At 43.5% G+C, this 576716-nt stretch overlaps 4 protein-coding genes, 1 non-coding gene and 2 pseudogenes across 11 annotated transcripts in view; 2 read left to right on the top strand and 5 right to left on the bottom strand.

Annotated features, from left to right (window-relative positions):
- Window positions 1-156607: 156607 nt before the first annotated feature.
- XXYLT1 (xyloside xylosyltransferase 1) lies at window positions 156608-326072 on the bottom strand. The gene is given in 5 exon segments (XM_019448788.2): window positions 156608-159689; window positions 159691-159814; window positions 230616-230748; window positions 295595-295742; window positions 325465-326072. Coding segments are annotated over 5 exon segments (1179 nt in total). The 5' UTR covers window positions 325966-326072; the 3' UTR covers window positions 156608-159416.
- Window positions 326073-335152: 9080 nt separating this feature from the next.
- On the bottom strand, window positions 335153-486554 carry ACAP2 (ArfGAP with coiled-coil, ankyrin repeat and PH domains 2). 6 transcript variants are annotated; one of them, XM_019448777.2, is made up of 25 exons: window positions 486364-486553; window positions 429970-430027; window positions 417891-418010; window positions 417041-417094; window positions 394782-394840; window positions 393468-393651; window positions 389391-389435; window positions 385582-385677; window positions 378391-378465; window positions 372108-372220; window positions 367411-367431; window positions 363894-363945; window positions 362495-362595; window positions 361839-361944; window positions 353317-353525; window positions 352911-352980; window positions 350376-350467; window positions 348615-348799; window positions 348120-348224; window positions 347645-347737; window positions 346124-346311; window positions 345397-345506; window positions 343943-344053; window positions 341579-341640; window positions 335153-335711 (listed from the first exon to the last, which is right to left on the bottom strand). In XM_019448777.2, the coding sequence occupies exons 1-25, from the start codon at window positions 486414-486416 to the stop codon at window positions 335611-335613; spliced, it is 2463 nt and encodes an 820-aa protein (XP_019304322.1). In that variant the 5' UTR covers window positions 486417-486553; the 3' UTR covers window positions 335153-335610. The 6 variants fall into 6 exon arrangements, with proteins under 6 accessions (XP_019304322.1, XP_053759501.1, XP_019304325.1 ...); XM_053903526.1 differs by lacking the exon at window positions 417041-417094 and having other exon boundaries at window positions 486364-486554; XM_019448780.2 differs by lacking the exon at window positions 367411-367431 and having other exon boundaries at window positions 486364-486551.
- On the bottom strand, window positions 377495-377656 carry LOC128777536 (U1 spliceosomal RNA). Its single transcript, XR_008422780.1, has one exon. It is a non-coding gene; the product is annotated as a U1 spliceosomal RNA (small nuclear RNA).
- Window positions 486555-517321: 30767 nt separating the features above from the next.
- Window positions 517322-517740, top strand: LOC109266278 (40S ribosomal protein S20-like; annotated as a pseudogene).
- A 7440-nt stretch (window positions 517741-525180) lies between these two features.
- On the bottom strand, window positions 525181-550029 carry PPP1R2 (protein phosphatase 1 regulatory inhibitor subunit 2). The gene is made up of 6 exons (XM_019448775.2): window positions 549592-550029; window positions 536179-536286; window positions 533696-533773; window positions 532957-533051; window positions 527993-528160; window positions 525181-525843 (listed from the first exon to the last, which is right to left on the bottom strand). The coding sequence occupies exons 1-6, from the start codon at window positions 549711-549713 to the stop codon at window positions 525797-525799; spliced, it is 618 nt and encodes a 205-aa protein (XP_019304320.1). The 5' UTR covers window positions 549714-550029; the 3' UTR covers window positions 525181-525796.
- LOC109266570 (POU domain, class 5, transcription factor 1-like) lies at window positions 536622-537885 on the top strand (annotated as a pseudogene).
- Window positions 550030-570555: 20526 nt separating the features above from the next.
- APOD (apolipoprotein D) overlaps window positions 570556-576716 on the bottom strand; it is a 16782-nt gene continuing 10621 nt past the window's right edge. The window contains exons 4-5 of one of the 2 annotated variants that reach the window (XM_019448774.2): window positions 574391-574479; window positions 570556-571030 (exon numbers count right to left, since the gene is read on the bottom strand). In XM_019448774.2, the coding sequence (XP_019304319.1) occupies window positions 570795-571030; window positions 574391-574479 (325 nt within the window). In that variant the 3' untranslated portion in view covers window positions 570556-570794. Of the gene's footprint in view, window positions 571031-571962; window positions 572290-574390; window positions 574480-576716 lie in introns of those variants that run through there. The other variant, XM_053903523.1, reaches the window with a different exon arrangement.

The raw sequence follows: 576716 nt of genomic DNA, 5'->3' as shown, positions 1-576716 counted from the left end.
CCACTTTATCCTTATCATGAATTAGTAATCTTCCCCTTTGGAGATGCCTTCTTCAAAAATGCTACTGAAGGTATCTATACTGAATTAACTGGGTTCATATTAAGCTCCCACCTCCTGTGAGTGCTGTGGGCTTCCATTTAGAATAGATGAGATCATCTGTCTTCCTTCCTTTCCTCCCTCTCTCCCAGGACAGGTCGGGAAACCTAGTGTCCCACATAAGTGCTTCCTGGAAATTAAGAGGCAATCACCAGAGGGGCAAGAGCACTGGACTTTTTGAGAGCCAACTCCACCATTGACATCACTGTGCCACCCTGTGTGACCCTGGTAAGTCACAATTTCTCTGAACCTCAATGTGTCATCTGCAAAATGGAGAGTCCTACCCATCCCACTGAGTTGTCAAAAGACATCCCACTGGTATCAAAAGAGGTGAAAAAGCCATCCAAGTGCTTCAAACACTGTGAGCTTTCATGAAATGTTATTTATTTCTGTTAAAAAATGTTTTAATGTTTATTTATTTTTTGAGAGAGTCAGAGACAGAGCATGAGTAGGGGAGGAGCAGAGAAAGAGAGAGAGGGAAACACAGAATCTGAAGCAGGTTCCAGGGTCCAAACCATCAGCACAGAGCCCGACGCGGGGCTCAAACCCATGAACCATGAGATCATGACCTGAGCCGAAGTTGGACGCTTAACTGATGGAGCCACTCAGGCGTAAATGACCTCTGGATTACAAAGCAGATTGCATTAGAAAGCTGCGTAGGGGTCAAGGGCTGACAGGCTACCACTTACAACGCTGAAAAAAATCCTATCCTTCAAGCAACTGAGTCCTGGTAGAGAAAAACAAAACAAAACAAAACAAAACAAAAAACTGCTAGCAAAATAAGATTAAGGAAGTTAACAATGTTAATACTCATAACGATAACGATAATAGCTGATATTTGTCCGTGTTTTCTATGAGACAGCCACTGTCCCAAGCACATCTTGTGTGTTTCTCCTTCATCACCTGTGTTCTGCTGGAGCTGGCTGGGACAGGCTTGGGACAGCCATTGTTAAATATCCAGGAATTTTCGGCCATGATGGGAATAATTACATGGGAGAAATTGGCAAAAACAACAAAGCAAGGTGACGCTGAGTGAGTGAGTGAGTGAGTTTACCAGGAATTATTTCTTACAGGTGGGAAACAGAGATCCAGGGAGATTAGATGGAGATAATAATCATGCCTTGATGTTGAAATATTCAACACGGATCGCTACTGTTTCTCCTTCTTCTATATTTGCCATTTACTTTCTGTTTTCCTTCATAATTACTTCATTGAAAACAACCACAGTAGCAACATTTCTCATATTTTCTGTGGGTCAGATGCTTGTACAAAGAACTTTGGAGCATGGTCACCTGATTTCAGTAGTTAAACGGGAAGAAAAACCATGTAAACAAGTGGTTCTGGATCCTGGCCGCCAGGATCTGAATCACTGAGAGAAGCAGCCCTTGGACCCTTCCAGCCCTTGATAGATCTGTTTTAATTATCAACCTAAGGCCCAGAGAAGAGAACAACGTGCTCAGTCACACAGCAAATTATTGATTAATGAGATCCAGAACCTGAGGGTTTTTAATTTGACTTCAGATTTCTTACCAGTACATGTACCAATCAACCAGTCAACATTTGAGGTTAGTGCCTTACACACAGCAAGTACTCAAATCCATACATCTGAAAAGCAAGCTTCACATATTAACCTTTGCAAATTACTCTTCAGGAAAAAAGTCATTCCTCGTAGGGACTCACTCAAATTGTGGAAAGGTCACGTGAATGAAAGGAATGATCAGGTACATGGTTTGCCTAGTTTACAAAGCTTTCAAAATTTCCTGTTGAAAAATTACCTGAGGCGCGTTGAAAGTTGTGTAAAAACTGAAGTCCAGGGAGGCAATGATATGCAACACAGCAGCGCCAGAGCCAGGGAGCGATTCCTGTTGGAGGCTCTTCCCCACCCTCCCCTGCTCAGCCCCCTTGTGCATCCAGCTGCCGCCCTTGGATATGTTTCCGCCTTTTAACTCTCCCTTTCCTCTTTCATATCTCAAATAGTTAACGACCATAGGACGCACGTCCTGGCCCTTTATTAGTGCTCAGTAAATATATTTTTGGATGGATAAATGAACAAATGACTATATTCTTTACAATTCTGGGATCTGGAGTCCATAAGAATGAACGAGACATGGTCTCAGTCCTCCAAATGACCAAAGTCTAGGGTCTGGTTGGAGGCATTGGGGTGGTGGCGGAAAAACACAGGATTGCACTAGGACAAACATGCATCAGAAACTTGGTTCTGCATGGAATGTGGGCAAAGGGCTTGACTAGCTTGAGTCCCAGCTTCTTCATCTGTAAAATGAAGATATTAATGGTCACATCATGTGGTAGTAGTGAGACTTACATGGTGTATAAAGTCATCTGGGGAGTTTCTTAGCACATAGTGGGGATGCAGTGTTATTATTCATGCCTTAGACCAACAGTTGGGAAGCAAAAGGACCAGGAAGACAGTGGTCTACAGCTAAAGCTTTGGGTCAAGTGGTTGCTTGTCTCAAAGAGAAATCTAAATTATTCTTTGTGACATCTTTTGTGGCACTTTCCTTCTGTTCCACCAGGTCTGCTCCCAGCCCAGACACGTCAGAGCCAGGTGGCCACAGCCATACTTACTGCTCAGCTGTTATAAATGGGTCAGAGATACCCAGATAGTCCTAAATATCCATAGACTTCTGTCCCAGAGTTAACTGGTAGATCTCTCTTCACTGTACTGTCTAGCATGTTTCCTTACTCTGTGTAGATTCTCAGCAAATGTTCATTAGGCAAAATTATCTTTTAAGTGAATACAGAAACACACACACACTCTTCAGCCTCATTTCCCTTCCAGGAGTACCCTCTTCCAAAATAAAAATGCCCAAGTTAATGCATAATAATTTCTGGTTTTCCTTTTGGTAATTTTCAGCTGCTAGTGTGGTTAAGTAGGGATTTGACAGTGGATTGTCCCCTGTCAATGTTCATGTGCATGTGCACACACACGCACACACATGCACAGACACGTACAATTCTTTATTACTGCACTCTGGGGCTTCTTGTTGTTGTTATTTTTACTGCTGCCACAATAGCACTACCCACAACACGTGAATATATGTTTATGTATTCATAGGTGTTTAGACTGTAAGCTTCTCAAGGGCAGTCGTCTGGTCTGTTTGAGGTTCCAGAGCCAAGCACAGAGTCTGACACTTGGGACCAGGCAGGAAACATATGTTGGATGAATGAGTGGGCCATCGGTCTAGGTGGGTTAGAAGTAGACAATAGTGCATTTACTGAACACTTGCAAACAGAAGTCCTAATATCTCCTCGTGCCCTAATAAAGTTTGCATTTATGTTTTACCAGAATAAAGAAGGAAGGAAGGAAGGAAGGAAGGAAGGAAGGAAGGAAAGAAGGAAGAAGGAAGGAAGAAGGAAAGAAGGAAGGAAGGAAGGAAGGAAGGAAGGAAGGAAGGAAGGAGAAAGCAAGGAAGGGAAAAGGAAGGAAGGGAAAAAAGAAGGAAGGGAAAAAGGAAGGAAGAAGGAAGGAAGGAAGGAAGGAAGGAAGGAAGGAGAAAGCAAGGAAGGGAAAAGGAAGGAAGGGAAAAAGGAAGGAAGGGAAAAAGGAAGGAAGAAGGAAGGGAGGAAGGAAGGAAGGGAGGAAGGAAGGAGGGAAGGAGGAAGGAAGGAAGAAAGGAAGGAAGGAAGGAAGGAAGGAGGGAAGGGAGGGAGGAAGGAAGGAAGGAAGGGAGGGAGGGAGGGAGGGAGGAAGGAAGGAGAAAGGAAGGAAGGGAAAAAGAAGGAAGGGAAAAAGGAAGGAAGGGAAAAAGGAAGGAAGAAGGAAGGGAGGAAGGAAGGAAGGGAAGAAGGAAGGAGGAAGGAAGGGAGGAAGGAAGGAGGGAAGTAGGAAGGAAGGAAGAAAGGAAGGAAGGAAGGAAGGAAAGAGGGAAGGGAGGGAGGAAGGAAGGAAGGGAGGGAGGGAGGGAGGGAGGAAGGAAGGAGAAAGGAAGGAAGGGAAAAAGAAGGAAGGGAAAAAGGAAGGAAGGGAAAAAGGAAGGAAGAAGGAAGGAAGGAAGGGAGGGAGGAAGGAAGAAGGAAGGAAGGAAGGAAGGAAGCAGGAAGGAAGGGAGGAAGGAAGGAGGGAAAGAGGAAGGAAAGGAGGGAGGGAGGAAGGAAGGAGAAAGGAAGGAAGGGAAAAAGAAGGAAGGGAAAAAGGAAGGAAGAAGGAAGGAAGGAAGGAAGGAAGGGAGGAAGGAAGGAGGGAGGGAAGGGAGGGAGGAAGGAAGGAAGGGAGGAAAGAAGGGAGGAGAAAGGAAGGAAGGGAAAAGGAAGGAAGGAAGGGAGGAAGGAAGGGAGGAAGGAAGAAGGAAGGAAGGAGGGAGGGAGGGAGGAAGGAAGGAGGGAAGGACGGAAGGAGGGAGGGAGGAAGGCAGGGAGGGAGGGAGGAGGGAAGGAAGAAAGAAAGGAAGGAAGGAGAAAGGAAGGAAAAAAGGAAGGAAGGAAGGAAGGAAGGAAGAGAGAGAGGGAGGGAGGGAGGAGGGAAGGAAGGAAGGAAGGAAGGAGGGAAGGAAGGAGGGAAGGAGGGAAGGAGGGAAGGAATTCCAGGTTTTCTGATGTAGTTAATCGAGTGGACTGATCTCAGTAGGATACAAGCAGGAAACAGCTTCATTTTCCTCCCGCTGCTGCCTTCCAACATGCCTTTGTTGGATCTCCTTTCTCCATTATCCATCACATTTTGGACAGAAACCTCAGCTTTTCAGTCACTTTCAGCTGTCTGAACCATCTCCACCCCAGGCCAGTCTAAATCAAAACCTTAAACTCACATCCAGTTAAATAATCTTTCTCTCCCCTGTTTCAGGCCTAACTCATGGCCTGAGGACCTGCTGTAGGAGATGGGGGAAAGAGGGCTATTCTTTCAGTCTTCTTCCTTGTGTTTCCCTCCTCTTGCCAGCTCCTCCAGGCTGGGGGCAGGGGGAAGGGGCATCAGAGGAAAAGGGGCAAGGTCTTGCATGATTACTTAGCTATTTTCATCTGGCTATTGGTGTCTTTTGTTCAGCTAGCCATCCACAAAATCCTGTCTGTTTCATGGGACACGTTTGTCTGGAGACATCCCTCCCCCTCCTCTGCCCCCACACCCTGCACTCACTCTCCCTGTCAGTAGCAATGTGCTCTCTGAATGACCTCTTGCAAAACCCCCTTCTTAGCTCCTATAAATCTCCAGTTTTTATCATTGGAATCTCATCAGCTCCATAGACCACCCTCTTGGGAGATATTCCTCCAGATGCCTCTTATCTGAGAGTCCTCTGGGGACGCATGCTCAGCCAGTCTATGTCAATTGAGTTTGCTCCCACTTTTGCCTTTCCTTGTCCTGCAGTCCCCCTCACAGGCAGTCCCCCTAGTCTCCACCTTCACACTTGTCTGGGTGCGTGGTGAACTCCAGCCAATAACCTCATCTCAGGAAATGCTTCAGTTTCTCTCAAGAAACTTCTCTCACACGCTCTCCTATGATAGGGCTACCCTCAGGAGCTCAGCAAGCCTTAGGCAAGAGAGTGGGTTTCCTATCTCCCTTTCTTGAAGACATTCCTCATCTTTTTGAGTGGTTCTCTTGAAGTTCCTTCCCTTGGCTTAGAGTAAGATAAATGCCTCCCATCCCCTTCCCCACAGGTTGCAGAGGAGAATGCTTAGAAAGTACTAGTCTTGAGAGCAGTTGGACACAGACATCTTGTGACATGAAGAATGAGATTTGGCAGAAACATTTTGGAAAACACAAAATTCTGTTTCATGAATTAACTGATTCAATGTCCCAGACGTGTCACGAATATATGGCAGGAAAATCTTTACAATTTGGAACATACATGTAATTTTTCTGAAATGAAGAAAGTAGAATGGACTGGCTTTGACATCTGATGAGAGCTCCCAATAAATGCTCAGTTGATTGAAAGAGATACATTTCTAAGAGATACATCTTCAAGGTCAGGCTAAAGGATGTTCATGGTCTATTGAAGATTTTCAGGTAACTACACGAAACAGACTTTGGACACCAACTTACGTATACTTGAGGTAGCTTAAAATAAATGTAGGGACCAACTAGGTGCTCCCTAGTGAGAATCACCCTAGAAAATATCAAGGATTGAGCCAAGTCGAGAGTCTCTACTCAGCAGGGAGCTGATACACAATTGTCACCCAGGGAGAGTAGCCCCAAAGGTGACAGGCTGAGGCAAATGTGTTGGTAAGTTGGAGTACAAGAACAGGTATGACATTAAAATGTTTAAAAACCACACCAACTTTTGTTCTGGAAATATCTGCCCATAGTATAAAATATTGTGAATTAAGTGTTCTGGTCTAAGTGAAAGGATTTTGAAAGGTAGAATATTTGTCTTTTTACCCCATGCCCACAGCAAAGCACTTGTACTCTATGGTACTTTATATATGTGAGTGGACCGAATACACCAATGATATGGCAGTGAGGCGCATACCCTGGCTTGAACGATGTCTTCCATGAAGAGTGTAGAAGAGAAGATCATTTTAGTTACATCTCCCCTGACACATTTAACCCAAACTTGAAAATCACAAACAGTGACATTTGCAGACTTCTTAAAACGTGAATAAACTGTTGACATTTCCAAAGACAGAAGCCAAACCCCAGTGAACTTATTTCCAATCTAATGACTCTGGCTTCGGCAGGAGAATTAAATCCACTTGCTGATGTGAAGTGCTAAAAAAAAGACATCTTTAATAAACAAGATCACATGACTCTAACCAGGTTGATGTGAAATGTCTGATGTTTATTTTATCTATGCTTTGCATTGAGTTAAAACTTCACTGCCAAAGACATGGGCCAAGCAGCCTTCTTTCACAGCTGTTTCTCTACAAGGCAATTTCACAAAGATAGGATGTTGTCCTAAAAAAAGTCTTTTGGTTCTCTGTTGGACGGGCCAACAGCTGGCTGAGTGTCACAAACAAATCAGAAAAGTATGTCCAGCGATGCTAGCTCACTTGGGAAGCTGGGTCTATGACTTCAAAGAGAGAGCAGCAGTGAATTGGGAAAAAGGTAGTAAATATTGTGGGGAGGTTGCTAATTTCATAGAGAGTCCAGGAAAGTAAAGGCTGAAAATAGGAAGAGTCCTTGCATGGAGAATACCTGAAGATGGTTAGGGAACACAGAGAGGAATACAAAATCAACTTGGAGTGGTCCACTGGTCTGTATCAGGTCTCACAGACACTTGGAATCAGAACTGAGCACAGGCAACAGATTTGTTTCCCAGATCAGAAAAACCCCATTTGACTTGGTTCTGCCAACATCAGGAATATGGCAGTCGTCATGGAAATGGTAACAGCAGATATTTATTGAGCACCTGCTCCCAGGAAATGTACTAAGTACTTTTCATGCGTTTTCTTCTTTGATGTCTGTTAGACTCTGATACAAAAAGCTTCATTACTTTCAAATACAGGTAAGGAAACTGAGAGTCAGAGATAGGAAGTAACTTACCTCAACTTTGTAGCTAGGATATGAAAGCTGGAATATGAATCTAATTTGTCTAGCCTGAGAGCATATTCTCTAAACCAAATAAAAACCTCAGTTCCCCAATAAAAGGCAAATAGTGACACTGTGGTGCAGTGGGGGAAATGATGGCCTTTTCGATTGAATGGTTCTGGGTCAAATGGATATTCATATAGCGAAAAAAGTAGTTTAATCCTTACCTCTAAATCAACCCCAATTGAGTTATAGATCAATAAAGCTTCTAGAACAAAACATAGAAGAACATCTTCACGACCTTGGAATATGTAACAATTCCCTACATAGGGCAAAAATATCACTACTGATAAATAATAAAATTGATAAATTGGAGCATATTAAAATTAGGAACTTCTGCACATCAGAAGACACTATTGGGAAAGTAAAAAGGCAATTCCCAGAGTGGAAGCAGATATTTGTAATACATATAGGATTGATATCCAGATTATGTAAAGAGCTTTTGCAAATCAGTTAGCAAAAGGCAGAAATCCCATTAGAAAAATGAATAAAAGATTTGAATAGACACTTTACAAAAGAGAATATCCAAATGATCAGTGAACATATGAAAAAGGTCTTAAGTTATTAATCATCAGGCAAATGTAAATTAAAACCAATATGCAATCTGACTGCACACCCAACAGAATGACCAAATTTCAAAAGATGGGAAATACCCTGTATTGGTGAGGATATTGAGCAACCAGAATTCTCAGAAGCTATGAGTCGTTAAGCTGATACAATAACTTTGGGAAACTCATGTTACATACTAAAGCTGAATATATACACGTATCTTATTGTATAATTTCACTTCTAATATAGCTCCAACAGTAATGAGTAGATAGATACATGTTCACCAAAAGACATGTACAAGAATATTCATAGCAATGCTCTTCACGACACTTGAAAACCAAAACCAACCCAAATGCCCATAACAATAGAATGGGAAAATCATAAAATAACAAGGGGAATATATGAACTGCAACCGCATGCGACAGCATATGGATCAACCATGCACATGTGATGCTGAGTGAAAAAAATTACATACAAATGAATATATTCTGCATGTTTCCTTTATCTAAAGTAAGAAAACAGGCAAGATTCTTCCATGCTATTAGAAGTCAGGTTAGCGGTTACCTAGAGAAGGGTATACTAATTGGAATGGGGGACCAGGGAGGTTGGGCTTCTCAGGTATGGGGATGTTTTGCTTACTGATCTATTTACTGGCTGCAGTGGTGTGTTTAGTTTGTGAAAATTCCTTGAGCTGTTCACTTATGATACCAGTTGCCATAACAAACCACCCTCAAATCCAAGGGCAGGCAGTCAGCATTCATTTCCTGTTGACTGGTTTATGGGTAGAATTTTAGGTGGAACTCAACTGGCCTTGGCTGTATGCTGTAGGATGAGTGCAGGGCTATTCCACATGGCTGTCATCCCCCTCTAACTGGCAGCTATATGAGGCATGCTCTCTTATGGTGAAAGGCAGGAACCCAAGACAGGTAGAAGGAAATACACATATCTTTAGGCTCTAGACTAGGAACTAGTATCCTCTGCTGCCCATATTCCATTGGTTAAAGCAAGCCGCACAGCCAAGCCCAACATCAGTGGGGTGGGGAAATATTTTCCTCTCGTGGAGGCCAGTGAGAGGAGGAAATATTTGGTGAACAATAATCCAGGATATTTACGAAAGGTGCAGTTTTCTGTATTTCATAGTTCAAGAAAAAATTTAAAGGAAACAAACAAACAAAAAGATGTAGGAACAGCTGTGTTTCCCTGTCTTCACCCCTCCCCGCCAGCCCCGGCCCTTAATGGAGAAGGGATATGCTTATGAAATTTTTCTACAGGAGTTCAGGGCAGAAAGGAAGGAAGAACATGCGCGTCCTAGCACACAATGCACTTCCTGTCTGTTGGGCCTCGGGAGCAATGTCTCCCTGGTCTGCCACCTCTGCCAGGGAAGTGGCAGCAACAATCCAACACTTCCTGTAAATGCAGCTGGAAGGTTCTTACTGCCAGGGTTTTCCCAGCCTCTGCTCCTTGCCTTCAGTGGTTCCCTATTAGAGTCAAGTTGCTAAATAAAGGTTGAACTTCTTTCAAGGAGAAGGAAGGAGCTGAAGAGGTAGAAGGCTCAAGATTTCTACAAAACCAATCTGCAACAGTCTCTCTTACAGTAGAGGCTGCAGTTAAAAGCAGACCATAAATTACTGTAGAACAGCTGTAGAGCAGCCAGTAGGTGGAACTCAACTGGCCTTGGCTGTATGCTGTACAGAAGGTCTCGTGCGGGGATCTTCTCAGTGGTTGGTGTGCAACCAACCACTCTGACCTTCTGTAACAGATACACCGACAGGGAGACCTGAGCCTTTGGAGAGGTCTGGTTCCCACCGCAAGGAGGCTGTGGGAAGTCTGAGGGAAAATGTGTCCCCTGCCCTGTCTCTGGGCCTGACAAACCTCAGGTCCTTAAGCCTCACTGTCAACCCCACCCCATATCCTTGCCCCCACTCAGTACTAAAATTTGGAACTTTTCACGGTGCCCCCAAGAGAAGAAAAAGAGTGTGGGAATGTCTTCCTTTTCTGTCGGTAGGTAACAGCTGAATGTACACAGAGGCAGTTCACCCCCTATCACAAATTCTCACCTATAAACACCATCTCTAGATTCAGACTGCCTGGTGTCAAATCATGGCTTTGTTACTTATTTGTTGTGTGGCCTCAGGCAGGTTAGTCAACCTCTACAACCTCAGTCTCTCCATCTGTTACAAAAGAAACTGAATTTGCTTATTCATTCGACAGATCTTTCTTAAAAAACCAATAGGTGTCAGACAGGGTGCTAGACTTGAGGGATACACTGGCAAATGAGATAAACACAGCCCTTGCCATCATGGCGTTTGCATGTAGGGAGGTGTCAACATAATCACAATCATGGCCATGGGTGTTATGAAGAAAACAAACCATGAGCTGACAGGGAACGACAGGGGACTCAAGTTGAGTCTCACTGAGAAATAACACTTCAGCTGAACCTCAGAGGAAGAGGAGCTAACCGGGCAAGGGCTTGCCAGGTGAAGAGCACTATGCAAAGGTCCTGGGGTCAGAAAGAGCTTGCTGCTGTCAAGAAACTGAAGGAAGACCGGTGAGGCCGGGCAAGGGGAGAATGACATATGGCAAGGCTGGCAAGACAGGCAGGAGTCCTATCCTGCAGGGCGTGGTAGTCAAAGAAGGAATGTGGATTGTATTCTAAGGCAATAGGCCACCATTGGAGTGTTAAGATGGTCACGTTGGCTGTGGTATGGAGATTGGATGGGAGTACTGTGGTGGTTAAGAATGGAAGTGAGGAAACCAGTCAGGGGTCTGTCGCAAGCCCTGAGAGACACGGTGATGCCAATGGAGGTGGGCAGAAGAGGACAGAGTCAAGCGTTCTCATGGGGGGTAGAGTCCCTGGGACTTGCTAATGGATTGAGGATGGGATAGGTAAGTGTGTGTGTTGGTGGGGGGTCTGCTTGAGCCAGTCAGAGCGAGTGGATGCCACTTACTGATATGGGGAAGAAGAGGTAAAGAGGACAGTTTGGGGGGATCAAGATTTCTGGCTAATTGTGTAGGTCCTGAGATAGCCAAAGAAGGGTACAATGACTATAGCAGACTTGTGGGTACAAGAGGTCTAATCTGGAGATGTGTATGTGGAAGCCAGTGACTTACAAGTAAGGGGGAGCTTACTTTCTGTCTTAGACTGATGTTGTAATTAAAATGCCATAGACTGGGTCCTTACACAACAAACACTTATTTCTCACAGTTCTGGAGACTGGAAGTCTCAGACAAAGGCTCTGGCAGATTTGTGTCCAGTGAGGACCTGCTTCCTGGTTCAGAGATGGCCCTGTCCTCACTGGGACCTCACATGATGGAAGGGGTGAGGGAGCACTCTGGGGTCCCTGTTATAAGGGCACTAATCTCTTTCATGAGGGCTCCACCCTTGTGACCTCATCACCTCCCAAAGGCCCCACCTCCTGATACCACATTGGGCACTAGGGTTTCAACATATGAATTTATGCATACAGTGCTTTAGGAGGGGTGATGGCTTTGGTGGGGGTGGGTGAGAAGAGGGCTCAGCAATGGTTGGAAGGTCATCAACACTTAGAGAAGGGAAGACAAAGGGGGGCCCACAAAGGACCCTACCAAGGATGGCCAGTAAGGTCAAAGGAAGGCCAGGAGAAGGAGGGGTCACCGAGAGGGGATGTTTCAGGAAGTTGGGAGGCTAGTGTTGCTGAGACAGGACGAAAGTGGCAGGATGTATTGATAAGTGACAAGCAAGATATGGACCCATCTATAAAGTATATTGCAGTTTGTGTTTCAGAAAGGGTGTGGTGGCAGGGGAGAATATTTTAGTTGGTTTGCAGGTTAACCTATAGAATAATAGCTCTGGAACGTTCTTGCAGAACCAGCAGGGTGAGAGAGCAGGGTGGCAGAAAGTCCGTGGGCTAGGAAGGAGACTTCACCGTGTATTGAACCTTTTAGCAGCTTTTTGTGTCACGTGACTATATTACTATTCAAAATTACAATTAAAAAGAAAGAAAAGTATTCTGTTTTCTAGAGTTTCTGTGAGCATCACATACATTCCTGATGTGTTCGTGATGAGGATTGAAAGCCCAAGCCCAGAAACCGCTTAGCTGGCCCTTGGCTTGGGCTTGGTGAGGGTTGGTTGTACACGTCCCTGCTGCAGAGGCAAACAGCAGAAAGAGCCTCGGCCTGCATGTTGGGGTCCCAGCGCTGCCCTAACGAAGCACCACAAACTGGGTGGTTTAAAGCAACAGAAACGTATTCTCTCCCAGCCACAGAGGCCAGAAGTCTGAGAGCGTGTCGGGAGGCCCACGCTGCCCTGAAGGCTGTAGAGGAGAAGGCTCCCTTGTCTCCGTCACCTCCTGAGGTTGCTGCGTCCATGCTCCTTGGCTCACAGCTGCACCCCGCCCCCAAAGGTCATACGAGCTCTTCTCTCTGTGGGGCTGTGTCTTCACGTGGCCTTCTTGTAAGGACAGCAGTCCTTGGATTTGGGACCCACCCTCATCCAGTGTGACCTCGTCTGAACTGACTGCATCTGCAAAGCCCCTACTTTCAAATAGGGTCACATTTCCAGGTACCGGGTGGATGTGAATCTGGGAAGACACTATTCCGCTCGGGATGGCCTGGCAGGTCAGATTCTCACAAGGGCACACTTATTTCTGACCTGGCTTCAGTTACTTTTCTTCCCAGGCATCTGATTCCCATCTGAAAAATGAAAGGGGGCACTGGAGGCACTCTGAAACCCCCTCCAGCCCTGACACGCCGGGTTTCCTTAGATGCTCCTGGAACCTTCTCAAGTAGGTATGTCAGGCCGCAGGAACAGGACTGAGGAGGCCAAGACCTGTGTGTTTCATGTTGCCTCAAGTAAGGGAGTATCTGTGACTGTCACTGCAGACGCCCCCAGAACACTAAGCCATTGGTGAAGGTTTCTGAAGTTAGGGGCCAGGAGGGGGGGCAGGCAGACCTGGCCTTTAGTGAGGCTTGAACTCTGGGCAAATCACAGCTTGGAGTTATAATAAGCAAACCTGGTCCTGTCCAGCCCTCTTTGTCACCTAATTCACAGGACATGCGCAAACTCACATTCTTGTCAAAAGAGGAGTCAGAATAAACTGGATTTGGCATGGCAGATTCCAAGACATCGGAGGTCATGAACCAAGCGAAAGCGTGTTGCTGAGTCAACCCACAGGTGCTGCCGGGCCAGTGGGAGGATGGGAGAACAGGGGAAAGAGTGTCAGATGGGAATTTGTGGGAAACCTGTTCCACCGTGAGTCAGGGGGCTGAAACAGGTTCCCTTCCGGTGGCGGGGTTGCAATAAAAACAGTGACACTATCCTCCATTTACACAGAACTTCTTCCTCACAGAAGGCTTTTACACCTGTTATCTTTTTTTTTTTATTTTTTTTTTAATGTTTTATTTATTTTTGAGACAGAGAGAGACAGAGCATGAATGGGGGAGGGGCAGAGAGAGAGGGAGAGACAGAATCGGAAGCAGGCTCCAGGCTCTGAGCCATCAGCCCAGAGCCCGACGCGGGGCTCGAACTCACGGACCGTGAGATCGTGACCTGAGCTGAAGTCGGACGCTCAACCGACTGAGCCACCCAAGCGCCCCTGTTATCTTTTTTTTATTTTATTCTCAAGAGTCCTAAGGGGGCAGCATCTTTGATCTCAGCTTTACAGATGGGACATTGAGGCCCCGAGGGGTAATGGCCTTGCCCGAGGCGGCACTACTCCCTCGGGCCTCCCCACACACTGGGGCTCTCCCGGTGCTGCTTCTAGGGTGGCTCATCCAGGACGGTGGAATCATCCACCCAAGTCTCCAACCCCCAGGTCACCCAACAAAATGTTAAGACAATAATCTTTTGTAAGGACAATTTGTTTCCTCATTCTTGGTTGAAGTGTGAATGCATGCATCTTTATAGGGTTTTACATTTTTATTGATTTATGATATAAAATAGAAATAAAAGCAGAGTGTTTGCTGTGCAGATGTAGGTTCAAGACCAGCCTGGAAGACTCCCTTCCCACCCCTCAGCTACTCCAGAGAGACCTCCTCGAGTGACCACGAGTTTGTCCTGGCCCACAGGAGGCACACCACCGAGGCAAGCCCTGATCCTGCCGGAGAACATCATCTCCAGAAAACAGCCTCACTCTGCCAAGATGAGCTTCTGCATGGGTCCTGCTGAGGACACTGCCCTGGGAGAAACTCTGAGTCATCCCATCCTACTGTCCCAGCTTTGAGTGGGGCAGGGAGTTAGTTAGGCTCCACTGCAAGGCTGGTTTCCATAGTAGAGGGAGCTGGTTCTATTACTGGCCGGTGGCTGGTTTGGGGCTTTGGCCAGTGGATGGCATGGCCATTAGGGCTTGTTTTTGGTTATGGCTTTAAACACAGAAAATGAATAAATTCGGCTTGGGGAAATGGTATTTTATAGTTATAGGAGGACTTGGCATCAGGTCTGATTCCCTTTGGGCTGCAGCTAAAATTGCATGGTCTCACCTCTGTGGCTTTCAACCTCGACCAACAGCTCAACCACAGGAAGTCATGGGACAGAGCTCCTGGGTGTCAGAGAAAGGCGTGGAAGGAAGGCAACAGAGCCAGGGCAACTCACCTTGGGTGAGTCCTTGAATGGGTTGGTTGAACTGTGTGTGGGGACTGGGGACCATGCCTATCCATGACACCACTTGTCCCCACAACCCATGGGTGTCCGTGAGGTGGGCTGACTGAGTCAGGCAGGCAGGGAAGGAGGAATGGGTGCATCAGGGTGAGAACACAGGCCTTTGGTTGTCCAGACCAGCACTCTGTGATCTACATCCCCATCCAGAGCTTGACAAGCAATAAGTGGGGAGGCGAAGGGAATAGACAGGGTACGTGAGGACACAGGAGGCCACAAGCAAGGTGACAAGACCTGAGCAGATGTTTCAGGAAGGGAGGGAAAGGGAAGAACATGCCCGAGAGAATGAGAACTCCAGAGTGGGGTCCCCTTTTAATGTTGGGGTGCCATGACTGCCCTGGGTCTGCTCTGGGTGATGGTGACTTGGATAGAGGAAGAAAAGATAACCAGGAATGTCTTCCCTAATAATCCTGGCCCCACATGCCCTTGACATGGACTCTGAGTGTAGATGCCCCCCCCCCCCCCCACCGCTGCTTCTGCTGGAGGCTTTGAGGAGTAGAAGGGAAGCTGGGTGGACAGGGACAGTGGGCACTCCCCGCCCAGAGAAAGGAACCGGCAGCAGGCTGCAAATCTGCTCAGCCTGGTACCTTTAACATCTACATCTGAGATTTCATTTGATCCCCAAAACAGACTGTGGGGCCCCATTTTACAGATAAGAAAACAGTCCCTCTGAGCTCTCTTCTCATATGGTTCAGTTTTCTGTTAAACGTTGATAAGCCAAACAAAGGACTATGAGTATATTCTAATTTAATAAGGAGTTAATTCCTTAGTAACGTCATGTATGGAACCTCCAATGGGTTTTGCTGATGAACTGGTGGGGAAGTAACTGGGGTCAGAGAAATAAATCTCAGCAGTGGCTCAGTCAATGTTTTATTGAGCATGTACTTGGTGCAAGACTCCATCTTTTACTCATAGTGTTACATTAACTCCTTACTCCCCTAGAAGGCAGGTACCATTATGATCTCCAGTTTGCAGATGTTGAAACTGAGGCTCCGAGACATTAATTATCTTGTCCAATGTCACTCAATAATAGGTGATGGCCTCAAAATGTTTTTTTTAAGTTTATTTTATTCTGACAGAGAAAGAATGCACACGAGCAGGAGAGGGACAGAGAGGGGCGGGGGCAGAGGATCTGAAGCCCCTCTGTGCTGACAGCAGACAGTTCAGTCTGGGGCTCGAACTCATGAACAGTGAGATTACAACCTGAGCTGAAGTTGGATGCTTAACCAACTGAGCCACCCAGGTGTCCTTACCTCAAGATATTTTCAATGATGCCTACTTGCCTATGGATAAGATTCACCTATGCCAAGGGGCGCCTGGGTGGCTCAGTTGGTTGAGCGACCGAGCTCAGGTCATGATCTCGCAGTTTGTGAGTTCGAGCCCTGCATCAGGCTCAAAGTCACAAATTTAGAAAGCCAATTTTGACTCTAAAAGCTTTGCATCTATTTCATTATTTCTCAAAAACCATACCCCATATTATAGAATGCTTACATACACTGAGCTTTAAGATGTGTTCTTTGGTTCACCAGGTATGGATAAAAGTGGACACGTGAAGGAGACTCTTCTGGAGAGAGTGACTTCTAATGGTATGTGAGGTCATGTCTTTGTGGAAAATAATCTCAATTTTTTTGGTTTATTTTTTATTGTTTTTATTTTTAAAAATTTTATTTAAATCCAAGTCAGTTAATGATGAGGTTTTGGGGGGTAATAGTGGGGTCCATGGGGTCTGGAGCCGATGGCCAAGAAAGAATTCTTGAAGACGTCTTTGGTACTGATTTTATTAAAGCATGGGGACAGGATCTGTGGGCAGAAAGAGCTGCCCCGGGACCATGAGGAGAGACTGGCTATATACTATGGAGTGGGGGGAGGTAAAGTCCAGGGGAAGTTTCCAGTGAGATTTCCATATGCTAAAGAAGACTCACCAGACACTGGAGGCTTAGCTATTGTCAAGCTAAAGTTGTTTTTCCAAAACATTGGCATTAAGATAGTAGGGAGTTCCTGGAGAAAGGTTTTACTCTGCCTGCCTCAACTATTTGTGGATGGGTTGCAGGTTACAAGGAAATTTAATTTTATCTGCCATTTCCTTCTGCTTTTGTTTCCCACGTCAGTTAACATATAGTATAATAATGGTTTAGGAGTAGAATTTAGTGATTCATTAGAAGTAATGACATATAACATCCAGTGCTCATCCCAACAAGTGCCCTTCTTAGTGCCCATAACCCATTTAGCCCAGCCCCCCCAACCCACAACCCTCCAGCAACCCTCAGTGTGTTCTCTGTCCTTAAGAGTCTCTAATGGTTTGCCTCCCTCTCTCTTGTTATCTTATTTTTTCCTTCCTTTCCCCTATGTTCACCTGTTTTGTGTTTTAAATTCCACATATGAGTGAAATCATATGATATTTATCTTTCTCTGACTAGTTTCACTCAGCATAAGACCCTCCAGTTCCATCCACGTCGTTGCAAATGGCAAGATTTCATTCTTTTTGATTGCCGAGTAATATTCCATTCCACATTCCATTCCACATCTTCTTTATTATTCATCCATCGATGGACATTGGGCTCTTCCCATACTTTGGTTATTGTTGATAGTGCTTCTATAAACATGGGGGTGCCTGTGTCCCTTTGAATCAGCATTTTTGCATCCTTTGGATAAATACCTAGTAATGCAGTTGGGTCATAGGGTAGTTCTATTTTTAATTTTTGACGAACCTCCATACTGTTTTCCAGAGTGGCTGTCCCAGTGTGCATTCCCACCAGTAATGCAAAAGTGTTCCCCTTTCTCCGCATCCTTGCCAGCACTTATGGTTGCCTGAGTTGTTAATTTTAACCATTCTGACAGGTGTGAGGTGGCATCTCATTGTGGTATGGATTTTTATTTCTCTGAATAATCCCCTCAGCTTAACAAAGTTTGGGGCCTGGTTTCATAGGCATACCTCAGAGATATTTCAGGTTTGGTTCCAGACTACCGCAGTAAAGCAAATATCGCAGTAAAGCAAGTCAAATAAACTTTTTGGTTTCCCAGTGCATATAAAAGCTACATTTACACGATACTGTAGTCTATTAAGTAGCAATAGCATTATGGCTAAAAAAACAAAGTACATAGATTAATGTAAAAATATTTTATGGCTAAAAACTGCTAACCAGCATTTGAGCTTTTAGCGAGTTGTAATCACTGGTCACAGATCATCATAATAAATATAATAATAATAATAATAATGATAAAGTTTGATATATTGTGAGAATTACCAAAGTGCGACACAGAGACATAGAGTGAGCAAATGCTGTTGGGGAAATGGTGTGACAGATTTGCTTGATGCAGCCTGCCTCAGCCTTCAATCTGTCAAAACCCTAATATCTCTGATGTGCAATAAAATGAGGTATGCCTGCACTTCGTTCAGTGAAGAAAACATTCTCTAGCTCTCACTGGGCTCCTGTCTCTGGAGAAGATCAGCTCTTCTCCTGATTCTCAGTGGGGCAGCACTGGGCCAGGCTCTGCTTCCTCTTTCCTTAGCTTGGAAAGATCATTTGGTTCTGAAAAACTGGAAAGGTCTAGACCCTGTTCTACAATTGAGTTTCGAAAGACCGTCTGGATAATCTTCCCTTAAAAGCTGCAAAAGCTGTAGGTGATACGGTGGCCGAGAGAAAGTGTTACTAAGGACAGATTCATCGGGCCTCGAGGGTCACAGTGTTCTTTTCAGAGGAAGGCCCCGGAATTGTCTTCTGACAGGGAACTCTGGCCCTGGATCTACCATCACTGATGTGGATTCCTTGAGGCAGTGCCCGTAGTTTCATTACAGACCCAACAGCTTGAGATGAAGGATCTAAAACGAATGTGAAGCTCTTGTCCAACGTCCACAGTGGCACCTCCGCCTAGAATCTGGTATTTCTGGATTAAGACCGGTCGGAATGATGGGGAGAGAGGAAACCCTGGAGAGGCCGGGAGGTGAACCTTAACTGGGTCCATAGAGTGCTTCCTAAAGCACTTTAACCTCCAGGGGCTGACCCTCCTTAGGGCGTCACTCTGAGGCAAAACAGGAATCATTAGATCCATTTTACAGATGAGGAACATGAGCCCTGTTGGCGGTCCCAAAATGAGCAGTGGGGGCCCCAGGCTTGGGATGCACAGCTCCTCTTAATTTCTCTCCCAGTTCCCTTTTCCTTGTGACTTACGTCTTACATGCAAGGCTGTGGCAAGGGACCCCAGAACATAGGCTCAAAACATGCTCTTGGACACCATGAAACTCCTCCACCCAGACTCAGGACCCTGAGCAGGAAAATGCCAGAGGATACTGGACCCATTGACCTGAAGCCTGAGGATCACATGGCTATTTGGGGCAGAAAGAACACAGTAGTGATCGAATTGAAACCCCAGAGGCTGAAATCCATTTCCCTGTCACTTCCTCCTAGACCTGAGTTTTAATGCCTGAGACCACAAAGAACACCTCTAACCATTCTCTCAAGGGTTAGCCTCAGAAATGTGGCAATAAACAGGTTGGACCCAAGGATGTTAAGCTCAGGATTTATTCCCTTCCACCAAGTGCATGGGCACCATGACCCAGAGCTGAACTCCACACAGTTCTTGTTCAGAGAAAATGCTCGCTAGCATAGCAATGACAAATCTACTCACCATGCAGGTGGCCCCCAGGAAGGCCTACAGAAGGCACAGGAAGATGATATGTGAATACGGTGTTTTGTATCTTACATCTTTCTGTAGAGCTGCTGTGGTTTTGGTAGCAAAGTGGGGTGTGGCAATCTGACCATCATACTGAGCTCCTAATTCCGCCCTAGTCCCGGGCTCTGGTGAAATGGGAAATCCTCAGGTTGAGGATGTCCAGGGAGGAGCACAGATGGGATATGCCCGAATGACGGGGTGCCGAACAGCTTCCCCACTGCTTCCCGGGGGTCAGTGAATGGCTAGTAAAGTTCACAGTGCTCTGAGAGAGATGGGTCTTATCCTTTGTTGAATCCCCAGGGCCTGGTACACGGGAGGCATCCGGTCACACCATCAGCACCTGTTTTCTTCCTCCTATCTGCATCTCTTTTTAAGTATTCTAGAATAAAGGCAGTTGCAGGAAGGACCTAAGGATAAGCAGAGGCAAGTGGGCCTGTCCTGGTGCTTGGCCTCTCACCCCCATGAGAGGCGGCATCCTAGTGCCCTTCCGTCGCCCCCTCCCTCACCCATCACCATACCACATCCCTGGGGAAGCCAGCTCCAATGAGTCACTTGCAGAGTTCAGTGTCCAGCCATGGTGCCAGGGGCCAGGACAAGGGAGCTGGCCTTCCCAGGACCCTGGCTCTTGCTGCAAGCTGCAAGCCCCTTCCCAGTGTAGAGCCTTAATCTCACGGTCCCCACTGCGGCCCAGATGGGTTCAGAAGCTCAGAGAGCAGGGGCCGGCTGGTCTGGGGCCACCACAGCCGCCAGGACCATCTGTTTCCATGACTTTCTGGCTCCTTCCTGACTAGTGGGCTGTGACAGGTGGGGGGAGGGGCACAGGCAAGGGGCTGAGTGGGGAGAGGCCTAACTCAGCTCTCCCCCTCCAGATCCCTTACGAACTCAAGGAAGGCAGGGCTTCCACAGCTGCTGGAAAAATGTCCTACCTTGACAGAACCCAGTTGGCCAAAATCCACCCAAGGAAAATCAAGGAACTAGTGATAGATAGAGCCAGCACTTGCCTCTCTGCTTCTGTTGCTCCCAAGTCGAAAAGCAGCAGAAAATCTTCTAAAACCAAAAGTTAATACATGCTTTTGAAGAGATTCAGTTTTACTTCCTTGTTTTGCCTGTTTATTCTCTGCCCCCTTTTTATTTTTCCTGTCTCCTAGTGGTATTTTCCTACTGTCCCAGGTTTTCAGATTAAAATTCTTGGAAAAAGCCAGGAAACTAATTGCCTCCTTTTGCTGTGTGTGTGTGTGTGTGTGTGTGTGTGTGTGAGAGAGAGAGAGAGAGAGAGAGAGAGAGAGAGTAGTTGTAAGCAACTTGGCTTAACAACAGACACTTGGTAAGAGAAACAGAAGAACTTTCCAGAGCAACCCTGAAGGGGATTGGCAAAGGTGCCAGCAAGAGGGGTTCCGTCTCCCCCTCCTCCCAAAGCTGACCCTGTTCCTTTTTCTCCTCTTTAAGCCCAAAACCTTTCTCCTGGAAGTTTCCAAGCCTGAGCCCTTCTACCTCCATCCCACCTGCAACATACCCAGGAATTTGCCAACAGAACTAGGGTAGGGCCCAGACCCACGCAGACCAAACTCTCCAGTATGGCACAAGAGGCCCTTTGTAAACAGGGGCCCAGCTCACCCCTCAGTCTCTTCTCTTGATTGTGTGGACCCCTCCTCACCCTGTCTCATAGCCTAGCCTGCTCTCCTCTCCCACTCCTACGTGCTGGCTAGACCTGTCTTCTTGCCAAACCTCTTTCTCTGCTGTCTTTTCTCTGCCTAACCAGCTTGTAACATTCATCCAATGTTCATTCAAGGTCCAGCTGGATGTCTGCTTCCTCAGGAAAGTTTTACCAGACCTTCTTTCCTCTGCGGGCAAAGTTCTGGGTGTTCCCAGAACCCTCGGTACACATCTTTATCGTGACACTCAATGGCCACCATTGTAACTGCACGTTATGTATCTCTCTCTGCCTCCTGGTCTTTGAGTTCTGTGACACCCAGTAACAGCTTGTCAAAACTCTACAAGTTTATTTCCCTGATCAAACAATCCACTGATAGTACATCAACAAGAGTTAAAACAGATGCCATAAGGCATTTTCAAGTCCACAACCCAAATTGATTTTTCTGAGAACGTCATCAAATCTCACGCGAACTTCATGGTTAAATTAAGAAACAGCTTTAAAAAAGCGCTGTCACGCTATTATCCACTCACATTAGCATTTGCAGCTCCAAATCATCATCATCAATAATCCTGTGAATCTTGGAATGTTTCATGTGATATCAGCTTTATTGGCTGAAGCTGGGACGGGGGCGTGCCTGGGATCTCCAGGTAAAGATTTTGTGCTGTGGGTGAGCACCCCTGGTCCAGTTGGGGGGCCCGACAAGACACTCTAGGAAGGCAGAAACCACTTCTATTGTGATATTTATTTTTGCTTTCTGTTTGCTCGTCTAAATTTGCTATCCCATACAGGTATCGCTTTTGTATTAAGAAAAAGAACTACATTTCTTGAAGTATAAAATGAGAAGCAGTTAGACTGATTAAATCTATAAACGCTTAATAAGGAGGAAGGGAGGGAAGAAGGGAGACTCCGAATTGAAGACATTTCTGCCCCTGGGACCTGTGGCTTGAGCCCTGAGAAAGAGTCTTGGTTGTTGTCCCTGTGGCCACACCGGGGTCATAAGGCTGGGACTCCCAGGGTGGGGAGATGGCAGGACACACTGGGAACGGACACACTGCCCAGCTGTCATTCACTCCTGTGCCCGCTGCAGGCAGTCCCATGGGGGCCCTGGAAAAGCATGCCATGTGGGTTTTAGACACAGCTCTGGATCTTATTTTTATTTTTAGTTTTTTTAAAAAATTTAATGTGTATTTATTTTTGAGAGAGAGAGACAGACAGAGTGAGAGCCCGGGAGGGGCCGAGAGGGAGGGAGACACAGAATCCGAAGCAGGCTCCAGGCTCCGAGCTGTCAGCACAGAGCCCGACGCGGGGCTCAAACTCAGGAACTGTGAGACCGTGACCTGAGCCCAAGTCAGATGCTTAACCTCCTGAGTCACTCAGGCGCGCTGCTCTGGACCTTGGATAACGGGCTACTCCTTGGTTTCCTCATCTCTTTAGGGGCTCACATGTCTGCCTCCCAGGGATGTCCACGATGTGGATTGTAAACCATACAGTGGTACATACATAGGAGGGCTTCTTGTATGTATTGTTGGTGCTCAAAGAAAGTGCTACTGAGAGTTATATATGAGTAGAATTCATGCCACCTTTTGCAAGTTCATGGTCATTTCATGAGCTGAAAAATATGCAAATCTCTACTACTGTGTAGGTAGATACTATGATTACTCTCAACGTGCAACTGATAAAACTGACTCCCCCAAAAGTCAAGCAAGTGCCCAACTTGCCATACAGTTAGGAGTTAGGCTCTGAACCCAGGCAGTTGAGAGCAGAGCCTGTGCTAGTAAACCATGGCTCATGCTTACGCACACGTGCACGCACACACACATGCCCCTTTTGCATCCCAAATGCCACTCAGAGTCTAGTCGCATTGTGCAGTTTCCATCCTGAATTTTGCTTCTTTAAAAGAAAATTGCCAGGTCCTGGGTGGCTCAGTCGGTTAAGCGTCCAGCTTCGGCTCAGGTTATGATCTCATGGTCTGTGAGTTCGAGTCCCACGTCAGGCTCTGTGCTGACAGCTCAGAGCCTGGAGCCTGCTTTGGATTTTGTGTCTCCCTCTCTCTCTGCCCCTTTTAAATTCGTGGAATTTAAAAGTTCTTTGCCATTCACAGGTTTTGGTGTCTTAGTCATCTTATGTCCTGGCTGATGGAGATCTTTCCAATCCATGTTGGAATCCAACCTGGGTTTCCTGATTTCCTTACCTCCAGCTCTTGGCCTCAATGGTCAAACCAAGCCAACCCCTTCCTGTAGTTTCCAGCTCAGCCTGCCCAGTGGGAGGGAGCAGGAGCAGGAGGAGGGACAGAGGAGGAGTTGGGGGGGCGGGAAGAGAGGGGGAGGGAAGCTGGGGGAGATGGGAGAGGGGAGGATGCCAGTGTTGGGCCCCATCTAACGGAAGCCAGACCTGGGCCCCTTTAGCAGGGACCTCATGCTTGATGAAAACAGGGTCAGGACATAGTCCAGGCGTCCAAAACCTAGTGATAGAGGTCCGGGGAAGGTGAACATGCATGGAGAGTTCAGGATCTGAGGGCAGGTGTGCTCAGAAAAATGGGAGTGAGGTCTGGGTCACCCTGTCAGAGGAAGAGGAGGACAGCTAGAGGCGCAGGGATAGAGTCCTCTATCTCTGGCCTCAGCACCGCCAGTGGTGCCTCCACTGCTTTCTTTCCAGGGTCCAGAGGAGTCTGAGAGTCCACCAGGGCGGGAGATCCAGGAAGGGCCAAGGACCCTGTCCCCACCAGTACTGAATCTGCCTCCATCTCGCAGCCTGCTTTAAATAAGTTTCTGGAGGGACACGAACAGGCTCTCCTACATTTTTCCCCCAGAGAGGGGGCTGCCAGACAGGAAGAGAGAGGAGGAGGCTGGCTCCCTCCTGTTACGTGTACCCACTTAGCAATGGCACTTGAATTTCTCAAAAACCTTCCCCAGCAGACCCCCTCTGCGCCCTGCTCAGGGAGCCTAGCCCTACTAACAGACTGGCTAGGGGGCAGCCAGAGCCTGTCTGACTTGCTCAAGGCCAATTCATTAACCAGCCATCAGCTCTTCTGTCTCCAGAGACCCCAGTGCTGGGATGTCTGGGTACAGTGTGTTGAGTGTGCAGAATAATCCCTGTGGTAGATCACGGACCAAGAATCCCTCCAATACTGAGAGCCCGCAGCCACTATGGGACACTGTCTTTGCTACTTCCTCTGCAAACAAGCAGTTCTGAGCGTTCAGCTTTCTTCTCTGGCCACCTTCAGGGCAGTATCAGGGCTGGGCTCAGCCACTGCTGCTGTAAATGTTTGCCCGTCTGGACAATGCTCACTCACACTAACCAGGAAGTGATGAATGAGAAGCCTTTCTGCTCTCGTATTAGAAGGTTCCCGTACGAGCAGGCTCTGAAGTGTTATCTGCTCAAAAACCTCAGATGTCTAAATATTTACTGAGAATGTGACTAACATTCCCTCATTCAGCACAGCCAGTGTCCACTGAATGTAGGAATGGTGCCCGGGTGAGCCGTTGGGCGTGGGGGCCACCTAAAGAGAGAGCAGGTTCCCCTCCTTCCACCCCAGCTTTCCAATGGAAGTGCCAGCTGCCTGCAATCCTAAATCTTCGATCATGCTGTCTTTGATGTACCTTTGGGATGATCTCTCCAGCTATACACCACACATGAAACCCTAGACTCTCATGTAGCCATGTGAGATTTCTCCAAACGCATCAGTCCTTTCTCATGATTTGGGTCTATAGTGATTATTCCACCTGGTGTGCCCTTTCCAGAGGCTCCTCTTGGTAGCATAAGGCACATTTTTTTTAAGTTTATTTACATTTTGAGAGTGAGAGAGAGAGAGAGAGAGGAAGCAGGGGAGGGGCAGAGAGACAGGGAGAGAATCCCAAGCAGGCTCTGCACTGCCAGTGCAGAGGCCAATGCGGGGCTTGAACTCGTGAACCATGAGATCATGACCTGAGCCAAAACCAAGAGTCTGACACTTAACCGACTGAGTCACCCAGGTGCCCCTAGGCATATTTCTAAGTCAGGGATGGCAAGTGATTGACTTGTGGGCACAGATGGAAGCTTTGTAATGACCACATCCAAGCTGTGATGTGATTTCATGGATTTGTCATTGGTCCATTCCATTACAAATGCCACCTCCTCTATATGCCCTCAAGGCTCCCTCTCTCCGAAGTAAATGTGATCTCTTCCTACGTGCATTCCTTTGGCACCCAAGTCATTTTTTCATTTTCCACCTCGTACAACAATTCTTTGCATAGCTTACTCCACTTCTCTACTAGACTCTAGCTTCCTTAGTGTCGTGTCTTACTCCTCCCTGCCATTTAGAATAGATGGGTCCTTGATTGGAGTCAATGTTGTCAAGGCGGCTGGATTGAAATTCTTTCCTGGGGACAGCTAGCTAAGAGCAGACTCATCTTGAATACTCCCATGAAGAGTATAGTTTGAAAGGGAGCCAGTTGATTCTGTGCTCCTACACTGGGAGGCACTGCTTCCAGAGAAGGTATTAGGGCTACTGGAGGCACAGGACAACTCGCTGGGGTGGGAGAAAGGGTGGTAGGATTGTCGGATAAAATCCAGACACCCAATTAAGTTGCATGTAAGTATAAATATATGCTAAACATTGCATGGGACATAGGTATGCTAAAACAAATAGTCATTGTTTTTCTGAGCTTCAAATTTAACTGAGGGTCTTGTATTTTTAATTACTACATTTAACCGTAGGTGGTTGTGCCAGGGAGAAGGTCCTGGAGACTGTCTCCACAGACTTTCTAGGACCAACTCTGTGCACAAAATTACGTCCTCATGGAGGAACAGCCTGGGGAGACAGAGGGCATGAGTCCGGCCAAGCTGACTCCCTTCCGGGGTTGTCCACACTCCCAAGTCTCCTGGCGCTTCCAGACCAGGCTCTCTGATGTTCCACCACTAGGTCCCTCATGGGCCTCGCATCCTACAAAGGCCAGGTTTAGTGAGACCCAGGTAGGGGGATGCTGTGCATAGAAACTGTAGGAATCCCTCAAAAGGCATTTTAATGCCTTCAGCTGTAAGCCTCATTAGGTCTGGATCAAGCCTGTCTCATTCATCATTGGATCCCCAGTGCCTTGCACGGGCCCTGCATAAAGAAGGTACTCAATAAATATTTACTAAATAAATAAGGAGCTTGGTGCTACTGAGCCTTCTCCACCCATGACTGGGCTTACCTCATCCACAGTGATAAAAATGTGCACGAACAGGATTTGGCAGTAAGCCTTCCCTTTATAGGGGTCATCATTAATTTCCATTACCCAGCAAAGTGTCCAAGTGCATTAGACTGATTTGGATTTAAAATCAATTAATGCATCCTCAGGGGACGTGGCTACTATAAAAGCAAGATAAAAGCAAGATAAAGCTACATCTTCTTAAGTTAATTTATTTCCGTTTAAGGGTAATTAATACTTTTCATTGATGTGAATTTAGAAAACAAGGAAAAGCACCATGAAGGGGAGAAGCTTCTGCTGCCTCAGGACCTCAAGCAGACTGACGTATTACAGTGACACCGAGTGACACCTGTTCTTTGTAGTGCTGCCTCCTTATTTCCCTCTCCACTCAGAGTGGCTGAAGACCTTTCTTCTCTCCTATTTCCTCCTTTCCTCCTCTGCCAAAAACCTGAATCCTAGATTCTGACCAGAAGTAGGTGCTTGTGGTTAAGAAGATCCCAGAAGTCAGAGGACAGCAGGAAAAGGCAAATATAATGAGGGCCTGGCTTTGGTGGCTGTGGGGTCATAGAGGCGACATCATGGGGTGGGATCAGTGGAGCTCAGCGGACCGGGGACAATTAGAAAGGATTTCCAGCTTCCTGAGTTGATGACTGAGGGAATGGTGAGGCTACCAGCCAGGACTTAGCTGCAATCAACAGGAACTCATTCTGGATCTCTAAGAAGAAATGGAATGTACTGGATGTAAATTAATTAGAGCTCACTGAATCAAAGTGAAGACTGGAGAACCAAACTCAGAAAACAGGCAGAAACCAAGGAAGGCTGGGACCCAGGTCATCCTGCAAGAGCAGCCTGGTCAGGTCACAGCCAAAGGATCCCTACCATGGGACACTTGTTGCACCTGATCTCCTCCTCTGCTGCTGTATCTCTAGACTTGTGTCCCTCTCAGGAACCAGAATCCTTTTTGCATGGTCTGAATGGCCATGCCTTAGTTGTGTGCCCATGCCCCAGACACCAGGGAACATTTGTGGGAATGTCTGGCTCCCCATGAACTCATATTTATTGGAATTTCGTCCAAACAGGATAAAGGATCAGATGATAAGAAACCCCCCACCCCCACCAAAAAAAGAGAGACAGCAGTGATCTCATTAAAGTGGGTGGTACAGGGGGAAGAGCAGGTTTTTATGGGGTAGGACAATGAGTTCAATTTTGAGCATACTGGGGGTAAGACACTCATCAGTACCCAGGCCGGGTTGTGAAGAAAGGTTGACATCAGAGATGCTGCTTGGGATCTATCTTCAAAGAGGCGACAGGCCATTGGTATAGCATTGTGCCCTGGGTCCCTGTGGTTTCTCCAAACATCCTTGTATTCCACATCTTCAATAACTGACTTCTTCTAGAAACCCAAGACTGCAGGCAAGGGCCCCGTGGGAGATAAAGGCTGAGCTGTGTCTTCTTTTCCCAGAAGTCTCAATTCCTGGTTTGGGCTTCCAGTCATGAAAAATGACTAGCAAATAAAAGAAGTTAAGCTGGCTGGGGCCAGGACCAAAAGGCAGCTTTACCCACAGCTGATGGGAAATAAGCTGGAAGAATCATCTCTCCTTTTAGGGCTCCACTGCCTTGATTTCCAGGTTCAATTCATGCTTCAGAAGCAGAAAAGCCTCAAGTTTAGCACAGAGACTCTGGAATGTTCAGAGCCCCAGAACCTGTGAACTGCAAGGACATTTAGGGATCATTTAGTCCAACCTCTTATTTTATACACAAGGGCCTAAGGAGAATCCCACAAACTGCAGCATCCTTTCAAATTCTCTGATTGTGAAAAAGTGACACAACCTTTCACCCACACCTCTGCCGCATTCCGCCGACACTGCCACCCACCTGAGAGGAAGGGAGGCCTCGAGTAGGATGCAGCTGGGTGGAACACCTCCTCTTCCCCTGGAGGCAGTGACATCCGTCACTCCTAGGAGAGGATTAAAAGGCTGCTATTGTTAAATTTTGGCAGGTCGATTCTGGGTTATTCTCCTGTGAGGGCTGGTCATGAGTCACTATAGCACATCCTCAGGAAGAGGCTGGCTGGACTCCCAAAATGGGAGTGAACCTGAGACCCAGTGAACTTAGGCTGTGAACTGGAGGCTCTTGTGGCGGCTCCCATCATGAGTGAGGGTTTGATGTAGTTGCTCACATGCAGGGGGCAGATCATTAATGTACGATTGATTGTACATAGCGTGTATTACATATAAGTGTAGCTGTATGTACTTGTTATGTGGTAGGGCACTAATGCATGAATTACGTAAGTGTGGTAATTTCTATTATCGGCTTTCATGCCAGCATGGCACAGAACAGCAGTGCTTATCTATTCAAGGGCGAGTATCAGGGGATAGCTTAAGCAGAATTTCAGCATTGGGTGATGGTGGAGCTGTTGCTTCTTCCTTGAGTCTTAGGGAGAATCGTTGTCCTCCTTTCCTGGTTTACAAGAGCAATGTAATTCATACACTACAAAGACTTGCCATTTTCTGAGGTTGTTTGCGATGATACTTGTAATGGGTGTGAGGATTTGGTTAATGAAAAAGTATAGGATTGATGCCAGTTGGCCGATAATGATAAATGGATGTTCAACTAGTTGTCCTCCGACTCATGTTAGTAAGCCTGCTACTAATAAGTGACAATCAGAATAAGCGTTGACTTATGGGATTGGAATACTATGCTTTGCTGTTTTGATATATAAAGTATAAGTGCTAGAATTAAGATAGAGAAGATTGGGGCTAATACTTCTAGTTTATTAGGGATGAAGCGAAGGATTGCATAAAAAGTGTCATGCAGGGATATTTAGGATGTTGGCAGGGGTTTCATTGTCTGGGTCCCCTAAGCAGTCAGGTGGGAAATTATACTAGAGCAGACAGTGTTAGAATGAGGAATATGAGTCCTAGTATATCTACTTGTATAGTATGGGTGGAAGGGGATTTTGCCTGACACCGAGGATATTCCTGATGAGCTGTTAGATCCTGTTTGGAGAAACAGTGAATGGAATACTACAAATGGGAAGATGAAATGCAAGGCAAAGAATTGGGTTAGAGTCACTTTATCAACTGAGAATGCTGCAACTATCCATTCTATTAGGCTAGTATCCATGTAGCAGATAGCTGATAAAAGGTTTTTGATGGCCATCGTTCCTCAGAAAGATATTTGTCCTCGAAGTAGAATGTAGCCTATAACTGCTGTGGCTATTACTGTGAATAATAGGATAATTCTGATGTTTCATGTTTCTGAGACTGTATAGGACCCAGAGTACATGCCTCACCCTACACATATAAATAAGCAGATAAATATGGAGGATTCGTTAGCATGCATGTCGAATGATTCGCCCATAGCTTACATCTTGGCAGACATGAGTTACTGATGAAAAGGTGGTTATTGTAGCTGATGTGTAATGTATAGCTAGGAAGAGGCCTGTTAAAATTGGTAGAACTGAACAGACTCCTAAAACAGAACCCAAAGTCTCATCACACTGAGATGTTTGATTGGGCTGGAAGGTCAATGAGTGAGTTGTTGAGGATCTTGACCAGTGTGTGGGATTTTTCAGACGTGGGTTGTTAATATTCTTATAGTTGAAATACAACGATGACTTTTCACATCATCAGTCATGGTTAAATTCCGTGTGGGAATAATCACATTATATTAGGCTTATTTTGCTTTAAGTTATTTATTTATTTATTTATTTATTTATTTATTTATTTAGATAATCCCAGATTTTATAATCCCAGATTTATTTAGATAATCTGTGTTGGTAGCACAGAGCCTGGCATGTAGCTCAGTCTCCCCAACTGCGAGATCATGACCTAAGCTGAAGTCAAGGACCAGACCCTTAACCGACTGAGCCACCCAGGTGCCCCAATTGTGCTTACTTTAAGTATTCTTTTTATGCTCACTTTTGGAGGTTTTTCTCTAAATCTTTCTCTGATTTATGGTGGGTTAGGACTGATTGTGAGTGGTGGTATTGGTTATGGGGTTGTATTGAATTTGGGAGGTTCTTTTTTAGGTTTCACAGTTTTTAAGATTTATTTAGGGGGAATGCTTGTGGTTTTTGGTTGTCCAATGGCCATGGCTACTGAACAGTACCCCGAGATTGGAATACCTAACAAGACCGTTTTAAGAATATTTCTTTCAGGGTTGATAACACAGGTAATGGTAGCTTTTGTTTTGTTTTGTTTTGTTTTGTTTTGTTTTGTTTTGTTTTACAGGGTGATGAGGTAGAGATTGTGTTAACATTCAATGGTATAGGGGGATTGAGTGGTTTAGGGGGGATTCGGGGTTTTTAGTGAAGAAGTTGTGGGGATTGCTGCATTATGTACTCACGACCCGGTTGGCAATTGCCACTGGTTGATTGTTACTTACTGGTGTCTTTGTTGTTATGGAGATTACTCATGGAAATTAAGTAGAAATAAGCTTAGGGTTGGTATAATCAGAAAGGACAAGGAGCTTAATTAGGCCTTTCTAGTTAAAAATTAGGGTGGAGTTTTTCTCTGAAAATAAGAGATGGATTTTAGTCGCATATTTTTTAGTCATATTAGATCTAATAGTGGTCCTGCCGATTTTTGACTGTTGACAGGTTCAGAAATGATGGAAGGTGGTATAAAACAGTGGGAAAATACCTAAGAGAGTTAAGAATTTAAATAGGATTGAAGGATAAATTTTAAGTTTTGTGTTGTGAAATTGAGTTCTAATGCCAGGATGAAACCTATAAAAGTCACAGTAAGAGCTGTTAATTTCAGATAATAAGACATAGTTATCTGTGGAATGGTTGTTGGGATAATATTGTAGGAGATTAAAAATCCTTGGAAGATGTTTCTGCCTAGAAGGCATTTAATGGGGTTGATTAGGAAAGGGTTATTTTCAATGATTAAAACCCTTCTCTTCCCCCTTGCTTCCCCATCTTCCTTTTACATCAGCAACCTGAATGTTTCCCTCGTTGGCAATCTGCCAAAGTTGATGAAATTGAAATCCTCAGCATTTTCTTTGGTTGCTTTCGCTGTCCATTCCAACCTTGCTTGTGCCTCTCTTAAGTGAATGAGATTCCGGGTGCCCAGTAGTGATTGGTGAGCTGTTTATCAATTGGCTCTGTTTCTGGAGCTCAAGGTAAAAATCTTGAAGAGGGGTGCCTGGGTGGCTCAGTCGGTTAAGCGTCCGATTTCGGCTCAGGTCATAATCTTGCGACTTGTGGGTTTGAGCCTCGTGTCGGGCTCTATGCTGACAGCTCGGAGCCTGGAGCCTGCTTCGGATTCTGTGTCTCCCCCCTCTCTCTTCCCTTCCCCTGCTCATGCTCTATCTCTGTCTCTCAATAATAAATACACATTTAAAAAAAGTTAAAAAAAATCTTAAAGAATTTGAGCAGCTTCTGTGGATAGCCTTGGGTAGACATCCTCCCTAGCATAACCAACATATACTTTCTCAATAGCTGGTGGGGAATCAGATCTATTGTTTCTCCAGGAACCACCTTTAATCTTTCTGATGATGGTTTCAGGAACCACTTCAAGTACAGAAGGGTTCGAATCTTGACTATTCATAGGAGCTGTCACGGAACTACTAACAGTTCTTGGCTTTCTAGCTCTTATTGCAATCATGTGTTCAGAGTATAAGTGGTCATGATGCTCATTTGGAGTGTCATCTGCATATTTTTGGCTTCCTTCAAAGAGTGCTAATGCCACACCTGCCTTAACAAATTCATGACCAAAAATGATAGGGTGAATAGACAATGAGTCTAAGTAGGTTTTCTTTAGCTTGAATCTCTTGGATGGCATAAAGACCCTTAAGTGAGAACTCCATCAATGCCCCATGCTTACCCTCTTCCTTGGGAGTCCTTGTTTTCTGTCTTTCGCTATTGCTAACAGAATTTGCTTCAATGTACAAAAGGAATCTTTAGCATTTGAGGCTTTGACAACTCTTCTTCCTCAATTCATTCAGTCCCATGTCTGTTTGAATTATTGGAGACCTGTAGATGTCAAGAGTCCCTTCTATGAATCTTCTTAAAGCTGAAACATTTGCAGGTACACCAAAGTAAAACAATAGCTGTAAATGACAAGACTCAAAAATGGCCATGGTTCATTATAATGCAATTGACAAGGAAATTTGTTTATTTCTCTGACACACTTCAGTGATTATGCCAGGACATATCAAAAACCTTAGGAATTTCTGGAGCAGTTATAGCATTCACCCATACCATATAAACTGAGAAGGTTTATCGTTGCTTATTTGATTTACAATGTTTCCCACGTAATTTGATGTATCATGTAAATAAGCCTAATTGGTCAAAAAGATTTCATTTAGAAGTTCAATTTTGGAATTTTGTCTGAAATATCGGAAGGCTTTAAAGCACATGCTTAAACAGGATTACAGGTCATAAAACTTGATACTTAATTATCTATTTAGCCAAGGTAGCAATGAGATTCTTAAAGCAAATGCAGGTTACACAGTTGTTAACAAAACTTAGCTCTTGTAATATTGAGAAGATTCAACTTTAAATAATAAAAGACCTAACAAAGACAAAACATAGAAACTTTGTTTTTCTAGGCAGATTAGAGATAAACACCATTGCTTACAATTTAGGCTAATAACCTAAGAAAACTGTCATTTTGACAGAAAAACCAAATTCCAACCTTATACCGGTGCACTTCTGATATTAAAACAACTCATTCCAAGAAGATGAGGTTTTTTGGTTTTTTGTTTTTTTGTTTTTTTAAATCTATGCAGTTACAACTTTTTCCTTCTTGTCATCTCCCATGTTGAGATATACTCATTGGGACATCCAGGACACTGCATGGACCTGAGTTCTTGTGGTGAGTGCAGTGATGTGCTGACCAGAATCCCCATCAGGGGTGAAGGGCTCTCAGCTGTAGGGAATGTGGCCAACAGTCCTCAACTCTCAGAGCCTTCAGGGACAACCTTGACTGTGGACAGCTGCCTTACCAAGGGCATGCCCTCTTCCTAGGAGGTCATATCCAATGACTGTTACAAAAGCCCAACACTTTTGTCCCAGTTCAGGTTGGTTCTGAAGGGTAATCCAACTTTTGGAACTCCTTAGAGAATCAGCTAAGACTTCTGTTGATGTTGGATCACTGCACAACTTCTGCCTAACCTTGCTTGCTTACTCTTCCTTCCCTTCCCCACGTGTTGGTCAGGCCCTAATAAATGTCTTTATGTACTTCATAATCTTAGTCTCCAAACCACACACAAATTCCCTTCCAAAGAGTCCCTTCTCAGAAACCTACCACTTTCCTTTTTACATTCAGATTTTTGTCCTAAATTTTCTTTCTTTAGATAACCAGTCTCCCTTTCCTTGCATACAGAGTTGTTTCCTTATTATTTCCAGTAGTCTTAATTACATTTATTAAAATTATTCACATCTGTTTGTTCTTAGATTACTCATAAAACTTCATTAGGCATTAGATAGAGTTCTAAGGGTTTTTTTTTTCTTAAAACTTTGCAATGGAGATAACATGAACTAACGTGACTTTCAGTAAACACAGGCAGAATCAGTTTTATATTTAATGCTGATAATTCCAAAGACATGTCCATTTTAATTAAACCAACAACCTTAGGTGCCTGGGTGGCTGAGTTGGTTAAGCGTCTGATTCTTGATCTTGGCTCAGATCATGATCTCACAGTTTGTGAGTTTGAGCCCCGCATCGGGTTCTGTGCTGATGGCATGGAGCCTGCTTGGGATTCTGTCTCTCCTTCTCTCTGCCTCTCCTGTGCTTGTGCTCTTTCTCTCTCTCTCTCTCTAAAAATAAATAAATAAACTTAAAAAAAAAAAAAACCAACAACCTTAAGTTAGCTTTAGTACTGAATATTTTCCAAAATCCTGTGAACATGAAAAGCATTTGGTTTAGTTTCTACTTTCGAGTTTTAGAATGCACCATTCTTTTTGTTATTAAAAAAACATTTTTTTAATGTTTATTTTTGAGAGAGAGAGAGAGAGAGAGAGAGAGAGAGAGCGTGAGTGGGGGAGGGGCAGAGAGAGAGGGAGACACAGAATCTGAAGGAGGCTCTAGGCTCTGAGCTGTCAGCACAGAGCCTGACGCGGGGCTCGAACTCACAAACCGTGAGATCATGACCTGAACCAAGATCAAGAGTTAGACACTTAACCGACTAAGCCACCCAGGCGCCCCTAGAATGCACCATTCTTACAAGTGCTTGCCTTTAAACCAACTAAACAGAGCTCTTTTACAAGTTAATTTTAGCAATATCATTCAGAGGTAGAGAAAATATCTCCCATTTACAACATAAATGGACACACATACAAATACACAAACAAGATACAAACAAAATTTAAAGGCCCAATTTCCAAATATCTGCCTTTTCTAAATAGGGAGATGATATTATACTTTATGTCTGTTCATTGGTCATTTTTCTCTGAAGTCTAATAAATATTGTGGCCAAGCAGTTCTGCCAAAAAAAAAAAAAAAAGATTGCCCAATTTTGGAGAAGACGGCCCAAAGAGCTGCCTGCAGGGATTGAATGGTCATTTCCCATTTTCCAAGTAGAACACGGCTGGTGTTACTCACAGACACCAAGACCTGAAGCCTCAAAGGAACCAAATGGAGCCCAGACGACCTCCTTCCCTAAAAGTTGGAGCTTCAGTGATTGCACCATATGGCTTCCTAGTCAGCCTTTTTCCAATCAAGCAAGACAAGGAGGCTAAGAGAACCCAAACCTCCTATTTGGTGGCAACCAAACCAAATGGGAGGGAAAAATAAGCTCATGTGCCGTTGCACGTGAAGTACTCCCCAAGAGACGTCTGTCCAAACTGAAACCAAAACCCGTTTCCTTGTGCAAAAGGTAAATTAAGCACCGAAGTTTGGCGTGGCTCAGGCAGAATGGACAAAGAGCCTAGGCAGCCGCTGGGACTTGTAGTTGGAATCCTGTTACCATCTGGGGGCTGACGAACCACGGGCAAAGAGCCCCTGGCTGGCTCCCCAAATTTGTAACTGAACCTAAGTCCATCTGCCCGATGTGCAACAAAGACCATCACTGAGATGTCCAATGTGCAGTTAGGAAAGAGTTCATTTGAGAGGCAGCCAGAGGAGAAGACAGGAGGGCAAGCCTCAAATCCGCCGCTCCAAAGCTGGGGGCAGGAAGGGGGGAGGGAGGAGTCAGGGAAATTTAAAGGCAAACAAAAAAGGGGGAAAAGGGTCTGGATCAAAAGTACCAGCTGCGCTTATTAGTCTGCAGCTGTGATTAGTCCCGTTAATCCTTTGGTCACTGGTTTCATATGCACTGAGTCCTGTGCCTTCTCCAAAGACCTTGACCGGTCCGTGGTTCATGCAGCCCGTTGGCAAACACCCAGGCCTCACAGGCTCAAGGAGGGGGCCTGGGGCTTATGGCACGGGATAGTGGCAACCTTTCAACATTTCTGATTTTTGCTAAGAAACCGGTGGTGTCAGGGAGGACATCCTCGTGAAGTGGTGGCAGAGAGAACAAAGGAGACCAGCGGGAGAGGTGGACCCCTCTAAACTTCCCGGCAATCGAGCAGCACTCTCTCACTTCCCCCTGGCCCTCCAGGCCGGGTTTTCCTGCTCAGGGACTGAAGGAGACACTCAAGTAGTTCCCTTCCCTAGGAGAGCATTGGGCTGGAGGCAGGCTGCTATGACCTAGTCTTGCTAATCAGCATGCTGTGTGACCTTGGTAAGCCTCGTCTCTTCTTTGGACATCTGGTTCCTGGTCTGTAAAGGTAAGGATTCCCCCACTTTACTTTTGCAGTCATTAATTTGGTTCAACAACTCTTCCTCAGGTGCCTGCTCTGTGCCAGGCCTGTGTTTAGTGAACAGGACAGACACAGCGATGCATGAGACAGTCCTTGCCCTCTCGATGCTTACAGTCCGGTGAGGAAGACACTGGACAGGTGATACCAGGTATGCTAATTATTCTGGGAGAGCAATAGAGGGTGCAACAGGAGTATTTAACAGAGGATCGAATCCAGCTTGTTGGGGAGGAGGGGCGGGTTAGGGAAGGCTTCCTGGAGGTAGTGACACGTAAGCTCAAGGAGGGACCTAAACGAGAAGGTGGAGAGAGGAAAGGTGTTGATAGCTAAGAATGGGAGCTGCTTTACCCAGAGCCTGCGTTCCTTGAGGGCAGGAGTCCTGTCCTGATCTTCCTCGTATGCCCTGGCTGCAACCTGGTGGGTCTTGGATATGTATTTGCTGGCTGGCTGGCCATCTTTTGTGAAATAGCCTTTGTGAAGCAGTTCTCGTGACCCAGACTTTACAGATGGGAACCCAGTGGGAGCCCCGCAGCCTGCTCTTGGCGGGGCAACATCTGCTGACTTCCAGAGCAATGCTATGGCCAGATGTGAGGGTCAGATGAGGTTCCAGAGGCAACAGCAGTTTGAGAAGAGCTGCTGACCACGTGAAAAAGGGTCATTATTTTTGTAGCTTTCCTCTTTTTTTTTTTTCTCTCTCTCTGTAAGTGGCTACTATTGGGTCTTTTGCTCTTTTCTGCTTGGATATAATTTCAGAGCATGGACTTTACATTTTTGTGCTTCCCTTTTCCATCTGTGCCTGAACTGGAGATTTGAAGAAGCAGTCCTCTCTCCTGTCTGGAAGCCCAAAAGGTGCTTTCTCCATAGATCCTGGGGAGGCCAGCTGCTCTGCTGGGGGCAGAAAGGGCTGGAGGGTTCTCCATAGCCCCCCATCGGACCCTCCCAGAGCTGCCAGGGAATCATACAGATCGCTCATCTGGGAGGGCAGCTACACACGATTCCATTTAAAAAAAATTTTTTTTTTAATTTTTATTTACTTTTGAGATTGAGAGAGAGAGAGAGAGAGAGTGCGAGCAGGGGAGGGGCAGAGAGAGAGGGAGACAACAGAATCTGAAGCAGGCTCCAGGCTCTGAGCTGTCAGCACAGAGCCCAACGCAGGGCTTGAACTCACAAAAACAAGTTCATGACCTGAGCTGAAGTCAGATGCCCAACTGCCTGAGCCACCCAGGAGCCCCTACACACAATTCCATATTAACTTTTTATTTAGCAGCAGTTGAAAAGGTTGAGGAGTCCCAAACTGAGTACATTATACTGACTCCCTAAACAAACGGAAGCTGTGCTATCTCGGCCACGGGGTCTTGAGGCCATTTCTACTTGGACTTGAATGCTCTGAAATCAGAGGAGGTGCCCCTGATCTTTTGGGCTTATTCTGAAGCAATCCCTTATCCCTAAAGACCCTCTCTGCCACCTCCCCCTGGCTCTTGGGGCATGCAGACAGAGCGTTCATGATCGGAGACGGGATCCAGGGAGAGTCTGTCACGACGCACAGGTTCTAGATATACTGTGACCACCGCCATGCTAGTGCCAACCTGTTTCCGGTTCTCTGCACCACAGGGGAGTTATAGTGACCCTACCTCCTCATCACATAGCTGCATCCCCGAACACCTCTCCCCGCTGCTCCCCACTTACTCGTCTCCATGACGGGCTCGCTACGGACTCAGACATGATGATAAAAGGAAAAATACGGAAACAAGAGCAGAATAATGAAAGGTGGTAGGGACTTAGATAATCCTGACTGAAAACCTAGGTGAGTAGAACATACCCTGATCATGTGGGAGACAAGACAGTAATGGAGTTCAGCTTATTTACACACGCAAGATGGTCGGGGGAGCGAAGTGTCACTTGACAGAGGATTCACTGAAGTGTTCAGAGTTTGATTTGTTGTCTTTTGATGTGTTCAGAAGACAGAGCACGCCGTCTGGGCTCTCCCATCAAACCCATGGAAACCGTCTGCTTCTTCTCCTGCCTGATGGCAACAACTTAAGAACGGAGGATGGACGTTTCAAGCCAAGGGAAGAATGAGAGTTACAGTTGGCCCTTGAACAACACAGGTTTGAACTGCGTGGGTCCACTTACATGGAGATATTCTTCAATACAGTACAGTCCTGTAAATGTATTTCCCCTTATGATCTTCTCAATAACGTTTTCTTTTGTCTAGCTTACTTTATTGTTAAGAATGCCGTGCACAATACACATAACGTACAAAATATGTATTAATCGACTGTTTATGTTATTCGTAAGGCTTCCGGTCACCACTAGACCATTAGTAGTTAAGTTTTGGAGGAGTCAACGTTATATACGGATTTTCCTACTGTGGTAGGGTTTGGTGTCCCTAACACCCATGTCGTTCAAGAGTCAACTGCAGTTTGAAGTCTTAACTTTAATGAAGTGATAGCAAAACTATTCTGTGTAGGAAGAGAGGTGAGATTACATTCAGGCATTTTCCCTCAGGACTTGTCAGGAAAGGGCCCTGTGCCCACTGGCCACTCACTGGCAAAGAGAATGGGTTCTGGAGCTGGTCACCTGGAAGAAGGATGGACACATGGGTCAAAGTCAGACTCTGCCAGCAATACTCCACCTCCAGACTCTTGGCTACATATGCTTAGACCACAGCAAAGGCATATGTGGAGGGAAGAGGAGGATAAAAGGCCATGGTGGGGAGGAGAGACCAGCACACAGATGACCAGGCATAATTGCTATCAACTTTAGAATGGCAAGGGTCACACTCAAGCATTCATAGATTTCCTTAACACACTTGTAGACATAACTCCTTCTTGACCTAAGTGCCACCTCTCAGAATAACAAACAATTTCCTCCTCCCTCGGTGAAGTAGCCGTTCATATTTGTCTTAAGATGTCTGTCTCCCTCAACAGAATTTCCTCGTTGTCTATTCTGGGATTTGACCAACAAGTCTGCATACGTGCCTTTCATATTTGGTCTCTATACTTTAGAGAGTTCTTTTCGCCACATTCCTAGGTTTTTAGTCTACCCTGCCTTCTTAGATCTCCTCCAGCACACCAGATCTTTCTATGGATGTAGGGAGTGATCTTGCACAAAGTTCTCCCAATCTGTGGCTTACCTTATTATTTTCTTAATGTGTCCTTCATAGAACAACAGTTTGTAATTTTGAGAAAATCCAATTCTTCAAATTCATCTTTTTCTCCTATAAAATGCTTTCTTGTTTCTAAGAAATCTTTGCCTACTCCCAAGGTTGCAAATATTCTCTCTTCTTTTTTCTTCTAGAACTCTCAGAATGTTAAGTTGTATATTTAGGTCTATGCTCCATGTCTTAATTATTCTGTACCATGTGACATGAGGGCAAATGTCCACTTTTTCCCATAGAGGTATCCATTTGATTGAGCACTTGCTAAAAGGACTTTTCTTTCCCCCAAGGAGCTGCCTTGGCTCTTTTGCAGGATACCCAACAACCATAAACGTGCAGTGCTATTTCTGAATTCTGTATTTTTTCCCTTGATTTCCATGTCTGTCTTTTCACTGAAATGTTACCATCTTTATCACTATGATTTAAAACAATTTTTTTAATGTTCATTTTATTTTATTTTTGAGAGAGAGACACAGAACATGAGCAGCGGAAGGGCAGAGATCGAGGGAGACACAGAATCCGAAGCAGGCTCCCGGCTCTAAGCTGTCAGCACAGAGCCCAACGTGGGGCTCGAACACAAGGACCATGAGATCATGACCAGATCTGAAGTCCGGACACTTAATGGACTGAGCCACGCAGGCACCACTATCACTATGATTTTATAGTTAGTTTTAAAACTGGAGAGTGTAGAGAGTCCTCCAATTTTGCTCTTTAAAAAAATTTGTTTTTTCTAGGGCCTTTGTATTTTCAAATAATTTCTAGAATCAGTGGCCAACTTGCTTTCTAAAAGTCCACTTGAATTTTGACTGAGATTATAAGAAATCTATAGGTCATTTTGGAGAGAATGGTCATTGAGTCTTCCAACTCTTTTCAAAAAAATTTTTTTTAATGTTTTATTTATTTTTGAGAGAGAGAGACAGACACAGTGCAAGCAGCGGAGAGGTAGAGAGAGAGGGAAACACAGAATCTGAAGCAGACTCCGGACTCCAAGCTGTCAGCACAGAGTCCGACGCGGGGCCTGAATCTGTGAACCGTGAGATCGTGACCTGAACCGAAGTCGGACGCTCAACCGACTAAGCCACCAGCCACCCCAAGTCTTCCAACTCTTCACCGTGCTACATCTTTTGAATTATTTATGTCTTTAATTTCCCTCATCAATTTTTAATTTTCAGTGTATAGGTCTTGGACGTATTTTGTTAGATAAAAATCTAAGTGACTTATGTTTCGGGGGTACTATCAAAATTTCTCACACCCAGTTTCCCCTATTATTAACATCTCTCATTGGTATTATATATTTGTTTAAATTAGTGAATTAGTCTTTTCTAGGAAAGATGGTGAAAAGTTGGTATAATTTCATCCTTAAATGTTTGGTAGAATTCACCAGTAAAATTATATGGCCCCAGTGCTTTATTTTTTTTTTTTTGGAAATTTATTAGTTTTTAATTTAGTTTCTTTAATAGCAGGCCTATTCATGTGGTCTGTTTCTCCTGTGTGAGTTTTGGTGTGACTTTTGAGGAATCAGTCCATTTATTCTAAGTTATTAAATCTGTGGGCATAGAGCTATTCACAATTCACAGTACTCCTTTATTTTTCTTTAATGTCCATAGGATCAGTAGATGAGCCCTTCTTTATTTCTAATATTGTTTTGTTTTTCAGCTAGTCTGCCTGGAGATTTATCAAGTTTATTGATTTTTTTTTTTTTCAAAACACCAGCTTTTGATTTCATTGCTTTTCTGTATCGATTTCCTGTTTTCAATTTTATTTACATATGCTTTAATTTTATTTCTTTTCTTCTGCTTGATTTAGGATTAAAGTGTTCTTTTTCCAGTGTCCTAGAATAGAAGCTTTGATTATTTATTTTAAATCTTTTTTTTTCTTAAACGTTCAATGCTAGACATGTCTCTCTAAGCACACATTTTGATAGGTTGTATTCTTATTTTCATTTAGTTAAAAATATTTCTTTTGAGACTTCTTTGAACCGCATGTTATTCAGAGTGTATTGTTTAATCAACAAATATTTGGAGATTTTCCCAACTATCTTTCTGTTATTGATTTTTAATTTAATTCCATTGTGGTCTGAGAACGTACTCTGTGTGATTTCTAGTCCCTTACATTTGTTAAAGTGTGTTTCATGGCCCAGGATGTCTTCATGAATGGTCCATGTAAGGTTGAGAAGAATGTAAATGCTGCTGTTTTTGGATAGAGTATTTTAGAAATGTCAATAAAATCAAGTTGATTGATAATGCCATTCAGGTCAACTACATCCTCATTGATTTTCTGTCTGTTTGATTTACCAATTCCTGAAAAAGGCGTGTTGAAGTCTCCAACTATAATAGTGGATCTTGTCTCTTTCTCTTTGAATTATATCAGTTTTTGACTCACATATTTTGAAGTTCTGTTGTTAGATGCCTACACATTTAGGATTATTATGTTTTGGAGAATTGATTGCTTTACCATTATGTAACGACCCTTTTTATCATTGATGGTTTTCTGTATTCTGGAGTGTGCTTTGTCTGAAATTTATATAGTTATTCCAGCTTTCTTTTGATTAGCATTAGCTAATTTCTCCATCTCTTTGTGCTTGATATAGCTGAGTCTTCATTTAAAGTGGGTTTCTTGTAGGTAACATAGTTGGGTCTTGCGGAGTTTTGCTTTTTGTTTTCTTTGTTATTCAGTCAGACAACCTTTTAATTGGTATATTTAGGCCATTCACATTTAAAGCAATTATTGATATAGTTGGATTAATATCTACCATATTTGTAACTCTTTTCTGTTGTTACATTTTGTTCTTTGTTGCATTTTTTTCCCCTCCCTCTTTCTGGTTTTTCTGGTTGTAAGTAAACATTTCATATGATTTCATTTTATCTCTTCTCTTAACATATCAAATATACTTCTATTTTTAATGTTTATTTTGAAAGACAGAGCGTGAGCAGGGGAAGGGCAGAGAGAGAGAGAGAGAGAGAGAGAGAGAGAGAATCCCAAGTAGGCTCCAGGGTGTCAGCACAAGAGCCCGATGTGGGGCTCAATCTTACGAATGTGAGATCATGAACTGATCTGAAGTCAAGAGTTGCACACTTCACCAACTGAACCACTCAGGTTCCCCTCAAATATACTTCTTTATTAAGTTTTTTAACAGTTGCCCTAGAGTTTGCAACATGTATGTTTAAAATGACCTGAATATATCTTTAAGTAACATTATACCACTTTACATGTACTGTGGGTCCTCATTAGCATTCCTAATTTTTCTTTCCATCCGTTATGATGCTGCTGTCATGTTTCACTGATCCCTAGCTATGTCCAGCTAATACATTGTTATTCTTACTACTTAAACAGTTACCTTTTATATCAATTAAGAATAAGACAAATTAAAATTTTCATTTTGCCTCCACTGATTTTTCCCCCAATACTCTTCCTTTCTTTATGTAGTAAAAAATCATTTTAAAAAAGGATGGCTTACCTTATGCCATCCCTGCCTTCAAAATGTGAATCCCCCTCTAGTTTCTGTCTGCTCTTAGGTGCCTTTCACTAGTTGGTTTCGTTTTGTTGGTGGTGGTTTTTTTTCTTAATATTTTCTTCAGAGTTTATAACTGTTGTTTCAGGAAGGTTGGTCCAAACAAGCTATTCCATCACTATAAATAAAGCTCCTGATTTAAGGTTCTTACATTCATTTTCATGAGAAGTATTTGTAACTTTTCTGCCTTGATCAGTTTTGTCAACGAAGGTGATGCATACTTCCTAAGAAGAGTTCCAATATTATTTTTAAATATGGACTTGGACTTTTTTTTCTTACCCTGGCTAAATTTCCTTACATGTGTCCTCATTCAGCCATTCATTCCATCAGTATTGACGCAGATTCTACTATATGCTACCTGGGCCAGGCGCTGGGGATTCAAAGGTGAGTAAATTCTACTCCTTACTCCTCAGGGGCTCCTACGGGCAGCGATCCAGTCATTTGCTACCATGCCGTCACACTTGCCATCATGCTCAAGCCCCACAGAAAGCCTGTGAAATTCACAGAACAGGTACTTCACTCCCTGCATACCGGACTTGCTGGTCTCCCCAGCGTTGTCTGGAGAACTTCAATCATCATTAAATCAGTGTTTCACGGCTGCTGTTGGCCTGGAGCACACTACATAGAGTTAGCCATGTGAGAGGCAGCTGAGCTACAGATTTACAGTCAGAGCTCATATTTGATTGATTGATTTGTCTGTGATGCCTTAACATACTGAGGAAATATTTCCATATAGATGGTCCCCAAGGCCTATCACTGAACTTTGTTTCAGCTGTTTTCAGGGGATGAGTTCTGCAGGTGACCAAACATTTCACGGCCCCTCCCTATAATGTTCCCCCTGCAGGAGGATGGTACTCCCCTTCCCTAGTAACAGCAGGCAGGATCACATGATTTCTTTGGGCCAATGAAAACCTCTAACACCCAGGATGTGGTTTGCCACGTCTCTGTTCCTTCTTCCGCAAGACCAGCAATGTCCCAGAAAAGGGCTTTATTATCAGCCTAAGTCATGTAAAGATATGGCAAAACAAGGCCATATCAAGCCTATTATGAGCATATAACAAAACAAAGAAAGAAGTTTTGGTTGTATTAAGTCTCTGAGGGTTGGGAGTTATTTGTTACCAAAGCATAACCAGGACTACTCTGACAGATACAAACTGCTTATCTCTTTGAGGTGCTCCTCAGGGCCACCCAGAGCAAATGTTCTTACATGCCCTGAGCGATCCTCCCATTTCAGTGGGACTTGAGCTGGTTTCTTTTGTTTGATGTACTAACAGACAGACATAAATAGGATTTTATTTCTGGAGATAATAATTCTGAAATTCAGAGAAATGAATGGAGTTGCCTAAAATCATAACGTGTATGAATCCAAGAGTTGGGTCTTGAACTGACATCTCCTGATTCCCAGCCCGATCTTCTACATCATAATCTCCCTCGTTTTAAACTCTGTCTTTTTTGTGTGTCTTTAACATGTTGTGTTTATGAGATCGGTTTGGAAGAGGAGTTGAACTTTTGGACCACTCATTAGCAGTCTCTAAGGCGGGGGGTGGGGAAGGGAGGGGAGGAAAACAAATATGTGCAGGAGTCTTTTGAAAGAGGGTGGAGCAACACGTCCGTTCCTACCCAGAGAGACAGGAAAAGCCCACAGAGGATCCCTCGAGTCTGGCAGACCAGCCCAGCTTAATCAGAGAACATCTTTAAACCGGTGAGGGTAATGAGGGCCGTTCGATCCAATGTGAGTCAGTGTGGACAAGCAACCAGACAGTTATCAATGCTGGGCAGCTGTATAAATGGACTAGTGCATTCTTGCCAGAGCAGTGCTTTGGATGGATGGCTGTGGAATCCTGTCAGGAAACTAACGGGAACAGAAGAGATAAAGGGGACCATTATGTGAGCCAGTAACTAGCGGTAATTTTTTTAGTTATTAGTATGTAGAATATTTTCTCAATATACTCCTTCTAAATGACATATATAGTAGTCACAGAGGAGAAACCTGGCTGACAACACCACAAGTGAACGATCACCTGTCACCATCCCCTATAATGGGACAGACGGACACCTCGCGCTGCTCCTCTCATGCAATGCAAGGGAAGGAAACAGTATCATCTATGCACTGTTCCTGTTGAAAAGGTTCAACATCAAACGAATCATGTGGAAACCATCAGACACATTCAGATTCTGCAAAACAACTTGCCTAGACTCCTCAAAAATGTCAATATCATGAAGGATTAAGAACCACGTCAAGGGAACTATTCTAAATAAAAAGAAACTGACGAGCATGGCAGCAAAATGCAAGGTACGATCCTCGGTTCTATGCTAGATATTTCTTAAATCCAGCTATAATGGCCATGGGGAAAATTTGCATATGGGTTATACATCTGAAAATACTGTATCAATGTTGAGTTTCCTCAGAGTAATCTTGGTCATGCAGGAGAATGTTCTCTTTGTAGACACATAGTATAAAGGGGGAAGAATCACGATGTCTGCAGCATACCCCCAAATGGTAAGACAAAATTAAGTGTGTTTGTGTGTGTGTGTATTTATATACACATTTTAATATATGTAAATGTGTGTATGTGTGTGTGTGTGCAGAGAGAGAGAGAGACGAAGCAAATACGGTAAAACTTTAAAATTGGTGAATCTAGTTGAAGGATATATAGGTGTTCATTGTACTAGTCTTCATTTTTTGGAGTATTACAGAAAAGTATCATACATGTACAGCATTGTAGCATTGTACTATTCTTGCACCTTTTCTACGGGATTGAAAATTTTAAAATAAAATGATTGGAAGAAAAAGTAGCAATCAGAGTGGGTTATATACACTAAAAACAAAAGTACTTATATATACTGTTAAAAAAAGAAAGTTATATACACTCTGAGTTAGTTGCACAGGCCTAGGTGAGGAGAGCTAAAATTAATTTACCACTCCTGGGTGTCTCATCCCCTTGGGGCAGATATCCGAGATGGAGGTAAGTTTCTTAGGAATAAATTTTGAGTCTTATAGCACTTGCCACAAGCCTCGAACTCTCTAGTAAATGACACAGGGAAACATCGCATCTTTCCTTGTGCCTTGTGAGACCTTCCTACCATGGACGTGGAATTCTACTTGGGAATGGGGGAGGATTAAACCTAGAATTTTTCACAGATTTGGAGATTTTCCAAACCAAGCATAAGTATGTCCCTCTTCTACCCCACTGCCCTCCTCTGGGAAGGGGCTGGTAAACTTGTAGAGGTCAAGGAGTCTCTTGGGAGGAAGATCTCCAAAGCAACACTTGACCATTTCCTTTGAAGATCCACATTATTAGAAAGTTGGTCTGAGATGACTGAGTCTGGGGCCAGCTGGCAGGAAAGGACTCTGAGTAGATCTACCCTCTCAGTTGGCCATCGGCTTGTAAGACTAAGGAGGAACAGCAGGGTCTTCTCAGGAAGAACCCTGCAGGTTTATTCTTCCTCCCCCTCTTCAGTCCACACCAGGGCCCTTCAGGCTGAGGGTGCTTGGGAATTCCTAGATCATACCAGAAGGGAAGTCCTTGAGAGGGATAGGACTTCCTGTAAATGTGCGTGTGGGCTGGCTGAAGGGATTAGTTTGAACATTACTAACAGAAGTAGTCACATTCATCTTCCAAGCTGATAAAATCAGTTTTTGTACAGCAAGGGTCAAAGCCATTTTCAAAGTCAAAGAAATGTCAGAAACCTCTTCCTCGTCTGCAAAACATGCACCTACACACACCCGACTCAAGGACATGTGGTCACATTCTCACTTTCCCTTCTCCCTGTCTACACAGTCCTCCTCGCTCTCTCCCCACTGGTGGACGGGCAAGCAGAAGAGCTGGCGTTGAGCCAGTGCAAGAGATGGGAAGGTGAGCCTCAAAGAATCTTGAACTTTGGTCCAGTCAGTTGGCTTTTCCTACCATGTTCCCTGTTCCTGCCTTTACTTCCCAGTGAAGTAATACTAAGGCTCAACATTGCACAGGAAACTGTGATTCCAAAAACCATTTCTTTTCTGGCTTTGAATACAACTGAAGCTTCTTTCACAAAATGATCAAAGAGTAAGGATTATTCATTTCACTGAATTGACTGGGTTTGGCACTAGGTCTCTGAGCCAGGAGACATGTTTTAAGTGAAATCACACATACTCAAAGTATGTTTATATAGCCTGATTTTATCTGGAAAAGCCAACAACTGCTACATGAGAATTTTTTTTTTTAATTCCAAAGTAGTGAAGTACTTGGAGCTCAGTGGCCTGGAGATGTGAATTATGCTCTCAGTTCTGTCTTTTTAATTGTTCATTTTATTCATCATTATTGTGATAAATATAAACCTATTTCAACAAAGAGGATCCAATGGTCCATCCTAGACAGAGAAAATCACCGAATTTGACTCCGGGCAACAGTCTCTACTGCCAAGAACTCTCTGTTGCTACTGACTGGACGGTTTGGTGTTTATCATGAGAAGAATATCAATCAAAAGTAAAATGTTATCAAATACTTTATCCACTCGTGTGGGAGTCAAGTAAGCACAGGAGGCATGAGTTTCTTCCGCCCTACTGCTAACATCATGGTTTCGTTTTAAGACCAGGCACTAGAAGTATCTAGAAGTAAATTTCAACACCCTGCTTGATGTTTTGCTGTAGCTTGGCTTGGCACTGTAACTACAGGATGAAGTCCAAAGGCAGGGCCCTTTGCGAACAACATTGCTTCCATTTCAACAGCCTGTCTCACTGGACCACACCTGTGGAGATGAACACCACAGCCAAAATTTCTTTGTGGCAGAGAAAAGCACCAAGAGGTTTTTGTGTCCAAATCAGGAAGGTGCTTTAGTGTGAACAAGACTCATTTGTAGATATACCAACAACGAAATCTACATCCTTTTTCTGGAGGGACGTGAAAAATGGCTCCATTAAAATACTGTATTTCACATTCTCGAAATAATTGAGCTTCCTGACAGGCATTCTTCTCGGAGCTGGACAGGAAGCTTGGCTCAGCTCAGCTTTGTGGACGTATGAAGTCCTGAGGCACATGCCAAAGGCAGGATAGACTTGTGTGGGACAGCATGGGGGCAGTCCCAGCCCCTCCACAGCCTGCGGCACGTGGGTGTGAGGGGGAAGAAGGAAAACAGTGGGAAAAGTTGGAAGAGGACTAATTAAAAGCCAAGGTCATTGGTCTAATTCAGTCATTCCTTCCTGGAAAGAGAGCATTTTTTGTGCTTAACCTCATGGCCTCAGATTTCCAGGATGTTGCTGGCTCTCTAGATCTCTCCGAGGCTTGCTGATTTACCAGGCTTCTAGGCAGGGAAAGAAGGATGTGAGAGGAAATTACTCAAATGGGGACACAAAGAGAAACCAGAGGCAAAGCATGAGCTTTTAAAATCCTGCTCACACACATTTCCCATGGGAATTATAATCAGTTAAACATATGCAACAGCTTAAAGTATATTTTACTAAGTTTCCAACTTTTTTTCCTAAAAGAACATCATTTGGAGAATTCTCAAACTGATAAAACAGAGGGAGGAAAGCAAATTTAAAACTTCTAAAAAAAACTCGGGGCACCTGGATGGCTCAGTTGGTTAAGCATCTGACTCTTGGTTTTGGCTCAAGTCACGATCTCACAGTTCGTAAGATAGAGCCCTGCATTGGCACGGACAGTGAGGAGCCTGCTTGGGATACTCTCTCTCCCTCTCTCTCTGGTCCTCCCTTGCTCACTCTCACTCTGTCTCTCTCTCAAAATAAATAAACATTAAAAAAAACTTCTAAAATTCTCAATTTAATATTTTCCAAGGCCTGTTTCTGAATATGCCCAAATGTGGGCAAAATCTTTGTTAAAGTTATCAAGAGCAAGAGGGCAAAATCTGCAAGGAATCTTTTACAGTCCTCTCTTACTCCATTTTGGCCTTATCAGATCAAGCCAGGCTGTACTTTAATATAGAACTTTGTTTTCACTCAGAACACGAACAGGGGTCTGTGAACAGGTGCACCCTAGGTTAGCAACGGGCATGTTATTTGGGGGCAGGGAAGCTGGAGAACCCGCACAATGTACTTAATAAAACCGGAGATGGGTGGGGTCTCAGATCACAAAGGGGTTGTCTGGTGAGAGGCCTTTCTAAAGGGAAGACCCAATCAATCTCTGAAGACCTCCCTTCTGGGCAAAGGGGCAGATCGGTACTGTGTGTCCCCTGAAGAACATGGAAAGACCAAAAGGGAAAGAGGATTTAGTTCTCATTACCCGGCACCTCAGGAAGTAGTGAAACCCCGGCCACTATCAAACACTGGATGGCTTCTTCTGGAAAGCTGTATAAGAGGCACTTGTGTTGTATTGATGCCAGAATCAGATCAGAGAATCTATAGTAAGTATTGACTCAGGGAAAGGTAGGGCAATAAAAGGATATTTCCCCATGGAAGGAAGTGTTCTGGCATCAGCATTTTGAGTTCCCAGCCAAGGCTCATTCTGAAAAGGTCAGAGCACATACGCAAGGTAATGTTCTGAGGATCGGCACTTAACTTATCTGTTCTTATGTTCCTCTCTGGAGAGTGGCACAATGTTTAATCAATGAATGAATGGAATGAAGGAATAATGATCTGCTCTTTAAGAAAGAGGATGAAATATATAATGCAAGCAAGCAAAGGGGACATGCAGAGGTGTAGTGGGAATAGGCCAGGTAAGTATGTTGGGGCAGGATTAAGAAGGATCCTAAGTGCCAGACAGAAGAATTTTCATTTGGTATGGCAAACTATGGCACACACCCTAGCCAAAGCATAGGAAATGGTTAGCTCATATTCCCCAAACTCCCAATGCACACATCACCTATCTTTCTCTACTCCCACCCTGAGTCTCTCCCATCTCACACTCTAAACTTCCCCAGGCCACCCTCTAAATATCTTCTAGCTCAGGATAATTGTGAAGTATTTCTATGGAGTCTTTTAAGACCTAATCCTTGCTGAAACGAACTGATAAACAGCATTGATGGGCCCATACAATCTCTCCAAGGCTGTGGCAAAGACAGCCAACATCACCAAAGATCGATGTTTTCCTTCTGAGGTGTAAATTTGCTGCTACAAAGCAGTTTCTCTATTAGGGACAGTATTCACCAGTTTCTCTTTCATCTAGGAAGGGACTAGGTGACTAACATCTACCAGTAAGATAATAAAATCAATATGTCTCACTTCTGTGTTGCTATGGTTAAGAAATAGGTATGTCTTCTCCATGATCTCTTTAATCATCAACCAGATGCATGGAGAGGCCCAAGCAGAGGGAAGAGCTCAACATCAAAAGAGCCTGGGAGGCTGTCACAGGTGCCTGCATTGGACTCTGCTATGAATGGGAAATAAATGTTGTTTGGGTTAAGCCACTGAAAATTTGAGGTTGTTTATTGAGTTAGATTATCCCAACTCACAGAGAAACCCAGCTGGACTCATTTAGAGCCTCCGAAATGGACTTAGGATCAAGGACCTAGAAGTGCCTGGTACAAAGACGGAGCTTAGTAAACACTTGGTGGATATGTAAATCAAAATTCTCTGGGTCCTCAACACTTTACTAGAGTCTCTAAGTGACAGTCATCCATTCACCTCTGATAGACACAGCCTCAAATTAGATCCTAACTTTAGAGAAGGGCGTGTGAGGGAAGGCACGTGTAAATGGGCACAGATACAGGAATCTGAGGCACAACATTTTCCAACGACAATTTTGCAATGGTTTTTGGTCCTTCCTGGAACACCCTCCCTTTGCCAGCAATTCTAGCTGCCTCACTGACCTCACGGCTGCCAGCTGCAAAGCCCATTTCATTCCACATTTAGTGATACCCTCTTCATGCCAAGTACTGAGGATACATCAATAACTAAGACATGGCTCCCCAAGGAACGTTCAGATGCGAGGGGGGCATGAGCATGAAGTTCTAGAGAGGCTGAGTACTGCTGACTTGTGCCGAGGAGCTGGAAATAGTGTTGCTCCTACCCTAAGAACAACAAAAAGCCAGCCAAACTCCAAAATTATAACTTTTATTGAATTCATCAAAGAGCTGAGGTTTCGAAGCAACAAAGTAGCCTGAGATCTAAGAAAACACAGGGTCTTTGGAGAAGAGCCAATATGGGCACTGGTTTGTCTGTGACAGAGCACGGGAGGAAGAGATACCAGGTGTAAGCGAATTCAGCTAAAATTTTGAATAAATCACTGGAGCTTGAGTGTGGGCAAGCATGGGAGTTGCAGATGCATTCGAAACCACAGAAACAAGAGGAGTTCACACATATTCATAGATTTTTCTCTAAGAACCTCCACCAGATGCTCTCAAGAAAGATGGGGGAGAGGGCAGATGGGACAAAGGGGGAAAGCTCACTCACTGGTGCAATCATGAAGTTAGGAACAGCTGATGCCGCAGGAAAAAACATAAAGCCCAGTCCAGAACCTTCTTCCCTAGGGGAAAGGCAAATCCTGTCACCCCAGGGAACCTATTGTAACTGGGGAAAGGGTACAAGATGAAAACCTCTACTTCTGAGGAGGGGCAGGAAACCATTGAGGGTCCAGATGATTAGAGGTCTTCTGCCCCCATGGGAGGAGAACAGGAAGCTCTCTTTAGAACAGGAACAGCCTAAAATACATAGAGTTTGGCTGCCACAGAGAAGAGGAGCAAGATTACTGAGAAAGCTTGAATGTCAAAATCAAGGGACACTTAGAACCTCCCTGAGACTGAGGCTTGATCAAGAAAACTAAAAACACCCTGCTCCTACCACCAGCCTCCTATCTGGGCTAAGAGGCACTAAATAACCAGCAACAGCAGTCTATTGCTGGGGTGGGGGGAGGGGGGGGCGGTGGCAGGGAGCAAGAGCATGAAGAAAGATAATAAATATAATCTACCTTCATATTTACTTGTCCTGCACAGGATGTCCAGCATTTAATCAAAGATTGTGAAGCAAAAACAACAAACTGTCAAGAAACAAAGTAATCAACAGAACCAGATTCCAAAATTACTCAGATGTTGAACCTAACAGACAAGGAATTTAAAATAGCTACGACTGATTAACTTAGAGAGTTTAATGGAAAAAGTGAACAATCTGCATAAAAAGTGGGGAATTTCAACAGAGAGATGGAAATCTAAGAAAGAATCAATTGGAGATACTATAAATAAACAATAAGAATGCCTTTGACAGCTCATCAATAGACTAAACACAGCCAAGGAAAGAATCAGTGAACTCGAACGGAGGCCAATAGAAATTACCCAGACTGAAACAGAAACAGACAAGAAAGAAGGAAAAAATTAGAAGAATGCATCTAAGAGCTGTGTGGCAATATCAAATGATCTTTTACATGAGTAATTGGAATCTCAGAAGGAGAAGGGAAAAATAATAGGGCAGGAGAAATATTTGAGGAGATAGCCAAAAAAATTCCAAAAAAGAAATATATCTAACCACACATCCATGAATCTGCAAGAACCTCAAGCAGAGCAAATATGAGTTTTCCAAGCACCTAACTTTGCCCGGTCTTATCGTGCAGGTCAGTTCGTCATGAATTCTCTTGGTTTTTGTTTGTCTTAAAAAGTCTTTTTTTTTTTTTTTTTTTGCCTTCGTTTTTGAAAGATTTTTTTCCCGCTAGGTTTAGAATTCTGAATGCACAGTTTGGTCTCAGCATGTTAAAGATGCCCCCCATTGTGTTCCAGCCTGCACAGTGTCTGTGAGTGACTGGCTGTAATTCTTATCTTTGTTCCTCTGTATTTCATGTCTCTTTTCTTCTTGCTTCCTTCAATATTTCCTCTTCATCTTTGGTTTCAGTAGCAGGGAGTAGGGAGGAAGAATATAGTGAATTTTTTCCTCATCAGTGCCTTATATTACAAATGCTATAAATTCATTAAATATTATCTCCCAAACAACAGAGAAGTTGACAGACAAGACATGGATATAGTCAGTAATGCATTCACCAGCACAGCGCACAGCAAGAATCAGGGGTGTGTGTGTGTGTGTGTGTGTGTGTGTGTGTGTGTAGGAAATCCAGGTATCTCAATTTTCAATCAGGTACTCAAATCTCCTGTTCTGAAAACACAGATGATTAAATCAAAGGATGTATGTGTTTCCATCGGGGAAAGAGGGTGAGGAGGGTGATAAGACAATCACAATGCATTGAGAAATATACTTAATTGAGAAATCAATGAAGGATCCTTATGCTGGTATTATTGGACATGTGGGGTGACTATCCAAATTCAAGTAAGCAGTACAAAGATCTTCAGCTAGCTGCAGATCACACATCATATTTATGGTCTGATTTTCTCAGAATATAGCAGAGTGTGCGATACTGAATATTAAACCCCAGGAGCAATACAAAGCAAGGTTGCTTCTGAGGTTATACTTTCTAGCCAGCCCAAGGAGCTATGAACAGGAATGACTTCTCCCAGTTGGATTAAGATGCTAAAAGGAAGAGGGTTTTGATATGGATCACATTCTTGTCATAACAGATTGGATCCAGGATGGCTTGGTTTCAGAGCACCTCACGTTCTTCTTTTAAGTCTTTCCATCTTTTGTTAGTCTGTCTCCATTGGAACCAGAGACCATCCGGAACACTGAATTCTCCTGGTTATAGACAATCAAGACTCAAAAGCAGTTTGTGGGTAAGGGGCACTAAAGAGTTCTCCTCTGCCTGTTTTCATTTCAGGTCAGTGGACATCACATGTGTCACGGAGAAAGGAACCAGAAGGAGGGCATTAATATTAACACATTATATTTTCACACATCAAATTCATAGGTCAGTGGTTCTTATAGTTCAATAAAAACATACCAAAAAATATGGGCAAAGGACACAAGTACAAGTCCACAGAAAAATAAAAACAGATGACCAATAAATACATTAAAATATTTTCAACCTCACTCTTAAATAAGGAAGTACAAGTTTAAACAACCCAACGCCATTTTTCACTTTTCTGATTGGCAAAGTTGAGAAAGTCTGATATTACCCAGTGTGGACAAAGCTAGAGGGAAAATAGACCCTAGAGTAAGAAACTTTTAGTGGGAGTTTGAACTTACACAGTCTTTTGAGACAGCAATTTGATTTATATCACAATTATTAAAATAAATTGCCATTTGTGGTGCCTGGGTGATTCAGTCAGCTGAGTATCTGACTCTTAACTTCAGCCCAGGTCATGATCTCATGGTTCCTGAAATCGAGCCCTCCGTCAGGTTCTGCACTGACAACACGGAGCCTGCTTAGAATTCTCTCTCTCCCTCTCTCTGCCCCTTTCCTGCTCTCTCTCTCTCAAAACAAATAAATAAACTTGAAAAAAACCAAACTGCCATCTGACTCATCAATTTCACCCTTACATAGTTAACCAATGAATATACATCTGTAGAGTCCAAAGATTCATGGAAATAGCTATAAATAAATATCCATGAATGTATGTACTGTGGGTATTCATTACACATACAATCTGTTGAATCTGTTTCCAAATTGCCAGAATGCCAATGAAAGGAGGCTCCAACACTTGGTCAGGACCAAGTACCTCCAGCCTAGCAGCACCTCCAAGTATCTCCAGCCCAGCGTTGTGTGAAAAGGGACATGGAGCTTTGGTGAAAAACTCTCCAAGATGGCAGGAGGAGGCAAAAGAGATTCTGTTTCCCGCATTCTGGAGATTCTCTTTTCTAAAGGGTAGCTCCATCAGGGTGTAGCAGGAAAGTCAATAGCAAAGGGTGATGTGACCTCAGGGCAAGGCAAAGAATTATTAGTCAAATGGCCTCTAGCTAATAAGAAATCCCACCTTCCAACCCAGCAGATTTTGTTTGAGAAACCAAATGGAAATGCAGAAGCTTTGCCATCTTCCTCTCCTGCCTTTTCTGGGAAGGGATGGGAGAGGACACAAGAGCTTTGACAAGTGCCTTGGGATGCTTTAAAACTTAATTAAATCAGCACCGAAAAACCCAAGTCCCCAAAGGCGGTCTCTCCGTAATAGATCAATTCTCACAGCCAAATTCTCAAGTTGTAGCTTTGATTTAACAGAAGTTTCAGCCTTAGGGAAAATTAATTTTAAATAATTGCTAAAAAGTTCTTTCCATTGTTTTAAATAAGATCATGTTAACTTCTTTTCCAGCTAAACAGTAATTTCTCGCTCCAAATTAAAAAAAAAAAAAAAAAGCAAAATCTTCTGGGAGCTCTGTGCTTGTAAGCTAAATATTAGGCATCTCCAACATCTCATGATCTCACCTGGAGATCAAATGAGTCAGGAAATGAAACAAATTACTCTCCTGATGAGAATAACAGGTACTTTTCTGGCCTTCAGAGGGTAACTATACATACAAACCAGCTAGGGAGGAACTGTCTAGATGTGTAGACAAGCAGCACATTTTTGACTGGATCAGATGTCTATTATTCGATGATATATTTTCCCATCATTTTCTGACTTGCATAGGCCCGAGCTCAACATTGTACATGAACTTAGAGCTCAACATGCATCTTTATATTCCTATAATAAGTCCCAGTCGATTTCTTCCACAGAAGAAAGTCCAATACTCTTAACTTCCACGAAGCTTGGTATAGTACCAAGTGACCAGCAGGATAGCCTGGGTTCAAGTCCTGCCTCTGCCATGGGTTAGTTGCTGTGGCTTTGGACAAATTACTTCACCTCTTTGAATCTTGGTCTCTTCACTTGTTACATGAGTAATATCCATCTTGCAAGTGCCTAATAATAACGACTTGAATTAAATGAAACCATGCAGCTTCGAGCAATCATCAAAGTTTCTGGAATGTAATAAGGGCTCAGCCAGTGTTCGCTGTCCGTGTAATCAGAGAAATACCGTACTGCTGCTGATCACTCCTAAGGGAGTTGCTTCTATCTCTATAAAAATAAGGCAGCCATCCTAGAGCATCTGCAAGAGCCCCTCAGACCTGACATCTGAGGGGTTACTGCTGAGCCCCTGGCAGGATTACTTAATCGGGATGGTCCTAGTTCCCTAGCCTTAATCTTCAAGGTAGGGAGTTTCTGCTGGAGCAGTTAGGGTCTTGAGAACACGAAAGACTTGCCCTCTCTATCTGAGCTGACCTGGAGATATAGTGAGTTCCCTATCAGTGATGGCATCCAAGGAGAAGCTGGCCAGCCACTTGCTGGGAATGGGATAGAAAAGATTCAGATGTCAGTGGGGGAGTCAAACTACATGAAGTTTGGGATCACTTCCAACTCAAAGCTCCCATTATTCCAAAAAATAGGAAGTCACATGCTTTAGACTCTTCTGGGATTGGGCTTTGCTGTTAGAAACGTGGTCACCTAGAAAAGCTATGAGTCAGTCAGTCTGTTACGTACCTATTTGTCCATCCAGGCCAAGGAAACATTTCTACTGACCGAAACCAAACCTGAGTCTTTTTTTTTATATGAAATGTATTGTCAAATTGGTTTCCATATGACACCCAGTGCTCATCCCAACAGGTGCCCTCCTCAATACCCATCACCCACTTTTCCCTCCCTCCCACCCTCTATCAACCCTCAGTTTATTCTCAGTTTTTAAGAGTCTCTTGGTTTTAAGAGCGTGGTTTGACTGCCTCCCTCTCTAACTCTCTCTCTCTCTTTTTTTTTTTCTTTTTCCTTCCCCTCCCCCATGGTCACCAATTCTGAGTCTTACAGGCAGGAAGGTGGTGACTGGGTCAGACGCTTTCCCAAAGGAACCACTGCCTGTCACTGGTGCACCCAGCTGCCTCACTCAGGAATCCAGAGTGGAATTCTGGGCCAGGCCTGGGACGTTGGGAAAGAGCCAGCAGTCCAATTTAGTAGTGAGAAGCCAAATGAGGTGGTGAGATGCTGGGGGGAAAGCTACAGGGGTCTAGGAGTTTGTCCACGAGAGTGATTCCCTCTCCTCAGAAATGCTAATGAAATTTGGACTTCCTCATTTTAGTGCTTAATTTCTCATAAAAAATTGGGCACTGAGTCCTGGGAGACGAGGAGGAAGACCCATTGACATCATCAGTGGGAACAAGCCAAGGTCTCATTCGTCAGTGTGCCAGCACCGAGTCCCCAGCTCTGGCATCAGCTCTGTCATCACGTTTTTCTTTATTCACGGAGCCTTCAGGGAACATCTCAGTGATTGTGGGGTCTGGTACCGTCCCTTGCCCAGGCTGCTTCTATGCAGATGTCTTTTGACTCTCACCCTCCTCCAAGCACTTTGCAAAATGCTCTTGATGCATTCTTACTTCAATTGCTTTGCCAACATCACCTCCTTCCTACTGATGAGGAAGGAGGACCAGGAAGGTGAAGTGCCTTGTCCAGGGTGGCACAAGTGTGTTCCCAGCTGACATCATTGGCATTTTGAATACGGGGCAGAAACAGCAGAATAAATTCTGCCTTGGAACTGACAGTCCTGGGTTCAAATCTTACCTATTAGCTGTGTGATCTTAGATTACTTCATCTCTCTGTGCCTCAAATTCCCTAATTATTAAGTGGGGATGAAAACAGAGATCAATTCACAATATCGCTGAGAGGATTGAAATGAGTGAATGATGTGCAGAGCTTAGGACAGTGACTGGGCACGGTAGGTGCTGGGGAGTCATAGCTCTTACTCTCACGGGCACCCATGTCACTCAGATGCCCTGGGTACTGGCAGGGAAAAGAGTAGCTTCACAAGTGGAAAGTGCAAAGAGCTCTGCCCCCAAGGAGGTGCTGCACAAGACCAGCTCTCTGCTTCACCATCCCGTGGATGCCCATCACCCAGGCTCCCCGACCCTCAGGGCCGCTCCCTGCTCCCCGTCAGACTTCAGTCGGGTGGCTGAGGTCCAGCATCTGCCCAGAATGGAGATGTTTCAAGGCAGACAGGAAAGCAAGAGAAGCTGAAGGTGGGAGCTTAGAGCTGCCGATCCCCGGGGAGAAGCAGTGAAAAGGCTTCCTGTGCTGCTTCCCCTCCCAACAAATGCCCTTGGCGTCTTCTAGCTGCTACTTCTGCCAAGAGCCAGCCTTGGTCTGGGTTATACATTTTCCTCCAAAAAATGACTTAAATACAGCCTTTCCAGGGATTAAGCACGCCCAGTGGGGACAGCCGGCAGCCCAGAGAACATTGTGCATCATCCCTGCTCTGCTCTCCTAAATGTAAGGTCTCTGCCTCCTCTGGGAAATGACAAGGACTTCAAGACTACAGGACACTTCTGTAATTGTCTTCTGCAGCCTTCCCGAATGCCGGTGGGCTCACTGGGTCAGCCGGGCTCCCAGTGCTGAGCTCCAGTGCTCACCTCAACATTAACTGGTGTTCGGCATGGCCCAGACATTGTGCAGATGTGGCGTTGAGAGGTGGAAGGGAAAGGTGGGATGGGTGTGGGGCAGACTTCCTTCCCTTCACCCCTGCGGGCTGATCAGACCAGCTGAGTAGTGAGCAGGGGGACACATGACTTCTAACTGTAGAGAGCCCAGAAGGTCTTGCAGAGAAAGTGGAATTTGGGCAGGGCAGAATTGGGACGTGCTGGGATAGAGTGGAAAGCCTCTCCAGGTTGCATGAGCACAGGGGCAGAGATGTGTGGGGAAGAAGGACGTGGTCCAGCTTGGCTGGAAGGTAGGTGCCTGAAGGGACTTGGTGAGTCAGTGGCAGAGATCAAGTGCCGAATGCCAGTCTAAACCATGGGCTCTCCGGGAGGTAATAGCGAGAGGCAGGAAGGGTAGGCTGGTCCTGGACTGGAAGAGTGCAGGCCATCTGTTGGATTACAGTAAATTCAAGTACCGTCATCCCCTCGTCTCGATTACTGGGTTACTGGGTGCTGGTCAGGTGACCCTGGCAGATGACACTGATATCGGTGGGAGACAGCAGGCCTGCAGGACCTCTGAATCCTTGTGTAAGCCCGAGGCTGTGTACTCAGTCCCTCACCCCGTCACAATACCTTTCCTCACCCCTCCAGCACGAAGACAGACATGCCCACCCCAGATCTGGCCCAAGCTCCACAGCCATTACCGACGGCTGTGTCTGGTGCTATCCCCAGAGGGCCCAGGATAGGAGGGATCGGCTCCAACCTTCCATACTCAAGGGAAATATGATTAGTGAGACCTCGTGTCCTTAGCTGCCAGATCCAAATATCTGGTTATCAGGAGGGTTCTCCAGCAGGACTGAGCCGACTCTGGTGCTTCCCCAGCATCTCTGGGACGTCGGTGCTCTGTCTCTGACCCAGGAGGAGGCACGTGCCTGTCTGAAGTCAGAGGATCTGCTCACAGCAGAAGCGCTTGGTTTCTGACCCAGTAGGTCCAGGGTTGGGCCTAAGAATGTACATTTCTAATGAGCTGCTGGTCCAGGGTCCAACTTGGAGAACGACTGGCCTAGACCTTCATCTCCCAACAGCCCTGGGAGACCAGGGAAATTATGGGAACTCGGAATTCCCGAATCCATGTACATTACCTGAAGTCTGAATAAATATTTCCTAGGTATAAATGCACTACTATTTTTTTTTCAAATGAACACAAATGCTATTGTAAGACAAATGTATTTAAAAGTGTTAGAGCTCCATGTAGCTTTTTATAAGTATGTAGAGTCTCAATAAACTGATATGAAAAATTGATCTACGATCCCAAGGGGAGGGCCTCAGACCAGAGACTGGGGAGGAACCCTAGCCCTGGACACGCTGCCCTCTGAGCCTAATTCCTGTGTTTCTGTCCAGAGCAAAGAGTTTGGTGGCAAACTGCACATTCTCTGCCTAACTGCACTTTTCCTCTGGTCTCTCTGTGTTTCCATCTCGACCGCACTTCTGTTTGCCCAACCCTGTATGTCCCCCACTTTAAGCTTGGGGGCAGCCAGCACCGTATCAAGGAGGTAGCAATGCTGTGCTGATCAGAAGGTGCCCCTGTGGATTCCCACCTGAGAGGATCATCCTTGCACATTCATCAGGCTGGAATCACTTTTTTACCCCCTTTCTTGTTTTGGGCTCGCACAGTGAAACAGGGAGGACTCTGAAAATTGTTGACCAATCCCTTCTTCCAAGAGGCAGAGAAATTGTAACCAGTGGGGAACGGGTTATTTAGGTTACCCCAAGTTGGTGGAATGGGGGGGGTCTTCCTGACTCTTCTTCAGTCTTCTTTCCATCTCACCAGAAAAGGCATTTAACCAAACCCTCAATACGTTAAATTTTCACGTTACCCAAGGCTTCTGGTTAGCTTACATTAGGCCAGTGTGTCGGATTCTATCTGAAAAAATAAATACATAACTATGTGATGTCATTCTTATTTGAGAATGTTACTATTTTGAGAGCAATTGAGGAAAAAAACCCTTCGACTCCATTAATAAGTATTATTTTGTCTTTGCAGAGCCTTTTTAAACTTTCCTATTCACTTTTCCCTATCATCCCACCATGAAATTTTCAGCCATGAGGCCTTGGGCCTATCAGATCCTGCTTTCAACCTTGGACATGATGTTGCTCACCATTTGAAGAAGGGGCAGAGAACACTTTGGCTCCTTGATTCCCCAGGGAGCTTTTCAGGAGGACAGGGTTGGGTGGGTGGGATAAGAGAGCATGGAGAAAGGCAGAAATGAAGGATCAAGTGCCACAGAGAAGGGTAGGCATCTTGGAGCACCTCCTCAGCCCCGGCCTCTCAGATCAGCGAGGAGCAGAACCAGCAGGAATAGGAGGGAGCCTGGGGCCATGGAGGAGGGGGAGCTCTTGGGGACAAAGACTGGGGTAGGGCCCATGCTCCACCTTTGGAAGCCCCAAACAAGGCTGGGGAAGATGTGTGAGGAACAATGCTGGTCTGAAAGGTTGGAGAGGACCCAACCTGAGGTCCAGCTAGAGCATCTCTCTTTCACGCCCTCCTTCCTCTCTCCCTCGCTTTCTATAAAGTCTCATTCATCTATTTTCTCATGTGTCTTTTGGTTTCCTAGTCTTTCTCTCATCAATCACCTATTCTGTTTATTTTAACTCCAACTAAAACCTTTCTTTATCCCCTTTTCTCTCTTGCCTTCCATCTCTATTTGTGTGTCTGGGGTGCTGAAAGCTGAATGGATGACAAACTGCTTCAGTTCAAAGCAGAGACCTTCTGTACTTTTCTTCTTGGCCTCTGAGGTGACCTATAATGGGGCCTGTGTCTTATCTATTTGTACTGTCTTGTTTCACTGACCCAGTGGTGTTTGGTTTTTCGTGATGAATTTATCTGGTCCTCTCAATTTCCCTGTAAGGGTCCTAAGGAGCAGTCCCACAGCCTCTGGGACCCACTCCCCTCGCGGCCCCTCCTGCCAGGCTCCAGATGCCGGTGCTCTGTAAACAGGTGTGGAGAGATCGATGTCCCCCCTCACCTTCACAGAGGCTTCCAGACTTCACTGCCCAGAGGAATTCCTTCAGCATCAATGATGGCACAGCCCAAGGTGGCTCGAGCAGGCTTTACCCTCTAAAAATCACCGTTGTCCACTTTAAATAAAAATACGCTAAGTAAAAAGAACCCCTTTAGCAAATATCAGCTCCAGACAAATCACTAAGCATTCACACCCCTCACTACCAGTGTTCCACCCAAATCTTTCCAACATAAGAATACTGAGATGGCTCCTGGTCTAGAAAGATCTTTCTCTCCATTCTCCAACCAGTCATAATATTTATGTAGTCACCAAAGAAAAAGCACATATTTTTTGGAGTAATGGTTCAGTGACAGGCACTTAGTGAGAGGCTAATGACACAGAGAAGGTAACCACTTCGGCCTTGTCCTTGAGGAGGAGCTAGCCTGGCAGGAGAATAACAAACATGCAGATACATTGAGATAGACATTCACTTAAAAATATATTTTAATGAGCACATACGGTGCATCAATGACCGTTAAGGCTTTGAGGCCGTGGCAGAAAAGAGCAAAATGGTATAGTAATAAAAGAGAACCCCAATAGAAGTACTTATAATATATTGTTGCAGGTTAGGTTCTCCAAGGAAGCCGACTCTGAGATGGAGTTTAGTGTACAGGATGTTTATCAGGAAGTACTCTTGGGATTAATACCCGTGGAAAGGGGGTGGGGGAAGCTCAGTTGGAGAGAGGAAGAAGTCCAGCTACAAAACAGACCCAGCGATGGCACTGGCCAACCCCAAGGGAACTGGAGCTCATGTACTCCATGTCAGAGCTGTGTTGTTTGAGGTCAAAATGACAGGGCCGTAATACCCCCGCCCCCCGCCTCGATCCTTCACTGAATGCAGGCCACCTCAAGAAGATCATAACCTTGGAGGAGGTGGTTCTTTGCAGCTGAGGCAACTCTTAAAGAGGCCATGAGTTGAAGGCTGTCTGCAGGTAGCTTGCCTGTAGCTGGGGACACAGGTGCTTCCTTAAAGACAGACTTGTGTGTGTGCCCTGTGTCCATCACACCTAGAGCGCGAGGGAGGGAAAAAATGGAAAGAGAATGCTCCGGTACACTGACTTCCGTGTCTCCATTTCTTCCTGGGATACCAGAAGACTGAATTTCCAAGAGCTCTTACATCTAGTGGGAACATGTAACTAGTTCTCTTCAACGGACAGGCATGTGCAGACTTGCCTGAAAAACACCCCACAAGCAGGGAACCTGGGTGGCTCAGGGGGTTAAGTGCCTGACTCTTGGTTTTGGCTCAGGTTGTGATCTCCCAGTTTGTGGGATCGAGCCTTGCATCGGGTTCTGCTCCGACAGTGCGGAGCTTGCTTGGGATTCACTCTCCCTCTCTCTGCCCCTCCCTTGCTCTCTCTCTCTCTCTCTTTCTGTCTCTCAAAATAAATGAATAAACTTCAAACAAACAAACAAACACAACTCCCTACAAGCTTTTCATAATTGGCTTCCCTCACCTGCCAACACCACAATCCAGTGAAGTGGCCCAGTGTCCTAACACATACCTGAGCCACACAATAAGAGGATCCTGGGTCCCTAAGTGGCAACATGAGCGTAGCTGCGTCCCTTCTCCCACCCCACCCCACAGTCAGTCAACACTGTCCTGGGACATGAGAAAGAATATTGACATTTCATATCAATTGTTACTACGTTCACCCAGCTCTGGACGCTGTTTGTTTTCTTGACTATGACAAGTTTCTGGAAGCGGGATCACTCCCATAACAAAAACTAAAGACACCCTGGCTGAGGAAGAAAGAAAGAGACATAGCAGTTTAGGTAACTGGAGACCCATGTTATGCTGAGACAAAACCCTTCGTAAAAACTGTTGCCTATGATAACTGGGAAGTCAAAAACACATGCTTTAGAAAAAGAGGTTGGAAATGAGAATATTAACGCTGTGTATTGGCTGTTATTGGCTGCGTTCAACAAGATATCACAACAAAAAGATCAGGAAAGAACCGGCCAGTTTGCATGATGAAATGAAATGAAACACAGTCAGAAATTCAGGTCCTTGCAGCAGTGGGAAAAAGCTACCTTGTCATGATGGATAGGTCCATTAACCTGATGGGGGCCTCCTTTCACAGTACATTCATAGATCAAGCCATCACGTTGCACACTTTAAATACATTATAATTTTATTTGTCAATGATAACCCCAATCAAGCTGTAAAAATTCCTCTTCTAGGAAACCATCTGTCCCTTTGGCATCTGTCCTTCTACGTCCCAGATCAAATTAATCTGATCAAATTAACCCGTATTCGTGGGTGTCTGCTAACTGCTATGACAGACAATCCCCAAACCTCCAAGGTTTAATACATTGAAGGTTTTATTCTCAGACACTGTCCAGTGTCTGAATTTAAAAACAAACGTCAGCAATGTAGACCCGGTGAATCTTCTCAGCTAAACACAGTGAGTCACAAAAATCAATCCTACCAAAGCCTGACGGCCACAAGGTAGCCACCATTAAGTTGGAAAATAATGGCATGAGTAAGCAAACAAAAAAAAAAAGACAGGATTGAGAATTGTGACTTGGAAAAGAAAATTAGGGTACAGTTATTGGCACATGGAATTGACTAGAAGGAAACAGAACAGAAACCTCCTGTTTTTGAGAGAATCATATTCCAAAGGAGCCGGGGGCCTGGATACAAAAGACCTTTGCCTACTCTGATGCATGTGAAGGTCCTAAATTTTGAACTAGATGCAGACTGGATGGGACTTGGCTTATGCCCTCTGCGGGAGGGGATGGGTGAGTGGGGAGGAGGAGCAAATGGAAAGTCCATGGTAGAAACTGCCAATGCTCTCCTACACTGGTTCACACTGTTAGAAAATTGTATTCATTCTCTCGGGCTGCCATAACAAAATACCACAGACTAGGTGGCTTAACAACAGAAATGTATTTTCTCATAGTTCTGAAGACTAGAAGTCCAAGATCAAGACGTCAGCAGGGCTACTGGTTTCATGTGAGGCCTCTCTCCTTGGCTTGGAGATAGCACCTTCCACTGCATCCTCACATGGCTGTCCTCTGTGCATTTGAGTCCCTCGTGTCTGTGTGTCTAAATGTCCTCTTCTTTTTTTTTTATTACTTTTTAATTTTTTTCTTTTAGAGAGAGAGAGCATGAGTGGAGGAGAGGGGGAGAGAGAAAGAGAGAGAGAGAGAGAGAGAGAGAGAGAGAGAGAGAGAGAATCTTAAGCAGGCTCCACACTCAGCTTGGAGCCCGACCCAGGGTACAATCCCATGACCCTGGGATCATAACATGAACTGAAATCAAGAGTCAGACGCTCACCCAGGAGTCAGACTGAGCCACCCAGGAGCCCCAACAATGTCCTCCTTTTATAAGAACTCCAGTCAGACTGGATTAGGGCCCATTCTAATGGCCTCATTTTAACTTTTTTTCTTTTGAGGTATAATTGACATACAGCATTATATTAGTTTCCGATGTACAGCATAATGATTCAATATGTGTGTGTATTGCAAAATGGTCACCACAGTAAGTCTAGTTAACATCTGTCACCTTACAGAATCACAGATTTTTTTTCTAGTGATGAGAACTTTTGAGATTTACTCTGTTAGCAACTTTCAAATATGCAGTACGATACTATTAACTATAGTCACCATGCTGTATGTGACATCCCCAAGTTTTATTTACTTTATCACTGGAAGTTTGTACCATTTGACTGCCTTCACCCATTTTGCCCACCTCCCATTCCCCAACTCTGGCAACCATCGATGTGTTCTCTGTATCTGTGAACTTGGGGTTTTTGTTTGTTTGTTTAGACTCCGCAAATAACTGAGGTCATATAGTTGTTTTTGTCTGACTTATTTTACTTAGCATAATGCCCTCAAGGTCCATCTATGTTGTTGCAAATGGAAAAACTTCATTCTTTTTTATGGCTGAATAATATTCCATTACGTTACACATTTTTTTATTCATTCACCCATCAGGGGACACTTAGACTGTCTCCATATCTTGGCTCTGGTAAATAATGCGGCAATGAACATGGGGGTGCAGATATCTTGTCAAGTTAGTGGTTTTGTTTGATTTAGATAAATACCCAGTACTGGAATTACTGGATCATATGATATTTTTATTTTTAATGTTTTGAGGAACCTCCATACTGCTTTCCATAGTGGCTGCACCAATTTGCATTACCACCAACAGTGCGTGAGGGCTCCTTTTTTCTCCACATCCTCAGTAACACTTGTTGTTTCTTGTGTTTTTGACTCTAGCCATTCTGACGGGCACGAAGTGATATCTCATTATCGCTTTGATTTGCATTTATCTGATGATTGGTGATGTTGGGCATCTCTTCTGTTGGCCATCTGTAACTCTTCTTTGGAAAAATGTCTATTCCACTTTTCTAAATGTATATTTAGAAAATAAATTAAACGTACATTTTAATTAGATTATTTGTTTTTTTGATGTTGAGAATGCTGGTGGGAAAACTGGAACACTTTCTTACATACACAAAAAATAAACTCAAAATGGATTAAAGACCTAATGTGAGACCCGAAGCCATTTAACTCCTAGAAGAAAACATAGGCAGTAAGCTCTTTGACATCAGCTGTGGGAACATTTTTCTAGATACGTCTCCTCAGGCAAGGGAAACAAAAGCAAAGAGAAACTACTGGGACTACACCAAAATAAAAAGTGAAAAAAAAAAATCAGCAAAACAAAAAGGCAACCTACTGAATGGGAGAAGTTTTTGTAAATGATATAGCCAATAAGAGGTTAATATCCAAAATATGGTTAAAAAGTTTTAAATGCATATGTAATGATGAATTCCTAGCATTCAGGGAAGTTTCTATCACTTTATTGGTTTGGCTTCAAAGGCTGATGCTATAGAGGAGAACCATCCCTCCTGGATACTCAGCCTGGAACTGAGACATGCCCCCAGGGTTCTAGCTGCAGAGGTCAAGGGCAATCTCCTCAAGCAATTCCAGTCAAATATGCTTTCTATGAACGGAAATCTTTATTATTTTAGCACAAATACATAAATAAACACACATTACCAATGTTTGCCTTCTTAAAAAAAAAAATCACTTGATGGAGGACACGATATGGAGCAAGACTGAAGGAAAGTCAGCATCCTGATGCCCAGTACCCGGCAGAGGACATGCGGCACAGTGGTCGGTCACATGGGCTTGGAGTCAGACCACCAGGTTTGTAAACTCTGCCTACCCACCTGTGACCTGAGGAAGATATTCTCCGAGCATCAGGTTTTGTTTCATGGATACATAGAAGTGGTGGTGACAGTGGCATCACCTCCCTCAGAGGCGGATGAGCATGAAACGAGGTAACACGTGGAAAGAGCAGGTGCCTAGTGCAGAGCGAACACTCAGGTGGGAGCCGGTGTCAGCTTCTGCTGAGTTCAGTGTTCCTTCCTCCCCGTCTTCTGCCTTGTCTTCCGAGGCTTCGGCTGTCGATGGGTTTGTCTGCGGCCCTGCTGTCCCCTGGCTGTTGGGCCCTCCTGCCTGTGTTCCTCTCTTTCTTCTCAGACCCCATCAAGGACTGTCCTTCTGACCCAGAGCTAATGTCACCACGTGGCGTCTGCATGGACACCACCCAGCCTCCATTCTGGGAAATGTCCTCTTCTCCCTGGGCTTTCAAGACAGGGAAACATTCAAGACTTTGAAAACATTGGTGAGCTGTTTTATTCAACGGACATTTAGCACGCGTGTGATGCAACTTGGTATTTCTAGCCCAATTATTATTCCAAACACATTGCTTTAACTTCAATACATCATGTTTGCTGATTTTATATAAACTGTATATGTGATCAATCAGTGAACTTTGAATTACTAGTTTTTAACATACACTACGTGTGTTCGCCGTTGAAAATCTTGAACAATAAACCATCATGCTTACGTCACATGATAATGATATGGAAATAGGTAGTCGGCAAATGAAGTAGAGGTTTGTCTTAGGCAGGGGACTCTCAGCCCGGGGCCCGTCCTTTGTAGGCACTAGACAAAGGCCATTACCCCCCCGCCCCAGGCCTCAACACAGGGACATTTGGGGGAGACACGAAAGGCCCTGGACGGAAGAGACGCCCAGTCTCTGCCCACGTCCTGTTCTTGCTCGTCTTCTCCTAACAAAATGGCCTGACCGGGGCGTGGGCGACAGTCTAGCTGCTGAGCTCCATCTCGGCCCCGGGAAAGAAGATTCTAAGCAAGTTTTCCTGTAGCATTTGCTGAAGAGGAGGAAGCAGCTTCTTCCTCTTTTAACATTGTTATTAGCAACCCCGGCTGATCTGAGCTCAGGCATGTGGGAGGCCTTCCTGTGCTGTGCCAGAGAAGGGGCCGCACTGGGGCCGGTGGGTTCGCGGCACTTCTACAGGAATGTGTGTGTGTGTGAGTCAGGTTGGTTGGGGTTTCTTGAGCCTCTTTCTTCCTGTCTTGTAGATCATTGGGCTTGGGCTGTCACAACACTCACAACCCACGTCCCCACTGATTCTCAGTAGGGCCCAGAAAGCCGCACAGGGAAGGAGCTCACATAACACCTCTCTCCAGAGAGGGAAGAGGGCGGAGGCCATCATTGGAATCCCGTCACAGAGCAAAGGATCAGAACCGAGGTCTCCTGACTTCAGGGCCTCCTCCTCTACCTTCAGTCCCTGATTTCAAACACCTCTGACTGTATCCTTTCCTGCCTACAGGTCTCCTGGCTCCTTAACATCTGAGGTCCAAACTCCCTACTTCTGTGTACAAGACCATTTCCTGAGTCTCCTTGAAGGAGAGGGGCACACTGAGGCCTGAAGGTCTGAGAGGGATCAGGTCAGGTCCGTGAGAACAGGAATGGGAGCTGGAGGGCTTGCCGAGAGAGAGAGAGCTGTGGGCCTTGTCTGGAGGCAAGGAGACCAGTGAGAAGGGTGTTGTCAATCCAGGGGAGAGGAGATGAGGGCCTAAAATAAGGTTGTGGCAGAGTGGTCCCTGTGGTCGAGGACGTACCATGGGACAAAATAGCCAAATCCCATGATTTTCAGCCCCAATGCTAGGATCGGATACTTCTCCCAGTTCTCCAACCCCTTCACCACACCCCCCATGCTGGTTCCCAGGCTCTGCTCCCGGCTAGCAGGTACCCTTTCGTCTGAGGCCCCACGCGTGTAGTTAGCAACTCCTACTCTGACCAGCCACTCCCAGGCTTCTTTCTGTGGTCCCCAAAGACCACACCCACTCAAGTTCAAGTGGGTCTGAGGTGGCTGGTTCATTCCTGGGGATAGCCCCACACAGCATACACAGTGTGGGTGTGGACTGGCCCCTCACTTCTCTTACTGTCAGCCTGACTGTGTCATTTTAGCTCTTGTGTCGGCAGACACGTGTGTAAGGAGAGTAGCGAGGGGTGAGTGGGCGACATCCGCTCTGATTCAAGCTTCAGCTCTTGAAGATTCACAGCTGCTGCTACTCACCCCTCAGCTCCTCACCCCCTCTTTTGAGAGGCCGGTGGACTGAATGCCACCAACAAGTTAATTAGTTAAATGTCTTTTAGTAATACTTATTTTTCCTAACTTCTTTACTGAAGCACTTTGAAAACCCTGTGTGTGTGTGTGTGTGTGTGTGTGTGTGTGTCCAAATCCCACCACACAGTCCAGTGGCACTGGTCACCATGCTCTTCCTACTTCACCTCTCAGCTATTACTAGACCCACCTTGCAGATGGGGCAACGAAGGCTCAGGGCCATTCAGTATCATGGCCAAGGTCACATGGCCATTGAGTGTAGAGCCAGGGTTTAAAGCCAGGCTTGGCTGAGTCCAGAGCCTGTACAGTTCACCACTACTCTTTTCTTTTTTTTTTTTTTAACATTTATTTATTTTTGAGACAGAGAGAGACAGAGCATGAATGGGGGAGGGTCAGAGAGAGGGAGACACAGAATCCGAAACAGGCTCCAGGCTCCGAGCTGTCAGCACAGAGCCTGACGCGGGGCTCAAAGCCACGGACCGTGAGATCATGACCTGAGCTGAAGTCGGCCGCTCAACCGACTGAGCCACCCAGGCGCCCCCAGTTCACCACTACTCTTATGCTTGGCCTCAGAGCACCAGGCATTTGTCTGCCCCTCAGCCACCCGTGGGATTCCCTGTCCCTGTGCTCCGCAAGACCATGGAAAAGGAATGTCGTCCATTGGTTACTCCTTTTTTTAATTAAAGAATTTTTTGAATGTTTCTTTATTTTTGAGAGAGAGGGACAGAGTGTGAGCAGGGGAGGGGCAGAGAGAGAGGCAGACACAGAATTCAAAGCAGGCTCCAGGCTCTGAGCTGTCAGCACAGAGCCCGATGCGGGGCTCAAACTCATGGACCATGAGATCATGACCTGAGCTGAAGTCCAATGCTTAACCAACTGTGCCGCCCAGGTGCCCCTTCATTTGTTACTTCTTAACCCTTATTCAATAAACTGTGTCAGCTGCTGGGCTAGTTCTTGGTGGGGGTGCAGGAAGGGCACCCAGTGATAGATCTCTGCCCTCCAGGACTACCCCCAGCCCCCACCATCTGGTGGGGGCCATGAGACCCACACATATCACACTACCACTTAGGGAAGGCCCTCAGACATAAACTCAGGGAGAGGGGTGCTAGCCAATAGCAGGATGAAGAAAGCAAACTCCCTGTCCAGACTGTCCTTGATGAGAAGGAGCCACGCAGGGGTGACCCCTACAGTGTAAATCCCCAAGTTCCCTTAGCCCAATCATGCACAGTGAAAACGTGAATGTGGGGTGTCTGACCTTCAGTAAATTTACAGCATTTCAGAAAAATAACAAAAAAGAAATAACCAGAAAGCCTCCTAGCTTCCTTCAATCTCAGCATCCACATTCTCTCCCTTCCCTCAAGGCAGTCAGGGTCACCTGACATCTGCTTGAACCACCTCAGTCTCCAGGGAGTGACAGCAAATAAGGGGACATTTTCTGTTACTGGGGTTGTTGTTTTTTTAAAGGCTTCGCTTATGAATTGGTTGGGTTAGAGCAGGACACTCGTGCTCCTTGAGTTCCCCAAAACCTCTTGTGGTGATGAGCCCAAGGCCTGCCCTTGCCAGGCATGGCCAAGGCTTCTGAGAATGGGCTGGGCCCTAGCTGAGCATCTCAGGCCCTGGCACCAAGGATCTTGCCTTCACAAGGACGGCATCGCTTTCCCGGGTGAGGAAAAGAGCCCTGCTGAAACAGGTCTACTCGCAGTTAAATGTCTTAGAAGGAAAACAAAGCATCGCATCATCTTCTCTTCCAGTGTGAGGTTTGCTGTGGGGCCGAGGAAGGGGGGTGTAGGTTTCTGGCTGTGTGACAGGTCGTGCCTTTGCAGGGGTAGTGGCATGATTATGTAGAAGCTGCCTTTATAAATGGTTCATGGTCATGGCCCTGGGAGAGCAAGGCGTCTGGCTGAATGTCTGGGCTAGAGAATCCATCAGGGCTGTGCCATGATGCCCGTGGCTGAGAATGCACCATCACGATCCTGGGTACCTGCCACGCTGCCCACTGGGGTGGATGGCAGAGGGACACAGTCTGGGCTGGAGATCTGCACATCCCAGGGGCACAGATACGGGAATGCCACCACACGCTGGCTTGCCACCCGCAGAGGTGCTATTGCCCAAGAGTTTCAGAGGTCTTAAGTCACAGTCATTTCTCAAGCCTCCTGACGGTCCTTGGAAGGGGGACCCCAGATCACATTGTCACCCACCTGGCAAACGAGCCCCTTCTCCTATTTAATCCCTGGCTCACAGTAATATCCACAACTTCCTCAGGCGCTGGTTGGCAAGGTGGGAAAGAGGCCATCCCACACCTGGCCTTGTGGTCCCCACAATAGAGGAGGAATGAGGGGCTCAGGGCTCAGAGGGCTCCGGCTCTCAGCCGGTGCCCTCTGAACCCAGTGCCCATGCCCAGTCTCCTTCCAAAGGCCATGAATCTCCAGCGAGAGGGACATATAGGTGATCTGGTTTATTCTCTCACGTGCCATCCTATGCCCTCCGTAATGACATCTGCCATTTATTCAACGCTTAGTAAATGTCAGGCACTGTACTGGCTGATTTTCCCACTAAGCCTTTGTAACAACATGATAAGCTACCAGTTATTAATCCTGTTTTCAGTTGGGGAAGACTGGGACTCAGGGAGGTGAAGGCCCTGGCCCTGCTCAATGTCACACTGCCACGGCAAAGCACTGACAAGGACTAGACTCCACGGTCATCTCTTGCCAAATTCATGTTCTTCCTATCTGTCCTACTGCCCCTCTACACATGCCTTCCACATAGTGGTCTAAAACACCACTGGTGATGGGGAACTCACTACATCCTGAGGACACTCATTCTGTCTCTGTGCTCCTTACGGAGAGCTAACGTCTTCCTTAAGGTCCCCCTACTTGGTCCTAATTCCAACCTTTGGGGCCTCAAAAAACAAAATCTGTGGCCTCTGGCCTCATGGCATCCTCCAAATGTCTGATGAAGGTTCTCAGTCCCCATAGGGCTTCTGGTCTCTAGGCTGACCTGCCTCCAGTGCTTCTCGCATTTCCCCAGGGGACATGAATTCACGCTCCACTACCCTCCTTTCTTGCCCTTGGGCATCGCTGTCCTGTGCCCTTCAGAAAGAGTCCCAGAACATGCCATCTGGCAAAAGACTTGGGATCTCTCAGGCAACTTGCTTTGTTTTAAAGTGTTATATTTATTTGTATTATTAAACTTGCTTTTCAGGAGCACCTAGGTAGTTCAGTCAGTTAAGCATCCTACTCTTGATCTCAGCTCAGGTCTTGATCTCAAGGTCGTGAGTTCAAGCCCTGCTTTGGGCTCCAGGCCTACTCGAAAGAAGAAAGAAAGAAAGAAAGAAAGAAAGAAAGAAAGAAAGAAAGAAACCAACTTGTTTTTTTTAAACTGTAAATGTAACCCATGGACCTCGTTTAACATATTCAAAATAACAGAAGAGAATCTAAAACAAAAAGTAAAATCTTCCCCCACTCATTCTCTTCCAAACCCAGTGCAGTTCCCCAGAGGACACTTCTGTTGATGGTTTCTATTTTTATTTCTTGTGGTAATTTCTATTACAATTTTAATTTTTTTTTAACGTTTGTTTATTTTTGAGACAAAGAGAGACAGAGCATGAACAGGGGAGGGTCAGAGAGAGGGAGACACAGAATCTGAAACAGGCTCCAGGCTCCGAGCTGTCAGCACAGAGCCCGACGTGGGGTTCAAACTCACGGACCGCGAGATCATGACCTGAGCCGAAGTCGGCCGCCTAACCGACTGAGCCACCCAGGCGCCCCTCTATTACAATTTTTAAAAACACCACCAGAACTTGATCTGTTGGCTCATCTTTAGACGGCCTCTGTCGACTGCGACTGCCCAGTGTGGAGGATTAGGAAGGCAGGCCCCCGACACCACCTCTCACCTCTCCTCACACTCTGACCTCCTGCTGTGGTTAGTTACATTACTTTCTAAAGTTGTTTTTTTTAGCAGTTCCTGTTATTACTATAAATAATGTACCTAAAAAAAAATCTGTCTCATTCATTAACTTCCTACCGTGGAAGCTGAAGAAAGCAATGAACCTCTTTTTTTTCTACCTCTCTCTCATGAACTCTCAATTTTAGAATATTATATATATATATATATTCTCATGAACTCTCAATTTTAGAATATTATATATATATATATATATATATATATTCACAATGTCAAGGCCTATAACATTTGCACTCTGTTCTGTAGCCATCAGTGGGTGTTCCACATTTTGTCCATAAAGTAATTCTAAAGGTTGAAGACTGATAAACGGCATTGTGATTATATGAACACCATTGCCTGCAGAGCCACATAATGTGACTGGGTCTACAAAGAAGAGGAAAATGCGAGTCACTGCCACGATGCCTGCCTCTCCAAGGAGGTTCCTCCATGGAGTAGAGTCTAGTGGAGGCTCAGAGTTGCCTCTCAGCTCTCCTCACTTCTGGGTCCATTCCAGCTGTACTTTGTTTCCCTTCCCTCCCCCCAACCCCCCCCCCGCCCCTTCTTGTGTGTCTCATGTCACTCTTTTTAACTTCTTTTTTCGTTTCGCTAGAGGCGTGTTCGTTTAGTGTGTGTATGACTGGTAACTGGTAAAGCTATCTTACTCCCCTGGAACCTCTGAATGTTACCTGATACATCACAATAGGGGTCTTGGCAGATGTGATTAAGTTAGGGATTTTGAGGTGGGGCAATTGCCCTGGATTATCCCAATGGGCTCTACAGGCAGTCACAGGTGCCCTTGTAAGAGCCGAGCAGATGGGCGTTTCTCACACGGACGCAGAGCAGGAGATATGAAGATGGGGCAGAGATTTGCAGCCACACACCAAGGAACGCCAGTTACTGCCAGAGGCTGGAAGAGATGAGAACAATTTCTCCCCTAGAGCCTCCAGAGGGAGTGAGTCCCTGCCAACATCTTGATTTCAGCCCAGTGATACTGATTTCAAAATTCTGTCCTCCAGAACAGAGACAGAATAAATTTCTCTTGTTTTAAGCCACCCAGTTTGTGGTAATTTGTTACCATGGCCACAGGAAACTAATAGAGTAATATCGTAATTGCTTCCATAATGAGAATGACTATTTTGGGTACCCCCTCTTGTTGGGTACCCCCTCTTGTGAGGTACAAAATTCTATATTCTCTACTGAAAGCTATTTTCCCTCAGAATTTTGAGGACACTACACCGTGGGCTTCTAGCATCCAGTAGAGCTGATGAGAAGAAATCTCATGTCAGTCTAGATTCTTGTTACTTTGCAAGGTAGCAATTTTTCCTTGCTTTGTAAGCTTTTGCAATCTTTTTTTCTGTAATCCTTAGTGTTCTGTCATTCCATAAAAATGTGTCTGAATGTTGCCCTTTAGTTCATAAACCCTTCTTGACATTCTGTGGACTGTTTCAGTAGGAAGACTCCTGTTTTCTTCAGCTCAGAAAATCCTCCCTTAGTTTTTTTAAATATCCATTTTCTGTTAAAACTCCTATTGGGCAGATTCTGATCTGTCTTCCCTGTCTCTTGACTTTTATCTGATATTTTATCTCTTTGTACTTGTGCTTTATATCCTGGAGATTTCCTTTCCAAATCACCTATTTTGTCCTCAGTCTTGTCCATTACACTATTCAACGATCCCACTAGGTTTTTAATCTCATCAGTCATGCTTTGAATTTCTAAAATATGTTTGTTTTTATTTTCAGATGGCATTTCACATCTGGGCATCAAGTCTACTCTTCACATCCTCCTGATCTCTCCGAAGACACTAATTACAATTTTTCAAAATATTCTTACTCATTTCTTGAGTTATGTCTGATTCTTCCAAGGCTAGCTGGCCATCATGAATGACTTTAGTGTCCCTCAAATGTCAAGAGGAAGGAAGCAGAGGGTGTATGTTCAGAAAAGACACTGAATCTCAAAACAGAGGGGCGTGTGTAGTTTGGAAATTACACGTATCGACACATAAACATACCCCACAGTTTGAAAAACTCTAAAGATGGTTCTGTTACAAGTAATGTCCTACCCCCGCACCTACACACCATCTCCATTCCCACACCCAGACTGAGAACCAGAGGACCAGGTCAGCAATTGTCAGTCTTGGTGGAATAACAGAACGAACTACAGAGCTTCCAAAACTCACCTGGGCCTGGGAACCCCAGATAAAGCTTGTGAAGGTTGTGAATCACTAGCACAAACTATCTCTAAGGTCTTGCTTTTGCAACTGTGGCCCGTAAAACCAGCGGTATCGGCAGCACCTGGAAACTTATTAGACATGCAGCCTCTTGGGACTCACCCCAGATGTTCTGAATCAAAAATCTATGTTTAAACAAGATCCTCGGTGATTGGTAAGCAATCAAAGTTTGAGGAGCACTGCTTCATGGGAGATCGTAAGGCAGCGTGGTGTATTGGGGTGTGACCTCCAGAGTCCAACGAATCTGAACTTGAGGCCCAATTCATTAGTTCATGAGTAACTAATTCATGAGCGCACTAAAGTTGGAGAAATGTGGCTCTAGAGCCACAGTGTCTGGCCAGTGGCAGAGGCTAAATAAACGTTATTCTGTTTCTCATCTATGTCTTCAAAGATCCTTTCCCAGGTCTGTGAATCTTCAGCAGACGTGTTTCTCCTGTACCTCCATTCCTCCCTGTCTATAAAGCAGCTGTTTAATCACACTCTGGTTTTTCCCCCTCTGGTACCGTCAGAGCTGTACCATCAAGTCACTCTCTATAGCACTGTCTTAAGTGATGGCTTCTGGTCTCACTTGTAAAACTTAGCAGCAAAATGCTTTTGCTATGCGAACTTCTTTGAAGTTGACCCAATCTATATTCCAGAGATAAAACGATGTTCTGCATCATGGCTCTTTCACTTAGGAACCGTAAGTGTTAGTAGAAAAGACAGCTGTGCTCTTTGCTCTGCTGGTTCCGTTTTCCCTGGTTCCATTTGGAGTTCCCCGGAGAAGCATGGGAAATCGATTCTGTGTCAGGAGATGATGACGCCATCCTGCAGCTGTGATTCATGTTGAGGACACCTTTGATTCATCACCAACTCCTCATGTGGAGCTCACAATGAACTTTCTCCAGGGCTTCCTAATTTGTCTTCACTACCCCGGATCCCCCAAAGCTGGGACATTTTTCAAAGAAGACACACACACACACACACACACACACACACACACACACATGCACACACGCACACAGAGCCATGATGCCTAAGGCTTCTTAACCAGATTCAGCATCCCAAGAAAACTAGAGGAAATCCTGCCTCCAACAGCTGCTAACCATCAAGTCTGGAGATAATTAACCAGCCGGCGGGCCCCTTCCCTACAAGTTAGGCATTTTAGGAGCCACCACCTGTAGTTGGTTGAAGCAAACCACCAGGTGGCCTTCCTTAGGAAACTCTCTTTTACTCTCTGCTCTGCTCTCCTCCCCGTACTACCTCAGGGCCCTCTCTTTCCCAGCACCGGCACTGAGAGCTTGACTTACATCGGGTGCCAGATCACTTGTGATAATTGCCCAAGGATGCTGAAAAGGCCCAGGCCCACGGGTTCAGTTCCCAGGCCTGCTCTCTGTCTGTCTCTAGCTCTGTCTCCTTCTCTACACACAGAGAAAAACACCCTAGCACTTCTTTCAACAGCTCTTGGATGAGACTAGAAGGCTGCTCTGTCAGTAAAAGAGAAACTAGGAGAAGCCATTGCACCACCGTATCAGAGCCATGTTTCTGAGACTTTCACATTTAACAAGACCCTAGGGGGTGCGGGGGGGCGGGTCTTCTGATTCAGTAGGTCTGGGGTGGGGTCTGAGATTCTGCATTTCAAATAAACTCCCTGGCAATGCTCAAGCTGCTGGTCCATGGGCCGCATTTTGAATAGAAGAGATTAGAATGACCTTTCCATCCTGGGGGGGCGGGGGGGGGGGGCGGTTTCTTCACAGACTACTGGAAGAGGCAGAAGTAGTCAGGGTGGGAGAGCCTAAAGAAGTATACCTGTTGAGGATGGACATCCAGAGGGCCTGTGTCCTCTCACGATTCTACCACTATGTCTAACTGGTCCATTCAGGAGGTTACTGAAGGCACGTTATCAATTTAATTTATGCAGTGTAGCACAGTAAGGATTTAGCACTGATAGTAGGCCAAAGGCAAAACTACATGCACATATCAATAAGTGCTGTTAAGACATTTGATACCATTCATATCCATTTCCGAAAGAAAAAAAAAGGATATTCTCTTTATATGATAAAGAGTGTCTTTTTTTTTAATGTTTATTTTTGAGGGTGGGGGGCGCAGGGAGAGAGGGAGACACATCAGCACAGAGCCTGACGCAGGGCTCGAACCCACAAACCATGAGATCATATCGTGACCTGAGCTGAAGTCGGCCGCTTAACCGACCAAGCGCCCCAAGAGTATCTTTCTTCAACCAACTTCAAACATAATTCCTTAATGACAAAACAGTTACAAGCAACCTTATTAAAGTCAAGGACAGACAGGAATGTCTGCTACCACTATCATTAATTAAGACTGTTTTTAAATTGGGGGCCAGTGTATATGAATCAGAAATAAGCTAGGGGACCTGGGTGGCTTGGTCGGTTAAGCACCTGATTCTTGGTTTTGGCTCAGGTCATGATTTCACAGTTCATGAGATCAAGCCCCACACTGAGCCCTACACTGACAGCACAGAGCTTGCTTGGGATTCTCTCTCTCCCTCTCTGCCTGCCCCTCCCCCTCTCTCTTTCTCTCTCAAATAAATAAATAGGCTTAAAAAAATAATTAAGGAGTATGGTTATAGAAAAGGAAGAGGAGACACGTTCTCAGAATGTGCAGATGATGTAATTGTCAACTCACAAAATCCCAGATTCATCTGAAAATGTTTGGCATAATTAAGAAAGCTCAATAAAGTAGTGGAATACAAAAAAAAAAAAAAAACCCACAAAAAGCAATACCTTTCATACATACATACCCAGTAACCAATTAGGAAATACGTGGAGGAATGTTTCCTTTCACGTATGACAACAAAAATAAGACCAAATTGTAGAAGTTAATACTCAAGTGCAAGATATCAATAAAGTATAAAACCTTACAAAGAGCCCTAAACGGGTTGGAGACACATTGAGACAGACCATATTTCTTAATGGGAAGATTAAATAGTCCTTGACTGTTGATCATAGATAGCCAAGGGTGAAGCAGGAAAATGCTGACCCAAAGTGTGTGTGCCGAGTGTGTGTGGCTAGTTGGCTGTGGGCATCACTGTAGGATGATCTGGCTAGGCCATTTCATGGAACAAGCCTGACATCATTATCTTCGGGGATTTTCTCTTGGTAGGGCCCTGGAGAAGATTCATCGGCCTCCTGCTTGGAGTGTATTCAGCTGGCTGCCTGTGCTCTGGGAGTGAAGTGAGGGAAGAAGGTTGGAGCGTTTCACGTTCTCCACCTAAACCTTCCCATACTCCTAGTGTTTCCAATATGGCACCCCTGCCTGTCACTGGGCCTGGGGTTTCCCAGCCCAGACTCTCTGTGTGATCCTTTCCAGAGATAAACAACAGTCTTCATTCAGTGCACAGACAGGTGTCTGCACAGAGTGAGGGAGTGATCTTGGGATCTATTCGCTTTAAAAGTCAACTTGCAATGAATCGTGCTCTCTTCGGTGCTACTTTGCTCTCACCGTTCAGAAGAACTGGGTGTCCCTCGTCCTGAGTACCCCACAGAATCCCCAGATCGGATTGTTTCTTAGCTTCCCCCACTACTGACTTAGTACTCAGCTTTCATGTATCTGCTGAGTAAGTTACCACTTGTCTAGCTGCTTCTCAGCTTCCAGATTTTGTTGCTGCAGCCTCCTCTCCTGTGCTATTTACTGCATTTATCCCTTTAAATAATCCAATATGTTGTCCTGAATGTGTCCCAGATAGCAATCAACTCAGGGACCCAGATGGGGAACAAAGTTAGTGTTAACTACATCCATTACAGTGAAAATCCATTTCCAAGAATAAAGCAGGGGATCAGAGGAAAAGAGCATCTAGTTTAAGACATCGGGGGATGGGGCACGAGATTTTTTTCTTGCAAAACAACATCTTTTGAGAGGCAAATTGATATGTTTCTTCTGCATAAAAATTTGGTGCTAAGCATCAAAAGTCTTAAAAGTATTCAAACTCTTTAACCCGATGATCTCACCATTTGAACCCATCCTAAGGAACAATCTTAAAACTTCAAATAAAATTTCACAAAGATATTTGTCAAAGCATATTTATGATCATGAGAAAATGGAATATCCAACAGTAAGGAAATGTTTAGGGAGCATACAAAACATCTACACGGTGCAATCATTAAAAGGACGTTTACCAAGAATGAAAATAACATGGAAAGTATTTGCATTAAACAAAAAATCAGGATAAAATTAAATACGTACTATTCTCAGAGACATATAAAATAATTTAAAAAAAAACCTTCGTCTAGAAAGGATGAAGGGAAATACCCCAAAATGATAACATTGAGTAGAGTTCCATTTTCCCTTCCTTTCCTTTGTGATAATGAGCATGTATTTCTCTTTAATAACACTTCTCTTGAGAAATAATGCATATATCATACAATCTACTCATTTCAATGTACAACTTGATGATATTTAGTATATTCATAGATATATGCATCCATTACCAGAGTCAATTTTAGAACATTTTCATCATATCGAGAAGAAATACGGTACACGTAAGCTGTCACCACCACCCTCCCCCAGGCCCCCAACCCGTTCCCAGCCCTAAGAAACCACAAATCTATCTATCTCTTGCCTATTCTGGACTAGAATTATATAATGCATTGTCTTTTGTGACCGGCTTCTTTCAGCTTTGCATAATGATTTAATAGTGCATCCATGTTGTAGTACACATGAGCACTTCATTTCTTTTCATGACCGATTGATATTCCACTGTATGTGTATGTCACATTTTGTTCATCCATTCATCAGTTAATGGTCATTTGGATTCTTTCTACCTTTGGGCTATTAGGAATAACGACGCTGTACACACTCATGCACAAGCTTTCGTGTAGACATATGTTTCCATTTCTCTTGAGTACTACCCAGGACTAGGAGAGCTGCATCTTATGATAACTCTGTGTTCAACCATTTGAAAGAACAGACCGTTTTCCAAAATGGCTGCATCCTTTTACATTCTCAACAGCAAAGTGTGAGGGCTCCAATTTCTCCACATCCCCACCAAGACTTGTCATTATCTATCTTTTTGATTCTAGCCATCCTAGTAGTGCATTGTGGTTTTGATTTTCATTGATGACCGATGGCTAACGACACGGCACATCTTCTCATGTGCTCATTGGCCATGTCGATCTTCTTTGGAGAAATGTCTGTTCCAGTCCTTTCCCACTTTTGAATTGATTGTCTTTTCATCATTGAGTTGTAAACATTTCTTCTTGCTTTGATGTTATTTTTCATTGGACTTTTTTTGTTGGCATTCCTTTGATCTTTTGACAAGGCAGCACAGGTCAATTTTTCACATGCTTTCCAGGTATTTTTCTAAACAATTTTTTTGTTTACATTTATTTTATTTGCTTTTTTATTTTTTTGAGAGAGAGAGACAGAGCACGAGTGGGGGACAGGCAGAGGGAGAGGGAGACACAGAATCCAAAGCAATCTCCAGGCTCTGAGCTGTCAGCACAGAGCCCGACGTGGGGCTCGAATTCACAAACCGTGAGATCATGACCTAAGCTGAAGTCGGACGCTTAACCGACAGAGCCACCCAGGTGCCCCATCCAGATTTTGTTGTTGCTGTTGTTTAATGTTATTCTTCAGATGTAGAGTGTTTGTCTGTTTGTTGTTGTTGTTATTGTACCGAGGGCCCAGCATCTGGATCCCTTCCCACGCTTGTGAATTTGCCACCTTATGAGTCTTGATAGTAAGCAGAGCCTTCCTCCCACTGTGGAGCCAAGAAGGCTGGACTTGTGTTTTCCAGCCTCCCTTCCAGCTAGGACAGGAGCACATGGTTTGCACTCAGCCAATCAGATTCACCTGCCTCAGACATGAGCCAGGGTCTGATGATGAAAACCAGGTGGGTCAACAGAAAAGCCTTCCAGCAATGGCAGAATCTGTGACCGTGACATCCAGCGCTGAGGAAGGCGGCAGGGGCAGCAGTGTCGGTGGCAGGGAGTGCTTGACGTCCTGCGGGTGGTGATGGCAGTGGGGTGGCAGGGATGCCAACTTGGCATGATGCTTCCCAGCAGATGTGACAACATCCTCTTCCCCAGCCTGGTTCTGGGCTGCACTTTGGCTGTGAAATTAAGCACTCCTAGTCTTCTCTGTCCCAGACTATTTTCCAAGTTCGTAAGTTTCCTTTTTGGTTTAAACTAGCAGAATCGCTCTGCGCTGTTGCAATTAAGAAGCCAAAGATGATGTTTCTTTTCCTGAGCGATGTCTCCTTTACCATTAACTCCCATGCAATAGAACACTTAACACGGTTATGAGATGACAAGCACCCAGGACTGGCCAAAGTGTGAGAAGTTTAAACAGATGCTGTGCCCTGGCTGACCCCCAGGGCAATATGCTAGTTGTCTGAGGAACCCCTGCAGGCGCCAAACGGGAAGCAGAGCCTTCAGCCTCAGACAAGCCTTCAGATGACTGCAGCCCTACCTGACATCTGACTATAACCTTAGGAGACACCCTGAGCCAGAGTTGCCCCACCAACCTGCTTCTGGCTTCCTGACCCAGAGAAAACATGAGGGGTTTTAAATGATTGTTGACGTTTTAAGCCTCTAAGGTTTGGGCGATTTGTTTTGCAGCCGCAGATAGATGATGTACCCACTGACAGTCCACACGCCTCCTCTCCTCCTGCCACTGGGTAGGCAATGGAGCCACTCCAATAACCACTCTTGGAGCCAATCTGTAAATTTAAGAACACCGTCTTTCCAGTGTGGTATATTCCTCCACAGAACTAGCGTTTCCTGCCCGGTGTGAAATTGTTAAAACAAGATCAGACCTATTTCCCACATATGTTGCTGGAGATGTTCTGGAGGGTTTCCCTTTTTTGGGGGGGAGGGGCCAGGGTACGTGGGCTGCTTCCCAGGTGGTGATGGAGCTGAGGGATGCTATGAAAAGACACTACAGGGAGCCAGAGCAAAGGCCAAGTGTGAGAACCACTTTAACCAGTCAGGATCTCGGGCCTGGCCAAGACGCAAGCGGTCCCAGACATCCAGACAACACCATGAGTCTATCTCAAGGGCCCTGAATCTGCTCCAACTCCGAAGAGACAGCTAATTAATAAAATCCTTCTTAGCCCATTAGAGCACACCTTAACCCTGTTCTCAGATTCGTTACACTGTAAACCACTTCCCATCCCCAGCCTGAAGGATCCTCTTACCCACAAAAAAATATTTATGAAACTTCTAACCTTTGCCAACACTACACTTAGAAAATGTCAACAATCATTAAGCACGTCCTATGCTGTACTCAGGCAGTTGTCCAGAATTACAGGCAAAACTGTAATCGACGATCAAGTCAATCAACAAATAAGTGTTTTGTGTTTAGAAATGGACCAGTTTAGCCGTGTTCTAAAACTGGCAAAGGATCCTCTTCAATCTCCACTGCACCCCGGCTGGCCCACTCCCTACGCACCTAACCCTTTGCGATCATTTGCAAACAAACAAATTCTTTGCCTACAGCGTTGGGATTCTACAAGGACTGGATGTGATAGTGAATTCTGGATATGCTGCATACAGTAGGCTCTTGCCGGCTGCATGACCCCCTTTCCTGCCACCCATCTGCAGCTACTCCCGGATCTATTTAACAGAACAACAGGTCCAGAGCTTCACATCTTTCCCCCCAAGACCAGCCACAGCCAATGGGTGTGGCTGCCTTGCCTCCTTCTCGCTCTGGCCTTTTCTAGGACCTGGATGTCTTGCCCGGACTCGAGTCCTCAACACCTTTATAACTCGTCTTCACTGAGGTTCTTAAGATTCAGCCCTTTTCTTCCTGAGAAGGAAAAGACCCTCAGGCTTCTGAACCCTTCAAAGCGGCTGATGCATCAAGGACAAGCATCACCAAAGTGTCTCCTGTTGGGAGTTTCCGCAATGAGATCGTTTGGAATGTAAACAGCAAGTTCACCTCAGCCAAGCTGTGCACACTCATCCCGGCAGGTGCAACAGTGCGAGGCCCATTCTGAGCCTCGGTCACTCCTCCACCCTCTAGACGCGGTGTCCGCTCTCACCCTCCACGACTCTGACTCAGAAATTCCAGCCCCTACCCCTCCATCCACAAGGTGAGTCTAGGTCAACCGGGCACATGCCAGGCTGAGAGCCTAATTCACTGAGAACTGATTCACAGAACTCAACTTGCCGAGCAAACCCTTCGCCAAATTTATTTACTTACTGGAATGTTCGACGGAAATATTTGGCATTGCTAATGGGAAAGTTAGGTTTTAGTAACTTATGATAAGACATGGAAGAGTACATTTCAACAGCACCCACGAGACGTCAATTTTTCTGTTGGAACTCTTTAGTTGTTACTGGTATTTTAGATGAGATTTTTCGGCTAATGTTGACCTCCCTCAAACACTTTTGAATCGAAATTTGTATTACCATGCATTGCACGGATCCACCTCGGGAGTCATTCAGGGACTACAGAGCCCATCCGGAAACATGACTTCACGCCTCACGTCTGTGTGGTCTGCCTCACCAGCACCTGCACCCCTTGACTGTCTCAAGGCGGGTCTCGGCAACAGCTGTCCAATAACAGCCAGCTCTGGGAGGGCCCAGGGGTCTCCACTGATTGTGAGAAAACTCCCAAGATGCTGGGCCACAGCTGGGCCCTGACTACCAGCTACTAGGCCAAGGCCCCACCCGTAGGAAGAACAGGCCTGAAGGGCACGGTGGCCTAGAAGTCCCCTCCCTTGCCACCATCCACTGAAGAGCCTGGAAATGAGAAATGCCTGCCTTCCCAGCCACCCTTTCATCCAGGGGTGGCCACAGGACCCAGCCCTGCAGTCAGGAGACAACCACACAGAGATCTGTCAAGGGGGTTCTGTGGCAGTGAAGAGCGGTCCCCCGTGGGCACAAAAGGAAGGAGGTGCACTGTCTGTAGAGACCTTAAGATGGTGGCAGAAATGACCAAAAGTCCATTTGCTTCCTCCTGTCACCATATATGGCAATTCTGCACAGTGTCAGTGATAGAATGCACTCCCAGCTGGGGTGGACCTCTCTCCTCGCTACACCCACACCTCTCCAACCTGAAAGAGCTCCTGATCCAGTGGAGGAGATGAATCCGTAAACAGAAAAAGGGCCACAGCCTGTTCTAGATGCTGAAATGGAAGTATGTGTCAGGCTGCACAGGAGTGATCATTTCCCCTTCAGCCCCACGTCCTTTGTTAAAGCAGCCTCACTAGTGAGTGCGGTGACCTGGGACCCCTGTCATTTTCTGTCAGCAGACATTCAGGGCCCAGGGGAACACACGCCCCCTTTTCTCCTTCTGACGGTCAGAGGCTCACTGGTGCCCACGGTGCCTTCATCCACCCGCACCTCGCATCCAGGCGCTCCTCCTCCTTCCCTCAGGCTCAGCCCCAGGGAATCTTCCAGGATCACTGTTCCCCGGACCCCCCCAAAAATCCCCACCTGCACAGTTGGTCTGACACCTCAAGGCAGGAAGGCCAAGTAAGACCAGTCCTAACCTAGGACTTGGGAGACCTGGGCTCTGCTGACCTACTGTACTGACCTACTAGGTGGCTGTGTGACCCTGGATAAATCACTCTCCCTTTCTGAGCCACGCTTTCCTGGGCCGTAAAACGGAATGATTTCTAGGGGGTTCTTTCTGCTCTGAAAATTTCCTCCCCTTCCTCCCTCTTTTCCCCTTGCTCTCATATCTGTCTGTGTATGTTTTACAAAAACCTTAACACTTTTTACTGTAAATTTGTAAACATGCTTTTATAATCTTTGAGAAAGTAATAGATTGGTTAGACACGTTCTAATTATTATTATTCTTTTTTTTATGATTCCATTTCTCTTTGCTGGAGGCTTGGAAAGCTCATCTTCAGTGGAATAGAGAAGGATTTGTAACTTCTTAACCACTTCACTCCTTAATCCATTTTGGACTTTAGTAACTTTAGCCTACTTCATCAGCCGATGTGTATAATCAAGGCAGAAGTGCTACTTCCTGGAGCTGGGTTATTTTCAGTGACACAGCTTCTAATTTTGCCAAATGGAACACCATTACTTGCCCAAATTACTGGGCAACTAGCATGCGCCTGAAGTGGATGCCAGGACTGATGCCTTTGTGGATGCTGAGTCAAGCCGTGGCGATTCGTTTAGGCAGTTAGCACAGGATGAATGCAGAACTGACCACAGCAACACAGTGATCTTAGGGTGAGCCCACCCTCACCAGTGGCAGCAAGGATCCAACCCACGAGATTTCTCCAGAACTTTGGAAAAACATGAGGCCTTCCACGGAGTAAGCACACTCAGCCCCCAACAGGATAGGTAAACACAAATCCACAGCGGCCAAAACATTACAAAAGCAAGCTTAGCAAAATAGAGATATCTACAGAAGAATAGCTATCAGATAAACAGCAGAGTTTCCATCATCAACAGAGACACCATAAGACAATGGAATTATATCTTCCAAGTGCTGAGGAAAAATGTCTTACAGGGGGATCCTGGTGGGGAACGTTTCCTTCTCCTTTCTTAATACATTTAGGCTTACGGGTATGGCCGTACAATGTAAATTGTGCTCGTGGATTTCAGTGAGTCCCGCTGAGGAAATTAGCGAAGAGAAGCACTCCTGTGAGGGGTGGGGTGTGGTGAAATGGGGCTTGCTAAGTCCAGATGACCTTGGGACTATGACTTACTCCTAGGATCCTAGAACTAATGAAACTATCATTTAAGAGTAAGGCAAAAGAAATACTTTTAAAAAGATATACTGAAACAGGGGTGCCTGGGTGGCTCAATCAGTTAAGCGTCTGACACTTGCCTTTGGCTCAGGTCAGGATCTCACCGTTTATGAGCTTGAGCCCCACGTCAGGCTCTGTGCTGACATCACAGAGCCTGCTTTGGATTCTCTCTCCTTCTCTCTCTGCCCCTTCCTCTCTCTCTCTCTCTCAAAATAAATAAATAAACATTTGACAATAAAATAAAAAGATATATGGAAACAGTCTGAACCCAGAGATTGCCTCCTGAAGGAATTGGAAATAATAAACAATTTCATTCAGGAAAAAAAAAATAGAAGAAAAGACCATGAGCCCAGAAAAACGGGGTGACTATAACAATTTTAAGGATAAGCAAAGAAATCAGTAAGATCTAAACAAGTATTGAAGCATCATCATCCTCTGAAGAGGTTTGGAAACACTGAAAAGTTGAAATACTAGCAGTAGGCCTGGGAACATGAGTGGGGAAGGGAATAAAGTTACAGAGAATACAGTTCCTAATTTAATTTACGAGGAGGACAAGGACACTGATCTACCTCAAGCTGTGTTAGAAAAGTGAAGTGAAGTGTGTATATTAAAAACTTCAGGAAGACAAAGACCAGAAATAGAATGCACAACTACCAAATCAACAGAAGGCCTAAGGGGGAAGGAAACCTCATCAGCCTCACTGGGAATGGCCAAAAGTGAGCAGGTAAAGCAAAGAAGTGATACGTGGAAACTGTAAAATAAGTTTATACATATAACTCCAGATAACCCACAGTCATCACATGAATCATAAATGGGTTAATCTTGCCTTAAAAAGATCAACAACTTACACTATGCTTTAAATATCCAGATAGATGCAGTTTATAAGAAGCCTGCCAAACACAATGACACAGTCAGAAAAGAATTAGAAAAAGATACACCAGACGTATCGGTTAGAAACTTTGGTTACAAATGTGGCGCCTGGGTGACTCGGTCGGTTGAAGGTCTGACCCTTAGTTTTCCCTCAGGTCATGATGTCTTAGTTTTGGCTCAGGTCATGATCTCACAGCTCGGGAGATGGAGCCCCATGTTGGGCTCTGCACTGAGTGTGGAACCTGCTTGGGATTCTCTCCCTTCCTCTCTCTCTGTGACTCTCTCTCTCTCTCTCTCCCTCAAAATAAATAAATAAGCATTTTTTAAAAAAGATACTTTGGCTACAAGTCATTGAAAAATCAACTCACATTGGTTAACAATAGAGTTATCAGCTCACATACACAGAAACTCCCAAGGCAGGATTACTGAGGACCATTGCCAACAAGGACCCAGCACCTTCCCATCTCTGGCCTCCTGTCCACAGCACCAACTGTGTTCTAAGGCTAGAGCCCCCTGGGAGCAAAATGGCTGCACTTTTTCCAGGCTCCCCCTCAATGAGTCCTCCCCAAAAGCCAAGGCAATTCTAAAGAAGAATAAGAGAGCCAAGGACTTGACTTAATCAACATGCTCCGAAGACGTGCTATACAGCTGTGTGTACAACAATAATTTCCTCGGGAAGAAGGGGGACAAATAGGATTGGGCAAGGATAAAAGTGAGGTTCAATGTCATCAGTGATTTTTGCTTTTAAAGTTCCCATGAGACTGGCTTGAAGCTGAGGCTTCAAATCTCACTTGGTCTTCTCTTACCAGTTTTTCCGGGGAGAACTCCCAAATACACAGCACACACTGTATCCTCATGCCAGGTCTGCTACTGAGGAACCTGTCCTAGGACAGCAAACGAAGGCATCAAGCCTCTCGCTGGTCACCCGTCTGTAGGCTGAAATTGCACTTCCCCAAGATATCAACTGCCTAATCCCTGGAACCTGCGAATGTCACTTTCTATGGTAGATGTGACTAGATTAAGGGTCACGAGATGGGGAAACTACCCTGGATTATCTGGATGGACCTTAAATGCATCACATCTAACTTTATAAGAGGGAGACCAAGGGAGATTTGACCACACACACACACACACACACACAGGAGAAGGCCAGGTGAAGGCAGACCAGGGAGAGAGATCTGAAGACACTAGCCTTGAACACTGGAGCAACAGGCCAAGGAACGCTGGGAGCGACATGAGGCTGGAAAAAGCAAGGAAAGAGATTCTCCCCCTAGAGCCTCCAGGGGGGATGAGGCCCTGCTGACACCTTGATTTTGAACTTCTGTACTCCAGGACTGTGAGAGAGAAGAAGTTTCCGTTATTTTATGCCACACAATTTACAGTAATTTGTTAAAGCACCCACAGGAAACCAATGCACCCTCCTCCTCATAAAAGCATCACTTTCCCTACGCTTACTATGTGCCAGGCCCTGTGACTCTGATTACAGAGTCTATTTATTGTTGGAGAGTTTTCTCCATTCTGATTATCTCATTTAAGCCTTGCAACAACGCTCTGGGGTAGTTAACTTACAGGTGTGAAAACAGAGGCATGAAGAGGTTAACTGACTTGACCAGGATGACACAGAATCAGGATTCAGACAGAGACAGGCCAACTCCCCAGTCATCCTGCTTTACAAGTACCATGTCCCATACTTCAAGTTCAGGTGGCCCAGCAGGGAAGGTTATTAAGCCGGAAGGAAAGGGAGGAGGTATGTTCATCGTGTGTCTGGGCCCCAGGAAAAAGCGTTAGAAGCCTGGACTCAGACACCTCTCCCCCTGCCAGCCTCCTACCCGCCAGTTCCAAGGAAAGGCAACCCAGGGACTGGCTCATAGGTAAACCCTGCGCCAGTACCGAGCAGGGTGGATGGATGGACGGGCGGATGAATGGGCAAACAGACAGAGGCAGTCAGCTGCTGACTGTGCTATCATTCCGGATCCCAGCCCTAGTTTTTACAAGTCACCAGGCACTGGAATCTTCCTGCAAGATTGACTCAGTACAAATAAGAATAGAAAAAGGAAGGAAGGAAGGAAGGAAGGAAGGAAGGAAGGAAGGAAGGAAGGAACACAGAAGGAGAGAAAGAAAGAAAGAAAGAAAGAAAGAAAGAAAGAAAGAAAGAAAAGAAGGAAGAAACAAAGAAGGAAAGAAAGAAAGAAAGAAAGAAAGAAAGAACGAAAGAAAGGAAGGGTACAAACCATTCCCCACCTGAGGTCTGCCTTCAACAAGGGAAAAGAAAATTCTTAAGGAAGCAGGTGCTCCTCGGCTGGGAAGATGCCAAATGGGTCCTGGAAGCCCTGTCAGTCCTCAGGACCCAGTTAGCCTCCCTTTGGGGCACTGGGCTCTTTGTTGATCTTCTCAGGCTGGGAAAGAGGGCCCAGAGCTTTGATCTCCTCCTGCCAGGGCCTCTCACTGGGAAATGTCACATCTGCCACCACTCACACTGCTGCCTCAGCTCACAGGCCAGCTGCTCTCCCATGACATAGGCCATGCTGCCACCGCAGGCTCCCCTAATGCTCACCCTGCCTTGACCATGGTCTCCAGATACACCCCGCAAATTCTCTGGGCACAGCACCACCAGAGACAAGTGAGACATGGCCGCTACCTTGAAAGAACTCAGGATTAACGAGGGAGATAAACTCGAGCACAAAAACCTTCACTACAGGCCGAAATGTGATAGGCGCCAGAACGGAGCTAAGAGCTACCATGTATTGTTGGAGAGTTTTCTCGGTACTGAACATGGGGCCGCATTAAGTCTTTGCAGGCCCTTTACCCCCACGGGGCCTGTCTCCCTGCTGTTCTGCCCTGAAGCAGCTGGAGGCTGGGAGGCTCAGGCCTTCACCTGTGAAGTCCTGCTCACACACTCAGCTGATCTGGAATGATCTGGAATTCACCGGGAGCCAGAGGATGGTGCTCATCTGTTCTTTCTCCAGGCTGGAGCTGAGCCCTTTCTCCCTCCCCCTCCCCTGTCTGCTCCCTGTCTCCACACCAGGAGTCCCTGTGCCATCCCCACCCCCCGGGGGGTCCTGGATCTTTCTCTTTTCTCAGCTAGCCAGATCTCTGTCCTGCTAATACTGCTGCCTTTCCAAGTAGAACTGTGATGAATTACTATGCTAGATTATAAGTCAGGTAAGGAGCCGGGGCGAGGGAGGGATGGACACGGCATGGAAAGGACTGGGGGTCTCTTCCTGTCTCCCGGTGCTGGGACTGAGGACCTGAAGGGGACATCATTTTGGGGAAATTGAGCCTCAGAACGGTCCAATAACGTGCCTAAAGACACTTGGCTAATAAGGGGTGGGGCTGGGACCCGGCTGTTGGCTTTATCACAAAGTGGACGGGGATGAGGAGAGGGGTGCGCTCAGCCAACCGGGCCTGGGCCGACCCTGCCTCAGGCTGCTCACGGTCCAGGGTCCGACACCGCCTCACCGCCGGCTCCACGCAGGGCTCCAGGAAGAGCCTAGAATCACCCCCACCCCCGCCAACAGGAACTCTGAAGGCTGGGCAGGAAGGGCTGTGGAGGTGTCCAGGACACCTGCCCTGCGCAGGCTCCTGACGCACGCTCATTTCAGCGTAGATCACGCTGGCCAGTGCTGCTCTGCAGGGCTAGTGGCCAGCCACACAAATCAGGCATGTCCCTGACCTCCAGGAGCTCATGGCCTCCTGCGGGAGACAGACCGCTGTTCTGGGGGGCCACACCGACCAGAAGCCTGAAGGAAGACCTGTGGGTCCGTTACCAAGTCACCACCTCTGCCCTCCGCGCGAGCAGGCCTTGCGCATTCCCTTGTCCACCTGGCCTGCCGGCCGGCTCCACCGATAGGAGGCGCTCCAGGGCGACTGCCGGCTGGAGTGGGACCCCTCTCACTCTTCCTGTTTGTTCCCTCCTCCGCTTCCTGTGGGCTTCCTGTTTCTGTGAGCGCCGTCCCAACCGCGGTTCTTCAGCCGACCACCGGACCGGCGATCCCAAGCAACAGCTGAATCCAGTTTGCTGTTTTTCCGACTCTGGCGGAACCAGTTTTGCCCCACCCTGCCCCCCAAGAGCCGCTGTCAACAGCTGGCCGGAACCCCCTGCTTGGAGGTCTGGGCCCCTGGCACGGGTGACCTCCCTCCCCCGAAGTTGAGTTTCAGCTCTGCAGGGCACCTCCTCCAGGTTTCTCAGGGTCCCCTCTGCTCACCCAGCCACAGGAATGGTGGCCACTTCCTTCAGTTGCTACTTCTGTTCCACCTTGGCGAGGAGCGAGGCGGGAAGGGGGGGGGGCGGTGGTCTGCCTCTTACCCTCCAGTTACCTGGTTCACAGCTTTATACTTAACAGTTCTTTCTGTTAAATCCTCTCTGTTCTCCTTTCTGGACACTGCCTGGTACAATATCTTTAGAGGACATCTGTTGTTTTGGTCTCTCCCGCAGTATCCCTATGACCCTTCCCTGGTAATAATATCCCCCTCCTTTACAAAACTGCCTCTCCCGCATGACCCATTCCCTATGATTCTGTTGGACTGCCAGTGGCAGTCCCCTGTGGCCCTAAGGTGGCCTGGATATGCTGTTGCTCCCAGAGGTGAGCATGTGGCTTATGGCAGCCAATTAGAGCCTTCCCTGGGACCTGTATACATTGAGGTCTCCTTCTTCCAGTGGGTTCACTGGGGTGAATCAGACTGTGTTCTCTGCACCCCCACACAAAATATCCCTATCCATAGTAGAAAAGAAGAAAGACAAATCACAAGGAGAGAAACAATTGAGCATTGGCAAGGGAGGACCTGACCACACAGCTGAGCCCTCCACCCAGTCGTGCCCAAAGTCCACTCCACCCTGTCTTTCCCAATTTCCTGAACCAAGAAGTCCCCCTTTGTTTTTAAGCAAGTGTGAGTTGGGTTTCTGTCACATTCAACAGGAAAGTCCCGACTAATATGGCTGAGGCAAATCTCCTTAGATCTGAGCTGTCTCGAGTCAAGGTGACTCAGCACCTCGTCTAGTCAAATTCCTCAGGAGGTGCAGCAACCCCTGTGCTGAGTCTCCACCGCACGACAGCCTGTAGATGCTGGGACACAGCTCACTCATCCCTCTGGACAGAAGCAAAGACGCTCTGGAGAACAACATGAACCAGAGCACAAAGGGAGCCACCTGAGATCCTGTTTCTTAATGTGCCTAGCAAAGGGCCTAGATGCTTATTTAGTCATGGCTGAGCCAGGATCAAGTTGAAGAAGCACAATCTGGGAGAAACCAAGAATATAGCCCAACTTCCATCCTGGGATCCAGGGCATGCATGATCCTGCCGTAGACAGCTTTGTCTCTCCTGTATGTGTTATGTAATTACAGGATCATATCAGCATCCCTTCTTGCCCTGTCAGGCTCCTTTTGGAAATGTTAGGCTTCAAAGTTTGCTGAGATGAAGATAATTCTAGTTCAGAATATCTTTCCCCTTCCTGCAGGAACAGGACCACAGGGACCTTAGGGACCACTTAGTATTACATTCCTCACTCCCTGATCCCCACCCCCTCAGGAGGCTCCCCACTGAATCACGTAGTTGGTGACTCTCCAGGTCAGGAGCAGAGCCCGGATCTTCTCTTAGAATGTCGTGGTCCATGGGGCACCTGGGTGACTCAGTCGGTTAAGGGACTGACTTCGGCTCAGGTCATGATCTCACGATTTGTGGGTTTGAGCCCCACATCAGGCTCTGTGCTGACAGCTTGGAGCCTGGAGCCTCTTCGGATTCTGTGTCTCCTCCTCTCTCTGCCCCTCCCCTGCTCATGCTCTGTCTCTCTCTGTCTCTCAATAATAAATAAACGTTAAAAAAAAAAAAAAGAAGAAGAATGTCAGGGGTCTGACTGAACAGAGACTCACAGAAGGCAGGGGCCTTGCAGCCACCACCCCTCAACGTCAGTTGACAGGGTTTTTTGCAAGACCCTCACAGGAGGGACAGGGCGGCTGAAGACCCTGGGGTCACCAGGCCTGCAGGGCCCTTCTCTCCAGCTGTGGCCATTTCTGTGAGATTTCCCCAAAGTAGGGGCTTCTTCCAGGTATGTTTGCAAAATTCTTCTCAGCACTAGAAACTTAAACAAAAACACAGTTCAATGGCACCAATGTGCCAACCCCAACCCAGACCCAGCAGACAGTGTGATGACAGAAAAGAGCCCTGAGCCAGCAGCCAAAGCTGGGCCCTAGGTCTGGCCCATAACTTACTGGACAGTTGAGGGTGAGTCATTTGGCCTCTCTGGGCCTTTGCTTCCGCATCTGCCACATAGAGGGGAAGGGCAATATACTTCCTGCCCTTCCTGCTTCCTTGGGCTGTTGTCCACAGCTCCCTCATCCTAAGACACTGCCTTGACCCTTCCAGCCCCTCAGTCAGCGCCCCCTGCCCAGGATGGGAACCAGGCCCATCGCCGGGTATGAGGTTTCCAGAGCACTGAAGAGGGGCGTGCTGGGCCCGGGGTTCGCTTGAGAAACAGACATTCACTGGTGCCACACACCTGCACTCCTGTCTTCTGAGTCACAGAAACTGCAACACGAGGTCTGGCGAGTCAGCCCGGCGTTGGCAATCACCCCTATGACTGCACGTAAGAGTTGGGAGACCAGAGTGGATCTGGGCTTGAGAGGCAGAGGTTTTCATTCCTGTTCTGCTATGAATTCCCTTCTTAGCTTGACTCACCTTTCCCGTGTCCCACTTCCAAAGCTGCAAATCATAAGACACCCAGTGTGTCAGAGCTATGGAAGAGAGCTCACAGGTTTTAGCCTCCTCACTCCCCATCCATCTTCTAGATGAGAAATCGGGGAGCCAGAGAGGAGAAAGGGCTCATCTGAGATCCCACAGTGAGTCAGTGACAGGGCAGACCTGAGCACCCTGCTTGGGGTACTGTTCTCCAGGTCAAAGCGCAGCCCCACTTGATCCCAGACATGTGCCTTTGGGAGAGTCACCTAACCCCTTTGAGTCCCAGCTTCCTTCTCTGTTAAAGCGAGAATAATAAATAGTACTACCTCGTGGGGTGTAGGGAGGGTGACGTGGGCGAATATATGTGAAACCCTTGAAATAACATCCAACAGAGTAATTTATAATTGTGGGCTCTTGCATCAGTGGCCTGCTCTAATAAACATATCCCCAACTTTCCAAGTCACGACACGACAGAAGTTTGTCTATCACACTTGTGATACTCCAATGCAGGTGTTCCATACTGGTGGGCAATTTCCCACATGGTGACCAGGAACCCAGGCTCACTGGGTTTTGTGGTTTCACCATCCCCCAGGACGAGCCAACAGAAGGGGAAAGAGGATGCAAAGTAGCCCCATCAACTTCTTTTTAAATTTTTTTTTTTCAACGTTTTTAATTTATTTTTGGGACAGAGAGAGACAGAGCATGAACGGGGGAGGGGCAGAGAGAGAGGGAGACACAGAATCGGAAACAGGCTCCAGGCTCTGAGCCATCAGCCCAGAGCCTGACGCGGGGCTCGAACTCACGGACCGCGAGATCGTGACCTGGCTGAAGTCGGACGCTTAACCGACTGCGCCACCCAGGCGCCCCCCCCCCCCCCCCCATCAACTTCTAAAGCCTCAGCCCAGAGGCATCGCCCGTCATTTCTATACACACTCCTTTAGGGAGAGCCAGTTACATGGCCATACCTGAGTGCAGAGGGAGTTGGGGAGTGTCGTCCCTGGCTGAGTGGCCACCTCCCAGTTAAGAAGCCCACGATCTGGAACAGGAGCACAGATTTTGTGAATAGACTTCTCTGCAACAGCTAACAAATCATCCCCAGACTTAGTGGCTTAAGACACCATTCAATGGTTCACGATCTATGCATCAATAATTTGGGCTGGGATCAGCCGTGGTTTTTCTGCTGGTCTCAGCTGGGCTCACTCACCCAGCATCAATTAGCTGCACAGCTCGGCTGGGCCAGGATGGTCTCAGATGGCCTCACACACACATTCAGCCCTGAGCATGTTCTCACCCAGGGTATCTTGGTTGCCACACAGCCCCTCCAGCAGGTTATTGTTTACGGGACAGCAGAATTCTGAGGTAGCAAGAACAGATACCACAAGGCTTCTTGAGGCCTAGGTTGGGAGCCCACACTATATCACTCCTGCCACATTCTGTTGGTCAAAGCAACTCACCAGGCAAGACCAGTTTTAAGAGGTAGGGAGGCAGACTTCACTTCTTGATAGGAGGAGCTGCAAAGGGTCTGTGGTCACTAGCAATCTATACACACGTTTGGAGGAAAAGAAAAAGCATAGTCAGAGGAGGAGAGGGTGTATTCTAGGCAGACTAATGAACTCTATGTGTCCTCTGCAATAGTTGTCTGGTTGTCAGGTTCGAGATGGAACGTGGCTGCATCATATACACACGTAGCCTACGGAATCCACAAATTCACTGGCGGGGGCGGGGGGCAGGGGGTGCAGGGGCAGGTAGATACAGAGAGAGAGATAATTTAAATAATGCCACTGATTCCAGAACACCTGACTTGGAGTCAACGTGAGACAAGAAAACTGGAAACCACGTCTTTTGCCAAAAGGGTTGTTACCTAGTCCTTCAGGTTATGCACTTGGCCATTTTCTGGAAAGCACACCAAAAAGATTCTAATAAGACTTATGAAATGACTATCAATTAGACCTGTCACTCTTTCCCTCAGAGGCACCTAATTTAACCCATTATTTTCAGATAGGGTTGGTTCAGTTTAATCAAACTTTTGCCAATACAATATTTTTAATAAAATAATTTTTTTTATCACCTGCTATAAATATGTCTCACAATACCTAGAAACTGCAAATTTAGTTCATCAATCTTTGAAAAATATCACTCACCCAAATTGGCATACGAGGCCTTACTATGAAACCTATCAACCAAACCAGACTTCCTTTCTAGCAGAAAAGTAATGTGCATTTCAAGGAATATCATAAAATCTACTGGAAAATAAATTTTGGAATAAATCATGTAAGATGGTGCCATAAAAATAGTCAGACCAAGATGTACATGATTTTGAGCCCATATAATTATTTGATCTACTAAGTGAGAAGTATGGTAAAAAGACATACTTTTTTGACCTCTCCTGTTGGTTTTGGGAATCAATTAAAGAAACAATTCCATTAATTTCTTTGGTTATCATGATCAAATTTTTCTATGTATGTAATGAAAAGGAAAAGATAAATGTCACTGAAAAATAACTGGCCCACAGTCAGCATATTTGAAATGATAGGTAGAAAAATCTGAACATTTTACAAGATGAAATGAGAAGATTGTCTATATCTGAAATAAGTAATTTATGATATAATTTGATAAAAGTAACTTTTAACTACATATGAACTACTATATAATTCATAAGGTAGTTATGAACTACTTTCATAACACAAATTTGAAAGACACAACATATGAGTTTTATCTGTATTTTTTAAATTTTTTTAAATTTTTTATTTATTTTTGAGACAGAGAGAGACAGAGCATGAGCAGGGGAGGGGCAGAGAGAGAGGGAGACACAGAATCCAAAGCAGGCTCCAGGCTCCGAGCTGTCAGCACAGAGCCCGATGCAGGGCTCGAACTCACAAACCGCAGATCATGACCTGAGCCGAAGTCAGACTCTTAACCGACTGAGCCACACAGGCGCCCCTGTATTTTTTTTTAAGTGTATCTCAAGAAACATGACAGTCTCAGGAAGCTTACAGTTATATTTGGGGGTTAGAAGTCTTAAACAAAAATTGTCAGTACTCCCACCACCATGCTCTTCTCTATGGCATCAGGATTCAGAATTTCTCAGTCTGAGCCCGCATTCCTTGTTTCTTTCTTTAAAAAAAAAAAAGTCAGTATATTTATTTATTTTTGAAAGAAAGACAGAGTGTGAACAGGGGATAGGCAGAGAGTGACAGAGACACAGAATCTGAAGCAGGCTCCAGGATCTGAGCTGTCAGCACAGAGCCATGAACCTCAAGATCATGACCTAAGTCGAAGTCGGAGGCTTCACCAGCTAAGCCACCCAGATGCCCCTGATTCCCTGTTTCTTTTTTTTGTTTTTATTTAATTTTTTTTAACGTTTATTTATTATTGAGAGACAGAGCATGAGCAGGGGAGGGGCAGAGAGAGGAGGAGACACAGAATCCGAAGCAGGCTCCAGGCTCCAAGCTGTTAGCACAAAGCCCTGACACGGGGCTCAAACTCACAAACCGGGAGACCTGACTGAGCCAACCAGGCGCCCCTGATTCCCTGATTCTAATGCCAGTCTTCACCCTTTAACAGAAATGTGTGTAGGACCTGGAAGGCTTTGTGCCCTGATGGTTTGGGGTGGTTTGATTAATTCTCTCCTTTGATTATAACCTGGGAGGTTTCACACCCCTCAAAGGGTGAGGGCATCTCGTGCTTTCCTTCAGTAGGGAGGGTTAGAGTGAAGCCAGGTGCATCCCAGGGATGTCAGCTCTAGGAGAGTATCATGGGAAACTGAGCATCTGGACACCAAGTCCTTTCAAACATGTGATATTCGAGACCCTGTGGCCACATCTGCTACGTGCAGGGATTTGCATCCCTCACTCTGAACGCTTCTGCCCTAGAGCACGGGATACCATCCAAACTCCTCAGTCTGGTCCCCATGGAGCAGCCCCACCTGTGTTTCTAGATCCAGTCGCTCGTGCTGCCTCAGGCTTACTCACACTCTCGGCTTTTTCACCTTCTGCCTCGGTCCTTTGCTCCAGGCTGAGGCCACCTCCCAGCCCTCTGGTGCAGGAAGATGACCGATGTCCAAGGTCGTACAGGCTGAACATAACCTCCCTGGACCCAGGTGTTTTGGTGGGCAGGGCTGCTGGAGAGCAGGAGGCAGTTCCTACCTACCTGCCCTAAGGAAGAACAGTAGGCAAGACTTTCCCAGCTCCACTAGATCTTCTGGGACCAGAAGATCTTTAATGACCATCTCTATTCCTTGAAAAAAAAGGAGTGCTTTATTCCCATAGCAGTGGAAAATCCGCACTGTTTGGCCTTTCTACTTCCATGGCAGAATCTTGGAGTGTGCCAGGCTGGGCTGCATGAGTTACTGGCAGTGTGGATTAGGGGAAGTGCCAAGACACTGAGGTCACGACAGCTGGACTCCAGCCTCTGCTCTCCTCCTCACCAGTTGTGTGACTTTGAGTAAGTCACACAGGCTCTTTGAGCCCCTAATTTCCCATGTCCAAAATGTGGATGTTAATATCTAACTCACGGAGGTTGAGGAGGATTAAATGGGAGTCCAAAACACCTAAAGTTCCCAACATTGAGACTTCTCCTGAAGCCCTGTGACATCGATTCCATGCTGTTGTCCTCTGCTGTCCAGCTCAAGCTCGGGATCCTGTATCTGTACATGCACAGGCACACGCGCTCACACACACACACACGCACGCACCAGGCTGCCTCCCTTTGGGGCTGAAGCCAAATCTAGAGAGAAATGCAAAGTACAAAGGAGAAGAATGGAGGCCATTTTTCACATTCTTCCAGGACCGTGAACTTCAGGGTAATTAGATAGATGTGAAATGAATACAGGGCTCTTTTTTAATCCTAGATCTACTTAATTGTGTCAGTTGGGAGAGTCATTAATAAATGATTAATGGAAATAGCTTCCGTAAAAATTGAATTCTCTCAGCTGCCCAGAGACTCTGGAGAGAATTCAGAGCTATTAACAGCTTCAGGTTGACTCTCTTGCTTCACACAGCAGATAATGCTTCAGGCAGAGGGACTCTCTCCCCAGAGCCAAGTATTTGGATCATTGTCAGAGGGAAAAACTAAGATCAAGATTGAACAGCTGGTTTAAAGTGCCAGAAGCAGTTGGTGTCCACGCCAGAGTGGAAAACCCGGGGCCGGGGCCTCCCCGCCCAGTAAGAGCCCGGCTGGTACAGGATCATCTGAAGCACCTATTCAGCCACCTTGGGGATTTAATGGAAGCCAACAAAATGCCAGGCAGGTGGGGAAAAAAGACAGCAGGTACATACGCCCCAAATGCAGCAATGGTGATCTTCAGGTAAGACCATTAAGGTGACCTGATTTTTATTTTACTGTGCTATTTTTCTGCATTGAATTTACATTACTTTGAAATTAGGGGGAAATGCTATTTTCAAGACTACTACCCAGAGCATGTCAAAACACACCTGATCATAAAAAGACAGACTAAACACAGATGATCTGCTAACACCTCTTGCATTTTCAGGGTGAAAAATGTTTGGGTCTGAGTTGGGCAGAGACCACAAGGACCCTCATCACAGCGGAACCAGAGCAGGTGACAGCAGGCAAGTACAGACCCTCGTTGTGCTGTTCACACAGGCTGTTCCCCATCATCCAGAGCTTCGGATGGCCTCCAGGGACTTCGCAGCCAGCTGGTCTGTGACTGCCAGCCCAGAGAATCCACAGCCAAATGTGTTTTCAAAGTCAAGGGCAGCACTGCATCCCCCGAGCAAGTTTAGGGATATGGGAAGAACAGGAAGCCAACCACCCAAAAGTATAAGGAAGAAAGGCGTTCCCTGACCAAAGCCATGCTTCTGGGGCAGGCAGAGAGCCTCAAGGGTGCAAAGCTTCCAAGTTCAGAATTTCACCCCAGATGGCAAAGTTAGAGTCTACAGAGCTGCTTTTCTGCTATAAAGAGGGAACCACCCATGTCCCCAGGTCTTGTACTTGCCCTGTGATTAACTTAAGGTCCGGTTTCCATCCTTCAAAACATAATCCTGCAAATTTGGAGTCAGAGAGGAGGTGAGTTGCCTAGGGAGGGAGGTGGGAGTGGGGACTGACTACACGGTACAAGGGATCTTTGTGGAGGCTGAAAATGTTCTAAAACCAATTTATGTTGATACTTGTGCCACTCGGTAAAGCTACTAAAAATCATTGAATTATACACTTGTAACAGCTGAAATTTGTGGTGTGTGAAATACACCTCAATAAAGCTGGTAAAAAGATAAAATGGCAAAAAAAAAATAATAAAGACAAAACCGAAAAACTACCTACTATCGATGTAATCTCTTTCCCGAAAACTCCCTAGCTGCCTTCCCTGCACAGAGCTGACCACTCCTCCTCAGAACTCCACTGGCCTTTTCTTGGGTTTGCTCCCACACTACACCGTAAATTGTAATATTTGCGGCTGCACGTGTATCTCCATCTAGATCAGGCCTCGTCATCTCTAACTGCCTCAGTCCCAGCCCCAGGGTCACACAGGCCCTGCACAGCAGAGGGATGCTGGAAGTAAGCCTGTGGGGGGGTGGGGGAAGGGGGACCCTGCAGGTCCCCTCTATGAGCTACACACATTGCTCAGGACTTTCAGGGCTCCAGGAACTTACAGGTCCCCAAGGCCTACACTCGCACAGACCCGGGTCACGTATACATACAGCCCAACATGGGGCTCGAACTCACAAACCGTGAGATCATGACCTGAGCCAAAATCGGAGGCTCAACCGACTGAGCCACCCAGGTGCCCCTAGATCCTTTTTTTAAGCATAAAATAACAGACCGGCTAGAAGCCCCTGCATCCTCTTATCCTGGTCCTGGTATCCCCCTCCCTATCTAGAAACAGCAGCTGTATAGATTAGACACGCATCCAACCTGTGTTGTAGTATTTATATTATATTGATTATATAGAACTGGATTGTCTACATTGTTTTTAAGCTTATCAAAAAAATGGTTTTATACTATATGTAACCCACTACAACTTATATCCTTCCAGAACTATCTATGGTGAAATAAACTTGTTTCATTCACTTAACTTCCATATAATAATTCGATTGTGTAATATGCCACGGTATCTTTCTCCTCTCCTCCACAGATGGAGTTTGGGTTTGTTTCTAAGATTTGCCATAAGAAATGGTACAATGAACATCACTAGGCATGTTTTCCTGTGCACGTAGCAAGAATGGAACAGTGCTTCTCCGAGTGTGGTCCCAGGACCAACAGCATCAGCATTGCCTGAAAAATTAGTAGACATGAGGATTCTCAGGCCCCACATTAGACTGAACCAGAAACCCTGGGGTTGGCGTCAGGCAATCTGTTTTAGCAAACCCTCCAGGTGGTTTGGATGCAAACTAAAGTTTGAGAACCACTGCTCCAGACTAGAGCTTGTACCTAGAAATGGATCACTGGGTCCTCAGGTGTGCACATTTTAGGATCAACCATATGCCCCCAAAGAGCTCTCAATGCAATTTACATCCTCCCTCCTGCCCTGTGAAGTTCTCCCCACCTCTTCACCAGCACCATTGGCACTGTTGGGCCCTTTCCTTTTTGCCCAGCTGTTGGATAGAAATGGTATCTCTTTGTTGTTTAAATTTGCATTTCTATGATTACTAAAGAGGTCTTCAAATGCTTACTGGCCACTCAGGTTTCTTCTCTTCCTTCATTAATTTAAAAATCTAAAACCACAGATTTAAAAAGATACATACAAACTTCAAGCTGTACCTACTTGCCTCATCATCATGTTTATGAAATGGAAGCCTGGACCAAAGCTCCAGTGTGTCTGGCTGTACAGACACATCCCTACTCAGTGCCCTGCACCCTGGGCTCTGATCTCAGTGTCAGGCCTCTCTCAAGGCCACCTTCTGAGCTGAGGCTCCCATCTCCTCCCATAACCACAGCCATCCCATCCTGAGCCCATCTGCCTGGGAATTGGTAATGCCTGTTCAACAGTTAACAGCAGAGAGAACTTCTCTCCCCAGGCCAGCCCCATGGGGCACCAGGCCTAACTCAAGAGATCAAGAACTTGACAAATTCAGAGATCCATTCATTCAATCATTTATTCATTCAACCAAGATATGTTTATTGTTTTTTTAAATATTTATTTATATATAGAGAGAGCACAGGTGGGAGAGGAGCTGAGAGAGAGGGAGACACAGAATCCGAAGCAAGCACCAGGCTCTGAGCTGTCAGCATAGAGCCCGACACGGGGCTCGAACCCACGAACTGTGAGATCATGACCTGAGCCGAAGTCAGACGCTCAACTGACTGAGCCACCCAGGCGCCCCCGAAATATGTTTATTGCATCAACGATGTGTCAGACACTGGGTTTGGCACAATGGTGAGTTTACCATGCCCTCATGGAGCACACAGTTCCTTGGAAGAGAGACATTAAATGAAGAATTACACAAATTCACCTAAAACTGCAATGATTAGAGCCAAGAAGGAGTAGTTGATATCATGATGAGACTGGTCAGGAGCTCAGGGAAGGCTTCCCAAGGATGTGATCACTCAACAAACAGCTGGAGGCAGCAGAGGAGTGCTTTCCAGGGGCCACACAGAGTCCCCACAGCCCATAGCCCACCTGGCCTTTCCTGTACAGCTCTGAGTATACAGTCAGAGCCAAGAGAGCAGGGCTGCCTGAGCCGGGACCCCAGACATAAGCCCGGCCCCTGTCCAGCCTCTTGGATGAGCACCCACTGCCTGGCATCCTAGCCCGAGAGGCACCTCAGGTCTCAAGAGGACAAAGCCTTTCACCAGCCGCCATCAAAACTAGTGAAGTCCAGGGGCACCTGGGTGGCTCAGTTGGTTGAGTGCCTGACTCTGGCTCAGGTCATGATCTCGTGGTTCGTGGGTTCAAGCCCCGCATCAGGCTCTGTGCTGACAGCTCAGAGCTTGGAGCCTGCTTCGGATTCTGTGTCTCCCTCTCTCTCTCTGCCTCTCCCCTGCTCACACTCTGTCTCTCTCTCTTTCTCTCAAAAATAAATAAACATTAAAAAAAAAAAAAAGACCAAAAAAACCTAGTGAAAGCTTCTATAGCTAAGGGACTAAAGACCTCGGAGGCAGAGAGCCCCAGAGAACTCCAGTGGGAGATCAGCTGTTAGCGAGCTGGCCATCTAGTCAGATACAGTCTGATTTGTTTTAAAAGTGCTGTGAAGAAAGGAGAGGAATCATTTCTTTCCGGGAACACTGCTGACTTCTCAGACTAGAGATCTCTTCCCCAGGAATTTACAGTCTACAAAGGAGGCGGAGGGGCTGATCCATCCCTGCTTGGGACTCGGCAGGAGACACGCTGTCACCCTCATCTCTCTCTCAAGAATTGTTATAAAAGACTCTGCTCTCCATGTTCCCCTGCACAGCAAAATGGAGCATCTACTGCTCTGATTATTAATCGGCACAGCCAGCCAGCCCACTTCAGGGTCTAGAGTTCACACCCAAACGATCTTATTTAAAACAAGTTGGTTGCGAGATGCCCACAGTCCACCCCACTGTGGTGCAGAAGATTACACTTCCCCTTGATCTTGGATGGAGAGTGCCTGGGCGTGTTCCCCTGACCGGGGATGCCAAGAGACTCCCTTAGGGGAAGCCAGAGCAGTAAGATGGGCTGATTATTTCAAAGATGGTTTTGTGAGATGGCATGGGAAGGGTTGAAATAATCCTCTTCTGGATTGTGGTGGTTCAGTGCCCCAGCAGAAGGAGGAATGGCTGGGATGGTGTGCCTGGGCAGAGTTCTCCCACCAGTTTACTGAGGCACCCTGACACTCATTCTCCTCAAAGCTGTAAATATATTCTCTATCATTTAGGGAACAGGACCAGATCTTCTCTTAAATGTTTCCAGTTTAATGTCCATGACTATATTTTCAATTTTTGTGCCCCATGTTTCATATGATTTGTGGTGGCTTACAAAAATAAATTTGGCACAAGATTTTAAGAACTTAAGTGAGGAGGGGTGCCTGGGTGGCTTAGTGGGTTAAGCGTCCGACTTCGGTTCGGGTCGTGATCTCAACGTTTCTTGAGTTTGAGCTCCACGTAAGGCTCTGTGCTGACAGCTCAGAGCCTGGAGCCTGCTTCAGATTTTGTGTCTGCCTCTCTCTGCACCAACCCAGCTCAAACTCTGTCTCTCCCTCTCTCTCTCTCAAAAATAAATAAAGGTTAAAAAAAATTTTTTTTTAAGAACTTACGTGAGGAAATTGGAAAGGAAAGAAGAGTAAAATAGGACACTACATTCCTTGTTAGGAGTGGGCCGAAATTTGCCTCTGAGCTTCCTAGCAGCGAATTCAAGAAGAGAAATACAATCAGTTACAAGACTAAAAGCATACAGTGAGGATAAACCAGTTGTATAGGAGGTCAACTCTTCCTGGTTCTAAGGTCTGAGAGAAATTTCTGACTTAGGTCTACAAAAAAAAAAAAAAAAAAAAAAGAACTTCCACTCTGTCATGTTCAATAATGTCTTTTCAGGAAGTACATTAACTTTCTTATAAGGGCCCCTAGTGTTGGCTCGTGAATTGTGCATAGCACAGTTTGAACCAGATCAAAACCCTGCAATCCTCATCTGAAGTTCTCTGGTGGTCTTTATGAGCCAAGAGGACAACGGCAGGGTAGCTAGACCAGTATCTCTCAACTGAGGGCCCACTGACTGGTGGGTTTTCTCAGGCCTGTTCTTGAGTTTGACAAATAACATTGATTTCAGGCAGCACTTTTCAATCATTTTCATGTGGATTCCAATAGAAGCAGAGGAAAAGAAGTGCATATAACCCAGGGGCCACACGGGCCAAAGGTCATCTCCCCATAGTGTCAATCTAGTAGAAACATAATAGGACGTGGGTGTCCCTTGAGCAAACCCCTACTCCATCTGTCCCTGCCCCCCACATACGCCTCCTTGCTTCGGCTGCTATCCTTGCTACCTGGGGACAATGGTAAGCTAGAGACTAGTTGGGATTGGTTTGGATGAAACAGCTCCCAACTGCCCCACAGAATAAGGCTCAAACTCCTCCACATGCTGTTCAAGGCTCTATGCGATCCATCCCACCCTCTCCTGTGGCCTCAACAGAGTTACTTCCTGCCCTCCCCATCCCCAAGTCAAGCCCCTAACACTCCAGTCAGTTGACTTTCTTTGGGCTGACACTTTCCAACCTCTGTGTGCATACCTTTTGCCTCTCTCCTCCCTAGTAAGTTTCTCTTTTGACATTTCTCCCACCTTCTAAGACTTGGCTCAAGGACCACCAAAGCCAAACCTTCCCTACTTTTCCAGCAGATATGACCTCCATCTCTCCCATAACACTTGGTCAACACCACATTCATCCACACAACCCTTGTTCCAGCATCCTGCCAGCCCTCAACCCACAAGACGAATTTGAGTTTCTGGGGGTTTAGGCCTCTCTTTCCAGCTTGACTGGAGGCTTCTTAAGGGCAAAGGTCTTAGCTCGCAAGTCTCAGCTGTCTGGGGTCTCAGCTCTCCCCACCCCCCCCCAGCAACAGTCCAGTAAGTATCTGCAGAACTCACATACAGGAGAGAGGGGCATAGTAGGGCTGCATCAGGAGAGGGGATACCTTCCGGGTCCCTTGGCTGATGGGTGGGGAGGAAGCCAGCAGGCAGTGGGACTGCCAGCTGGGTGAGCTGGGGAGGAGCAGGGCCTTCTCATCCGTCTGTCACAGCAGGGCCTGCCTGCACAGTAGCCAAAGGTGGGAGAGGCAGGGTGCTTGCTTCCCGGGCAAATGAGCGCCTGGCGTGCTCTGCACTCACTGGCATTTCTTGTTGCATCTGTTCATTTAGCCAAAGCATTCTGATCGCAGTGGCCATCGAGGCTTGATGACATTTTTGAAATCCTGCCTTCGTGCAATGTAAGCTTCAGCCTTCCATCCACCAGCTGTGCCCCTGTATTCATTAAAACAGTAGAGGAGGTGAGCCCAGTTAATCCTCTGGGGAAGAGGTAGGGCCTATTTTTTAAAAGGATAAGGTTTCAGCTTACAGGGTGTGCTGGTTTGCTTTTCAGGGTGCCCAGTGGGCACTTGTTGAGCACCCGCTGTGCCCAGGGCCTTCTGCTGGGTTCCTGAGCATCCCCAAGTACGGAGGTGTATGTGCAGGTATCTGCGGTGGTGTCCACGTGATATACGTGTGTGAGTTTGCATGAGCCACTGTGCTTGTTCATGTAGGTGCACGTGCATGTGTGTGTACAACTCACAGGTCCTGGCACCCAATGGCACACCTTCAGTGAACGCACTGGGAGGGCGGACTGGTTCCATTTTCTCTTTGTTGTACTTAAAGCACCAGGGAAGCCGTTCTGCTCACATGGATCACTTGAGATTAAAAAAAGAGACTGTGTTTCAGCCAAAGTCTTCGTGATGATCATTACCAGGACTCTGTAATTTCTCTCCTGAGAGCCCAACCCAGCAGGCTGGGAATAGTTTATTTTGATTGTCACCAGCTCCTCACAGAAGGGCTCCGTTAACTTCTCCCAGACGAGTTATTTAGTTACTTGTCTCATTCTGAAAGGCAGCTCTGGACCAGGGAAGGCAGGGCCCCTGGGGCACAACTCTGTGGGGAAGGCTTTTACATAAAATATGAAGAAATGGAGCCCCCTAAAACTGTGAGGACGCAGGGGCCCTGAGGGAAGGAGCCCCGGGCCAGGCACTTGTGACCTCTAGGGTCTGGGGTGTGGGCCCAACCCACTCTGTGATCTTAGAAAACTCCCTCATTTCGGGAACTGTTTACTTATTTGCAAAACAAAGGAGTTGAGTGTCTCCTTTCTAAGGTGCCTCTGCCTGCCAAGCTCAGGGACTGCTCCACAAAATGGAATTATTCTGCTGTTTGTGATGGAAATATTAGACTACTAAAAATTCAGAGCTGGAAGGGACCTTAGCTCACCTCCTAGCCCAACCTCCATACTTCTTGGAAGCCAACGACTTGCTCAGAGCAAGGTAGGGCTGAGTGGACACAATATCTCTTCCAGGCTAGATTAGAACCAATCTGACCCCTTGGTGCTATCTCAAATGCATTTCATTTCTGAGAAGTGACAGAGCTCTGGTCCGTCCCCTTAGCTTTGGTCAGGACTTAGCTCAGGCCTCAGCTCCTTCCCAGACTCCCATCTCTCTTTGAGTCCCTTCCCCCCAGCACCGGGCTTACATTCCGGTCGCAGCATCTGAAGTCTTCTGGATCTTGCTACACAAAGAGTGGTTCTCAGTAGTAGCATTGCCCGGAGCTTGTTGGAAAGGCAGAAGGTCAGGTCCCTCCCCAGACATTCTAACCAGATCCTCAAGTGCCTCATTGGCACACTGAGTTTGAAAGCCCTGTTCTAGGGGCACCTAGTCTATCCTATTCTATTCATTGGTCTGTCTTCCCAACGAGACCAGTGAACTCTTTCAGGGGAAAGACCACAGTTCATTCAGTTTTGAATCTCAGGGCTTGCAATGGCCCCTGATGCAAAATAGGTGCTCAGCAGGTCCTGAATTGATGAGTGAGTGAAGTGAGCCTGTGCAGTGAACTTGGCACCAAATCTGAAAGGGAAGATTTGATGTTGATGGACAGAAAACAGCAGGGGTCTGGGAAATAGTGCCCCCTGTTCAGAGGCAGGGGGTTAAGGACTAGCCTGGTTGGAAGGGAAGGGAATGGCATGAAGAAACATGAGACGAGCGTGGAAAGGAAAGAAGGGAGGGAAGGAAGGATGTCAAGGAATCGAAAGATGGCTGGATCAGGGTGTTCGGGACAGATGAACCTATAGCCTTTTCACACCCACCTCCTTTAACCTCACTCTCCTGTTGTTCAGTTAACCTTGAACACAGAGGATCATGATGGTTGAAATGAGCCTCTGGGACCATAGAGACTGGGTTCAAATCGCAGGTCTCCCCACACTCAGGCTGGTGATGCCGGACTGGATCACATGTCAGTTTCCTCACCTCTAAAATGGAAGTCATAGGAGGACCTTCCTCGAGGGGCCCTGGGAGGAGTTAATGAGATAATACGTGGCACAAGGAAAGGGCCCGATGCATGTGAAATGATTTGAAGTGAAATAATAAACTCTTCTCACCAGCTTGCTTAAGTCTGTCCAACCTAGGAGTTTGGAACAAAGCTCCACCTGCAAGCTCTAAGCCTGGGCTCTTGGCATCAGAGGCTGAAGTTCCCATATTGGCCCTCTAGGCCCACCAAAAACCCTTCTCCCCATGGGACCCCCAGATTTGTATTCCTCGGGAGGGGTTCCGCCTTGTCTCAGGAGAAGACTATCCCATCCACACGCCTCTTCCGATTGTGGGGCAGCTTATCTGAGGAGCGGGTGCAGGGCTTTGCTCATTGGGTGGCTCCCAGGTCCTGACACCGACATGCCATGGCCTCCGTGCTGGCAGCTGACAAGTGTGGAGCGTGGATGCACCACTGGATTAGAGAAAGCCTATCAGCACCAGCCAGGGCTTCCTGGCTGCCTCCTTAGTTGTGCCCAGGATTCTGTAGCAGGGCCACCCGCCTGGAACCATGCAGCTACAACACACGGTAGCCTGTGTGAGCAGCAGCCCCTTGGAAGAACCTGAGTGGATGTACGCAGTGTTCCTGTCCCCAAGTGCCACAGCAATTCATGCCATGTTCCTGGTGACTACTTGGACACAGACTGTTCAAAGTGGTCACAGCCTTGCTCTTTTGAGACGATCCCTGCCATTTTAACTGATACTCTGGGAAAAAAAGAGTATCGGTCTCCATCCCAGCCATCTAGGAGAGGGAAGAGCTGGGGGAAAGACACAACAGGAGAAGTCTAAAATACAGACTCAGTTTGTCCCCTCCTGGGGGGTCCTGCCCCAGGATTTCAGGTTGCAGGCAGGCACAGGAGACACCGTCTCTGAGACACTTGGTGTCCAGGGGTGGGAAAGAAGCTTCTGAGAGCGAGCCCAACCCTGAAGTCCAGCTGTGAACGAATGATTCGTTCCCAACAACCCAACAACCGTGCCCTGAGCACTGCCAGAGTCTTCTCCAAGCAAACGGCCTATCTCCTCCCCACTCTCCCTAATGAGGCACTTCTCACATTTGAATTTATGTGGCGGCCCATTTGTCCTTAATAACGCTACTGAAAAAGACCAGTAATTACATAATGCCGACAGAAAAATCACATCCAAGTAAATGAAGAGAGGAATGATTTTTATTACCTTTCCTCAATGAATATGTAATTATCAGCTATAAAAGCACCTTCCTGACTCACGAAATGACCACCTCTTGTCCTTGTGAGAAGAAATGAGGTTTGTGGTCATTTGTACCAGTTGGGCAGCCCGGGACATTTGGGGTAAGCTACCCTTCCCGGTCCTCCCCAACGACACTGTTCCACCCTGCGTCAGCTGGTAGGATCGGCTCTCCCTGTGCCCTGGGAGGTGGGGGGGGGGGGGGGTAGGGATGGGGGCCATATGTAGAGAACACATCTGTCCCTCTGTACACAACACCCACCCCTTCTCAGGGAGAAGCCTACCGTCCTTCCGGGCCCAGAGCCAATGCTACCTCCTCAATGGAGACTTCCTGGTGGCCCAAACTGGGCTCTGGTCCATTTTTGAAAGGAAGGAGAAGGTTTCCAGTGGGGCAGAAACTGCTGTGTTTGCCCCTTCCTCCAGGCAGGCAGCTGAAGTCCTTCCCCCCCCTCCCCCCTCACCCAGCCCCATAATAAGGTGTGGCCTGGTGACTGAGTTTGGCAAATGGAATGCCTGTGGAAGCAACGAGAACTTCTTAGCCCGGCACACACAAATGTCTCGTCTGCAGTATCCACTCTCGTGCCACATCCTTTGGCTGATGGAGAGGGCCCTGAGCAGCCTGAGGACAGGAGCCCCGCGAAGGAAGGACACTGGCACCCTGAGTGATCGTGTGGAGCCGAGGCCCTACCCTGCATTAGACTGAACCATAAGTAAGAAATAAATTTGTCTGGGGTTCAAGCCACTGAAATTTCAGGGTCATCTGTTAGAGCAGCAAGGCTCTCCTAAGAAATCCGGAGATCTGAGGCCCCCGGTAAGCCCACGTCTCCATGGAGGCTGACTCTCTGAGGTTCAGCTATAGGCAAAGCCAGCAGGTTGCCAAAATTTCCTTCTTCCTAATTCTCCACTGTCAAAGCTCTTTCCTGCATTTTCTCCCAGACCGGGGCCCTCCCCCTGCTCCTCTCCAGCTACAAACTCCGTCACACTAAGGTCTTGGTGACTCCACGGACCCAGATAAGTTTGCATTATGAACAAGTTGTTAGACAGCAATGTTTAACTCAAAGGCAGGAAGCCCTGAGAGGAGCGCCTGAGTGGCTCAGTTGGTTGGCTGTCCGACTTCGACTCAGGTCACGATCTCATGGTTCATGAGTTCGAGTCCCACGTTGGGCTCTGTGCTGACAGCTCAGAGCCTAGAGCCTGCTTCGGATTCTGCGTCTCCCTCTCTCTGGCCCTCCCCTGCTCACACTGTGTCTCTCTCTCAAAAATAAACATTTAAAAATTAAGGAGAAAAAAAAAAAAGGAAGCTCTGAGAGTGGGAGCTTAGGCCTGTGAGATGGGTCAGTGAAGGAGATAATTAGGGTGACGGTCCTTCCAGGCCCTCTCAAACAACCCAGGCTCGGGCTCAGATGGGAGGGCCAGGTTGAAAGAGCACTACAGTTACTTCCAACCCCTTGTCTCTCTGGACCCTGCTGCCAGTTCCTCTGCTCACCAACCTCTCCCAACCCCCTTTGCTCCCCAACTCTGTGCATTCCCAGATCAAGGCCCATCCAAGTCTCTATCATCTGGCAGCCCTGGGCCTCATGGAGTGAGGCTCAGACAAACTCTGACAGGCACACAACACTGCCCGTTGGCTTTCTGAGTCACCAAAGGAGCCATGTCTGGTTCACCAGACTCTGCATCGAGGCTACTGACCCCTAGGAGGTTGGTTCTAGAATGAGACTGGATTCAGGAAAGAGCCTGTCTTTCCTGAAGTGCCTTCCAGGGGTGGACTGCTTCGTGGGTCTGTGTCCTTCTCTCTCCTGCCCCCGAGGAGGCTTTGCCCAGCCCTCTGAGTGCACTGACAAGTTTACTCCCATGGGGACATTCTCTTCTGCACCTTCCCCTGCTGCTGGCTCTTAGCAGACAGTCTAGTCCAACACAGCTTATTTCCAGACGCGGACAGATGAGGACAGCGGGAGTAAAACTAATTGAATACCTTGAAACCAAATAACTTTTGGTTTTATACAACACCCTGCAGGTACCAGAGTGTTTCCATCAGCAGCATGAGTGCCCTGGTCAAGAGCAAAGGTTCTGGATTCAGACAGACCCAAATTAAATCCCGGCCCCAGCACTTGACCTTCTGCAAGTTCATTACCTTTCTGAACCTTGTTTCCCTCACTTGTACCATGGGCTCATAACAAACAGTACATCCACTATGGAGGTGTTATGGGGATTCAGTGATTTCATGCATATGATTCCAGGCTTTGGGACCTAGACCGATGCCAGGCACACAGTGAGCACCGCATCAGTGTCCACTATTAGGATTGACTGTTCACCCCTTCTTCTATCTACTATTTACTTGATTTTCTACTGGCATGAAAGCCTGGCAGAATGACCATCCCATTTTTCAGTGACGGGAAACAGGCTTAGGGAAATCATGTGACCATCTCAGGTCACAGAACCAGGCAGTGGTGAGGCAGGCTAAGAGGCCATCTCAACCCCGAGGCCAGTGCCCTGGCCCTCACCCCTTGCTGCCACCTTGTGTGTGTTGGGGGCATCTGGGAAGGCCCCCTCTCCTTCCCTCAGCAAGGCAAGGGACTCTGGAGGGCAGGAAGCTTGTCCTGCAGGCCTCAGGACCTTCCTGCCTCCCCCTCCCCTCGGGGTGGAGAACTGGGCTGCCCAGGTCAGCCTGCTAGCCAACGTGGTGGCTTCATGCTAGCCTCGGCTTCCTCATTTGTCTCCCTTGGGAGGCCCCAGACATCCTGGGCTTCCACATGTCTGTCCTTTGCTGCATGTCTCCTAAGGGCGAAGGCTCAGTGTGTGCGTGGGGGGGGGGGGGGCTGTGATTTGCAGCCTGTGGGCTCTGCCTGACTACCCACGCACTCCCAGCGGGAGCTGGGCACAGTCTGAACAAAGCAGGGCAGACCCAGAGCGGCCATGCTGTTGCTGACTGCACACAGGAGATTCCTGCTGGCTCCAAGCGTGGCATGGCCCATTAAGGCTCCTGGGGCCAGACGCAGCCTCCCTGCCTTGCCAGATTTAGGGCCACTTCACCTTCTCTCATCCTCGGATCCACCACACATGACTGGCCCTCTGTCCCCTAGATCCCTGCATGGACATTACGGCTCTAGGCCTGGGCCATCGGCCCACAGAGGAGGGGCTTGGGGTTTATGAATCTTTCAGCCTAAAGCCTGCAGGTTCGCATCACATGGTCTGAGGCCACAGCGGCCCACATGGTTTCTTTCTCATCCACTCTCCTCAAAATTCTGTCGCGGAGGCCAGCGTCATGTCTCCAGCTTCATTTACACCTTTGTCATTAAGGTCAAGTAAAAAGAAGCAACAATATACAAAGGATGGTTTGGGCAGCTATAAATAGTTCTAACCCACATCCAACCATCCAGCCATCTCGATCATTTGTGAAAGGATCATAGGATCTCAGGGTGCCTTGTAAAAAAACCAAAACAAACAAACAAACAAAACCGAAAAAAGAATAAAAGAAAACTAGTTTTTACGTCATCCATTATTTGCCTACAGCCTAACATAGGACTGGATTGCTAGCACTTGGTTTATGGAAAATTTTTAGCTCCGTGGACTTTTCCTTTATCACTTGGTACAGGGTTAATGGATTCTGAAAAGCCGATTCTAAAATGTAGCTAGGAAGACAGAGGAACCAGAAAAGCCAAAGTGATTTTGGGAAAAGAGCAAAGTTGGAGGAGGTACAGTCCCGCCTTCAAGGCTTCCCACGGTAGATGGACGGTGTAGAATTGGTAAAAGAGGACACTCAGATCAGTAGCCAAATAGAGAACCCGGAAATAGACGCACATGTGTTTGGTCACTGAATTTTGGCAAAGGCGCCAAGGCAATTCATAACAGCGCTATCGTCACTTAAAATGATGCATCTTAACTTTTTGTCAAACGCCCGTCTCCCCTCCTAGGCTGCCTGCCCAGGCAGGAGGAAGATGGCGTTTCTTAGTCACAGCCATGTCCCTCACACTTAATACAATGACTGGCACAAACTCGAAGCTTAACAAATATGTTTTGAAGAAAAGAAGGGGGAAGGCCGGCGGGCAGGCTTTCTTGATCTTTCGGGCATGAATGGGACTTTTCTCCAAACTGAGGCGTCTGTCAACGTCCATGTAGCTCTCCTTTTTTCCTCACACATACAAGATGTTACATAATGTTTCATTCATTTTACAACTATTTTTACTTTCAAAACGTGGTGTTTCCAGTTACTAAGACACGAATATCAACAGCAAACAGGCCTTTTGTGCCACGGGGCTGGCAGGAAGGACTGGATTGTTAGGATTGCTCATCTACACTTAAGCTCTGTGGTTCAGGGGGGTCGAAAACCCTCTGCAGCTCCTTCTGTCACCTGGCGGAGGTCTGGGTTGGGACAACTCTTGTCTTTTGTAAGGACGCTTGTTATTGATGTACAGCCCACCCAGATAAGCCAGGATGACTTTATTTCAAGATCCCTAAATTAATTACATCTGTAAAGACCTTTTTTCCAAATAAGGTCACATCCACAGGCTCTAGGGATTAGCACATGAACTTATCTTTTTAGGGGTTTCCGTTCTACCCTCTATACACATACAGCCCGGCACTCACATCCAAGACCAACAGGTCACAGCTGTGGGCTGGGCTGCTGCAGGGGTGCATTTAACTCATGGTTGGTTCCACAAAGCACATCTCACAGACATCAAGTTGTCTAATCCCCAAAGAGATCTGTGAGGTATTTAATATCATCCTGTTTCAAACAAGAGGAGACGAAGACCCAGAGAATTTGAGTGATACTTCAAGATCAAACAACTGGGAGTTAGACATTTGAACCAGACTTGAACCTTGGCCCATGTGGCAGGAGCCTACAGATTCTTTTTTCTCTTTAGTGAAAGGGAGAGGTTTCAGTTCCAAGGAGACAGTTGGGGCACTGAGCCTGCTACAGAAACCTTGATGGAACTGATGAGTGGATAAAGAAGATGTGGTTTATACATACAACAGAATATTACTAGGTAATGGGAAAGAACACAGTCTTGCCATTTGCAGCAACGTGGATAGAACTGGAGGGTATTATGCTAAGTGAAATAAGTCAGTCAGGGAAAGACACATATCCTATGTTCTCACTCAAATGTGGAATTTGAGAAACTTAACAGAAGACCATGGGGGAAGGGAAGGGGAAAAATAGTCTCAAACAGCGAGAGAGGTAAACCGTAAGAGACTCTTAAATACAGAGAACAAACTGAGGGTTGATGGGGAGGGGCAAAGGAGAGAGAGAAATGGGTGATGGGCATTGAGGAGGGCACCTGCTGGGATGGGCACTGGGTGTTGTATGTAAATGAACCAAGGGAATCTACTCCTGAAGCCAAGAGCACACTGTATACACTGCATGTTAGCCAATTGACAATAAATTATATTAAAAAAAGAAAGAAAGAAAGAAAGAAAGAAAGAAAGAAAGAAAGAAAGAAAGAAAGAAACCTTGGTGGAGGTACTCCTCTTTCTCTCTCATTACCTCCTGCCATCCCCAAATCTAGGCTCACTTCTGCCAAGCCACCCCGGCACAGAGCAAAAGCCCTGGGCTGGGCCTGTCTCAATCACCTGCCCCATCTGAGGTGAGGTCTCACACAGGCCACCATTGACAGGCCACGGGTCCTTTTAAAACAGAAGAAATGAATGAATGATCTGTGTCCGTCAGACCACTGAGGAGGGAACTAGGCGTCTTGTGGACTGTCCGATGGCAGGAAGAATTTTCTAGAAATTTTTATTGCCTTCTTATGGACTCACGGAAGGAGGCAGTGATTTGCCCCTGGAGATGTTCAAGCAGAGTCCGGATGACCACCTGCACGGGCTCCCAGCCCAGGTGAGATGTGGTGCTACATGACCGCTGAAGGTTCTGGCAGCTGTCAGGTCTCTTACCATGTGGAAGAAGACACCAGCTGTATCCAAAGCAGTGCCTTCCTGCTCCATGACTTGGGTGGCTCTCATTGACAGATGATGCGGAAAAGAACCAGACACAGGGACACATACTGCAAGTGTTCAGGTCCTCTAAGAAGCAGACACCAAGACAAGTGTATACGTTGAGATTTATTGGGGAAATGTCTGTGAACAATAAAAAGGAGAGCACCAGGGATGGGGGAGACCCTTTTCACCACAGTGCAGGCCTGACCTGGGAAGGAGAGGGACCCCGACTCTCGGGAGATATGCAGCAAGAGAGGGGAGTGGAGGCCTCACTTCCCCTTGGCCGCCCCCCCCCCCCCCAGCCCCCACCGGAGACCCAGCACAGCCAGGGTACTAACACAGGCTTATTCCAGTGTGACAAGGGATGCCCCGCTGGGGGCCTGGGACTCTTCCTCCCCAGTGTCCCCTCCTATCCCCACTCTTTCCCAGGTCAGCGTGGCCTCCACAGCTGCCTCGTCCAGCCCCTCTGGAGGGAGGACGCTCTCCACCCCGTGGCACAGCTGGACACCTGCTCCTGGCCCTGGCTCACTGGCACTCACTCTTGACAGTCCCTCCTCCCTGGGACACTGGCAGGCTGTTCTGGCTCTCCATTTCTGCTCAGAGGGAGGGAAACATCAGGGGGCCGAGGTCCAGCCACCCGTGAGCCTCCCCTCTGTCAGTCTTGGAGAGAAGTGTTGGCACAGGGTGTGACGCGGGAGCAATCCAGGCAGCTGCAGAGCCAGACTCCCCACAGTCTCAGGAAGGCGAATCAGCCCCGCTTCACGGGCCCGAGGAGACGGCCTCCTCCCAGCATACCCAGGAACCTAGTGGCAATGAACACCACCATCCCAGAGGGGTCGCAGAGCCTGCCTGTCCCCACTGAAGTGAGGGACCGTGGGAAACCAGGCCAACCCGAAGTTGGCCACGCTGAGTACCCACTGGATGCCAGGGCCTGCAATGGCCTTGAGAGATGGAGAATAATGAGGTAGTTCTCCCCTTCTGGAACCCCAGGCCTTTATTTAGCACTTACTGAGCCTTGGCCAGGTGCTAAGGATAGAAGCCACACAGGCCCTTACTCCTGAGGTCAGGCACTCAGCGTGCCCCCCTCCCCCACCCCAAGCCCAGATGCAGAGGCAAGCAGGACACATCCATCTCTGCCCTCCAGCCACCAGCAGCCTGGCAGTTCCGGACCCTTGCCTAGAATACGAGGTTGAGAGTAAGGACCACTGTGGGGCAGACAGAGTCTGGGGTTCCGGGCATTGTGAGATGGGAGCAAAGGGGACCTCGGGTTGGAAGGAGAACAGAGACGAATCAGGCAGCCAAGAAGTAAAGCTGGCCTGGCTTCTCTGAGGCCAGAGAAACTTGTTCTGGGGCAAGGCTGCTGTCAGCCCAGGATTTGTGCTGTGATTTCAGCGACATCATCTTCTCTCTGTGCTCAGGCCACTTCAACGGCCAGCCTCCCAAGCCGTCCTGAAGGGTGGTCGTCCTGGCCCTGAAATCTAGGTCCCGCCCCACTCTTACAGCCTCGGGGAAGCAGCAGGAGCAGGGACACTATCTGTCCCCAGCTGGGGCTCAGCCAGTCTAAGGCTGCTAAGCACACCGACAAGCCAGCAATCACACATTGCACCCAAACTCGGGGGCCCTGCAGGAATATGGATCAAAGCTCCTACTTCTAAGCCTTGGTTCTCTTCCTAGGACACTTAGCATTTCAGCCAGATTTACACAGTGAAGAATTTCCTTGAGTCCGGGCCCAGGACAATGCCGATGACCCTATTCCAAAATGACGGTGGATTTCACCGACCTTCCTCTCTTTGTAGCACAGAGGGTTGAAAGCAGCACTAAATCCCGTCAACCATTTTTGTGGGCTGGTGGGCTTATAGGAGCCAAGAAATGACTTGACGCCCTGTCTCTGTGCTCCTGGGACTTTCCGATCTCTCTCAGCAGGAGCACCCAGCCATAGCAGACAAAAGTATCTCAGACGGCTTTACATCTGCGATATCAAAATCGAGCTGCTTTCTATCACTGATGGTGCAGCCTTGACAGTGGTTCAGATCATTGTCACAGCTTTTAAGTGTATTCTCTCAGACCAACCACAATATGTGCTAGGAAATGATGCGGTGTTGAATTGGCCCGATATCTGACATCAGATATTTAAACAAGGAAAGGAGCGTACTTAAGAAAATATAGGGAGAACACAGAGTTTGCTTTGCTAAATGGACATTGTGCCTCTCCCCAAGGCTCCTTCAGCATCTTTAGAAAGAGGGAAGGCTTCATGGGAAACAGCTAATTCTCCAGGAGGCGAGAACTCGGGATTAAGATAGGATCTCTAGCAGGAAATGAACGGGGCATTTCATAAATGTGCTTTTCACTCAGAGCGCTGCTTGGAAGGTACATAGCCAAGGCAGCCAGGCCCTTGTGATCGCCCCAATTACCGGGTACCCCAGGCCTCAGTGCCCAGCCTCGTCTCCTGATGGTATCTGGTGCCCAGAGTTACCCGTGATCTCACCACAGTCTTATGTACTGTCCTTTCCTCACCTTGCCACCCAGAACCCAGCTGCCAGACTTGGTGTTTCCAAGGTTGACTGCGAAGGCCCGAGGAAGCCCCCTTTGTCCAGTCCATACTGTGCAGGCTTCTTTCTCTGCACCTTTACTGCTCCCAAGTCTTCATGTAACACTGTCGCTCCTGACCAGAAGCTAGGAGGGCTAGAAGGGGCCACGGGGACCACACAGCTCGCCTGCCCACCCCACCCTCCATCACCCATTCTCTCCTCAATATTGCCAGGAATTGCCCAGACTCTGAACAGCTGCGGGGGCAGGGGGTCGCTTAGACCTTGTGAGGGAGCTTGGTCAGTCCTCAGGCAGCTCTCACCGTCGGGACTGGCTTTGCAACATCTCCTTTCCACTCACGGCTCATAGCTCCGAGTCTGGTAGCCACGTGACCGTCCTGACCCTTCTATCTGACAACTCTTCCAGGGCCCTGGCTACACGACTCCTTTTCTCTCCACAATTCTTACTCCCAAAACGTCACTGATTCTTCTCTAGTTACTCAGGTTATTAGTGGACTTCAGGAGCTGGGCTTTTCTTCCGTTGTGTTGAGTGCCCCCCCTCCCACCCCATCTCCAGCTCCCACGTCCTTCTCGCCATAAAGCTCGTACAAGATCAAGCACACCGTAGACACGGATGGTGCAGATGCCCAGCAAATCCAGAAACCTCTGCCAAAAAGCCACAGCAAAGATGGCCCGCGCTCTTCTGAGGCTTTTTGAGTGATGTTGAAGAGATCAGCAAGTATCTTCAAAAGACATCAAGTGCTATAAAGGCCTCACAGCAAATGCAAACCAAACGCACCCTGTGGTGGATCAATAAGCCCATAACAGACATCCCCTTGGTCCTGAGCCTCGGCAGGGAACCCCAGGCATCAACAATCAAGGCCCTGAGGCCTCTTTTCTGACTGCCACTTAGATGGTGCGGGATTTTCAACATTGCTTAGACTTGAGCCTTTTTTGTAAATGAGCTTTCACAAGAATATAAAACAGCTCCGGCAAGCTTGATAATGACACTCTGGCAGGAGGCCTCAGCCCCACAGCTGAGCTTCCCTTCACGGCTCAGAGGCCCCTGCGAATCTTTCTGGGTATCCCCCGGTGCTGCAGAACAGTGTGAGAACCACCCCTCCAGCTCTCTCTCACCCTGTAACTCAGATTTGCGGGACCAGCAAAAAAGCCAAACAATTCCTAACTCACAGCTCTTGCAGCTACTAGCAGATAGGAGAACTGGGACTCGGAGAACTCTGGCGTTGGAAATAACCACAGGCATCATCCGGAAGGACTCTCTCACTTACCAGGGAAGGAAACAGTAAAACCAGACAGGAGAAAGAACCCATGTAAGGTGGTAGGGGAGCAGGACAGAAACCCAGGGCAGAGGAGGTGTCCTCACCGAATGAGGAGGGGGAAGGCCCTCCTGAAGCAACACTGCGGCCCTGGGAAAGTGGCCACCACAGACCCGCCCTCGTGGGGCTCTCTCTCAGGCCCCAGTACCCTCTCGGTTCCCCGCAGGCCAATTAGCGCCCTCCATGGCACTCTGCCCCGGCCTGCCCAGTGGACCGGGGCGTCCCTGCCTCTTCCCTCATCCAGGTGTGCTCTGTCTCCATCTTTTCAGCACCCTCCTCTCTGTAAGTTAACCTGATCCATGTTGAAAAGCCTGAACGGCCTGTTATCTCTCAGATGATAGATACGATTCTGGGGAGAATTTTTTTTTAAGTTGTCTAATTTATTGCCGTATGTGTGTTCCCAACACCCTCCTATTATCTTTGCAGTGTCTGCAGCATCCACTGTGATGGCACCTTTTCCGTTCCTGATACGGGTATTTGAGCCTTCTTTCCGGTTTTCTTCTGCAGCCTTGCCATAGGGTTGTCTATTTTATTAACTTCTGCAAAGATCACTCGATTTCATTAATTTGCGCCCCTATCATTTTTTCTTCCCATTTTCTTTAAGCATACTCGTGTACTTTTGCTGATTTCTTGAGTTATAGGCTTACCCCATTCATTTTCGGACTACTTTTAAAAAAAAAATAACAGCTTTATTATAAGATATAATTCACATATCATATTGACTCACCCACTTAAAGTATGTAATTCAATGGTTTTGCAGTCTATTTGGGAACATTCTATCACCCCAAAAAGAAACCATACATCCATTATCCCAACACTCTTTCTCTTCTCCACCCTCCACCCCAGGCAACCGCAAATCTCCCTCCTATCTCTATGGACTTACCTAGTCTGTACATCTTCTATCAATGGAATTATACAATATGTGGTCTTTTGTGGTGGGCTCCTTTCACGTAGCGTGATGATTTTGAGGTTTATCCATGTCATGGCATGTATCAATACTTCATTTCCTTCCCTTACCCAATAATGTTCCGTTGTAAGGACGCAACCCAGTGTGTTTATTCATCAGTTAATGGACATTCAGGTGGTTTCTACTTTTTTACTATTTTAAAGAACACTGCTATGAACATTCACGTACAAGTTTCTATGTGGACACATGTTTTCATTGCTTTTGGGTGTATACCTAGGCGGGGCATTGCATGCTCATAGATGGTAACTGCTAAACATTTTGAGGACCTGCCATACTGTTTCCCAAAGTGACTGTACAATTTCACATTCCCGCCAGTGGTGTGTGAGGGCTTCAGTGTCTCCACGTTGTCATCCACATGGCTATTATCTGTTTGATTGTAGCCATCCTAGTGGGTGTGAAGTGGTATCTTATTGTGACTTTGATTTGTATTTCCCCAGTGGTCAATGATGCTGAGCCATCATCATGCACCATTTCATGTGCTTACAGGCCATCTGTGTATCTTCTTCGAAGAAACATCCGTTCGAGCCCTTTGTCCATTTCTTAAGTTGGGTGTTTTCTTTTTACTACTGAGTTGTAATAGTTCTTTATATGTCCTTTGTATAAGTCCCTTATCAGATATAAGATTTGCAAAAAATTTCTCCCATTCTGTGGATTGTCTTTGTACTTTCTTAATAGTATCCTTTGAAGCACAACTTAATTTTGTTGATGTCCAATATTTTTCTTTTGTTGTTTGTGCTTTTCGTGTCATATCTAAGAAACCATTGCCAAATCCAAGGTCATGATAGTTATACCTATGCTTTCTTCTGAACGATTAAGATTTTTAGCTCTCACATTTAGGTCTTTGAACGATTTTGAGTTGAGCTATGTTTGTGGTGTGAGGTAAAGGTACAACCTCATTCTTCTGCATGTGGATAACCTATCATCCCAGCACCATTCACTAAAGACTATTCTTTCTGCATCGAATTGTCTTGGAGCTCTCATTGAAAACCAACTGACAGTATATGTAAGGATCTTCTTCTGGACCCTCAATTCTATTGCATTGATCTATAGGGGCTACTTTTTGAATATATTATGTAAGGTTATCCATTTCCCACTAAGGATCACTTTAGGTGTATCTCACACACTTAATATGTAAAGTATTACTTATTATCCAATTTTAAATATTTTCATAATTTCAATCTTATTTCTTCCTTGATCCATGGATTATTTACAAGTCAGTTCTTAAACAACCAAAGAAAATTGGTGTACTGATTACATATAGAGATTTTTAGTTTTATTATATTATGGTCAGAGAATGAGGACTATAGATATTAAATCTTATTGGATTTTTGGAAGATTTATTTATGACCTAACGAGAGTTCAATTTTTGTAAACATTCCATGCATATTTATTATTTTTTAATTTTTTAATGTTTATTCTTTCTGAGAGAGAGAAAGAGACAGAGTGCAAGTGGAGAAGGGGCAGAGAGAGAGGTAACACAGAATCGGAAGCAGGCTCCAGGCCTTGAGCTGTCAGCATAGAGCCTGATGCGGGGCCCGAACCACGAACCATGAGATCATGACCTGAGCCAAAGTCCGACGCTTAACCAACTGAGCCACCCAGGTGCCCCTCCATGTATGTTTTAAGAGTGTATATTTGATATCTAGTCTCTAAATGTTGGGTATACGGTTCACATATATCCCATTTGATCAAGCTTATTAATTATATTACATAAATCTTCTCTATTTTTAATAATTTTAATAGTTAATACATTCTCATGGTTTGAAAGTAAAAAAATATATCATAAAAGTATATTTCATCCCCACCCACGTCCCTTCTACACACCCATACCCCAATCCCTATGGTCTATAATAGTTATTTTTTGCATATTCTTTCCATGTCAATGCAAATACACGAAGACAAAGATATTAATTCTTATTATCACAGTCTTCCTTAGATACAAGGTAGCTACTGATATAGACTTTTCCTGGCTTTATTGAGTTAACAATATATCCTGGATATCTTTTCACGGCAGTACCTAGAGAGCATCTTCATTTTTGACTTGCATAGCAGTCTCTGGGTAGACACACCACAGCCTATCTAACCAAACCTCTGAAGAAGGACACGGATTGTTCCCAGTTTTTTTGGTATTACAAATCATCTGCCACAAATAACTGTGCCCCTAGGTCATTTTGTGCATGTGCAAGTTCTTTATTAATTTCAGACCCACTTGCATTCTTGATCTGACTTTCCATTATCCCACTTTCCTGGAACTCCGGGCATTCTGTTCATTATGTCTTCAGTCACTTGTGCATGGTGAGTATTTTCCTCATCCTCAGTGGGTCTTGTGTGTTCCATCAAACCTCGTTATGGACTAGCCCCTCCAGAGTATTGCTGTATTTACTTTCCCAGGCAAATCAAAAGTATCAGCAGCCCGGGACCCATTTTTTATTAAAGTTTCTGGCATGGGATTTCTCTAGACTTCTGGGTAGTATAAACTCAAACGTAAATCTATGTGAGACACAGGCCCTGAGTTTTTATTTCCCAAGGGAGGATTTTTCCCTCTGAGCCCAAGCAGAGACAGACCTAATTTCTTGTTATCTGGCTGAGCCAGCGGACACATTTTTTTCCTGATCCATATTCTCCCTGAGGGTGTGGCCCTCCAAGAATGTCAGCTTCAGACAGGGGTCTCATTCTAACTCCTTGCCTTGCGTGGCCCCAGGTCTCAGGTCCTGCCCCCACGTGGATGACTGGAGCTGCCAACTTCGTGCCTACCGTGCCTGCCTGGACAGCTACCACTCCCCACAACCGTCCCCACCTCCATTCCAGAAGCCCACACCAGGCGTTCATCCACCCCACTGGAGCTCTTAGTTCCCTCCTTACTCCTGGGGCCTGGTGATTTTCCTTTCTTGCTGGCACACTTGGATATTCATTTACATTTTTGCTATATTCTATCCAGGTGCTTGTGGCAGAAGATGGGATGTTTATCCATCATTCTCTTACCATCCATTTTCTCCCTGGTCCTTAACAGAGATGCCCATCACACTGTCACCTACCACAGTACCTGTCTGATAAACACAGGCAACTACTTCTTTGAACTGTGATATGAGGAGCTAGTGGAGAATCTCATGGATTCTAAGGCTTTCACAGGCTAAACACCACTCGCTATTGCAGTATCTCTGTTTGGTCTAAGATTCTGGCACAATGCTTTCATCTTTCCATTTTGTTGCCAAGGTTCTCCTATTCTGGTTAAAGAGTCATATAGATTACGGAGTTTTCATCAAAACCATTTAATACCTATTTTGGAAACGGCCGAGGATGGTGTCAATAGATTCTCATTTTAATCCCAGTATTTTCAGATGGAACATGAAATTAAGAGAGTTTAACCAACTTACTTTAGGCTGCACGTGTAGGAAAACTTTAACCAGGAGTGAAAGGCTGTTTCTGACTCCCCACACAAGCAGTGAGTGATTGGGATTTTTTTTATTAACATTGCTGCCCTTTTGTTCTTTATCATTAAGGCACTAAGAAGCTATTTTTCAGTGTCAGCCTATTATCTATAAACAGGGTGATAATCTGCACTCCCTTTGATCTTAGAATATTTTCCCTCTACCTCTTCCCTGACATGTAAGATTTACGTAATGTTGATACTTCCCTAATCTACTGACACTGGACTTGACGGGGCCCAAGCAATATTTCTTATGCCAAAGAGTAGCATAAATCCCCATTCCCTATGGAAATACTTCAGTTCTCGGGGCAAACGTTTTATGTTTCAAGATGCTACAAGCAGAGTAGGAGATAGGAGCCCTCCTGGGACAAACATCTCCAGATTAGGGCTGGAGGTCCTTTTGACAAGCTCATGCCTTGCAGCTGTCCCAAAAATGTGCTGCTGGTCACTGAATGGGCTGTTATGGTGATGGAAGTGGGGCGGGGCGGGGCGGGGGGTGGGGGGTGGGGGGCAGACAATAGAACTAGACCAGGACTGCAAAACATTCAGTGGTTTTGTGTCTTCTATAATAAGCCTTGTTCAAAAGGCTACCCTTGTTCAAAAGTCCCCCTCAAGTCCAGTGTTAGTATCCTTTGGCACCTGGGTGGCTCAGTCAGTTAAGTCTCCGACTTCGGCTCAGGTCATGATCTTGCAGTTGGTGGGTTCGAGTCCCAAGTTGAGATCTCTGCTGTCAGCACAGAGCCCGCTTCAGATCCTCTGTCTCCCTTTCTCTCTGCTTCTCCCTCTCTCTCTCTCAAAACGAAATAAACATTTTTTTTTTTTAAGTTTACCCTTTGATCTAGGCTGGGAACATAAAGCTCCATCCCAATACAAAGCAAGCATCGTGGCATTGGAACAGTCTTTGTTTCTTCAATGTTATTCCAGGACACATAGAGTAACCAGTGCCCACATGGGGGTCCTGTCGTCCGTCCAAGATTGGTCATGCCCTTGGAGCTAGAACCAGTCAGGACATCTCCTCTCTCACCTGCTGCCCCCTTTGCAAATTTGCTTCTGAGATAGAAACACGAAATAAAATTCTCTAAGGAGAACGCTTTGATAACCCAGAGTCAGCAGGGGAAATGCTGAGTTGAGGAAGAGAAAATTCAAAAAGTCACCAACAAACAAAAAGAATATGTGTCAAAATGAGATGGCATTTCCAGCTGTTCCATCGTGCCTGCTCAAGAGAGATGGATACTTCTCAGTCAGCACGATGGTACATTTGCTCCACCATAATTCTCTGATACTTAGAACTGACCTGGAAGGCGAGTGCAAGAGTAGCGTGAGCCATTCTGAGTACGCAGCATTTTTAATTCCATTCCCTTGGGGAAGTTGAAAGACAGGCCACTACCATTTGCATAGGCTGGAAGTAATTTGATTTTGTTACGTTTCTTTCAAAACACAGAATTACAGAATCATAAAATCTCAAGGTTGGAAGTGAACTTAAGGCTATTTAGTCCGGGGGTACCTGGGTGGCTCAGTCAGTTAAGCATCCAACTTCAGCTCAGGTCATGATCGCACGGTTCGTGGGTTCAAGCCCCGCGTCGGGCTCTGTGCTGACAGCTCGGAGCCTGGAGCCTGCCCCAGATTCTGTGTCTCTTTCTCTCTCTGCCCCTCCCCTGCTCATGCTCTGTCTCTCTCAAAAATTAAAAAAATAAATAAATAAATAATGAACGATAAAAAATAAAATTTTAAAAAGTTATTTAGTTCATCCAGTTCGGGGGTCCTCTTCATAATATCCCTGCCAACTGGTTACATAAGCTCTGTTTTGAAAGCTGCAGCGATAGGGAGCTTGCCTTCCTTGAGGAAGACTAAAGGGACCATCCTTTCCCTGCTGTGAGGAGAAAGAGACTTCTCAGGGAAGGTCACCATTTTCTAAAAAACCAAGTTTTCTACAAATTCATACGAAGCCCACTATAGTGTAGCAGACTCCTCGGCTCCCTCACTACCCTGTGATTCACCTCTCAGGAGCTCCCCAAACCTGTCCCCTTTGTCTCAGATCCCATCCTTCCACTTCTTCCCACTTCTCACCAGGCATCCTCACTTCTACATGTACTGAGGAAATCAAGACCCCTGGACAAAAACCATCAGCTTCCTTTTAGTTCTCCCTCATTGCTTATGTTTTTCCTTCTCCCTGTGCTCAAGCAAGAAGCATCTCTCTTCTTGTCCCAAGGGAAACCTTCCTCTCCCTGTGCGGGGGTGGGGTTTATGGAGACAGTATGTCTCAGCCTTTTTCTACCTGTTGTGCTGTGGGTATTTTCTCATCCGCCTGATATGTAAGAGTGGCTCAGCTGGTTTCTGGATTTTTTTCAGAAGGAATTGCTCCACGTGTGGCTGTAGATTCGGTGTGTCCATGGGAGAAGGTGAGTTCGGGAGCCTCCTAAGTCACCATCTTGGACCAGAACCAGTAAGTCTTCCTCTCTTGCTGGAAATCACACACCTACAGTCCTGTGTTAGATCTGAACGACCAGGCAGATGCCCTCTTTCCCATAGCTCTGACTTCTCCACCTCTTCCGAACCATTCTCCTCAGCCTGTACATATTTTTCCTATACTTAAAAATAGCCTCTCTTCACTGGCTGCCCCGTTCATCTCTCTTGCCTCATCCTTCTTGTATTAGTTAGGATAGGCTAGGTTATGCTGCAGGAACAAACAGCTCCAAAGCTAACACAACAAAGATTTGGTTTATTTTTCCTCACTCAGGCCAAGCCCACTACAGGTCATCATGACTTTCTAGAGCAACCATCTTCCAAGCAGGGACCCAGCAAAGCAGGCTGCTTTAATCTTGTGTCTCCCCCTCTCCTTAACCCACTTGCCACAGCAGGAGGAGAGAAATCCCCCTCCTATCTCTGTGGAAATAGGAAACGTTCCTCCTGTGTGCTAGGAAGGACAGAATTAATGGAAATAGAAAGTCACTAGAAGGTTTTTACCATAACTTCACCAACTTTTCTTGGATACAGAGTCAGTGTCTGCCAAGTCCACTTCCTTGCTTCCTAGTTGTACTTTAATCCTTGAAAATGGCTTCTGCCCCACTCTCTACAGAAAATACTTCTTCTCCCATTGACCAGTGGTGAAACTTAGAATCTTGGCTTTTCCCACTTGGGTCACAGGAACTCAGCCTCCTGTAGCACCTGCTTCGCTGGGCTATGCTTTAATGTTTTGTTCTGGATTTTTGTTCACAGTCACTATAAGAAACAACCAGAATTAATTTTCTGCACTATGAAATTTTTACTGACAAATTAGTCTATCGTATGCCCCTATTTTCCTTATGTAAATCCTAAGGGAAAGATAAGTTTAAAGCTTAGGGTCAACTAAGTACCATCCCTCCTAAGAAAATATATTCACATCTTTTCTATAATGTTCCATGTTTTGCTTTTTATCCTGGTTTCCAAAAACTCAGAACCAAACCATATGATCCATATTAATACCAATACTTATACAGACATCCAAATCAGAAAGAAAGGACTAAAATTATCTGCATTAGCAGGTGATATGATCTTTAATATAGAAAATCCTAAAGATTCCACCAAAAAACTCTTAGAACTGATCAACGAATGCAGTAAAATTTCAGGTTCCAAAATCAACATATAGAAACAAGTTGTGTTTCTACACACTAGCAAATGAAATATCTGAAAAGGAAAGAAAACTATCCCAGTCACACAAACAATAAAATACTTAGGAATAAATTTACCCAAGGAGGTGAAAGATCTGTACACTGAAAACTACAAGACTCTGATGAAAGAAATTGAGGACATGAACAAATAGAAAGGTCTCTTGTATTTATGGATCGAAAGAATCAATATTGCTAAAATGTCCATATTACTCAAAGCCATGTATAGACTCAGTGCAATCCCCATCAAAATTCCAATGACACTGTTCACAGAAATAGAAAACACAATCTTAAAATTGGTATGGAATCGCAAAAGACTCCAAACAGCCAAAGAAATCCTGAGAAAGGAGGCACCTGGGTGGCTCAGTCAGTTTAAGCCTCTGACTTTGGCTCAGGTCGCGATCTCACAGTTCATGAGTTTGTGCCCCATGTCGAGCTCTGTGCTGACAGCTCAGAGCCTGGAGCCTGCTTCGGATTCTGTCTCCTCTCTCTGCCCCTCCCCCACTTGTGCTCTGTCTCCCTCTCTCAAGAATAAATAAACATTTTTTTAACGTTTATTTATTTTTGAGACAGAGAGAGACAGAGCATGAATGGGGGAGGGGCAGAGAGAGAGGGAGACACAGAACTGGAAGCAGGCTCCAGGCTCGGAGCCATCAGCCCAGAGCCCGACGCGGGGCTCGAACTCACGGACCGTGAGATCGTGACCTGAGCTGAAGTCGGACGCTTAACCAACTGAGCCACCCAGGCGCTCCAAGAATAAATAAACATTAAAAAAAATTAAAAAGAAATCCTGAGAAAGAACAAAGCTGGAGACATCACAGCTCCTGCTTTCAAACTATACTATAAAGCTATAAAACAGAATGGTACTTGCATAAAAATGATACATATATCAGTGGAACAAAATAGAGAGATAGACCAGAAATAAACCTCTGCATATATAGCCAACTAATATTTGACAAAGGATCCATGAATACTCAATGGGGAAAGGCTGGTCTCTTTAATAAATGGTGCTGGGAACCTGAATGACCACACGCAGAAGAATGAAATTGGGCCCCTATCTTACACTGCTCACAAATGTGAGCTCCAAATACATCAAAGGCTTAAATACAAGAACTGAAACCGTAAAACTCTCAGAATAAAACACAGGGGGAAGGCTCCCTGACATTGGTCGTAGCAATGATTTTTTTGGATATGACACCAAAAGAACAAGGAAAGAAATGCAAAAATTGACAAGTGGGACTACAATAAACTAAAAAGCTTCTGCACAGCAGAGGAAACCCTCACAAAATAAAAAGGCAACCTGTGGAATGGGAAAAAACATTTGCAAAGCATGTATCTGATAAGTGGTTAATATCCAAAATATTCAAAGAACTCATACAACTTCATAACAAATAAAAAAAATAAACAATCTGATTTAAAAATGGGAAGAAGTTCTGAATAGAAATTCTTCCAAAGGAGACATGCAAATGGCCAACACGGAAAGAACTCACAGCATATTAACCCTAAGAAAGCATCCAGCTGGGGAAGTGCATTAATTTGCTGGGACCGCTGTCACAAAATACCCCAGACTGGAAAGCTGAAACAACAAATTACTTTCTCACAGTTCTAGAGGCTGGAATTTAAAGGTCAAGGTGCCTGCAGGTTTGCTTTCTTCTGAAGCCTCTCTCCTTGGCTTGCTGAGGTCCACCTTCTCACTGTCCTCACATGGCCGTCCTCTGTGCACATCTACTGTCTCTCTGTGTATCCAAATGTCATCTTCACATAAGGACACCAATCACACTGTAGTAGGATTCACCCTAATGGCCTCCTTTTTTTCTTTTTAATGTTTATTTATTTTTGAGAGAGAGAGAGAGCGTGAGAAGCGGAGGGGCAGAGAAGGAGTCACAGAATCCGAAGCAGGCTCCAGGCTCTGAGCTGTCAGCACAGAGCCGGACACGGGGCTCAAACTCATGGACCGTGAGATCATGACCTGAGCTGAAGTCAGACACTTAACTGACTGAGCCACCCAGACGCCCCAACCTAATGGCCTCCTTTTAACTTAATCGTCTCTTTAACAGTCTTACCTCAAATATAGTCACAGCCTCAGGTACTGACTGGGGTTTGGGGATTCAACATGTGATTTTGGGGGACACAATTCAGCCCGTAACAGACAGGGTGAGTTTCTCCCTTTCTAGTCTTTACTGCATCTTCGCCTCCTCCCCATCTTGCTAACGGCTACTCTTCATCTCCCCAGGGTGGGCTGAGAGAGAGGAGGCAGCGAGAGTGGAAACGTTCTCACTCCCCTGCTTCTGTGGGGATTTTCTTTGCTGCTTCTCAGAGCCACCCCCCTCCCCACATCACTACAAAGTGCTCATTGCAGTTCCCTTGACGGGGTGAACACATCACCATCCCGGCTCATCAGTGCCCTCCCTCTTCAGGCACAAGGAATTTGCAAGACCTCCAACTCCTTCCTGCTAAAGTCCACTCCCTCCACACATCCCTGCCCTTGACTTGTGAGAAGAGCATGCTTCTGGAATACTGACCTCCAGGTGGTGGCAGGGGAGTCTGTGGGCACAGGAGGACAGGGGCTCAGACACAAGCCAGGCACAGAGGGAATCCGGGTGTGGGTAAGAGCTAAGCACAGATGGTAGGGGGTCCGGGTGTAGACAGGGGTGGGCCAGGTACTCTGAGAGCAGGTGGTTGGGGGTATAGAAGAGAGGCAGCTGGGGTGCCTGGGTAGCTCAGTCAGTTGAGTGTCTGAGTTCGGCTCAGGTCACGATCTCCTAGTTCGTGGGTTCAAGCCCCGCGTCGGGCTCTGCGCTTACAGCTCGGGGCCTGGAACCTGCTTCGGATTCTGCCTCCCTCTCTCTCTGCCCCTCCCCCACTCATGCTCTGTCTCTCTCCTCCAAAAATAAATAAACATTAAAAAATTTTTAAAAAGAAGAAGAAGATAGGCAGCTAAAGGTAGTACTGTCCTACTGACGCATAAGCAGTCTTTGTGTGTCTCACCCTGACACAAAGGCTGCTTATGCGTCAGTAGGACAGAGTCACTTCGCAGAGAAATTTCTCTTCTCTTCAAACCAGAGGCGTGTGTGTCGAGCCCACAAGCCCGCTAACAACCGCTAACATTTAACGAGTGTGTATTTGGTGACAGGCACTGTGTGAAGCACTTCATACACACACACTAACTCATTTAACCCTCCCGGCTCTGGGCCGTGTATTCTCTCAGTATCCCCATTTGGCAGATGAGAAAACTGAAGCACAGAGCGGTTGTGTAATACCCCCGGGGTCACACAGCGGGGAAGCACTGGAGCTGGAATTACACTGGGCAATTTGCTTCCAGAGCCCATGCGATCAACTACCGGGATATCCTCCCTCCCAAAGGAGACAGTCACTCACCACCGTGGCTCTGTGGTCACCCGCAGGAGGAGATGGTGGGGAGGAGGGCACGGTGGGAGCTGGCCGCCACCTTCCCCAGCTTCTGTCACAAGAGCCATGGGTTTGGACTTGGCCTTTCTCCTCTTCTGCTTCTGGTGACAGTCAGTGGGTGGCTGTGAGAGACTCCCCCCTACATCCCGGTTTCCTTCCACACCCGGCATAGACTAGGGTACCTACAGATCTCTGTTCAGCTGAAACTCGACTTTAATTTGCCAACGGTATGCAAAGCTTGGGCAAGTCCCCCTCCTCTCTAGAAAATGTCTAGACGAAGCAAGCATCATGAAACACGATGCATTGCTCAGTGTTCTCTCTCCCTTTCCTTCCGATTCAGAAGTTCTCAACCCTGGCTGTTCATTAAAAACATTTGAATAACTCTAAAAAAAATACCTATGTTTGGGCCCTCCAATCAATTAAATCAGAATGGGGGTGCGGATCGGGTGATTCTTGTGCACAGCCAGTCTGAGAACCACTGTTCAGTCTCCCCATTACCATCCCGCTCAAAGCCATATGCCAAGACTATTTATTTCTCTCCTCAAGCAAAGGAAATCAGATGCACTTTGCTGTGAATGGTTTTAGAAGAACTTGATTTTCCCAAGACCATTTTTGCCCAGACCAGCCCTAGATGGGATGTTGGGGGTTGGGCAGCCTGATCCTCAGGCCCCTGAGTGGTCTGGCAGGCTAAGGGGGAGGTGTGGTACAAACTCTGGGGAAATTTCATGGCAATACGGCCCATTCATCTCCCAAACACCCATGCCAGCTGAGTGAGGCCCACGGCCCTGCTGCAGAAAACCCTCATCAGTCAAGTGGTCCAGGCGGGGACAGGGCCCAGCGCTCGAGTGGAAGGAGTTCCAGAATTTATCATTTTGTTCTGTGCAGTGTTGGCACCTGGCAGATCGGAGTCCTCTCCCAGAGTCTTATAAGTAATGGAAAATGAGAAATTTTCCTCCACAGAAATGGAGGGAGTTACAAGGAGCCATGATTTCAGTTCTGGGCTCGATCCAGCCCGGAGAGAAGTTCCCCTTACACAGACAGCTGCTTGTCAAGTACAAGGACACAGGTGAAACAACAGGAAGGGCCCTAGACCTGCAGGTCGAGAGAACAGATGTGAAGGCCAGTGCTGCCCTCCCCTCCCTCCCTGAAGGTATGGTCAGGCCTCCCCATCTCCCGGGCCTTTTCCTCCCAATCTGCAATGAGCATATCAGAACCATGAGCCCTGAGATGCCCCCCGCACCAAGGTGCTGGGATTTCTCCCTTCCCGTGGGAGGGAGCTTTTCTCTCCCACCTACTCATTCTGGAACAACCAGCAAGATTCATGGACAGTACCTACCCTTGAGAAACTTACCCTGTGAACGCGGAGACATGTCCTCTGGAGAAGCTGAGCTTTGTTTAGCATCTCTTCATTGCCAGAAGTGTGACCCTGAAGGAAAGGGTGTGGCTCCACGGGCCTTCCCCCGTGTGATGAGTTCTGGGCTCCAGTTGGAAGGGAAGGTTCTGGGATTCTGGCTAGGACGCCGTCCTTACCCAGAAACCTTGTGAGCACAGATCTGGCAAAAACTCCACCCCCAACATTTTAAAGTAGAAACTCAAAAACACAAAACACTTGAAAGATTTTTTTTTTTTAATCTCTGTTTATTTTTGAGAGAGAGAGAGAGAGACAGAGTGCAAGCGGGGGAGGGGCAAAGAGAGGGGGAGACACAGAATTCGAAGCAGGCTCCAGGCTCCGAGCTGTCAGCACAGAGCCTGACGCGGGGCTCAAACTCACGAACAGTGAAATCATGACCTGAGCCGAAGTCAGACGCTTAACTGACTGAGCCACTTGGGCACCCCTGAGAGATTCTTTTTTAATTGAGCAAGAATTAAAATATAACCAGAATAATTAGCCAAGGTATGTAATGCTTTTTTGTGTTGGAACAGTTTTAGACTTCAGAAGAGTTGGAGAGATAGTACAGAGTTCCCCTACTCCCTTCACCCAGCTCCCCTCATGTTCGCACTGTACGTGACTAGGGGACATTTATCAACACTGAGAGTTCAATGTTGGCACATACTATTAGCTAAATTATAGACTTTATTTGGATTCCACTAATGTCCCTTTTCTATTCCAGCATGCAGGCCAGGAGACCACCTCATTATAGCTCCTCGGCGTCCTACCGTCTGTGACAGTTTGTCAGTGCCTGCTAATCTAAATCAGGGCTTCTCGGCCCCGTCTGTCCACTAGAATCACCTGGGAAGCCTTTAAAAGGCACCGAGGCCGAGCCGCGCACCCATCGCATCCGAGTTGCTGGGTTCAAACAGAATTAGCATCGTTTTTTCCTAAAGCTCCAGGTCATTCTGATACTCGGCCAGCCAGAGTTGAGATACACTCAAACATCAGAATTCCTACTCGTCCAGCCAAAGTCCTTCCTGGTACAGACAAATGACTGTTTCTAAATAAATGTTTAATGACCTATGAATATTTAAATACATTTCTTACACAGTGCTTACGAGTGCCTTATAACTATTTAATCAAATCAGAACATTACAGATAAAGGTTAAGTCCCTTTTAATTATCCCTCGATTATATTTTCTTGCCTTCTCTAGAGAGACAGACACTCGCCCTTTTGACTGGCTTGTACATTACAGACCCTTTTTGATTTTTCACGAAAACATTAGGAAATGAAGTGGCCTCGTGTGTTTGTATTCCGAATGGCATCACGTATGTAACAGTCTGCAATGTGTGTTTTCACCCGATATTATTTCTTTCTAAGTTTTTGCTCTTGCAAGTCTCTGCCACCACCAGCGAGCGCCCTTAGGTGTGGGAGCGTCAGGTGTTAGCGTGCTCCGAAACGCGTAGCATCTATGCACCTAAACGCAGCGCCATCTGCTTTCCTGCACGTCTCTAAGAGGAAAGGTATGCAGGAGCAGAAGCGCCAGACCTCAGATGTTGCGGGGGTCTGCATGTGTTGTCTCTGTGGATATCATCTTACTGTCACATCCCAACCAGTTTTGCCAGCCGATTTTCAACTTCTTCTGCCAGAAGCGGGGTACGAGAGCGCCGAGTTCCCCTTTGCCAGTGCTAGAGATTCACCAAACTTTTTTGTGTTTGCCAACAAAGAGGCCGTACGTGATGTGGCATTCTTTTCATTTGCATTCAAGCACCTATTTTTAAAAAGCCTTTTTATAAATATCAGTATTTTAAAAAATACCAAACAGAACTACTTTAATAAAACACCGGAGTTGAAAGAGACCTCAGTGATCATAGAGTTCAACCCCTTTGTTTGAAGAATCTTTTTATGGTATATAAATAATACACGGACACATTATCATGGTGAAATTTGAAAATCGAAGTATTGTTGTTAATTATTTTTTTAATGTTTATTTATATTTGAGAGAGAGACAGAGACAGAGCGCAAATCTGGGAGGGGCAGGGAGAGACACACACACAGGATCCGAAACAGGCTCCAGGCTCCAAGCTGTCAGCACAGAGTCCGATGTGGGGCTCAAACTTACGAACTGTGAGATCATGACCTGAGCCAAACTCAGATGCGACTGAGCCACCCAGGCGCCCCGTGAAAACTGAAAACAAATTACAATGTGTTGAATAAAAAGCAAAAGTCTTTTATGTCCTCTCTGATCCCCATCTTAGGAGATAAACTGATGTTAATGGTGGGTATTTCGTGATGGCCCATTTACTGCATCTGTACATGCATATAAAATAAAGTGGGCACTGATGGCATTTTACATAAGAGGGACACAGCTCTATGTGTTTGTTCATAATTATTATTTTCTCTTAACAACACGTCTTAGAAATCTTTCCATATCATACACAGAGAACTACTCCATTTTTAACTGCTGCATAATATTCTATAGTATGGGATAGATTTGCTATGTACTGCTGCATAACAAATTACCCCTCAAAATTTAACAACATACACGAATCATCTCATACAGTTTTTAAGGTCAAGAACCTGGAAACAGCTCATCCTGGTGGCTCTGGATCCAAGGCTCCCAAGAGGTTATGGTTGAGCTTGGGGCCAGGGCTGTATGCAGCTGAAGACTTGACTGGGGTTAGAAGACGGGCATAGAAGGTGGCACACTTCTCTGAAGGGCTGTCGGCAAGAGGATTGAGTTCTCCTCCACATGGAGCTTTCTACAAGGCAGCTTCCCCAGTGGTGAGCGAGAGAGAGAGAACTCAAGACGGAAGCCGCTGCTTTTTTATAATCTCAACTTAAGAGTAGCCTGCCTTCACTTCTGCCACGCACTATTAACTATCGATCATGCGACCCGACCCTGGTGCACTGTGGGAAGGGACTACACCTGGGGGAATACCGGGATGCAGGACTCATTGATGGCCATTTTGAAGGTTGACCATTGCATGGTTACCATGGGTTGCCATGGTGATCTTCGAGTCTTCCTGATCACATGCAACACTGCCAGGAACACCCTTGGCCATGCTTCTTGATGCACATGCACTTCTCTCCTGGCCCTAGAAGTAGAATTGCTGCAATTCCTTCATTTTCAAAGGGGAAGTTGAAACTAGAGAAAAGTGACTTCTCTAAGGTCACATTGCTAATCGCCTGCAAACCTCAGATTACAACTTCAGCCACCTGACTTCCAGTCCATTCCATTTCCAGAGCCATTTTGCAAGCAAGGTAAATATGGGCTGAGATTTCAACTAGTAACCTGAGATAAAGCCTGGCTGATAATTGCAAACGGTCAGTTCCCAGAATACCAACAATACATGTAACAGCTAATCTTGCTTTATAATTGCAAAATATATATCGCTGTGCTCAAAGGCTAGATCAGCCAATGCATGAATGCCTAGATGGCCTTGGTTAAAAAGAAGCTGGTGGAAACAAGGAATCACTTCCATGCCATGAGTAGCAGAAACACTGCAGTCAGGCAGACTTGTGTTTGAATCCCGGATCTAGCTCTGCGACTGTGGGCGAGCCACATAATTCCTCTGACCCTGTTTCTTCATCTGGAAAATGGGAATGCGTGGAGCACCTACTGGACAGGGCTGTCCTGAGGATTACATGTAATGATGTGTGTGATGCGTCAACACAGGGTGTGGCCGACTCCATGAAGGAGGCTGCCATTCTCTGTCTTCTTCCTGGCTGACCTGCCTCAATTATCCATCCAGCTTCCTGAATGAATGAACTCTATTTTCTAAAAATATATAGCACCTGCAGAGCTCATTTTATTCCATTTCCCACCTCCTCCTGATTCTCTTCTGTAGCCAGGAACCATTATTTTGTGATCTGTGTTTTCTGTTGCCAACTATCCGGGTTTTTGATGCATGGAGCAAGATGTGGGCATGAAGTAAGTATGGAGCCCAGTGAGGAGCCCTCTAGCCAGCATACAATGCTCTTCCTGCCCCTTGTGTGGGTGTTAGATGTACATGCCATTGTCCCTGCAGGCACAGCCTGGATCCTCCTCACCTCTGTGACTCTAGTGCTGGCACGGTGCCCAGCACCTCAGAAGGGTCTGGAATGAATGAATGAACGAATGAATGAATGAAGAGAGACCAAGTTAACCAAATCAAGTGAAACCAGGTTCATCACAAAGGACATCAGAAACTCACCTGGATTCTGATTTGAAATGTAAACGGATTGGGGGATGTGGAATACCTTTGAGTCCTCAGATGTCCAACAGAAGGAAGGCTGGGGTAGAGGGAAGGGGAAGAGTGTGGAGGTAGTTTTCCACATGGTGGGTATAAGGAGCCCTTGGCACATGCAGAGGTAGGATTTGAGAGAGAGACCCATGACTTTGCCAGTTGATTAGCAAGTGGGCTTCTGGCCACAGACCACTGGATTTCCCTGAGCTTCAGGAGAGCAGCTCTGAGACCTGTACTGTTTTTCACAATCTAAAGGCCACACAACGTTTCCGGCCAGAGCCAGACAAGGACAGAGATGTAAAGGGGAATTTTCAGATGTCCCGGGCAAGTGATTCTCAAAGCCAAAACCGGAAGAGGACAAATACCTTCTCCCTTCCAGGATTCTGATGGGTCAAAAGACATCGGCACAGGGAACACCTGAGTTTGGTTTCCCCCTATCACTGCCTCCTCAGCCCTGAGGAAGACCCCACCCCTGGGAGGAGGCCAGCTCAATGGCTCCTCCTTTGCTTGGGCTGGGCCCATCAGCCGCTCTTGCTGGTCTAGAGGAAGGGGCGCCCCTGGAGGGTGAGAGGGGCAGCGCTGGGGCCGGCATGGTTGAGATCACTCCTAGCAAGGCTCTGTCTAGGGCACGCCGGGCACTAACCATGACAAGTAAAGGCACGGACAGGCCGACGCTTCGTAGTACACTCTCATTACAAACCCTTTCGCTGCTCTTCCTCAGGAAGCTTCCTGTCGGAAGATAAATGTTCTGACTGTGATCAAACAGATTTATATTTATTTACTTTCCTTTCCTCCCAAGCCTGAGCCAGCCTGGGCAGGTCAAAGGGCAGGATTCCAAGCAGCCAAGATGGTCTCCGGAGAAGCCTGGAATTTCCCTATAGACGTAGTGTGACAGAATAAAGGCAGGATCTCCTGGCACCCAGGGCAGGGGATTGCCAGCATCCCAGGACTCCTTAGCAAGTGGGGCACCTCTCAGGGCAGGAAGAGGCCTCCAGCTGTTTGGGGAACCTGGCCATCAGTTTCTGAATCTCTGATTTCAAGAAGCCTGAGGGTCTTATGTTGCAGGAACATGAAACAATCATAGAGACAATTACAACCCAAATCCACTTTCCTTCAAAACGGTGCCCAGGCTGAAGGAAGGGAAGGCAGTCATGTACTGGGTAAGCCGCTGCTTTAGCTATGTTGTAACTGGACCTTTAGAACTGACTACAAGGTTTCTCATGTGACTTCTCGTAGAAGTTCTACTAAGTTCCTGAAAATCCCTTATCAGATGCTGCCAGGAAACAGGGGCTTCCACAAAAATGCCTGTGCTGAGCAACTGAAAATCATTCCAAAACTCAAACTTAAAAAATAATTTATTTTAGGGGCGCCTAAAATAAATGGCTCAGTCTGTTAAGCATCTGACTCTTGATCTCAGCTCGGTCTTGATCTCAGGGTCATGAGTTCAAGCCCCGCACTGGGCTCCACGATGGGCATGGAGCCTGCTTAAAAAAATAATATGGGGCACCTGGGTAGCTCAGTTGGTTAAGCATCTGACTCTTAATTTTGGCTCAGGTCATGATCTCACGGTTTGTGAGTTCAAGCCCCACATCAGTGCAGAGCCTGCTTAGGGTTCTCTCTCTCCTCTCTCTGCCCCTCCCCTGCACTCTCTCTCTCTTTCTCAAGACAAATAGCTAAACATTTAAAAATAATAATAATTTATTTTACTAGTTTGGTTGTAAAACTTCCTAAAAACACTGCACTCAGCTTAATGTCCTTAAGCAAATCAATTGCAAATCACTTGGTACCACGGGGACCACCGGATCTGGGCTGTGACAGTCACCTTCAGACTTGCTAGGGATGGTGGGGCAGGTGTCCCTCCCCTCCCCAGAGAAGGTCGTGCTTTAGAGCTCTTGTGGCTATTAACTTTTTATAGTTTTGCAACCTGCCCCCTGGTCAACCTGTTACCATGCCACCCCACGGCAATTTCTTCACCGCTTCCAGGACGAAGCAAGAATGTGGGACACGGTTGAGTGGCTGAGGGGGCTGGGAAGGAGGTAAGGGGGTGTGGTTCTGCCCCTCGTCCTCCACCCTAATGTCCTCAACCCTACCGTGTGCCGGCTCCTCATCTGAAACATAGGTAATTAGAAAAGAGAATTCCGTAAGGCTCCGAGGCTTTGTAATTCTCACGAAATGCTGTAGAGTGATCTCAGACTCAGTAGTTCCACTCAAAAGATGACACCGTGCTCACCTGTTTAGCTGCCTCCCTCTTCTTACAAACGGTGCACTCCTGAAGGGCAGGGATCGTCTTGTCCGCATGCTCCAGTGCCGGGCAGGTAGCTGGCCTGTGGTCCCATGAGGCTGGACACACAAGTGGACTGAGCAGTCGAGACCTGATTCTCTCCAGTTGTGAACCTCTCATCTGTCTGCACAGCTGGGATGCGAGCTCTCTGGGAGCGAGCGATAGATCTTTCTTCATGGGATCTCCAAGCAGGGCTGCTGGTCAGCCAGAAGGCACTGGAATGCCCGGGCCAGTTGTTCAAGTACTGAAATACTTCGTGCAGTGGCTGTCTGGGCCCCGGAGAGCCCCCAACCCCAGGTTCCCAGCATCTCCTCCAGGGCCCCCTCCCCACCGTCTGGCTGCTAACGGATGATCCCCGGCCTGGCAGGGCCTCCAGGACTCCGCTCCAGCTCCAACCATCTGACTGGTCAGTGTATGTTGTTAAATCTCTAAATGATGGGCCAGCCAGATGCAGATGATGGGGGACGCAGCGGGTGCCTGGTTAAATGCTGTTATGTGAGAATTGATGTTTGTAGGCTCTGGTCTCATGGTGGACTCACGGAGCTCTCAGCAAGGAAGTGGGCAGTGAATGCTGCCCGACCTTGAGAAGACACGTGTATGGGATCCCCAGCTGGACAGACCTCTACACCGCCAGGTGAAGGAAAAATGCAGTCCTTGTGGCCCCCATCCCTGTCCACCCATCCATCTGTTCATCCATCCACTGTTTGGGTACCACACTTCGGGTACATCAGCTTCAGGAAGGCCAGAGAGGTCATGCAGTACAACAAGGCACACTGGAGGAAGGGCAGGGGGGAAGGAGAGTAGGAAGAGGACAGACTCAGTGCTGGGGTTGGGGGGCAGCTGAGCCCCTGCCCTGTGGCCACACCTCTCAGAGCCTGTATTTCCTCTCCTGCACAATGGAGAGTTAAAGCCTGCTTTCCAGCTTCTTGTGAGACCTGGTGAGTCTAACACAGAGTCTGACCCCGTACCCACGGGTGGGGCTTCCCCTCGGGATGGAATTTTATCCTGATAAATCGGGACTTTGAAAAGGTTACACAAGTATGTTCCGTCTGTGAAGGCACATCAAGCCATATACTTAAGCACGCTATTCTGTACGTAAAGTCTATGTCGTAAAAAGCTAACTAAAAACACCAAACATGTTCTTAGGCATCGAAAATATTGTCAATTAAAAAAAAAGTTGAGATGGTGAAAAAAATGGCTGAGTCAAATCCAAGATTTTAGTCCTAGGGAAAGGTCCTCAGGTAGGTCACTTTCAATTCTGAATTTCTGGCTTCAGCATGGGAGGGTGTGAGGGTATAAAAAGCATCCTGGATATACTTTTCTCCCTGAAGCAAGTATTTGACAGGTACTTGCCAGCAACAGCAGGGCTGGAAAAATAAAAGTCTATGAGCAGAGCAGTGATGATGAGGGGGCCGGGGCGGGTGTCCACTGGGCCTTGGACAGACACAGCTGGCAGAGCAAACACTGAGTCAGATGGGGCTGGTTATGCAGAGATCGACGCGGGCTAAAGAGGGAAGGGGTGAGTGGTGAGGTCCTCAGCACGCACTCAGAGGTGGGCCTTGGCTAATTGGATCTAACGATCGATCGTTCCACTTCTGATCCAGGAAGTGCTGTGATACTGACCTTGAAGGCTCAGAGACGCGTGTCTGGGACACAGTGAAGTCGACAGCTGAAATCCCAGACAGTGGAATTTCTAGTGTTTCACCAGGGCAGGGCGGCGGAGCGGGGAGACGGCTCTCAGGCCTTTATAGTTTAAAAGGACAAGGACGAGGGGCTGCAGGACCTGCCGTTTCACATCTGCGTCTTTCCACTTCAGAAGGTTTACGTTCTTCCCATCTTGGCCAGTCTTCAGCTCTCGGGCTGGCGTGTGGCAAGGCAGCGAGTCCCTGTGTTCACCAAAGACAGCTTGTTCCCTTGAGCTTATTTGAAAGCAAGCTGTTTGGAACTCAGTGTGCATGACCCACGCGAGCCATGCCCTAAGCAGGGCTGAGTGTGTCGAGCAGAGTGTGTTCAGTTAAAGGGGATCCCTTTTAACTGTCGGTGGCACGCCGACGACTGGGGCAGAAGAAGGACACTGAGAGAGAGCACAGGGGGTCTTGGAGACGGGCTAGACTCTGAGAGGCAGCGGTGGGGAGGCTCTTCCAAGACAAGGACCAGAGTAAGCAAAGGTATGGTGGGGGCGGGGGTGAGGGGCAAGGCAGGTTCAGGGCCAGGGCAAGGCCTGAGCTGTGTGAGGAGACCGCTGTCGGGAGCCACGCATGAATGCCAAGAGGCTCACAGGACATCCGTGTTCCTGCAACCGGGACACTCGGGGATGGAAACAGGTGGAATCCCTCCAGCACTTCTCTTTGCTGCTCCTCCCCAGGTGGAGCAGCCCAGAGCCTGGCGAGGCCACACCTGTCTCCAGGTAGATCCAAGAGACAGAGAGCCCCCTTCCCCACTGCTGGGGAAAGGAAGGCGGAATCTGCATCGGCACCTAAGACTGCCTGGGGCTTCCGAGAAGCTTCAGAGAGAGAGGACTCCTCCTGTCCTGGGCAAAATCTTCAGAGCAATGGACCCACACTTGTTCAGACACGGGTACCGGCATACAACCGCACACTACAGCTCCTGGGGCGGGGGTGGGGGGAGCAGAAAGGGTCCAGCTTGAAACCAGGGCAGTCAGAATTCAGAGCAGCCAGCCCATCCCCTGCAGGTTCATTCTTCTGGATACCAGATGGGAGGGACAGAAAGAGGTCTCCTAAAAGCAAAAAGGAATGAGAGCCGGGGAGCATTCAGCTGTGGCGGCCATGGCTTGTTGGTCCTGGGATCTGTCCTCCTCTGTTCCCTGGGCCACTCAGAATAAAGACTACATTTCACAGCGTTTCAGATATGGCCAAGTGACTAACATCTAGTCCAGAGATAAGTGCCCCTTCAAAGATATTTTCTTAAAGGGAATGGACGTGCCTTTTCCTTCCCTTTTTCTCCTTCATGGTGGCTGGAATGTGGATATAATGGCTGGAACTGGAGCAGCCATCTTGGGCCATGAGGTAATCTTGGGATTGAAGATATATATAGAAAAGCAACAAGACTGAAAGACTGAAAGGCTTCATGGCTCCTTGACCCCATGAAGCTGCTATGCTGACCCTAGGCCATCTACCTCTGGATATTTCTATGAAAACAAGTAGCCTTGTATTTTGCTTAAGCCATTTGCTATCTTGAATTTCCCTGGTCTTAACAGTCAAACTTAATACTAAATATTACACTGTTTCTCAAGGTGCAAATCCGACCTCCTCCAAGAAACATGCCCAGAACTTTGCAGTTGGAACCAACATCTCCCTCTCCTGGACCGCCGTCCTAACACTGGGTACTGCTGCTCACAGAGCCCTTTCACATGCATTAATTTATTCATTTCATGTTTTCTGTACTGCAACCTTAGGGAGGTATTATTGCCAGCATACAACAGGCAGCGGCTCAAAGGAGTAAATGGTTTTCTGGTTAGGCAACACTCTTCAGTTTAAATAGGGATTATTAGTACCTGCCTCCACTGCCCCGCCCCTCCCCTCGGGCCCTAGAGCTCCTCCAGGGCCCAGCAGGGGCTGATTCAACTCTGATTCCCCCAGAAGGCCTGGGTGGAGGCCCCACCCACAACAGGCACTTTGAAAATTTGTATGAAATTGATTTGCTGTAAATGCAGTAAGTTCTCCTCCATCCAATGATATTGATTTCTTCTAAACAGTATTTCTCGGTTTGTCACCCTCCAAGAAAGGTGGGGGGGAAACGAGAAGGAAAGCAGAGAGCTTGGGCCTTTGGGGTGGATCTGTGGCCTGCAGAGGTCAGATGGCCGGGGCTTGGCCACATGCCGAGGACCCTGCCCTGGGGGGCTGAGCCTGTGCCACCAGCTACAGCTGGGAGAGCAAAGGGTCAGAGGAGGGGCCTCTGCTCGGGGAGGATCCCACCCAGCTCCCCGCCTGGGGCAAGGGACTTGTAGAGCCCCAGGATGGCAAAGAAAGGAGCCAGTTCCAAAGCCAGACTGTTTTTTCCAAGTATGACTTCATTAACAACCTCACAGCATTCCCCCCAAGTTCGGGTGGCAGGCGATTTCATCTTTTGATGGAGACAGAGCTGAGGAAGGAGAAGTAAAATGAAACCTTGCTGCCCTGCGATGAGGAAAAACCACTGCTCCAGATTTGCAACGACCCTACAGGCAGAGGGACCCAGGATTCTACCTCCTGATGGAAATTGCTGTCCTCATCCTCCACGTCCAACCAACGGCTCTGCCCTGGGCTCAGAGGCCGTCAGGTCTGCTCCTCCCAACCAGACATTGAGGAGGGAGGCCGGCCTTGCACCTTTCAACAGATGAGGAACCGGAAACCCAGGGGGGAAGTGACCAACGCTAGAGGCCAGATATCCCTCCCACTGCTGCAGCTCCTACAGAGGGACCTTGTAGACGAACCTGGACGGAGCAGTAGACCTCCTCCGCTCACCAGCCTGCAAAACCCTGCTGCTACCTCCTGCTGTACCCAAAATACAGGCCTCAGGGGAGGGGAGAGGGTCGTGCTGGGCTGAGCCCAAGCCAGCTCTGCCCCTCTGAACAGGAGCCTAAAGGCCCCACCAATAACCCCAGGACCATGATGTGCTACAGCCCAGAGGCCTAATAGAAAGTGAGGATACTGAGGCCCCACTGAAGGGATAGGACTTACCCAAGGTCACACAGCGAGGTGAGTGCAAAGACCAGGACTATCGTTGCTTCTTCATGTTAGCACTGGAGAAGGGCCAATGCCTGCACCAGGCACCCCTTTCCAGGCACAGATGTAACCTGACTCTCTGGACCCCTCTTCCGGCACACTCCTGTTGACAGGGAATCACCTAGGAGACTAGCTTCCCTGGTACTGGAGTTCCCTGCCCTCCCCCAGAAAGTCCTAACTATCCATCTCCTCAAGAGCCTACTCAGATGCCACTCCCTCCAAAGGGCTGCCATTCAGCCTCCTTCCCCCCGTGACGCCCTGTCTCGGCCTTGCATGGCCTCATTCGTGTCACATGTAATCATTGACCCAGGTCTTAGCTCTACGGCTATTGGGTGCACCCCAGGGCATGACCCCCATGTCTGGGCCCCCCAGCTTCCTTGGGTCTGAGGGAGAGAAGTCACAGAAGCTCCCTTGTGGAATAAGGTGAGCTAGGGCTGTAGGACGCTGGGCCAGACTCTGCTCAGTGCCTGTGGTCATGTGCCCTGGGCCTTGGGTGGCAGTCCCAAGGAGGGAAATCTTGAAGGCTGGAGGATGAGGAGGACTGGCCAGCCTCTCAGCCATGCTCTAGAGGGGTTTGCAGAGCCCAGGGGAAGGGTCCATGAAACAACCCCAGGATTGGCATTCCTGTGACTATAGCTGTAGCCCTTTAAGAGACCTGCCAGGGGGGAAGGATTCCGATGCCCCAGGAAAGGTCCTTCCCCCCCATTCTTCCAAGGAGAGGTGCAAGCCAGACCCCAATATCCTCCAGATAGGCCTTCCTGAGCTGCCCTGGAATCTGCCCAGGGTGATGGGTTTGGACCCAGAAGCCCCCACTTGTCTGGTCACACTCTGCTAGGGCACTGAGCAGTGGAATGCCCTCCCCCAAACCCACAACCCCTCTGGGCTCCCATCTGCCCACTAGTCTTGATCGATACATGTGTGTAATTTAAATAAAGAGTACGATAAAGCCAACCACAATGAGTAATGTTAAAAATGACTTATGGTTAATGAGAACCGTAAGTCAAAAGGAGCATTTTTCCTCTTGTGACCTAAAGAAGTCACTGTCCAGGTTGGGGCCAGAGGGCCATTGCTCAGCTCTCTGGGAAGAGGAGAGCCAACCTGGTCGAGGCGCCGCCCCCCTCTCCTCCCCTCAGCCCTTCTCTGCCCTCCCACACGGTTCTCAGTAGGAGTTTTGAGAGATGTGAAAATGCTTGAAATGCTGGGTCACGCCCCGAGGTTAAAGAGGTTGTCTATGAAATTTCTTACTGTCTTTAGCCCACAACTTTCTCAAAAGTGGCTCCCAGGACAACAGCATCTAAATGCTTTTGAACACGCTTTACTCCTTAGATTTCCCTTCCGTGCTGTTTCCGCAGGATTACTGCAACAGCATTCTCACTACCCAAGGCCCTGTGACCAGAGGGACCTTCCTGAAACTCTGGTGGGACCTTCACTCCGCACCACACTCTGCCGTGGCTCTCGGGCACCCGGGAGCAGACTCTCAGCCCCACCACACACCAGAATCAGCTGGAGCTTTAACAATACATCCCAGCTCAAGCCCCCGCAAAGACCCAATCAATCAGAATTTATGGGGAGGACACCGGTCCTTTTTTTTTTTTTTTTAAGCCGGTAGGTAATTCAAATATGCAGCCGGGGTCTAGAGCCTCTGGCTCCAGGGTAGAGTAGAGGGAAAGCCCCTCTTTCAGCAGAATGCCAGCTAACAAGTCCAGAAGGAATTAGAGAAGTAGTCAATCACTGTGCCACCAGGGAAAGAATGGGTGACACCAGCAAGTCCATGGAGGCCACAGCCACTGGATGAGAGGCTATTGGGGAACAGGACATTTGCACAGTCTCAAGGACCTCCCCACACATTATTATTCACAAAGGGAAAGGAGACCTTTCCATTAGAGATTTGGCTGATTCACCTTAACCAGGTTATTGAAGTCAGTACCACCAGAGTGGGACCGGATCACATCACTGGCCTCCAGATGTGATACGAAGGTAAGGACCCATCACCAGCTGTGTTCACATGGATCTAATCTGACGGATCGAGACTGTGGGCCTCTACAAAACACCTGGTCCAGGAGGCCGCATGCGAGGGAGGTGGTGAGTTCAAGGAGCAGGGCCTCGCACGGGCCCCCAGGACAGGACCGTGTAAGCCCTGGGGACTTGCAGAAGTCCTGGCGAGGGTACCGGACCTCACGGGCTGTGGGCCAGGGGGTACAGGACAGCTTTGTTTAGATCTGAGAAGACAGCTCTCAGCTGACCTCAGGGTTATTCCCGGGATGCCCTGGCTTCCTCTAAAAGGGTGTCTTAGAGCCCTCCAAGAGTGAGTGCTGAGGTTGTCGGTTCCGGTCTGGGCCTGCCTGCCCTCGGGGACAGGTGTGGACTCTGAGGCTGCTGGATGGGCCCTTGGTCGCCCCCTGAGCACCTCTTCAGCTGGAGCAGCTGACCCAACTCACATGAAAGCTCCACATGTGTCCTCCAACCCACTTGCTCACCCCAGCCGCTGGCTAGCCGTGGAAGATGAAACTGGACCTAGAAGGCTTTCTAAGGTGACCCTTTGTTCCCAGCCCCATGTCCCCTCCCCCCACAATTCTGATGTCTGGAATTTGGAAGGAAAATCTGATGCACTCACATTCAGGCCCGCCAGCATTGGGCCTTTGCAAGCTTTGGGTTTTGTTCACATTCTTTCGGTCTTCTTAGGTCTCTTTCCTATGCTGACTTTATGATTATTCCTCTGCATGGAAACACGATAGACACAAGTCTTTTTCTGATGCAGGAGAGGATATGCTAGGACCCCATGTCATGGCTGAGGGCAGAGGTGCAGGGGAAAGGAGGCCGGTGTAATGGAGTCTCGTGGAGGCTCTTGCAAGCAGCTGCCTTCACCAGTATCCAAGAAGCCTGGCTTCCCTTGCTGGCTCTCTGGGAGGCTCTGGGCTAGGGTGGGGAAATTGAGATACAGGGCCTGGACTATTCTCTGGGGGTGCAGCCGCCTGCTCTGTAGAGAGGGCACTGGATTTGGAGTCAGGAGCTAGGGGTCCAATCCTGTCTCTGCTTCTGGCTCTCAGACCCTGAAGGGATCATTTCTCTCCTCTGCTCTCTCTGTTGGTGAGGCAAGAAGGTTGGGCTGGTAAGGTAATATATAGAAGAGAAGAGAAGAGAAGAGAAGAGAAGAGAAGAGAAGAGAAGAGAAGAGAAGAGAAGAGAAAGAAGAGAAGAGAATTATTATATTATATTATTTTATTTATATTATATTATTTTTATTAGGTATTTTATTACATATTTATGTTTTTATTATATACTATATTATATATACTGTATTATATATAATCCTATGATTTATATCATATGACTTATATGATTATACATGATTACATGTATGTAATATATATTATTATATGATATATGATGTTATATCGGCGCTCTCTGGTTTTAAATTGTGTTTTTTATTCTATGTCAGTTTCTTCTGACGCCCTTGGCGCCAGCCCTGATTCTGATCTTGGGGAACAAGTCAAGCAGGGAGGCCCCCACCCACCACCTCAAACCTAGCTAGCCATCTTGCTGTCACCTGGGAGGCTGGGCACCTCTGAGGGAAACACGACTCCAAAGGCCCTGACAGGTCGTGCAGGTCTTTACTTTCTGGGTGGGTCAGGAGGTGACCACACATGACCTAGAAAACCACGTAAAGGCCCTTCTCACCCACCTACTTCCCAAGCCTCCTAAGGGGCAGGACCAGTGCCTCCCAGTCTCTCGGGCTCCCTCCCAGCTTAGCCCGCCAGACCTCTCCCACACCCCTCCCATGCGCCCCTCCCAACAACCCCGACACTGCACCTGCTCATCTTTCCCCTCTACCAGCTAGGTCTTTATTTATCCATGTGGCTACCCATCTTTCTTAGGTAAGGTGTCTTCCTGGGTTCCCCTGTCCTTAGAAAGCAGGGAAGGAGAAAGGCTGGGGACTTCAACACTTGCACTCACTCAGGTGCAAGGTGCAATCCCAGTGTGCACCTGCTCTGCCCAACCCCCACCCCCTCCTCCATCCCCTTCAAAAGGGAGGAGCTCAGGGTTAGCCTGACTTTGTCATTTCAGCCCTGATTGCAAAGCTAGCAGTCAGCACATGGGGGTTCCGCACTGTCCCGGCTTCTGACTGTGTGACCTGGGCAGGTCCTTTTCCAGAAGTCCGCATCTTTCCCATCTGCAGAATGTGAGGGCATTAAACTAGAGGAGTCATTCTCAGAATGTGCTCGCCGGAGCAACCACAGCAGCACCTGGGAGCTTGTTAGAAATGCAGATTCTCAGGCCCCTCCTTGGAGCCACTGAATCAGAAACTGTAGGGGCCGGAGTTCCAGCAATCTGTTTGAACACACCCTCCAGGTGATACGAGTTTGAAGACCCCTGCACCAGAGGACATCTGATGAGTTGCTCAGACCTCCTTTGGAGAGGGACTGCTTCCCATCCCTGCTGCAGGGAGCACCCCAGAAGCCAGCCCCCCACTCTCAGCCCTCACGGGTTTGGCCTGGGCTGAAGAAAACTGTGTGGAGGAAGGTCTCGCCTCCTTCCGGGGGCATCCCACAGTAAATGAGTGATCCACTTAGAGGTTTAAGTGTTAGTTCCTCACCCCAACACAGGACAATGCTGCAGGGTGTCCCCAGGTCCAAGTGCCCCCTGGAGTCAGCTGAGGCCTCAGCTTCTTCCTTTATGCCATCCTGTGTCCTTCCTTTCCCTCCCACAGGTGTTGGTCCCAAGAACTCCCCAGTATGCATGTGCCCTTCGTGCTGATCCCGGGGTCCATCTCCCAGACAGCCCAACCCACAGCAGCCTCGAAGGGCCCCGACTCTGAGTCACCTTCAGCACCAGCATCTTCATCATGATGGCCGTGTGTTGGCACTTCCTGTGTGTAGAGCTCAGTGCTGAGAACTCCAAGTGCGTCCTTCCATTCGGTTCCTGAGACCGCCCTGGGATCTGTCTTACAGGTGAGGCTCAGAGAGGCAAAGGTGAGGGTCCCAGCTGCTCTTCCTGATGCCAGTACCACTCCCCATCTACAGAGTTTCTATCTACCTCACCTCCTGTCTCCCAGGGATGCCCACACACATGAGGATCAGTAGGATCAAGTGGGGGTGCACAGAAAGAGGGGTGAGGAGCAGGGTCCCAGAAACTCCTTGAGACACTCAAGGAAGTGCTGAGCTGACCGCAGGCTTCTCGCAGTAACCCCAGAGCCAGCAGCCAGCTCAGGAGCCACAGCCGTTCTCCAAGAACAAACAATCTCTAATACAAGGCGGACTGTGATCAGTGCCAGGAACCAGAAAGGGGAGGGGCACAGAGAACCCGGTGGGGGTGTGGAGGGATATCTTGGAGGACAGCAGACCCACCCCAGGGAAGAGCAAATACATGGTGAGCCCGGAGTGTGGGGTGGCAAGGGAGGAAGGCCACAGCCAGCCCACAGAGCAGCCACGGCTCAAACATGAGCCAGAGCTGGTCATGTGGCCAGAGCCCCCTAGCCCTCCAGGGGCAGCTGTGCTGGGTGGCTGAGTGGGGGAGCTCCATGGGTACGGAGGGCTTGCCCGGGCCCAGAAGGCAGCAGGAACAGCGGCAGCTCTTACCCAAAAAAGGGAGAATGAACACAAGAGAACCCCAGGCCTCCCTACCCTCCTGGGAGACGCACAGTGGAGAGGAAACGGCAGAGGCCTCAGAATCAGACATTCTGGGTCACATCTCTGTTCCACCACTCGCTGGCTATGTCATTTTGAGTGAGTAACATCTCTAAAGCCTCATATTCCATGCCTATTAAATGGGTACAATATATCCTCCTTTTGGGGTTTTGCAGTAGGTTTGTTTGTTTATTTATAACATTTATTTCTTTTGGGGGGGGTGGGGAAGGGCGGTGAGACAGAGACACAGAATCCGAAGCAGGCTCCAGGCTCTGAGCTGTCAGCACAGAGCCCGATGCAATGCAGGACTCGAACCCACGAATCATGAGATCATGACCTGAGCCAAAGTCAGACGCTTAACCGACTGAGCCACTCAGGCGCCCCTGTATTAGGTTTAAATACCATGATATACGTAAAAAGCACCTGGAACAGAGTAGGCCCATGATGTTTGTCATCAGGTTCCAGTTTACCCTGTGGCCAGTGGCTTGGAAATTAACATGAAATGACCACAATTACCCCTAGAATCAGGAAGGGACCCTCCATGCACAATGTTCTTACCCATCCTTAAAGATACTCCAAAACAGCAATTTTTTTTTAATGTTTATTTATTTTGAAAGAGAAAGAGAGAGAGCGAGAGAGAGAGTGAGTGGGGGAGGAGCAGAGAGAGAGGGACGGGCAGAGAGAATGGGAGACAGAATGTTCCAAGCAGGCTCTGCACTGTCAGTGAAAAGCCTGAGGCAGGGCTCGAACCCACAAACCGTGACATCAAGACCTGAGCTGAAGTTGGACGCTCAACTGACTGAGCCACCCAGGCACCCCCAAAACAGCAATTCTTTAAAAAGGAATCTGTAGTGAAATAAACTTGAGATGTCCTAGAATAAAAATAAAGCATGGTTCTCTCCTGCAGGACTTCTCAGGAGCATTAATATGCTGAGGAGCACTGTGAATCTCCAAGAAAGGGAATCAGTGTGGGAACCGGGTTTTCCAAACATTTGCCCAAGAAACCTTTTGACTTCTGACCACAAATCCTTCTTCTTCTTTTTAAATAGCTATTAACATGTTCTGAGAGATGCTGATCTAAGTTCATTCCATTCCTTTACAGATGGCAAATTGAGGCCCAGAGTGATAAATTAACATACTCAAGGTCACACAGAAATAGAGCTGGGTTCCTCACCAATTCAAGGAGTCCAGAAAATGGTGGGAGGTATTTCCTCCCAGCTGCCTGAGCCCGATGGGGGAGGATGCTAGCAAGTAAGAGGCGGCCTGCCGTGCTTCTGGGGTGCAACCAGCCCACACAATACCCCACTGCTCTCTCATTAGAGAGCTCCCGGTTAGGCTGGTCCCTTCATAACCTGTTGCACCGGTGTCTGCCTGAGTTTCTCACCAGCAACTTCTGTATGATCTGAGCTGGGTCCCTAGCTCCTCCCTCAGCCCAGCTGCCTGCAAAGTTTCCGTGAGAAGGAAAAGTCATCAGGGAGGAGCAGTTGCTACCAGCCTGTACTGCTGGGAGTGGGGGTGGGGGGTGGCAGAGAAACGGGCAGGGGACAGCTTGACGCGAAGGCCACTTAGGGGCATGAACGGGAGAACGAAAGGTATCTTCTTCCCTCTGCACGGAATGCTTCTCTTGCCCCGGCCACAATTAGGTGGAGATGCCCCACTTCTCAAAGCAAGCTGTTCGTTTTCCAGCTCAGGCAAGACCGAGCAGATGGATAATCCTGCTCAGCTAAGAACAGACATTTGGCAGCCCCGAGTCCGGCCGTCCTCATGCTGCTCTGCTGTTCATACACCAGGAACACAGTCTTTAGGCTCCAGTGACTGTCAGAAAGGGAGGGGGCTTCCAACCATACAGCCAATTAGCCAGCCAGCCAGCCAGCCACCCGTCCATCCATCCAAAAGAAATCTGCTCCCTTTATTAGTCCCTCTCCCTTCCCAACCACATGTGTGGCTTCGTCTGAGGACTGACATAGACCAGATCACGAATCAAGTCCCTGCGCACCATGTGTTTCCACTAAGCCACTTGATGTCACCTCTGAGGCTGGCCTGCCGGTGCCCCTTCCCAGAATCTCTCCCTTCCTGCACCTCCGCTCGCCCGTGGGAGGCCCAGTGCGGCCTCGGGCAGCACTTCTGACAGAACACTCGGATGAACCCTGGAAGGGGAGGACAACAGGGGGAAGGGTGCTTGTGGAAGGGTTTACACAAGATCCTGGTCCTACAGTTGTTCATAGACGAGTCTCCTTCCTGGAAGCAGGCAGATCCTCTAGAACCGGGACCTGAAGAGGCTCAGGTATAGAGAGTGAATGGTTCTCAGTGGGGTTAGTTGTAGAGAAGAGGGAGGGAAACGGGCTTGGGAATCCAGAACCTCAGGAACACATAGGTCAGGCCATCACACCTCCTTTCATCTCGAGCCTTCTCCCAAGAAGCTGTGCAGCCTCTGCTGGCACACCTCTTGTGATGGGCAGCTCACTACCTTTCTAAGCAGCTCTTTCCCACTCCTGTGATTCAGCGTCCCCCACCCAGGTCCCACTCAGCAGGGCCATTAGAACATTTGAGGGCATCCCCCAACCAGATCCTGGAGATTTTATGCAAACCAATCATCACAGGAAACGTCAAGTCCCTGGAATTCGTTAAGCTTGATGAGAGGAAGAATGTGAACGCCAGATATTCATTAAGTGGGGACACAGAGGGAGCTTTCCTTCCATGAGTGTTTACTTCTGGGCCTCCACCCATTTCCCCCAAATCTGCCCTAATGCTAAGCCCTCACTATTGCCCAGTGCTCTCCCATCCACCCCTCCCTTGGCCCTTACTAAGATTCTGTAAGATGGACAACGCTGGGCCTGTCTCCACCCTGCTGTCTTGTTCCCCAAACCCACTGGTGTCATTTTTTCTTCCCTGGGAAGGCGTGGCCTGGTTCCCATGTATTCATGCAGTCGAACAACAAAGATTCAACGAGCACCCACAACGTGTCGGGCACTGTGTCGGATGCTGGGACCATGAGGAGGCCAGAGACCCACTTTCAAGCAGTACAGAGGCTCCAGGCAGAGCCAGATGATGGAAGAGGCAGTAGGATTACAGGGGTGTCTATGCGACAAAGCCCGGGGCCTCGCGTGATCCTGTCTCAGCCTTTGTGGCATCTAATGAAACATACCCTGGTCGTCACGACTACACAAAACAGCAAGGTCAGTCTGTATCTGTGTTACTTGAAAGAGTAAAGGTGATCCCATCCACAGCCCCAGCCGCATTATGCTGTCTGCAAAATGCCCTCATGCCTGTACGTTACAGCCCTTCGTGCTCGGAGACCCTCCCTCACGACTCTTCTTAAAACAGGCCCTCGTGGGGTGCCTGGGTGGCTTGGTCGGTTAAGTGTCCGACTTCGGCTCAGGTCATGATCTCACGGTCCGTGAGTTCGAGCCCCGCATCGGGCTCTGTGCTGACAGCTCAGAGCCTGGAGCCCGTTTCAGATTCTGTGTCTCCCTCTCTCTCTGCCCCTCCCCTGTTCATGCTCTGTCTCTCTCTGTCTCAAAAATAAATAAACGTTAAAAAAAAAAAATTAAAAAAAGAAAAAACAAAAAAAAAAACAGGCCCTCGCACTTCTCTTTCCTTGTCCCCTCCCCTGTCATCCAGCCTCACAGCCTCCGGCCAAGGGGCCCCTGCCTCCCTCGAAGGCCAAGCCAGGGGTTGTCAGATGTTCCCAGTCAGAGGCCCCAGGAGCCCAACACTCTGGACCCTTCCGGCCGCTGAGGAGACAGAGCTCTCTGCTCAGTGTGACTGCTTTCTCTGACAAGAAACGCTTGCCACACGAAACTCCACCGTGTTGCAGAGGGATGCACAAGTGTGGCCTGCGACAGAGGAGTCTTCCCAGAGGAGCAGGAGGTGGGAAAGGAGAGGGGAGGCCGTGGCAGGAAGGGTGGCCCAGACAGGGCTGCAGGAGAGTCTGTGCTCGTTGAGGGAAAACACGAGGGCCCAGTAGTTGCTCCTTCGTCCTTACAGCTTGTTGAATAGGACGACTGGATCTGGATGGAAGAAGGTCTTCTCATGAAGGCCCATCACACAGACTCAAGTCAAGCGGCTGCTCTCTGCGCTTCATACAATTCCCACTTCCTGGTCTTTCGACACCAAGTGGCTTCGACCACAAGTTTCTGACTCCCCTGCCTGAGAAGATCAAGGGCAATCACCCAGACCCCACTTGCTTCACCCAGACTACGCCCGGAAGGCTGCCGCTCCCCTCGGTGACTCCCTAGAACCTGATGATGCTGACTGGGCTTTTAAATGTTCATGTCTCCCTAGGCCTTGAATTTCAGACTCTGGCCCGCTTCCTTTCTGCTACAAAGGAGGCAAGTAAGGTCAAGAAACAGAAAGTAACTTGCTCAGGGTCGCACAGCAGTGACAGGGCAAGGGTGGAAATCCTAGTGATCCGAGTCCCACCCAGATGCTGGATGGAACAGTCTTTAGGTCACACTTACCCCCAGAGCTCAGGGAATCCCCTCATTTCCAGAAAATGGTAGTTCCCTGTATTTATCGTTGTGATAGCCTTCATGAGTTGGGACTGTAGTCCATGGACTGGGACCAGAGAATATGTTATCTCATTTAGTCCTCACGATGGCCAGCAGATGGGTGTGACTGGGAGGCTCAGAGAGGGCAAGTATGTTCCTCAAGGCCACACAGCCACGTTCTCTCTCACCAGGGGCACATATCTTAGGGTTCTTGTTGCATCCTCCAGAAGGCATCCCTTACCTCCAACGTGGATCCCAGGGTACCCCTCTAGATGCACCCATGACCCCTCTCAGAGTTCTTACCCACGGCAGTGAGAGACCACCTCACTGTGTGAGAACTTCTGTCAGGGTGGGAACTCACCCACCCTCTTCACCACTGTGGCCCCAGAATTCAGCCCAAGGCAAGGGTAAATATCTGTGACTTGCACAAATGAACAGCGTCACAACTGGGGTGTCAGCTCAGGTGCCCCTCCTCCAAAGCCCATGCTCTCTGCACAGAATTCCTATCTTTTCCCCTATAGTGAGTAGTAGGCAACCCCCGTGGAGACTCACAACCTCCACAGCTCTGCAAGGGCAGATGTCCCCTTATTTGGTGGGGCTCTTGACCTCTAGAGACCACCTCACCTGTCTGTCCAGGTGGCCAAGGTCCTGCTCCTTCCTGCTGAGTGGCGTCCCAACAGCCTGTCAGTGTGCCCCGGGATCTTATGTCCAGGATCTTATGCACAGATCCTGGAAAGGGCAGAGGCAGGTGGGCCACTGGACTGGTGCAGGGATCCGAATCTAGAGGAAAGGGACAGAAGACAGGCCTGGCTCCCTATAAACAGATGACCTTCCCTGATGCAGGACCAGTCCCAGTGGCGACACCAGTGTCATCATGGAGAGGTAGCACCCTGCACAGGGAGACTTGGCTTGGGTTCTTGCTCAGGGAAGGGTGCCTGGAAATGTGGAAGAGGGCAGAGCTGATGCAGGAAATGCCCCTAGCGGAGAACTTTGAGAGAAAGAACAGAGAGTTGTTCAGAGAAGCCTGGAAAGCCAGGAAAGAAGAGGCAGAGGACGGCGGTAGGTCCCTGGCCTTCCATGGCAGATGCTCTGATGTGCTGCCCAGACCCCTTCAGGGGCCAGACCTTATTTTCCTCTGAGTGCTGCTGTGGGCGGCCCAGAGCTGAGGCCCTGCCCAGGAGCTACCCTGCCTGAAGGGAGCTGCCTCCTCCAAGGGCGCCCTCTCCCCAGGGAAGCCCATCCCCAGTGACTAGACAGGAGCCGGTTGAAGGCCCAGCTCCCAGGCTCCAGCCAGGGCTCCTGGGCAAGGCTGCCCCAGCTCTGGGACTCTGCATGGGGCCGGCTGAAGCCTCTTGTCCTGACCGCCTCGCCTCGCAGCTTGGCTCCTCCTTGCTTGGTCCTGCTCCCCTCCTCCCCCACAGAACACCTCCCAGAAAGCCTCCTGCACATAAATCTCCATCTTGGAGCCTACCTCCTGGGGACGGCAGAAGCCCACGGAGGCACCAGAAAGGGATGCCTGGAGGGGATGGTTGTTGTGGCTTCCTGGATTAGAGGTCAGGTTAGTTCCCCTGAAAGATGGGATGGGATGAGAAGGACACGAGTTTGCCAAGAAGCTGCCCGCCTGTGATCGTACAAAAGGTCCTGCACTTTTCATAGCACGTGTGCACTGATCCTTAGAAGACTGTCAGTATTTCTGCCACCCCCTCGCTCAGACTGTTGCATGAACAGGAGAGGAGCCTGTACATCCCGACAGCATACCCCCAGAGCACAGAGACTCTGCACGTCCCCGGCCCCTGGCCCTGTGCCATCCTGTGCATTGGGAAGTGCCAGGCCCGGGCTGGACGAGGGTTAGAGGTGTGGGAGAGGAAGACTCCAGAGAGAGGGCCAGATGCCTTCATGGAGGAGCACAGGATTCTACACGTGGGGAAGCCTGAGTGCGATCCCAGACGGCAGGACTCAGGCTGGCCACAAAGCCTCCCATGGCACAGCATGGGACTGGGGACCAGCTAACATGCAAGGAAGGGAGGGCGTCTAGGGTCTCGGAAGGACTTTCCTCTGTGGGTTATCTCATCTACTGCTCACAGCCGTCCTGGGGGTCGCAAGGCCCGGAGCCGGCTGACCTCTCTCCACTTCACAGACACACCCCCCCACTGGCCAAGGCCAATGTCGTACCACTCACACAGAGAGCAGCCCCAACTCAGCCACACGTTTTGGAGGACCCCCATAGGATCACGGGTCCACGTGTGTGTCCATGCACAGAGACGTGAACATGAGCACAGTCATGCAGATGAAGTTAGGCCTCGTACTGGTGAGAGCGGGGAGGGCGCTCTGGGCCCCACTCAGGCAGAAACATGGGTATGTGTGCACTTTATGGTCCAGCAGCGTTATTCCTGGATACACCACACAAGGCAATGCCTACCAGGTCCACAAGGAAGAGGACAAAGTTGCTCACAGTGGGGTCCTTTGTGTGGGGCTGGGGTGGAGTGAGGAGGCAGGTGGGGGGGGGGTCATGTGGGTGCCCATCAGTGTGGACGACATTGAGTAACCTGGTGAGAACACGTGTGGGGCCGCAGGCAGCCGTCGCGTGTGTACATGATAAGGAGGATGGATCTTAGAATCTTAGCGCCGAGTGGAAAAGAAAGAGCAAGAGAATCCCAAGTTACCCAAATTAAAACACGTGTACACAAAACAATAACACCATTTTGCACGAACACAGAAGACACACAGAAAACACATGAGGATGTCTATCAGGGGCTGGGGGTAGGAGACCGTGATATCTGGGAATAAATGAAACGACAGGCCTCGTAGGCAGCAGTGGTGGGAATAGGTCACACGCTGAGGGGTGTCATGAACTCACCCTCTATGCCTGAGGTGGGAAGTGATGGTGAGGAGGACATGGCGGAGCAGGTGGAAGGCACATACTGAGAAATTCCGGCCTCACTCACAATCCACACTGAACAGACCAGGCTCTCTGCACCTGGGGGACCTGTATGCCCCACCTCAGTGGGTGCTGGGGGACAGGCAGAGGTGATGGCACAGTCCCTGCCCTCGAGGGACTCACAAGTCAGTACAGAAACTGGTGGAGACTCTTGAGCTGAGACTGGGGCTTCTCTGCATGTTCTGGAAGCTGCCCAGAGTGAAACAGGAGGAAGGAGTGGGAGCATCTTGCTTCTTCCACAGACACCCAGGTCTCTGCTGTCTGCAAGGCCCCGTCAGGGAGGTGAGGCCACTGGCTCCGCACAGGCCCAAAAACACCCCCGGCTCCCTGCTCCTGTGGTCCTGCTCAGGGTGTGGGGCCAGGAGAGGGGACAATTGCAGCAAATCCTACCTGTCAGGGAAGGCGTGCAAAGGCCCTTCCAGCTAAGAATGCATGGCACTCGGTGAGGTTGCTGACTGTCTGTAGGGGACGGACACATTTCCAACAGACTGGGGGTACACCTGGAGACACTCTGGGAGCACAGCCAGCCCCACTTAAAGAAGCCTTCACTCCAGAAGGTTTTTTGGCCTTTGCAAGTACCTCAGGGAGTGGCAGCTCCACCAGGCCCCCCGGCTGGGGGCTCCAGACTCAGTACTGCCCAGGGTGAGGCCTGTGGGGGCATGGGACCATCTACAAAGTGGCTCTGTCTGGGAGGCTCTTTGGGAGACAAATAAGACAAAAGCTAAGACAAGGCTTCAGCTGCCATTGCTACCAGGGGGCTGTAGGCAGAGGCATGGGGCTCGTGGATGGCAATGAGTTTCTCTGGATTTAAATACCTCCCATAGTTTGTCTGCATCCCTCACTTTGCCTGTTCAGACTCCGGCGTAAGTTGCACTAACTATACCTTGAGAGTGAGTCTCTCTTTGAATGGTCATAAATTCCAGGTTGGCAAATGATGAGATCTGGAGGTCTTGTGTTTGATTTAGACTCCCTGCCACATGCACATGTGAACAGAGACAGATGCATACAAATGTGTGTTGGGGGCAGGGAGGCTGCTTGGAGATCTAGTCTGATCCCGTAGCCCCTTGTAGCCCAGTTGGGAAGGCTTCATCCAAGGACCCCTGACTTCCTGGACACGGGCCTCTCCAGAGTGGTATGGCCAACAAAAATATCAGACCGCCTACAAACAAGAGTCTGGTCATCCACTGGGCTGAGGGAGGTGCCACCAACACATTTAACGTGCCCCAAATGGCTGTCATTTGTTATTTTAAAAGGATATTTTAAGTGGTAAGAATCCCCTTGCGTCTACGTATTATTTATCTGCTTGCCAAGACCTTACCATCAACTTTCCTCCTACAACACTACTTTGAGGGAGCTCTTGTTACCAGTGTCTCAAAGTGGGGAAAGAGGTGAACTTGGATGTCCAAGACTGCCCAGGTGGTGAGAACACAACATGGATTCAAAGCCAGGCCTCTGCCTTAGGTGTGAGGCTCTCTCTACCATATCACCCTGCCTGCTTGGAAATTTCTGCTTGCCCTGCCAAACTCCACCTTCAGCCAAACCTCTGGGCCCTGCATGTGGACACGAGCCAGGAAGTCTTAGAATGAGCAAGGGTTTGGCCTTTAGTCAAAGCAGGGGCTGCGGCACAGCTAACTTGCTCCCTTAGCCCGCAAACTCCTGGTGCACTCTGGCTGGGGGCCCACTGACCCAGCACGCTGCTCTTTGGGTTGATGAGATGCTATTGAAGGGGATGCTGTAGCGAGGCTTTGACACACATGGAAGAATAAATCTCTTCCACAAGCCCACGAGCTTTCCAAAGGCCAAAAGATAATAGAATCAGAAATGAAAGCAGAGGCTGGAGATGCTATTATTAGGTCACTTTTATTTAGAGAACTAGGGCATCCATAGGGAAAGTTGAAAACCCAGAGCCTACTTAGCCGAGATTATGTTTTCTTACGGTCAATGGTAACCAGGGCCAACCAGGAGTAGAATAGCCAGGGCGACACTTACCTGTAATTACCTGTGGCAGCGGCCACAATTTAATAGCATTTATTGTTTATTACAAAAGTAATTAACATTCAGAAATACAGAAATAAATAAAGATGAAGATAGAAAGCACCTTAATCCTTCCTAGTTCCCAGAAATGTTCTTTTCAGTCTTGTTTTACTCCTTCCTATAGGCATACATATGCTCTGCAGTGAAAGTTTTCATCACACAAATTAACCACAGCACAATTGGTTATGTTTGTACTGCAATGATGATAACAGGATTCCAGTGATGAACCGGCCCTCCAAGATCTGTCCAAAAGTGGCTCATCGTACAGCACAGGAACGCCCATTGGCTCTGCTGGGCTGGCTGGACTTCCCGCTGGGTGTTATTTTGCTGTTCACCAAGGCCACTGGTGACAGAGGAAGGGGGAGCTCCAGAGTAGGTGAGCTCAAAAGTAAATGAGGAGATTTGGTTTGGCCTTTGCCCATTTTGATCAACCAGTTTACTTTTTCTTTGCAATAACAGAAGACTCTCATGGCTACAGAAACATGTGAATTATTGAAATTGATGTAGGAAAAATACCTTTGTTATTCTGAGTCTAAAATTCTTTAGCATTTTATCTTTTTCCCATTGAAATAATTTTTTTTAATGTGGTGTTTGAAACATATGGGTTTTAATTAAATATAGCAGAACAGGTTCTCTTTTTACATGTACACATACACACACATATGTAATCTTACAATTAAAATGAGGATCACACTGTACATATAATCTTATATTTTGCATTCTTAACTGTACATTGTAAGCATTTCCCAAGGCATTAGATATTCTTTAAAGATATGATTTTAATGCCCACATTATTTTATTCCTTGGATATAGCATACATTATTTATCCACTCCCCTAGTCAACACTGGAAGTTGCTCCCGGTTGTTCTCTATTAAAAAAACTCAGTGTGATAAATAATGACTCTCTGTCCACATCTCTTGCTATTTTCTTACAAATTTTAGAATTTGAATTGCCTTCATGAGGTTTTCATGAGTATTATCAAGAGCATACATAAATCCCCCAATACGATGTACACAGCAGGCATTCAATAACTGGTAGCTATAAATAGGAAGTCGAGTACCTAAGAGAACAGACCAGTTCTGTCAGAGCAGAGTCAGGAGAGGGACACGCTCCACTTCGTCAGGGGATGATGTAACCGGGCAGTCTGGGCTAGGAAAGGTGAGAAGGGAAGGGACTGCCTTTGCTCCCGGGAGCAGACGGGCCCGCCTATACCCAGAATGCAATGGTTCTCGAGTGGCACAGCACTGTTAACCTCCCTGCTCCCACCTCAGACACGCTCCCCCGTGGTCCGTGGTCTGCAGTCCGCAGTGAGCACGCTTAGCTTAATCATGTGGACTTGGCGGGGGCGGGGGGGGGGGGGGGGGGCGGGCGGCTCTGAATGACACTGATTACACTCTTGATTCGGAACCTTCAGGTAGCAGTAAGCTGTGATCAGAGAATAAACAGCATAATCATTGTGTTCTCAAATGATTTATTAGCTGTTCTCACTCATGGTGAAAAGAAAAAAGTAAATGAAATTGAAATAAAAGGAGATGAAAATCTAACAGCAGTTCCCCCATCCCGAGGACCTCTGCTAGAGTAGACAAAATGGACCACCAGGGGCTTCATGTCTGCATCTTACAAGGGAACTCATTCAGAGAAGAGCCTAATTTTTTCTAAGGTACAGGATCTGATATGATACAATAAGAAAGTCACAGGATGATTTTTTTAAACAGAGACTGAATGCTTATCAGCCTATGAGCGGCACCCCTTCCGGGCCACACGTTTATGCACATACACTGCTGGGCTCCTCTTTGGAATGAGTCTTTCCTGTCCAGACAACTCTACTGCGTGTCCTTGGGGGTGGCCAAGCTCTGTTCTTTGATGGCGGATCTGATTTCTGAGCACAGTCTGGTCACCTGAAGCCGGCTTGGATGAATAAGGGATAACGAGGTTCTGTGATGTAGTTGGGAGAGAAAAGCTGTGGAGGCTGAAATAATGAGCCCAGTTTCCTCATGTGGGCCACTGCTGGCCATAAAGGCTCTCTCCCCGCAGAGGTGGTGACCTTTAAACCTATACGAGGTAATGTGGGCATCGCGGGAACAAGCACACAGCCTCCCAGGGTGCACATGTGGAAGGCTGATGTTGATTTGGATGCTTAAACTCTGGGCTGGCTGTTAAAACCCTGGCTCACTCGTTCAGAGCTCCCTGGGATCTACAGCAGTACTGTTTTGTTATTTCCTGCAAAATGGAAGCTTGTTAATGTAAAATAAATTTATATTTGGTCTAAAAAAGGCCAGGCATTTCCATTCTTTGGAGGCTAAGGGCACTGAGCGCCATTTTCTTTCCTTTCTTCTCTTTAAATGCCCGCTTCCTAGCCCAACGGAAGATGTCTATGTGTTTGCCCTCCACGATGCCTGGTCCCCTGGAGAGAAAAGGCCCAAGCACCAGCAATGTGTAGGCCAGGCCTCACCGGGTGGCCTCAGGACAACAACCTGTGGGGTGGGACAGCTGCAGCTGTCATCGCAAAGGACATCCCCACGGAGGGTCAGATGCCACCCTGGGGCCTGTAACAGAGGCGCCCCTTTGCTTCCAGGAGATCCAGAGATCCGATGGCATGGCGGACGAGAATGTGCCTAGGCCTCCGGGATAGGGGTGTTGCAGTTCCCATGGTAGATCTTGACGTGGCCCTCACACCGGAAGTAGGCTTCAAAGACGTCACTGTAGCCGTGGTCCCTCCACCAGGTGCAAAGCTGCCGGTTCCAGGTGCAGTCCAGCACGTGGAAGAGCTCGGGGTGCTCCATGCCGATCATGGTGAAGAAGTCCTGGTCCCCGAGGTGGCCGCGGAAGTGGTACTTGTCAGCCAGCTGCTGCACCTGCGAGGGTTCCAGCAGGCGGCCGTAGAGGGGGGGACTGGCGCATGGCCTCCAGGTTCAGCAGCATCACTCCGCTGTTGAAGCCGGGGAGCCCCTCGGGGGGCGGGCTCCCAACCCGGGTCTTGGGGTTCTCATGGCGGAACTGCCAGAACGTGTGCCTGGGAAGGGGAAAGAGAGCAGATTTAACCCGGTTTGGGTGGGTGAAACAGTCTGCCGGCCCTATTTTCCTGGGGCTTCACAACCAGCCTGGAGGGAGAGGCCATTTTCACTCCAGTTTCACAGCTACGAAAACTGGGCAAGTCTGAGGTTCAGAATCAGCACCGTGCGGTGCACTCTCCTTACTGCAAGCCTCGTGGTCTTCCCATCAGCCTCTGCTACTCCAGGATGACGTCATCACGAGCGTTTGTATAGGACTTAGCAAGCAGCAGGCACTGCATGAAATCAGCTTATTTACTCCCCACCATAGGTGCTCTGTGGGATGGTATGGTACTTCACAGCTGAGGAAACTGATGCACAGAGAGGTCTATGGCTTGCCCAAAGTCACACAGCTAGTAAGCTGCTGCAGAACCAGGGACTAAATAAACCCAGGCATCTGTCTCTGAAGTCCACTTCTTAAGACAGAAACGATCCAGATAGAGCTAGCTAGCTTGCTTTCTTTCTTTCTTTCTTTTCTTTTCTTTTCTTTCGTTCCTTCCTTTCTTCCCTTCCTTCCTTTCCTTTCTTTTTTTTTTTTAAGTTTATTTATTTATTTTTAGAGAGAGACAGACAGAGACAACATGAATGTCTCTCCCCATGAGGGAAGGAGCAGAGAGAGAGAGAGACAGAGACAGAGACAGAGAGAGAAGGGGGGATGCCAAGCAGGCTCTGCACTGTCAGCATGGAGTCTAATGTGGGGCTCGAACTCCCAAAACTGAGAGATTGTGACCCGAGCCAAAATCAAGAGCCAGACCCTTAACCAACTGAGCCACCCAGGCGCCCCAGGTAGAACCTTCTAACCCCTTGTCTTTGACTGTGATCTTGAAAAGGAGAGGAGAGAAGTGGGGAGGAGTGCTTCTGAATCTGGTGAAGAGGTAGGAAGCTAACTGCAGGCTGAAACGAAATCGTTTTCTGCTTTAGAACAAGCCTCATTTATTGAGGCCCCAAGCCTAGCACTTCTGAAAGGGTGGACAGGGGTTGGAGGCTTGAAACAGCTCTGGGCACAAGTGCATGGCTTAGGATGAAAAGTGGCTACAGAATGGCCAGGTAGAATTATGGCTATTTTAGAGAGAACATCACCTCAGTGTCCATTTTTCTCAAGGCGGGTTTAGAAATCTGATCTAGGCCTACAGTTCATGGGGTGTTAGAGCCAGAGGGACCCTTCTAGGTCCTCTATGCAAATGCTTCCATTTGGAGAAGGGAAGACAGATCCAGACACCTCCTTGTGGGTGACAGGGTTAGAGTGCTGGCCACTCTGTTCTCCAACCCCCTGAAGTGCCTGTGCAAGTTCCCGTGCACGCTGCAGGGGTGGGCAGAAGGGGGAGGCAGAGAGGGCCCAGGCTCCATGTCCCCAGATGCACAGTCAGCAGTGGAGCCCACGGCTGGCAGGAAGGAAGAGAGACGGCAGGCCCTGTGTCGTGGGCAAGGGGCAGGGGAGCATTCCACATCAGACTACATCCCCCCCATTCTTACTAGCCCCACTCCTTCCCCTCAGAGTCCTCAGGATGGGGAACGCGTCAGGGAAAACCAAGTCTGCCCCCAGCCTGGAAATACCACCCCCGGGCCTGCCAGAGGTCACTCCCCCGACCACTCACAGGGCAGGATCTGTGTGGTGAAGCGGACGGCGCAGTGGAAAGAAAACCAGGGTCCCGGCCCACGGTGGCTGCAGCGATCCATTTTCCAGTTCCCACACATTTCTGCATGTCTGGGAATGGAGAGCCCTTCCTTGAGGTCTCGCATATCACAAAGGGCACCGAGAGTTTGATCCTGGTGAGGGGAAAGCGCTCCCCTTGGACATTCTTAAAAGTGGAATAACAGGTCTATTGTTTGAATTTTGCCATAATTGGACTATGAGTGGAACAGAGGTCTGGCGCCTGCTTGATGATAACAACCTTGGCAAAAATAAGCTTCTAGAGCAAAGGGAGATGCTGCAGCCCTTCTAGCCACAAAAGCCTACAGTGATGGGATCGCGGGGGCAGTGGAATGCAGTCTAACAACTTTGTCCATTTTACCATATTTCTTCCAAATGGTTAACTTCAGGTCCAGGAGCAAGCCAGCTAAGCTTCTACCAAACGAAGCTTACGTGAGGGGCTCTGGCCCCGTGTGAAACGGCCTAACCGGGTGGGATTGCCAATTCCTCACCTGCCACAGCACCATGAGGATGGCAGAGCCCTCTTACACTCCCCACCTCGGCTCCTAGGGACACAGGGACATTACTGCCTGCATTCCAACATCGAGGGGAGAGAGGTTCTCAGGGCATCAGGGGCAGGCCCGACTCGAATATGAGGCCTCTGATCCCTAAGTCCCCTTTCACTTTTGGCTCAGATTCCACAGGCTTGAGTTTCCAGGAGCAGCATTTGGAGCTCAATCTCATTTCTGAATCTGGCTGACATACCCAAGGCCACAGGCTCTGGGAACCAGGCCAACAGGTGATGCAGAGGTTGCTGGTGCTTCACTGACCGGAGGTCAGCCCCGAGAGCCTCTCTGAGGGGTGTCAGAGAGTGGCTCAGATCCTCGCCTTCCTCACAGGGCCTGGGGCTGGCCGTATATATTCACAGGCCACTGCCAGTGGTATGTGCTGAGGCTGCAGGAAACCTCTGTATGAATGTAGGTATCTGGTTCCAAGTCCTGGAGCTTCCAGAAGTTTCTCAGATTAAGTTCTAAGCCCATAGTCCAGCCATGTTGCCCTGACTCGTCATCTGGACTTGGGCCTCTATGGAGGCTTGTTCCCATCCTCCACTGTCACCTGGAGACCCACATTAGAGGGGATAAGATTTCTTTCCCTTCAGGGACGGCTTCAAACTGCAAAACAAACCCCTGTGCAGATGGCCCATTGTAAATACTGAGTCTTTCTAGAAATCAACAAGCCTTGCTGGGGAAATACCAATTAAGAACCTTCAAGCACATTCTTTCAGTTATGGGCAATGAATTTCCTAAATTTTTTCTAGTGAGTATGTCCTAACTAACAATCATAAAAAACATTATTAAAAATGAGTAAACTAGTTTTCACGAAGAAAACCCATCTTGATGGAAAGAAGTATTTGAAATCATTTTGAAAACAAAGTCATTTCCTCTCTCAAGTCCTTCCCTGTTGATCACTGACAAAGTCACTCCAGCAAGTCTCTCAATAAGAGAGCCTGGCCAGAGAGCCTAAAGTTCACATTCCCTGCGAAAGAAACACGTTCATTGTCACGAATAACCCTTTCTCCTCCCACCATCCCAAATCACAGACTCTCTTGCCCTGCCTATCTCTCCATGATTTTCCCCTGGGCTGGTCTTTCTTAGCTAAGGGTCAGAGCTTTCCACTTTCACTTTCAAGACGGGAGAAGCAAGGATGGGAACATACAATGAGCCTGGACAGTCTGCATAGAGCTCCCTAGGAAGGTTCTAGAAGACCCTGCTGACTCAGGCTGAGTTCAAGCTCTAGATTCTCAGGTAAGGAAGGCTCCATTTTCTGAGATTTGTGAGGACAACAATGTCTATGGCACCTCTCCTCACTGTGGCTCACCCCTTGAGTGTTCATCAGAGTCAAGGGCAAAGTCACTAATGAGCAAGCAAGGCTGGGCCCCTTCCCGGAGGAAGCATACTGTCTGGATGCTGTCTAATCAGTGAAGGCTGGAATCAGGAAACACTACTCCCTTTATGCCCATGCTTGTGTACCAGGACCAATTAGCTTTTGTTTGACTTGGAAGGGGCCCTGTTTTCCAGTCCTCTGAGAGGAAAGGCCAGGAGTGAAAAGCAATGTTCAGTGATAGCCCAGGGTTCCATCCACCCCAGGTCCTGTGAGGTGACAATTCTGGGTGATGTGGGGATGATTTCAGAGCAAGGACAATGTCTCTCAGTCCTACCTTGGGCTGAAGTTCTGGGAGATGGGCACAGACTCTTCAGAGAGAGAGAGAGAGAGAGAGAGAGAGAATCCCAAGCAGGCAGAACAGTGTGGAACCTAGTGTGGGGCTCAAACTCATAAAGCGAGAGATCGTGATCTGAGTCAAAATCAAGAGTCGGATGCTTAACCGACTGAGCCACTCAGGCACCCCCACCATGAAGCTTTAAATGGCCATTTTCCTGGGGCATTCCTTACTGCCAGGAGTATAGCTGACCCTTATCAGGATCCCTTGCTAGCAAGTTAGGTCTCTAGCTTTGCTGTACAGAAATGTTCCCAAAGTCACACGGACTTCTGGCGGTAGGACCGAGACGAGAGGGACCCCTCCGGGAACCACCAGACTACCCGAACCTGAAGACACATAAAGACTCTTAGCTCATGTTCCTTTTTTACAAAGGAGGATGCTGAAACTCAGAAATGACGCTGTCCATAGTCACACCGCTGAAAAGGCAACCCCACGATCCCAGGCTAATCATTTTCCTTTTCCACAAATGCCTCTGCTCAGAAAAGGCAACCGCTCCTTCCCAGCCCTAAATGAGCCCTGGGGCAGGTGGGGCGGTGCCACTTAGTGCCAGCCTTTCAAGAAGCGCAGAGTTCACGCTTTCCCACCTGGCAGGGACTACCTCTTCCAAGCTCAACACGCCTGCACCTGGAAGGGGAGCTGGGCACCTAAATGACTGAAGGGCCTTGCTTGGGGCAGCAGGCTGGAAGGCACGTGTTCGCCCTTGTTTGCAGACCTCACAAGAAACATATGTTTGCTTTCAAAGACCAGCCCTGTTTGTGGGCCAGCAACTGGATTTCCAACCACAATATGCCCAGAACTGAGAGAGGAAGACAGGGCAGGGGTTGAGGCAGGCGGCACCTGGGCAGAGCCAGGAGTGTCGGAAGCAGACTGCCCGGCAGGAGAGCCACATGGTAGGGGTTTGCTGGGGGCCCTCCTCCAGAAGGCAGTGGCACTGGCGCCTTCCACTTGCCTCTCCCTGCACCAGAGGCATGAATGCAGCCTCCTCTGCAAACTCCTGGCATTTCTGCAGTGTCTGCCCCACTCTGAGAGAATGAGGGTTCACGGGAGTGAGATGAGCAGAGGATGGTCTGGGGGACAAGGGGAGGGCGACAGGGGTTCCTATCTGTTAAGCATACCTCCCCAGCATCTGTGTGTTCCGGATGCCATTCTGGAGCCTTTCGCTGGGGGAGGAGGTCACAACAGCGCACTGGGGTAGCTATAACATGAGCCAAATTTTCTAGAGGGAGGACTCTGTTATGACCTGAACGACAGGCTCATCAGTTTTAACTACAAGATGGCTGAGCTCTCTGCTGCGGTCTGCTAGGGCTGCCCTAACAAAGTGCCACAGACCAGATGGCCTCAACAACATCAGCCGATCCTCTCCAGTTCTGGAAGCTGGAAATCCGAGATCCACATGTCAGTAGGGCTGGTTCCCTCTGAGGGTTGAGCAAGACCCTGTTCCACGCCTCTCCCCAGGCTTCTGGTGATGTGTTGGCAATCTCTGGCTTCCTTTAGAAGCATTGCCCCAATATCTGCCTTCATCTTGACATAGCATTCTTGCTGTTTGTGTGTCTGTGTCCAAATCTCCCCCTTTTTAAGATACTAGTCATACTGGGTTAGGGGCCTACCCACTCCAGTGTAACCTCATCTTAATTACATCTGTGACGACCCTATTTCCAAACAAGGTCGCAGTCTGAGGCACTGGGAATTAGGACTTTGGCATATAAACTGGGGAAGGGGGCATACACTCCCCAACAGTGAAGATGAAGGAAAACAGTGCATCTTATCTTCAGCTGTGTTCTCACTGTCCGGACGAGGAGGGCGCCTGTGCAGTCTGGAGAAGCCCTCAGCAAATTCCCTGACTCCCGCTACTCCCAGGGAGCCGAGACAGGCCATCATGACAGGCTGGGTCACGTCTGTCCAGAAGGGTGAGAGAGGTAGGGAGGAGGTAGATGTCTGCAGCTGAACACACAGGTTGTAGGGAAAAGCAGAGCGATTCAGAAATGTGGGTGTGGGTATGGTGGTGGGGGGTGGGTAAGAGCTTATGTAACACCAGTTGGCCAGCAGAGAGATGCCCGAAAGTCCACAATGTCTCCTAGTTTTAGGGAGCCGTGCAGGAACACCAGACAACACGCTGAGTTGAGAGAATAATCAATCAGCGATCATTAACGGAGCACCTAACGGACCCTGATACAATGGCCAGTAGATCATTCTTGCAAGGAAGAAACCAGTGGTCTATCAAGGAGATGAGACCCCGATGTGAATACACCAATACTGCAGTCATGAAATGAAGTGAGATGAAGGGGTCTGCATCTGGAATCAGGAGGCCGGGGTAAGGGCAAGCTGTGCAGGCCCCTGGGCCTCTCAGGGCTTTGGTTTGCTCAGCAAGGGCATGGAGATGGTGGGGGGTAAGACCCACAGGGCTATAAGTGGGACTCTAGGAGCAAATGTGTGCACAAACCATGCCCAGCACCATGCCCCTGAGAAGTGGCCCTGACTGCCACACAAGGGCAGACACCCCACCCTGCCCAGGCTCCTCTCATGGTGTGATGATCCTTAGAGATCAACCCTCGTCCACCTCGCCAGCCAGAAACCATCTAGAGGCTTCTGTTGTGATATGGCTTCCTGCTTCATGAAGTCTAGAATAAAGGTGACTAACACTGTCTCATTCCCAAAGCTGCACCAGTTATGACCAGTCTTCACTGCAGGATGCAGCAGTGGAATCATGGAGGGCAGACATCCCTGCCAGGAAGGCCTCTAACCTGCCACAAGGTGGCCCTCCAAATGCCCACAGTCCTCCTTCCCCCCGGAGACCTCTGAAAGGGCTGCTGGTCAGCCCGAGGCCTCCCATGGCAGGGCAGAGCCAGAGCCCCAGGCTGCCCACTCCCCCATGCCCACAGGAGGGTGGGATGCCCTTCTCTGAAGGGCCAGTCTCTCCTCTCATACAGCCAAGGAGCATGCAAGGGCCCACCCACCACTGCCCAGGCCCAGCCTGCCTCGACATCCCGGCCACGTGGGCTTCTTCCCACACCTGCTGCCCCAGAGCTGTGAACACAGGTGGGTGGGCTGGGGAATTCATGGTCACTCTCTCTGACAAATAGCTCCAGAGCACGATGTGCCAGAACTGGTTTAGGCCCTGGATGGCTGCATGGGGCGGGGAGGGGAGGCTGGGGAGGGACAGACAATGGAGGAAGGGGCACTGGAGGGTTCAAGCAGGCAGATGGAGCTCGGAGGGGCTTCATGCCTGGGCTATTTCATGCGTGATGGACACTAACAGCCAGGGCAAGGCTAAGAGGATAAAAGGGAATGACCCATTCAGTCTTGAACAGATGCCAGCTGGGCCTGGGGCTGGATACAGGTCACAAGCGCAGAGTGTGAAGCAAGCATGACAGAATTCTGGGGAGTTCCAACATTTTGGGGATGGAAGAGGAGGAGCCAGGAGAGATGTAGAACCTTGGAGTAGCCCAGCTACCTGTGCCCCACACTGATGGCCTGAGCAGCCCGTACCGACTCAGGCTGTGGGCCATCCATCTGCTGTGGGAATCCCCGAGGAGCCATGCAGACCTCCAGCTGGGCCTGTGGGCTCTCTGTGCTCATTCCAACCTCCCGTCCCCAGCCCTGTGACCTAGTCTGACTGTCCCCAAACTTGCTCCCCCTCTCCCTCCCCCTCATCCCTAACCAATCCAGTGGGTCTCCAGGCCTTCTCTCCCTAGATGCCGCCCTCCAAACCCTTTTGCTGACATCAACTGCCCATTCTCTGCTTCTCATTCACTGATCTGGACAGAATGACACCTCAAACAGTACTAAGAATCTCAGCCCCCACCCTCCCCAAGCAGAAACCAATCATGCCGCCTCCTCCCAGGCCTCCTGGGAGCAATGCACACTGCTTCCCCACCCCACCCCCCACTTCCAGAGCAGTTGTCCCCTATCCATCACAGCCTGAATCCTCCTTGCCCCCTCGCTCGTCGCCATGCCCACCATCCAAACCCTCTTCCACTTGCTCCATCCTTAGGGGCACCCTCAATAATCTCATTGGTCATGATGATGGCCTCACCTTGGGTGTCATGGTTCTTCAAACCCCACCTGAGCTACCTACTCAGTTCTGTCTCCGTGAACCTCGCCACCAGAAGGCACTCTGCTCCAGTGACAATGGGAAGCTGGGATAGGTCCCCTCTGACTGCATCATCCTGCGCGTACCCCCACAGAACCAACTCGCCGGCTCCTTGGGAATTTCTGGGGGCCCACCTCTCCTTATTCTCTAGATCATTAGTTTCCCTGGATCCTCCTGGCTCCCTTCCCACCCTAAACTGCCCCCATTACTGGGGTCATTCTCACTGCATATGAGAATATGGCAGTATTAAAAGCTGCAGAGGATGAGAACTTGGAAATGCTATAGGAGGCAACAGACTTTGACAGAGGTGAGTGATACACACCAAGGAGCTGGACACTTAGCACTGGGGAGAATGTGGACAGGATGGGAGTCTATACGCCGAGGGAAAGGAATGTGTATGCCAGACTAAAGAGGGAAGAAATGTAGGGGGAGTGGCAGTGTGGGTACTTTGAGGAATGATCATCATGATGATGGCTAATAGGGAGTACTTACTGTGTGTCAGTTCCTATTTTAAGTCCTCAAATGCATTGATTCATTTAATGTCTATAACACACAAATGAGGTAAGTAGTATGATCTCCATGTTATAGATGAGCAAAATATGGTGGGGAGATATGAAACATTTGCTTATGGTCATAGGAGCCAGGCAGAAGAGTTTACCAAGAAGTGGGAAAACCCAGGATACATCTGAGACTAGAGAAGGGACATAAATGAGAAGATGCAGGTTTTGAGTCAGGAATCGGGGATACTGAGAAAGCTCAGTTATGGCGAACTCTAAATCTTGGGAAGGTAGGAGGTGAAGTCACCTATGGAGACAGAAGGCCTTGGGTACAAATAAGGGTTTGAGAGAGAGAAATGGTTTACGAGGGCAATGAGGAACCAATAAAAGCTGGATAAGGGATTTGCCTGTATGGAAGGTAGAAGTAGAGTCAGGAACCCTGGGATTGACAACCAGAATGTGTTATTCTTCTTTATGACTTTAGGGCCTGGTGTGGGTATTTGGTTCCTAGCAGGCCCTTGAGAACTGTTAAGTTTCAAATGGATGAATGGACAGATTAAAGAATGAGTGAACAAAGGAAATCAGATGGCAGAAATTTAAAAGAGGAGAATGGTGAGTGAAGATGGAGGGACAATGGTTCAGAAAGGCAGCTGGGGGAGAGTGTGCCCCAGGCCCTGTGAGCTACAGCCACAGGGGTCTTCACTGGGGGTAGAAAAAAATTTTTCTACCTCAGTTGGGCAGAAAAGGTCTCAGTTGGGCAGAAAAAAATTTTCCTCTGTCCTTCAAAGGTTCTTCCAGCTGGTAGGAGAATTAAAGCGACATGAAACAGATAACAGGAGAAAATCAACATTAATTTTGTACAAACGGGAACTCTACATGCTTGAGAGGCTCAAAGACAGAAAGGTTAAATGAGGTATAGATGCCATCCTGAACTAAGGAATGGGATAGGGGCCTGGGGCTTCAAAGGGGAGGAGGGCAATTCATAGGGCAATAAAAAGAGCAGATGTTTGGTAATTAGATGTTTGCCCTGCCATACAGATGGATCATTCAGATAAAATTTATGTCCAGTAATAACTCTTATTCTGGGAAAGACTCCCAATTTAGATTCTTCTAGGTAGTTAAGAGAGGAGCAAAAGTTTCTCTTGAGCCTGCAGGGTCTCAATTGCCTTCAGCTCAAAACAGTCTACATACCAAAGTGGCACATTTGGAGAAGACTTGTTCTGAACCCTTGTATCTCTCTCAAGGGGAGGACAGAGAAAGTGATATTACACATGGAAAATCCGATAGACTCCACCAAAAGTCTGCTAGAACTGATACATGAATTCAGCAAAGTCGCAGGATACAAAATCAATGTACAGAAATCAGTTGCATTCTTATACACTAATAATGAAGCAACAGAAAGACAAATAAAGAAGCTGATCCCATTCACCATTCCACCAAGAAGCATAAAATACCTAGGAATAAATCTAACCAAAGATGTAAAAGATCTGTATGCTGAAAACTATAGAAAGCTTATGAAGGAAATTGAAGAAGATATAAAGAAATGGAAAAACATTCTGTGCTCATGGGTTGGAAGAATAAATATTGTCAAAATGTCAATACTACCCAAAGCTATCTATACATTCAATGCAATCCCAATCAAAATTGCACCAGCATTTTTCTCGAAGCTAGAACAAGCACAAAAGGCCCCGAATAGCCAAAGTAATTTTGAAGAAGAAGACCAAAGCAGGAGGCATCACAATCCCAGACTTTAGCCTCTACTACAAAGCTGTAATCATCAAGACAGCATGGTATTGGCACAAAAACAGACACATAGACCAATGGAATAGAATAGAAACCCCAGAATTAGACCCACAAACGTATGGCCAACTAATCTTTGACAAAGCAGGAAAGAATATCCAATGGAAAAAAGACAGTCTCTTTAACAAATGGTGCTGGGAGAACTGGACAGCAACATGCAGAAGAATGAAACTAGACCACTTTCTCACACCATTCACAAAAATAAACTCAGAATGGATAAAGGACCTGAATGTGAGACAGGAAACCATCAAAATCCTAGAGGAGAAAGCAGGAAAAAACCTCTCTGACCTCAGCTGCAACAATTTCTTACTTGACACATCCCCAAAGGCAAGGGAATTATGAGCAAAAATGAACTACTGGGACTTCATGAAGATGAAAAGCTTCTGCACTGCAAAGGAAACAATCAACAAAAGTAAAAGGCAACCAACGGAATGGGAAAATATATCTGCAAATGACATATGGGACAAAGGGCTAGTATCCAAAATCTATAAAGAGCTCACCAAACTCCACACCCGAAAAACAAATAATCCAGTGAAGAAATAGGCAGAAAACATGAATAGACACTTCTCTAAAGCAGACCTCCAGATGGCCAACAGGCACATGAGAAGATGCTCAACGTCGCTCCTCATCAGGGAAATACAAATCAAAACCACACTCAGATACCACCTCACACCAGTCAGAGTGGCTAAAATGATCAAATCAGGAGACTATAGATGCTGGCGAGGACGTGGAGAAATAGGAACCCTCTTGCACTGTTGGTGGGAATGCAAACTGGTGCAGCTGCTCTGGAAAACAGTGTGGAGGTTCCTCAAAAAATTAAAAATACATCTACCCTATGAACCAGCAATAGCACTGCTAGGAATTTACCCAAGGGATACAGGAGTGTTGATACATAGGGGCACCTGTACCCCAATGTTTTTAGCAGCACTTTCAACAGTAGCCAAATTATGGAAAGAGCCTAAATGTCCATCAACTGAGGAATGGATAAAGAAATTGTGATTTATATACACAATGGAATACTACATGGCAATGAGAAAGAATGAAATATGGCCTTTTGTAGCAACGTGGATGGAACTGGAGAGTGTGATGCTAAGTGAAGTAAGTCATAGAGAGAAAGACAGATACCATGTTTTCACTCTTATGTGGATCCTGAGAAACTTAACAGAAGACCATGGAGGAGGGGAAGGAAAAAAAAAAAAAAAGAAAGAAAGGTTAGAGAGGGAGAGAGCCAAAACATAAGAGACTCTTAAAAACTGAGAACAAACTGAGGGCTGATGGGGGGTGGGAGGCAGGGGAGGGTGGGTGATGGGCATTGAGGAGGGCACCTGTTGGAATGAGCACTGGGTGTCGTACGGAAACCAATTTGACAATAAATTTCATATTAAAAAAAAAAAAAAAAGAAATGCTGGCCCCAGCAGCCCAGGAATATGTATCTGTGATGAGGTGCCAGTGTGACAAAGACTATCAATGAAGGGACCCAGATGGTAGCCTGACCCAAAGTTGCCCACAGCCCTCTGGACAGTGCCCTTCCTGGTACTGGCCCTGGAGACCCCAGGCCTCCAAATATAAGGTCCTGTACATCACTGCTAGGATGAAGCTCAAATCTGCGGGAAGCCCTAAGACCTAACCAAGAATCTGTAGGGTCTGCAGCCAGCAGGCTGGGCTGCTGAGGACCCACGAGCAGTTGGCCTGGCATGCGTGGTCAGGCCCCAGCTTAGTTCCACAATCCTGCCCTTCCTCTGAGCTGAGGCAGAGGGAGGGACTTTCATCAGGATGAAGACAAAGCCAGAGAGTTATCTTCAGAATCGCCTCATTGCCCCCAGCAGGCCCACGGCACTAGGAACACAGGAGAGAAGTGCCCAGGACACATGCTGGGGTGCTTTCCAGGACAGTGAGCAGAATGCAGGCAGAATGTAGTAAGGAAAACAGAGAGCAGCATGTGTAGAATTTAACCTTGTGTCCGCAGTTAAGCTCAATCAATCCAGCTCAGCGCCCTTCACCCTCGCAGAGGGGGGGCGTTCCAACCCAGGAGCTGGACGTTGGGGAGACTACGTAGGCATCGCTGACCCAGGCACAAAGGCAACTGAACTGCAGCAAAATGTGTTACTTCTCAAGCCAGAAAAAATCTGTGTGCCTTTCCATCTCATTTAAGCCAGCTCTACCTTGGCCTGCCCCTGTTTGCTGTCCCATACATTTGTGACACGGGTCTCAGTCAAAGGTAAAAACGATGCTTGGCTGGTTGGCAATTGACAAACATTGGGGACCTCCCACTTGTCAAGCAGAGAGCAAGGATACAGAGGGGAAGAGCCCTTCGCAGACTCATTGTGTGAGGGACTCACCAGGGATCTTGTTAAAATGCAGAGTCTCATTCAGAGGCTGCATTTCTGATAAGCTCCCAGGTAATGCTGAGGCTGCTGGCCCAAGGATCATACCCAGAAGGAAAAAAAATGGTAATTTTGTTATTTTTATAAAGAGAAGAAAACCACGAGAGTAGCAATGATATCACTTTATCCTGTAATGGCCATAAAACAGGTACACAGATCGCCTCTTACAGATTTTATACAAACTTTATGCTAATACTTTTCTGTACCTTCTCACTTTACCACAGGGGGAGGGCGCAGGGAGGGTGAGGAACCGCTAGGGAAATGTTTCCTGGACGCAGCATGTTTACTGTGCCAGGAGGGAGGGCCCAGTTCTGCCACCACCTTCTATCCCAGGGATTAGCAATCAGTCTGGAGTGGAGGGGGAGGCAGGGCAGGGAAACAGGTATACAGTAGTTTTCCACTGCCTTGAAAATGGTACCTGTAGGTACACCATGGGGTTAAGAATGTAGGTTTTGGGAGCACACAGTCCAGGGTCAAATCCTGGTCCTCTGCTTACTAGCCCGGAAAAGGTACTAAAGCTCTCTGTGCTCCGGGCTTCCTGTATAGAAACAGGGTTGCTGGAAGGATTTTATGGGACAACACACGGGATGATGGAAGCCATGGACACACATCACACTCAGTGAGAAGCAATGTGGTTCTCTGCGGTGAACACACACCAGCTTTCCCCACCTTGTCTGTGGCAGGCAAGGGGCCAACAACCAGTAGTGTGACCTTGGGCAAGTCACTTCCCCTCCCAAGGCTGCGGTTCCTGCATCTGCTTTTTTTTTTTTTTTTTAATGTTTTATTTATCGTTGAGAGAGAGAGCATGAATAAGGGAAGCGCAGAGAGAGGGGGAGAGAGCATCCAAAGTGGGCTCTGCACTGACAGCAGCGAGCCCAATGTGGGGCTCGAACTCACAAACCAAACTGTGAGATCACGACCTGAGCGGAAGTCGGATGCTCAAAGAACTGAGCTACCCAGGTGCCCCACTTCATCTGTCAAATTGATTAATTAGCCCTAGGGTCCTTTTCCATTCTGAAAGCCTATAGTTCTATGCCCAGAATGATCACCAAACTCCAATAATTAATCTTTCTTTAAATGTAGCACCAGTGTGTGAGTACAAGTGGATTTTTTTTTCGTTACCTGCTTTTGTTTCTAAAAGCCATTTCTATGTGTCAACAAAGCCCCATAATCTGGGTATGCTGACAGCCTGGCAGAGTCTGGGACTAATGTGCAAGACCACTCTGATCCTTGGGTACATTCTGACCTCTGCTTGAGGCTGGCTCAACATTTAGTTCTTGCTCAGAGACTCACCCTTGGCCATGGTGACGATGTAGCCGCTGGGAGCACGGGGCTTGTGAAAGAGGCACACAGAGAGCTGGCTGGGCTAGCCGTGTCCTCTAGCCCAGGGAGCCCTGAGGTGGCACCCCATCACCCTCTGCCTTCTGTGCCACTTGGACCCCCTATGACTCCATGATGCTCATGATGCACAAAGACTGTTCTTGACTTTTTTTTTAAATTTTTTTTTTAACGTTTATTTATTTTTGAGATAGAGAGAGACAGAGCATGAACGGGGAAGGGTCAGAGAGAGGGAGACACAGAATCTGAAACAGGCTCCAGGCTCTGAGCTGTCAGCACAGAGCCCGATGCGGGGCTCGAACTCACGGGCCGCGAGATCATGACCTGAGCTGAAGTTGGCTGCTCAACCGACTGAGCCACCCAGGCGCCCCTGTTCTTGACTTTTTAAGCCTCTCCTCACCCAAGGGCAGTGTATTAGAGGTCATCTGTATAAACAGAGCACACCTGAGCAAAACATGCCTGGCCTCCAGCCCACCCAAACATCCAGCTTGCTCCCAGCCTGCCCAGCGCCCGCGCATAGCTAGTGGCACCTTGTGCCCTGAAGCCTCGTTGCGTGGCACTCCACTGCATTGCCTTCACTTTTTTTTTTTTTTTTTTTAAAGAAGGGGAAAAAAAGAAGGAAACCTACACAACAATTTGTCCTCCTGACAGGCCAGCTTAGATCACAATCGTGCTGGGCTGGATCACGGAGCAAAAGTACCAGGGATTTATCTAGAACTGTCTGATTCAGAAAACAAGCAACGCCTCAAACGTGGCTTGGAGGCTCAGCTGCTCCCCGTGCCTCAGTTGCTAGAACTGAGGGCCCCCTGTCTCTCAGCATGCCGGAGGTTTCAGTCAAGATCACAGGCCTGCAGTCTATGCAATTCCAGGCAAGGGCCCAGCGGGTGAGCGCAGGGGAGTGAGGCCTGGGCTCCGATCCCAGCACTGCCCCTTCCTACAACCTACAACCGGTTAAACTCTCCGACTGTGGCCATCTGTAAAACTGAGAGAATGAGATCTTTTCTAGGGCCCATTGGTTGAGGCTTTAACAAGTTAACGTATGCAGAGTGCCAGGGGAGAGCGTGGCACATTTATTAACTCAAGAAGTACTTACTGAACACCTACCAGTGCTAGATACGGCTGTAGGCCCTGGGAGACAGCACCAAGTAGGAAAGAAACTGACTCCTACCCTCATGAGCTCAATCAGGGAGGGGCTGGGGAAGCAAGATGCACACCAGCCAATAGGCAATTATGATTCCAGGGGACCAGAAATGGCACAAGAACACGGAGCCCAAAAGAGAGACTCCTTACCCAGTCTTGGGGGGGTTCAAGAAGGTTCTCTGGAGAACCCGGCATCTAAGCACAGACTTGAAGTGAAGAGGCAGGCAGGTGAAGACAGAGGTGGTAGTGAAAGGACACCGGCATTGTTGGGGGTGAGAGGGGCGGGGGGGGGGGGGCGGTGAGAGGGGCGGGGGTTGGGGGTGCAGGGCAGGGGCCAGACCAGGAGGGGCCCGTGAGGAAAGTCAGGGAGACGGACCTTGATGCCAAGGGGAACAAGGGGGTTGAAGCAAGGCAGTCTGTGTATGAGGATGGTTGCTGGCTGGGGTGGGGATAGCTGGGAGGAGGCAACCAAGAAGCGGGAGCGGCTGCAGGGCCCCAGGGGAGAAAGGTGGTGGTGTCAAGGATGGGGAGGATTCAGGAGACGTTCAGCAGTGTCGGGTGTGTGGCTGCACCGGAGGACTGACCGATACAAGAGATGGAGGAGGGCAGGGAGTCCCGTGCCTGGGTTTCTGTCCTGAGCACTCTGGGTGTGACATGAATGGCAATAGCTACTTTAATCATCATCACGGACTTTTGCATGGTGACACTGGCCAGTCACTTCCCGTCTCCCACCTGTACAACGGAGAGACCTTCCCAGCTCAGAGAGGCTGTGGCTCTGGTTCCTGACATCATGCCACCCATAACCACCCCAGCACCAGCACCATGGAGCTCACTCTCGCCCTGGTGCATTTCTCCAAACGGAAGACAGGCTGGGAGGATGGGGAAGGGGACAGCTGTGAGATGCTGGCCAGTGTGGCTCTGTCACAAGCCACACTTCTTTCTAGATGGCTTGGAGCAAATGTGCCTTTCCCTTGCTCCTTCTAGACAACGGCCAACCTCGCCGTCACCCCAGGGCAGGTGAGCCCTTCTCTGCCCCTGCTGCATCACGCTTATTTCCTAGGGAGAATTTCTCCCCCGCTTCAAACTGAAAGTGATCCCCTTAGCCCCTCCTTTGGCCACTTCTGCTTAAGTCTCTTTTCTATGCCTTCCAGACAGTTCGCCAGAATCTCAGCAGTGTCTGCAGTGCTCTTTATAAAGGCATTAAAGAATCAGAACAACCAGCCTACATATTTAGCACTCTCTTCAGGTGTCCATGCAGGCATGCCTGGGGCCGCCTGGACTTCTGTAACTTCTCAGCTTTCTCTGAGTAACTGGGGCCTGGGCTTAACCAGAGCAGCCAACCTGGATTTGTATGAATGTGAGGAGCGGAATTTGTAAAAACCAGACAAAACTAGCATTCAAATTAGATGCTAGTCCGAGCCACTACCTGAGGAAAGTAATTAGGAGCCTCTGAAAAGAACAGCAGTTGTGTCAGACACTACTCCTGGAGCCATACTTCTTCTAGAATATTCTCTGACTGGTCAAGGGGTAGCCTCTCCTCCTTGAGGGTTCCCAACCACCCTCTCTTCTGCCTTTGTCCCCACAGCAGTGCCAGACCACTGACTGAGGAAGCTGTGTCCTGACCCGAACCACATCCAAACTACTTAGGCACTTATCGTCACCCACCCACACCTCGAAGAGGCACCCATCCCCCAAATCCCGGAACCAGCAGAGAGGGGCTGAGTTGCTCTACTCTTTGCTTCACATGGAACCTGCAGGGCTGGCTTAATGGGGAGGCTACAGTTTTCCAACTTGGTCCCAGCCTAAGAAAAAGCAAGAAGAAACTTCAGTGTGGACACACCCTAGGAAGGAAGTTCAGAAGAAAAGAAATGAACCAGCCCAGGAGAGCCAGGCCCAGGCCAGGCCGCATGACAGCTGTGTCACCAGCCGGCTCTGCCAGCCTGTCAGCACTCTGCTTAAACCCACATCCATGTCCCTAGGCAGGCCGGCGTCCTCCGCACTCCCATCCTGTCAAGGCCTCCTCCCTCACCACCTCTTGCCCGAGACTAACAGACACCTGCCCACATGTACACAGGCCCGGAGTGGCCCAACCAGGTCTCCTTGCCACTCACTCTGTTTAGACACAAACGCGCAGGGTTACTGACACAGGAAATGACTACCTGGCTCAACCCCCACACCTCCTGCAGAGCCAGACCCCTCATGGGATCTTGGGAAACTCACCAAACCGAGCTCTGCAAGCTCCATGCCCTCCTCCTCAGAAGGGCATCCCAGAAGCAAATGTCTCACTGAGCACACTCTGAGTTGACTGCGTCTCCCGCAGCCCGTCTCTGGGTGTGCAGGGACCTGAGGCCTGTGCAGGTGTCCACTCTCCCCATCTTCGTGCGGTCTGCTTTTCCACACGGGCAGGAACCTCGAGACTGCATCATCAGGGGCCCCTCTCTATCCAGACAGGGAAGGTGTCTGTCTGCTGATGCCATTCTGGCTAGAATATGCTGCTTCTCCTCCATGACGCTCCTGTGTCGCTCAGCTCAAGCCTGCCTCTAAGGAAGGTTTTCTCAGCCACCCCACTCTTTTCCACTTCCCCTCGGGCTTCTCTCATACAGGAACTGTGCCACGGGTGGCAGTGCTTCTCGAACTTTCTTGTGCACACCCAACTCACGTCTGGGATTCAGCAGATGCGGGAGTGGGACCCTGCGCTTCTGGAGAGCTCTCAGGCAATGCTGATGCCACGGTCCGCTGGACGCATTTTGGGTGGTGAGAAGGCAGAGGGAAGAGCGAGGACTTCTGAGTCAGTCAAAAGTAGTCCAGCTCCACTGGAACCAGTCAACACAGCCCAAAGACTGCCGTGAGGAGCACACGGAGTCACGCAGTGCCTGGCGGTCCCTGGAGTCACAGGCGTTCACCAATGCACTTTCCCTTCCTTCTGCTTCAGTTCTCTTCCTGTGGTTGTAGGGAACGGGGTGCCTCAGGAGAGACAGATTGCTAGAGAAGTCCATGAAGTAACTTAGGAACACTGTCGCTCATGGCAGGTGACGGATGATGAGAGTTCTGTTCTTCCTCTCCTTCTGTGCCTGGTCCTGGGTCTGGCACATAACCCGTACCTGCATGATGGGGGAGGGGGTGGGAGGGCCCGAAATCCTGTCTCTTGGGCCAAGGGTCTCCACATCTAGTTCTGAGTGTTTGTGTGCATGATGCTGGGGAAGGGGTTGTTGGGCAATTCCTCGGGCGACTTTGTTAATCTGGATGTCTGTGCGTGAGCAAGGGCAGCTGCTCACACAAGGGACGAACCACAGTGGAGCAAGAGCCTGCAGGGGGCAGCCAGCCCCGAGCCCTGTGCATGCCCTTCAGTGAGTATGATTCCCACGGCAGGCCAGCAGCTCAAGAGAGGAAAGCTAGGTGCTTTCAGAAGCTGCACTAACCAGTCTGACTGGGAAAGAACCATTTAGCAAAACCCTTCCTCCCCAGTCCTTTGCCTGGCCTGTAGGTACTCAAGCAGCTTCAGAGAGGGTCTTGCTTGTTTCCAGGGAAAGGCTAGGGACTCAGGGAACCCCACTCAATATATAATATCTAGTAGTGTTGCTTCTAGGGTCTAAAAGCAAAGGCAAGAGAAAAAATGAGACCAATGGCCAACCTGTCTTTAGCAAGAAGGTCTACATCCTGATGCCCCCACCCTCCCACCCCCACCCCCCATACAAAAGCAAATCCCTTTGGTCTTACTAAGAAAATTATGGTGTTTCAACATACTGTAGGGGATGCCTGTTGAGCCTGGGACCACCTAGGGGACACTGGGGAATCCCTCTGGCATGGTCCCAGGCCACATCCAGCATGGAGGGACATATGTGGCCACAGAGGCAGCACCATATGTGATGGTGGTACAAATGTGGAGCTCAGAGGGCTCTGTGTGGGAGAGGTGACATGTGATCCCCAGAAACCTTGCTCTGTTCCCGGAGCGCATCCCCAACACCCACATGTACACACATAGACGCACACATCTTCTCTGCCTTTGGGAAACTGAAGTTCCACTTCCCAGCTAGTTCTGAGTCCTCCCTCCTTCAGAAAGAGGAAGGAATTTGTAAGGAGGCCATTCCCTTTTCAGCTCCAGCCCTTCCCCACGCCGTGGTAACATTTCACACACGTATTTTAACAAGCAGGGTTGAGGTTTCTTTTAACCGGTACTTAAAATCAGAGCACAGAGACAAGTTTTGTAAAGCTTGGTTTTCATAGAGGATAGCTTTTCTTCTCTGGATTAAAAAAAAAAATGAGAATCTTGATTGAAACCGCAGGCACCCACATAAACAAGTAAAGCCCACTCAGCGTTCCGAATTCAGATGGAATGTGAGGCTCTTTTGCCTGAGGTTAAAAAGAATTCAAACTCACACAATTTGTTTCCAAACTTAAGAAGAAAAAGCAGGTAAAGATGCCAAGACTGTGCTGTGAACTCGGAGGCTGCACTAATTTTTACCTCGCCAGGCTCCTGAGAACAACGTCTTCCTATTTCTCTGTTCTTGTCTTCAAAAGAACAGGAAGTAGAGGTGAGTTAGTTTTTATCTGCCCCTAAGGTCCAGGCTCCTATAGCAGGACTGTCGTAACTTCGGGGTGGAGACAGCCCCGGGAACGAGTCTCAGAGCTGAGCTGATCATGATGTAAACATAAATACATATACACATAAACACACATCCGCACTCACACGTACACACATACATGCATACACTCATACATATATTCGCACATATCTACACACATACCTACACCCACACACATACACAAACATGCATACACCTATACACATACACTCACACACACATACTTACAGACACACATTCATCCATACTGGTCGATGACATTTGCTGGATGCTTAGCGCATGCTGGCCGCTTCTAAAACTATTTACATGGATTATCTCATTTCATCCTCACAACTCTGATGCCGTTACAACAGTGGCACTAGTCACGGCGAACGCTTATAAGGCAGCTCACGCCAGCACACGTAAGCGCTGTTTTAAGCACTCTACACACCACACACCTTCACAAGCTTGCGAGAGAAGCACGTTATTATCCCCATGTTACAGACGAGGAACCTGAGGCATACGGAGGTGAAGGAATTTGGTCAAAGCCGCTCAGCCAGGAAGCGGGGAGACCTGGGTTCAAATGCAGACAGCCTGGCTCCAGAGTTCCTCTTAGAACATCGTCCTCCACCGCCCCTGTGAGTACCCGGTGACCACCTGCTAAGACAAACACAGCCCAGGGCATCTGCTCTGCCAGGCGGTCCTGCAGCCCCTCCTGCTGCTCCTGAATCAGCGTGGGGGTACGGACGGAGAACAGACCCTCGCATATAACCTCACACGGAAAGGTCAGGCGGGCAGAAAGAGCGCTTTACCCCAAATGCTCCAGACAGAGGAAGATGGGGCTACTGAGGCAATCAGGAAGGGCAAATGGAGAGTACAACCTCACCACGAACGAGAAGAAAGGACCAGCAGAGCCCCAGAGGCCCTGCGGGAAGCGCAGTGGGGGAGGAAGAGCGTGCTCTGGGGCCTAGAGGCAGCAAAGCGGGCAGAGGGGTACGCGTGTATGCCTGTAGCACAGGCAAATGCACAGGGACTGAAAGTATACTGGACGGTAGCAGGGGCTTGGGGGGGATGGGTACGGAGTTTCTGTTTGAGTGATAAAAATATCTGGGAAACAGAGAGTGGTAATGGGTGCATTTTGTGAATGGAATTAACACCAGGGACCATACACTTAAAAACAGTTAGGGGCGCCTGGGTGGCTCAGTGGGTTAAGCGTCCGACTTCAGCTCAGGTCACGATCCCGCGGTCCGTCAGTTCGAGCCCCGCGTCAGGCTCTGGACTGATGGCTCAGAGCCTGGAGCCTGCTTCCGATTCTGTGTCTCCCTCTCTCTCTGTCCCTCCCCCGTTCATGCTCTATCTCTCTCTGTCTCAAAAATAAATAAATGTTAAAAAAAAATTAAAAAGAGTTAAAATGGCAAATTTTATGTTATATATATTCTACCACAATTTTTTTAAAAAGCAGTAGAGGAGAAGCCACTGGGCCCAGACCCTGACCTCCCACTGAGCTCAGGTGACAGAAGTGAGCCCCTTCTTCCTTTAGGGAATCTGACAGTTGGAGCCCTCGTGCCTCGTGATAGAATCACATGGACAGAAAGTCTCACGCTCTGCCTGCATTCCCAACGCCACCTGCTCTGGGGAGGCTCCCTGGGCCCCTCTGCTCCTGGGCTGGTGGTCTCCAAGCCACCTTGAGGCCTTCAGTCCCCACAGGGCTGTGGCTTCCAAGCTCAGACCACTCTGCAGTCCCAATTTATCTGTTTTCCAAAGTTGTGCATGCCAAAGGAAAAACTGTGGCCGCAGCATACTGTATAATTAACGTGGAATGTTCTGAGGGAGTCGAAGACATGTGGGACAGAGGTCAGGTTCTCAAGCAACATGGCTTTCTGTTTAGGAGGGACTGTTTTCTCCTTCTCCCTTCCCAAGAGACAGAAGTAATAAAACTCTGAGAGATAAAGAAAGAAACCTGTTTGGCTTCAAACATATAAAGCAGAGTCTGGTGCAGGTACACGGATTCACATCTGGGGCAACTGGACAGGCTGTGCTCTGCCCCCATTGTCGCCCCAGGCCTCATGACCAGAGAGACACATTCAGCCCACACCACTGAAGCAAACCCCCGTCCAGTCCATCTGGGCTGCACTGGCCGTCTGGACACAGTCAAGCTGCTGAAATAAAAATCCGTTCCTTGTAACAAACTGGTCCATAAGCCCCTTTCCTTGTGCAGTTTAGCAAAGACAGAACCACGTGATGAACTAAATGCAGTAACTGTAGCTGAAATCTTGTTCAGTATGGGGGTTCTTACGAAAAATTTATCTATTTTTAAGTTGTAGCTTTGGTAATACGGGGGAGGGGGTCTGTTTCTCGCTGAACACCAATGGAAGAGGGAAGAGAAAAAGTCTTCTGTCTATACTTAAGAAGAAGACAGACTAAATAAAGTACAGTAAATAATTCTGGGGAATCTGGAATTTACAACTCCTACAAAAAGCCTTCTGAGATCTTACATTTGGAACGAATCTCCCCACTGCCTTCGTTCCTGCTGCTTCCTACAATAGGCTATCACTCCTTGCAATGAGTGCAGGTCATGCAGTGACAGCCAGGTCTGTCCCCTTCTCTCTCCCACCAACCCGCGGATGTCTGATGGACAGGTAGACAGCACTGGTTTCCTATGCATGTCTGGAACTCCTGCCTACACACTAGCGTGGGCTCTTGTCTCAGGAAGTGTGACCTACATGGGATGGAAGTCAGTTACAGCTTGGCATTTTGACTTCCAAGGTGACAAGACGGATTGATCCAGCTAGGACGAGCAGGTGTCCAGAGTCTCCCACCCTGACACTGAGGTGACACCATGCTCCTCATTGCCTACCGAATTAACTCCAACTCCTCAGCATAACACATGAGACACCTCGCGATTTGGCCCCTATCCCTGTCTAACTGCATTGTGGCTGTGATATTTACAATCATCCCATGTGCCCCTCTGTGCTATTAACCATGAGTCCTTGGAGGACAGGGAACATGCCCTTCCATATCTGAGTCCCTGCTGCCCTGCCCAGTGCCTGGGACAAGGCAGAGACTCAGTTCACATCAACTAAAGTAAATTCTAGACAGGTATACCCTCACCACCAAGTAGTGAGGATAAAACCTGCCTTTCCCAAGACACCTAGGCTCCACATTCGGCCAAACAGCCAAGGCCCTTGCCAGTGTCTGTGAAGGTTGCTGGGAGCAGCCCCTGCCTTGGTGGGGCAGCCCAAGGCACCTCACAGCCCATGGCGGGGAGGCTACCACCAATAAATACCATGTTACCTTCAGAGCCTGCCTAGGCCACGTGCCAGTGCTGTGCCACTTTTTAGAGCTGGGACGTGCACCACCTGACTGAACATAATCTACTTAATTACTTTCCAGCACAGACATAAACACTGTAGCCGCACTGCTGCCTTCACCAAAGCCACTCAAACCACATTAGGAAAAGACAGAACCTCCCTGGAAGGTTAGCATTTATATTCTCAGGGCACTGCCATGGTGAAAGTGGGTAAAGGAAAAACAAAAACAGAAACCCTTCTGCAAAACCATTCCCTTCTCATTTACTAATTTTTCCAGATCTGTATGCAACTTCCATCTTCTTTAAGTAGACATTTTAAAACATTAATTAGCCCCCGGCACACTCCTTTTGTACGCTATACATTTCAGTGAGATTTGGGCAAAACAAAGTGGCTGGTTATACGTGTACCTCTGATTAACATATTTTCTGAATGAAAATGAGAACACCTGGCTCTCTATGAAGATGAAATATATGAAATTGGGATATGTCAGACAACATGGCTGGCAGCTCTGAGTCCCTAATTTCCCAATAGTGAGGTTAGAAAGAATGTTTTCTGATTTTTGCCTAAGTTCTTCATCTCTAAGGAATGAAAAAGGCACGGCTCCACTCACAGCCAGCACCTGATGGGGAGGACAGGGGCTAGGCACCATCAGTGTCATGGGCAGTAGATGGAAGGTGTAGCTGGAATCCTATGTGGAAACGGGCATTTGAGGGGACAGAGCCTGGGATTCGGGGCCATGAGGCTGGGCCTCCCTTCTCAATGCTGGCCACCTAATGGTTTGGTCGCCAAGAAGAGGAGTGCCACCCCAGCGGAAGTATGCGTCATTTCCGGAATCATTAGAGGTTGCGTGGGCCTACGTCATACTTGCTCAGGGCTCAGAAAGAACCGGTCCAGGTGAGGCGAGAAGGGAGTTGAATTTAAAAGGGAAGATGTTCTATGCCTTTTAAAGGCTGTTGACATTCACCGTCTCTGTGCCTTTACCTAGACCCGATAAATGGGGGGAGAGGCAATGCTCTGAGACTTTGGGGATCCATCAAGGGGAAGTTGCTACAAGGGAATGGTGATTCAGGCCTTGGGCAACTAGGGAAAAGAAAGTGACCAATCCAAATGGCATCCTCTGACCTCACAGAATAAGAGCCCCCCATAATATCTCAGGAGAAAACCAGAGGGGGGTCGAACAGGGCCCGCACAGGATGACAGCCCCTGATGTTCCTGCCAAAACGTGTGCGCTCACTGGCCTCCCAACAGAGTACAGAGGTCTGATGCTCGAATAGCTCACCGCCCCAAGTCTGTTGCTTGGAATTCTGAGCACATTTTCCTGTAACTATCCCCTAATGCCGTCTCAGCTTCCTTTTATACATTCAACACAAATGGACCTAGGGTTTAGAAGGGGACCCGTAGTGAAAGGAAGAGGGGCACACACGCCTGTGAAGCTGACTGGCCAGAGCAGGGGTGCTCAGGGCCCATCCCAAGAAGACAGCCCCCCCGGGGAGGAAACTGGAGCTCTGGAAATAGAAACAGAAGCACAGGGAAGCGACTGAAAGACAAAGGAAGTACTAAGCCGAGGGGATGGTTCTGTCCCAAAAGCTCCTTCGCTGAAGTCCCTTCTTCTCACCAGATGAGTCTTCTCTAAAATGAGTCACTTCTCAGGTGGGAACAAAGGCAAGCCGTTCCCTTGAGGCCAGCAGAGGGGGTGTGGACACAGTGGCCGGCTCCCACCGCTCGTCGCAAAAGGACATTTGTGACTCAGCTGTTCAAGAACATAATGCACAACCGCGTGCTCACCGAGCAGGATCAAAACCTCGAGTGTCTGGGCGGCCTGGCAGTGATGTGAGCGCGGGAAGCTGGCTGGGGGAGGCCCGGGTCACGCAGACCCGGGGAGCACGGAACGCCAAAACAGGCTGCTCAGCTGGGGCTGTGGGCCTCGGAGAGAAGGCAGGCCTAACACTGTCCTGACTTCTGCACTGTAAAGAAAGGCTGTGGAGTATCCTGGTTTTAAATGGTGGCAACTAGTTAATACACATTAATATTTATTTTAATTAATTAATAATTAATTAAATAATTAATATTATTAATTAATATTAATATATTTATAATTTATAAATATATTATTATATTATATTATTATATATTATATATAACATATTATTATATATATTATATATATAAATAATTTATAATTTAGAATTAATATTATAAATTAAATGATATTTAATACACATTAAACAAAAAGTGCTACAGGAAAAACAAAGCATTCTTCTACCTGGTCTGTTGGATGCCAGTCTGCAGCCCCTTTTCCAGAGTCTTACAGTCATGAAAGCTGTTTGGTTCTTTGGTCTCCAAATCTAGCTGTAGGCCAGAATCACTTTGGACTTAGGTTCAAAACACACATTTGGAGGCCCCATCCTAGAGCAACTGACTCCTCCTGGGAGTAGATCTGCATTTGGAGAGATGCTCTGGGTGGTCACAGTGTGGCTGCACAGACATTTGAGGACCACTGGCTAGTTTGTAGTTCTAACCTCCTTGTATTCACAAGTTTAACCATACTCACTTTTGTCTCCTACTTCTAGTTCTTAATGATGAAATAAGATTACAAGAATGATAAAATGGTAACACCTGGGGTGCCTGGGCGCTCAGCAGGTTAAGCCACCCACTCTTTATTTCGGCTCAGGTCACATTCTCATGATTCGTGGGTTTGAGCCCAGCACTGGGCTCTGCTGACAGCGTGAAGCCTGCTTGGGATTCTCTCTCTCTCTCTCTCTCTCTCTCTCTCTCTCTCTCTGCCCCTCCCCTCCTCATGCTCTCTCTCAAAATAAATAAACTTAAAAAACACCAAAATGATAATATCACAAAAGTATTAACCAAGGCATCTAAAACTTCCCCCTGGGGAAAAAACAAAGGCCAGTATGGAGGGTCTTGGGACACAGCTGGTGTCAAGTGTATAAAATTGTGTCTTATCTAAAAGATTTATAAAGGGCGCCTGGGTGGCTCAGTCGGTTGAGCATCCAACTTCAGCTCAGATTATGATCTCACGGTTCATGGGTTTGAGCCCTGCATTGGGCTCTGTGCTGACAGCTCAGAGCCTGGAGCCTGCTTCCGATTCTGTGTCTCCCTCTCTCTCTGCCCCTCCCCTGCTCACACTCTGTCTCTCAAAAATAAACAAACATTTAAAAAATTTAAAAAATAAAAGATTTATAAAGCTTTAATATTCTACTCTATAATATAGCCATATGTGTTTTAACATACCAATTTCCCTGCTACTAAATCTTTGAGTGAAATGGACTCTTCAGGGAGATGCAGTACATTATTCTTGTGATTTGGAGGGTCCCAAGGACTCCCCAAATACAAGGGTCCCCAGGATATTTACCAAAGCTTGGGAAGCACAGACTTATACCTAGATACCATATTATTTCATTTGATCCAAGCCCAATGGCAAAATGCCACATGAAGTTCACAGGAAGAAGGGTATGGCAGACTTCTATTTAAATTCCTTTTCTTTAAAAAAAAAAAAAAAGGCATTGAGTGTGTGTTATAAATGTGTTAGGTGGGGAAGAAAAATAGGACATAATAACCAGAAATTCTCTAACACAAAGCTTTAAAAGTTAATGGCTCTAGAGTGGTTTGTTTATATTTTTTATAAAAAGAAGTAGTCAAAGAATATTAAGCACTTAAATTGCTCTAAAGGCCCTGCTCCTCAAGGCAGCGAGGGCCACAGCTGGAGGACTTGCTCTCTGTGCTGCTCTGTGGTAGGGGCAGCTCAGACAGCTCCAGAAACCACAGTCCATCCCTGGAAGCTCCAGCCAAGTGTATGCATCCATGTGCACACCCAGGCCTCAGAGCAGTGACGGGGGACCCGTTTCAGCCATCACCTGGAGTCAGAGGATCAGTGAGTGCCATGTACACACTGCACTCAGAGTTCTGAACGCAGAGACCCTGAATGCACCTGCGGGTCATTCTGCCACTGTCGGTGAAGTTTGAGGAAACCAAGATATTCCAGTCTTGCTGGGCTTATCCTATCCTTCCTTGGTGACATCGTCAACTGTCACCAGCATTTAAAATCAAAACGCTTTTAACCTAATACCATTACTTCTTAATGAGCTTAAAGTCTTACCTTTTCCTGGAGTAATTACATTTCAGTAAGTGTGAGAATGTCTGATTAATTTCAGGCAGCATTTCACTGATGTGTAGCACTTGACTATTTGAAAGCCATAGATGCTGACTGCTACAGAAAAGGAACTTTTAAATTAAATGTGGGCTCTCTTTGTCAAGTGTCCAACTTGTTGTCATTAATAAAGTGATAAACAGTCAATAAAATTACTTTATATTATCACTGTGAGAAAAATAATAAAATCTCCTTGTGGAAGTCAAATATACACTCATTCCATCATTCATTAATGTTAAGGGCAGAGAAGTGCTCTTGCTGTATTCTGCACCCCCATCCTTCCCCCAAGAAGGTCTGGCCCCAGCTTGGCTTCAAACACACCCTATCTCAAGGGATGAGCCACTTCCCCTCTCGGATCCTCAAAATGGTGTCTAAATCTCATCGGGTGGAACGTTCCAGAGCTCAGTGATTCTAAGACGTTGAGGGGAAGGAGCCCAGAGAAGATTCTCCCACCTGCATGCGGTCCTGGATGTGACCCAGGTGAGACCCCTGCTGGCGAGGTGTGAAACTGCACCCACCCAGGAGGAGAGGAGGATAGGCCAGCACGGGAGGGGTCTAGGATCCTCTCAGCAGAAAACTTCAGAGGGCGGCCACCCAAAGGAGTCAACAAGTGCCAAGTCCTCTTTCTACTCTTACACCACTGTCTTCCCACTGCCACCTCCGCCTCAGGTTATAATGCACTATCCATGGGCAACCGAGGGGCTGGGCAGCCTCCATCCTGAGAGGGGAGACAAATCATCAGCGCTCCTAGGCCACAACTAAAGTCTCCAAAGCGGCCCCTAGGAGGGAGGGGAGGGACAGGAGGGAGGGGAGGGAGAAAGGAAGGAAGAAGACACTTGGAGCCCTGGACATCTGGCCCACAGACGTCGTCCCTCCTGGTGATAATAAAATCAGAGGCTCCTTAGAGTCTTTTTCTGTTGCTAACAGGATTAAAAAATAAAAATAAATCCCAAACGCACAGAGAGGCTCCCTCCCCCGCCTTGTGCAGAGAGCATTTGTTTTGTTTTGCCTAGAACGACCTTCCATTTACAACTTTTATTCAATGAGACTAAAAGCTGCCTCCAAACTCCTTTCAAAAGGAAAAGGGGGTCCACAAAGTGCCAGGGGGCAGCACTAACAAAAGCAACCAGTATCCTCCCCACCACTAACCCCTTCTCGGTGTCTCCCACCTCCAGCAAATGATCGAGGTCTAGCAGCATGTTACCCTCTCAGCCTCAGGAAACAGGAAAATGGAAATGTGAGCAAAGAGAAACCACAGAGGGACCCCCGCTTCCACCGCCAGCTGCCCACCAAAGACAGTTCTATGTAGGTCACAAGCCACTGTAACACTACTCACCTCTCACACGGGGCGGAGCTATGTCATGCTGGACAGGAGGTGAAGATGCCCCTCCCCTAGCTCATCTGGTTTCAGCAGACCTCCACACACCGCTCCCCAGCTCCCCACGTCAGGGGGTGGGGGGGGGGGGGGCAGCCCTGTAGGAGGAGGTGGCCTGCAGAGGGCCCCAGTCCCAGTTCTGAGCAGGGCCAACCACATTATTTTGCTCTTCCGTCCATTCTTGTTTTTCTTCATTAAATATAACTGCATATATTAAAACCAACCAAATACAAACAGTAATTAGAAATGCAAAGCGCTACATTTACAAAAGCATACCCACCTCGCAAGATATAAAAAGAATCTTAAGAACTAGGTATATTGGAACCTTTCTCAAGAACCCTCCACTGTTATCAAACTGCTGACTCTAACTCCTGTTTTACTTAATTGAGATTAGTAAAATACTTCCCCCTTTAAAAAAAAAAATCAATTTCTTATTCCAAAATACATGTTCAAAGTGAAAAGGCTGAAAAATTTTACACAAACCATAAAGAAAAAACAGCACCTCCATACAGTTTAATCAGTCTCTCACACACACGGAGCTGGAATTTGGGTAGTTGGGTATTTCAGCTTAGGAAAGCCAACTGGAGACTGTCCTCTACAACGTGCTACTATTCAAGTCATTTCCTGGTGTTGACTGATAATAACAGTTAAGGCAGCTACCACCCTGGGAGCCAAGCACTGTGCTCAGAGCTTTACCTATATCTTCTTTACTTCTGACAACCACTCCAAAGGTACTATTATTATTTCCAAGACAGTGAAGTCTAAAGGAAGTGAAGCAACTAAAAAATGGCAGTCAGGATTTTAAATCACCCGTGTTCGTCTGCCCCTAAACTCATGGTCTCTGCATTACAACGGATCCTTTTCATTTTTTGCAGATCTCCACTCTTGAAGAGGAGCACAATTTTTAAGAGGAAGGCCCGCGTGTAGTGCCTCTACACAAGAGGCCAACCCCGGGCAGCCCCCTTCCCTACGTAAAGAGTTCCCATTCACCTGAGCACCTCAAGGAGCATGCTGTGAAAAGCTGGTAGGAACCAGGCCAGGCTCTCCCCGGCCAAAGGGTGTGGGTGGGCAGGGGTAAGCGGGAGCTCGCCAGACCTGCTGTAACACACTGGATGGCTTCGATGACAGAGATTTATTGTCTCACAGTTCTGGAGGCTGGGAGTCTGAGAGCAAGGTGCTGGTAGGGTAGATTCCTTCCGGGGGCTACAGAGGAGAATCTGCTGTACATCTCTTGCCAGCTTCTGATAGTTTGCTGGCAATCATTGATGCCCCTCAGCCTGTAGAAGCAAAGCCTGAGCTCTGTCTTCATCTTCTCATGGTGTTCTCCCCAGGGGTCTGTCTGTGTCCAAGTTCCCCCTTTTTATAAAGATACCAGTCATAATGGATTAGGGTCCACCCCACTGAACTCACTTAACTAATTATATCTGTAATGACCCTATTTCTCAGTAAGGTCACATTCTGAGGTGCTGGTGGTTAGGACTTCAATACATGAATTTGTGGGGGACATAATTCAACCCATAATAGTGAGTGAGAGAAGAAGTGAGGGTAGGGAGAGAGGAAGGGGAAAGAGAGAGGGAGGGGTAATGGAGGAAGAGATTAGAGAAGGGGGCAGGCTGGGCTACTTTTGGATGGGCTGTATGTACTCCCTCCAGGTAGGACAGTTTTCCAGGTGTGGGTGGGGCCCAGTGATTCTTATAAAGAGGCACCTGTCACTGTGAACATCTGTAAGCAGTAGGTAAGGGACATGCCAATCGTGACCAAGTTTGAATACCACGGTGCCAACTCTGGCCTGCCCACCCACCCACCACCACTGGTAGTGACTCCCAAATCATACAGATTTATACAACAGAATTCGGCTGCCTTCAAGCTGGTAAGGCTATGAGACAGGCTTCTAATACATGCTGTCCTCAGAGAGCCCTGGGGCAATATTACCTGTTACAACAGAGTAGGGTTGTTTTTTTTTTAATATAAACTCAGCTTAAAGACTTAAAATAGAGGTAAGGTGTCCTTATTCCAGGCTTCCTAGGGGGAAATATGTAAATATAAGACATCATTTGCTTGCCCCAGTGGTGGAAGCTTGCTTCAAATAGAGCGTGCATATTATATATGCAAAATGTACATTAAGATGGGCTGTAAATGCCTTAGGAACTCATTTCTTCTACAGTTTACTTGGCATTACTGTCACTGCGTAAATTTGCTGTTATGCAAATGATGTGGGTGCTAATATCAATCAGTAAATTGGCACACCAAATCAGCTCAAGTGAGAAAAGGATGGTTTTAATTATTCTTAAAAAAATTTTTTTTTAATTTTTGATGTTTATTTATTTTGAGAGAAAGAGAGAGAGACAGAGAGAGAGTGAGTGGAGGAGGGGCAGAGAGAGAAGGAGACACAGAATCGGAAGCAGGCTCCAGGCTCCGAGCTGTCAGCACAGAGCCCGACGTGGGGCTCAAATTCATGAGCTGTGAGAGATCATGACCTGAGCCGAAGTTGGACTTTCAACTGACTGAGCTACCCAGGTGCCCCAAAGATGGTTATAATTATTCTTAAAGCCAACAAGGGGCGCCTGGGCGGCTCAGTCGGTTGAGTGTCCAACTTCGGCTCAGGTCATGATCTCACAGCTCATGAGTTCGAGCCCCACGTCGGGCTCTGTGCTGACAGCTCGGAGCCTGGAGCCTGCTTCCGATTCTGTGTCTCCTTCTCTCTCTGCCTCTAACCCACTCGCATTCTGTCCCTGTCTCTCTCAAAAATAAATAAACATTAAAAAAAAAAAAAGCCAACAAGACCATTTCTGACAAAGAAGATAACCCATGGGGACACAGACCTTGGCTGGGAGGGAGACCTGCAGAGCACCCACAGGACCAATGGGCAGAAAGCAGGAAAAGCCAGGAGAAAGGGACAGAAAAGGGCTCTGGGAATCAGATAGGGCAAGAGGGAGCCCTGCAGCTGGTGGGCAAGGAATGCTATGAGGAAGGCATGACTGAGTTGGCCGTGAGAGACAGAGAGGATCTCTCCAGGTGGAGAGGGGTGAAGAGACATCCCCCGGTGGCCGAGACAGCACAAGCAAAGATAAGAAGGTAAAAGCGTGGCATAGCCTCAGGGGACCGTGAGCATCCAAATTGGCTAGAGCACACTGAGACAGTCACAAGGGCCCTGAGTGCCAGGCCCCAGGGATTGAAATTCAGAATACAGTCCAAGATTCAATTAAGCAATCAGGATGATGATCTGTTGTAGAACCATCTCTGCTTTCTGCTCCATAATGGTGGCAACTTATCATCCTGCAAAAATGGTGCCCCATTCTGAATGCTCTCCAGGAAAGCTGCAGGGGACGGTTACCTTCTCTCTCCTCCACATGGAGCCCTGAATACAGCTGCCCTAACTGGTTTCCCCAAAACTGAGGGTCCAGGGACTGACAACTCATGGAGAGCTGGGAGATGCTGAGAATCACGTCTCCTAACTCCTGCCCACCTTGAATCTCTTCTTATTTCACTCCACATAATATGTAAACCGTTTTGAATACCCCCTCTGCTGAGCCAGGCTGAGAGGACTCTGTTCAGGACACCCAGAAGACGTGCATGGCCCAGGGCCTGTGACAACTCCTGAATTCCATTTCATCCCATTACAAATTAACACGCGTTTCATTGGCACTAAATGCCTGGCCAGGTGAGCAGCCACAAACTAATCGCCCCACCCTGACCAACAGCCTCCCACACCCACAAAACTGAGAGTGCTCCCGTGGGCCCCTTGAGGCCCAAATCACTGCCATTTCCCTAACACCTGAAACACATTCCCCCCTCAACGCCCACAGACAGTCTTATTAAGCAACCATGTCATGAGCAAGAAAAAGTTCTTGCTAAAAACAGTGCTGGGAGAAATCCCTTTAACATGTTTAACCACGAAGACCAAGATTGGACAAGGAATCCTAATGACCCAAAATAAATACCATCCAAGGCTGAGGCGAACACGACTTAGTACGGTCATATTTCCTGCACTCTACCAAGCTTGTCACTCTCGAATCAGGTAAAACTAAGTGAACATAAAAATAAAAAGCTTTCAGAGCATTCAGGAAGGGAGCAGTATCTTATGTGCTTAGAGAAGCAGGGAGACACGAAGGGACACCGTGGTCTCCTTGCTAGCCTGGTGCAACCACATCTGCTGGGAGGGGGGACCTACTCCAGAGAGGGGCTGCTCCCTGCAGAAGGCACAGAAGCCCAGTCTGGAGAGAAACTGAGGTCTGGCCTCCAGGCAGTCATTCTCTTGGGCTGGGTGGAGGCTGAATTTTGCCAGTCAAAGGTACCTGGGGTGGAAAGAGGGAATGTCACTGCCCGTTCAGAAGTCACAGTCACCCTGCACCCAGATGTCTTGCTGCAGCTTCCTGGGTATCAGAAAAGCAAGGCAATGCCAGCAGCTTCTCATCCAGCTCCATAAGCCCTGGACCTCCACTTAGGGTGTCCACCCTTCAGCTTCCTGGAGATTCCAGAAGCAGCTGTGAGGTAGCAGCAGCTGCTCCTGTATGATCTAGGAGTCATTCAAAAGGCCCAGCCTAAAACCTGCCCCTTCAGCTCCTTCAATAATACTATAAGCACCTAATCCCAACATTCAACCCCTTCTGCTGAAAATACCTGGAGTGGTTTCTGTTTCCCGCACTAACCTCTGGTTCATAAACTACCCAATAAACCAAGGAAGCTCAAATGCCACAGGAACTGCAGAAGTGCTCCTAGGAGCACTGCTATTTAAAGGAGCACCACACAACTCACTTTGTCAAGTGGAGACCAGTAAGTCCACAGTGAGGCTCTGGAAGAAGGTTCCTTCTGAAGCAGAGGGGAGGCGGCAAGAGGGGCATGTCTGAGTGGCAGAAGAGGTGGAGGTGGGATGGCAGAAGGTGCATCCAAGTGGGCCAGGACCAGGGTGCAGTTACCCACAGGGTGACTGGTAGTGTTTCCTCAGAGTGTGGGAGAAGGTCCCATGGGGGAAGTGTGGTGGAAAACCAGAGAAGTTGAGATGGTGGCCAGGCTCAAGAGAGAAAGGTTGAAACCAGGTGACAGAACCAGGGACGAGGAACTGGGGCACGGGAGGTGGCGGGGAGCTGAGAGTCATGGCAGCTGAAGCATTTGTGTGAAGCCACGAATGGAACTGGGGTAGATGGAGCAGGTCGTTCACTGCTGTGGGCCTGCTGGGACCATAAGGCTTGGGGAGAACCAGCTGGATATGGGGATACTGATTGTTCTTAAACTGAGGTGTCCCCATCACAGGGAGGGGGTGCAATATTCTCTTAGGTGACACGCACGAAGAGACCCAGGATCAAGGAACAAGAACTCACCCTACTGTGCGCTGAGTAGATCCACTGGACTGATCTATCGACACACCTAAAACATTCACAACTGCAGTGCGACTTCTAGGCAAGTTCTACTAGATACTTTCTCTCCCAGCTCTAATCAGAGTGCTTTAGGCCACTGCTTCTCAAACTTCAGTTTGCAGACCAATCACCTGGGGGTCTTCTGATTTAGTAGGTGTAGGGTGGGGTCTAAGATCCGGCAGACCATGCCATGAGTAGCCTGACTTTAAGCTTCATAAACATCGGTCAAGATCTGACCTACTTACAGATGCGTTACTAAGTGCCACTCTTGCCAAGCGTCTGCTCCCTACTACACAGATGCAGATTTCACATCAGGAAGAAGTAACTTGCCCAGGGCCAACAGGGGAGATGTCACAACTAACCCACAGGCCAGCCTATCAGCTCTCACCTGCTTACAGCTTCATTTTCTGCTTTCCCCTCACCACTACCCTGGGATCCCTGGGGGAATATGACCTAATATCTCATTTCCATGGGCTCTCAAAACAGTGCTGCAGGGAGGGGTGGGGGGAGGGGAACAGAAAACCAACCGTCACCAGGACCAGGTGAAGTCTGTTATGGAAACACCCTTGCTTGCTGGCTGAACCAGCAGACGAGAACAACAAGGGTCCTGTTGGTCCCATCCCCCGGGATCCTGGAAGAAAAACAGGCAAAGGATAAACAGGTGACTCATGGAAGAGCAATGCCAATGGCAGACAGTCATACAAGAGGACGCTTGGACTCAACGGGAGTCAGAGAAACGAAAATCAAAGCAACAATGAGGTATCACGGTCTACCCATCAGACTGAGTAGCACCAACGAGGGAGTAACAGTGCTGTGGGTATGCGGGAATGGGTACTCTCATCAACTAACAGGAATTGGAAACATCTACCAAAACTAAAAAATACCATACCCTTCAGCACAGCACTCTTACTCTTGGGAATCTGTCTCTAGGAAATAAAAGTGGTAGGTCACAAGGAGGTTTATAGAAGCTCATGGAGGTCCTTCTCTACAAGTAAAAAAAACTGAGACAAAGTGAATGCGTATCAGTATGAGTGAATAAAATATGGACCGTCCCTTCCATGGAATAAAGAGAATGAATAACAGGCATTTGAGTTGACTTGGAGGGACTTTTCTATGAAGTATGGATGAACAAGAAAAGCAGTATGTAGTAAACATGACTAACATCCCATTTTTATAAAACCGTGTCTTATTTTAAAAAGCATGTACACATATTAATGTTTATGTGTGTGATAGAACTGTATAATTCTTACAGAGCATAAACAGAAGTATGGAAGGATTCCAAGTGATCACAATGAGTTATTTAGCGTGGTGCTCAGACAGGAAGCAAGGGAAACAAAGAAAACAAAACCCACGCAGGCAGCCCCACGCACACACAAACACACACCCCCATCCCTGCGCTGATGAATGATGAGAAGGTCACAGTGTGGGGAGTCCTCACTCTCCTCCAGTCCACACTTTCAACTCACAAGGCTGCTGGAAGGGAAGACTACCACTCTGCCAGTCTGCTGTTTTCAGCAAATGGCTCCCATTGCCCACAAAGTATGAACCTGGACGTTTGATGTCATACATTCTTTCCTCTATCAGGAATCCACCGGAAGTGCCACCAGTCATGACAGCCAAAGTGCACTGAAACTCAGTTCTTCTCTACAGAAATCACTGAGGGGCCCTTTTTGCTACCATCATCATCACTACCCAGGGAAACTAAGGCTGAGACCAAAAGCATGGGTCCCACATGGCAAGGGTGGTCAGTGGCCTCCTCTTTCCCTGGTCCTTTCATCTTTTGGAGTGCCTCCCCAGGACCCCGTTCTGGATTGGCTCAGAAATTCTCATTTCTCCCTGGGGGCAGCTGTCTCTAAAGGACACTGGGGGTGGGCGTGATCACAGGCCAAAAATATAAAGGGAAATGATCATCTCATTCCCCACTCAGGACTAGAGTTACCATTCCCTGGACCCCATGTCACAGCCTGCCCATCAGAGGAATGGAACTTTGCAGAGAAAATTCACTCTGCTCAGGACAACATACTCTATTTTCTGTTTCTTTTACTGGGTTCCTTTTTTTACATTGTGCTGAACTTCAGCCCCTTAGAGGGTCTACTCTCAGGTGTAAGTCCTACCCTCTGGAGCCACAAGGAACAAGTGTATTTCCTCTCTCACATGAGGACAGCGATAATGCCCCCTGCTCCCCCATGTTTTTTTCTTATCTTGGCTAAACATCCCCATTTCCTTTGACTGGTGCTGAGCATACATCTCAGGAATTTCCTGACGGCAGGTCAAGTTGTTACTCCTCCAGCGCAACACGATGATCTTGAGAGGATACGTAGGGAAAGACCCCAAATGTCCAAACCCTTCGAAGGAACAACTCTGTATCATCTCTAACAGGAGAAACCTGAAGGAGAATCGGGCAGAATGGGGAGGAAGGCATTTCCAAAGCCCTCCCCATTTGCCCAAGAGCCCTGCTCTAAAGGATGTGAAAAGAAGCCCGCCACTGGTGTTCTGACACAGAGTAGGGCCCAGCTTCCACGCCCAGCTCCAGACACTTGTCTGGCCGTGACTTACATAAGGAGGGCCGTGTAGATTTAAGACGTGGCAGGAGGAGTGGGGAGATGCAACTGAGTCGTGTGTCCTCGAGAAGGCAAATGAACATCTTGGCTCCCCTACAAACATCTCTGAAGGGCGATGGGCTGTGGTGGGGCACAGTTCAGAATGAACCCATTCAGAATTAGAGAGACCTGGGCCTGGAGTGTTAGAGCCCCAGTCCTGGAAATAGCTTTTGAGGGCAAAGGCAGTAGCGGGTCCACAGTGTTTTACAATTTCCAAAGAAGCTGAGGTAGTATGCTTTCAAATTTAGTGCCTTGAAAAGAGTCTTAGTAGGGTTCTAAGGAGGCCCTGTCAGTTGTCAGCTGAGCAACACTGGATAGGTCATTTCTCTGCTTCGAACCTGGGGCATGGAGATAACATCTATATAATGAAACAGAAATAAAGGTCTGATAAGGGACATTACTACCTACGTGATGGATTGCCGCACAGAGAGGACTTCACTAATCCCCCTGAGGGTAGGCAACTTAAGGTGGATCTGGAAAGAGAGTTGCATAGCTAATAACAAGGATGCAACTTCGCTATCACTGGGTCATAGCCACTGAGCCACTTTTCCCAACCAGATGAAAAGAACGGTTTCGGCCTAGAAACCGAGTGAGAACTAAAGGCTATTACCAGTGTAAATACGCCCCACACGGAGGAGGAGGGGGAGCCTGACGCTGGGGAGAAGGCTCCAGAGACATTCCACAACAATCAGCTCCCAAAGGAGGGGAGGCCAGCTCCCCCCCGCTCCCCGGAACAATGCTGAGTCTCCCGAATGCCTCTTTGTTCCATACGGCACAAAGATCACAAACATTTTTTAACCACCCTGTGTTTTCCTAGCTGTTTTGTTCTTTTCTCAAAGGTCCTAAGATCACAGAAAGGCTTCCAAGCACAATAGCAGATAAACCTCCTCTGTGCAGTTGAAGCAACAACACTGAGGGTTTCTGGCTGAGGGAGGGAAGGCCGGGAGAGGGGCCAGGGGCTCTGTCCCCATGCTCCCCCTGGGACGGGAAGTTCCCACTGCGCCCGTAGGATTCCTGTGGGATGACTGGGGCACTTGCTGCATTTCCCCAGGATCAGATTCCAGTCACCGCTCACGTGGTCTCTCTTTTCCCTTCAAAAACGAGGAGCTTAGATTTCTACCTTCTAAGGCCTACCCCAAGGCCTCCGGGAGGGATGGTCTGATTGAAGACGGGCACAGCCCAGATGGACAGCGCAGGGCCTCACCCCTCCCGCTCTGACGCCATAGCTGTCCCATCATCCTGGGGTGTCTTCCCTCCAAACGCCACTACTGCCCCTCCGTTGCTCAGACGCGCCCCACCCCCCCCTCCCGGGGCCACAGGGAGGGCGGGCTTGGGAAAGAGCTTCACACTGTGTGTGGAATCCTAGTTCTACCACTTCCTGGCTCGGAGGCTGGTATTGGGTGAGCGTGCAACCAATCTGTGCTGCAGTTTTCTCATCTGGAAAATGGGGGTGATACTAATAATGACTTCATAGAATTGCAGTGACGATTAAAGAACATTCCACACAAAGTCCGTAGCAGGGTGCCTGGCACAGGATGCACCCCAACAGGCGTTACCATTGGTACCGACAGAGGCTCAGATATCTCCGCATTGCTATTAGCACGAGCATCACTGTTACTTCATCGTTCTCAGAGGAGTCGAGGTCCACGAAAAGCACTTAGTAATTGCTAAAGCCAAAGCTAGCACCTGCTTTCATCGCTCTGGTCTCTTTCAGGATTTCTATTCTCTGTGGCTCAGTGAGTGAGTGCCTACTAGGTGGGGTCCTGGAGGGGAGGACAAGGTGAACCCTCTGCCAGCCTTCAGGGTGCTCATGGTACTAAAAGGCTGCAGAGAAGGGGGAGGAGTGAAGCCCCGGGCTGGCACAGCTCCTCACACCATGTCGTTTCTCCAGCCTGTGTTCCAGAGTCAGGGCCCTCGGGACTTGCTTCCCAGAGCCACCCCCCTCCCCCATGGGGCCTGGGCAGTGCTCCCCTGTTTTGTGGCTTACAGGCAGGGTTGTGTGCTTTGCCAGGGGGTGGCCAAGGCTGAAGCTGGCCTACTGCCGCCTCCTCCCTTGAGCCCCTCCCCTGTGGCCTGAACACCAGGCCACCAAGCACTCTTAGCTCAGCTAGCACCTGTCCTTACAGACAGTGCACTTACTGGAAGTCTCAGCGTTACATACAGGCCTTGGGAGTCACCCAGAGGATCTAAGACCACCAGGACAACACGGGACTGTCTTTCCACCTAAGGGAATGGGCAACCCTCCTCTCAGGCCAGCCTGGGCCCAGTCTAGCTGCATCTCCCTAAGACCCTGGGCAGAAATGTGGACAAGCACCACCCCAGCTTGATATTTAAAATACAAAGTTAGGAGAAAAGAGGCTCCCTCTAGTGCAGGGAAGAGGCATAGAAAGCCTGGGTCCCTGTGTCCAGCACAGATGAAGTGACATTCGGGACTGCCTACCTTGCCCCGTCTCTGCTCCTTCACCTCCCCTGGGCCCTCACGCCTCTGAGACCCCATGCAGCACAGTTGCTCTGGGCTTTAGTTCCTCTGCTGAAGAGCCCCTGAAGGCTGCTTGGCTACACAGCCTCCACTCACTTCCCCATCTTATCTGTTCCTACACACCTCACCGTAAAACTTCCATCGGCCACACTGGAATGTTCTCTGCCCCTTAAACCTACTCCATACTTTTCTAACCACTGGGGTTTGGAGCTATAAGACACACTGGTCCCGCACTGGAGAATGACACCCCAGACCAGAACGGCTGAAGGCTCTGCAGGAAAAACGGGGAAGGGGTGCCCGGCAGCCTGTGCTTCATCCTATCTCTACCATCAGCCGGCCCTGTGACCTTGGACAAGGGCCACCCCCTCTCCAGGCCTTCACGTCATCATCTATAAATAGTGGGTGCTGGGCCCAGTCATCTCTAAAAAGACTGGTAGCACTGAGACTCCATGAGAAACCCCAGCCTCCAGGGCCTTAGACTGTCATCGCCCCACTCCACACAGATGGGAAGTGGGCTGACCCCTGCCCCTGCCCCTTCTCTCCAGGCTCCGGGGGAAGGTAGAAAAGCCATCTCGTATCTAGCCAGAAAGTGCCCTACGTCCGAGCACCCCATAGCCAGACCCAGCAGAGTCTACGACAGGGTGTGAAGGGCTGGTTCCAGTGGAGCGTAGTCGGTCCAAGGGGAGAGGGAACTAAAGAGATGACAGCCAGCACTAATCACCACAAATCAGCAGAGAGGCTGAGAGAAAGAGGGAGGAGGCCCCGGCCCTTTCACTTCCACCTTATCGATGGCGCACGACAAACCCACCTCACAGCCCCGCAGGTCTAGCAGCCAGGACAGATGTGCTACCCCTGGCATCACAGAGCCACAGAAAAGGCATCTGGTGTCCGAACCTCACGGTGCCTGGGACCGTTTGCAGCACTCCCAGAAAGACGCGTGCACGCTGTGCTCTGAGTGCACCGTGACAGGTTGGAAAGGACATAGGGCTGTGAGCCAGGAGGCCTGGGTACTGGGCCAGCTCGGCCTCGAACCAGCTGGGTGACCTTGAAAGAGTCACTTTTCTCTGGTCTCATTTTCCTACGCTGAAGAATGATGGAGTTGGATGAGATGATTTCTATGTTCCCGGGCAGCTGTGACATTCTGTAATTCTACTAAATGGGAATGAGAATCAGATCTAATCAGCTAGAACTAATTCAACCAATATTTTTAGGTACCTCTAACTTGCAAAAAAAAAAAAAATCCTCTATTTTTTTCTGAATGGCTGGGATGATACAGAGCAGCCTTGGGGAGAAAAGAGTGGAGGGGGCCCACCGACCATTCACAACAGGCGAGAGCTCTGTCACCCCAGCACAAAGGGCTTGCCAGCAACCTGCTGTCGGTAGCCATTCCCTAGAGCCTCGCTGCTGGCAAGCCCACTGCCTCTGAGCTGACAGAATTAGAGGGGGATTAACCTGTATCAATCTTCCCTCTTCCAACCGATGAGGCTTTGGGGGTTCTGGGAAAGCACAGAGATACCACTGCCTGAGTCATTAACATCTGTAACGTATCAGAGAACTCTCCCTGGGACATCTCCGGAGGCAGAAGACAAGTGAGTCCCAAGGGCTGGAAGGCCAGGGTCTTAAGAAGCTCGCCGGCTGAATTATTAATGGGACTCTGAATACGGCTCAAGTTTCCCATGACAGATGGTTTTGCGAGCTGATCGTTCTGAGGCCAATTAAGAATGATTGTGGATTCTGAGGCAGTGGCACCACCAGTGAGTGTCTTAAAATGTCTCCAGAACCTGCTGCAGGAAGTGCAGTCAGCCGTCTCCCTGGACACTGGTGTGATAATCACAAAAGAGGAAGGAGAGCTGAATGCCCCAGGGTCTGAGGCTACCGCCCCACACAAACTTCTGTCTCCCAGCCCAGAGCATCACCAGAGCCCTGATGACAGAGGGCTAGAAAAGGTCTCTGGCCCAGCTGGTTCCATGGGGTCTCAGAGCCTCAGGAAAATGGGTACCATGTGAAAAAAGGGATCTGGGTTCAACAAGGCTAGGCCAGACTGTGTACTTTAGGACTTCTGAGGACCCTTAATGTGCTCCGGGAACCTAGAAGAGGAAAATAAAATTTATATATTTATATAAAATAATCAGTTTCCCAAACTTATTTCGTCATGAAATCCTTTTCTCTAGGACATCTCCTGGGATTGGTATTCCATGGAACTCACCTTAAGAAAGTATGGCCCTAGACCACAGCCCTCGTTTTATAGATGAAGAGACAGAGGGCCAGAGTGGTCCCATAGTGAGACAGAGCACACAGTCCTTCATACTAATCAGTAATGTTCTAGGTGCTTTAGGGCAAACTCCAAGGCTTTCTCCAGGAACTGACAAGATAGCTGGGGACTGAAATGCTTCTGGGAAAAGAATGGGTATGGGTCCAGGCCCTAGGACCCACCTGGAGGGCAATGGTTTGCAATAACAGCAGGAGAGAGCCCTGAGACCTTCTGGCTTGGCACAGAATAACACTTTTGTTTTCCTGATAATTATTTGCTTAATGTTTTTATTTCTCCCCTGCTAGACTATGAACTCCACGGTGCAGGGACCACATCTGTTTTATTCATGAATGTGTCCCCAGCCCCTGGCACAGGGCCTGCCAAACAGACAGCACTTGGCAACTATCTGCTGACTGACAGACTAACAAGCACATGCCTTAATATCTACTTCCAGGAATCCAAAACACCTTCAAAATGAGCCCTCTTGTTTCCAGATGCAAAAGCCCCGTGGAGAAACAGACACAAAGCATTCCTCGGCACTGTGGGGCCGCCCCTGTCGCTTGGGGATGTGGTGAGCCAGGCTCTAGGGGTCTCAGCTCATACTAGAGCTGACCAAAGTATGGAAGGGGCTGGCTCCAGAAAGGCTGGAGTCTGAGCCAGCACTGGAACCACTTTTTCTGGATGTAAGTCACATCTGCATTTCCTATCAATGATGTAGGGTGAGCAAGGCAGCCATGAGTTCTGTGAAGTATGGAGGAGAAAAACAGATGCAGTATGAATAAATGGTATCTCAGCTTATTTTAGGCCAACCCGGGATCCATTCACTTATTACACATTTACTAAGTAGTTACCCACTAGGGGGGTTAAAAGAAAAAAGAAAAACCTGGTGCCTGCCTTCAAGAAGCTAATAGCCTAGAGTGAGATAAAAGATGGGTAGAGAAATAACCACATAACAAGGAAGGCAGTGTTATAGAGATATACGGATCAACTCTTCCTCAAGAACAGGATACGCAGCATGATTTTGACGGAAAGTTGCAGAAGTATTAAATTTGGGTCCTGAAAAACGATGCTTTTGGCCTCCATTTCTCCCGAAACTTTGACCAGAACAGTCCCAGAAAGGTGAGGGACAAGGTTAAGGGGAGGACCGCATGGACCTGGGCTCCTTTCATTCCCAACTCTTTCCTCTGGGGCTCAGGAGTGAGTCAGGAAGCAGCCCGTGGAATGGGAGTGTCTTAAGCAGGAGTGTCCACAGAAGGCAGGTGGGGGGCGGGGGGGACATGCAAGCTGGGGTGGGGTGGAGGACGAGGGGCAGAGCTCAGGGTGAGAAGCAGAGGACTGCAACCACCATCCTCCCGGCCACCTGATTCAAACCTCTTGAGGTGGGTGTGATCCCCAGGCAGGGCCCCAGCAGTCAAACCCTGGGTAGTGCCAGATGGCCCCCAAGCTTCTCCATGCAAGTCTTTCCAACAAAGTGAAGAAACCACACTGCTGTGCAGCTGAAATCTCGCCTGAAATAAACTAAGGTGTCCATGATCAGAATCTGCAGCCGGGAGTGGGATCAGACCAAAAGGCCCTGGTGGTACCCATCTTGTTGGGGGGAGGGGGGGGGCAAGCCCCAGCATGAGGAAAGTTCCAGGAGTCACAGCAGATTCTGTCCACACGCCCCAGTCAGACGACAGCGTGACTAACCGGGAAAGTGGGCAGAGGGCGGTGTGGGCAAGACAAAGGGAGAGCCCAGTCCGTGAGTTTTTTTCTTTCAGTCCCTGCCACAACAGTGTCTTCTGAGAAGGGATACCAAATATAGGAGAGTTGCTTGCTTCAGCTTGGAAGGATGTCTGGAGATAGAAATGGAAATCCTGCTCCTTGAAGGTTTAAAATAATCACTGGGGCCCCTTAGGCTAAACCAAGGGTGGCCTTTATTATGCATATGAACACTGAGCACCCCTGAATGGGACAGACCCAGGGGAAAACAGGCCTGAGGGGGGCCAGGTGTATAGGTCAAAGGGACACTTCGACCTTGGTTTTCAAGAACTGAGTACACTTTCTTGGCCAAGTGGAACCCTAGGCTGGACCCGGAAGAGAAGGGCCCTTCCTAGAACAAAGTGCTCTTAAGCAGGGGCGCGTCCATGGTCCCAGCCAGCCCTGTGGTGGTGGGAGGGTTGGATTCACAGTTCTCTGTGGTTTGGTTTCTGCCTGTATCTGACCAAAGTACTATGGGATGTGGGTGGGGGCATGATTTGGAGCAGAGCCTGAGAAAAGATAGCTTGTGAGGTGATCCTAAAAAGGAGGAGAAGGGAGAAAGAGACAAAAAAGAAGAAGGCAACATAACAGTGTGTTATCAAGAGCTGCTGTAAGGCAAGGGCGCTCACTCCAGCCAGGACCCAGACAGATGGGCAGATGCCTCCCGGAACGGCCCTCCAAACCAAAGGGGCACACGGTTGGACAGAGCACTCACCCCCAGCTCCCATGCCCCACAGGTGAGGGCTGCCTGGAGGCGGCTGCGGTCAGCACCCCCTCCCGCTTTTGGGCTGGTGGTAGGGAGGGGTCCCCAGGGCAAGTCAGCAGCTCTCACAGGACTCACCCCAACTGCAGCTGAAATGGGAGCTGCCCGAGGGTCTCTGACTCGGGCACCACAGGCTTCTGCCACAATCTGTATGACACGTTTCACTACATATATATATTGTTTTTCTCTTTCCTGGCCTCAAAGAAGCTAACTGCTGAGCTAAATCTTCAATCAAAGCAATTAAAATCTCTTCCTTTTTACTTGTGCTTCCTAAGTCTTTTAAACCTTTTATTCATTTATTTTTTTATTTTAACATTGCCTAGCTCTCTTTTGTTAGATGCCGCCTTAAAAATCTTTGCCGAGTACAAGGGGGCTGAGGTAAAATAAATATATACACAAATGAACAAATCAATCAATACATACAATTTAAATATAAACAAACAAATCAATAAACACAATTTAAATAAATCAACTAAAGCATGTGAATTAAAATTTTGATTCAAGCAAGTTCATGACAACCCTTGAGACCACTGAGAAAGCCACCGGGGAGCACCACAAGACCACATCTAGGGATCACTGCCCAGCAAATGAAAAATCCCAACAGTGACAGACAGCCACATCTCTCACTCACACACACACACTCAGACACTCCATAAGGTTATTTTTGAATTTCTCTTTGTCACACACCTTCCCTGAGCAGGCCATGTGCTTCTCTTTTTCTTTTCTTTCAAGCGAGGCGTGTTCTACTCCTAATTCACAACGTGCAGCCTGAGGCGGGGCAAGGCCCGCAGGAAGCCACACTAGCAAGGCAGCAAAGAGGTCAGGTGTTTATCCATCCACCCACCCCCTTGGCACTGGGCTGGCCTGTGGATGCAGACACGGAGAGAACTGAGTGCCGTTGCTAAAAGCGGGACAGAGGTCATCTCCTCGTTGGAAAACGAGCTGGGTCATTCTGCTCTTCGTTCACTCCGTGAACATCCATGGAGACCATGTGGCAAGCGTTGTGTCGAGTGCTGGAGGCATAAAGGTGACAAAAGACACAATTCCCGCTCTCCAGGAAGGAGCTCATGGGTTTGGACTGGACCCACCAACTCTGACATTCCTCAGTGCTGTGATGGCCTTGGCAAAGACCCCACAGGACAGAGCGAGTACCAGGGGAAGGAAGCACGCAGGGACGGAATGTCCATGCTTGAGAAGGAGGGGAGACAGGGAAGCAGCAGCCCTATGGCATCCCTCCTCCTGCCCTCAGTCGGATGCCAACACTGTCCTCGCTGGAGAAACACAGTTCAACGACAACACCGTGCCATCTGCTGCCGCGGCCCCTCAGAAGCCCTCATTCTGTCTTGGTCACCCAGTGGAAAAAAAACGCTGTATATCTGGTGGGAGGGGATTTGATTTTCCTGTCTGGATGTGACGCAGTGAACATGCCTTACAGCTCAGGGGCCGAAAACCCTGAGAGAGCGGCAGAAAGCGCCCTTTCAGCTTCCTGTGCACCACTCTGCAACTCAGGTGTGACAGCCAGCAGCGGGGCCACGTTACAGAAAGTTCTCCCTGTGGATCTTCTGAACTAGGCTAAGAAATTAAATGAAGACGGCACCTGGGTGGCTCAGTTGTTAAGCATCTGACTTCGGTTCAGGTCACGATCTCACAGTTCGTGAGTTCAAGTCCCAAATCGGGTGAGCTCGAGCGCTGCTTTGGATAAAACATGAGCCCCGGGTGAGCCCCACTTCTCTCTCTCTCTCTCTCTCTCTCTCTCTCTCTCTCTCTCTCTCTCTCTTTCTCTCTCTCTCCCCCTTGTGGGATTCTCCCTCTCTCTTTGCCCCTTGCTGACTTGTGCTCTCTCTCTCAAAAAATTAAAATTAAAACTAAATGAAGAGGGCCTGAGAAGTACAGGTGGGGAGAAATGTGAAGTACCGGGATGGGCATCGCCTTCTGGAAGAGCCTCTGATTCAGAAAAAGTCTTTTCCAACACGGCTCCCCATAAATGCAAATGTTCAGAGATTCGTGCTCAAAGAAAGGCTGCGGGAAGGCGGCCACAACACCAAAACCGAAAGCTATGCTCCTGGAATTCTCTAACGGCGGACAGATGACCAGAAACAAATTCTGAAGCCCCTCTGAAATGACCACGTGTAAATCACTGAAAGGGGTGACCATGCAGATGTGTCATCTCCCACCATGAAGGACGTTAGAGCATCAGAGCTGGAAGGGAGCTTGAAGAGCAGTAAACCCAGCCCCTCGTACAGACAGTTAGTGAACCTGGAGTTCAGAGGAGTGAAACAGTCTGGCGTGCAGGAGCCCAGGGCCCATGAGGACCTGTGAACTGTGACAGGGCCAGTGAAGGCAGACTGCGTGTGGCCACGCTGCTGGGTGGTGGCTGATTCAGGAACACCTGACACTTTCTAGCACGTGGTCCAGGACTGGTCGCTCGCTGTGGCTCCCCCCGGGAGGTAAAGGGCCAACCAACACCCCTGTATCTGCCAGTGCCTCCTAGCTCACAAACAGGCATCCCTGCCCACTAGGGTCTCCAAGCCAGAACCCTGAGTGGCATCCTTGACCTACAGTGCCCTCATCCTCCTGCCACTTCCCCCTCCTTAAACCTCATCCCCACCCCAGGCATTCATGTCTTCACTCCTCTGCAATCTGATCTCCATCATGCAGCTAACTTGACCTTACAAAAGGGAAAGTGAAACCAAGCCTCCCCACCCACTACAAGATAAGTCCAGATGCTTTGTGTGGCTTACGAGGCGCTCTGTGCCTGATTCTCACCCTGCCCACCCTTGGCACCCTGGATTAAACTCTCACAGTTCCCCGAAGCACCCCGATACTGACCATGCAGCTCTCCTGACCAAATGTTCTTTCTTCCTGGCCAACTCCTGCTTGTCTTCCGCTAAGTCACCTCTTTCTGGACCCTCCCCTGATTACCCCTGTTTCAGTTCAGGGCCTCTCCAATGGGTCAGCCAAGCCCCCATTATAATATGGTTCCATTACTTCTTACTTGAATGTTTTCCCCACTGCACTGTAAGTTCCTTGACAGGAGAAACTTTTATTTCTGTGTCTTCGGAATCTAAAACACTGGTACACAACACATGTTTGCTATGAAAGAATGACTGACTGAAGGAAGGAAAGCAACCACCAACACTAAAAGATTAGTGAGCCGTCTTGTCCCAGTGGCCAACAAAGAAATCCAAATGCAGGCTGAGTCATTGTAATTCTCTGGGAAAGTAAAAGGGCAACTAAATCATAAAAATGAAATAAAATTCTTCATCCTTAAAAAAAATGACTTTATACAGATCTGTCAGTACTTATGCTTCTTCCATTCTGGAAAAACTACCATGTGGGGGGTAGGTGGCGGGCTACCGGCAGATAGGGATAGCATTAAAAGATGTCTCCTTCCGTGAAAAACAGACTTTAGCACACACGTTGAAGTGTATACTTACACCGCAGCTATATAACTTCTCTTGCCCTTATTTTTCTGGATAACAGCTTTATCGACATATAACTCACCTACCATACAATTCACCTATTCAATGGTTTTTAGTATTTCAGAGTTATGCAGCTATCACCACAATCAATTTTAGAACATTTTCATCACCTCAAAAGAAACCCCGTGCCTTTTAGCCATCACCCTCACGAGCCTCCCAAACCCAACTGCCCAGTGCTAAGCAACCATCTGGGCCTGTTCTGGACATTTCATATAAACGGGAGCATAGAATATATGGTCTTTTGTGACTGGCTTCTCTCACTTAGAATAACGTTTTTAGGTTCGTCCAGGTTGTAGCACGTGTCAGAACCTCACTCCTTTTTATAACCAAATAATATTCCATTATATGGATATACCACATTGTATCTATCCATTTGTCAGTAGACACGTGGGTTGTTTCCACTTGTTGGCTATTGTGACTAACGTTACCATGAACATTCTCGTTACCATGAACATTCTCGGACAAGTTTTTGGGCGGGCATGTATTTTCAGTTCTGCTCGGTGTATACCTAGGAGTAGAATGGCTGCATTGTATAGTAACTTGTGTTTAACTTTCTGAGGAACAGCCAGACTGTTTTCCAAAGGGACCGGACCATTTTATGTTCCCACCAGCAGTGCATGAGGGCTCCCACTCCTCCACATCCTCGCCATCGCCGTTACCACCTGTCCCTTGTCACAGCCATGCCAGTAGGTTGTATCATCTTACTGTGGTGGTGAGCTGCATTTCCCTGCTGACGGAGGAGGTCGGGCATCTTTTCGTGTGCTTTTTGGCCATTTGTACACCTCTCCTGCCTTTCTTCCAGCCCCAGCAAGTACTCAGTATAATGCACTCAATTCCCAGGCGCTCCAGGTAGGTCTCTGGGCCCCTCTATGAGGACTGCTGGGTACAGCTCCAGCCTTCCCACCAACAGGTAGGACTCACCCACTAGCACCTTCGGAGAGGATTCTGGAGCTGACTTTGAGGTGACAATGATTCTACGCAATAGACAGGGACTGTGCAGCCTGTCGTCTTCGAGAAACTGCTAGGTGAGGAGGGGCTGGGAGTGTGAAAGGTACTGAGATGAATGAGGATGGACCTTGCTTGCCTTCAAGGACTTTGCAATCAAGCTGTGGAGACACCAGAGCAAGAGTAAATAAATGCCTGAACGGGGCATAAGCAAGGAGCTCTGCGAACAAAGGGAAAGGGAGATGTGATTCCAGCTTAGGGGGTGGAGTGAGGATCAGGGAAGGGCTCCTGGAAGTAGCTGTGCTTGAGCTCAGCTTATGAAACAGGAGGATTTCAAACAGCAGGAGTTGGGGAAAGGCATCCAAGCTAAGGAATCAGCATGCGCAAAGCTTTGGAGGCAGGAAGAGGGGAGTGGAAGCAAGAGGCAATCTGGGGCACCGAACTCAAGGCCGGTGCCTTTGAGACTCTGAGCAAATGCATCAATGTCCACACGTGGTTCAATGTGCATACAGTTTCAGGGTGTGGGGAGGGAGGGGAATGGAGAGAAATGGGTCTGAAAGATCGGGTTGGAGCCAGATCAAAGGGGCCCTTCACAGCACACTAAGTGTGGCTTTGTCTCCCAAGCTACAAGGAAGGAAGGAGGGCAGGGCTCAAAGGCTGCAGGATCCCCAAGGGTCTGCACAGCTCGGGACCTGCAAATGCAATACCACAGCCAGGCCTGCAAGTTCTGCAGCTGGCAACATTTGGGTGCCACCCTTCAGATATGCCACCCGGCCCCCTTCCCTGCGGCCCACCCTCAGAAATGGACACAGAAAGTGTTCTTCCTTATGCTGACCTGTCCCACCAGCCTGTCCTTCTCCACTACTGAGAGGAGCAGCCTCTCTGTCCCGGGCAACCAAAGTACCAAAGAGCCAACCCTCACGCTGCTCAATCACCCTACAAGCAGCATCCGAACCAGCTGTAGGTCTCTTCTGCCCCTCCTTCCCCACCCCCATTCATTTCCAAACACACAGTCTTTACCCATGAAAGGGACACACAGGCCACTGTCAGCAGGGCCTGAGCTCTGACTCACTGTCCGCAAGGCAGGTGGAGTTTTCAGTCCCAGTCCCACGTTTCCTCAACATGTTGCAGGCAAGAGCAGGCCTTGGCTTTGCAGCTAGCTGTCCCAGAGCAAGCTTAGATGTATAGCACTTGGCTGGCTACAGCATGGCTATTTTTGCAACTACAGCAAAATGTACACATCAACAGTCACAAAGAATGGCTTTGAATCTGCTGCAGCAAGAACACGCGTCTTCAGAAAGCTCTACTCCACCTGTAAGAAGACATTTTCCCCACTCTCTTTCCTCCGCTGTGGCCACAGGTCAATGGTGCAGCAGTGGTCCGAACTGAGAAATGAGAACCTCCTTCCAAGGAGACCGTTCCCTGAGCACGAGGTGGTTAGGGCTCGGGTGGCAGAGCAGGATGTGGAGGACGAAACTCTACAGTAAGTGTTTACCAAGGGCCCCAACACACGCAGGCTATTTTCACCACAAGGGATACAACACTGCAACACAGTAAAGAGAATACTGGACTATGTTTGAGGCCTGGCTCCTCCATTTTCTAGTTTTGTGACCTTGGGCAAATTCTGTAAAATGGGGACACTATCCCTCCCGGCTCTCCCCTAAGGGGCTCAGTGAGCGGATGAGGCAATAAAGCAGCAGCCCAGGCAGGCGGTCAGCATCTGGGAGGGCCATCAGGAAGATGCTGGAAGCCGGCCGGTGAGACTGGGGGAAGCCTGGCAGGGCCTCACTCTTAAGCAACTAAGGAACCCAATGGAGCCAGGGCAGCAGAAACTCAGGAATGGAGGCCAAGGCCAGAGCCTGGCTATTGGGCCAGGAGGCTAGAGGCTGAGGTCCTTCCTGGTGCTGTTGTGGGGGCCATGTCTGTACCCTGAGTCTGTAGGGCCTGGGTGTGAAGGGGGTCAGAGAGAGGTTGGAAAGGGCCAAACATGCACGAGGCCCCTGGGCCAGCTCACACTGAGAGGAGAATGCAGATGTGGGCAGCTGAGGTTTTAAAAGCAGCTGGCTTCAACTTCTCTCTCCAGGCTTACTCCCCACCCCCACCTCATGCAGCCCTGCTCCAGCCAAACTGCCCCCTTTCTCTGTCCTAAACCCAGCCCTCTCCAGCCTCTGCCTCACTCTAGCTGTTCCTTCTGCATGGAATGGCCTTCCTACAATCTCAGCTTCAGGATGCCCCGTTCTCTCCCGCCCCAATCCTTCACTGTCTTCACCTCAGTAGCCCTAAGGGGCAGCAGGTCTGTGTCAGATTCTTTCTGAATCCCCAATGCCCAGCGGTGCCTCAACAGAGCGGGCCCCTACCAGGATTTGCTAACTAACACACACTGGCAATTCAACTGTAAGGAAGAGATAGTAAATGAGTCACACAGGTCCTTTGCACCTGTCATGTGACCACATATTCCAGGTCAGAGCATCAGCCCTGAGCTGGGCTGAGCCGTGGCTCAACACTGGGGCCCCCCAGGGAATGGGGCGGCATCCCCTATAGGTTAGTGAAGAGGATGCCTGTAAACCCCGAAATGCCGAGCGGCTGACTCTCAGGGGCTATGCTGCCAATGTGTGCCCTCAATCCTGTGTTTGAACAGCTCCCATGTCACCAGACCCAATGCTTCCTTATCCTCTGAGAAATGCCAACCCCTCTCCGCGCCCCTCCCCCCCCCCCCACAGCCCTCAGGAGACAGAGAGTCTCACAGGTGACTATGTCAAGTCGCGTCAGGAGAGTGTTCCTTCTGTAGGGGCTGGACAGTCACAGAGAAGGACAAGCCTGGAGCCTGTCAGCACCAACACGTACAGCCAGGGGACAGGGCAGCACAGTGATCGGGAGTGGGTTTGAACCCAGGTTTGAACTCAGGATCCCCATTTACAGGCTGTGACACCCTGGGCATGAGTTTTTGCCTTTCTGTGTCTCTGCTTCCTCACCTGTAAAACGGGCATGGAAACAGTATTAACTTCATGGAGCCAGAATTAAACATCAAGCACTATGAAGACTGCTTGGCACATGATATATAGTCATTAAGTATAAATTCTTATTATTCTTCTTATTATTACAAAGTATATTTCTGTTCTCCATTAATTTAAACTGCAACAGAGGAGGGGCACCTGGGTGGCTCAGTCGGTTGAGCGTCCGACTTCAGCTCAGGTCACGATCTCACGGTTCATGAGTTCAAGCCCCGCGTTGGGCTCTGTGCTGACAGCTCAGAGCCTGGAGCCTGCTTCAGATTCTGTGTCTCCTCTCTCTGCCCCTCCCCTGCTCACGCTCTGTCTCTCTCTCTCTCTCTCAAAAATAAAGAAAGATTTTTAAAAAATAAAAAATAAATAAACCGCAACAGAGGAAAACAAAATTTTGGAGGCACTAACAACATCAGCCTTCACTGGGGAGATGACAAATGAGCCTTCCTGATGCACCATGTCAGAACTTGAAGAGTCAAGAAATGATGTCACATCTCCCCACTATTTGTTCACTTGGGAGATATGCAGCTGACTCCCACCATCCAGGAGAGCCTGATGAAGTTGAATGCTTCAAGCCTAGCAATAAACATGATCTTCTAGAAACGTATGCAGCACTTTAAGGTTTACTCAGATCTTTAAACATCTCTCTGAGACACACGATGTGACTCTCATTTTACCACTGAAAAAACTAAAGGAAGATTTTAATTCAGTTTGCTTAATTCCATGCATAATGCTGTTTCTCTCAAACTGGATACTCTGACGAATGGGATTTTCTAGCCAATAAGGACACAAGCAGCCACTTTCTATAACCCAAGCCTTCTGTTTGAGTTCTAGAGAAACAGGCGGCTGCCAGGCTGTAAAGCTCTGATGAGGAGCACAAAATTCATGAATGACACTAGTGTCACAGCAGCCACATCTGCAGGTGGACAGCTTTGCCAGCTCTGTGGAAGGAAAAGAAGGGTAGGACTTTTCTCCCAAAGTAGGAAGTAGGAAGAAGGAAAAACGCTGGCATATCCAACAGGTGTCCAAGAGTTAGGAAGGAAACGTAGGCAAACATGGAAAAGTTGTCCCAGTAGCATCGGCATCTATCGGACCCTAAAAGAACGTGCCTGCATCAGGCCAATTCGGGTTCAGCCTCACATGATAATGTTCCATATTTCAATCACCTTGGCTAGGAAAAACAAGCGCAGGCAGATGATCTGGTGTTTAAAAGGCTCTCAGATGCATATTCTTGGTGGACAGTTACCAGGATGCATTGTACCTTTTGGCACAACTGTTTTACGTATTTTGCAAATACTCATACACAGCATTCGTGCCAGATGCTGTTCCAGGCACTTGACAAATACTAACTTATTCAATCCTCACAACCCCCAACCTCGTGAGGAAGTTTCTGTTTTACAGAGAAAGCCAGCACACAGTAAGATCAAGCAGGCAGCCCAAGGTCATGCAGGCAGTAAGTGCCGAGCAGGCATTCAAACCCAGGCAGTCTGACTCCAGCTCGTGCTCGCAACCTCGCCACTCTGCTGCCTCGTCAGTCACCCTCAGCCCAGTTCGGAGAGACAGGAAGGAAGTGACCCAGCTTCTCCCGGCCAAGAGGCTGGGCCCTTCCTCTTGGCAAGTGCTAGGACCCCTGCTCCCCAGAACCTCCCAGCAGGCCAGGCTCTAAGGGCCCTGAAAGCCATCACAGAACAACAGCACTACACCAGAAATCCATGGTAAGTTCCAGTTTTTCAAAACCCCTGGAGATCATCCTAGGTATACACTGGAGACATCTAGGGTTTTAATTCATTTTTATTCCAATAAAAAGCTTAATTTTTAGGTGACAATAGAAGCAGTATGTTCTCAAAGCAGCCGTAGAGAAATCCACCCAAAGCTGTGATCGATGCCCCATGGTCATGAACTCCAGCCGTCAGGAAGCTCCAGGCAGCAGAGACCCTTAGAGCCACCAGATGTGAAAATGCACTGCCTACACTTGGCAGGAAACCCAGAAGGTACAGGCCACCACCTGGGTTGTCGGGAAGAGGGAAAGGGCAGCTCTTCGGTGCACCGTGGTTTGGAAAAGACTGACACATCTTCTGTGTCCCTCTTAGAAGCTGCTAACACCCATCTTACAGTGGTTCTGCAGTCTGAGATGGCCAAGCCATCCCATCAGTCAGAAGCAATGACACAGCCACAGAGAACATCCTGTTTTTCCTTCCTATAGAGATGGGAGAAGACAAACGAGGAGGGAAAGCAGGAGCATGTGGTCTGTGTGGCCACATCCTGGGCAGTCACTGCCTTCGAGGATTCGCCAGGTGGCTCCCAACACACTCCAACATTTCCTACAGATACGGGCTGTCCAGAAGCTTTCCTCTTCTGTCTCTTTCTTATTCTCACAGCCCCAGACACCCTGAAGACAGGGCTGGTCCCTGTACCCTGAACATGACCCCTGCTGATCACTGCATTTCACTTCTGAGCTGTGTGCCCAGGGCAAGGCTGGGGACTGGGTTCTGCTGTGAGTTTGCATGCGCTGTGTCTCTGCACTGGACAAGGTCAGCCCTTGGGAGGCTGGATGGGACTCAGGGAAAGCTATGAACTAGGACCCTGGCTTCCCAGGTAAGAAATATGTGTACGCACAGTCTTGCTCCATAGAGGCCTCTTCTTCCTGCCTCTTGGTGCCTGCACCGAGAGGGAAGCCTTCCACCCAGACTTCCAACTTGCTGACGTTCAGAAGTGGAATGCCCTTCCTTGGGGGAAGGAGAAGGGGTGTGTGTGAGGAAAGGGCGATTAGCCCACACAAAAGATGACTCAAAGGAAATGAGAGCCTCTCTGCAACTCTCAGTATCTGAAGGACTTTTGTGGGGGAAGAGTACATACACATATTCCATGTGGCCCCAGAGTACAGATGTGGGGGAAATGGATAAAAACCACAGAGAAGCTGATTGTTCAAATTTTTAAAAATTTTTTAAATGTTTGTTTATTTTTGAGAGAGAGAGAGAGAGAAAGAAACAGACAGACAGACAGAGACAGAGCGTCGGCAGGGGAGGGGTAGAGAGAGAGGGAGACACACAATCTGAAGCAGGCTCCAGGCTCTGAGCTGTCAGCACAGAGCCTGACGCAGGGCTCAAACTGATGAACCATGAGATCATGACCTGAGTTGAAGTTGGACGCTTAACCGACTGAGCCCCCCAGGTGTCCCCGGTTGTTTAAATTTGATATACAGAAAAACATCTCAATGAACCTGTCCAAAAATAAAATAATGGGCTTCTTTGGAAGTGACAAGTTCCCCATTGCAAGAGGTGATCAAGCTGAGACCTGGAAAGTCAGGGATGTCCTTAAATGAGAAAAGATGCCCCTAGATGTCTCTCCTATCTCTGGTATTCTGCAATTATTTTCACAGAATCTGGGACTGTCTGTTAAGGTTAGGAAAGATATTCCAATCCATCCTTCTCATTTTATAAAGGAGGAAACCAAGGCTGACAGAGAGATTGTGACTTGACTGAAGCCAGCCAGCTCTGTCTCTCCATCTCCGCACTCAACAAAACTATTCAGAAAGATGAGGAATGCTTGTCCAGGATTTCCGTAAGAGGACAGAGGCAAAGTGCAGATGGTTCCTATTTCCAAGAGCTGATAACACACTGCCCATCTCCATACAACCCTGGGGACCCCAGACTGGCCCTGAACCCAGCCCTGAGGCTCAGCACCAGGAGGCTGAGACTCATGGGAAAGACACTGTGGTAGAAATAGGCTGCTTCCGCAATAAACAGCAGGATAGGATTTCTGTAAGTTAAGGGGTAGATACCAAAACCATCAGATTCAAAGAAATCCACAGTATATGTTTCCTATCATCTCAGGGGGATATTGGATGGACAGACGGATGGATGGATGGCAGGGAAGGAAGGAAGGAAGGAAAGAAGGAAGGAAGGAAGGAAGGAAGGAAGGAAGGAAGGAAGGAAACCATTTCTTTAACACTTCTATGACCATAAGAGAAATTTTAATCCAAGTCAGGCTGCAGACCTATGAGGAAAAAAAAAAAAAAAAAAAAAGGAAGCCCATGCCCTCTAATAACTAAAACCATTCCCCCTCTGGCATACAAGCCCTGAATAGCCTGGCTGGACACAATTCACACTAAAACCTACACAACTAAGGTTCCCCAGTGATCAAAAACCTGAAGAAACAGTCTGAGAACAGACACTCACAAGTCTGTTTCATTACACACTCATCACAGCCTCCAGGGACGTCACTGTTCTATGAGGAAAAGTGATAAAACCATTCCGCTGGAGGGACCTGCACACGTTGGAGACGAAATCCAGCCTTTCCCAAATGTGACTGTGGACTGTGAGGTAGGAGGGCAGTTTGCATGGGAGTCAAACCCCAAGGCAGGAACTCAAGTGCTCTTCAATGTCTTAACGGAAAGACTGGGATTGCCTGTAACATGCAAGCATATTCTATGAATCCCCAGAAAAGGGGGACTAAGTGACCTGGGCTGTGAGGTGGCAGAGCATGAAGCCACAAAACCTCTCCGGGCTGACTGTTTCATAACTCAGAAACTATAAAGGCAAGGGCTAGGAACCATCCACTTAGGATCGCAGGTGCTTGGAGGACAGGCAGGGCACTAGGGCCAGGGACCCAGTCCTAGTCCTGACCATGTGACCCTGGGCAAATCTACGAGTACAGTCTCTTTGGCAAAATGGGGATAACACTACCTGCCTTCCTCCTTTACTGAATTAGTAGGTTGAGCAAATGTAAAAGTTTGTAAACAGTTGAGCACTGTTGAAGCCTAAGGGAATGCAGCACCGTTCTAACCGCTGGCAAGAGCAAAGATGCTAAAATGGGAAATAATGGCCCACAGCCTGCAAGGCACACCTGGGATGCTCATGTATCAGCCATCAGCACTTCTGTCAAAGGGTGTGGAGACGTCACGCTGGGACAAGAAAGACCAAGTGGAGGCCCAAGAAAGTAAATAACTTATTCTTTGCCTCTGGAACAAAGTGGCAGATCTTAATCACAAGAGTCTGGATTGGGAAGAGAGGTTCGCAAAATGAGAAAAGACCCTAGAGAGCAAGTCATTAGACTTCAAGTCGGTCAAGTCGCATGAGGCCGTCCATAAGCTTAGGCTCAGTTGCGGCAGTCCCGGGTCATCCCGCACAATTACCACACACTGTGGTGCCCATGTGCTGTGGAGAAAGTGCTCTCATCGACCGGCTTGGAGAAGGTGGGGCACAGAAGGGGCCCCAAAGTGGCAAGAGCAAGTGGACAGAGACAGATGGAGGGGTGTAGCACTTCTGTGGCATGCCATGGACTGACACACAGGGACAGGCCCATTACAAGGAGAAGCCTGAAACGCTTTAAAACTGGTGCTTCAAAAATCCTTGACGCCCTATCCCTGTAAACTGTTTTCAGTTTGCAAAATCTATAAAACACTACTCACATTCGGCTCCTATCTGGCCACTCTCTACACCTTTGCCATTGGGCTTTCCACATTGGTCTTCTGCACCATGGAATAGAAAAGCAAAGTCATGTTTTTCATCACGGCCAAGGGCATGCACTGGCCTATAAACTGTGAAGAGGAAAGCCAGTGGCAGCTTCATATAAGGCAGGATGCGGCCTCTTCCTGCACGGCACACTCCCTTTCCAAGTCAGGACAAATTCCTTCTGGCTTCTAAAGCTGCCCCCCCCCCCAACCCACCCCTCACCAACGCTCTATGGCAACCTCTCTGTGTTCTGGGAATATTTTCCACAACTGACCAGCACCATGGGAAGATATGGGTTGTGTAGGACAGGGAGAAAGGGAAAGGGCAGAAAACTCTCATGAAGTCCCTCTGTACCTGGTGTTGTGCAATGTGTATATGACAGCATTTCATTCCCAGCTATTTACTGAGGACCCACAAGGACTTAGGCCAGTGATTCTCAAACAGGGGAAAGAGAGAAGGCACAAACTCCAGCTTCAGAATCACCAGGAGGGCAAATGCAGCCTTTCTGCCTGCATTGTGACATGTGAGTTATGTATCTTGAATATGCCATGAAGGGGGCAGCAGAGGTCACTTTATAACCAATATGCTGGAGACAACCTCCATTCCACAGATGAGGAAACTAAAGCTTTAAAAGGTTTAAATATGTTATGCAAAATAATATGGCCAGTAAGTGGTGGAACCAGGAGTCAACCCACCTTCGATTTCAAGATTAATTTCCCAACATTCTAGTCTACCTGCAGGGTGCAATAAGGGCATGTATATTCCCAGAAAACTAAATGACTGGGCTTTATCCCTATGGGTACAGGCCAGTTCCCCCTACTTCCTCTTGATCCTTCATGCCATTATTTAAAAATAACCATGCCTTAAAATCCTAAGCTGTTCTTAGAAAACTAGAGCTTGGTGACGGCTGGAGGAAGGGCTCTAGTTCAAGGCTCCAGGCTTCACTTGTGAGGCTGGGATGGAAAAGACAATGTTTTATTGTCTTTTATTGTCTTTTATTGTCTTTATTGTCAAAAGCCCTGTCCCCAAAGGATGCAGAACCCTGCTGGGGAGAAACACACACATAGGAAGCATCTGTCCTCTAAGTCACGACCTATTGAATGATCTCAGGGCAGTCAGTGCTGAGGAGCAGGGGTTATGGCTAGGAACAAGGAAGCCCTCAGAGGCTTTCTAGAAATGGTGGCCTCTCACTGGGCCTCAAAGGATGAGTAGGGCAAACAGAAGGGCAGGATGGAGGGAGAGCACCCTAGGCAGAAGGGACAGCATACCCCCAGGCCACATGTGTGAATGAGCACCTGTCTGGGAGACAGCTGGGGGTTCGGTGCAGCTGAAACAAAAGGTACAGGGGAGCTGGTGGGAGAAGGTGAAAGGTGGGAGCCGAGGGAGGGCAGATTGCAGAGGTCCCTGAGTGGTGCGCTAAGCAGCAGGTGGTCTTTAGAACTGGCACAATGCCTGGCATAGAGTAAGTGCTCAAAAAAATATGAGAGAGTGAAGTGTTGTCAGTTAATTTGAGGATGCGGACAGGGTAGGGTGTGCCTTGACTGTGGAAAACGCATTGCTGAGGGGCACCTGGGTGGCTCAGTCAATTAAGCGTCCGACTTTGGTTCCAATCTTTGATCTCGCAGTTCATGAGTTCTAGCCCTGTGTCAGGCTCTATGCTGACAGCTCAGAGCCTGGAGCTTGCTTCAGATTCTGTGTCTCCCTCTCTTTGTCCCTGCCCCTCCCCTGCTCATGCTCTCTCTCTCAAAAATAAATAAACCTTTAAAAAAAAAAGAACTTATGTATGTATGTATGTAGGGGTGTGTGTGTGTGTGTGTGTGTGTGTGTGTGTGTGTTTAAAAGAACACATTGCTGAGACTGTGTCCAACACAAAATGAAACAGAAAGCCAAGTGAACAGTCTGAGGACAAGATGAGGAGCTTCTGAGAGGCAGAAAATGGTGAGAAGTGTGGAGGGCCCCTGTGTCAGAATGAGCAATGAAAAGGAAGCAAGGTCTGGAAGTACCTCTAAGTTAAGGAAGTGCAGTCACAGACAATTTTATAGGGGCTTCTATAGGTTGCTCCGGCCCTCAGCTGCAGTGGGGACAGCTCTCCAGACTCTTGAGAGCAGACCCCATGGCTTACCAACCGAGACTGGCATGGAGTAGAAGGGCCCTCAACAAATGCCTGTAGAATTCTTAAGAGTGGAGCTGTTAGTCACCAAGTTAGCTTGGATAAGCTCAGATGTGCTAAGGTAAGGGGACAAGGGCCACCTCCCCCAAAACACCCCGAACTGAGGCCCAGCTCATGTTAACTGTCTTCTTCATCTTGCCAATTCCAGGGCCAGGCCACAGGGGCAAATCCTCAATGGGGGTCTGAGTTTCCAATTCCATTCCCCTCCCAGAGGTGGGCTGGGCTGGGCTGGGCTGCCTCCACCTACAGCTGTAGGCTGATTTCTCCCAGACAGGCCCCCCGCCAGCTTCTGGAGGTTCTGCTCCAGACGTAAGCATAGGTAACATTTTCTGGAGCCCTACACCCTTGCCCGGGGAGGAGAGCCCTCCCTGCAGAAGGTGGCTTTAGGCCCTCTGGAGTGCACAAAAGCACACGAGTCAGCCTTTTCCAGTCACAGGCTGAAGGGGCGCAGCCCTGGTCAAGCTCTGACGTGCAGTTAATGGCCACTAAAGGCAGCTCTTGGGAATTTCTGAGACCAGCCAGAAATCAATGGTGAAAACAAAGCATTTACACTTCCGAGAGGCAGTGGCCTCACCTCCACTTCTTTCCCTTGATTCCTTCTGCATGGAATTATGGCCAAATCCCACTGGTGAGCTCTCAAAAGTAGCAAATTAGTCTCTACATGGTGTTAACACCACCCCGCAGAGAAAGCCTAATCTCCCCATTTGACGCGGGGCCAAATTACAGCTCGTGGGCTACCACGGACTACCAGGAGATGTAGGGGGCAGGCGTGGTAAGATGCATTTATAGTCACGGGGTGCTTTACTCTTCACCTTGAAAGTCCAGTCGAAGGCCAGATGGCAGCCCAATAAACCTTTTTTTAAAGGTTTATTTATTTTTGAGAGAGAGAGCATGAGCAGGGGAGGGGCAGGGACAGAGAGAGGGAGACACAGAATCTGAAGCAAGCTCCAGGCTCTGGAGGCTTTGGGTTCCAGGCAGCCCAAGTATGATTCGACACCCCCCTTCCTGGTTCTAACAGATGACAGGCCCAGATACACTGCCCACCCCGGCAGTATCTCAGGCCCCAGGGACCTCAGCCTTTCAGAGCCGCCTTGCCCTGCCCCAGCCCCTGCCAGTCCTCTGCCCTCCACCCTTCCCTGCTCTGCGCCTCCAACTCAGGGTGATGACATGTCCTCGGGTGGCCCAGGACACTGCTGGTTTACACTTGTCCTAGTGTGACTGTTAACAGCATCCCCTTTCTACACTCCAAGTGTTCTCGTTTAAACAATAACCTGATGGTGAAATTAAATGGTCACCCCACCCGTACTTCCTCCCAGGACTACTTCTCATGATGTTTACCTTTACTTACCACAGTCAGGCAGATCTAGAAAATGGAATCTTAAGTGGTAGGGCCTAATTCAGACTGCACACATCTCCCTTCCCTCCTTCTCTTCCTTCCTTTAAATTTCATCCCCAATTTTCTTCCAGAAGGAATTTCTCTTAGCTCGCAAAGATGCCAAAATGCATCCTATAAAGAGCCACAGGCTTGACACAGGTATACCGCAAGTTTGGCTCTCAATTTTCTATTAATCAAATGAAGAAAAGGGCATCTAATTCGTTGTACAGAAGGAAACACCATTAATCATCCAGGAGAAATACAACTGTTTGTGCCTTGCAGAGTAGGGAGAAGGGTCTCCAGATGGGCCGTCAAAGAGGCCGTTCTGCACGTCATTCGTAATGTCCTTACTACCACGCCTGAGCAGGGAGCAAGGGTGGGGGGTTGGTGTCTCCGTGGGTCCAGCCCTGCCCTGGCTCATTCACGAGGCAGCACTGAACTAACAGAAGTTGAGGTGAGGCAGTGAATGTATGGCAGCCACATGGCTCCCAGGCCTCTCCTGTCTCCTTGCCTCTTCCCTTTGGTTTCTCTCCCTCCTTTCCACCCTGTCTAGACCTTCAATCTCCTAAAAGCATCTTCAGACACTGACAGTAGTTTAAAGATGTTCTAATACACAGTAAAGTTAAAAGTGGTTGCTAGTTCTGATAAATGCTAAGTCTGGGGATCTTTTTATTTTCTTCCAAAATTATATTTCTGGACCAGAATTATGCTTGGCCTTGACACTTTACTATTAGGTAAGTCTGAAGCTAGTGAGAGAAAAACATCTGATGGAATTTTGAATTACCAATAAAAATTAACTACTTCAAGTGATAGGAGAAAACCCTTGATAAAAACAAAGTTTAAGTACCCAAAACTCGCCATCAGCATCCAAGGACCAGTAACCAAAGTCTCTGGAAGGTCCAGGCCAAACTTGTAGAAGCATTTGGTCAGTTTTTGCCTCAGTGAACTTTTTCTTTCCTTTTCTTTCACAATCCGTTTTGAAATCTTCAAATACTTATATTATCTCCTGGAGGCATTTACCTGAAGTTAAACTGCTACAGCCTGTATCCTGAGTTTCAGATGGCCTCTTCTTGTGCCTGTGACAATATACTGCATTCACTGGATAATCCCCTTTTGAGAGCCTACCTGATATCTTCTCATTTTACACTTTTTTATAAAACTCTTCACCTCCATATGGTCTTGAATATGATACGGTGTGTGGACTGGAGACTGAGGCTCCCCTGGTCTGTTCTGTGCAGGTGATGGGGCGGGGGGCACCTGTATATGCAGCTGGTCACATGCAATCCAGGTACAGCATTTCACCCACAAATCCCTCCCAGGTTCTGGCAAGCCGTTTCTGTCTCCTGGGGACTCAGAGACCAAGACTGTCTCCACTCCATTTATACAAAAGCGTATGGCCTGCTCATCTGTAGGATGCCTTTAACCTTTGACAGCAGCTGAAAGAATGTGAGGTGCGAGTGAGTTGAGAGGTGGCCTGAATGACCATGATCACACCGTCATCTTCTCAAACCCTGATGACATTTTGGCAGGAAGGAACAAGCAGAAAAAATGGAGATGCCTCTCCTCTGCTCTAGTTATTCCTTCTAAAAAAAAAAAAAAAAATTCATCTTTATGTCCTTACCTTGCTTAGAAACTATTTCCCAGGTTTCCTGAAAGCTGAAAACCAAGGAACTACAGTTACATGAAGAACATGAAAATCTCATTCGCTGCCAAGCCACACAGAGTGCTAGGATTATATTGCCTTCTTTATGGTTCCAAATTCATGATACTTGGGTCAAACCAGGTAAGATGGTCCTAGAGTCAGGGGAAGGGTTTCCCCTGCTTATACACTGCGCAGATACTAGGTGTCATTTTATTAAGGGTGGCAGTGTTTCCTTACAGGGAATCAAGTGGAACCAGAGAAGTAGTCAAGTGCACCAGGACCTTATACCACACTGACTGACAGTAATGAGGCGCCATGAGCATCTCGAGGACTTCATATTTCTGAAAGTCCGTCAGGACCAGCAGCTTCATAATGAGTGCTCATCTACAGCAGCCAGAACCAAAAGGCAAATTATTATACAAAAAGCAATTCTGGTTCCTGAAAAGCTTCCTCTTTTACAAATGATAGAAAATTCTCAAAGACAGAGACACTTAGGAAGGCTGGGTCCCTGGATCATAAGTGTTCCTACGGGCAGCTCCTTGATACTAGGGTCGATTCTGCTACTTCTAAACGGAAGATCATAGGGGTTCTCTACGGTCAACAGTAAATGACGCATTTAAAGAAATCACCCAATGCAGGAGCAGGAGGTAAGGTGTTCATTTCAAACTCAAATCCAGTAAAAACTTGACATTTCTGTAATGGCTAATTCTGCAGCTAACCGGAGGCAGGGGAATGGGGGCTGAATATCCGTTTCACTTCGGTCACCTGCAGGAAGGCAGGCATGCAACTGAAACGTGTCCCCAAAGTGGCCATGGAGCCACACTGTAATTCCCCTCACACACAGCCAGTCATGCCTAAGTCAGTCCTTTCCACATGCTGCCTGTCACAGAAAGTCCCTCTTCTACATATGCCACTGTGATTCAACTATGCTATTTTGCTTTTTTCCCCCCCAAGAAGATGCTTATAGATCAGTCTTTTTTGCTGCCTGGATTGCAAATGAGGATCTCTCAATGAGATGTTTATGTGGCAAAAAGGAACAAGTTCTGGTAATGCAAAAAAAAAAAAAAAAAAAAAAACCTGAGAAAGCGGGTGTGCTTTCAGAGAAGGGAAGCCCCTCCCATGTTCAACCAGGACGTCATCTTAGCCTGAACACAACATCTTTGGCAGCCTGTCTCCCACGGCCTTCAGCGGGCATTGGACACTCACAGCTCACCCAGCAGGGCACAGCCGTCATAGAGGAAACACAATTCCGCTTCAGTGCTTCTGCATGCGTCTTTTTCCCTTTAAAACACATGTTCCCAATGGTGTGATTAAAAAATAACCGCCTTGGGGCGCCTGGGTGGCGCAGTCGGTTAAGCGTCCGACTTCAGCCAGGTCACGATCTCGCGGTCCGTGAGTTCGAGCCCCGCGTCAGGCTCTGGGCTGATGGCTCGGAGCCTGGAGCCTGTTTCCGATTCTGTGTCTCCCTCTCTCTCTGCCCCTCCCCCGTTCATGCTCTGTCTCTCTCTGTCCCAAAAATAAATAAAAAACGTGGAAAAAAAAAAATTAAAAAAAAAAAAAATAACCGCCTCAGAGTAGGTATTTTTTCTCTAGCATGGGGCAGGTATCTCCCTCCCCTTTCATTAGGAATTCCAGGCCTCCATCACAGCCTCCAGATCCCATGGGCTATGCCAAAGAGTCCAGCCTGCCGACTCCCAGGGAGTGAAGAAACACTCAGCTTCTTTATCAGGCACTGCTGTATAAGGTGGCAGCTTTTTTTCCTCTGTTACTCAGATTGAACCGTAATAGAAACTGACAGGTTCAATCTTGGTTACTTAAAACACACACACACATACACACACACACACACACACAAGAACAAGAACCAAGAAATTCATTTTCAGGTGTCCGAGGGAAGAAGAGAGGCTACTACCTGCAATGATGGTGGTGGTGGCACGCTCTTACAAAGCAGAGCTTGACGCCTACTGAACAGAGGACCTGGATTTATTTATATCAGCGTAAACCCTTCCAGACAGAAGTAGTACGGTAACATCCTGACACAAGACAATCTGGAGGGAGATGGGAAACGCTGGGTGGCTAGATGTGAGAGACGGGTCTGTCCATCTCCCTCCCTCATACAAATTGATTTCAGACTGAGGAACCTGAAGACAAAACGCCACTATGAGTTCACACAACCCTCCTCAGCTCCAGACCCAGCAATGGCAGATAGGATGCTTAAAAAAAAAAAAAAAAAAAAAAAAAAAAAAAGATTAAAAATAACATTTACAGATGCAATGGTAGGCTGTCTGGGATTTGTTTCAAAATAACAGAGAAAGCAAGGAAGGCAGAAGTGGAGAGGTGGCTGGGAGTAGGGATGAAACAAGACTGGCTGAGGGCTAATAATTGTTGAGGCTCCTTGAATGTTGTAACATTGAAGCACCCAGCATCCTACATGATTCTGTCTACTTTTGTATATTTTGGAAGTTTTCCTAAGTGAAAAGCAAAAAACAAAAACACAAACATACACACATACACACACACACACATATATACATATATACCTATATATATACCTATATACATATGCGTATATATGCGCATAGGTATATATACATATGCGCATATATACGTATATATACATACGCATGTATATATGCATACACATATAGGTATATATGCGTATATGCTGGGAGACTAGCAACTTTTCATATAGGAATACTGAGTTAGGTATAAGGATGGCCAAGATATACTGGTAAGTGAACAAAAAAATAAAAACGATGCACAAGGGTATATAAAGTATGAGTCCACGGATACACACACACATACATGTTGATAAATTTGTAGAAAATTCCTGGAAAAATAATCCTCACATACTTCTTGAATTTTTAATGAAAATATTTTTATATAATGATTTTTTTTCTAACTCGAGGAGCGCAGCATGGGAAAAGACGTAGTAGGGTTAAAAAACAAGATGAATATCTCCAGGAGAAGAAACGGAACACAAACCTTGTTAGCGCTCAGGGCTAGAGGCATGGGCTGAGTTCAGAAACAGGGGGTGTGGCCAGCAGTTCGCCCTCTGCAGGGCACTGAAATACCCGGGCAGGGGAAAGAGGCCGCCAGGCTCACACTGGGAAGCAGGGACTGGGGTACCTGCCCTGCTTCCCCGCTGCAGCCACAACTGCATCTTCTGTGTGCATACCTCCCCGTCTGAGCTCTCGGATTCCCACAGAGGCATACTAAAACTTCCCTCCTTCATTGTGGACTCGTTGACTTCTTGCAATACTGTTCTGTTTTGCAAATAGCCTGTATTGTTTAGAGTATACGGCAAAAGTATAAAGACGTGCCTGCATAGATACTAAATTCATAGGACTGATTTCCTCAGGGGAGGCAGGGAAGGAGGGGAAGCCAGTTAACCAACATCCCAGCTAGGAGTCCAGGAAATAAACTATCAGCCCCTTTGTCTTCCAGAAAGGTGGGGATGGCTTACACGGCAGGGAATTCCTCAAACACAGGAAGGCAGTTTAGATGCTGAGAAGCCAAAATATTAGCACTAATTATGCTTAAGTTATCAGCTGCTCCAATTTTACGCATAAGGATACTGAAGCTCAGAAGTTAAGGGACTTCCTTTGGGTCACACAACTAGTAAGTGGCTAAGCTAGAACTGGACCACTAGGGAGTGCTACTCCATGCCAGGCACTATAAATATACTGACTGATTTAATCTGCCATTCAACTCCACCATATGTAGTATTTATACAGTGCTACAATCCCCATTTCTCAGCTATAGAAACTGAAGCTCAGAGAGGCCAAGAGACTTGCCCAAGGTCACACAGCTGTGAGTGGCACAGGTGGGGCCATTCCACATCCTCCTCTCCTACCTCTGTGCTACCTCTGTGCTAAATCTTCACTTCCTCCCCAGCTCCCCTGAGAGCCCTTCACCAGTCCTAGGAATGGGATAAGGCAGCCTGCAGATTAACTGGACATTTCCACTCCAGCATCTGGAAGGAGGCGAGACTGGCACAGATGCTATCAATTAAAACCATGTGACCTAAAAAGGTGAAAGAGTGGACACTATTAAAATACTTAACACAAAAGCAAATTCCTGCCTGGTGGTGCCTTATCAGCAGCTGACAGGATTAGCCTGCTGCTTCCATCTCATGGTGGGTTTGGGCTCAAACAAGCACACAGCTGGCCTGTGGAGCCAACAGAGAATGAACCGGAAGCCAGTGGCCCCCACCAACAAAGCTCCCATTCATCAGCTCCTCAGGTGGCCAGCTCCAAGACAGAAAGACCATAACCAAGGGCTGTGACCCCAGCTACACACACACACACACACACACACACACACACTCTCTCTCTCTCTCTCTCTCTCTCTCCCTGTCGTACACATTCTCACACACACATTCTGTTTCTGTCTCTCTCTCTCTCTCTCTCTCTCACACACACATTCTGTCAGACACATTCTCTCTCTCACACACATATTATCTGTCTCTTTCTCTCACACACACATACACACACACACACACACATTCTCTCTCACACACATTCTCTGTGTCTCTCTCTCTCATACACTCATTCCAAGCTCAGCAGGAACGACTGCCAGGCCTCCTAGCTCCAGTGACCTCCCCAAAGGGCCCAAATCACAAGCAGGCCTCTACCTCCTGTGGAGTGGTGACCTCAGGCCTGGTGCCTCACGGAGACTTTGAGAGCTGTCTCCTTCCATCCCTCACTTACTCACCCTGTTTTCCTCACAAGCTCCCACTCCTGTAACACTTTGTTCCTGCTCACTCGAGGATTTTGTAGAAAAGCCAGATCACCCCCTTCTGCTAAAAAGAGAAGGTTCTCACTCTTGGGTAGGGGTAGAGCCACCAGGTTTAGCAAAACAAACAAGCAAGCAAACAAAAAACAGGGCATCCAGTTAATTTAAATTTCATATAAACAACAAATAGTTGTTTTGTGTACATATGTCCCCATGCAATATGTGGGGCATACGTACACAAGACAATTATTTGTTTATCTGAAATCCAACTTAAGTGAGTGTCGTGTGTTTTAACTAGTATCCCTGCATGGTAGGGGTGGGGTAGAGCAAGGGTATCCCGTAGAAGAAATCGCCTTGAAAAGAAAACACACAAAGGTGTGGTGAGGACTGAGGGAGGAGAGTGAGCAAGTGCCCTTAACTGAGGGCCTCTCTCACTCCAGAAACTTTCATGCATGTTGTTCCATTTGAGTTTTTGGTAATTCTGGAGATATACGTATCCCTACTTACAGATTGAAAACAAAACAGAGGGTCAGAGCATCCAGTAGCTTGCAAAGCATCAGGTGGGTAATTCATGAAAAGCAGGGACTATAATCCAGAGCTTCTGAGTATAACCCGAATGCTTTTTCTTCCACGTCAAGCGGCTCTGCCTGCTGATACACACTTGTAATTTTTATGGGCTGTACATAAAGAGCATCCAACGGTTTTCTTTACTCTTCGAATACATTCATCAGGAAGCAAATTCAAAATGGCATCCTGGACTAACACATATTTGCAAAATACAGTTGTCTATTTAGAGAGACCATTCTGTTGACAGAGAAAGCAAAAGCCTCTTCCCTCCTTTTGGCCATGTATCCCAACTAAACACATCACCCATGAGGACCTGTCCGGCAGTCTAGTTCTCTTGACAAAGAGGCAGAGAAAGGGTCAGGGCAGGACTGTTCCACCCAAAATGGCCACGACTCCCCAACTTTCAGGTGAGAAGGGTCATGGAACATCTGACTCAACAGAATCCTGACGGGGACCCTAGAGGAAAAGGTTCCTCTATTGCCATCCTAGCATCCCACAATCCATCATTTTCCAGAACACATGGTGGGATTAATGTATATTTGGGGCAGCGGGAGAACTGAAAAACAAAACAAAACAAAACAGCTATTTGTCAAATGAATAGTGAGAAATACATTTCCCTCCCCTCTCCTCCAAGCTTCTAACGTTCATGGCACACAATGGAGGGGAAACAACCATAAAAATGACTTAAGATGTGCCCTTTTGAAGTACAGTAACTGTCAGACAAGCGACTATAAAAATAACACAGTTGAGGAGATCCAAATTTATTTCTGCTTAGTGAATTTCCAGATCAAAAACATACTTGGTTAATCAGTCCAGTTTTGCTTTGCTTTTGTGCTGTTTCGTTTCTAAATTTTCCTTTCTTTTCATAGATGCTAGCTGATTTTGCTTATGGCAAAAACCTTGCCCACCTCACACTCCGCCACTTGGGGAGGCCACGAGGTTGTGGGAACTCCCACCACCTCCTCGTTCCTGGAGGAGGGCTAGGGAAGTGGCAAGTGCCCACAGGGGTGGGTGACGGCCAAGTCCAGACAAGTGGGGCTGAGGCTGCCTGCCCAGGGGAAGGGCCCAGTTCCATCCGTCCTTGTGTGGACGTGGTTTACTTGCCGCCCTTCCATTCCCCCCTTTCTTCTCCCACTCCCTCCCCACAAGCACAGGCTCCAAAGGTGCAAACAACTAACACTTGCTCTTTGGGGGCAGTGGAGTCTCCAGTTTTCTTGTGGAAGACAGCAAAAAAAAAAAAAAAATCCATACTCCGCCCCCCACCCCTCACACCCAGCCAGCACCAAGCCATTCCCAGCCCCAGCACGAGACTGCAAATATTCAGAGGCAATTACCCAGAGCCAGTAGGGCGCACATTCGTGCAGGACAGCCGTTTGCAGACTTAATTATTAGAGGCTTTATAAACATTTCAGCTGGGGAGGAATGGAAGGGGAAGGTGGGAGCACCAAAAGGAGTTTTCATTTCTGCTGATTTGAGTGCACGAGCCCTAAGGACGGGGCAGTTTGGGCCTCTTTCAGCAGCCCAGCCACAGAGGTCTGATTTTCCTCAGATAATTAAAGACTCTGAAGGTGAGAAAAATTCAATTTCGTTTTGGATCTAAAATCTCTCAGAGATTTCTTTTGAGAAGTCCAGACAATTAAATTGATTTAAGTTTCATGGTTAATAAAATCCTAGATCTACAAAAAACATAAATTCTGGCCAAAACGATATAAATGTGATCACGTTTCCATGTATATTACATGAGAAGATTCCAGATCAGGCCTTGAAGGTATCACTGCTCTGACTGCATTTAAAAATGAGCCTGGTACAAGTATCCAGGAGACCCTGGCCCCTACTGAGCAGTGAGGAGCCCCCCCACCCCCGCAACAGACAGGCAGCCTCAGGACTGAGGAAAGACACTGAGGAAATGGTGAGTGGCAGGAGAGAGGGATCACAATGCCAGAGCCAGGGAAGGGAAGTCTAGGAGCACAACTGCTCCTGTTCTCACATGGGGGAACCCAGGCCCTGTGCACAGGGATGAGCACACAGGACTTTGGATTCTCAGTTCAGTGCTCCTTTCCAGCGCCTCCAGTTGTGAAATTGAGAACCACTGACATAAGATACACCTTGCGCGAAGGTGAGGGAATGAGGCCCGGAGGCTGCTAGGAGCTGGAAGTGGCAAGTGTTTGCCCAAAGCCTCCCGGAGTACTAGGCCCTGCTTTGTGATGGGGCGGGGGGCACCGTGGGAGAGGATGACGTCAGGGCGAACAGCCCACAAGGCCCAGGGGTTATCAGCCCTCTCAGAGGCCTCGCAGGAATTTCCTGTTATGTGATCTGCGTGTTGCAAATAACCACAAGCAAGCAGGCTGTCACTCTTCCCCTCTCTTTTAGGGGAAGCACGGGCTCTTGGGTCACCAGTCGCCTGTGCTCTGCAGCTCTCCAAAGGCGGCATGGCTCCAAGAATGTCCACAGGGAGCCAGCGGGAGGGGATGCGCAGAGAACAAAGAGCGGGCCAGCCCAGGGGACGGTGAAATCCCAGCTCCAGGCAGCTCGGTTCTGGGGGTGCTCTGGCTCTGCCCAGAGGAGGATCAGTCAGTGACCTGGAACTCTCTGGATCCAGAACCATGGGTCTAGTTTTTAACGAAAACTTGTACGTGCTTTTGCCTCTACTCTCCTTTGTTTCAACTGTAAGATGTATAGTACACACACAGGACGACGCGCAACCCCGTGCACGGCCCCCGTGGCAGAGGACTGACACCACACTGAGGCACTCCAGAGGCAACCTCCACCTACGTCCTGCTCCCCTCCCCACCCCCACCCCACCCTCTCCAGAGGGAATGCCGTGCTGGCTTTGGGGATCAGCATTTCCTTGGTTTTCCTTATAATTTTGGCCACATGGTACGCATCCCTGAAGATTACAGTTTAGTTTTGCCTAGTAGTGTGCGTAGGTACCATGTGCTCATTTTTGGTTTTGTGTAGAACTCACTCGGATGAAGGTATTTTATTTATCCATTCTGCTATCTACGGCATTTAAGTCATTCTCAGTTTTTGGCTACCACACGCAATGCTGCAATGGATATTCTTGAACATGTCTCCCAGTTCGCAGACGCTGGGGTTTCTCTACGACGCGTGCTTGACAATGAAGCTGTGCACGACGCAGAATGCGTTCTTTACTGTGAGCGGGGAACGCCAACCTGTGTTCCAGAGCTGTGCTGCCTTTGCCTCCTTACAAGACACTGAGAAACCCACTCTGCTTCAACAGAGGAGCGGTCACTGGTGACCGAGAGGCCAAGAAAACCTAGTTCATCATCAGACCAGCAAGTTAAAGCCATATCCTGATACCTCCCTCTGTAAGGCAAAGCCCAAGATTTTAAAATTCTGAGCTTAACCACAACCAACAACCAAAACAGCTCCCCTTTCTACAAGAAAAATGTCACACACTCCCCAATAAGAACGAGGCAGCATCTACGGCTTTGGAGCAGACCCACCTGCCCGCACTGTTGACGACAGGCAGTAAGTACAAATGTGTCTCTAAGAGATTAAGTGTAGAAAGACTGTCTACCGATAAATCCCAGTCTGAAGTAGGTAGCAGGAGAGGGGAAGGGGACAAGGGGTGGAGAGGGTCCTGGAGGCCACGTCCCCTACAGCTGCCACATACCTGTATACTGGCTGCATCTCTCTTGCTATGCCAATGACGGCGCCTGGCAGGAAATTGTCAAACTCCTCAAACAATTCCCGGATGTTGGTCTTGTACTTCAGGTCTAGGTCCAGCTGAATTATCCGCAGGATCTCTGGAGGAAAGAAAAAGAAAACAATAAGACACAGACACACATCCTGGGAGGCTCAGCCACTGACAGAAAATGAGTGGAAATTGCAGAAACAGGTAGTGGATCATTCTTACAGTCACTGAATGATGCAAAATTATGGCTGGAAACAGACGCGCTTCATCCACCAGCAACCCACTCCGCATGAGAAGCCTTCGTAAACAACCACTCCACCTTTCCTTCCAATCACAGGCAGGCATTTTGTTTATAACTCGGTGACCATGTGCCCTACTTCAGGCCCACTGTCCTGGTGTCATTGTCAACAGCACACCACTTCATTCTCAAAAGGATCTAGTGCTGAGCATACAGGTGTTTCTCTTTGGGGCACAGCTGGTAAACGACCCACAGGAGAGAGAGCTGAAAACCCGCCCTTATTAGCACGTTCTGCAAACGTAGTGTGTCAGGCTGGGATGCTGACCCAAAGGGGAACAGCTGAAAGACTTCAGATACTGTTTTTATTCCACTGGCTGAAAGACAAAGTGAACTATAATTAGACAAACTGAGTCTCACAATTACCTGGCACATAAGCTCTGTTTGTTTCTGTTGCCTCCAGATGACTCAGGGTGAGCGGGGAGGAGGGAGGCACTGGCTAAGTTCTCTCCTCCTTCCCCTACCAAGCCTGACTCAGCGCCTGTGCCAGCAGGGGACTGGACCTAGCTGATGGGGCCTCTGCCCCCCACCCCAGGAGTGATAGCAGGTGACTGAAACCAAGAGGGGAGGAACCAGTGCGGACATGAAATGGGAGGGGCTGCAGGGGCTCCAGACAGGGGGCGCTCAGGGTCAGATGATGGAGGAGAGAAAGTGCTCTGCACTGAGGAGGAGGCCTGAGGTGGGAATCGGACACGAAGTGCAAGTTTCAGCTTTGCTGCTGATTAACTCTGTGACCCTGGGAAAATGACTTGTTTAAATCCTAGCTGTCTCATTTGTTAATGTGGGGGTGATACAACGGGCCTCGGGAGGCTGTGGTGCTGGGAAGAGGAGAGGACAGATGGGAAACATCTTGTATTCAGGCTGCAGAGGACTGCAGGAATCCAGGGTCTGGAGAGTAGGGAACTCACTGATGCCTGACGCAGTCAAGGGAGACTTCATGGAGGAGGGAGACTTGGGCTGGGCTGTGAACTATGGGCATGCCTGGGCAGCTGAGGCACACTAACACCCATCCGGAACATGAGGCTCCCCCCAGGACATGACGGCTGTCTGAGCACAGGCTTCCCGAGGAAGCCCTCTGAAGACAGGGACCCTATCTTTGGCATCTCGGCCTCCACCCCTTCATAGGGCAGGCCTTGGTGGTCAGTAAACACTCAGGAATGTTTGTAGAATTCAATAGCCATTCTCGAAATTAGTTTATGAAGAAATCACAGCTTATGATTCCAGAAAAACTGATTCATTTGTTCTTGTTCTCTTTTCCTTTGTGGCACAGGAAAAAAAAAAAAAAAAGACAAAACAAAACAAACAACACATCAGTTGACGTTTGACGTGAGCGTTCTGAAAAAAATAAGTTACACTAGGTGAGACCCCAGCTGCCCAGGCCGGAGGAAAGTAAGGGGGCACCAAAGCCACGCCTCTCTGGCCCTGTGGGAAGGGGATGCAGGAAAATGAGCTCGCCCAGCCATGGAACACCGCTGCCTGCCTGGCTTCACACTGCCCATCCCCACACGCCAATGAGTAAAACTGCTGCTCTCCCTCCTGCACTAAAGACAGCAATAGCAACAACAGAGAAACCAGGAAAGGTGACAACTCGGGGCCTGCGGTCGGGAGGCCCTTGTGTTAACATCACTGTCTCCCAGAAAGCTGCCTTAAACTAGGAGTGGAGAAGAGAGACAGACCACGGGGCAGAGCCTCAGGGCACCCGTTGCTTTCAGAGGTGGCCCTGGGGAACAAACACACAGTACCTGATGGGGACCTTAGGGAAGGACACTGTGTCCCAGGAGAGAACATCTAGGAATGAGAATCGTAGTCATCAAGAAGTCATGGTGAGGGGGTGCACACACACCCCCTCCAGCCACTTTTCTTCCTCCCTCCCTCCCTCCCTTTCTACTTCCTGTGCCCCAAGCTCCTACATCCAGGGTCTCAGGTGATTCTTACACACAGTAGAGCAAAGCACTTAATGAGACAGGGACAGGAGGGCACCATCATCCTGAGGAGAGAAACCACATCACGACAGGTTCTGCCGAGGAAGGTGGTGGAAGGGAACAAGGGCATTTGGCCGAAAGATGGGGAGGCCTCAAGGATGTATGGTGGAACTTCTGTGTGGTACTGACAGGGCTATGCAAGAAGGGGAAACGTCATCCTCATGGCTCCAGGGTGTACCTCCAATGACACCAGTGACAGTCACATGGAAGCACCTACCCTTTCTGTGAGTGGTTTTTAAGTACCCAATATTGCACAGGCACTTAGCTTACTTCTCATAACCACCCAACGTGTTGAGTTATTCCTATGTTCAGATGAAGAAACAGCCTTAGGAAAGTTAAAAACAACAGCCCAAGGTCCCACAATAAACGAGTGCTGGAGCTGGGGTCTGACCTTTGGTCAGCTTCACATGAAAGCCCAGCACGCTCTTTCCAGTTGACCCTGATTCCCCTCCGATCAGAGAGAAGCTCCAGGGAGGCAGATCTGGCACCCCCTGCCACCATAGAGGGGCACAGCAAAGAGCCAAAGACCTTGACAGACAAAAAGCGGAGCAACAAGCTGGCCAAATGTAGAACGTAAGGGAAGTCCTCTACATGCAAATAGTTCCGCTATAATTAAAGGAACTCCCAGTGGTGGAGAGGCCATTCAGTCAGCTGGTCTTCCTTGAGAGTCTACCACGTGCTATGTGTACCCCTTGGTCTTTCAAGACCATCTAAATCCAACCTATTCTGCGAAGTGCAGCCCGAATGCCTCCTTCCCTCCCCTGCTTGGACAGGCCCCGGTCAAAGTCATGGGCACTGCCACCTGGGTACCTGCCTCCCCATCTTTGCCAGAGTGAGTGTTCCTTGAAGGTGAGAATGTGCTGGGAGAGCAGAGTTCAGGGGCATCAGATGTCTCCTGAAGAGACCCAGCTCCTTCATTTTGGCAGAGCCCTGGCCTTGTCTTAAGAAGCCCATCGATGAATCTAAGCACTTTCCCTGCCCTTTAGGGACTGGCTGGGAGTAAAGCTGGAAAACGCCACGTGCGGCCCTGAGACACAGGAATTTGAGATATTTTTATGGTTTTATAACTCCTCACTTGTAAGGTACCTTATTTTACTATAAGTTGCTAATACTTCTTCCAAGAGGGACTTCACCAAATAAGTTAACTGGTTAGGAAGGGAAGAGGCAGCAGGTGTGCACGAACGGACTTCTTCACACTGATGTGAAAGGACTGACCCAGTTACTACTCTTTGGGCTGAGGCAGGAGGACACTCCCTTCTGTTCTGAGAGCCGACAGCCCTCAGAGCAACCTGCAATGTCATGCGGGCATCTATCCAGACGGTTATTCTTTTATGTGATTTTGAAATAAGATGCCAAGTTGCAAATGTCACTGCTGGAAAGAGGAAGATGCTTACTAGGAAGGCTGGAATGGACTGGGGTGAGATTCTCTTAAAGGGCCCTGCTCCTCTGGCCTCTGGTCCTTGGTGTAGTCCTCTCTCTGTGGGAACTGCATGGCTGGGGCAGGGGAGGTGGTATCTATAATGTTGAAAGGCTCTTCTAAAGATGAAATAAGATGGATACATGGCAGTGGCAGCAATGGTGACGGCCCAGAGGGAATGCTGGCTGGAGGACGGCTGTAATGACAGCAGTTATGACCACTGAGATTTAAGTAACAAATGGGTGAGATAACTGACTCCAAAATAAAAAGGAGATGAAATCTATAAAGCATGGGAAAAAGCATCTCAGAAAAGGGACTAGACATCTACAAAACTCAAAACAATGGCCAGCGTCCAGGCTGGGTGAATGTCTGCCATGTCAGAATCCCGTGAGAAAATGGTTAAAAAAAAAAAAAAAAAAAAAAAAGGCAGAATAATCTAGGATAACAGATCTGAAAGAAGAGCAAATCTACCCATTATACAGATGGAGAAACTGAGGACCAAGGATGACACGGGACTTGTCAGGGGTCACACAGTTGAGCTAAGTGGCAAAGCTGGTCCCAGAACTCAGGTCTTCTGATTGCCTAGCTAATGCTCTCATGTCAATTAGTGCCCCCCACCCTCTACCCACTCCCAATTTGGGCCATAAACTCAAGAGCAGAAAACACTGTGGCCAAAATAATATGGCCCAAAGGGCTGTGCGCAAGACTTGCCAGGCACCCAATACAAGCAGCTCATGGAAGATGTGCATATCATACCATGAAAACGTAAACCTGAAGATAAATAGTCGCAGCTAAAGAAAGAAGAGACCTCCATGATCCACATACTTTATAGCCAGCTTTTGGAAAACTGCTCTCCATATTCTCACATTAACATCAGGCAGGGATGTCAGAAAACAACCAAAGCCAACAAATCTTTAAATTTCTCTAGGAACACACCTTGAGTCGCACATTCAAAGGGAGGCAGAAGCCTGACTTAACAACCAGGAGTCACCCATGGAGACACAAGCTCAGTGCCTGGTGTGAGAACTGCAACAGCCAGTAGAAAAACACTGTCCCCCCACCTCCGCTGGTCTACCACCCAGTCATCTTCTGTTCTAGCTGGACCTGTTCACTCCTGGAAACATGTTTGCTGCGACATCCAGTTAGTCGGAAGATGGGCCATCCAACCAGCCCCTCAAACTTACCAATCTTGTCATGTATGTGTTTAATCACAAAACCGAGAACTGAAGTGTGTCATTTTCTCAGATAGAAGGAAGCTTGCCCATGTGTTAGGAAAAGTCCTGTGTGGCATGAGGGATTTGAGGAACATGATCCTCAGATGAACACCAGGGCTGAGGCAGGCTGGCCAGACCCCTCAGTAGATGACAGAATGCAGAGGAACTCCCAGCAGTGTCCCTTCATGGATCAGCATTCAGGACTTTGAACACTGGTTTCCATGGGAGACGGTAGTTGGCAAGAGATCAGACAGGCTGACCCCGGGCCATTTCAGGAAACGGAAGAATTGCTGCATCCTGGGTATAGAAGGCGGTTCAGGGGTCCTGGCTGAAACCCCCAACCACAGGACTGATAAACATCTGACAATAAGACAGGAGCCACTAGTATGTGTCAACTCAAAGTGGGAAAGGATGCTAAGGATCTAGGTGGGATTTTTGGTCTGAGACCTTTTTCCACTTGAACTTCAAGGGGGTAAAGTAGTGGTATCATCTTCACAGGGGCCACATCCACTCACCTCACTCTCTCATGCTCCCATTGGAGGCTAACAAAATGGTGCCACTTGTTTCTAACAGGTTAGAAAAGGAAAGACGGGACTAGAAGTGCTGGCTACAAATGCAGCTTTCAAGACCTAGACCATTACCATCATGACCACCCTGGCCCTGGAGAGCACGGAGGAAGTAATTGACTGCCCAGGTGACTGTACTCAGGGTTCAGGAGGCCCAACCCGGCTGCTGGCGCCTGAGGCCCCGAGCACAGCCTGGCTGAGCCAGAGGGTCCATTCCTCTGCTCCAGTGCACGGCAGAAGACAACATGCGCGGCCTTAGAACCAGCTGGGCGCTTCCCAAGTCAACATTCCCCCGTGGAAAGGCTTGAGACAGCTCATCATCAGCCTTCAATTACATCAGTCACAAGGCATGTCATCTGACCATGGATGGAATTACAACCCAGAGTGAGTAATTAATGATACCCAAAAACAAACAAAAGGGGAAAAGAAGCCTCTTTTCCACTCCCCTCCCTTCTCCGAGCCCCAGAAGTAATTCCTGGTAGATGCATCCTAACACACACAGAACACCACATGACAAAATAGATCAGGGAATTATGAAAAGACAGACACGCTTGGGTAAGCACTGGGCCTACCATCCTGCACAACGAACGGGCCTTCTCCGAGGGGGCAGATTGACTGTGCAAGTGCCTCCTTTCTCCTTCTGTCTTGAAAAAGCTTCAGAGCTTTCCAGAGATAAATATTTATAACACATCAGAGGGCTTTCACCTCAGAACACTACCCCTAGCTTTCCATTAGCCAGGAGAGGGTTCAGGGAGAAGGGGACACTGTGGCAACCCGAGTCTGTGAGGTGTCATGAGGTGGAGAATCTGGAAGCAGCTGCTTGGAAAGGAAGCTTGATTTCTCACTGTCTGCTTGGAAAACACTGCAACAATTTGCCACCTGTTTTATCCTCCTCTGGTGCTTCGTAATGGCTCCTCAGAGGCACATCTGGCCTGCAGGAGCCAAAGGCCACTGAGAGGGGTAGGGACCCCCCCCAATGGTAAGAGGCCCACGGCCCAGGCCCAATCCTGATGTGCCGCACCAGCCACGCCAGACTGGCTGCTCCTGCTGCACAGGGTCTCGGGCTGTGATGGAAGACTGGCCACCACAATGCACAGACCCCAGCGGTGCCCCTGAGGGCGTCTGTAGTTGACGGTGGCTGTGGTGATTCTCAGACCCAACAGAGAACTTGGGTCTCTTCCCAGCTGGGCCTTTCCCTGTCCCTCAAAGCCCCCCTCTCCACTCCCTTCGCGGCATAAGGCCCAGCTGCAGGACGGCAGGCTAACTATGGGGAGAGCTGCCACCAACGAAGGTGGGACATGCCAAGCGTCCAAGGCCTTGGGTACAGACTCCTGGGGCTCCTCCAGCCTGGTCACACGGTCCCTCCTGAGGAGCAGAGAGATGGTATCCGTGTGCCAGGCCATGACGAGGGCTTTACACTTACCGAGCCAGCTCATGAACCTCTGCTTCACTTCTGCCAGGCGGCCATTAGGACCTCCTGTGTTCAAATGAGAAACCAGAGGCAGAGAGAGTATGGGCAACTTGTCTAAGGCAACCTAGTGAGGAAGCGTCAGAGTTGAGATCACAGACTTCCTCACCCAGCAGTGCGTTTGATCCACCACACACGGGTTTACGTGTGTGCCTTCACACACAGATGTCTGAAATGCCTTCAGATGTCCCTGAGGCCCTTTTAAAATCGCCCTATCTTTAAACATATGAAATGCTGCCACATCAAGGATGAAAACATCAGACAGCTCCAGAGCACCCCGGTACAGTGGCTGGGGCTTCTGTGGACAGAGAAGGGGTTCCCACCTCCCACAACCACCTCCCTCAAGACCCTTACCCTCAGTGAGCTGAAAAACTATTGGAGTTCCCTTCCATTGAGCAGAGGCCAACGGAGAAACTTGGGGGCGGGGGGGTGGGGGGGGGTGGGGGGGGAGAGTTTCACGCCACAAAAGTTGAGAGGAAGTTTTCAATGACAATAGCCAACAGGCAGAAAATGTATTATAATCATTTAATCATCCAAATGCTCTGAGATTGGTATTATGATTTCTGCTTGACAAATGAGGAAATGAAGTATGGTAATCAAGATCACACAGCTGGAAAGTGGCAGGGCTGAGACTCACAAGGGAATGCTGGGCTCTAAAGCCCATCTTGCTCTTCACCACCCCCGTCCCTTCCCCCCTCCCCGCCCCCCTCCCCAGGGTGGCCAGGACACAACAGGCTGGACTCTGCAGATGCTGCTCAGCCAGGAAGTCCCTGACTCTCCCCAGGCTGATCTCTGTTTTCCACATCAGCAGCCTGCACCTACCTCTGGGGGAGGAGCGAAGGGAGGAAATGGAGTTCCTGCGAGTGATTTATACAACCTGTTAGCAGCTCTGGTAAAAGGTTTGGGGGCCAAGAGGTTGAAATTAATGGCCACAGTCAGTTTTATGCATTAGCTATACAACAAATTCTTTCTTCCAGCCCTACTCACCCCCTCTCAAAATTAAGCATGGAAAAGTGAGTGTGAGCTATGGCTCCGCGCTCACATTTTTTATAACTATCAGCTCCTGTTTTGTGGACAAAACAAAACAAATTATTATGAAAAGGCACAGTTTTTGCTTTAGCAACAGTGTAACATGAGCCTCCTCCCTCACCCCTAGTGCCTTCGGTGACTAGGTATATAAATCATATCCTTTAGGATAGGACAGAATTTATTTCCAACTTGGCTGAAAAACTTTAGGGACATATATAACATACAACAACACATATAACACCTGGTCTCAATTTTCCTCTCACTTCTATTGCCAATATGAAATTATAGCTCATGTATCTTTACGAATTTTAATCTACAGAGGAAACTGAATTTTGGATTTGGAAAGCAGAACATCCGCCTTTCTTTCCTTTCTATGGCATGGATGTCCGTGGCCCCCGCTGGCCTCTCCACAGCTTCTAGCTCTCTGGGGTCTGCTAGAAACTTGATTTTTTATCTGCAAAGGCTTAAGCCCTGCTTCCTATCTGGGGCATGACCACATTCTGGCTTTGTTCACCAACACGGAGACTGACGCCAGGTCTCTGCTCTTCACCAGGAGGCTTTTTTCAAAGAGCCCTGGGGATGGCAGCTGGAGAAAACAGTCCTCTTTGGGCAGAAGTCACAGGTGTTTTCTGAAAATAGTGATACACTGACCACTGGTCTACCTGAACGCTCTCACGGCTCAACTTTCCAAACTGCTCACTCTGAGGTTCTTCACCGGAATTGTGGGGGCCCCTGTTTCTAATCTCATCTGCCCTCACTCTTTACCTCCCCCAACCACTCTCTCCCTCTTTCTCGCATTTGAGCCCAGGCCACACCTATGGACTCAGTGTAAAATTAGGAAAACTAGGGGCGTCTGGGTGGCTGGGTCAACTGAGCGTCTGACTTTTGCTCAGGTCACAATCTCACGGTTCATGAGTTTGAGTCCTGCATCAGACTCACTGCTGTCAGCCTGTCAGCACAGAGCCCACTTTGGATCCTCTGTCCTCCTCTTTGCCCCTCCCCCGCTTGCACTCCCCCAAAGGAAAAGTAACAAAGGTTTTATTCCACTGCCTGCAGCCTCCATCCCTATGCCAAGCTCTGACACACACTGGTGCCCCTGGCCCAGCCAGCTTGTCTGGGCCTGGTCACCGCAGCCTGCCCCTTAGGTTTATGCAAATGCCAATGGCAATAACAGGACTGATTCCTTATATTTTTATGGCACATAGCAACGTGCAAAGTGCTTTCCCAACTCACAAAACGCTTTGCTATGCTTTAGCTTGTTTAAACCTTACAACAACCCTAGGGGGCAGGGGCATCCATGTGGGTTGGGTCCAGCTGCATAGAACAGAAGATGTAAAGTAACAATGGTTTGAACACACAGAAGACTAAAGCTAAGTCATCCAGGGGTGGTAGGGCCACTTCATGAAGCTGTCAAAGGTCCTGGCTCCTACCTTTCCGTTCTATTATCCTAGACCTGGTTTCCATTCTCAAGGTCACTGCATGGTGCCAGAGAGCTACTGAGGCTCCAGGCAACAAGGGGTAAGAAAGGGAAAGGTTCCCTCCCCTTACCCCCTGCAATGAGGCAGACCCTTTGAACAACTTTCCTGGAAGTCCCTAATTTAGTCACATGGCCACACCTAGCTGCAAGGGAAGCTATGAAATTATTTTACGGGGCATAATGCTGCACCCAAATAAATGGGATTCGCTTATAAATGAAAAAGAAGGGGCACCTCAGTGGCTCAGTCAGTTGAGCGTCTGACTTTGGCTCAGGTCATGATCTCGTGGTTCGTGGGTTCGAGCCCCACATCGGGCTCTGTGCTGACAGCTCGGAGCCTGGAGCCTGCTTCGGATTCTGTGTCTCCCTCTCTCTCTGCCCCTCCCCCACTTTTGCTCTGTCTGTCTCTCTCAAAAATAAACATTAAATAATAATAAACAAACAAATAACTGAAAAGGAAGAGAATGGACACAGAGCAGCAACTAGCAGTACTTCCACAGCTGGCACACAGTAATTCCACTCACTTGACAGGTGAAGAAATACAGGCCCAAAGGATTAGGCTTTGCTAAGCTGACATCATCAATAACGGCAAAACAGGAACCAAGCCCGTGTCCTCTGACCCATGTGCACACACCTCTTCCCTGTTCAGGAAGCCCTCTCGCCGCTGGTGAGCTCCTGCCACGCTCCCGTCCGCCCACCTTCCAGACCTCCGATCGGCCCTCACCGGCTCCTTGCTGGCCACCCCTGAGAGTGTGCCCACCAGGGCAGGGCTCCTCCATCACTGGCTTCACTCGTCACATCCAGGCCGGCTCTCCACCCTGTGTCCCAATGTGTCTCTCGGAATCCAGACACAGTCATGAGGAAGGTGAACCACGCCAGAGACAGTGAGACCCCAGACAGCAGGGCAGGCCCTTCAAACGGTCTCCAGAACGCCACGGGAGTTCTGTGAGCACGACACCTCGCTTGGGGGGCACCACGCGGGGGTGGCTGCCACCTCCTCACCCAGTTTCTGGTGGCAGGCCTCTCAGGCGCCCATTCTGGCACTGAGAGCACACTTGACACGCACTGCTTGGTTGTGTGCTGGGCCAGAAGGCTGACCAAGGGCCCCTGGTGACGACACCCACGCGAGCACAGACCATCCTGCAGTCAGTGTCCTAGCACTGCGGCCATCTCTTCCACGTCACTAATGAAACGGTTTCTGTATTTTGGCAGTTCCTCCCGGTATGGATGATGAACCCATTACTCCTTCCTGGGCCTGAACGTCCTGAGGCCTTTTCACCCAGTGGACTCACCCTCCTCTCTGTGGGGTCCTGCAGCCTACCGCTACCCAGGTCTCCCCCACCCCCTCTGCAGCGAACGCAGCAGAAGGACCTGCAACCACGGCTGAGACGCCGCACGAGGAGGGTAAGTGCGATCAGGGGAAGAGCCAGCTGCCCCTCTCAGAGAAGCAGCAGCCTGGCCGCGGGCACAGGAGCAAGTTCTCCCAGGACCGCAGGGCAGCCGAGGAGAGAGCGGCCCCACGTCACTCCTTGTGCCCAGAAATCCACATCGCAGCAACTGTCGAAGGGAAAAACCAGTTTCTCCGTGTTAGGAGCCCAGAAATACCTTTCTGAGGCTTATATGCAAAGAACTACCCATTCCCTTACTTTTTGCAGCAGGAGAAAAAAAATATGGTTTTAATCTTTTGGGGAGCAACACCTGTGGGCCCGTGACAGTTTGCAAACTGACTTGGCCAGTGGTCAGATAGCTTTTCAGGTTTCTTGTCTCCTGAGCCAGGCCTCTTGCCAAAATGTCATGTTGTTTTATTGATTCTTATGCTACGTTAAAAAAAATGATCTATCATCACCTATAAAATGAGGTTCCAAATGCCACATACTGTGCTAAGCATTTTTATGTATTTTACCTCATTTAATCTTTACATGTAGGGATTACTGTCCCTATTTTATAGACTCTCCCACCAACACAGTGGTGTTTCAATGCTTTCACCCCTGTTTACCAAGGTTAAGGGGAGCCTCGCAGGAGCCTAAGTCTGCTAAGAATTACCCGAGAACCTGAGGAAGCCACAAGACTCCATTCTAACTTCCATTTAAAACACAAATCTGGGGCCGCCTGGGTGGGTCAGGCAGTTAAACATCTGACTCTGAGTTCGAGCCCCGCATCAGGCTGTAAGCTGACAAGTGAAGCTTCTTTGGGATTCTCTTTCTCCCTCTCTCTGCCCCTCCCCCACTGCACTGTCTGGCTCTCTCAAAATAAATAAATAAGCTTTTAAAAAATTAAAAAAAAATAAAATACAAATCTGCCTTCCTATGGAGCAAGGGTGCCTGAGAAACCCCCTTCCTAACCTGTTCCCATCCCAGACTATAACCAAAAAGATTCTGTCTTCCAAACTGTACCTAAGCACTAATTAATTCATTTCTGTTTTAATTAAATCTTAATTTCATTTAATTAACTAGTTTCTATTTTATAATTAAAATTTAAGTCATTTGTTTTAATTTTTAATTAAAGACATAAAATATAATGCCAAACTGACATAATTGCAGATGAAATTTAAAAAAAAAAAAAATTAGGCCTAAATATTTCAGTGTGTATTTCCTAAGAAACTTCATGACAGCACAACTATCAGGACCGGGAAATTAACATTAATGCATCACTACCATTTAATCTATAGTCCCATTCAAAATCTGTCAATTGTCCAAAAACAAAAACAAAACTTCTGGTCTAGGATGGAATATAGTTGTCACATCTCTTCCGCCTGAAGTAGTCCCTCGGTCTTTCCTCATCTTGTGTGACCAGGGACAATTTGAGGAGTACAGGCCAATTATTTAGTAAAATCTCCCTCAACGTGCATTTGTCTAATGTTTCCTTGCGATTAGATTCAGGTTATGCATCTCTGTCAAGAACACCACAGACGCAGTGCGGTGTTCTTTTTGCTGTCACATCAGGAGGCACAGCATGTCAATTTGTCCCATTACTGATGATGTTAATTTCAATCGTAAAGTTACCGTTTGTTCTTTGTAACAACAGCATTATGTGGGGAAACGTTTTGAGACAGTGAAAATATCCTATTCCCGAACAAATTTTTGCCTGCTCTGGTTCAGTATCCATTGATTCGCCTCACCTGAATAAATTATTACTATAATGGTTATCACCAAATGGTGACTTTCGAACGCCTTCATTCCCTCTACGTTTATTAGCTGACATTCTACTGTAAAGAAGAACTTTCTGGCATCCCTGCTTACAACAGGTCGTGCCGGGCAAATTCTTCCCTGACTGGAAGGCTTCGGGGTCACCTGCCACAGGGGCACTGGACAAGGGAGCATCAGGGTTGCTGGCGGTGTGACTTCAGATCCATCCTCCAAGAACCCAGTGGGAGGTGGGAGGGGCGGGAGGGATGGAAAATGACCCTCTTGGAAAACCTCCAGCGGTACCACGCTAGAAGGCCCCTGTGCATTCTTACAAAAATAAGTAAGTGAATAGAGAGACTAGTAGGACATGACTGCGTATTGCAGATAGTTTCAGAAGGCGACACCACCCCACCCTGTCTTTCCTCTATTTCGTAAAACAAGCAATGCATGGGCTCTACCTTATTTAATGAAACGTGAATTTAAGGACTTAAGGCAAGTGTGAGTAGACAGGGCACTGGGGTAGAGGCCTGGCTCACAGGTCTGACTCTGCCACTACGTCCAGCCTTGGGCAAGCCACCTCCCATGTGGGCATCAGTTCTCCCAGACTGTAAAGACGAGCGGGTTAGGACACACGTCCTCCAAGACCCCCACCCCGGCCCTGCCACCCATGATTCTGAACAGAGGTGGCCCTTTTCCCTCACTCATAACCCAGCGGCTGTTCTCAGAATAGCACATTTATCAGGCACAGGAGATAGGCCTCTCTGTGTTGACCTCAGCCATGCCAAGCCAAACAAGTCATAAAGTCCCTACTGCATGCCAATGTAGTATGACAGTGTGGAGGAGGTTCAGAAATGAATGACATTGTTACTAGCCTCAAAAACTGCAAATCTAGTAGCATTTTCATTATATATTCTCTGCTGCCGCCACTACTGCTTCCAATCCTCCTTATGAGCATTCTTCACGGTGATAAGTATTACCATATGAAACTAACATTTATGTAGTACCTACAGTGTGCCACACACTGGATTACTCAAAAAAAATTTTTCTAATGTGTATTTCTTTTTGAGAGAGACAGGGACAGAATGTGAGTGGGTTAGGGGCACAGAGAGGGAGGCACAGTATCCGAAGTAGGCTCCAGGCTCCGAGCTGTCAGCACAGAGCCCGACGCAGGGCTTAAACTCACGAGCTGTGAGATCATGACCTGAGCCGAAGTCGGACGCTCAACCGACTGAGCCACCCGGGCGCCCCACACTGGATAACTTTTAAATCTCCCAGTTCCCATTTAACAAAGGTGGAAAACTTAGGTTTATAGTAGCCACAGAACTTGCCCAAGGTCACTCAGCTGGTGAGTGACAAAGCAGGAATGCACATCAGGCCTAAGTGTTTCCAGAGTCTGAGTTCTTTCGCCTCCACAGGCTCCCTTTAAACACTTTCGCTTCGAAATCCACCCATACCCCATGCCAGTTTATCTGTTGCTGATAACAAACCAAGAGTCAGCATCTTCAAATAGTGTATGCTTATCCCTCATGGATCTGCGGGTCAACTGTGCTTGGCTGGGTGGTCCTCACGTGGGGTCTCCCTTGTGGAGACAGTAAAATAGCAGCTGAGGCTGCAGCGTCAGCCAAAAGGCTGGATGACCACGTGACTCACACTGCTTATCGGCAAAGAGCTCAGCTGGGGCTGTCAACCAAAGCGCTTTCCTGTGGGCTCTCCCTAGAGTATTGGCTTTGCCCGGCGTGGCAGCTGGATTCCCAAAGGGGAGCCTGCCAAGAACAAGTGTTCCAAGAGACCCAGGCTGACAGTGCACGGCTCCTAGGGACCGAGCCTCAGAAGTCATGCTACGTCACTTCCACAATATCCTATTTGTCAAAAACAGGTCACCGAGCCAGCCCAAATTCAAGGGAGGGAACTGCACTAAGCTGTGGCTACCGGGAGGCATGGCTGCTTTGCCTCATCCCACTGTGGCATTACAGATTATTTAAATTTCTTTATGGTAGTCTACATCTCTACAGTACGTATGTATTCTTTTGTAATCACTGAAATGAATTAATATTCTAAGACATAATATTATAATATATAACATGATTATCAGTATGTCAAATATACACAAAGTATTATTGATGTATTTATATGTGCATACACATATAAGACTGGAAGAAAATGTGCATTAAAAAAGTTTTTTTTAATGTTTATTTTTGAGAGAGAGAGAACAACCAGGGGAGGGGCAGAAAGGGAGGGAGACACAGAATCCAAAGCAGGCTCCAGGCTCCGAGCTGTCAGCACAGAGTCTGATGCAGGGCTTGAACCCATGAACCGCCAGATCATGACCTGAGCCCAAGTCGGAGACTTAATGGCCTGAGCCAACCCAGACGCCCCAGAAAATGTGCATTTTTTAAAGGACTTTTCATCTTCTCAAAATGGACATGTATTGCTTTTAAATTAAAAACATTTTTTCAATTAAAAACATTCATTAAGGGATTAATTAACTACCTCACAGAATATACCCATTTTATGGCAACACATATCAGATTTAAGGCATTTGCCACGACCTTTAGGTTTTTTTAGGATTCCTTCTCAAGGTGGCTAGAGCTACCCATTTTTATAATCTGTATCCTATAATCAAGTCCATCTAGAGATATCTGCCTCCCTCTTACTTCACCATAAGGTAGCTTTCTGGATTTCCAAATGCATTTTTTTTTTTTTTTTTTAAGAAAAAGGAAAGAACAAGCTGGGAGTTACTCTCATCTGATGTTTTTTCCTGTCATTTATGTAAGTGTACTTGTGCTACATTTTCCACATCTCCTCTTGCCAAACACCTCTTCGAAGTTCAAGGCAAATGCAGGCACTTTGGAGATCTCAGCAGCTGAGAAAAAACCCTCGAGTCTACTATGAGGAGTCGTTCTCTCAGTCTTTTTCTCAGCTCCAGGCGTGAGGAATCCAAAAAATGACAGACCAGCCTTAGAGATATACAAAGACACAGGACCACAACCTGGGATGTACAATCAACCTTCTGCAGCAAAGGGGATAGCCTGAGGGGGTAGACAGAGCAAGTCCCTCCAGTCAGGTAAGTGACCGTAAGAACCTCCCTGTGGAAAATGGTGGCTGAAGGCAATAAAGCTGCCACTGTCCCAAAACATAGAGGGCATCTGAACCCAACTCCAAAAGCAGGCAAGGGGCTTCCGTCTGAGTCACAGCACCAAAAGACAGTGGTGAGCGTGCACTGAAAACTTCTGGAATTGAGTACAGAGAAAGAAAGAAACACGGGCAAGAGGTGTCAGGAGTGGGACTGAGTTCTGACAGCCCTGCCTTCCCAAAGGAAGGCAAGTTCTGACCAGCCAAGCCCTGGGATCCGCTACCAAGCCCACAAGCATTAGCAGCTCTGGGAGCCTAAGGGGCTGATTTGTTGAGTCACTCAGCACTATTTTTACCCAGCCACTTTCCAACCATAAACCCACATTTCAAATTTCATTGTTTGGGTGGATTAAGAAATTTTGACTTGGCCTTTCTTGTGGTTTAACTTCCTGCGTGCCTGTATGAGGGAAAAACTTGAGCATTCCTATGGAAACATGATATTTGGACCTTTTCTTGGCAAGATAGTGTCCACAGTTTTGGTGTCTCGACTGTTCTCCAAACATACATTGCTCAGCAGAGAGGCCTTGACCTGTCCCGTTCTCCCCTCTATTGAGGCAGACAGTTTCCCACATGGCAGTGTAGATCGTTTGGCTACCGGAATACTAGGTCAGGGCAAATTTGTTTATGAATATTCCACTCCAATATTAAGAGACAAAGCTGTCTCTGTGCAATTCATATAACAGTCAATCGTGACCTTATTAGTCATTAGTGATAAATACCCAGGTACTGAGTTTGATAACTGTCAGTGACAGAAGAATTGAACAAGCTTAAAACGATCGCCAAATGATTTCAATTATAAAGTGAGGCATGACTGTGTGGTCATAGAACAAGAAACACATACCGGAAGAAAAAGGAATGTTCCTTTTCTGTGGAAGCCAGGATGAGCCCTGTTTTCTTTTTAAAACACTTTCACCTCCACTCACATCTGAAGTACAGTTGCGATGCCTGGTAACTTTCATTCCTTTGATATAAACAGTCTCTAAAACCTCAGGGTCTTCCTGAAGACCAAAACTGCCAAAAACACTTTAACTCAGGCAGAGCTGTGACTTTCTGTTCAAAGATGGAGCCCCCTTTCCAACAGGAAAATCTGGAACTGCACCAAATTTGCCTTCTGCATCTAATGAGAGCCTTGACGTGCTATAGTAAAAGCAAAAAAAAAGTCAATGTTGCTGGAAGTAAACCACTCAGGAGTAGACACGCCCCCTGAAGCTGGCAGTGTGAGCAGAGCCCTGCGTTCTCTCCTAAGTCCAAGGGCAGCACCACGGTAGGCACAGCAACCACACACGAGCCAGCAACGCACTGCACAGTTCTGAGACACAGGACACCTTTCCTGTTCATGAAGGACAGCTGTGCATTCTTTTGATCATCCAACAGATATTTATTAGCCCCCTGCTATGTGGCCGGTGTTCTGACCACTGCAGATAGAGCAGGGAAGACAGCCCAGGGACCTGCTTCCATGTCACTCACAGTCTGGACAAGATGACTTCACACAGCAGGAAATGCCGGGGGGAGAAGAAGCAAGCTGAGCAAGGGGGTGCAACAGGATATGGTGAGGGGCAAGTGAAGTTGGGAAGACCGAGAACACCTTTTAAACAAGCAGCATTTGAGCTGAGAAGTGAACGATGGGGAAAGAGAAATGCCAAGATACAGGGGAACACAGAGCAAAGGGAGCCACTGGTGAAAACCCAGAGCTGGCCTTTAGCCGAGTGAAAGAGGAGAGGGAGGTGTAAAAGTCATGGCCGGAGCATTCAGTGGGCAGACCTGCCACAGGACTTGAGCAGGGCAGGAGGGTGAGCTGATTAGGCAACCTCCCCCCACCGCAGATGGCACCTCTCTCCCCAACCAGGTGTCCTGGTATCTGATGTGATGTGCCCCTCAGGCACCCTGGCTCTCAGGGCTGTGCTCTTAGTGGTGACGATGTTCAACTTGAGAGACATAACAGAGCTCCCATCTAGGGAGCTGCTTCTCTCTGTCACCTAAGTTTTGGGAGGCTGGGGTCCAAAGACAAAGGATGTGGCCGCTGCTCCTCAAGGAAAACCATACCAGGAAGGCATAGGGACATAGGCCTGCTCTCCTCCCCCAACATCTCCCTGTCATTATGGTCTGGTTCTGGTCCTGGCCTCAGCTCTCCTTTGTGCCATCACCAAAACAGTTCCTTTCCTCCCACCAGCTGGGCTGGGAAAGCCGCACCAATCGGGGCATAAAAGGGTAAAAAAGAACACTCTGGGGCCCCTCCCCCCACCCCTGCTCAGCCACATGTTAATACACAAGAGGAATCGGGTTAACGATCATCCAGTGCAGGGACAGCAGAAAAGTGGCCATAAAAGTACTCTGTGCAGCCTCGCGGCCAGCTATAAAGATGTAGGGTGGCAAGGTGGGGCTGGGGGTTAATTCATTCAATTTTCATTCAATTATTAGTTGAATAAACATATAATATCTGACTCTCTGATTAGGTGAAGCAAAACAAGGTCTCTGCCATCAAAGTGCTTACAGACTAATGATGGAGATTCAATACAAGCCACCACCACTCGAGGAAGCCCGTGGTGCATTTCCGGGGTGCAGGGGCAGTGCTGTGGGCGCAGCGAGCAGGCAGACCTGGAGGAGACTTGGTATTCGCTCGGGCCTGGTCTCCGTTAGCTCAGGCCACCATAACCAAATATCGCAGACTGGCTACCTTACACAAGAGAGAGTGATTTTCCCACAGTTCAAGAGGCTGGAAGTCCACAATCAAGGTGCTGACAAATTCACTTTCCCCCAAGGGGTTTCTTCCTGGCTTGCAGACCGCCGCCTTTTCAGTGTCCCGCAGGCCTTTCCTCTACGCTCGCTCAGAGAGAGCACTCTGGCATCTCTCCCTCTTCGATAAAGGGCATCAGTCCCATCTGACGAGGACCCCACCTTTATGACTTCATTTAACCCTGAGATCCTCCCAAAGGCCCATCTCCAAAGACCACCATCTTGGAAGTTAGACTTCCACATCTGAACCTGGGGGGGGATATGCAATTCAGTCCATGTCAGGCTTTGAAAACCTGATATACACCAGCGTTTTTTCTCTGTGGGAAATGGAATTACAGGAGAGCCTGGCATCAGCAAAGGCAGGGCCACGTGAGCCTAGGAGAGCAGAAAGCTCTGGGAGAGCAGACGGCAAGCCAGTTTGGCTGTGGTAAAGCACTTATAAGGGACTCAGGGGGCGGGGGGTGAGGCTGGAAAGGTGGTCTGGGGGCAAATTATGGCAGGGAGTCAGGGAGCTGCTGAGTGCCCTGTGAAGCCCTCCCAAGCTGTGTGGAGGGGCCAGGCTGAGGAGGGAGACAAAGGGCAGTCGTAATAGTTGGGACAAGAGAGGAGGAGGCTCTGAATTAAAGCCATGGTTCAGACAGAGAAGCTCAAGCTTTTCTGGGACTGGCTGACCAGAGCCCAGCCTGGGTGGCGGGGAACAAAGCTGAGGTCCCCATATGCAGGGCTGCTCTGGGCACCAAGAATGTGCCCGAGTCCCATGGACAAAAACACTCCCATGTTCTCCTGCTGCCCGGCGAGGAGGTCTGGGCACAGCACAGCATGTCGCTGCCCTGCTAGGAGCTGGGGCCACATACGGTCACTTGTGGCTACAAAGGGCTGGGGCCCCAAAGGGAGTATCCACAAGTCAAAAGTGTGGGCTCTCTCTGGGTGCACTCAAGTCAACTGCCCCTCATCTGATCAGCCTCCCCATGGGCTGCCCTGCTCCCTCTGACTCCTGGGATAGAGAAACCAAACAAAGAATAGGACCAATGCTTCCCAAGCCACCCCCGGCCCCACCATCCACGGGCCCCACAGAAGGGCAGCTCCTTTGCCCATGCTTGGACAGGAAAACAAGAGGAGCTGCCGGAGGTTTTGGAACTGGACACACTCCGGTGACCCCACAGACCGCATTCCTAATTCCTCATCAGCATTTCTGGTGAAGCCAAGAAGCCGGTGTGGCTCGCAGGGTCCCTGGCACATGTGGTCAGCCTCACTGTGGCCCCTGAGTACACTTCCTCATCTGTGGAACAAGGGGCCAGGCCTGGGGGTCCCTCAGACCCCTTCCGGTTCTAACCGGAACCAACCACCAACACAGTACATACACTGGGGGGGGGGGGGGCACTGACCTTGGTGGCACCCAATGCCAAATGACAGTGAGTCTTCTAAGACCTGGCAAACAACAACAACAAAAACCCACTTCCCAGGGTACACCCGACATGTGTCTAAAAAACTGGCATGAAACTATATTTTTATTAGCTGAATCCTATTTTCTCAGTGACTAAAAGCATCATTTCAAAGCTCTTTCATTTTCCTTTCCGATTTTCAAAGGGCCAGAGGTTCCTATTTCCCCAAAGTTCCTTCCTCCCACCATCCCCGCCACGGCAGTCAAGCAACAGGGTGAAATACGGGCTTCAGGGAATCAAATTTAAAGGAATCTCTTTGGATGAAGCGAGCTTGCATTTGCAAAGCAGGCACTGCCCTTCTCCCCACCAAGCCCCTGCTCCTGCCAGAGAGTCACTCCTGTTCTCTATCGGAGGCCACAACCCCCCTTTCCCTGGAGGACAGTCACCAGATGTCACTCCTGAAATGCCTCTCACAAGTGACGAGCCCACAGAACCTGTGTCAGCAGAAGCACTGCTGGGCACAGCCTTTGGCTTCCTCACTCTGCAAGGGTATAGTCACTGAGCTGGTGGCTGGACAGGAAGTCCACCGCACAAGGAGGTCACGAGGACATGCAGACATTTCTCTGGTGATTTTTTTCTTTTTTTTGAGAGAGAGAGAGAGAGAGAGAGAGAGAGCCAGTGGGGGAGAGGGGTAAAGGGAGAGAAAGAGAGAAGAGAGAGAGCGAGCAAGAGAGAGAGAGAGACAGACAGAGAGAGAGAGAGACAGAGAGAGAGAATCTTAAGCAGGCTCTAAGCTCAGTGCGGAGCCCAAAGCAGAGCTCAGTCCCACAACCCTGGGATCATGACCTGAGCTGAAATCAAGAGTCAGATACTCAACCAACTGAGCCCCCCAGGCACCCCAATCATCTTTTTTTAATGAAGACTATGGATCATCCCATGTCAGTGTCATATAAACCAAGTCTCACAGCAGCCAGGAAATCCAGCCATGCCATCAGATGTCAAGAAACCATCACACTCTCCACCCCATTTTGTATCAAGTCCCCAAACCCTCAGCAGATGCGCCTTTCACTTCCCTCCACAAGGGGCTAAGGAGAGGGATCGTGGCATGAGGACCCTAGGGATCAAGTCCAAGGACTTGCTAGGCACCTCATTCTTTTCTTCTTAGGACTTTTCACAATTTGTAATTATACATTTATTTGTTTATTTACTTATGGTCAGTCTCTATGAGACTGTAGGCTCTATGAGGGCTTATAACGTTAGCACCCAGTACCAGGCCTGGCACATTCCACAAATATTATTGTTTTGTGGTTTTTTTTTTTAACGTTTATTTATTTATTTTGAGCGAGAGAGAGAGAGGGAGGGGCAGAGAGAGAGAGGGAGAGAGACAATCCCAAGAAGGATCCACACTGTCAGTATAGAGCCCAACTCAGGGCTCCATCCCATGAACTATGAGATCATGACCTGAGCTGAAATCAAGAGTGTGATGCTTAACTGAATGAGCCACGCAGGCGCCCCCCCCCCCCCCCCCCCACCAACTACTGTTTTTAAAAGGAGGAAATACAAGACTCTCCCAGAACCAGATTCACTTGGAAGGACGCTATCTAGTTAAGGAACTGAGTGTCTCATGGGGGCAACTAGAAAAACAGCTATTTCACAGAGCAATCAGGGCTGTGCTCTCAGGGACACAGAGACAGACAGAAAATGCTGCTGGAGAGAAGGGTGAGGCAAGGAAACCTAGGAGGTAATCTTCAACCCAAGTACTTAGGAGACAAGTGGCAGGACCTTATACGTAAAAAGAGGGCCCACGAGTCAACAGAGCACAAGGCAAAGCCCACCAAAGGGAAAGGTGGCCTGGAACGCTGGAGCAGGATCCTGGAGGCCTGGCCAGACCAGTGGTGCTGGGTGGTAGGAGCTGCGTCAACTTACCAACCAGAATGTCAGCATTTCAAATTTTTACAAGCAGGGTAGCCACGCAGTGCACATGGACTGAGCACCAGCCCTGTGGGCAGGAACAGAAGGCACAGCCATCGAGATACCTGTGGGAACTGGTGAGACTATCTGACAATCTGGGGGAAAGAGAGGAGGAAGAGAAGTCCAAGGTGGGCTCTTTGCTTCTGGCTCAGGCAACCTATGATTTGTCAAGCTAGGGAAAAGACAAACTTAGGAGAGGAAGACAATTGGTTTCCTGATGCACGTTGACTTTGAGGTACCTATGGGGCATTCAGATGGAGATTTCTAGGATCGGTCCTAACAGAGACTTTTTTTCTTTTTAAATGTTTTATTTATTTTTGAGACAGAGAGAGACAGAGTATGAGCAGGGAGGGGCAGAGAGAGAGGGAGACACAGAATGCGAAGCAGGCTCCAGACTCCGAGCCGTCAGCACAGAGCCCGACGCGGGGCTCGAACTCCCGGACCGTGAGATCATGACCTGAGCCGAAGTCAGACGCTTAACCGACTGAGCCACCCAGGCGCCTCAAGAGACTTTCTAAACAGCAGGTGTCAGGCCGACTTGGCGGTAAGAACACTGCTAGCACTCACCTATGCCCCGTTCTCCTGGCTCTTTGTGGTCAGGTGGCCACTAGCCAGTTCCTGGATAGTGGACTGCGATGGGTGTAACTTCTGTACTGTAACAGTAAAAAGCCACTGCACAACCCCATCCCCTCTTCCCCTGTGAGCCATGAGTCCCAAGTGGTATAGAGGATGGAAGTGGCCTGGACCCCTGGGATGTTGCTTGAAAGGAAGCCACCCTAGAGCGCCATATACCCGAAGTGAAATTTGCTTAGAGGGGGGAAAACAGGTATGAAAGCACTGATATTTCAGGGCGTGTTTGTTACCGCAGCCCAGTCCAGCCTAGCCTTACTGATGCAGATGCTGTCAGCACATAGGTAGTAGCTCAGTCAAGGCCCAGATAAGGCGAGCATGCAGAATCTTTTATCTACCCCCACACGTGAAAGATAGGACATCATTATAACAATGGAACCACACTGCAGTAATGACCGGTAACAGAAGAAAGGCACACTTGCCCCACCCTGGGGTGCATTTCACAATCTTGGTTAGAGGGGGACTACACAGGATGTTTAAATCCCCTCCAGGTAACTCTGATATCTGCTCGATCTTCCACCTCCCTTGATCTGAGAGTAACTGGGACGAAATACGGAGAAGCAGATCTTGAAGATGAATCTCAGTTCTGATACTCAGTCTCAAACATGACAATCCACGCATGGGAACCATCAATGCGTACCGCCTCAGACACCGTGGGATTATTCGATTAGTTCATCACGTCTGTCAAGCTCCCTCAGGGTCTCCAGTTGCTCGCGTTTGGAGATACACCAATGTCGGAGAGGCTGGAGAAGCGGAGTATGACATTAGTTTGTGTCACACAACAGCCTACGTGCACAGACTCCCTTATGCTTACCTAGGGACTCTGAACAGGCAAAAGGCAGAAGTTTGCAGCTGGAATCGACAATGTGAATAATAATGCAGTCAGAAGACGCGGAAGTCACTGTTCCCATAGCAACACTCCCTACCTCAGAGAACACATACCCACAGAGTCTGCTGAAATGGGATTTGAGGCATAGGACACGGCCACTCAGGAGCAACGGGAGGGAACTCCTGAACCCCTGCGTGGGAACTGATCCCCCAGGCCTGCTGACACGGCCAACGTCCCTGTGAAGCACGTGCACAGCACATCAGCACATCCAGCTCTGGGTCCCACTCATGAAAGCTCTGTCCCTTCCTCAGGCCGCAGGGGGTGTCCTCCTGCCAGACTCCTCATCCTCATAGGCTTTCCTGGCTGCCCATGCAGAATTACTCGCTCCCTCCCACTATTTTTTACGTAATTCTACCGTGTCCACACAGAATCCCATCAGTAGTTTCTCTGTCTGTGCCGCTCGCCAGGTGGTCTTACCTTCCTTTTATCTCCAGCCCTGGGAACAGGATCTGAAGAAGGACCTCAATGGCAAGATGAACTCAAATGAATGAATCCAGGACTCTCTCTTCAGAGTTGTTCTGTTAACTGTTTCCACTGAGGATGCATTAGAAGATGCAGAAACTCACTGACCAGCTTGCCAAGGTCATGCAGCAGAGACACAGAACAACAGCGTGATGCCATTTTTTGACATTTCACTACTAACAGCTTTCAGGCCCCATGCCTCCCTCTTCTCCTTCTGTCCTGAAACCTGGGCAAGCTGCTGAGAAAGCCTAGGTGCTCCCCTCTTGGGTGCCAGCAGAAAGTTCAAGCCAGGGAGCCCCAGCCTGCACAAACTCTGACCCTGACCCCACCCCTAATCACCATAAGAGCCCCAGGCTGGTCTCCCTTCCCTACTCTCACAAGTCATTTCCAGACCAGTTTAGGAAGCTTGCCCTGCTGGCCCCAGGAAGTCTCATTATGCGATCTATCACCCACAGGTCGGGGGCAGGAGCAAGGATTGCTGTAACCGCAAGCATCTCCACCGGGATGCAGGCATCAACTACAAACTGACATGCAGCCACATCAACAAAGGTATGGTACCTCATTCGTGGAGGGGAGAATATCGCCGTACACCCTACACTCCAGTTTGCACCTGTCCCTCTCACGACACCCACCTCGGAAGTATTACTGTGTTCAAATCTGAGCCCCGTACATTAAGGGGAACAGAGATGGACAGTGGCACACCCAAAAAACAGGCATCTGGATCGTGTGCAGTCTAGAAGTATTTCCTGTGGGGAACACATGAGGAAACTGGGGCTCTTCCCCCTGACTGAAAGCTGCCTTTGAGTTTCTGAAAGGAAGGAACTAGCCTTCTTCACTGAGGTTAAGAGTTGGCACAAGCACCAACAGATAAAAGCAGGTTTCGGACTATGTAAGAAAGAAGTTTCTGGAATCAAAACATGTCCGAAGATGAAAGAGGCTGCTTCATGGCGGCAGCAGCTCCCTGCCATAAGGAGTCCCAGTGGATTGCACTGGATAATCTCCCTCTCCGGGGTCGCCACAGAGGAGATTCGAGAACTGACGAAGGGATTGTGCCTTCGAGTTTTCCCCAACCCTGAAATTCTCTGACCCAATTCAACAGCTCCAACAACTCCCTCATCTCCACTAAAAACTGTGGTGTTCAATAGTTGAACCAGAAAAGGACATGGAAGTTTAAGGATGGGTTCGCAGTCACGTTCTATTTAAGCTGAACCTGAATGCCGGCCAAAGAACCAGGGAGCTGAAGAGATCTGTGTGTGCGGCCACGTGTGGAGAGTTGGGGTATGGGGATGGTGATGAGACACAAACTCCAGAAGGGGCACTGTTAGGTTACAAATTTGTAATCAGTCCCAAGAAGCAGAAACGAACTAGTCTGGCACACCCAGAGGAAAGCAGTTGCTAACTGGGGACTCAATTTCATCCTTCCTGTGAGGGAAACATTTAAAGGTGATTTCCCAAATTTCACTTAGAGTAGTAAAAATGTGGCACAAATTGAAAAGCAAGCCACAGTTACCAAATGATTTCCTGAGTGTGGCTTCTGCCCAGGAAGCCCCGCATCTACACCTCTGTGCTGCGTGACTGGAGTGTGCACCTCTGAGAATACCTTCTCTGTGCTCCCCACGTTGCACTTCCCCTCTCCCCCCTGTTTTGTCTCCCTCACACACAGACCAGGACTCCACGCTGCAGACAGAGCCAGACTGGGTGAGGTGGAGTGACAGAGCCACTGGCAAGGGACAGTGACCTCTGAGCGGCATCGCAGAGTGATCTGGGGCTCCAGGGGTCCCCGGGAGAGCAATCTTGACCTTGCAGTGGCAGGGGGGCAGCAGAAGAGGTGCAGAGAGGAGATGTGGCCATGCAGCACCTGGGAGGGTCTGGGCCTGATGAGCACATATTCATCTCTAACTCTAGATCCCCAGGCCTGCACACTGAAGCCAGGGCATGGGAGTGACACAGACAGTCCCTCAGTAACCGTTTAGGACACTTCCACCCTGCAGACCTGGCTGGTCAGGGCCAAGAAGGAAGGCGTCCCAAAGATCCGCAGATGATTTATCCCTCTGGTCTATCCCTCTGGCCTGCCCAGTCCCCAAGACTTATTTCCTTTGGCTGCAGCCTCCCCCGATTCCTGAGCTGTTTCCTGCTGCTTTTCTCATCTCATCATCCCCTTGAACAGTTTCCTGTTCCTTTTTCTTTCTAAGGGGGCTGCTCCTCTTCCTGGCTCTGTAGTCCTTGGAAATAAGCAAACAAACAGATAAGAGTCAGCCTCTGGGACCAGCCCCCGCAGCCCCTCCCGGCCCCAATGCACGATATGGCCCCGTCTGGCCAACAAGACCAGGCGGCAGTGGTGACCAGTGGCCGGAGCAGCAAGCGCCACGGCAAACGTGACTGGGCTCACACGCCGACAGCTCCACCCATACTGAGAGCAGACTGGAAAGGCATCCACTGCTCCCTCGCCCCACAACTGCACATCTGCTCACCAGGAACAACGGCAATACAGGATTTCTCTTTAGGAGCAACTACGAGAACCCTATTGCTATCATAGGACTCTGGTCCTAAGAGGTTTCCAAAGATGAGGTGGTCTAAGACCTGTAGCTTTAAAAAAGTCAGTGACATGCTTCATCCCTGCTTGGCTAAGGAGGGTTGACCACAAATCAAAATATGAAATGCCCAATTGATTGCAAAGAATTCAGTCTGGACAAAAGACGTGGAGGCAGAGAGTATGGGGCGGGGAGAGAAAGACACGGTTAAGCTGGGGTAGAGGCTTCCCCAGTGGGCCACGGGCAGTGAACAGAGTCCAGCTATGAGCCAGCCATTTAGAACTTAGAGCCTATTTTTCTCCACCAGAAAAGAAATAAAGGTGTTAGTATATTTCAGAAAGCAATGCTTGAGAAAGCTTTGTTTTTGCTTCCCCCTCTCTGGTAATGATGGCTAAGTAAATGATGGCTCACTCACCCTTTCTGTGCTGGCTGCCGGGTTGAGGGGCTCCTTCCACAACCATGCGTGTCTTTACGTTTTTTTTCTGAGGCCTATGCTTTCATTTGCTATATATTTAGCCATGGTCCGAAGTCTCTGTTTGTTTGGGGTTTTTTTTTTTTTACTATTTATTTTTGAGAGAGAGAGAGAGAGAGAGAGAGAGACGGGGCATGAGTGAGGGAGGGGCAGAGAGAGAGGGAGACACAGAATCTGAAGAGGCTCCAGGCTCCAAGCACAGAGCCGAATTCAGGGCTCAAACCCACAAACTGCAAGATCACAACCTGAGCTGAAGTCGGACGCTTAACCGACTGAGCCACCCAGGCGCCCCTCTGTTTGTTTTTATTTTTCTAACTTTGTGTTTTTAATGAACACTCAGATTCTATGAGGAAGTAGGAATGAGGCAGAAAAATAATAAATATCAACAGTTAATAGTACACTAACATCATTTGAATATTTACCAAGGGCCAGGTACCGTTTTAAACTCCTCCTGTATAGAAACTCATCTGGTTGTCACAACAACCTTGGGGAGAGGGATTTTATTATCATTCTCACTTCACAAAGGGGTTTGGGGCCTGGAGTGGGTAAGTGCCCACAGGCAGAGCTAGGGTTTAAACCAGTGTGGCTCTCCTCCACAGGCCGTACCCTTACCTGTGCCAGTGTACTTGGAAACGGGAGGGAAAGATGAATGAGTTATCTAATTACCTCACAGATTAAACTCTGCCAAAATTCTGAGGTTAGCACCAAATGAGTTGCAGTGTTTTTCTCGGTAGCCCTGGTCCTCCAAGCTCTCCAGCGAAACACGCTATTCCAAACCCACTTTCTAAGAGACACCCTACTTCTCCAGTCCAACTCCAGACCGATATGACTAAGAACGGCCACTGGCAGACTTCCCACCTTGTGCCAGACGCTGTGAAGGGCACGTTCACCCATCAATCCAAATCCTCTGATTCCTAATCATCCTCTTTCCAAGTACCATGCAGCGACTCAACCAGGTGTGTGCTCATGGGCAAGTCACTTAACCCCTTTGTGCTGGATATTCTTCACACTTAAGACAGGAAAACTATGGTACCCCACTTTCCTACCTTACACAGTGGCTGTGTGGATTAGGGGTTAGCATCGCAAAGCACTCAGAGTGGTGGCCGGCATCCAGTAAGTGCGCGGCTAGTGTCAGCCATTGCTGCTGCTCGGCTAGTGTCACCGGACAGGGAAGCACCCTGTTTACTGAGGTAGTTCAGGTACAGTAGCTTCTACCATGCAAAGGACTGGAGGGTCTCCTGGGTGGCTCAGTCGGCTGAGCGTCAGACTTGGGCTCAGGTCACCATCTTACTGCTTGTACGTTTGAGCCCCGCGTCAGGCTCTGTGCTGACAGCTCGGAGCCTGGAGCCTGCTTCCGATTCTGTGTCTCCCTCTCTCTCTGCCCCTCCCCCACTCACACTCTGTCTCTGTCTCTGTCTCTGTCTCTCTCTCTCTCTCTCTCTCAATGATAAATAAGCATAAAAAAAAAAAAAAGGACTGGAACGTAGCATCTCATCTCCATTCTAAAGGTTTTAAATCTCAAACCACTCTCCAAATCAATCAATTAGCCCTCTACTCTCCTGGCTACCTCACTGGATGAGCGGGATGTGTTCCTCCCACTGCCAAAAGCTTGTAAACAGTTCTGCAGAGAAAACATCCTGCTTGGTTTGCACTCTCCTTCCCCCTCCTGGAAGCCTAGTGATAAGCCAAGGTCTGCTTTCACCATCAAGAGGTGAAGATCTTAATACAAAAAGTCACTAGCAGAAGGAAGGAAATTTAAAAAAAAACAAAAACCCAAAAGACCTCACATTTTTCATCCCTTTATGTGAAATTTATTTTTTCCTCCCAACAATAACAACAACTACTTCCCTATAAAAGGTCAGAATTTAAACTCTTAGGTCGGGGCTGCCAAAACAACTCCTGAAACCCAAAAAGATTCCCTGAGAACCTTCTAATGTGCCTGGTGCTAAAGCATGTACCAAAGACAAAAGAATTTCAAAATCTAGAGAGAGAATAGACAAAATGAACTACGTTCCTAAAGCTTCTGTCATGTTCTCATGTACTTCATCTCCTTTATTTTCTATAAAATCCTGTGAGGTACAAACTATTATCCTCACTTTATAAATCAAGAAACTGAGGCTCAGGCATGATAAATAAATGAAGTTCACACAACCAGTCCATGGCTGGGATGAGGTTCAGGCTCGGGAATTCCAACTTCATCACTATTCCCACTGAACTCTTGGGACTCTGGCTAGAACTGGTCTGCTCCTGGGCTCTCAGAGAAATTGGCTTCCATCTGTTGTTGTAGCCACTGGAAGAAGGTCAAGTCATTTCCAGGAATCCAGGGGACTCAAGTCCCTCCAGACTGGGGTCAAGGCTCTGCTATGGTTGTGAACAAGAAGAAAGTGAAATTACCACAGGACCCAGAACCCAACTACTACTCACCCTGGTCCCCAGGAAAGGGGTAATTTGAAACCACCTTCAACCCCATCCCTCAACACTCCAAGGCTTGAAGGGAACTAGCATGAGGGTTGAATGGCCAGAAAAATCTTGAAGGCCTGAGACTTCCCAGGGTGAAAGAGCTCTGTAAGACATCTGATTTGGGGAAAGGAACACTGTCCCAAATTCCAGAATGAAAATCTGTTGGAAGACAGGCTGAGTTATCTTCTAAAAGAGGAGTGGGGCACTTGGGTGGCTCCTTCAGTTAAGTGTCTGACTTCGGCTCAGATCATGATCTCGCAGTTTGTGGGTTCAAGCCCCCGCATTGGGCCCTGTGCTGACAGCTCAGAGCCGGGAGCCTGCTTCCGATTCTGTCTCCCTCTCTCTGACCCTCCCCCATTCACACGGAGTGTGTGTGTGTGTGTGTGTGCGCGCACGCATGTGTGTCTAAAATAAATATTAAAAAAAAATTTTTTTTTAATAAAGAGAAAGAGAAACAAAAATAAAAACACATGTGGCCTAGTTTCCTGGTATATACAAATTCATTTAATTCCCTTAATTGCCCTATCAGGTCCACCAGCAACAGTCAGACCAAGAAACGCAGATGAGCCCTGCACTAAAGCCACCTGTGTAGATCTCTGCCTACGTTCTTCCATTCCCAGTGAGTTAATTCAGTGCAATGGACAAGCATGGTCATTGCTTCACCTTTACAATGACAGACTGCATGAGGTTTTCAGACAATACCTTCCAAAACACGTTAAGTGCAGAATGAAGAATGGTCCTTAGCACAATGTGTGGAGCCCTCCGTATTTCTGATTTCTTTCTGGATTTCAAACTGTCAAACACCATTGGATCGTAGCAAGGGGCTAACAAAATGGTATCCATTTTCCCTGCCTTTGCCTTTAAATTAAAACATGATTAAAATCCCAACATTCCTGGGGCGCCTGGGTGGCTCAGTCGGTTAAGCGTCCGACTTCAGCTCAGGTCACGATCTCGCGGTCCGTGGGTTCGAGCCCTGCGTCGGGCTCTGGGCTGATGGCTCAGAGCCTGGAGCCTGCTTCCGATTCTGTGTCTCCCTCTCTCTCTGCCCCTCCCCCGTTCATGCTCTGTCTCTCTCTGTCTCAAAAATAAATAAACGTTAAAAACAATGTTTTTTGTAAATAAAAAAATTAAAAAAAAATCCCAACATTCCTCACTATCATCGTACCCTCACACCAGCTTAAGAAATGGCCTCTTAATTCTGGAGGTTAGGAAAATCCTCAAAATGATTCGGAAGAACTCCTACTCCCCATCCCCAGGAAACCTGATGAGTGTGTCTGATCCAGGTCTACTTAACCAGAAATAAGATCACTCCCTCTTCGTGTCCCACTGGACAATTACCACAACCCCCTCCCCATTCCCACACAGCCCGTAAAACTTCCAATATTCAAATTAGCACAGACACTGTGGGTTGAGAAAACATTCTGGGAAATTACTGATCCTCAAGGAAGTGCCTTCACTTAATCAGTCAAGGAAAAAATCTGAAGTTCCCCCATCTTGTCAGATTATTCTTATCTCTACCAATAAAATGGACTACATGAAAAGGAAGACTTTTATAATTTATCCCTATGTCTTAATCCTTTCAGTTTCAATCTCCCCCAGTGATGGCATTTTATACGGGTCACTTTACAGACAGCACAAGTCAGAAGTCGTAGCAAGGAGGGCTTGGCATCCTGGAGGTCTACTCTTTTGCAGGGCAGTGACAGCCCCACAGATGACTTCCCTCCAGTTAAACAAAAAAGGTGGGCAAAAAGGAAGAAAGGATGAGGTGCGCTGGAGTATTGAGAAGAAAGGTCTGTTTTGTGAAACAGAGAACAATCAGGGTTTGGGAATGCTCAGTGTCTTTGAGCTTAAATAAAGAAAGAATGGAAAAAGCAGCTTGGCTGGGGAACGTTCCATCATGATAATCTGATTAGCAGAACATGAACACTGAGCACATCTGCAGTGAAATGGGGGAGGAATAACGATGCCAAAGGGACACGCCCCAGAACCGACACCACAAAGACAGAAAGACAAACAGAAAACAAGCTGCTGGTATCTTCTGGTCCTGCTTCTGGAGCAAAACTGCGGGCTGGACAGGTTTTTGATCCATGTTTGTTTTTTCACTTTGACTTCTGAAGTCCCTGAATGAGCATGGGTAATGAGGTCAATTTGTGCTGATTTATAAAATCAGTTTTCTGACTTTAGAACTGTGGCACAAATTATATTAGCCCTCTACTCTGAGGTCCTGTGGTTTCTGGAATTGGACTGACCTGGCCAAGGCGACAAGTCAACCCACCCTCTGGATGCCGAGGGACCCAGTGGGGATGTGGCTTGACTTTATTCCTTCAGGTCCTTCCTGGCTGTTGAAAGTGAGCCCTAACTCTTATTCCTCTAAAAGGGTTTGTCATACCCATCCCTACACCTGGAAACCCACCCCTCCTTCCACGATAAGCCGTGACCCACCCTTCTCCCCATACCTCTTCCCAACCACTTCCACTCGTGACCTCCTGACTTCCCAGTGAAGGCCTTCTCCTCCTTCAGCACTCTGGCTCTGAAGATTTGGCTAGAGCCTCCCCACTCCACCTCCACACCTGCCACGGTGTTCAACCTCTCCTCTCACTGACAAATCCTAACCACTTCTCTCCTAGAGTCCTCGGCTGCCTTCTGGTACATACTAAGTTGAAAACCACCGCTGCTTCCCAGACTGTCAATCTCCTCTTCAAAACCTTCCAGAGCTGGCTCCCCCACCACAACCCCAGAAACACAACTCTTTGCTGAACTTCGGTGCACTCTGTGGGGATCCCTCAAGTCCAGGCCACACTCTTGGGACCATCCCACAAAAGCATGCAGGAAGAAACACTTGAATCACTAGATGAAAATGCAAACCATGTTACTCCCTTGCTTCAAACTCCATCAGCAGGTGCAAATCCCACTGTCCCCAGGAGAAAGTCCCTAGTCCACTGCACAGCCCTTGATCTAGCCCGGCCTCACGGTGCCCACCCCAAATCCCTAGTAACACAGCATCTGTGGTTCCCAGGCGCTGCCCTTATCACAACTGTTATTAATTAACTGCTTGTTCAATCATCTGATTAATGTCTGTCTTCACTATACAGTCCATGAGGACTAAAACCACATCTGCTTTCCTAACCCCATATCCCTAGCACTTGGGGCAGGGTTTGATTCACTGGTGGAATTCAGTAAATCTTTGCTGAATGAATGAGGGAATGAGGTGCTGATGACAACTCTCCGTCTACCTGAGTCCTCTTACTGGCAATATAGGCTGAAGCTTGGCTCTTGACCCCCTCCCCCAACTTTCTCTTCTGTGTTCCTTCTATAGATAGCTGCCTCCACAGCCATTACCTCTATTCAATATTTTCAGGAAATTGAAATGTAGTGCCATGAGGAACCGTAAGAATATAGTCAATCAATCAGAGAGGCAATCTCCCCCTAATATCTCGTTCTAACATTTACGGGAATGACTTAACCAAGAACTGCAACATATAGAAGGAGCAAGAAATGGGATTCTGCCTCTGGAAACCATTCCTCTAAGCTCCTTTGATTTTAATTGCTTTGCGTGCAAATGGAAGTAGAGCCCCAGTTGATTGAAACTTTTTTCATTTGCAGCCAGAAGTGAATGATGCAGGCTGCATTCCAGCGAACATGCTCTTAATATTATAGGAAGACTTGGGGCTAAGGACATGCCTAGACATGATTAACAAAGTTGTGCACTTGCAAATTAGATGAATGCCAGGAAATATTTAAAACTTTCCTTTCTTACTAAATACATCAAAGACATGTCCTTGTTTATTGTCAACCTTTTCCCCCAATTTAAAACAAAAACAAATCCTTTCCCTCTGAGAAAGGCTCTACTAAAGAAAGTCACTAGGATATGAAATGCATCCCAAGGACAGAAGTTTAATGCCTTACGTTCCCTTGGCTCCAAATTTAAATGCAAGAGTAAACATCTGAATCTAGGAAAGGTCTGATCCCAGAGATACCACTTCTAGACAGAAAAAAGTCTAAGGGACTGAATAAATTAGTTTACCTCCCAAAGGTATGGTCAATAGGAATAGTCTCTAGTCAGCTAACCACACATGTATGACTTGACCTTTACTCCTTGGGCAAGGAAATCCAGGAAGCAAGGCTGAAGCAATCCTCTGTGCTGGCTGGAGTAGGCTGTGGAGCAATCGCGACCACAGACAGGGCTTGTGTATTCCAGCCAACAGCTATCTCTGATCTGTGAACGTCTTCTGTAGTTTCCTCTCATTTCCTGAGCTGGGCAGACCATGACGTAAGGTATGCTGGCCCTAGGGAGCTCTCCAGAAACCCAGACTCCCGTAAAGGCCCTGGTGAGATGAGCTATGCCAGGTACTTTCCAGACCAAGAGCCAAAGGTGCCTCCTGGGTGCACATGATCTCCCTCATTTTAGATTCTCAAGAATCTGAAACACTGATCAGCAGCGCTAGGGCCCATCCAGCTCAAGGTTCAACAGCTAAAAATCCTTGTTGTCATTTCTGTCCATTGAGTACTATCAGAATCATTGAATCTTGGGGTTGAAGGGGAAAAATCTCATTCAATCCCCACTCCAATTGTTGATTTTCTTCCACAATCAAGCTTGCGTAAGCATCAAGCATTACTCAAACATCTTGGGATTTAACTTGACAGGGACATCTCAGAACCAGGAGGTGCCATTGCACTAGGCTGCATCAGGCTGGCCCGAGTTCAAGCTCTGCTCTAGCTTTCAGATGGGAGATCTTGAGTCACAACTTCTCCCTGAGCCTTGCTTCCCTCACACAATGAGACTAAACAATCATGATCCTCACACCCATTAAGCATTGCTACATACCAGTCACCACGCTGAGTACTTTACATTGATTAGGAAATTGAAGCTTCCCCAAAACCTTATGAGTTGTGTGCTATGTTATTCCCATTTTACATAAGAAAACCAAGATCTAGAACATGTGTGACTTGTCTGCTAAGCTACACAGACAAAGGAGCAACCTCTGGGAATCCAGTCTTAAAAATAAACAAATTAAATTAAAAATACTAAGCAAAGACAAAAGTGGCCACACGCTGGAGTTGAGACATTTCACAGATTTATCCCAGGCAACTTACTCAACAAAGAAATAAACAAAATATAAACAACAACCATAATGGGAGAAATAACAAAAACCAGAGTTGCTGCAATATCAACATGTTCAGTTTCCAACAAAAAAAAATATGAGATATGCAAAGAAAGCGTGACCCATACTCAGGGAATCTAACAATTAATAGAAATTATTTTTTAATGCACCCAGATGTTGGATTTGGCAAACAAAAACTTCAAAGCAGATATTATAAATATGTCCAAAGAACTACGAAAAAATCATGTAGAAAGAATTTAAAAGTATGATAACAGTGAATCAACAAATATTTTCAATAAGGATAAAACAATTTTTTAAGAACCAAATGAAAAGGGGGTGCCTGTGTGGCTGAGTCGGTTAAGTATCTGACTTTGACTCAGGTCATGATCTCACAGCTCATGAGTTTGAGCCCCGCGTCAGGCTCTGTGCTGACAGCTCAGAGCCTGGAGCCTACTTCGGATTCTGTGTCTCCCTCTCTCTCTGCCCCTCCCCTGCTCATGCTCTGTCTCTCTCTCTCTCAAAAATAATAAATAAAACATAAAAAAAAAAAAAAAAAAGAAGAACAGATGAAAACTCTAGAGTTAAAGAGCTCAATAATGAAAATGAAAAGCTACCAGAGGAGCTAACAGAAGATTCAAGATGGCAAAAGAAAAATCCTGTGAACTTGTATATAGAAAAATAGAAACTATCCAATTTGAAGAATAGACAGAAAAAAATTGCATAAAAATGAACAGAGTCTCAGAGACCTGTAGGACAATATCAAACATACCACATATGTACAATGAGAGTCCCAGAAGAAGTGGACAAGGAAAGACAGAAGGAAAAAAATATTTGTAGAAATAATGACTAAAAATTCCCTGAATTTGATTAAAGAAAAATTTACACTTGCAACAAGCTCAACAAATTCTAAGTATGATGAATACAAAGAGATCTACACCTAGAAAAAGCATAATTGAACTCTCAAAAGACAAAGAGAAAATCTTGAAGGCAACGAGAAAAAAAACTCATCATGTACAAAAGAGCCTCAACATACTAGTTCACAAAACAAATCTCAAAAAAAAACCTCAATAAATTTAGAAAGTCTGGAATCATATCCAGTATGTTCTTTTAAAACAAAGTAGAGATTAACAATACAAAGAAACTTAGGAAATCTCCAAACATTTAGAAATTAAACTACATACCTCTAAATAACCCACTGGTCAAAAAGAAATGAGAAGGGAAATGAGAAAATATTTTGAACTCAATGAAAACAAAAACATTCTATATCAAAATAAGTGGGATACAGCTCAAGCAATGCTTAGAGGAAAATATATAGCTTTAAAAGCCCCTATCAGAAAGGAAGGCTCCCAAACAAATAACCATATCTTCACCTTAAGAAACTAGAAATAGAAGGGCACCCGGGTGGCTCAGTTGCTTAAGCATCCAACTCTCAATCTCAGCTCAGGTCATGACTGCACAGTTTGTGAGATTGAGCCCCTACTTGGGATTCTCTCTCTCCCTCTCTCTCTGCCCCTCCCTTGCTCGCTTGCTCTCAAAATAAATAAATACACCTACAAAATTAAAAAAAAAAAAAGAAACTAGAAACAAAAACAACTAAAGCAATCAGAAGAAAGGAAATAAAAAAGATTAGAACAGAAATCAATTAGAGAAAACCTAAAAACACTAGAGAAAGCAAAACAAAAAAAAAGTTGATTCTTTGAAAAGATCAACCAAACTGACAAATCTAGCTAGACTGATGAGAGAGGCGTGGGGGGGGGGGGGGGGCGAGGGAGGGAGAGACACAAAGGAGACACACATTAAAAAATAATGAATGAAAGAAGGGACACCATTACCAATCCTACAGAACTTTATGTCACTAAATTACACAACTTAGATAAAATGTAAATAAATGTATAGAAAGACATAAATTACTAAAACTGACCCAAGAAGAAATAGATAATCTGAATAGATCTATAACAAGAAACTGAATTCATAATTTAAAATGTTCCCACAAAGAAAAGCAGAGGTCCAGATGATTTCACAGGTGATTTTTTTTTTTTTTTTGAGAGAGAGAAAGGAGCAGGAGAGGGAGAGAGAGAATCTTAAGCAGGCCCCACGCCCAGCACAGAGCCCAACCTCACGACCATGAAAGCATGACCTAAGCTGAAATCAAGAGTCAGATGCTTAACCAACTGAGCTACCCAGGTGCCCCCTCACAGGTGAATCTTATCAAATATTTAAAGGAAAGAGAAATAAAACCAATCCTTCACAAAATCTTTCAGAAAACACCAGGAAGGAACACTACACAACTCATTGTATGAAACCAAAAATAATACAAAAAAAGAAAAAAGAAAATTCTAATTCTTTAAAATTTTTTTTTTTTACTTTTGAGAGACAGAGACAGAGACAGAGAGAACAAGCAGGGGAGGGACAGAGAGAGAGAGAGAGGGAGACACAGAATCCAAAATAAGGTCCAGGCTCTGAGCTTTCAGTACAGAGCCTGATAAAAAACAGCCAAGTGGGGATTTAGCCCGGGAATGCAGGGTTGGTATACCATACAAAGTTAATTAATGCCATATTAATAAAGGACAAAACCACGGATCATCTCAATAGACAAGATAAGAACTCTCAATAAACTAGGAAAATATAGAAATTTCTTCAACCATAAGGGTATCACAGTTTCTTAAAACCTGTAGCCAACCTTCATTCTCCTAATACTGGGAACCAGAGCAAGGATGTCTGCTTCAGCCACCTCCATTTGACACTATATTATACTTATAGTTGTGAACACTGAATTTAGACCTAGACAATACAGTAAAAAATATTTGTCATCATCATCTAATGAAAGGCATCCAGATTGGAAAGGGAGAATTAAAACTGTCTTTATTCACAGATTACATGAACCTGTATGGTAAAAACCCCAAGGAATCCACACAGAACAAGTGTTAGAACTGGTCGCCTCCCAGGCACCTCTAAATACCACATTTGGAGATTAGAATTTCAACATAAGAATTTTGGACAGACACAAACATTCGGTTCACTGCACCTGAGAATCTACCCAAGACATATGAAAACATACGTTCACACAGAAACCTACACATGAATGTTCATAACAGCATTATTCATAATAACCCCAAACTGGAAACAATCAAAATGTCCATCAACTTGTGAATACATGAACAAAATGTGGTATATCTATACAATGGAATACTGCTTAACAATGAAAAGGAATGAACGTGCTACAATCTGAACAAACCTTAAAAAGATGATGCTAAGTACAAAAAAATCCGAAGGGGAAAGATTATATATTATAGGATTCAATTCATATGAAATTTTCAGAAAAGGCAAATTAATGGAGAAAGAAAGCAGATCAATGATTGCCGATGGCTAAGGGTGGGAGCAGGGATTAACTGAAAACAAGCACAAACAAGGATCACTTTCCAGAGTGATGGAAAGGTTCCAAAACTGGATTGTGGTGAGAGTTGCATAACCCTATTAATTTACCAAAACCATGAAATTGTGCATTTGTAATGGGTAAATTTTATGATATATAAATTGTACCTCAACAAAGCTGTTTGGGGAAAAATCAATGAATATAAAAATTATTTTAAAAAATTGTTTTAATGTTTATTTATTTTTGAGAGTGAGAGAGACAAAGCATGAGCAGGGGAGGGGCAAAGAGAGAGGGAGACACAGAAGCTGAAGTAGGCTCCAGGCTCTGAGCTGTCAGCACAGAGTCTGATGCAGGTCTCAAACTCACGCACTACAAGATCATGACCTGAACTGAAGTCGGACGCTTAACTGACTGAGCCACCCACGTGCCCCCCAAAATTATTTTTAAATCATAAACTGTAGCAGCTGCTATCACATTGGTTATTGATGCTCTGGTCCTGGGCCTTTCCCATTGGGAACTCTCCATTGATAAACTTTGCTATGGTTCTCATAAATGTTCTCTTAAATGAATTTATATAAATCACTTAGAATAGTGTCTATATCTTAGTAAACATATAAATGTTGGCAGGGGGGGTGGTGACTGGATGGCTCAGTTGGTTAAGCATCTGACTTCAGCTCAAGTCATGATCTCATGGTTCGTTGAGTTCTAGCCCCGTGTCGGGTTCTGTGCTAATAACTCAGAACCTAGAGCCTGCTTTGGATTCTGCGTTTCCCTCTCTCTCTCTCTGCCCCTCCCCTGCTCATGCTCTCTGTCTCGCTCTCTCTCTCTCAAAAATAAACATTAAAATAAATAAATATTAACTATTGTCATTATTATTATTAATGTCACAGGGCCTTGACGTGCCCTGAGAAGGTGGTCCTGGGTCTTCTAGAGGTGGCTATTATGGACTCCTTCCCCAGAGGTCTCAGCCAGCCAGAACTGCTTCTAGAAAGGACCCCACTGAAAAGTGGCTATGCACTTCTTCCACTGGAGAGAGCCTCTTTCAGCTTAAAAAAAGAAAAAGACCATCTTTGTCTTATTTGTTCCTTTGTTCTTGGAACCATCCTGATACCTGGGGGAAAGGCTACTCCTAGTATATTATTAATGAAAGAGGTTTAAGAATGACAAGACTTTTGTGTCCTGGTCCCTCAACTCCTGAAGTATCCTTTCTCCCACCCCACCATCTCCACTCACATGGCTCTCTGTAACAGCTGTGAGGGGCAGGGTGGTGCTCTGCTGAGAACCCTGCCTTCCCTGCACCGCAGATGGAACCTCCCCCCCGAGCAGCCTCAACCCCTCTGGTAGGCAGGATTTCAGCAACCCCAGCCCCTGCTGCAGGGGTCTAGACTCCATCTTCAAAGGTATCTAGGCTACTTCAGTGGGTCAGGGTCTTGACATGACTTCAGAGTTACAGTCCTCTTTCCTCCTCACTGAGCTGAGCAGCGTGTGGCTGAGGCTATGCCTCAGTTTCCTCACCTGGCACTTACTGGTCCCTCCAGCCTGCTTTTCCTTCCTCAGGAAGCTGAACCCCATTAAAAGGGGCTTGGCCAAAAAGGACCCTAAATGCTGGCCTCTCAAGCCACCCAGGAGGCTGCCACACCCTCCAGAGCAGTGTGAACAGAACTTTCTACAATTCAGTGTGGTAGCTACTAATCACATTTGGCTATTGAGCACTTAAAATATGGTTACTGGGACCAAGGAATTGAATGTTTAACTTTATTTACTTTTAATTAATTTAAATCTAAATGGCCATATGTGACCCACTGGATATGGTATCAGACAACAAAGCTCGGGAGCTGCTGGCAGCTGGGGTGGGTGCTCCCTAACCTCATGCCACTCACCCAGTCCCATTCTCCCACAGCACACAAGGGCCCCACTCCCTCTGCATCCCTGCCAGCAACCCCTGCTGTACAAATACTCCCCCTGGGGCAACACGTGTGCTCACAAGAGGTCTGAGGACCACTCCTGCCATCTTTCAGCAACACAACCCACGGAAAATTAACACAGAGGGAGAGACCACAGAGACGAGCCAGGCCTGTGAACCTGCAAACATCTACACAAACGTGAAGGACGGGAGAAGCCTCTGCTTTGTCTTTTTAAGTCTGAATAAGTAACCTGCTCCGAATTTGGTCATAAGTTCACCACTACGGTAAGAGTCGGGCCCAAATTACGTAAAACAAAATTTAAGAGTCTCATCAGACAGGTGTAAAGGGAGATTATCATAAAACGTTTGTAGGAACTAAGGTAACGAGGAATATCTGAGGAGATGAAACTAAGGTGGCTATAGTTTCAAGTCACTTCATGGAAAAGATTTTTAAAAGAAATAGCCCATTTGAAGACAGACAGGGAGCTAGTGGAAGAAAAATCCTTTGCTTTGGGACTGGTATGTCCTTTTAAAAGCCAGGGCTGGTCAATTATCTCACAGCATAACCACCTTGGATTGAAAAAAAAAAAAAAAAAAATCGATACATATCCAGGCAATTACTTTCTGCACCTCTTGCTACTGAACTGGCAGCAAGTCTTCACAGCTCAATTAGCTTTTAACTTAAAAGACTAGCCAGTCTCTATTTTTATTTGGGATATTTATTTATAACAAAACAATACTATTTCAAATTGTTTTAGAGAATCTGCAAAGAACAGACTGAGAGGCAAATATAAATGGCATAGTATTAAATGTTTTAATTCTTTGATCCAGTAATCTTACCATGATGATTATCCCTGGGAAATAGTATTCAAAAGGAAAAAACTATGCACCTAAAGATGTTCAAAAGCATAACTTAAAATGGCTAAAATTTGGGGCGCCTGGGTGGTTAAGTCGGTTAAGCATCCAACTTCAGCTCAGGTCATGATCTTGTGGTTCGTGGGTTCAAGCCCCACATCGGGCTCTGTGCTGACAGCTCGGAGCCTGGAGCCTGATTCGGGATTCTGTGTCTCCCTCTCTCTCTATTCCTCCCCTGCTCACACTCTGTCTCTCTCTCTCAAAAATAAATACACATTAAAAAAAAAAGTTTAATGGCAAAAATTGAAACAATCTACACAAATTACATGTTCTACAAAAAAGGAAGTGATTATATATCGACTTTACTCAGGTTCTCACTTAGGTTCACACTCCAGAGAAGCTACTCGTCAAGGTCACTGATGACTTCCACATTGCTAAATCCAGCCCTCACTGTACTTACCTACATCAGCATTTGACCCAGATGATCACTCTCCTCTCCCTCTCTAGAAATGTTCTGCTCACTTGGCCTGGCTTACTCCCCTCCTAACCAGGAGCTTATAGAAAAGCAAACCCAGAGGCTTCCTCCAAGGGCCCTGCAGGCACTAGACTCAGGAGGAGCTTATACTAACCCCACCCACCCACTACCTGCCACTCAAGTTGGAGAGAGAAGCCAACCTGAGCAGCGCTTGGCTCCTGTGCTAATCACAGGCTTCACCCTCAGCTTTCCCTTGTCCGTAAAATGAGACGAACCAAAGTGTGACTAATTCATAATGGCAGGTAATCCAATAAACATTCAACCGGGGGCTTGGAGATACCCAATATATATGTCAGGTTCACCCAACTGTGTCTGGCCTGGATTATGAAAACGAGTTGCATTTCCTGACTGTGGCACAATTGTTGAGGAAAACATCCCAAACTAAGGAGGCAGTATTTGGTAAAGGTGATTCACAAAAAGAATGAGTAATATGAAGGAGGAAGTAGGCTCAAAGAGAGAAGTCATCCAACATGAAACTTCTGTTCCCACCTGGAGTTTTAGAAACGAGTCAATAAGGAGCAAGCCGCCCAGGTGCTTCATCCTGGGAAAGCCAAGTGCTTGAAGAAGGTGTTCTAGGCCATGTTGACCCCACAGTAAGAAAAGGTTATCAAGTACTGGGCCAGGGCCTGGGTGTCCGGAGATCTGGGTTATAGGGATGCCCCAACCTAAGCCACACTAACAAGCACAGTGACAACAAGCACTTAAGTTTTAACACTCGTTACAAGTGCTATCATCTGAGCACATTACTTATATGAACTCAATTAACTCTCACAAGCAGATACGGTTATTTTCAGTTACTAAGTGGCAGAATGACGTTCAAACCAAGGCAGTGTTGTTCCAGGGCTCTCAATCATTATGCGATACATAATAAAATCTTGAAGCACAAACACCCCCGTCGTCAGAGAAAAGTTCCATGGTGTTCGCAAGGGCACAGCATCCTCAGTTCATGAAAGCCAGTTCGTGGAAGTGACTCTTCCATCACGGGAAGCAAAATATCCTGTTCCATCTCCACTGAGTACATTGATCACCACAGAAATTTGGACAAAAGCTGCAGAGTCCTCAGATGGAAGTGCAAAAACCAATTATCAAGTTAATGAATAAATACTGGCAGGCATTTTGCAAGGCACACTGGAAAAAACAAATCTCGATAAAAATCAACAGATGTGGGCTTGCTGCTTGGAAATAAATTTTGATCAGCCGCATTACCAGGGACTGAAATTCATCTGCAAAGTGAATGAAGAGCTGGGATCTGTGGCTGCTACTGGGGTGGGAGCAGCATGGGATGGGAAGAGCAGGGCCCCCAGAAGAGGCCTCAGCAGCACGGGAAGAGGAATCCAGATCAAACAAGCACAGCATCTGTTCCCTTACCAGCCTGCTCAGGGTTCCCATCACCACCTTGGAACTCTATGTACCTGGAGAGAGAACTTATCGTTTCTTTCTTTTTTTTTTTTTAATGTTTTATTTTTATTTATTTTTGAGAGAGAGAACAAGCGGAGAAGGAGCAGAGAGAGAGAGGGGGACAGAGGAAGAATCCGAAGCGGGCTCCACACTGACGGCAGCAAGCCAAACGCAGGGCTCGAACTCACAAACTGTGAGATCATTGCCCGAGCGGAAGTCGGACACTCAACCGACTGAGCCACCCAGGTGCCCCAAGAGAGCTAATCATTTCTAACAAATCTTTAGGAATGCATCCAACAAAATCCTGCATATGTGTAAGATCACTTATGACAAGAAAGTGATTGTAGCATTATTTCTAAGCCCTAAATTTGGAAATAATCTAAAGGTACATCAACAAGGGACTAGTTAAATTAAATACTCTGCAGCTTTAAAAAAAAAAATGAGTCACCCCTAAACACACGGATTTGAAAGTACCAGTGGACTTATTGTGAAGTGAAAAGTAAATAAATAAGGTGCAGAACTTTCCCATCGAGTTGAGAACTTAATCGCAGGGGATGAGGGTAAGAAGACTTATTTCCTCTGTATATCCTTTTGTGTTTTCTGAATTTCGTACCATGTGGAGGTGGTTGCAAATAAGACAAAAAAATAAATAAATTTTAATGAGTTTCATCAATGTGGTAAACCTATATGTACCGAGAGCTAAATGTCTATCATTTATTAAGTGGGAGGAAAAAACAAGTTGCAAGTCAAACTGTAGAGTTTAATCCCACTTATAATAAAAGAATTTGTTGTATGCTGGCATATGTTTGTTCATAAATGCATAGAAAAAGGCCTAAAATGAAACATAATCTATTTACAGTGCTGAGCCTTGAAGAGGGGAGTAGAATTGGGGTAGGAAAGAAGGAATGAAGGAATTTGTTCACTGATTACCATTACACATCTGCATTTTTAAGATTTTTCTAATTGACCACCCATTACTTTTTATTTTGATTACTATGTTCCTTATTTCTAAAAGTTGTACTTGGTCATTTTTCAAAATGCTAGATCACTTTTTACAGTTTCCTGCAGGTATTTTCAGACTTGTCTTTTGTTTCTTTAAACATGGTTACCACACATTTAAAAAAAAAATTTTTTTTTTCTTAATATTTGAGAGAGACAGAGAGCAAGTAGGGGAGGGGCAGAGAAACAGAGACAGAATCTGAAGCAGGTTCCAGGCTCTGAGCTGTCAGCACAGAGCCTTAGGCAGGGCTCGAACTCACGAACCCATGAGATCATGACCTGAGCCAAAGTCGGACGTTTAACCAACTGAGCCACTCAGGCGCCCACCATACATTTTTTATGATCAGTATCTGATAAGTCCAAACCAGTTTTTGCTGGTTCTCACTCATTGCCCCGTTTTTCTTTGTGCTTCGTTATTTTTGGTTGCACAACCATTCATTGTCCTTGAAAGTTATTTACGAGAACATTTAACTAAGTTCCTGCAAGATTTGTGAATCACCTGACCCCCTTACCCTGGTAGAGAGTACCTGCCTATGTCGGGCAGTCCAAGTTCTGGTCCAGCTCCTCAGTCAGGGCTGTGCCTTGGGAAATCTACCTGATGCCTCCAGGCCCAGTTTTCCCCACCTGTAAGGTATGGAATTATACCTCCCTCTGGGCTTACAGGGGATAAGATAGTACATACAGTAAGGCACTCAGCAAATCCTTGGCACAAGGTGAGTCTTCTCTAACTTGTGGCACTATCACAATAACATTTTACAATAAGGATATGACCAAAGGAGATGGCAGTGAGGCTATGGAAAGAGGGAGGGCAGGCGAGAGAGAAAAACTGGGAACGGGGTCTCTCCCAAAGGAGCCTATAAGCTCTGTAGGGCGCAGAGCCATGGAAGGTACACCTAAGCACTTCTCACAGGTGACCTAGTCCATGGCCAGTGTTAGTAAAGGAGTTACAGGATATAAGAAATGAGTTAAAGGGACTGCGTGATGAAGAATGTGCCCCCCTGAGCCCTCTGAACCTCCATGCTTGATACACTGATGGTGACTGCCCACAGAAAGGCTACTGCTCAATTACAGGGGCCCAATTTTGCCACCAGAGTGAGAGCCTCACTCCCTGAAATTCACTAGTGCCCCACCCCAAAGGGTAGAGACATGTCAGGGACAATGAGACAGAAATAGCTAGCAGGCTCCAGGTAGAACAGCCCAAAAGATACCCCTGGCTGACCTCTGGCCACAGTTCTTGCTCACACATAGGTCTTGCATTAACATGAACACATATGCCAGGGTCCAACCACTCCTGAACCTTCTCCTACCTGTTACTGGTTGACTGAGTGGCTTGTATCCACCCCTGCACCTCCCTGAAAACCCTTCTGGGGTCCACATATCCTTCACAAGAGCATTAGACACAATCCCAATCCCAGGCCTGTGATTGACAGCAATGCAAAAAGGGAGCATGCTGACACTAGAGAAAACCCACAGAAGTAAATCTAACAAAATAAAAATCTCATTTTCTGTAACACGAAGAACAGAGCTCTACCAACCACTCAGCATTTAAAGTCAGGTGCAAACAGCCTAATATCCATTCTCTTTGCTGTGTTGGTGTCTCCCCAGCATGATTCCTCTGCAAAGCGTCTGGGTTTTTTTTTTTCCTTTAAGTCTATTACCTATCCCCCCAGCTCCCCTCTGCAGTATGCGGGGACTGTCATTCTTCATGCTGACGAGGCTGGGAGGCCAGGTAACTGCTGTGCTTCTTGTCTGAGGTCACCAACGAACCTAGGGACATCTGTTTCAGTCCCTGACACAGGCTGCCACCAATGTCGGGGGCATCAGTCAACACCTCAGCAAGGGAGAGGGGAGGATGACGACAACTGAGGGAATTACTGTCGTGTTAGACACAGCACAAGGGAGGAGACAAGGAAAGTGCTTTTAAAAAGCCTCACATTGTTATTTCTAATAGAACTTGGAATTTGCTGCACGCAGTGATTGCTCTAGAAAAATGTCATCATCTTGAGTAAATGTGATAGGGACCTGTGGTTAAACGGCCAAGCACACACACACACGCTCTCATACAACACATTCTGGCCTCTCCCTGTTCTGGTCAGAACTGCCGGCTGGCCAGGAGAAGGAAGAACGAGCAGGTCCTAGCAGCCAGAGTGGTCATGTGGGAACCTGCCTGGGGGTGGGCAGAGACTAGGGTCTCCCGGGTTGCTTAGGCACCTGAGTATCCCAGTCCTGCCCTTTTAAAAGCCAAGCTGGGCCAGCCTGACCTGCGGCTACCCTGGTGACCCAGCCGCCTTGAGTGACCCAGCCAGGCTAGAAAACACAGGGGCAGACGGTCAATAAACATCTCCAGGACTTGCCTAAGGTGCTATGATGCCACTTTCAGATACCCTCGCCAAAGAGTAGCACCGATAGTCCCAATTAGGGACAATTTATAAAGCAGCTTCACGTCTATCATCTCAATCGTGCAAGACAATCTGAACACAAGTCTTTATCCCCACTTGGTAGGTCAGGAAACACAAGCAAAGGGAGAGGGGACCCACGGATTTAAGAGAGACTCAGGAAACACTCACACCTCGCTGGTGGGCACGTAAAACGGTACAGCCACTCTAGAAAACCTCGGCAATTTCTTATAAAACTGAACATGGAACTTTAAGACCCAGCTACTGTACTTTCAGGCATTTACTCCAAAAAAATAAAAATTTATGTTCATACAAAAACTGGTACACAAATGTCATAGCAGCTTTAATCAAAAGAAACAAAAACCAGAAACAACCCAGATGTCCTTAAATGGGTGAATGATTAAACTGTGGTATATGCAGACCACAAAATACTACTCAGCAATAAAAAAAGAATAGATTATGGATACGTGCAACAACTTGAATGATCCTACAGAGAACTATATTGAGTGAAAAAAACCTAATCCGAAAAGATTATATACTTTATGATTCCATTTATATAACATTCTTGAAATGACTAAAGTATAGAAGTGGAAAACAGATTAGTGGCTGCCAAGAGTTGGTAGGGGTGTGGCTATAAAAGGGCCACATGATAGATCCTTGTGATGGACATGTTCCCTACCGTGACTGTATCAATGTCAATATTATGGTTGCCATGTTGTATTATAGTCTTGCAAGATGGTACCGTTGGGATAAAGTGGGTAAAGGATCTCTATATTATTTCCTACAACTACGTGTTAATCTATCTCAACATCAAAGTTTAATTTACAAAGAGAGAGAGAGAGAGACTTCAGAGACATATAGCCCTTCTCTGGATCCTGATTTGAACAAACCAATCAAAACACATTTCTAAGACAACTGAAGAACGTGAACACTGCTTGGATATTAGATGACAATAAGGAATTATTGTTAATTTTGTTCAACATAATAAAGATACTGTGTTTATGTTAAGAGTACTTATCTGTCTAAAATACTTATCAAAGTATTTACGAATAAAATAATAATATCATAAATGGTAATTGCATTGAAAAACGCAGGGTTGAGGGAGAAAGGGGGTGGGTGGGAGTAGAAATAAAATTCGAGCTGATAATTATTGACGCTGGGTGATGGGTACGCAAGAGTTCATTACACTAGTCTCTCTACTTGTGTATATATTTGAAATTAATAAAAGGTGGGAGAATAATTTTTAAAAAGTCCCATACAGGATACTCAGTACGTTGCTTAAGGCCACAACATCAGTAAGAGAAATGGGATTTTAACCCAGGTCTTCAGACTCATTTGTCAGAGGCTGAGGCAACCTCTTTCTGGAAAGGCCATTGAAGGCAGGGCCCATGATTAGGCTTGTGAGAAGCTGGCCCAGCAGACTTTCAGACAGCACAGCTCTCAGGAACACAGGGTCAGGCCTGTGACCCCCGAGTTGTCATTCTCTAACCAGTATATCGGATGCTCAGCCTCACACACAGGTGACAGTGCTGTTGTAGAGGCCACCAGGGCCTTAAGAGACCCAGTCTTCCTCACAGACACCACACGTGAGGCTGAGCAGGAGGCTCAAGCAAATAACAAATCCTGCCCTTCTTCAACTGAAGATATGGAGGTTCTCAGAGGCCATCCAAAATGAGTGCCAAATCTATTCCACTCTATGGAAAAAAGATAGGCCTTGCTCAAATACACATCCTTCTCAAAGCAGTCCCCAAGTCCCTTAGCCAAAAATGTGCCCTCCTTTGTACTCCCACAGCTCTGTGCTTATATGCCCCCTATATCAGTTATCTATTGCTGCATAACAAGTTAACCCCAAACTTAGCAGCTGAAAACAACAAACATTTATTATCTCCCAGTTTCGGAGACACAGCTTAACCAGATGCTGCTGGCTCACAGGCTGCGATCACCTCACAGTTCATTCACGGGGCAGCTGATAGGCCTCAGGTCCTCTTGGCAGCTGGCCAGCGATGTCAATTCTTTCCCAGGCAGGCCTCTCCACACGGCAGCTCCTAACCCAGCAGCTGGCTTCCTTCAGAGCATGGGACCAGAGAGAGAAAAAAGGTATCCAAGGTGGAAGCCATAGTCTCTTAGGACATAATCTCAGAATTGTTAATGCCACCCATTTGCCATATTCTGTTCAATAGAAGCAAGTCAGTAAGCCCAGCCCCACAGTCAAGCGAAGGGCATGAATGCCAGAAGGTGGGGACCATAAGATGGCCCTGAGCCACCTTAGAGGCTGCCTACAACACCCTCCATGATGGATAGTAGTTGTAGGACAGGAATTTCTAATTCTTCCACTAGAAAATGATGTCATGAGAGCAACACCCACATCAGTTCTACTTTTTTTCCCCTCCTGTCAGATGGGAGGTGGAGATGACTGCACGTAAGAGCACAATCACATGCTGGTCCACGTCCCACACGCTTCCTGAAGAAGCAGTCCCAAGTGGCCGCGTTGGTACCAATGGTCCCACCTGCTGTGGTCCCAGCTGAATGGATCAACAACAACAAAATCAATAATTTATGGCCTATGGACAGGCCAGAAGAGTCTCTTTCAGGATTTGAAATGGAAAATACTAAGAGATGATGCCTGATATGGGGAAGTCATAACAAACCAAAGCCCCATGCAAGCTTCAGTTCCGTGGGAACAGAAAAAAACACGTTTTTAAAAAGCAGCTATAGAAAGGAGAACATGGAGAAGCATAGACAGAAACAAAGATACCAACAGAGAGAGGGAAGGAGAAAGAATCACCAAAACGGACAGGTCCCCAGAGCTGCCCCAGGGTTCACGCCTCTTGTCCCCAACCCTTCCATAATAATCCCTTCTCTTGTGTTGACTCGAAAGAGTCTTACTTTCTCATAAGGGAAGAGGAGGGAAAGAAGAGACAGGGGTGGAAGAAAAGCAGGGAAGGAGGGCATCCAGAGGTCACATCAAGTCAGGGCCAGAAGGCTTGCAAAAGAAGGAATTCACTTAAGGTCAGCCACCAGACTGGCCCAGTCAGAAGCTCACAGCTGCCCCAGCATTATGAGTTCCCCAAACTTCACCGCTCTGTGACTAATGACTATAACGGACAAATTTTATTACGTGATAGATGGTGCTTTAAAAAAAAAAAAAAATCAGTATTGTATGTGACTGCCCCAACTCAACGCAGAAGGAAGACTGTGACCCACCACACCCCACGTCCCACTCACCTCAGGGAGCAGTTATGTCCCAGAGCTTCAGACATGAGTGAGATTAGGGTAAGAACCGGCTAAGCCTGGTTAAGGAGTCAGTCCTGAACAAAGGCAAGAAGCTGGGGTGAAGGAGAGAAGTCGAAAAGCTGAGGCTGAAAGGAAGGAGGCCCATGACAGCTCCCCTGGAGACACGCAGCTCCTAAAAGAGCATTTTGTCACCAGAACACCACCCCCTCGGGGCTGAGTCTATTCACTTAGTAAAATCACTTGGCTGCTGAGAGTTTGTATCCACATCTGATGGGAATCCTCCTCACCCATCCCCCAAGCCATTGAGATTTTATAAGAAGTTAGGGTTCACATCATATCACATGCCCGACTTAGGACTCTCATGGGGTTTTCACACCCCCAAAGGACCAGGCAGAGGCCACCCCGCTGACACTCTGGTGCTTGCAGAGCCTGCCCTCCGGGGGCCCTGTGATCAGGTGCAGGGGGGAGGCCTTCCAGGCCAAAGGAAGCACTAAGCAAGCCCAGGAAGTAGGACAGCAGAGTGTGCGCATTTGACCGAGAACAGTTAAGGCAGCCACTTAGGCTGGAGCACAAGGTAGATGTGCAGAGCAGCAAGAAACGATGCTAAAGGAGGGAAAACGGGCCAGACAAGAGGAGTAAGGCGTCAATCTCTGCAGCTCTCCCTCTGGAGGTGCAGGCAGAGCCAGGAACATCCCCCCAAAGGATCTCCACAGCCACAGTAAGGGGTGGGGAAAAGAAAGGAAGAGCAGGCCCAAGACTCAATCCAAGGTGGTTAACCAATAGGCCCTGGTCCTCATTAAGTACACACATGGCTTGAGGAGAGAAATAGAGTAGTCTCCTGCCAGGGAACCATGGGCAAAGGCAGGACAAAGAAAAGATGCACACTTCGTGTCAACCCCAGAGGTGCTTGGTGAGCACACTGGACTGAGGGATTGGGGATCTCACACCGTTGAAGAGGCCTCCGCCCAGGCTGAGACCCAGGATGCCAGCAAACCCCTCACCCAGGAGGCTGATTTCCTGGTATAGCAGATGATGCCCTTCTCCTCCCTGACCCTCAACTCCTCGGCCTTCAAGGCTGGCATGAACCGGACTCATCCTCCTCAACGAAGCTTCCTCTCTGAATTGACAGAACTGACAGTATCTGGTCCATTCTCCATGCATACAACCCCACACGATCTCCCTTAAGTCCAGGCCCAGGGCGATAGACCCGCACCTCTGGCTCTGTTGAGCGTCCTCTCGCTTGGGCTCTCCCCCAAACCAGAAGGTGAGCTCCCCGAGGGCAAGGCAGCAGCACCCACCCCGGTGTGGTGCATGCGGCGGGAGAGCAGCCAACCCTTTGCAGGTGACGAAATGCCTGAAGTAAAGGCTGCTTCACCTCCTGACAACACTAAATGCTGGCTGGTGCCTTTGACCGGTAGCCAGGAATTTCAAAGAGGATCTTGAAAAGGTTTAAAAAAGAATCTAACGGAGGGGACCAAAATGGAAGACATTACTGTTCAATCAGTTTGGCAACTATTTTCATTAGCTTACAAAGAACTTCTGGCATCAGTAGAAAGTGTGGTCTACACCACATTACTATTTTTAGCATTTTATGACAAACTTGCTCAGCTGTCCCTCTTCAGAATAAGGGTGGGGGTGGGGGGGGGGGGTGGGCAGGACTCAAATGCCTCAAATTTGCTCCATGGAGCTGCCAGAAAATAGTTTTTATGAAAATCACTGGACACATGTTTATAACCTTTGTTCAGTATTTGCTCAGATGTTTTCACTCAGGCAAGTTCCTGGATATCTGTTTCTCCGTTTGCTTTCTTCCACACAAGAACTCCTGCACGTCACACCACACTGAGCCCTGGCAAGTGGGGCACCATCTGATAGACCGAGAAATCAGCATCCGCCATGTCTCCTCAAGGCTTTGGGGACCCGCCGAGAAATGGTTGTCTGGAAAATTCAAGCTCTTAGTAGTGACTGCTAATCCACAAGAAACATCCAGTTTCTGTGTAGTTTATCAGAAGGGGCTGGAGTTCATCCCCAGAGGGTGTGAAATGGGTAACAGCGCTGAGGCAGTCAGGTCGGCTCCGGCATACTCGTGAAACAGACTCGTTCAAGACACATGCCTAAAAATTCCCTCATTTAATTCAATTGACAAATATTTGTTGAATGCCTATTATGTGTTTGGCATTTTCTAGGCAATTCCTGGGAGCACAACAGTGAACAAAATGCATAAAAATGTCCTGCCCTCATGGAGCCTACACTTGGGTGGAGGAAACAATTAAAAAAAAAAAAAAAAAGTAAAATTCTCTAGCAGATGGTGATAAGGACTCTGAAGAAAAATGATGTAAGGCATGGGCACTCTAGGTAAGATGAGTACCATTTCACATGGGATGGTCAGGGATGCCTCACTGAGGAGGTGACGTCTGGACAAAGATCTGAAGGAAGCGAGGGAGCAGCCTCTGGAGTTATCCATGGAGAGAGTGGTCCAGGCAGAGGGAACAGGGAAGCTGGAGCAGCTGCAAGGGAGCAAGCAAAGTAGAGCTCGGGGTTTGTAGCACCGACCTCACAGCTTTAAAGAGGGCTTCAGGCCCAGCATGCACTGCGAGCAACAGAATGACAGGGAGCCAAGAGCTACAAGCCTGGGACAGGTGGTCCCCCAGGTAACACTCCCACTGAAAGCCCCTGGAAGAATGATAAAATGGCCGGATTATGGTCCACGGCCCTAGGTGGCCAGTCTGCATACTGGATCTTAGCCAATCCCTCCTCAATCTACATATAAGGACCTATCATCTGGGAGGGAAAGGCCTTGCCCAGGGGCTTACAGAGAGGTGGTGATGGAGTTAGAAATTCTGGCCATCTGTACCTGGTGATGCCTTTTGGGGCCACAAAGAACAGGCCCACTTCCTCTCTCCAGGATAGCCCAGTTCCTTCAAGAGTTGATTTTAAGATCTGTCAGCTGCCCTCTGGGTCACCTCTCTGAAACACTCCGGTTTGTCAATGCTGTGAGGGTGCCCTGCTCACCCTCCTTCTAAACAATTCTGTCCCCAGGGTCTCCACTATGAATCCTTAATGCTTCTGGGTCTGGGGCAAGCACTGGGCATGACAGTTAGGGAGGAGTCATGGTATAAGCAGCGAAGCAGTGACTAATTAAAATGCCATACCCGGGGCACCTGGGTGGCTCAGTCGGTTAAGCGTCCAACTTCGGCTCAGGTCATGATCTCTTGGTTTATGAGTTCAAGCACCGCATCGGGCTCTGTGCTGACAGCTCAGAGCCTGGACCCTGCTTTGGATTCTGTGTCTCCCTCTCTCTCTGCCCCTCCCCTGCTAATGGTCTGTCTGTCTCTGTCTCTCAATAATAAATAAATGTTAAAAAAAAAATTTTTTTTTTAAATGCCATACCCAATGACGTGTTCCGTTGGCTGTGCTATAGGCAGAAGAGGAAAGACTGACAGGACGTGCCTCTCCCTATAGGCTGAGGCTTCGTACCCCTGCCGCAGCAGAGAGCCACACAGCGTTCTTTAATCATTACTCTTAATTGAGAGCAGCACTTCTTAAAGTGAGTTCTGTGAAACAACCCTGTCTCAGAATGTGAATATGTATTCTTCAGAAAGGTGTTCTGTGATAAGTTGTATTTGAGAAATGCTGGGCTGAACAAAGTTACACTTTTTTTACTTCAGTACTTAGAGCTTTTGATTTTGCTGATGCGTACTTTGGGCCCTCAAGAGGGGAAGCACTAATACCATCTAACAGTTACGAGGCACTACGACCCTTCACACGCGGTCTCCACCAACCTTCGTCACAACCCCACGATGTGTGCACAATCATTACCCCCCATTTTCTAAACAAAGCTTTGGCAGCTCAGACAAGGTACCACCTGTACTGGGTATGCCTCTGAGCCAGAGAACTCAGGGATAGTCCGGTGATGCCTGCTCCTGAGGAGGTTTCTGAGACATGGATAGACAGCAGGAGTAACAGCAGGTGGGCAAAGTCAAAGACCATTTTGTTGTTAGCTGGGTGTGATGGAGAACTCTCTGGCAAGCCAGGCTGGAGAAAATGGCCGAGGCCCAAAGTCTCAGCAGGACCTCGCTCTCCTCCAGCTAAGAAACCGTGAGGGGCCTCCCCCACCCCATCCTGCTGAGGCAGCCCTGCCTCAAGAGTGGGAGGAAAACTCCAGAGAGAAGGAAAGCCAAACTCGTATATGTGACCTTTCACACAGTGACTGAGTCCACTAGTAAACAGGGTCCTGGAATCAGATTCTATTTTGCCTTCCTTTGGGGAAGAGTCAGGGAAAGGGGGCAGGTCTCTCTCTCCCCTACATCTGACGGCTAGGATAGCAAGGGTCAGAGCAAGAACAACTCCCAGGGTGGCTGACCCCACACTAAACCATCCCCCCTCTGTCCTCAGGCCACTTTACCCCTGAAGCAAAGAGGCCACAGGACTAACTGTGGGTACAGGCACATGCTGGCCAGTACCTTCCACATTGAGGATTTCAGAGACCAGAAAACCATTTAAAACAGTGTCAATGAGTTTAAGGACCCCTTGTTTCTGCTTTCTCCTGATATTGAGGCTGATGGGGTTAGGGGTAGAGAAGAGGCCAAAATCCTCACTCCTCCACCACACCCCAGGTTCCAGAATGCACATTCATGTCCCTATAGGACCCTTCTCGTTAGATGCATGTCTGCTCACTGATGGGTGACTAAACATTGATTATAGATTTCTCATCTGGTTTTGAACTGAACAAAAGTATGAAGTTCCACAAACCAATCTTTAAAAGGCTTCTCTATTTTAGAAAACTGCCATGTAAGAACAGTAGAGAACATTACAGACCTCCCATGGTAGTAAGTAAAAATACAAAGAGCACAGAATAAAGAAACCTAAGCGGAATATGGCTTTTACCACATTTGTCAAATTTCACTTAAGGAGAAAAAACTGGAATTTTAAAGGCTTTCTTCTAAAGTCTGTACGCTGACCTCAGTGTTTCAAAGTATGAATGAATGAAAAAATGAATGAATAGATGAATGAATGGAGAGCTGCCAGTCTGGATTTCCCCACTTTGGCTCTGGCCTGCCTACAGGCTTTTTGGCCCTGCCTCCATTCTTTCTCACATGGGCCTGTGAACCTGGGCTAAGATGCACCTGGACATAAATTACCCAAGACCCACACCAGCCTTTCCTATCCAGTGACACTGACCCAAAGTGGACCCAACACTGTCCTCAAAAGAGTCCAGCTGTCTGCCTCCAGCCTTAGGACAAGGCCCCAGCCACAGATTGCTGAAATAAGGACACTTGGGGCGATGGCACCCATGATGCCAGAAAAAGGGGGGCTAGGAGGTCTGAGCTAACCCCAATTCAAAACCCAAACCAGTCAGCTTTGGGGCACCTGGATGGCTCAGTCGACTTCAGCTCCGGTCATTATCTTGTGATCTGTGAGTTCGAGCCTGACATCAGGCTCTGTGCTAACAGCTCAGACCTTGGCACCTTCTTCGGATTCTATGTCTCGCTCACTCTCTGCCTCTCTCTGTCTCTCTCTCTCTGTCTCTCTCTCTGTCTCTCTCTCTCTCTCTCTCCCCTTCTCTCTCAAAAATAAATAAACATGAGGGGCGCCTGGGTGGCTCAGTCGGTTGGGCATCCGACTTCAGCTCAGGTCACAATCTCGTGGTCCGTGAGTTCGAGACCCACGTTGGGCTCTGTGCTGACAGCTCAGAGCCTGGAGCCTGTTTCAGATTCTGTGTCTCCCTCTCCCTCTGACCCTCCCTGGTTCATGCTCTGTCTCTGTCTCAAAAATAAATAAACATTGAAAAAAAATTTTTTTAATAAATAAATAAACATTTAAAAAAAAAATCAAAACCCGCCAGCTTTTTCATTCTTTTCTACCACAGCAAGCGTCACTGGGCTTCATGAAGGTGACTCCGGGGCAGAGGAGGCTCAGGCCCTGAGCCTTACCTTTTCAGGGAATTTGCAACATCTTGCACTTCCCTGGTCTTTCTGCACACATAGATCTTCTTAGGAAACATGAACAGGATGGGGCTCTGGTGGTAATAATGTGTTATGACCATTCAGATTCCAGATAACCAGGTTCTGGGAACCAGTGGAAAAGGTCTTCCAGAAAGTGAGGGAGATGAAGCATTTTCAGCTGCATTACTCAATGTCCAGCTCACAGTAACCCTGAGAGGAAGGCGAGTCAGACACCGCAGTCCTCACCCGGGTGACAAGAGGTGACATGACTTGTCCGGGGTCATCCAGAAAATGTCCATACCCCAGATCAGAAGCTCTTTCCAGAAGGCAAAAGCATGTGGTCTAGAAGCCTGAGAGTAACTCCAGCCCCACACCCTTGGTGCCGTGTTTGGAGGCAGGACTCCTCATCATCACTCCAACAGCCGACAACTACTGGGCACTCGCCAAGGGCCAGGCGCAGTGCGAAGGGTTGACAGGTACCATCTTGGCAATCATCCCCATTTTACAGACACAGAAACCGAAACCCAGAGAGAAGGCAAACTAACTGTTCTCAGCCCGTTGCATATACGAACTCACTTAACTGTCATAACAGCCCCATGAGATGTGAACTGTTACCTCCATTTTATAGAGGAGAAAACCAAGATAGAGACAGGTTGGGCAACTTGGCCAGAATCACACAACAGGCCAGTGACGGGGCTGCTGGGAACACAGGTACAGTGGCTCCTGGCCCATGTTTTTAACCACTATACCATATGGCTTCTTTTAAGCAGTAGCGAATCTGGTGGGTCACAGAGCAGCAGTTTGCACCCACCTCGCTCTGACCCTCAGCCCACACTCCTTTTCTCTGTGATGTGCCAACTCCCCTTCAGCCTGCTTCGGACCTGCCTGGCTCAGTGTTCCCTGCAAACAGTGACACTGGAAGTCGAGAAAGTTCTGGCACGGTCATCTCTTGACAACACAGTGGAATGGGGCCTACCCTCGGGAACGGTGAAGCAGTCTTTCAGAATCTCTGGGCTCCCACAGACCACGGCCGGCATCGTGAGGAGGCCGACGTCACCAACAGGATGTGCAGGATGGGGTCTGGGCAATGGACACACACGCTTTGAAAAGTGGCCATTCATAGTCTGTAAGCATGGGCAGGGGGAAATGAGAGGAACTTTACAGTGGAGAAATCTAACCAACACTAGCTCAGCCAGGAGATCAAGGCCAACATCAACAATAATCAACCACGTACCCGTGATATGCTGCGATGTGTCACTAATACAATGGGGTGAAAATGCCACTTTACCGCTATGTTGTTCTTCCCCCAAACCCGTAACTCCAGTCTAATGATGAGAAAAACATCAGAGAAATCCTAACTGAGGGACGCTCTATAAAATATCTGACCAGTACTCCTCAAAACTGTTAAGGTCATCAAAAACAATGAGGCAAGTTGGGAGAAAATTCCACCGCCAAGGGAAGTCTAAGGAGACAGGACGGCTGAATGTGATATGGTATCCTGGATGGGATCCCGGAACAGGAAAGGACATTAGGCTAAATCTAAGGAAAACTGAATAAAGTGTGGGCTTTAGTCAATAATAACAGATCAATATTGGTTTATTAACTACAATCAATGTCCCATATTAAGATATTATGTTAATAATAGGGGAAACCGGGTATGGAGTATATACCAACTCTCTGTTCTATCTTCATAATTTTTCTATAAATCTAAAACTTTTGAAAACAATCCAGCACTTGGATAAAAACAGTGATACAGATGTAAAGGATATACAAAGGCCCAAAGTGCCAAGGGTCAAAGGGGCCTCTATGAAGTCAGGGTGAAGACATGCACAAAAGCACACACATGCACGCACACGCCTGAAGATATCTGGAAGGGTGGACACAAAACTGAAAACTCTGGAACTTCAAAAAACACACACAACCTACAAGGCCAGCGTGCTCCTGTTATATCCAGCAATACCCAGGATACCTGGCTCGGGAGGACAGAGGAGATGATGGAGTCCAATACCTGCATTACTAGCTGGGGAAACTGAGGCCAGGAGAGAAGTGGAGTTGGACAGCCTACATCCTAATCTCTTAGTCACTAGGTGACTTTGCTCTAATGACCTCCCCTCTCCTGGCTTCATGTTGTCCATTTGCAAAACTCACACATTTGACTCCTGCTCACGCACGGAACTGTTGGGGGGCTAGACAGATAACGGATCTGCTCGACCGTTCAACAATCCCTGCTCCCTGCAACCCAGTGTCATTCATTATCCAGGGGCAGACATAACCCCTGTGGTATGTGTGCCACACAGCAAGGGGACAATGTGATGTCTCGCTCCAGCTCTGAGATGACAACTGGCCGGACCACCTCTGGGGGCAGTGCACCCCACCCCGCACAGTCCTCTCCACCTAACTAGGCACCGGGTTTCTCCTGCCGGCAAGTGGGGGAGATAGCCGTTGGCGACCAGGACAGCTGGAGGTGTTTCTAGATGGCCTAGCCGGGGAATCACTGCCTTAGGGGCACTGATCGGGCATCCACACTTCACAGATGAGGTAAGCCAGGCAGGAGAGGGGTACGAGGTGGGGCAGCTGAGCTCTGATGCCTCCACTCTGCCCACTAGCCCCTCCTCACAATGAGGGCAAAAGCTCTGCTATTTCTCCTGAACTGTGTGGCTTACATCTGGCTTCTCGCTTTGATCGAGCTTAGCCTCACTTGAGGCAAAACTGAGTATTCTCTACTCACCCCAAAGCCCCAGGCACAGGGCTAGGTCCCTCCAAAGTGCCAGCACAGGGCTAGGGGCAGAGCCGGCCCTCGGTTTTTGGTTGATGGACCCACAGGCCAACAGAGAGAAGCTTCCACAAATGCCTCAGAGGCCAGGTCTGAATGGGAAGCCTGGAAACATGAACACAGATGGGCCAGCATCTAGCCTGAGCCAGGGAAGTGCAGGGATGCCCTCGGTGCACATGGGGGTGGGAACTGCAGACTGTAGACAGCACTGGCTGGGAGTCACAGCTCCCAGCCCTGCCCTTGCTCGGGTAGCCACTGTGACCCTGGAAAGTCTCTCCCTCTCTCTGTGCCTTGATTCCCTTCAGGTGGACATGAACACCCTTTATAAAGATGGGGGCGTTGCAACTGAGGGGTGTTTTGTGCACAGACAGGCAGAGACACCCTCTTCCTCACCTCAGATGCCCCTTCCTCAGTGTGCCCTAAACAGAGTCGGTCAGAGCGCCAGTCCTCATGCCCCAAGGATGACCCCACCTGACTCCTCCCAGGCACATAGAGAAGTCCAGACACCAGTGCTGCTGAAGTCTAGACACTACAGCCAACGCCCGTAGGAACCCTGACCCCAAAGATGCCAATCTGCACCACAGGCCAAGTCAGGAGAGTTCTCCATGCCTCAACCTGCTAGGAGGCAAACCAGCAGAAAGGGGGCACAGACCCAAGTGAGCAGTGGCCCCAGGCTCCACCAGGACCCAAGATGTGTAAACCATCTATGTCATATGGAGCTGGTTTTGTCCAAAGCTCGTCAGAAAATCAATCAACTGGAATTTTTTATACTCCCTACTTGAACAGAAACCAGGGTTAAAAAGGGTCAAGGGTGCAGGCTAGTCTACAGAGTCCAAGTGGAGGCACAGCATGGCTAAAGCAGAGCTCTATTGCTCAGGCTTGGGCTCCAGGGCCCCTAGGGGAAAGAACATGAGGCCTAGGAGAAAAACAGAGTTTCGTGACCTTTCCAGGGCTGAGATCTCACCAAGGTCTGAATGAGACAGTTGGTCTCCCTCCTCCCCACTTCTTTCTGCCTGGACTCAGGGGTTTGTCAACATAAGCCTGAGCCTACCTCCAAAAGGCTGAGGAGCATACAAGGCTCCAAAATACCTTTTCTTCTTCCCTTCCACCTTTCCCTCAACCTCATTTATATATTCAACAAATATATTATTCATCTCATTCCCTTGGAGCATCTATCTCAATTCAGTGCGCAGAGGAAAGCAATCAGATGGGGCTAATTCACACTAAAGTGAAAAGGACTGGCAGGCAAGTGGTTCCATGACAGGAATAACTGCATGATTTGGCAGGAGTTTACGACCCCTAATTGGAGCTCCAAATGGAAGGCTATTTGCTCTGCCTACTCTCATAATTCTACGTCCTCTTGTTCTGGCCCCACAGAGCTGCTAAAAGCTGCAAGTTAGGTCATAACTTCCCACAGTAGCCAGCGTAATGCCACCATAATAACCTCTGTAGCCCTGGGACTCTCGTGGAAAGGGGGGAGGGGCTATGCACAGGTGGGGGATGCCTGCCAGGTCTTGCCTTCCACATGTGTATATGCTTGGTACACGTAGGCATGGTGCACACTCATGTATACAAAGGCACACTCTAGATGAGCTGCTGCTTGAGGCCAGGGAATCCACCTGCGGGTCTCTCACGGCCCATCCATAATGCCCAGCCCAGCCAACTCTCGGCGTAGGTGTGCAGCCAGGCACACTATCTCCCAGAGTGATCCACTCCCCATCTCAGACACATCAGCCTTCCTAAAGCACAAGTCTGGTCAGGTACCTCCAAGTCCAAAATGCCCACAAAGACCCCGTCTCCTATGGACAAGGGCCAGCCCCTCAGCCTGGCATCCAAACCTCCATGACACATGCCAACATTTCTTTGCCCATCTTCTCTCCCACTACTTTCCAGCATGTGTTCTGATATGTTCATCACAACAGGCAGGGCGCTATTTCCCAAACACACGCCGTAACTTCCCAGTTGCCTCAGCTGCTCGCTACCCATTTCAAACAACAAACCTTTACCCACCCTTTAAAGTCCAACTCAAGGATCACCTCCTCCATGAAGCTCTCCTGTTTCAAGCCAAATGCCTGAGACTCATCCTTTTCTGAAACCCTCAGCACTGTGTGGCTCTCCCTTGTGGTTTTCTTCACATCCCACCCTAACTGCCGGACCACGCCACCCACCCCACTGCCATGAGCCCATGAAGCGGCAACCTGGCAAACATATCCGAGACACCCAGAGTGGCCAGCACCGCATCACGCACACACTAGACCCTTGGCAAAGAACGTCTACTGGCAAAGGATTAAGCATAGGACAGGAGAGCCTTCCAAGAGAGACTCCTGGGGCCTCTGGCCAGCCTTACACACTGCTGATTGTCTGGGCACCCGCCCTCCCTGCCCAGGGAGAACACCACAACCACGGACCAGGCATCGTGGCTCAGCCTCAGTGACGCCTGTTTTTATGGCCCATGTTGCTCAGCTGGAGCCAGCAGCTCCTCGGAGCCATGTGACACAGGGGAGGGAAGCCGGCAGTCCCCGAGGACCTATTCTTCACTCCCTGTAGCTCCAGCTGGGTAAAAACTGTTTTCTTTTCCATTACATAAAGATGTTTCCAATGGTGACAAACCTACCAACAGATAAAAGCCCTGTGGGTGTGATTGAGGAGCGGAGGGAGGCTGCAGGTCAGTGGCAGGACCGGCCAGCCAGCCACACGTGACCCCTCCAACAGGCAACGGAAAGGGAGACCAGCTCTGACCTAAATCAGAGCCAGCACGTTCTGCTAGCAGGGCGCCTCAGTCCTCGCTCTGCAGACACAGTCTGGGGGGTACTGCTCCAAAGGGGGACAATCAGAGCAAAAACACATGGGGTTAAATGCACCCCACCCAGCCAGGGCCTCTCCACAAGGCTGCAGTGAGGAAACCAGGTTTCGTAAGCTTTATGGGGCTGCGGGGGTGCACGAGGCTGGACATTCAGGTCTGGCCATGAAAATAAGCATGGGACGGTCACCAGAACCCAGGCTGAGAGGCCCAACTTGCCCTACAACTCAGAGCAGTGCCCTGACCTCAGTTCCTTGCTTCCTGTCCTGTTGGTATGCAGCTACCCAAGGTCCCTCTGAGAGGGCAGACATCAATGGGCATAGAAAACCATGCAGACCCTCATATGTACAGGCTGATGACACGGGGCAGGGGGTAGTTGACACAGGCTGGCTTTGTAAGGATCACCTCTGGTCCAGTAACTCCACCCATGGGGAGTTACCATAAGGAAATAATCCTAATTAGAGAAAATAATCTTTATGTATGTGTATATTAATCACAGTGTAATTTGTGATTGTAGAAAAAAATAGAAAGTTTCAGATAGCTGAGAACAGGGAAATAATAAAGTAAACTAAGTTTCACCTACTCAATGGAGCCATTCAAAAATTTTTCAAAGACTATGATTACACAGATAATAGTGATGAGTGACATAATTGAAAATGTCACAATACAGCTACACTTGTACCATTTCTTACATTTTTTGAGTTTAAATGTTCAATTGTACATTTTGATATGTACAAAAAGACTGAGAATGTTTGAAATATATGCATAACTCCCACTTTGCCTAAGTTTTTAAAAAGCTATGTGCTGAGGCACTTACGTGGCTCAGTCGGTTGAGCATCCAACTTCAGCTCAGGTCTGGATCTCACAGTTCATGAGTTCGAGCCCCGCGTCGGGCTCTGTGCTGACAGCTTGGAGGCTGGAGCCTGTTTTGTTGGAGTCTGTGTCTCCCTCTCTCTCTGCCCCTACCCCACTCATGTTCTGTCTCTTTCTCTCTCAAAAATAAATAAACATTAAAAAAATATATAAAAAGCTACATGTTGGGAAAATATTAGAAGATAGTCTGTTTATGTATGTAGTAAACGGGTAACTTTTTCTATTTTAATGTAGTTTTCAGGTATTCTTTTATGAATAAAAGAATAAAAGAATATGAATAAAAGAATCTAGTTTCTTTTAAACTAGAAAAAGAAGTAAACATATTTTAAAGGTAGCTCAGGAACAAAAGGGTGACCCTTAGGCTCCAGGAAGGGGAGGGTGACAAGAGGCTTCAACACAGAGAAATAACCCGCATGTCTGGGGCAAGCACCAGACAGGACCTCTTGAGACAGAACTCAGAAGAACACAAGCTTTTCTGACCCAGCCTTCCTGGGTGGGACCAAGTGCTTATGACCCACCGCACTCCCTTTCTCATTATCCCAGAGGAAAAAGAACTCTGTGAAAGAAACAAAATAACCAAAGTAGCCAAAATGCACTAATTACACAAGAACAAAACCAACAACAAAGCACAAAACAGCAGTAATTTCTATGATTAAAAAAAAAAAAAAAAAAAAACGAATTTCAAAAAGGCAGCAATAAGGAGCCATGACAAACTCAAGACAGCACTAACGGTGCTGGAAAACAAAGCATTCTTCCAAAAATTGCAGGATGTGCCGAAGGATCTGGCCGGCAGGGGTTCCGCGACACTGCCAAGTGCTGTGCGGCAGCCAGACTGCTCAGCAGAGATGCCCGGACTCCGTAGGAACTCCCAAGACTGCTCGTTCCGTTCTATGACTATCAGATTTTAGTAACTCCCAGTAACTCTCTTCTTAGGAAGTGGACTCTGGGCGGATGTAAAAGTGAATCTCTGGCAACACACTACCATCCACCTAAAGAAGGGACTCCCTGTTTGGGCACATCAACTCCTTCCCCACCTGACACCGGCCCCTCAGAGGCGTGATCCCACTTGGACGGAAACTGAAATCTGATCTATTGCAGAGACAGCAAAGCTCTGGCCACAGCCTTGTCCCTGCAGACATCGCCCCCCTGGGCAAGGCCAGGCTTTAGGGCAGGGCCAAGTCAGAGAGCAGAGGGGTGGCAGCCTGGGGCTCCCAAACTCTCCTCATCTCCCTGGTCCTGCCTAGCGCTGTGAGGCACATCCAGCGTTGCTTTGACCATCCCCAAGGAGCTGTGTTTCCCCTACCTCTGGGTGGCCCACAGCATGGCCTGGCCTAGAGTTCAGCACATGCTGGGTAGTGACCTACCAGCTGATGAGGGAGTGGGGGTGTGGGGGATGGGATGGAGGGAGGGGAAATTCAGGCAGGCCTCCTCCCAGATCTCCTGCTGTCCTTTGTCAGTTCTTCCCTCACAGCATTTCGCTGAGCCAATCACACATGCAGGACAAAAGGGCTGGAGCCAGGCCCTAATGGCCCATCTAGCCAAGACATTTCAAATTAGTTTAATCACGGAATCCTTTACCAAACAGAATCCTGCTCCAAAGCTTCACCTATGCAGCAATCAGGATGGACTGTGGAGGTAGAAGAGAGAGGTAGGCTAGGGTAGAACCCCTCTGCCCTCAGCCTCCCAGAACTGCAGAAACCCACAGGGGGATGCCTGTAAGCCTGGACTCCTCTGAATGCAAGCCGAAAGAGCTCACCAGATCAGCCCCCTCATTTTGCAGGTGGGGAGCCTGAGGCCTAGAGAGGCAAAGTGGCTCAGCAAAAGCACACAAGTGGCTGGTGGCAGGGCTGGACTAGCACTTATGTCTGTGTCTTCCCAGAATCCAGGACAGCAGGAACCACACCTTCCTCCCATGTGCATCACCCACGGCACCAGCACTGGTCCTGCCCAGAGGGATGCGATAGAAGGAGCTACTATTTGGAGAAGCAGCCCTCCAAGTCAGACTGACCGGGGCCCAAATCCCAGCTCTGCCACTTAAATGGCTGTCTAACCCTGGGCAAGTCAACTCCTCGGTCTCCCAGCTATGACGGCACAGGGCGGGTGGGAGGACTCGGTGGGCTCACAGAGCTGCACTGGCTTCTGCGAAGAATCACAAATGTTACCTCTTCCTCCACGCCCTCCTCTCTCCATCAGACTCTTGCTCAGTGACGCTTCCTGAGCCCTTGCCTTCCAGCTAAGAGAACACTCAGAAGCCTCTGTGTGTGCAGGGATTTGTCTTGTGGAGACAAAGTCACAGCCACAGTGGGTGGGCTAGAATTGCCTGTGGAGTCCAAGGACACCACACTGCCAAGGGGAACCCGGCTTCAACCTACAACTCCTGAGCTCCTGGCCAACAGGCCCCTTCAAACACTGGTGGCTCCTGACCCCGCCTTCACATCTGGTTTGCTGGGCCAGAGCAGCGGGACTCCACCAAATGGCCTGGCTGTCCCCTGGGGGATCAGGTTCTGCCTGGTCTGATTGTTGGAAACCCATCCAGTCACAGATCAGGTCGCAGCTACCCCAAGAACCAGGAACTCCTCTCCCCATCCCAAAAACCTCAGGCCACGGTTCACCAGCCCAGAAACTGGAGGGAATATTCAGGGCTCCAGAATCAATCAGGGACCACTGGGAGGAGGAGAACCCAGCAGCCTGGGACACTCCACCAACAAGAACCCTCCAAGGGTTCTAATCCAAGGATGACCAGACCTGCCAGCATTTCCACACAAGCCCAACCTATCACAGACCAGACAATCAATCTCTTCTGCCCCAGAGGGACCAAAGCCCAGAAAATCCTTTGATTGTGCATCGAAGTTTCAGAAAAATCTTAGTTATAATTTGCACCTCTCACATCTAGTTTGGATTTTTTTTAAATTTTTTTAAATGTTTATTTTCGAGAGAGAGAGACAGAGAGAGAGAGAGAGTGAAAGCAGGGGAGGAATACAGAGAGAGGGAGACACAGAATCTGAAGCAGGCTCCAGGCTCTGAGCTGTCAGCACAGGGCCTGATGCGGGGTTCCAACCCACAAACCGTGAGTTAACAACCTGAGCTGAAGTAGGACGCCCAACTGACTGAGCCCCAAGACTGGATATTTTAAAGTCAGATGAGTACAGGTAAAAACTAGAGAGAACAGGATCACAGATTTGGATGGAGGATTCTCCAGTCCAACCTGCCATTTTACAGATGAACAAACATGGTCCCAGAGGAGAGTGTGTGTGCAGGGAGAGAGTCAGGCCTGGAGCCCAGATGTCCTGCCTGAGTCTGGGGATACTACACCGCACAACTCCCACTGTCCTCGTGAATGGGCCGCAGCATCTGTGCAACCCAGGGCCCTGCCCTTGAGTCTCTGGGCAGGAAGCTCTCTCACACAAAAGGCGTGCCTGGCACCCTTGTCTTTTCCCTCGTGCCTCAGCAGAGCTCTCCTCTCTGAAACTGGAGAAGCACCGGAGCCAGGGGAATAGACGCAAAAGTCAAAACCCAGGGCTGCCGCCCTGCAGTCCAAGTTACCTTTGGGCATAATCTGATGCATGGCGACCGAGAGGAAGAAGATAGAGTCGCTGTAGTAGGTCCCTGAGCCAGCACTGAAGTGCTTCTGCATGGCCTCCACCACTGGGAAGAGCTTGTCCGTCAGCACGCCGACATCATGGAAGACAACCTGCGGCAGGACACGAGGAAACCACAGGAGTGAGCAAACCGGCTGTAGACACCCGGCACGCGCTGCTTCCCCTCCAGGGGCCACGAGCAGGGCGTCCCAAGCGAGAGTTAAGAAAACGAGGAATGACGGCCAGTCGGCAAAGACTTAGCTGTGAGGATCGGGACACCACGTGTCAGAGTTGTGCAGGCATGCATGTTGGGGGGGCACTCAGTAGAGGAGTGGGAGCAGTCCCCATTCTGATCTCTGCTTCTGAACTCCAAGCCAGGCCACCCTGAAACTGGAACCTGTGTTAAAATGTCCGGTCCCGAGATCCCGGACCCGCAGCGAGTCTGGGCTTTGCCGCCGCCAGTGGCTGCTACAGGTGTCGGATGATCTACCTCCCTGTCCCACAGTGTGAATGGGGACAGGGCCACTGGAAAACGGCCCCGGGAAATGCCTAGTGCTGCAGCAGACTCATCCATAAATGCAACCAGCATTTCCTAAGGGTCCCCGACACTTTGGAGGCACAGTAAGAGGTACAAGGAATAACCAGGCACCACTTTCTTAGGGTCTAGAAAGGTCACCAGCTGCTGGACCGAGCTCTGCAATTTATGGAGCACACACAGCAATGCCTGTGACAACCCAGGACTTCAGCGAGGCAGATGTCACTATTATATAGCTCTATTATAATTACAAATTATTGTAGTTACAAACGAGAAAGAAGATGCTCAGAGAAGGGACACTTGCCCAAGGTCACATAGCTACTAAGTGGCAGGGCAGAACTTGAACTCTGAATCTGGTCTCTAGATTCCACCAAGTTTCACGATCTTTCCACTATAAATGCATCCTTTGTCTCAACAGTGATGGCATCAGCGTGACCGGGGCCCTAAGGAGTTGGCTTTTCCTTGTTTGACATCATTCCAGATCATAAATCCGTCCCACCTGTAGCCCAGCCTCACACAAGCTACCAAATTACCACACACTCCGCTCACACAGGCCTTGCACGGTCTCCCTGTTGCTCCGTGTGCTCCCCAACCTATAGAAGACTTCACCGCAGACCAGTAGCACTCAATGCGGCCCAGGCCAGAAGCCTGGATGTTCCTCCTCCTCTCTCCTCAGCCCTCACAAGAGATCTGCTGAAGGCCCCTTTCCCCTGGTAACAGGACAGGACAAGCCTGCCGGGTTGCCACTTGACATTCAGCCACCCCTATACCGACTCCAGGGCACCACGAGCTGAAGGAGAGGCCCGGCGAGTCCCCCGACTGGCTCACTCACCTGGTCAGCAGCTCTGCCAGCAGGAGAAAAGACAGGAGGAGAAAAGGTGTGGGTGGTGCCCCAGAAGTCCTCAAGTGGGTGGGATCCATCCCGTCAACTACCTCTGCCCCTCCCTTTGCTCTCCCAGGCTCAGTTTGTCACCTGCCCAGCCTGCATCTCCAGAGCCTTCAGGTGCCAGATGGCTACAATAACCACCTCTCATGGCCCTGCGGTAGTCAGCGAACCGCCCTGTCCCCTTCTCCCTACTTTAGGTTGAGCTCTGGGCCAGAAACCTGTTTTCGTCTTAACTCCCTTAAGTGTTTTCTTTTGTCTGTAAGTCTGCTTAAATCTCGGAACACCATTAAACTTAGAAACACTTTCAGATTGTGTTAGCTTCGTCATTCCTGTATCTCTTTGCAAGTCTTTTAAAAATGTATTCACGTTTCTCCCCTAAGGAGAATAGCTATTTTCCTTTATCCTTTTCCTGGCTCCTTTTTCTTTTTCATGACTTCTCAACCTGAGATGGGGAATCCTGACCAGTTCTGCTGTTCCCCGACACAGATGGCAAATGATGCCTTCCACCTCCTACACCAGCACCCCCGCGCTCCCCTCACCCCACCCGTGACTTCCAGGCTGCATGAGCAACCACAGACCCTAGGTTTCCCCACCTCCTCCCTTGTCCCCTCCAAACCAGCCTCTATTGTGCCTCTCGAGCAACTTTCCAAACACCCAAATTCACTTCCTCTCTCCTTGGCTTCAAAACCTCCAGTGGCTCACTGCCATCGGTTACTGTCTAACTCCTCAGCAAGGCATCAGAGATCCTGCACTGGTGATTCTGGATGCCCATGATACCCTCCCTCCTCTGGAGACTAGGCAGAACTGAACCAGGCTGTCTCCACCATGTCCTGCATCCTTGTATATCTGGAACTCCTCCCAGCCCCCATGTGTCCAGTAAACTCTTACCCAGTCTCCCAACCTTGATCAGACATCAGCTCTGGCCTTGGCTCAGCCTCCCACGGTTCATCACGCCCTCCTCTGCACTCTCTATCACACAGAGAGAGGTTCCACTTCCCCATCTGACTCTTCTACAGGTCTCCGCTTCTGTGTCTGGTAGATGAGGGGCTGGGGCCAGAGGCTATGACTGCTCTGTGCCCCGTGCCCAGCCCCTAGCCACAGGACAGGCTATCATAGAGGTTTGTCAAACTAAATGAACTTACTAATTTAGCAATGAAGGCACTAAACCAACCTGAGATGATACAGAATATGGATAACAGAATATCTGTTATATGGAAATAATAACACCTGCCTCCTAGGATGGCTTTTAGGACTGCCTGGGACAAGTAGATAAAGCACCTAGCTCAGGGGCTGCTACATTGCACTTACTCCTAAGTATTAGCATTCTGCCCCCTGTCCACATCCTCAGTCCCCTGAATCCCCTCTCCTCGCAGATCAGTCTTAACTCATAAGCCAGCTTTTCCCTTGGAGCCTCATTACACCTCCAAACCATGGCTGGAAGGAGGAATTTGACAAGAAGCTAGAAGCTGACAAGAGGGCTCTCTCGGAAATGGAAGCCTCTGTATTCATTAAAAAGGAAGACAGAGAACGGATATATACAACCAAACACACACACACATACACGCGCAGAGGAGAGCCTGCCAGAGCTAGGCTGGGAGAGACAGGTTTCAGCAGCCAGCTTCTTCCCCCTCCCTGGGCCCCCACTTCACCCCAAAGCTTCACGGGAGACAATTACCTCCTATCAGCATTAATAGATTTATGAGGACAAACTGTACTCAGCACATTGTTCCAAATGCTGCACAGTGAAGCAGCCCGCTCCAGTGAATATTTCATATAATAAATCTACTTAAAGACAAATTAATATGTTCCATGGACACGTAGCAAGAAGCAAACCACAGACACTACAAGTGTGAATCAAAACACCCAGGCCTACCAGGGTCTAACACCAGTTTGCAAATTGTGATCTTCCAAGGGCAGGGGCAGGGTCTGGCACACTCTAAAGTCCCCAGTCCAGCCCCGGGTCTGGTGCCTGGCACCGGCGGGGGGGGGGGGGGGGGGGGTGTGCAGTGAGGCAAGAGGGGTGCAGTGAGGCAAGGGTGAACCGAGGGAGAGGGGCAGAAAAAACGTCACCCCTTCCTCTCTTCCTTCAAATCCCCAACCTCAGGGGCTGCGGGAAGAATCACCATACAACCTAGAAAACCAGGAGGAATATAAAGTGACTCCCATATTGAAGGCAATTGGCCAATGAGATCTCAAACAATGGATTGCACAAACTTGACTCTATAGTTTGGGGGAATTTAGATTAAAAAGTCAGGGGCGCCTGGGTGGCTCAGTCGGTTAAGCGTCCGACTTCAGCTCAGGTCATGATCTCACGGTCCGTGAGTTCGAGCCCCGCATCAGGCTCTGTGCTGACGGCTCAGAGCCTGGAGCCTGTTTCAGATTCTGTTTCTCCCTCTCTCTCTCTGCCCCTCCCCTGTTCATGCTCTGTCTCTCTGTCTCAAAAATAAGTAAATGTTAAAAAAAAAATTTTTTTTTTAAAGATTAGATTAAAAAGTCAATCACTATTTGTAACTTTTATTGATTTATTTATATATACACACTTAAAATTAAAATCCCATTACTTATAAAATACTGTTTTTCCCACACCCAACTTACAAAATGATTTCTTTAAGCTTTTCATGGGCCTCAATATTAGTGCCTTTATCAACCTGAGTTGAGTCATCCAGAGCCATTTTCCAGAACACATCATTCTTGTCATCCATTTAAGATGTTGAATACAGGGGCGCCCGGGTGGCTCAGTCAGTTAAGCAACCAACTTCCGCTCAGGTCATGATCTCGCGGCTTGTGAGTTTGATCCCTGCGTCGGGCTCTGTGCTGACAGCTCAGAGCCTGGAGCCTACTTCAGATTCTGTGTCTCCCCCTCTCTCTACCCCTCCCCTGCTCATGATCTGTGTCTCTCAATAATAAATAAACGTTAAAAAAAAAAAAGATGTCGAATACAGCTTCTTGTGATTTTACGTGGGATGATGTCATTGGAAATGGTATCCCAACCCACAAGGATCCATGTTCATATCACCAAGGGTTTTTTATCAGCCTATAATTACCTGTCTCCAGCCACGTTCTATCTTCCTTTCATCAGTGATCTTAAAGGCTCACTCGTATCAATATTCTACACTTGTAATTATGAAATCAAAACCCCAGGAATAATGACTAAATCTGTGTTAAATGTATTTGCCTCCTTTTATTTTTAATTAATTCTGTCAAGTGACTTCTAGAAGCACTTAAATTCAGTAATGACTGAGGTTGTTTCAGGCTAAGGTGTTCTCAAGCTGTACTTTATTGTTCAAATAAAGCATGTAATTGAGAGAGCGCTGTGTAATACAAGAGACTCTGGAAACACCCAACTCTTTTGAAAAGGGCAATTTGGGGATGCGAGAAGAGGGGAAGCTTGCCTCGTATCTACCACGCACAACATGTTCTCGACATTTCCAACGTGAGGAGACCAAGGCAAACAGGATGGCTGGTGCCAGGCAGAGGTCGGCGTCTCTGCCAGCCTGGCCCCGGGCTTGCAGGCATAGACAGGCCTAAAGAGACAGGTCACTGCTCCCCTAATCGTTCATGGAAGACATAGAGCAATGCCACGCCTTAGCGCAACTTGGTGGAGAAAAGTCATTTACCACTTGGCATGCCCTACTGGGAGTCACGTCACACCGTGATCCTGGAGCCAAGAAACAAGGTAACAGCAGCTGGCTCTGCATACAGACACCGGGCTTCCAGGAAACACCAAGGCAAGGTCTGCCTGAAGAACAGGACCTCCTCCAGCCGCAGACACGGTGCCACAGGATGGCGACATTGCCTCCCCGCGCTCAGCCAGAGACTGTCCCCAGAAGAGATGCTAGAGGGAAGAATGACAACACAAAGCTCTGGGAAACCACCCAAATCTAACCTTCCTGGTGCACCTGCCACAGGCCGGAATCCATGTCCCGCAGGAACAGCAAACGGGTGTCTGCTTGCCCCAAGGAGCTGCCCAGAGCACTGGGTAGGAAGCCTTCGGCCCCTACGTCTGGACTCATGCCACCACCAGCACCGATGTCCAGCAGTGGGTGGGCAAACTCACCCCCCAAGAGCTACACCCCAGTGCTATGGGAGCCCAGTTCCAGCCCCTCCCTAATGTGACTTTTATCACTTCTGCAAGATGTCCTAGATGTAATTTAATTTTGCCAGGCAGAAGCACAAACAGCTGAAGAGGAAAAAAGAAGCCTGCTCATCTAATTTCCAAAGAATCCCCAACATCCATCCTCATGACCCACTTTACTACCGGCTCAAAAGCTACAGCCCCTCCTGCCATCCTCACGACAAGGTGTCCAGTTGCTACAGAACATTGTGTCTGGCTCCCTCCCCACCCTCATCTCCACCCCACACTTACTGCACCATCAGAAGTTTCCAGATAACCAGATCTGCAGTTAACGTGCTGGGACTCCTAGAAGATTCCCAACATTTCAGCACAGTCCATTTCCCCAAAACCTCGATCCAGCTAGGGAAGGAGGGACAAGGAGGAAACACGCTGTAAGAGAAACAGGTCCAGCACCTACAGAAGAGACCCCTGGACAGTAGGTGATTCAGGGTCCGAACAACATCAACCAGCAAGCGGTAGCCCCACTATCAGGAGGGGATCCAAGGCTCTCCAACTCCAGTGTGCAGACTCCTGGGTCCTCGCCCCAGGCATGGTGAGTCAGTTTGCAGGAAAGCTCAAAAATCATTTCGAAACTGCCCTGAAGTGATTGTACTGCAGGTGGTCCTCAGTGTGAGCAGCGCCCCACTGGACTCAGTGCCAATCACATGGCCTCAGGGTACTGGTTGGGCTCAACTCTAGAAATCACACTGCAGGAAGGCTGTGGGAAAACTCCCAGAGTATGTCCAAAGGAGAAGACCCAGGTGGCAAGAGGTCCCGAACCTCTTCACCTGAGGTGCAGCTGGAGGACCTGTGGGTATGTGCCCCGGTGGGTAGGGAGGAGAGGACTATACAGTCTCACACACGTGCCAGGTCACTCTCCAGCTCCTCCGTCTCTCCTCACTCATGTTTCCACCATGTTTTATTTTCTTGCCTGTAATGGAGAGGGGGTAAATGTCAAAGGTGAACCCCTACCTGCTTTCAAACCTCAATTCTCTGTTGACTCAAGAGCCCCTAACAAGGGAATCAAGCATCAGCCCCGAGGAAGAGCAGGCCACCATGACAGGAGGAGAGAAGAACCCAGAATAAGGAACTGGACACAGTGCCTTCTGTGTGCCCAGTGTGGCTGCACCAACATGTCTTACCCTTTGCCCTGTGACGTCCTCCTCACCTCCAGTGGTAAGGAGGTCTCTGGCAAGCAGGTAAGGAGATAAAGACCTTATAGCATAGCAACGTACAAAGATTGTGAGGTTGACAATAACAAGGAGAAGGTTGGAGTGTCTTGTAGGTGCTCTGCTCTGTAGACCTTCAAACACTCGGGCCCTCCCAGGGAATTTCCAGGATGACCCCAAGGAACTACAGCAAACCACTGGGAAAGAGCCACGTCCTTGGAAGGCGAACACATGGAGAGAAGTGAAGAGAGACAGAAGGAGTGGCCCAAACACTCCTCCGTGGCTGACTATGAATGAACCATAAGGTGGTGCCAAAAGAAAAATGGAAGCATGAAAAAAATAAAAATAAAAAGGTCAATGCCATCTTCTGGACTCTGTGTTCATGACCACCTAATAGTGACATTAGACCGTGGCTTCTCGACCTTCCAGATACTCTTGACACGGCTGAGGGACTCCATAACCAGAAATCTGTAATTTCTTCAGCACAATACATCCAGCCAGTTTCACCTTGCCACTCGTCACCTGCCACCCGGCCTCCAGGCCCCAGTTCCCTCCTCTCAACACTTAGCAGTCAAAAACAAATGCCCTAGTCACTCCCCACTTTTTCCAGCACTCACTAAAGAATACATTTAGTGATCTCTTTAAAGCAGTCCCTACACAGTGGTTATAATCATTCCTTAATTTACCTCTTTTACAAAAGAGGAGGTTTGGTTTTGTTTTTGTTTTTTTTACATTTAATGCTAAATTTTCTGGCAGTACGAGCCAATTTTCTACAGTATAATGTTTTCCACCTCAAAAGATAAGAGAAGGTAGGAGACAGAAGGAAAACAGCCAAAGGATGGAAGAGATGGAAGGAGAGAGAGGAAACTACAGCATCAGGATGGTGCTGTGAAGTCTTAGGATGTGCTGTCTGGTCTATCTACTCACCAAGAGGTCCACTAACTGTAGACCAGTTGGGCCTTCTTCACCAGATTCCTTCTTCTGTTCTGTTTGTGTGGTAATCTCCCATGACCATTGACCTCCCAAAGAACACCGCAGTCTTACCAAGAGTGGCACCCAAAGGGACGCACTTAGCCAGCTCCAGCTTCAATCTGACAGGCAGGAAGTGGCCCCAGGCAGGGGGCCTGCCCCACGAGGTCCCCACTCCCCTCTTGGCTCTCTGGCAGGGGACACAGCTGGAGCCCAAGCAGGGATCCATGGTACCCTCCTAGCTCGGACCAGTCAGACTCCAGGATGGCCTCCACCACTGGCCACCTTTCCTAGGTTTCATGAAACCCCTTGCCCAGGGCTTCCCTAGATGTGGCAAACCCCTTGGGTGGGAGGGAAGGGGGCAGGGGAGTACAAAAGATACTTCTAAGGAGCACGCAGACTGCTCACTTTAATACTTATGGACTGATTTTGGTATGTAAAATACTAGAAAATTAGCGAAAACACTTCAGAACTATGATTTCACAGATAACACCTAAAGAGAGGAAAAGGAAAAAGATGTAAAGAGGAGGAGCCGATTTAAAATACACATTAAGTAGGTAACGCGGCAGGCAGTTATGGGATTTGGGCAAAAACCGTGAAGGAAACGTTCCAATGACCTGACTCTGGAGACACTGCTCCGTGTGCATCACCTCTTTTCGTGGGTGAGATGATGTGTTTAAAATGCCAAGCACAGCACCGACAGCCCGGAGGCGTTCACAGCCTGAGCGCCTGCCTTCCCCAAGGTCAGCCTGGCTGGCGTCAGAAGTGGATCTCCTGGCTCCTCCAGGGCCCCTCCACCAACCCCTCCTGCAACCTCCAGCCAAGAGCCCCGCCCCCACCCCAGGCACGTCAGGGCACCACACTCCTCTAACCCGCCAGCCAGGCGCTGGCACCTGCACATCGTGGCACCACGAGGAAATGAGACGAAACGTGTGTCAGCAGCAACGTGGACAAATAGGAGCTCATCCCACCCTTGCCATGACCGTGCCCTCCATAAAGGGGACGTCGCCTGTCCAAGGCCACCTGCTGGATGGCTGAGGCCCAGATCTGAGCCCAGGCCTTTTTGATCCTAGAATGCGAGCAACCTGCCAGTCACAGGGGACTGCCCTCATTCCATCTTTCTTCTTGTATTCCCTCACCAGGGGCAGAGCCCCACTGACTTTCCAGCCTTCTGGAAGCCACAAGGCCGTGCCTGAATGACGTCTAGCGTAGAGGCCCTCGCGCCCCTAAGCAGCCTTTCCCTGGAGGGTCCCGAATCCCGCACTCCCCCCAACCCCACTGCTTGTGCCTGTTCAGGCCACTGTCCTCTCTCCTCTGGGCCAGGACACCAGCCTTGTAACGTGTCTCCCCTTCGTTGTGTCCTCCACACAGTGGCCAGAGTGGCTCTTCTCCACTGAAAACCCAGCCACAGCCCCTCCCATCACCAGTCAAAGCCAGCATCCTCACCGGCCCTTCTGTGTTCCTCCCGTAGGGCCCCCAAGCTGCTCCCCCACTGCCACACCAGGTGACCTGCCACCCTGGCCTACACTCTTCCTCATGGCTGTGTGACCAGCTCCACTTCTTCAGGCCTCTGCTCAAATGCCACCTTCTCAGTGACGGTGTCCCTGCCTATCAACTAGAAATTATGACTGCCCCACACTCCTGAGGCCTCTCATCCTGCTAATGTACTGTGTAACTTACTCACCTCCTAGAACATAGCACAATTTCCTCATTTGCTTATCATGGAACAAGAAACAGATGAAATGAAACCCAGCCCTTTTTGAGCCTCTGTCCAGGCAGCGATGTAGACAAATGTTACTAGCTCATTTAATCCTCTTCCTGCCAGAATGTGAGTTCCACAAAGGCAGGACATTTGACTTGTTCTGCCTCTTCTGTTCATTGATACACCCAGCATGTTTCAATGTCCTGGGGCACTGCTGGCACCTATCGGACTCGCAGTAAGGATGGCTCAGTGAAGGTTTCACAGAGCAGCCACATTGCAGCTATATGGAACTTAAACATGCTCATCACCATGAAAGCAGCGTTCCTTTGCTCTGGTTTTCCTGAGTGTCCCCCAAGGACCAGCAGCAGCCCTTGGCTTCCCCTCTGTTGGTATTAATCTGCTTTGGCCCTAAGCCCCTGGGATCCAAGGATCTTCCCTCAAACTGTATGAGATAACAGACCACTTCACTGAGGGGATGGATTCACAGCACAGGGAAAAGACGGGTCACCAAGGAGCACCAGGCCACTGCCACCCTGCAACAGCAGGCCCCCAACCTCCGCTCAGAACCCTCCCCCCCACTCAGCTGCCAGAGGCTCAGGCCTAGCGGCCCGTGGCTAGGAAAGTGGAGACCACTTTGCTAATCGCGAAAGTACAAGTGGGAGGGCAACGTGTGTGGAGCCAAGAGGCCACACGGATCACTGATGCAACCCTCACGTTTCAGACAGGGAAACTGAAGCCCAGGGAGGGGAAAGAGGCTCTCCCCAGGTTACACGGCAGGTCACTGCCCCACCGCCAGGCCCTGTGCCATCTCAGACAGCACTGCAGCAGTGGAGGTGAGACTCAGGAAAAGGGTACTCCACCTCTAGCCGGAGGCACCCTCCTCTCTGCGCTCTGCCACAGAGATTCTGGAGATGCTGGGGAACACTGGTCCAAGTCTCATCGTGACCAGAACACTCGGGGTGGTGCTAAGGAACACTCAGGTTTGCCCTCAAAGTGTCCCTCCTATCCTATTCCGAAAGTGGCCCTCAAGGTTCTACCTCCTGACACAAAGACAGCAGGGCCCACGCCAGGAAAAGGAGTCTGCGCACCAAATGCTCAGGAGAACGTGGAGCGGGCAGGGAGCCCCGCCCGGGGCAGGAGCTTACCGGAACTCGGAAAGACGCGCGGACTCCTGACCAGGAGATGCCTGTCCACACGTGGGCCCTGGAGAAACTCGAGCACATCTGTACACGCGGACACGTACCTGACGTTCACTGCGGCGAGGTCTGGGGTGACAAAAAGGGAAGAAGCCAGCCACCTCTAGCAGGAAGATGGAGAAACGGGTCTGCCCATAAGGAAATCCTACACGGCAGTCAAAGTGCATGAACAAGACCCATGCATATCAACTTGGATAAATCCCGAAACCATACACTGAATGAAAAAGAGAAGTATCAAAAGGATATATAGAGAGTATGTTTATAACTGCTTAAAATATAGAAAGCAATAAAAAATACACATACACACTTTTGGGGACACATATATGTGTGGTAAAAGTACAAAATCACAAATTCCACAAAGCTCACCACCTTCTCATGTATGCTAACGAACACCTCTGGAGGGGTAGGATGGGGAAGAAATAGGAGTGGGCTTTAAGGTAGAGCTATATTTTATTTCTTAATAAAAAAGAATCTGAAGCAAATACAGCAAAATGTTAACACCTATTTAACCCATATAGTATAAACATAATCTGTTATATTTTTTCTGGATTTTTCTCTGTTTTGATGTGTCATAAATTTTCAACGTATGAAAAAATGAAATACTAAAAAATAGAAGACAGAATACAAAGAGGAAAGAAAGCAGGGTTGCAAAATGTAAATTAGCTGAAAAACTCTGTAGGATAGAAAGCCAACAGAGTGGGCAACTGAGGAACATTACTGCTGAGTCCTGATTTTCAGATAGAACTTGTGGGCACAGGACCCACTCTGGGCCATGAGGTATTCCTTACAGAGAGTCAAGGAAGAGCTCCAGGGAACGATTCAAAAGAAGGAAAACACCACACACACAGAGATGTTCTCTGTGGCATATTTAGAGTGTGAAAAATCAGAAACTCCCAAAACAGTTTACAAGAGAAATATAATAATGCACTATAACCAGACAAACAATAAATACGAGATAAGACAGAAAGATGGGAAAACATTCTTGAGCTGCACCATCACGTGTGGGTCCCACAGTAAGTGAACCGAGCAGACAACCAAATGTCCCAGCTGTACCAAAAGTATGCCTGTGGGTGGGCAAGACTCAAAGGCGACATGGAAGAATAAAGATGGTTTATTAGAATTAGAGGCATAGTTTTATACTCTCACAGAAGCAGGTCATGAAGGGCTCTCAGTGGGGTCAGCTCCTTGCTCCCACCTGCCCACTCTCCGCCCCCCCAACCCACCCACTCTCTCCCCCTAACCCGCCTACTCTCTCCCCCCAACCCACCCATTCTGTCCCCCCAACCCATCCTCTCTCCCTGCAACCCACCCACTCTGACCCCCCAACCCACCTACTCTCTCCCCCCCAACCCACCCACTCTCTCCCCCAACCCGCCTACTCGCTCCCCCCCAACCCGCCTACTCGCTCCCCCCCAACCCACCCACTCTGTCCCCCCAACCCACCCACTCTCCCCCGCAACTCACCCACTCTGTCCCCCCAACCCACCTTCTCTCTCCCCCTCAACCCACCCACTCTCTCCCCCCGACCCACCTACTCTCTCCCCGCCAACCCACCCACTCTCTCCCCACAACCCGCCTACTCTCTCCCCCTAACCCGCTTACTCTCTCCCCCCACAACCCACAGCCCAGGAACCAGGCAGATTCCTTGAACGGAATGCTCTCGTGGGGCGGTAAGAATCCCCTTCCGTAATTCCAGGCTATAGCAAGCCCCGCAAAGATTTCCATAAATCCATTCCAGATGCTACACATGTCACAGAAAAGGGCTCGGGAGTCAACAGCTCCGGAAACCAAGAGGTTAAGCAGCAGGGTCATCGTATTTCATCTCCCAGAGCCAGCTGCTTGAGACACAGCTTTTGCTTTAGGTAAAGAGAAATGTTTTCATATTGTATTTGTTCTCACAGTCTAACAACTTTCTGAGCGATCCAGATTAGTTCATAACTCCAGTTGTGCACGTTTCTGATCAAAGCAAAAGCTGTTCCATGAGTCTGAAGAAGTAAACGGAATCAACCTCCAGAAACATCTTATGTCCTCCGCAAATACTGCTCACTAACCTCAATTAACTGTTTAGCTGTTTGCTCTTCACTAATGAAGGGAGTCACTAGCTGAGTTGAGTTTTAAACCGGCACACTTAGAAATGATGCTCTCAGACAACTCACAGTGGTGCCTGCCATCAGCTCACACCAGGAGGTCCATGGTAGACCGCAGGGTGACCAGTGTCCCTGAGGCTGGGCACTGTGTGACCACGCTGCCAGGGGGCAGCCCACATGCCCAGCCATTGCCCCTCGCCTTTCCACAGGCACAGCTGGACCCCAGTGGGTGATCAGGGACCTGAGATTTTGGCTATGACTCAGATGTCAGCAGTGGCTGACCAAGGATTGCCAGTTCTCCAGCACTCCATTCCCAGAGACCCAAGACCAAAGTCCCACCAAAATAACAATCACAGGGCACTGGTCCACTTCCCTCCTGGGGCATTTCCAAATCACTGTCTCCTCTCCAGGAGCCATTCTCTTGAGCAGAAAGCTTGTTCTTTTTCCACTGGGAGGAAACTGGGGACCGCAGGGTGTAACCCCACTGGGCTCAGTGACCATCCTGCTCTTACTTGGCATGTACACAGAATACAATAAAGTATGTGGGCCAGAGGATCTCTGTGCCAAACTTGCCCTTTTAGGAGACAAACCTGAGCACCCATGCAGCCAACTTGGGCGTGGCCACCTACAGCGGGATCTGACCTGTGACACTGGCTGAGCAGAGCAGGTGCAGACCAGCAGTGCAGGCTCATGAGATGGCATTCGGGGGGTGGACCCAGGCAGGGTCTGGCTGCTGGAGGTCAGGACACAGACCTGGACAGGATTCATGGGGAATAGGGCAGCCATGCCCAAGGTCCACAGAAGATACCTAGTATGTGCTGGGTACAGACAGATCCTTTAATTCCATCCCCACAACATTTTGAGGCAGGTGCAGGTAAGGAAGGAGTTCAGAGAAGGCAAACAGCTACCCACTGCCTCCTTGAGGGAGGAGCTGCATCCTGACCCAGACCCATCCACAGTCAGCACCATACTCATTCAAGAAACACATGCCCGCCCCCCCCCCCCGCCCCACCCAGGCTGTATTGGGAGGGGGAGCAGACACGCACTGCACCCTTGAGGCTTCCCATGTGGCAGCTTCACCAGCACTGCACACGAGGCCTTCAGAGAGCATGGGCTCTGCAGGTGGGGTGCTTGAGCTGCACCTTAAAGGCAAGCTGGGCAGCAAAAGAGCGGAAAAAGAAGTACCCTGAGCGCCTACTGTGTGCCATGCGGATCAGCTTACGTAATGGAGAGCCCGCTCCCTGACCCCCAGAGATCCTCATGACAGACACAGCAGGACTGGGGTTGATGGGGTGCAGACCCCGCAGGAGATGACAGTGGGATTCCTTACACCAGCCCCCCGGCTCTGGGGCCTGCACCCAAGGAGACCCACTCAGCTTCACCGCGGAGCGGCTGCTCAGTGGGGTGTGAAGCAAAGCCAGTCTGTGTAAACGACACACAGACGTGTGCAGGGCAGGGTGGGCGAGGCCCGAAAAATCGGTCAGGCTACGAACAAAAACAGAAGACAAACAGGCATACGGAGACCAGCACAATCCAGGACTGGCTTCAGAAACACAAAAAAGGGAAGGCAGGGGCAGGAGACCTGGGTTCCGGCCCTGAGCAAGTCGCTTGGCCGCTCTGGGCCCCAGTTTCCTCATAGGTTACATGAAGGGACAGGACTACACAACCTGTCTAGTTCTCTCCAGCGCTGACCTCCTATTACTTGCAGCCAAACCAGGGAGGTGGGGTTCCAAGCATCATGGTCCTCTGAGACCTACATGCTCACAGAGGCTCCCAGCTGGTTCTACAGGGCAGAACCTAGAGGAGGGAGGAGATCTGCCCCACACAGGCTCTGAGGTTCCCCTGCCCTTCGCAAGCCACCCAGCGGGCCCCGAACCTACTGACAAGGGGAAGAGGCCCCAGCAGGCAGCAAGCACGGGGCACCAGGCCTCCTGGGATCCCCAGCCCTCACGGAGCACTCCCTTTCAGAGATAGAATGACCCACCAAAATAAACAGACATCACAGGCACTAAGGCAGAGTGCTTAAGAGGCAGAAAGACTGCTCAGCCCCTTTAGCTGTATGGCTGTGAGCAAGCTACTAAACCCTCTTCGGGCTCAGGATCTGTGAAACCTCTGCCTAGGGGAGAATACCTCCCTCCTCAGAGGTCTGATCACTCTGAGGATTAAATAGAGGGAGGGGAGAATTTGGCGCGGCCCCTGTCACTTAAATGGTGGCAACGGCTGCTATCAACAATGACAATGGTAAATGTCTGAGAGAGCTTGCATGACTCCACACTCCAAGCCAGGGGTAAAGGCCGAGATATGAATCAATGTCTCCCAGAGAGGGAGGGAAGAGTCAGCAAGGAGGACCTGGTCAGAGCCATTCCATGAACTACACCAGAAAGAGGTGAACCGTGGCTTTAAGACCCACCCCCGATCTCTTACCCTCGCACTCAGGAAAGGTCTAGGAAGGACCTTGTTCCTTTATAATTTCTAGCACCCAGTTTCCACATGCCAGTAAGAGAGCCATGGAATATTATTCAGGGCTGAAACGTCCCTCCCCATCTTACAGATGAGACACTGAGGCTCAGAGACACTGAAAGGCCTTGTCAATGGCATCCAGGGTCAGAGAGAGCACTAGAACCCAGGAACATGATACCTGGGCAGGACTCTGCCCACCACACCTCAGCTCAAAGTGTCGGCCCCAGGTACCACCTACCAGCTGGGGGCTCTGGGCAGATCAAGAGGCCACAGCAGCCCTACCCTCTCTACCTGCATAAGGTGCAAGAGGTAAGTAAAACCCCAGGACAGAAACACAAGCCAAGCCCCTTCCACCTCCCCTAGACCAGCATCAGTATCTCTTCTTAGTAATACAAGGGAGATAGTTCTGAAACCCAAAAAGAATCTCCAACACACACCTGGCTCTTCCCAGCTGGTCTCAGGTTGGACAACTTCCTGTCTGGAGAACTTATAACAAAAGGCACAAGGAAGGCTTCTTTAAATCAAGAGGCTTCCATAGATGGCCAAGGACTCCAAATGTTGGCCAGACACGTGCTGACAGAATGTTGGAGAGGAACACGGACGCCCAGCAGCCCACTCCTCACTTCCCAGAGGCCCCAGGAGGCAGCCTCACAGCCTGCATTTGTACTTCGGTGCACAAGTATGCCGGCAAATTACCTCCTCCAGTTCACCAAACTTGTGCAGCCTCACTCTACCCTGAGCCCTGGGCTATATACTACATCCTGGAAACACAGAATGAAGGAAGACACAGCCCTGGCCTCCAGGAGCTTGCAGAGGGGCCGATTTCAGCAGAGTGGGAGCTCAGAGGAGAAGGGCCAACATAGAGATGGTCAGGACTGGCTTCCCACATGGCTGGAATCCACCAGAGCTTAATCTTGAAGAGTAAAAAGCTAAGCAGATAAAGAAGGGAGGGGTGGGCGTTCCAGGAGAGGAAGTGACTGAGCAGATTCTCAGGGGCACGAACGGCTCAGGGTGGACCAAAACTCTGGACAACTGAGTAAGGTAGAGCACTGTCAGAGAAGGCCAGGCCAGGCTCTGTGGCTCCTTCTGACTGTTCTGGAGTCCTGATTGCCCACTCTATGTCTGACCACCGCCAACCAGCCAGAAAGCCAAGCACTCACTCAGCCAGATGGCCCTTCTCCTTCTGGTCATGACTCTCCTGCCAGGTACAAGAGACAAGGCCAGTCTATTGCCCCAGCTGCCTCAGTTTCCCCCTCTGTAAGATGGGGAACTTACTATGCATGCCCATCCCCAAAGCTCCCTGACTGCCACAGACAGACCCTATATCCTCACAAGGCCAGTCTCAGGCACACCAGGAGTCCCCTGCCCTGTGTCTTCCTGCCCCCCAGACATCAGGTGGTCTGGGGCACCCTGAGCAAAGCTTGCACTACGCCTAATCCTGCACAGGTTTTTCAAACAATGACTAATCCACTTGTCCATCTGCCAAAGCCTACAAAGCCCCTCAGATTCCCACACCGACCAGGACTCAAAGAGCCTGGCCATCTGGGCAGGTTTCACAGAACTACATCCCAGACTACCATGATGATCTGGCAAGAGCAAGGGCCCTGCACAACACTCAATAGAGTATGAGCCACAAACGGTAAGGCCCAAGACCCTGCTAGGAGGGATGGGTGGGAACGAGGGATATGAGCAAGTTCTGGGGATAGGTAGGTCTCTCCAGTAGCCTGGCTTTTCAGAACCATTTAGGGGCGCCTGGGTGGCTCAGTCGGTTAAGCATCCGACTTCAGCTCAGGTCACGATCTCACGGTCCGTGAGTTCGAGCCCCACGTCGGGCTCTGGGCTGATGGCCCAGAGCCTGGAGCCTGCTTCCGATTCTGTGTCTCCCTCTCTCTCTGCCCCTCCCCCGTTCATGCTCTGTCTCTGTCTCAAAAATAAATAAACATTAAAAAAAAAATTAAAAAAAAATACAATAAAATAAACCACTTATACTTATTATTTGACAGAATTCTCAAAAACTTTATGAACAATTACTGTGTGCAATCAGACCATGAAAACAAATCAAACACCATTAAAAAGAGATAAACAAATCTGAATAATGCTTGTTTATAGTTTACTATAAACAAGTTTGAGATGGAACCTTCTAGAAACTTCTAGAAAGGAACATTCACAGAGAAGACTCCATCCCTCAAAAGACACAGGAGGATCATCCATGTTGCCTACACAAAGACTATAAAGGGCAGGCTCCAGCTTCATCATCATAACAGGAAACAACAGCACCCACTCCAGAACACAGGCCAAATCAAGCTGGCATTTGCTGAGCCTCTGCCCAGAGCCAGGCATGTGCTAGGCACGCTGGGGAAGGGAAAGATGAAGACTGGGGCCTCATCCTCCCAGCAGAAAAGAGAAAGCAAGGGCACAACTGAACACCAAATGAGGCAAGTATCCAGTGTTTTCAGTGGAGCATACACAGTGCATTGTTAAGAGCAGTTGGGGGTTGGAGGGGAGGATCAGAGAAGAAGAAGAGAACACTGTAGTCTGGGAAACTGAAGAAGACTCAAAAGAACATGAGGACACCCTGTGCTATAGTCTGAATGTTTATGCCCCTGCCCCAAATTCCTATGTTGAAATCCTAAATCCCAGTGTGATGGTGTTTGAAGGTGGGGCCTTGGGGGAGTTGCTTAGGTCATGGGGGCGGAGCCCTCACGAATGGGATTAGTGCTCTTATAAAACAAACCCCATGTGAGGGCACAGCAAGAAGCTGGCAGTCTACAACCCAGAAGAAGGACTTTGCTGGCACCTTGCTGGTACCCTGGTCTTGGACTTCCAGCCTCCAAAACTGTGAGAAATAAATATCTCCTTTGTTTTTAAGCCACCCAATCTGTAATATTTTGCTACAGCAGCCCCAACAGACTAAGACATCATGAAATAAACATGGGCAGAATGCGGTTTTGCAAGCCAGTTCCACTGCCCTCCGACTGAATCAGTAAGCATTGTGCCTTCTAAAGTGATGAGGGAAGAGTCCCTCCTCCCAACACACTACTTAGGAACCATTAGTAGCAGTCACCATTTATTACCCAGCCACCTGCTGCAGGCCAGGCCTCCAGCTGCCTCATTTTATCTCACAGCCACCTGTAAGATCATGTCTGAGGGGAAAGAGGTCAGGGGATTATATCTGGGGCCCTGCTGTTCCCAAATGTCACAGACTCCGTTGGAACACAGGTCTTGGGCTCCAAGCCATGTGCTCCTGCCCTGGCTGGCACAGTACAGACTCTGCTGGTGGCAGAAGTGGTGATGAGCTCCAGTGAGGAGAGGAAGAGGAGGCCAGAGGCGGAAAGTGTACTCCCAGGCTGGCCAGACCAGCGCAGGGCAACAGAGGCCAGCCTCCAGGCTCCCTCCAGCCTCTGTCCCACCAGCAGGAGGATCACTTCATGAGGCTGCTTAACAGTAATCACCCCAATAAATAAAATAAATGGCTTCAATTTAAAGCACATTATGTTAACAGCAGGCTTTGTGCCAGCTGACGGAGCCTGGCTCCACTGCTCAGAACAAGCACCTAGAACAGGGATGGGTACACAGCGCTGCCTCCAGTGAAAAGCCCTGCTCCACACAGTCAAGCAATAGGGACACAGTGACCGCCCCACCAGGAGGATCATGCCCCTCACCCCACCACGTCTGCGTGGCAAGACTGGAGGCTCCCACCACTCCCCCAACTTTCCACCGAGGGCCAAGCAGGATACCTGGGGCACAGACAGAGCACAAGGATCTCTCAGGAGCTCCAGGTGGGGAAGAGGGACTGCTCTTTCCCCCAGGGGGCAGGCCGCCCCCCCTTCTCCCAGAGGGCCCATCCATGCTAGGTGTGATGTGGATCCTGGGTGGATGCACCCTGGGAAGCTGAGAGGCTGTAGGCAGGGCCCAGCTGAGGGTCACTTGGCGGGGACAAGGGCAGGCCGGAGGAGGCTCGTGATGCGCAGACACCCAGCCACCACCGCCCCCATCCACACGGGTCCCTCGGACTGCGACGCCAGGAAGCACTGATGTCTTCTCCATCCGGACGCAACCATCCAGCTTCTGTTTCATCTACCTTTTTCAAACGGCCTCATCAAAGCTGGTTTACACCGGGCACAGGAAGGAAATGACTGCCCACGATCGCCGGGCAGACTCCCTTTCATTTCAATCTTCCTTTCCAAAACCTGGGGGGAGAGGGCGAGACGCTTGTGGAGAAAGAACAAAAACAGCTCTGCGTGCGCCCCAGGCTTCCGTGGTGGGAGAGCAGTGAGGGCGGGCGGCTCCGGCGCGGCACCGGGCCCAGTCAAGCAAACACGAGGCAGGGGCGCCCTCCAGTGGCCACGCGGAGAGCCACACGCGGCTCCTCGGGCCTGGGAGGGGACCCTGCTGGGCAGGCGAGCAGCTGCCCCCTTACTGCGTCTCAAGAACAGGGCCAGGACAGGCAGGGGTGGCTGGGGGCCCAGTGTGGGCTGCACTCCTGTAGCTACTCTAGCCTCCTGACCTCCTGGCCTGGAGACCTACGCACTTATTCTAGCGCCGGAGCTCCCTCCAGCACATACCCCCAAGCAATGGACACACCACATGGGTTCACTCCAGGGATACAGCTCCCCTAGGACTGACCCCTCAGTCCCTCTCAGGTACAAGGCTGCTGGAAAGCTAGCCCCCAACAACCAGCAGGACTCTGGCCTCCCCTTCCCAGCCAGAAAGATCCGTGGGGACACAGTGCAGTGAGGCCTATTTGGAATGGGTGAACACAGACAGGCCCAGCACCTGGCAAGCTCTGCCGGGGGTGGGGGTTAGGGTGAGCTGGCTCTCAACCCGCTCTCCCAAAAGGGAGCAGAGGCTGCTGATTACACTGATGCCCAAACAGAAGACGGAAGGGCCGGGGCTGATTCTAACCCCAGCTCTGTGTGGCACTGAATAAGTCATTGCCTGCTCCACCCCAGGTCTGCCAGCTCACTGGGAGGGCACTGTACCCAGAGGTTCGGAGTTTCCTTCCAGTTCCAAAACTTGGTGGTTCTGCAGTGTTCTGGGAAGGCAAGGGAGAGTTACCAGCTCGGTCTTTGTTCAGTTTGATGTAATTGGGGCCTCCAGGCAGGGGGACGATACAGATTTCGAGGTGGGCTATGGCCCAGCCCTCACTGGCTCCCACTCTTGTGGGCATCAACCCCTCCCTAAAGCATGTCACACAGTCCAGCCCCAAGACTTTGTTTGAGACCTCAGGTAAGTCAGCTGACCTATCAGCCTCGGGGGCTCCTCCCCTGTCACAGTAAGGCTCAAGTGAGACGTTTGTAAAAGCATTTTTATATACGCTAAAGCACTGAACAAATGTTACAATTATTCTCCTAATCAAGTCTTCATCCGAGTAACACCACCTCATTGATTTTAGGGACAACGTTACTATACACATTGGAAATTTCTAAACTGTATGCTTCAGAATATAAGCGTTTCCAGAGATGCTGTAACATCTTTCCAGGTGGGGAGGGGAGAGTCAAGACACCTGGTCTTTCTTGTAAAATGCATTTTGGTAAACACATAGGAAAAATACCAAATACATTTACACAGTTGTCCTTATCAATATATAATCATCTCACCATTAGTCATTAGGAAAATGCAAATCAAAACCAAAACGGGATGCTACTTAACAACATTGAGAATGGCTATGATCAGAAAGACAGACAAGGGGCGCCTGGGTAGCTCATTTGGTTGAGTTCTGACTCTTGATTTTGGCTCAGGTCATGATCTCCCCATTCATGAGATCGAGCCCCATGTCAGGCTCCACACTGTGAATGTGGAGCCTGCTTGGGATTCTCTCCTCTCTCTCTGCCCCTCCCAACTCATGCACCCCCACGCTACTCTCAAAATAAATAAATATTAACCAAAAAAAGACAGCAAGTGCTGGTGAGGATGTGGAGAAACTGGAACCCTCATACCCTGCTGGTAGGAATGAAGAATGGTGTAGCTGCTTTGGAAAACAGTCTAGCATTTCCTCAAAGGCTAACATATGACCTAGGCATTCCATGCCTGAGTATATACTCATGCATACACATAAAAACTCACAAACAAATGTTCACAGCAGAATTATTCACAATAGCCAAAAAGTGGAAACCACCCAAATGTCCCTCAATTAATGAACGGATAAATGTGGCCTGTCCATACAATGGAATATTATTCAACCATAAAAAAGAATGGCGTACTGATACGTGCTAAGTGAAAGAAGCCAGATACAGAAGGTCACATACCGAATGAGTCCATTATTATGAAATGTTCAGAACAGGCAAATTTATAGAACTAGAAAGCGGTTTCATGCTTGCCAGTGCGAGATAAAAAGGGGAACGGGGAGTGACTGTTAATTGGTACAGGGCTTCTTTTGGGGGTGATGAAAATGTTCTGGAATTAGTGGTCATGGCTGAACAATCTTATGAATATTAAAAACCACTGAACTATTTTAAAGGGGTGAGGTTTATGGCATGTAAATTCTATCTCCATTTAATTGCAAAAAAAAAAAAAAATGTGGTTATCTGTCTTTTGAAAAATGATCTATGGGAACAGAAAACAGAACACAGTGAGGAATTACTGATGTCCAAAGCCTGAACGTTCCATTTGCACACTGAGGCCTTCAGAGCATTTACCAATAACCCATATATCAGTGTGATTCATCTAGAGGATGATCCCTGACCTATGTTATGGGTTTTGCCTTCTAATTTTAACACATTATCAATGTTATTATCTGTGAAATTATCAGAGTCTATTGTATAGGATACGATAATACCACATTCCTTACAGATCAATGACTGAAGTTTTTCATGAGAAGCATGCATTGATACACAAAATACTAGTTATTTTATGAACATATTCTAATTTAAAAGACTTCCACTAGTAAGTGTGTTTGGTAGATAACACTGTTCTCTAAATTCTATAGTATAAAATGTCAGCCAATCTTTTTTTGTTTGTTTGTTTATTTTGAGAGAAAGAGAAAGTGCTCGTGCTCACACCCACACGTGAGCAGGGGAGAGGCAGGGACAGAATCCCACGCAGGCTCTGCACTCAGCACAGAGCCCAACGGGGGGCTCCAACTCATGAACTGTGAGGTCATGACCTGAGCCAAAATCAAGAATTGGACACTTAACTGACTGAGCCACCAGGTGCCCCTTATCCTACCTTTCCAAACAGCCTCTCATTTCAGGATGTGTTTTTTCCAATCACCTCCTTCCCAGACTGTCTAACTTATTCACGTTTCATTCCAATGCAAGGTGCCCACTACTCTGGCAGGCCGATGAAGCTGCATTTCAGTGTCACCTATTTGTCAACAGCTTCCTCAGTAAGACAGCCAGCATGGAGGTCTTAACGCTTCTTTCCAGCCCCGGCTAGGGGCTGAGGTGCTCATCTTTTCAAAGCCACTCAGTTTTGCTCATGCAGAAACCCTGGAAATGCCCCCATGTGTGCAAAGAGCCTCTGTCCAGCCACCCTAGTCCTCAGCATTCGCTCCTCCTGGAATCCAACAAGTGCTTTAAGTGCGGAAAGCACGTGGCTTCTTATTCCTAACTTGTCATCTGGGGACTGAGCAACCCAGCCTCATGCTGAGGAAGACGGGGTTTACAGGAGAGGGGCAGATCACGGAGAACTGTGGTAGGATTTCCTGGGTTTAACTAACACAGCCATCAGTCCATCAACTGTGAATATTTACTGAGCACTTTGAATGTGCCAGGAGCTGTGCTAAGAAGATAACGGTGACGGGGGGAAGAGGGAGCATCTCTGTTCCCACTGTTTCGTGTCTTCTGCGCTCCTGGCCTCTTGCTCTCCACTGTGAACACTAACACCTCCCTTCAGGCAAGAGAAGAAACTGATCTGATGGGTGAATTTGGAAGGCATGCCTGCCCTGGCCCCTTCCTCTCCCCTCTTCTGGAATTACCTGCGGAGAGCCTGCCCATCCCCGCAGGGAGGCCAGTGACTGTCCAGGGATGCCTGTCCCTCCAGAAGTTTGTCTGATTCTTGTGTTGCAGGTTAGCAGGCTGCCTGTCCAAGTCTATCACCTCCAACTTAGGCCAGAAGCAGGCAGGAGTGGCACTGACCGGGTTCCTGCCAACCTCCGTCAATGAAGAAGGTAAGTGCTGTCCCTGCCTTCCTGGAGATTATATTCTAGTAGGGAGAGGTAGCCTGCGAATAAGTGAGGATTGTTATTTTCTCAAACATGAGGAGCACACTCCCACGTGCAGTCTTCCCTGCTTAGAGTTCTCCCTTCTAGATGTCCAAAGGTCCACATGCTCACTTCCCTCAGTCCCTGCTCAAACGTCACCTCATTGGCGGGGCCCTTCCTGACCACCTATACCAAACAGCCATCTGCCCACCCCCAACACGTACACTCCCCATGCCCTTTACCTTCTCTAAACTTCTCACTGACTGGCTCTACATATACTTGATTTTTTGTTTCAAGTCTCTCTCCCACAGCTCCCCCACAACCCCAGAATGTAAGCTCCACCAGGGCAGAAACTCTGTTCCATTCCCACTGGTCACAGGCACAGGATAAGCGCTCAACATCTGTTGAGTGAATGAACAAATGAGGATGTGCTACCAGGCAGGTGAGGGGAAAGATAATGAGGGCTCAGGTGAGGCTGCGTTAGAAAAGGGGTTTTGGGAAGGCCTTCCTGGGCGGCTACCATCTGAGGGATGACACAGTGACAGAACAGGAGAAACACCACAAAGCAGCAGTACTGTGAGCAATACTGGTGAGCCCTGCCAGGCCTCTGCAGGGAGCTGGCCACCCCACAGAGAAAGGAGCGGATGACCATGGGTCCTGTCGGTGCTGAGGTCCCCAGGAGCTCTGGGGCCTGCTCACCGTGGTGATCTCCCCAGAAGTCAGCAGAGTGGGACCGTGCTAGGAGACTGCCCCCGTAGCAAGAGACAAAGCAGTACTGGGCTAAGTGCTCTACAGAATGGCAGCATCTCATCCTCACTGCTACATGGGAGGTGGGTGTGTGAGCCTCACTTACAGAGGAAGCTTCGGGGGATTACCCACCGTCACCCAGCTAGTAACTGGCCAGCTGGGGCTGGAACTCAGAGCTCACTCCCTCAGGACCATCTCCTGTCCGACCTGCTGAGTTTTACAGCAAGATAAGCTGTATATAAATGTGACACTAAGCGATGTGGGTTCCTGGATGGCAGGGGCTGTGCCTGACCCATGTCTGTGTCCCCATAGCTGTGAACCCAGGGTCCCATGGATAACACGTGCTTGGTGATGCCCCAGGTGGGCTCCTGAGGGGACAGGGATGGCTGGTTGTCTACCCTGAAACCTGCTCTCCTCCCCTTCCTATTAACTGGACCCCTATTTTTAACTGAGCCCTCTTTGATTCTCCCTCCATCCTGCTACCACAATACAGATGTGATGGCTAAAGCGGTAGCAGCCATCCTGGCCCAAAAGGACAAGGGCCACTCCCCAGTAACAGTGAAACAGGGAGCTGCAAGGAGCCTAGGACACTGATGACTTCACGAAGCCCCCACGCCACCAAGAATGGCTAGCTCTGAACCTCCATTCGGATGAGAAATAAGGCTCAATCTTGCTGAAGCCGGAACAGTTTGGGGTTTCTGGCATATTCTATGAAACTGAATATGGCAAGGAAGGCTTATGAGAAAGGTAAGTCTTGACCTAAGTTTTAGAAGAGCAGGATTCCTCCTGACAAACAGAATGAGGCAACAGATGGCTCAGAAGCAGAGTGAGCAAAACCCCATGTGAAGGGACAGCTTTTCCCCCAGCCTAGGGAGGAAAGGCTGGGGAAGGAAGCCGAAGTCAGCTGCAGCAGGTCTAGAATTTGGAGAAGCCTGAGATGACAGTTCGCCAGGAGTCAGGAGGTTCTGAGGGGAAGTCATACCATAAAAGCATTTTCACAAGATGAATGTAGCAGTCTTTCCCAGGCCAGCAGAACTAGGACAGCCTGGATGACAGAGAGCTGTTCAGCCAAATGTTTCCTGAATGCCTATGTGCCAGGCGTCGTAGAGAACATACCTGACCTGGGTAAGAAAGATGGACAGGACGGCCCAGCTGCTCCTCCATCCCTTACAGCAGTGACTCCCGTGCCTGCCTCTGCAGCTCTATACAAACTCGGGTTCCCAGGCCCCACCCAGGAGATTCTGACCCACAGGCTGGGACAGGGCCCAGGCTTCTGAACCTTTCTTTTTCTTATTTATTTTGAGAGAAAGAGAGAGAGACCACGAGTGGGGAGGGGCAGAGAGAAAGAGAGGGAAAGAGAGAGAGTCCTAAGCATGCTCCATGCCCAACGCAGGGCTCAAACTCACAAACTGTGAGATCATGACCTGAGCAGAAATTAAGAGTCAAGACACTTAAGCAACGGAGCCACCCAGGCGCCCCCAGGATCCTGAATTTTTAATAAGCATGCCCAGGTTGACTGTGATGCAGTCAGTCCATGGAGCTGTTACACAGGCCAGAAGCAGCTCCTAACCTGACCTTGGAACACAGTGGGTTTGGATGCTTATTAAATATGTGAACAGATGACAGACTTCCATACTGTTAGGGGACAAACTAGATTTAGAAAGACTTTCAGTAATAATAGAAACAAGGGGACAGCTGGGTGGCTCAGTCAGTTTAGCATCTGACTCTTGACTTTGGCTCAGGTCATGATCCCAGGATCATGGAATTGAGCCCTGCATCAGGCTCCACACTGAGAGTAAAGCCTGCTTAAAATTCTCTCTCTCTCTCTCTCTCTCTCTCTCTCTGTCTCTGTCTCTCTCTCTCTCCCCCTGCCCCTCTCCCCAACTTGTGCTCTCTCTAAAATAAAATAATAATCATCGACACAAGATTTTTCTGGTTAAGTGAATGGTTTTTTAGCTAATATTTAATTACCCAAAATATAAGGCCACTAATAATGTTCTGTGATCTATTTCTGCAAGCATCTCAGCTAAAAGGTATTTCTGTTTCACTTGAAAATGGCCTTAGAAGAGACCTCCGGGTGTGAGAACATTTCCATGCTGGCTCACTGTAGCTCTGCTCTGCATCTTACAGACGTGGTGGAGTCCAAGAGCCCACCCTGAGGGTGGAGGCTATCTCCAGATAGTTGGGTAGGCAAGGAGCTGCCTTCCTGTCCCCAAGATGTTCTAACATACTTCAAGGCAACTCTCCCTGGGAGTGAACTGTCCTTATCACCTTACCTGCTAGAAGATAAAGTGCTACTTAAAGAGGAAACATGGCACAAAGGGAGAGACAGTGGCCCAGGACATGGGTCTAGTCCTAGCCAGGTCAGTAACCCCCCAAGTGGCCTTGGGCAAGTCTCCTCACCCATTACGTTATATGCTCTTAAAGGTCCCAGGCCTGATGCAGCCAGGGTGAGAATTTCTACAGTTTCCTTCTTCTTAATTAATACCAAAAGGACAATTCTCAGTATAAAATGCACTCCCAGAGGCACCTAGGTAGCTCAATCGGTTGGGTGTCTGATTATTGATTCCGGCTCCAGTCATGATCCTAGTTTGTGAGGTTGAGCCCCAAGTTGGGCTCTGTGCTGACAGTGTGGGGCCTGCTTGGGATTCTCTGTCTCCCTCACTCTCTGTTCCTCCCATGCACACACGCATGTGTGCACACTCACTCTCTCTCTCTCTCTCTAATATAAATGTTTTTTTTAAAGAGCACTCCAGGGCGCCTGGGTGGCTCAGTCGGTTAAGCATATGACTTTGGCTCCGGTCATGATCTCATGGTTCACAAGTTCGAGCCCCACATCAGGCTCTTTGTCAGCACAGAGCCTGCTTTGGATCCTCTGCCTCCCTCTCTCTTCCCCTCCACTGCTTACTCTTTCTCTCTGGCTCTCAAGACAATAAATAAAGGGGCGCCTGGGTGGCTTGGTCGGTTGAGCGTCCGACTTCAGCTCAGGTCAGGATCTCAAGGTCCGTGAGTTCAAGCCCCGCGTCGGCTCTGTGCTGACAGCTCGGAGCCTGGAGCCTGCTTCGGATTCTGTGCCTCCCTCTCTCTCTGCTCCTCCCCTGTTCATGCTCTGTCTCTGTCTCAAAAATAAATAAACGTTAAAAAAAAAAAAAATTATAAATAAATAAATAAATAAAAATTAAAAAAAAAAAACTGCATTCCCATATGTAAGGCATGATGTTCAGTGCTGGGGATACAACACTTAAGTCAGTGTCCATGCCCTTTGTCTACTTTGTCTTGAAAGGTAGACAAATAATTCATTCAATAATTATATAATTACAACAATGATAAATGTTACCAAGTACTTGGTGCTATGAGAGTGTGTAATGGGTGCTCAGGAAGGTTTACCAAGGAAATAACATTTACACTGAGACCTGAAAGCAGAATTTAGGGAATAGGGGTCAGGGTAGGGGTGGGGGCAGAGGTGCTCCAGGCAGAGGGAAAAGCCTATGTGAAATGATGCCAGAAGAAGCATTCCTTTCAGGAATATTCCAAACCTGAGGAAGAACTAAGATGCCCAATAAAATGAAGCAAACCTTTTAGGACCATACATTTAAAGAAAAAAAGAGCACCTTTTATCACAAACAGAAAACAGACTCATAAAATGTGAACTCAAAAGTAACAGGAACAATTTTACGCTGACACTGATAAACTCTTATCTGACCACAGCCATCCAGCTACAAAGCCCCCCGACCCTCATTTGTGATGCCTCAACACAGGTGGGATCAATTCCCTCAGGTCATCCGCAGCTGCTTCCAGGCCTTGGTGACCTGTGGCTGTCAGAACTGAGCACAGCAGAGGGAGGGAGAATGAAACGCAGACACCACGATGGGAGCCTGGCCCTAAAGCCAATATTTCTGGCGCTGAGTATGCACCAGGCATCATGCACGGGGATGGGAGATAAGACCTGATACATTCATAGCACCAGGGTATGCGAGGAAGACGTGCCTTGCAGATGGGGGTTCCCCGGGAGGCTCCAAAGAGGGAATGACATCTGAAGATGGCCAAACAGTGTGAACTACCTCTGTGCACCCAAACGCGCCTCTGTGCACAGACCGCAGCACAACATAGCAAAGGCCTGGAAGCTGGAAAGCCCTGAGTGCACAAGAAGCTGTGGCTGGAGCTCGAGATAAGGGGACAGGTAAAGATCTGGAAGTCTGCTTCCTCTGACTCCGTAAAGTGAAAAGATGACAATGCTGGCCTTCAGGGTGGTGTTTGGAGACGCGGTCAAATCCCAGCTCTGCCCAGAACAGCCCTTTGATCACAGGCTTTTGGCTTTCTCCCTTGAACCAACACAGAGTTTCTCAAGCATTAAAGTCCTAGGGATCACGTGGGACAAGTTGCCAGGTGTCACCCTGAGATCCCAATTAGGTAAACCGGGATGGGCCCCAGAGTGAAAAACCCCAGATCAGACAGTAGGTCCCAAGGACCTGAATTCTTGGCCTCCTACAGCATGAAGTCCATGGCCCAACTGCCCTTCCCTGATTACGGTGAGCTCCAGACAGGCTCATTTGCTCTGGGCAGGACACAGACCTTGTATGCTATGGGGGGGAAGCAGGAACAAAAAGCTGTGGAGGGCTGGGCACAGATTGTCCCCAAGTCTAGGGACATTCCCAGGGGAGATGAAAGCTAAGTAAAGAGTGGCCAAGGGTCCAGGAGGAAAGGAAGGACATCCTGGGCAGAGAGCTTGTGTAAAGGCACATTCAGCACAGTCAAGATCTAAGGTGCACACAGGCGGACAAGAAGCCAGGTTGGAGAGGAGGGCTAGGCCCACAACACAGCCCACCTAGAAGCTGGGGCTTGATTCTGCAGGTAACGAAGAGCTACCAAAGACCCCGGAACCCTACAGGATCCTGGCAGCAGCTCCCCTTGTCACTCACTGGGCACAAACACATGGAACATTATTACTCTTGCTTCACTGCTCCTTCTCCCACCATCAGACTTCATCCTTTAGGATCACCTACTAGTCCTACCCAAAAATCAGAATTTGGATCCCCTCTGTGCAACCATCAGGTCAAAATGAGGCTAGCAATTTGACTGAAGTAATTAACACTAAGTCAGGAACAGTATCTCTGACAAGCAGAGCCAGGAGATCAAGGGAGATGATGGGGAGATATGGGAGCTGCCACGGAGGCAGTTTGGTCCAGCCTGGGACAAGGTGGCCAGCTCTGTTGTGCTCTCCCCAGATCATACATATCTGTACCTCTTAGGGCTTTCTCTTCCTCCCTGAGAGGAACTGGTGGCTTCTCTAAATGGGTTTGTGACCCTCGAGAGTAGGGAAGAAGACAGAGAGGGGATGAGGTAGTTCACACTGGGTTTGGGCTTAGACAGTTCTGACCGAAATACCATAAGAGCTATGAGAATGTCACTGCGATTTCAGCAATTCAAGCGACCTAAGACCTGTCCAGCAGACTCTGCACAGAATGACTACTGGTGCCTTCAAATGACCTGGTCCAACCTAAAAAGTCAAAGACTGAGTAGAATGAAAAGAAGTGCAGACAGTGAAGACAGTGCTGAATCCTGCAAGGCTACCAGAGAGGGGGGCGAGCCAATTCTAGAGGGAACAGGGACTTAGTGGGGGGAGACCGGGTCAGGGGTAGTCGGTTGACACCGCGGCTCCACGGCTCCACTCCAGCACCAGCCGAGTGCATTGGACTCCCGGACACGCCCCCCGGACGTCGCCCCCAGCTTACAGCAAACACCCATTTCGGGCAAAGCGAGAAGAATGGCGGGGGGAGGGGGCGGTGGTGGGCATCCACCGGGAACCCTCAGCCGCGGCCCCGCTCACCTTGCACTTGAAGCCGGCGGCGGGCGGCAGCAGCTCTCGAAGCAGGGCCTTGGCCACCTCGCGGCTGGCCTCCTCGCTCACGAAGTGCAGGTTAAGCACCTCGTGCGCCTCGAACTTAGCGAGGCGCAGCAGGGAGCGGAGCGCGACGCGGGCCTTGGCCTGCAGCGCGGCATTGTGTTCCGCCTTGGTGAACATCATCAGCAGGTGATAGTCCACCGGTCCGGCCACGCCGCCCTCCAGGCTCTTGGCCTTGGCGCCCGGGGCCGGCGCCACGGAGCCCCGCGCCACCTCCGGTGCGGGCGGCGTGGGCGCGGCAGGGGCCCCGGCGCGGGCCTCCTTCAGCCTCTTGGTGGCGCTGGAGAAGGTCTCCCGGCCCGAGCCGAGGTAGTAGAAGGCACAGACGGCCAGCGCTGCGGCCAGCAGAAGCGCGCAGTAGTGGGAGCGCACAGCGCCCAGGCGCGCCATGGCCCGAGCGCATGGGGGCCCGCCTCGCCGACCCATGCGCCACGGGCCGGCGGACCGAGCAGCCGGGGAGGGAGAGCCGAGACCAGCACCCTGGCAGCCACTTAGTAGCCTAGGCGGCGGACAGCGGCCATAACGGGGGCGGTGCCGCGCTGCCCGGAGCCAATCCTCGGGCGCTGATGCGCGGAGAGGCGGAGCCAGGGCCGCCGGGCAGCCGCTGGGTCCTAGATTTAGAGCGATTCGAGCTGGGAAGGACCGAGCGGGCGGGTAAGTACTCAGACTTGGAGAAAGCCAGCCGGCTGTAAGGTCTGTTAAAACTGGCCGTCCTAAATATCTAGCCCCAGACGCTAGATATCGAAGCTGAGCCTTGAAAGGCATAGAGGCGCCCCAACGCAGGACCTTCGGTTAGCAAAACCACAAAACTGGACGCAGAGAGAGGAGAAAATTTTATCTCTATACCTTTCTGCCCCGAATGTTTGCAGGCTTTGAGCCCTCTCCCCAACTCCCTCCCTTCACACCTGGGAGACTGGCTGGGGCTAGGGAATTTAAACTCGCCAGCTCCTTCCTCATTCACGGTAAATGAGGAATTTCCTTGGGGTGGAAATGGCCTGCCCAGGGCACGGGCACCTGAGGCCGAACGAAGGCTATGTGAAGGATGTGGCCAGCAGGGGGATCCCGCTGCCCACGACTTCGGGAGAGACTCCTGAGCCCCAGGCGAGTAACGCCAGAGATGAAGTCTTTTTTTTTTTTTTTTTTTTTTTTAACTGACTTGAAAAGAGCCTTAAGATGTACCAGGTAGTGTTTCAAAACTTTAACTGAGGCATACTGAGGTAACTTGCCCAAGGTCACAGAGTGGCGGTTTTGACCTTAGATAGTTGGACACTGACAACTACCCCATAAAAAACTCATTAACTTCAGTCTTCTAAGGACTGACGATAATACCATAGCATTTAAACATGTACAAATGATCTGCATGCTTGATAGACGTGGAAGCGAATGCACATGCACTGGTGAATTCTCACTCAGCAGTTTATTGTGCCATGCCGTTATTGGTCAAAGCATGGTACCCAGAACCACAATTCATCTCATTTTTAACTCTTGTTCGTTTCAATCGGGATAACACTTTTCTGAAAAAATACTGGAGCTCTGAAGCAAGGTTAGCAACAAATTCAATACATACTAGTCATCTTGTGTGTTGAGCGGAGCCCTGATACCTGAATTAACTCACTTGCATGATAGGCTCTTACTTGAATTCATTTAATCTACACAACCCTAAGAAGAGGTATTATTTGCACTTTACAACTGAGGAAATTGAGATTCAGAGAAGTATATTACCCAAAGCTAGTTGGCTAGTAAGCAATGGAATCGGATCTCAACCCAAGTCTTAACTGCTTCTCATGCCCAGGTTTTCAGCCAAGATTAGCACTGAAAGCAATAATTCGAGCTCTGAATTGTATTTTACCACAGCTTTTAGCAGACACTGTGGTTACAAGAGCAAGCTCTCCAAGTTAAGAAAGCTGGAAGTCCAGCTCTAGCAATGCAAATTATTAGACGTCAGGCAAATTACTTAATCTGAGCTGCAGTTACACCCATACGTAAAACAGGGCTATTATGAGCACCTACGCCGCCTAGGGTTATGAGAGAAAATACACAAGAAGTAGTTAAAACTGTGCCTGACAATTAGCAAACAATATAAAGTATGCTAGAAACACCAAACTCTACAAGAAGTCTAAATATCCAAGTGCCAAAATACAATCCAGTAACCATAGCTTTACTAAGGTAATTACAAATACCAAACCATAAATCTCCATTAAGACTTTAGTATATGCTCCACAGAACCCCCACAGCAGTGTGCTACAGCTATATTATTGTCGTAATTGTTGTTCATTAATAAGAGAAAAATAATTCCTCTTGGTGCCTTTTAGCCCCCCCTCCCCCACCTACACCATCAATAACACGGCTTTTCCTTCCACCACTTATTCTAGAATTTATTCAAATATTTTATTTTTCAGACCTTTATAAGATCACTACTCCCAGAATTCATGGATAAGAAATGAATAACAAGACAGTTTAAATTTTACATACAAATTCTGTAAACACAGGAACATACTCGAGACTAGTCTCATCTCCATTTTGTAGCTTCTTCATTCCAATTATTTAACCATAAAAAAAATTAACATTGCAGCTTCCTGAAATATATTGCTGACTGGAAACTAAATCAATTGGTTGAATGAAGGTAGCCAGTCGTTTATTCAAGAGGTAACAAGTGACGACTATATGTCAAGCACAGTAGCATCTGAGAATACAGCAGTGAAAAGAAACAGAAGTCTCCGCCCTCACGGAGCTTATATTCTAGCAGGGGAAAACAGAGATTAGAAATGTGTAGTGTGTCAGATGGTGACGTGGGCTGTTTTCTAAGCCCATAGCTGGGTATATAATGACATGGCTAAATACACAAAGAACTTTGGTAACCACAGGAACTCTTCAGTTCTAACTGTAACTTCGGTCAAGTTCTCAGACTTCTCACCAGAGATTAGAATTGTTTTTTTCATCTGTAATGTTGGATTATCATATTTTTGTCATATTGACTAGTACCCAAAATTGTCAAGGATACAGAGAAACAGACATTTTCCTCTACAGCAGATGGAGGGAGGGGACTTTTCTGGAGGGCACTCTGGCAATGCTAAAATCTTTCTGGCCTCTAAGAAGACTCTCAGTTCTCTCCTGCCCAGATGAGTGTTTCTCTTGGAGACAGTGGTTCTCGATTTGGTGTGGCACTGGAAGCACCCGAGAAACTTAGTAAAAACACAAAGGTTCAGGACCTATGTATCTTCAATGAGCCCAGGCCTCGATAGTGAATCTTTTACAGACCAAAGTTTGTAAAGCACTGCATTAGATCTTCACCCAGCCAAACTCTCTTTCTGCATACAATCTTGACTTACATGTCACTGCCTTGATGAGTGGTCTCTGAACACCAACCCATCCAGTGTCCAGGTGAGGCACTATCGTCCAACAATCCTATGAAAGCCACCTATAAACTATTCGGTCCCATCTTCCTCCACTGCAGGTGGAGAAAGGCAAGATCCCAAGAAGACAAGATCCCAAGAAAATAGGAAGTACATCTTTTTTTTTTTTCACCATAATATCCCCAATACCTAACACAGTGCCTGACTCATTGATATATACTGACTCAAAAATATACCCACCCATTGTGAGTCAGCCAACTCCAGCCAACTTCTAGGAATCTGTCCTGAGGAAATAACTAAGAATGTATGCAAAAAGCCATAAGGATAAGCAGAGCTAGATTTATGATGGCAAGAAATTGGAATCAAATGTTCATCAATGAAGCGGTTAAACAAAAATGATGCTGTCATTAAAAGTGATGTATTCACAAACTGCAAATAGAAATGTTTAATAATAAATGGAAGAAAAATTTGTAGATTTAGAGACTCAAGAGACATACTAGCCAACTGCAATGAATGGAACTTCTGTGAGTTGTGACTTGAAGAGTCTACTTTTAAAAAGTATATTTGATACATTTGGGATAATATGAATACTGACTGTAGTTTTATAGTTAAAGAAGTGTGATGTTGTGATTGCCTTTTTCTCTTTTAGAGATACATACTGAATGACTTGTTAGTGAAATGTGTGAGGCTTGATTCAAAATAAAATCTGGGGAAGAGAAAAAATGGGTGAGAGTATTAATAAAACAATGTTAGCCCTGAGTTACTAGCTATTATAATTATTCTATGTTGTATATGTTTGACATTTTCCATTCTAAAAAAATGTTTTAATCCTCCCCAAAGTGATATAGAACATTTGAGGATTTAGAAATCTGCTCCCCATTTATTAAGTGAAAGAAGCAGGTAACAAAATAGTATGATCCCATTGGATATCAACATAAATACACACACCCAAAGTTCTGAAAAGATAAATACCAAGGAAGGAACAGTTTCCCCCTAAGGACTATTCAACAGAACTTCCTACAATGATGGGCATGTTTTATAATCTGTCCTTTTCAAAACAGTAGTCACTAGGTACACGGCTGAGCTCTTAAAATGTAGCGGTGCCACAGATGAACTGAACTCTTAATTTTGTCTAATTAATTTCAATAGCCACATGTGGCTAGTAGAGACCATATTGGAGAGCACAGGCAGATGATGGAATTGTGGAGGATTATCTTTTTTACTTATTATTAAACATTTGTCTACAATGAAAAAGCATTGTTTTTGCAATAGGAAAAAGTAGGTTGCTTATTTTCATTTAAAAATTTTATTGACTATAGGTGCGGGTTCTCTTCTTCACAGAACTATTCTGAAAATGAAATGAAGTGGAATAAAGCAAGTCACATTGAAATGTTTTATGTGTCTGCTTTTAATTAACTTAAGGCAATAGCAGGCAATTCACTTCCAGGTCTATTCTTTCAACCCTCCCTTCCTTCTATGTCAATTCATATAAAAACATGCTTTTGTTTACTAAAAGGATGAGTACAAATGTGTTGCCTAGACTGGGAGCTTCAATGGATGTCAATCATAATGGAAAATAATTAGAATTAGGGCTCCCCTACACACACACACACACACACACACACACACACACAAGCCTTTGTCATTTTTAGCTGTGAATTGAGAGCATACAGCTCTGTGAGCAGGAAGAAAATATTTGAAAGATCAAAATGGGGACACCTAGGTGGCTCAGTCAGTTAAGCCTCTGACTCTTGATTTCAGCTCAAGTCAATGCTCTCAAGATTCCCCCTCTCCCTTTCCCACTGCCCTTCCCCTGCTCTCATGCACTGTGAAATAAATAAATAAGCAAACAAACAAAACGGATTTCCTGATTGAAGCAATCAGCAAATAGAATCAACTGGATCAATCTGACAAAGTTGGAAAGGAATAGAAGACTTTAAACATGTCAGTTGGTGGGGCACCTGGATGGCTCAGTCAGTTGGGCATCCGACTTTGGCTCAGGTCATGATCTCACAGTTCGTGGGTTTGAGCCCCGCATCAGGCTCTGTGCTGACAGCTCAGAGCCTGGAGCCTGCTTCAGATTCTGTGTTTCTTTCTCTCTCTCTCTCTCAAAAATAAGAATAAACATTAAGAAGTGGCTTTAAAAAACAAATAAACATGACAGTTGTTAACAGATATGTCTGCAGTTGTAGTTCATAATAAAGTTCAAGTCTGAACATAAAAGAACTATGCCAGAGGTGAGTTTATTGACTTATTATCATAATTCTTCACCATACAAAGTATTTAATCAAGTATAATATTTACAATTCTTACATAATGTACATTTTAGAATAACTATAAAGATAATGTACTTTTTGTTCCATTTACAATGACAAACTACAGTAAAACTACATTCATGAATTAGATACAAATCCTCTACATACTAATAAAAAGTAAATGGAGTGTTGGTTATACATTCTTTAAAATATTCCTTTTCACAGGTAGCAAGAAATATTACATGTAATAAGTCTTTATGACTGGAATGATCCAGAAATATCACAAAGCACAAGTAAACACATATAGAAAGGTAGCTCATCATTTCCAAAAGTTAACCTTTAGGCCTTTGTGTAAAATAAATGTTGCCAGCAGTATTTCTAATGTAGCAAGCTTTCCCTGTTTAAAATTAACACCCAAGGCAGGGGGTTGTTGAGGAAAAATAAGAAAATCTAGAACACAAGTCAGTGAAAAGACCAATGCAGAGAAAAGTTTATTTAATCAAACCTTGCTTCCTTCTCCTTATTTAAGTGGATAAACGTATGTAAATGGAAAAAGATGTCCACAGAATCGTATTTATAGATGTTAGGATTCAGCCAAACTGAATCCAAGCCCTAGGTTACCTTTCATTTGGAAACATCAAGACTTTGGTAAGTATATGGTGAATTAAAATGACCTTACCGTGTTTTGCTTTTATTAATGTTTGTTATTACAAAAATGTAATATTTCCTATAATTTAATGGCTTCAAATCCTAATCTATTCCTTCAAGATAATTTTATATCCAGGTTCTTCAGAATATTTGCAGTCTTTGTTATCAAAACACAAGGAAAGCTGGCAGGCATTATCAGATTTTGCTGCTTTATAATGATTTCAATTTATTTCATGATACAAGTAAAGTGCCTCTGACTAGTAGTCAGACAGGGGTTCTGGTGTCAGCCGTGCCACCGATGAGAAAATCAATGGCTCCCCTCTGTAAAACAAGAGGAGCAGCCCAGGATCAAAGAAGAGAAACGACGGCATTCTTCAGAAGTCCTAGTGTAAGAATCGGGTGAGACAGAGTAGTATCGAAGTACACTGCGAGCAGAAGAGAAGACAAAGGGATGCTGTGATAGTTTTACCATGTTTCATCCACTCATTTTATTTGTGAGAAGCTCTGAATCCAAAAAGGAGAGTAACTACTAGTCAGTGCTCTTTGCACTGTATCATGCAGGTCTGAAGTCATTCTGGACATAATAATTCTATAAAAATATATCCTTTTTCCTGCTCCTATCCATGGTCAAAAGTGCTATCAAACAGAAAAGTTAATATGGCAATATAAGAGTGGTATGGGAATATCTTATTATCCAAAATGGGTAGTAAATTTAGTCTTAAATACAATTTGGTTTATTGTCATGTCTATACTTTACATGTGTAGAATTATATTTTTAAAATACTGCTTAACACATCACAAACTGAAGTTGTCCAGCCTGCGAAGGTATAATTTTTTTTTTTTTCCAAAATGCACTCATGAAGAACCAAAGTACATATTCCAAATTAAATTATGTTTCGGAAAGTAAACATCAAAGTTCATTAAAATCAACAGTGAAGAGCAGTATAAATTAGGCAAACACTGTAATGTAGTGAATCCCTGGAAATTTCTGTATTTCTAAGGATTGTAACAAAGGTAATTTTTAAATACCTTAGAAATCTTAAACATATAGGTGTTACAAGGAAACACACTGCAAATAACTACTCAATTACCTTTAATCTAGTTCTAGCGTGTGAGACTGCATTCTATGAGCTCTTCGCAGTTAGTACTGCTATTGTTATTTTGATGTTAATCTAGCTTTTAAGTTAGTGCGCTAATGATAATGAGCTAATAGAATACTGACTAGGAATCAGAAACTAATATAAGCAGATCAGTTAGGGAAAGAAAACAAAGGGCAAGCACATTGACTTATGAAGCCCAAAAGTATGAGTAACATTGTTTACACTATAATTTCTCATAATGCATTGAATAATTCACAGCATAATAAAACTCAGATTTGTTACATATTATATAAAAGCTATTAGTTGACACAGCTAAATTCACCTTGGTAAGAGCCAATCTACTTTGTGACTATGTAACACTAGTAATTGACTTTAAAGCCTTGCTATATTTACTGCATCATTTCTGCCAAATTTCATCCAAACTGAGTCTTGGCATGTTCAAGAAATCAAGCCACAGGAATGTATTTTCGTATTGCCAGGCTCAGTATACTGTTAAAAGATTTAGCTTTCTCTGAAGATACTCAGAACCACGATCATCTTTAAAGTGAGTACCCTTCAAATACATCTCTGATCATTAAATTTAGGTAGACACTAATTACTACCACATTAACAACTCATGATGAAAGCCACAGGAGTTAAGAGTGTCATAAGGAACTGCTGTCACAAGGAGAGATCCCGGAGGTGATCTGAAGCACCCAACGGCTGGTTCCAAAAGCCAAACTGTCCAGGCTTCCCAGATAAAGGTTAGGAGCTTCAGAAGTGAAGCCCTACAATTAAACAGTAAGTCTATATTCTAATTCTACCAGGCTTGGGAATAATTTCACATATTATTACTTATTCAGGAATAGGCACTACAAAGGAAAGGTGAGGCCCTCTTTTTCCTTTGGTTTGTTTTAAACATATTTCCTTATCCTTGAACTTTTTGGACAATTTCAAAGTACACTCTAACAAAAAGGTTTACAAACCAGACTTTTGCAAAGCCAGACGACCTGTGACTATGAGGTGAAACAGGGAAGATTTCATAATGTTCCTGTTATTGTTGCAATTAAAATACAGGCTGTGGAAGTTAGTATTTTCTTAGAAATATTTCATAAATATATTTTATCTTTAACTAATACACTGTGATTATTACTAAATAAGCATTATATGCACACAATTTGGAAACAAATATGGAAACTTTTCTGTGACATGAATTTACTTCAGTGTAATTCCTATTTAAACAAATCCTCATTTGATATTCAATCAACTTATAAAACTCTAGTTATTGGGGGGAAGAATGTTAGAAAACTTATTATCTGCCAAATTAAATGTAATCTTTCTACTTGTTTGATAACCCAAATTTTTAAAATTCTTATTTAGAATTTGGGTATCAATAACATTACTTACATGTAACTTGTAAAAGATTAAATTTAATTGTTGACAATTATTAGAAACCATAAGGCAAATTACTTATTTTATACTCCTGACAAGATATGTCAATCAAAGATGGAATCAGACGCATTTATAGCATTTACATGATAAATTAGTAGATCTGTAAGGTTTCAGAATTCAAGGGTCTCTGTTTCATGTAAGCCAACCACTATATCTATATATAGATGGTATTAATTTAAAATCATATACACTGTGTATAAAAGTACACAGGATAGATGTTGAAAAAAATAAAAAACAATTTATCATTATATAGTTCAGTATAATCTAAGAAAAACATGAGTTTTTTCTTTTTCAGAGATTTTTCTTTCACTCAGTGCAATAGCAAAAATCTATCTTGAAAAGGACAAATTTCAAATATAAAAATGTTCTACATTATTTTATAAATCAACTTTTCCTTTAAAAATTACAATTTGATGAAAGCATAATTTTGCAACATTCAAGTAACCTTTGAAACATAGTTTTATTACATCAATAAATTTGTCAAGGTTTTAGGAAATCAACCGAACAATGAAGGACTACAATTTCTTTAAGTAAGAATTCTTTTGGTGATTTAAAAAAAAAAAAAAAAATGTTAAGGGTTCTTTTCCTTCAAAAAATGGAGTAACTCTAAAGGACTTGAGTTCTGTCTACTTTGTACAGCCATTACATGTATGTTAAAGTACACAACAATAACCAGACGTCTAAGGAGTATCACTACATTAATGAGCAAATGGGGGAAACATATTCTCTAGTTCCGATAATGAAATTACGTATTGTGAGTATGACAGCTAGGCTACCAAAACCACACATCTAAAACTACCAAAACAGAACCACCAAAAATCATCAAGGAGGCTAAAGACAAGACATATTCTTCAGGCAGGCAGGACAGTTGGCTCCCACTCGATGCAGACATGCTTGACTGAATGATCCTGGGCACGATGCATGGAAAACAAAAACCAATGCTACCAACCATTGGAAAAAACAGAAATTTTGTCTAACCTTAGCATCTTGTAACCTAGAGATGGCCTAAGTCTAGATTTAGCTTTATCTATAAAAAATAGCCCTTTAAACAGGCTTTTTTTTTTTTTTTAAATAAAAGCGGTCCTTAGGTTCTTCTCCCAACTACTAGAACTCTATGTTTTCATTTATAAAAATATCAATGAATGGGTACCTTTTTTCCAAACCACTCAATACCTACTAAAATTAAGTAGATTTAAGGCAGTAAAAATTTGTGAGTTTTCAGACGTACACATTAGTACATTAGGGGATCATTCAATTTAATCTTTTCCCCTTCTTTAAAAAAACTCAGAATTTCTGTGAATCTTGTTGGAAACGATTTAGTTTCTCTGGATTATTGGATGCCATTTGGGAAAAATCACGAAAAATATCCTGGTAGGTTTCATCACCTGCATGAAAGTAAAATAAAGACACTTTTAAAATTTATACAGTGAAAGTGTTAATAAACAACATTCATTTTATGGCTAGTAACTATATTATAATTAACCATACTCAAATTTTACTCAGATGAGCATATTGGGGAGAAAAAAAGACCCACTAAATATAAATGCTAGAAAAGCACATAGTGAAAGAAAAGAAACAGCTATACCTGAGAAAAGCACCTCAGAGGCAGCCACAGAGGAAAGCTCAGAGTTAGAAAAGAGCAAAGATGCAAGTGTTTTAGAGCAATATAAAGAAATACATTTATTTACATAGAAATAAAAGTCATTCTAAATGAGGTATAGTAAACAAGGCATTCTTTAAATAAATATTTCCCTTGATCAAGGCCAAAAGAAAAGACCAATAACAAATACTAATGCTTCTGATGGATGCAAGTTATTAATAAGACAAAACTGATAACCAGGTGAGCAAAAAAAAAAAAAATCCTATTTTAATAATTATCTTTGAGCTAAAAGGCATTTTAATTTAAATAGCATGTGAAAAAGAAATTCTTTACTCAAACTTAACTAAAAGTAATACACCTAATCCACTGCTTACGGAGCTTATAGAATAATAAAGCCTAGAAAAGGACTGTAAGATCAGTTTCCTATTTCGTCAGAAGTGTTTTGCTTACTGTAGGTCATATGAGCAAGAATGCTATGACAAAGGGGAATAAACACCAAAGATGTCGGTTAAATTAGCATAAGGCATGTATGTACGTACATACAAATAGGCTCGTAGAGAAGTAGATTGTAGATACTGATACTATAGCCAACTGAATACTATTTTTCTTGCCATGACAAACTAGTTATATGCACACATAAAGATTAATTCCTCAGACCAAGGATTTGTATAAAGTAAAATCTCATTTTCAAGATCAATCTTTCATCATATATACTTCTGACAGACGTTAGGTTTACACAGAAACTTAGCATAGCTCTGTTTTCAAGATTTAAACCGTCAAAAGTGTTTTAAATGATTATTGTTGCAGCATGGTTTTATAATTATTTTCCATAAGATATCTTGCATCCATCTTATTACAAACTCATTGCTACAATTGTTAATAGTGCAGTTGATTTTATCAGCTTTTAAAAAGCAAGATTTTTGAGGCAATAGGTGTCATACCAAAAGCTAGAGAATCAGAAAAAAGGTGGGGGAGGGGGATAAAGATCTAGTATAAAGGTCTAACAGCATAATTCAAGATTTTCAATAAAAAAAGTTAATACTTTTAACCTTTAGTCACTTTTAACATTTAGTCTATGTAAAAAGCAAGTTATTAAAATCTCTATATAGTTTTCATTTAGTCCTGGAAATTTTCTCATGACCTGAATCAATCTACTTTAAAAAGAAAAAATACAGTAAGAAGAAAATCTTGATAGTTGGTTAAGAGTAGCATCTAACTCATATCATGTTATTGAAACAATAAAAATGAAATTTGATATACTGGAACAACGGTTAAGACAATCCAATTACACCCATGATTTTCTAAAAGGTAAACTCCCATGTTAAAAGACAAACTACAAACCTATTCCCATTTTTAGCCATTCTAAAAGATATAAAATAAACTGAGAAGAGACCAACATTAAATATTAACAAACTATACAAAATATTTAAAAATTCGTATTCTTAGATGTTGAATTAAAATATTGAAAATATTTATTGTAAACATTATAAAGATTTTTAAAATACTATTTAAACTTGAGAGTCTGGAATTTTACTTTCCAAGGAAGTGTAAAGTGCAGGTTATAATACAAAAATAACACACTGATTTTACCATTCAACACCAGAAGTAACTTAAAAGGCACACATTATACATTCAAGAAGAAATAGGAAGAAGGATCTAGCAGACGCTAATGCCAAATACTTTACAGATAGCACCAGATGAGCATTCGTAAGTATTACAACAGTACAATGGCAATATATGGCTTCTACTATTAGCAATGCATATTTTGTATAACAAACTGTAGGGTTTTTCTTTTTTGTGGTTTTCCAGCTTTTGTTCTTAAATCATCTAGTACCTATTACACGAGTACATTTTAGTAGAACCATTGTACCATGCAAAACAAATTATAAGATCTTTTATTCACTGAATTAAATGCTTCCATGAAGGAAAGTGTTGGTGCTACACTAATCATTGGTTTCACGAATACATTTTAGAGCTAATACAAGACAAAAGGAAGTCTCACCTTCCACACACACAAAACTTTCTGTTAACATTCAGTTTCTAACAAAACATTAATTAATGGACTATCAATAAAATACCTTTCTTAGTCCTCAAAATATATTATCAAAAAACAAACATTACAATAACAATAGTGACTAAGATATTTAATATAGTTAACATAAATTGAGCTTCAATGTGATTCCTTGAAATTTAAATATAATTCTAATCATTTAGAATTTTTCCCAAGGCAATATAACTTGTCTACACTAGCATACATAAACAATAACCCATAATTCGCTGCCCTGGAAAGCTCACGTAAGCACATTTAACAGTTTATTACAAACGATAAGCAACTAATCACCCAATATTTGTAATGCTAAGTTATATCCTTTAAATTACTTAATCATATTCTATTTCTCTTCAGAAGGTTAACTTTTCCATGTGCCCAGACAGTTCAGAATTTTTAAAATGTGGACTTCTGTATGTCCACTGATAGTTCAAAATAGTTTTTGATTTTTGGTATTCAGAATATCCATTGTAACAGCAATGATGATGATCCAAGACTTGTTGATTTTGCTCTCGAAATGCACTCCCCTCAAAGAGACAGCAGCATGTGAGACCCCACCTCTAGGTGATCAAGTATATGATCCCGCCCTTCCTGGGCTGATTACAGCTTCCTTTATACAAATAATTAGATCAGGGACCAACCTTTGCTAGCGACATACTTGCATAACCAGTAGCGGCTCACTAAAGTGGTGATTTTCAACTGGCTGAGAAACTCTGCCAACAATCAAGGGGAGTCATGGAACCAGAGACTGTGGGAACCACCAAAGTGGTTTCCAACGACTGAGGGCGGGGCGTGATATTTCACTCACTCACCCAGTCCTCTTAAGAGTTGTAGGAACTGATAAAGAGGGATAGATCTTCCCTTCAGGAAACGTGTGCTCTTATATCGCCTTGCAAAAAATAGAAAGTTTCAGGTCCTTAGGGTTGTATATAGAAGGTTCAGAAGTGTGGTTTCTTAGAAATAAATCCACGATTCCCAAAGATTATATCTGAGTCTTTTAAATAATAGGGCTCTTCATTATCAAAAGATCGAAAATACCTGCATTTTAAAATTACCCAAATTTCTGAGGTATTGCTAGGCAACAACAACAAAAGGATCTAGATAAGACAATCAACCAAAATCAATGAGAGAAAAATAACAGTGACAAGTGGAGGGGAAAGAAAGACCCTACTGCCTGAGCTAACATATCTGTTCTCCAAAGACTTGTGAAGGAAAAGAAAAGTAGCCAGGGAGCAATTGCTGTGGCATTTCACCGCGTCACCTGTGTAAGTATAAAGTTGCTCTGCTTTGCATGTGAGACCTTCTAAATGGGTTGAAAATCTATCATCAAGATCATCCCCAAATAGATCAAAATCCCATTTTATTCTTCTGATACACCATTTCCAGAATTCTGATCTATTTTTAATCTCTAAAATTTGAGAGTGGTGGAAAAGCCTGGTTTGTTGTTTTTTTTTTTTTTTTGAGGCTTTTTTAATGTTTATTTATTTTTGAGAGAGAGAGCACATGAGAATTGGGGGGCAGAGAGAGGGGGGACAGAGGATCCAAAGCGGGCTCTGCGCTGACAGCAGCGAGCCCGACATGGGGCTTGAACCCACAAACTGTGAGATGGTGACCTGAGCAGAAGTCAGACACTTAACCGACTGAGCCACCCAGGCACCCCAAAATGAGGCTTTTAAAACATTTTTCGGTCAAATAAATTGGAAAAATTCATTCTTCTACTGGGGAATGGAAGATGCACACCCATAAACTTATACATAAAACGGCAGTGAAAGAGACATTCGAATGCTCCTAAATGGTGGCAGAAGAAGCCCAAGCAATCTGGGTGGAACTAGAAGTCACAAGAACATAGAGGCCCTGTCCTTTCAAGTTTCCCAACTCCGAAGGAAAGTTGACCACTGACCTTATGACTAATCAGTTGGGTGTAACTTCATCAGCAAACTGCTCAAGGAAAGAACAGCTGACCAAACATTTAAGTTTCAAATGTCAGGAAAAAGAATTGTTTAACTTAAAATCTTGAAGTTCACTCTTACCTCACAAATATCAGGTTGTATCCTTTGAATAATTTTTATTTTTAAAGTGCTTAAACACAAAGGCCTTAAAAATGGCCTAGTAATACCCTCACTTAAGTATATCTGTTACAAAATTATAACTTATTTAAAATCTAACATTCAAGTTTAAAACAAATGGGTGAAATTCAGAATTAATGCTGAGACTTCACCCTTAATCAGCACTCTTACATCTTGGTGTATCATGAGTCAGTAGTATTGTCTGATCCATAGGATTAAAGTGGGACACCCTAGATTAGAAGTATCTAGCTGAAGTGTCTCTGTTCTCAAAGTTCTTACTTGTTCCCTATTAAACTAGACCAACAAGAAGTAGTAAATACAGTCCTCCGAGAAAAGAATGGCCCCATATTAATTATATACTAATCCAGTTATGTAAAGGTTAATGGCTGAAGCTAGCATAAAATACAGAAATCTCAAAACATATTTAAACAGGAAGAATAGATGATATTACCAAGCCACTTTTAAAATAAGACATTAATATTCATTTTTAAAAGTTAAATATACTTATTAAAAACTAACATTACAATTATTTTAGTCATGAATTCCTGAAATCCTTTACTAATACTTATATGAATTTAAAACAGATAAATTAGGAATTCATATATTCAAATTCACGAAACTGGAGATCCAATGATTACTCTTTTCTTCGTGAAGAATGTCTAATTAGGATGTGTTCCTCAAAGAAAGGAATCTGATTAGCAACATTTCTTCCTTTTCTTGACATCCTGACTCAAAGGTGAAAATTACACAAAATGAGACTTGGGCTGATCCTGAGTTGAGATTTCTCTAACAAGTTTACTTTACCATCAGGTTCATGAAATACTGTTCTAAATACTTACATTTACCCAACAGATAATGTACAATTGCTCGGGGCAAAGCTACAAGGTAAAGTGAGACCTTTTCTCTATACCTTTTAAACTAACTCCATTCCCATTCCGGGCTTCTTAAACTACTAGTAGATTTTATTTTTAACTCTAAAACTTATCTTTAGATCAGAGTACAAAACTCTTAATTCAATAAACTTTTTTCTAGGCATTTTCCATACTGACTTTTTATATGCCAAACACATGGTGATTTGTATTTTTCCCTGAACGCAATTCATAGAAATTCCCTGAATAACAAAAAGAAAACAATTCTGTTATATTCACTTGACAGCTAAAGAGAATTCCAAAATGAAAATGACCATTGTGCTGCTGTGAGGGTATAAATATAGGTCACCATTCCATCCACGTCACTGGAATGTATATGGAAGACATCTGTACAGCAGGTAAAGAAGTCAGCAGCCAAAGTTGAACACAGCAAGTAAATGTGTACTGTAATAGGAATAGTTACGGACCTCTAAAGGCTCGGGAGTTAGCCGCTCCCGAGAATTCAGTAAGTACAATACATAACAACTCACAATTTACAAGTAAGTTATAAAAACTCCAGAATATTAAGCCACTCTGCTAAAGAACTATGAATCTTCCAATTGTAAACTAATAAATTCCTGAATGCATTTCTTATACTGCATTTCAGTATGGTTATTAGTAGAATATTGACCTGGCTGTCCATAAAGTCCTTCTGATTCCCGCATCTCTTCATTCATTCTTGCTAAACGTAACCTAAAATCAAAGGAAAGGATTTTTAGATGAAGTATGTAATGAAACCACAAACCAATGAAATGTATAAGCAGATAAAACGCACACTCTTTTTTCTCTTCCTAGTGTTTACCACTATAATAGATGGGGTTTTAGTTTTAGTTTCCCTTTATACAATTCTCATGAGAAAGTATAATAAAAGATTTCTTTTTTTAACTATTTTATTTTTAAGTAATCTCTACACCAAAACTGGGGCTCAGATGTACAACCCCAGGATCAAGAATCGCATGCTTGCCCACCAACTGAGCCAGCTGGGTTGGCCAGCTGGGTGCCCTGACAATAAAAGATTTCTAACAAATACACTTCATCACTGTTTAAGCAGGACCTTTGGAGCACCTCCAGGAGCTTACTTCCTGACTTCAGAGACTCCCCGGCTTCTCCAGCAACTGTTCAAAGTATTGCCTCTACAGTATGGAATGTCCTACTGTACGGTTTAAGTTTATTCGGCTTCACCCTGAGGTGAGGTAGTTCCAAAAATGTAAATGGCATGTGTTATGTCTAAATAGTGGAAACGTATTTTGATGTATTAAATGACCATAGGTTGCTAAGATTTTACCAAGGTTACCATTTGGTTAGACACTCTTTCGTGGGGTATTCATCCTGGCAGCAGGAAGATATACAGCACTGGATTAAGAAGGCAAGAATTTCCTTCCATTTTTGTACTAACTTTAAACAATTTTGAAACAGGCAAATGTCGCCTTCAGTGCCCCTTCCTACTTTTCACTGTTTGTCTGTCCTTCGGGCCACCCACCTTCAGGCAGTGGGTGCACTGCCCACCGAGACTTATATCACCCTCTTCTAACGTGCACTTCTGGCAACTGCAGCATCTGACATGAGCTTTCCCTCTCTCCAAAATACTACCACTCCCTTCCATCTCTTTTCATAACCACTGTGTGAATTAATAGCACCTTAGGTCTCTCTTTGGTATTTGGACTTTGCAGAGAGGACCATTACTTTAAAAAATTATTAAATGAAACTGAAGTCTTCACACAAAGTAAAATGAGAAAATTTAGACAATTTGGGAACAGATATTTCTGAGGTAAAGGGGCCATTATTATAAGAACTGCCTGGGAAGCTGCATCCAGGGTTCCTTTCTCTATGCTATTCCTATCTTTTCTTTAATAACTTCTCTTTCTCCAATTGTGAATCTATAATAATTTAATAGTTCTAAATTTTCCTCCAATAGTCTCCACAATTACAATAACCTCTCCAGTGGGGAAAGGACACTGAGTGCAGAGAAAGCATGTTTTACTGTTTTGCCTTGTGTTTTAATTTGGCAGGGATCAGGGAGGAGTGATATATGACAAGTCAAGAATTCTCAGTGGCAGCTCAGGAGTTCAAGGCAGTTGGGAAAGTTTCCCTTTGTAGGTGACTGAGACTCCGTAGTGTGAATGAAACTATCAATACTCATATAATAGGGGATCAGTAATTCTGGGTTTCAGGCAACACAGAACAGAACGAGTAAGTGACTTCATACAACATATTTCCTACATCACAATAAAGTGTAAGTGGCAATCACTTTTTTAGATTCCAGTGTAAACAAACAACTTTGATCTAAGATGAAAATCAAATTAAGATCTCAAAAGTCTTTCTTTAACAGATCATATTCAATTGTATTCAAACATTAAAAAACAGGTATTTTTATCTTAAGATAGAGCATTCATGTAAATAATAACTCCTTAAAAAAAATAAGCACAAACAGATCCCTAAGCATCACTGCCCAAAGGCAATGCAACTGCAAAAGTTGCTAACATCAGTGCAGCTGTCCTCCCTACTTATAATCCTCTAACTGTTAAGGTAGAATAAATGCAGATTTTTGAACAGAATTATTGCCTGTTACTGTACCAATCCACCCCCTGCCCTAGTACTGTAGTGAAAATTAAAGAATCCATTTTAGAGAAGACATGGGTTTTCTGTTCCTACTGGTCATGCAGGATTTAAAAAGTGGCTAAGGACATGGGTTTTAGAGCCAAAATTCTTAGTTTCAAATCCCAGCTCCATGAGCTACCGGTTTCTCAAATTATCTGCGGCATGGCATCGTTATAAAATAAGGCTAATAATATGTTCCTCATAGGGTTGCTGTGAGAGCCAAATAAGTTCCTATATGTAATACATTAAATGTGCTTAAAAAGGTACATGGTACACATTAAACAATCAAGTTTATAGTTCATACCTATGCATGAAACTATGTTTGAACCTAAGTACTACACTGAAACTAAGTACTACAACTGTCTGAAAAACAATCAAGTAAAAAGAAGACACTTACAAGGTCACTATATCAGCATTGGCTGCTTCCACAGCTATAGTCAAAGGGTCTTTCCCTTCTTCATCAGTGGCATGTTGATTGGCACCTCGTTTTAGGAATAAACATACCTGCCTGTTTAAGGAAACAGTATTTTTAATATATGGCCAATAAGAAAAAAATATTAGTATTCACCATAAAAAAATTAAAAGCACCATCTCACTTAAAGAAATAGCAGTTCATTAGGAAATTCTTGACTCATTCTATAACTATTTATTGAACAATAAAAATTTACCATGATCACCATTTTACAAATCTCAAGGTGTTTTCCCCTTTTAACTTGGTGGTACGTAGGATGGTGAGATGTATAAATTATGGTCTCTATCCTCAAATAATATCAGAAAAAGATGTACATATATTTCCATGAACTTAAACAAAACAGCATCACTTAAGGTCATTATTTGGGAAAGAAGGAAGCCAAGGCAACGTTAACATTATACCAACAATAATTCAACAGCAAAGAGGGTAATCCTCCACAAATATTGATAACTTGAAGAAATTGACAAAAATGAAAAAATATGACAGAATGAGTAAATGGAGTCTATGAAGTAAAATGGGAAGAATGATTGTTTAAGAAGAAAATACACAGATGAATCAAATACAATCACTTTTAAGTATCCAAAAGTTTGTATGATGAAGTCATTGAACTCAGTATCTCTTTGCTGACAGAAGGAAAGCAAACTATGATAAGAATAGAAAATGCTTTAAAAAATACAAGATGCTTCAAATAAACATAAAAAAAAAATACTCAGCTTCTTGCTTATTGGGGTAATAAGAATTGGATATCCTGAGATATTTTATTTAAAAACAATCATCTATGACACAAATTTTTCATTTAAGGTCAACATTTTGACTTCATTTGTACCTTCTATTAGAAAGTCCATTTTCAAAAAAAAAAAAACAACAACAACAACAACAACAAAAGTAATCTTCAAGGCTTTATTGTTCTGTGAGTCTAAATACTGCTTCAGAAGCCTCCATGTCAATAGCACAAGCTAAAAGTTAAAGTCTGACTTTAGGTACACTGTGAGAAAACTAAAATGTCCAAAGTTATAAAATTCTCCCCAAATGCACATGCTATGTATATAAATATGTGAACATGCATAAATACATACATAGACTTAGTTGTCTGAAAAAAATCACCATAATTTCAGTAACAGTTTTAAATACTAAAACTGATCTACATAAATGGCAAGTAAAGCTCAAAACAAGCTTTGCAATGTTCTTTTCTGAAAAGTAACAGTAGCTTTTTTCTGCAGATTTTTAAAATTTGAAATTCCATCATGACAATATAAGTCACAGGAAGGTATCATTTTACAAACTCTACTTAATGACCTTAGCCTAAGAAAAAGCAAAATGATATTTCAAAATAATTTTTCAAATAAAATCTAGTTAAATATGCAAGCTCCACAGCTTACCCTGTGTGCCCCAAGACAGTGGCATGGTGCAGTGGGCCCCGCCCTTGCACATCTCTTTGGTTCACATTAGCACCATTCTGTAGAAGAAACTCGCATGTCACCAAAGAACCCTTAGAAGAAAAAAAGAAGATAACAATGTACAAAAAGCAAACAATAATATATTTCTATTAAAAACAGGTCTTTACTCTAATAGCCTTTCTGTTTTATTTTCTCCCAAAAGAGAAAATACTCCCCAGTGAAAGCAGAGAAATGATAAATTATTTTCTTCCAAAGAATGACTTCTTTTTTAACATTTATTTATTATTGAGAGACAGAGAGACACAGAGCGTGAGCAGTGGAGGGGTAGAGAGAGGGGGAGACACAGAATCTGAAGTAGGCTCCAGGCTCCGAGCTGTCAGTCAGCACAGAGCCCGACACGGGGCTCGAACTCACAAACTGTGAGATCATGACCTGAGTGGAAGTTGGTCGGTTAACCACCCAGGCGCCCCGCCAAGAATGACTTCTAACAGGGATTCAATGTGCAGTGTGATCTAGCAAAAGACACTACTTTCATTACCAAAGTTCTCTTCCACTGAGAAAAAAATCTGACCTTACGTAATCACAGTGATACTCAGAAATCACTACTAACATTTTCTTCTACTTTCCAACCCATCTCTTAAAGCAAAAAATAATGCTAAAGCTATGTTCAGAATGAATTATGACTTTTTTACAATGTATGAATTCATACCCCTAATACAGCCTGAATAAGTGGTGTTGCTTTATTTTCCTCTGAATTAGCCCAGTTCACATCTGCACCATGAGCCAAAGCCTCAGCCATTTTAGGAAGATTTTTTTCATATGAAGCCCTATAAAGCTGGAGTCCCGGATTAAGATGTTTAGAGTCGAGAAACACAGAAGAATCTTGCCTTTCTCCTTCTGTAAAGCAAACAAATACATCAGTAAAAATGAGCAGGAAGGGAGAGAATGGGAAGTTATTGTTTCACAGGTACAGGGTTTCAGTTTTGTGAGATGAAGACAGTTCTGTGGCTGCATTGTGGTAACGGCAGCACAAGGGTCAAGAAACTCAATGCCATGCAGCTGTCCGTTTAAAAATGCTCAAGATGGTAAATTTCATGTTATGTATGTCTTACCACATACATAACAAAATGTTTTTAAATTTTTTATTTTTAATTTTATTTTTTTTAATTTACATCCAAATTAGTTAGCATATAGTGCAACAATGACTTCAGGACTAGATTTCTTAATGCCCCTTACCCATTTAGCCCATCCCTCCTCCCACAACCCCTCCAGTAACCCTCTGGTTGTTCTCCATATTTAAGAGTCTCTTATGTTTTGTCCCCCTCCCTGTTTTTATATTATTTTTATCTCCCTTCCCTTATGTTCATCTGTTTTGTCTCTTAAAGTCCTCATATGAGTGGAGTCATATGATATTTGTCTTTCTCTATTTACCACATTTTTTTAAATAAGCCCTTACTACAATGTACCACAATGTAAAAGATGTAACCACTAATTTAACAAAATGAGCTAATGGGAGGTTTTCACAAAAATATATTATTCCCTGATGACTCCCCAAACAGCCAAACTTCTCTTATAAAGACATCCATTGGTATACTAGGCCTTTGTGGTCCTGCCGATATGCAATGGGAGGTTAATTACACTGTACTAGATTAAAATTAGGTATATTCCCATATGCCTGGATTTAAAGAGGATGGTAAAAATCCATGAAGAATTTTACTACTAGACCAAACCTCACTTTATGCCGAGGATGGTCCAATATCATCATAAGTTACAGTACAAGCAATTCAAGTAATTCAGAAAATGCTCACTACCCTGAATATTCTGTAAGACCAAAATCATGGGAATCATGAAGGAGAAAATAGAGGAAGAAAGCACAGATCCAAAGAAAAATATAATGGGGAGAGAGTTGTTAATCTCTTTCTCCTCATAAGATAGCCACAATACATAAATAAATATAAATATATAAATATAAATATAAAATAAATAAAACATACAGTTCATGTGGACTAAAAAGTATACTTAGCAACTGAGTAGGCACTTTTAGCCCGTATCATGAGGCTTAGAAGAATGTACAGCTAGGAGAGAACTTCCAAATCCGCTTTCTCATTTAACAATACCTTCTAAAAGGCTAACCACTTCCTTTAGAAACTATTTAATCAAGATTAAGCACTAACCACATGCATTTTTCAGCAGACAATACTAATTAACACTGAATTTCACCAAAACTCACCAGTCTCATATAAACTATTGGCAGACACTGTCGAGGGTAAAGATTCTCTTCCATCATCAGAAATCTGCTGGATTCCACTATCATTACTTTTAACTGTTTTAAAGAAAAATCAGCTAGTGATTAAAGTTCACACCATTAGAAAACAATCTACTCCAAACAACAAGGTTTTAAAATGAGTTCTGATACATCAACATGAACTCAGCCACCATCAGAATACATTTAACACAATTGTAATCCTTTTGAACACTTAGCTTATCAAAATATGAATCAATCACAAAGCCTGAAAATAAACTTATCTTCAGAGTCGCAACACATCTCATTACCCCATAATATGTCAGGGGTGGTGAAGAGCTTAATTTATTATGACTGTAAGTAATGTGTAATTCTGAGACAATGGGTAACATCTAGAGAAATGGCCACACCGCACAATGACCACTGGCACAGACTTGGAATGCTCCACAAGAGTAGTACTTACTACTACGTAGTTTTGAAGAAGTATCAAAGTAGGAGAAGAGTGAATCTAGCTCATCAGGACAGAACAGAGACTCCCGCCTGGCCTCGTCGCTATTTACAGCAACCACTGAGGACATGCAAGTTAGCAAAGCACAAAGCAGGCCATAAGAAGGGAAAAGGGCAGGAAAAAAACGTTACTGGGAAAAATTTAGGAGGAAAAAAATAGGAAGGATATTAGGTAGTTAATCAGATATTTAGGGCTTGTTGCCATGATAGATTTATAATTCCCATCTCCCCTTGCACTCTAAGCAGTTTTATTCCCTAGAATATACACATTACCTAGAAACATGAGTTACCAAGATGCTATTTAAATTTAACCATTTTAAAGACATAGAAATCCAATTTTTCCTTACAATATGCAGAAGGAAACAGGTCTTTTAGCATTTAAATAATCTACAGTGGCTACTAATTCAGAGATGAAGAAAGCGACTTCAGTTTAACAAGTAAGCTGTAATACCTGAACTTGGGGGAGGTACTCTGACTTGGTCACCTGGCCCAAGTTTAGAAATGCTCAGCCTCTTTTCTTCGCAACTTTTGGAGACAATCCTTTTTTCCTGCTCAGGAGGTGATGATGATATAGAATATTTATCCACAAATTTCCTCTCCACATATTTTGCTTTGATATATGTCTCTTTCTCCTGTCTGGTATACATAAAAATGTCATGATGTTCTGCTTAATCTCTTAGTATGGCTGAAAAGAAGCCATTATATATTGAATATCTCAAAAAAAGTCACTAAATGTATTACAAGTTAAAACTAAATTTGTGACATTATGCAACATATTTCCCTTCCAAATATTTAATAACCTACGATCTCATGTTCAAATGAAATACAAACAATAGACTAAATGAAAAATCACAAGCATTAACATGGCACTCTCTATTCTCTTAATTTCTGTGCTCATTCATTTCTATACATGTTCCCTTGTGCTTTTTACAAAATGAAAACCATTACCAAGAAAACTATAAAAATTTATGGAAATTAATTTCATTTTACTGCAATAGATAATGTCACATACTGAACTATCACTATTGATGGCCATAATTTTTCCTAAGACAACTACTTTAAAACAACAGCATTCCTAACTAAGGAGGAAGAAAATATGTCACATTTTAAACGTTATGATACAATCATAAAATACCAAGTCTGTTTTATACCTTTTCTTACTTATATCCTTTTGAAATGGTTAAATCTTTGGCTGAAATAGAAGGATATTTCAAGGTCTGAATAACTCAGCCATGCTTTACCAAATAATCTCATTTAAATGATATTAGTGCAGACAACAATAATTTTAAAATAGTATTGATTATACATACAGATTTAGTCAAACATAAAATCCCAACATAGGATTATGGCAAATAAAATTTTAGTGCTAAAAATAAAGAACCATAAAAACTAAAAGCAACATCAACAATAAAGATTAATTATGTACCTTGAAGGCACTCTTAGCCACTTCATTCAAAGAGCCTCCATATATAGAATTGGAAGTATAATTCAAACATAGCAACTAAGTACTCTCCCCTACCAGAAGCTACCCTTTCACCTTTAATTCTTTAATATCATAATGCCATTTATTAAGTATGCGTTTCACAGATATTTACTGTACTAAGTTAAACAATGTAAAATTATTCACTGTTGGTAATAGAAACTTGATCTTTAGAGACATTAATGAACAGATTATCTCTTTTTAAACCCCTGCCAATAACAGAATTGGTCTACTTTAACTGCTAAGAGCTTTTATATTCTATGTAGAGACTTAATTTTTGAGATTGTCATCTGGAGACTATAGTTTATTATATAATCAATAACAAATAATTATCTAACACATACCCAAGAAAGAGATAGCCATCTTTTTAAAAAAAATTTTTTTAATTCTTTATTTTATGTTGAGAGAAACAGGCAGACAAACAGACAGCAGGGGAGGGGCAGAAAGAGAGAATCCCAAGCAGGCTCCATGCTGTCAGTGCAGAGCCCAACATGGGGCTTAAACTCACAAAGCATGAGATCAGGACCTGAGCCGAAACCAAGAGTCGGACACTTACCCAACTGAGCCACCCAGGTGCCCCAAGATTGCCGTATTTTAACAGAAGCGGTAATGCTCTCTTCTAAACAGTCTGTCTCAATATTATGTATCAGTTATAGTGAAATAAAAATCATAGCTATATTCCTGCTTACGAAAAATAAAAGGGTAACACATGGAGACAATTGAAATTAGTACCTTTGTCCTGGTTGTGGTTTCTTTATTCCCATTTTTTCCACTTTAGCTTCATAAACTCGGTTTATAACATCATTTCCCAATTCACACATAAGCTGTTTGGCAGGAAAATAGGAAAATAAGGTACAAATTCCTAAAAATACTGTAACAGTCCTTAAAGCAAATACAGCTAACTCATTCCTTTTGCTGTTCTGCAAATGCTGATCCCACAAAGTTTGAAGTTAAAACAAAATGAGACAAGGAACTAAGAGCAATATCATCATTTTGCTATTACCAGAATACCTCACCCTAGAAGACTGCCACTAATACAGGAAAAGGTCTCTCCTCACTCATCGTCCCTCAACTATGGCTAGCACAATGCTGCAGATTATTCACAATGCTTGGTAAATTAAATGAAAAAAGAAGATTGAAGCCAAACAGGTTAAGTTTTAAACACCTCAAAATGGAAGTACACTATTTTCTCTTTATATTTTATATATAAGAATTGCAGAATGGGGCACCAAGGTGGCTCAGTCGGTTAAGCATCTGCCACTGGATCTCGGCTCAGGTCATGATCTCAGGATTCGTGAGATCAAGCCCCACCTCATCTGGCATCAAGCCCCACCTCATCTGGCTCTGTGCTGATAGCACAGAGCCTGCTTGGGATTCTCTCTCTCCTCCCACCCCCCCACCTCAAAATAAATAAATGGACTTAAAAAAAAAAAAAAGAATTGCAAAATATTTTGTTTAAAATTTTCAATTATTTTTTAAAAATTTTTAATGTTTTTTTTTTTTAATTTATTTTTGAGACACAGAGAGACAGAGCACGAGTGGGGGAGGAACAGAGAGAGAGGGAGACACAGAATCCGAAGCAGGCTCCAGGCTCTGAGCTGTCAGCACAGAGCCCGACGCGGGGCTCAAACTCACACACTATGAGATCATGACCTGAGCCAAAGTCGGACACCCAACTGCCTAAGCCACTCAGGTGCCTCTCAATTATTTTTTTAATGTACCAGACAGCTAGCTATGTTTCAGCCAAATTTTAAAAACTGAACTTATTAATAAGTTCACATCTACAAAACTGATGCAGAAATTAGATTTCTACCTCTCATTCCCCCACTTTCTTCTCCTTTGAATTCATAACAATTAATACAATCTATCTAATTAGGGCTCTACCTTAGCAACTAATTTATCACTTTCATCCAGATGTTTACACAATAATTCCACAGAGCAGATTTTTTTTGTACTTTACATAATTGAGAGGATCACCAGTTTATCTATGGATTAAAATAAAAATACAAGTACATTGAGAACACAATTTTTGGGGCGCCTGGGTGGCTCAGTCGGTTAAGTGTCCAACTTCAGCTAAGGTCACGATTTCGTGGTTTGTGAGTTCCAGACCCGAATTGGGCTCTGTGCTGACAGCTCAGAGCCTGGAGCCTGCTTCGGATTCTGTGTCTCCCTCTCTCTCTGCCCCTCCCCCGCTCCCACTGTATCTGTCTGTCTCTCTCAAAAATAAAACAAACATTAAAAAAAAGAACACAATTTTCAGACAGAAATAAATGCAGAATATACCATAATCACTAAATGAATATATATTTTTCTACAATATGGTAAACCAAATGATGGGAATTAAAAGGAATATATCATTAACCAATATATGAGTTTTATAAATCTTACCAGAAACCCAGTTGTGATTTAAATTACTTATGGCATTTCCATAGATATGAGTCTTTACACAAGGATAAAGGATGTCTTAGTTGGACCACTTATCTTGAGAAATGTAAATCTGTAAAAGGTCCTATGCTAAAATGGCTCAATGATAACAACATGCTATACCAATCCATTAGGGAGTGCACTAATACATCTTATACTTTTAACAAAAATTTATATAATTATAAAGGATTAAAATTAAGGCACATAATTGAAGATCATTCTTTGAGAAAACATAAAAATGTAGGAATGTGTTTTCCTTAAAAGATGAAGTGATCTGCAGTTAAGAGCGTTACATAAACTTAGCGATTTTAAAAAAAACCCAAAAGAAAACACCAGATTTGCCAAAATAGCCTCAGATGCGTTCCAATACAATTTATTGTTAGCATGGAGAAACTCACACATTTTATTTATTTATTTGTTTTTAAAACAAATATTTACTTATTTTGAGAGTGTGCACACACATGTCTGCCAGCCAGGAAGGGTCAGAGACAGGGAGAGAAAATCTCAAACAGGTTCTGCTCAGTTAGCACAGAGCCCAAAGTGGGGCTCAAGAACCCACAAACTATGAGATCATGACCCAAGCCAAAATCAAGGGTCAGACACTTAACCGATTGAAGCACCCAGGCACCCCTATTTATTTCTTTTATGAGTAGGCTCCATACCCAGTGGAGCCCAACACAGAATTGAACTCATGACCTGAGCTGAGATCAAGAGAGGGATGCTTAACCAACTAAGCCACCTAAGCCACCCCTAGAAACTCATACATTTCGTAAATCAAGATTCTAAAATCGTGTCATTTTATGTGAAAATCTGAAATATTTTTAAGCAAGTATTTTATTTTACCTTCAAAAGTTCAGGCTCCCAGGTATCTAAAGTTAAAGATCGTACTTTTGAAAAATGAACTCCAAGACTCCTAAGTAGGGGGGAAAAAAAGACTATATTAATATACAAAACCATCAAGTCTCTATTTGCATAATATGCAAATTACTTTTCTCTTTTAATGGGATATAGTCGCTAATACAGCCCTCAACATGTATGTAAATAAGGAGAGTTCTTAAATGGTAAATGGTAAAACAAAATCCTCTAAAGCACTCCGTAAACCAGAATTTTATCCACTCTACAAAAGGTACAAATATACAAATGGCAGTCAAATTAAGGCAAATGGAAAAGGCCCCCTAACCAATGGGACACAATAATTTACTATGTGTTTATCCAAAAGAAGTCTCTCACCCTGTGTAGGCCTACCCACCGGTGAATCCCAGAACACTCGATACACAGGGTGATGCCCAGGTTGATGCTGGCCCACCGTGGGTCCGCCAGACCACAGTCACAACAGCTGGCATTGCCAGGGATACTCTGGACTCGCTGCAGTGCACTTTCTCCTTTCAACGATTTATCTTTTGACTCATTTCCAGAATCCAGGCTTCCTGTGGATGGAGATGATTTCTTATCCAGCTTCTAAAAGAATTAAGAATTATTTGTTTAAGAAAAAAAAGATTAATACTATGCTGCACATTACATGCTCCAAACAAAACCTTCCAATCAATAAATTGAGGGCTTATTATGAGCCTAAGCCAGGCACTATTCTAGGCATTACAGATTTAATGATAAAAAGATACAGCTAGCTCCATCAATTGGCATTTAGTCTTGTCAGAAGAAACATAAACATTGGAAATAATATATATTTATATAAATAAATATTTACACTTATTTTATATTTAATATACATATATATATATATTATATATAAAATAAGTGACAAATGAACATGTGTATAAGATATGAGGGCAAAGAGAAAGGGAAACACTTATTTAACATGCAGGACCAGAGACGGATGGAATAAACACAAAACTATTAATACTCATGAATAAAATTAATATTATTTTGTACCAGAATTTTCCAAGGTATTCAATGAACTGCAAGCAAGTTGTTTCAATTACTGCAGTGAATAACTGGAAATTGTATGTCGTTTTACTAAAGAACAAATCAATTAAATAATTATTTTTTTAATGTTTATTTTTGAGAGAGAGAGAGAGAGAGAGAGAGAGAGAGAGTGAGTGGGGGAGGGGCAGAAAGAGAGGGAGACAGATGATCTGAAGCAGGCTCTGTGCGGATAGCAGACAGCCCAATGCTGGGTTCACACTCATGAACCACAAGATCATGACTTGAGCTGAAGTCAGACGCTTAACTGACTGAGCCACCCAGGTGCTCCCAAATCAATTACATAATTATAATTATATTCCCAGCAAGGGAAGTGAGAGCCTGAGGAGGGAGAAGAAGGCACTGGTGTGAGGGTCCAGAGCCTGAGTAGGGGCAGGTGGCAGCAAAGAAAGGATGTTGGTTACATACAGGGGGACTGATCATATAAGTAAACATGTTAAAAATAAAAGTGAGCCATATTTTTCTCACTGCAGAATAAGGGTTATTTATATGGAAAGGGAGAGAATTAGAACAAAGCCTGTTGTGTGTGATTAGAACTGGAGAAAACAAGAGGCATACTAATGGTTTTCACTATAAACAGATATACAAAGAAATACAGATGTAAACGTGTATATGTGTATATACATACATATATTCTTTTATCTTGGTTTCTAAAAGCCATTCACCACCAAAAGGAACTAGGACTCTGGAGAATTAGCACTGGTGCAGAGAAAGTGCAAGATGAACCTGGAACATCTCATCATGCTAGAAAGTAAGGAGGAACTCAGACTGAACTAAGACATGATAAGAACATATCAAAAGGATATAGAAGCCAGCGTTCCACTGGCCCAGTTTGGGCCAATTCAAACAATAAAACAAATAATGATAGTAATGGATTATAACACGTTGAAAAAACTATACTGACATAATTAAATTTAAAAAATTAAAGCTTAAAAAAAAAGCTTAAAAAAATAATTAAAAAATAAATAAATAATTAAAGTTTAATGAGGAAAAAATATTCACATAGTCTCAAAGAACCTCCCCTTACAAATACTTCTTACCTACCAAGCGAATGTTACAGTACAGAAGCCTAGCACACATCACCTTAATCAAGTGATCAAAGTTAACATCACCAATAATGGGACAAAATTATGTGTCACCTGAGAACGCAGTGAGAAGAACACAGCATCATTTATATAATACACCTGCCAAAGATGCATAACCTTGCGAGCAAAGCATCGGAGAAACTCACATTAAAGGACATTCTACAAAATAACTAGCTTGTTATCTTCAAAACTATCAAGGTCAAGAAGGTCAAAGTAAGATTGAGGGACTATTCCTGAAGGAAGGAAACTAAAGAGCTGTGACAACTAATATTACCTGTGCTTCTGGACTGGATCTTTCTGCTGTAAAAAAACATTACTGGGACAATTGTTAAAGACGTCTGGAATTAAATGGTAGCCATATTTCAATGTTCATTTCCTGATTATGATGGCAGTACCATGGTTTTTATACGACAATGTCCTAGGGTGTGGGAAATAGCACTAAAGTAATAATGGGTGATGGGGCACCAAGTTAGAAACTCACTCTGAAATAGTTTGGGGGTAAAGTTATTGTACAACATTTGGAACTTCTCTGTAAGTTTGAAATTATTTCAAAAATTTTTAAAAATCTGCATTATTAGAACATGTTCAATAATGTGAATTATCTCATAAGCAATTATCACATAGGAAAAAGATGTCAATACAATACAGAAACCTTTTTGGCTCATTCCCAATTTTCCTCTATAAGCTAATTTTTTGCACCAAATTAGAGAAGCTGAGAGCAAAGTACACTGCACAGCAGAACCTGGGGCAGCTACCTCCAGGAACACAAGAATAAACATGACACCCATCCCCCTATTCTCCTTCTTGGATCATTTTGTCCATGTGCTTGGACTCAAAAGTGTGTATTATACTCATTCTCTCTGATCTTTATGTGTTTTGCCTTTGTCACCAAAACTCAGTAGCCTCAACCCTTCTGTACTCTTCCATTAAGTTATCTTCATCAATTTTTTTAAGTTTATTTATTTTGAGAGAGAGAGAGAGAGAGAGCACATGCATGAGCAAGGGAAGGGCAGAGAGAGAGAGAGGGAGAGAGAGAATCCCAAGCAGGCTCCGCACTGTCAGCACAGAGTCTGATGCAGAGCTCAGTCCAACATACCGTGACATCATGACCTGAGCCAAAATCAAAACTCGGACGTCTAACCAATTGACCCACCCAGGTGCCCCTATCTTCATTAATTTTTAAAGTTAACTCCTATCTATACTGTAGTATTAATTTATTATGAATTTAATTGTTCTAATATTTTTTACTGAGATTCTAAAGTTCCTGAAAGTATTCTAGTTATGAATTTACACAGATTTTTAGGGCAGCCCTAGCCCTATTTTTCCTGTAATCCTTAGAATTTCTAGTGTATGATTTTTCATAACACAGGTATTTCAGCAATGCCACTAGCTTCTTCATCAGGATGATATGGATATACATGTAATTTTGTTCCCTCTCAAAACTTCGCTAAAAGCCAGAAAAGATAATAAAAGGCATTATCCTCAGCCCTTATTGGACAAAGTTGTGGTAATCAGAACATTAAAAAGTAAATACTGATATTGGCCATCTGTATGTCTTCTTTGGAAAAAAAAAGTCTATTTAAGTCCTCAGCCCATTTTTAATCGTATTATTTGTGGGGTTTTGTTTTTGTTTTTGTTTTTCTGGGGGGGGGGGGGTGGTGTCAAATTGTATAAATTCTTTATATTTTTTAGACATTAATACCTGATTGGATATATCATTTACAAATATCTTTTCCCATTCAGTAGGTTGCCTTTTAATTTTGCTGATGGTTTCCTTCAATTGTGATGGTTTCCTTCAATTTTGATGTAGTTTCAGTTAGCTTCTGCTTTTCTTTTCCTTGCCTTAGGATATATGTCCTATCTAGAAAAATGGTGCTATGGCCAATGTCCAAGAAATTTCTGCTTATGTTCTCTTTTAAGAGTTTTATTATTTCAGGTCTCACATTTAGGTCTTTAACCCATTTTGAGTTTATTTTTGTGTATGGTGTAAGAAAATGGTCCAGTTTCATTCTTTTTTGCATGTAGCTGTCCAGTTTTACCAGCACAATTTATTGGAGACTGTATTTTCCCCATTGTATATTTTCTTGTCTCCTTTGTCATAGATTAATTGACCATAGAAGCATAGGTTTATCTCTGGGCTCTTTATTCTGTTCCACTGATGCATTGTCTATTTTTCTGCCAGTACCATACTGTTTTGATTACTACACCTTTGCAGTATATCTTGAAATCTGGAATTGATAACCTCTACCTTTGTTGTTCTTTCACAAGATTGCTTTGGTTATTCAGGATCTCTTATGATTCCACACAAATTTTAGTATTATTTGTTATAGTTCCATGAAAACTGCTGTTGGTATTTTGACTGTTGGGACTGTACTGAATCTGTAGCTTGCCTTGGGTAGTATGAACATTTCAACAATATTAATTCTTCCAATCCATGAGCATGGAATATCTTTCCATTTGTCTTCTCTTCCAGTTCTTTTATCAGTGTTTTATAGTTTTCAGAATACAGGTCTTTCACCTTCTTGGTTAAATTTATTCCTGAGTGGGGTGCCTAGGTGGCTCAGTTGAATGTCCAACTCTCAGTTTTGGCTCTGGTCACAATCTCATGGTTCATAAGTTTGAGCCCTGCTTCAAGCTATGCTCTGACAGTGTGGAGCCTGCTTGGGATTATCCCTCTCTCCATCTCTCCCTCTCTCTCTCTCTCAAAATAAATGAATTAACATTTTTTTTAAAGTTTATTCCTGAATATTTTATTCTTTTTCATACATTTGTAAATGAAATTGCTTCCTTAATTTCTCTGCCATTTCATTATTAGTATATTGAAACACAACAAATTTCTGCATATTAACTTTGTATCTAAAACTTTACTGAATTCATTACTTCTAATAATTTTTTGGTGAAATCTTTAGGGTTTTCTAAGTATAATACCATGTCATCTGCAAATAGTGACAGTTTAACTTCTTCCTTACCAATATGGATGCCTCATCAGGGAAATGCAAATCAAAACCACAATGAAGTTATCACCTTACACCTGTCAGAGTAGCTAAAATCAAAGAGACAAGAAATAGTAAGTGTTGGTAAGGATACGGAGAAAAAAGAATCCTTGTGCATGGTTGGTAGGAATGTAAATGGTACAGCCACTGTAGAAAACAGTATGGAAGTTCCTCAAAAAATTAAGAATAGAAATACTATATGATCTAATAATCCCACTACTGGGTATTTACCCCAAAGAAAATGAAAGCACTAATTCTAAGAGATATATGCAGCTCTACATTTACCACAGCATTATTTACAACAGCCAAGATATGGAAGCAACCCATCTATCTACTGATAGATGAATGGATAAAAATATGTATACGTGTGTACACACACACACACACACACACACACACACACACACACACAGAGGAATATTATGCAGCCATAAAAAGGGATGGGATCCTGCCATTTGTAACTACATGGATGGACCTAGAGGGTATTATGCTAAGTGAAATAAGTCAGACAGAGAAAAATACATATGATTTCATATATATGTAGAATCTAAAAAACAAGACAAATGGATAAACAAGTAAAGAAACAGACCTATAAATAGACAACAAACTGATGGTTGCCAGAAGGATGGTGGGTGAGGAATGGGCAAAATAGTAAGGGGAGTGGGAGATAAAGGCTTCCAGTTATGGAAAGAGTAAGTCACAGGGATGCAGGGTACAGCACAGGTAATACAGTCAATGGTGGGAATAACGCCGTACAGTGAAGATGGTTAATGGATAATGGATAGAGGTACCGATTACTGTGTTCTATACCTGAAGCTAATATAACATTGTGTGTCAACTATACCCAAATAACTTTCTAAAAAAAGAGTAATTACTGTAATTGGGACCTATTGTACCTACAAATTTCCATGAGTTTATGATACCCAAGAAATTAGTTATCTGTCCCCACCTAAGATAGCTAATAAACTAACCAAATGTGGTAATTAAAAGAAAAAAATCAAGCATTTTATTACAGTAACTAAATAACTCCAGCTGATAAATAAAAGCTGTATGTAACATAAGAATTCAAGTTAACCAATATAGATGGGATGACAGAATTAGAAAATTAGAATTTTGCAATTCCTAATGAAATCACAAATTCATCTGTAAAGCCATTACATGAGTGGTTTATGGGGGACTAGATCTTATGAGGCCAACGTAACACAAAATAGATTTACTACACAAAGTAACAAAGACTAGGGAAAAGGGAATATAACTTTACAGTGGAGGAGTCATATTGTCATCTCTCTAATCCAATGTGTCCACTTCATTTTCACACAGAAGACTGATCTTAGCATTAGTAATGGTTGAATAACCAAGTATTGTATCTTTCCTTTTACAACGTGAAGTATACACATCACCTATTATGTAACTGTATAGTGGGAATTCTATAGGAACTAACCTCCTTTCTTCAGCAAGTTACTGTCATGAAAAAAAAGGCCTTGTTCTAGACTGAAAGACTTTAGGGACATAACAACCAGATGCAATGCCCAGTCATAGATAAGATCATACTTTGTAAATAGGTTGCAAAAGGCATTTTTAGGACAACTGGGGACATCTGAATATAGACTGGGTAATAGAAGATATTAAGAAATTACTATTAGGTATGAAATGAAATAAGGACTGTAGTTTAGTTTAGAAAGCTATTGTGTTTTTAGTTAAAAAAAAAAAAATGGGGGGGGGGGCGGGGGAAAGACATTTGCCCACAAGAACAGGGAGAATAGAAAAGCAAATAATAGCAACAAAATTCTGAAAGCTGGAAGACAGTTGGATGAACAGTAACTGAGCAGACCAAGGCCAAATCTTACGATGGTTGTAAGAAAAATCTGAGTTCATCAATTTACATTACACGATACTCAAAGGGCTCAAGGATTTATACCAGTTAACCAGGCAAACGGGAATCAAAGAGGGAGAAATGACTGTTTAAGGAATAGTCAGATCCCAAGGTGTCTTCCCCAACTCTATGCCATTATGGGAAACAAATTTAGAGGTTTCTATTTAAATTACTTCAAGCTAACATAAACACAAATGACTAGGAGTTTATTTTATTCTCTGAGGAAGTAAAGCAAAGAGTCTCTAGATGGGATTTACCTGAAAGGTGAAAGGCAGAGGATTAAATGAACGTATACACACTGAATACTGAGATCCCTAGCAACTAGCTCCCAGGAACCCCTGACTCCTAGGAAGCAGACTGGTGAGTCTTTTGTGGGAAATCATACCAGCTGAAAAGATTCCAAAGATCCTAACGCTGGTTGTTCTTCAACAAATGGTCCAGACTTCAGAGAGGCTTATAGTCAACACACTCCTAACTACATACATTCTTAGAGCATCCAAAGGGGTTTTTAGTCCTTCACTTGTAACCAGAACAGATTACCAAATAGCCAAGAAAAACCTCTGACACAATGGTTCTCAACATTGCCTGTACATGGAAATCACTTAGGAAGCTTTTCAAAATATTGATGCCTGGATCCCAACTCCATTTAATTGTTCTGGGGTGGGACCTATGTATTGGGATTTTTTAAAAATCCGTGTGTTATCATCCTGTGCAGCCAAGTTTAAGAACCACAGCTCTAACCCTGCATCAATGAAGACAAGACAGCTTTACATGTATAAACATTCAGCAAACAAAAAGAAACTCCTGGAAAGTTAATATGTGCTGACTGAACTAAAATATTCAATAGAAGGTTTTGGAGATTAACTGAGAAAATCTCCCAGAATGTAGAGCAAAAACACACACAAAAATAAGAAAATCATAAGATCAGTCCAGAAATTCCAGACAAAGAAAACAGGAAAATTGGAGAGGTCAGTAATACGAAAGACTTCAACAGCAATGTTGGAAACTAGAAAAACAATGCTGTTAAAATTATTAAGAAAAAATTTAATTTCTTTTTTAAATGTTGATTTATTTTTTAGAGAGAGAAAGCCAGAGTGTGAGTGGGGGAGGGGCCCAGAGAGAGGGAGACACAGAATCTGAAGCAGGCTCCAGGCACCGAGCCATCAGCACAGAGCCTGATGCGGGGCTCGAACTCACGAACCATGAGATCATGACTTGAGCCAAAGTTGGATGCTTGACTGACTCAGCCACCCAGGCGCCCCTGAATTATTATTTTCAACCTAAAAATTTCACACTCAACGAAACTATCAAACAAATGTGAGGATAAAATAAAGACATTTTCAGACATGCATGGATTCACAAATGCCTCATTTTCAAGAAGTTACTAGAGGAATTGGTGAATTCCATTTCTCAAGACTTACTCGTGTTCTTGCTCATAAGAATCTGTAAAATCACTGGGAAGCTGAAACCAGACTATGTGGACCCAAGACTCTATATTCAGCTTATCTTCTCCAGGGAGACTTCAACCCAGAGACAGTCTGAGCTTTCCTTTTTTGACTTTTACTAATTACTATTCTTTTATTTTTTACTAATTTTTATTAATTAGAATAATAAAATATTTTGGGGAAAAATACTTATCTTAGAATACCTTATGTCAATCTAGAACACATATTCAAATATTGAATTAAACATACGTTGAAATAAACTGATAAAGTGAAGAGAAACAAAGAGAAACTGAAACTAGATTTTAATAGTAAAACCCCATTCACTTATAAAATTCAACCTCCATAAGAAAGAATGTTATAATCATATAATGTTGCAATGAAAATTAAAAGTTTATGGCAATGTATCATTTTGTATTGCAGTATTGTTTACTAACCTCTGATTCATCACCCTTCTCTCTATAAGCAGTAGCAATACTGGTCTGAACAGCCTTAATCCATGCCTGGCGCAGTTTTTCAGAATCTGCCTGAAGCATACAACTTCTAAAAGGAAATAACATTGTTTTCTCAGACACTAAATTAACCCCCCAAAATAATAAGATTTATTTCACTATTTAATAATCTTCTAACAAAAAGTAATTCCACTGAAATATTTTATTTCATTTATTTTTAGGACAGAGTATATTCATGAGGAAATCAAGGTACCAATAAAATAAACCGCCTATTAAAAAAAAATCACAAATTCCTGTACATTTAAAAAAAAAACTTTAAATTTACCAAATATAACACTAAGTTTTTCTATAAGCTAGAAATATGAAATAATTATCAAAGAAATTGATCTGACAAGTTTTCATATGGCTACATCAATAATCTTTATGGAGTTTAAAGAAAATGATACTGGGTAGAGGTTACATAAACATCTGACTGTAATACTTGTAATCACTAATTACGAAAATTTACCTTTAAAGCACTTTGTTCCTCTTTAGCACACATAACATCGCAAGTAAAACACAAATCTTTCTCTACTCAGTAAAGTTCTTTAAGACAAACTATACAAACACAAAAGGAACTCTCATTCTTTAGAACCACTTACTTTGTTGGAGAGACTACCTCAAAGCAGAAACGTCGTTCTATGTCTTCACAGTGTTTCACTGTGCACAGCCTTAGATCTTCCACTACCACGGTGGGGTTATCCTACAATAAGGAAATAAAACTCCCAGGTTTATCAACTTAGTTTTTAAACACAACTACCAATAATAACATACTTAAAAATATTACTTGGAATAAATGGGTCGTCGAATTTTAAAGATTTATATTTCATCTTATTTAAGATTAAAAATAGGAGTTATCAACAGAGATACAACTAATAAAGGTAACTCTGTCCTGTTCATAATTTTATGTGTTTCATAAAATGGCTGTACAAGGATTAAGTGAAAATATATATAAAGAGCTTAATCTAAAACTTGGTAATTAATTAATAGGTGCTCAATAAATGTTAGCATCCTATAAATTTTAATTTTCTTCCTTTTTCTTTCATATCCATTACTTTCCTGGTCCCCCCTCACATATAATAAAAGCTACTTTCCTCAAAAAAGAAGACTTTAATAGGCAAGTCTTAAGTAACTAAAAAAAAAAAAAAAAAGCCTATATACATTCTTCTTTAAATACCTAAGAAAATGAGAGTCTATCATTTTTCTAGTACTTAACAAAAATATAAACTCAAAATCAAGTTTATCAGACCAGAAGAAACCATGAACTAATGAGCTAGAACAAAGGGCTTATGTGGAATAAGCCTGCAAGCACAAAACCGAGCAAATAAAATGTCAGATTGTGTATCTCTAGAGTAAAGTGAGTATTTAAAATGTACAGTTGTATACTTCATTCACAAAGCCTCACAGGTAAAATTCAGGTCATCAATTAACTAATGGAGTTTTTTTTCCTAATTAGTTTTAACATTCTCAAGTCTCATGTAATCTTAGTATGTCTTTCTGATAAACAAAAATTCCTTACCCTTAAAATAAGGTTCAAGAAAAGAAATGTATAAAAACAACATTAACACATTTAGAGGTTTCTATTTCAATTACTTCAAGCTAACATTTTAATGTCATTTTTTAACATTTCCATATTATCACCTTTGGCCCTAAGGTGATATTTATTAAAAGGCACCTTTTCCTTCGGCATCAAAATAGTACTATGGAATGGCAGTATTGCTCCTGTCATTCTGCTGGTCAAAGAAATGTGAAGAAACAAAAGTAATAATCCTGGGACACAGAAACACCCATCTCAAAACTGTAAGTTAAGAATTCAGCATTCAAAAACCACTCTGCTGTTAAGGAGATACCGATACTTTCCACTTTTGAGTCCTCTTACACACCCCTAAATATAAGACTAATGAACGATAATTTTGCATGCAGGAGTATTTACAAGATGAACAGACAGAGAACTAAAACTGAAGACTCACTAGGCTTTCACTTCATTAACAAAACACCTACCTTAAACTTTTTCTGATATACCAGCTGATTGTTCTGTATTGAAAACCAGCGTCTAAATAAATAAAAATAGATTAGGTTTTCATAAACATAATTTATGTCAGTTGTTAGAAATAAAATATTTGGGAAAGCACTAGAAAATCAGTTTATGTTAATTATGTTTTGAGAAGTACATTGTTTTGTTTTGTTTTGTTTTATATAGACTGATGTCAATGAGATAATTATGGAAAGTAAAGAACAATTTTAAATAATTTTAAAACCACAGATTAGGAAAATAAGATTACTGTATTTTGATTCATTTTATCTCAGAAATTTATATCCTAATAACAGCAGTTATCCTTTATGCTATCACGAAAAAATAATTGTTTTAAAGTAAAAATTTAGTTTGAGGTTACTCAAAAAGAACTAAAATCTTTCCCCCAAAAGAACTGCTTCTATTATAAAGTAGAAAGAAATTTATGTTGTAAATAAGACTATCCATCTGTACACAGTAAAACACTGAAATAAATGGTGCTTTGTTTTCAACCTTTCTGCAGCTAATTCAGCAAGCATTTGATTTGTTAACCAAAACAAGAAATTAAAGCAATTTAGAAGTGATATCCAACAAGAGATAATCGCCAATTCACTTGACCTCACTTTAATATAAAATATTTCTAAGCAGAATAATCACAGTTATTACTAAAAATGATTCACCTATTTATACTGTTCTGCTCATTCTTATAAATTATTACACAAACAATTTACTTGCAATCTTCTTTAGAAGAAAAAGCTAAGCTATATATGGCATACTGACTAATTCTAATTTATTAAACCAGTAAAAGATCCTAAAGACTTACAAAAAAAAAAAAAAAAATCACAGCCAAAGCCATTCATAAAAGGAAGCAAAAATTCTCATCAAGCATGAAAGGTAAAACTATTTGAGTCATTGTTTTAAAATTAGTTTCAATGTGAGATGATTTCTATTGTAAACATTAGTTATTAATCTATTAGCAGATAGAGATTCTACCTTTTCATTGATACTAATGCAAAGCACTGGAAATTGTATTTAGACACAATGAGAATTTCTATTTTAAAAAATTAAGTTAATTCTCCAAAGCTGAGAAAATGATTAGATGCTTTTCTATTTTTAAGCTAGACAGATAGTTAGGTTTTCTTTCTTGCTACTTAAAAAAGGTATCACCTTTACCATTAAAATAGAGATCTGTTAAATAAGCATCTAGTTAAAACCAAGTGAGTTGCCTCTAAATGCAAATCATCAAGAGGCAGGCCAGAAAAGGAAGAACTTCCGGGTTTCTTTGCTTTGGGACACAAGGTTAGTTAGAAATGTTAAAAGGAAATACCTGTAAATAAACGACGTGGTGCAGCCCTGCCATGTGGGATGACATGCAATGGAAACAGTCTGTGACAGTGACTAAAGTGTTTTGTGAGAAATCATTCGAAGTAGGGTGACCTATACTAATAATTCTTACGGTTTATAGTATAGTGATCATATTATAGAATTTGATAAAAAACTAATTTTACTGCACAATGGAAAAACACCCACATAGCCACTGAAACTTTTCATGCTTCTGAGGTCTTTAAAAAAGGAATTTCTTTTCAACTGCTGTATCTTAGGATAATAACCTCTAAAAATAACAAAACAGCACATAAAAACTTTTTTGGTCAGAGACCACTTCCTCTGGTCATTAACTGTTCAGATCATGTGTATTACTGAAACTCAGTTCCCCTGCTATCTATCTTTTGCTGGGGGACTTGCTCACATAAGCATTTTTTTGTACACTCAGGGAAGACACTATAAATTCATCTTATATTTTGACATTTCCTAAGGAACAAAATCATAATGTACCTCACTAGAAAAAAAATTCAATTACTAAGATCTGTATGTCGTATGACACTGTCTCTCCTCCTCTGCCATTAAAAAAAAAAGACAAAAGAGCCAACTACACTAATTTACATTGATCAAAACTTTAATCAAGTAAGTAAAATGGAATATAATTCTTAATTGCTCCTATAGATTAATCCTAGTTATTATTAACATCTCTAATAAAAGGAAAAATGAGACAGTTCATAGCCAGTGAACAGAATAAAATACTTAATATTTCAAGCTCATACTATCTGTAATTTGGAGGCACCTCAAAAGACAAACTATAAAAAAGACAAACTTTAGAAAGCACTGTGCTGACACTTACACTATTTTCTACAAAATTCAAATGCGGACCACAAAGCCAAAAAACTATTTGTATACAGGAAATTTTCTTGGGGCACCTGAGTGGCTCAGTCAGTTAAGCATCTGACTCTTAATTTCAACTCAGGCTGTAATCTCACATTTTGTGGGATTGAGCCCCATGTCAGGCTCCGTGCTGACAGCATGGAGCCTGCTTGGGATAGTCACTCTCTCTCTCTCTCTCTCTCTCAATAAATAAATAAACAAACAAAAAAACAATGAAAAAGGAAAATTTACTTGGTTCATTAAGAAAAATAATACACCACTTTATATCCATTCCAAATTGAACTAACTCAATAAAGATCTTAGACCAAAGTACTAAATTCATGAACAATTTGATATTATTGATTTTCAAATATCTATGACAGCTTCCAGATAACAAAACAGGGGGTAAAGGAAAAAATATATTAAAAAATAAATCAAGTGTCTTTTACCATGTTTGATCACTAGTCCTCGAACTGTATTTGAAACCAGGAATATAATGTAAAAGTCAAACTTCTAAATCTGTATAAGCTTTCTCACTAAAACTATAAAAATGAAAGATTTATGCACATATTCATATATGTGTCAAATAGGTGACTATTTAACAAAATTTAAAGCTTGAGCATGTAAGGTTACTGTCTTTCAAATGCAATCTAATTTTTCCCAAGGAAAAAGACCAAAATGTTAAATCTCTAAAAACTGACAATGGTTCCTTTCAATAAAACTAATATGAGGGGCACCTGGGTGGCTCAGTCAGTTAAGCATCTAACTTCAGCTCAGGTCATGATCTCATGGTTCATGGGTTCGAGGTCTGCATTGGGCTCTGTGCTGACAGCTCAGAGCCTAGAGCCTGCTTCAGATTGCGTCTCCTTCTCTCTCTGCCCTTCCCCACTTGTGTGTCTCTCTCTCAAAAATAAACATTAAAAAAATTTTTTCTAACTAATATGACTATTACCAAAAAGACTAATTCCTAGTTATTGTTTAAAAATTTGAAAAGTATTTACTAGCTTATTTCCCTTAAAAAAAAAAAAAAAAGATATGAAGGCGTTCATATTACTAATCTATTATCTTCATTGGGTATCTATAAATATATCAAATGTTCTTTTCCAGATTAAAACAAATTGAGAAGATGGGCATTGAAAGGATAATTCCACTTCTCAAATATAATGTTTATGTTTCCTTCCCAATTTAAAACATGAGACATTATATCCATTGCAAGTAATCCAACGGAAATGCAGGTTAATTATGAGCTTTCTCGTGCCAAAGAGGAAATTGGAGTAAGGCAGGAATGAGGGGAAGGAAGCCATTTGGTACCTGATATGATCGGGCTTTTTCCTGTCATGTGAAAAAATGGGGTAGGATTAAAACATAAAGGAAAGGTGGTAAAAGAATGAAAACGCAAATGTGCAAAATAAGCAAAGGACTAGCATGATATGAAAATAAAGCAAGAATTAAAGAAACAAGCTTAAGCTCATAACCTAACAAAACAGTCAAAAATATCTGTTGCATTTTGTTCTCAATTCATACATGTATGCATTTACACAGGTAATTCCAACTCTTATGACTCTGAAATGCTAACATTTCTGAAATGCTAAATTTTCTTCAACTATTATGGTATAAATAGTTCTTGTAGGACTTAGTACACTTGGGCATGTCTACTATTATTTTTATGCCTCTATGGTGATAGCTATAAAATATAAACAGTACTTTTCCTCATCTTAATAAGTTGCTCCTAAAAAATTAAGGAAAATTATATATATATATATATATATATATACATATATATATATATATATATATATATATATATATATATATAAACCTGAAACAAATGAAAACTTTTCATAAGGAAAATTGGATCACTAATTAAGAATTTCAAAGATTATAAAATATTATTAGCCAACTAAACCTACCTCCCACCTGTTCTCCCGCTTTTCATCAATGATAGCAGAGACTCAAAGGCCACACATGAGTATCTTTATTTTTTTAAGAGTATCTTTAATACACACATACACTTCTTATTTTGTAACAAAAAGCCAATAAAAATAAAACATGTATCTGTGCCTGCAGTATCTAGAGTACTTTAAGACACTGCATAATACATCTTATACTTTTAGTTATATTTTCTATCTCATTCAACAAAGACTGAGCATAGTTTGTAATTATTCAGCTTCTTTATTCATTTTACTAGCTTACTACTAAATAATCTTAGTATTTAATTATTTTCCTACTTCATTCATCTTTTCAGAATTTATCATAAAAAGCAACAGACATATAGATACGAGTAATCCATCTGGCACTGATTTGAGCCTAAGGTGAAGCTGCCACATTGAGAAGATGGCCTGATATAGAAAGATAATTTTGGTACGTCTTACATGTCTTCAGAAAAATATATATTATAGACATATAAAACTCTTAGGAGACACTACAAACTAGAAACCTGAAACCAACCAGAAACAAACACAACAATTCACATAAGACATAAAACCCCTCACTGCTTACACTCTTTCACATCACACAAAATATGATTTCTTCAGTTAAATTTCAAATTATAGAATGATGTTTAGATTTTATGAAGCACAAGGACAGGTTTTAAAACTACCTGGGAATTCCTAATCAAATGTATTTACCTCAGGAAGGAAGTCTTTTTTAAAAGTTGGCTTAAAGAAAAAAAAATAATAAATAAATAAATAAATAAATAAATAAATAAATAAATAAAAGTTGGCTTAAAGAAAAAAAAAAGTTAGCTTAAACAGATGATGGGGATTATTAAGGAGGGCACTTGTGATGAGCACTGGGTGTTGTATGAGCGTGGAATCACTAAATTGTACATCTGAAATTAATACTACACCGTATGTTAACTAACTGGAATTTAAACAAAAACTAACCTATTAAGTAACTAAATAAATAAATGTTGGCTCTAAAAATATTACATGCCTCTATTCCATGAACAATAGATGATGGCAAATCTGTCATCATATAATTAGTACCCTACAGTGACTACAAAGAAAATGTTCCCTTAAAACTAATCCAGAGGCAATGTAAAGAAGATACTTAAACAGTAGGTAGAAAAATCTTTATGCTTGAATAGCTGGAATCCTAGATTTTTAAAGTTAAGGCACAAATATCACAAATGCAGTCTTTTATTCCAAGTCTAATAGAATATATTAACAAGCTAGATCGAGCACTAATTAGAGAAGTAGGGCAGACTCCAAAGTCATATATAAGTAAAGAGAAAGTATTTGCAAATATTTTCTGAAATTAGATTTTTTGTAAATTTCATGTAAGAAATTTAAGATATATTCCAAGCTTTTTAAATGAAAAGCATTAGAATATTCTAAATAACATTTAATAGAGTTCTTTCTTCTCTCTTTCACAGTTACTGAACTATAACCTAGAAAATATCTAAAACTTGTTACAAGATTTAGATTCTTGTTTTTGTGAAGACTTTTATATAACGTTTATATGCTATATTCCTTAGAAGACTGCTTTTTACTAGTATTTTCATGAAAATGATCTTTTAAAAGGCATATGAAAATGAAATAATTTGCTATCCATAATTTTTCCTAATAATGTAAATAGACTAGGAAGTTTTTAAAAAGTTTTTAAGCTATTTTTAAAATATTTGACATATTGTTTCATCAAAACACAAATCTATATGGAATTTCCATAGCAAATTTTTTTTTTTAATGCCAGGTTTCGGGCCTCGGTCTTGTCTCAAACCAGCTGCGTGATCAATGAGCAACCATCTCTCTGCACCTTCATTTCTTTACTAAAACTTAGGGTGTTGAAATACGATCCATGATTCTCATCAGTAATGTCATCCCACTACAATTAGATGGTAGCTCCTTTAAAAAGCAGCTTCATTTCCAAAGGCATGGTCTCTTTCACTTTACACGTGGAAGATAACAGGCCTACAATTCAGAATTTAATAGTTATTCCCTACTTGATTTTAGTTAGTTACATTTTATTATCTATGCCAATTAATAGAATTCATGAAACAAAAAATTAAAAACGAAAGGTCCATGCTTATGGGATGCCTGGGTGGCTCAGTCAGTTAAGCATCCAACTTGGGCTCAGGTCATGATCTCAATGGTTTGTGAGTTTGAGCCCACGTCGGGCTCTGTGCTGACAGCTCAGAGCCTGGAGCCTGCTTCAGATTCTGTGTCTCCCTCTCTCTCTGCCCCTCCGCTGCTTGCTCTCTGTCTCTGTCTCTGTCTCTCTCTCTCTCAAAAATAAATAAATATTAAGATTTAAAAAAAAAACAATGAAAGGTCCATGCTTAAATCAGTATTAATTTTCTCCTATTGCCCTAAATGGCAATACAATTTTCCACTAACACTTACTGTGCTTCATTTTGAAGTCTGAGATCATTTCTCATTGGAGTAGTCCATGGAACATCATTTCATTTCTTCTTAACATAATGGTATAGGTTCTATGGATTTATTGTATTTTCACTGTGTTAAACTTTAAGTAGGTTGTTTTGAAATCTGAAGGTTAAAATTCAATTCTAACATTACCTCATGAAACCGTACTGGTTGAGAAATCTCTCTTTATTACAAAAATTTGACACACTATTTTTTACTTTAATTTCCTATTCTAGCTATGGAAATTTGTCAGGAAAAACTTAAAAGATTATTGTCTTAATTTTTACACCTTAGAAAACAGAATTTTAATTTCTTATTTTCACTTTATAATAGTTAAAAATATTATTTCTAACCAAACCACTTAGTTGGTCCTTCTGGTTCAGACATTATTTTAGAAGTTCTACATAATTCAAAATGGCTTAATATCAAATATAATTACTTTCCAGTTTATATTCATTCTCAGATAAAGAAAAATTATTTCAAATAAAACACACTCCATTCATTTAAATATCTGGCAATATCAAATGCTAGGGAAAGGCTCAACAAATCACTGACATTTGAAAATACCAGTGAATGTTTTTCCACATAACCTCATCACCAAGAAATCAAAATAAGTGGGAGCCCATTTTAATATTTTAAATATCCAAGAATAATAGTTTTCCATTTAAATTAGCAAAAATGTATACTACATTAAACTTACCGAGAAAATTCTATTATTTTGCTAATGTCCATTTTTTTTAAGAAAAGAAAATAATATTCTCTATCATCAAGTGAATTTACATCTTGTTCCAGTAGCAAATAAAATAAACACATTCAGCCAATAATATAATAGTAAATCAATTCACTAGAGCCTAATGTTACTCTCAATTATTACAAAATAGTTCTATTTTGGGGGAGTTTTTTGCAAAAAAAAAAAAACAACAAAAAACAAAAAGGAGACATCCTTGAATAAAAGACTAATCACTACTATTTGGAAGTATAATCCTGAGTCAACACAATCTTCTTTTATTCTTTAATGTCTGAAATTATTTTACTTTATTAGATTAATACACAGAAAAATATAATTAAATATTTAATATATATATATTTAACAGATATTTGCTGGATTAATATCTTTTAAAAATCAGTTTAGCAGAAAAAGAAAAAGAAAGCCAAGTTTTTGGTCATTGTCAAGTTTAGAATACAGGAGCCCTGACTGCCACACACACCATACCAAGTATATGTGCTGCCAAAGCGAGCACCACACTTCACATTTAAAAACAAGCCCATTTCTTAAAAGTCCTGGTTAAAGTTATTGCAAAGATCAAAAACTCAGGATCATCTGGGTTAAAAATTCATAAGCAAACACTAAATTAAAATGTATATAAACATCTTACAGAGAGGAACCCAAAGGAGAAAACAATTCGTGCTTCCCGGTTTAAACTTTGCTTAAATTTTAGATTTTAGAATTAGTGCTATCATTTTTCACTTGCTTCTTAGGGTCCCCTTTCTTAGAAGGGGGACTTATCTTCAATGGACTGGGTTCAAGAATGCTATTGTAGACTGTGAATTTAAAGAATTAGGAAAGAAAGAGTTGGCCAAATCACAGGGAAGGTCAGAAAACTGAGACTATGGAAATCAAGACTAGTTTTTGAAATATATTACCTGTTCCAAGTTTTGAAGGCATTGCTGGCTCGTTTGAACAGATATCCTTCCATAACAATGCCATTTGCAGCATCTACATTATATTCTAACTTAGAATCATCACTGGAGAAATCCTAAACAAAATAAAAAAGTTCATACGATTACCAAATTTATCATAGAGAAACAGCACAAATCATAGAAAAGTTTTGTATTAAGATAGTATATTAACAGTATTCATAACAAAAGAGGAGACTTAATTATTATAATGACAATGTAAAAACACAGATGATTATATAAAATACACTCTGAAAGAGAAAACAATAGAACTTGATTTATACACTGATTAAAGGCACAAAATAATATGCATATAAATAGACAAAAGGGACAACTAAATACTATATGTGATGTCTTGTTTAAAATGTTTTCATTTTAGAGGTGCATGGGTGGCTCAGTCAGTTGAGCATCCAACTTTGGCTCAGGTCACAATCTCATATTTCATGGGTTCAAGCCCCGCGTTGAGCTCTGTGCTGATAGCTCGGAGCCTGGAACTTACTTCAGATTCCTGTCTCCCTCTCCCTGTGCCTGTCCCCTGTTTGTGCTCTCTCTCTCTCAAAAATAAAAAAAAAATAAGAAACAATAAAATGGTTTCATTTTATTGTATTGTGATGTGTGTAACAATTTTTTTTTTTTAATTAATATAAGGGCTCCTGGGTGGCTCAGTCAGATGGGCATCCAACTTCTGCTTAGGTCATGATCTCACACTTTGTGAGTTTGAGCCCCACATTAGGCTCTGTGCTGACAGCCTGGAGCCTGCTTCAGATTCTGTGTCTCCCTCTCTCTCTCTGTCCCTTCCCCACTCATGCGCTCTCCCTCTCTCAGAAACAAATAAATAGAATGAATGAATAAATAAATAAATAAATGATAAAAATTAAAAAGTAATATAGATATATTTAAATTGGGACACTCAGGGGCGCCCGGGTGGCTTGCTCGGTTAAGCGTCCGACTTCGGCTCAGGTCATGATCTCACGGTCCGTGAGTTCGAGCCCCACGTCGGGCTCTGTGCTGACAGCTCAGAGCCTGGAGCCCATTTCAGATTCTGTGTCTCCCTCTCTCTCTGCCCCTCCCCTGTTCATACTCTGTCTCTCTCTGTCTCAAAAATAAATAAACGTTAAAAAAAAAAAATTTTAAATTGGGACACTCAAATCTATCTCTATTCTCTAAGTATATTACTATTACGGTATTTTTTAATCTGATAGTAGTAATAACTCCACTATTAGGGAGTTCAGAAGTAGAATAAAGGCTTTTTTCCCTAAAATAAAATTTTGTTTTGTAAAGAAGACCTACAGTTTGAAGTACTGTACAGTACAGTTTAAGTTTGAAGTGCTGAGCTCACTTTTTCATGAGGATTATGGAATCCCTCATAATCTTCTGTCATTCTTCTCTTCACTTGAATGCAATTCAAACTTACAATTTTCCTCTAAGGATTCATGAAGTTTTGAAATCAGAAGCGTTATATTTAAAATATTTCCTGATGAACTTACAAAGTCATTTGTATAAAACTGCAAGACTGCTGTTATCCCGTTTTAAAACTTTAAAAAATCAGTCTCAGAACTTTCAAAATTACAGCTGGACCAATAATCAAAGTTAGAGTGCTATCCTTTTAGGGAATAGTAAACTTTCTGTCTTGAAAAAGATTCTGGCAGAAGCTAGATGACCACCTGCCAAAAATGCTGGGATGTGAGGGTCCTCCACTGGAGGGGAGGCAGAGGGAGAATTACCCAGGGGCCTTCCAAATTTAAGAGTCTCCAAAGATACAAAATGGAAATAGACTAAATTCAGGAAAACAAAATTCATTAAAAACAAAAACTCTGCTGACGTCTTTCAAAATTTAACCATAAAAAGACATGATAATCTCGGGTGCCTGGCTGGCTCAGTTGGTAGAGCAAGCAGCTCTTCATCTCAAGGTTGTGAGTTCAAGCCCCACAGTGGGCATGGAAGGAAGGAAGGAAGGAGGGGAAGAAGGAAGGAAGGAAAGAAAGAGGGAGGGAAGGAAGGAAGGAGGGAAGGAGGAAAGGAAGGAAAGAGGGAAGGAGGGAAGGAAGGAAGAAAGAAATTAAAAAGACATGATAATCCAAAATAATCAAATGAAACAGAATCTGGGAGCACCTGGGTGGCTCAGTAGGTTAAGTGTCCAACTCTGGATTTCAGCTCAGGTCATGATCTCATGGTTTGTGGGACTGAGCTCTGTGTTGGGCTCTGGGCTAACAGAGCTGAGCCTGCTTGGGATTCTCTCTCTCTCTCTCTCTCTCTCTCTCTCTCTCTCTCTGCCCTCCCCTCCCACATGCAATCTTTGTCTCTAAAATAAATAAACTTAAAAAAATTGAAACAGAATCTGTAAGTGAATTGCTACACTTTCTCCTACATTGTCTCTGAAAAAAAAATTAGGAAAACTTTAATGCCCTCATTTAAAATTTATTTGAGGTGGGAGTGCCTGGGTAGCTCAGTCAGTTAAGCATCCAACTCGGTTTCGGCTCAGGTCACGATCTCACAGTTAATGGGTTAAGCCACACATGGGGCTCTGCGCTGTCGGTGCAGAGCCTGCTTAGGATTCTCTTTCTCCTTCTCTCTGCACGACCCTTGCTCACTCACTCACTCTCTCTCAAAGTAAATAAACATTTTTAAAAATTATAAATAAATAATATTTGAGGCTATAATTTAATTAGACAAGCATGATGTCAGCAATAGATACAACTGAGTTTGGCAACATTCTAAAGGTTTCATTTGTAATGCTGGCAGTTTTTTAATAACCTCGATGCTACTTAAAACATTAAAATATGACCTCCTTGATATATAGAGCATTATAAGTATTTTCCTAATTTTCAACTATATTTCTTGAGGTAAGTCTTCAATTTAATTACTATTAATTAATATTGTATAGTGTTAAAATGTGACAGATCATAATTTTATAATGAAGCAACTAAAACACTGTATAAATTATATACTATAATTTAAATATATTGATGAACTGTCGAAATAGAAAGGAATACTCAAAAGCAAAAGATTAAGTGAAAATTGGAAGCCGAAGAGGTAAGCAGACCAAAGAAGCCAGATTTCACCTTAAGGGCATTTGCTTCATCAAAACTTGAAGCTTTGGTGTGGGGAAGAGAAGGCAACACCAAGATTGGCCATAAAGGGAATCTAACTGAAGCTTTTGCTTTTGAAATTGCAAGCAAGAAAGACCATTATCACTTCAATTTAAGATTATGTTAGAAGTCCTAGGGGCGCCTGGGTGGCTCGGTCGGTTAAGCGTCCGACTTCGGCTCAGGTCATGATCTCACGGTCCGTCAGTTCGAGCCCCGCGTCGGGCTCTGGGCTGACCGCTCAGAGCCTGGAGCCTGTTTCAGATTCTGTGTCTCCTTCTCTCTCTCTGCCCCTCCCCTGTTCATGCTCTGTCTCTCTCTGTCTCAAAAATAAATAAATGTTAAAAAAAAATTTTTTAAGAAGTCCTAGCCACAAGGTAATAAAAAGAATCGGAAAGGAAGAAACTACCATTATTTGCAGATGACTCTGTACACAGAACATCAAACAGAATCCAGAGATAAATTAGCATTTAAAGAGAGCTTAACAAGATAACTGGTTTCAAAATCAATACAGAAAAGTCAATTTTATTCTAGTATGTAACAAAAGTAAACAGAAAAGAAATTTTTAAAAGATAGCATTTACAATAACATATGCCATATAAGTATCTAGGAATAAATTTGACAAAAGATGTACAAGAAAATATCAAACTTTATGAAGGACATTAAAGAAAACTTCACTTTTAATATTTCAAGCTCAGAGATTAGAAGACACTGTAAAATAAAGATAGCAATTCTCCCCCATATTGATTCATAGACCCAATGCAATCGATCAAAATCTCCAAAGCTACTGTTAAGCAAACTGAAAGTCTGCTCTTGAAATTTGTAAAAGAATGCAAAATTTAGGCAATTCACTTTTGAAACAGAGAAGATAGGAGGTTTGCTTTGTCAGATATGAAGATATACCATTAAGCTACAATATTTAAAGGCAGCATAGTATTGCCACAATTAAGACAAAAAGGCCAATGAAAAGAATTAAGAGCTCAAAATAGAACTCACATGTATGCAAACATAATGTAAAACAGAGGATATAACAGAGTAATAGGAAAAGAACAAAATTTTTAATAACTGATTCTCGATTATCTAGCTATCAGATTGTGAATACAAGGAAACTGGATCTCTACTCACACCACACGTAAACAGCCAATTACAGATGGATTTAAGGTCTAAACATAAAAGGCAAATCTATAAACACTTAGGTTATACAGGAGATATACACCAACAGACACAGGGGAAGGTGCCTGAGCTCATTAATGACTAAAGCATAAATTAAAACCATAATGAGATGTCAGTATCTACCCACCAAAATTAGCAAAAATTAACTCTCACAATACCATGGGGTGGCAAGGAGCCCTGAGAACTCTCACACAGTGCTGCCTGCATTTAGCATTATCTACCAATGCTGAACATATATATACACTCTGAACCAGCAGTTCTACTCCTAGGTATAAATCCATCAGGAATATGTACAGATAACCAAAAGGCATGTACATGAATGTGCATAGAATCATTGTTTCTTTAATTGATCAATTTCAATTCTTGAAAAATCTAAATAGCTACATTAGATACACTTTTCCCTTAATTTTTAGGTGACTGAATCTTTTTCCCTTTTTTTTCTTTTTTTACCTGTAATGCAGCCTTGTGTCAGCATTTAAGGGCAGAAAAAAGCAAAAATAGCATTACTTTCTTCAAAGTAAAGCAGCAATTGACTATTATTTGAAATCAAGCAAATTAATCTTAGATTAAATAATCTATTGCTTTTGTACATCACTGAGCTATGTGCACAGGGAGAGATATTAAAAGATATGTAATATTCATTAAATAATTCAGTTTAACCAAATAGTCACAAGTTTCTACAAGTATCATGACCTCTCATTTTAATTAGACACAACTGGTTCCAATTTTTAATAATCTTTCCATGGTAATACCATTAAAACAAGTTACCCAACCCAAAGTGAGTCTAACTTTAAACAAAACACAGAGTTAGCCTTACCTGAGTATAACTGGAAGGAACTAAGTTAAACATGGTTTGGTAGAAAATCTTTCCCTTAATAAATAATGTTTCTCTTTGAATGAATATTAATAACCCATCACCAAAATATGTTCCTTACTTGTATTACTGACATCACTTTAATTTTTTTCCACTGACATCTTTTATGTCAAATCTAGTTCACTGGTATTTTAAATTTTAAAGAAACCATAACAAAAGTTGATTTGACTCAATATCATGGGAACAGATTTCTTAAAGCAATGCTAGAAGGCATATTTTTTTAGGGGAACGTACAAACACAGTGCCCCTCACCACAAATTATACAGTAGAGTTTCCCACATTAGGGGAAATAGCAAGGGTCAGCACATCTGGAGTAAATGGAAAAGCCTTGCCCTAGAAAAACCACCTTTGTGATCATGATATCTCCCCTGCCAGGTAAGTACAGAAGGCATCTTGTCATATACTTGTATTATTAGATTCAACCTCCAATTCTCTCCTTTTATTTTCAGATTACCACACAAAAATATCGCTGACTATATAAGATAAAATTATTGAGTTCCAAGTTAGTTGTATCCAAAGTTCTCCACACACAAAAATAAAAATGTGTCATATTTAAATTTTCATTTTTAAAAACATGTTTTTCAAGTATTAATTTAGCTAAGCTTAGGCATATTAACAAGAAATGCATGTGAAATTCCAATATCACCTGAGGGAGGGCAAGTGCTGCCTTAGATTAACTACAGCTGTAAAGTCTACAATACCAAACATACATGTTGATAAAAGATGTTCTCCATCCCCACCCCACCCCCAACTCCCCCCATCCCCCACCCCACTCATTCTCACTCACAGGCTTTACAGGGAATGGTGATATCCTAACTGAAATTGTAAATATCAGTTTAAATTCTAAGGGCCATTTTTTAGTTAAGGTCCTAAGAGATTGATGTTTTTGCAAACTGGTTCAAGAGCACAGCTTCCAAATATTTTAAAAGAATAATAAAATACATGCCTGACCATCTAAAAACTTTTTACTTTTCACCAAAAATGAGGAATTTACCCAATTTAATTACTACAGCAACTCATAAGATTTGTTGCAACATGACAGTATCTTGCTGAAACCAATAACTGAACAGTTGTACAAAATGGGAATTCCTCTCCTTGAACTTTTCTCTCCAAGTACCTTTTGTTGAATGGTGGAATGTTTTTGCTCCATCTCTCTTTTCTCCTTTGCTGCATCTACAACCAGTCGATCCAACTATAAAGAGGGAAAGAGAGAAAATTATAGAGACTTAAAAATTAAAAAAAAAAAAAGGTATGATCATTTTTCAAAAACGTACTCTAAGTCAGTCCATTTAAATTTCTTTAAAAAAGCATTTTGGCTGCAACTTTAAAATGGAACTTCTTTCTTTTCTGGTATCAAATCCTTTTTGAGAAGGTCTATAACTCCTCCAGGAAAAATATTTCTAAGAACAGTTGTGGTGCTAAGCAAACGTGACAGGCGGCCTTGTCGAGGGCACAACAGGGATAACATGAACTCCCAGAATAAGGAAGAGTACTCTAGCTGAAGTTGCCTGCAGACCCACTCAGCAATTCCAGTAGTCAGAATCAAAGAAAGAAAGAAGACGCAGTGGTGATTTGTTTTCCCCAAACAGCAAAGAGTAGCAGCTAAGCTAGGGTGGGCCAACTCTCACAAGTTCAGCAGAACACATACTTCCAATCACTCAAAACGCTTCATGTTTTCAAGTTGGCTTCTTAATGTTATGATCAAATCTAAAAGGCTTAAAAAACAAACACACAAAAATCTCACCAGATAAAAGAGAAAGCTAAATAATAATTTTTTAAAATAGTAATAATAATAAAATAGTAATCACTCATATGGTCAGGGCATAAAATCACCACTGTTTAACATTCTTTTTTAAAAGCCCAAAAAACTTATGAAATCATAAAATCTCATTTCCTTCTTGTTCCTCTCCAGCAGAAAAGATGATTTTCCAGTATCATGACAAATGCCCTGGCTTCTTGAACTACTCTGCTGGAATAACAAACAACTGGGTCATAAAATATTATGTGAGTTTACTCTCCTAGACTGTGATGTATGTCATTTCATCTTCGAACCCCCATACCTCTAACTGATTCATGTGGGGTAAATGAAAAAATAAAACTGTAAATATCAACAGGAATAAGGAGAAAGATAAAGTATTAAATGTCCAAATGTTTTCATTGATATCCTTTAGAAACAAAATTGAAAAAAGCCTTTGTAAAAAAAAAAAAAAAACTACTTGATTCTTTATTCACTCTCTATTACACATGATTTTTATTTTCCTGCCAGAGAATGATTCTGACCACACAATTTTTTTAATTAAAAAAAAAATACTTTTTTAAAGTTTTTCTTTAAATCCCAGTTAACATATAGTGGAATACTAGTTTCAGGTGTACAACTGGCCATAGAATCTTTTTTTTTTTTTTAATTTGAGAAAGGGAGAGCACACACAAGCAGGGGAGAGAGGCGGAGGGAGAGAGAGAGAATCTTTTTTAAAAAAAAATTTTTTTAACGTTTTATTTATTTTTGAGACAGAGAGAGAGCATGAATGGGGGAGGGGCAGAGAGAGAGGGAGACACGGAATCGGAAGCAGGCTCCAGGCTCTGAGCCATCAGCCCAGAGCCCGAAGCGGGGCTCGAACTCACGGACCGTGAGATCATGACCTGAGCCGAAGTCGGACACTTAACCAACTGAGCCACCCAGGCGCCCAGAGAAAGAGCGGGTCTTAAACAGGCTCCATGCTCTGCACAAAGCCCAATGTGGGCCTCAATCCCACAACCGTGGGGTCATGACTTGAGCCGAAATCAAGAGTTGGACACTCGACTGACTGAGCCACTCAGACGCCCCCATACAATCTTAATTATCACTGAATATTAATCAAAACCAAAAGAAAACACACTGAAACAGAACTATCACTACTATACATATTTGATTTAGATGGCAACTATACTACTGCACTTGAGGATCTAATGCATACATGCCTTGGTGACATGTAACATTGATTCAACGCGTAAGGCTTGTACATGTTGCACTAGTCAAATGCCCTCAACATTTTCTTATACTGAATGAATAAAATAACCATTATACCATGGTTTTATAGACTTTAATTGATGGCATATAATATTATTCATTCACTCAGACTGAAGTGAGGTACAAAGTAGACCCTAAGATTCAACTAATACTTGTAAACTTGTGTGAGTGTAACTTCCACAATAGTACTGCAATGCAAGTGATGGTTTTCTGCCTGTCGGACTGGCAGTAAACGCCTCTGCTACAACCCACCCCACTGCTATTACAGCAGAAAGGGGAAAAATTCACCTCTCTCTGTTGGAGGAGAAATATAAAGGAAAAAAAATCTTTTCACATGGTGGAGGGTTGGAGGAAGTACGAGCTGAGGAGATGTGAAGACTGACAGTCCTGTCTCCTACGTGCTCAGACTGTATCAGGAAGAGAGAGTTTGGAGCACAGCAGGGTGTGCCCCATGCTTCTATTAGTGATGGGCATTAGAAGTTTCACAGGTGCCTATTACTAGCCAGGTGCCCCCAATCCTGTGTCTGGAATCCCTTCTACTCCTACCACATCAGATATCATCACTTCTCTTTCTACTTTTCAACTTCTTCCATTTCCATCTGCTTGTATATAGGTGGAAATCCTACTACCTTAAAATAAAACCTTCCTCCAACTTACAGTCCCCTCTAGCTACTACCTTCTCCCTCCTTTTCCTTCACAACGCAACTTCTGGAAAAATATTCCCTGTTCTTCACTTGTCCATTTCATATTCATAACTACTACCCACTGTAGTTTAGCTCTGCCACTCAGACCCTCTACTCTCACAGAGGTAACAAATAACCTTCTTGCTGCTAGACGCAATAGCCCTAGGTTTACTGGACCTTTTTTCCCATATTTGTACCTACAACCACCCCCTCCTTTCAGAGATGTTCTTTACTTGGCCTGTGCTACCACCGTCTCCTGGGTTCCCACCTCCTCTCTCATCTATGTTCTCATGGAGCTCTCATACTTAACTATCCCTTAAAAATATGCCATTCTTGGGGCACCTGGGTGGCTCAGTCAATTAGGCATCCAACTTTGGCTCAGGTCATGATCTCATGGTTCGTGGGTTCGAGCCTCATGTCGGGCTCTGTGCTGACAGCTCGGAGCCTGGAGCCTACTTCAGATTCTATGTCTCCCTCTCTCTCTGCCCCTGCCCAGCTTGCACTCTGTCTCTTTATCTCTCTCAAAAATAAATTAAGACATAAAAAATAAAATAAAATAAATATGTCATTCTTAGGGCCCTGTTTGAAGCCAGTTTCTCTTTTCACTCTATACTAGCAGCCCTTGACCATAACATCTTTAAGCATACTGTTCTAGCACTTACATTTTTCAAAACTATCTTTTGAAATACAAAAAGGATTTTGAGATACTTATTAACTCTCCTTGGGTCAATTCACCCACTATTGTGGTTACAATTAGCAATTATATGCTACTGACTCCTTTAATCTAGGTTTTGGTGTTTTGTTTTGTTTTTTTGTTTTTTTATGAGCTCCAGATATATTCACTTAGATGTCCTATCCTCAAAATTCAACACATTTAAACCTCAACTCATCATGTCCCTCTACCTTCAAATTGGCTATATCTTAAATATCCCTCAAGTCTATTTATTTCTATTACTACATGTTCCTAGTTCCAGATGCAGTCATCTCATAACTGAATTATAAAAAGAAAATCCTAACTGGCCACCTCCAACCAGGCTATATTTTCCACTAGAGTCCATATAGACAACAAAGCTACATGAAAAGTCATGTGAGAACTGAGAGGGGGAAACAGCAAAACTGAAATTAATAAATGTCTAAAATATATAATTATTTAAACTATTCAACTGCAATCCAACTTAATTTTTTTATAAATTATATTTCATGTAGGATGAGGGTGCAACATAAAATTTAACAGAATGTGGCAAGTACCTAGCCTAGGAAACTCTTGCCTTTCTCCCAAGTCTGGGTTACATGTTCCATCTGTATGTTCCTATAACTCTTTCATCCTCTGCTATGTATAGAGACAGCTAGCTGTTTCCCAATAACCATTCTCTCTTTCTTTCTTAATACAACCCCCAAATTCTAGTAGGTCACATGATTATCTGGCATTAAATCTGTATCCCCCATCTTTCCTTGCAGCTAGTGTGACATTAGGATGTACACAGAAGTGACCTCTACAATTTCCAGGAGATATTCAGAAAAAGAGAGAATGCATCTTTCTTTCTCCTCTCCTCTTTCCCGTTAGCTAGAATGTAGGTATGGTGACTAAAGCTTGATCAGCCACTTTGAACCATGAGATAGGATTAAAAAATATAATAAGCCTGCATCCCTGCAAATCAAGCGACCACCATACCAGGACTCTGACTTGACATAGGAGAAATAATACTCCATGCTATTGAAGCTACCATTATTTTCAGGCTTCTAACACATGCAAACAAGCCTAGTCTCAATGTATATTCCCAGACAGGGCACTTAGTACAAAAAGTAATAATAGTCTGGTGACATGTTGGTTTCCTCCAATAGATTAAGTTCTACTTAAGTCTACGTAAGTCTACTTAGAGTTAGGGAACAGTATGGCAACTCATGGCATATGCTCTGCATACCATCCCAACACACACACACACACACACACACACACACACACACACACACAGAGTATTTACTTTTGGTCCATGAATGCAATTCTCGTTATGCTCTTACCTTTTCCTCATTTCCCTAAATTCTATTTTTCATCCTTAACCCCCTGTCCTCAAAAGGTAATACGAACCTATGGGGGGGGGGGGTGGGAATCACCCAAAAATTGGTACTAATGAATCCAGAAAGCTCACCAATCAGCAAAAAAGAATGTCCCAGAACAAATTAATATAAAGTTCTGCTAAGTTATCAAAAATAATTTGAATACAATGAAATTTCTCTATAATACTGTTATACATATATACAATTCACACGTGTGTATGTATAAAATGAAAAAGTTCCCAAGAGTTCCTTAATCTTAAGATTCTAAAAATTGTATTATTCAAAATAGCAAAATATACATTTTTTGCAAAATAAAAAAGGAGCCCTAACTTCAAATGAAAAATCAGTAGGATTTTTTAATTATCCAAATGTAAGATATGAAAAATAAACTGAGCCACATATACTATGAAACACTTTGTTTTTAAATTTTCTTTTCAACACCCTCATATACTATCTGTAACACTTTTTAAAGATTTTTTTATGTTTCTTTTTTTTTGAGAGAAAGAGAGAGAGAGAGCAAGGGAGGGACAGAGGGAGAGAGAGGGAGAGAAAAATCCCAAGCAGGTTCCACATTATCAGTGCAGAGCCAAATGTGGGGTTCGAACCCACGAACCATGAGATGACCTGAGACGAAATCAAGAGTCAGATGCTTAACCACCTGAGCCACCCAGGTGCCCCAATAGCATAGTTTTAACTTTAATCTTATTTTTGGTTATACACATTTAACCCACACATAAATCATCTGTAGCATCAAACTTCTTTATTAAATAAATGTAATATTTCCCAAAATGCTAAATTTCTTTAAAAGTACAGATCTCAGAGCAAAGGCATCAAAAGAAAAGAAAAAAGAAAAACAAAAGTGGGACTTTATCAAACCAAAAAACTTCTGCAAAGGAAACTATCAACAAAATGAGAAGACAACCTACTGAATGGCAAAATATATTTGCAAATCATATATCTGATATAAATGCCCAAGATATATAAAGAATCCATACAACGCAGTAGCAAAAAGACAAACACTCTGATTTAAAAATGGGCAGAGGATCTGAGGGGACATTTCTCCAAAGGAGCATACAGATGGCCAAAAGGTATATGAAAGGGTGCTCAACATCACTAACCATCACGAAAATGCCAATCAAAACCACAATAAGATAGTACCTCATGCCTGTCAAAATGGCTGTCATCAAAAAGACAAGAAATAAAAAGTGTCGATAAGGATGAAGAGAAAAGTGCACTGCTGGTGGGAATATAAACTGGTGCCGTCACTATGGAAAACAGTATGGAGGTTCCTCAAAAAATTAAAAGCAGAACTACCATATGCAGAAGAAGCAATGTCTCTTCTGGATATGTACCCAAAGTAAACAAAGACACTAATTTGAAAAAATATCTGCATCACTACGTTCGCCACAGCATTATTTACAATAGCCAAGACATGGAAACCCCCTAAGTGTCCATCAATAGAAGAATAAGGGAAATGTGGTGTATATATATACACAAGGGAATACTATTCAGCCATTTTTTAAAAAAAAGGAAATTTTGCCATTTGCAACAACACAGATGGACCTTGAGGGCATTATGCTAAGTGAAGTAAGTCAACAGAAAAAGATAAATACCATATGATCCTACTTATATATGAATCTTAAAAAAAAAAAAAAAAAAACTCACAAGATACAACAGACTGGCAGAGGTTGGGGAGGGGGCCGAGTAGACAAAATGGGTGAATGGGGTCAAAAGGTACTCCTGGAAATGTAATGTACAGCATGGTGACTATAGTTAACACTACTGTATTGTATGTTGAAAGTTGCTTAAGAGTAATCTAAAAGTTCTGATCACAAGAAAAAAAAAATTGTAACTAACTGGAGTTATTTGACTTTTGAGATGGTCATTTGACCTATATTTATATGTATATGTATACATACACACACACACACACACACACACACACACACACACACATACACACACACCTCAAATTATTTTATATAGCTGAAACTAATGCAATATTGTATGTCAATTATATCTCAATTAAAAAAAAAATACACAGATATCAGGGGTGCCTGGGTGGCTCAGTCAGTTGAGCGTCCAACTTCGGCACAGATCATGATCTTATTCTTCCTGAGCTTGAGCCCCAGGTCAGGTTTGCTGCCGTCAGTGCAGAGCCTGCTTTGGATCCTCTGTCTTCCTCTCTCTGCCCCTCCCCAACTCTCGTGTACACACGCGCTGTCTCTCTCTCTCTCAAAAATAATAAACATTTTTTGGGGCGCCTGGGTGGCGCAGTCGGTTAAGCGTCCGACTTCAGCCAGGTCACGATCTCGCGGTCTGTGAGTTCGAGCCCCGCGTCAGGCTCTGGGCTGATGGCTCGGAGCCTGGAGCCTGTTTCCGATTCTGTGTCTCCCTCTCTCTCTGCCCCTCCCCCGTTCATGCTCTGTCTCTCTCTGTCCCCAAAATAAATAAAAAACGTTGAAAAAAAAATTTAAAAAAAAAAAAAAATAATAATAAACATTTTTTAAAAATACAAGTATCAATGTATAATACAGAATCAAGCAATACAGTACAATATTACCTGTGCACCAAGATCCTTCATGTAGGGCCCAAGTTCACTGAATAGATCATATCCTTGATGGAAGAAAGCCAAATGGGCATACATAAAAGATAACATCTAATAAAAGAAAAAAAAGATTAGCATCTTAAAATCAATTCTTAGATAAATACTCTGAATTTTTTTAAAAATCTTGATCTTATCTAATGTTTAAAAATTATTCCTTTAGAGCCCAAAATATCAAACCTATTTAAAATTGAAATTGGGTCATTTTTCTTAAGAGTATTTCAGAAATATATGTGAAGTGAGAATAAATTTTATTTAAAAGAAATCTCCAAGTGGTTTAAAAATTTAACAATGCCCCAAATTTTAGTTGTTTAGATTATATCCAGACGATCAAGATTCATATAGTAATAATTTAAAGAATCAAGTATTCAATACTTTCACCATCTTCCCAGGTGCATTATAAAATATCTATGTGCCTTTCAACCAAATTCACTGGAAAACTTTAAATTGCAAATAAAACATTAAAAGATTAGAATGGGAAATATGAAGCTCTCAAAATAAAACAATCACACTTTATAACCTGCTAGGATCACTAAGCACAACCCAAAGCAGGGAATGCTAATTTTTTTCTCAAGATACTTAAAGGAGTCAACAGACTTTGCCAATATGGAGGTTTCTGAATATTCATTCCCAATATACAAATATGATGCTAATGGGTTAAGATTTTTTCCAGGTTTTCCTATATTTTACCTATTTGTGAAAGAAAAATCGGCTTTATTTTTATTTATTGTTTTTATATGGGAAGAAATTTAATTCAATCACAATACTGAAAGAATCCTTCAAGCATCCCTCTATGTTAGCAAGATGAGGCATCTATTTAATTTTCTGAAACCTAAAATAGGTCATAAGGTCTTTAACATTCAAGAATGCTTCAAAAGAATTTTTTTTAAGAGAAAAGTCAATTAAATAAAACAAACACAAAAGGACAAAGCTCAATAAAAGATTATTCTGGAATTAGGTAACAGTAGTTGTGCAACTTTATGAATATAATAAAAAACAATTATATAAAAAAGAGGGTGAAAGATTAATAGCTACAACTACATAAAACATGCCTACACAGCAAAACACATAAGCCTATTGAAAGGTTAGTGATAAAACTAGAAAAATACAATGGCAAAGGGTAAATAGTCTTAAAATATAAGACATGTTACAAATCAGTATGAAAAAGATGAACACTCCAACAACCACAACAACAACAAAAGAGAAAACATAAGAGGCCAAAAAATATGCAGAAAAAAATTCAAACTCATACACATTTAATACAAACTCATTTGTAGTAAAGAAATGCAAAACTGAACAATGACATGACATTTTCTATCTACCAAATTATAGGTAGAGTGGAAGAAACTAATACCCAGTGTTAGTAATATAGTTCACTTTCACACACTACTAGTGGAAATGTTGTGTAAGTCTTAAAATTTAACATTATTTTTTAAAAGTTTTAATAAATGCTTAAACCCTTTGACTCTTAGCCAAATCTCTTGTCATAATATATCCTAAGGAAATTATGATAATAAGTCATATTGTTTATCAGAATGACCACTAGAATATTTTTAAAGTCAAAAACACGGAAATTACTTTAAAATCCATTAATGGATAAAATTAATTTATGGCATATTCAAGATCAGCAAACTATGACCTGCAAACTATATCCAGCCCCATCATATGTTCTTGGATGGCCTATGAGCTAATGTGGTATTTACATTTATTAATGGTTGAAAGAAAATGAAAAGATGGCATGAAATTCACTACAGGCGAAAATTGTATGAAATTCAAATTTCCATGTCTATAAGAAAAATGTTTTATTAAAACACAGCCATTCTATTCATTTACATATTATCTATGGCTGCTTTGTCTCTCTCTCTCTCTCTCTCTCTCTCTCTCTCTCTCTCTATTTCAGAGAGCACACCGCAGGGGAGAGGGTTGGGGGGGGGTGGGGAGAGGGTTTGGGGGGGAGAGAGGGAGAGAGAGAGAGAGAGAGAGAGAGAGAGAGAGAGAGAGAGAATCTTAAGCAGACTCCACACTCAGCATGGAGGGCTCGATCCCAAGACCCTGGGATCATGACCTGAGCCAAAATCAAGAGTCAAACACTCAACTGACTGAGCCACCCTGGCGCCCTTATGGTTACTTTCTCATTACAGCATACAGTTAAGTAATTACAACACAGACCACATGGCCCACAAGACCTAACATAGTCACTACCTGGCCCTTCACAAAAAAAGGTTGCCTACCCCTAATATATCCACATGGTAGAATTCTATTTCGCCACAAAAGTCATCGTTAAATAAAAAATATTTAATGACACCTGATGACTTTAGTGTTACTATTGAGAAAAGAAAGTTACAAAACATATGTAGCAATGATTCTTATTTTGTTTAAAAAAAATTAAAAGCCATTTTGGGGGCGCCTAGGTGGCTCAGCCAGTTGAGCATCCGACTTCAGCTCAGGTCATGGTCTCACAGTTCGTGAGTTCAAGCCCCGCATCAGGTTCTGTGTTAACAGCTCAGAGCCTGGAATCTGCTTCAGATTCTGTATATCTCTCTCTCTCCCACTCCCCTGCTCATGCTCTGCCTCTCTCTGTCTCTCAAAAATAAGTAAATGTTGGGGTGCCTGGGTGGCTCAGTCGGTTAAGCGGCCAACTTCAGCTCAGGTCATGATCTCACGGTCCGTGAGTTTGAGCCCTGCGTCAGGCTCTGTGCTGACAGCTCAGAGCCTGGAGCCTGTTTTGGATTCTGTGTCTCCCTCTCTCTGCCCCTCCCCCGTTCATGCTCTGTCTCTCTCTGTCTCAAAAATAAATAAACATTAAAAAAAAATTTTAAAAAAATAAGTAAATGTTTAAAAAAAAATTTTTTTTAATTAAAAGCCATTTTAGAATACACATATACACATTCACATACATACATGCACACAGAAAGAGAGGAAAAAAGATACATAGATATGCCAAGATAATAACAGTGGTTCTCCCTTGGTAGTAAGATTTATAAGGATTTTAATTCTTTTCTTCATACATTTCAGTTTTCAATTTTCTACAATTAACATACTTTACTCTCAGTCTGGAAAAGGAAGTGGAAGTAAAGAGCAAGTACAATGTACTTACCTGTAAGCACTATCATAAATATAGAATTTAGGAAAAAGCTTGGTGGGGACAAGGATCAAAGCAATTTAAGTATACCCTTTCAGGGGAAAAGAAAAATAAAACACTTCAGTGAACAAAGAGAGGAAAAATTATTTCTAAGATTCTCGAAATATGAAAAAGTTCAATGCCATACCACTACCACCCCCTGCCCACTTCCTTGATAACTTTAAGACCAAAAATGGTCACATAAAAAAAAAAAAATCACTTTCTCTATGGGTATAGTGGCTCAGGGAAAAAAAATTATTCTCAAATTTCATCCCATTTGTTTTCCAACTGCACTCCAAAGAACAAACCAAAAGGCTGATACATCATCAATAATCCTAAGGAAAAATTCTCTAAATGATACTATTTATGCATGCCCTGAATCTGAAATATTTAAACATCTACACTAAGGAGCTCGCAGTGTGTTAATAGAGGAGATACACATAAATAACTATAACGTGAAGGAGACAAAAAAGTGGTTAAGTGGCACATGAGAAATACAAAAAGATCTGTAAAGATTAATTATGAACCTGGAATAAATACATTTACATATATATACACACAAACATATGATGCTGCTTAAATGCTTACATATGTGCATTCAGATCATACCAAAATATTTAAAATGTCATTTCAATAAATATCTTACTGATTTTAGGATTTCTGATCTTCGTTTTGATTGAAGGACATTAATCTGAGGGAAAATACAGTTGGTTAATCACCCAGTTTTTACTTTAAAAACTAATCTACAGTGCAATATTGTAAAATTTGCTTATTCTGAAGTTTAATACTTTTCCAGAAAAGTAAATAAAAACAAAGTTCAAGGTTTTTACCCTTTGACCTGCGTTTTGCAAAAACAGTTAAGACAAACATACCAATGAAACTGTCATCCATTGCAGTTCAAAGAAAAACTGGTCATGCTTAAGTCATAAATACTGTAATGATAAAACTGTCACTTTGATAGACCTTTGAATTGCTCAGAATTCCATCTTTTCCCCGTCCTCCTCATCTAACTGTCCATCCCGACCCTTCAACGTGTATCTGTAATACAAATCCTCACTACTTTTACCACCACTACCAACATCATCCTATCTTTTCTAGACTGTTGCAATGGCCTATGAACTAGTCTCTCTATACTTGACTCTTTACAATCCATTCTCCACACAGCAAGCAGAGTGATCTTTTCAAAATACAAATAAGATTATGCTATGTCCAACTTAAAACCTTCCAACTTCCTTCTATCACCTAAGTGGCCCTTTGTGATGACTGCCTCTCTAACCTAGCTTTCTACTACTTTCCCCTTTCTGTGCTCCAACTACAATCCAAAACTACTTCCATCTCAACACCTTCAAACTAGCTGTTCTGTCTTCATGTCATGATCTTCTGCCCAGACACAAGGATACCTCTTACTAATCAGGCCCCAGCTTAAATACTATCTCCTCAAAAACGTCCAAGGTAGGCCCTATATACTAGAGTTGGTATACTCTCTAGTATATCAACCTATTTATTTTCTTCACAGCATTCGTAACTACCTTATATTTTCTTATTTACCTATGTCTTACTCCCAGCTGCATTCCCCAAGTAGTACGTAGTGAGGACTCAATAAATATTTGTTAAATAAATTAATGGACCTTAAATATTTTAAGTAGACTAAACTTACTAAAAGACCAGTAAATTATGAAAGTTACCTTTGTAGTATCTCTCCCAACTCTAGAAAATTCTTAACAAGTATTTTATTTTTATCTGTTACATATCAGCTTAATGAAATTAAATGTTTATACAAAAAAAGAATCATTCATTTTTTGCTATTATTGTCAAAAGATTTACAGAATATCTTCCTTTTTAATATGTTCTTCTGCCTGTTGTCTTACAAGATAATTTTAAAGCACTGATCGCAAAACAAAACCACACCAAGAAAAATCCAAATAACTACACTTAACTAACCACTAATTTCCTTTGTATGTGTTTCAAGGCCCATTCAGTTTTGAGAACTAAAATATTAACTTTCAAATGCTCTAAATAAAAGCAGGGGCTGCAGATAACCTATTATTCAAACTTTGAAAAATACCAAACAAAAGTGCCTCTCTTCTATGTATTTTTTTCTGTTTGGCAACAAAAAACAGCATTTACTTGAAAAAAAAGTAAAATCACGTATTTAAGGAAGCTAAAGCATGACAAACTTTATAAATTTGGATATTTATTACTTACTATGCCCTAAAATCGCCACTTAGGCCATATAATGAAATGACACAACAGTTCTCATAAGAAAAATCAAATAATGCAATAGCTATAGAGGAAGCAGGGGTCCTAATGTCAAACTATTTGGATGAACACCACAGAAAATGGAAAATTTATTTTCCAACCACTGGACTAGAGGGAAGGAACACAACCTAGGAATAAAAGACACAGAAATAAATAATTACAATAAATGCAAGTAAGTGCTCTAACAGCAATGTGCATGACAATATTATGGCAGCACAGTGGAAGCAGAGGCAAGAATGATTCATTTTGCCTGGAGAGGTTTGAGTAACTGACCACAGAACAGAGAATAAACTAGTAATGGAGCAGGTAAAAGCAATGCAAGCAAGACCAGTTTTATGAGAACATCTTAATAGTCTAGATAAGAAATAATAAAGTGCTACAGCAAGGGTCAGAAAGAACAGACTTAAGAGATTCACAGAACTTTATAAGGCAGTTTTGGCTGTTAGGTATAGCAGCTGAGAATGAGAATATCTGGTGTAACAACTCTCCACAGGAACTTCTAGGATTGAGCAAAAGGGTGTCGCCATTCAAGTTAAGTAAGGGCAAAAAGACGCCATCTGGAAGAAGACAGTTTTCAGTTGTGAATACAAAAAGAAAGAGGGGCGTCGGAGAAAAATAAATTTTGTCATCTGTACTTAGTGGTAATTCAAGCAAAGAGCATGAGATTATCAGGAAAATCAAAAGGTCAGAAAAGAACAGAACCAAAGATGTAAACCTGAAAAAGAGGTTGAAAAGGTAGGCAAAGGAGAGAAGCTCAACATGGAAACTGAAAAGCAACAGAAGTTGGGAAGATGACCTAAAGTTATTTGAAATAAATTAAGACAAAAGTGTATTTCAAGAAAGAGTGTGGTCTACCATTTCAGTGAAACGCGAGAGGCAAGTTGGTTAAAAATTAAATTCTATCTAATGAGTAAGACCTTAGCGTAAGCCATTTCAGTGGAATCGGATACGAAGACAGTATTCGTATTACTGCAGAAGTGGGGTGAATGTGAGGTAGGTAATGCGAAATAGGAAATTACAGACCATGCCATTCTAGAGACTTTCATTAATAAACGAATTCACTTCATTTTTTAAAATGTAACTTCCCACTTACTGAATAGAAAATTTTTAAAAATCTTAGTCTTTTTCTACTGTTTTGCAAAGTTATCTAAGGAGGGTTTTTTTAATGTTTTATTTTTGAAAGAGTGTAAGTGCAAGGGGGGGAAGAGGAGGGGTAGAGAGAAAGAGGGACAGATGATCTAAAGCGGGCTCCGTGCTGACATCAGAAAGCTGAATGTAAGGCTTGAAGCCACGAATGGAGACATCATGACCTGAGCTGAAGTCGGACACTCAACTGACCGGGCCACCTAGGCACCCCATCTAAGTAGTTTTTAAGCACTAATTTGTATATGGTTACTTATGTATTTTTTTTAAAGAAATGCCCTGTGATCACTATTAAGTCAACAATCTCTGAGGACTCTATTGCTGTTTTGTAAAAGGAGATTTAGACAAACTAATCCCCTAAGCTTTAGAGCTTTCAACTCATGATACATAGGAAAATATCAAGTACATGTGAAACAATGTATATGTGCCTTCACTTTTCACATCTCTTGAATCCCTTTGGAGACCTATCAAATCCAAATAGATTTCAATTATACATAGGACCAGAAGATCACCAGGCAACTTACCAAACACTGATCTCTAGTTTTAAAAAACACCACATTTTTGGGGCGCCTGGGTGGCTCAGTCGGTTGAGCATCTGACTTCGGCTCGGGTCATGATCTCACAGCTCGTGAGTCCGAGCCCCACATAGGGCTTTGTGCTGACAGCTCGGAGCCTGGAACCTGTTTCAGATTCTGTCTCCCTCTCTCTCTGCCCCTAACCCACTCACATTCTGTCTCTGTCTCTCTCAAAAATAAATAACCATTAAAAAAAAATTTTAAACACCATATTTTTTCTCATATTTACATTATGGTAAATATGAGAACAGTGTTTCTAGAAATATTTTTCATTTGGCAACATAGTAAGCCTTAGTACTTCTAGGAATCTACTCTAAAGAAACAATCAGAAATGTGGCAAAAGATTTATATACAAAGATGTTATTATTATTTATAATTATTGAAAGCTACATTTTCACTATTTCCAGTAAAAACTGGCAACACTATATCTGATAATCAGATACTAACTAAATTGACACAGTAATTCCACAGAATAAAACATAGCAATTAAAAATGCTTTTTAGAACATTTAAAAATGAGAGAAGTATCATGTTAAGTGAAAAGGTGAAGAAATCCAAACCAAAGGTGTACACATGTACACACATAAATATAGACACAGAGATATACAGACAAGTGAAAAGTTTTCACAAAAGATCATGGTTTGATTTTAAACTCAAAGAAACATTATTAATTGTCCTTTCAATGCCATCATTCAAAAGTAAGGACGTGTTTAGTAAGCATTTTTTGAAAACACATAATAAATATACCTGAAGTACATAGTCGAGGGCTATATGTCGAAAACATTTTCTTGTTGCTGTCAAAATGTTTGTGGCTTCCTCAACTTCGTGCTGTTTGTTTCTTTGTACTTGAGCATTTTTTACTAATGCATTTTCTTTTTCTTCACTGACTTTTTCAAATTGCTTCTTGGCATCTTTGAATTTTCTAAGGTCTCTAAAAAATAAAAATAGTGAAATTTTCATAAATCCAATTATGGGTGGTCTACAAACCACACTTTAAGAAATATCATTCATTTCTTGTTGAGGGAAATTACTGGATCAAGGACATGAATATATTCTTAAAACACACACTGATACAATCCTTTGTAAAACAACTGTGTACCCGTAAAGAGTAACAGTTTCCATTCAGTATTCCAAAAATCCAAAACCCTTGATTAATGATCTTAGATAAATACATGATATCCCTTCATTTTTTTCTACCAGAGAACTAGGCAAAATGACTTGAAGACAAACAATTTAAAAATGATAATAAAGTGTATGTGAAAAAGGCTTTAAACTCTTTGTTAAGAAGCCATAAATTTTCATGTATACATTCTATAAGGACATTCTGAACATTAGTCTATTATTTGCAAAGAATCTGCAAGACGTCACTAACGAAACAATAAATTCCAACCTACTAAATGGCAGTGCACTATGTTCATGAGATCTGCCATTTATCCTGAATACTATATCGTAACCAATGTTATCTGTAATTTTATATATTCTTGGTCAGGAATTAAAAGAGAAAAACTGATTAATGTGGGAAAGGAAAATGTTCCTATCTAGAAAATTTGGATGTCTTTTATTTCTAGTTTCATTTTATTTCACATATAGAATGGGATGAATGTGACATAAAAGGCTCACATGTGGCAAAACAACATGCACCTTCCTGACTCATTTTCATATATTCCATTATCTTCTCTCCAAAGAAAATACCATATTGAGACAAAGGAAAACTTAGTCTTAACTATAATAACTAATAGCATTTCAATCACTTTTGGGGTCTGCTTTGATTTTGAAAGGCCATTAAATTATTTCTTTTATTTTTTAATCTATAACAATCCTAGTTATGTATCCTGAATATAAATTTCATAATATAAATGATTCACTGAAAGGCATAAAGTCTGATTCCTTTACAGAGTAGCTCAGGAAAAAAAATGCAATATATATTTCACAAAGCAAAAAAGCAAACAAAAACTCCAAAATTTTCAATAAATCATGGTCCATAAAATTCCTCTCAAAAGATACCAACTCCCAGATGTGATCATTCACTGGTTACTTTTCTTTTCACTGTAATTGACTTACTCTTTAACAAAGTTCTGAAGCTGTGCTTTAATTGATCTCTGAGTTTGGTCAAATAGGATCTAAAAGATAAAATGTAACATTAAACAATTAGAAAAGTAAACAAAAAAATAATTTTCACGTAGATTGGTAAGTAATACATCTTTCCACTATTACTCCAATTCTAATAACACCTATATTTCTTATTGAAGACCAACTAAAAAAGTAAGGATTTAAAAAAGAAACTGAAACCGATTTTTAAGCCAGTTTCCTCTAAAAAATAAAATTATTTTTATTTACAGAGAAAATCGCATCTGCATTAACATTTAAATACAATGTTCAAATAATAGAGTGATTTATTTCCTTGATTTTAATTCAAGCTTTGACAAATAACCTAAAAAGTAATATGAAGTCTACTTCATTTACTACAGGAATTTCTTACTTTAACATATCAAAACATACTAAGTAAAAACAACTCCAGAACTGCTTCATATCATCTTAGTTAGAGGTTATTCAACAGGGAAAATGTAGGGATTTCAATGTTTTACATTCTTAATTCAAGTAAACATTATATGGCCCTTTGGGTTTAATGATTGCTAAGATTAGAGACAAGAATAAAATTTTACTCCTCGTGACAATATTTTGCCCCATTTAAATGATACCACATATTAAACTCTAGTAGCTCCATGTGTAGGCAATTTCACTGGGCTTGTCATGGAAACTCCAAATACTTCTATAATTAACAGATACATTTCATTCAATAATTAACAGATACACTTCATTCAGAGTTGGAAACAGATGTCAGATGAACAGACACAAAAATCAATATTCAAAACAAAAAGAAAATCCTGTGTTCTCCTACTTATTAAAAACAATACCAATTTCACTCTCTCTGAAATCTTGCTACTAGCAAAGTCTCATGTTCTTGCCTAAATACCAAACACACCACACACACACACACACACACACACACACACACACACACACACACACCTGGATTGAGTACTAAAGGTTTAAAAATCTGACAATTTACTTCCAGAGAGAAAAAATTATTTTCTGTACTATGTTAAACTATTAAACCCAAATTAAGCAGAAGAAAGGAAATAATAAAGGTAAGACTGGAAGTCAGCTACATAGAAAACAGAAACTCAACAGCCAAAACTCAATGAAACCAAAAGCTAGTTCTTTCAGAAGATCTATAAAGTTGATAAATCTCCCATCAAAGTGATCAAGAAAAATTTTTAAAACACAAATTTCCAATGTCAAGAAGGACAAAGATGACATTACCACAGATTCTACAGCTATTAAAAAAGGATAATCAGGAGAATTGGGGAACAATTTTAGGCCTATAAATTCAATAGAGATGGGCTAATTCTTTGAAAAACAAAACTACCAAAGTTCACTCAATAAGAAATCAATAACCTAAACAGAAACAAAGAAATAGAATCTATAGTTAAAAGCCTCCCATAGCCTATAAAGTTAAAGCTATATTTACATAAAACCTAGCAATCCCATTCCTAGGTATTTGCCCAAGAAAAAAGAAAACTTAGAGTTACACCAAAACCTGTATGCAAATGTTTATAGCAGTGCAATTCCTAAGTGCCTCAAACTAGAAGCAATCTAAATGTCCTTGAAGAAGTAAGCTATGGTACATCACACAATAGAATACTACTCAGCAATAAAAAAGAGCAACTATTAATACATACAACAACATAGATGAATTTCAATAGATTTTGCTAAGTAAAATAAGTCATATTCAAAAGGCTACAAGCTATATGATTTGATTTACAGGACACCCAGGAAAAGATATGACTATAGGGATGGAGAACAAATCAGTAATTACTAGTGGTAAGGGGTAGGAGGAAGGGTACTACAAAGGCATAACATAAGGCTATTTTTAGGGTTACTGGAACAGTCATGCATATAGATTGTGGTATGGAGATCCAACTGTATGCATGTGTCAAAATTCATAAAGCTAACTATATTAGTTAGTATCCTTCCAGAACTAGAACAAATGATCCTATTGTATGGAACCACAAAAGACCCCAAAGAGCCAAAGTAATCTTGCAAAACAAAAACAAAAACAAACAAAAAACAGAACAAAATTGGAGGCATCATACTATACTACAAAGCTATAGTACTCAAAACAGTATGGTACTAGCATGGAAACAGACACCTAGATCATGGAACAGAATAAAGAGCCCAGAAATAACTTCACACTTATATAGTCAATTAATCTACGACAAAGGAGGCAAGAACATACAATGGGGAAAATACAGTCTCTTTAATACATGATTGGGAAAACTGGACAGCTACATGCAAAAGAATGAAACTGGACCACTTTCTTGCACCATACACAAAAATAAACTCAAAACATATTAAAGACCTAAATGTGAGACCTGAAACCTTATGCATCCTAAAAGAATACATAGGCAGTAAATTCTTGGACATTGGCCTTAGTATTTTTCCTAATCTATCTCCCCAGGCAAAGGAAACAAAAGAAAAATAAACAATTGGGACTACATCAAACTAAAAAGGTTTTGCACGGTGAAAGAAACCATCAATAAAATAAAAAGGCAATATACTGAATGGGAGAACATACTTGCAAATGATATAGTTGATAAAGGGTTAATACCCCAAATATATAAAGAACTCATACACCAAACAATCTGATTTAAAAATTGGCAGAGGACTTGGGTAGACTTTTTTCCAAAGAAAACATACAAATGGCCAAGAGACACATGAAAAGATGTTCAACATCATTTATCATCAGGGAAATGCAAATCAAAACTACAATGAGATATCACCTCACACAACTCAGAATGGCTAGTATCAAAAAGACAAAAAAGAGGGGCGCCTGGGTGGCGCAGTCGGTTGAGCGTCCGACTTCAGCCAGGTCACGATCTCGCCGTCCGTGAGTTCGAGCCCCGCGTCGGGCTCTGGGCTGATGGCTCGGAGCCTGGAGCCTGTTTCCGATTCTGTGTCTCCCTCTCTCACTGCCCCTCCCCCGTTCATGCTCTGTCTCTCTCTGTCCCAAAAATAAATAAAAAACGTTGAAAAAAAAATTTAAAAAAAAAAAAAAAAAAAAAGACAAAAAAGAGTAAGTGTTAGTGAGGATGTGGAGACAAGAGAATCCTCAATATCCCTCATGACCACATATGTAAAAATTCTTAATATGTAATAATGATATACAATAACAACACATAAAAAGAACAATATACCATGACAATTGGGATTTATTCTGGGAATGCAAGATGGATTTAACATTAAAAAGTCAATGAATATAATTTACCATGATAACAAACTAAAACAGAAAAACTGTATGAGCATCTCAATAGAGACCAAAAAGCATTTGACAAAATTCAACACCCATTCCTGATAAAAACTCTCAGGAATCCAGGAATAAAAGGGAACTTCCTCAAACTAATAAAGAGCACATACAAAAAATGTACAGCTAACATATTCAGTGGTGAAAGGCTTCTTAATGGCAACACTCAAGAACAAGGCAAGAATATCTGCTCTCATCACTTCTATTCAACATTCTACTAGAGACCCTAGCAAGGCAATCAAGCAAGAAAAATGAAAAAAGGGGGACATATTAGAATGGAAGAATACAAAGCCATCTTTATCTACAGATGATATGATTGAGATAATACTATGGAATTTACATAAAAGTCTACCAGAACTAACAAGCATATTTAGCAAGGCCACAGGAACAAAGTCAAAATACAAAAATCAGTGATATTTCTATATACCAGCAACAACTTAGAAAGTGAACTTTTAAAAAGCCTGGGTGGGTGGCTCAGTCGGTTAAGTGTCCAACTTTGGCTCAGGTCATGATCTTGCGGTTTGAGCTGAGCCCCACGCTGGGCTCCCTGCTGTCAGCACAGAGCCCGCTTCAGATCCTCTGTCCCCCTCTCTCTGCCTCTCCCCTGCATACACTCTGTCTTTCAAAAATAAACACTGGAAAAAAATATATCATTTACAGTAGCATCAAAAAATAGGAAATGCTGGGGTACCCAGGTGGCCCAGTCAGTTAAAAATCGGACTCTTGATCTCAGCTCAGGTCATGATCTCATGGTTTGTGGGTTCAAGCCCCACATCAGGCTCTGCACTCTCCCTCTCTCTCTGCCTCTACCCCACTCGTGCTCACTCTCTCTCTCTCTCAAAATAAACAAATTAAAAAAAATTTTAATAGGAAATGCTTAGGGATACATACGTAAGACTTGTACAGTGAAAACTACAAAACATTACCAAGAGAAATTAAGGAAAACTTAAGTAAATAGAGAGATATACTGTGTTCTTGGATTCAAAGACTGATTATTAGTAAGATGTCCATTCTCACCAAATGGATCCATACATTCAATACAATCCCACTCCAAATCCCAGTAAGGCTTTCTGTAGAAGCTAAAAATTTGATCCTAAAACTTATATGAAAATGTAAAAGACCTAGAATAGCCAATTTTGAAAAAAAGGAATAAAGCTGGAATACCTATACTACCTGATTTCAAGACTTACTATGAAAGCTACAGTAATTAAGGCTATTGTGGTATTAGAATAAAGACAGGCAAAAAGATCAATGAAATAAGACAGAGCCCAAAACTGACCCACACATTTTTTTAGACAAAAAGTACCAACGGTGCAGTACCAAGTGGTGGTATAGTGGTGAACACAGCTGCCTTCAAAAAGGTGCCAATAGGGAAAAACCATTTTGAGCAAATGGTGTTACAACAAACAACTGAAGAGCCATAGCCTGGAAAAAAAAAAAAAGGAACTTTGACCCTTACCATGCAAACATATAGAAAAAGTAACTCAGAGTGGATCACAAATCTAAACATAAACTAGGCAAACATTTCTTGGTAGAATACAAAAAGAAAACATAAAATAAAAAAGTCAATAAACTGATTTAATCAAAATTAAAAGCTATAGCTTTTCAGAAGATACTGTCATAAAAATGGAAAAGACAAGCCAAGGCCTCAGAGAAAGTATCTGCAAAACATTTATCTGGCAAAAGACATTTCTGCAATACAGAAAGAACTCTTATAACTAAGTAATAATAAGATAAGCAATCCAAAAAAGTTTAATGGGCGAAAGAGCTGACATTTCACCAAAGAAGATACATTGACAGAAAAACACACAAAAACACACTGAGCATCATTAACTATTAAGAAAATGCAAATTAGGGGCACCTGGGTGGATCAGTCAGTTGGGCCTCCAACTCTTGATTCTGGCTCAAGTCATGATCTCACAGTTTGTTAGATCAAGCCCCACATTGTGCTCTGTGCTAAGAGCACAGAGCCTGCTTGGGATTCTCTCTCTGCCCTTCCCTTGCTCACACGCACTCTCTCAAAATAAGTAAACTAAAAAAAAAAACAACTCCCTATCTTGGAATTGGATCTCTCTCAAAATAAATAAACTTAAAAAAAAAAAAAAAACAGAAAATGCAAATTAAAACCATGATGAATTTAAAAAGAGTGGCCATACCAAGTGTTGTTGATCATGTGAAGCATCTAGAACTCTTGTACATGGCTGCTGTAAAGTGATACAGTCAACTTTGGAAAATAATTTCTAAATTTTGGGAGGTTTTCTTTAATTTCTTTGAAGTTAAATATTTTTAGAAATTTAAAGGTTATGGGTACTCTGTACTGTAACTATTCTGTAAGTCTAAGAGTATCTGAAAATAAAGATTTTTAAAAATTTTTAGAAATTTAATATATGAATATTAACATTATTATTATTATAAACAGTAAGTTCTTTTTTCTTTCCTTTATTTTCTTTGCAATATTTTATAGTCTTCACTATACACACAGTTTTGTAAAAAGTTAAATATAATCCTACCTTATGTATGAACTAGCCACTCCTGGCTATTCACACAAGAGAAATAAATGCATATATGTATACAAACTTTTACATATATTTTTGTAAGCAACTTTATTTGTAATAGCCAAAGCCCAGAAACAACTCAAATGTTCATTGTGGTGGCTTTAAAATATGTCCACAAATTCTTTGACACTCCTCCCTTCAAAAATGGAGCCTGATCACCTTGAGAGCAGGCTGGTCATAGCGACTTACTTCTAACAAATGGTAATATGGAGGACGTGGCAATGTATGCCTTCTAAGACTAAGTCATGAAAAGCAATGTAGCTTTTTCTTTGTCCTTGCTCTTGTGCTCTTGGATCCCCTGTTTGGGGAGTAACCCGATTCCATGTACTAAGGACACTCAAGCAGCCGAGGGACAAGGCTCCCTGGCGAGGAACTGAGGCCTGGATCCAACAGCCACACACACTTCCTATCTCGGAATTGGATCCTCCAGCCCCAGTAAAGCTTTCAACCAACTGTGCCCCAGCCAATATCTTAATAGCAATCTCATACAAGACTCTGAGCCAGAGCCACTCAGCTAAGTCTAAAGTCTAAAAACTCCTGGCCCAGAAACCAGACAATGTTTATTGTTTTAAGCCACTATATTTTGGGGTAATCCACTCTATGGTAATAGATAACTAATACATCCATCAACAGGTGAATGGATAAACAAATTATGATATATCCATACAATGCAATACTATTAAGCAATAAAAAAGGAATGAATTATTGTTTTTCTTTTTTTAATATTTATTTTTTTGGGGGAGAGCATAAGTAGGGGAGGGGCAGAGAGAGGGACAGAGGATTCAAAGTGGACTCCACGCTGACAGGCTGACAGCAGAGAGCCAAAGTGGGGCTCAAACTCACAAACTGCGAGATCATGACCTGAGCCGAAGTCAGATGCTCAACTGACTGAGCCACCCAGATGCCCCTGGAAAGAATTATTGTTAAACACAACACAATTGAGTCTCAAAATAATTACTGATTCAATTTACATGTAAGTATAGAAAATTGAAACTAACCAATAATGACAGAAAGCAGATCTGTGAATGTCTAGAAATAAGAAGGCAGCAAATAGAATTACAAAGTAGCAAAGGAAAACTTTTGGGGTGTAACTGTTATGTTCATTAAATTAATTAAGGTGACAGTTTTATTCAGGTTTACATACGTCAACGCTCACCAAATTGTATGCTTTGATATGCTGTTTATACCAATTATCCCTCAGTAACGTTTAAAAATAAGTATATTCCAGAGAGAAGAACACAATGTTTTCCTGTGTAGTGTTTCATTGTTTTAAAACTATACAAACATTACGTAGTATCTACATCCTCCAAGATAAAACATTACCTAAACTAAATTTTATATACGTTTGACTAGAATAGGAAGCACTTTAGGAAATTGCCAATAATCGAGGCTACCCATTTTCAACACTTCGATTACAGTGAAAATTATATTGTTAATGCAAAAGCAACTGAGTAAAAAGCTGTCTCCTACTTGCCAATCTCAAGCCATCCAGCCACAGAACAGCTCGCTAACACTTTTCTGTGGTGAACTGCTGCACAGAACTGCCTCATTTAGTCTCATTTCCTAAGTCACTAATCTATACTCTGCTTGAGAGAGAATTCACACCATTTCTTTTCATATGCTGCAAGTAAAAAGCTATAGAAGACTTGAAAGAAACAGGGACTAAAGTAAAAGTAGCCTTGTCAGGACCAATCTCAAGTAGCATTGGTACCTAGAAGCCAGGTACCAAATGAAGTCTGCAAGACTCTTTCCTTAAGTTTGATTTGATTTCCCCATTTTCCTTGTGTTGCGTTCTACTATCTTCACTAGTTGAGGATTCTGATCCAGATCTTATCCAAAGTGTCCAGTGACCACCCAAAAACTTTACCTAGGTTTTAGACGAAAAAAAATTGTTTTACCCTTGGAATTAAGTATAGCTCAGGTCTTCTGTTTCTACACCAGAAAACGTGAAATGGTATAATAAAACCACAATGACAGACTCGGGGGTGGGGGGGGGGGAGGTACCAACACAAAAGCTAAGATTCAGTTCCATTTCTAAAATTAGCAGTATTATTCCTACCAACATATACATAACAAATAATCAACAATATGTCATTTGACCTATGCGTGTCCTAATTACAAAAGGATCTGGGGCGCCTGGGTGGCGCAGTCGGTTGAGCCTCCGACTTCAGCCAGGTCACGATCTCGCGGTCCGTGAGTTCGAGCCCCGCGTCGGGCTCTGGGCTGATGGCTCGGAGCCTGGAGCCTGTCTCCGATTCTGTGTCTCCCTCTCTCTCTGCCCCTCCCCCGTTCATGCTCTGTCTCTCTCTGTCCCAAAAATAAATAAAAAACGTTGAAAAAAAAAATTAAAAAAAAAAAAAGGATCTGACTTAAGTGCACAGATAATGGTTGTTTTAAACCAATGGCTTACACTCAGGTTATCCCCCATTCATGTCTGGACACAGTTAAAGCAACACTATCTCAGCTGTTTTCAGAAAACGATGAAAACTGAAATGCAGTTTACGTATGGCAAACAGTACTCTACAAAGTTTAGTACAAGATAGGCTACACATCCACAGTTGGCACTGAAGATTTTCCAGTTCTTACCATTTAGGCCCCATTGGCTCAAAGCATAAATTTCGTAGTTTAAAGTCTTTGTCGCCCATTTAAATATTATTCAGCTACCACAGCATTCTCTTCTATGATTCCTTCCATAGGACATAATCATCCCTCTCCTTTCCAAAATCTATAGAAGAGTACAGGGCTATGGCTGTGAACTCCCTGAATCTTTTATTTAGTTAAGCTCATTAGGCCTGTAATAAATAGGTCAATAACAAATCAAGAGGACTCTTCTCTGCTATCATCAGGAACAGAGCCCAATATGCAAATTATTGTTCATTACGTGTTCCTCTTTTTCTATATTCTTTGCCTGTCCTAGCCTATCCATTTCTCTAAATTCTTCTTTCTCCCTTTCTTGAGTCCTCTACAGCAGTGGTTCTTCACTAGCTTTAGTGTGAAAATCACCTGCAAAGCTAACAGAAAATACCAAGGTCCAAGCTTGTTAAAGAAAGATAAAATCCTTCTGTATTTTTATTACATTTGCTAGGTGATTCCATTACTTAGAGATTGAGACAGGCTGCTCTAACCTAGGGATTCTTACATTGGTTGCACATTAGAATAACCTGGGGAACTTTTAAATACCCTGATGCTGAGATAATTAGAAACACTGGTGAGACTCAGGAATCAGCACATTTTAAGCTCCCCAGGTGTGAACCAAAATTATTCGTATCACCTGGGTGCTTGTTAGAAAAGAATTTCCAAAACCAGGCCAGACTTACAGAATCAGAGTCTGTGTTTACTAAGAATTCCAAGTAGCTTATTTGGAAGAAGCAAAACATTGCTTCTCAAACTGGGCTGAACTCTGGAATGACCTGGGGACCTTTGAAAATTACTGATGCCTACTCCCAGAGACTCTGATTTTAACTAGTCTGGGTTACAGCCTTGGTTCATCCACTACCACTCCACTGATAAGAATTCAAGGTAGCTAAAATCACTAAATCACTTTCACTAAAGCAGAAAGAGGCCTCTCTTCAGTGGGTGTCACGACACATACAGTCCTGGGAACTGGGCAAAAACAAAGTAGTCCTTTAGTGCACAGGTCAGCACATTTTTCTGTAAAGGACTAGACAGTATTTTAGGTTTGTGGGCCATGTGGTCCCTGTCACAACCACTCTGTTGTTGTAGTGCAAAAGCAGCCATAGACAATACAGAAACAAATGAATATGTGTTCCAATGAAACTTTATATGCAAAGCAGGGGAGAGATGGGTTAGATTTGGCCTTCAAGTCAAAGTCTGCCAACCCCTGCTCTAGAACCGTGGTTCTCAAACTTTAGAGTACCTTAGAACTGCCTAGAAGGCTTTGTTCAAACACAGATTGCTGGCTCCTGGCCTCAGAGTTGCTGATTCAGTAGATCTGGGTAAACTCTGAGAAGCTGAAGTTCAAACAAGTCCCAGGGTGATGCTGATACTATTGGTCCATGGGCCACAATTTGAGAACCGCTGGGTTATTTTTTTTTTTAATGTTTATTTATTTTTGAGAGAAAAAGAAAGAGAGCGAGTGCGGGCTCACGTGCACATGAGTGGGGAGGGACAGAGAGAGGGAGACAGAGAATCCCAAGCAGGCTCCCTGCTATCAACGCAGAGCCCAATGCAGGGTTCAATATCACAAACCACGAGATCATGAGCTGAGCTGAAATCAAGAGTCAGATGCTTAACCAACTGAGTCAGCCAGGAGCCCCGAGAATCACTGATTTAAAGTAGTGGTTCTCAAACTTCACTACATGTCAGAATCACCTAGAGAAATTTTTTAAATTCTGAAGCTATACTCCAGATGACATAAATCAAAATCTCTTTCTACTGTACAGGCTCCTAACACTTATGGCACACATTATTGGTGTGTTGAAAGATACAGTAGAGTGTTTATATAGAGGGCCACCAATAATTCCTCTCATCACTCCATGTGCATGGTACTCTCCCACCAAGAGGTAGAGTTTATTACCCTTTACCTTAAATCTGGCATAGCCTTGTATCTTGCTTTGATCAAAAGAATGTAGCAAAAGTCATCCTATGTGACTTCCAGACCAAGCCCATAAGAAGTCTTACACCTACTGATTTCACTCACTTGAAAACCAGCTATCACATTAAGAAGACTGACTACCTGGGGCACCTGTGTGGCTCAGTCGAGCGACAGACTCTTGATTTCAGCTCAGGTCATGATCCCAGGGTTGTGGCATTGATTGAGGCCCACATCAGGGTAAATGTGAGGCCGAGTGAGGAGCCTTGGGGTTCTCTCTCTCTCTCTCTCTCTCTCTCTCTCTCTCTCTCTCTCTCTCCCTCCCTCCCTCCCTCTCTCTCCCTCTCCCTCCCTCCCTCCCCTCCACCCCCATCTGCCCATCTCTCCTAGTCATGCTCTCTCTTCTAAAATAAAAAAAATTTTAAGTCTGACTACCCTCCTGTAGAGAGACCACATTATAAAAGTGAAGTCCTAGAGAATGACAGACTCCAAAGGGCAGGAGAAACCTGGCCAACCTCACCCATTCTAGCCACCCCAGCTGAGGCACCAGACAAATTGGATCCTCCAGCCATATACGAGCCACTCAGCCAACACCAACTGGAGTAGAGACTAGCTGGCCTCCCCAAACCCTGCCCAAACACATGATAGTTGTTGTTTTAAGTCACTAAATTTTGGGGTGGTTGTTAAACAGAGATAAATAAGATGTCAACAGTCATACAGAAGATATTAGTGTCATGTTTATATAAGTTTTTATAGTGATTTAAGAAGTTGTAAACTATTTGGTACAACCATTCAGAAATTAACAACTGCTGGGGTGCCTGTGTGGCTCAGTAGGTTAAGCATCCAAATCTTCTGACTCTTGATTTCGGCCCAGGTCATAATCTTGTGGTTTGTGGGTTCAAACCCCAAGTCCGGCTCCAAGCTGACAGTGCAGAGCTTGCTTGGGATTCTCTCTCTGCCCTGCTCACTCTCTCTCTTTCTCTCTCTCTCAAAATAAATAAATAAACTTAAAACATTTTAATTAAAAAAGAAATGAACTGCTAAAAATGAATCTTTTTTGCTAAAATTATATTTTAATACTATTTGTCTGACTTGCTCTATAAAGTATTTAAATGCAGTAATTACTGCTTTGACAAAACTATATAATGTTCCCCCTGGCATTACCATTTGAATCACCCAAAACTACTGCAGTCACAATTTGTTTGTCATCACTTCTTCACTTAGTACCCGTTGTCAAATATTTCATCTTTCTTTGGCTCTTTCACAAATTTTTGCTATTAATTTGTTCTTACTTTTCACATTTCTTCTACTAATAAGATACATATGGTTGCTTTGTTAGCATCATCATTTCTTAAGAGGTGTTCCTACTAGAATGCAATTGGAGGCACCTGGATGGCTCAGTCAGTTAAGCGTCCAACTTCAGCTCAGGTCATGATCTCACGGTTCATGAGTTCAAGACCTGCGTCGGGCTCTATGCTGACAGCTCAGAGCCTGGAGCCTGCTTCGAATTCTGTGTCTCCCTCTCTCACTGCCCCTCCCCTGTTCACACTCTGTCCTCTCTCTCTCTCTCTCAAAAATAAACATAAAAAAAAAAAAAAAAGAACGCAATTCTTTTTTGACTCTTACACTTTTCAGTAGTTATTTATTATTGGCTTTTGATGTTAATTAGCCAAATTCTGATTCTTGATGAAATTTTGCTGTTTTATCTTTAATTATTAAAAAATTTATTTCTGGGAATGCAAGCTGGTGCAGCCACTCTGGAAAACAGTATGGAGGTTCCTCAAAAAACTAAAAATAGAACTACCCTACAACCCAGCAATTGCACTACTAGGCATTTATCCACAGGATACAGGTGTGCTGTTTCAAAGGGACACATGCACCTCAGTGTTTATAGCAGCACTATCAACAATAGCCAAAGAATGGAAAGAGCCCAAAAATGTCCATCAATGGATGAATGGATAAAGAAGATGTGGTATATATATACAATGGAGTATTACTCAGCAATCATAAAGAATGAAATCTTGCCAGTTCCAACTATGTAGATGGAACTGGAGGCTATTATGCTAAGTGAAATTAGTCAGAGAAAGACAAATATCATATGACTTCACTCATATGAGGACTTTAAGAGAAAAAACAGATGAACATAAGGGAAGGGAAACAATAATAATATAAAAACAGGGAGGGGGACAAAACATAAGAGACTCAAATATGGAGAACAAACAGAGGGTTACTGAAAGGGGGGTGGGCTAAATGGGTAAGGGGCACTAAGGAATCTACTCCTGAAATCATTGTTGCACTATATGCTAACTAATTTGGATGTAAATTTAAAAAAATAATAAAATTAAAAAATATTTTGGTGTATCTTCCATAAAATAAATGTATTTGACTCAAAGGACTATCCTTAAAAAAATAAAATAAAAAACAAAAAAACATTTATTTCTGAAGATGAAATTAAATGTACATAATCTATTGTGATAAGCACTGGGTGTTCCATGTAAGTGATGAACCACTAAATTTTACTCCTGAAACTAATATTATATTATATGTTAACTAACTGGAATTTAAATAAAAACTCGAGGGCACCTGGGTGGCTCAGCTGTAAAGCATCTGACTTCAGCTCAGGTCATGATCTCATGATTCATGAGTTAGAGTCCCACATCAGGTGAGCCCAAGCCCCACTTTGGGTGAGCCCATCTCTCTCTCTCTCTCTCTCGCTCTCGCTCTCTCGCTCTCTCGCTCTCTCGCTCTCTCTCTCACTTTCATCCTCTTTCTCTCTCTCTCTCTCTCTCAAAAACAAATAAAAACTTGAAACCAATATAAATAAATAAATGCACATAATCATTTAAATGGGACTGTAGGCATTTGCTGATTTCAAAAAACATTTTGAAAATTTTATTTTGTGATCATACATAAGAGTAACATTTATTGAATTAACTACAACGAATTAGTATTTCCTATTTATGAAATGTTTCATTTTATTATCTTTCAATATTTATTTTAAAACATTTTAAGTATGCAGAAAATTATACACACATCAATTTCTGAACCTTAAGACATATGTTTCATTTTCGTACTTAAATACATTTGCTTTCTACTGATTGTTGTTTCCCCACCATAATGGACAAATTTTTCATTAAATACTGCCGGAAGTCATTACATTCAGAATACAATCACAGCGGTCCAAATTCTCTTCTTTGACCTATCTTTTTGTATCAAAGTTATTAAATGAAGCTATAAATAACTATGAAGTTATTAAATGAAGCAAATCATACAGGACTTCAACATGAAATGTCAATTTCATACAGAAAAAGATCTGTACTCTAAACTTCTGCAAACACAAAATAAGAAAAAAAGTTCTTGGGGCTCCTGGGTGGCTCAGTCAGTTAAGCGTCCAACTTTGGCTCAGGTCATGATCTCACAGTTTGTGGGTTTGGGCTCTGCATCAGGCTCTCTGATGACAGCTTGGAGCCTGAAGCCTGCTTTGGATTCTGTGTCTCCCTCTCTGCCCCTCATCTACTAGTGCTCTCTCTCTCAAAAATGAAAAACATTAAAAAAAATTTTTTTTAAGTAAAATTCAGGAAGTTTAGGAGGAATAAATCTCAACTTATTGATTTAATACTAGTTATTGACTTCAAGATATGGCTAAAGTAACATTCTGCTATCTGATTAATTTATTTCAAGCAATGCTTAATATTTCTGACCATTCACATGCACTGACAAACTGTGTGGATTGGCTGTATTGGAATGGAGAGGCTGAGAATGAGTCACTAGGGAGTCAGTGCTATAATCTAGATCCACAAAGACAATTATTAGAAGTGAATTAAAGGAAGAAAAAAGTAGGAAGACCAACTTCTGTGTATACCTGCAGAAAAGGTTTATCATTATTTTATTCAAAATCTATTCAGTTTATCTCAGAAAATTTAAGCATTACTTTTGTCAATGAAAGAAAAAAAGGATAAAAAATGAATGACTGCTCCTTTAAAGTACAACTTAAAGAGACAGAATTATCTGAATTCTAATTACACGGGATAAAGAAGCTCCTGCCAATCAGGAGGAAAGAGCAATAACCAAGCTCCTGTCAATCAGGAAGAAAGGGCAATAAATACTCACCTGCTTTTCACTAATATGACTACTTATGCAGACAACGTTCTTATCAATGACAATGACCAAGAATTTGAAAAGATCAACAATTTTAAAATCTTGACCAGGAATTGCTTGAAATCATTTCATGATAAGACCTATTTTGAGAAAAAGTTATGTTCATGGAAACTAGCTCAAGTTTCTCATTAAAATACTTTTTAAATATTTAGAAGTATTGTACTCATTCAATATGTAATATCTCCCCCAATAGTATGTTTTATTTTATAATTCTATTAAAAAGAAATGATCTATTTATTAAATACTTATTATTTTTACATAATTCCATTTAAAAATTTTAAAAATTTTCCACCAACACCCAGATAGTTCATGACATTTTCATGAAACCATCCACTGAGTGAATGAGTGGACAGCTGTAATATGGAAAATCAAACTCAGAAAAAAATAAAACAAAAAGGGTTACACATTTTATAGAATTTATGCAGCAATTCAACCTTAAAGCTTCATTCAGCAAAAATAATAATCAAATAAAAATTCCAACTTCCTTACACCAACAGCAAATGAGAATCCAAAAGAGTCATCAGTGAAGTTACAGAAATCTCTATGTTCCAGAAAAGTCAGTGTTCAAGCCAACTCCAGTATTTAATAGAACGCAGCACGCCTGACCATTCCATTTAAAAATTTTAAAAATCAGGGGCGCCTGGATGGCGCAGTCGGTTAAGCGTCCGACTTCAGCCAGGTCACGATCTCGCGGTCCGTGAGTTCGAGCCCCGCGTCAGGCTCTGGGCTGATGGCTCGGAGCCTGGAGCCTGTTTCCGATTCTGTGTCTCCCTCTCTCTCTGCCCCTCCCCCGTTCATGCTCTGTCTCTCTCTGTCCCAAAAATAAATAAAAAAAAAAAAAACGTTGAAAAAAAAAAAAAAAGTTGAAAAAAAAAAAATTTTTTTAAAAATCAGCACGCCTGACCTGCTCTGAAACAGCCATGAGTTGGTGCCTTATAAAGACATATGAGTTAGAGAACAACCCTAGGAAATTCTCATTCTATAAGGAATAAGGAACAATAATATCCATTCTTACAGAAGAAATAAATCACAAAAGAATCCAAATAATTTTTAAATGACCAGATAAACTAATCCCAATCTATGTTTAATCTTGGCTAAAAACCCAAATGGCTCTATTATTTTAAACATTTATTTAAACCCATTTATTAAGTTATTCATAAATGACATCTGCAGAATATCCAGCTTTTTACTGTGACACAAACAGATACACCAAAATCTAAGTATTACAAAATCTGCTACAGAATTTAAGCAGATTGCCACGTTTATTACATTTTAGAAAGCAGTTTGTCTTGTCCTATAAAGCCTCCTTTGCCCTGTAATGCTATGTAATTAAAATTTCATTGTAGAGAATGCTACTAAAATAAAGCATTTTATGTAACTAGGCTTTTCCCACATTTTAACAAATGGCTCTGAGATCATATTTAAATCTTATAATAAATAATGCTGTGTAATCATAGAATGTTTGTAACTAAAAGTCATTTAGTAAAACCCATTCATTTTCCAAAGGAGGAGCACAAAGCTTAGTAAAATTAAATGACCTCCCCAGGAAAAGAATTATGCAAGTACTAGGGATGTAACAGTAAACAAGAGATCTGTCATCCTTGGTCATATTTTAGCTAAAGCAAAGTATGCAGTATTATGATGAAGGAAGAATCTTTACCTCAAATATAAGAATTCTGATTCAAGTACACACGAGTCACTCCTACTGGGAAAAATTTAAAGTATTTGTTAACAAGAAACAAAAAGGCCAGGTAAAGCAGACAACATAGCAACTATAAAAGGAAAGGAAATTAAAAGGTAGTAAAGCAAGGTCTTACAATTCCATACTTCTATCTATTAGGAAAATTTCTGAGATGCTAAAAAAATATGGGATAAAATTAGAAAGGCACTGGACATCTGGATATAGTATAAAACAAAGAGTTCTCTATAGATACATGTATAGTATATATATCAACACACACAAGCTCACCAACCTACAGCCTTAAGTCCTCTATGCAGACAGGCAGGCAAAGAGTAATCTCCTATCGGTTTGCAAATCATCTTTTTAAAGCAACATAAATTTTAGTGAAAATAGAGATCCTGAAGTTTTCAAGTGCCAGAAACAATAAAAGAAAAATGTTTAAAACATTAAATACTTTTAATTATCTATTTGGTATGTGCTGTCACTGATTTAACAAATTTTTTTCATTTAATGACTATAAAAAAAACACAAGAATTTTCTTAAGTTCATAACCTTGGTCTCCTTAACTCTGCAAAAGTACTTTCTACCAGGAATCTTCTAGGTGGTAGTAGCAGAAATGAATATAACACAGTGCCTGCAGTCATGGAACTTAGACAATAAATTAAGTACATACACTCATTTAAGAATCAGATGACATATGTGTATATTGTGTGTGTGTGTGTGTGCCTGTGTGTGTGTAAAAGGCAGAGTAAGGTAACCTAAGTGATGACAGGGTGGTCAAGGAAGGCTTATCTGAGAGGTAGTGACCTAAATAAAGTGAGGGAGACGTGTAGAAAGAGAAAGAATACTTTAAGGAAAATAGCCACACATGGATATGAACAAAGAACATTCTGCACAGAATAGATAGCAAGTGCAAAGGCCCTAAGATGAGAATTACTTTGATATGTTAAAGAACAACAAAGACTCCATGTGGCTATAGCCAGGCAGAAAACAGAGATGAGATCAGGGAGTTATCAGCAGAAGTCTGGTCATAAGGCTGGGGTATGCCATGTTTGGGTTTTATTCTGAGTGTGACGGGAAGCTACAATAGTGGAATGCTGTAAATTAATTTATATTTTTAAGTTCTTTCTGGCTCCTGTATACAGAACTCATTGTAGAAGGGCAAGAAGAGAAGCAGAAACACAAGTTGGAAGGCTATGATATAATCCTAAACAAGAGGTGGTAGTATTGTAGACTTGGAGGTGGCAGAGGAAACTACTGTTAGTTGGATTTGGGGTGTAATTTTGCTAATATGTTGGATATGGAGAATATGGAAAAAAGAAAAGTCATATAAAAAGCTTTAAGGATAGGGGCGCCTGGGTGGCTTGGTCGGTTAAGCATCCGACTTCGGCTCAGGTCATGATCTCACGGTCCGTGAGTTCGAGCCCCGCGTCGGGCTCTGTGCTGACAGCTCAGAGCCTGGAGCCTGTTTCAGATTCTGTGTCTCCCTCTCTCTCTGCTCCTCCCCTGTTCATGCTCTGTCTCTCTCTGTCTCAAAAATAAATAAACGTTAAAAAAATAAAAAAATAAAAAAGTTTTAAGGATAAAACTCATTAAGCTGCACAATAATTTGCCTGCCAAAAATATTTTGAAATTATAAGCTTTATGGCTGATGTGTTGGTTAATTGTTGGCTTTCACCACCACATCACCCTTTCATGGGATCCTCCTCTGTATTGCCAGATGCTAGAAATCTGCAAAGTATATTTCCTAGGCCTCCTTGCAAACAGAGAGGTTAGGTTCTGCCAATGTAAGCCAATGACAGCAGGACATAGAAGAAGCCACGGTTTTTTCTGCTTCTGTTCTGACATAGCCATCAGTGAGCATCTGTGAGCCACACCAACTTTGAGCAGCCATTTATGACCAATCTGGGCAGTTTCAGTGGGACTACAGGCTCCTTGGCTCTGCAGCAACCACAAGAAGGCAAGCTCCTGGCTTCCTGGCCAAGTTACATTGGCTGTATTCTCAACAGTGCAATACTTAGGAGCTCTGGGGAACAGTTTCCCATGTCCTCCAGCCCCAGGGGCAATAGCTACTTCCCATATTTACTAATCTCTAGATGGCACCACCTTAACTCTTTTTATTCCTCCAACCCTTCCAACACTTTTGTAACCAATTCACTGTATTAAAATCTTTGTCAGAAATATCCTAAGTGGCTTGTTTTCCTGAACGTATGCCAACTGATATAGTAAAGAAAGAAGCGTCACTCTCCAGAGTCTACTTTCACATATTGTTGTTCCTCGCAACACTCTTACATATAGGCATAGCAAATTCTATTATTCCCTTCACATAAAGCAACAAACTGAAAACTGAAAGTGATTATTAAAATACTTTGAAGATTTGTTGACAAGAAATCTACCAATACACATTTAAACAATTTATTTGCCAAGTGTTTATCTTAAGCATAAATTTTCACATTTAAAGTTATAACAAAGAGCCAAGGTATTCTTATGTAAAGTAATAATGCAAGACTTACTGATTTAAAGAAAATATCAGAAATAAGACTATTACAAAAGATAATATATTATGGAGAAAACATTTAACTTTTTATGTTAATTTCAATCAATAGCTTTTATCCCCCCCAAAATTAGTTCTTACTATATTACATTTTTTAAGAAGTTTAAATCCAAATGATCACTTGATTTAAAAACAAATCAAACATACTATATACTGGCATCTAAATCCTCTAGAAGGTAGAAAGAGAATAAGACGACATTAAGAAAACAAATTGGTGCAAAATATTAGAGATACAACCATAAAATGCTAAGAAGAGGGGTGCCAGGCTGGCTCAGTCAATTGAGCATGCAACTCTTCAACTTGGGGTTATAAGTTTGAGCCCCATGATGTGTGTAGAGATTACTTTTTAAAAAACTAAAAAAACCTCTTAGAAGAAAACAAAGGGATAAATCTTCATGATCTGGGATTTGGCGATGGATTTTTGGATATGACCCCAAAAGCAGGAGCAACAAAAAAAATAAACTGAATTTCATCAAAATTAACTTTTGTGCATCAGAGGATATTATCAAGAAACTGAAAAGACAACCTATACAGAATGGGAGAAAATATTTACATATTTATCTGATAAGAATTAATATCCAAAATATACAAAGAATTCAGTTTTTAAAATTCCAATTTAAAAACAGGCAAAGGACTCAAATGGCCACGATGGTAACAATGGCAGAAAATACACAATGGCCAATAAACACATGAAAACATGCTCAACTGTATTAAGCATCGGAGAAGTACAGATCAAAACCACAGTGAGACACTACTTCACACCTACTAGGACAGCTGTGATCAAAAAAATGGAAAATAATAAACGTTGACAAGGATGTGAAAAACCAGAACACTCACACATTGCTGCTGGAAGTGTAAAATGGTGCAGGCTCTGTGAAAAACAGTTCAGTGTTTCCTTAAGAAGGAAGTAGTATAGAAGTATCATATGCACCAGTAATTCCACACCTGGATCTATACTCAAAAGAACTGAAACCCGGAAATGAAGCAATACTTGTACATGCTAACTTCAGAACAGCTAAAATTTGAAGTACAATTAAAATAAATATCACCAGATAACTTTACCCTTAATTTGACCAAAAAAACCCAAAAAAGTAAGAAAATCAAATAAACTAAGAACCAAAAACTGGCAGATTTTTATAAAGAGTATGTGTTGATAATTTTGAAGCACCAAATAATTATATGACAGTCATATATGTTAAGCTTTTTAAAATTTTTTAAGAAGCATATAACACAAAAATTAACTCAAAATAGATTAAAGACTTGAAAATAAGACCAGAACCCTCTGTATTGCCAGGTGCTAGAATAAAACTCCTAGAAGAAAACACAGGCAGTAACCTCCTTGACATCAGTCCTGGCAATGATTTTTTCGATTTGATACCAAAACAAAGGCAACAAAAGGAAAAATAAACAAGTGGGACTACATCAAACTAAAAAGTCTCTGCACTGCAAAGGAAACCAACAACAAAGTGAAAAAGCAACTACTGAATGGCAGAAAATATCTGCAAATCATATATTTGATAAGGGGTTAATATCAGGAAGGAAGGAAGGAAGGAAGGAAGGAAGGAAGGAAGGAAGGAAGGAAGGAAGGAGGGAAGGACCTCATACAGCTCAATAGGAAAAAAACAATCCGATTAAAAAATGGGCATATGGTCTGAATACACGTTTCCAAAGAAAACATACAACTGGCTAACATATACATGAAAAGATGTTCTACACCACTAATCATCAGGGAAATGTAAATCAAAATGCAATGAGACATCACCTCATACCTGTTAGAATGGCTATTATCAAACAGACAAGAAAAAAAAAACCCAAAAGGACAAGAAATAACAAATGTTGGCAAGGACACAGAGAAAAGGAAACACTTGTACACTGTTGGTGCCAATGCAAATTGGTGCAGCCACCAATGGTGGAAAACAGTATGGAAATTCCTCAAAAAATTAAAATTAGAACTACCATATGATCCAGCAATTCCACTTCTAGGTATGATCAGAAAAAAGTGAAAACACTAATCTGAAAAAATATATGCACCTCCATGTTCACTGCAGCATTATTTACAATAGTCAAGATATGGAAACACCCTAAATATCCATCAATGGATGAGTGGATAAAGATGTAATACACATGCACACGCATGCGCGCGCGCGCACACACACACACACACACACACACACACACATACACACACTGAAATACTACTCATCTATAAAAAATAATGAACTCCTGACATTTGCAACAACACAGATGGATCTTGCAGGTATTATGCTAAGCAAAATAAGTCAGAAAAAGAAAAATAGTGTCTGCACTCAGATGTAAAATTTTAAAAATAAGGGTGTCTGGGTGACTCAGTCATTTAAGCATCCGACTCTTGATTTCAGCTCAGGTCATGATCAAGTAGTGAGATCAAGCCCCACGTCAGGCTCCACACTGAGCGCAGAGCCTGCTAAGGTTTTCTCTCTCTCCCTCTGCCCCTGTCCTGCTCCCACTCTCTCTCTAAAAAAAAAGAAAAGAAACAAGAAAAAAATCTTTGAAAAATAACAACAACAACAAAAAATGAGCTCAAGCATATAAACAACAGACTGGTGTCTGCCTGAGGCAGGGGTAGCGGGTGAAAGGGTTCAAAGGGTGTAAATTTCTATAAAATATTCAATGAATATGTTGTAGGGAGGTAACAAACAGCATGATGACTACAGTTAATAATACTGTACTGCATATTTGAAAGTAGGTAGGAGAGTGAGTCTTAAAAATTCTCATCACAAGAAAAATAAATTATAACTACGTACAGGTACACGTGTTAACCGAACTTACTGCAGTAATCATTTTGTAGTATATACAAATACAGAATCGTTACTTGGAATCGCTGTATACATAAAACTAACATAATGTCAATTATATCTCAATAAAAATTTTAAAAAAAGAATGTATAACTCATAGCTACCATGTTTTCAGTAAAGTTTTACAAAATTTATAAAGGAATTTCTTGACATTCTAAAAGTATCCCTCATTCTTGAAGGCTAAATGCCCTCAAATCTTAAAGACACATATAAATAGCCCAAAGAATACAGCAGTCTTTAATACTGGCAACTGATAAGACAAAGAGGATATATTTGTAAGTATTTAAAAGAAATAGCTAAATTTAGAATGATGACTTTTACTTCGTCATTCTTAAAATAATTCCTTAAGAACTCCCAAAGGCACAACTTAAACAAAAAAATAGCTCTTATGGGTATATATTTCAGTGATATTAAGTTCACCTTACTAGAACAAGAAATAAAATCTCTCTCTGTCTCACACACACACACACACACACACACACACGTTAGATCCACCCAACTAAAAAGCTGACAATTTAAAGTTACTGAATTACAACTTAAGTACTTTTGTAAAATACTGCCACTCAAGGAATATACTAAATATTAACATGGTCATAGTAACACCTACTTGCTGACACTTACTGTGTGAAAATTTATCATTTCTTGAAGACTGTCAGAAAACTTGGTTAAACTTGTCTATGAAAGAAACCAAAAGAAAACCAAGTCATTTAAAAGCCACCAAAATAGGTCACAAAAATGTTACTTCAGCATTTCTGACAGCAAGATCAAGTTACATTGTAAACAATGACATTTACTTGCAAGGGCAATTTCATGGCATTGCCTCATGGGCATACTCTGCAAAGAGGACAAGTCTACATGTGGTGAGTGACATAAAACCCCAGAACAGTCAAAGAATTAATATTGTCATATCAGTAGGAGTATGCTAACAAATAGTAATGGCACATATAAACCTAAAGGTAAAATTGAGTGTATCAAGACTGCACATTTAGACATCCCGGAGTCAAATAATCATGAAGGCACATCCATTACCTAACCAGGTATTATTCCTCCTGGAAGAAATAACATAATACCACAGAGTACAGCAAGGGGTCTAAGTTAACCAAGCATAGCGAGCTGACAAGAACTTTCCTATACAGCCCCATACATACAGCTAAATACTATTCGTAAGGTTTAATGCTCTCTGCTTGCCCCTATAAGCTCCTACTAGGGAGCATAATCCTCCTCTGCCTGCTCAGGCCCTCTTGTAGAGGATTCAGCTCACTACCAGAAGTAAGCTTACATTCACAATGCAAATCATCCATCAACTTCTAACTATGCTAGAAAACAGAATTATACAAAATAAGACCAATAGGTGATAGCTTTTCTATTCCTATTTTTACCACTATAGCCACTAATACGTTTAATAAATGAATGCATAATTCTTTAATATCCTGTTGCGTTTAACATATTAACTAATTTTAACAATACTAACCTCAACTACAGCATCATTACTAGAATATTGTGCCAGGTCTCGAATCCCATTCATGAATTGTTTATTTGCAACACAAAAGGCCTTTCCGGTATCAATCATTGCGATACAAAGTTTCACAAGCTGAAAAAGAAAAACATTACATCAGGTTGAAAATAATTATACAAATTACTTAGTTGAACAAGTGTTAGTAGTAGCTTCATGAGTTAGCCTAGTTTAGATAAATTATGGTTCATCAATAAATCCAAAATAGACCAATTGAAAATTGCTCTTTTCCCCTCTGACTTATAAAGTAAATTCATAGGAGGGTTGTACCAAAACAGTTGACCTTTTAGGACCCAGAAGGTGTGTTATAACAACAACAAATCATTTTATCAAGTCAAATTCAAGCCCATAAATTAATTCTATAAAAATTTGTCTAGGAAGAACAGGGAACTTGAGGCAGAACAACAGTATGTTAAAAAATATTTTAAATTAAAAAAAAAAACAAAAAAACTCAAAACCTGTGGTATGTTGGAGAAAAGGGGAATAAGCTGACATGTTGAGTTAGTCATGCTGGGCATTTCAGTGTCAATCTATCAAAGAAGATGTCAGAATTGATTAATCAACCATATTTCTCCAATGCCTACTGTCCTAGGCACTGTGCTAGTGTTAAAATTGAGACTTTCTTTCATCTTTCTTTCTCTTTAATTCCTTTCCTCCCTCCCTTTCTTTTTTCCATTCCTTATTTTTCTCCTTTCATTCAAACATAGAACATTTTCTTTAATCAAGCAGTATCTTGGGTGAATACATATATATACATATATTTTTTTTTTCTTCTTTTTAAAGTGGAGAAGGAAAGGATACTGAGGGGGTAATGCAGGGGTGGGAGGGCACCACGAAGAGCACCCCCCCCAAAAAAAAAACCTTTAAAAAACATCTAAAGGATCTCAGAAGTATGTTTTAAAACTGTTATACCCTAGGGCCTAGAAGAACAGAAGTTAAAGATATAATCTCTCACAAAACAGATGAACATAAGGGAAGGGAAACATAAATAATATAAAAACAGGGAGAAGGACAAAACATAAGAGACTCTTAAAAATGGAGAACAGGGGCGCCTGGGTGGCGCAGTCGGTTGAGCGTCCGACTTCAGCTCAGGTCAGGATCTCGCGGTCCGTGAGTTCGAGCCCCGCGTCGGGCTCTGGGCTGATGGCTCAGGGCCTGGAGCCTGCTTCCGATTCTGTGTCTCCCTCTCTCTCTGCCCCTCCCCCGTTCATGCTCTGTCTCTCTCTGTCTCAAAAATAAATAAACGTTAAAAAAAAAATTTAAAAAAAAAAATGGAGAACAAACAGAGGGTTAGTGGAGGGGTTGTGGGAGGGCGGATGGGCTAAATGGGTAAGGGGCATTAAGGAATCTACTCCTGAAATCCCTGTTGCACTATATGCTAACTAACTTGCATGTAAATTTAAAAAATAAATTAAGTTAAAAAATTTTTAAAAAAACATAATATCTCTCTCAGAAGCTCTAATTCTAACCAACAGACAAGCAGATACATTCCCTACAGCAAAAACACGACTGCTATGCATGACAAAACCAAGCATGATGGAACAAAGGAAGAACATCTAACCAGGACTATGGGCTTAAATAAGGGAAGGATTCCTGGAAAAGGTAACACTTGAGAAAAGCCCTGAAGACCAACAGGAATTAGCCAATCAGACAAAAGTAATGGGAAGACACTACTCTAGGAAGAACATGTGCTAAGCCCCAGAAGCTCAGTGGGCAGGACAGAGGCAGTGTGCAGTGTGAAAATGTGTGGCATTAAAAGTATGATGTTAGAAATATATACAAGGACCAGATCAGGACAAGCCTTGTGTACAATGCTAAGATGTTCACAGTTTGTATGAAAAGAAAAGTGAAGACAATGATTGGTGAGTTCACCTGAGTTCCATCTTAGAATGATGATCTAAAAGGAGAAAAAATAAAAACATGGAAAGAAAGAATAAAGATAAGGAGATTGGACCAAAAACCATGAGAGTCTAAATTAAGGCAGTAAGCAGGGAGAGAAAAGGGAGACAAATTCAAGAACTACAATCAAGTACTCTGGTACACTTATGCAGACGACTGTGTCCCACCAAGGGGAAAGTTGGAGCTGAAATTCAGCCTGAGCTTGGCCTGCCATGGACTACTAATTCACACATTAAACTGGCCAGCAAAAAACTTGTTTTCACTGTGTTGAGCCTGTGAGATAAGCCAAGTGGAAAGCTGATCAAACACAAATGAACACAGATGTTTGCAACTCAAAAAAGACTGTAGATACAGATACAGAAGGCATCAAAAAATATACAGTATCAGTGCTACAGTGTTATGTCCTAGACAGAGAGCAGAGGACAGATGCAGAGTGAAAATTACACAAAGGAGACTAAAGAGGAAGAGGGAAAGTAGGAGAAAAAGCAAGAGAATAATTTCACCAAAGTAGAAAAAAGAACACTGTATCAAAAGATGGATGATGAATGGTTCGAAAACTCATAAAAGTCAAGTTTTAAAAAGACCTAAAAAACATCTATTGAGTTTGGTGGCAAAGTCACCAGCATCCCCGGCAAGAATATTTTAAGAGAAACTGACTGGGGGCTGTTAGGTTACAGTAAATTATGAACTATAGATGAAGACGACAAAATGATAGCTCAATATATGCATATAAATTCTACAGAATACCCTACAAGAACATCCTATACTAAAATAAGGATTCTGTGATAAAACAAATCTAGCAAACTCTAGGGTTTTTTTTTAATTTTTTTTTTAACGTTTATTTATTTTTGAGAGACAGATCATGAGCAGGAGAAGGACAGAGAGAGGGGGGACACAGAATCCAAGGCAGTCTCCAGGCCTGAGCTGTCAGCACAGAGCCTGAAGCGGGGCTCGAACCCACAAACTGCAAGATCATGACCTGAGCAGAAGTCGGACGCTCAACCGACTAAGCCACCCAGGCACCTCTGGCAAACTCTAGGTTTAAAAAGCTAAACAGATTTCTTTATTGCTGAACTTTAAAGAGCTTCTGATATATATTCATGTGTACTGTGAATCCTAGAAGAGTATAATATGTAACATTTCTCAAAAATATTTGATGTGGAATTCTCTTCACAGGAAGCATTCTCATAGAAACAACATCTCATAAAACTCACTATGAGAAATGCTGGCAGAAATTAGTCTTCTAAACAGTTTGAAAATTACAAACAAACAAGTAGAAAATTACAAAAAAATAGAGGTGCCTGGCTGGCTCAGTCAGTTAAGTGTCCAACTCTTGATTTGGGCTCAGGTCATGATCTCACAGTTTGTGAGATTAAGCACCGCATCAGATTCCACACTGACAGTTTGGGATTCTCTCTATCCTCTCTTTCTGCTCCTCCCTCTGCTCATGCAAATGTGCGCATAGTCTCTCTCTCAAACACACACAAAAAAGAAAATTACAAAAAATAATGTCTTAAAAATCAGAAAAACTAATTCTAAAATTCATATGGAGTAAACATTAACATGCAAGAAGACGGAAAAAAATCAAAAAGAATAATGAGATGGGGACATAAGCCTTATATTTTTTTAAATTTTTTTAACGTTATTCATTTTTTGAGAGACAAAGAGAACACGAGAGGGGCAGAGAGAGAGGGAGACACAGAATCTGAAGCAGGCTCCAGGCTCTGAGCTGTCATCATAGAGCCCAATGTGGGGCTTGAACTCACAAACTGGGAAATCATGACCTGAGCCCGTGAGACACTTAATCAACTGAGCCACCCAGGCACCCCAGCCTTATATATTATTAAAATGTATTATACAAGTGTGGTAGTTAAAAGTCTGGTAATGGAGGTGAATAGACAAACTGTTCAATGGAATAGAACAGAGTCAAGAAACAGATACAAATATGCAGTACTTCCAGCCAGTGGGGGGGGGGGGGGGGGGGGGGGTAGATATCCAATAAATGACATACGGATCCTAGATAGCCATCTAATGGGGAACAAAGAAAACAAAAAACCAAGTTGAATTCCAAATGCTCAAATTAATTTCAGATGGAATAAAGATTTAAGCATGAAACATTAAATGAGAAAACTAAGAGAAAACAGGAGGTAATATTTTTTATAATCTCAAAGTAACAGAAGTCTTTTTGAGAAAGATGCAAACCTCAAAAATCATAGCAGAAACATCAATTCAACTACAAAAACATAAAACATTTCTATAAGAAAAAAACAATAAACTTAGTCAAAAGAAAAACAATAAAATGGGAAAACAATATTAGTAACAATCACAAGGGACTAATTTCCCTGCTATAAGAAAGGGTATACAATCATCTTTGAAAAGCAAACCAGCCACTAGAAAAAAAGAAAAAAGAAAAAAGGTCGACAGATATGTACAGATAATTCCCAGAAAATTCAAATACATCCTATACCCATAAAAAAAAATCAATCTCACTCATAATTTTTTTAAAAATTGCAAAATACTGTTTTTTACAGAACAGCAAAGATCAAAAGTTTGGTAATTTGCTATTGTAGAGTGGGTAGGTATGGGGAAACAGGCACTCTCACACATTTTGGGGGGAGGGGATGTAAATTGGTACAATTTCCATGTAAGGCAGTTTAGCAAGAGCTATCAAAATTTTAAACAATTACCCTCTAACCTAGCAATTTCACTTTTAGAAAAGTATTATACACATACATTTTCACATAAGCTACATGACACACATGTGAAGTCATTCACTGCAGCCACAGTAAAATACAGGCAACAATCTAAGTATCCATCAGTAGACAACTGGATAAATTATGATATATCCATTAATGAAATACAATTCACCCTTTAAAAAGAATGAGGCAGCTCTATAATTAATAACAAAAACCAAAATCCAAGATATATGTTTTCCAAAAGTAAAATGTAGAACAGTGTTAATATTTTTGTTGGAGTGGGGAGAGGAGAAACACAAATACTTAAAATCTTTTATATGGTCAGAAAACTTCTGGAAGGACACACAAGTGTTCTCTAGGAAAGAGATTAGAGGAGGACTAATTTCTCACTGATTTCTCTACCTTTGAGTTTTGTGTCACACAGGTGGTATTCAACAAATTAAATACTTATTTAACAAATTAAGTAGTTAAAAAATAATTAAATTGAAATGTTCTATAAAAACTGAAAGAGAGGTTGGTAGTATAACAATATGGATAAAAACACAAGGGTTCTGGGTTCAGTCAGCTTAGGTTCAAATTCTACTGCTGTCATTAACCATCTAAATAATCCTGAATGACCTTAACCTCTGCAAACTTGTTTCTTCTGTCTGATATGATCACAATGGTACCAAACCATATCAGGTTACTATAAAAGAGTTAAGATGATGTGAGAAGTAACTGAAATGATTCTTTTTCAGAATTACCAAATAGGTACGCCTGGGTGGCTCAGCCAGTTAAGCATCTGACTTCGGCTCAGGTCATGATCTCAAAGGTTTGTGAGTTCGAGCCCCATGTCAAGCTCTGTGCTGACAGGTCAGAGCCTGGAGTCTGCTTTGGATTCTGTGTCTCCCTCTCTCTCTGCCCCTCCCCTGCTCATGCTCTGTCTCTCTCTCTCAAAAATAAATAAACATTAAAAAAAAAATTTTAAAGAAATACCAAATAAAAACTATGCTTCCAGTTAACAATAGGTTTACAACCTATTGGAAACATGTACCAACTCCACACACAATGGAGTCCCAAACCCTGAGACACTTCACTTCCTGGTTCTTCCAGGCTTTGCAATGAGCATGCACCAAAGAACTGAAGTCTCTGAGTCACCTCAAGGAATGTGCATTTGTTCCAATCAGACAACTTTTTGCCTTACATGGGCATAGGTGTAAGGCTTCCGGGTAAGGCTGTAACCTCTGTAGTACTCAGCCAAAGAGCAATCAGGGGAGGGACTTGTACCCTAGGAGATAAATTGCCTGCTGCAACTGCCCCAAGTGTGCCTATCTATCAGACACACTTGCAAGAACATCGATTACAGCCTCTCTTCACTTGCTCCGAGTCTCTGCATTCTCCTTTGATTGGGTCAGTGGGCTTGTTTCTCACAATAGTGCACATAAAGCTCTTAGAACATTACTGGCACATGGTAATTACTAAACATTTATGTTTCCTTGTCAGAGTTTTCTTGTTTGCTTTTGGTTTGTGTGTCTTGTTTTGTTTTGTTTTTGTTCAAGGGAAACTCGAACACTTTCTACTTAAAATAAAGAGGTGATAGAGGGAAAAAAAAAAGAGAAAAGTGGCTAAAGCAAAGTCCTAAGAAATTAAGAGTTTGGAATTACATAGGAAAAGGAATACTTTTATCATTCAAATGGGAGGCAAAGTGGGAAAAGAGAAGAACAGATTCTAAATTTCTAGATTAGGGGCATCTGGGTGACTCAGTCGGTTAAGTGTCCAACTTCGGCTCAGATCATGATCTCACGGTTCATGGGTTTGAGCCCCGCTGGGGCTCTGTGCTGACAGCTCAGGGCCTAGAGCCTGCTTCAGATCCTGTGATTCCCCTCTCTCTGCCCCTCCCCCACTCACACTGTGTCTCTGTCTCCCAAAAATGAATGAAGACTTTAAAAAATTTTTTAAATAAATAAATTTCTAGATTAGGAGCAAGAAATAAATGTGTTCCCACCAAAAAGAAGACAGAGTCAAAGTCATCTACTAAGAAAGAAGAACACAGTGATAAATGTTGAGAAAACAGGGAAGTAAAATAGCTGTTAAAGATAATAAGATAACCTGAATGAGTCTTGGAAAATTTGCTTTGCATCAAGAATTCCAAGAATGTGTAGCTCCACCAGTTGGTTTCACGAAATAGTTGTGTAACTTCTCCTGTAGGGCTTTATAGCCCAGATATGACACAGAGAATATAAATTGTTAGGCTAATATAGTAAGAATTCTGTAGAGTAGGTGTTATGGAAGGATAATGAACGCCTCCAGAAGAAAAATAACGACGGAATAAAATTAAGAACAGACTGAAAGTGTTCATAGCAGTATTATTCATATTAGCTAAAAAATGGAAACAACCCAAATGTCCATCAAATAATGAATGAATAAACAAAATGTGGTATACCCATACAAAGGCATAGTATTCAGTCATAAAAAGGAAATATTGGAGGGGCGCCTGGGTGGCTCAGTCGGTTGAGTGTCCAACTTTGGCTCAGGTCAGGATCTCGCAGTTTGTGAGTTCAAGCCCCGCGTTGGGCTCTGTGCTGACAGCTCAGAGCCTGGAGCCTGTTTCAGATTCTGTGTCTCCCTCTCTCTGCCCCTTCCCCGCTCATGGTCTATCCCTCAAAAATGAATAAACGTTAAAAAAAAATTAAAAAAAAAAAAAAAAGAAATACTGGAACAGGTTACAACCTGGGCAGATGAACCTTAAAAACACATGGTAAGTGAAAAGATGCCAGTCACAAAAGGCCAAATTATGATTCCACTTATATGAAATGTTCAAAATACGCAAATCCATAGTGACAGAATATAGATTAGTGGCTGCCAGAGGATGTACGGAGAGGAAAATTGGGAGTGACTGCTAACAGGCACAGGATTTCTCTCTAGGGTAATGGAAATTCTCCGGAGTTAGACACTGGTGAGGGTAGCACAATACTGTGAATACACTGAAAACACTGAATCGTACACTTTAAAAGATGAATTTTATGTTAAGTGAATTTTATCTCCAAAAACTACCCCCCCCCCCAAATGCACTGAAAGGGCAGTAAGTTTAAAAGGGGTCTAAAATATCAGAAGTTTATAACCTGAAAGACGAGAGGGCTGGCTAAGCTTGAAGAACAGAAGCAGGAGTGAAATGAGAACTGGAAGGACTGGAGACTCCAGTAAGAAAGTAAGAGATCAGCATTCCAGATTTCCGAGATGAGAACTCTGAAAGGTAAGGCATAGCTATGGCCATGAGAACAGGTATCAGAATTAGAATAGAGGTCACTATCACAGGAGCTGGAGAGACTATGGAATTGTCATACTGCTGAACCATACTTACACTGCAGCCACTGAGGAAGAAGGACTGACTTGATACTTCGCCTTAGTAGAGGACACTGATGACAGGTATAAATGAATAATCTAAGTCTACAAAGAGGGAAGATTTTACTAAGTGATAAGTATGTCATAGGTACTTTTCCAAATGATGAGAATATAAACAACTTATTTGCCGACTGCCCTGGAGTAAGTAACAGCCTAAGTCTCATTTTGTTTCATGTGCAAATTGGGTATAATGCTAACTGTGCAACATTGTTGTGACAGTTGGAGATACAAGTAAAATTTAGCACTTGACACATAGTAAATGCACATCAAACGAGGGGGTTTTTTTATCCTTCAAAGACAATCTGTCTTCAAGAAGCTAATAATTTGTTGAAGAGATACCATCATTAACATTTATTTAGAATTTACCATGTGCTAAGAACCATACTAAGCATTTAACATATATTAAAACATTTTATCTATATAACCTTACTAATAACTCTATGAGACAGATACTCCAATTTTATCCACTTTGGAGATGAAGAAACTGAGGCCTAGTAAGGTTGAGGAACTTGCCCAAGGTCATACAGCTTAGTAAGTGGTAGAGCCAGATTCAAACGCAGGCAGCCTTACTCCAGGCTTTGTGTTCTTAACTATTAAACCATGCTACAATCCAAAGACAATGATAATATTATAATAATTTCAATGGAAATGTGTGAAAGAAAGAATGCAATACAAGAAAAAGAAACTAAGTTTGGTAGTACTTAAGCTGTGATTTAAAAAGTATCTGCTTGGGGTTCCTGGGTGGCTCAGTCGGTTAAGCATCCGACTTTGGCTCAGGTCATGATCTCGTGGTCTGTGGGTTTGAGCCCTGCGTCAGGTTCTGTTGACAACTCAGAGCCTGGAGCTGCTTCAGATTCTGTTTCTCCCTCTCTCTCTGCCCCTCCCCTGCTCATTCATATTCTCTCTCTCTCTCTGTCTCTCTCTCGCTCTCTCTCTCTCCCCCTTTCTCTCAAAAACAAATAGACATCAACAAATTTTTAAATAAAATAAAAAATAAAAAGTATCTGCTTAACAAAAAGGGAGCAAGCATTCCAGTGAAAAGATGCAACAGATACAGAGATTACATCTAGATGGCCACTGTGATACTCCACAGTTCTGTCAATGCCAGAATACCTGGCAAAATGGATAAATAATTGGACCCAGCAGAACAATGCCACTCGTGAAGCATTATTTTCCACAAGGAGTATTAACTATTGGCAGCATATATTACAAACAAAATAAATATAAGCTAAGTCATCAAGCTAGTTTAACCTGTTGATGGCATGATTTACAATGATATTACAGGTGGAACTTGCCCTGCACAAAGTTATGAAATCACTGAACCAATCTTGGGCAACCCCTCCCCTCCACAAGTCGTTCAATGCCACCACCTTCAATAACACCATTTCTTGCTCCTCTCAGGTTCTCTTCTCTATGCTAACGCCCCAAAATTCTAAAGTAAAATGATAGATAATAGCTTAAGAATTTGGGAGAAGTACGTTTTACAAGAAATCAAGATCTTAAGCTAGAGAAATATAAAAGTAACTATAGAACGTCTATTCAGGTGAAAAATAATAGTTTTTAAAATGTCAAAATTTCTATGATGCTCTTCTTAGCCCTTTGGGTAATGAATACTCTAGAAAGGGCTTAGAGACCTTAGTACTAATTGCCAATACTTTGATAACTTGTTTTAAATTTGAATCTTTTTGTTTTAAGGTTCTACCAGTCTCTCAACCCCAACCAAATTTGATATAAAGGCAGGAAAGAGCTGCTCATAAAAGCAAAATCAGTAACAAAAATGCTGTTAGTGGATTCTGTTTAGATGCTTTAAATTTTGAGGATACCCCCAAACATACAAATGTTTCATATGATTTACATGTAGTTCTACCCAAAAAGAATAGATACCCATAATAATCTACTCTGGGATTCTTTACAAAGCCTCGCCTTTCTACATACTCTTTCATAAATCTACCAGAAAATCAAGACTACATCTTTTGTTGCCTACCCGAAAGGTGTGAAAACTTTGTTTCAGAGAGTGCTTAAAATACATGTAATACCTCTGGGTAAAATAATAATAACAATAATAATCCCATACATATAATTTTAAAGAGAAAATAAAATTTTTGAAAATATCCTCACCAAGAATTGTAACAGTAAGTTTTTAAAAAAACACTTGCCTAGACACTTGTGTTCCTTAAAATAAATATCCAAGTGGCATGTGCTATCCCAACACAGACACAGAAGTACAGTGGTGCACAAAAAGAGCACTGAACAAAAAGAGCACTAAACATGTGGGTGCATGTGTCCCTTCGAAACAGCACACCTGTAGCCCGTGGATAAATGCTTAGTAGTGCAAATGCTGGCCTTTAAGAGACAAAAGAGATGAACATAAGGGAAGGGAAACAAAAATGATATAAAAACAGGGAGGGGGACAAAACAGAAGAGACTCATAAATATAGAGAACAAACTGAGGGTTACTGGAAGGGTTGCGGGAGGGGGCATGAGCTAAATGGGTATGGGGCACTGAGGAATCTAGTCCTGAAATCATTGTTGCACTGTATGCTAACTAATTTGGATGTAAATTTTAAAAAGTAAAAAAATTTAAAAGAAAAAAAAAAAAGCAGTGAACTAAGAATAAAAACATATGAATCCTAACCCTGGTTCTGCCTCTTCTAACTCTGATTTGAAGCAAGTCCCCTTCACTTTCTGGGCTTTGGTATCCTCATCTATAAAATAAGAATAGTAGCACTTGTCTTACCTAACTCACAGAATTATTGTAAAAATCAAAAAACATATTGGGGCACCTGGGTGGCTCTGGTTAAGCATCAGACTCGGGCTCAGAGTTCATGAGTTCAAGCCCTACGTCAGGCTCTGCTGACAGCTCAGAGCCTGGAGCCTGCTTGGGATTCTGTGTCTCCCTCTCTCTCTCTCTGCCCCTCTCCCACTCATGCTCTCTCTCTCAAAAATAAATAAATAAACCTTAAAAAAAATAAATATACTGCATATCAAAGTGTTTTGAAAACTATAGTACAGAAAAATAAGCTATTAGTAAACATTTTCTAAACTTTTGGTTTTAAACTCATAACTAATACTATTACTTTATATGGTTTCTATACTGTTTACATTATATACATACATTTCATGATTTCAAAACATTGGAAAACCTTTAGTTTAACTAGTATGTGTTTTATATCCTTGCTATAAAAGTGCAGTCCATGGGACAACAACAGCATTGGCATCACCTGGAATCTCATTAGAAACACAGAATCTCAGATACCCCAGACTTACTGAATCAGGATCTGTATTTTTACAAGATCCCCAGGTAATCCCTATGCACAGCGAAGTTTGAGAAGCACTGCTTTATGTAGTAATACAATTTACAATAACAAACAAGTAGGAAGTTATTTTCAGAAAAAGTATTTCGAGTATGTGCATCTGATTTAACTCCATAAATTTTAAGAGATTATTTCACTAAACAATGGTTACTTGAAATCAGATGCCATGTCTTACTCATTCTCATATTGCTGCCTGCTATATAGCAATGTTGCTTGGGTAGAGACAAAAAAGATTATCAATAATTAATACAGAAGATAGAAATCAATATACATTTTACCCTTACATAGAATATAACCATTTAATATCAATTATTAAGTATACACTAAATATTTATGGCATTAGCTTTAAAAATCGAATCAATATTTTAAATTTTATTTATGTTTAATGTATCCAAACCCACATTTATAAACAAGAATGGTCAAGTTATGTATGAAAACCATTAAGCATCAAAAAGATACATGCAATCTTTTTGATGGAAAAGAAGAAAACAAAGTTCCAACAATATAAAGGATATCTAGTTAGCTTTGCAGTCAGCTACTGGTCAAAGTCTTGCTCTGGCACTCAGATTTTCAGCAAGCTATTTTATGTCTATAGCCTCAATTTCCTCATGTGTAAAATTGGAATAATGACATTTACCGTCAAAGAGATAAAAGAAGTAACATGAACCACCTAGTATTAAAGGCACAAATCATTATTTACAGAAAACGAGATTAATGCTTTAAAAAAAATTTTTACGTAAAATTCACCTTATCAAGTTTTAGTTCCAATTCTGCCACATCTCCTTCTACTTCTTCCAAAGCAGCCCTAGAAAAAGTAAATATGAAGTAAGTTATCATGTGTTCATTATTTTTTAAGTGCCCCGCACCTCCCACCAGTCCTTCCCCACAACCACCTTCCAGGTTTCCCCTCCCCACTAAGTTATCATTTGTTTAAATATATACTTTATTGCTGAAAAATAACTCTAAATGACAAAAGATATGAATGCTTAAAAATTACACTTCACATTGATAATAATTACCTTAGGATGAAGTATAAACATTTCATAAACATAGAATAGATAATATAATTATTGTTTAAGGTAATGAGAGAAAACATTAGGCTGACTGACTCAAAGCATTCATATTATTCATATTAATAACACTAATTAGAAGTATTTAGCATGTGTTTTGATTTCTTTTTAATGAGGAAGAAATTCTAAAAGTTGAGCTTTAACAAAGACTCAGACTTCTTTTTTTTTTATTTAATTTTTAATTTTTTTAAATTTACATCCAAATTAGTTACCATATAGTGCAATAATGATTTCAGGACTAGATTCCTTAGTGCCCCTTACCCATTTCGCTCACCACCCCCCCACAACCCCTCCAGTAACCCTCAGTTTGTTCTCCATATTTATGAGTCTCTTCTGTTTTGTCCCCCTCCCTGTTTTTATATTATTTTTGTTTCCCTTCCCTTATGGTCATTTGTTTTGTCTCTTAAAGTCCTCATATGAGTGAAGTCATAGGATTTTTGTCTTTCTCTGACTGACTAATTTCACTTAGCACAATAGCCTCCAGTTCCATCCACGTAGTTGCAAATGGCAAGATTTCGTTCTTTTTGATTGCCGAGTAATACTCCATTGTATATATACACCACATCTTCTTTATCCATTCATCCATCGATGGACATTTGGGCTCTTTCCATACTTTGGCTATTGTTGATAGTGCTGCTATAAACATGGGGTACATGTGTCCCTTCGAAACAGCACACCTGTATCCCTCGGATAATGCCTAGTGGTGCAATTGCTGGGTCGTAAGGTAGTTCTATTTTTAGTGTTTTGAAGACTCAGATTTCTATTTAACAAAACACATCTAACCACAACAGAGCATCCCTGACAACCAGAAAAGAAAAATTTTTACTTTTATAAATAGTTCAGAAAGACGTCAGCCTTGTTTAATGAACAATTTTGTTTCCAATGTATTTTTAAGAAATCTACTGATTTCTATAAAACTTAGTACTTGATACCACACACTATAAGCAACTTCCAAAAATGGAAATTTGGAACAAAACAACAGCAACTAAAACTTTTTAAGGGTAATAAGAATTTACACTTAAGAGTTAAGATATAACAAAACACAAGTCATCTACTTTAAGCCATCTATCACATTGTCAGATACCTACTTGAAAAACTAGCAACTTCCCAGCAGTTATTTTATGGATTAACCTAAATGTATTTCAAATGGACAGCGGTGGGGGACTAACCACCCAGAAAGTTATTTCGAACTCTGCATAAGAAATTCTCAATTAGACACCAGGACTAAGAAAAAGATAGCTAAGATAAAAGTTCTATTTCCAGAACTACTCACTTAAACTCTGTGTAACATCCAAATAATCATTTTTTTTAGTGTTTATTTATTTTTGAGAGAGAGAGACAGAGACAGAGCACAAGTGGAGAAGGGGTAGGGAGGAAGACACAGAATCCGAAGCAGGCTCCAGGCTCTGAGCTGTCAGCACAGAGCCCGAAGCAGGGCTCAAACTCATGAATTGTGAGATCATGACCTGAGCTGAATAATTCGGACACTTAACCGACTAAGCTACCCAGATGCCCCCCGCCCCCGAAATAACCATTTTTATCAGCTTGTGATTCTACTTCTCCATCTGGTAAGATTTACTGGAAAATAGTTTTTAATCTCCAAAATAAGAAAATTGTATACAACTATAAATTATTCAGTAAAGAGATGCCTATTCCACAAAATAAAATACTCTAGCATAACAGTTTAAAGTTCAAGAAAAGAGGTACTGTACTTCCATAGCAGAGAAACAGAAATGCTTCTCCCCTAACTAAAAGTGTCATTTTCTTCAGCAGTGTTTTCACATTATATATTGTTCCCTTCTCCTAGAAAACATTTTCTCCTCACATTAACCTTAACTCCCTTCACCTGCCTATATATGCTACTTACCATGTAAAACTTAATGCATAAAAGAAAACAAACATATCTGCACAAAGATATTCATTGTTTGTAACAAGTTGAAAACCTACATGTCCAACAATAGGAAATAATGTAAACAAATGATGGTACATCCATCCCATTGTGTGAGGCAGCAAGTTTTTAAATGAGATTGATTGATCTCTATCTACTGAGATAGAAACATATACATGCTAGACTATTACATATGGGAAAAAGCAACTTCCAAAATTATATATAGTGTGAACCCAATTTTGTGGAGGAAAAAAACCTCTTGGTTTACGCATAGGCAAAAATCTGGAAGCATATTTACCAATCTCTTAACTATAACTTTGAAAAATAAGGATTGGAAAGCAGAAAGCGTAAATAGGATTTACTCTTTTTACCACTTATACTTCTGGACTGTTTAGAATTTGCAATAACTATGCATATTTCAATTATTTTAAAGCCAATAAAGGGAGAAAAGGAAAAATTCAGACATCATCTTCTCAGGAGGTGGGCCTCTTGGAATCTCTTCCTCCATCCACTCCAGCTTGATTACACATCCCTCCTATGCTCTCACAACACCTCATGCATGTCTCTATCACTGTCCATTTCTCTTACTCATCTGAGCTCCCCATAGCAGTATAGACACTCAAAATGCTTGTTGAGTCAAGAAAGAAACCCCACAATTGTTTACTCTATCAAAAATGTTCTTCATTTACTTTTTTACCTTTATTTAACCTACCTTTACTCAATCTCCAATTTCTGGGTTTTTCAATTTCTTAAAATATTTATTTATTTTTGAGAGAGAGAGCACAAGGGGGACAGGGATAGAGAGAGAGGGAGACACAGATCTGAAGCAGGCTCCAGGCTCTGAGCTGTCAGTACACAGCCCAACGCAGGGCTCAACCTACGAACCGCAAGATCATGACCTGAGCCCAAGCCAGATGCTTGACCCACTGAGCCACCCTAGAGCCCCCATCTTCAATTTCTTTCAAGCAAATTAGTTGAAATGACCAGGTCAAGATTTGATTTAATCACTGATTTCTGCTAAACATACAGTTTGACAGAAACTTTATGTATATTCCTCAATCGTATTTCATTGTACAATTCTAAATTGCTTTTGTAAAACAACATTTTTAAAGAGAAGTACAAACACAAAAGAGAAAATGTCATTTAAAAGCAAAGCCCTGGGGCGCCTGGGTGGCTCAGTCAGTTGAGTGTGTGACTTCGGTTCAGGTCATGATCTCGTGGTTTGTGGGTTCAAACCCCATGTCGGGCTCTGTGCTGACAGCTCAGAGCCTAGAGCCTACTTTGGATTCTGTGTCTCCCTCTCTCTTTGCTCCTCTTTATCGCGTGTGTGCAAGCAATCTATCTCTCTCTCTCTCTCTCAAAAATAAATGAACATTAAAAAAATTTTTTTAATAAATAAAGTAAAGCCCTTTGTAATCATATAGTCAAAGAATCTGAAACTTTAGCTTAGAGTTCTTCAACATTTCACCATTTCTTTAAAAAAAAAAAGTCTTTGTTCTTGGTCATCTAAGATATGTGTGAAAAGTTGTAGTCATAGCAAAAAAAAAAAAAAACAAAAAAAAAACTTGTTGTAACATCTAAGAAGCTAATGTGTAAGGCAGACTAGTTAATTGAATATTCCTTAGTATAAAAAGTATACAGAAATATCATCATCTCAGTTCAAATCCTACTCCATCATTCACTTCTCTAAGCTGAAGATATTTTGTCTAAGTTTCTTCATCTACAAAATGAGTAAAGAAATACATACCTAAATGATTTGTAAAGGTTAAATGAGGGACTGTCTATACCACTGACCACAGTATATACCATGACACAAAGAACATGATAAGAGCTTCTATGTCTCCTTTCTCTTATCCCCACATTCTGAGGTGAGTTTTTCCTCCCTATTACTTCTACTCTGTAATGAAAGAGAACCATCCTGGAATGTATGTTTAATAAATGAATGAATGAGTGAAATGAAACAATCTATACAACATTCCTTCAAATATTGGACAACAGATATTATTCCTTTTCATCTCTCCCAAATACCTATTGAACCTATATAACTTTTATAAATGTGCAAGGTGTTAAAAAAGGCCAATATTATAGACCATACCCTCCATAGCTTAAAACTTAATAAAAATCATTAAAAAATTCTTAACTGTTAAAACTTAAATGTTACTTACATATTAACAACAAAAGCATGATTAAGTACCAAATTAAGCAAAACATAAAATAATGTTAAAAGAAAGGGGAAAAAACAGAAGGCCATCAGCAAAGTTTCACAGGATTATTATGAACAAAGTTCAGCAAACCACAGCCTTTCAGGCAAGTCTAGACCATAGCCTGTTTTTGTTTTGTTTTGTTTCTTTAAACTTCTAAAGTTTATTTATTTTAGAGAGAGGGAGAGGGAGAGAAAGAGCAAGAGGGAGAGGGAGGGAGGCGGAGAGAGAGAAAAAATGAATCCCAGGTAGGCTCCACACTGTCAGCACAGAGCCTGATGTGGGGCTTGAACTCATGAGCTGAAATCATGACCTGAGCCAAAATCCAGAGTTTAACTGATTGAGCTACCCAGGCACCCCCATAACCTGTTTTTATGCCCATGAGCTAAAAATGGTTTTTATATTATTTAGTGATTGGAAAAAACAAAAGAATAATATTTAATGACACAAGAAAATTATATAAAATTAAAATTCAGCGCCTACAAATAAAGTGTTTTGGAAACACAGCCAAGCTCATGCCATATTGTCTATGGCAGCTTCCATGCTATAATGGAATGGAAGAGTTGAGTAGTTTAGGAAGAGAGACCATATGGCCCACAAAGCCTTGAAATATTTACTATTATCTGGCATTTTAGAGGAAAAGTTTACTGACTCCTTATTATGAATATTAAATACAAAAACAAGAATGAAAATCCTTTCTCATATACAAAATACATATAAGAAAATAATTTTAGGACTTAGTTCTGGTTGACTCTACCCTAACAAGCTGAATAAGCCCATAATTTAGAAAAAAAAAGTCACTTTACTTTTAATAACACCTTCATTATTTTATCTATTCCTGCATCACAGTGTTTTATGATCAACTTAGAAAACAGTTAACTAAAAACATAAAATTAGAATAGGAAAAAAATCTAGCAGCAAGTATTAACACTGAGACATTTCTAATCACATGGTGATCACTTTCAGCTGTGAATTAAATGAAGCTCTATGAGAAGCACAAAAATAGAACTCTCCCTACCCAGATAATTGCACACCCCTGATGTAGCAATAACCTTTATAAACCACTATTTTTATAAAATGATCCATAAAAATAACTAAATAGTATGACTAATATGAGCACTATATTTTCTTTATAAAAGAAAATTATTTGAGAGAAACAAGTGTGATGAAGAATTGTAGCCATCCATTTGAAATCCTAAACACATACACACACAGACACGGAAAAAAAAAAAACCCTAACTTCCACTTGAACCGTGGCAATATCCTCAAAATGGAATTAATAATCTAAGACTGGATCACATGATGACACAATCTAAAATGTAACAACAGGATATTCAAGATCACTAATAGGCACATAAATATTAAAGATTAAATACTTAAACAAAGATGGATTTGCGACTCTAAGTAATAACTACCTTCTAAAGAATTAACAAAGATAAAATAAACTATAATGTACAGATTTTGAAACTAACATCTATATTCCTTGTTTTATATAATAGATACATTCTTAAAGGTTGCATATACATTAAATAACCATTTAGATACTGAGAGGAGTTGCCTATATACCCATCATGGCACCTACCATCCCCAACCAACTTCCTCTTTCAGCTCAAGAGCTTTATCTACTGCAGGCAATGCTTCACTATTTATTCTTTGCAAAGAAAGGACAATGGCTGGATCAGGGATAGTCCACTGACCCAAGGGCAGCCCTGTCTCAATAAGTGGCAAAGCTAGATGACCAAAACTAGAGATGGCTGTAGGATGAGACGGCTCCCTCTACATTTTTGACCAGAGAACACAGAGAGTACACACCCTGGAAATCTGCTTTTTAAATAAATCTCTCACTAAATCATTTTGTAATGTGAATAGCCACCCCTTTGTTCAGTAAATTCTGGGTCCTTTAGAATTGGGTCTCTTTAACACCTTCATGTTGAGAGGCAATGGGATGGATTTTTTTTTTTTTTTTTTAAAGAGCCAGTGTTTGAATACAATATTTTACTTACTGCCTATGTAACATCAAACAAGTTCTTTGTGCTTCAATTTCATCTGCAAAATACAGATAATGACATTCTCTTCCACAGAGCTATATGATAAATTTTAAAATACATATAAAAATTTCAGCACAGTGCAGGACACTCATTGGGTATTGAATAAATACCAGCTATAATTATGTATGTTAAAGAAAATACACGATCTCTTTTAATTTTCATTTTATGGGCCCAAAAGGGAAGGAAGCAGTAATTAGATTAATCACGTACTTCCCACATGAATTTGAAGTGGTTTGAAAAAGAAGCAAAAAAGTTAAAACAGCAAATAAAATAGCAAGTCCAAATTGCAAACACTTCAATACTCTTGCCATTTTCCAAAAATTGTATGTCAAACACACTTTTCCTAACTTCATTACTTCAGTCTAGGCCACAGTGCTATACTACATGGTAAGATATTATTTGAAAATCCACTTGGTTTTCCAAGGTCGTCAAGGTCAGTTCTGTGTGATTCTTCTAAGAACAAACAGAGCCAACTCTGCAATCAGTACAAAGAAGTATTAAGGCTCTGAATGCATGTTTATTGCATATCAATATTGAGTCACCTTTTAAAAATGACTAAGTCTTTATTTTTGAGAAGTCTCAATGAAATTAAAAGGTCTTTATTGCCCAATATTAGGTTAGAAACGTTATAACTGCTCCTATTTGCTCAGATTGGTCTACTGAGCAAACCTGGCAAAACCCATGAGAAATTCAGTCCTGTAATGGGTAAGAGTATTGTAAAAAACACAGACTAGAAATGGAAATCAAGAGTTTAGTCTAACTCTCTACCAACTAATATGAGTCCCTGAGAACATAATTTAATCTCTCCAAACCACAGTTATCTCATCCATCCAAAGAGAGGAATAGACTGGATCATCTTTATTATTACCTCCGGATCTTAACAATCAATTATCCCGGAATAAGCATTCAAAGGAAAATTAGAACCTAGATTTGATTATCTTCTCCCAAGCAAGATTTCCCCCAGGTCCTCATTCATGCTTTCAACACAGAGAAAAAAAGAAAAACCTATAAGCGATGAAAACCCTCACCAAAATTTATATTGTTAAGTCATTCATCTTTTTCAAACGTCTCCTCTACGTACTTTCTAAAAGATCATAAGTATCAGGGAAGATAGTGGTGGTTTTTTGTAAAATTTTTGTTCAGCTTAACATTTTAGGGAAAAAATTTTTTTTAATTTGTTTTTTAAGTAGCCTTCATACCTAACGCAAATGCTAACACATGGCTTTAACTCATGACCCTGATATCAAGACCTGAGCTAAGATCAAGAGTCAGAGGTCTGGGGTGCCTGAGTGGCTCAGTGGGTTGGGTGTCCGACTTTGGCTCAGGGCATGATCTCACGGTTCGTGAGTTCGAGCCCAGCATTGGGCTCTGTGGTGACAGCTCAGAGCCTAGAGGCTGCTTCGGATTCTGTGTCTCCCTTTCTCTGCTCCTCCCCCACTCATGCGCACGCGCTGTCTCTCTCTCTCTCAAAAATAAATAAAGCTTAAAATTTTTTTTTTTAAAAAGTCAGATGTCTTATTGACTGGGCCACCCAGGAACCCCAGGAAAAAAATGATTTTATCTTTTGTCCACACACATATCTTTCTGAGTGAACTCCATTATATTTATTTTTTTAAAGATTGTAAACATTATTCTACCATTTCCTCATGAAAAAAAGTAAATCTAAAAAAAAGTAGTTGTGGCATCTGGGTGGCTCAGTCGGCTAAGCATCCGACTTTGGTTCAGGTCATGATCTCGTGGTTCGTGAGTTTGAGTCCCACATAGGGCTCAGGATCGCTGCTGTCAGCACTGAGCCTACTTCGGATCCTCTGTCCCCTTCTCTGCCCCTCCCCCCCAAAAAAATAAACATACAAACAAAAAACAAAAGTAGTTAAAGGAACACGTACCCTTCTCCCCTCATGTCCTCTCCTGCCGATAACACAATATCCAAAATAAAACCATTCAGGCCAGAAAGGAGCATAATTAAAGAAGCAACCAAACCATAGCCCATGGTGGAGATGCAAACAGTATGGTTCAGGCGAATGAACAGCATACACTCAAGTTATTACTCAAGTGTCAATAACCCTATGAGTCCAAGTCTATCACTAAAAAAAAAGGGTAGCACTCTTAAAATAGTATCCAAATCACCATTCTGCATAGAGAAGTGTAGATGGGAGAAGGGAGTAAGTACAGAAGCATCTGTTCCTAGGGCTCCAGGTTCTCTCCTTAACAGGGGTATCATGGATCTCTATAGAAATAACTCTAAATAAAGTTATTTTTTTATCACAGCCCATAGCAAACATTCAAAGGAAATACTGATAATGTTTTATTTTTACCAGATAGGAAATCCTTTTTTTTTTTTTCCTCATAAAAAATCAGTACTATGTTAGAAAGCTGTTTCCATTTCATCCTCCTGCAACAGCCTGAATTTCTTGTCCAGGCAGTTAGTATATGCAAGCAGCTGAAATGCCACTATAATTACAGTGGGAGTTAATATCATTCTACTGTGCCATAAAAGAAGGTGGTGGAAGAAGACATGGTCCTTCTATTGTGCTGGGATCCATACGTCAACAGTGACAGATGACCGGTTAATAGTCCCTTCCAGTTTTCACAGTCAAGGGTGTAAAGCTAGAATGAAGGTATAGTCATCTAAAGGGGGTAAGGTCACTTTAATCTGAAAAAACAGAGGGTTAAGGGAAAAAACTACAAACTTAGAGACTACTACATAATGTTGCTTTCAACTGAGCCCAGAAAAATAAAAGCTGAAGAAAAATGTATTTGTCTTGAAATCACAATAAACTTAGGAAGGTATACCTCAAAAAAAATTTTTTAATTGACTTTCTACAAGTCGGTCCATTCCCAAGAATCTTATCACTACGTAGTAGGTTTTGACATGATAGGAAAATAAAGTAGTTACCATCACTGTTTAAAGAATTAAAATCAAATGTTCAACAAGAGCAGTTAAACTGCAATGCTTATCATATCAGTGGCATGTCAGGGTCAATACCTTTAGGGAGAAGAGAGCACTGTAAACTTCATGGTACATAACAGGGGGAGAGTAGATCTCTATGAGGAAAGAACATTGTAACTGATAATACTGTCAGGATGACCAAGTATTTCAGATAAGATGGGCCTATCTGCAGACTCACAGTGAGAGAAAGGAGCAAGATTGTAGGGACACTTAGGGCCAAGCCCAGACAAAAATGTCAAAAAGTATAATCAGAGACCATATTCCCCCTTTCATGGCTGTTCTTTTCAGGAACTGGAAATGGTACTTAAGCCACAGGATATCCTGTAAATCAGAGCAGGTAAATAACTACATAAAGGGTCTTTCAGGGTTCTATCGGGGACATGTCTTAGGCTGCTAACCAAATCACACCTATAACTTTTCCAGGCTTCTCCATTAACAACAACAACAACAACAAAAAATCTGCTTTAGTCCATAATGAAAATAATTTCACCACATATTTTCACTGTGTTTTATAATTTGCATGGCGCCTGCATGTATGATATAGCAATTGTTATATTAAGAGAAGAATACAGAATAGTAATATGAACTAAAAAAGAGAAAAAAACATTAACAGGAAATGAGCTACAATCCCAGAGTCACAGAATCCTGAACTGGAAGAAACCTTAGCAAACTGCTGAATGTCAGAACTGTTAAATGAAAGTTAATGAATGAAATGAAAGTAGAGTGGCTGTGTTTAGAGTAGTATTTCATCTCCATTAAAACCCTGCAATTTTACAAGATCTGTAAACAGGATCCAGAAGACTACAAATTTAAGAGCCTAATAAACAGGCTCAGGGTTTTAAAGACACTGGTCATACCATGAACTTCAGGCTAGTAAACTTGTGACACTGAAGTACCTTCTCCTCAGTGGAAGGAGCACCTCAAAACCACCACCTCCACAAAGCACCCCATACTCACATCAAATAGAGCACCTGGCACTCAATATGATAAATCCAACTATTGGTCTTGTTGCCCAAACTAAGAGACCTTGAGCAGAAACTACGGTCCATTTAGTTTATTTAGTTACCAAGTAAACATTTGTTTATTGGATGCATAGATGCAGTATTAAAACAATCAAAACATTAAGAACAATTACATAATCTGAAGCCCAAGGCCACTCATGATGGTTATGCCTGCATCTCGGTGTACATGTATTTATGTGTAATTCTCCAGTTCCCTCTTGCTCCAGTTTTTAGTTATTCCAATCTGCCTCTACAGCCTCATATAGATGTTACTATAAAAGTCTTTAGAGAAAATAAAAAAGAATACACAAATAATTGCTTAAACATCAAAACTGGACTTACAATGAAAGAAATTTTGAAAAAGTCAGTTCTTTCCACATACAAGAATGAGCCTATACACCTTACCTAACCATTTGTAGACCTATGACTTCTTTTAAAGTTGAGAGAAATGGGAAATTCTTGTAATATAACACTAGAATATACACTAATATAGGATTTCTAAAACAAGCCTTGAAAGAAACCTCAAAGGAGCTAAGGAGGAATTCACTGTAACACCACCACAAAATTATACTACCATGCATAATCAAATAGAATCCTTAAACATCCAAAGAGAAGAACCAAAATAGTTATACTAAAGTTGGGGGGAATTTTTTGAACAACTTTTTAAAAACCACTACTAGAAAAATTCAGACAAATGAAGAAACTTGAGATTTCCCTTCCTTTTCTCTAACAACAAACAAGACCAAGTATCAATTGCTTGAGATATGCAGATGAAATAAACAAAGATTCCCTGCTCTCCTAGCTCTTACATTGGAAGAGGAAGACAGTCAATAAACAATAAACATAATAAATAAGTCATTTAAATAGTATTCTGTAAAGTCCTAAGTGCTATTAAAAAAACAAAAGGTTGGGGCGCCTGGGTGGCTCAGTCGGTTAAGCGTCCGACTTCAGCTCAGGTCACGATCTCACAGTCTGTGAGTTCGAGCCCCGCGTCGGGCTCTGGGCTGATGGCTCAGAGCCTGGAGCCTGTTTCGGATTCTGTGTCTCCCTCTCTCTCTGCCCCTCCCCTGTTCATGCTCTGTCTCTCTCTGTCCCAAAAATAAATAAACGTTAAAAAAAAAAAAAAAAAAAGGTAAAACAGACGTGGGGGGGCAGAGCAGGGGGCAGGGACAACTACAATTTTAAATAAGGTGGTCAAGATAGTCCTCACTGAGAAAGTGACATTTGAGCAAAGCCTGAAAAAGTGAACCACACAGACAAGGATGTTATGGACATAATATCACACCAATGCAACAGCCCTGGTGTGTTAAGGGAATACCAAGGAGGCCAGTATGGCTGAAACAGAACAAGCAAAAGAGGGGCCCCTGGGTAGGTCAGTCAGTTAAGTGTCCGACTTTGGCTCAGGTCATGATCTCATAGTTCATGAGTTCCAGCCCCACTCAGGTCATGATCTCATAGCTCATGAGTTCCAGCCTCATGTCGGGCTCTGTGCCAACAGCTCACAGCCTGGAGCCTGCTTCAGATTCAGTGTCTCCCTCTCTCTCTGCCCTCCCACCACTTGTGTACCATTTCTCCCTCTCTTTCTGAAATACAAATAAACATTTTTTTAAAATTAAAAAAAAAAAAAAAAAAGAACATGCAAAGGGAAGAGATGCAGGAGAGGAAATGAGACAATTAAGGGAGAGCCCCATCACCATTAACAGCCTATGGCCTAGTAGGCGAATGACAAAAATTCTACCTTTACTCTAAGTGAAATGGGGAACCACTGAAGCAGGGAAGAGACACAATATGACTTCGTTTTTCAGGAATCACTCTGGCTGCTGTATGGAGAAGATTGGAGGGAAACAAAAAAGGAAGCAAAGAGACCAGTCAGGAAACTAGAGATGATCCAGGTAAGCGATGAAGCTGGTTTAAACTAAATCCAGTCAGTGGTAAGAAATGTTAATCTGGATATATTTGCAAGGTAGAGCTAAGAGGATTTCCTCATGAATTGGATGTGATGTGTGAGCACATGCACAGGTATACCACTGAGCAGGTAAATATGAAAATAAGGATGGATTCAAAGTTTTTAGCTGGAATAGCAAGAAAGGACAGAGTTGTAACCAACTGAGATGGAGAAGGCTATGGGCAGAACAGGTCTGGGGAGAAAAGAACGAGAGCTCAGGTTTGGACTTGATCTGAAATATTTATCATATATACAAGTGGTAACATCAAGGTGGATAAAAATGAGTCTAGAGTTTAGGAGTCTGCAATGAGGATATAAGTTTAGGAATCATGAACATACAGATAGTATTTACAGCCACAAGACTGGGTATTTTTGGAAAAAGTGAAGATAGGAAAAATGATTAAGGACTGAGGTCTCGGGCACTCAGTATTAAAGGTCAGGAAGAACAAGAAGAAATAGCAAAAGAAACAGAAGGAGCAACTAAGGAGATAAGAGGAGAACCAAGAGAATGTGATGTAGAAGGGAAGTGGAAAAAATGTTACAAGAACGAAGTGATTAACTATGTTTAAAGCTACTAACAGATCAAAGACAAGTCAAAATGGGTGGGAAACAATTATTAAATATTGTAAAACACTTCTGGCCTGATACTTTGATAAACCATGAGTCTGCTCCTATAGAAAAGATTAATTTAATATTTTAAAGTAGAAGTATAGAAAATTTTCTAGGAATATAAGGCACATGAAACTAAAACGAGACAAAAAATTCCCAAGTAGAAACTGAAAACGCATTTTAACAATCACCAAGGAAGACAAGTAGGTAGGTTCTCCCTTTCCCTCTCCATTCTCAATCTCTCTTCCTGGAAGATAAAGGTTATTAATTAGACAAAAAAGAAATCTTCACATTCTTTCTCAGGAAGTCTGGGGCAAAAGTTCTACTGCCATTCATAATATTAAACACAATCTAACTCCTATAAATTCAAGAACCGCTAATATAGCTCTAACTCCTCATGAGACAACACACAGATCAAAATCTGTATTTGTCTTTCTATAAAATGAGGATTTCATTCCAACTCTATGATTCATATATATAGCCACAGCTATGTTATCCTTTGCTGATAAGTTCTCAAAATTAAAAACAACACATATACACAAAACTTTAACCATTTCAAATTAATTTTATTCACTCTTTAGGGATGGGTTATAATTCTGTCCCACAAATTCACCAATCCTGTTTTTCAGCAGTAAACCAAAGTGGAAGTCTGGGTTATCTTCATGTGAATAATCTAGCTATGGTAACCTTAATGCAATCCTATTAACTATACTGCTGGGAAGCCAAGAATCTTTATACTTCAAATTTTATTGTCCATCAGCAAGTCACCATTCTTGCATGTAACCGTCCTTACACTCTGAAAAAGACTGCGACTTAAGTGAGAGACTGGACAACTTCAGGAATACGTACATTTAAGCTGAGCATTTATTCCTACTCCTTGGTTCATCAAGAGATCTAATCCACTGATTTACAAGGGATAAGAAAGGACTACAGAAATAGTGGATGCTCATTAAACACCTGTGGACTTAGAACATCTTAGTTGCACATTCTTGGTAATACCTAATGTTCCCAACTAAATAACGGGAAAATATTCAAAGACATTAGGCGACTTAACTGAGAGAATTAAATAAACCAAGATGTATAATGAGGATGAATTTACCTTCAGAGAACTGCAAATGTGACACTTACAAGTAAGTATAAACTCAAACACCTGTGCAAGTTCAAAATATTTTGTGTTTAACACAATTCAAGGGGAAAGAAACACAAGCTACTACTTAAACTTTTACAGACTTAAGAACTGGCTTAAATCTTATTTGTCCCATGTGAGGCCATGTACCATATCTAAATCTGTGTCTAACAACCTGTCTTATGAAAGGACCCTACTGGGGCCTCAAAATAACTGCTGACAAGTCTTTTTTGAGCTTAATGCCATAGGAATGGAAATATATGTGGATATGATATACACTAAAGTCCAGAATATATAAAGATGCCAGTAAAAAAGTCTCCTGGGATAATGGTACCCACACCTATACCTGACCAAATAATGAGCATGTCGAAATACAGACTCCTAGATCCCAGCCCCGCTCACTCTGACATAATTTCAATCTTCACAGTTGAGAAATGTGTAATTTTAATAAGCTCCTGGGTGACGCTAGGATGCAATCAGCCACAGGGAAGGTCACTACCCTCAAAGTCAAAATAAAAATACATTGTAACACACAAACGTGAACTTTTTCTTATATAAAACACACAACATTTTAAAATAAGAAATCATATGTATGTCGGTGAGTTGGAAACAGAAATCACCTAGTTTTAAAATTCTAGTGACTACTTTAAACTATTATTACTGTGCCCAACATTGCTGAAGAAAAAAGGCATGTTTCTTAAGGAAACAGCCTAACATTAAATAGATGTATTTACTGTATGAATATGGAGTTGTGTCATATTCTGATAGGCTATATTATTTAAAGCTGCAGGAATAAAACCACATTCCTGAAGGGTAAAGTCATTCCCAGTGGCAAGTGTTAAAGTAGCACGTACATCTTGTCCATCATATGGACAAGACTAGGAACAAAAACCACAGTGTCCAATGAAAAACAAAGGCATACGGTGGGAATGCAAGTTATTGTTTGACGGGTACTGAGTTTCGCTTTTGCAAGATGAAAAGAGTTCTGGAGATGGACAGTGATAATAGGTGTACAATATACATGCACTTTAATACCACTGACCTGTGCACTTAAAAATAGTACATTTTATGTTATATATACTTTACCACCATAAAAAATGGAAAATAAAAGTAAGGATTTCTTCACATCAAAAGACATCATACACACTTTATTTAGCTATTTCCTTGGTAATCTCTAATCTTTAGTTTTTTGCCTGTGACTGGTATATTCCTAATACTGAGCAATTTCAGAGAAATTTCTGAGTCAAACCATTGAGAGATTTAGAGATGCTTAACATAATAATTATGTTGCATTAAAATTCATAGTGGAGGTCAAAATGTTTTAAAGCTGGGTCTTCATGGTAAAGGATTATATCATATACTATATAAACCTGCTGGTTAACTACTTAAGAATCTATGCGTAACTTAAAAATGAAAATCAGCATACTCTACTAAGTAAAGTAGCATAACTTTTGCTCAGAACATAAAATTTGAAATTCTGAATAGCAGTAATGAGCAGAGATTTGAGCCCTTTTCAGCATATGAAGTCTTTGTAAAATTAATCTTGAGAACAACAAATTAAGACCATAACAACTGTCTGAAATCAGCAGTAATTATAAAATCAATCTTGGAAATAATAACAAAAGTAAGACTGTAACAACTCTTGAAATCGGCAGTAATTTTTTTTTATGTTCCAATATAACTTTATGGAAACAAGTTTGAATTTTATATAATTTTCACATCACATAATATTATTTAATGCCAGTACACTTAACATACAGTGTTAGTGTCTGATGTACAACATAGAGATTCAGCAATTTTATACATTACTCAGTGCTCACCAAGATAAGTGTACTCTTAATCCCCTCCACCTATTTCACCCATACGCCCCACCACCAACTCCCTCTGGTAACCACCAGCTTCTTCTCTAGTTAGGACTCTGTTTTTTGGTTTGTCTCTTTTTTTCTTTGTTTTGATTCTTAAATTCCACACACGAGTGAAATCGTATGGTACCTGTCTTTCTCTGATTTATTTTGCTTAGCATTATACCCTCTAGATCCCTCCATGTAGTTGTAAATCACAAGATTTCATTCTTTTTATGGTTGAATAATATTCCATTGTGTGTGTGTATATATATATATACACATATATATATACACACATATATACATATATATATGCGTATATATACATGTACATATATGTGTGTGTATATAAATATATATATGTGTATATATATATATGTATATATACCATATCTTTATCCATTCATCTTCCAGCAAACACTTGGGCTGCTTGCATAATTTGGCTGTTGTAAATAATACTCCAGTAAAGACAAGAGTGCATATATCTTTTTGAATTTATATTATTCAGGTAAATACCCAGTAGAATTAATGGATCATACAGTAGATCTATTTTTTAATTTTTAAAACTTTTAAGTTTATTTATTTTGAGAGAGAGAGACGAGAGGCAGAGAGAGGGAGAGAGGAAGAGAGAGATCCCAAGCAGGCTCTGCACTGTCACCATGAAGACTGATGTGGGGCTTGAATTCATAAACTGTGAGATCATGACCTGAGCTGAAATCAAGAGTTGGATGCTTACTTAACCAACTGAGCCACCCAGGCACCCCAGGTAGATTTATTTTCAATTTTTGAGGAACCTCCATACTATTCTCTCCAGAGTGGCTGCACTAGTTCATATTCCCGCCGACAGTGCACAAAGGTTCCTTTTTCTCCACATCCTCTCCAACACTTGTTTTTTCTTGTGTTTTTGATTTTAGTCCTTCTCACAGGTATGAGGTGATATATCTCATTGTGGTTTTGATTTGCATTTCCCTGATGATAAGTGATGTTGGGCTCCTTTTCATGTGTCTGTTGGCCATATGTATGTCTTCTTTGGAGAAATGTCTGCTCATGTCTTCTATCCATTTTTAATTGGATTATTTGGGTTCTTTGATGTTGACTTGTAGAAGTTCCTTATATATTTTGGATACTAACCCTTTATCAGATATGTTAATTGCAGATATCTTCTCCCATTCAGTAAGTTGTCCTTTAGTTTTATTGGCTGTTTCCTTTGCTGTGCAGAAGCTTTTGATGTTGACGTAACCCCAATAGTTTATTTTCGGTTGTGTTTCCCTTGCTTCAGGACACATGTCTAGAAAAATGTTGCTATGGTCAATGTCAAAGAAATTACTACCTGTGCTCTCTTCTAGGATTTTTATGGTTTCAGTTCTCACATTTAGGTCCTTGATCCACTCTGTGTTTATTTTTGTGTATGGTGTAAGAAAGTGGTCCAAGTTTCATTCTTTTGCACGTAATTGCCTAGTTTTCTCAGCAGTCTCCCCAGTTGAGGAGACTTTTTTCCCATTGTACATTCTTCCCTTCTTTGTTGAAGCTTAATTGACCATATAATCGTGGGTTTATTTCTGGGCTCTCTATTCTGCTCCACTGAAATCAGCAATAGCTTTTTTAAAATAGCTTGTAGGGGTGTCTGGGTGGCTCAGTTGGTTGAGCATCTGACTTCATCTCGTGTCATGATCTCACAGACCCTGAGTTGGAGCCCCAGTGTTGGGCTCTGTGCTGACAGCTCAGAGCCTGGAACCTGCTTCAGATTCTGTGTCTCCCTCTCTCTCTGCCTCTCCCCAGCTCACACTCTGCTCTCTCTCTCCCCCCTCTCTCTCTCAAAAATAAACATCAAGAAAAAATTTTATAAATAGTTTGTATAAATAAGTAATGTTTCTTATTCGTTCAACAAATATTTACCATTTATGCCAGACATTGTATAAGAGACTTAGAATATAATAGTAAACAAAATGAACAAGTCTCTGCTTTCATGGAACTAAATGGGGTTAAGAAAATAAAGATATAAAATATGTATACAGATTGTATTAGATGGTGTAAAGCACTTTTTTTCAATGTTTATTTTTGAGAGAGAGAGAGAGAATTGTGTGTGTGTGTGTGTGTGTGTGTGTGCATGTGTGCACGTGCAGGACAGGGACAGAGAGAGGGGGACAGAGAATCCAAAGCAGGCTCTGTGCTGACAGCAATGAGCCCGATGTGGGGCTCAAACTCACAAACCCCGAGATCATGACCCAAGCCAAAGTCAGATGCTCAACTGACTGAGCCACCCAGGCGCCCCTAAAGCACTTTTTTAAAGTGGAATATGGGGATACAAAGTGATGAAAGGGGTTCAAATATTAATATTTAAAAAAAAAATATGTTTGAAATATACTGAGGAATGGAAAGAAATTGCCTGAACAATATAAAGTGAAGAAAATAATAAATGTGATTTGTTATATTCCATAGAAGAAAGTTTTATACATAAGTTTTAATATAATATATATTAAATTGCTTTATATATAATATATAAATTGCTTTTAGTATATATTAAATATATATTTAAATTTAGACATTAAAGCACAGAAGATTTGTTCTTTTTATAATTTTTTGGTTGGAAGTGTTTTTTTCGGTTCAAAATTTTATTGATTCTGGCTTATCTTATTTGGTGGGACATACCACAATCTTGATTTCTTAAGTTAGAACACTAATCAATTAATTAGAAAATTATAGTACACAAACAAAAATGCCTGATATTTATGTAAAAGTAAATGCTGCTTAAGAGATTGAAAAGCCACAGACTGGGAGGAAATATTTGCAAAGCACGTATCTAATAAAGGATTGTTATTCAAAATATACAAAGAATTCTTAAAACTCAACAATGAAAAAGCAAACAATTTGATTTGAAAAACGGACCTAAAGGGGCGCCTGGGTGGCGCAGTCGGTTAAGCATCCGACTTCAGCCAGGTCACGATCTCGCGGTCCGTGAGTTCGAGCCCCGCGTCAGGCTCTGGGCTGATGGCTCGGAGCCTGGAGCCTGTTTCCGATTCTGTGTCTCCCTCTCTCTCTGCCCCTCCCCCGTTCATGCTCTGTCTCTCTCTGTCCCAAAAATAAATAAAACGTTGAAAAAAAAAAATTAAAAAAAAAAAAAAAAAAAAAAGAAAAACGGAACTAAGATCTGAATATCTCACTACAGAAGATATACAGACAGCAAACAAGCATATAAAAAGATGCTCCACATCACATCATTAAGGAATATCATCAAATCATTAGGGAAATGCAAATCAAAACAATGTGATATCACTATATACCTATTAAAATGGCCAAAATCTAGGGGCACCTGGGTGGCGCAGTCGGTAAGCGTCCGACTTCAGCCAGGTCACGATCTTGCGGTCCGTGAGTTCGAGCCCCGCGTCGGGCTCTGGGCTGATGGCTCGGAGCCTGGAGCCTGTTTCAGATTCTGTGTCTCCCTCTCTCTCTGCCCCTCCCCTGTTCATGCTCTGTCTCTCTCTGTCCCAAAAATAAATAAAAAATGTTGAAAAAAAAAAATTTTTTTAAATGGCCAAAATCTAAAATACCAACAAGTGCTGGTAAGAATGTGGAGCAACAGGAACTCTCATTCATTGCTGGTAGGAATGCAAAGTGGCCACTCTGGAAGACATTTTGGGGCTTTCTTATATAACTAAACATACTCTTTTCTTTCCTTTTTCTTTTTGTTTCTTTTTTTTTTTTCCTTTGAGAGAGAAAGCGTGAGCAGGGAGGGGGCAGAGTGGGGGGTGGGAAGCGAAGGAGGGAGAGAGAGAGGGAGAGAGGGAGGGAGGGAATCTTAAGCAGGCTCCATGCTCAGCACAGAGCCTGACACGGGGCTGGATCCCACAACCCTGGGATCACAACCTGAGCCAAAATCAAGAGTCAGATGCTCAAATGACTAAGCCACCCAGGTGCCCTGAAAAACTAAAAATACTCTTCACATACAATCCAGCAATTGTGCTCATTGAAATTTACCCAAATGAGTTGAAAGCTTAGGTCTACACAAAAATGTACACAGGGATATTTACAGCAGCTTTATTCTTAACTGACAAAACATCCAAGCATCCAAGATGTCCTTCAGTAGGTGAATGGATAAACTGTGGTATATCTAGAAAGTGGGATATTATTCAAAAGAGCTAAAAAGGAATGAGCTATGAAGCCATGAAAAGATGTAGAAGAAACTTAAGTATATACTAAGTGAAAGAAGCCAATATGAAAATGTTATACGTTGTATGATTTCAACTATATGACATTCTGGCAAAACTATGCAGACATTAAGAACATCAGGGGCTAAGAAGGGAGGGATGAATTGGCAGAGCCCAGAGGATTCTGAGGGCAGTGAAACTATTCTGCATGTTAGTATGACGGTGGGTGGCTGTCATTACACATTTGTCCAAACCCACAGAATGAACAACACCAACAGTGAACCCTAATGTAACCCATGGACTTTGAGTGATAATGATGTATCAATTCAGGTTCCTCAATTGCAACAAATGTGCCATACTGTGATGTCTGATGTCGATAAGTGAGGAGATTGTAAGCATGTGGGACAGAGATAACATGGGAATTCTCTACTTTCTGCTCAAGTTTGCTGTGAACCCAAAACTACTCTGAAAAATAAAGTCTATTAAAAAGAATACATACAGGGGTGCCTGGGTGGCTCAGCCAGTTAAGCATCAGACTCTTGATTTCGGCTCAGGTCATGATTTCGCGATTCGTGAGCTCAAACCCAGAGTCAGGCTCTACACTACCAGCACAGAGCCTGCTTGGGATCCTCTTTCTCCCTCTCTCTTCCTCTCTCTCTCTCTGCCCCTTCCCCACTTGCATGTGTTCATGCTCTCTCAAAACAGAAAAAAAAAAAATACACATTTGCTGATGTGTATCATCATTTATGTCTATAAAATATTTTCAAATGTATGATCATTCAGTACCATTGATTGATTAAATTTTTCTATGTATGAAAGATAAAAATAACTTTTAAAAATTTTTATATATATGGCTGGCTCAGTCAGTAGAGCATGAGTCTCTTGATCTTGGGGTTGTGAGTTCAAGCCCCAAACCAGGTGGAAAGGTTGCTTAAAAATAAAAAACCTTTAAAGAAAAAGATATTTGTGCAAAATAAGTGTAAAAGATATACGTGCAAAATAAGGTGAAATTTTAAGATGAAAAAAAATAAAGTGAAGACAAACTACATATTGGGCAGAGAGATTTTCACTGACAAAGGATTATTTCATTTATACAAAAATTCTACAACAACAACAACAACAACCACAAAAAGACAAGTGAGCCAATAGAAAATAAGGGGGGAAAATATGAATAGGTAACTTATAGAAGAAACATCAATGAACAATCAACGTGAAAAGATGCCCAACTTCATTAGCAATTAATTAAACAAATTTAAAATCACAAGATACCATTTCACATCCATCAGACCAGGAAAGTATTACAGTCTGACAATACCAAACATAGGAGAGGATATAACACATACAGTCCCCATACATAGCTGGTGAGAGTATACATCAGTATAACCCCTTTATAGAAAGCAATTTGACAATATCTGATAAAATTGAAGATACATATCCCCTTCCACCTGGTAGTTCTATTCCCTAGCTCTCACACTTGTGCAGAGACATGCACAGGAAATTTCACAGTGACAATATCAACACAGTAGCACTGAGGGGGAAAAAAAAAAAGGAAACAATTTAAATGTCTATCCACAGAAGGGATAAATACAATAAAGAATTTTCTTACAATGGATTTCCAAATGCCATGAAAACTGTGAAAAGAAACTAAAAAAACAAGTATCGATTAGGTTGAATCTCACAATTTCACAATTATAATGCAGAACGTAAAAACATATTCAACAAAAACACTTTGAGAAAGCCTGTTATTTGGCAAGCAGCTCTCTCAGCATAAGCTTAACATATATGTCATAAAATGCAAAAGGAAATTATCCCAAACTACAAAACCAATTTTCCCTCAAGGAAATAAATATCAAGATCTCACACCTCTATCTCCAGCTCATATCTGTCAGAGCTTCAGACTGCCTATTGAACATCTCTGTCTGAATGGACCATGACTAAATAAAAAATGGGCATTATCTTCTCCACCAAATCTGCTCTATTTCAGTGAGTAGCAACAATATTCCCACAGTTGATCAAGACATAAATCTAGACATCATCCTGGACTCTATCTTCCTCATCCCTCATATCCAAGCAAACACAATGTCCTAGCATTCTACCTCCTAGATACCTTGATGCTATCCCACTTCTATCTCCACTAATTACCCTAGAAGAGACCATCATTTCCTCTCACCTGAATTGCAAAAACCACCTTCTAAAGGACCATCTTGTTCCAATAAAGTTAATTGCATCAACACACTGCAATCAACATGTTCTTTAATAAGCAAAAGTATGACCAAGATACACTAACCTCCTACTTAACATTTTTCAATGGCTCTTTACTATCCTCAGGATAAAATCCTTAATGTGACTCAAAAGGCCCAGGATCTGGCCCTAACTTATGCCCCCATTTTCAACATTCTACATTTTCACCTACATTTGGGCCTTTGCACATGCAGTTCTGTGCCAGAAGACCTTCTTTTAAACTCCTCTTCACCTTGGTAATTCCCAAGTTTTCCTTCACCTGTCAGCATAAACATTCCACACCTTGGGAAGCTTTACTTGCCCATGCAAGACGGAGAACTTTTTTACATGATCCTAAGATTAATTTTAATTGTATCACTTAGCACACTGTAATTTAAGTGTCCATTTACTCCACCAAACAGAGATTGAGTCTTCTTCACCATCAAAACTCCACAACTCCATAGAGGTGCGCAGGATGGCTCAGTTGGGTTAAGCAGCCGACTTTGGCTCAGGTCATGATCTTGCCGCTTGTGAGTCCAAGTCCTATGGAGCCTGCTTCAGATTCTGTGTCTCCCTCTCTCTCTGTCCCTCCCCTGCTTGCACTCTGTCTCTCTGTCCCTCTCTCTCTCTCTCTTTCAAAAATAAATAAACTTAAAAAAAATTTTTTTTATTAAACTCCAAAACATAGCTTAAAGGATTAAGAGGTTGAACTTTCTTCCAAAAGCAAGAAATTACAATATCTTGCGATTTGCAATTAACTTGTTCTTCAATGGTGTTTCTCAGTCTGCCTGAAACCCACCCTAAAAATTGTTGTTTTTAATAATTTCTGAGCAATCAAGGGATAAACAAAAATCCATATAAAAACATTAATTCTTATATAAGTGTTTTGTAGGGAATATTACCCCTTCATCATGTATATGTATGGAACTATTCAAATTATTGAAACATTATATAAGATGGAGATACTTGCAATAGATTTTTTTTTAAGTTTTATTTAAGCAATTTCTATACCCCACATGGGGCTCAAACTTACGACCCCAAGATCAAAAGCCACACATTCTTCTGACTGAGCCAGTGAGATGCCCCCCTTGCAATAGACTATTAATTGGGAAAAAAAACTTTCGGTAAATTTCTAAAAATGGAATTGTTGAAACAAATGTTTTATGACTATAAATGTTTTAAGGGATTTTTTTTGTTTTATATATATAACATTATATTATATATATAACAACAAAATATATATATATATATGTATATATATTATATGTGTTATCTATCCTCCTAGCCCCCTCCCACAAAGGCTGAATCAATTTATACTCGCACCAGCTACATAGGAGTATATCTCTTTATATTCTGTGTATTAAGCACTTTTGTCTTTGTCAACTGGAAGATTTAAAATAATGGCATCTCAATGTTGATTTAAATTCCCATTTAATTAATACAAAATGGGAAAAAATTAGATTTGCCATCCACATTTCTCTTTTTTTCACATGCCTATTTATGATATTAGCCTATTTTCTATTGAGGTAAGTTTGCAATAAACAATTTACCAGTTTTATTGAGATATAATTCAAATACCATACTCATTTAAGGTGCAGAATTTGAGGGGCACCCAGGTGGCTCAGTGGGTTAAACATCTGACTTGAGCTCAGGTCATGATCTCACAGTTCAGGGGTTGGAGCCCCCTGTGGGGCTCTGTGCTGACAGCTCGGAGCTAGGAGCCTGGGGAGCTAGGAGCCTGGAGCCTGCTTCAGATTGTGATTCCCTCTCTCTCTGCCCCTCCCCCACTTGCACTCTGACTCTGTCTCTCTCTCTCTCTCTCTCTCTCAAGAATAAACATTTAAAAAACTTTTTTTGAAAAAAAAAGTACAAAATTTGATAATTTTTAGTATATTCAGAGTTATGTACCCATCATCACAATCTAATTTTAGAACATTTACATCACCCCCAAAAAAACACTCATACCCATGAGCAGTCACTTCCCATTCCCCCTCCCCCTGTTCCCAGGTCTAGGCAACCACTAATCTACTTTCAGTCTCAGTAGATTGATCTATTCTGGACATTTCATAATAGAACTGCAAGACTTTTTTTTTTTTTCCTAGTACATTTATTTTGGATTTATTTAAATAGCCAAAGAGTACCCTCTTTTGATGACAGGATGGGGAAGAATTTTTATATTAGAGTGTATTTTTAGAGCTCAGAGGTTGATAATGGACATTTTCAGATATTGGAGCTAAGTGTTAAGATTCTGACTTTTAGAAGGGGACTTTTTACGCAAACACATTCTTGAATCTAGTTATACACAATTGTTTCAGGTCTTATCTAAAAAGAATACATACTAGCAGGGGCATACCCACTACCCACTATCTAGGGGACATGTATTTAACTCACAACAGCCAGGGAGAAGAGATGTATAGGGCAAGTAAGTGGGAAAGGGCACAGAGCTTCCACGTTCTGAGCATGCCACTCTCCCCAAATCTCCACACGTTTACCAACCCAGGAGTTCCTGGCAAGACATTTTTAAGAGTTCTCTAAATACATAGGATTTGAAATTTCCTTTACATATTCCAAATATTTTCCCATCTTTCTTTATTGGTTGGGGGAGGGGGAGTAATCTTTTTATACAGTCAAACCTGTTTTAAGGTTTTGTCTTTGTTGTCATGCTCAGAAAGATTGTCCTGATCCCAAAGTTTATATATATCTCATAAATGTTTTCCATTAGTACATTCATAGCTTCAATTTTAACATCCAAATCATTACTCCACCTAAAAATCTACTCTGGAGAAGTGTATGGCATCCTACCTACCTTGTTTTTTGCCAAATAGTAAGCCAGCTAGCTGTCCCTCGTTATTTCGCAGGGAACCATCCGTTTCCCATGGATTTGAAAGATCACTTTTGTCATACTCTAAACTCTTACATATATCTGAGTCTCTCTCTTTGGATTTTTAAAAAATTCTGTTCCTTTCATCAGTCAGTTCTGGGCTCAATACCACATTCTTTTGATCTCAGTACTCCATAATACATTTTAAAATCTGATAGGGGACACTACTCAATGCTGTTATTTTTCAAAGTTTTGTTGGCTACTCTCACACATTTGTTCTTAGGTTTCCTGGACTTTAGGACAATGATATTACATTTAAATTTATAAATTAATTTAAGAAGAATTTATACTTTCACAATGTTGAGTCTTCAATCAACAGGTATGATTCCTTAGTTATATCTTCCTTTTTGCTCAAGTTTTATAAAGCCCCATATATTTTGTTAACTTCATTTCTATTTATTTTATATCTGTTACTAATTTAAATGGGATTTTCCACCCCTTAATGTAATTTTTAAAGTTTATTTATTTTGAGAGAGAGAGAGAGAGAGAGAATGAGCAGGGGAGGGGCAGAGAAAGAGGGGGACAGAGGATCCGAAGTGGGTTTTGTGCTGACAGCCTAACAGCAGGGCTTGAACTCATGAACCTTGAAATCATGACTGAGCCTAAGTCGGATGCTTAACAGACTGAGCACCCAAAAACCTAATGCTTTTATTTCTGTCTACTTACTGGCATACAGGAAAGTTACTAGCTTTATTTGATGTATAAACATGTTCAAAGCCCTTTTTTTATTATTTAATTTTCATTATATCTGCCTTACATGTAACCAGACCTTAATATTATAAGCTGAAAATGGCATATAGGAATACAATTTAAAAATGTATTTACCTGTGACCATATTCAACAAGCTAAACTTCTCAAGGAAGACCAGAGACATTGCCAAATAAACAGCCGAAAGAATTACACAGGCATAAACTCAAGAGTTGAGGACTGTGGATAGAAATATTAAAAAAAAAAAAAAAAAAAAAGAATGCTGTTCCACTCAGTACCCAAAAATGTGACTTACTACTTAACTTTGAAATACTAAATTTGCCTCACAAATTAACATGTTTGTTTGACCAGAAAAACAAAGAAAAAGAAAAAATGTAGTCATGCCACAAAAATATATCCGAGAGGAATCTCACTAAGTCTAAAATGAATTATGATAGAAAAATCATGAAAATCTTCTCAGTCGTGAACCATCTGGAATGATTTTTGTGTTACACATTGTTAATTTGGGGGCAAAGAGGGTCACGATTATTGCTTTTCCTTCTTTTAGGCATTTGGTTACTCTTTTAGAGTAACTCTTTTAGAGTCTTTGAGAGACTCATGATCAAAATCAATGACTTCTTAATTATGTTTGCCATACTAAATCTTATCACGCTGGTGGTTTCCCTGTGATTCAGAGTGTTATCGGCCGACTAGCACTAGCGCAGGCAGAGCGAACGACATTCCTTCCCATTGCTTTCCTTCCTGTTTTAACAACATTTTTATATGCCTTAAATGTTTCACTTAGTTTCCAGTCATGTCTTTGTCATAGGAACTTTTGTGGAGACAGATAATTCTCCTTAACACAGGCAGCTTACCCCAAAACTCCTTTTTCCATTATTCAAATTACATTTTTGCAGCCTATGCAGTTAAAACCAAAGAGCAGAAAGAAACATACAAAATTAGGCAATTAGCTTGGGGCTCAAGTAAATTTACTGGTATTGTGCTCATTTCTGATCAATTTATTACTTTGATAACTCACCCACTGCATGATATAGAGAATATAAAACAATAAAAGCAATATAAAAAGAATATAAAACAAAAAAAAACTTTAATAAATAAGACTTTAAACAAATATAACCCTATTCCTGAATTGCCTACTACTCCGATTAGTAATAATAAACCAACTATGGGAAAGAAAGGGAGGCTGACATGTCTTGGTGGAAAGCAAACTAAGAAGTCAGACAAAGAATGGAGTTGATATATCCTGTGTTCTAATCCTTTACCATCATTACTTTGCCATCATGACATTGCCATGTCATACTGGCCAACCACTTGAAATCTGACTTATTCATTACTTATGAAATTCCAAATAATATCACTTACCCTACTTCTCCCAAAAGAGTTTTGAGATTCCTAAAATATCTGAACTCCAGATATCAAAGGTAATCCATTTTAATTCTTCCATTTTAAAAGCAGAGAAAACAGGGGTGCCTGGGTGGCTCAGTCAGTTAAGCATCTGACTCTTGATTTCAGCTCAGGCTGTGATCTCATAGGTTCATGGGATTGAGCCCGACACTGGGTTCAGTGCTGACAGCATGAAGCCTGTTTGGGATTCTCTCTCTCTCTCTTTCTCTCTCTCTCTCTCTCTCTGTGCCTTCCCTGCTCACACATGCATGCTCGCTAGCTCTCTCTCTCTCTCGCTCTCTCTCTCAAAAGTAATCATTGTTTACATAACAAATTAAAAATAAAAAATAGAGAAAACAAATTCCACTGAAGTATTTGAAACAAATTAAATACAAAAGAATAAAACAATAAATATAAACACCAGTTATTACTAAGAAATAAATTCTACAGAAGTTTAGGAAAGACTAAAGTCTGTGAGGACTGGAATAATCAGATGACTATTTTAACAAGGAGACTTCAGTATTTAATAGGAAGGCAGGGAAAGGAGAAGCAGTAAAGGCATGTTTACTTACTTCCCTGAAGTTTACAAACATGAATAAAAAAAAAGAAACAATTATTATAGGAAATTCCACCAATAATAAAACTAGGGAACAGCTACAATCCCATACCATAGATAAGAATGTATGTCCAGTACCATGAAATAAGGACAAAATGAAAAGTGAAGCTCCCACAATTTTACTAATCTCAAGCAAAGTGCATGTTTTTAAATTAAATCAGACTTCCAGAAAGTCCTACTAACAGCATATAACATGATACCCACATAAACTCTGTCTCAATCTCAACTGAGGGCTCCAAGGCACTATTGTTAATACTCCCACTCCCCAAAATGAAGTGTTAGACCACATGGACAAGATCTGCAACAGAGAGAGAAGCGGGGTGGGGGGGGGGGGGGAAGCAATTTTACAATAGTTAGCTCATCACCCACCTCCAATTATTTTTAAAAAGAGTGGGGGTGGAGAGCATTTGGAGAGATGTAATGAGGAGATGGAAATTGGGAAGAAGGGATTTCTTTAGAGAGAGTTGTCAATACCATTCTCAAATCAGAGGGATGGATTGGTGCTTTACCCCTTTACCCTTACCTCTAGCCTAGTAAGGGTGGACTTCAAGGACACCACTCTGAAAGCTCAATATCTGTCTCTTGGAGATTAGGGACTCTGTGGACCGGTTATCTGACCTCTACCTGAGGAACCTGAAGACTAGCATTTGAAGTGATCCATGACAGCAGAGTAGAAGACTATGATTACAAAGTAGCTGCACTCACTGATAGCTGGCCAGGTGAGTGTTTCCCATGTAAAAAATGTGAGCCACTTGAGAGCTGTCTTGAGCTTGTTTTATAACCTAGAATGAGGAAACTTCTAAAGGAAGAGGCTGCAAGTACCATTGGATGCCAAGGGACTGACAAATATTGTAAACAACCAGAACAACAAGAATCACTTGCCTATGACAAGAGAAAAGCAGTCAGAGATCCTCACTGATGGAGATTAGGGAATAATAGTAGTGAGAGCCTCACACACTAAGTTGGGTGGGGTTTTTTTTTATAGCTTTATTGAGGTATAACTGACATACAATAAACTGCACATATTTAAGCTGTACAATTTGATCACTTTTGACATATGCATACACACATGAAGCCATCATCACAGTCAATAAACACATCACTACTAAAACTTCCTCCTGCCCCTTTATAATCTCTGCCTCCTGCCCCTCCCTTCCCAAAGCAGTTCCTGTCACTATACAATAATTTAAATTTCCAATAATTTTATATAAGTGGATTAATATAATATATACTCTTTTTGATTTAGGCTCTTCTACTTAGCATACTTGATTCATCCATGTAGTAGTATGTATGAATAGTTCATTCCTTTTCATTACTGAATAGTATTTTTTTAATGTTTATTTATTTTGAGAAAGAGTGCAAGCAAGGGAGGGGCATAGAGAGAGAGGGAGAGAGAAAATCCAAAGCAGGATCCATGCTCAGTGCAGAGCCCAACGTGGGGCTCAGTCTCACAACTGTGAGATCATGACCATGAGATCATGACTTGAGCCAAAATCAAGAGCTGGATGCTTAACACAGAGCCACCCAGGCACCCGTTTTAAGGATATACCAATTTATTTATCTACTTACTTAGTGATGGACATTTAGACTGTTTCTAGTTTTCAGCTATTACAAATAAAGCTGCTATAAATATTCATGTACAAGTATTTTTGTGGACATATGTTTTCTTTTTTTTTAAGTTTATTTATTTTAAGAGAGAGAGAGAGAGAGAGAGAGCACATGGATGCTCACGTGAGGGGGAGGGACAGAGAGAGAGGGAGAGAAAGAATCCCAAGCAGGCTCTGTGCTGTCAGCACAGAGCCTGATGTCAGGCTCGAACTCAAGAATGATGAGATCATAACCTAAGCAGAAATCAAGAGTCAGATGCTTAATTGATTGAGCCACCCAGCATTCCTGAACATATGCTTTCTTTTCTTACTGGTAAACACTATCTCTCTTAAAAATAAATAAATATTAAAAATTAAAAAAAAAAAAAAAACAGAATTGAACAACTCAAGAACTAATTTGGGGAGGTAGGTAAAAAATAAATATTATGGGATACCACATTAACAAGGTGAAAAAAAGAAGGCATCAATTACAAAATAAAAAATGAAAAAGACAAAAATAAATTTGAAAGTACAAATGAAATACATAATGTATTAGTTTCCTAGGGTTTCTGTAATAAATTACCACAAACTAGATGGCTTAAAACAACAAATTTATTCTCTCACAGTTCTAGAGTCGGAAAACAAGGTGTTGGTAGGGCCATGCTCCCTCTGAAATCTATAAGGGAGGATCCTTCCTTGCCTCTTTCTGGCTTCTGGTGGTGGCCATCAACTCTTGGCTTGCAGCTACATCACCCTAATCTCTGCCTCTGTCACTACATGGCTGTCTTCTCCCTGTGTGTCTATCCTCACATTGTCTTCTGTCTTCTTATAAGGACACTAGTTATAATGGATTAATGGCTCAACCTACTCCAGTATGACCTCATCTTAACTTAATTACATCTATTATGACCTTATTTGGAAATATGTACCTTATTTGGAAGTAAGTATCTGCCTATAGTACCTGCTACCAAAGAGTGGCAAGTTAGAAAGGTACTATGTAGGTGAATTACATAACATTTCAAGAGCAAAGAATTTCAAAATCAAATTACACCGGAGCATGAAAAAGTGGGCATTTGGTTTTTCAGATTTGTTTCTTCATTTTAAAAAGTCAATATAGGGGCACCTGAGTGGCTTAGTCAATGAAGCATCCAACTCCTGGTTTTGGCTCAGGTCATGATCTTGTGGTTCAAGAGATCAAGCCCAACATCAGATTCTGCGCTGACGGCAAGGAGCCTGCTTAAAATTCCCTCTCTCCCTCTCTCTCTGCTCCTCCCCCATGCTCTCTCTCTCAAAATAAGTAAACATTTTTTTAAAAAGGTCTATATAACAGGAGCACCTGGGTGACTCAGTCAGTTAAGCGTCCGACTTCGGCTCAGGTAATGATTTCACAGCTCATGAGTTTGAGCCCTGTGTCGGGCTCTGTGCTGACAGCTCAGAGCCTGGAGCCTGCTTCAGATTCTGTGTTTCCCTGTTTCTCTGCCCCTCCCCCACTCACATTCTGTCTCTTTCTCTCTCAAAAATGAATAAACTTAAAAACATAGTCAATATAACACTATTACCAAAACCTAAGACAGAACAACTGCTCATTATAACTTATGAATATCAATGTAAAATTATAAATAAAATATTAACAAGTAAGATCCAGCTTTTAAAAAATAATAACCAAGTGAAGATTACTTATAGGACTATAATAATATTTAAATATTTAAAAATCCATTAATTTAATTTACTATAATAAGCCAAAGAAAAGTAACATGATAATCTCTGCTATAAACTGAATGTTGTATTTGCCCAAAATTTTATATGTTGAAACTCTCATCTCCAAAGTCATCATATTTGGAGGTGGGGCCGTTGGGAGGTATTTAGGGTTAGATTAGGTATTTAGGGTTAGATTAGGTTAGATTAGGGTGGCCTCCCATGACAGGATTAGTTCCCTTATAAGGAGATGAAGGGACCAGAGCTCTCTCTCTCTCTCTCTGTACACCAGGAAGAAAGCTTTCATCAAGAACCCAACACTGACACTCTGATCTTGAACTTCCAGCCTCCAGAACTGTGAGAAATAAATATTTGTTGTTTAAGCCACTCAGTCTATAGTATTCTGATAAGGCAGCCCAAACTGACTAAGCCAGTCTCAAATGATAAAGAGGCATTAAACAAAATTAAACACCCATTTCCTATCTAAAATTATTTACTTAAGAATAAAAAGTTACTTAACATTTAAAAAAAAATTTAATAAAAAAATTGTTCTTGGGGCAGCTGGGTGGCTCAGTCGGTTAAGCAGCCGACTTTGACTCAGGTCATGATCTCGTGGTCTGTGAGTTCGAGCCCCGCATCGGGCTCTGTGCTGACAGCTCAGAGCCTGGAGCCTGTTTCAGATTCTGTGTCTCCCTCTCTCTGACCCTCCCCTGTTCATGCTCTGTCTCTCCCTGTCTCAAAAATAAATAAAACGTTAAAAAAAAATTTTAAAAAAATTGTTCTTGAAGTTGTTGAATTTGTTCTTGAATTTGTTCTACATAGTACCTTTCTAACTTGCCACTCTTTGGTAGCAGGTACGATAGGCAAATCTTTAAGATGATATACATACACACACACAGGAAAAGAAAAGAAAAGAAAAGAAAAGAAAAGAAAAGAAAAGAAAAGAAAAGAAAAGAAAAGAAAAGAGAAAACAAAAGAAGAGAAAACAAAAGAGAAAAAAGAAAAGAAAGCACTAATGTTTGGTTGGACTAGTCCTCCCTCATTTTTCTCTTATTGAACCAAATATTTTCTAAAATTTTAGGTGTATATTTTTTGACCCAATTATAATCCTTTTTAATTATGTATGCTACAGATGCAACAAAGCAAATATACCAGAAGTACAAAGGGAAGCTCTTTGGAGCACCTGGGTTGCTCAGTCGGTTAAGCATCCGACTTCAGCTCAGGTCATGATCTTGCAGTTCTTGGGGGTGGATCCCTACATTGGGCTCTGTGTTAACAGCTAAGAGCCTGGAGCCTGCTTTGGATTCTGGGTCTCCCTCTCTCTCTCTCTGCCTCTCCCCTGCTTGTGCTCTTTCTCTTTCAAAAATAAATAAACATCAAAAATTTTTTTTAAAAGAGGGAAGCTCTTTAAAAAAAAAACTAAGGGGTGCCTGGGTGGCTCAGTCGGTTAAGCGGCCGACTTCGGCTCAGGTCATGATCTTGTAGTCCGTGAGTTCTAGCCCCGCGTCGGGCTCTGTGCTGACAGCTCGGAGCCTGGAGCCTGCTTCAGATTCTGTGTCTCCCTCTCTCTGACCCTCCCCTGTTCATGCTCTGTTTCCCCCTGTCTCAAAAATAAATGAACATTAAAAAAAAAAAAAAACTAAAAAAATTAAAAAATTAAAAAAATAAAAAAAAAACTAACAGTGAAAAAACCATCAAGCAACTGGTTATTCAGAGTATTATTCAATAATTAATACACTGCCATTTAAAGAGTATGCAGCCATTTAAAGAGTAAGGCAGATCTCTGTGTACTGAAAAAGAAGTATGAATATCATTGTTAAGTGACAAAAGGCAAGGTGTAGCAGACTTAGTATAATCTGATCTCATTCATGCAAGAAAAACATATATGTTAGCATAAACAAAACAAAATGTCTGAAAGCATAAACACTAAGTTGTTAGCAGTGTGAATTTATTTTAAATGTTTGTATTGTATTATTTTTCCAATTAATATAAACTGTACAAAAAATCAAAACTCGTACAAAAAAAATAAAGCTTCCTAACTTTAAGACAGAAGAAAGAAAAGAGCATCGCATGTAAAAGGTTCAAGTGGTAACTATGGCATTGTTTAGGCGACACAAAAAATATTAGAAGACACAAGAAGTAAATCAGAAGACCGTAGCAAAGCGTACCTCAAAGGCAATGTAAAGACAGAGAATTTTTGTGTATAAAAGTAAAAGTAATGAAATAAGTATCTTAGGAAGACTATTGTCAATACACTACAATAACAATAAAACGTAGCATTTGGTGGGGCAGGAACAGGTTATCTAGCAAAGTCCTATAATGACAATGGGGGTTACTGAGATGGATCTAAGGTATGACAATAATTTTGTTACTAATAAGTGAGATACAAAGGTTGTCACATCACTTGCCTGGTAAAAACACCTTAATGGCTATGCACTACAAATGTAAATGATTTACTTGTTCTAGAGAGACAGAATAAGGAATGGAGTTATAGACAGCCAGTGGAAAACAGCCTTACCTAAAAGCATTGGGTTTAAAAAACCAAGGAGAGGGGCACCTGCCTGCCTAGCTTAGTCAATTGGACGTGCAACTCTTCATCTCAGAGTTGTAAGTTCAAGCCCCATGTTGGGTATAGAGATTACTTAAAAAAAAATCTTAAAAAAATAAAACTAAAAATAAATTTTAAAACAAAGACTGAAAATCACTGTGCTTTATTACTATCTACTTATATATATTAAAAAAAAGAATTCTGACACTGCTAGAGCAATAGTCCTTGAGTAAAGGTTCAGATCACAACCATCTAAAAAGGCTTTTAAAGTATCTCTGCCCCAAAAGTTATGATTCAGTAGGTCTGGATCAGAGTCCAAACAAAGGTATTATGGAAAAAGCTCCCCAGATCATTCTGATGTGCACCTCTGCTAAAAACTACTTATTTGACCATATGGATGGCTTTTCAAATAATCAATGAAACATTTAAAAGAAAAAGAAAACATTCTTCATATAGAGGACAAAAGCCTTGACACTAAGTCATCTGTTAACTTCCTTTCTTAGAATCAAATGCTACCTTCTAACACTGTCATATTTTTACTTCAATGACCACTACCAGCACCTGTGGCCAGAATGCAGCTGCTGGATTCAAATCAAAAGAGATGCCATTGTTTATATTTCTTGGAATCATAGTAAAGCAGTACTAGTAATGCATTAATGCTGTATTCATAGGGAAGATTACACATAATTTACACAATAGCTGATTGATAAGCAAGAAATCTCCACAACAGCGTTCTACAACTCTGAGTGGTGGTTTGTTTGAATTAAAAGTTTTGTAATTTGTACAGAATTTTTCTATTGTCATAGCTAGCTTTCTTCCATAATTAAAAGATTGCAGTTTTTAAATAAATACTGTAAGAACAAGACCATTTCTTAATATTCTAAAATACTGGGTTCTTCTCAAGAGATTCAGAAACATATTCGCTAAGAATTTTTTTCTAATCAAATATTTAGAAATAAGTTTTTTTGATATATATCTCGACACTATATGTAAAGAATTCCTCTGGAAAGTAATAGAAGTTTTGAATACCAGGCAATTTTCATATGTAAATTAACCCTTCTAGTTCATTTTTCAAGTAAAAAAATGAGTGTCAATGGTTATGGCTTTTTAATCTCTTATGACACAAAACACACATAAAAATAGAGCAAAGTATATGATGCACTCCTACATACCCATGAACTATCTAGTTTCAACAAACTGAAACATGGCCATTCTTATTTCATATAGTCCTAACTGTTTCCTGTTGATATACTTTAAAGCAAATCTCAGATGTTGTATTTTATTGATCTTCAATAAGTAAAGAATTTTTAATGGAATCTCTTTATCATTATCATATATAAGAATAATTCCATCAAATATGTCATACTTTTTTCATGTTTGATTTTCCCAGATTGTCTCAAAAATTTATTTTTTACAGTTTTGTTCAAGGCTATCTCATTTTGTACCAAATTGTGATATACCAAAATATCTTGCCTCAAAAGTTAATGTTATATGAACTATCCAAATTTGAACACATCACATCTGTTTTAAGAGCTTCCCACTGTTTCAATGATGATTCACCAAAATCTTTAACATGACATTAAATCTTGCATAATTTGGCCCTTATCCAAATCAAGGCCTCTGACATGACTGAGACCTCTCCTAGCTCCATAATACTAGCTCCAGTATTTTTTTAACAGCTAATGCATCAGTGAGAGATAATGGATTAAAAGAATCAAAAATGGGGCAGCCTTGGTGGCTCGGTCAGTCAAGTGTCCGACTCTTGATTTTGGCCCAAGTCACGATCTTACAGTTTGTAATATCAAGCCCCGAGTCGGGCTCTGCGCTGATGACACGGAGCCTGCTTCGGATTCTCTCTCCCCCTTTCTCTCTCTCTGACCCCTCTCTGCTCACGCTCTTTCTCTCTCTCTAAATAAATAAACAAACTTAAAAAAAAAAAAAAGAATCAAAAATGTACATTCAGCTTCAGGTAATAAAAAAGCAACCCACTGCATAAACCTTGATTAGATGCTGTGGGAAAAACTTACTTATACAAGGCATTATTTGCACAGTTGGGAAAATCTGAAGATATAATTACTATTATTAGTGTTATAAATGTATTATGAGGGAGAATGTCCTTATTTTTAGGAGATGCATACTGAGCTTTCAAATGATTTTTTTTTATGTATGTGCTATGTGTATATACATGTATGTGTGTGTGTAAGACAGAGCAAGCAAATGTGCCTAAATATTAACAAGAAATATTGTTACACTATCCATACTACCCAAATCAATACAGATTTCATGTAATTTCTATCAAGACACAACAGCGTTTTTCACATAACTAGAACAATCCTAAAATTCGTTGGAACCACGAAAGATCTCAATAGCCAAAGCAATCTTGAAAAACAAAAACAAAACTGGAGGTTTCACAGTCCCAAATTTCAAGTTATACTACAAAGCTGTAGTAATGAAAACAGTATGGTACTGGCACAAAAACAGACATATAGATCAATGGAACACAATAGAAAGCCCAGAAATAACCCACAATCATATGGTCAATTAATCTTTGACAAACAAGCCAAGAATATACAATGCGAAAAAAGTCTCCTCAACAAATGATGTTGGGAAAACTGGACAACTGCACGCAAAAGAATGAAATTAGACCACTTCCTTACACCATACACAAAAACAAACTCAAAATGGATTAAGGACCTAAATGTGAGACCTGAAACCATAAAAATCCTAGAGGAGAGCAGCAAGAGCAGCGGCAGTAATTTCTTTGACATCAGCCATAGCAATATTTTTCTAGACATGTATCCTGAAGCAAGGCAAACACAACCAAAAATAAACTATTGGGATTATATCAACATCAAAAGCTTGTGTAGCAAAGGAAAACAGCCAACAAAACTAAAACAACCTACGGAATAGGAGAAGATACCTGCAATTGATAAAGCTGATAAAGGGTTAGTATCCAAAATATATAAAGAACTTCTACAACTCAACATCAAAGAACCGAAATAACCCAATTAAAAATGGACAGAAGACATGAGCAGACATTTCTCCAAAGAAGACATACAGATAGCCAACAAACATATGAAAAGACGTTCATCACTTATCATCAGAGAAATGCAAATCAAAACCACAATGAGATATCACCTCACACCTGTCAGAAGGGCTAAAATCAAAAACACAAGAAAAAACAAGTGTTGGCGAGGATGTAGAGAATAAGGAACCTTTATGCACTGTTGGTGGGAATGCGAACTGGTACAACCATTCTGGAAAATAACATGGAGATTCTACAAAAAATTAAAAATGTGGCGCCTGGGTAGGCTCAGTCAGTTAAGTGTCCAACTTTAGCTCAGGTCACGATCTCATACTTTGTGAGTTCAAGTCCCACATCAGGCTCTGTGCTTTCAGTGCAGAGCTTGCTTGGAATTCTCTCCTTCTGCCCCTCCCCGGCTTGCATGCCCTCACTATCTGAGAATAAATAAAGTTTTAAAAAATTAAAAATAGAACTACCATATGACCCAGTAATTCCACTACCCAAAGAATATAAAAACACTAATTCGAAAAGATACATACACCCCTATGTTTATTGCAGCATTATTTACAATAGCCAAATTATGAAAGCAGCCCAAGTGTCTACTGAAGAAGATGTGGTGCATATATACAATGGAATATCATTCAGCCATAAAAAAGAGTGAAATCTTGCCATTTGCAACAACATGGATGGATCTAGAGGGTATAATGCTAAATGTAGTAAGTTAGCCAAACGAAGACAAATAACATATTATTTCACTCATATTTGGAATTTAAGAAACAAAACAAATGAAAAAAGGGGGAAAAAAACAAACCAAAAAACAGTCTCTTAACTACACAGACAACAAACTGATGGTGACTAGAGGGGAAGTATGGGGTGGGAGGGGGGGGAATGGATGAAATAGGTGATGGGGATTAAAGAGAACACTTAATGAGTACTGAGTAATGTATAGAATCGCTGAATCACTACATTGTATACCTAAAACTAATATGTATGTTAACTATACTGGAATTAAAACTTAACAAAAATAATATTTGCTAAAAACAAACAAAGAAAGGAAATTAAAAAGAAAGCTGTGGGGGCACAGGGGAAGAATATAATGCCTCAATTTTTCACTAATATGTTTGGGGTTTTTTTCTTTACCAATAGCACTGATCATTATAAATAAAACTTAAAAAAAAAAAAAAAAAGCCAAGGGGCACCTGGGTGGCTCAGGTGGTTAGGTGTCTCACTTTGGCTCAGTCATGATCTCATGGTCTGTGGGTTCGAGCCCCACATCGGATTCAGTGCTGACAGCTCAGAGCCTGGAGCCTGCTTCAATCTGTGTCTCCCTCCCTCCCTGCCCCTCCCCTGCTCACTCGCTCGCGCACGCGCTCTCACTCTCTCTCTCTCTCAAAAATAAACATTAAAAAATATACATGTAAAGAAATAAGCATGGCTGTGTTCCAATAAAACATTAATTATAGACACTGAAATTTCTGTCTAATTTTCTGTGTCATGAAATTATCTTTTGTTATTTTTCAACTTTAAAAATGCAAAAACTAGGGCACCTGGATGGTTCAGTCAATTAAGCATCTGACTTGGGCTCAGGTCATGATCTCACAGTTTGTGGGTTCAAGTCCCACATGGGGCACTGTGCTAACAGCAAAGGGACTGCTTGGGATTCTCTCTCCTTCTCTCTCTGCCCCTCCCTCCGTCCCTCCCTCCCTCCCTCACTCACTCTCTCTCAAAATAAATAAATAAACTTTAAAAAAAAAGTTTCTCTCTCTAAAAAATATATATAGAGAGAGAGAGAAATTAAAAAAATAAAAAATAAGAATTTCAAAATAGTAACAGTAGAGTATTAAACCACAGGGCCCTTCTAAGAGTGGGATCCTCCATCACTGCACAGGTCATATAAAGTACTTCAGATGAGGGGTGCCTGGGTGGCTCAGCCAGTTAAGTGTCCGACTTCAGCTCAGGTCATGATTTCATGGTTTGTGAGTTCCAGCCCCACACTGGGCTCTGTGCTGTCAGCTCAGAGCCTGAAGCCTGCTTCAGATTCTATGTCTCCCTCTCTCTCTGCCCCTCCCTCCCCTGCTCGCGCTGTCTCTCTCTCTCTCAAAATAAATAAACATTAGGGGCACCTGGGTGGCTCAGTCGGTTGAGCATCCGACTTCAGGTCATGATCTCACAGTTTGTGAGTTCAAGCCCCGCGTTGGGCTCTGTGCTGACCGCTCAGAGCCTAGAGCCCGCTTCAGATTCTGTGTCTCCCTCTCTCTCTGCCCCTCCCCGCCTCAAAAATAAACATTTCAAAAAACTTTAAAAAAAAATTAAGAAAAATAAACATTAAAGTACTTCAGATGGCCCTAGTACATATAAGAGTACTTTGTTAGCTATCATTACATTTAAACAGTGCTCTTAGTGAACTTCTACTTGCACAATTTTTTCTATATATAATCAAATAAATATCCTTGTTCATATAACTTTGACATTTTTCTTATCATTCCTTAGAAGAATTTCCTTGATATAAAAACGTTGAAGCAAAGTATGTATTTTTAAGTTCTGAGATATTTTACTACTTTGTCCTTTGAAAAAGCTCCACCTGGGGATACCTAGCTGGCTCAGTCAGAAAAGCGTGTGACCCTTGATCTCGGGGTCGTTAGTTTAAGCCTCATGTTGGGTATAGAGATTATTTAAATAAATAAAACTTTAAAAAATCAAAAAGAAAAAGCTCTACCAAACTACACGCTTTCCAACAGTATGAAGACTATTTCCCTAAACTTTCCCCAGCAATGGGAACTCTTTAAATTGTCAGTGTGGCAGATAAAGCCTGCTTGCTGTAGCTTTAAATATGCAATCTTATTGCATCTTAATGATTTCTTAGACATTTCTGGACACAATGTTCAGCAGACGGTATTTTCCAAAGATGGCGACACATGGGCATCTACAACATGATCTTGTCATTCCTCCAGCAAGATATGGAGTCTATTTCCCTACTCCCTTAAATCTGGGTGGCCCCTGTGACTGCTCTAAAAGAATATAGTAGAAAGTGTGTTTTCCAAACTTAGCCTTTAATTGGCCTGGTAGCTTCAACTTCTTGTCTCTTAAAAATGAGCTGCCAAAGGGTGCCTAGTTGGCTCAGTAGGAAGAGCATGCAACTCTTGATCTCAGGGCCATGAGTTGGAGCCCCACATTGGGTGCAGAAATTACTAAAAGAAATAAACAAACAAAAAAACAAAAATGAGCTGCCATGTAAGTGCAATTACCCTAACACTAAACATGCTGTGAGAAGCCTGAGCACAAGGGAAAGCTCTGAAGGATGAAATGCCATGTGAAGAGAAAGCAGAAAGACCAAGAAGAACCAGGGCAGCAGATATGAAAGTGGATCTTACAGCCTCAGCCACCCAGCTATCAGAACATGGATCACAGATGAACCATCCAGCCAAAACCATTCCAAACACCTGACCTATACACCATGAGCAAAATAAAATGGTTGTTTTTTTTCCTAAATGGTTGGTTTAAGTAACTAAATTTTAGGTTGGTTTATTACATAGCAATAGATAAACTAGAACACGATTTAAAGTAACCACTGACAAAAATTTTTAAATTTTTAAAATTTAAACCACCTGGGTGGTTCTGTTGGTTAAGCGTCAGACTCTTGATTTCCGCTCAGGTCATGATCTCATGGTTCATGAGATCAAGCCCCATTTCGGGTTCTGCACTGACAACAAGGAATCTGCTTGGGATTCTCTCTCTCTGTCCCTCCCCCCACTAAACAAACTTTAAGAAAAAAAAGGCTCATATATCTCCAAATAAGTATGCACTTTAAAAGTTACGTTAGAAAAACACACTTATTCCAGTGACTTCTCAACTGTTATAACATCTTAACAATTATAGTTACTAAGGAGCTTTAGTTACATTTTTTTTTTTCAAATATCTCATTCTGATTCATGTGATCCAGGGACAACAGTTTCAAAAAGACTTGGATTTTATAAGTAGACATTCAACTGAAAAATTAAGAGTTTATCAAGGTGACAGGATATGACACATTTATTAAATTTTCTATACATGTGCAACAAGACTTAATTCTCTAAATAGCTCAGTTTGTTAAATTATAGTATCTCCTTAGAAACCCCCACATATAAATATGTTGGTAACCTAGAAAGAGACTAGTCAGAGTCCCTTAAAAACTATGACAACCTGACAATCTTTAGGTCCTTTAGAGGACCTAAAGATTTTGGTTTGACTTAATTACTACATTGGAAAAGAAAATTTAAACAATTCATATATTACTTACAGTTTTGCAATTCATCAATAGTACAGTAACAAAAAAGTTCTAAAATAAAAATTAGAGTATGTTATGTGAAAATGAAGAATATAAGACTATTTTATGAAAGTAATTTTGGCAATAAATGTCTGTAGCCTAGGGGCTCCTTGGTGGCTCAGTTGGTTAAGCGCTGGACTCTTGATTTCGGCTCAGGTCATGATCTCATGGTGCATGGGATCGGGTCCCCCAGTGGGCTCTGTGCTGACTGTGGAGCCTAGTGGGGATTCTCTCTCTCCTTCTCTCTCTGCCCCTTCCCTGTTCGTGTGCACACACTCTCTCACTCTCTCAAAATAAATAAATTTAAACAAAAAGTCTGTAGCCTAACACTTGTGTTCAAGGAAGTGTGCTGAGACACCAGAAGCCTCTATTACCAGAGAGTTTATGTATAATCTAAAAAGGAGTGTGAGATGTGACCATATCAGTTTGCAAAGTAAAATTACAAAAGGCTGCACAGAAGTGCCAATTCTGCTTACTAGCTCCAGCTGGGTGTTTATCTCAAACTCAACAAGTACAAAAATTAAATTCTTGATTTTTTACCCAAAACCTGTTCTTCCCTTGCCTTCCCCTTATCAGTAAGCAATACCCCTACTCACACAGTTGCTAAAGCCAAAAACGTCACGTTTATTCTTCTAATTTCCTACAAAAAATTCAACAGCAATTCTTACTGATTCTACCACAAAAATTATCTCCACTCTCTACCAAATTATCTCTTGCCTGGCCTAGCCTAATAACTAGTTTCCTGCAATGACTTCCCTAACTGGTCTCTCTATAGTCACTTCTGCCTCTTTACAACTCACTTCCCAAACAGTAGTCAAAATATTTTTATAATATTTTATAATATATATAAAATAATTATATAAATATTATATATATAATATATAATATATTTATAATATAATAAGCCTTATAATTGCTCACCACTGCTAAGAGATTTCTAATGGCTTCCTATCCCACTATTCATAAAATCCAAACTTCTTTCTATAGATGAATTATAAGGCCTAACATGATCTAATCCCTGCTATCTCTCTGAACTTATCTCCTACCACTCTTCCCCTTGCTCACTCTGCTCCAACCCACACTAGCCTTCTTTTTGCTCCTTGAAAATCAAGTTCCTTCCCACCTCAAGGCGTCTGATCTACAATCCTCTCCCGCCCTCTGGCCCCCACCCTAGCACCAGTGACCCAAATTAGTGACCCATATGTCTTCTTATTGTAGAAAACAACCAAACTTCATTGGCTTCCTGATGAAAACACTACATCACCACCTATGAATATTCTTGTCAAAAATGTTCAAACTGAATCTATCCAGAGTAAACAATCAGAAAATTCAGAATGTGGGATATTCTACAAGACGATTTGCCTACACTCTTCAAAAAAGTAAGTAACATGAGATTATTAGCTACCATATTATCTATACTCCAGAAAAGTGGGGGACCAACACATCCAAAACAGATATAAGCAATAAGTGTTACGCTATAACATCTTGATAAAACATATGATAAACCATATTTTAATCATAAAATCTTTCTAGCAATATTGAAAATTTACAACATAGCACTAAATAAAAAAAAAAATACCAAAACTGCCAAAAATTTGCAATATGATTATAAGGTAATACAAACTACAAGAGTTGAGACTTGGGGATGTTAGGATGGGGTGAATATATTTTGCATGTAGGGGTGCCTGGGTGGCTCAGTCAGTTGAGCATCCGACTTCGGCTCAGGTCATGATCTCATGGTCTGTGGGTTCGAGCCCCACATCGGGCTCTGTGCTGACAGCTCAGAGCCTGGAGCCTGCTTCCAGTCCTGTGTCTCCCTCTCTCTCTGCCCCTCCCCCCCTCTCACTTTGTCTCAGTCTGTCTCTCAAAAATAAATAAATGTAGGGGCACCTGGGTGGCTCAGTTGGTTAAGCATCCGACTTCGGCTCAGGTCATGATCTCGTGGTTTGTGAGTTCAAGCCCCGCATCAGGCTCGGTGCTGACAGCTCAGAGCCTGGAGCCTGTTTCAGATTCTGTGTCTCCCTCTCTCTCTCTGACCCTCCCCCGTTCATGCTCTGTCTCTCTCTGTCTCAAAAATAAATAAACGTTTAAAAAATAAATAAATAGATAAATAAATAAATAAATAAATGTAAAAAAAAACAAACTTTAAAATATATATATATTTTGCATGTAGGTGAGAGGTGAATCTTTGAGAGCCAGAGGGAGGAATTATGGTAGATGGAATAATGGTCCGCTAAGGATATCAACATCCTAATCCCCTAAACCTATAAATAAAGATGAAAATAAATAAAGCTGTAAAGATGAAGTAAAGTGGCACATAGAATTAACATTGATAATCACCTATGGATAAAGAAGATATGGTGTGTGTGTATAAACACACACACACACACACACACGGAGTATTACTCGGCAATCAAAAAGAATGAAATCTTGCCATTCGCAACTACGCGGATGGAACTGGGAGGGTATTATGCTAGGTGAAAATTAGTCAAAGAAAGACAAATATCACATGACTTCATTCATATGAGGACTTTAAGACACAAAACAGATGAACATAAGGGAAGGGAAGCAAAAATAATAAAAAAAAAAAAAAAACAGGGAGGGGGACAAAACATAAGAGACTCTTAAATATGGAGAACAAAGGGTTACTGGAGGGATTATGGGACAAGGATGGGCCAAATCGGTAAGGAGCATTAAGGAATCTACTCCTGAAATCATTGTTGCACTATATGCTAACTACCTTGGATACAAATCTAAAAAATAAATTAAATAAAAAAAAATTTTTTTAAAAAGCATTGACAATCATGTAATTTGGGATGGAGAGATTATCCTGGAATTATCAAAGCAGGCCCAACATTATTACCACAAGGGTCTTTATAAAGTGAAAGAGGGAGGCAGAACAGAGAGTGCCCCAGTTATTGCTGGCTCTCAAAATAGAAGGGTGTCATGAGCCAAGCAATGTGGACAGCCTCTTGATACTAGGAAAGGTAAAAAAAAAAAAAAAAAAAAAAAAATTTCTCTTCTAGACCTTCTAGAAAGGAATGCAATCCTGCCAACACCTTGATTTTTGCCAAGTGAGACCTGTATTGAAAGGAACATAAGATAATGAATTTCTGTTGTTTTAGGCCACTACATTTAGGATAATTTGTTAGAGCAGTGATAGGAAACTAATAACGCTTATTCCATCATTGAACTAAGATGATCATCTGCTACTCTATCTACCTACAAAGGAAAGAGTGAATGCTCTATAGAGAATGGTAACTTCACCCAGAGCATTTACAATTTTTTATATAGAATGTACAGCATTAAATCAAATTGCTGGCCCACTAAAAAAAAAGTAAAGAAGAAGAAAGAAAGAATAAAAAACAAATAGAAATAGACACACAGATGAACTAAATATTGGTTTCATAAGATACTAAAAGTAGCAATAATATATTCATGAAGCCTGAGAAAAATATTCAAGAAACAGATGAAAAGGTGGCAATTTTCACCAAAGAAGAATCTATAAAAAACAAAACCAAATGAAATTTCTACGAGTGAAAAACACAATTGAAGAACTATACAAATAGGTTTAACAGCAGATTATACACAGTAGAAGATGAGCTTAAAAAACAGGAATATAGATCAATAGACAATACTCTACTTTTCTGTGAAGTGTATCCTTTCAGAAAATAATATGAGAGACATGAAGGACACAACAAAAGACTCTAACACATATGTAACTGAGTGTCAGAAGGAGAGAAAAAAGTAAAGCGGAAGCAGGAAATATTTAAAGAGGTAATAGCCAGGAATTTTACAAACTGATGAAAGATATACCCTGCAAACCCCACCGTCTACTGAATGAAGAAACTACAAGCCTCAAACAGGATGAATAAAACAGAAACTACACCTACATACATGATAGTAAAATTGCTGAAACCAGTCAAAGAAAAAGAATCTTAAAAACAGCAGAGGAAAAAAAGATACATTATCCTCAAAAGAGCAACAAAAAGACTAATAAAACTTGTAACATAAATAATAAAGGCAGAAAAAGCAAACAAAAGACAATGAAATGACATTGTTCCAAAAAAAAAAAAAAAAAAAAAGCCAACTTACTATTCCATGCTTTGGGAAATAGCCTTCCAACATCAAAGAAAAACAAAGTCACTTTCAGACAAAAACTGAGATAACTCTTAGTCAGCAGATAAACCCTAAAAGAAATACCAAAGGATGCCTTCAAATTAAATGATATATGTGCTAGGAAGTATGTTGTTTTATCCGTACAAAACTATTACCTGAAAATAACCAATAAAACCTAGTCTCTTTATTATTATTAGTGTAATACATTGACTCAAAAATCCAAAGAGGTGGATTCCCAACAAGCAGAAAACTGGGAATCAAAGTAAAACCATAAAGCAACAAGTTAACCATTAAAAAAAAAAAAAAAAAAAAAAAAAAAACAACAGGAAAAGTTTTGTTTATTTAAAACTGAACACAATTCTGGCTAGAACTACGAAAATTAAAATGGTTAGCTCCATCGATTTTAATTTTGCATTAGTATACACACTTTGCACACATCTTGTCTAAAAGGGACTCTAAAATACATAAAGTTAAATCCTGTATACTAATTGTCTGAGTACCCTCTCTACTTACCGCCTTTCAATTGAACTGTTTTACTGTGTACTGCACTGTATTTTTTTATCAGTGAAAATTTTTATATTTAAATTTGAGTATGTCTGGGGCATCACAGAAAATATAAAAAATGTAAAGGGAAAACTAACTATATTTCATTAAAGAATCCTGACTTTTTTTTTTTTTTTTAAGTAATCTCTCTACCCAATGTGGGATTTGAACTTACAACCCTGAGATCAGAGTCGCATGCTCCACTGGCTGAGCCAGTCAGGCACCCCTTATTCAAAATACAAATTACTACAGGATTATAATCTAGTCAACTCTTTCTGTGAGAATTCTTCATCTCTGGAATAGGAATAGCGATATAGTCATTTAACTCACATTTTTTCTCATCTAACTTCCAGATCCTTCCAGAGATATAATTCAAAGGAAATAGACTTCTGGTAATCTCAAATAAACATATATTTCCTCACAGTAGTTTTCTTCCATGACTTCTCAGTTTACTTATCCTTTGCTCTGACAGCATTTCAGTTGTAAATCTTTAAGGCATTGTGTCTTCCATTTTGTTTTTTTTTCCTCCTCTTCTTTTGCTCACTCTACCTTCTTAAATACTACAAACATAAAATCTATAAATGGCTCTTTTTTAAGACCTTTACTGGTCTCCTTTTACAAAGTTAAGTGAAGTTTGCCCATCTATTTATAGTCTTTCATTATCCACAACACAGATGATTTTCATACATACAAGTAACATGTCTAATTCTTCATGCATTCTAGACACTCCCAACTGGTAGTTTATTTCCACATAGGAAAGCAGCATCTTTAACTAAATCATCAAACTTCCTTTCAAGGATACAAAAGAGGAAAGGGAATTACCATTATTAAGTGGGTTCCTCCCTATCTACTTCTATGAAATACAGTATTATTCTTATTCACGGAGGCTGAGAAAAATTAAGAAACCTGCCCAAAGGTCTCTCACTACCAATAAGTGAAAAAGACAGAAGTCAAACAGATCATCTGCTTTTAGAGTTTATATACTTGATCCATATTCACTACCCTAAATAAGTGTTCTCAGTACAAATTATGCTTTGCCCTATCAACGGCACAGAAACTTCCAGTTAAACACTGCAGGTTAGATACACCCATTTACCTCCATTTTCTCCAAAGTCCAATTAAAATGACAGGAAAAAAAAATTTTTTAAGTGCTAAGCCACAAAGACAAAAAAGAGAAGCAATAACAACAGTAGCAACACAATTCTGGCAACTGAAAGGCAGATAAAAAGAACAGTAACTCGCTTAGACCAGAGTCTAAGTCTTCAAAGTGCACTGGTAAAGCCAATTTGAAGCCAGAAGATTCGCAATACAGAATCCCAAAATAGTTACTGAATATATGCTGAACAATGATCATGAGCAGCTTTCATGTGCTTACCGACCATATGTATATCTTATGTTTATCCAAATCTTTTGCCCATTTTTAATTAGGTTATTTGCTCTTATTGTTGAGCTGTAGAGTTCTTTATATTCTTTGGATACAAATCCCTTACATGATTTGCAAATATTTCCTACCACTCTAAAGGTCGAAGGTTGTCTTTTCACATTCTTGATGTGTCCTTTGAAGCACGAAAGTTTTAAATGTTGATGAAATCCAATTTGTCAATTTTTTCTTTAGTTGCTTGTACTTTAGGCATCATATCTAAAAAACCATTGCCTAATTCAAGACCACAAACATTTACTTCCATGTTTTCTAAGAATTTTATAGTTTTAGCTCTTATATTTAGGTCTGTGATCCATTTTGACCTAATTTTGCATATGATCCAATACAGGGGTCTAAATTCATTCTTTTATATGTAGATATCCAGTTGTTCCAGCACCATTTGTTTAAAAAGTTATTCTTTCTTCACTGATTATACTGGAGCCCTTGTCAAAACCTGGTTTACCATAAATGTAAGGGTCTCTGGACTCTCAATTCTATTCCACTGATCTATATATATCTTGCTTTGATGCTAATACCACACTGTCTTGATTACAATAGCTTTGTAGTGTTTCTTTTTTCATTTATTTATTTATTTATTTATTTATTTATTTATTTATTTATGAGAGAGACAGACAGAGTATGAGCGGGGGAGGGACAGAGAGAGAGGGAGACGCAGAATCTGAAGCAGGCTCCAGCTCCGAGCTGTTAGCACAGAGCCCGACACGGGGCTCATGACCTGAGCCAAAGTCAGACACATAACTGACTGAGCCACCCAGGTGCCCTAGTTTTGTAATGTTTTTAAACTGGGAAGTGAACCCTCCAATTTTGTTCTTCTTTTTCAAGATTGTTTTGTCTATTCTGGGTCACTTTCATTTCCATATGAATTTTAGGATCAGCTTACCAATCTTCACAGAAATTAGCTAAAACTTTGATAGAGATTGTGTTTAGTCTGTAGATCAATTTGGGATATTGTAATCTTAATAATATTAAGCCTTCTGATCCATGAACATGGAATATCTTTCCATTTATTTAGGTCTTTAAGTTCTTTCAGTGATATTATATGGTTTTCAGTGTTTAGTCTTATACTTCGTTGGTTAAATTTATGTTCATGTATTTTATCCTTTTTTGATGCCACTGTCAAATGGAATGATTTTCTTTGCTAGTACACAGAAATACAAATGACTTCTGTACACTGACCTTACATCCTGCAGCCTTGATGAACTTACTAGTTTCAACTGATTTTGGTAGATTCCTTAAGATTTTCTATATACAAGATATATAATCTAAGAGTAAAGACAATTTTACTACCTTTTTTTTTTAAGAGAGAGCATGTGTGAGCGGGGTAGGGGCAGCAGGAGAGGGAAAGAGAATTTTAAACAGGCTCCATGCCCAGCACAGGGCCCAAGACAGGGCTCGATCTCCAAGATTGTGAGATCATGACCTGAGCTGAATCAAGAGTTGGATGCTTAACTGACTGAGCCACCCAGGTGTCCCACTATTTCTTTATTTATACAGATGCCTTTTATTTTTCTTTCCCACCAAATACTCTGGTTATAACCCCCACTACATTGTGGAACAGAAGTGGACAGACTTTTGTTCATGGCTGTAAGGGAAAACTTTTAGTCTTTCACCCTTAAGTATGATGTTAGCCCGGAATGTTTCATAGATATCCTTTACCAAGTTGAGGAAGTACTCTATTCATGCTTTATTATTTTCACCATGAAAGTATTTTCACCAGGAAAGTGTGTGGGATTGCCAAATGCTTTTTCTGTACCCATTAAAATGATTACAGAGGTGCCTGGGTGGCTCAGTTGAGTGAGCAGTCGACTCCATTTCGGCTCATGCCAAGATCCCAGGTTCATGGGTTCAAGCCCCGTATCAGGCTCCATGGTGAACGTGGAACCTGCTTGAGATTCTCTCTCCCTCTCCCCCTCTGCCTCTCTCCCTCACTCACACTCTCACTCTCTCTCTCTCTCAAATAAAAAAAAAAAAAAATTACATAGTTTTTGCTCTTTATTCTACTAATGTGGTATATTACATTCATTGATTTTTGCATTCCTGGATAAATCTTATTTGGTCATGATATACAATCCTTTTTATATATTGCTATATTGGGTTTGCCAATATTTTATTAAGGACTTTTATAACTATTTATAAGGGATATCAGTCTGTTGTTTTCTTGTGGTATCTTTGGCTTTTGTAGCAGGGTAATACTAGCCTCACAGAATTACTTGGTCTGAGTGACACCTCCTCTTCTATTTCATTTAAAAAGTTTGTAAGAGTATTGTTAGTCACTTGTAAACACTTGGAAGAATTCTTTGGTAAGGCCATCTTGGCCTGGGCTTTTCCTTTGGGGAAGCTTTTTGATTACTAATTCAATCTCTCTCTCTCTCTCTCTCTCTCTCTCTAACTCTATTTAGATTTTCTAATTCTTCTTGAGTTGGTTTCAGTAGATTGCATCTTTCTAGGAATATATGCATTTCATCTAGCTTAACTTGCTAACTTGTTAGAATTATTTACAGTGTTCTCTTATAACCCTTTCTGTTTCTGTAGGACAAAGCAATAGACTCCCTTTCGTTCCTGAATCTAGCAGTTTGAGTCTTCTTTTTTCTTGGTCGGTCAGTCTAACTAAAGACTTGTCAATTTTACTGATCTTTTTGAAAAACTAACTTTTGGTTTCATGACTTTTTCTATTGTTCTTTGAGTCTCAACTTTCATTTAGTTCTGCTCTAGTCTTCTTTAGTTCCTCCATCTGCTTTGAAATCAGTTTGCTCGAGATGGATGGTTTGATCACAGGTATTTACAGGTGTTTACAGGTATAAATGTCCCTCTAGGCACTGCTTTAGCTGCACCCCATAAGCTTTGGTATGTGGTTTTATTTTCATTTGTCTAAAGTATTTCCTAATTTCCTTTATGATCTCTTCTCAAATCCATTGGTTACTTTGGAGTATGTTACTTAATTTCCACATATTTGTGAATTTTTCAGATTTTCTTCTGTTACTGATTTCTAATTTCATTTCATTGTGGTCAAAGAACATATTTTGTATGGTTTCAAAACTTTCAAATTTACTGAAGCTTGTTTAATAGCCTAACATATAGACTATGCTGGAAAATGTTTCACGTGTACTTGAGAAGAACGGGAATTCTGCTTTTGTTGCGTGACATGTTCTATAAATGTCTATTAATTACATCTATTATAATTATACCTATTATATAGCCATTTATTATATATCTATTATTATCTTGTTTGTTTATACTGTTGTTCACATCTTCTACTTCCTTGTTGATCTTCTGCTTAGTTGTTCTACCCATTATTGAAAGTATTTAGAGGTGCCTGGGTGGCTCAGTCCATTAAGTGTCCAACCTTGATCTTGGCTCAGGTCATAATTTCACAATTCGTGCATTCAAGCCCCACATCGGGCTCTGCACTGGCAGCATAGAGCCTGCTTGCGATTCTGTCTCCCTCTCTCTCTCTCTCTCAAAAATAAAATAAACATTAAAAAAAGAAATATTTATGTCTCCAACTCTCTATTTGTTCCTTCAATTCTGTCAATTTTTGCTTTATGTATTTTGGTGCTCTGCTAAATGCATGTTTGTAGGTGTTATGTCTTCCTGATGGATTGACTATTTTATTATTATAAAATGTCCTTTATCTTTAGTAATTTTTGTCTTAAGATATATTTTAGCTGACATTAGTATAGTCATTCCAGCTGTCTTTTGAGTATTGTTTGAATGATTTATCTTTTTTGTCCCTTTACTTCCAATCTTTTTGCACCTTTGAATCTAAAGTATGCTTTTAACTTTTTTAAACATACATTTATTTTTGAGAGACAGAGAGAGACAAAGCATGAGCAGGGGAGGGGCAGAGAGAGACAGAACCACAGAATCCAAAGCAGGCTGCAGGCTCTGAGCTGTCAGCACAGAGCCCAAGGCAGGGCTCAAACCATCGAACAATGAGATCATCGAATCATGAGTCGGGGGCTTAACTGACTGAGCCACCCAGGCACCTCTAAAGTATGCTTCTTATGAGTTTGAGCCCCACATTGGGTGTGATTACTTAAAAATAAATAAATAAAAATAAACGGTTGTTAAAGAAAAAACTAAAGTATGTTTCTTGTAAACAGATATAGTTGGATCATCACTGAAATTTTACATAAGAAAAAGTTTTAAAGAAATTAGGTCAAAATGCATTAAAAAGGCATACCCTCTTCTGAAATTGAAGAAACTACTGCAAAGACAAAATATTCAAGGTCAGTAAATTTCTGAAAAAAAAAATTATGGTAAACTTGTCCCACCAGATATCATAACAGACTATAAAGTATTGTAAATATTGACATTTGAAGAATAAATACATTAGTGAAAAGGAGTAGAATACAGAAAAATACATATGTATGTATGTATGTAATATTAAATCAAGAGGGAGAAAATTATTCAATAAAAGGTGTTAGGACAAGTGGCTTCCATTAGGAAGGAAAGAAAAGTAGATGATCTCTCAAAACTAAAATCCAGTTGCATTACATAAAACTAAAAATTACTATGAAATGATAGAAAAATATCCTATAAATAATAATGGGATAGGGGAGACTTTTCTAGGCAATACACAAAAGTCAGTTTTTAAATTTCTGTATGATAACAAACATCATAAACATACTTAATGCAAATTTAATTAATGCAGCTAATTAATGCCTGTGGCTGGAGAGAGAGCACAAGAGTGAATTCACTTCCAGGTCCACCATTTAAAAATCTACTTTTAAGAAAGTGAATTTACAGGCACCTGGGTGGCTCAGGAGTTTAGGTGTCCAACTCTCGATCTCAGCTCAGGTCATGAGAGTGTGGAGCCTGCTTGCAAGTCTCTCTCCCTCTCTTCAGACCCCTCCCCCACTTGCACCTTCATGCATGAGCTTTCTCTCTTTCAAAATAAATAAACATTTTTTTTTAAAAATGAATTTAACTTCTCAAAAGATTGAGTTTGGGATTTTTTTATTTTAAAAATGAGAATAATTGCTACCTCACAATATATTTTAACATTCAGTGAGAGAATAGCTATAAAAGCATCTAGTATGAAATCTGGCACATTATAGAAGCTTGTTCTTCCTTAGTTCAACTTAAGTTGGTATTACATCAAATGAAGAATTACAAGCTGCAATGGGGAACAGCAGGATTCCTGTATTTTGGTTCATGATAAAACTACTTTATAATTAATTCCATTCTATTGTGTCTGAAAGAAAATACAATTCCCCTCACCCCTCGCCCACTATATTTGCCATGTGTAAAGTGTCAGTTGTTAAGAGTGTATCTGTTTCAAAGATGGAAGGTAAAGTGGCAATGCAGCCAGGATTGGCACTAGTTTAAGAGCAAAACATAACTAATACATATATAATTACATCTTATGTCAATGTCTTTCACCCATTAAAACCTTTCTCCACAAAACATCTTTTTTAAGATGGTTTTCCTAAGTTCTTCCAACAAGGACCATATCTGAAATAGAAACTACAAATGGAAAACCTTCAGAATGGTGCACAATAAACACCGGCTAGGATAAAACATAAATGTATCAGGTAAAGACAAAAGTTTTGAAGACTTGCTAATGCCAATATTTTTACATTTGAACACTGGTTAGAACAAAAATGCTTCAGAATTCAGAAAGCGCAAATTCAATTTTTTGTTTCAAACAAAATATTCACTTCCTGCATGAACCATAATATGTTTAAGTAGAGGAAAAGCACAATTTTTATTAAAATTTTATAAAATTTTAAAGAGCAACTACCCAAAAATTTAGAGTCCAAATTCAAACTTCTTCAAGATATGTTGGTCAAAATGGAAAATTCCCACTTAAAAAAAAAAGTACACTTAAACGTGTACTTTCTTGTAGAGTTTTAGATGACAAGATTTTGACCTTTAGACTGGTTTTTAAAAAACTAAAAAGGGAATTTTTTATTTACACAAAATTACACAATGCAATGTGCCCTCCAATCTAAAAACAAAACCAAAAAAATGCGCTTTGGAATGTAAAAGTAACCATTGGCTTTGGCTCTATTCAAATTACTAAAGACAACGTTGCAATAGTAACATCCTCTCCCTACTTCAACCAATCCCCCCACTATTTTCCTTATCAACTTAGCAAGAAAATTAATGTTTACACTTGAACACTGATGAAATTTTTCTTCAGCAAGATCTGCCTTCTGCATCAATTCTATAGTATCCAAGGTAGTTATGTCTCCACGCCAGACTTAAATGCCATAAGATTCGTTTGTGAAGGCGCGCCTGGATGGCTCAGTCAGTTAAGAATCCGACTTCGAGGGGCGCCTGGGTGGCTCAGTCGGTTGAGCCTCCGACTTCAGCTCAGGTCACGATCTCACGGTTCGTGAGTTGGAGCCCCGAATCAGGCTCTGGGCTGATGGCTCAGAGCCTGGAGCCTGCTTCCGATTCTGTGTCTCCCTCTCTCTCTGCCCCAACCCCCCATTCATGCTCTGTCTCTCTCTGTCTCAAAAATAAACATTAAAAAAAATTAAAAAAAAAAAAAAAGAATCCGACTTCGATTCAGTTGTGATCTCCCAGTTCATGGGTTCAAGCTCCACATCAGGCTCTCTGCTGTCAGGGCGGAGCCTGCTTCAGATCCTCTGCCCCCCACCGGAGCTCATGCTCTTGTTCTCTCTCTCAAAAATAAACTTTAAAAAAAATATGTATACTTTTTTAAGATTCACTTGTGAAGGAAAATAAAAGTAAGAATCAGTTTAAAAAAAAAACAACACAACAGATCAGGACACTACAAGGAATAACCAGTGTAGCTGCCTTACTATGAGAAAACAAAAATGAAAGAAAAGAAGCCCAGCCCTCACAAACCTAATATGAAAGATTCAATATATCACCCACAACATGCACAATACTCTTAAAAGTCAAGTTTCTCTTATACATAAAGCATATGAGTAAAAGACTCTAAAATATTCTTTTCAAATGCTATACAAACTTCATACTAATGGGGTTATAGAAAGACTGGAAAAATTAGGAATGTGAATGATGAGACTTATACTTCTCAGCGTACTTCCCTCTTTTGCAAATCTAATCTAGTTCCAAAAATGTATACCAGATATTGGAGTTCTTTGGATCTTGATTTCTCTTCCCAATTTGCAGCCAACGATAACTGGAATACTGGAAGCAACTCTTGAAAAATCTCTACTATTTAATTAAAATTGAACAGACATTATATTCAAGTTTAACAAAATTCACTATAATATTCCATACAACTTAATCAGTATCTTTCCCTCTTATTTTATATTCTTTGATTTCAAAAACAGAGACATCACATGGTCTATGAACAAAACCAGTGGCTACAAGTATTTCCATATCACTTCTCTCACCTTTTTTTTAAAACATCGAACTTAAAATGTGAAATAAATTGAGCACACAGCCACACTCTCCAGAGGGAAAACGCTGTTACTTCATTAAAAAAAAAAAAAAAAAAGTTGGGGCACCTGGGTGTCTCAGTCTGCTAAGCTTCCAATTGTTGATTTCTGCTCAGCTCATGATCTTGTGGTTGGAGGGATCCAGCCACACTTGGAGGCCTGCACTGACAGCAAAGAGCCTGCTTGGGATTCTCTCTCCCACCCCCCCTTCCCCTCCCCCGCTGGTGTGCTCATGCTCTCTCTCTCTCTCTCAAAATAAATAAACTTAAAAAAAAAAAAAAAAAAAGGCTGAGTCATATAAATAAAATTCACAAAAAGCAGAGTATTCTGAGGTACACTTCAAAAATTACTTCATTCGCCACAGTCTGGACTGTAACCTACAGAGTTGTCCTAAGCAACCCATGTGTGTCTCCTCCAGGACCTTTATTCACACGGAGCATAAAACTTTTAAAAACTAATACCTACAATAGCAATCAAACCAGATGCAGCTTTTTACAAGCAACAGCCCTAGCCCTAAGCTCCAAATAAAATTAACACTCCTCCCCCGCCAAAAAAAAAAGCAAAAGTCAAAACAAAAACACGTTCTTAAATTTTCTCTTAGACGTAGGAGTTCCTTAGTTTTACAATTCTTTTTCTTTGCTTTTCACTGAAAAGAGAATGGGAAATCAGTGATAAGAACGAACAGTGAGTTCCCAGGAGAAGGATACAAGAATTTACAATGAGGCTTGGCCTAGAGATCATCGGGCACACACACACCAATGCTCAGGGAGCGCTTTCAAGAAATGTCAGTGTCTAAATCAAGTCTATGGCCGCATTTTTTTTTTTTTAAGGCCTAAGGACAGCCTTATAAATGGCCATAAAATACAATCTATCAAAACTATTCTCCAGAAACAATTAAGAGTGTCCTAGGATGCCCGGAACGTCAAGAACAAGTACTCTGGACGCCCTCGGGACTGCCGCCTCTCACATGGGAAGCAGGCCAGCCCATGTGAATCGGAGTGCCACCACGTCGGTTTACGTGACAGATCCACTGGGAGCATCCGAGTGTGATCCGGGGCCCTCCCGGACGGACGCTGCTGGAAGAGGAACACACATGCAATCTTCAGGGCCCTCCTACTTCCGTTCTCAAAACAGAAATGCACTGTTTCTCTTAGTCCTCAGCCCTCAGCCCAGTACCTCTCGACAGCGGGGAGAGCTCAAGTGGAAAGAAAAGCAGACCGTCTCGCGTCAGGGTGCATAGAATGCGGGTTGGTCAAAGCCCTCCCGCCCCCAGCTCCGGTGCAAATCCACCGCCAGCGCCTCCCGGAGCGCCCCCCTGGCAGGGGACACGCAAGCAGCAGCAGTCCCAGTTCGCCCCACTCCTTCCTCCCCGGGGTAAGGGGGAGCGGAAAAGCGCAAAGAGGAACTAAGTGAACTGCAAGAGGGTGCACTGCAAGCTCCTCAAAGAGGGGGTGGGGTGGGAGTGGAAACGAAGAAGGAGCGGAAGGAAGGGGAAAAGAGCAGCAAGAGGAAGGGGACGAGAGCGCGCGCCCGCAAAGGGCACGAGTCTCCGGGGACGCGGCTGCACCCTGGTTCCTCGAAGCGGACGGTGCTCCCGGCGTCTGGGCGCTCCTCCCCGGGGCAGAGGGTGAGGAAGCGGGACGAGGGGGCGACGTCCCCCTCCCGGCCCAGCCTCAGCCCTCAGCAAGGGTCAGTTGGGGCTGCAGTGCCCTCGCCGGGTCCGAGCTGCGACAACGGCCGCTGGCCTCGTCGGAAGGCGCGGACTGCAGGGCCCTCGGCGCGCTCAGCGGGCCTGCTTTCACGCCCCCACCCCCGGGGGGAGGCAGCTCCGGGGTGACGGCCGCTGGGCGGCCTCGCCGGTTACCTGAAGCGGGGCGAGTCCTTCAGACACTCTTCGAAATCCACCGTCATCTTCATCCTGCCTCCGCCTCGCCTCGCAGGCGGCGCGAGAAGAGCCGAGGGAGCCGCGGGAGCGGCTGCGCTGGGGACAGACAGCTACGGCGGGCGCACGGCCGCGACTAGCGCTGCGCGGAGCTGCGGAGGGCGCCTCGTCCGCTGGTCATAGCAGCCGCGAAGACGGTGGCGGCAGCGGCGGCTCGTCAGGCCCCAGTCCGGCCCCTCTTCCTCCCGCCCCCAGCTGAGCGGCGGCCACAGGGAAACCGCCCGGGAGTGACAGCCTCCGCCAGCCAGCCACGAAGCCGGCGGCCAATGGGAGGGGCTTCCGGAAGCACCGCCTGCGGGCGCTCCGGCAACACACCTGAGCGACGGCAGCTCGAGCCAATGAACAGCGCGACCGTGGGTGCCTCCTTGCCACAAGCGTCCCCGAGGGCCAACCGGGAGGCGCAGGAGTCGTTAGGCGGGACGCACCGGTTGCTGGGAGGCCAGCGGCTGAGGCTCCTTGGGAAGGAAGTCACGTGGCTGCGCTCCGCGCTTCCCTCGAAGCCTCCGCCTCTTCTCCGGCTTCTCAGCCCCGCCCTGCTGAGCTGCCAACGCGGAGGAGCCGCCGCCTGCAGGTCTGAGGAAGGAGAGTTGCTTTTCAAGGCAGCTTAGGCAGAAATCTGTAGAGGCTGGGAGTAGAATTACCGAAGGAAGAGATAGGCTAAGCCACCACTTTCTTTAAGTTTAGGGAAACTGAGGTCAGGAGAGGAGCGAGGGTAGCTTTAATGATAAAATCCGTCTTTCACTAACTAACTTCACCTTGTAATAACTTGGAAATATCTCCCACGTATATCTTCTCATATAACTAAGAGACTACTTCCTGAAGGAGCTGGCATTTGGGGTGAGCATCGAAAGGTTCAGAAGGATTCCGACAGGTAGAAGTAGGTCGTTTCGTATGGAGGAAAGCTTTCAAAACCGCTGAACACATTTCTCCTTACTGACACTTTTCTCTCAGTAGCTTTCACCAGTTCAAAGATGATAGGGTTCTGAAAATCAGGCTCACTTCCTCCAACTTGCAACACCTGCCCACCGATCCACGATTGATTTGGAGCCGTGCAAGATATGCATCGCCTGATCCAACCAGGCAGGTATTTCTGATTTTAAAATGCCATTGACTGGGGAAAAAAAGGATACATTATATTTAAATGTAACCCAACCTAAAAAGTATAAGTATATCCATGAAAATGCAACAAAAAGAGACACCTGGGTGGTTCAGTGGATTGAGTGTCCAACTTCGGCTCAGGTCGTGATTTCAGGGTTCCTGGGTTCCAGCTCCACCTTGTGCTCTGTGCTGACAGCGCAGAGCCTGCTTGGGATTCTGTCCCCTTATCTCTCTGCCCCCCCCTCAAAAAAAATGAATAAACATTTTTAAAAAATTTTTTTAATGCAACATAAATGTTGTAACAGCATAGTGGCTGTGAGTGAGAGTCTGGAGGCAAACTTCCTGGATTTATCTCCTGTCCTTCTTATACTGCCAAATGAAGGTAACACCACTGATCTGATAGAGTTGCCCTGAAGCTGAAATAAGAACTCTAAAGACAAAATACAGTGCCACATAGTAACCATTCAGTAAATGTTGGCTATTATCATAATTGTACCACTTTCTTCTTCGGTGCCTTAATCAAAGTTTAAATGTAAGCCTTCTCACTTCCACTGCCTGAAGCCTTATATAACCATTTTGACCATCTGGCTAAGTGCAGCGTGATGGCATGATGTTTTACGTAACCCATGGTTGTATCTTGATCTCCTTAGCACCTTTAGAAATAATATACAAGCACTGTGTATGTTTCTTCTTTGGTTATAAACGTGGTTTCTTTTTTACTTTATTTTTTTATGTTAATTCTAGTTAGTTAACATACAGTGTTATATTAGTTTCAGGTATTCAATACAGTAATTCAAAACTTCTATACATCACCCTGTGGTCATCAGGACAAGTGCATTCCTTAATCCCATCTATTTCACCCATCCCCCCCCCCCCACCATGATCAGTTCTGTATAATTAAGAATCTGTTTCTTAATTTGTCTCTCTTATTTTTTTCCCTTTGCTTGTTTGTTTTGTTTCTTAAATTCCACATGAGTGAAATCATATGGTAACTTGGTCTCTTTTTTAAATTGAATTGCAAATCCCTGGAATCTACACAGCTTCTTTTGATAACTGGAAACTAATGACAGTTAAATGTTCAGTGTCCTCAGACACTTCAGTTGGTCAAACCAACCTCTTCTAGATTTGTAACTTCTGTGTCAAATTTAGAAAGAGAGGTGGCCATTTCTACATTTAACTGTATTCCTGATGCATGGCAACTAATCTGTATATATAATAACTTACTGTTTCAATGCTTCAATGCAATGTAACCTTTTGGAAGAGGCCTAAGTGACACTTTGGGATTCAAATTAAAAAGCTGCATGGCACCATCAATGAAAATTACTAAGCTAATTATCAAAAATTAACATTTCCCTTCTGTAGACAGCTAAATCTATGTACACCCAGTTAGTGATAACACTGTCAAAAATTTTTTTCTGCCCTGTGGCAAAGCAAGCATTTGGGGTTGTCAGTTGTAGAATATATCCTAAATTAAGAAATATTAAAAGTGGGTTAGGGTGGGAAGTAAGTCTTAGAAGTAACATAATACTATGATTCTTAACTTAAAATAATGAAAACCAAGGCCCCAAGGTATAGAAATAACTTGCTGGGTGACTCAAGCTAAACACAGGCCCCCTGTCACCAGACTAACTACGAACTGCCCGCTCTCCCCTTTAGAATTTGACCTTTACAGGTGCAGCTCTGTGAAACATTTCCTTTTCATCCATTTCATGTTACAGATGCAGGGGCGCCTGGGTAGCACAGTTGGTTAGGCGTCCAACTCTTGACCTCATTTCAGGTCTTGATCTGAGTCATGACTTCAAGCCCCAAGTCAGGCTCCACACTGGGCATGAAGCCTACTTAAATTTAAAAAAAGGGGGAAGGGAGGGGAGGGGATGGCTGGGTGGCCTAGTGGGTCCCATGCCAGGATTCCTGGGTTGGATCCTCCACCCTCGAATAGGGCTCTGTGCTGGCAGCTGGGAACCTGGAACCTGCTTCAGTTTCTGTCGGTCTCTGTCTGTCTCTCTCTCAAAAATAAATAAATAAACATTAATAATAACAATAAAATTTGCAGCTCCAATGCCACCTCTTTCAGGAAGTTTTCTCAGTTTGCTGAATACAGTCCTCTCTTGTCAGCACGCAGTGAAAATTAGTAATAAATATTAATGATCGAGCCTTAAATCTCTCAGAAATTTCTTCTCCCCAGACTTCCTAATTCCTTCTTCCAAAGTCTCTGGAACCCTGTATCCCCATAGCCCTTACCAGGATGCTTTTGATTTCCTCTGAGGATAATTTTAACTATAACGTCCTCTTGAGCAGAAGTTGTTCACTACACCTTCCCCAGTCCTCCCAGGCCAGGATACACAGTCAACAAGGATCTAACTCTTGACAACTTAGAATTTACATTCCACGTTCATACCAGAATTTCTTGTTTGGGGCTAATGTCATCTAGGTACACCACTATCTTACTGTCCTCATTGCTGTTCTCTACCAATTTCCCACTAACTTCCTGCCTTCTCCTGGCTAATTGCATTGCAGATTATCTTAAGAACAGGGAGTTATGATGAGGGTAACTATGGGCAGGTACTGAAACTGGGAAGCCCATGAACCCAGACATCTCTGGAAACTGGTTTCCCTCTCTTGGTGGCTATATCCTCTCTCTCTTCTCACCTGCTGCCCAACTCCTACCAAGTAGTTCTCTCTTCGTGGGTTCTGTTCCCTATGGGCCTGGCTTGCATATAATCCCTCATTGCTACAGTTTCCTTCAACAAGTTGGTTGTCAGATAGTTACAGGGGCCGAGCACGTGATATAAGTGAATGAAATTTGCCGGTGTAAGCAGTATAGGGGGATGGCACCCATGGTGAAGAGGGAAGATAGTGCGTTGTGTACTGCTCAGCTCCAGTCTGTTTTTGCCATATCAGGCCTTCAGATGTGGTAAGAGAAGCCAAATAGCCAGATTTTAATGTGAAACTTCCCCAATTTTCAAATGTTGGCCACACTTTCAAAATATTAGAAAACATTGCACAGGTCACAGAAATAAGTTTCAGGGCCACTCTGCAACTCCTACATATTTTTTGACAATTCTTGATGTATCCTTTCAACCTATGCTCCTGGAGCTTATCACTTTATCTGTTTCCTAATGCCCACATCCCAGGAGAAAATCAGATCAACCCAGCTCATCTTTTCATCACAAGTCACACAGGTCCCCAGCTGGCAGATAGGAGGGTAGGATTACCCAATTTAATCATTTGTACAGGAATGGGGGTCAGGATGGTAGCTGCAGGACAGCTGCCCAGTAGACAAGGCAATCTCCCTAAGCGAAGGTATTAGTGATTTGGTCCCATATAACACAGCTAGTAAGCTCTCATGCTTGGCCTCTGACTCAGTCTGCCACCCCAACTCCTGCCACCAGCTAAGGTGATTTCAACATTCATTCTTTCTTTCTTCATTTAATAACATCCATAGGGGCGCCTGAGTGGTTCAGTTGGTTAAGTGTCTGACTTTGGCTCAGGTCATGACCTCACAGTTCATCAGTTCAAGCCCCGTGTTGGCTCTCTGCTGTCAACACAGAACTAGCTTTAGATCCTCTGTCCCTCTCTCCCTCTGCCCCTCCCCCACTGGTTCGTGTTCTCTCTCTCATCTCCCTCCCCTCCCCTTTCTCTCTCAATAAATAAATAAACTTTAAAAATAATATCCATTAAGCACGTATGCTGGCCAGACACCCTGGCAGGCTCTGAAGTTTACTGGTGAAATAAACAGTGTTTCCCCTCTAGAGCTCAGAAAGCTACTCCTACTCTGACAGTCATTTCTTCCAGAAAAGGAAATAAGGGTTCTCCTATCTTGCGGACATAAGAAATCTTAAAAAAGTAAGATCCAAGAGAAGGTAAGGTTTTCCAAGGACCTTTAAGTCACAGGAAACTGCATGAGGAAAGCAGAGGTAAACAGTGACCAGGTAAACAGTGACCGATACAAAGGATTTTGTCTGCCACCCCAAGGAATTCTGATCTTAAGGCAATGGGAAACTTTGGAAGAATTTAAGCCTGGAGTGATGAGAATCAATTTGAATTGTAAAGGAGAGTGCGTCAAGGGGGCGGGGCTATCAGGACTGAGCCAAAACACTGTTAGCAGTTCAGAGATTTTCAACCAAGGTCTTTACAATCAAAAGATGTTTAGGAAACAAAATCAAAAGGATCTGATGCTAAACTAAATGTGAGGGAGGAAAAAAAAAATACTAAACTCTTAGGGTGATTCCAATTTCAAGTTAGAGTGACTGGTGGGAGGTGGTACTATTCACAGAAGAAAGTTTATCTCTTTGCCTCAAAATATGTGACTTAAGACAGTCCTTAAATGTTCCCACCTTAAACCTTGTCTCACCCAGAACATTCCTTGCACAAGCTTGACCTCAAATGTCTCCTGCTGTCTCACTCCCATACATTCACTTCACACTCCCAACCCCACCCCAGGACGCTTCTTATCTCCTAGGCTGTTGGCATTCACCTGTATTGCCTTCCCACTACCACGTCAACAACTCCATTTACAGTGCCCCTGAACCTCTTCCCAGGTCCTCCCTGACACTGTCACACACCCAGCACTGGATCAATCCAAACATTTCCTTCATGTTTCCCCCTCCTAGTTGCTGAGCAATACTAGAGACCATTTATATCTTAAAGCAAAAAAAAAAGAAAGAAAGAAGGAGAAGGAGAAAGAAGAAGGAAAAGAAGGAGGAGGAGAAGGAGAAGGAGAAAGAAGAAGAAGAAGAAGAAGAAGAAGAAGAAGAAGAAGAAGAAGAAGAAGAGAAGAAGAAGAAGAAGAAGAAGAAGAAGAAGAAGAAGAAGAAGAAGAAGAAGAAGAAGAAGAAGGAGGAGAGGAGGAAGAAGAAGAAGAAGAAAATTTTTAAAAGGGTGCCTGGGTGATTCAGTTGCTTAAGCATCTGACTCTGGATTTCCGCTCAGGTTATGAAGAACTCACTATTCGTGGGATCAAGCCCTGTGCCATAGGGCTCTGTGCTGACAGCTAGAAGCCTGCTTGGGACTCTCTCTTTCTGTCTCTCTCTGCCCCTCCCTTGTTCTCACATCCACTCTCATGCACACGCTCTCTCAATCTCAAAATAAACAAACTAATAAACTTTATGTATACAGGGGCATCTAGGTGGCTTAGTCAGGTAAGCTACTGACTTTGGCTCAGGTCATGATCTCACATTCGTGAGTCTGAGCCCCTCATCAGGCTCTCTGCTGTCAGTGTGGAGCCTGCTTCAGATCTTCTCTCTCCCTCTCTCTGCCCTCCCCCACTTGTGCTCTCTCTCTCTCTCTCAAAAATAAATGAACATATATGCATATATACATTATATGTATATAGGAGCCATTGGAAAAATTGTAAGCCAGGGAGTGTGATGTGATCTGATTTGTGTTTTAAAGGAGGTTGGGCAGAATCACTGGGTTCTACTCATGAAACCAATACTACACTGTATTAACTAACTTGAATTTAAATAAATAAATTTAAAATTAAAAAAAATAATAAAGGGGGCTGGGCAGGCAAGAGGCGAAAGGCTTTTGGGGCTGAGACTACTTTACTGCATTCAGTGATGCAAGACCTGGACACTACCCGCTTAGGCTTTCCGACTGTTTTTGTATTATTTACCTGTGGCCAGATCCCTGGCCCACTGGCACAATGACTACTCCTAACCTTGCCATCCAAGCTGTGGCCCACCCCCCTCATAAACTGTAGATAATTTTGACTCTTCCCACAGGAAGTAGGAATCATTCGGTGGGAACACTCTTCCTAGCCCTGACCCACGTACTCCCCCACATTCTCATCTTCTTTACTTCTTACTCACCTACCTCAAAGGAAAGCATACTTCTTCCTTGTGCTCCCAAACTTATCCCTTCCATTATTCTCTGAGAATGGCTCTATCAATTATCTTTTCTCTGCATCCTCAACCTCTCTCTCAAATGACCTTTCTTTTCTCTTTGAAGAAAAAAGCATACACCCTCTGTATCAGGAAGGGTGTGTATGTGTGTGTGTGAGAGAGAGACAGAGAGACAGAGAGAGAGACAGATTATCTGAGTAGGGCAAAAATAAAGAGTTCATGATAAGATAGGATGGTTTTACCCCAAGCCCAGATGATAGGCTCTCCATGGACCTTGAGAGGGATTTGGAACCAGAACCTATAAAGTCTGGATGCTCTTTCTCTTCCATCCTTTCCACACATGGCTTGCTCTTCTGTACACCGATAGCTTATTTCATCTGATTGTCTGGGCCTAGATCTCAAGATCAACCAACTGAAGAGAAAGGGTTTTCTCTCATTACCCAAATTATAAATTTCTTTTTTTTATGTTTATATTTTAAGAGAGAGAGAGAGAGGCAGAGAGAGGGAGACAGAGGATCTGAAGCAAGTTCCACACTGACAGTAGAGAGCCCGATGCAGGGCTCGAGCTCACAAACTGCAAGATCATGACCTGAGCCAAAGTCGGAGGCCTAACCAACTGAGCCACCCAGGCGCCCCCCAAATTATAAATTTCTTGGGGAAATATTGGCCTAGCTTGAATGATGCACTCCCATCAAGGGCGAATCAACTACAGCAAGAGGGCAGTATGTGCAAACATGGCTTCCAGAAGCCCACTCCTATGACCATGTGTAGGGGATCAGTTAGCAAAAAAGGGAGACATGTGAACTGGACAAATTCCCCTTTAGCTATAGCCAAATCTCCCTCCATTGCTTTTTTTTTTTTTTTTTTTTAATGTTTATTTATTTTGAGAGAGAGAGAGAACAAGTATGGGGGAAAGGCAGAAAGAGAGGGAGAGAGAGAATCCCAAGCAGGTTCCACGCATCTCCCCGATGCGGGCTTCAAATCCACGAACTGTGAGATCATGACCTGAGACAAAATCAACAGTTGGATACTTAACCAACTGAGCCACCCAGGCACCCCTCCATTGCCTTCTATCTAATACTCTTAAGCGCACGGTCTCCCCATTTTCTCCTCCTATCCATTCTGCTAGGCACTGCATTCTCTTTTCCACTCCCTGCCCACCCCCATCAACTGTTTTCAATGGGTCACTTCCCAACTGACAAAGCAAAGGACACTTTTCAGTACTTGTTTTTCCTGACATCACTTTAGCACTTGACAGTGTTCACAACTCTTTTCACCTTGGAAACACACAGCGCTCTTCTGCTTGTAATCCTTCACCAGTTTATCATTGCCTAAAGCTTTCGTCTGTAAAGTTTCCTTAATCATGGAAACTTTTGTTTAAAAGAAAAAGTCTTTCTAAATTAAAAAATAAAAATTAATTTAAAAAAAGAAAGAAAGAAAAAGTCTTTCACCCGTGCTCACCATTAATGGATAATAGTGGAGCTGGTGTGGTTGAAATGGATGGGAGACGCAGAGCCCTGCCCGCCTGACTTCACTCCCCACCCAGATGACTCACTGGGAGACTCCAAGGGGTGCTTATAGCTCTACTGAGAAACATATGATTTGAAAACCACAGATCTGTAGGATAAATTCCAAATTTCTTTATTTTATACATAAGTTTCCTTCAGTATCTAGCACCTACCAAACTTCCCTATTTTCTTTGCCGCCCGTCTGTCCACTCCAAATGGGTTCATCCATCCAAAAAGGAATTCTCTCAGACACTTCAATGTGCTGCTTTCTCAGCCCCACCTTGGTGCGTGCCTGGGGAGCTTCTATTATTTAAAACTTGGCTAACTGGAATCTCCTCAGGTACTCCCTCCTCACAGTGACAGGACTTCTCCTTTGTGCTCTGGCTATTCATCATCTGTTGTATGTAACTACTAGAATAGAGTTCAGTATTATAATTTGAGATTTTTATACCCATATTCTCTTCACACCTGGAGCTTCTGCATAGCGGCATTATCTTCATCTTTGTAGCTCTAGAACCCCCATGGCTGGCACTTAAGGATCTGATAAAGGTTGAAGAAATTGATGTATTTCTCTCCCAAAGTGGTCTTTTCCTTCTTCAAACCCCCGTGATTACTTGTGTACATGTATATCTCCAACAGATTATGAGCCCCAGAGAATGATCCTTGTTTGTTGGGGTGATTTAAGGATTCTGTAAGATCCACCTCACAGTGCCTAATGATGCCTGACGCAGCATTTTTCCTCCTGGCTGTATAACAGAATCCCCTAGAGAGCTTCTGTGTGTTTGTTTTAATATAGATCCGTGGGCCTTACTTACTAAATCATATTTTCCAGAGGGGGTGCTGGGCACACGTCCCACAGATGATTCTGATGCACAGCCTTCATAACTGAATCTCAATAAATGCTCGCTGCTGTTCATTTTGTAACTCCAGGATCTGGCACAGAGACTAGCAATGTAGTAGGGGCTCACTAAATATAGATTGAATTGAAATTGAAATATATAATGTTTTCAACATTTAAAACATAACATTTCTTACATCTAACAAGCCAAGGGTTTGAGGTGAAAAGGTGGATTTAGGCTAAAGGGGCCCAGACCACAACTTCTTGAATTTTGTACCTGTTACTCCCTTACTTTTTGTTCTGTTTTGATTTGTATCCCTAAATAACATATTTTTTTTACTTTTGTATAATTTTTAATTATACATATATTCTCCTGTAACTTTTTTCTTTTTTTAGCTCAAAATCATGTTTATGAAATTTACCCATATTGATGTCTGTAGTTCTAGATCATTCTAGGTCACTCATTTTCACTGCTATATGAAAATACTGTTTATCCATTCTCCTGTGAACATTTAAGTTGTTTACAGTTGTCTTCAGAAACAATGCTGCTATGAGCCTTCTTGTCCATAAGTTTGGGGCCCTAATCCAATATGACTGGTGTCCTTTTAACAAGAGGAAGGGATACGAGGAATACACACACAGATACGTACACACTCACAAGAGTATCTCTAGGGCATACACCTAGGAGTGGAATTGCTGAGCCATGGAGTATACATATCTTCAACTTTATAAGATGGAGGCAGCTTCCTTGCCAAGTGTGAAACCACCTTGTATTACCTCCACCCAGCACACGCTTCCATTACTCCTATCACTACTATTTGGTGCTGTCAAATGTTTTCATTCTTGCCCATCTGATGGTATAAAAATCATCGCATTGAATTTATAATTTACATATATATATATATATATATATATATATATATATCCCTGATTATTAATGAGGTTGAACATCTTTTTACATGCTTGTTGGTCAGTCATGTTGCCACTTCTGTAAAATGTTTATTCATGTCTTTTGCCCAGTTCTTATTAGTTATTTTTTTCTCTACTTGCAGAACATCTTTGTATCAATCTTTTGTCAAGTATATGTGTTGCAACTATCTTCTCTCAGTTATGGGTGCTTTTCTTTTTCTATGGTGACTCTGAATAAATAGAAATTATTATTATTTTAAAATTTTTTCTTTTAATGTTTATTATTGAGAGACAGAGAGAGACAGAGCATGAGCAGGGGAGGGGCCGAGAGATGGGGAGACACAGAATCTGAAGCAGGCTCCAGGCTCTGAGCTGTCAGCACAGAGCCCGATGCGGGGCTCGAACTCACAAACCGAGAGATCGTGACCTCAGCTGAAGTCGGATGCTTACCCGACTGAGCCACCCAGGCGCCCCGAAGTTATTATTTTTAATGTAGCTAAATCTTTTTATGATTTGTGCTTCTTGTAGAAGACATTATTTTATATGATCTTCAAAAATTTTGTTCCTTTCATATAAATCTTTGATCCCATGTGGACTCAATATTTGTGAATGGTGCAAGATAGCTACCTTTATTTTATTAAATCTATTTTGAGAGAGCGAGCATGAGCAGGAGTGGGGCAGAGAGAAGGGGACAGAGGATCCGAAGCAGGCTCTGCACCAAGAGCAGTGAGCCCAATATGGGGCTTGAACTCTCAAACTGTGAGAGATCATGACCTGAGCCGAAGTCAGATGGTCAACCAACTGAGCCACTCAGGCATCCCAAGATAGCTACCTTTAAAAATATATATTGATAGCTCATTTTCCCAGTGCTATGCACTGAAAAGTCCATGCTAATAGATTATTTTTTGTTTGTTTGCACATCTACGTCCCTTACTAGCCCATGGATCCTTTATCTTATTCTATGTATATTCACTGTCTAGCATAGTTGATTGCATTAACATTTAATACATGTTGTTGGGTTTTCTTCCGTTCTCTTAAATCCATAACATCATAGACTGCATGACTTAGAAGGATTCTAAAAACTTTGTCTTGTCCAGCCCCTTTATTTTACAGGTGAGGAAACAGAGGCCCAGCGAGCGAGTAATCTGTGTACTTAAAAGATCACGTTGGGATTCAGTGCCCTAGCTGGAGCTCAGCATACTGTTTCCTGTGTCTCCTAAACACCCAGGCACCAGGTCCAGCTCCAATCAACCATGGTCATCCAGCACCTGAACTAAGTCAGGGCCCAATCAGCAAAGACAAAGAGGGGCACTGGTATCTGCCACAATGGCAGAGGATTAATGCAGTTAACCCTGACTAATCAGAAAGAAAAAGAAGAGACCAAGAATGGTCATTTTAAAAAGTAGAAGAAATACAAATGGGCAAAAAAATATTGAATTCAGAAATCAAACACGTGAAAGTTTGAAAAATATACTTTTCCTCCCCTCAGATGGTAAAGATAGAAAAGAATGCCATAGGAGACAGTCCATTGGAACGTAAACTTCCTGAGAGCCAAGGCTGTTTTGCCCATCACTATATTTTATCATGTGGCACAGGGCCTGGCAGATAGTTGGAGCTCAATTAGTATTCAATATTAAAGAAGTGACTAACACCCACATGCGTTTATGAGATAGGCACTTTCCTTATTGCAGGAGGAGGCAGGCAGATTCTAGTCCCACAGCTCTCCCTCTGCCACAAACAACACAGAAGGAAATGCCTATTCTTCAAAAGAAGCATGGCCAGCGATGCTACAAGTTCTGAAAGCTCTGGCTCATGGGAAGATAAACTGCTTTCAAAAAGGAAACAGGAAACATGTGTAAGGAGGAAAAATTAAGTAAATATCAGGGAGACTGTGAAGTCAGAGGTTCTCATAAGCTGTTAGTAGGAGCACAGAACTTTTCTGGACAGTTCGGCAGGATGTATCAAAATGCTAAGTAGGTGTACTTTTCAACTTATCTGAAAAGGACAGGACATACACACATATGCATCTTTGCTGCAGTGCAGTTTTTTTCCCTAGAGGGAAAAAAAGATATATCCTAAGTTTTTACTAATATATCGGTTAAATAAATCACAATATATCCATATAGTAGAATACCATGTAAGTTATTCTTAGAAAAATAAATAAATCCAGTGTTAGCAATGATTATTTGTTTTGCTTCATTACTTTATGTAGTCTCTCTTTTTGTTGTAGATATTTATATTAATTAAAAAAAAAAAGATTTTAAGTAATCTCTACGCTCAACGTGGGGCTCAAACTCACAACCCCAAGATCAAGAGTCGCACACTCTACCAACTGAGCCAGCCAGGCAGGTACCCCTTATGTTACTTTTATAATCAGAAAAAAATTTTTTCAGACCCATTACTCCAAGAACGGTGGATCCTGAAGAATTTCAAATTTTATCTATTTACTTTTTAAAAATTATTTATATCCTTCATGTTTCTTGAATTTAAAATATATTAAATAATAAGGCAGTTAAAATGAAAGTTTAGAAAAATGAACACGATACAGGGAAAGAGTAAAAAGTTATGCCAGAAAAACTAGGCTTTTTTTTGTTTTGTTTTGACAAGACTAAAAATGAAAGGCACCGTTATGTTGTTCTAGTTAGCTAAAGAAAGAATTCAAACCAGTATGTCAAGAAAGACACTTTCCTGAGTTCCAAGAGGAATTTATACATTAGACAATATTCCTATTACCTGTGAGCCAACTAATGTGCATTTCCACTGAAACCTCTCTCAAATGCTGAATCTACGGCTTTGAAAAGTGCTTACACACGAGGATGTGGTATTATCACGGGATATTTTGGTACTTCCTTTTGGTGGGCATCAAAACACATACCCTATTTGCTTTTATTATTTTTTAAGAAGACATGAAAAGGAAGGCTAAATCCACGTATTAGTGGACTTTAGTTTTGTTGCTATTGTTTATGATTTAAATACTTTTAAACACTTGCTCATGGTACAAACAGGTATGCAGTGAGGAGTAGGTCTCCCTCCTGCTGCCGCTAAAGCCAGGGACACTCAAGTCGTGGACTTCAATGCTTCTCTCCTTAATTGCCAAAGTCCACTCACAACCTTCAGCATGAACCCTTACCTGCTTTTCTTCTGAATATCTTTCTTTTCCCTTTAACTGCCTCTAGATTCTAGGTGGAGGTGCTAGGGGAAGTCTTAGACAATAGAAATAAATGTCTTCTTCCTTCGTGTGATAAAACTGGTACTGATAGATAAACCAAGCTCTTGACTTCCATGGCTGAAATTTAACACATTTCTTCAGGTTTTATCAGTAGTACAAATGGAGCTGAATAGGTCCCTTAATAGAGAAGCTAAGAGGCTACCTATACCAAACTATCTGCCAAACATGGTTTATAGATGCCTCATTCCTGAATCTCTTCTAAGGACAAAGTGGCTTCTTGTTAAAAAAAAAAAAAAAAAAAAAGGGGGTTGGAAAGGGAGAGGACAAATTTTACATTTGTTAGTTCCTTTGAACATACTATCCTAAATCATGGTGCGAATCTACATTACAATTATGATTTCAAAAAGATTTGTTTGTTTTTTTAAATTTTTAAAGTGTTTTATTTATTTTGAGAGAGAGAGTGCAAGAGCTCACGAGCAGGGGAGGGGCAGAGAGAGGAAGGAGAGAGAGAAGCCCAAGCAGGATCTGCGCTTTTAGTAGAGAGCCCAATGTGGGGCTCAATCTCATGACCGCGAGATCACGACCTGAGCAGAAATCAAGAGTCAACGCTCAATCCACTGAGCCACCAAGCCACCCCAAAAAAGTCTTTTTAAAAAGAGGTTTAGTTTCACCAGAGAGAAGTATTCATTTTTATATTTTTATTTGAATATAGTTGAAGTATTCATTTTTAAAATGTTGTAATGTTGGCATTACTAATAGCCTTTTGCACCAAAACAAATGCTTGCCAAAATGCTACAAATCCCAAACTACACATTCAAAACACCAGATTTGTGTGATCTGAGAATACAAGAGGAAAAATGATGTTTCAATTTAGTAAAAAATCGCCAGAACAAGGAATAAACTGTTAAAGAAGAGGCAGAGTCTAGGAGTACAAGAGATTAAACACTCCCCACCCCCAATCACGGGGACTCGGTGCCTCAAAGTGTAATGCTGTTCAATGTACTGTGATTTCTACATGATTGGCCACAACATAGCTACATTCAAAGAGAAGAAATTGTCCAGATCCTCTGATCCCAGCCACCACTACCCAACTCCTCACAGTTGCAATTCCCAGCTTTCTTACCTCTCAGACAATTAGCAGATTTGTTAGAGCTAAACTAATAGGTGGGTTAGTGCCAGTGCCATGCCGTCACTGACAAAACAGTGTGTAGCACCACTGGCGTTGGGTAAAGTGCTACATACCTATAATTAGCTAGGTCAACCCTCCCCTCCACCATGAAGCAGCTGACCCACCAGGTAACTTCTGGCAAAATTCCACAGAGGTGACCATCAGCATCCAGGGGCCACCAATCTCCTGATGGGCACACCAACCTTCACTGTTCCCCTCAGCTGATTCCATAATTGGCAGTGAAAGGGGCCAGGGGTGGGCAGGGGCACTGTCACTGAGCTGTCAGCAGCTTGTGGAAGTGACTCTGGAAGGCAGCAGAGGTAGGTGGCACTATGGAGATAGGCAATTCACACCTCCCCGTGCTTCCTCCCACTCCCTAACTTGGAAACACAAGGTACTTTGGGATCTGGAATCAGCCTCCCGCAGCTGTTCTGCTACGGCTTATGCTTTGCCAACTGCTTCCTTGAGACTGTCCTCAAGGAGTGGTTGGGTTTTGCCTTTTAACTCACTCTAGGTCACAGCATGATATTTGGCCACACACCCAAAAGAGAGGATTTCCTACATCTAGACTAATTTTACAAAGCCATAAGAACCACGAAGATCCTGGAAAGGACTCCCCCAGGATGTCATAGGTAGCTTACAGAACAAGATTAAAACAGGCCTCCAAAAGCAATGTGTCTCAAATTTCTGAAGCCAGGACCCATGGTCAGAAGTACATTACCTGGTAACCAGTGAGTGTAACATCTACATATAGAAGGTTAATATATGCACATATGTAATTAAAACAGGAATGTCATGATACAGTGGTACCCTTTCCAAATACTATGTTGTTTTGTTGAAGCTATTTTTGCCCCACTAAATTGGTCTGAGACCCACTAAAGAGTCACAACCTGTAATTTGAAAAGTACCACACATATAAGCAAAAACTCCTTGTGCTATCATACTGAACCACTTAACTCAATTATATAGTAAAATTTTCTGAAAATTAATCACTACTCTCAATTCAAAAGGTCTCATAATTTTAAAATATATACTTTTTTAATTTTTTTTTTTAAGAGAGACAGCACATAAGTGGGGGAGAGGGGCAGAGGGAGAAAGAGAGAGAATCTCAAGCTGGCTCCATGCTTAGTGTGGAGCCTGACATGGTGCTTGATCCCACAACTCTGGGATCATGACCTGAGCTAAAATCAAGAGTCGGACGCTCAACACTGAGCCATCCAAGTGCCCCCAAAAGATCTTATATTTCATGTAAAGCTCTTTTCAGAAAGCAATTATTTTCCCTGCCCATCATTCTCCGTTTATGCATACATCGCCACAGCAAAGCTTTTACAATGTTAAGTTCTACCGTGTTAATCCTTTGCATAAAACTTCTCAGTGGCCCCTGGTTGCCACTAATAATAAGAGCTGACACTCAAACCATGCTTACAACATCCCAGGTCCTCTTCTAAACATTTTACACGTTTCACTCATTTCTTCTTCACAATAGCTCTAGAAGGTCGGGTTATTCTCAGACTCGTCTTACAACAATGATGAGTAACCAGCACAAAGACCCACAGCTAATCAGAGGCAGGGTTAGGATTTGAACCTGCACAGCAGTCCAGTTCCAGAGTCAGCACTCTTGGCCACTGGGCCTCTCTCCCCTTGGCAGATAACAGTGCATCCAACTGCTTAAAATGCTTTCCAAGCCTCATCATGCTACCCCTGTGTGTTCGGCCTCCTGACCAGTGATAGGACCTCTCACATGCTGTTCCCTATGCCTAAAATGAGTCACCTCCTGCATTTGAGCTTCCCTTTAGGCCTTCCTCCTTCCTATGCACTACCTCAGATGTCCCGTCTGTGTTCCCACAGTACTCGGTTTCCCTCCGTCCCTGCTCTCCCTCTTGTTCATCCATTCATTTGATAAGTACTCAGCACTTACTCCATGCAAGGAGATGTAGTAGCAAAAGTGACCAAGTCCTTGCCCTCATATGCTCATGTTTTCCAAAAGGGGGAGAGGGGAGGAGATAAGAGATGACTGCATGTCAGGCGGTGATAGTGTTAATGGGAAAAATAAAGCAGAGTAGAGTGGGTAGGGAGTGCACAGGGCAAGGGGCATGTGCCTGTTTTATATTGGGAGAATAGGAAGGGCTCACTGAAGAGGTCACCTCTCAGCAGAGAGCAAAGTAAGACACAGCTGTGTGGCTTTCTGGGAGAGGAATAGTCCATAGAAAGAGAACAACCAGTGCAAGTGCTCTGAGTGTGTGGAGGGTTCAAGAAGAGTAAGGAGGCCAGTGTGGCTGAAACAGAGTGAGGTTAGAAGAAAGTGAGTCGGAGAGGTAGGGGGCCAGATGGGTTGGGGCCTTGTAGGTCACTGTCTGTTACCCAGTGTGAGTGAGCCACTGGAAGGTTCTGAGAAGAGTAATATGTTTTCTATTCCTGCTGTAACAAACCATAAATTTAGTGGCTTAAAACAACACAAATGGATTGCCTCACAGTTCTTGAGGTCAGGAGTTAGACACAGGTCTCACTGGGATAAATTCGAGGTGCTGGCAGGGCTGTGTGTCTTCTGGAGGCTCCGGGGGAGAACATTTCTTTGTGTTTTCAAGCTTCCAGAGACCCTCTCCGTCTTCAAAGCCAGCAGTGTACATTCCTGTGGCCATTTTTCTGTAGTCACATCTGCCTCTGACCACAGCCACTTTTAAGGCTTCGCGTGATTTCGGTTGGGCCCACCTGAATAATCCAGAATATTCTCTGCATCTCGAGGGCCTTAATCACATCTACGAAGTCCTTTGGTAGCATATTGATAGGTTCCAGGGATTAGGCCATGAACATCTTTTGGAGGGGGCGGCGTTATTCTGCCTACAAGTAACATGACCTAAGTTTTAACAGGATCACTCTGGGGTGGATGCAGGGAGACCAAGTAGGAAACTGTTAGAGTAATACAGGTGAGATTCATCAAGGCCTAGGCCAGACTGCCAGCAGCAAAGGCGGAGAGGTGGGGTCAAATTCTGGATGTTAAGGTAGAGCTGACATGTATTGCTGACGGACTGGATGTGGGATGTGAGAGAGGTGAAGGATATTTCCAAGGTTGATACGCTCTCCCTTGCTTACAGTAGTTGACAGAGGTTGTGTTTATTTAACTGTGTCCCTTTTAGACTGAGTTCTAAGGAAAATGGGTGCAAATCTGGCTTGCTCGTTATTGTATTCTCACATCAGTGAGTGTGCAGAACATAGCAATACAGTTCATAATTAATGTTTATTGGCTACTACCATGTGTCAGGAACTTTAATTTTTTTTTTTAATTTTTTAATTTATTTTTGAGACAGGGAGAGACAGAGCATGAACAGGGGAGGGTCAGAGAGAGGGAGACACAGAATCCTAAGCAGGATCCAGGCTCTGAGCTGTCAGCACAGAGCCCGACGCGGGGCTCGAACTCACGGACCGTGAGATCATGACCTGAGCCAAAGTCGGACACTTAACTGACTGAGCCACCCAGGCGCCCCTGTCAGGCACTTTAGATTATCTCATTTATTCACTGGAACAGCCTCATGAAGTAGATACTATTACTACCATTATTTACTAAATGAGGAAACTGAGGCCCAGATACTTTTTTTTGAGGCCCAGAAAGATTAAGTGACTTACATAAATAAACACAGGAGTTGGGATTTAAAACATTGAATTAATAAATGAATTCAAATTAATCAAAATTTGGGGTTTAGCTAAATATTTCTGACCACATGCAGAATGGGAGATGGAGGAAAAAAAACAAAACACAGGCTTATAAATATTTTGATTTTAGCCATAGACAAACCATGTCAAGGAAACAGCAAAAGTTAGCACAGCTTACAAATTCTCGAAGTATAGTCAATTTAGCTGTGGTTTGGTTACTGTGCTGAGTGAGGCAGACAATAATTTCAGAACTGTTTTGTAACTACTCTGAAGGCAAAGAGGAGAAAAACAGATGACGTCAGGCAGACCACGGTGCTACAGTGAAAAATGCTCCAGACCTAAGAGTAAGAAGGGAGAGAGAGATTTCAGTAAATCTCACTTCAGTCCCAACCACTTATTAGCCAATGTATTTCGCGGTGTTTATTTCATCTTTCTGAAAGATTTTGACTATAAAAAGGACATATTTTCTGCCTTATTTCACAGATTCTTGGGAGAAACTAAATGTATTCCTTTAATAAATACAGAGCACTGTGGGTGCCTGGCACTACACTAGATACCAGGGGGCCATCGTGAACAAAACAGACAAAATCCTCACCCTCGTGGGGTTTGCATTCTAGTGGAAAGGGAGACTGGTAAAAACTAGAACAAACAAGTAGATAATTCCAAGAGTGGTAAATGCTATCAAGAAAAATACAACAGAGGGTGCCTAGGGTGGCTCAGTTGGTTAAGCGTCCAACTTCAGCTCAGGTTCGTGGGTTCAAGCCCTGCATCGGACTCTGTGCCGACAGCTCAGAACCTGGAGCCTGCTTCGGAGTCTATGTCTCCCTCTCGCTCTCTGCCCCTCCCCCTCTCATGCTCTGTCTCTCAAAAATAAACATAACTAAATAAACATTTAAAAAAAAAAAGAAAAATGTAAGACAGGGCTTATAAAGTGATGCAGGGAGCAGGTAACACTGCACAGAGACTTGAATAAAAAGAGATCAAGCTAGACAATAATCTGAGGAAAGGGCAGCCCAGGCAGAGGGAACAGAATTTGTTAAGTTCCTGAGGTCCGAATGAATTTAGGGTTCACATCTGAGGAACAGCAAAGAATGAGTGAGCAGGAACAGTGGTGGATGATGCAGAAGAGGTAGGCAGAGGTTCAGTCTTGCAGCTTGCAGACGATGGCAGCGTGGATTACATTATGCACGTAAGAAGAAAATGGAAGCAAAAATATGGGAAGAGCAATGCAAATGGTAGACAAAGACGCTGTAACATGGACTTAGGCAGCAATATGGCACATGTGTTAAGTGCATGAGCTCTGATACTGCCTAAGGTGGAATCTTGGATACACCCACTGTGTGTGGCGTTGGACAATTTCTCAGAGCCTCAATTTCCTTACTTGGAAAATAGGAGTAGTAATAATACCTATCATGTTAGAGTTGGGTTGAAGATTAAATATTACATATATAACCCTTACAATCTCTAGAACACAAGTGCTCAATAAATGTGAGCCATTATTACTATTAATTATCAAGCTGTGCAACAGATTGAATTCACTAATGCAGAGTTCTTTAATTCAGAATCTACAATTTTTTAATGTATTCTGGAAGAGAGAGAATGAACAGGGGAAGGCAGAGAATCCCAAGTAAGCTCCGCGTGCACTGTCAACACCGAGCCCGATGTGGGGCTCGATCCCACAAACCGTGAGATCAGGACCTGAGCCAAAACCAAGAGTACAACACTTAACTAACGGAGCCACCCAGAGGCCCCTATAATTTGTTTTTTAAACAAAAAATTTACACGTAAATAAAAAACATTTTTTTAAAATGTGGCTTTAAAAAAATTTTTTTTTTTTTTTTTTTTTTTTGAGAGACAGAGTGTGAGTAGAGGAGGGGCAGAGAGAGAGGGAAACACAGAATCTGAAGCAGGCTTCAGGCTCTGAGCTGTCAGCACAGAGCCCGACGCGGGGCTCAAACCCACAAAGCAGGAGATCATGACCTGAGCCAAAGTCGGACAGTTAACTCACTGAGCCACCCAGGGGCCCCAAAACTGTTTATTTTGAGAGAGTGTGTGTGTGTGCAAGCGGGGAAGGGACAGAGAGAAAGGGAGACAGACAGAGAACCTGAAGCAGGCTCCTGACAAACCATGAGATCATGACCTGAGCAGAAGTCAGAAGCTTAACCGACTGAGCCACTCCAGTGCCCCTAAAGAAAAAACATTTTAAACAGAAAAACTAAATACATATTATATATATATATATAAAGTCTTGTAGAATTCAGGCAATAAATGAAATTAGCCACCTCCAAAGTACTGAATAATATAAGGTGCTTAAATGTAAAGGGTGTAATAAGTACACCGAAGGGCTTTACTGCCCATTGTTCTTTCCTTTAGGGGACCAGCCCTCCCTCTTCCCATGATTTTTCTTGGCTCATGTAATCCTGGTGAGGAGGGAAGATCCAGGTCTGCTCAGAGTCCCCATCTGCCATCACTGTCCCCACCCACTCTTAGAGACTGTTCTAAGAATGAACAGCACAAGACCCAGACCAGGACAAATCAGAGTCCTCCTTGGGGTTTTTGCCAAACTGCAGGAGAAAGATGCTCTCTCTCTGGTATATCAGGTCTCTACAGATGATGTCGACAAGGTACCAGTAGCCAACTCTGTCTATCACCAGGTGGAGAGAAGGAAGCCAACACAGAGAGAAGCAGAGTCAAAAGGTAGAGTCAGAGCCCTGCTGAGAATTCACGCATATCTAAAGTCAGATCTACCTCTGAACTTAAGTTATGTGAGCCATAAATTTCTACTCTGCTTAAAAATATAGTTTCTGTCACTTGCACCAAAAACTCTCAATATACACATTTTCTATGAAAGACACTCTGATTTTCTAAAATATGTAATAGCTTGCATCTATACAACATTCCTTATACAATGCTTCAAGAATTTAAAAATTCAATACAGATGTCATAGGATGGATAAGGATGAAAGCTAGAAATCAATTGTCAGCTTAGCTGATTAAACCAAGGCACAAACTTTGTCAGTATTGTTGGTAACCCATGTTTTCAGATCTACAGAGGACCTCATGTTAGTATTGGAGGCACCTTAAGAATGACCGGTGTCCTATCAAGCTTTCATTGTACTTGTTACTTTTCAGATAAAGTGATTTCAACCTCAGTAAAAACTAATACATGTAGTACCATGGCGATGCTATTTTTGCATTTTTGTGTAGTAATACAAAGGCAACATCTGTTTTCAATAGTGTAATGTGATTCCATACCCACAAATTCATCCTATTTTATATTTTTATAATTTTCCCCTTACTCTCACAATATTTAGAAAAACCTTATTTTTGTGGTTTGACTGGAAGAAATCAGAGTAATGTGTAATTGAAGCAAACCAAATTAAGAACAAAGCTGTTCTAAAACCCAGCTGCCAACCAGCTACTCAGTCACCTACCTTAATTTTTGTTCCCTTGGAATTGGATAGCAGCCAAAAACAAATTCTCCTCAAAACTGGATTAAGATGCATAACAAAATACTGTTAAACAAGTCTTCTCATATTAGTGAATTGCTTGAAAAGAAAGAGGCAGGTGAAAAATCAATAGGGGTTTATAAAAACTTGGCAGAGATGTTTATCATTTGGGTCATGCAGGAAATTATCCTGATAAATAAGCTCACTGAAAAAGTCCTGATTGTAAAGCATAGCATATTGTACCACCATTTAAAAGTAAACATGTTTTTGTTTTTATTTTTAACCTAAGTCCAGGCACCCAGTGCCTTCAAGAAGCTATTTTTGCCAATGGTACAGTGTTCTGACACATTTTCCATAAGTAAAATTGACACATTTGCTGAAATTAACATTTTTATCTCCAAGGACCCACACGTCACTGAAAAATATAAAATATCATTGTGTTTTTCTGCTAACAGGGATTTGGAAGCAGCTGTTCAAGCCAAACCTACTCTAGTCCTCTGAGAGAGGAACTATGTTATCACTAATTCCTATCTCCTTTGAATATTGTAAGGCCTTAGGGTGGATAAACTCAGATCAAACTAAACTGAATGGATGTGTCTGTAGTAGCCTAAATCACATCTGTTGGAATCTGCATATAGATAATACCTTGGCATCCAGCAAGTTTGTTTGGTGCCCAGATCTAAAGAAGAAGAGCAACACAGCTGTGATGTTTCCTTATATCCAGTAAAGAAACAGGTCCAAGCCACTGGAATCTTTCTTCTTGGTCCCTTCACCCACATCCATCTATAAACTGACACTAGGGCTCTCTTTTAGGTTCCCGGACCCAACTGCCATCACGTGGAGATGGGAGGCTTCCCCACGTATCCAGTCAATGCACCTGACATCATCTCAGTGTCTTACAATTCAACTAAATTCTGACACTATCTACCCAGAGACAGTATCAGATACCATAGGTTAAGGGTTAGTCCTTCAAGACTGCTCCCTACCCCCCCCACCCCACTTCAGACACCAGTCACAAGCCCCACACAGTTACCCATGCTTCTGACCAACAGCTACAGATTGTAGAAGTTCCAGCCTCCTCCTAGACCAGATTAATTTGCTACAGCAGTTCATAGAACTCAGGGAAACACTTACCTTTACCAGTTTGTAAAAGGATAGGATGAAGTATATGAATCAATAGCCAGATGAAAATGTACATGGGGCAAGGCATGGGGAAAAGGCATGGCACTTCCATGCCCTTTACAGGTGTACCATTCCCTCCACACCGCCACGTGTTCACCAACATGGAAGCTCTCCAACCCCTGTCCTTTTGGGTTTTTATGGAGGCTTCTTTGAATAGGCATGACTGATGAGGTCATTAGCCATTGGCTGATTCAGCTTCCAGTTCTGCCTTCCCCTATTGCGGGGGGTGTGGGGGGGGGGCATGGCTGAAAGCCCCAACCCTCTAATTACATGGTTGGTCCTCCTGGCAACTAGGCTCACACTCAGGTGTGGCCCAAAAGTCACCTTTATTAAGACACCCATTTCACCTTTATGTCTCGGAAGCATTTTCAGAACAGTGGATGAAGACCAAGTATGTCTGAGAAATATATTTTGGTCAAATGACCACATATATATTTATTATAAGTCATTATATCACAGGCTCTATCATTAGCGATTACAATCACATACTAATGCTTCACTAGTCAATACACGTCAAGACTCAAGAATAAAACATTTGTCATGCACCTTGCTATGTGTTAGGAGGTATAAGACAGACATGATTAGTTCAAGAAAACAGAAGACAGGTACACAAATAATTGTAACACAGATAAGAACATCATGGGAGAAATAAGCATAATGTAATAGGAGTTCAAAGGGGGGGGTGGGGAATCACATGGTAAAAAGTTAATGAAAGAGGTGAAACGACCCAAAAGACAGAAAAGATCAGAATGATATAGGGTGGACAGAGAAAAGTAAAAGGAGGTAAGAAAGAAAGTTATGTTAGAGAAAAAGGAGCTGTCAGCCTCACCCAAATCCAGGAGATATACAGAGAGTAGAGGGAAACACACCTGGGAAGGTAGGCCAGGATCAGAGCATAAAGGACCTACGGACACTGAGTTTCAATTTTACCCTGCAGGCTGTAGGGAGCCCAGGGTCTCTAAACTGGGAATGTTTTAATGTATGATTACATCCGTTTTAAAAGCAAATTAACATCCAGGAATAGAATGTAGATTAGCAAGAGTGACAGAAGAGGACTGAAGGCAGGAGACCAGCTGGAAGGTGGGTAAGAAAGGATGAGAACAGTTACAGAAAAGTTACAGAGAAGCTAGTAAAGGAAAGATACTTCAATACTTTGAAGAGAATATTGACAGAATCTAGTAACTTAGAAGATGCAAGGATGAGGGCAACAAAGGGCATCAAAGATGACTTTGCATAGCATGAGTGACAGGAAGACACTGCTCCACAATTATGATGATGTTTAGTAGGGAAATTTTATGAACTGAGTTTAAATGAAAGAATGCAAACTTAAATTTTTTTTTCCAGACACCCCTTTTGAAAAATTTTGCATTAACTGCGGAGTTCCAAAATTAGCTCTGAGCTGTCTAGCTCTGTGCTCAAGTGCTTTGTTTTGGGGAGTCAGAATATCCCCTTTCTCTAAGACCTGCCACTTTTACTGTCCAAGTTCCATTAAAAAAAAATAGGTGGCAATTTTAAATGTTTTTCTCAATAACCTATTCCCCCCGCTGCCTTCAGTAGATATTTTAATTTTTTTATTATAACTAAATTCTGGCTGCAATACATTTTAATAAGATGGGTGTTAAAAAGTTTGGGGTTCTAACTTTATACTAAAGTCTCTGATTTTGAAAACATATTTTTTAGTTGTTGTGCCATCTGTTTAGAGACTAATTAATGGTCTAAAAATAGATGATCTTTTGAAGACAAATGATATGAAAATAATAGGAAATATTAATGTAACTTTCATAAGCCTACACTACAGAAAACAATGGTGTGCTTCAGGCATTGCTTTAAAAGAAAAGGCTGAGAAGATGCCACAATGAGATGTGTGCATTACAACATGCACAGATAAGAAGGTAGCTACTTCAAAGAACTGTAAGGCAGTTACTGATTAGGAATTTTCATAGGTCTCTGTTCAAACTGTTATTGCTGGTGATTAGTTTTTAAACTTTATCTAGTAACTTGTACATTTACACCTATATACCTTCTCTTCCCATCTTTTAAGTCTACATTAATTTCTAAGATGCAATTATAAACATACAAATCTCTATTCTACCTTGCCTACTGTTCTACCTCCAACTTCCCTTTCACAACTAAACTTCTTGGAACAAGCCACCCACACATGCAGTCTCTGCGTCCACACCTTCCACTCACTCCTCAGCCCCCTTCCACCTTCACAAGCCCAATTAAGTCAATTCTTACCAAGATCACCAGGATCTAGGCGACTCTTAATCTAATGACGATTTTGTCATGTTAGCCCTCTTGCTCTGGGGACTGAATGAGTGAATTCTATACTCAGCAGAGTGTCTGAAATGTTCAAGACCTCTTCCAAATGTATCTTTTATTGCTGTAGCCACACCTTATATAGGTAAATAGGACAAATGGATCTTTTCATTATTTAAAATAATTGAAAAGCCATCACACTTTTACTCGTATTTAAAGAATGAAACCAGGAAAAGTAAAAGAATAAGGTAAAGTATGCTCTTCCACTTTAAGTCTTCAGAAGAATCTCATCAATATGTTTGGGCAGAAGAGAAGGTTAAGTGCTCAAAGTATTTAAAGTCTGGTTCTCAAAATTCATAGAACTTTTAAAACGCATGTTCTAGTTGGACCACAGAACTCAGCAACTGGTATTTTTTCAAAAGTGAAAAGACCTTCTGAAACAGGTAGGGCTGGGCACAGTTCAAGGAGTATCATATTACAATAATAACCCATTTACCCTACTGTTTAATTTTTGGCAATTACAGCCAGAAACAAAGACAATAAGCTAGAAATGAAAAGCCTCTTGGCATCAGGGAGAACAGTCATAAAGCCCACACACCCAGAAGCTGGTAAATTCACATATTTTACTTTTGAAAAAGACCAGCATGTCAGTCTTGGGAAAATTCCCTTTAATGGGCCCTTGAGGGCAAGACTTTCAGACAATACAAATAGTCACTGCTTATAAAAACAAACTGGAGTCAATTAAGTAAAGATTAATTCTGGGGTCCTTGGTTTGTGAACACTGTGCAGGAGACTGGCACAGGAAGATTCGAAGAGGTAAGTGGGGACCAGTATATGCAAAGAAAGTGGTAGAGAGCTCACTGAAGGGCTTTTTTAGGTAGGGCAGCAATGCTTGCTGTTATAGGAAATGGATTGGAAAGGGATAGAATGAAAGTGGGGAAAACAGGAAGTTGACACTGAGTATAGGCAAATGATGATGGAGCTTGACTAGGATACCACAGTAGGGATTGGAGAAGGAAAGAGATTTAAGATACATCATGGAGTCGTCAAAAATGTTTACTTAAGGGACTGGTTTTATATATTTAAGAGAATTAACAAAATCAACACTGAGAAATGACATAGTATAAGAATGCTTAGAGTGGGGAATAGTGTAATTAACAATAGTTGGAGGACACATAAAGAACTCAATTTTGGACATAATGTTTAATGTGGGAAACATCTTATGTAAACAATAGACATTCTGAACTCTGTTCTAGTTCTTGTATCTTATGTTTTGATTTTGGTCACAGCAATTGCATATATTTTTTCTAAGAATCATCTTTTATTTATTTATTTTTATACACATTGTTCAGCAAATTCCTAGGCATATAATTAGTGCTTAATAAATGTTTAATAATGTTCTCAAAAATAAACATCTTTCTCCCTCAACTTTATATTCATCAGTGTGTTCTCATCCAAACCATAAAATTCTAGATAACTCTAGTCTAGGTCTACAGACAATGCTTGAAGCTTAGAATAACAGAGTATACTATTCTGGGCCCAATTCACTTTGCAATCTGGTCAATTTGGCCCCTAGGGCTATTTGTAAAATCCCTAGATTAGATTCTATACTTTGTGATTTACCATGAAAAATTCAAGACATTCCCAATAGGTTAGTGGAGAATAATCTGCTTCTCAAAGTTAGCCAGGATCAGAGCACACTTGTTGATAGTTTCAAGCTAGAGTAGGATTCTCATAACTGTGGTCTTGACCCAGACCTTCTCACCACATTCCCCTACCCCCAATAAACTGATTTAGGGATTACTAAAATGGCTTAATTACCAACAACCCATATCTGCTTCAAGTTCAAATTCTGAAATCCAACATTTTGGAACAGACTTTGTTAAAAAAAAAAAAATCACTTGACATTTCTGATTTCTGTGGGATCTCTCTTGCTTAGTAACAATTTTGTGGTAGGTGACTAAAGAGACTGTACTTTGGTTTTCAGGAAAACTGAATAAAAAATCTGTTAAATAGCAAAGTCTTGCTAATTATAATCAGCCCAGCCTTCCCTACCAGAAAAGCCTCCTCAGTATGGCTAGAGAGGGTGAGTGCATTGCTTACTCCTTCCATCTCCCCACAAAGCAGTAGTTTCTGCTCTGCATGTACACATAAATTTAAAAAGCTTTAAAGACAGGGAAACTCTTATGGCCATAGCTCCCAATTAGCTTGGCATGGTGCCATACAATAAAGTGCTTGTTTACTTTTCAATTGGGTATCTCTTTTACATAGAAAGTAAAAAGAAAATACAGTTGGCCCTTAAACAACAGTTTGAACTGCATGGGTCCACTTACATGCAAATTTTTTTGGACAAATCCATTATAGTATTATAAATGTACTTTCTCTTTCTTAGGATTTTCTTAAAAACGTTTTCTTTTCTCTGCTTTATTGTAAAAATACAGTATATTATGCACATAACATACAAAATATGTGCTAATCAATTGTTTATATTATTGGTAGGTTTCAGGTCAACAGTAGACTACCAGTAGTTAAGTTTGGGGGCAATCCGAAGTTATACATGAATTTTCAACTGTGTGGTGAGTCAATACCCCTAACCATTGCGTTATTCAAGGGTCAACTGTATACTGTCTTTTAAGTAATTGCTTATGTAAGAGATACTTTCAGATACTAGGGAGTATAACTAAACAAGAATATTTCTTCTTCCTATGTTTGTTAGTTCTATTACTGGTAAGACATTTTCTTAGAACAAGTCATACTGCAAAGCTGCTTATAATCCCTTTTTGCTTTTAAAAAGTGAACTCAAATGATATTAAAAAAGATCAGCCTGCAAAACCCTCTTCTATTTCTAGTCAAACACTCTATTAACAATCCAAAAAGAATGGAACAAAAATTTATAGAAGTTCTCTTCCATTCCAATAATCCTATTGGTAATAGAACTGAAATGCTGAACACTCACTTGGCATACTTACTGGAAAACACTTCAGGTTGGGCAGTTGAGATAAAATCATGACTAAACACTTGCCAAATCCACCCTCACTTACCTACTTTCAGCATTACCTCCCCCAAATAATTCCTCAAATAAAAAACTAGATGAGTCAACCCCCCCCAACCAAAACCCCCAAAAACCCTCTGCTGGGGTAGCTAACCAAGGCTTGGGGGTGTGAGCCACAGACCAGAGACAATTGCTATCTGTTCTTTTATTTTCCTAATGTGTAGCAGATGTGTTCTTGTCAACCAGTTATACAAGAGCTGATGGGGAGAAATGGCATTTTAGAAAATTGCTTAGAGCAGCAAGTCTTTGAGCAATAGTCCCATCAATACTAAACCAGAGCACAAAACAGCTCCTGCCCTGTGGCCACATCTGGTAGGCAGCCTTGGTTGGGACCAGCATTGACCAACAGTGCACCCACAGTAGTCATGGCCCAGCCACAACGGGAGGGCACATGCAGCTCACAAAGGGAATATTCTAGGAGCTCTTGATTCTAGTTACCAGGTGATTGTGCTTCTGGGCCCCACAGGACTCCTTCTGCATAAGGCCACTCCTTGAAAACCAGCATATATCACTGATTTACCTAATACATATAAACAAATGCAGAAAGGTGGGCAAAATAGGAACACAGAGGAGTATGTTCCTAAATAAAAGAATAAGACAAAACTTCAGAAAAAGAACTACAGTGGAGATAAGCAATCTATCTGATAAAGAGTTAAAAGTAAAGTTCACAAAGATGCTCACCGAACTGGGGAGAAGAATAGATGAGCACAGTGAGAACTTCAAAGAAGAGATAGAAAATAAAAAAAAGAACCAATCAGGTGCACCTGGGTGGTTCAGCTGGCTAAGCATCTGACTCTTCTGACTCTTGATTTTGGCTCAGGTCATGATCTCACAGTTCAGGAAATCGAGCCCCACTGTCAGCACAGAGCCTGCCTAGGATTCTCTCTCTCTGTCTCTCTCTCTCTCTCTGCCCCTCCTCCACTCACACTCTCTCTCAAAATAAATAAACTTAAAAAAAAAAAAAAAAAGGAACCAATCAGAGCTGAATAATATAAAAACTGAAATGAAAAATATACCAGAGGGAATCAACAGCAGCTTAGAGGTGCAGAAGAAAAGATCAGTGATCTGGAAGGCAGGATACTGGAAATCACCCAAACTGAACAATAAAAAAAAAAAAATTTTTTTCAACATGAGTATAGACCTCTGGGCTAACATCAATCATACTAACATTCCCATTATAGGAGTCCCAGAAGAAGAGAAAGGGGCAGAAAACTTATTTGAAGAATTAATAGCTAAAAACTCCCATAACCTGGGGGAAGGAAAGACATCCTGGTCCAGGATACACAGATAGCCCCAAACAAGATAAACCTAAAGAGGTCCACACAAAGACACAAACTCATTACAATGTCAAAAATTAAAGAAAGAATATTAAAAACAGCAAGAGAAAAGTGACTAGTTATGTATGAGGGAAACCTGTAAGACCATCATCTGATTTTTCATCAGGAACTTTGCAGGCCAGGAGGAGATGGCATGATATGCACTGCAACCAAGAATACAATACTTGGCAAGGTTATCATTGAGAATTGAAGAAAAGATGGAGTTGCCCCAACAAACAAAAGTTAAAGAAGTTCATCACCTCCAAATTGCTCTCACAAGAAATGTTGAAGGGACTTACTTAAACAGAAAAGGTCATAACTAGAAGGAAATTATGAAAGAAAGAAAAAATCTCACTGGTTAAAGCAAACAAAGGGTAGTGGAGCAACCACTTACAAAGCTAGTATAAATATTAAAAGACAAAAGTAGTTAAGATCGACTATATCCACAATAATTAGGTAAGGAACACACAAGATAAAGCGTATAAAATATGACATCAAATACATACGACCTGAGTGGGGAGGAGTAAAAATGTAGTGTTTTAGAATCTGTTCAAACTTGAGTGACCACCAACCTAAAATAGACTGCGACATGCACAGGGTGTTCTATATGAACCTCGTGGTAACCACAAACCAAAAACCTGTAATATATACACACAAAATAAAGAGAAAGGAATCCAAAAATAATACTGAAAGTTATCAAGCCATAAGGGAAGAGAGCAAGAAGACGGGAAGAGGGAAGAACTACAAAAGCTACCAAAGCACAGTTTAAAAAACGGCAATAAAAGTATATACCTATCGATAATTACTTTAAATTTTTAATGTTTATTTATTTTTGAGAGAGACAGAGCACGAGTGGGGGAGGAGCAGACAGAGAGGGAGACACAGAATCCGAAACAGGCTCCAGGCTCTGAGCTGTCAGCACAGAGCCTGATGTGGGGCTTGAACTCACAAACCGCGAGATCATTACCTGAGCCGAAGCCAGACGCTCAACAGACTGAGCCACCCAGGTACCTCCGATAATTACTTTAAACATAAGTGGACATGAGATGCCAGCTCAAGTCTATTCTCCATTTCCTCCACTGGCAAAACACATCCAATCTCATGTATTTCTCTGGTGTATAACTTGATGTTCAACAACTCTGTGCAACATGTCAGCAACTTGGAACAAAATCAACAAGTGATTTTGTCAGTGATGTGGTGCACTATGCCTAGAAAATGGCCTCTCTACTCGCTGGCCCATTTCCCAACACTCAGTGGATGTTAGCATTTTTGGTAGAAAGTAAGAGACCCTAATTCCAGCCAGCTCATGAAAAATGGTAGCTATAAAATCAATTAAAAAAAATAAAAAACAGCTCTCTTTGAGGAAGACGCGGTCGCAGCCACAGCAGAGCTTTGGAGGCCCCGCTCCTGCCCGACTCACCGCTGTTTGCTCTTGCCAAGAACAAGTCGGTCAGGAAGCCGCGCCACAGCCATGGCTTTTAAAGACACCGGAAAGACACCCATGGAACCGGAGGTGGCGACTCACCAAATTAGAATTACTCTAACCAGCCACAAAGTAAAATCTTTAGAGAAGGTATGTGCTGACTTGATCAGAGGCGCCAAGAAAAAGAATCTCAAAGTGAAAGGACCAGTTCAGATGCCCACCAAGACTCTGAGAATCACTACAAGAAAAATTCCTTGTGGTGAAGGTTCTAAGACTTGATCGTTGACTTCTAATATCGTTTTCAGACGAAGATCCACACACAACTCATTGATTTGCACAGTCCTTCTGAGATTATTAAACAGATTACTTCCATCAGTACTGAGCCAGGAGTTGAGGTGGAAGTCACCACTGCAGATGCTTAAATCAGCCTTTTAATAAATTATCAGTTAAATAAATAACCAAACATAAAAAATAAAAAAACATAGGGTGACTGAATGAATAAAAAAACCAGGGGCACCTGGGTGGCTTAGTGGGTTAAGCGCCAAACTTTGGCTCAGGTCATGATCTTACAGTTTGTGGGTTTGAGCCCTGCTCCAGGTTCAGAGCCTGGAGCCTGCTTCGGTTTCTGTGTCTCCCTCTCTCTCTGCCCCTCCCCATGCTCTGTCTCTCTCAAAAATAAATAAACATTAAAAAAAAAAGAAAAAAAAAAAAACAACAGACCTATCTGTATGTTGTCTACAAGAGAGTCACTTCAGACCTAAAGAAACATATAGACTTAAAATGAAGGGACAGAAAAAGATGTACATTACATACAAATGGAAATAAAAATAAAGCTGGGATAGCAATATTCTTATCAGACAAAATAGACTTTAAAACAAAGACCATCACAAGAGACAAAGAAGGGCATTACATAATGATCAACCCAATGAGAGAATATAACAATTATAAGTATTGGTGCACCCAACAGAGGAGCACCTAAATATATAAAGCAAATATTAACAGACATACAGGAAGAAACTGACAGTAAACAATAATGGGGGACTTTAACACCCCACCTACATTAGTGGATAGATTATGCAGACAGAAAATCAATAAAGAAACAGTAGTCTTGAATGACACATTAGACCAGATGAACTTAACAGATAATATACAGAACATTCCATCCCAGAATATACATTCACGTACAGATGGAACATTCTCCAGAATAGATCGCATGAGGCCACAAAACAAATATCAATAAATTTCAGAAGATGTAAATCATATCAAGCATCTCTTCTAACCACAACAGTATGAAACTAGAAATCAACTGCAGGAACAAAAAATGGAAAAAATAAAACTCATGGAGACTAAACTACATGTTATTTAAAAATATATATATATTTTAATGTTTATTTATTTTTGAGAGAGAGAGACAGAGTATGAGTGGGGGAGGGGCAGATAGAGAGGCAGACACCGAATCCGAAGCAGGCTCCAGGCTCAAAGCTGTCAGCGCAGAGCCTGATGCGGGGCTCAAACTCACAGACTGCAAGATCATGACCTGAGATGAAGATGGACGTTTAACTGACTGAGCCACACAGGCACCCCACAACATGCTATTAAACAACCAATGGGTCAATGAAGAAATCAAAGAGGAAATAAAAAAATAACTTGAGACAAATAAGAATAGAAACACAGCATTCCAAAATCTGTGGGATGTAGCAAAAGCAGTTCTAAGAGGGAAGTTCATAGCTATACAGACCTACCTCAGGAAATAAGAAAAATAAACAATGTAAGCTAATACCTAAAGGAATCAGAAAAAGAACAAAGCCCAAAGTTAGTAGAAGTAAATAATAAAGAACAGGGAAGAAATAAATGAAAGAGAGACTTAAAAGGCAATAGAAAAGATCAGTGAAAATAAAGAGCTGGTTCTCTGAAACAACAAATAAAATTGATAAACCTTTAGCCAGACTCATCAAGAAAAAGAGCTCAAAGTCAAAAATGAAAGTTACAATCAACACCACAGAAATACAAAAGATTATGAGAGACTTCTACAGGAGTGGCTGGGTGGCTTTTTGGTTAAGCATCTGACTTCGGCTCAGGTCACAATCTCATGGTTTGTGGGTTCGAGCCCTGCATCAGGCTCTGTGCTGACTGCTCAGAGCCTGGAGCCTGCTTCAGATTCTGTGTCTCCTTCTGTCTCTGCCCCTCCCCCTCTCATGCTGTCTCTCTCAAAAATAAACATAAAAAAATTTTTTTTGATACTACAATTACATTATCAATAAATTGAACAACCTAGAAGAAACAGATAAATTTCTAGAAACATACAATTTTCCAAGAATGAATCATGAAGGAATAGAAAATATGAACTGATTATTAGCAATGAAATTTAGTCAGTAATAAAAAAAAACTCCTAAGATGGCTTCACAGGTGAATTCTAACAAACATTTAAAGAAGAATTAATAATATCTATCCTTCTCCCACTATTCTAAAAAACTGAAGAGGAAGGAACACTTTCAAACTTGTTCTATGACATGAGCATTGCCCTGATACCAAAACTAGATAGATACTACTAAAAGGAAAAAGGCAACCCAATATCCCTGATGAATACTGATGCAAAAAAAAAAAAAAAAACTTCAACAAAATATCAGCAAACGAAATTCAACAATACATTAGAAGGTTCATACACCATGACCAAATGGGATTTATTTCAGGGATGCAAGGATGGTTTAATATCTGCAAATCAATGTGATACAACACATTAACAAAATGAAGAATGTATATATCATGTGATCATCTCAATAGATACAGAAAAAGCATTTGACAAAATTCAACATCCACTTATGATAAAAACTCAAAAAAATAGAGAAGGAACAAACCTCAATAAAGGCCATATATGACAAATCCACAGTTAACATCACACTCAACAGAAAAAGCTGAAAACCTTTCCTCTAAAATAAAGAGCAAGACAAGGATGCCTACTCCTACCACTTTTATTCAACACAGTACTAGCAGCCCTAGCCACAGCAATCAGACAAAAAAAAAAAAAAAAAAAAAAAAAAAAAAGATAAAAAGTATCCAAGTTGGTAAGGAAGAAGTAAAACTCACAACTGTAGAGGACATGACACTACATACAGAAAACCCTAAAGACTCCACACAACAAAAATATCAGAATAAATGAATTCAGTAGTTTCAAAATACAAAATATACACAGAAATGCTGTGTTTTAATACACTAGTAACAAACCAACAGTAAGAGAAACTAAGAAAACAATTCCATTTACAGTTCCATCAAGAAGAATACATAGAAATAAATTTAACCAAGGAGGTGAAAGACCTGTACTCTGAAAACTGTAAGATGCTGATAAAAGAAACTGAAGGCTCTATTATTTGTAACAGAAGATATACCAATGAAGAGAAAGATATACCACGCTCATGGACTGGAATAATCAGTATCATTAAAATGTCCATATTACCCAAAGCAATCTACAAATTCAAAATGCAATCCCTATCAAAATATCAGTAGCAATTTTCACAGAACTAGAACAAAGAATCCTAAAATTTGTATGAAACCACAAAAGACCCCAAATAGCCAAAATAATCTTGAGAAAGAAGACAAAGCTAGAGGCATCACACTTCCAGATTTCTAACTATACTACTATAGTAATCAAAGCTATAGTAATCAAAACAGTATGGAACTGGCACACACACAAAAATAGTGGCACATACACAAAAAAGAAAAATCCAAGACTAACAGAACAGAGAGCCCAGAAAGAAATCCACACTTACACAGTTAATTAATCTATGTCAAAGGAGGCAAAAATATACAATGGGGACTATACAATGAAACTGACCACGACTCACACCATGTAAAAAATAAACTCAAAATGGATTCAAGACCTAAATATTAAGACCTGAAACTATAAAACTCTTGAAAGAAAATATAGGCAGTAAACTGTTAGATACTGGTCTTAGCTGTATGTATGTGTATAGATATAGATACAAATACAGATACAGGCAAGGGCAACAAAAGCAAAGATAAACAACTGGGACTACATCAAACTAAAAGGCTTTTTACACAGTAAAGAAACCATCCACAAAATGAAAAGGTCATCTACTGAATAAAAGAAGTATTTGCAAACTGTGTATCTGATAAGGGGTTAATATCCAGAATATATAAAGAACTCTCACAAGAAAAGATTCTCAACATCACTAGTCATCAGAAAAATATAAATCAAAACCACAATGAGTGTTGGTGATGTGGACAAATGGAACACTCATGCACTGTTGGTGGGAATGTATACTGGTACAGTGACTAAAACACACAATGGAGATTCCTCAAAATTTTTAAAAATTTTAAACACCATATGATCCAGTAAATCCATTTCTGGGTACTTATCTGAAGAAAATGAAAACACTAATTCAAAAGTATATACGTATTCCTATGTTTACTGCAGCATTATTTACAATAGCCAACATATGGAAGCAACATGTGTGTCCATCAGATGAATAAAGATGTGGTATATATACACAAGAGAGTAGTATTCAGCAATAAGAAGCAAATCTTGCCATTCGTGACAACAAGGATGGGCCTAGAGAGTATTATGCTAGTAAATGAAATAAGTCAGACAAAGACAAATATGGTATGATTTCACATGTAGAATCTAAAAATCAAAACAAATGAATAAACAAAACAGAAACTGACCCATAAATAAGGAGAACTAGTAGCTGCCAGCAAGAAGGGGAGCAAGGGGATGGGAAAAACAGATGAAGGGGATTAAGAGGTACAAACTTCCAGTTATAAATTACCAAATATTAAAGTCTTACGTTTAATAAATTACATACAACCTATAACTACTGTGCAGTTAGTTATTGCTACCTTGCCTTCCCTCTTTCAATGGTGAACCATTCTCTGCCTCTTTTAGGAGGAAGTTCAACCATCATGTTCCCCTACTTCTATTTGGTATGTTACTTGAGGGAAAGGAAGTTATAGTGAAATATATTTGAAAATGGTAAACTGTTTTAAACAGATTGTTTATGAAGGATGTCTCCGACTCTTTAATATGATGATCAACATTATTTTAAATCTCCAGGAGAGTAGGGGAATAAAGTACATACTATGTGCAAAGCTTATTTGCTCACGGAATGCTTTCCATATCTCACATATTGTAAGATGTGGGTTTCACGGAACACACTGGAAAATACTGGTTTAGGTACATGTTATGTTTTTATAGGCTAGTTTAGTTCTTACTTCATAATATTGGTTCTATGAAAAAATTATGTTCTGAGTTTTGAAACAACCTGCTTAGGAATAAACTTGCCAAACACAACCAAATCACATGTATTTAGATACCTACAGCCACTGATTATTTGTGCTTGAGATTTTTTTCTAAGTGGCATATTAACCTCAAACAAAATAAAATTATTCCAAGTTTTAAGATTAAAACAAGAAATAAAATCTCAAACTAAACACTCTAGAAAAATATTACTTCTATAGCACACAATGTGTATCAGTAATCCAAATGAAGTTTATTTGTAAGATGCAATTTCTCAGATAATTTTCTACATCTGAAAAAGCATGGATAAAGAGGATAATATTTAGTTGGTCTGGATTTGATCCTGTCATTAGCATTTATGAGAAACTGAGATTGAATAACTTGGCCAACAGCTTTTTCCTCACTACAAAGTATTAATAAGAACACTTGCTTTGTGTGGTTGTTTTTAAGGATTAGATATTGAAGACCTAGCACAATGCTGGGCAAGAACAAACAATATGTTCTCAAGAAATGGTAGCTCTTGTTACCATTTCCATTACAAAACAACTGATTTGCTACAATATAGTCCAAGATCCCCTCCTGGTATCCAGAATACTTGACCAACAGAATAGTCCTAAAATAGCCGGGTAGCAAGAAAATAAAATCCACAGGCAGAAAATGGTCACACTACTATAGTTTATTACGATGTTTACTATACTAACTTAAAAGAGGAAAAATGTAAATGAAATGAATGTCTAAGGGAAAATCGCACTTTCCTTCCATATTCAATTTATTCTTATTTTAACAATCTTTCATACCATTATATGTCTCAGATTTTAAAGAGCATCACTGCTGAATGTCAGACTGAAAACTGAATAAAAAAGATGATACCCAAAGAGTTAAGCAGAAATGATACGGACTACAAAGTTGAAAATAAAATCTACCTTGGCTAGAACTAAATACTGACAGATAACTTTCTCCATGGAAAATCTAACTTGAACTTATATATTCATTTTTTACATAGTCCAATATCCAGTCAATGAGGAACTCATAACATGATGAAAACAGTTTTACTCAGTTACATTCAACTACCTAAAATCCTAATGAGCATGCCAATTTCCATGTCTTACTCCTCTGAGATAATTAGCTACTTCCTGAAAACAGAAATGAGAGTTTGCCTGTGATTTACATTTTGAGACAGTCTGTAGAAAAGAGTAAGGCAAATCGGTCGTTAAAAGTCTTACCTTTTCCTCACCATATAACAGTTATTTCCATAAATAAAGAGCATGTGGATACTTTCTAAGAACTCAAAATGAGAAAACCAAGAAGTCTTTGTACATGAACATATGTACACACATATGTATATAAGCTTAAATCCCCCAAAGCGGATATAAACTGGTAAGAATACCTCAACTTTCTAAATTCAGAAAGCAAAGATAAAAACTATCTTGTTTATAAATCAGTGGTATTATGAGCTAATAAGTTTGTTAGAATACTACACAGCTTAGAGGCACTCTGATTGGGGGTGCCTGGGTGGCTCAGTCAGTTAAGGATCCAAGTCTTAACTTTGGCTCAGGTCACGATCTCGCAGCCATGAGATCTAGCCTCACGTTGGGCTCCACGCTGAGCATGGAGCCTGCTTAAGATTCTCTCTTTCTCTGTCTCTATCCCTCTGCCCCTTTCCCCTGCTTATGCTCTCTCTCTCTCAAATTAAAAAAAAAACAAAAGCCTCTGATTGGATCCCATTTAAAAAAAACAAAATAATAAGCACATTCTTCTAACAGCAAAGAATTCTCCCACTTTTATTTATTCTGGCATATTGGTATTTCCATAAACTTGCAAGTGGAAGATAAGCTGTTCAATAAAAGCCATTTCATATATACAATATACAGAAACTATTTTAAAAGTCTGTTCATATAATGAATTCTTTTGGTACTGACAAAAAATTAAGATACAAATAATTGACTAGAAATGAAACTACCACTAAACTAAGATACACAGGAACTGCACTTCAGCTCAGGAAAAAAATCCAGATCTTACTGTGTTAGAAGAATAAAGTACATTTGTCATAGTATACATTATCATACTCCCTTTAAAGCAGAGACTATTTAAAAATTTTAAATTAAAAACTGTTCAGGATTACTTCTGTCTGTACATTCAGCAATTATCATCATATCACTGGTTACACACAATTCTCTCATCATGCAAAAAACCTGTTAGTCGTTTTCTAAGGTCTAATCAAGTCAAACAATAAACTAATTACAGCAATTTAATTAGCAAGCTGTAAATCATAGAGGTGTAGAAATTCCGCAGTTCAACTGTATTTCCTGTCTATAGTACAGTGCTATTCAATTTTCTCCATGTATTAGAGCTAATAGGCATTGATACTCAAAATAAAAATTTCATTGTAGCAGCAAATGATAGAATATGTGAGAGAAGGAGTTCCTAATTTCATGCCAGTCTTTATGACCTTTTATTAAGGTAAAGGACTGTGTATGTATATGTGGAAAGGAGTAAGAAACAAAAGCAGGAGGTCAAAATAGGCATATAAAGGGAATGTTGAGACCATATTAGAATTCCATTTATTTAAAAAACTGATCTGAAAGTCTGCCCATCAAGTGTACAAAAAACAGAGCAGATGTTAGTGCAAGTTTAACCTGATAATTTATTTGTGAAAAAAGCTAGTTTTGATGAGAAAAAATTCAATCCTGTCCTTGTAAACATAAAGAAACTCAAGGGTAATTTTAAAGATAGTAGGCCAGAAAATGCAACAATTACTCTTATAATCCTTTTCAATTAAACAGACAAATCAAGTTGAAGACACATGTTAAAATACTTCTTAGACTCAGCATTTTACCAGCCTATATAATTGGTTGCTCCAACTGGATTTGAGTTAAAAAAAAAACTTTTTATAAGAGCTATCACATCTAGAAGTGAATAAATTAGAACCCCCCCAAGAGATATTATTTAACCTCTAAAGCATAAAAAGCTATATAATATCTTATACAAATTAACCAGTGTTCTTATAAAACCTCAGTTTTGGACTGATGACATTATGCTGTATTTGTGGTGAAGTACTAGGCACAAGAATATATGTATCAAGTAGGCATTTCATTCTAATTAGTCTCTATTTAATTCTTGGCAATATATAATAATTGGTATGCATTTTGGTACTTAAGTCATGAATTGTTGAGAACAAGAAGCAGTGTATTATAGTAACAAGGTTTATATCTGACAATTACAGTGTTGAACAAGTCTTTTCTATGAACTCTGTGATTTGTTTTGCAGTTGGTCACTTGCAGTAGATCCTGCAAAGAAAAAAGAAAAAAAGTCAATATAATTTGTTGTGTACTGCCAACCTTAACTACCTGAGCTAAAGTTCCCTTCCACTGTCATGGATGATAAACAAATATAAAAACCTAAAAAACAAGTTATATTTGATGTAGCCTAATCAGTCTGACATAAAATCATGTGTGTATTTCCTAAATATTCTAAAAAAAATTTTTAATGTTCATTTATTTTTGACAGAGAAAGAGACAGAGCATGAGTGGGGGAGGGGCAGAGAGAAAGGGAGACACAGAATCTGAAGCAGGCTCCAAGCTCTGAGCTGTCAGCACAGAGCCCGATGCAGGGCTCAAACTCACAGACTAAGAGATCACGACCTAAGCCGAAGTCAGACGCTCAACCGACTGAACCACCCAGGCTCCCCAGGACCTGGAGATTTTAAAAGCCAATTAAGATTTTTTTTTTTAAAGTCTCAAAAAGAGTAGAGGACAAATAAGGAATTTACTTCCCTATGCCTTATTACAGTCTTTTCTATCCTTGTGGACTTTATAATGCTAAGTAAGATAAATTCCTGTGTAAGGAGTACTTCATCCCTACTGAAGAAAAATCAGGCACTGAGCTAACACAAATTTTAATCATCTATTGTATTTAAATGAAAAAAATGTGTTTACATTACTAAAGGTGTGAAATCTAAGTCTTAAAAGCAATGACAGACAAAAGGCCAGAGTTATTTGTCAAAAGCCATGACTTAAAAAAAAAATCCTGTTAATATTTGCACAGTGGTACTGGTGCAAATTTCCAGCAAATGAGGGGTATTCCTAGTGCTCTGCCATTGTCACTAAGAATTGATATTGAAAGTCTGAGCAGAAATTGATGAAAAGTTATAACCAAAAAAATGTTCACTTTGAATACATAAAAATACATCACTGAGATATATAGGTAAGTGGGAAAGACTGATTAGGGTATGTCCCTACTAAAAATGGATAATAGGGGTGCCTGGGTGGCTCAGTCGGTTAAGCATCCGACTTCAGCTCAGGTCACGATCTCACGGTCCGTGAGTTTGAGCCCTGCATCAGGCTCTGGGCTGACGGCTCAGAGCCTGGAGCCTGCTTCCGATTCTGTGTCCTCCCTCTCTCTCTGCCCCTCCCCCGTTCATGCTGTCTCTCTCTGTCTCAAAAATAAATAAACGTTAAAAAAAAAAAAATTAAAAAAAAAATGGACAATAAATTTTAAGAGGAAGAGAGAGACATGTAACAGTAATTACTTAAAATGTAGTTTGTTCGGTTACATATAAACTAAAAAAAAAAAAATATGGTGAATAAAATGGAAATGAAATGCTATATGAAACAAAATGAAAGGCTAAAGCATAATATAGAATAAACAAAAATATTACAATTAGGACATGAAATGAGACACAATCATCAGGTCCTACACCACAGATTCATATTTCATATATGCTCACCAAAACACTAATAATTATTTACTTTCCAGAGATTTAACTATGAGGCACAACAAATAAAGTAAATCTCCTGTTTTCAAGTACAAAGAGAAGGTAAATGGGCACAAAATCTGTATTAGTGGTATAGAAGATTCACCTACATTAAATACCAGAATAACAGTTTATTAAAAATAAATAAAATCTATTCACTATGATGGATCAAGAGCTGGTAGGTTGCAAGGGCTAACTGTCTGAGACTTAAAAACAAATAGAAAAATCAGCCAGATATTTTATCAATCCAACAGTCAAAAGAATCAACACTGGAAAGATCTGACATACTTTGTACTTGAAAGGATGTTAAATAAGTCTTCCATATTAAAAACAGGTTTCTTTTAAAAAGTTTAAACCTTAGATTGGTATGGCAGATAAAATACAATCTGAAACATCAAAAAGAAAACACAGCTTAATGTAAAGATAAACATCACTGCTTAAACCAAGTAAACAAACAAAAAACCCCAGCCATATACTTAATGCGTGGTCTTAAATCAACTCTGGGCACAAAAACTTTATTTTGAAATTAGCCATAGGGCTTGAAATTTTAGGAAGTTTGGCATAAGTGAATTTCAAAAAATTTTTCCGAGGCTCTTCAAACTTATGTGTAAAGCAAAACAAAGTATATTATTTAGGCACAAAGAATCATGAGAGTATCAGTGATGATTTCAGAAACATCTAACCTTGATTTGATTGTTCCACGTTCATGCATTCTTCAGCTGCTGTCTCTGACATTTCTTCATCTTCCTCATCATCATGCAGGTCTTTTGAAATTAATTGTCTAGCTAATTTAATATTCAGTCCTTCATTGTAGTGAAGCTTTCTTTTCATTTCAAATTGTCGCTTTTTTTCTACAAGATACAAAAAGTAGGCTTAGAAAGTCTTTAGCTCAAGGACTGGGAAACTACAGCCTGCATCTGTCTGGTCAATAAACTATTATTGGAACACAATCATGCTAATTTGTCTTTGTAATGCTTAAGACTGCTTTTGAACTCAATGGCAGAATGGCAGGGTTGAGTAGGTACAATAGCAACTATATAGCCCACAAAACTATTAAACTATTTACTACCTGGCCCTATCTCTTTTAGATGGTTCAAGTATATCTTAAAGGTAGAATAGGAATAAAAGCCCTTAATAGCTACATTTGTGAAGAAAACTTAAAGATGCAAGAAAAATCTCAAGAGTAGAATGAGAAAAAGAGCAAGGTATATAATACCATACATATGTCAGGTACAAAGCCTGCACGCATGTGTATGCATACGCACAGAAAATACAACTCAACAAGTAACAGTGGTTACAATTCTGGGTCAAAGAACTATGGGGTAATTTTAGTCTTCCATTTTTATAATTACAAATTCCTTTTATCCACTAAGAAATTGCCGTGACTTAAAACACTGCTAGCTAAACACATAACCTCATTCCCAGAGTAATTTTAAGAAAAGGCTATTATAAGGCACAGTGAAGTGACCCTAGACTATTCTTTCATTTATGGTCTTCAGCATAGATATACAAAGTTAGTGGCAAATAAATATAACTGATATTTTGTAAATAGCATTTAAACATTAACTGTTTACGAAGAAATAGTTCTGAGATTTTAAAACTTCTTAGACCAGTGAATAAACAAGGGGGGGGGGGTGACATAAAATTGCCAACTGTTTATTCTGTCAAACAAGAGCATTAAAATTCATTTGCAATAGTTTTATTACAGTATTCATTAAACCATTTCAATGCCAAAAAAGCGTAGAGAAAGCTCAGAATAAGACTACTCAAAGTACTTTCTCAATCTCCTCTAATTCCCTCTAAGTTTTCACCATCATCTGCACTTACAGATGTTCTTGTTAGTATTGATCAATCACTTTTCAGCCTCTATTTGGGTTGGAAGAAGGTAAGTTCTGAGACTAACAGCCATCTCAGTATTCCATAAACATTTGTTTCAAACTACCAAGATCTTGCCAGGCATCTTTCTTCTTCTCTATTTAAAAATTACTTTTGTGATTTGATTTATTGTTTGAGAATATGATATGGTAGAAGGAAGTAAAATTTAAAAAAGAGGCCAATAAAAAGACCAAATCCTCATGACTAAATTTTTAGTGACGCCTTTCAAGTATTCAGATGATGTAAAAACCAATGATAAAAAAGCACACACAAAAATGGTTTTACAAACTTACAGTGACAAAGTAAGTCATGGAGATGTAAAATACAGCATAAGGAATACAGTCAGTAATACCATAATAACATTGTATACAGTGACAGATTGTGACTATATTTATCATGATGAGCACTGAGTAGTGTATAGAGTTGTTGAATCAGTATGCTGTGTGTCTGAAGCTAATTTAACATCAATTATACCTCAATAACAAATTCTTAAAAATGGTTCTGACTGCCTCCAATACCAGATATATTTACTAAAAAGGTAATATTTATCATTACAAAGCAACATACGTTTATGGCAGAAACTTAAAAAAAAAAAAAACAATTTCCTCACTCAAATTACCATTAACTTTAGAGCATTTTCTAAAAATATGTTTTTTCTAAAAATAACTCATATATTTTTATATATGCTGTTTTTTCACTTACTCTATAGTTAGGATTACCATATGTCCCTGTTTGCCCAGGCAAGTTTAGTTTATGTGCACCATCTGATGAAATATAGTATGACCCTTTCTTTCATTCTAAAATGATCCCGAGTTTAGACAATAAGGTATATGAAGATATAGTAAAATTCTGCCACATACGTAGCAGATTTATATAAGTTTTAAATGGTTGTAAAGTACTGAGTTACCATTTCATCTTCTATTCTTGGGTGAAAGACTTCTGATTCCCCTCCTTTGTATTTTCAGTGTTTTTATAGTGTAATACACATACATTTTTGTGTTTTGGTTCTATGATTTTCTCAATATGAACTAGTGTTTTTTGCAAATCATGCATCAGGACTCTTTAGTGAGTCACAACCAGCATTTTTTAGAAAATGAAAACAGAATAAACTGGATTGCACTACATATACTAAAGGTGAGTACTGTTTCTTTTTGTAATTTATGCATACATGTATACTGAGTATGACTTTGTAAAAAATGTTTACAAAACATTGGAACAGACTCTGGAAAACTGAATTGCTAGATCAAAGGGTGTCATTTTCTTTTAAAGCTTGGGGCTCATATATTGCTATACTGCCCTCCAGAAAAGCCAAACCATTTTTCATGCCCACCAACAGTGTATCAGTAACTTATTTCTACACATTCACAGCCAAAGAAAAATTGTCATTCATTCTAATCTTCGTTGATCTGAAAGGAAAGAAAGGTACTAAGATGCTGTTTTAATTTGTAGTTTCTTATTCCAAGGAGTTGATGTTAACGTGTTTGTGAACACTACTGATAGTCTAAGAAAATTATTTATTTTAAATTCTAAGAGATGTTGAATTTGGTTTTGCTTGTTACAATATATCCTAATTTTACAATATTTAAAATGTATGGCATAAATTTAAAATATGCAATCTATTCATTTCATAGAAAGATGCTAATACTACTGGTCTCAACCTTCTTTGAATATTTATGCCCATTTTATCTACAATCCTTGTATGGTAGAGAAACACATTGCAAAGAGTACAAGGACATTAAGATTTCAACCCTGGCTCTAACAATAATCAACTCTCTATGTGAACTTCACAAGTGAGTCTCTTTTGTATACTTTTTTTTAACTATTCTATAAAATAATATAATGCAGAACATACCAATTATTTAAATTATTAAAAGTTATTATTCACTGAACACTTACAATATGAATCAGCTTTAAATCCTTTATCTTATTTATTTTTTAAATTTTTTTTCAACGTTTTTAATTTATTTTTGGGACAGAGAGAGACAGAGCATGAACGGGGGAGGGGCAGAGAGAGAGGGAGACACAGAATCGGAAACAGGCTCCAGGCTCCGAGCCATCAGCCCAGAGCCTGACGCGGGGCTCGAACTCACGAACCGCGAGATTGTGACCTGGCTGAAGTCGGATGCTTAACCGACTGCGCCACCCAGGCGCCCCTCCTTTATCTTATTTAATGCTCACATTACCTCTAAATATTTTTATAGATCCCAATTTGAAATGAAGAAACTGAAGTTCAGAGAAATTACAAATTAGACAAGAGATACCTGGAGTACAAATTTAGATTTGTTTGACTCCATAGCCTGTATCTTAATTGTTATACTATCCGTTACAAGATAATTTTTTCTAAGGATTTCTACCAATAAACAAAGACTTTCAAATATGTAATTTGTTTAAAGGCAATAAACACCTACATGAGTCAGTAACTCTACCAGCAGGAACTGAACTTTTGAAATTGTAATCAAATTGCTCCCCCTGCTGGCTAATCCATGTAACTACAATTTGAGGAAAAATCCCTTAATGAAAACTGACAGTATAGATTAATAATAAATTCCTTTTCTCAACAGATCATGTTTTCAAGAGAATAATGAGGAAACCAGGTCTAGAAACAACTTCTATTTGAAACTGTTTTCAAGGGTCTTTTGGAGTATATTTTTGAAAAGTAATTAGGAAGTCACTGAGGGTACAAGACCTATAATACAACTTGAGATTGGGCTATCTGTATATGGCTCCTTTGTATAACAATTAGGCTCAGACCATCATAGTTTGTTGAATATGCTATATTCTGAAGATGACAGACAGGAATAACAAATTATATCTTAGGAGCTACACATGACAAAGATCCTGAGGATTAAGTAGCATAATATTCAAAATTTTAGCCGTACAGTTTCAGAACTCTTTTACAGTACAGGTAACACCTATGGCTTCAAGTACACTACTACTCTTTCTTTTTGTGAGGGTACGTGTGTTTTACTTGCATCGTTTTCCCTATATAGGCTTGGCTTTTCCTTTTAAAAATAGTTAAACTATATAAACAATTTTAATTCTTGAAAAAACTATACATTGACATGGTCAAAAAGTTTAAAAAGTAACAAAGTGAAATATCTTGTCTTCTTACCTCCACAGATAACCAGTGTTATTTGTAAAAACAGAAACCGTGAGTAGGTAGCAATGCCTTAACTATCTACTGTGTGGGCTACAAGAGCCTCTTCCAACCCTGTTGAGAGAGCTCTTTATCTCCTTGTCTATGACATTACTGTTCTTTTCGTTCAATGTTCAATGGGACCTAATAAAGATCTTCACTCTACATCTAACCATCTTGGTTCATTTGGCAAGTTTCACTGCTGTTTTAAAAAAGAAAAAGCACAAGCAATTGGGAAATTAGCTCTCACTGGTATACATTTTAAGATCACCCAAATATTCAAAGACTCTAAAGCACTAATTTACTAAATACTTACTGAGCATCTACTCTATACCAAATAGTAAAAAAAAGTACAAAGAAAATAACACTTACAAAAAGATGGTAATATTTTCCCAAATTCTTGCAATTGGCGGTGGTGGGGGGGGGGGGGGGAGAGTTGTTATCCAATAAACCCACACAAGCAGAATCTGAATTATAAAAATGTTGCTCCCTAATCCCCCCACCATCCACTTCCTCAAAAGGAAAACCACTTGACAACCTTCAAATAATGGATTATTAAATAAATTATTAAATAATGAATTCATTTTAGCAAAAATTATTAGCACACTGCTAAAAGCAGTAAAGGAAATGAACTACCTTGTTCTTCAGGTGAGAGGTCACTATCCTCATCTTCACTGCTTTCTTGTTCATGAACCCGATACTTTGGCTCTGAGCCTTCAGCAGCAGCTAATCTACACAACAATCATTTACAAAGACATCAACACTGTGATATTCTTTTATTGAGTGTCTCATTCAACTTCTCAGTCTCATAAAAACATTTAAAGATCATTAATATGCTAACTATAACCTGATGAGGAAAATAAAATAAAGTGGGAATGAGTATAGAAACCAGTAAGCAACAAGAACAGTGGAGGGTGACAGAAATCAATGAACAGCAAAGGAATAGAGCTTTTTGTTTATGAACCCACTTATTTTTGCCTTTCTTACTTCAATCTTTTTTAAAGTTTATTTATTTTTAAGAAATCTCTAGATGCAGACCCAATATGGGGCTCGAACTCATGACCCCAAGATCGAGTCCCATGCTTTTGACTGAGCCAACCAGATACTCCATCTTACTTAGATCTTTAAAACACAGTATATTTAAAAAAAAAAAAAAAAAAGCATAGGGTATTGACAAAAGGAACCTGTGTACCAGCCTCTAGTACTCTAATCTTTCTGCTACCTGCATACTTTGATTTTAATCTCGAAACAAGTTGCTATGAAAAATCCAGATAAACTTAGCACATGCTTTTTCACACTTGTACAAGTGGAATGCATTTAACTCTGCACAATTAAGCACGAGTAAAAATACTTCATAGTAGTCTTCAGTACTTACTTCTTTGCTAAGATATCTGGGGTCAAGGCTTCAGTGGTTTCTGAATCACTCAAAGCATCTTCATCATCACCTACCATACTAGAATGACAGCACATTATAATTAATACCTGAACTATAATTTTTCAAGCAGAAAAGCAAGGTAGAGAACTGTAATTCTATTGATTTACTTGTATCGACATATTTATAGCTCTGTTGTCATCTTTAAGCCTTAATTTTGTTTCTATTTCATGCAGACATTTAAAAATTCAGCACTAATCAAGAAAATCCTCCAAATGATCTACTGTAGCCATGAAAATAAATATTAACAACTCGAATCATTTGTAAAAAATAAAAATACTCCAATTATTCCATCCAGCGGGAGGAAACAAATATGTAGGAAAACAATAACAAAACCACTGTCTGGTTTCAGAATATGTATTTGTACATCAACCTGAAGATAGAAACAAATGATCTATATAGACATAAGGTTAGGTAAAATACCGTAATTAGATCCTAAAAGACCCAATTCAGAAAGTTAAAAAGCTATTTATATTTAGCTTTCCCAATCTAACTCTAATAAAACATTTTCTCCCCACTTCATTACAAACATGGGCATCTTTAATTCTCAAGTCGCTGAAAGGTGTATAAAAGCAGAAGTCACCTATATATTTTTTTTTTTAAATTTTTTTAACGTTTATTTATTTTTGAGACAGAGAGAGACAGAGCATGAATGGGGGAGGGTCAGAGAGAGGGAGACACAGATTCTGAAACAGGCTCCAGGCTCTGAGCTGAGCTGTCAGCACAGAGCCCGATGCGGGGCTCGAACTCACAGACCGCGAGATCACGACCTGAGCCGAAGTCGGCCGCTTAACCGACTGAGCCACCCAGGTGCCCCAGAAGCCACCTATATTTTTAAAAAATGCTGATTTATACCTTTCCTGGTTGAGGAGACAAGTTAAATAAGTGCTATAGTTTAGATAATGCTCTTTTTTCCATGGGAAGTTGAAATAAACTCATTTACATTATTGGATATAATTAAACAGAGGAGGATAAAATAATCTATCAACTTGCAAAATTTCTACAGACAACTCTAGGTTATGCTATAAAATTTACAGACGAATCGTGTGTTTGTGTGTGTATATATACACATACGTACATGTATAGAGAAGCATAACTTTTGTACCCTGTGAAAAATTTTTTTTAAGTTTAGTTATTTGAGAGAGAGAGAGAGAGAGAGAGAGAGAGAGAACAGGGGAGGGGTAGAGAGAGAGAATCCCAAACAGGCTACACACCAGCAGCACCGAGTCCAACACGGGGCTCGAATTCATGAGCCGTGAGATCATGACCTGAAATCAAGAGTTGGACACTTAACCAACTGAGCCACCCAGGCACTCCAACAGTGTGAAATTCTTTAGTATAACATGATTAGATCTATTAAAAGCATCTTCTTCTATTAAATAAAACTCTTTTTAAAAAGGGCCATTAAAGAAATTGGTAAAACTGAGCACTAAGTCAGGGTGCCTGGTGGCTCAGCTGGTTAAGCAGCCAACTTCAGCTCAGGTCATGATCTCGCAGTGTGAGTTCAAGCCCCATGTTGGGCTCTGGGCTGACAGCACAGAGCATGGGAGCCTGCTTGGGATTCTTTGTCTCCCTCTGTCTCTGCCCCTCCCCTGCTTGCACTCTGTCTCTGTCTCTCAAAAATAATAAACATTAAAAAAAAATTTTTTTTTAAAAAGAGCACTAAGTCGATAAAAGCAAAGCACACGTGTGTGTGTGTGTGTGTGTGTGTGTGTAGCCTCAATTACTTAAGGACCAAATAACTTTGACAACTCCCAGAGGAAGGATATAGGTAAGGTAAAGGGGGGGGGAGGGAGCAGTACCTAATAAAATACCATTCAGATTTATTTTATTTTAAATATAAACAGTCTAAAAATAATGCCTATGACTGTTTTTTTTGAGTCACATACAATTTTAATTCTTTTCGGATAGTTATTTCTAACCAACACAGATAATAAAGGATATCTATTACAATTATTGAAAAGGAAGAAAGCCCTGATTTTTGCTTCTGGTACAATAAAAGCTTTAAGACATGTTTTATATTATATACTTGTAATCAGAAAAACAAGGGCATTAACTTTTCATAAATAATATGTCTATTTCTTCCCTCAAGCTTTATTAGTATTGAGTTTCAGTACCTGTACCTATTTCATTATCTCTTTCTACCTTTGTCACAATCTTCATGTTTATTCTTGTTTTTAGTGTTTTTACTAGGGACCGCTGAGTTACAACAAACATTTACTACTACAATTATGATGTACAAACAGATCCCCCAAATTTTAAAGTTACATATTACTTATACTATTATATAAAAATATTCAGTTAAGTTACTGATTAGTGCTCCAGTAGCAAGTATAAAATCATACAGAAACTTAAATCAGCTGTTATCCAGAAGCTCAAATCGAATGCAAAATGGAAGTAAAAAAGGAATGTCTGGGAAACATTACCTATGGTAAGGAGTGCTAGGTTCATCTATTTTCATTAAACCATAGTCTTTGTCTGCTGGATGGTATGTCGCCAGGATGTTCATTTCATCCCACTTCTGGGATTTTTTACTAAAATTAAAAAGAAAAACAAATTCCCTCAGTGAAGTAAAAGATAAAAAATGTGCACATCTAAAGTTCACAAACATCCAAATCCCACATTTCAACTTCTATTTGACTGCTAGCTTCTATTTTTACAAATACTTTCTTGGAATAGAAAGTGACTTAGGGTAAAAGCCTAAGTAATTACAATAAATGTCAGTAAATATTTTATAGAATACTTAGTGCCCACATATTAAAAACACTATTTAGAATCTTCACCAGGCATTCAAGACACTATTACATTATGACATGCTTAGTCTTATCTGACCTATGGAATTAACAACAGCAAAAAACCTGAAATTTACACACTGCATGATATTAGTTGAGGATTTTTCATCTACTAGTAACCGTTCAATAAAAAACAACAAGATGTTTCCAGGCCCTGAGCTTGGGGTGCCTCTGTTCCTCATGGTGGGACACCTGGTTTCTGATTTGGCCTTCTTGTCCCTCCAGGCAGTGGAGGCGATAGGCAATGGAGATGATGGGCAGGGAAGGCCAGAGCCCAGCTGGGTTGACCCTCAGACCTGGCTGAGCTTCCAAGGCCCTTCCAGTGGGTCAGGAATGGGACAGGGGGTTTTGGGCCAGGCCCTGAGATGTGGGGGATTCCCCCACGCCCCCATGCTGTACGAATTATGAGGGAAGACGGCATACTGTGGACCTCAGGTTGGAGGTCCTGGCAGCCTGGAGACCTCTCAGCTGGAGGGTGAGTGGGGAGCCAGGGTGGAGAGCAACTCTGAGAGGGCCTTCCCCAATCCCTGCGGTGCCCCACCTGGGGCTGTGAAGCTTGAGCAAAACCCTAAGGAGTCCCAGGACATCAAAGCTCTGCAGACCTGGAACAATTTGCCAAGCTCCTGAAGCAGAAGCGGATCACCCTGGGATATGCTCGGGGCAATGTGGGGCTCACCCTGGAGGTTCTCTTTGGGAAGGTGCTCAGCCAAATGACCATCTGCTGTTTTGAGGCTCTGAAGCTCAGTTTCAAGAACATGTGTAAGCTGTGGCCCCTGCAGAAGTGGGTGGAGAAAGCTGACAACAATAAAAATCCACAGGAGCTATGCAAAGCAGAGACCCTTGGGCAAGCCCAAAAGAGAAAGCAAACAAGTGTCAAGAACTGAATGAGAAGCAACCTGGAGGACATGCTCCAAAACCTACCCTGCAACAGATCAGCCACACTGCCCAGCAGCTCAGGCTTGAGAAGGATGTAGTATGAGTGTGGTTCTGCAATCATTGGCAGAAGGGCAAACAAGCAGTGACTGTTCGCAACAAGAGGATTCTGAGGCTCTGCATCCCCTTTCTCAAGGGCACCAGTATCCTTTCCTCTGGCACCAGGGCTCCATTTTGGTACCCCAGGCAATGGGGGCCCTCACTTCACTACACTGTACTCTTCAGTCCCTCTCCTTAAGAGTGAAGCCTTTCCTTCCATCTGTCACCACTCAGGTCTCTCCCATGCAAAGTGAGGTGCCAGCCCTTCCCAGGAATGGGGGCCAGAGGAAGGGGGAGAGCTAGAGAAACAAAACCTGGGGTTTGTTCAAACCAGGACTTTAGGATTAAGTTCTTCATCCACTAAGAAAGGATTTGGGAACACAAAGGGTGTGGGGGCAGGGAGTTTGGGGGAAACTGGTTGGAGGGAAGGTAAAGTACAAGGATGCTCTTGTTTTTAATCCCCACATCACTCATAACTTTCTTAAATAAAGAAGCCTGGACACACACAAATAAAATAAATAAAAATAAAAAACACCAAAACTTTCCTTGGCCTAATTTTTTCAAAGATTTTCAAAACAATAAAAAGAATTAGAACATAAAACTGCAGAGAATACCTCACTAAATTTAAATACCATTAATAAAGATTTAGGTTGCAAATAAAATTACAGTTCAGTTTTTCTTTAATCTAGAAAAATAAGAGTTTGCTAAGAAATGGTATATTCAGAGCACCTGAGATAAATTTACTTAAGAGAAATACAAACAAGTGTTTTATAAACATTAGTTAACATCCATTCAACAAAATATTTACACATCTTTTAACGTGTTAAATAATTAGATGACTTAATTATAAATTCTTCTGATCTACTCATTAAAAGAGACGTCAAAGACCTCTCTGCCACCCAAAAATATTTTTTTCTTTTTAAAAAAAAAATTTTTTTTAATGTTTATTTATTTTTGAGACAGAGAGAGACAGAGCATGAACGAGGGAGGGTCAGAGAGAGAGGGAGACACAGAATCCGAAGCAGGCTCCAGTCTCTGAGCTGTCAGCACAGAGCCCGATGTGGGGCTTGAACTCACGGACTGTGAGATCATGACCTGAGCCGAAGTCGGCCGCTTAACCGACTGAGCCACCCAGGCACCCCAAAAATATTTTTTTTCATACACAGTTTGTGCCTTGGTTATATACTTGAAAATAAAACTACTGTAAAAAATCAATTAGATTTTACACAGATTCAAATCTTTTCTGCATTTGTCCACACTGGTGAGGTTTTTGTAGTGAGATATTGGTGAGGTATTTTTAATTTTCCTAAATCCACCAACATCCAGATTGAAATGCTCTTGAAAAATTACATTATTTAAACTTTAACACCGTATTTCCTTCATGCCTTGAGTTACCTCAAAATTTTATGTGCCTACTCATGGCAGGTGAGCCTTTTATGTTCTCTTGCTTTCTCCTCCAAAGCACCCCTGCATCCCTATCTCAGACTAAACACTTTTTTCTTCTTCCTATTATGGTAAAATATGCGTAACATAAAATTCACCATTTTAAACCATTTTTAAATATACAGTCGTTCTGTGGCATTAAGTACATTCACACTGCTGTGAAACCACCACCACCACCCAATCTCCAGAACTTTTTCATCTTCCCAAACTGAAACTCTACCCATTGAACACTAACTCCCCATTCTCCCCTCTCCCAGCCCCAGGCACCCACAATTCCATTTTCTGTCTCTATGAATTTAACTACTCTAGGTACCTCATGTAAGTAGACTCATAAAGTATTTGTTCTTTTGTGACTGGCTTATTTCACTTAATGTCTTCAAGGTTTATCTATGTTGTGGCATGTATCAAAATTTCCTTCCTTTTTAAGGCTGAATATTCCACGACAGACTAAGTACTTTTGACTACAAGTTCCTTACCCTTTGTTTTACCAAGAGGCAAAGGTGGCCCAGACATACTCCACAAGTGACTAAGACTACAATTCTCACTTTCCCCCCAAAAGCAGTCAGAAATTACCTAATGTCTCTTCGCCATGAAACAGGTAAAATCTTAAAAGCCTGTTACAAAGTTAAAAATTAAGACATATGGGTCCATCACTGGAAGCACAGAAACAAGATTTCTTCTTTGAAGAGTTGTTTTTCTCTTTAAAATTCAGGATGGAATGCACCTGAACTTTCAACTAATCAAATTTAAATCTCACTAGTATTAAAACAACAACAACAACAACAACAACAACAACAACAACAACAAAACTTGATTGAACTAAACTGGAAAAATAGACCCTGCTTTATAATATTGATTTCTTTAGAGGTCTAGTTGCTATCTATCGAGTAATACAGAACTGGTCTTAGGGCAGAAAAACAAAACAAAACACAGTTTAACTGGGAGAAAGATATTTAAGGTTCAGGTCTCAGTTACTCTTCACTAGTTCTAGGACTACAGGCAAGTCCAACAAACACCCTGCTTTGGGCTATATTTATTCTACATGGAAATTATAATAAAATGGAGTTTTAGTAAGTCTTCCTTACAATACAGGGTTGTTGAGATAATCAACTGAAATACTGTCTGTGAAAACAAAATTATATAAGTACCATGAAAACATAAGGAGTTTTTATGATTTTTAAAAAAAAAATTTTTAATGTTTATTTCTGAGACAGAGAGACAGAGCATGAGTGGGGGAGGGGCAGAGAGAGAGGGAGACAGAATCCGAAGCAGGCTCCAGGCTCTGAGCTGTCAGCACAGAGCCCGGCGCAGGGCTCGAACTCACAAACCGTGAAATCATGACGTGAGCCAAAGTCAGTCGCTCAACCAACCGAGCCACTCAGGTGCCCCTTATGATTTTAAAATCTAAAGCTTTGGGTTAAAAATCCTGAAATCATATCTCACTTTGCACTATAGAGAATGGGCTGAAAAGGGCATTCTGAAAAGATGTTTAAAGTTGCTTTTGAACCGGATACCGTCCATCTTGCCCTGTAAGACTCAACATTTAAATGATTTTGAAATATTTAAGATCTGCCACAGAATGAATTTTTCTAAAAAAACAACCTGTTCTGTATTTGACTAAGTCTACTGTTTCAGACATTTTGCTAAACATTTCTTATCTATACGTTTCTGTGAATTTAGAAAGCTAATGACTAGGTCCGCTCATGGTCATAGTCTATATAAGGAAACTCCCAGTGAAGAGATACATTTCTAAAGATTTAGGTAACAGACATGATAAAGGAGCTCTGATTAGAAGAGTCACAAAAGAAACAAACATACACAAGCTTTAAGAGAATTAAAGTCTGTGAAGAAAGCAATTCTAATTAATAAACAAAGTGAGACTTATGATACCGTAGCTAATGTTCCCTCCTGAGAAACAAATGTCTCTGAAATGACACCTGGAGTTAAGCGTGAGTCAGAAACAAAAGCACAGGTAAAAGTTTCATAAAACCTGTATTAATAGACAGTCCTATTCTATTAAGACTTCCTATTAAAGATACTGTGAAAGAAAACTAACACATCCATTTATAAAGTTTGAAAGCTGGCAAAACTAAAGTGTGTAAGGATGTATGCTTATATGATTACCACAAAAGTCAGGAGAGTGATTGATTATGTTGGGGGTGGGGGGAGGAAAGAGTGTGACCGGAAAGGGCAGGGGACATTTCTGAAGTAATAGAAACATTTTTTTTTTCTTAAACAGGATGGTGGTTACAGGGGTTTTTATAATATATAATAATTTTATGACATAAATAATTTATAATTTTATAATTTCTTAAACTTTAAAATTACATTTAACACATCTTTCCGTATATGTATTATGTTACAACAAAATACTTAAATATAAATACATATTAATGACCTTGTTAGGTACTTCCTAACTTCAAAGAAAACAAGTTATTTCCTAAACAATGTTAACAATATTGAATTAAAAATGACAATTTATCATCATTACTTCTTAGGACAGGGGAATGACAGACCTTTGGAGTTTAAGAGGTTCTTCTAATGGGTGGGAAACCAAACACCCTATACATCTATTTTGTGAGATAATATGAGAAAAAGAACTGTAGGATACAAGCAGAAATAATGTTTCCTTGGAGCACCTGGGTGGCTCAGTCAGTTAAGTGCCTGACTTTGGCTAAGGTCAGGATCTCATGGTCTGTGAGTTCCAGCCTGGCATTGGGCTCTGTGCTGACAGCTCAGAGCCTGGATCCTGCTTCAGATTCTGTGTCTCCCTCTCTCTCTGCCCCTCCCCCGCTCATGCTCTCTCTGTCAAAAATAAACATTAAAAAGAAATTTTTTTTAAAGAAATGTTTCCTTAAAATTAAGGATAATATTTAATAATCACAATACCAGCACCTGAACCCATTAACAATTTTGATTTCTGCATATTCTTTCACTATAGGAAATAATATATATTATATAAAAATATATAAGCTATCAGTATATATATAAAAACACATACACAGCCTACATACACATACAAAACAATAAATACAATATATAAAATAAATATACTGATATGGAAGCTGTTACTATATATATTTTAGCATAATAAGCCAAGTTGAAAATAGCAAATTGAAAAATTGCATTTTCTAGTCTTTAATTTTCTTTTTTTTTTTTAAGGTTTTATTTTTTAAGTAATCTCTACACCCAACTTGGGGCTTGAACCTTACAACCAGAGATCAAGAGTCCCGACTCAGCCAGGCTTCCCTCTAGTCTTTTTTTTTTTTTTTAAAGTTTTTTTTAATGTTTATTTATTTTTGAGAGAGAGAGAGACAGAGCATGAACGAGGGAGGGTCAGAGAGAGAGGGAGACACAGAATCCGAAGCAGGCCCCAGGCTCTGAGCTGTCAGCACAGAGCCCAACGTGGGGCTCGAACTCATGGAGCGTGAGATCATGACCTGAGCCGAAGTCAGACGCTTAACCAACTGAGCCACCCAGGCGCCCCTAGTCTTTTTTAACAAATGCACAAGACTCAATAATAAACTGTCCACCTAATGTTAGATATTTATATTAAATCCAAGATTTTCCTATTTAGAATAAAGGAGAAATTACCATATTTGGGCACAATCTATTCAATGATATTTTTAGGATAATTTGCTAGGATAGGTATATCTAAGTTAAAATTTATTAAGGGCTTGGGGCGCCTGGGTGGCGCAGTCGGTTAAGCGTCCGACTTCGGCCGGGTCACGATCTCGCGGTCCGTGAGTTCGAGCCCCGCGTCGGGCTCTGGGCTGATGGCTCGGAGCCTGGAGCCTGTTTCCGATTCTGTGTCTCCCTCTCTCTCTGCCCCTCCCCCGTTCATGCTCTGTCTCTCTCTGTCCCAAAAATAAATAAAAAACGTTGAAAAAAAAAATTAAAAAAAAAAAAAAATTTATTAAGGGCTTTATAGTTCTTGATATTGACAACATGGAGTGTCATGTTGTAAAAGTTTTACCTTTTATTTATTTTTTAAATGTTTATTCATTTTTGAGAGAGAGAGAGCACGAGTGGAAGAGCAGCAGAGAGAGACGGAGACAGAATCTGAAGCAGGCTCCAGGCTCTGAGCTGTCAGCACAGGGGTCCCATGCAGGGCCTGAACCCACGAAGTGCAAGATCATGCCCTGAGCCAAAGTCAGACGCTTAACCGACTGAGCCACCCAGGCGTACCCATCATAAAGTTTTAATAGAGAGAACAATATGTAATGTCCCCAATCATCACCAAACTTTGCCAAGATTGGATATTTGTGCATGTGTTTTCTCCACCTGAGCAGGTATAAATCAGTATTTAAAAGGGTGGCTCAGTCAGTTGAGTGCCCAACTCTTGATTTTGACTCAGGTCATGATCCCAGGGTGGTGGGATTGAGCCCCCTCATCAGGCTCCATGCTCAGTGGAGCCTGCTTAAGATTTTCTCTCTCTGTCCCTCTCCCTCACACATGTGCACTCTCTCTAAAAATTAAAAAAATAATTAAAAAAAGCTGGTTTCTTTGTTCATTACCTTATAAATATGGGAAAATGCTTGTTATTTTACTTTCCTTTTATTTTTAAAAGTTTATTTGAGAGTGTGCAAGTGCAAGTGGGAAGGGGAAGAGACAGAGAGAGGGAAAGAGAGAGAGGGAAAGAGAGAGAGGGAGAGAGAGAGAGGGAGAGAGAGAGAGGGAGAGAGGGAGAGGGAGAGAGGGAGAGGGAGAGAGGGAGAGGGAGAGAGGGAGAGGGAGAGAGGGAGAGAGGGAGAGGGAGAGAGGGAGAGGGAGAGAGGGAGAGGGAGAGAGGGAGAGGGAGAGAGGGAGAGGGAGAGAGGGAGAGGGAGAGAGGGAGAGGGAGAGAGGGAGAGGGAGAGGGAGAGAGGGAGAGGGAGAGGGAGAGAGGGAGAGGGAGAGAGGGAGAGAGGGAGAGGGAGAGAGGGAGAGAATCCCAAGCAGGATCTGTGCTGTCAGCACAACACAGAGCGTGATACTGGGCTCAACCTCACAAATCGTGAGATCACGACCTGAATGGAAATCAAGAGTTGGACATTTAACCGACTGAGTCACGCAGGCACCCCTTACTTTCCTTTTATGAATTATGTTTATATACTTTGCCTTTCTACTGGAAACCTTCTGAGTTTGACTAAGTTCTTTACATACGAGTAACTTCTTCACATCTATATAGATTTACAATGATGAAGAATTATATAAAGCACTCAAATTTAAAGATTTAAACCATGTTGTGTATATATAAACCCAAGAAATATATATATAAGATAATAAACCACATTACGTATCACTATATTATATATAGCCCAAAATTTTTGTTTGCCATTTACTCTCCACTATAAATAGAACTGAAGTTTTATATATTCAAAGCTTTACTCCACTTCCTCAACGTAATACTAAGAGCAAAAGAAATTCTTAGAATTAATCAGCTCCAAAGAAGATAACAATATCTTGAAAAATCATCAATCTAAATAAGGGCATAAAACAACAGGCTTCAAAGCACACCGGAATTCTTAGGGAGAAGGTAGTGAAGTAGAAGAAACTCTCAGCAGAGGACACTAAATATGGAAATAAGCATCTCTAAAGTTTTGGCAGAATTAACATTAGTTTGGAGTAACAAAATCCAAAAAGCAGGATTTGAGGTTAATTCCAAACTGTTTGTATGACCTGCGGTTCATTCTCTCTACCTAGAAAAAAAGAGGGACACCACCACTTACACTGCAGATCTGCTAGGAGCACGAAAGCACCTGCTGGTTTCATTTTCCTCCTCCCACTTGGGAGATTGGTTTTCCTGCAGCCTAAATCTCGTCCAGAAAATCACCCCTTCTCACTTTCACTTTGATAGCTCATATGATGCCACCTCAAAACCTACTCGTACTTCTTGTTGCTTGTGACTTGCTCATTTGATAAGTTTTAGCCACGCTTAGAGTGGGAAGCAAGATTTTGCTTCAAGGTGTTACACTTCTTAATTGCACATTTCAAGAAGTGGTTCTTTCTTCAAATAAAGATTCAACTTACATAAGTTGACAAAGTACAATACTTTGAAGCTTGACACAATTACTGAACAATTAAAGTAAGAGTTAACAATAAAAGCAATCAGTAATCAAGAAGTCACTTTTGGAAAACTGCTCAGTGAGGCTTTGACTATAGTCCATATCCCTTTACAGGCAGAAAAAGATGAAGTTGAAGCATGCTTATATGAAATTATATTAAAGGCAATTAATTCAAGCACAATGTTTTGAAGCAGAATTTGCCTGTATCACCTGAGAGTACCATAGAATTTGAATGGAACATAGTGACTTCAAAGCATACTGTGTAAAACAACCTACTGAGATGTGGGAAAAATTAGACTTCTATATTTATTTCTACTTGAAGACTAATATTTGAGGGTGAGGTACTGAGTTAAAAACTTTACATTTATTAACTCATTTAACAATTAAACTAGGCATGGATATAACGAATAACTCACTGGAAGTCACAGAGCTAGTAACTAGTAGAATCCAAACCCAGGCAATCTAGCCCCAGATTAATCACTAACCTATAACACCTCTCATAAAATAGGCTTTAGTAACATTTCTAAGTTTTTTCTTAATGTTTACTTATTTTGGGGGGGGGGGGGGAGAGAGAGAGAGAAAGAGAGCACGCGTGAAAGTGGCGGAGGGGCAGAGAGCAAGGAAGACACAATCTTAAGCAGGCTCCAGGCTCTGAGCTGTCAGCACAGAGCCTAATGCAGGGCTGGAACTCATGGACCATGAGATCATAACCTGAGCTCAAGTCCAATGCTTAACCAACTGAGCTACCCAGGCGCCCTGTCTTTAGTAACATTTAACTTCATTATTTTCACCAATTCAAAATGCACACGTTTCTCATTTCAACCTCTCTGAAAACATCTTAAAATGGATGGCATCTTATAATTGACAGTATTTTTTTCTTTCTTGGTGGTACATAAAATCATGGTACATCTTAGAATACATGATTTCTTATTTTTGATGAAATGCACATGGCTACTCACCAGATCTGTTATGTTAGACCTTCACAAGTTGTACACTATATTCAAGGTATCCTGATAGAATGGGAATTCCAAAATCATAGGAGATGACAGTGGTGTTCTAATTAGTTGAACAATGTGATAAAATTGAGGTTTATCTATAACTGGTTATGTGGATTTACAGATTCTGTCCAGTTGAACTAACCCTCAAAAAATGGTATCTGACAAGTGGTAACTGAAGAAACCATTCCTTGATGATAACAGTACCGTAACAAGAATAAGAAAATAATAGCACTGAGACATCAAAAAAAGTTTGACAAGAACTGTATAAAAAATATTCCAGGACTATTTGAAATATGGCATTATAGGGGCGCCTGGGTGGCGCAGTCGGTTAAGCGTCCGACTTCAGCCAGGTCACGATCTCGCGGTCCATGAGTTCGAGCCCCGCGTCAGGCTCTGGGCTGATGGACGGCTCGGAGCCTGGAGCCTGTTTCCGATTCTGTGTCTCCCTCTCTCTGCCCCTCCCCCGTTCATGCTATGTCTCTCTCTGTCCCAAAAATAAATAAAAAAACGTTGAAAAAAAAAATTATTAAAAAAAAAAAAAAATGAAATATGGCATTATATGAATCTCACTTTAAGTGTATAATGAGCCTTGAAATATTATCCAATGATAGTAATATATGAGATAAATTATAAACAAACATATTTGAAGCATATTTGATTTTTTTCCTACTAAAAAGATACACAACAAAAAGTTTAGAGACCACTGGAATAAGACAACTCAACTTCTGGCCTTAGGAAAAAAAAAATCCCTTGGTAACATGTCTCTATGTTAAATAAAATGTTAAATAATATCCTCATAACTAATGAAGTCAGGGTGAAGCAGTGGTATGTGCAGAAAAAGGAAAACTACGACTTGATAAAGAAACCAATAAAAGGTATGGTTACTTGCAGATTCTGAATTTGCAAATATGCCTACTTGATAAAATTTGTAACTCCAAAATCAATACCTGAGGCGTTTTCTCCATCTCTCACAGACATGCACAGAACAGGGAAAAATTTGAGTTGCTCCATACACATCTTCCCAGCTGTTAAACAAGGGGATACTTTATCTTCTTTGCTTTAGCACTCATGTTGTAAGTAAGTGTCTCTTTTGCAGTCCATTTAGTACCACGTTTTCTGCTTTTTTGTTGAATGTATTGTTTTAAATGGCTCCCAAGTGTAGTGCTAAAGTGCTGTCTGGTGCTCTAGGCACAAGAAGGAACCTTGCAGGAACCTAACTCTGTATTTCCCCTTGGAGCAATGGTTCAGTACGCACTAATTCAGTGTCTATGGTTATTATACAGAACAGAACTACTAAGAATAACAAGAATTGACTTAGATCCCTGGTCATTTTCACATTAATCTGAGATTCTTTTGCCTTATACTCTGGTCCAACATTTAAAGGTAAACTATTACACTACACTTACTAGTTTCTGAATTTTCAGTGTATTGTAACTAAGATAGCTATCTCTTTTCAGTCCTCTTTACAGGAAAGGGGGAATACTGGTTGTATTTAAATTAAAATCAAAACATTACAAAGAGTGTTCAACTGTTTTTTGTTTTTTATCATTTCTGTTCAAAGAGGCTCTCATAATAATACTGTTTGCATAAGCTATGACATAAACAATGTGGAGTGTATTACCAATAGAATTTTCTTTGCTACATGACTGTAATCATTAACACTGATCATGAAAAAGCCCATCCCCTTTTACTACTTGGAACCAAACATGAACCTCAATGAATTAGAGCTTTGAAGACTTCAGTGCTAACCCTCTCAACTGGACAAGTCAGTCAAAATCATCTACCCTGGAACCTTGTAAAAGGTCCCTTCTAAGTGAATCTGTCCTGCTAGCAGTCTAGGATAGTGGTTTTCAAGGCAGGAAGACCTGGAAGTAAACCCCAGCCAATAATAGAGAGAGGCTAACCCACTGAGTAAGGCCACAGGAAATTATGGCAGATCAAAGTTGAGAATAAGTAGAAGATAAGGAAACAGAGAAAGAGAAAAACAGTAAGTTACTTGGTAGCCAAACAAAAAGAAACTCAAATGAAGCTTGCCAGTGAGAACCACACTCTTGTGGTTGAATACTCTGAAACTGCATAAGAGCTTTCTGCAGTTTGTTTTGTTTTGTAAACTATCTTGGTCTTCCTGCTATAGCTATGTGCCCATGAGATTTGTTTTCTTAATTTAGTAACCTACAACCAATTCCCCACCAATTCCCACTTGAAGCAGCTTACCCAAAAGACAGGTTTGAAAATTTCCTGTTAGAGAATGTAAGTCAAGCATCCAAAGGCCATGATTCTATGCTGTCATCCTACTTAGTGTTTTCTTTAAGGTAACACAAATTTCCATAAATCTATGTGGTGGGAAATTTGATAGCAGTAGTTCATTTTACAGACCTAAATTGATATTTGAACAGGTTTGCTCTAGTTGCAATATTTTAAATTTTTACAAACATCCTCATTTTACCTTTATGACCTTACAGATTTCAATAACTTCTCTCCAGAATGAGGAGTCTTTATACTTTTAGTTATCTTAATAACACCGAAGCCCCCTAGCACTTCTAATCCAGTGGTATATTTTACACTCTACTGTACTGTACTACTTATGTTTTCATTGAGCATGGCACCTTGGATATCTTCCTCTGTGCAAATACATCTATCTCATTCTTTTAAAAAGGCTGGTGTATTGTTTCATTATATAAATGTACCATAATTAATATTTCACCAGTCCTTATTAACAGACCTTGGGTTGTTTCCAATTATTTACTATAACAAAATGCTATTGGGCAACATCTCTTTACATGTGTATGTGTGAGTATGAAAGACTAAAACATCACTAGATCATTTTAAGTGGCTACTCTCTGAACTGTTCTGAGTTTAGTTATGCCTTCCAAGAGGAACAAAGACTAGAAAGTACTCCTAATTCTTGCTGCAGATACAAAAACAATTAGCAATAAGTATATTTTCATTAAATATAGACCAAAGACTTGGAAAATTTTTGTTCCCCTTAGTGGAGAGAAAATGACAAACCAGGATCTACCATACCAGACTGAGTAAGGCATGATCTTCACCTAAAAAGGAATGACTGTGGAAGCTCAATTAGAAAAATGGGGAAAAGGGTCTCTTTTATGGAGAGGTCTCCTATTGGCTTGAGACCAGATTTTAAAGGGTTCACATAAGAAGAAAAGACTTTTATCATTGAAAAATTTTAGATACCTCAGATACGAAGTTAAGAAATTATAAAAGCTTAACAGGTGAAGCTCTGAAACTTCTATTTGATTCTTTAATGTTCCCAATTTCCCAAAGTTCAAAGATCAGATGTTTGTTTTACAAAATATTACATCTGCGCATATACTTTTAAAAAAGAAAAAAAACAAAAATGATAAACGTCATAGCTCCTGTCTTCTTTAAATCACTCTAGCCGGCACCCTGGCCGGAGGACGGAGACCCGAGCGGTGCCGGGGCCGCATCCCCAGAACTGCCCCGGTCGCCGGTCAGCGCTCAGGGTCGGGGTCGGGGCCGGTAACGGCGGCGGGGAGGAAGGCGAGGCCGCCCGAGCGGGGAGGAGCTTCCCAGGCCCACCCGCGGCCGTCGCTCCCGGCTCTCACCTCAGCTCTTCGTCGACACTCCGACCGGGCTGTTCGGCCGAGGCCACCACAGAGGAAGTCGTAGAACTCTTGTTCTTCAGGATCCCCTTGATGGGCCGATGCGAGGCCGTCGAGGCCGCCATTGCCCGCCGCTCCGGCGGTCGGCTCAGCGTCGCTGCTTGGCGCCGGGTCCAGGAAGGAAAGGGCTGGGCGCGTGCACAGACTCGCCAGGCAGCCGCGGAGCCCGCCTGGGGCTAAAGCGGCCGCACCTGCTGTCGCGGAGACGACTACCGGAGTCGTTGTGACGACACAAGGACCCCGACGCCAGGGCCGACGCCGCGCGGCTGGCGGCCCTTCGCGCGCCCTTCGCCACCGACACCTAACCGCGGCCCGCGGAGAGAAGCCGGCCTACTGCCCCAGCGCGGGAGCGACGCCGACGCCGAAGCCGAAGCCAAGCGGACCCGCCCTCTCGCGATATCTAGGGAGGGGCGGGGGCGGGGCGAGAACAAAGCCTACCTCCTCTTGTTCTCGCCCCGCCCCCTCCCGGTCTTTTGGTCCTCTCGACCCTACCCGGGCTCGGTCGCAGAGAGCTCAGGAGCTGTTTTGGAGAAGGTTCAGAGGTTTCTGGTTTGCCTCTCGGGAGGAAGAGAGAGAGGGAGAGCGAGTTACAGCTCTCTCACTCCCACCGCTTTATAGGGTCCATATTGTTATTTCTGTTTTATAGATAGGAAAACTGACGCTCAAGGTGACATCATTCCCCAAAGATACTATCTGATTTTCAGAGAAATGATATATGTGTCCCCTCTTTATTTCCATTTAACCGCATAAAATGTTTTAGCTATTATAAATTCATGGAATATTTGCATTAGAATGCTCCTTAGAGACCTGCTTTGAAATCACAGAATATTGACTTCTATGAAATCATAGAATACCAGCATTGAAATAGTCTAACCTAGTTTTACCATTGGAGTAGCTAAAGGACAGAGAAGAGTGACCCAACCACTAATATCAATTGTAGTGTGCGGTCATAGAACTTGAGACTTCTGACCTCTGGTGTTTCTGGGTCTGGTCTTCCCCCATTTTACCACATTCTCCCTGTGTTTGTAATCCCATGGAAAAATATTGCAGGGAAATTTCTCTAGAATTGCAGTTTATAATGTGTCTCCCTACAAATTTTAGGAAATTCATTTAAGATACCCAGTTGTCCAACACTGCATAAAATTGGCCAGAAATCTTGGGTGCTGTCTAGGTGGTTCTAAGAAGAATCCCAAAGGAGAAACAAACAAAACACACACACACACACACACACACACACACACACACACACACACACACACCCTCCCCAAGTTATTCTATGCCTGAGTGTGAAGGAAAGATCTCAGAGAGGACTTTGATAAAAGGAGACAGCTTGAGACTCTAAGGTGTCAGGATATGCACAGGATACGCGGGTGTCCAGGTTGTGAATGTTGTAAGGAGATGAAGATTCTGTGGAATGAAAGGGCAGAATTTTTTGAAGCTCTGGTAACAATCTCAGAACCGTGCTGTATATAGTCAAGCTAGGGCTAACAGAGGGAGTGGTGTCCACTCCAGCCCTACCCAGCCTCTCACCATGCAGTGTCAGCATCAGGAGTTGTACAGATTGCAAAGGTAGAAGTCTCAGAGATTAACCAAGTTGCTTCCTGTTATGGATTGAATTGTGTCCCCCTAAAAATAAGATATGTTGAAGTACCTCAGAGTGTAAACTTATGTGGAAATAGGGTAATTGCAGATCTAATTAGTTAAATTAATATGAGGTCATACTGGAGTTGGATGGGCTTTTAGTCTAATATGATTGGTATCTCTGTAAGAAGATGACCATATAAAGACAGAGAATGCCATGTGATGGCAGAGGACTGGAGTGATGCATCTATAAGCCAAGGTAAAACGGGTTATCCAAAGCTGGGAGAAGCACGGAACAGATTCTCCTTTAAAGTGCTCAGAAGAAACCAGCCCTGCTGACATCTTGGTTTTGGACTTCTAGCTTCAGAACTGTGAAATTCTAAATTTCTGTTGTTTAGAGCTACCCAGTTTGTGGTACTTTGTTATGGTAGCCCTATATACTCCCTTCCCTCCCACTCCTACCCTCAGTTCCCAACTCCTTCGTCACCAGGCTTTCTCCTACCACCCTTTCCTGATCAGACCTCATCATCCTTATGACCCACTAGAGCAGAGCAGTCTAGTTCACCCGGAACTGCCATCTCCAGGAGACCAGCCCATTGGGGATTAATAGATCGTGAGTATGGAACAGATCTTGTCAATCCCACCAGTAACTATCCAGCCTTCTCTCCAATAACCCCAGTGGCCAGCAGTTTGCCACCCCCAACACAGCTCATTTTATCTTTGGACACTTCTGCCTCAGAAAGTTCTTCCTCAGGTTGAGTGGATACCTGGTTCCCAGCCCTACCCAGTGGGTCCACTGGGGTTGGGGGTGGGGTAAGAGACTGTAGATAGGGGGAAGGGCTGCAGTCTATCTTACCCCAATGGCAGCCATCTCACTCACCTCATATCTCTGGGCCCCAAATCTCACCTTCCTTAATACAGGCTCTGTGCCTTAAGGAGCAACACAGTTCATGTCGCTAGAATTCTGCTCCTCAGAAATGACTTCAGGGTTCCTGAAAACTATTCTGCTTTTATTGTCTGGAACCCAGAATCTAGCTCAAATCTTGGCATGGAACAGGGCTTCAGTTAAAAAAAATAAAAATTTAAAAAATTTTTAAAAATGGCTGTTGAATGGAGATAACAGAAGGGAAGTGAGCAGGAAGGGCAGAAAGGCAACAGCTTTGCCAGTCAGGGTCCCCTGTGTTCCCCAAGGATTTCCCCAGGCAGGGCCTCCACAGCCATTCTTGGCACCTCCCTCTCCTTGCCCTACCTCTGTTCCAAGCCACAGGTCCCCAGCTGCCCTCCTCCCTCTCCACCTTGGATTGGATCTGACCTCACTTGCTAACAGCCCTGCCCAGCCCCTGGGGTAGAGAGAAGGTTCTCATTAAGGGGGAAGCAGGATGGCCACTTTCCTTCCTGAGTCCTTTCCCATCACACAAAACTTCCATCATATTCTAAGTTATTGGGCAGATTTGCTTTGTTCCTGCTTGGGCCCATAGTCACCTCCCTGAACCTGTGACTGGGCCCTTAATTAAACACTGTCTTGCTTTGAGACCCTCCAATGAAAACGTGTACCACAGTATGACATAATGTGTTTTATTACAGTTAATAAAATAAAATACTTTGGAACAGGAAACAATGACGAGTTCTCTGAAGAACCTTGAAAAAAAATGTTTCCCTCATCAAAATTAAAACTTTGCCTTTTGTATTATTTCTTCCACTCCCAACCCCACTAAAAGTGAATGCAAATGAATAGGACTTTCTTAATAATTAAAAAAAGAATAAAATGTTAGTTTGCAAGATTGTGAGTACCAGTACAGTTTTTCCTTATAGTTTAGAACAATTGAACCACTTGATTCCTCAGTGTGGCCCAAAGAAGATTTCCAAATGCCCCTAAATAGAACTCTCCTTCTATGCTTTGCTGAGATCCACTCTTGTAGGAAGTCATCTGGACAAAATAGATCAAACACTAAATTTGGCTGTATTTGTATTATTTCCTGAGTGTTGAGGGTTTGGCTTCCAAGAGATGGATTGTGGATGGAATCTTCCATCGTGGATCCAGTTTCTGGAGGTAGCTATGGAGCTCAAAGCAAATCATATATTTAAAAATATATACATTTTTGAGTATTATGTCACAATTATTCCTGCTTTCTTTTTGAAGACTTCATCATGATTGCCTGATTCAATGCCACATATAGAGAGGACAGGACACTTTTTAATTTATTTACTTATTTTTTTTTTTTAGAGAGAGTGAGAGAGATAGCACGAGTGGGGGAGAGGGGCAGAGGAAGAGGGAGTGAATCTTAAGCAGGATCCATGTTCAGCCTTAGTGTGGAGCCCGATGCAGGGCTCAAACTCACAAACTGTGAGATCATGACCTGAGCCAAGGTTAAGAGTTGACACTTAACTGGCTGCGCCACCCAGGTGCCCCCCAATGCTTTTTTTCTAAAAAGTTTATTTATTTTGAGGGAGAGAGAGAGAGAACGTGCGAAAGAGTGAGCAGGAGAGGGACAGAGAGGGAGAGAGAGAGAATCCCAAGCAGGCTTTGCGCTATCAGCATAAATGTGGGGCTCAAATTCATGAACAGTGAGATCATGTCCTGAGCCAAAATCAAGAGTCAGATGCTTCACTGACTGAGCCACCCAGGTGCCCCAGGAGACACTTTTAACGTAAGCCCTTATGTGGCTAAGCCACTTGGCTCTCTGCTCATTGAAACTGGCTATTGAGGTCAATACCACTTCGTTTCTCACCGAGAACAGAATTTCAAACCTACAAAGGGCTTCTCGGTGGCTGGCTTCACCCAGCCTGCCTAAGTCATCAACCAGGGTTCACTGAGCAGAGCAATGGTAGTGCTTGCCTCCCAGCCTCTAGACCAATAACCCAAAGGTTGTGACTTAATGACCACTGAGTCAGCAGCAGCTCTTTGCTTGCCAAGAATAGCACATTGTTCTTTTCCTTTTCAAGTAGTCTCTCCACAGGACAAGAAAATCACAGATTTTGTAGTACATGGTAGAAATTCATGCATCAGGGGCAAGATTATTTAAACAAAATACAAAAAGTATTCAAATGAGAGAAAGCCAGGGACAAAGATGAATCATTCTCTGCTTTAAAATAACTTTGAGGGGCACCTGGGTCGCCCAGTCGGTTAAGCGTCCGACTTCGGCTCAGGTCATTATCTCACAGTTTGTGGGTTCAAGCCCTGAGTCAGGCTCTGTGCTGACAGCTCAGAGCCTGGAGACTAGGTTGGATTCTGTTGTCTCCCTCTCTCTCTCTGACCCTCCCCCACTCATGCTCTGTCTGTCTCTCTCTCTCTATCTCAAAAATAAATAACCCCCCCCAAAAAGAAAATAAATAAATAAATAAATAAATAAATAAATAAATAAATAAATAAAATGACTTTGATTTGCAACTCTCCACTGTTCTCTTCAAAGATATTTACTGAAATGATTCCTTAGCTTTACCATAGAAGCCTCCCATGGGTCAAATACTTTTTCCAAGAAGACTCACAGAACATATACACACCTGTCAGGTATTAAGGCTTTTGTTAGTTTCCAAATGTTTCCCAGTCCTTTAAAAACTAGTTAAATTTAGAGAATCTAGAGAAGCACTTGCTTTTTTCCAAAACTTATCAGACAAAAAAAAAAGGGGGAGGGGGAGAGGAAAGAAGGCAGGATAAGTAATGTGAAGAGCCTTAGAGTAGTAAATAGGAAATGTGAATTATTTTCTTGGCTAAACTACAAATTTATCTTGTGCCTGCCAGAAATCACTCAGTTTTGTGTGACTGTAAATTTTCCATACATCTCAACTGGTCTGGTTTGTAAATTATTGCAAGAAGTAAGCAAGCAGTGCCATATACTGTAATTTCATTGTGCTAATGTTGCCAGAATCTGTTTTAATATTCTCTGAACTCATAATGGAATCAGGAGTATAGATTTTGATTCAGAATTCGTATGATGTTTTGATATAAACACTTTATGGAAAACCCGAAATGTATCTTGAAGCCTGTGTAGTCATTGTTTACACTAGGGAGACTGTTTTACTTTAATAACTATGTTTATGCTCACTTGCATTTGTTCTAATTTGAAATTTCTCAAATACGTAAGCTTCTTATTTTTATTTGACCGTTGTGACAGTCTCCAGATTTGTCTAGGGACCAGTCTCCATTTTCTTTCTGTCTATTCATCTTCACACCGCTCTCATGGTAAAACAAAAATTGGGTTCTGTAATGAGCCTTCTTTATCTATAAATTCAAATCCACTTTGCCAGCTGTGGTGCTGAGCATAGAGCAAACAATTAGACCCTTCTCCACTTCTGTCACTTGCTCAAGGAGCTCAGTCTTCAGTGACTGGTTATTGCATAAGATAAAGTCCCATTCCTTGGGCCTTTGCAATCTGGCCCCATCTGTTTCTCTTTTCACGTCCCCTCCCTTTCTCCCTGTGTTCTTCGCACCGGTCACACTACCCTTCTCAAGGTACCAGAGCACCACATATGTGCCCTCACTTTTTCATGCCTTTCCTAATCTGTGTGAAATGGCATCCTCCCTTCTTGCCCTGGAATTACCCCAGCTCAAAGGTCACCTCCTTCCCCACTCCACTTGGGCAGAGTTAGTCTCTGCCTCCACTGAGATCTTGAGGAACTGTTTATATTCCTCTATCACATAGGGCCATAATTTTCTAAGTGTCTGTCTCTTCCACAGACACTTGGGGGCAGGTGCATTTCTCCCTTCACTGCCAACAGCACAGCTTAATGAATGTGGTGTCTGTTCATAAGAAGCCTTGAATGAGTGTTGGTCAATCAGTGAATAAACCATTCGGAAATTCCCCCCATCCAAATGATGGTTGACCTTAAAAACATCAATGTTGGAGCGCCTGGGTGGCTCAGCTGATTAAGCGACTATTGATCTCTGCTCAGGTCACAATCTCATGGGATGGAGCCCCTGCCAGGCTCCATGCTGAGCGGAGTGTGCAGCTTGCTTGGGATTCTCTCTCTGCCTCCCTCTGCCCCCTTCCCTGTTCATGCTCTTTCTCTCTCAAAATAAATAACCTTAAAAATATAAATTTCTTGGAAAACAAGCTGATTGTATATCTTCTGCATGGCAGAATGCAATATTTACAGCTGTAATACTGGAAAGGAGCTCATAGAAATGAGGGCTACTGAATAGGGTAGAGGAGGCAACCATCAGTCAAAATCTTTATTGAGGGCTTTTTATATGCTAGGTTCTGTCCCAGGTGCCCCCTATTGCTTGGTTTCATAAATTGAACCACAGCAGTTATTTTCTTTCTTTTCAGAACCCTTTCTAAAAGCAAAGCAAAGCAAAACAAAGCAAAACAAAACAAAACAAAACAAAACAAAACAAAACAAAACAAAACAAAACAAAACGTTATGAGAGGCACACACATCTACTTTTAGTTAGGTCTCTCCCAAGATTTGGTTCTGTGCTCTATGAGAACAATGTTGCTGTTTTCGTGAAGGTGTATCTTCCTATTTATGTCAGCCAGGTGTTCCTCTTATGTGGGCATGTGCTCTGGATAGGATTTCAGACCCTCCGTGTGCTCCTGTGGCCGACACAGGTGGGAGAAAACTCTCAGTAGGAACCATAGAGCTCTCCCCAGAGCACCTGGTGTCTCGTTCTTTCCCCCATGGACAGGAAAGTCTGGAGAAAGCAAGACAAGGGAGACTGTGGAGAGAAGTTCTTATTTGGGAAACCAGCAGTAAGAGCCACGTGGGTTGGTGGTTTCTGTGCAAACATTCTCATCTGTGAAACATAAAGCAGGAAATAGTGGTTTTCAATAAACTTATATCGCCTATCAAGAACATTCTAGAGCACCAAAGAATTTGCTCCTCGTTGTTTCTCATATATGGGGTTTTCTAGCCAGTGTCTGGAAGGGAATTGAACTAAAAATGAAGCCAAAGTGAAAAGCAGCTTTGTTCCTAGAATTGTTTTTTTTTTTTTTTTTTTAACTATGGTACAACTATATTGTTGTATTGTAGGTAACTAACTAGAATATTCTTTCTAACTGCCTGTCATTAATAGTTTACCTACTGGGAAACCCAACTCTGTCCAAATTAAGCCCTCAGCCCGCATTGATTTTGTCTCAGTTTTATGGTAAGCTTTTATGATAGGGTTTACCATACCCCTAATATTCTGATACTCTTAGGTACACTGCTCAGCTGTGCTTGTCAAAGGCAATTACATTTGCTACATTTCATAAGGGTCCAGAAGCATGTTTGGTTCTGTGCTAGAAAGGGTTGCAGTGTAGGATTGTGGAGTTTTATGGGTGATCATAGTTGAAACTCACTTTGATCTTGCTAGATCTCTTCAAATAGCAAACAATAAATTAAGGCTGCAGAATAAATTCCCTCTGACTCTTTTAGGGTCAAAGCAAATGCATAAAAACATTAACTGCTTTTGTTTCATGCTTCCTGTCTCTACGGAGGTAGGGGGCAACGGAATAGAAATAAAGAAAAAATACATGGAGTAGGTAGGGATAAAATCCTCTGGTTAATCAAGTTAGCACACTTACTAAATGTGAGATTACATTTGAACATAATGAAATTAACTCAATGCTAAAATAACCCCAAGCAGAATTTAGCACAAATCACCCCCACCCCCACCCTTTCCCCAGGCATTGAACTCCGCTTTCAATTTTGCCAGGCTCTGGGACCTGGCCAACTAGGAGCCAGCTAGGCTAACAGCACTTCTCTCCCAGCTCAGCCAGCTCTCAGAGACTGCAAATGGCATCGTGGTTTAGCTCTTTCACACCCAAGGCCAGCTCTGCTCAATAAGCCTCCCAACCCCATTACCTTTAGCTTTCCTGGATACGCAGTCTCTTTCCCCACTGTCATCTTCAGGCATCTCAGTGCTGCTTCTCCTCAGCCCTGTCTGCTGGGCAATCCAGCCTCCCCATTCCTCACAAACTGCTTACACTCTGGGCGAGAATCAGAATATTTGATAACCAAAATGGTGTGGGCTGGCCCCAAGCAAGCAGAAAGGAAAATGGCCATCATGCAGATGTGGATTCATATAATTCACGGGGCCTTCTGCTATACCCAGTGCTGCTCCTTTAGTTTCTGGGCTCACTGGGTGGGGAGCAATCTAAGGGTGGTCAAGTGATGGGGAATACTCTGGAAGCTGGGAAGAGTGGCTTATCCTGGTCCTGTTGTACTGGTACATACCCACTGAGTATCAGTCCCCCAAATGACTTCCCAGAATGTTGCCTGCATTCCTCACTTTAGCAGAATTCTGGTCTTTACTCTTCCTCACAGCTCTTACAAATCACTGCTGGCTGTTTACTATGTGCCTGAGAGTCAGGGCAAGGAAGGGGTGGAGCTTTGCCTTGACTCTCCAGGCTGATCCTTCTTCATGGCTCCCCCACCCCAGCCCACCTTCCCAGGTGAAAACTCCCTCCTGAACTACTATGCATCCCTGTCTACTCCTTTCAGTTGCTGCCATCTCATAAGCTCCTGCCAATCTTCATGTTTTATCAAGAACTTTGGCTCATTTCCCCACCCCTCGTTTGCACTGTGAATTAACAAGTTAGTATTCTGAGTTTACTCTTTAAATGCAAGTTAAATTACTTCCCAGACAACTCCCCTTCACAGTCACCCTGAAACCCAAATTCTTTGTCATGGTTTTCATGATGAGCTGTCCCTCGACCACCTGATCCAGCTTTATATTCCACTGCTCCTCCACAGACCCTGGACCCTGATGCTACCAAATTATGTGAGTTCTCTTGTCTGACAGTCTTTCTTCTGCCTGGGATGCACTTCCTCGCCCTTCTGGCTCTGGCCTGCTCTTGTTCTGAATGAAGCTCAGGATTTGCTCCTCAGTGAAACCTTCTTTGACCCTTTCAGGCCAGGGTCAGGTGACCCTCCTCTGTGCTCCCAGAGTGCCCCGTTCTAACCTCGATTACGGTCTTTGAATCCTGTGTGGTCTCCAAATCCTACATTGTGATGATTGATTTTTTTGTTTTTCTTTCCCTTTAGACTGTAAGCAACTCAAGTAAACTCCAGGTCAATTCTCCTAAAAGCAGTATGCCTAATATAATGCCCCTTTTTGGCATCTGCAGAGGTATTTCGTGCTCTTTCCCCCCCCACCACCAATTTTTGGCATTTTTATTTTACTTCCTCCTGATGGAATTTGTTTTTTACATTTTAGTTTGCTTTTTCTTGATGGAGTTGCTAGATTTCCACAGACATTAGATGTGGACTCTAGGGCACTTCCCTTAAAGGGGTAGTATTTGTGATTGCCCATGATGGAGGTTGAGCAGCAAAGCCTGAGTGGGGTAGGGATGGAACAATCAGCAAGCATCTGGAATCATTGCTGTGGATGAGATATGGAGATACGGAGACTCTGAAGACTGTAGGTGTAGGTGTCTGTAGGTGGATCCCAACTGTAAATGCTTGAAAAAACTTGCATTCTGTCACCCATAATATTTGGTAAAAATTTAGTATGCATAATGAGCATTTCAGAATCCAGTATATTTTATAGTGATTTTGAGATCTTGATTATAGTATCATAGTAAATACAAGAAAAATAAGTTAAAAGGGACCTAGCAATACCATCATTCATAAGATGTTATAAGTCTGTTATGAGCTAATTTGAACCACAAAATCTGAGTTGCTTTTAGTCAAAATATTTTTTAAAAGTCTTTAAAATGCCAAAAATATGGGAACAAACACTAGAACAGATAAAAGAAAAAGGTCTCAAAAGAGGATTGACTTGAGCCGTGCTCCACACCCAATCAGTCACGTGTTAACTCCATTCCTCTGTGCTGGAAGCGGGGGATGCAAAAATGAATGACAGGGTTCCTGCCCTGAAGGCCCTCACCATTTAGTAGGAGATGAGGCTGGCCAACGAACAGCAAAGAGTCAAGGAGATAATTTAGGTCAATAATTTAGAGGGACCCACTGGATTTATCTTTGCAGGCAGTAATTCTAAGAATAAGAGCTGCCTTCCTGCCACAGCTAGTATGTGAGCCATTGGAGTTCTCAGGCATGATTCAAATAATGAGTCAAACCAGTCCTCAGAGCAGTTAACTGAAAACATTGCATAGGCTACCAATCTCTGTCCCTCAGGCAGAAAACGACCATACTATGTCTTGACCATTATTGAATTTGGTGGCTTAATGTAATGTTTTCTGGCACATTCTGGGGATTCGGTTTTTAGAAAGTTGCTCCACCACCTGAATATTATTCTGAAATAATAATTATGCTTAATTTAAAATTGCTTTGCTTTGTGATTTTTTTTTTTTTTAGTGTTGTGTTTAACAGTTAGGGTACCATCCTTCTGTACTAAAAATCGTCTCTTAGGAAGTCATCTATTGGTTGCTCTTTGGGCTTTAAAGGAGATGCCTTTCTTTAAGATGGTGGTAGAAGTGGTCGCTACAGTACTATTAATTATAATGAATAATATCAGTTAATCATGAGCTTTGTTTGAGTGCCAAGAATGATTCTCAAAGATAGGCTATTCGTTGGTAAATCTCTCATTTTCATAGAGTCTTCCTTACAGTGGGTAATTCTTTCGTTGTCGGTTAGCAGGAGATACAGTACCTCAGGCTTTTTGTTTGTTTGAAATTATTGAAATTGAAATGGTTTGAAATTGAAATGATTTGAGGAGTGCTCAGTGGCTCAGTCGAATAAGCATCTGACTCTTGATTTGGGCTCAGGTCATAATCTCACCGTTGGTGAGATCAAGTCCCACTATTAGCACAGAGCCTACTTGGGATTCTCTTTCTCCCTTTCTTTTTTGCCCTCCCCCCCCAAATAAATAAACTTAAAAAAAGAAATCGAAATTATTTGAAATTCTATCTCCTTTCAATGAAAGCTATACTTTTCTATTATAATTAAAAACAGATTTCAGAATGGGCAATGTTTTCAAGGAGCAGCAAGACAGAAGGGATGAATGAATGAACTGGGGTGCATTTTCTGTAACATGCAAAGAGAAAATGAGAACTAGACACAAAGAAAACATTCAGGCTCATTAAAAAATTAGTAACGTTTCTCAATCAATGTATTAAGTACCTGCAATCAGTTTTCACCCTTCAAATCAAGAGGGGGCAGTGTAGTCTCGTGGGAGGAGGGGGAGTGGGTATTAGGAGCTCCTATTTTTCATGCTTCCTGTGCTGTCCTTGCCCAGATGGACCCAGATGCTGGAAAGTTCTCATGAAATCAGTCAGTGCCTTGCTTCCTAGTAGAGTTGCCCCTTAAATATGCTAAATAATATCCCTAATGCTAACAATAACCAGAGTTTGAATCCAAGAATTCCATGTCGGTCATCTCATGTACCTGGTAGCCCTGGGGAGTCCTCCTCTTACTCATCTGTAATGACATAGAGTATCATCAAGCCTAGCCAAAGTTGTTTCCTTGATAATTATTCCTTGGATATAACCTCCTATGTAGTAGTTGTTGACTTGCCAAATGTAACACTCACTTTGTACCATGCCTTCATGAACCAAAAAACTATGGTACACTCATAGGAGGTGTTTTGTTGTTTTATTTGTGGGGGAAGAAGCAAAACTCCCAAGGCATCCTATGAGTAAATTACTTCTCTGATAGAAAGTAGTGTCCAAGTCATAACTATAACTAGTGGCATAGTTTTATTCAAGTCATTTCACTTTCTGGACTTCATTTCCTTCCATTGGAAAGTGAATGTGCAAAAGTACATATGAATGTGCATACAGCAGTATATTGTGGGAACACAGCAGAAATAGTAAATTGGGAAGTAATCTTAGCTGAATATGCTGAAGCCCATGAATATGGGATATTTGTGTTAATTTGGGTTCTATTATCACTTCCATGACTGATTCTTTTTGAGCCCTGGGGCATTTATTCATTCAAATCCATTCATTTGTTCATTCATTCGTTCATTCATTCAGTAAAAATGTATTGTATACTATGGGGCACCTGTGTGGTTCAGTTGGTTGGGCGTCTGACTCTTGATTTCTGCTCGGGTCATCATCTCATGGTGTGTGAGAGCTCAGAGCCTGATTGGGGTTCTCTCTCTCCCTCTTTTTCTGCCCCTTCCACACTCATGCCTGTGTGTGTGTGTGTGTGTGTGTGTGTGTGTGTGTGTGTGTGTATGCGTTCTCTCTCAAAATAAAATAAACTTAAAGGATTATTGTATACTGTCAGGTACTGTCCTAACCTCTGAGAATATAAGGTATACAAAAAAGCAAGGCTCTTGACTTCAGAAAGCCTACATTCCAATGAGAAAGATGGACAATAAATACATAAGCAACTAAGTAAACAAGATAATTGCAGATTGTGAAAAGTGGTTAAGAAAGAAATAGAAAGGGTTATGGGATTGAAGGTAATGGGGCTAATCACTTTCAGGTAGATGCTTGTAGAGATGCCATCTGAGTGAGACTTGACAAATGAAATGCCAAACTTAAGCTTCTCAGCCTGACAAGGTAGAGAGGTTATTCATGTCAGCAATCTGTAAGTGCAAAAATGACCCATTTAGACTGTTTCCCATGCACAGCACATTTTGTGCAAAGTGTACAAAATGCCCTTAAGCAAAATAACACAGATGTCAGCCTCAATTTTTAGATTTCCATGGCATCCTCCAGTAGAGTTGGTCCTGGCCATTACCAGTATTAAGCTTAAAAATAAAACTGCCAGTTATTTTACCAGTAAAAGCGGGTTTATTTGGGAATGACAATGAATCACAATTTGGGACAAGCCCCCAGGGCAAAACCATAGGCAAGTCCTGAGAACAAAGGAGAGGAATTTTTTTTTTTAAGATTTATTCATTTTTCAGAGACAGAGAGAGGGGGTGAGTAGGGGCAGAGAGGGATGCAGACACAGAATCTGAAGCAGGCTCCAGTTTCTGAGCTGTCAGCACAGAGCCTGATGTGGGGCTGGAACCCACAGACGTGAGACTATGACCTGAGCTGAAGTCAGATGCTTAACTGACTGAGCCACCCAGGTGCTCTGGAGAGGAACACTCTTCTATAGAGGAAAGGAGGAAGTTAGGAGGGCTGTTATAAATTAAAAAGTCCATTGGAGTAAACTGGCATTTGCAGTATAGTGGCTTTTCATTGGCTGAACAGTGATAGTCTCTCCTTGGCTGGGCTGTTGCCAGAGGAGGAGTAAAAACTTTCCTCCTTTTGCTGGGATAGTAAAGTAGTACCCTTGTGCAAGATGTCTCTTCCTGTTGGGTCTGCAATTGAGGGGTGGTAGCCCCTGAGAGCTCCCCCCGCTGACCTCCTGACTCCATTCTAATTGGGTTTCCTTTACCAATTTTCACACCAACTGCTTCCTCATTTGGGGAGGGAGGATGCAGGGAGCCCTCTGACTCTGTGGTGCATGTTCTGGCTTCATTAGTCCTGCTCAGACCAGGCTGCAGGCAAAGAAGAAACACCTGCTTAGTCACAGCTGAACTGTGCTGAGAAAAGAGTGACCACCCGCTTCCTTTAGCTCTGCTCACGTTGGCCAACGAGCTTCTGAGCCCATTTGTCATCTCCTGGGAATAGAGCTGACGCAGAGCATTGGCTTCTTGTTTGACCTGGAAACAGCTGGAAACAGAAGGCTTGGATAAAAAGCAGGTGGAGCTGGTGGCTGCCTATGTAATAGGGAAATTTTCTGCCCTGACCTGTCCCCAATGCTTGAAATTTTACTGCTACAAGTTAGCATCCAATCCACTGTTTCGAAAGGTTTTTATTTGGCTTTAGTCTTCAGTTTCCCAATTTTTTGGAGGAGGTAGCCACTCTTTAAATATTATAATTTAACATCTTAAAAGGGGCTCACAAAAAATTCTATACATAACAAGAGTCAGTTTATAGGTGACCTATCCAGAATTACCCCACCTCTGAAATGACAAATTCATACACTCTACTCTTACAGCATAACTCCTAGTCTTCTGACCTGCCAACTGAATTACTCCCATTACATTGCTCTCTAGCCTCCTGGAGACCTCTCCTGCCATGACTGGTTCACAGTCTCTGTCTGATGTAAGACACAGATAAATGGAATTCAAGGTAGAAGTCCATCAGTCTACGTTTGCTATTTCCACCATTCAGCTTAAGAAATAAAACATTATTGTGGTAGGCTAGCAATGCCTTCCCTCCCAAAGATATCAGCTCCTAATCCCTAAAACCTATAAATGTTAAATTTGGAGAAAAGGTCTTTGCAGATGTGATTAAATTAAGGGTCTTGGATGAGGAGATTATCCTGGATCATCTGAATGGGTTCTAAATGTCATTACAAGTGTCCTTATAGGGGAGGTGGCAGAGGGAGATTACACACACACACACACACACACACACACACACACACACACACACACTAAGGCCCTGTGAAGACAGAGCAGGAAGAGATTTGAAGACTGGAGTGGTGTGGCCACAAACCAAGGAATGCCAGCAGCCACCACAAGCTGGAAAAGGTAAGGAAGAGATTTTCTTTTAGAGCCTCTAGAAGGAGCATGGCCCTCCCTACACCTTCATTCTGGCTCAGTGATCTTGATTTTGAACTTTAGGCCTTCAGAACTGTGAGAAAATAAATTTTGGTTGTTATAAGTCACCAATTTGAAATAATTTCTTACAGCAGCCACAGAAAATTAATACAATTACCAATGCAGTGGAAGCTACTGTTGTTTCCCTACCCACCTGCAACCCACTCCTTCTACCTTAGGAGGTAACTAAGACTTTGAATTTGGCATTTATAATTCTCTGAATTTCATACTTTTATTAGATATGTATGTATTCTGAAGTAATGTCATTTTGTGTATCGTATTCTCCTGTATCCTTCCACATTTTGCTTTTATACTTCTGCATATCCTTTGTTTATATGTGTAAATATGTATTATAAATTATATATAATGACACGTTGCTCTAGTTCATTTTTACTGTTGCATAGTATTCCATTGTGTGTGTGTGTGTGTGTGTATGTTTGTGTGTATGTGTGTGTGTGTGTGTGTGTGTGCATGCATACATCTCAATTTTAAAATCAATTCTTCTGGGAGCACTTGGGTGGCTCAGTCAGTTAAGCATCTGACTTCAGCTCAGGTCATGATCTAGAGGTCTGTGGGTCCCAGACCCACAATGGGCTCTGTGCTGACAGCTCAGAGCCTGGAGCCTGCTTCGGATTCTGTGTCTGTCTCTCTCTCTCTGCCCCTCCTCTCCTTGCACTCTGTCTGTCTCTCTCTCTCTCTCTCTCAAAAATAAATAAACATTGAAAAACAAGATAAAGTGATCAAAGCCCATTAAAAAAATAAAATCAATTCTTCTGTTGATGGATATTTCAGTTGTTTATAGTTTTTCAGTCTTTCACACAGTGACACAATGAAGATCTTTGCACAGGCCTTCTTCTGCTCATGTGTAGGAGTGTTTCTAGAATAGTTACCAGAGAATAGAATTACTAGGTGAAAGGTTGTGTCATCCTCAATCATGCTAGATATTGCCAGTAAAAGTGCCAATGTACACTTGGTGGGTTGGATTTTGACAGCAGGAGATTTCAATAAGGGGACTGGTGTGGGCCTGAGAAACACAGCTAGTGGTAGCTAGTCAGTTCTGTTTGACAAAGCAGCAGGTCCCGTTTGAGGCATGAAAGCAAATCTGAACTTCCTGCGGGGACTTTCTGCAATCTTTGCCCTCTTCTGCCCGCTCTCTCCCCGTTCTGGGATGTCTTCCCTAGAAGCTGATCTAATCTCTCGGGTAACTGTGGCATGCCTCGGTTGAGACCAGTGGACTGGGAGCCTGAGAAGCAAAGGGAGGAGGGGCAGGGAAACTGGGCTGGAAGGGCCACGGGAGGGGAGGCCTGAAGTGTCAGCCAGGAGACCACAATCAGGCAGCACTTGAAGTCTCTAAGCAGCAGTGAGCACCTGCCACTCTGCAGGTGTCCAGAGGCATCGGGAGGGCTTCAGCACCTGAGGTCAAGAGATTTGGAATAAAGGTCTGCATGGTTGACCATGTGTATCAAGGTTTGGCCTTTGATAACACTTTCCTCAAATCCCCTTCGAACTGTGCTCACTGAGAGAGTCACTTTATAATTCAGTGAGCTGCTGCTTTGCCTGCATCTCTGGGTGCACTGAACGTGCTGAAGTGTCGGCTGAAGGCTGACATTTTATATTTGAATTATAATTGGCAGTCCAGGAAAATTCAGGAGAGTTAAATGTCATACATCCAATGCATTTATAGAATGTAACATGTTATAAGAGTAATAAAATATGTACTGAACATTTTATGCATCCAAATAATGTACAGCATGAAAAAAGACATGTGTATTGATTAAAAAACAGAGCAAAGTGTGTATGTGTGTGCCCGCGTGTACACTGATAAGGATTAGAAGAAGACACAAAACAATGCCAAGAGTTGGTCTTTTAAGTTTATGGCTCATTTCCCCTATAAAGATATGGGTACTTTCTCTTTCTTTTTTTTTTTTTTTTTGTTTTTTAAAATTTTTTTAATGTTTATTCATTTTTGGGAGAGAGAGAGAGCAAGTGCGAGCAGGGGAGGGGCAGAGAGAGAGGGAGACACAGAATCCGAAGCTGGTTCCAGGCTCTGAGCTGTCAGCACAGAGCCCGATGCGGGGCTCGAACTCACGGGGGCCATGAGATCATGACCTGAGCTGAAGTCCTACGCTTAATGACGCTTAACTGACTCAGCCACCCAGGCGTCCCGGCACTTTCTCCTTCTTAGCAAAAAATTGCTCTTTATTAATCATGTCCAAAACTATAGAATGATAAACATTTGACCTGGAAGAGTCCTTGGAGATACCTCACCTAGGTCAGCTCTTTCAGTGACAGGCAGGTGAGGAGACAAGCCTGACGGGGAGAAGGTCTGCTAGAGTAAGCCGCTAACACACCTGGGGCTGGGGTCAGTGCTAGATCCCATCCCAGTGCATTTCCCGCCATGGGACCTCTTAGCATGTCAGCCCATTCAGATCACCTCATTTTGCTGGAAAATGTTTGATAACTCTTGATGAGTCTATTTTAATTTAATATTTGGTATTCAGTCAAAAAACTGATTTTAGCATAAAAGTTGACCATATTTAACAAAATATTTTAAAATTTTAATAGTTTCTTATAATTATCATGGTGACAGTGATTGCATTTTTGGGGAAATCTTATAAAATTACAAAATGTTTAGACAACTGTGCAAATACAAACTTTCTAAATTACTTGATACCCTCCTCCATGTCTCCTAGAAATAAACAGAGGACCTTGTTAATAGTAAATAAAGATTGCTTTAATAACATACCCTATATTCACACAACAAGCCATCATCTCAAATGTATGGGATTATGGTGGGATGGGAGAACAGTCCAGAAAGGCCTCAAAGTCTGAAGTAGTTACTGGAAGAAGAAGCCTATTTCTTGCCATTGGTGCTAGACCTGCCAGAGGGTCAGGCTGAACTAGAAGGAAGTTTTAGGGTCCAAAGTTTTAGGGCCCTTACTACAAACACCCACAACAAAAATAAAAAAGGAGGAAACCACTTTGAATTCCAGCACTCTCACACGGTAATTGCTTTCATTTTCCCTGTTCACTTTTAGCCCTTCATTTTATGCCTTCATTTCATGTAACTATAAATACAACATCATTACAATGCTACATTCTTTTTTCACTCCACATTATACCGTGAACACTTTTGTCTTAGTGCTATTTTGGTTGCAAGGAACATTCATTCAGTCAAGTTAAATTACCTCAAAAAAAAAAAAAAAAAGTGTGTGTGTGGCTAATGTCACAGAAATCCAAGGACAGGAACCTAAGTCAGCTAAGCGCCCCAAGACTTGGGAGGAGGACTTGGGATGGCAAGCCATCAGCTACTGGAACGGCTCTGTTAGGCGCTTGGGGTGGGGTCTCTGCCCACCCCTGCACTTCTGGTCCACACTCTCCTAACTTGAGTCATGCATCACCAACAATAGCCGCCCCAAACAACATGACTTTACGGTTCCAGAGTTTTTAATCATTCTTCCTCCAGATCTCTGAAAGTCAAATCCTGATTTCATGGAGCTAATTTATCTTTTCTGTCCTGCGAGGCCACAGAGACAGAGGTTTCTGCCCAACCTGTGGACTGGCTGTCACTAGCTCAGGTGGACGCACCTTGGTTCAATCGGGGGTGGCTCAGAGGCACGGCCTCCAGATACTAGCCCTGCAGGCAGCAAGGCCGTAGGCAGGGACCCCCACCCTCAAGCAGTGCGTGTGGGTGGACAGGTAGCAGCTCTCGTGTGGCTGCCTAGCCTTCACAACTACCAACTTTAATGAACATACAACATTAATTCAGGTGGCTGTTCTGCCATTTACGATCCCATTTCCTCTGCTGTTAGTATTAGCCTTAATTGAGCTCCTTTCGGTTTGGGGACTGCTACAAGTAAAACGATGACGAACATTATTGTGCATGCTTCTTCCCTTTCATCTGGATTGTATCAAAAAATCTTTCAATTACCTAGAAATTACATTTTCTGGGCACCTTCAGGATATAAAACATAACCTACGTTTTTTTGTTCAAAAAGTACCTGAAAAAAAATGAAAAAAAAAAAAAAAAGTAAAGTACCTGTATTTACTAGAGACTTATACATAGGTAGTTAAGGGCAAATTAAGAGGATGTGGTATCTGGGGTTTGCTTCGAACACCCTAGGAAAAATACTGGGGGGCACCGGGTAATAGCCGAAGCGAGACTGGTGACATGTTGATGACTGTTAGAGCTGACAGTAGGTATGTGGGGATTTACTCTCTACTATTGTCTCTATTTTGCTGATTATCTGACTTCTCTTCTCTTCCTCTACCTTCTGAATTTTTTGCTCTTTCCCCCAGGTTTCCTCAAGTTAGTTGGTGCCCACATGCTTCCCTCTGGATTCCCAAAAGTTTTTGTCAGGTTTAGTCACCCCTGATACCTGCTTCATGGTTTCCTTTTCCTTTACTGGAAAACTCAAGCCCATCCATCTACACATTCAGTCAGTACTTCATTCACATACACACTCTGAGTCTATGTGTTGGGCAAGACACTGTAAAAGGGACAAACTGTAGTCACCTTCATGGTCTTTGATGTTCCTCTGCTGTTAAGAGGAATGCAGTCATAACGTATTTTGTACCATGAGCTGAAAGACGGGCAGCTTAACACTCTTGGGAGTAACCGTATTTGAGAAGAGGAGCCAACAAGAGGAGTGTGATATAGCACAGGGCTCAAGAGCAGGCAGAGCTGGGAGACAGGATCTGCTTTGGTACCTACCGCCCCCTTCCTGCTTTTCTGCCAGGTAGTTTTCAGAACTGGAAGCTACAATTTGAGGTCGCATTTATGTAACAAAAGGAAAATTGTACATATTGAGATCCTTGGGATTTTTGTAACCGTTAACACATTAAAGAGTCTCGCGTGCTCAAGGAAACTCATACTTTATGATCATGCTGAAAAAGCCAAAATCTAATCAAACAGCTTAATTTCGGAGTCATTACCCAAAGCCTTCGTAGATTACAAATGCCATGTGAACTAAGTGAAATTGCAGGGTGATAATTCTGAGGTCTTTCCGATTTTAAAAGTCATAATGCAAAAAAAAAAAAAAAAAAGAAAGAAAGAAAAAGAAAAAACAAAAAAAACCAAAAAACCAAAAACAGCAACAACAACAACAACAACAAAACAACAACTCAAGGTGGTTCCTGATTGTCCGAAGTTGGAACGCCCAGAGGTGGGGCTGCACTCCTCAGCTTGGATTATACTTGCATCTTTACTTGTCAGTCTCCCTTGCTAGACTGTAAGCTTCCACAGGATGACAGGGTTCTAGATTTTTCAATGCCCAGAATGCAGTTGGGCCTCAGTAAATATCCATTGAATGAGAGACCCAAAAAAAGTTGATTTTCTAAAAAACAAAAAAATCCCCATAGTCTTCTCCCTTATAGATTCTCTCCTGCACAGACACCAAGATGGTCCCATTCTTTAGCCTGACTCAGAAAACCCAAATGATTCCCCCTAAAGGAGTGCCTACTGGGGGCACCTGGGTGGCTCAGTCGGTTAAGTGTCCGACTTCAGCTCAGGTCATGATCTCATGGTCCATGGTCCGTGAGTTCAAGCCCCACATCAGGCTCTGTGCTGACAGCTCAGAGCCTGGAGCCTGCTTCAGATTCTGTGTCTCCCTCTCTCTCTGCCGCTCCCCCGCTCACGCTCTGTCTCTCTTTCTCTCTCTCTCTCAGGAATGAATAAATGTTAAAAAAAAAAAAAAAGAGTGTCTACTGTAGGATGTGGCACCTGGACTCAGGTCACCCATAATAGGCCTTTTCGGTCTGCTTTCCTTTTCCAGAAACAGGATTGTTCTCTTTAAACTTAAACTCTACAGTGCTTTGTTTCTTTCAACAGAACTGTTCATGGATCTCCAAACGTAAGCGTATAATTGAAAACCCACAATAATCAATTCAGAATCTACTGTGAGCACAGCAGGTCAGCAACAAGTTTATTATTAGACTGGCAAGGTAACATGGTACATGGCTAAGTGTTTGGGCCAGCGTTCCTTGACTTTCTCTCCACAGGCTTCTGCTTTCAAATTTCCCCTCTGGTGTTTGCAATGTTGCCGTGGTTGGTTTGTCTTTATGAAGGGTGGGGTGGGGGGAAGCAAAGCAAAAGAAGTAACATTGAGTGAAGGCAGATTCCCTTTAGAGCCTCTTACAGTGGCTCCGGGCAGTTCACCTGATCTGTGATAGTCATTTTTTCTATGTCAATTTCATTAGAAGTCAAGATATCTTTTAGATAGGTCACTGTTTCTGGAGGGAGATAAGGGTTTCTTCCCAAGATCCAAACATGATCCATGTGAAAAAGCCAGACGATTGTGGTACAGGAGTACACGAGGGCATAGTTCTCATAGTCGGTGGCCAGGACCCAGTATGGAGCAGACGGCATCACTGAGAACCAGAGGAGAGCAGTATTAAGAGGGATCAGGACAAGAGGAACCTTCATCTCCAGGACCCTGGAAGCCAGGATCCTAGTTCTTCTACTGTAGTAGAACTTAAAAAAAATTAAAAAAAAAATTTTTTTAATGTTTTATTTATTTTGAAGACAGAGAGAGACAGAGCATGAGTGGGGGTGGGGCAGACAGAGAGGGAGACATAGAATCTGAAGCAGGCTCCAGGCTCTGGGCTGTCAGCACAGAGCCTGACATGGGGCTCAAACTCACAAACTGTGAGATCACGACCTGGGCCGAAGTCGGACGCTCAACCGACTAAGCCAACCGGGCGTCCCCCCAATTTTTTTTTTAAATGTTTATTTATTTTTGAGAGAGAGAGAGAGACAAAGAGAGTAAGCAAGAGAGGGGCAGAGAGAGGGAGACAGAATCTGAAGCAAGTTCCACGCTCTGAGCTGTCAGTACAGAGCCTGATATGGGACTCCAACCCATGAACCGTGAGATCATGACCTGAGCTGAAGTCGGACACTTAACCAACGGGGCCATCCAGGCACCCCAAGAGTAGTGGTTCTTAATTCTGGCTTTATGTGGGAATCTTATGGGAACTTTGACAAATACTAGGCCATGTTTCTCCAGACTGATGTGGAGGTGGTTGGTACTCTTGAAGGCTCCCCCATGATTCTAATGTGCAGCCAAAGCTGAGAGCCATCCTTCTGGATCCTTCCTCCCTGATAACACATCAGTCTGCAGAAAGCCACAGTAATGGGGTGTTTTGCCAGACCTCTTAGACTAACAGGCTGCACTTAGCACCAGTAAGTATGGAGGCACCACTTAGCTAAGTGGAGTTAAGATGGCAAGGTCAGGGGCCCCCAGGCTTTCCAAGTCTGTACTTCCCAATTTCCTCCAGAACCTGTCTGAGAAAGGAAGTAAGGGCTAATGTTGGTGAGTTTATTTTCTTTCTGTGTGACCTTCGAAAGTTCTTTTGCTCTCAAGAATATGGTAAATCAGGTGGTAACAGGTTATAAACTCCTCCTCACAAGGGGCCTATGAAGATTCATTGACAGAGGTCTGCACAGTGTTGAAAGCTTAGCATTAAAGGGTCCTTACAACAAGAGAGGGAGGATTTACCTTCTCCGTTTGAATCCAGAGACTTCCTCTGTGAACTTGACCTCCACAGCCAAGGTCCAAGCCAAGGAAATGTCATAGCCCAACTTGTTAAAGTTAAGTGGAAAATGGACCCAAATGGGAGAAAGCTGTGAACTGACCCCATAAGAACAAAAGATTTGGACACAATCTTCTTTCTTGGGTTTCAAGCAACCCACCTCCTCCACTCAAAAATAATCCCTCTCTTTGCTAAGTCAAACCAGATCTCAGCACTCGTGAATGACCATGAGAAGCTGGACAAAAGAGGCAGGGTGTAAGAGATTAGAACTTGGCTGGGTGTCAGGGACCCAGCTGGTTATCAGGACAACACAAGAGGTCTAGTCCAGATGACCACCCACTGACGTCCCTCCTACCTCTGACTTTCTACCTGTTTATGAATATGAAAACAGAAGGACAGTTGGAGGACATCTGGACAGAAGCCTGCACAAGGCTACAGGGCCCACACTGAGTGGGCCCTGACTTACCTTTCTAGCACCATTGGTGCCTGCCTGCCAGGCTCACTATTGAGAGCTTGTATTCATCACAGATCTGCGACCTTTGAATTTCCACTGCTTTGTGTGTTCCCAGCTGGACTGGGAACTCTACAACCCTGAGTGGTTTGGGGGAAATATGTCTTCCAACCTCTTCCTGCCAAGGCGATGCGCCCCGCCTGCACAGAGCCACACATTCACACGCTGTCTTCCTCCCACAGGGTCTAGCTCTCAAGCATACATTTACCCAGACATTTCCTCATAGCAAAGAAAACTTCCACATCTCTTTATTAGAAAACTCTGACCATCTTCTACTGCTTATGGAAGGCACGTCAACTCATTACATGGTTTTTGAGGCTCTTCCCAGTCTTGTCTCGTGCTCCATGTACCCGCCCATCCTCTAGGCTTCTCTCTCCAGACCTTTCCTCAAGCCATTCCTCCTCCTAGGAAAGCCTTTCCCATAGTCTCCTCCACACCCTGGAAGACCCAATGCAAACATCTGATCCCTTCAACCAGAGTGAATCTCTTCCTCCTCTGTTTCCCCTGCCAGCAGCTCCTGCCTCCTTTAGCTCCTGTTGCAGGCCTCCTTGTGAAGGTTGTGCACATAGTATTTGGCCTTCACTCCCATCCCCCCTTCCTTAGTGGAGAGTTTGGGAGACCTTCGTTTTGGTCCCAACTCTGCCTCTAAATGGTCTAGCGAACTTGCCTATATCACCTAGCTTTTCTGCACTTTGACGTTCTTCTTTGTAAAAGTAACAAGAAAGGCTGAGATGCACAAAGTCCCTTACAGTTTACAGAGCATGTGCTATCTCATTTACCCTTAGAATACTGGGCGCAGAAGTGAAGTTAGTTGCCCATGGTCACATGTGCGGGAAGAATTATTTTCATCTCCCAGCATTCCTATCTTGGTCTATAAAATAAGAACTTCCTCACTGCCCTACTCTAGGGACTTGAAGGGGGAGCGGGCTGGGGGACAGTGATTCTTCTTACAGCTGTGACAGCGGTGTCTGCCCCTTGGGTGGGGAGAGGGGCCCTGAAGCACTCTCGGTAAAAGAAAGTCTCACATTTCTGAGCTGGCTTCTACAGTGTATCTATATCAACAGTAAACTAAAAATTTGGTGCCTTCTCTGTTGTCTGTGTCCTTTCCCCGGTTAAGCCAGAGCTCAGAGGACAAATGCTCGTGATCAAATATCTCTCAGGGAACCCTAAAGTGTGGTGAGAAAGTGGCAGATAGAGCCAGGGCTCAAACTTACCTTCACTCTCGTCATCTCTTGTGTCCAAGCCTTTGCACATGTGAGTTGTTCTGCTGATAATACCACTACTAACAACTAACTACTACTGGCTACTAATATTTCAGGCCTCCATTCCCTCTGGGAAACTAGTCTAGGCTGGTGCCCTACTGCTCTCCCCGGGTGCTACAATTTGTGCTGCCTTTATTGAAACACGGTAGTTTTACAGTAACTTGCCTGCATACTTGTCAGTATCCACATGGGATATAAGCCTCTCAGGGCCAAGGGCCAGCTCTGTCTTGCTCATCATCACATCTTTGGTGCCTAGACCCAAGCATGGCACATAGTAGGTGCTCAACAAAGTATTATGCATTGAGTCACTATAGGTAACACTATAGGTGACACTCAGATATGACAGGAGTGTTTCAACCCAGGGCTCTAGCCTTTGGTTTGCATATCTCCTATCCCTGAAACCTCCTGAGAGAAGTGAATACTTACACCAGAAAAACTTAACTCCCAGCTTGGCAGGCTCTGTGAGGTTGGCCTGGGTGGCTTCACCTTCAATTTGATTCACAGTTCCATCCGGTCTGCAACGAGTTAAAACAAAACAAAACAAAACAGAACAAAACAAAACGCCTTAATTCAATGGAAGCCAAAAATCAATGAAAGGCCACTAAGCATCAGGGTGGCCAAGATTGTGATTTCTGGTTAGGGAGGCTCTTTCCTTTGTCACTGTCTCTGAGACCAAGCAGAGGAAGATGGCCCTGGGTGATAAGAAGCAATAACTGAAATGCTCCAGGACTGGATGATATGTTAGGCCCTAACACTTCTGTGCTGTGTTTTGAGTCCTACAAGGGCATTTCCTGCTCTCAGGCTGCAGAGGGAGGGAGTAAAAGAGAAGGGAACACAAACAAAACAACCCTATACACCAAGAAGATTTACTTCTTTAAAAATGAGAATGGGCCACGGGGCGCCTGGGTGGCTTGGTTGGTTAAGCGTCTGACTTCGGCTCAGGTCATGATCTCACAGTCCGTGAGTTCTAGCCCTGCATCGGGCTCTGTGCTGACAGCTCAGAGCCTGGAGCCTGTTTCAGATTCTGTGTCTCCCTCTCTCTCTGCTCCTCCCCTTTTCATGCTCTGTCTCTCTCTGTCTCAAAAATAAATAAACGTTAAAAAAAAAAAAAATTAAAAAAAAAAAACTATAAAAAAAAAATGAGAATGGGCCAAAGGGAAAAACAAGGACTGACATGATTACTCAAAGTCTGGAGATCTGCACGCTTTCCTTGCTCTTGGGGCCTCAGTGACATCATATGACATCATATGACCCATAAAGCCATCCATACACCTGAGCTCTGAGACCCCTATCCAGGCCTGCAAGCTTCTGACTGAGTATGGGAGATTTCAACATAGGCCAGGTAAAAGCAGGCAGTGAGGAAATATTAACCTCATCTCAGTGATTCTCAGAGACATTAAATGTGCAGAAATGCACATCTTGCAACAAATGCCACCTTACAATTCGCAGTGTCATTTCTTTCTTAGTGGTATATAAAATGGTGGTGAATCTTAAAAGTGATGGTCTTCGATTGGATGAAATACTTTCACCCTTTTGAAAGAGTGGCTCCAGTTTTTGGCAACTCCCAATGACTCTGTGGACCTGGGGGAGAGGGGAAATGCCTGGGGACAGAGGCACTGAGGGGAGGGTGCTCACATATCACAGTGCTCTTCCTAGGAAGCTGACAGAGGAGGAGCCTGTTCATCAGTCCTCAAGGGGGCACAGAACAAAAGTTAGAGCAACAGTGTGTGTTAGAAAGTCAGTAGGCTATGGTTAGTGTTGACGGATGTCTCAGAAACCAGATAATAAGCAACAGGTAAGGAAGGATGAGAAATGTATTCAGATGCTCCTGGATGCATAGTCTGTTTATCATCAAGTAGGGCTGGGAACCATCCCTTCCTCTGTCACCTGAAACTCAGCTGGGAGAACAGGAAGATGGTCCATTTCTATCTGCATGCAGTTGCTTAGCAACAAACCAGCCTCTTCTCGAGCAGACTTTCCTGCTTTTCATCATCATTTATGTTTTGGCCAGAACAGTTTTCAAAACACCAGTCTCTGATCATAAATGCACAATTTGTTCATGGGAAAAATACATTTGTATTTTCAAGGGTCTAAGCAGATTAATAGTAATACATAGTATTAATTAAATAATTACTACACACCAAACCCTGTTCTAAGCAATTTACATGTGTTACCTCATCTGATGCTCACAAAGCCCTATGCAGGGAGGGTCTATGATTAATGTCACTTTACTGAGAGGAAACTGAGACCTAGAGTATTACCATAACTAACCTAAGATCACATCATTAGTAACTGGCAGAACCAGGATTTGAAATGGGGCAGCCTAACTCCAAAGCCTGAGCCCTTCGGCTCCCAGCCCCGTGCCAGCTGCTTTTGCCCTCAAATTCTCTGACACTGGCTAAGAGTACTTTGCTCAGACTCCGTGCTGTGCCTCTGCCCATCCTGTAGTATTCCTGAAAGGAGAAGCCATATCATGCTCCTGAACCAGCAAACCTTTCTCCATGTGCCCTTGTATCTTAAACAAACGTGACCCTACAGGCAGAGCAACCTAATACTCAAGATACAGTTAAAGAGGACTCCTGGCCGGCTCCGAAGGAGAGGTGGAAAAATCTTGTGGGTTTTGAGATCAACGTCACTGTCTGACTCTTGGTCATAGAATGGGACAAAATATTTGAAATGAAGTCATTGCAACTTTAGATGGAGGTCTGCATCTCAATCCTTCTCTGGACTCTAAAATAATCTGTTTTTATCT

The sequence above is a fragment of the Panthera pardus genome, unplaced genomic scaffold (assembly GCF_024362965.1).
Source record: "Panthera pardus isolate Hobbes unplaced genomic scaffold, ASM2436296v1 HiC_scaffold_16, whole genome shotgun sequence".
In the NCBI taxonomy this organism is placed as follows: Eukaryota; Metazoa; Chordata; class Mammalia; order Carnivora; family Felidae; genus Panthera; species Panthera pardus.
The sequence above is the reverse complement of the archived record's forward strand: the minus strand, read 5'-3'. Positions and strand labels throughout refer to the sequence as shown.

Excerpts from the sequence above, each read along its gene's own strand:
- ACAP2 (XM_019448777.2), bottom strand. The coding sequence starts at position 486,416 with ATGAAGATGACGGTGGATTTCGAAGAGTGTCTGAAGGACTCGCCCCGC. Across the intron at positions 362,596-363,893 it reads TATATCAGAAAAAGTTTAAG|GATAACCCCACCGTGGTAGT; the intron begins GTAGGTGTTTTG and ends TCCTTATTGTAG. Across the intron at positions 350,468-352,910 it reads GGGAGCCTGAACTTTTGAAG|CTTATGTGTGAATTGGGAAA; the intron begins GTAAAATAAAAT and ends CCTGCCAAACAG.
- PPP1R2 (XM_019448775.2), bottom strand. The coding sequence starts at position 549,713 with ATGGCGGCCTCGACGGCCTCGCATCGGCCCATCAAGGGGATCCTGAAG. Across the intron at positions 533,774-536,178 it reads CCTAGCACTCCTTACCATAG|TATGGTAGGTGATGATGAAG; the intron begins GTAATGTTTCCC and ends CTGTCATTCTAG. Across the intron at positions 528,161-532,956 it reads CCTCTCACCTGAAGAACAAG|AAAAAAAGCGACAATTTGAA; the intron begins GTAGTTCATTTC and ends TGTATCTTGTAG.